This window comes from Glandiceps talaboti, chromosome 13 (genome assembly GCF_964340395.1).
Source record: "Glandiceps talaboti chromosome 13, keGlaTala1.1, whole genome shotgun sequence".
Classification (NCBI taxonomy): domain Eukaryota; kingdom Metazoa; phylum Hemichordata; class Enteropneusta; family Spengelidae; genus Glandiceps; species Glandiceps talaboti.
In genome coordinates this window covers 24,006,970-24,582,668 of record NC_135561.1, presented here as the reverse complement: position 1 = coordinate 24,582,668, position 575,699 = coordinate 24,006,970, and the positions used below count along the sequence as shown (strand labels likewise).

The window sequence follows — 575,699 nt, the reverse complement described above, 5'->3', positions numbered from 1 at the left end:
TTTTGTTTGTGAATTTTCCATGTCCAAAGCCATAACTCAGACTCCATTTTCATCGTGATATGATCCCCCATACCCAACCAATCCTTTATTGTTGGAGGCATATTCCATGTCCAACAAGCACACACAACATATCTAAGTCTGTTTGTTTTAGGTTCACAAATGTTGTTGCGTGATCAGAGTAGTGATAATTCCTTAAAATCCAATTATAGCGGGGACTATGTCATTCTCAATGACTTGTGTTGAGTTATGTCATGTATGCTGACTAGTGGGCATTCCATTCCATTTTATCGTTTCATTTTTTAGCACAACTAGTGTGATTTGGTGTTTTATGTTGAATTAGGACAATTTAGTATATGTATAACAATCATTGAAAAAACACTTGCTAATCTGTTGTGTATGTTTTGAAATTTGATATACAGGATTTAAATTTCCGTTGGACAGCTTTGGAACAAGTGGCTGATGAATGTAGTACCAGTCTTGGCAGTGCTCATGATGTACACAGGTTCTTTAGGTGAGAAATAACTAGATCATGTGTGTGTGTTTGAGTGGAGGGGGAAGGGGGGGCTACGGATGCATTCATTGGAGGATGATAATAATTGGTAATGACTCCTATTGCATATTTGGTATGACAGAAAATTCTGCAGCTTTGTAGATGGAAAGATCAGGGAATATTATATATGAAAGTAATTAGTTTTTTTCTGTTACATTTTATCTACTATTATGAAATTGGTCATGTAGTTTTTTTACTATGTGTCTAGGTATAATTTGGGAAAATATTGCAGTAAAGCAGGTAAGAATAGAAAGTGTCCTCAACTCCATTTCTTCATAGTGTACACAGGAACACAGTTATAGCTCTGTTATTCATGCCCACTACTCAACTTTAACTGAATAGTGTTCTTTTTTGGCTATTTCAGAGATGCTGATGAAACGAAAGATTTGATTAGTGAGAAAAACAATGCTCTGAATACAGACAACTATGGACATGACGTACACAACTATGGACATGACGTACATAGTGTTCAGGCCTTTCAGTGTAAACATCAAGTCTTGGAATGTGATATTTCTGCCCTTGGTGACAATGTACATCAACTAGATGACAGAGGTGGATGTCTTATTCAAACCCATCGAGAGTCAGATGGCGCTTTCTCTAATGTTCAGAGAAGTGTAAGTTTATCTATGTAACATTCTGAAATACTTCATCACTTTACTGTTTTTGTAGCATAGTATTATATTACAGAGAGATGCTCATTAGACAAAAGTTTATGATCTGTAGTAATTTTAAAAATTTCATATCATATTCATAGAATATTCACATAAGTCAAAATGATACAATTTTGAATGATCATGACTTTGCACCATATAGTAAATATGCATTGATTTTAGACATTGTCTCATACTGTTCCATGCTTATAAGGCAAATATTTCAAAAAACTAGATGACATGTTAAGTTAAAAGTAGACAATATTATCTATTATGCCATATGCTGTTGTTCAGCTTAGTGCTTCACAAAATTATCATGGAGTTCCACTTCCACCTGTGACGCTGGAAACTTCCGTGAGCAATTTGGAACCTAGTTTTAGATTTGGGTTGATTTCTTTCAGCTCAGTGTTTACCATGCTGATCTATGTGGTTTTTGGTCTTCCTTTTGGTTTGGTCTTTTACATGGCATATAAGAGCTTCTACGAGGGCTAGCCTGGCTGGTCATTTCTCAGGTAGTCTCATGAGATGGCTGAGCCATCTTAATCTTCTTGTTTTTATTTTGTTACTTCAGTCTTTCTCTCTTGTTCTTTTATAGAGTCTTTTATTTGACACAGTGTGGGGCCATTTTATCTTCAACATATTCCTCAGTATATTTCTTTGGAACACATCTATCTCCATCTCTTTCTTCTTTGTCAGAGTGCAGAGCTCACTGTTATACATGAATACGCTGGTCACATAGGCATTGAATAGTCTAGTCCTAGTTAGCACAACTGAACTGAGGTTCAGTAGTGCTCTAGGGATCGCCCGGTTAGTCCTAGTTAGCACAACTGAACTGAGGTTCAGTAGTGCTCTAGGGATCGCCCGGTGTCTGTCTGTCTGTCTGTCTGTCTGTCTGTCTGTCTGTGTGTGTGTGTGTGTGTGTGTGTGTGTGTGTGTGTGTGTGTGTGTGTGTGTGTGTGTGTGTAAACGACTTAAAGTCAAAAACTGCTGAACCGATTGCCATGATATTTGGTGGGTCCATTACCTTGGGTGTCTAGTTGGGAAATTGTTCAAATCAAAATGATCGCATCATAGGTGTGTGATTTGGGTCAAAAAAGGTGATTTTTGGTCAAAAAACTTAAACTCAGAAACTACTGGGCAGATTGGTGCGAAATTTGGTGGAAACATTCTTAAGGAGGTGTAAAGTAAGATTTGTTCATGACATGATGATTCCATCAGTGATATGCACATTAGGGCTAAAAATGTGTCTTTTTGGTTAAAAATCTATAATTCCAAAACTACTGAGCAGATTGGGCTGAAATTTAATGGGAATGCATCTAGGGATGTATGGATGAAGATATATTAAGCATACAATGATTTCAATGAGTGATATGCAAATTAGGTGTAAGAATGTTCATTTTTGGTCAAAAACCTATATCTCATAAAGTACTTGGTCAATGAGTCTGAAACTTGGCAAGATGTTTCTGAAACTTTTATTCTGCAGATTTTCTTCAAAACATTTTGACAAAATAGGCCCTAGCGATCATGACCACGCCCTTTAGCAACAACCAAATGGCAGTATATTTTGGTCAAATAACAACATCATCTGGTAGGCAAGTGAGTAAATATTCAAAAAATGTATGCAAATATCCTGGCAACCATGACCACGCCAATAGCAACAGCCAAACGGTGGTGTATTTCACAAGATAACAGGGTTTAATAGACAATTGAATAAACATTCAAAAAATGTATGTAAATTTGTCTAGCAACAAGACCACGCCCATAGCAACAGCCAAATAATCACGTATATTGCAAAGATAAAAACAGGAATAGAAAGACAAATGAATAAACATTCCAAAATGTATGCAAATACCCTAGTAACCATGTAAGTAACCTAGCCCATACAGGGCTCGAAATTAACTTTTTTAGTTGGTAGTCACTTTGACTACCACTTTTTAAAACTAGTAGTCAACAGGGAAGATTTGGTAGTCATTCTTTTTTTCAGCATTTAATAATTTATGCATAAACAAAACATTAAGTAATAAACGTTCTGAGAACACCTGAGTTTTTTTCATGAAATTAGTGACATTCATATTATGCAAACATTTGACCTGTCCTAAAATAATACATGTAATATATCATACTACAGTAGTATCATAGTAAGTAAATATCATATAAATGATTATTGTGTGTACCAAGCTGTTATTTTGCAATGTCCACTTGGAAACCTCAAACTGACAGTGACACAAATTTTGGCATAACACATACATAATAAATATACACATATTTTACATTCATTCAGTCACACACATATGTATACATGTACAAACATCCCCCCACCCCCACCCCCCCACCCCTCCCACACACACACACACACACACCAAACAGTTACTGGCCTCAAACATATATACAGGACGTGACTGAGAGATTGACAGAAATAAACTTCAAAACACTAACTAAATCGCTAGTCACACAGCAAAATTACATACTTTCCATGTTGTAGTTTATTTCACTGAATCAGTAACTGTGTGAGGTGTAGAGTTACATGTAATGATTAGTGGCTCATTCCATTTCGGGTGTGTGGGTTGCTTGTCAAACTTATATAATGCTCTCAAATCTGAGCATTTATGCTATTTATTATTATTTACTTTGTAAAAGATAAAACGTCATACGATAAAAAATACACACGGTCACCATCCATTTCAGTTTCCCTTACATTAAAAAATAATATGCTATGACCCAACCCTAGAGAGAAATGGTATGTGCCAAGGCACGTCCCTCAAATCTTATCTGTTACTATCTATAAACACAGGAAGTCATTCTGATTGCGTCTAGGATTTGTCTCCTCCGCTAAGGGCTTCGATAAACGACGTAAATTTTCATCCTTCCACTAAAGTGAGGTATCCTAGTATTGAATGACTAGTTGTAAAATACTATTACATTCGCGATTAGTGGTGGGAGAATGATTTTATTCTGTATATTTTCCTAAGTTTTGTATCATTTTGATCGCAACTGTGTGACATGGAAAAGACAATTACAATGAAACAGTCATGAAATCAATAGAGTGTTGCGTTTGAGTAGACATTATGGCGTTTGTAACATCACAAATAAGCTACATGTATTTTGTTTATTTTACCAAGCCACTGTTATTGACTACAAAGTAAGCAATATCAAACATGCCAGCCGCATCTAATCACACGTAGCTTTAGAGTCCAGCGCTCACGCTACATTGCCAACTTGTCAGCAGGCCTTCCATGCATACGGTGGGTTGGCGTCCCTAGGATTTTCGTGGTAGTCAAGGATGACTACCAGTTTTCGAACTTGGTAGTCATTTTGGAAAAACTGGTAGTCAATTGACGCGAGACTACCGCTAATTTTGAGCCCTGCCATAGCAACAGCCAAACGGTGGTGTATTTCACAAAGATAACAGCGGGGTTTAATAGACAATTGAATAAACATTCAAAAAATGTAAGTAAATTTGCTTAGCAACAAGACCACGCCCATAGCAACAGCCAAATGATCACATATTGCAAAGACAATATCAGGAATTCATACACAAGGGAACAAAAACATACACAAATGTATGCAAATATATCTTACAACATGACCACGCCCATAGCAATTGCCAAATGATAGCATTTATTGTAAAGATAGCAACATGGTTGGATAGGCAACTGGATAGTAATTCAGCAAATGAACACCTATTTTTAGCATGGACTAGCATATGGATTAATATTTTTAAAAACTGTGCAGTTGTGCTACAACGTCATTGGTGGTATTTTTTTTAGTCCCCGCGGACGAAGTCCGGAACGGGGACTTATGGATTGGGTTCCGTCTGTCCGTCCGTGCGTCCGTCCGTCCGTCCGTCCGTCCGTCCGCAGCTGTTTCTTGGAGATGCCTGGACCGATTTTTTTCAAACTTGGTACAGGGGCAACATACTATGGCATACATATGCACGTCAATTTGTTTTATGATACGATCCAATATGGCCGCCTAGCAACCATTTTGTTTGCGAATTTTCCCTGTCTAGAGCCATAACTCAGACATGCTTTAACAGATCTCATTCAAAGTTGGTATTAGGACAGTGTTCTATGACATACATGTGCATATTCATTGTTGTCATGATACGATCCAATATGGCCGCCTAGCAGCCATTTTGTTTGTGAATTTTCATGTCCAAAGCCATAACTCAGACATGCTTGAACAGATCTCATTCAAAGTTGGTATTAGGACATTGTTCTATGACATACATGTGCATATCCATTTTCATTGTGATACGATCCAATATGGCTGCCTGGTAGCCATTTTGTTTGTGAATTTTCATGTCCAAAGCCATAACTCAGACATGCTTGAACAGATCTCATTCAAAGTTGGTATTAGGACAGTGTTCTATGACATACATGTGTATATCCATTTTCGTCGTGATACGATCCAATATGGCTGCCTGCCAGCCATTTTGTTTGTGAATTTTCCATGTCCAAAGCCATAACTCAGACATGCTTAAACAGATCTCATTCAAAGTTGGTATTAGGACAGTGTTCTATGACATACATGTGTATATCCATTTTCATTGTGATACGATCCAATATGGCTGCCTAGCAGCCATTTTGTTTGCGAATTTTCATGTCCAAAGCCACAACTCAGACATGCTTGAACAGATCTCATTTAAAGTTGGTATTAGGACAGTGTTCTATGACATACATGTGCATATCCATTTTCGTCGTGATACGATCCAATATGGCTGCCTGGCAGCCATTTTGTTTGTGAATTTTCCATGTCCAAAGCCATAACTCAGACTCCATTTTCATCGTGATATGATCCCCCATACCCAACCAATCCTTTATTGTTGGAGGCATATTCCATGTCCAACAAGCACACACAACATATCTAAGTCTGTTTGTTTTAGGTTCACAAATGTTGTTGCGTGATCAGAGTAGTGATAATTCCTTAAAACCCAATTATAGCGGGGACTATGTCATTCTCAATGACTTGTTAAACTGTACTTGTTTACTGGTCTCAGTCTTTTCATATGTAAGAAAAGTTGCCTTTGCCAGTTGTTTCCGATGTTTTATGTCTTCTTCAGAGTTCATAAGGGAACCTAAATATCTACATCTCTTCCATTCTTCTGGTCCTGCTCTTTTGATCGTGTATTCTTCTGTTTTAATCTCTTCATTTACTCCAAGCTTTCTTTGTTTTAATTTCTTTGGTGCTTCTTGTCTAATTAAGGCTGATATTTCACATCTGGATATTGTTGGTCTATGGTAATTTCGTTGTGTGAATGATCTTGTAATGTCGGTGTTTTGCTTGTATAAGTGGGTTTTATCGTCTGCAAGTGCCTTTGCCAGGTATAGTGTAAAGAGTACCGGCTCAGACAGTCTCCTTGAGGAGCTCCTACATTCGTGATAAATGTTTCTGTAGTACTCTGCATCAAACTTGTAGTTGTACATCCTTCAACAGTATTGATACCATAAGGAGCTCGTCTTCATCGAGAATGTTTTTTAGATCTTGAAAGCACCCTCTGTCCACGGTGTCAAAGACAAGTCACATTAAAACTACATGACTGTATAAACAATATACGTAAAAACTGTACAAGTTACCTGTCTATAAGGTGTTAATACTGTAAGATATTTAAGTTAAAATGCCCTAACTTGGACATGTAATGCCATCTAGAAGTTTGAAATGTTGGGGGAAATAGTTTGTCTCAAGTATGTACAAATACCTATCAGTATGTAAAGTCTGATGACCTTATATATGTATTGATAAATATACATGAAATTCTGTGATTACATAATTTTAGGCAAATTCTGCCATCAGCTGTGTTTACAATTGTTCTGTGATTGAAGCATCTGACTGGACTGGAATAATATGAGAAGAGAACTTTGAATCAAATCTAAATTTCACAATTTAAATTGTTTATTTAGCAATCATGTAAGAATAAATTATACCATGCAAGAACCAAACTGAACCAAAAATATGGAATATATACTCTGGTCATTCTATGTCAAGACAACAAGTGTCTGTGTCATGGTTCTGTTGTGTTCAAAATTGCCCTTACTTTCCCCAATCTTACTGGCAATAGTACATTACCAACACTTTTCTTCATTCAGCTGTAAACTATTCGTGGCCTCTAAGGGTTGTCACTCCTCAAGTGACTCATCATGACAAGGGCCCCTTAGGTTACTCATATTTTCCTTGGCTGAACGAAGAAAAATATTTGGGAATTATATCTAAGTTTACAAAAAAGAGACTGGTGTTTCTGTCAGCAAGAAACCCATAATAAGATATTTTATATGTTTATGTTGATAGGACCAGTGGAACGTTGAAGTGAATGATGATCAAGGTTTTGTACCAGCAACTGAGAAGATAGATTCAGTGCAGTCCTCATCCCAGGGTAACTTGGCTGATGAAGTCAATAGTATTGCCAACAGACAGAGACAGAGACAGAGACAGATCGAAGATCAGTAAGTTACTATAATTATCACCATGGGTTTCTTACAGAGAAGTTGCACAATGTTGATGGAAGAAAGTCATGAAATTTACATTTTAGATGCAGCATTTTAGCAAAGGTTTTTGAACCTTTGTAACATTGACTATAGTTTGATAGGGAACCCTGGTAAAACAGCTATGGAATTCTGGGACATTTGACCTACTTCCCAGCTTGACAATGATGTATAGAATGTTGCAGGCAAACCTAAGTAAGTTTACTGACCTCAAAAAAGATTTTTTGACAAGTTTGTGATGAATATCCATTCGACACACCTGTAACGTTATCAAATTGGCTGAAGTAAAGTGCTAAAATGTGTTAAATTTCTGTTTAGATACACACATTTGCTGGAGATAGCCAATAAAAGAAAACGTTGTCTGGAAGATTCATGGACTCAACACATGCTGAGACGTGAAGCTGGTGATCTCTTGGCAGCCAACAAGACCAGACTGACAGAAATTAATGAAATGACTACCGCCATACAAGTTGAAAGAAGTCAAGAAGTACAGAGTGTGGCTGCTCATATCCAGGTTAGGATGTGTTCTATGCTATGATTAATTGAGTTCAGCGTGCGAAATTAATGCCGGTCCTTCGGCCCGAGACCAACAGATTTCCGTTCGGACCGACAGTTTTTCAGAATTACAACAACTTATCGGTCCTTATGTCCGACTGAAATTTGGAGTAAATAATAACTTTTATTCAAAGATATATCCAATTTCACCTACATGAATCTGATCTTGTGTTACCTATTTTACTCTCGACATCATCTCGTTCAAGTCAAGCGACACAGAGCTAGCTCGCTACGTGTTGTTGTCAATGTTGATGTCTACATATGACGTAGCATACAGCATTTACTTTATGAAATTATGTTAGCAAACACATGATTGACCGAATTTCTCCAATTATTTGTGTCTTGACTAATCAGAACGTCTTAGACATTCAGACCCATTTTATGCATTCAGCGCATGCGTCTTTTCCCACCATGATAGAGTAATTGTTGTAAAGTTTACTGTTCTAAGTGTATGAAACTTTTAACGTGTTTGAGACAGTTCCACCTTGTATTTATAAAGTATATTGTGGCGATATTTAGAAGGCAGCAATGAGCTTCCGAAGAAGAAGACGAATTTAAACAGACACTGTTTTTTAAAGGCTGGTATTAAAGCCGGTAAATGTTAGCGGGTTTCCCGATCAATTTACCGGAGTTCCCCATGTGTGTGGCCATGATCAAAACAAACTGACGGAAAACATATAAATTACTCTTAAAATGGCGTTTTAACTAATAAAGAAGGCAGGTACACTTCGTAAAATATCTTCAGTACGATAGGGTTTTTTTTGTAAAACAGTAAAAAAAAATGCGTAGTCTGATTGCTTTCAATTTGATTCATATGATAATGTATGTCCCTGTCATGTTGTAGTCGACATAAACTAGCTTAGAAATGTTGCATTTTTGTTGCCATTGTTTTATCTGGAAAATTACTGCATCATGCCAAACACGGGTACATATAGTGGATGACACATTATAGTACAGTTACCATATCACGCTCCCACGTCAAAAAAACTTGCATTGTAAGACATGTTTAGCCATAGTTCTCTTCATCATGGTCAGATGTCATGAATTTTGTCATTGTCATTTTTTGATAGCCCCAGAAAGTCAAAGGATCGTTCTATGGTATACTTTGTGTGTCTACAGTTCACGCTTGGTGCTGCCATATGTTTGTTTTGATCTTGCATACTATGTATATAATTGCTACCATACTCCGGTCATCATATCGGCAACATAACATAACCATGCATTGCAATATTGTAAGAGTAGGTCTGTTAGCATGATTATCATAACATTGTAACATGTACCAAGGCATCACTGCACTGTACCTCTAGAAATTGTTACACAATTTGAAAGTTTGACGTACGGTACGGACCACTGATGACATATACATAGTGCAGTTGAATTTCTGGGTTGTAGAAGTATGACATTTATATTGTCGATAATTGAAATTTGTTTTAAATGTTTTAAAAGAATAACTACATTTTAATGTTTGTTAGTACAGTAATATTCCTAAATCATTGAGTTGAATTGAGAAATCGGGACTTGCAGCAACACGGAGCACCATATATAAACATTTGCGATGCAAGTGATGAACGTATTCAGTTATTCAGAGCCCATAATTTTGTATCTAAAATGATGTTTTTCTTTGGAAAAAATCTGCTTTAAGTGGCTTTTAAATATATTGAGATGAAACCATATAATAATGGGAGACATACTTTATTTTTTGTTTGTTTTACCGGATATGTCTGAATTTGATTGATGAATCCTGTGACTCAAATATTACATGATCAATGCTACACTGTACAAAAAGTGAGATTTAACAGGGTGGGTAAACCATGTGGTAAACATGGTTAAAGTACCATCTTTGTCCATCTTTGTCCTCGTGTGACCATGTTCACACATCCTGTTTACCAACACCTTTGACTAGGGGGGTACAGCAGACTCAGTACCACTTTTGATACTAAATTTTACCCCGGAGTCAAATGTGTATGAAGATAATAATTTCACCACATACGTAGCCAGTGAAATATCTTCACACATCACAATATGTTACCTTTATACTTTCCATGGGTAAAGAAGGGGATATATGCTCTTTTAGATTGGGGCTATATAGAACTGTGTTTATCCACATTTAGAGAGGGGTCCAAACTTGGACACACATTGGCATTATAGATCTGTGTATCCTCCATGGGGTAAAGTAGGGAGTATGTGGTCATATAGACTGGGGGTGTATAGAACCATGTTTATCTACATTTAGAAAGAGGTTCAAACTTGGACACACATTAGCATTATATCTTCATATCCTCCATAGGGTAAAGTAGGGAGTATGTGGTCATTTATGATTTAGACTAGGGTGTATAGAATGCGAAAACAGCTGTTTATATACCATTCTACCTGTTGCTTATTGGGTAATACTAAGATAAACAGCCACATTCGTTCAATATATTAATATTATGATTGTTGGAGGTGCCAAAACGGATAACCGAACTGGAAAAACTAGTACTTAAAGGTTACAGACTTAATTTGAAGTAACAATTTTCAATCTTATGATAGTATATCAGAAGTTTATAGGACTAACGTTCTTCATATTATCGTGAACGAGGCTGCTTACATAACCATTGACTAAATTAGCTTAATCCAGATGTTGTGCATTCGCTCAGTCGTTACCAATGCTAATGACCTCGAACTTATGAAATCGGCTTTAGTTACCCGACCCCACCTAGATTTTCATGCCGACCCTTACCTTTTTTTACGTATTTGAGGCAAATAATAACGAAGTCGCGAAAATCGTGAAGTCTCGCAAGAAATAGTGGGTGCGGAAACTGACACCAACTTAAAAAGACAATATAAAACTATTCTCCCAATCTGTAATGGCTGTATATCTGATAGGAAGAAATAAACAATACAGAAACCATTTGGAAAACAGTGGAAAACCTGAAATAGACACTCACACATGAAAAAAATACAAGACAATAAAATAAAAAATCTACCTACCCAACTATTTTAACATTGAATGTAATCGGAACCACACAATTTTTTTTTATTTCTCCTTACATGTATTTCCATTCAGAATTTTTTTGTAATTTTCATTATGAACTCTGAAATGAAGTCAAAATGCATGTACATTTGTCCTCATGTGGCCTTGAAGTTTTCTCACCGATTCTTAGAAAGTTGTTGTCATAACTTATAATATTGTGAACCTTGTATCCAACCAAATTATTTTCATACTTTGCCTTATTATTTCACCCTTGGAGTTGCTATGATGAATATGCTGTTTTTTAGAGTTTAACTAATGTATTTTTAGTTGCGGTTATTTTCTGTTAAAAGTATGTTTGAGGGTTCAGTACGATTGAGTGAATGATTGTGTAGTCAGGCCTGACGCTGAGTAATTGTGATGTTATGATCAGGAAATATTCATTTATTGGCAATTCATCACACAACATTAAAGTTATACTATGTTAGATGTCTCTAAATTCTTTAAACGTCATTTATTTCTTTTCATATTTGTGTGCATTAATTCACAGTATTTCAATCATTCAGTTCCATTTGTCTCATTTCACATTTTCACATTAGAAGTACATGTGTTCTTTTCATCTTCCAATTCTGAATCATCTATTTGCAATTGTTCATTCCATGTGTGCTTTCATGTGTATGCTGAACTTCAGGTCAAATATATTTGTTCAATTTCGTTGGTCTTGTTTTTTACTGCTAATGGTTGAGGTGTTACTATTTACTTCCTAAGTTTTATTTCTTATCTTCAACCCCTCTAAATGAATAAGGTTACATTCGTTTGGTAGTTCATTTGAAGTGATTTCTTATCTCATCAAACACGTTGCATCGCTAAAGGACCCACTTGGATATTTATCACCTCTGCACTTCAAAGCGAAAATGCTAATGCTGTGGTCTATTCATAAGGTAATTAAAAGTTCAATGTACAGTTGAAGGTGACAAGTTCATCGCTAAAAGTTTCTGAACGATAAGATGTGGCTGTATAGTGTTAAAAGCACTTGAAAAGTCAAAGGACATTAATCTGATTGAACTTCCAGATTTTTCTAAATGAGAATATACATTATTTAAAACATGTAACATCACATCCTTCTATACCCCTGTTCTTACGATAGGCAAACTGTAATGGGTCAATAAAATCAGAGACTATAACTATTAACTTATTTGTAAAACTACTCGTTCACAGACTTGCATAACGGCAGACGTCAACGCAACTGGTCTAAGATCGTTCATTGATGATATCACAGCTTTCTTTGGGACAGGAACAATATGAGAAGTTTTCCATGACATCGGAGCTAAGTCATGTTGAAAGCACAAATTGAATATGACAGACAGAATACGAGCAAGTTGATCAGCCCACGAATTCAGAACACGGGGAGTAAAATTATCAGGCCCCGACACTTTGTTTAGGAGCACACTGGAGCACCCGAAGCACCTCTTCCTTGTCGGTCGAGAGACGTTCGCCATCAGTGATATTTGAGGATGCCGCTCTCAGTTCATTCCTGATTGCTATGCTCGAAAGAGAAAACATAGCATTCAAACCTGTTATAGAATGCATTTAGTTCGTTTGCACGAGTTGTTGAATTGTCTCCTGTAGCATTGGTGTTTTGCTACCATCAGAGTAACCACTCATAAGTATATAGTACGTATACATTCCATCTACAGCTGAATGAAACTACTACTTAGGGGTAGAACAGAAGTCTCTCTGTACAGCTCAGAGTAAAAATGGAGGTGTACAGTCGATTTCAGTGTGCAGGAAAACTGATGTAATAAAACATGGCAAAAGTTACACTTGATCAATATATTGCTCAAAGCAATGTAGTTGGAAAGATTGTGATGAATTGGTTGATGTAATGTTGGTAGGGATAAGCTTATTGGGACCTACATTGTACAATGAGTGAACATGATAGTCAAGATTTTGATGGTGATAAAATAGTATCACAGTATTGACTCATAGGACTAAAATAATAAGACAGACATTAAGAGAAATATATAGACAAACAAATTAATATTTTCAATGTTTAAAGTTTGTGGCTAATGACTTTTCCATTTGGCTGATTTGAAAATGAACAATGTTAATCTAATGGCTATGACGGGTTTTTTTTTTTAACAAACAGCTGCAGTGTTGACTGTCTTTAAAATGTGTTGTGACATATTGTGAGAGACCTTGTTAATTACTTTTCATCCGTGTCAGAGAATTAGATGTCATTCAATAAAATAAATATTGATGGTCAACACCCCTGGAAAATGACCCAAATCAATACAAGTACACTGGAAACTGATGGAAAACCCAGGGAAAACCCTGGAATTTTTTTTTTACTCCAAGTGTTTGAATCCTGCTTTCCTTACCTTCAGGGTTATTATATTATCAAAATCAAGCCAATTTCTGTCTATCACAGACACATTGTAGAATTGAAATAACGCCAATTTCTTTTAAAACATGTTTACAAGTAATATTGAAAAAAAAGAACTATAGGCAAGCATCATTTTGGTCACAATAAGTCTGAAACTTATGTCGACAAACAAGTGTATGTGTTTCAGTAGTAAGGCATCATTTTACATCGGCTAGCACACATTTAGGCAAAATGATGGAAATAGAAAAAACACACAAGATTGTCACAAATGGAGGCTAGACCTTCAGAGTGTTTTGTTTGTTTATAACTTTAAAATCAGGGGTTGTCGGTTGCGCTGAGTGGTGAAACCACTTTCCTCCTACCACTGTGGTTGGGGTTCAAACCATTCGTTGTTTAGTTTGACTCTACTGAACAATGCAGGTTTCCCCGTGTACTCCGGTTCCCCTTGCATTATCAAACACTGAATCCATGAGGGATGACCCTCACTGGATTTCTTGGCAGATAAATGTTTACTTAGAGAACTATCCAGTATAATTATTTTTGTTATTATTTTTATTATGTACTTGAAATACATTCTCAGATATGTAAAAAGAAGTGCAATATGTCACATCTTGATAGGACAAACAATTTATTATACCAGAAGTGAAATTGAAAATTCTCTTGTCCATTGACAAGTGACCTTTGAAAAAAAAATTGAAGCCTGCAGGTGCAAAGCATAGTCCCAGGTGAACATTTTTGTTGCCCAACTTCAGTTTGAGCACTGTGTTGACATAAGAGATTATATAGTATTTAAAGCCTTATCACTTTGCTTAAAGGATACTATCTATAGTATTGTAATCAAGTACTCCGTTCACACTAGGACCTATCCTCCGGAGAATCAGTGACTTAAATTAACTCCGGAGGTAATTTGCGTGTGTGAATGGTCGACTCCGGAGAATCTGTGGATTATTTTACTGCGGAGGTTTTGGTTGATTCAGCTCCGGAGATCCTCCGGAGGAAAGGATTAGCTTGTACTCAGTTGTAGGTGTGAACGCTTTACGCCGGTGTAAGCGCCCTCAATCGGTGTATTGCAGTCATCGCACTAATTTCCCCGGTCAGCAAATTACCATGTTGCCAGCTAATTAGTGCGCAATATTGAGAGTTCGATCGACAATTACCGAGCCACATGTTCATACATGTATTGTAAACTGATGTCGCCGCGTACTTAGGCCTTTCTTGTTTATTAGGATAGTGGTGTGTAGCACCATGGGTGAAGTCATAAAACTTTGTCCGGAAGAAACCATTTCATGTACTGGTTATAAGTTGGCATAAACACGTTTGTATTTATATACTCATCTTTACTATCACACTTTGGTAAGCTTGCTAATCTTTATTCAGAACCACCAATGTATTAAAAAAAACATTGAAGTCGGCAACGAATCATAAATATTGTTATTATTATTGATATACCACACCACATCATCCCTTCAATGAATCATCCTCCCATGTAACATTTATGTGGTTCACTCAAACTATGTCTTATACTAACTGCAATAACTGTAGCGTGTACTGTGATTTTGGGGTTCTTTCCTCTGTTTTTGTACCTTTTTCCGTTCCGATGTTTGACTGGAAGCAATCGCTACAATTTCTCCAACGGTAACGCAAATGGCCGAGGTCACAATGAAAACGCCGTTTCAAAATGTTGCTACTTTTAGGTTTTCCTGTCGAATTGCAGAGCCAAACTTACGCGAAATATTATTAGGAGAACAAGACTCGTTAATTTGCTATTCAACCACCACATATTGCCCAAAATTTAACACGTGTGAGATACGTTTTCGTTACGATCTGAAAAGATACCTTATGTTTAGCACACGATGTCTTCGCCACCGTATTTACGGAAACTGCTATCAAAGAAGTTGTTGCCGAGATAGCACAGTAATTTGCGTAAATATTCTCTTCAGATTTTGTGGATTTCCTTTGTATTAACTCCCGATTATAAGTTTTAACGGTACATTTTGGCCGACATATGAGCATCACAGCCACATAAGTTCAAACGCTGTGAGCATTGGAGGTACATGTATCTGTGAATATATGGTTTGTGTAAAAGTTGCTATTGATGTCTACGTTTTAGGTACTTGTCCTCGGGTTTTAATTTTACGATATTTCCATCTTGAAGTTTTTTTACTGAGACTGAATGTGAATGTACTCGGAAAAGTAATGGGGTGACTGGGGGAACCCGTCCCGTTTTACATGTGCAAGTCAGATGGTGTCACGTAATTAATCTGCAAATAAATGCAGCTAGTTCTCAACATCACGTAATTACGTACAATTAGTGTTCGGTAGGATTTTTTTTTCGTTTGGTTTACTGAAATATTTCATAGCAGACGACTGATGTGCGATGTGAAATTGATAACATATATTGGGTCATTTCACCACTGAGTGCCGTAAGTGTTTGGAAGTTGACTATTGCGTGAATCATTTTTGACTTTTTTACCAGTGAATGTCTACGCCACACTTATTCCTCTGAAGATTGTTCAGTTCAAATAAATTAAAGTAAAGACGATACGAGATTTGATAAATACTGATATTGTTACATGTACAGTACTACAGACATGCACACAGTGCACAGATCACATACGGAAGTGCAAATTTGCCGCCATAACAACGAAAGGCCTTGCGTGGAAAGTATTTCGGAAGGCAGAATTTGCCTGCGGTCTCGTTGCGATATTATTTTTTTCATTAGCGGGTTGTTCACCATTTCCATCACTCCTACCTGGCTTACTAGCCGGAGAAAAGAAATTAGTTATTTGCCGTTTACTCATACTGAAACCGGCGGTGGTTCTCCGCCGTGTAGGCTATTTGCTGTACCATGGAAGTAGAACCATGGCTGTACTATGTCGACAAACTACCATTATTTGAGAAGAGACGTTTAATGTCAGGGGCAAACGGGAGTAGAGAAAAACCATACAACATGTCCCTCGCTAATAGTAATACACCCATGGTCCACAACAGCGAAAGAGGTAACAACTGGTGTGACTGAATTCAGAATTTGTACGAATAGAAAACACATGAATTCACGTTGGTCGACATGTCAACGTCGAGCGTGTTGCGTGGCTTGTCGAAATAAAAGTTAAACTGGGCATCACGACGCGACGACGAGTGAAATTGTTAACATGCATGAGATCTGAGAAGACATCTTCGCTTATTTCTCGAACGCATGAACGTACACAGCAATAAACAACACAAGGCAGTCTCTACAACTCATGTTGTTTACAATGATCGCACTATGCACTTATCGTTGAACTTATCGTTTACGCCGGCGGATAATGGTGTCACATTGTGTGTGTGAACACATACAGCTGATCCCCTCTGTTTACTAATCGTTCTCACCTATTTACGCCGGAGAAAAAAACCCACGAAAAAAGCAATATGAACATGCCTAAGATTTGGACTGAGTTGTTAAATGGTGCTAATGCCAAGCAAAGTGATATTATCCTTAGGTAGGTGGATGGGAGTCACGCATGTATTGCTAATATTCATAGATATCTCCCTCCAGGTGTACACTTTTCACCACTCTCATGACTCCTTTCCTTTACTTCTTAGCCAAGGGAAAAGACAACATAACATAGCCGACTACCCAGTTTGTAAGGGCCACTCAGTATACATCTCGAGTACCAATATCTAATGTCACAATGTCTCACATTGATACTTTACCAACCAAATTTGATAATTGCATTACAATCTACTCTCCCTAGCTCCCATGTCTTTCAATGCAAAATACACTTTACCATCAATACCTCAAAACTATAACTCAGGAATATTGTCATAGCCGACACTTTTCCCGGATTTTGCATGTGCAAAAACGGCAACAATCTCTTGATGAGTAAAAATTTGCATTCATTGATACATGGCTCTCATATATCGGGAGTTCATATATTCTTTTAATGCACTTTTAGCACAACTGAACTGCATGATTATCTTTTCTTGAGTGCTTGGAAATATCCTGTGTCAACACACAATTTTGCCAGTATAAAGACTGCTACTTCCACTAATTCCTTTTGGCTCAGGTGTGTTACTTGTTGTCTGTGCTAAAGGGCCTCCATGCCTTTCATCTATTTATACATGGCACTCCTATGGACCTTTCATAATTTGTTATACAGTACTTATGATGTGATGTACAAAGGCAGATAATTTCCACCCGAATGGTACTGTGTATTGCTCACATACCAAATCCCAGCACATTTGAAACCCAAAAGCTTTCTGTCGTGTGATATTTTAACATGGTCATACCAACTTTTGTCATCACATTTGAAGTGAAAAATCTCCTTGTTCTAGATATCTTGTAACTTCCACCCATTGATCTAATTTGAAGTTCTCCTATTTTATCCAGAGACTCAGGTATCTCATATCAATGCACATACATGGTTTAAAGGCATAACTAATAGTGGTGGTGGGTCCTTTCCAACTTTCCCTCACACTGATAGTGCTCCAGACTTTAATCTATCTGATATAGTTGTAGAAATAATCTGGCCAAAGTCTTTACATCCAGGACTGTTTTGAAGTACTATAAGTGATGGGTATGAATGATTATAAGACTTGCTCTTAAAATTTCCCTTACAAGGAGTCACATAGTGAGATACCTTTATTCCCTCTGATAGCCAGTCTATGATTTGTTTTTTACAACTATTGTCAACTTGTCCCATGTATGTACGTGATTATGTATTTTAACGGCTATTAAATCATTTTGGTTTCTTAATGTCATGTACCAGGGAGATATGTTGATTTTTTTCCCTAGGCTACTGCTTCAACATCCGAGACAGTTGTAGACCCATGCCTGGGTGCACCCTCAACAGACACCCAAGAGAAGGTTTCACATTACTGCACATTTATAGTCCATTTCCCACATTGGAATATCGAACTGAAAGAAAATTTTAACACCCCTTTTAATTACATGTAGAAGGCACCCCAGACAGGATCCTACAAAAGGCAGGCTGATATAAGGCAATGCCTTTTGGTGATCACACCCCTGTCTCAGAGTACTAATATCTTAACTTACAAGCTCACACTCAAATAGAGAACACATGAATGAAATTTATTCAAGGTTTAATTTTAATGACTCCATCTCACAGGGAATTTTTTCTTCACAATATCTGGCGAAGTTCCTAACAATGCCACAAACATAACATTTCAAATATCTGGGTTTTACATCCACGTCTTCTCTGTAGATTTTGGCCGGACAATATGGAGTATGATTAGTATAATGGGTAGGCCACTTCCCATGTTGAAGGAACTTAGACACTTTTGATGCAATTTCTTCCTCTTCTTTATTTCCCAACAACAGAACGATAACTTGGTGCCCTGCTTCTTGCCCAAAATCATTTGTCTCAAATATGGCCAGCACTGCTCTGAACCTTTTTCAATTTTGGGTGCAAAATTTTTGTAGCCCGATCCACGAGTACTCTTAATCCATTCAGTATTTGTGTGGCCTTGTGTTCCATGTTGGTGTTTGTGCTAGCTCCATCACCTTTTGTAGAGCATTGTCCACAGATGTAGCGTTTGCCGTCTTTTTCTAATTCCTCTAATTTCTTTTGTAGTCCGTCCAACTGCAGCTGCACCTGCAACATATAAAGTACACTCTTAGTACATATTCTACAGTGATTTTAGGCACTTTAACGTCTACTCCGTTTTACTCTGAGACTCTTAAATTTATAATTACATACGTGCAAATACACATTATATATATTTTTTTCTTCTAGCCCCCCCCCCCCTCCCCCATTCAAAATCAATTGGACATCCACATCAGTGTTCTCTATATGAATACTACTACGCAGTAGTCAGTGTACCACCTGTTACTTTATTATTACCACCAGACAGAGACCATGTAGTACACATGATGTTTATACTTCAGATCACCTCCCTGTACCCAAAGAGCTGTTCAGGAGTACTTAATATGCAGTGATGTGAGTTGATGTTAGCGAGCAACAGTCTGGGCCAACTTATTTTGGCAATTATACACAGATTTCATAAATGTAACAAATTTAAATACATCATCAAACAGCTTTGGCCTTTCATACTTTCAAAACATATGGATAAAAAATCATTGAACAATCTTATTTTGAACATGAGAAATTGCATGGAAGTATACATCTACTGCATGCATGTAAAGTAGAGTGAGTCAATCCATACTAGAAGTGTGGTACTCAGACTAACACTGTAGTTTGGAGTTGTGATTGTGAAGTTAGTTTGTAGCCAAATTACATTATTCTGTCAAAAACACGGACTAATGTGTACCCCATGCTGAAATATTTCCGTCATGCATCAACTATAAATTTTGTCATTTTCAAATTTGCGTTAAGATCAACCGATTGTCAACATTGGTTATTAGTATATTGTGTAGAAGACTATGACACACACCCAACAAATAAGTAATTGTTTAGCATAACTAAACTTCTTATGTTAAGTAATGCTATAGACATGGCAAAGTGTGTGTGTGTGTGTGTGTGTGTGTGTGTGTGTGTGTGTGTGTAAACAACTTAAAGTCAAACACCACTGATCCAATTACCATGATATTTGATGGATATATTACGTTGGGTGTCTAGTTGGAAAATTTTTGAAATAAATATGATCTTACCATCGATTAGTGATTTAATGGGTCAAAAAGGTGATTTTTGGTCAGAAAATATAGACTCAAAAAGTACTGTGCAGGTTGGGTTGAAATTTGATTGGAACATTCTCGCTGGTGTTCAGATTACAAATTTTTCATTACATGATAATATTACCAGTGGCTGTGATATGCAAATTAGGTACAGAAAATGTGTACTTTTGGTCAAAAACCTTTAATTCCAAAAGGACTAAACAGACTTAACAGACAAGTGTATAAACATTCCAAAAATGTAAAAAATGTAAAAACTACAGTTGTGCTACAACACATTGGCACTATTTTAGATATGCAAAATTAGGGTTAAAATAGAATTTTTTTAACATGGTGACTGTAATATAAATGTACAATATTTTATCAACTTTCTGTGTGAAATGTGTTCTATAGTGTGATACCACTAACTATTTTATTACACTGCTAAAATGAAACTGCACAGTGGAAGAGCTGAACAGCAGAACCACTTTTACACAGTCATGAAAAAAAAAAAAAAAGTGGTTCTATTCAGGCCGTTAGGTCACTTGTTCAAAGGCCTCATAGTTTACCAAGTTTCTGATGCTATGAGATGAATCAGTCAACTCATTCCTACTGTGATACTATTTCATGAAAATGTGGTCAAAGTTTGTAACTTGTAAGGTCAGTGACAGCTTTTGATAATACCTTAGATTAAACTTTCTTCACCTGGAATACTTTGTACTTATACTATTAAATTGTATTATTATATTAATATTATTATTATTTTTGTTATTATTCAAATTATTATTTGTTATTTTTTGTTGTAAATAAAGTTATTGTTATTAACTGAACATCTCAGGTTCAATAATGTGTCTGTGTGTGTGTATGTGTGTGTCTGTCTGTGTGTGTGTGTCTGTGTCTGTGTGTGTATCAGCAAACATCATCTTGTGGTGAAAAGGCTGTGCTAAATGTATAACTTTGGGTGACAAAAATAGTAGGGTGCCAAAAAAACGTGTCACCTGACACAAAATCAACATGTACAATAACAGAAATACCATGCCCATACAAAATAATTAATGAAGGCAGTGTGTATATAAATGAATGAAAAATTGAATTTGATCCGACGATGAAACGCAACACTTAGATTCACGTCTTGGGTTCAAATCCCATTGGGAACAGGTATCATAGAGGGTATACTCTTTACATAAAATTGGTATCACAACAATTTGGGTTTCAATGTTTGTGAGGGGGCCTCCCTGTAACGTTACTCATGAAGTTACACCCCACGGGGGAATGTTTTACCTACGTTTCTCTACACTTGTTCTAAAAAGGGTTTTTCGTGAATATACCCAGGAGGATGGGGGAGGCTGGCAAGGCAGACAGTGGATTATTTTGAATTCAAGTAAACAATGGATAATCGTACATAGTTCCTGTCTCCTCAAAATAAATTTCATTCCATGACTTCTGACTTCAAGTTGATGGTGTGTGTAATGTGTCCAATCATATAGGCAATAAATGACAAAAACATTCAGAAAGCTAACAAGCAATCTGCAGTCGATATGAAATTCTATATTTATTTTCAATAGTGCACTTCCTTTAAGGTAATGACATTTCTCACCAACAGCTAGTCGTCAGGCCACCAAAGAGTCCACTCCCATCACTATCACCATTAGTCTCGCTGCCAGACTCGTGACTATCGTCCCTAATCTGTTTATGTATACCGTGCGGCGCAGCGGCGAGAGAGAAGAAAGGGACTGGTCCCTCTCTTCTCGCGGCTGCGCCGCTCGGTATACATAAACAGATTAGGGACGATAGTCACGAGTCTGGCAGCGAGACTATATCACCATCTACCTATCATAAACTTATAAACTGCACTAGCTGCAATGGCATGGGACATTCTTTTCATCAAATGACCAAAGATAAATATATTATAAATTCACTAATAAATTTATCAATTACAAACTGGCTGAAATCATGATTGTCGTCGAGGCACTAATTCTTGGGTGCAGACCCAACAATCATTTTGATTTGATCGTATATAATGTATATAACTACAAAAAGACGTTTACCCACAGGTGATGCAATAGGGTTAACGTTGAACATTATTGCATAACTTACAAGTAAGATATTGAACCCAACAAAACATTTTCAGCTCGTGCAGCTTGCACAAGTAATAATTGGGAACGTGCATAAACGATATAATTCACTATAGACAGTTAACAGTTCATTCTAGATGCATGACCACAGGGAGCCCAGGAATCATGTTACAAACAAACAAACAAACACACACACACAAACAAACAAACAAACACAAACAAACAAATAAATAAATAAACAAATAAAGACATAAATAAATAAACAGCAATCAAACAAACAAGTATACATGGGTAAATGAAATGTCATTTGATATTCATGGTTAACTATTCATTAACATGTATATATGTATATACTTGCCTGTATACCATTGAAATAATATAATCTATGTCTCTATATCTACTCATCCATACAAGTGTGTTTGTATGGATGAGTAGATATAGAAACATAGAGTATATTATTCCAATGGTATACAGACAAGTATATACATATATACCATCGTCATACATCACCGCCCTCTACGGCGAGTTATGTTAATGGATAGTTATCAATGAATATAAAATGACATTTTACCCATGTATATTTGTTTGTATGTTTGTTTGTTTGTTTGTATGTTTGTTTGTTTATTTGTTTGTTTGTGTAATGTTTGTTTGTTTGTATGTATGTTTGTTTGTTTGTATGTATGTATGTATGTATGTATGTATGTATGTATGCATGTATGTATGTTTGTGTGTCCGTTCGTTTGTTCGTTTGTTTGTTTGTTTGTTTGCTTACTTGTAACATGGTTCCTGGGCTTCCTGTGCCATGACTATAAAGATACGGATGTATTTTGTATTCCTAACAAGCCATTCTAGTCTTGCACTTATCACTTGTTGACTTTGAATTAAGGCATAAATATAACACGCTATACTTGATTCGTCTCCGATTCGTCGCTTATTGGGTCACTCCCTGAATCATTCGTTACTTGCAAATGGTTACGGCAAGAGCGCTGATAACGACGGATCATTAAATCTACACTCTGGTCTACACGTGTATATCTGAATTTAAGGCACCTCAAAAATATTTGCTTACTAATTGATGTGTATTAATCTGTATTAAAGGAACGGCCTCCAAGAATCGTGTATGAACATTATCTATCAAATTTATCAAATATGTTCAAATCAAAACTTAATATTTTTAATCGAAAATTTGTTTAGCCTATGATATCATACTTGGAATGTAAGTCTCCAGTAATATACCCATAGAGAGGGGACGTGTAAGAAGGTAACAGGGGAGGGGGGGGGGGGGGGGGGGTAAAAACGAGGGAGACGAAGACAGAAGAACTCATACCAATATTACATATCTCAACATCAAGATGTCACACCATTTGCAAAATATACAGTTTTTTCAAACTGAACTGACTATGAAGATGAAATCATGCCCTTGGTTTTTGATTGGGTGTAACATTGCTCACTCTGAACATTCTTCTCACAAAGAAAGCCTGACAAAACGAAGCAGCTACAATAACGATACACTGGGTTATAGACCACCTTTGTACATAGAGATTGTTTGATTGACTGAGGTACCAGTCACGTATAGCATTTCGTCGACCGAATGCCTGTCCTTGTAACACTTCATCTAGGTTTTCTGAAATGACGTCCAGTCGATCATACATACCATCCTGCAGAAAATAAAAATAAAATGTTAACTGTTTAAACTTGATATGATATGATATGATTTTATTTGGGTAAAAATTTATACAAGTACATATTAAAATACAAGGATAAAAAATCACCGAGGATAACACATAAAAGTATTTTTAAAAACACTTATTTCCAATGTGGTCCTCATAGAGGTATTCAAAACGCCATGGCAACAGTGTTACAACAACAACAAACAAACAAACAAACAAACAAACAAACAAAATATAAAAAAATTTAAATGAAATACAGATGACAGAGCACAAAAAAATTATAAAATACACAGACTACACCCTCAATTTAAAAAGGAAGGACTAAAAAGTTACAAAATACTATGTTCTTTAACCTCTAATTTGTTCCATAAAAAAGATTTGACATGGTTTTTAAAACTATGTTTTGTATGAGATTGTTTCACTGAGAGTGGGAGACTATTCCAAAGACCAATGCCTGTGTAAGCGAATGAACTCTTACCCATACCACTGACTCTTGGAACTACACATGACAGTTCACTCGCTCTTGTTCTATAACTGTGCCGATTACGGACCATTTCTATATTGCAATTTAAGTACTCAGGAGCACAACGATTTATGATGTTGAACATATGATTGAGTTTTAATTGCTCAACCCTCAATTCTCCAGGAAACATACCTACAAGTTTAAATTGATTATATCCAATGTGTGTTCTAGGAGCAGCACTAAGTATGTATCTTATGATGTTATTTTGCAGAACTTGTAGTCTACCCTTCAACTTCTTTGTGAGACCACTGTACCACGATGAACAGGCATAGTCGAAATGACACTGAATCAAAGCCGAGACAAGTAATTTCTTTGTTTTCAGATTAAAAGATCGAGTATTACGGTATAAAAATTTAAGTTTGTTTGTGCATTTTGATAGCACGCTAGAAGCTATAATCTCACCAGATAAAGACTGATCCAATGAAACCCCCAAGTATGACACACTCGCCTTAGATTCAATCTCATTCCCGTTACAACGCACATTTACTTTATTTGTTGTATGCAAACGTTTCTTGGAGGCAAATAAAATAGACTCAGTTTTACCCAGATGTAAAGATAGCTTATTGTCTGTTAACCATTCACTAACGGATGTCAACTCCATACTCAGGGTCTCCTCTATCTCTGATATATCCTTCCCTGATACCAACAATGCTGAGTCGTCAGCATACAGCATAAGTTTGCACTTAACTGCAGCCTTCATATCATTCACATATATCAGAAACAGAAGAGGCCCGAGAATGGAGCCTTGGGGGACCCCACATGCAATTTCTTTAGATCCAGAACGAACACCATGGACATCAACGACTTGTGACCTACCAGTTAGATACGATTTGAACCACTTTACCGATAATTCATTAATCCCTAAATATTTAAGTTTAGTTAATAGTATATCATGATGTACCGTATCGAAAGCCTTTTGGAGATCTAACATAACCATACCGGTGAGGTTCCCTTTATCATTTTCTTGTTTGATATAGTCTGACAGGTGAATTAGACATGTATCGGTAGAATAAGAGGGCCTAAAACCAGACTGGAATTCATACAGTAAACTATTTTGGACAAGATAATCATTAATTTGATTGTACACCACTCTTTCAAACACCTTTGAAACAATACTCAATACAGACACATTATAGGGGTCCTGGTTGTGATCTATTCATTGTAGGGGTCCTGGTTGTGATCTATTCATTATAGGGGTCCTGGTTGTGATCTATTCATTATAGGGGTCTGGTTGTGATCTATTCATTATAGGGGTCCTGGTTGTGATCTATTCATTGTAGGGGTCCTGGTTGTGATCTATTCATTGTAGGGGTCCTGGTTGTGATCTATTCATTATAGGGGTCCTGGTTGTGATCTATTCATTTTAGGGGTCCTGGTTGTGATCTATTCATTATAGGGGTCCTGGTTGTGATCTATTCATTTTAGGGGTCCTGGTTGTGATCTATTCATTATAGGGGTCCTGGTTGTGATCTATTCATTGTAGGGGTCCTGGTTGTGATCTATTCATTATAGGGGTCCTGGTTGTGATCTATTCATTGTAGGGGTCCTGGTTGTGATCTATTCATTATAGGGGTCTTGGTTGTGATCTATTCATTATAGGGGTCCTGGTTGGGATCTATTCATTATAGGGGTCCTGGTTGTGATCTATTCATTATAGGGGTCCTGGTTGTGATCTATTCATTATAGGGGTCCTGGTTGTGATCTATTCATTGTAGGGGTCCTGGTTGTGATCTATTCATTGTAGGGGTCCTGGTTGTGATCTATTCATTATAGGGGTCCTGGTTGTAGTTTATTAGTTTTAGGGGTCCTGGTTGTGATCTATTCATTGTAGGGGTCCTGGTTGTGATCTATTCATTATAGGGGTCCTGGTTGTGATCTATTCATTGTAGGGGTCCTGGTTGTGATCTATTCATTTTAGGGGTCCTGGTTTTAGTTTATTAGTTTTAGGGGTCCTGGTTGTGATCTATTCATTGTAGGGGTCCTGGTTGTGATCTATTCATTGTAGGGGTCCTGGTTGTGATCTATTCATTATAGGGGTCCTGGTTGTGATCTATTCATTATGGGGGTCCTGGTTGTGATCTATTCATTATAGGGGTCCTGGTTGTGATCTATTCATTATAGGGGTCTGGTTGTGATCTATTCATTATAGGGGTCCTGGTTGTGATCTATTCATTGTAGGGGTCCTGGTTGTGATCTATTCATTATAAGAGCCCTGGTTGTGATCTATTCATTGTAGGGGTCCTGGTTGTGATCTATTCATTATTGGGGTCCTGGTTTTGATCTATTCATTTTAGGGGTCCTGGTTGTGATCTATTCATTGTAGGGGTCCTGGTTGTGATCTAGTCTTTATAGGGGTCCTGGTTGTGATCTATTCATTATAGGGGTCCTGGTTGTAGTTTATTAGTTTTAGGGGTCCTGGTTGTGATCTATTCATTGTAGGGGTCCTGGTTGTGATCTATTCATTATAGGGGTCCTGGTTGTGATCTATTCATTGTAGGGGTCCTGGTTTTAGTTTATTAGTTTTAGGGGTCCTGGTTGTGATCTATTCATTGTAGGGGTCCTGGTTGTGATCTATTCATTGTAGGGGTCCTGGTTGTGATCTATTCATTATAGGGGTCCTGGTTGTGATCTATTCATTATGGGGGTCCTGGTTGTGATCTATTCATTATAGGGGTCCTGGTTGTGATCTATTCATTATAGGGGTCCTGGTTGTGATCTATTCATTATAGGGGTCCTGGTTGTGATCTATTCATTGTAGGGGTCCTGGTTGTGATCTATTCATTATAAGAGTCCTGGTTGTGATCTATTCATTGTAGGGGTCCTGGTTGTGATCTATTCATTATTGGGGTCCTGGTTTTGATCTATTCATTTTAGGGGTCCTGGTTGTGATCTATTCATTATAGGGGTCCTGGTTGTGATCTATTCATTATTGGGGTCCTGGTTTTGATCTATTCATTTTAGGGGTCCTGGTTGTGATCTATTCATTATAGGGGTCCTGGTTGTGATCTATTCATTATTGGGGTCCTGGTTTTGATCTATTCATTTTAGGGGTCCTGGTTGTGATCTATTCATTATAGGGGTCCTGGTTGTGATCTATTCATTGTTGGGGTCCTGGTTGTGATCTATTCATTATAGGGGTCCTGGTTGTAGTTTATTAGTTTTAGGGGTCCTGGTTGTGATCTATTCATTATAGGGGTCCTGGTTGTGATCTATTCATTATAGGGGTCCTGGTTGTGATCTACTCATTATAGGGGTCCTGGTTGTAGTTCATTAGTTTTAGGGGTCCTGGTTGTGATCTATTCATTATAGGGGTCCTGGTTGTGATCTATTCATTATAGGGGTCCTGGTTGGGATCTATTCATTATAGGGGTCCTGGTTGTGATCTATTCATTATAGGGGTCCTGGTTGTGATCTATTCATTATAGGGGTCCTGGTTGTGATCTATTCATTGTAGGGGTCCTGGTTGTGATCTAGTCTTTATAGGGGTCCTGGTTGTGATCTATTCATTATAGGGGTCCTGGTTGTAGTTTATTAGTTTTAGGGATCCTGGTTGTGATATATTCATTATAGGGGTCCTGGTTGTGATCTATTCATTATAGGGGTCCTGGTTGTAGTTTATTAGTTTTCGGGGTCCTGGTTGTGATCTATTCATTGTAGGGGTCCTGGTTGTGATCTATTCATTATACGGGTCCTGGTTGTGATCTATTCATTTTAGGGGTCCTGGTTGTGATATATTCATTATGGGGTCCTGGTTGTGATATATTCATTATAGGGGTCCTGGTTGTGATCTATTCATTATAGGGGTCCTGGTTGTAGTTTATTAGTTTCAAGGATCCTGGTTGTGATCTATTCATTGTAGGGGTCCTGGTTGTGATCTATTCATTGTAGGGGTCCTGGTTGTGATCTATTCATTATGGGGTCCTGGTTGTGATCTATTCATTATAGGGGTCCTGGTTGTGATCTATTCATTGTAGGGGTCCTGGTTGTGATCTATTCATTATAGGGGTCTGGTTGTGATCTATTCATTATAGGGGTCCTGGTTGTGATCTATTCATTATAGGGGTCCTGGTTGTGATCTATTCATTATAGGGGTCCTGGTTGTGATCTATTCATTGTAGGGGTCCTGGTTGTGATCTATTCATTATGGGGGTCCTGGTTGTGATCTATTCATTTTAGGGGTCCTGGTTGTGATCTTTTCATTATAGGGGTCCTGGTTGTGATCTATTCATTGTAGGGGTCCTGGTTGTGATCTATTCATTATAGGGGTCTGGTTGTGATCTATTCATTGTAGGGGTCCTGGTTGTGATCTATTCATTGTAGGGGTCCTGGTTGTGATCTATTCAATATAGGGGTCCTGGTTGGGATCTATTCATTATAGGGGTCCTGGTCGTTATCTATTCATTATAGGGGTCCTGGTTGTGATCTATTCATTACAGGGGTCCTGGTTGTGATCTATTCATTATAGGGGTCCTGGTTGTGATCTATTCATTATAGGGGTCTGGTTGTGATCTATTCATTATAGGGGTCCTGGTTGTGATCTATTCATTATAGGGGTCCTGGTTGTGATCTATTCATTATAGGGGTCCTGGTTGTAGTTTATTAGTTTTAGGGGTCCATGTATTGGTCATCCTGACTATTGGCTTGGATATAATAGGGAACTTGCAATCTAGACTGAGCATGCTCAGATGCAAAGAACTATGGGATTATCTGTGGTTATTGTAATACCTAATCTGGAGCTACTGATAAAATTATTCTCCCACAATGGTCAGGGTAACTATGTATTGATTATTTGTGGTTGCAAACAATGTATCAACATTGTTTACAATACTAATTGATTTGTATTTATGATCACATTTCCCATAATGCAACATTCAACATGGTGGGTTTACAAGTTCCCTATTACTAACAGCTGTATTGCAACAGTTTTCTCTTTGTCTCATTTTGCATGTCTTCATACACCTCTTGTTTGGGTCAATGGCCCGCTGAGTGGTTTAAACCACTTGTGTCTTACCAGTACTATATGGATTTGAGCCTTCAAGGTCATGGTTTGATTAATTTTACCATCTGCTGTACACAAAGAGAGTGTAATTCAGTTTGACTCTATTAAACAACACAGTCAGGCTTTAAATTCCCAGAGTACACTGGTTTCCATCACAGTTCAGCCCTCACTCGATATCTTTGGATAATCTAGAACTGTTGAGTATCAATAAAGATTATAATTAAGTATTTATTATACCATAGACAGTGGAGGGGAGAAGGACAGGAAAGCCGGTATTTTCCTTTCAAGCAGGGTTGTCTGGAATATATTATCACCTTCTTAATCCGATCATCGGGAACAAGATTAACTCAACGATCCTCGACTGACGGTTTAGCATAATCTCACGCTTCCTCGCGTTAACAGTAACGATACTATGTAAATGAGCCTCAATTCTCGCAGTTTGAGTGATGTTATTTCGCGAGAATCGTCATTGCGTCATTTCATCATGGCTGACAGTAACGCGTACGACGAGTTTGCCGACGTCAATTTTTCTGATTTATCAGAATTTGAAGACAGTTGTGACGAAAATGATGACGACGAATATGTTAAGAACGAGGAGGACACAGAGAATGATGTCAAACAAACCAGGGGGCCAAAGCGTCGCAACCTTCGTTATCTCGATCGCTATATTATCGTGGTTGAAATGGAAGGAGGAAATCAGTTTCGATGCGATGTATGTGACAAATCATATAAAAACAAGCAGGCCTGTAAAAGTCATCTTATGAAGGCTCATGATATATTAGGTAAGTGAATTTTCTTACTAAGGTGGCTATAAGAGTGATAGAGTATAAAGACGTCGTAGATGTTTCAGACTGTACCAGAAATTGACATTGACTGTATTGTGGAAATGCCCGACTCGAGATCATTTTGAATTATTGGCGATCTGTTGATATCTTTACTGACGGTTAAATTTTGGTACGTCCACAATAGACGTTTTTTTCACTCATATAACTGAAATATTGTTGACAGGCAAAGTTAATAATGAAGTAGAGAAAGTAAGAGTACGTATATAACTAATTGAAAGGGATGTTACCATCACACACGTTTCCATGATTTGATAGATTTCGGCATAAGATGTGTCAGCTGCTAGCTGGTAATTATTGAATTGAAATGTGAAGTGAAATCCACATACGTCAGTAGTATTATAAAGTGATAAAACTTGAATGTACTATCTCTTCCAGATTACCCACCCAGCAGTGATAACCACAATGAAGAATCAAAGAAGAAGAAAAAAGGGAGAATAAACAAGGTTACAGGTATAGAAAATTCACTTTTTAATTCAATAATTGTAAAACACATACTACATGTATACTATCATTCAATGAGCGGACTAAAGTAAAATCTGAGAATGTATAGCATTTTTTGTATCTCAGTGGAATGACATGAATAAAGTCTAGAATGGCAACCTCTTCATATACTAATAGAGTGAACATTATATATTGTGATGTATCAGAGATAGGAAATATTTACAAGTGTAAGAAATGTTGATTTAAATCACAGATCAGGGTCCTGTTAAATTTCCATCTGAAAACCCTTGTAGAGAACACTACAGTTTGATCTCTGAAAATGTTGTGTACACCATTAAAATATCCATTTGAGCTCTTAGTCTGTTGTAAAGAACAGTTAATGACACATTCACGTACTAATGATTCCCTTTGAAGATATATAGACAAATTATTACTCACTACCCATGTAACATAGTTTGTGCCATACTACAAAGTCAGCCCTTGATTTTGCGTACTTTTTCTTTTAAACATAACTTAGACAGTGTTCTACAATTTTACATGGTTATCACTATCTTAATGTTTTGTATTTAAGTATTTGTACTAGGTATTGACATCTTGCACATTTGTTATTTCTTATTACAGGGCCAAACTTACCTAACCAAACACAAGCTGTAAGTGTGTCTGTAAGCATATTTCTTGATGCACTCCAGTACGTATTGTCAAATGATATTTTCAAAAGCAAGTTACTTTTGGGTGTGACAGAAGTTTTGAAGACTGCCAAGAAACTTACAGAGGTACTACAAGAAAGCCCACAATCACTCGATCAAGAAGTTACACGTGTTATTGATGTATTGTGGCCAGCAGTAGTGGGAGGCGACAAACAACGTCTCAATTCATCTCGAAGAGAGGAAATGTTTCGTGTATTCCACAGTGTTCTTCAAGGTTCAGAATTAAGGTGTTCTATGAACTCTTTATGTGCAAAGGCTGGGTTAAGTGTTTCTGTCCCAGTATTAATGACATTAACAAGGTACATTTTCCAAGCCCTAGTTTCATGGAGAGAAAAAGTAGAGTCATCAGAGTTTCATTTTAAAGTTGACATGGATACAGTTGAAGAAAACATACTACGATATGCTTGTGGCTACATACCTATGGCGCTTATTAAACAACTTGAACAACGTGGCCCCAAATTTAGAAATGTTGTAGAATGTCTTAGGAACATGCAAACTACTAACCAGGAAGCATCTTCATTTCTTTGTTATACAACACATTGGGTACTGTGTGAGAACAGGGGTGGTCTGTACCAAGTAAATGATACATTATACTTATTTTTCCGTAGAATTGAATACTTTGTAAGAAAGCTTGCTGGCAATTTTATTCAGCTTTCAGGTCAGGACAGTAATATTCACAAACTAGTTACTGATAGTGTAATGTCAGATAATGCAAGTTTGCAGCATTGGTCAGAATTGTCTAAGGGTTTGTCAGAAGACTCTGCACTTCAGCTTATGTTCATGTGTATAAAATTATGGGTTAACATAAGAGGGCATTCAACAGCTCGTAAATTACTCCAAGAACACAAGGTCAAGGAATTGAAAAAGCAGCATTCTAAAGCACTAAGAAAAGAGTTGAAACAATTACATGACAAGTGAACCATGTATTTTAAGTCATGTCAATACATTGACCTGAATGTGGTAACCCTTCAACTTTTCAAGTCTGCCACTACTACTTTATACAAACAACTGAATATTTACTTAATTTTATTTTTAAGATACCCTGTAAACATGATAAAAAAGGGTTTTACTGTTCAGGATGTGAGTACCACTTGGCATTACAAATACAAACATGCATTTTTAAAAATTAACTGTTGTGTGCTTGTTAACACCGTGTACATGTACATTGTAATCATGACTGTGATACTTGGTACTTACAGATATGAGAGAGTGTTATTTCTGTCAATCATTGTACAATTTACAAGTTTTTCATTTTATGTACCAACAAATTAATAACCTTAAATAAATTATAAGGAGCTACACATACATTTAGTTAGAGTCTTTCATATATTTGTGATGTTGATGAGATTTTATTAATTATTTAGCCATGTTAGAACATAGACAATGAAGGGACCCCCCACTATTGTCTATGGCTAGTATTTCCCTTTCCTACATTGAGTATGGTCTGCGTCGATGAGGTAATGGTCTGTGGTCAAGTTCAAAAGCCGCATCAGTCATGACATTCCCACTCTTTATCTTCAACATGTTTGATGATTTAAGTCTCAAAGCATTTGCATTCTGACTGAACTGCTGGACTGAAGGGGCTTCATTACCACCTTTCATCTGCCTTTGGTTTCCAAAATAGGATTCCAGTGGATCCTGGTTAAATTTCTCAGTTAAAACCATCTGTACACCTGGCTGTGATAGTAGGTAGCGCGTCAGTTCTACTGCCGATTTCACTGCATCAAGAAAAAATAGATTCACTTAGTTAAAACTACTGACTGACCAAAGGTTTTGTTTTACCTACTAGTACTAGGAATAAGTCACTTTTGAAACTTAAAGTGGCCATATGCATTAGATTTGGGTATTTATTTTGGATTTTTAATTTTATAAAAAGGTTATAGTATGTTTTCCTATTTGAAAAAACAATGTGAAATAACATATACCAAGACCTTGTTTGTTTCTCAATTTAAAACAACAACATGCAAAGTTTGTTATTGTACGTACAATAACAAACATTTTACACATATTTTAGTGTTTTGCAATTCATTGAGTTACAAACAAGGACTTTGTATATATTGTTTCACATTGTTTTTTCAAGTAGAAAAACATTACTTTTTCATAAATTAAAATCCAAAATAAATACCCAGTTCTCATCTACATGGCCACTTTAAGTTGACAATGCAGAAAGGAATACACATGTAAAATACCAATTAGCAAAAGTGTTGTGACCTGAACACATACATAAATATATATATACATACTAGTAGCACAACATCAGTGCAGTGTGTTTTGCTTTCACTATAAATCACACATGAATAAATAAAGAAAAAAACTTTCTCGGCTAATCAAACTGACACATCTTTGGCTGGTGACATCTAGCCAATTGTCATTACAAAAAAAGTTGAATAATTTCATACCTGACATGCGGAGTCCTTCTAGCGTTTCTCTGCTGAGCTTCATTTTGTTCCTCTCTTTAGGAGATAACTCATGTCTGGCATCAACAACCTCATCCCAATCGCTGAGGTACTTCAAAAAGTCATTCTCTAGCCACTGAAATGGAAGGTCATAGTTTGTATATATGCCAGTAATCATTTTGCGCAGAGTTTAGCATGTTCAGTAGTTCACTACAAACACTACAAATTAACGAAGGAAAGGATAATGGTGACTGTTGTTAGTTTAGATTAACTTCTCCCAAGATTTAAACATCTGGCTTTGTCATAGCACACAAGAACTGCAAGTTGTTTAACCACTACAGATTATTCTTGGAAACCATCAAGAGTATTCAAAATACTTTTCCATAATCTTTAGTAATTTATAAGTGTAATTGTGAAATTTTTGCACTATAATGTTTTTACACTACATATTGAACTCATGGTAAATACAGCGAGACCACTGACCTTTAACCTTGCATCATCAGGTGATCTATATGGTAACAAATCTGGTTTCCTCTTCAGTTTGCCCTCCTTCACACTCCGCACATTTAAGCAATCAAAGAATTTATCAAAATGGCAAATGAACTGTATGGTAGCCCTGTTCCCATTTCCATAAAATGTCTCAATTGCATTGGCTACTGTGGAGCTGAGAACCTGTTGTAGGAATGAAATGAATTCTTTTTAACATTTATCTTTGTACATGTTTTCATGGACAGTGTCGAAAGCAATTACATGCCTCAAGATATTTCTGGGTGCTTTGTAAATAGATTAATGTTATGAATAACACTTAATTTTGCCATTCGAGAATTGTATCATGCTTGATCAGCAAAGATATACCCTATATTTCCATTCTTACCTGAACTGCATACTTGACTTTCATTCTGGAAAATGATGTTAGGTATATGTGTTCATACTTTAGCTTGTAGCACAAGAAAAGACCACCTCGCTCAAGATCTGCCCTGTATATGCCTTCAAGAGTTTTCCAACTGATGTTGTCACCATTCTAAAAACAAATTTAAAACAATTTATGTCAGTTTGCTAACATCATAGCTTTTCAGAATCGTATCTGTATCTGATGCAAACTAGTTTGCATGGTCAATTCAATGGCCACTTCATGTATACGCATGTACACACATTTGCAATGATTAAAAAAAATCTATAAAAAATTACATATCTGTTGCTTTCAAACTATTTATTACTTTGTCAGGTACGATAAATTTGGTTGATCATGCTATCTATTGAGGAAAATAATAGTAGCAGACGAGTTACCAGTATTTTCCATCAGCAGTGAAAACACTTTAAATTGACTTACCCAAAGAATTCTCTTTTTACTGTGAGAACCAGAGTTAGACCAACAGTTCCTGGTAGTTTTCATTAGATGGGGAACATCAGAGAAAAAGTAAATATATCTCTCATCCATTGCGTATGGGTTATTGGTACGATAGACCACCTCCCTGGAATTTCTATCAGCACTGTGCAGCCTGCAGAATCTTCGATTTGCTGATGCTCCATCTGCAGTTGAGGCCATTACTTTGAATCCAATTAATTCTAAGTAGGCGATGGCCTCCCAAACAAGTATCCAAAGAAAGTCTGATGTAATGGTCTTTGTCGGGAAATGGGCTATTGGATATTGCAAATTAATGGTAATGCCACGGACCATAAATGCCAGAATATAATTGGCAATGTCTGGTGTTTTGGAACTGTTTCCATCCAAATGCCCTTCGTAATCTGCCAGAACATTGCAAAAATTACCCATGTTGATGAAGCCAACAAGCGTGCCACTGCTCTTCTCGTACACCAGATCAGATTTAATTCGCAACTCATCATGTAGCAGCACTACATACTTCTGGTAGTCTTCTAATTGAAGAAAGTTACACTCCCTGTACAGTTGCTCTAATATGTCACATGTAAAGCCTGTTGATGGTTTAGTCCATTGTGTATAGTCTCTTAAAGTTCTTTCATTTGGAAGTTCAATAACCCCACTGTCTTTCAGTGCCCTGTAAGCAGCACCAGACCGTAAACGTAAGTTTAGGCACCATTTAATAAACATTGGATGCCACCTACAGGCCCGCTTATCCTGACATTGTATGGCCTTTAACTGCTGTTCCCAAAACAGTCTTTCAAAAGAACCCTCCCTGTGTTCTCTTTCAATAACTTCTGTGTACTGCTGTACCACTTGCTCTAAACCATCTGAGAGGCCACTATCAAGTGGAACACCTTCTTCTCTGATATTCATGTTTAGTTTATTGCGCAGCCTTGCCTCCCTTGACTCTATTCTTCTCTTTGCCTTAATAATATTCAATGTCCTTAAATGAAGTTCACTTTCATTCAACCTTGATAGTGGTACAGTACTGCTTGCATCAGTCCTGGAAAAGGGTTTGTCTTCTTCATTTGACCGTCTTTTCTCCTTTGATAAAATCGCGAATAATTTGTTGCGGAAATTGTAACAAGCACTACACCTTTTCTTCCCCTGTGGAAGAAGTGCCTGGCAGTCGACTGAAAATAGTGAGTACTTGTGCTTCACACCATGCCTGTCTATGACATTCCTTCTTTGTCTCTGACCTACTGTCACTGCAGATTTACCAGTGCCTACACCAATGAAAACACCATTTCTACAGCTGGCAATTTCTTCAAATTTGTCATCTGGGTTGCCAATGCATAAACTGCTTTGGTGCACTTTATCTAAAAGGGACAGGAGAGTTGATGCTGATGTGATCATTCTAGGAAACTCATCTAGGACTGGTTGACTTGATACGTCACACTGGTGAACCTTTACATTCCATGTCCCATCTCTAGCTAACAAAACTGATTTCAGTATCTCAGGGTCTTCACTACCCTCCGCCATTATATAAAGAAAATGCAACATGTCTTCACTGAACTGCTTCACCCATCCCTTCGGTAAACAATGTGAATGAACTCTGGTCTGGATAATATCAAAGTTGTTTGAGCATGATGTATGTTTGTGTGTACATGTAACTGGATGACCTTGACTGAAGCAGTGAGGAACTTCATTACAGACTTTAACAACTGACTGGTTGTATATAGCAGGAGTGAGGGGATACTGTAGAGTTGATTGTGGCACTGGATAAGAGTAGACTGTGCTATTTGGCAGGTGACTGACTGACGGCAGTTGTATTTCATTCAAAAGACCAATACTTGGCTGTTGTGATTGCCTGTGTGTCTGTTGCAAGTTTGGCAGGTTGTCGTATACATCTGGCTGTTGTGTGCTGTTTGGAATGTTGTCACATACCAATAGACTTGAATGTTCTTCATGTTCTGTTTGGTCTTTGTTTGTTTGCACTTCCTTCTTTTCTGCAGCCTTTGTTTGTCTTTTTCTCTTATAATTTTTCCTGTGTTGGGACACACCCCATTTGTAAGGCATGATGTCTGATGTGAGTAAAAAAAAATCACAAATGAAAAAAGCAATTGTTAGCATTGTGGAATACCATAGAATATCTGAAGTACATGTTATCCATATCAACAAAAATTAATATAGAAAATTAATAGCTCAATTAGTTTTAATGTAGAAAATGTCATGGAGAACATATGGAGACTTCCAGGGATGTGAACCAAAACAAAATAACATCTTCATGGTGTTGTAGAATATTATGCCTCTTCAGTTTTACTTTTGACTTTTTATTAATTATCAATAAAAATACTGATACTATTCATAGTAAATGTGACAGTATGAACCCAAGTTATGAACAGAACCTTGAGAAAGAAAATTATGTTGATATATTACTATTAGTACTGATAATTTTGACCGGACTAGTAATATCACTCAATTTGCACACCAACCAAAACAACACAAATTGTTATCTGGAGGCAATGATACTATTATTGTATTATTGATACTCAAGGACATGAATTATTATTATTATTATTATTATTATTATATTATTATTATTATTATTATTATTATTATTATTACTGTTGTTGTTGTTGTTGTTGTTTGACGCCATTGCATGACGGGGTGATTACAAATGCTACATGCACACCTTAGAGTTGTGGTATCGATGGTTATGATTATACCATTATGATTATACTCGTAATATATTTTGCAATTTTTTAACGCTGATACATGGCCGGCTATACTCAACTACGTGAACGCATACAGCTGTTTTGCTTCCCGGAAGTGATAGACAAAGCTACGTACGGAGACTCCGGAAACCGACATCTCCTCAGTTGTCGAGCGACAATATTAACCGTACACTCTCAGAAAGGGGGTACGAGAAGGAATATGAGAGAAACCATATGTCATCAGCCATAAAAAGGGCCCCGGGTACCCTAAACCTTGGATTTTTGTAGCTTTTATTACACGACGCCATGACAAGTTCATTGAGTACTGTTTACGTGGTGACATGATAAACCTCAATCGGAACGACATGGTCCATGTTTTTTCGAAGGATATTTAACGACAAAATTGTAAAAGGGGGACAAAATTAGACTAATTTAGCAAATCGGTACGTCAGTTACGAGCTGTACAGGGACAATCGTGGCATTCGAATGTCGAGTAATTGTATGACATGATACCCCTTGTCCACAGAAAATGTCAAAGTACACGTTTTGCCTCTGGCAGAAAGACTTCGTGCATGTCTTTACACACACAAAAAAACCGACGGAGAAATTTTAGTTCAAAAACTTTACAAACTAATACAAAGACAACAACGGTAAAGTTTTAGCAGTAAACAACATATGAACATGAGAACATAAGTCATAACCTGTGGTCGGGCATTTTTTGATTTATTTTTATACGACGTCAGTATACACTCGACAACGGCAAATTGCACGGTGCACTTGTTTAGTAACACAAGAACGACTTCATGCATGTGGTTTCCATAAAAACATGACCAGAAAATAGTAATACGGGGACAAAATCCATAACTTGAAGTGACACATTGATACAATTTACAGACAACAATTAGACATCGAAGCATTTCATTGTCTTGACTGAAAGTGTACGTATAGAAAATTAACTGAGAATGGCAAAAGAAACTTACCGTTAGAACCTAATGACAGAAGAGACAAACTCCAAATTCGGACGAAATATCTTCGAAAAGATTGAGAAAACACGATTTCTTTTGCACCTCGAACCACACGTTGTGAGTTATCGCGTCAGGCTGGTTGTGCTGGTAGCGTCAGATGACGTCATTTCCCGTATTTACACACGCGCGAGATTAGGCAGCGCCAACTGTTATATTCCAGACAAGCTCGCAAAGATAAACAAAGATTACTCTTTGAAGTTTTGCCGGCTTTCCTGTCCTTCTCCCCTCCACTGTCTATGATTATACCATGCGCAAGCCAAGTTTAACAAAGAATATAGAATATATCCACCCAGACTGGTCATTCTATGTCACAACAATGTACATCTATGTCACGACAACTTGTGTCTACATCACTGGTTCTCCTTTGTTCAAAATATGAGTCAAAACATTCAAAATTGTCATTACTTTCCCTGATTTTTCTTTGATATTACTGGTACTGGTATAATTATGTTATTCTCCAATATTTTTCTTCAGAAAATACTTGTCTAATGGCTTGTAGTGACAAAGGCCCCTACGTCACCCGTGTTTTCCTTGGCTGAACAAAGTAAAATTGGGGGAATTACATCTTATTACTTACCAATATTTCAATTATTTGTAGGTTTTTTTGGATTTATGTTTCTAAGTTTGCTGCTTATACCATTCTACTATATCAATGCTGGTGATCTAAGACTGGACAGCCCAGGTCATCGACTTGAAGACGCCATAGATGCATTTTACCAGATGGCAAACAACCACCTGTTGATTCTAGCATTTCTTGGTAACATGGTCAGCATCGCTTTCTTCAACTTTGCCGGTATCAGCGTTACAAAGGAAATCAGTGCTACAACACGTATGGTTCTAGATAGTGTCCGTACAGTTGTTATCTGGGGAATCAGTTGTTTACTACGGTGGGAGAATTTCCTTGCTCTGGAAGTACTCGGCTTCGTACTATTGATTTGTGGCCAATGTATATATAATGACATCATATTTACACCATTTCTGAGAAAGAGAGGTGTATGTTTGCAATGTCTGCAAACAGGAGAAGGAGATGAGAGTGAACATGACCCATTAATAAATTGGATAAAAGAGAATAGTTTGCCCCACAGTAAAGATGCAATCAATGCGTGATTCTAGAATCAATTAACTGATTCAATTTCAATATGTTTACTCAGGACACTATATTGGATTTTGATTTATATACTTTGTATTAAGTGGCTATATGGATGAAGATTTGGCATTTATTTTTGATTTTTAGTTTATAAAACAATTTTATCATGGCTTCCTACTTGAAAAATCAATGTCAAATAACAGTGACCAAATCTGTGTTTGTAATGTCATACATTGCAAAAAGCTATTCAAAAAGTGTATAAAATGTTATTGTACATATAATAACGGACATTTTACACATTTATTAATCTTTTGCAATTTATTTAGTTACAAACAAGGACTTGCTATATGTTGTTTCACATTTATTTTCAAGTACAAAGCCATATGATAAAATTGTTTATAAATGAAAAAATCCAAAATAAATAGCCAGTCCTCATCCATATGGCCACTTTATAATTAATTTACTCAGGAAATTGTTTTATATCGGATTTCCATTACATAACATTTACAGTTTATATTAAAACTGTTCTAGCTCTAACTGGAATGTGATATTTTAAATGGATTTTATTAAATGTAATCGATTTACCTGTCATACATGAACTGTATAGAATCACCTATAGGTAGACAATTATGTGTAGCTAGGCATATTTGCATATCTTGCGAGATCTGGAATGAGACGTAAAATCCTTTATTCAAAAATAGATTTATGGATCTGCACCCTAAAATCAGTGTTCTAATGTACATTATTACATATTTTCAGTGTACAACTTATGAACACTACCAACCACTAAGTAATGTGTACAATGTATTTTAACAAGTTTTAGTGAATATATCGTTGGTTGTCGAATCATTCCTAAGTGTGTGGTCATAATGTTACATCTAAACCATACTTGTAACAGGGGATAAAGATAGTCTGGATGTCAACATGGTATCTTAAAAGAGATTTTAAGATTTGATGAACCGAATTAGCAATAAGGGATAAGATAACTGTTTATATAGCTCTCATTGCCATTTACTAGTTGTTTATTATTTCCTTCCTCCCATACTTGTGTTGTTGTTGTTGTTGTTGTTGTTGTTGTTGTTAAGGAATTGACAATCTGCAATCTGTACTTTGCGTTAACAAAGTACTCAGCCGTGTTTGATTCTAAAAGCTGCAGGGCTTAATTTTTATATGATTTAAAATTTCTATTTTTAAAAGTTGTATTTTTTTCTTGATTTTAACTTAGTCCTAAAAATATTAGTGTGGTTCCAATTACACTAAATTTTAGAATAGGTGGGGAAGGTAGATTTTTTTTTTCATATGTGAGTGTCTAGTTCAGGTAGTTATGTTTTCCATTGTTTTCTATATGGTCTCTGTGTTATTGGTTTCTTCCCATCAGATGTACAGCCATTACAGATTGGAAGAACAGTTTTATTATATTGTCTTTTTAAGATGATGTCAGTTTCCGCATCCATTAAATATTTCTGACGAGACTTAACAATTGTCACGATTTTATTATTTTTTTCTCAAATATGTAAAAAAAAGTTTAGGGTCAGTAATGAAAAACTAGGTGGGGTCAAGTAACTGGAACCAAATATTCTTTATGCCTTAGAATGGGTTGAAGTTTTTTTTAATACAGTTAAGCAGCAAACTTTGAAGCTTTTTGCACTGTCTTAAGTTGTTGGCATAGAATCTTTGCATATACATTCCTAATTTGACTGTTGGCATCACAACAACAAATTTACATAATCATTTAAATACGTGATATACCCTCATAATTTTTAATTAGCAATTGTTGGGGGTTTTTTTTATAAATAATTTATATTTATTTGGAAACTTGTTTGAATCCATATTCTTTGTCAAATTAAGTTATTTTTAATATTACTATGTTACATAGCTGATGTAAATTCTTACAGTTATACTGTATTAAAAGTATCACCAGAATCCTGTATGTCTAAGTGCCCTATATATGTTTACAATGTATTACCAGAATCCTGTATGTCTAAGTGTCCTATATATGTTTACAATGTATTACCAGAATCCTGTATGTCTAAGTGTCCTATATATGTTTACAATGTATTACCAGAATCCTGTATGTCTAACTGCCCTATATATGTTTACAATGTATTACCAGAATCCTGTATGTCTAACTGCCCTATATATGTTTACAATGTATCACCAGAATCCTGTATGTCTAAGTGCCCTATATATGTTTACAATGTATCACCAGAATCCTATATGTCTAAGTGTCCTATATATGTTTACAGTGTATTACCAGAATCCTGTATGTCTAAGTGCCCTATATATGTTTACAATGTATTACCAGAATCCTGTATGTCTAACTGCCCTATATATGTTTACAATGTATCACCAGAATCCTGTATGTCTAAGTGTCCTATATATGTTTACAATGTATTACCAGAATCCTGTATGTCTAAGTGCCCTATATATGTTTACAATGTATCACCAGAATCCTGTATGTCTAAGTGTCCTATATATGTTTACAATGTATTACCAGAATCCTGTATGTCTAAGTGTCCTATATATGTTTACAATGTATCACCAGAATCCTGTATGTCTATGTGTCCTATATATGTTTACAATGAATTACCAGAATCCTGTATGTCTAAGTGCCCTATATATGTTTACAATGTATTACCAGAATCCTGTATGTCTAACTGTCCTATATATGTTTACAATGTATTACCAGAATCCTGTATGTCTAAGTGCCCTATATATGTTTACAATGTATTACCAGAATCCTGTATGTCTAACTGTCCTATATATGTTTACAATGTATCACCAGAATCCTGTATGTCTAAGTGCCCTATATATGTTTACAATGTATTACCAGAATCCTGTATGTTTAAGTGTCCTATATATGTTTACAATGTATTACCAGAATCCTGTATGTCTAAGTGCCCTATATATGTTTACAATGTATTACCAGAATCCTGTATGTTTAAGTGTCCTATATATGTTTACAATGTATTACCAGAATCCTGTATGTCTAAGTGCCCTATATATGTTTACAATGTATTACCAGAATCCTGTATGTCTAACTGTCCTATATATGTTTACAATGTATTACCAGAATCCTGTATGTCTAAGTGCCCTATATATGTTTACAATGTATTACCAGAATCCTGTATGTCTAACTGTCCTGTATATGTTTACAATGTATTACCAGAATCCTGTATGTCTAAGTGCCCTATATATGTTTACAATGTATCACCAGAATCCTGTATGTCTAAGTGTCCTATATATGTTTACAATGTATTACCAGAATCCTGTATGTCTAACTGTCCTATATATGTTTACAATGTATTACCAGAATCCTGTATGTCTAACTGTCCTGTATATGTTTACAATGTATTACCAGAATCCTGTATGTCTAAGTGCCCTATATATGTTTACAATGTATCACCAGAATCCTGTATGTCTAACTGTCCTATATATGTTTACAATGTATCACCAGAATCCTGTATGTCTAACTGTCCTATATATGTTTACAATGTATCACCAGAATCCTGTATGTCTAACTGTCCTATATATGTTTACAATGTATTACCAGAATCCTGTATGTCTAAGTGTCCTATATATGTTTACAATGTATTACCAGAATCCTGTATGTCTAAGTGCCCTATATATGTTTACAATGTATTACCAGAATCCTGTATGTCTAACTGTCCTATATATGTTTACAATGTATTACCAGAATCCTGTATGTCTAACTGTCCTATATATGTTTACAATGTATTACCAGAATCCTGTATGTTTAACTGCCCTATATATGTTTACAATGTATTGCCAGAATCCTATATGTCTAAGTGTCCTATATATGTTTACAATGTATTACCAGAATCCTGTATGTCTAAGTGTCCTATATATGTTTACAATGTATTACCAGAATCCTGTATGTCTAACTGTCCTATATATGTTTACAATGTATCACCAGAATCCTGTATGTCTAAGTGCCCTATATATGTTTACTTCTACTTCTACTTCTACTTCTATACTGTGTAAACATCCTAAAAAGGATTATCATCACACAGGCGTAACGCTGGCGGCGTCCTTTAGATCTCACCCGTGTTCAGGTGAGCACGATCTATGAGATCGGTGATATCAATGCTGGAGAGGGCAGATTTGAAACTGTCTATTGTCTTTGCTTGTTGAATGGATAATGGTAAGAGATTCCATTCTGGAATTGTCCGAGGAATAAGTGAATATTTGTAACAGTTTTTCTTAGCGATGATCGATATGAAAGAAGAACCAGGTACACTTCCCCTAGTAGAACGTGATGATGATTCTGGTAGTTTATCATCTTGAAAAGCAACTAGATTTTTTGTAGCTTTGTATAGGAAAGTTAGTCTGCTAACTGCTCTGCGATTTTCAAGGCATTGCCATTGGAGCTTCCGTAGCATATCGGATACACTGGCCTCCCTCTTGTAGTTTCCGGTGACAAATCGAGCTGCTTTGCGTTGAATTTTTTCAACAGCATTTTTGCCAACTTTGGTGTAAGGGTCCCATATACTTGCACAATACTCCAAACGCGGTCGTACAAGGGACATATATGCAGTTTGTTTGGTACTGGGAGGACAGTCATGTAGATGTCTCTGTAGTAGTCCTAGGATCCTTGATGCTTTAGATGTGATATTTGATATGTGGTGCTTCCATTCCAGGTCATGTGACAGTTCAATGCCCAAGTAGGAGTGCTGCTTTACAATTCTGAGAATATTGTCTCCCATTTTATAATTATGTTGCAATGTATTACCAGAATCCTGTATGTCTAAGTGTCCTATATATGTTTACAATGTATCACCAGAATCCTGTATGTCTATGTGTCCTATATATGTTTACAATGTATTACCAGAATCCTGTATGTCTATGTGTCCTATATATGTTTACAATGTATTACCAGAATCCTGTATGTCTAAGTGTCCTATATATGTTTACAATGTATCACCAGAATCCTGTATGTCTATGTGTCCTATATATGTTTACAATGTATCACCAGAATCCTGTATGTCTAAGTGTCCTATATATGTTTACAATGTATTACCAGAATCCTGTATGTCTAACTGTCCTATATATGTTTACAATGTATCACCAGAATCCTGTATGTCTAACTGCCCTATATATGTTTACAATGTATTACCAGAATCCTGTATGTCTAACTGTCCTATATATGTTTACAATGTATCACCAGAATCCTGTATGTCTAACTGTCCTATATATGTTTACAATGTATCACCAGAATCCTGTATGTCTAAGTGCCCTATATATGTTTATAATGTATCACCTGAATCCTGTATGTTTAAGTGCGCTATATATGTTTACAATGTATCACCAGAATCCTGTATGTCTAAGTGTCCTATATATGTTTACAATGTATAACCAGAATCCTGTATGTCTAACATTTCCTTCTGCTAGCTTCTTAGCCAGGACGTGGCATAACGTCAGCAAACCAGTTACTATGATACCGTATTTCTACACGATCGAACAAAGTCGTCGGTAGCAATAACCTTTGTCTGTTTAATAATGTAACTCGCTGAGAGAGAGAGAGAGAGAGAGAGAGAGAGAGAGAGAGAGAGAGAGAGAGAGAGAGAGAGAGAGAGAGAGAGAGCAGACAGACAGACAGAGACAGAGACAGACAGACAGACAGACAGAGGGAGAGAGACAGAGACAATGACACACACAAACACGTTCTCATGCCAATATACATGTATGCTTCAGAACTACTTGCGGCGAAGGAAAATGTTTAATTTCGCTTCTCGATGTAAGAAGTGTAATTCTTATAATTGTTCTTTGACAATCGCTTTAAAAAAATACATATGAAAAATTCAGACCAGAGATCACTTTAGTCATGTATTTTCGTAATGAGGTGTTCGCAATGCCGTTGAAAATTCTTATATTTACTTTCAACTAAGAATGACGAGTGTGTAAATCTTTAGTCTACTTCTCTTTGTCATCAATAACTCAATAAATGGTATTACTAATTACCCGTATGATCAAACGAATGCATATTACAAACAACGCACCTCAAGTTTGGAGAATAACATGAGTAAATTCAGTCTTGAAATAGATATAGATTTGGATATCTTATTTGACAAGAAAAGACTTTCTATCTTACCTTGAGTACGTGTCGTCAATATGGACAAAGAAGCTCGTCTGGAGAAAATCATTTTCAAGGTAATAAAAGTGGATATATACGACATGTAAGTTTGCTATCACTGCAAAAACAGTCAGAGACTTACACAGTTCTATTTACATTGACAACTTTCGTTGTGCATAGTAACTATGTTCGACTTCTGAAAGTGAGTTGCTATTCGAACACATCGCGTTCTCCGCAGCACGGGCCTTGTCTCTCCAGAGGCTGGGTCCAGAGGCGCGGCTCCGTGATTGCTATGTCCACCAGGGCGACAGTAGGGAGCCCTCAACGACATTCTAAGGAGAGGAAAACACGGGCTGACTCTTCCAGCACCAGATTTACAAACTTCACCCGCACGACGATTACGATTTAATAGAACGGCCACTGTTGTCAGTGATTAATTGAAAACTCTAGAAGTTCTTCTCATTATCAACATAACAAGTATGTTTACATTGTCAATCGAAATCCAGTTGATTGTTTTAGTTACAAAGACAAATGAATGAAATGTAGATCTGTGTGTCATGAGATGGCCTTTGTATCACAGGTGGCAGTTGACAGTCAAAAGATGGCACATACGTAATTACATTGTAAACCACTGGAATAAAAACAAGAATGTAAAGTAAAAACAAATTTGGGCGCCCTTCATACCATGGCTATGCATATATGTATCCATATACTTGGATATCTATATTCCGTATATATGTGTTCATATACATAACAGTATATAGTATACCCACACACTGTGTAAGTATAATTGTTCACACTTATCGGTATCCCATATAGTATATATATGCCCACATACTATATGTGTATTCATAAATATGATACAAGCTAAATACAACTTTGTTGTTGAACCAATGTATTATGTTAAGCTTTTGTTCCAAACACAAACGTGAAATTCGTGACTTGAAATTTTCGACTGAGGTAGAGATGGAGTGCGATACAAACTTCCAGTCACATATGACATTTAAGCTCACGTACGCGTGTCCGTAAGGTCACTAGTTTTGAATAATTGCTGACAAATACTTCTGAACCCTGATTAAACCAAGTACAACATTTGAAACAATACCCATCGGACTAAAGTAATTGATGAGGTTGTTTTCATGAAGACTGTTATCTCTCTTATCTCAGATCTCTTTCTCTGTACGAGTTCATTTTTGGATTTTGTAGCTGTTGTTGAGTGCCGTCAAGTATTTAATTTCTTTTCTCATGATCTTCGAGTTTCTCTTCTACTCTGTCTTGTTTGTCATAAACCCCCCTCTGTTTCTGTTCAAGTTCTGTCTTCCATTTGTTCAATTCTTCAATTTTTTCACGATTCCCTGTTGAAATGATAAAAAGAAATTAATCATACATAAATTTATGGGTTGTCTTTTGATCAGCGATACGTTACTCTATGTATAGACATAGTACAAACAACGCTCCACAACTTTGGAGAATAAAATCAGCGAAAGTATTGAAAATATATACCTTTGGATATCTTATTTGACAAGAAAAGAATTTCTATCTTACCTTGAGTACATGTTGTTAACATTGACAAAGAAGCTTGTCTTGAGAAAATAATTTTCAAGGTAATATAAGTGGATATATACGACACATAAGTTTGCTATCACTGCTAAAACAGCCAACATTTCCCACGTTCTATAAACACTGACATCCTTCGATTCGTTGCTCTCGAACTTCGTGTTTTTGTCTGCCAGAATTGTGAGGAGGGACATAGCTTTGTCCGTCTAGGGACAAGACTCTCCTTCTAGGGATTTCTACGTCAAATTGCGAATTCATTGCTTTCCGTGAATTATCAAGTTCAACTATTTGCTTAGTTATCGTTAACAAATATTTGTGAATTGTGTGGGTATTTTTGTCTGAAGCTATCGGGTTTATTCTGTCTACGTGAACTTTCTTTTCTCTATTCCAGTGTACGGTAACTCCACGGCAGTTTTATTATAGCTATGTTATATTCTATCTAAACTTGCCAGTAACATTTATTGTTGTTGAGAAAAAGTCGTCCCATTTTATATCCAGTCGATTTAAATCGCCTGTTCATATTTTGTATTTGATAAAATGAGACGTAATTTCATTTAAGAATAACGTACTGTATTCATGTAAATTATTTGAAATTGATCCGGTGGTGTTTTTTGAAAGTCAATTCATGTTTGCTTTTTGTATTGAAATGTTTTGTATCAACTGTTTATTTATGTTGACGAGTGAGATTACACTCTCATATTCAGAGTAGGCTATTGTAATTTATTATAACATTTGTTTTAACCGCAATTAGTGCCCATGGTGTCGGTGACCTGCCCCGTCTCCTAAGTCTGTGTAGCTTACACAGATATATACTAATGTGTGTACAGTACACATATGATATGCGGTAGCATTCATTTTCGCTGCCGCTCGGTGGCGATGTGATAACAATTGCTGGCGGTTCAAATAGATGCGCAACTTTGGTGATTTTCAATCTTAGATCGCTCAATGAAAAACAAATACTAGACATTTGAACATAACTCAAAGAAAACCAGACTATACTAAAGAGTGACTTGATAAACGTGAATTATCAATCAAAGCGTTAAATTGTGCACTCAGTCGCGTAATAAATAGCGACATTATTATTATATTGTAACGTATAACTCTTTTAAACGGTCGTTATCTGCGTTTTTAGATCTTTCCTCAGTATATTACAATGTAAACGGTACTTACAGTATTATATATACCACCAAGGAAACTTAACCATCTCTTGGTATTCATAACGCAAGCCCAATATTTGATGCATAAACAATTAGATGACATCTTATCAATTTAGCATTACCTATAATAGAATGTTGAAGAAATCCCCTGTATAAATTATCTTAAATTATGTAGAACGCCCTCAAATGTGTGCACTGAAACTAACATAATATACAATAGTTTATTGTATATTTTGTAAATCATTCTGGGATTAAAAGAAAACATAGAATATAGACTATAACTGATTTTAAACGGAAGGAAAATAATGCAATTGCTGAAATACAATTAAAAATGTTTTCTTGTATCCCGGATTGTAAAAACTGCGACGTTGACATAGAGATATGGAAAATCGCAGTTACGTTTATGTCTGAACTATTTATTGACTACATTTTCACATTACATTCTGGGATTATTACTTGCGTCAGCTTTTTTGTAAAAAAATAAATAAGCTTACTAAATTATATTGATGACGTGTTGAGGAGTCAATGGATATGGGATGGAAACTTATATATAAGCTAGACGACAACAAATAAGTCTGAAGCCGCGTTCAGTAATCAATAATGTAAAAAACTGTCACCATAAAATGACAGTAAATCTGACTGACAGCGTATAAATTCTCAAAAAAATCCCTTTTAATACAGGTCAACAGAGATACCGGAAATTTCAGAGTATCAGTCCAACTATAATATTGAGCGGGTCCCAGGTGGTATATTCAGAGATACCGGTTCAATGCTGCAGGTACCGGTGAAATCGTACTGATCATATTTACATTTGTTGGGCTATGACATGTTATACTTAAGGAATGTAATTCAAACGGGGGAAACACATCCTGACTTCTGCGTTCTGAGCACTTTCGCAAACGTATATTGCCCAATTTCCGTATTTGCATTTCGAGACAAACAATTTATTAGTGTAGTGTGAACCCCCGTGTATGTTATGCAAGGGTGTTTTTGAAATGCTTGTAAATTCACAGAAAAGAAAACAATTTGTACTGTGCACTTTGATTGGCTGTTTCTCATTACAACAGGTGCAATACCTCGCGTCACTATGAGTGGATATCATAGACAATGGTTTCCCGCCAAAATGTCAATTCAAAGCTGGTGGTTCGGGGATGCCTTTATTGTGATTGGTTCTCATTGACAATTGGAATTTAACACCTGGAGTTGTGTATATATATATATATAGAGTTATACCGTTGTGAAAGCCGTCTTTGACCGCAGCTCCCGCTACAAAAAGATGGACGCCTGATGCCTTTGCCTACTGACACTGTATTACTTAGTTCTGTGCTACATACGTGACCTGGTGAGAGAAAGAAGAACGGATGGAAGATTTTCTTGGAGTATGCTTGGTTTGGTCGAAGAGGTTTGTTGCAGTTTGAGAAGTTTGGTTGGAAGAAAGCTAGAAGAGAAGATGGTTATGTATTTCTGGGTGTATTTGCTGTCTGTACTACATGTCGTTGTCTGTCGCTGTATACGTCAACTCTACGACTGGAAGATGAATATAAGGACTGCCATGGATGACTTGAGAAGATGGACTTGGAGAATGCCTGAAGTGATGTCTACCTGTTGTTATGTTGGGATAAGTGATCTGTTATTTTTGTCTTTTGCATGTGGGGACTTTATAAACGTTTGGTTAGGAGAACAATGGAAGACAGTTTGGCCAGTTCCATTGTTAATAAGTCGACAAAAATATAGCATTGGGTGGGCAGATGAAAAATTAGGATTAAAATGTTTTGCAATTGAGGGGAGGGGGTTTCTTTTAGAAAAGTATCATGTTATCAAAATCAAAACACAAATTCCTGAAGAAAATACAAACAAAAACAAACAAACAAAATCATACAAAATACCCGCTCAAAATAAAACTATTAAAAAAAACAAAATACACACACAAAAAAAACATACAAAAAAAAGTATTTTTTTACCATGGGAGTAGTTTTCATTTCATGTAATACTTTTTTATGAAATATAGGATTAGTTATTTTTATCATGGGAGTAGTTTTTATTCCATGGGAAGATTTTAAAAAAAAAAAAATTTTTATTTTTATTTTTTTTAAATTTTCAAATTTTTTAGAAAATAATTTTAGATTTGTTTTACCATAGTAGTTTTTTTTATCATGAGAGTTTTACCATAGGAGTAGTTTTTTTTTTTATCATGGGAGTAGTATTTTTTTTAACCATGGGAGTAGTTATTATTTCATGTAATATTTTTTTCAAATATAGGACTAGTTATTTTATCATCATTTATCAGTAGTTTTTTATTCCATGGGAAGATGTTTTTTTTTTTTTTTTTTCATTGGAATAATTATTTTTACAATGGGACCTTAAATACAATTGGTGTAAACCAAAATGCTCCTGTAGGTTGCAATTGGTTTTGCTAAATCAAAACTGAATTTAGCAAATTATTACAAATTATCGAAACTAAAATTTATGCACATCACTAAAACAAGTATTCCTATCAGAAAAGTTTGATTCAATATTTATCAATTGCAATTTTGAACATAAATATTATGGTTATGTTTCTATGTCAAGCAGAGATTACAATGTTTAGAAAAGGGAATAGAATTTGTCCAGCAAAAGCATTTTTAGTCCCCCAAAGTGTGTGACTATTACAATGGGCTTCCATCTGTCCATAATATGTCATTTTTCAGACTTGTAATATCTGATTTCTTTCAAAACTGGCACAAAGGTGACATGTCATATGGAAAATATGCATGTCATTCTTTTTTTTGACATATGCAAATGTGACCAAATGGCGGCCATATAAAAATCTATATTTACTGCACAATTAATTTAAAAAACTAGGTTTCTTTTGAAACCCTACCTTGAGCAATTACAAATATTACCATTCATGAATAAATAGCTGGGGCAACTCCCATGAACCATATGGGGAGGGTCTGCTGGAAAGTCTGTATGTCATAATGTATGACATAGGGTATATACTTTTCTGGGCCAGATGATTTTGGAATACCCTACCCGTCTAGACTGGTTGATTTTATTTTAATTGTAGCTGAAAATGATTATATAATTTTTAAAATAATTCTTACAATTGCTAAAAGTAAGATTTCATTTCTCAAAAAAATAATTCTTTTGATCAGTTTTTAGGTATTACATCATATGAATTACTGCCTGCATGTATTATAGACCTGTATAGTATGTTTTTTGTGTGATACAGTTGGTATAAGGAAGGGTCATACCCTTTTTAGGGTGTGTATTATGACAAGAGTTTGGGTTTTGGGGGTTTCAACATAGCCTCCCTATGTCATTTCACAAAGAGTTGCCCACCTCATCCTGGGATACATGGTCATGTGAACAACATTAATGAAAGTGGTTTATTTTGCCAATACTAGTTCAAAGAAGCACACTTAACATAAATTTTCTTTGCCGGCCCTGCTATTAAATTCTATCTTAATAATAATAACAATAATAATAATAATAATAATAATAATAATAATAATAATAATAATAATAATAATAATAATAATAATAACAATAATAATAATAATAAATACATATAATAAATAATCACTAATAAGTAATAAGTACTAATATATAAATACCAATATATAATAAATAGGCACATAATTAGGCACCAATGACTATTAATTTCTAATTCTTCTTTCATAATTAATTGCACTTGAATTTGAAATAGTATTGGCATTATGGATTACTCTCATTATACATGTTCATATGACATCATTAAATGAAGTTATTTAGAAAATAAATTAAAAATCAAGAGGACAACTCTGTGTGAAGTGATACTAGGGGGCTTTGCTGGGATCACCAAGCCCTTACTGTTGTCAAACTACATACCCAAAAATGGAGACACTTTCTAATACCAACTTTATTGCACAAAATAAATACTGTACAGATCTATGATAGATACAGTCAGTTTGTATGATGAAATAGCTAAACACTGACCAAATTAATTGTCTTCTTGAAAATGAAATCTCACTTTTAAGAATTGTAACAACTTTTTGAAAATTAAAGAATTATTCTAAGCTGCAATTGAAGCAAAATCTATCGGTCCAGTTGAGCAAGGTTTTCCAAAGTTTTCCAGCCCACAAAAGTATACACTTTTCTAGCAGACCTTCCCCATGTGGTCACCTATGGGAGTTGCACACCCCCACCTGCTCTGCAATAAATAATTTTAGATTCTCTGAAATAGGCCAAAAATACACATGATAACACATACAAATTCTACCCACTTTGTACAACTTTAATCAAAGCTATGTCATAGTTTGATAGTGTAAAAATGCTTTCGCTTGACTTATTCTTGATCGATTTTTCAGGGAGAAACAGTAAGACAATAAGAAATCAATTAATTATACAGTTTATGCAAATTTACACATGCAGTTCTTTCTTTAGAGCGGTTTCCCAGACCTGTGCAAGTGTACCATAGTCAAGATTTCCTTTCTTCCTTTCACCCGTTTCATAAAAAAATATTGTCTCCAAATTAGAAACTTGAAAATTTGATGTCAGCCATATGGGAGCACTTTGGTAAATGTAATTTATATTGAATGTATTTCTTCATTATTTATCAATAAAACATAACATTAACAAAACTGTATTAATAAAATTTGCATGCAAGTTTATTTTCAGGAAGCCAGGCTCGGCAAAGATGGACAAATGATAAGATAAGAAGACCCAAGACTGATTGATGTATTTGATTACTACGATACTGAGGTGTATTTTACAGTTATGTTATCTTTTGAAGTGTAATTTATATATCAAATTGTATTTTCAAGTTATTTTATTAGTAGAACTGGAGGTTGGAGAAGTTTAGAAGAACAGAAAAAGTTTCAGACATCAGCACCAAGTAAGTTTAGGAGTTGTTTTAGTATGTATGCCTGCATGAATGATTGCTCTTTTAACTCACCCCCATCCCCACCCCACCCCTTCCAACATACATACATTGAAAACACTACTTTCTGCATCTCCGGCACCAATCATCATATTCGCGTCATCATCTACCTCGCATCTCGGTCCGTTGTCGTCGCTGCGCGTGATTACACATTACATATTGACATATACATACAGCACCCCAGTGATTTTCTGTTATCCCATTTCAGTATGTCTGGTTTGTTACTGTGGGTCTCTATGGTTGATTAGTTTGTCGGTTTGTTGGCAATGGTTGGTTGGTTGGTTGGCAATGGTTTGTTGATTGTCGGTTGGCAATGGTTTGTTGGTTGGTTGGTTGGCAATGGTTTGTTGGTTAGTCCTTCTGTTGGTTATATTTTTCATTTGTTGTTCATGGTCTTTCTCTCATAACAAACACACATACACCTCACACACTTCCGCAGTTTTGCCGCCGTCTCAATTTCCACCATGTTTTCGCCTTTATTCGCTCCGCGTACACATTCAAAAGTTACATTACACCAATACAATCAAGTCCCCATCCCTTTTAACTTTCTGTATGTTTGGTTTAGAGTTATAATGGCACATTCCATTATAACTCTATTCATAATTTGCAGTCAAGCATTATGTGTATGTGTGTTACCCCTTCCCATGAAAATAAAGAAAAACATTGAATCAGGTATCCGCTTGTATGGTGAGTCAAATTGGCGACAATGAGTTGCGTTGGCTGCAATGATACCCCTAGCATTGACTAGATAATATGGATTTTAGAGTAATCAATTTTGAATGCTGCCCAAATTCCACTGAGCTCATAGAGCTATCAATCAATCAATCAATCAATCAGTCAATCAATTTTGATTGCATAGCAACATGCCATAGTAAGCATGGTAAAGCATACCAAAATAACATACAGAAATAAAGTGAATTCGATACTATTTACATCAACAAGAAATTTTCCAATTTTTCATCAGAAGTCAAAATGTGCTAAAATTAAATCAAAATTTATGTAATAAAATTAAATTAAAAATCAAGCTCTTCAAATCCAGGGGACCATATTGCCAGAAATACCATACGAGTATGGCTACATTCACAGTTTAAATAATTGTTGGCATAATGACCAAGAGAAAGTACTATCGTATCTGGCTGTGTATTTCAAGGCTATATCTATTACATTGTATGTCTGCAGAATATCAAATATACATCACCTACACCTAACAGCTATGAATGGTAAGTGTTATCTATAAATTCTTCACTAACTTTTTGTTGTTCATCTACAATTGATTTGTAATGTCAATAATGCAGATGAAAAATGATGTAGCCTCAAATATTCATCTGAAAGTTATTGATACAGTGACAAATTTTCATAAGTCTTCATCAAAGACAGTCGCCAGTATTTCAACTTACTAGTTAATGCTGAATTTTTTTATGACAAATATGATCAAAATTTTGTCATCATTGGCAAGGTCACCAAAAAAAAGCAATGTCAAGGTCATTTATAAATAACACTGGTTAAGTAACTTAATTTAGATTTCTATGTATTAAACTACTAGTACAGTCTGAGTTAGTGTACAAAATGTCAAATTTGACAATAAATATGGCCGCCATTCAACCATTATTGCCAATGTCAAAGTAGCCTGCATATATGGATTACTGTTTCTGACATTTGTGGCAGGCTTGGTTGAAATTGGTCTATCATCTCTGCTGTGCACTATGCACTATAATTTTTGGCTCTTTGACCTTGAAGACAGAGGTCGAGGTCAAAGGTCATGGTCTCAGAAAGGGGCATTGCATTATTGATAATATGGATATGGAAAATGTAACACTCAAATTGGGTCACTATCAAACTTTAATAGTTTAAATAGCAGGCAAAATGTGAAGTTTTACAACACTTTAATTTATGCTATTTGACCTTGAGGATGCATTATAAAGCTTGCCATTGACTGAGAGGGGAAGGGACTGAGCTCCCATAGAATTGTATGTGCCATCCAAATGGGTCACTTTTTCATGAAAAAAATTCCTAAACATGGGTCAACTTTGTCTTTTTGTGTTCCCTAAGGCGTAAAAAAAATGTGTGGTTGCGATTACATTCAATTTTAAAATAGGTGAGGTAGGTAGAGTGTCTTGTTCAGGTTTTCCATTGTTTTCCAAATGGTCTCTGTGTTGTTTATTTCTTCCCATCAGATGTACAGCCATCACTGATTGAAAGAATAGTTTCACATTGTCTTTTTAAGTTGATATCAGTTTCGGCACCCTCTATTTCTTGCGAGACTTCACGATTTTTGTGATTTCTTGAATACTTAAAAAAGTTAAGGGTTGGTGTGAAAAACTAGGTGGGGTCAGTAACCGGAACCTTTTTTTAATTTGGCCTATAAATCACCACATAGGAAACATCCCATGGCATTGCTTTGGACAAATCTTCACATCAACATAATAAAGGTAAATAATCGGAAGATTTCCCCAAGATGGGTCTGTTTGTGACTGGAACCCCTAACAATTGATCAAGTAGATTGGTAGATGTTTTCAACTTGGGCTGCACACCTTTGTATGAAATACAGGTGAGTATACAATGATGGAGGGATGCATGCATGCACACACAAACAGACACATGGACATGTGCAATTTTAATATTTTTAAATCGAATCTTAAAACATACCTTTTTACTGTATGATTGCTTTATTCACTTTCTCTGATGTATTGTGTTTTAATAGTATCTTAGTGCTGTAAGGCGCTTTGAGATGTTTTTACATGGAAAGCATTTTTTTAAAGAAATAAATATTATTATTATTATTTGACCAAATACAGTAAAATACCCATTGTCTTGAAGATGTCAACAAAGTTGGTCCCAACAAAATAATGATTGTACTTAAAATATGGCTCTATGGCTATTGACTAGCCCCTGGTAATAGCACTACTACAAGAAATGTGGAAATTGAATACTAGCACTCGGTAATAGCACTACTACAAGAAATGTGGGAATTTAATACTCGCACCCAGCAATTGCACTATTGCAACATTGTTGGAAAAAAGTTTTGCCCTTATAGCCAGATCTACCGTATAGATGCCATGTGATGGAGTCGGTATTATCTCCTTTTCACTACTTGGTTGACTATCTTTAAACTATAAAACAATAATAAATATGATGTGTACACCTCATAACCAAATGTCCTGTTTGCAAATGTACTGCCCCATTATAATGGGCAAGAAAGGGCAAGTTACTACTAATGGAAATAAAGGCATTTTATATATAAACACTGTAATCTCAAGTCACTTCATGATTTTACATCACTTATGTTATGCACAGTTGCCTAGAAATACATATTTGAAACTTTCTCCTTATTCACTGTTCACGTTAGCTCCTTGTGATGGGCAAGCATTGCCTCATGGGAGTCCTACTCAATAGCAATTAATAGATGAAAATAATGAAACTGACTCTATGTCTCTATAACATTTTGTAGGTACATGTGCAGTTGGGGTAATTTTTGGTGCATGCTCATGTAGGGAGGTGTCCAGAGCACTCTATAATACTATGCGACTACTATACAAGTAATTGAATTGCAGAATCCAAACTTGGTGTTCAGTCATACCTGCATGTATATACATGAAGTGCAGCTAAAAATAAGATGGATTTACCAGCATATTACACATATAATTGTTCCATGAATATGATTTAATAAAAGGGTGATCACAGATATAATTCAAACATATTCTATACAATTTCAAATAATCAAAATGCTATTTAAATGATTTGTTAATTTAAACTAAAATTTACAAATTTAAAACTTGCACAAATGTCATTCTTGGTTTATGTTTTTCTTCAAGATTAGATAAATATCTTGTATCAATTCCTGTAAATGACAAAGTTGATTCAAGTTTGTGTATTGCAGATAACAAGATGTAAATATTTTAAATGGGAAAATTAGATATTTATTTCCCACATATTTCTTCTTTCAGCCAAGGAAAACATGAGTGACCTATGGGGCCTTGTCAAGAGTCTGAAGATGACCAGTGACAAAACTCTTGGTTCATGAGTATTTTCCTTTTGATTGAAGTAAAATATGGAAGAATAACATATTTATACCTTCTCCAGCATAATTTATGTAAAATTGGCATAATCAATGAAGATTTGAAATTGGCAGTGGGGGGTGGGTGGGTGGGGGGGGGGGATATGCTGTTTTGAAAATTGTGGAGGGGGGGGGGGGTCATTCTGCTTTAGATTGTGATGGAAGAAAAGAAATCCTTTCTTCAATGGCATATAGCCTTGTCTGAAATGTGGTACATGGCAATATTTGTTCTTGTCCCTGTTTCTTACATGAATTCTTTAATATTACTTATTAGTTCAAGCATAACGATACATATTCATATACATGTACCGGTATTACCTACCACACTAGTTACAGAACATGTCATGTAAATGCTTGGCTGTTTCACAATCAATGCTTCACTTAAATTGCAGTTTTGGGCGAAGGTGAACTTGAAGGTTTCGTAATGGTAATTCTCATAGATAGTTTATAAATGAAGTTAATCTAAATTGTTCTACTCGTCATGTTATTGACACTACAAATCACCACATCTCATCAGATTCCAGTTTCTATTATACACTAGGTATGACCACCTAAAGTTCTCTAACATACTGGTGACTTTACTATACATGCATGCAATATTAATGCCCCTATTCTAATGTTACGTGTCCATTTTATGTGATATGGGAAACTCATTTAAAACGTACATTTATGTTAGCTTTTTGAAGCTTGGAAATATTACCTCAAAGGTTATGAATAACCTAAACATTACCTTAGTATCTCAAGCAAAAAACTGCAGATCTGCCAGGGGAAAAACCCCAAGGACTCCCTCACCCCCAGAGGTCACTCATGCATTCAACCAACAATCAGATGCACCAACAATCTTTTTACTGTCATAATGGTATTAAACTTTTCTTAAATGTTTTCACCCTATTCTAATTTGAGATGATATTATCTTTTCAAGATGTGAAATGTTTGCCAAGATAGTCTAAAATTGCCTTAAACTCCAACTCTCCCCTACGAATGATACTACCATTAAATGTGCTGACTTTTACTACATGTATATAATGATACCATTTAACTTTTTAAGAACATATTTCAACCCTATGTAAGTTATAAAGAAAGGGTCTGAAAAGCTTAATATTGGCTATAAGAGTAAAAATCCTCCAGGGCTTCTCGAGGGAGACCTCCTCAGACCCCCCCCCCCCCCCCCACACACACGTAAGATGGACATATTCCAGTCTCAAGCTCTTGCCCTCTTACTGTCAAGATGCTATCAAAATATATTTCAAAAATATTTCAACCCTATGAAGTTGTTTTTTTACATGTTGGTGTTGCCTTGTAAGGCTTGGAAATTATTGTCTGAAAGGGTCTGAATAGTCTCAAAATTGACTTTTCAGAGTAAAAAAACCTCCAGGGCTTCTAGGGGGAGACCTCCTAGGACCCCCTCCCCCACATGAGGTGTACACATCCCTGTCTCAAGATCTTCCCCCTACATCTTACTGTCAAGATCCTATCAAACTATATTTCAAAAATATTTCAACCTTATGTAGTTGCTTAAATTTTTACATGTTGGTGCTGTCTTGTAAAGCTTGGAAATTATTTTCTGAAAATACACCAAATCACACACCTGTGATGCGATCATTTAGATTTGAACAATTTCCCAACTAGACACCCAAGGTAATGGCCCCACCAAATATCATGGCAATCGGTTCAGCAGTTTTTGACTTTAAGTTGTTTACACACATACACACACACACACACACACACACACAGACAGACAGACAGACAGACAGACAGACAGACAGACACCGGGCGATGCCTATAGCACTACTGAACCTCAGTTCAGTTGTGCTAAAAACCTCTCTGTGTTACTATATAAAATAGCCACAAATGGTAGCTTTAATCTCACAGACACATATTAAAATGTTTCTGTATCCATTTATATGGACCTATTGTCACAATGATCCATTTCAACTTTGGGTTTTACTCAGATGATGTCTTCAAATATCATGGACCTGGGTCTCTTACGTAGTCAATCGTGCATTTCAGTTGACTGAACGGAATGTTCAACTGTCTCCTGGTTTCCTGGAGAGAGGCGAGAATAAAACATAGATATGGGTTACCATAATCATAAAGAGGTTATATTTTTGAAGAATTTTATCCATTGCTGCCTGCGGTATTGTCGTTTGGAGTTTATAGCTACATTTCGCATTGGAAATTGAAGAATATGTATCCACGGATTGCAGTCCCCGAGTCTCGCCCTGAAGAAACAGTCTGGCATCTTTGAAAAGTGTTACGTCAGGCCAGCCATCTGTCACTTTCAAAAGATCTTTGAACACTAATACAATGTGTTCGGGCAGTCGTCACGGAGTGCTCATGTCCGCGTAGTATTTCGTAATTTGTTGTGTTCCTTGTCTACAGTCTAAATATTACAATTCTTTGTCTTGAATATATTTTCCCTACCTTTAAATTGTCTTCTAGTATAGAGCGTATATTGATACATCTGTAGTACTAGTAGCAGGATTTGTATAATTTAGGAATTCACCATATTAGTACGTCTCCCAGTGTAGGGCACAGGTTTATGGGTATTCAACATACATTGAACAGCGCCCGCATCGTTGATAAAGATTATGTAAAATCTTCGCTTCTAGCTTGCTTGTTTAATAAAAAAAGTGAGATTTAGCCTTTAAAAAATACAAATGGAACAGAAGTTAGATTTATTATTAAGATATTTTGGATTTTCGTTGACTTTCATTTAAATCTCTATCACTAAAATTTCAAGCCACTCCTCCATGCCAAGCCGTACAGGCTAAGAATAGTATTCTTTTCCTTCACTAATTTTGTGTGGGTGTAGTATTTTATGAAATCGAATTAGGGGAGGGTTAAATGTTGCTATGACCAATCTTCTATTATCTATTCATTGCATTTCTTTTATGATTTTTTGGCATCCCACCACTGCCACCACTGCAATTGTTAGTTGTGATGTGATGTGAGGAGAGGGTTGGACCTTTAACTATTTATTTGTAGTATTTCGAAGGAATACACATTTTCTATTTCATGTTAACATTATTTTATTCAGATAAGTTTTCCTTTTTGTTGAAATTTTTGGTGATTTACAAGCTTTTCTTCCAATTTTTCAACGAAAGTAAATGTTTCAAGAAATGTAAATTGTCGAAAATAAACTCTACTTGCTCACATGCACTTTTGACTGTTTGACTCTGATTGTCATATGCAACAGTTTTACAAGACAGTATTATCATTGTACTACAAACAACGAATCAACTCTCTTATCTGGTGGGGTCCCAGTTAATGTATATTCAGATATATGAACGACCATACTATAGTTACTGGCTACATTTCACACTCAGGGCCGTAGCCTGACCAAATTGCCAAGGGGGGCAGAACTTTGTCTTGGTGCAATTTTGCATTTAAAATTTAGAAAAGGGCTAATTTACATAAATGTACATGCAATTTACATAATATATATTTTAGCATACGCAATTACATATCATATTTAAGGTCAGAAAAAATACAAAAATGCTGGTCAACGCGTAACTTAACCCATCACATTGGGTAATTAGGTCGATTTCATTTTTTCACAATGCTTGACAAGGATAAAACAAACCATATAATGATAGCAAAATATTTCAGGTCGAGTTTAGATAGTCATCTTGATACTATCTCATGCAATTTGTCTGCATAGCTACAGTTAGGAAATGTACACAATTTACGGTTAAACAAATGGTGTAGTTCCTCTCATCCTCTCTTCTCAAAAAATGTTAAGCCCCGCCAATTGAAACTCAAGCATTATTTTAGCCACCCCTTCTGTCACCTACACTACAGTGGAGATATAAAATCATATATGGTACAATGTTGCATTGGAAGGAGACAACTCCAAAGGTGAAAAAAATTGAAAATAAGACAGTGTAGGAGGCCATTTAGAAGCATAAAATATCAAACCATAGACATAATAAAATACCAGAATTGAAACAATTATGTTATGCATTACATATTATTTGGAAGTGTATTTTGTTGTGGCAAAGCTGAAAGATATTATGCGGATGTGCACATGGTAAATGATTTCTCCTGAAGTTTAATTTGGTTCCAAAAAATCCTGAATAAAGAGCAAAACATTTCAAGACTTTCAGACTTGTGATGGCCCAATGGTCGCAAACTTTTGTTCAATTCTTTTTAGTGCACATTGGATATTGAATCTCAATTCATGCTTGTATGCAACATCAGAGCCAAGTAAACCACTGATATAAGATATTATATTATTTGGAATAGACTCAAGTGTATATTGTTACGTGTACTATTCAGAAAATATAAAGAAATATCCTTAATTTTGAAAAAAACAAGTCATTGAGAATGACATAGTCCCCGCTATGATTGGGTTTTAAGGAACTGGAAGTTTATGTTGTCATTTTCTTGATCTACTCTGATCACGCAACAACACATGTGAACCTAAATCAAACAGACTTAGATATGTTGTGTCTGCTCGTTGGACATCGAACATGCCTACTTTTCAAGATGACATGATGGAATAAACCATTCAACAATAAAGGATGGGTCGGGTATGGGGGGGGGGGAGGGACTGTTCAAGCGTGTCTGAGTTATGGCTTTGGACATGGAAAATTTGCAAATAAAATGGCTGCCAGGCAGCCATATTGGATCGTATCACAACGAAAATGGATATGCACATGTATGTCATAGAACACTGTCCTAATACCAACTTTGAATGAGATCTGTTCAAGCATGTCTGAGTTATGGCTTTGGACATGGACAATTTTGCATCTTTTTCTTAGTTATAGCAACAAAAATTATTGAATCATATGATAAGCCGTACAGGCCAAAAGTATTACTCTTGTTTCTTTCTGTATTTCTTTTGTATTTTTAGATGTTAGACTATTTTCAGTCAAGATGCTATTGAAGTCCTTTGTCAATATATTTACCCTGTGTAGTTGATAATTTAGTATAATGCTAAATGTATCTTATTATAAAGTATTTAGCCAAGCAGTCCACTCTGAGTCATGATCAAATACCTGTCATGCAAATATGATACATGGGAGTGGGTCACTATGCAAATATGTAATAGGGGTGGTGGGGTGGTCACTATTTTTTTTAGAATTAAGTGATGGGGGTTCAACCTGCTTTTGGTTTTACAGATGGGATGGGGGTGGGGGGTCAGTGACTTTTCATCGGCCCGATGGAAAAATCCACATATGTACCTCAGAAATAAGTCAAAACTTATGTTACTTGTTCAAGAAAACTCTCCTTTTTCTTTTAGAACCACTCTGATGATCATTACACAACACATTGACATATTCATTCTTGGTTTGAATAATTAACAAAATTGGGGGCTCATTGTGCAATTTTTTTAGGTCAAAATTATATTAAAAATAACCCCACTTTCGAAATCAAATGTGCTCCTGTAAATGTGTTCAATCCATGGAAAATAGAAGACTTGTTGACTTCCATGAAAACAAATATTTCTATTATTTCAAAGGGACAAGGGACTCATAGAGGGCGCTGTTTAGATCCAGTGCTAGGCAACATTTTGTTCAACCACATATATCATATGGATATTGAATAATATATATCAGAATTTAACCCTTTCACCACCGACTCCTGCTATTGTGGGAATGCGCAAGTGCTAAACTAGTCTTCCCAATAAATTTAGCCTCCTTATATGGATTAAAATAACATTTCTATTTTATATAGACAAGCATTTAAAGTGGCCATATCGATGAGGATTGACTGTCTTCAAGATTAAAAGTGAAAAATTAAATCTACATGTACATTTTTTCAAGCAACACTTCTTTATTTTGAGCATTTCTACCACTGTCAATGCAAATTGAAAAAACACTTCTGATATGTATAAATTGATATCAAAACATTGCTGAATATTCTCTTTCAGAGGAAACATAAGGGAGATCCTATTTTTTTTAATGTTTCTCATTACTTTTTCATGGTGAATATGGGTTGGTCAGTCAGCTGATTTCAGAAAAAAAGAGAGTAAAAAATAAACAAGCGACCTATCGGTCAGAATAGCTCCGCTGTTTTTTTTTAAATTTAATTTTTTATTTTGGTGACATGTAGAAGTGGTTCAGGTCTTCAGCTCTTCGAGTCACTATGCAGTTTTGTTTTAGCGATGCAATAAAGTGGTTAGTGGTTTCATATGATGTCTCACTATAAAACACATTTTACACAGAAGTTGGTAATGTATTGTACTTTTATACCATAGTCACCATTTTATAACAAAAATCTACTGTTATGAAAAATTGCACAAAATCTCAGAAAAAAATGACTGGGAAATGCACACAAGAAAAAGAAAAAAAGAGGATTTTGAGGTTGGCTATAAGTAATTCCAGTGTCTTACAGCTGTAACCCTGGAAAATTTTAATGATGAATGAAATAAACTAGGGATCTAAAATAATTTTGAGGCAATTTTAATTTCAATTTTCTAACAAATTTACAAAGTCAACAACATTCAACTTGTTCTAGTTGTGGTAGATATATATAGGGAAGAAATGTATTAATCGCCATCTTAGTTTCCGTACGGCGACAATCTCAAGTACCCGGAAGAGAGTCATTCTCAGCCATACGTTACAGTGGTAACACTCGTTCATGTTCGGTTACCTTTCACAAAGAAAACACAACGAAATGGTTGAAATGATCTTTTTTTAATTTCTTTTCATCACAACAACAAAATCTGCGTGATCAAAAGTGTTGTAAACTAAACCAGAAAGAATTATCGGACTGGCTAAACTTCCCGATGAACTGGAAGGTCCTACTACTTCCAAGCATGGAAACTTCCATGTTCCAAGTAAGCCTCGATAGTACTATAGTACGTGAGAAAATCGTCTCAAACTAGCGATACAACTTTCAAAATATAACTTGACATGTCTTCATTTGTTAGAGTTATACAATTCAAGACGGGTTTTCACTCGAAAACAACAATTCTGTGAATAATGACACTCTGAACGCAGCGATTTCTCGGACGATGTTACCACTGTAACGTATGGCTGACAACGACTTGCTTCCGGGTTAGTCCCTCGTGCATACGGGTGGATTGTGTACATCGTCTGATATTTTAATTCACAGTGTTTTTTGTGACCGGCGCCTGTCAGCAGACTCTGCCATTTTTTTCATCATTCCATTGTATTTAAACCTTGTACTTGACATTTCGCAATATTTATAATTCTCAACAAAATACCTCAACATGCCTCACTTCGCTCGTACTCAAAGCAGCCCCGCACGTAGTCCTGCTTGCATACGGAGGAATTCGGGACTCGATTCTGACAATTGTCCCTCCCCCTCCGGTGTTTAGAGTCAAGTCAGTAATACCATGGATGTATTAGTGTATCACTAATACATCCATGGTAATACAGACTCGTGCACCCGAGGACTACCCGGGTACCCCGCGCGGTATGATCACTGACACTGATGACATGATGAGAGAGAACCTTTTCGGATTTACATGTAAAACGGGGAAAGATACGCAAAACATAATGCAAAGTCTGAAGCCAAATTAAAGTTGTAATTATTTTAATTATTTTTACTTGCCAAATATTTGCATTTTGGAAAGGCATGTGAACTGTCGGCCATATTTAAACTTCAACCGCATGCCTGGCATGCCCTTCCTTACGCAAGTTGTCTGAATTCTGGTTCACTGTCATTCCAAATTGCACGACAATATAGAATTAACCACAAGTTACATGTTATCTGAAAACATCACACTTTTATAGTGGGTCTGAAGTGTGATTTTAGTGAGTACTAAGAACGTCCTGTGTTGATACTCAAGATACTTGCTGTGGAAAATCGCTCGGTCGAATGAGGTCACCTTCAGCTTCTGGTCGAATCGGGATAGAGTATGTAAATGAGGATGTTGCGGATTGGCTGATAATGTAGAAGGGTGCAGAATTGGATTTGAAGTTTACAACCCTGTTTCGAACAAACGCTTGTCATTTGGGCGCCCAATGCGTAGAATTATGACTATAGCACATATTACATTGCTTGTTTTGACGTCAATAGTGTCTTTTGAAAAGTGGCAGTTTACTTAAAGTCTCGTCGACTGATTTCCAATATGGCGTCGGTCATTATGCTCATTAACATATTCATTTTTTTTTTCAAATTACAAAAAAAAAATCATAAAAAATAAAAATGAGGATGTGCTGACTTGAAATTAACAAATCTGAGTAAGCTACCCCCTGCGCATCAACACGCCAGATATCAAAGCAATCTAATAAGAGGTTTTCAAGGAGTTGATGAAAATGACATTTTATGAAAAAAAATCATAAAAAATTGAAAATGGCACAGATCAACTTGGCATGAACAAATCTGAATAGCCTCCCCCCAGGGAACATGCACACCAAATATCGAAGAATTCCGACTGTCACTTATGGAGTAGATAGTAAAAATATAAAAGTTTGACGGACACCTATGATTCACTCTACTCTCTATACCTCAATACCCACCTATACCTAAAGCTACGCTTTCAGCTTTCGCTGACAGCGGAGCTAAAAATAATTTTCTTGTTTCTCTGCCTCTCCTTTTCCTCCTTTCTATCTTCTTTTTTTAGTAAACCCTTCCCCAGCTTCTCTGCACACAACTGACATGTTTTCAGCCCTCCCCTAATTCAATAACTTCTGTCATGAAAGAAATGCTCTGTTCATTGAACAAGTGTCATTGTCAACACCATGACTGTAGATGATGCCGACAGTCCAGACATATTCTTTTTCTCAACAGAGAGCACCCTTTCGCAAAAAATATTTTTGTTCATTTTGATGTCAGAGCTGAAAATTTTGGTTGGTCAGGTTATGAGAAACAGAAAAAAAATAGGGACACTCTTAGCTAAAACCTGAAATTTGCTCTGAAAATACTCAAAAAAGGTATGAGATGCCTGAAGAATTTCACCAAACATTTTTGAATATCTATCAAATGGGTAATATTTTCATAATGTAAGAAAATATATTAAACTGAATAAAAATCAGTCAAATTGCATTGCACCTTGCATTATATATATATATATATATATATATATATATATATATATATATATATATATATATATATATATATATATATATATATATATATATATATATATATATATATATATATATATATATATATATATGCACACGCAGTACATAAACTTGAGTTGAATCTATGACATGATCGTGATGGACAAGTGATGTAACATACGATTATGTAGGTCTTTGAGTAGTAAGGTCCAGTTTGACACAACACTGACACTTGTGTGCCAAAATATTCATCCAAAGTTGCATTCATGGAACCGTTAGTTGTGTTACATGTATGATTGAACACAATGCCGCTTTATATAGTTGAGGATGAGTAGCCTTCCATTTTTAAGGGAATATTGATAAATTATCCATGATTTCACAGTTGTGTACGTTGTGTCACCATCAAGGTTGTGACCTTTTATTTGCATTCTTTTAGTACGCACACTGTGCAGATGCCCACATATACACCTTGTGAATGGGATACAATGTTACACAGACTGTGTAACAATATCATCATGCCTGGAACGACCTATATCACGTGCTCTCCACATGTATGCCATACATTTCATAATTTCAGGTACGTTTTTGCATTCGGATTAATATATTATTACATGTTATCAGCTATTCATGAAAGTACAATTTGTAATAAATGAAACAATATTCTTTCCAACGTTTTACAGTAGCAGAAGTTATGACAGGTCAAGTCAACTTTATGACATGCCAGCACAATGACATCGCATTTTCGATTGCGATCAAATCAAATCAAAACCATTCGATTTTAGAAGAGATTCAAATGACTTAAAATCTCAAAATTGTATCGCAAGTAATGCAAAGATAAATCAAGATATTGTAGGAGTGCGAATTTGACATTTACTTCCGAATACTGTGTCAGATTTCCCATAAAAAAACAATGGCCGTGTTCTTTTATGACAACTGAACTTTGCTCACGTTCAACTTTTTCAAATGTACACCATTCGGTCTAAAAATTCATAAATAGAGACCCAAAGGGATTTTGTAAAAATCTCTTGGTTTTAGATTTGTCATTTTTTTTCTTTTCTGGAAAATGATGTGCTATCGCTGACTATTAAGAAAACCATTGTAATTTGTAAAGGGCCACATTTTACCATGTACACCTACTTAAACATTCTCACAGAAAAATACAGATACAGAAAACAACAACAAACAAGTATTTATTCATTTGTGCAATAAGGGACTGCCATTGCATAAGTTTATTTCTTGCTGTGGTGCCAATACCTGGCTGGAATGAGTACATAAAATACCACCTTACTTGGGGGAATAATTACATTGCATCCCTTCAAAAAGGAAGGAAATTCTCCTATTACACTACAATTAAGTTCCTAGCTACTGAAACTAACTACCAAAAATGTCTTCTTAAAAAAATAATAATACAACAAGCGACCTATCGGTCAGAATAGCTCCGCTTTTTTTTTTTTAAATTTAATTTGTTATTTTGGTAACATGTAGAAGTGGTTTAATTGTTCAGCTCTTCACTATGCAGTTTTGTTTTAGCGATGTAATAAAGTGGTTAGTGGTTTCATATGATGTCTCACTATAAAACACATTTTACACAGAAAGTTGGTAATATATTGTACTTTTATGCCATAATAACCAATTTATAACAAAAATCTACTGTTATGAAAAATTGCACAAAATCTCAGAAAAAAAAAATGACTGGGAAATGCACACAAGAAAAAGAAAAAAAGAGGATTTTGAGGTTGGCTATAAATAATTCCAGTGTCTTACAGCTTTAACCCTGGAAAATTTTAATGATGAATGAAATAAACTAGGGATCTAAAATAATTTTGAGGCAATTCGAATTTCAATTTTCTAACAAATTTACCAAGTCAACAACATTCAACTTGTACTACTTGTAGTAGATATAACATCGTCTGATATTTTAATTTACGGAGTTTCTTGTGACCGGCACCTGTCAGCATACTCAGCCAATTTTTTTTCATCATTCCATTGTATTTAAACCTTGTACTTGACATTTCGCAATATTTATACTTCTCAACAAAATACCTCAACATGCCTCACCTCGCTCGTACTCAAAGCAGTCCCTCTATGATCACTGACTAGTCGTGCTTGCATACGGAGTAATCCGGGACTCGATTATGACAATTGTCCCTACTATTTGTTTAGAGTCAAGTCAGTAATATAGACTCGTGCACTGCCTGTCGTATGTAAGCAGGGCTAACCACTGACATGACCAGAGAGAACCTTTTCGGATTTACATGTAAAACGGGGAAAAACATAATGCAAAGTCTGAAGCCAAATTAAAGTTGTAATTATTTTAATTATTTTTACTTGCCAAATATTTGCATTTCGGAAATGGTAAGACACGTTCATGTCGTTTAACTTTACATGTAAACTGTCGGCCAATATACAAAGTTTGGTCGATTCACAGTCGGCAGTGAGACTGCTCTTGCATAACTTCAACCGCATGCCTAGGCATGCCTTCCTTACGCGAGTTGTCTTCATTCTGGTTCACTGTCACTCCAAATTGCACGACAATATAGAATTAATCACAAGTTATATGTTATCTGAAAACATCAAACTTTTATAGTGGGTCTGAAGTGTGATTTTAGTGAGTACCAAGAATGTCCCGTGTTGCTACTTGCTGTGGAAAATCGCATGGTCAAACGAGGTCAGCTTCAGCTTCTGGTCAAATCAGTCGTTTTCTACCGAACATTCTTGAACAGAGCATTACACAACGATCCTACTAAATTTACGTGCCATAGTTACTTAAAACACATAAAAATCCACTTTTTTTGTGAAATTTGTAAAACTTTGCGGTCCGTATTAAGGAAATTATGAGCGAAAAACCGGGTCGAAGTTTCAGGGCCTCAAATATGCGTCCTGAATTCACCAGAAAATCGGTATTCCTAAATGTAATTCCAAAATTTGTTTTGCTGGTACGAAAGAAGAGATGTCAGTTGAGGTTTAGGTGTTTACAGTATCTAAAATGGTGGACTCTAGTGAAAGTTACGGCGAGTTGAAAATACCCAAAAATAAGGCCTGTGAGCAGCCATTCAAAGTGTAATGGTCGCAAACTGAAGGATAGATGTATGCAAATGAGGATGTTGCGGACTGGCTGATTATGTAGATGGGGTGCAGAATTTGGATTTGAAGTTTACAACCCTGTTTTGAACAAACGCTTGTCATTTGGGTGCACAACATTTGTGAACCTAAAACAAACAGACTTAGATATGTTGTGTGTGCTTGTTGGACATGGAATATGCCTCCAGCAATAAAGGATTGGTTGGGTATGGGGGATCATATCACGATGAAAATGGAGTCTGAGTTATGGCTTTGGACATGGAAAATTCACAAACAAAATGGCTGCCAGGCAGCCATATTGGATCGTATCACGACGAAAATGGATATGCACATGTATGTCATAGAACACTGTCCTAATACCAACTTTAAATGAGATCTGTTCAAGCATGTCATGGCTTTGGACATGAAAATTCACAAACAAAATGGCTGCCAGGCAGCCATATTGGATCGTATCACGACGAAAATGGATATGCACATGTATGTCATAGAACACTGTCCTAATACCAACTTTGAATGAGATCTGTTTAAGCATGTCTGAGTTATGGCTTTGGACATGGAAAATTCACAAACAAAATGGCTGCCAGGCAGCCATATTGGATCATATCACGACGAAAATGGATATGCACATGTATGTCATAGAACACTGTCCTAATACCAACTTTGAATGAGATCTGTTGAAGCATGTCTGAGTTATGGCTTTGGACATGAAAATTCGCAAACAAAATGGCTGCCAGGCAGCCATATTGGATCGTATCACAATGAAAATGGATATGCACATGCATGTCATAGAACACTGTCCTAATACCAACTTTGAATGAGATCTGTTCAAGCATGTACGAGTTATGGCTTTAGACAGGGAAAATTCGCAAACAAAATGGTTGCTAGGCGGCCATATTGGATCGTATCATAAAACAAATTGAGGTGCATATGTATGCCATAGCATGTTGCCCCTGTACCAAGTTTGAAAAAAATCGGTCCAGGCATCTCCAAGAAACGGCTGCGGACGGACGGACGGACGCATGGACAGACGGAACCCAATCCATAAGTCCCCGTTCCGGACTTCGTCCGTGGGGACTAAAAATCATAAAAAAAATTGAAAATGGCACAGATCAACTTGGCATGAACAAATCTGAATAGCCTCCCCCCAGGGAACATGCACACCAAATATCGAAGTATTCTGGCTGTTAATTTCGGAGAAGATGATGACAATATAAAAAGTTGACGGACACCTATGATTAACATATGCTCTATACCTCTATACCCACCTATACCTAAAGCTACGCTTTCAGCTTTCGCTGACAACGGAGCTAAAAAGCAGGAGAGGGTTGGAGGGGTAAAAAGAAAGTGCTTACTATTGTACAAAACAGAGAGAAAGCTAGTTCTGCATGCCAGGGAGTAAGGCAACTGCTGTGCTGTTCCCTGGCCAAGTTCTAAGAGCAGACCAGAGCAGGCCATATAAAGGCACAAGTGTTAGACCAATATTAACAGAGATAAACTAGCTTAGTCGCCTTGTCTTTCCCACACTCACCAACCAGACAAGTAGTACAACAAAAACATGATAAAGGATTAACACCTGATTCCTATAAAATAGTAAACTAAACAGTGCAAGGTGTCAATAAATATGCTTGTTACTACAGGTGTGCCTTGCAAGGTGGTCTGTTTAAAACACTATTATCTTAATAGTTCTCTTAAACATTCTCACAGAAAAATACAGATACAGAAAACAACAACAAACAAGTGTTTATTCATTTGTGCAATAAGGGACTGCCATTGCATAAGTTTATTTCTTGCTGTGGTGCCAATACCTGGCTGGAATGAGTACATAAAGTACCCCAAACAACCCAAACGTAGGACGGTAGATTAGTAGGATGGTAGGTGTTGTGAAAATTTCTTCAAATGGGTAAATTTGCTATCTACTGAGAAACTGTTCAAATAAGATAAGTAGGCCATGCTCTTCCAGTCACCCATGATGCGAACTACTTCCCCTGGGATTCCACTATTAAGAGCCCAATTATGGCATCCCCACGGCGGAAACTGTGGCCAGAGTACTGTGATTGGGGGAAACCCATAGAGTTAAATAATGAATGAAGCTTAGTTTTGAACTGAGACAGGGTAAGAGGGGGGTAGAAAGGAGGAGTGGGATGACAAAAAGCGAGATCTTGAGGAGCTGCTTGAGAGGTTGACAAAAAGGTCATGATGACAGCTGTACAGACAGAGCGGGTGAGGAGAAAGGCGAGGGAGGGGGACATACAGAATACGTTGTTGAAATTGAATTGTCTTAGACCACTTGATTCGGAGCACCAAGCCTTTGGGGTGGAGCAGGAAATCATTGCGGGACAAATGTTTGTTGGGTTGGAAACTGCATGTACTAGATGGGAGTAAAATTGAAATGGGGAACATGCCAAAAAAAAGGCACAAAGACAAACTGCCCAAACTAATTGATCTGCTGGTACTGAATTAAGAAGGCAACGAAGCTTAAGTAAAATGTCTGGGGTAATCGGAAGTTTGCATTTGGGTGCATCGCCAAGGGTAGGACGGGCCCCTTTTAAGATTGAACTAACAACCCAATTGTCTGAAAACGGTTTGGAATAACCAGACTCTAAATGAATAAGCCTTATAATATTCAGATATTGCCGGATAGATATGAAACAGAGTTCTGAGACAAAAAAGCTATGTAGCAGCAAATGACCTGGTTGCTAACTGGGACAGGTGTGTATCCTATGGAGGTACAAAACTGTAAATAAGAATTCCAGACTGATAAGAACGTTTTGTGGATGCAGCTAAAACTGCAGCTTGAAATTGGGCCACACATTGATCTAGACAAGCCTCTCGAGCTGCCACTTTAGGATCTGTGGATATTAAGTTTGGAGACAGCCATCAGAGACATGGCCAAGGATATCAAGAGAGAAGTCCCAACCATAGGCATTTCTCATGTACTGGATATAAAGATGTTCCAACTGTAGAAATTTGTTGGGTTCGTTCAAACGAGAGATTGCATTAGGGATATGGTTATCAACACCTGGAATATGGATGGCCTTGAACTTGAAATTGAACTGATTTGACAACCAAAATAAGTCCCTCAGGGCCTGCATGACTAAAGAATTCCGACAGGTGCCTTTGTTTAATATTGCCATAGCTGTAGTACTATCAGTGTATACTAGAACAAGTTTGTTAGACCAACAAGGAGCCCAATGCCTTGCTGCAACAAGGAATGACAAGACTTCTTTATAAATTAATATGCAAGTTTGCTGTAGCTGGCCAATCGACTTGCCAGTTAAGGTATTGCCAGTCACCCAGGTAGAACATGCACCCCTGCCCCTGTATTGGAAGCATCCATTCCCATAGCTGTTTCAAGGATAGGGCTAAACCAAAATGATCGGCCATTGAAATGGGATAGGAAATGAATCCACCAGTGCAGTGTATGTCTTTAGCAAATTCACTGGAGAGCCTACACTTATGATCACTGCTTTTTAGCTTGCTAATCGCATCAAGGATCCTTTGAAGGAAAGTTCTACCCCCATGGACCACCTGCGCTGCCAAATTAAGCTTGCCTGCTAATTGTTGCAATTGACGTTTAGTCGCTCTCTTTTTGCATAAAAAGAGCTGCAGAAGTTGCAAAAATTCCTGTTCTCATAAATACAGACCTCTAACTTCGTTATTCCGTAAGTAAACAAGTCATTGAGAATGACATAGTCCCCACTATGATTGGGTTTTAAGGAATTATCACTACTCTGATTACGCAACAACACTTGTGAACCTAAATCAAACAGACTTAGATATGTTGTGTCTGCTTGTTGGACATGGAACATGCCTACAACAATAAAGGATGGGTCGGGTATGGGGGATCGTATCACGAAGAAAATGGATATGCACATGTATGTCATAGAACACTGTCCTAATACCAACTTTGAATGAGATCTGTTCAAGCATGTCTGAGTTATGGCTTTGGACATAGAAAAATCGCAAACAAAATGGCTGCCAGGCGGCCATATTGGATCGTATCACAACAACAATGAATATGCACATGTATGTCATAAAACACTGTCCTAATACCAACTTTGAAGGAGATCTGTTCAAGCATGTCTGAGTTATGGCTTTGGACATGGACAATTCACAAACAAATTGGCTGCCAGACAGCCATATTGGATCGTATCACGATAAAAATGGATATGCACATGTATGTCATAGAACACTGTCCTAATGGTAACAGGCTTTGTTTTTTGGACAAGCATGCTTTCTTAGGTTAATGTATGTAAGAGTGTATGATACTGCTTAATTACTGAATATCGTTCATTATTCAAAATACTCATTACAGGAAAAAGTTGTAGCAACAAACTTCATAGGACAGGTGCGTATTATTATGGTTGATGTACAAATCATATTATATGAAATTTGAAGCTTGCATTTTTAAGATACAACCTAGTTACCTAAAATCATTAATTATGCAAATTTTTCATTAAAACTAAGCTATATAAAAGATTTTATAGGACATATCCGCTTTGTTATGGTTAACGTATGTACTAAATTGTATTGAAATTGAAGTATGCAGTCTTAAGATATAGCCTAATTACCGAAAATCATTAATTATGCAAATTATTCATTAACACTGTAAGGTACATCAACTAACTTTATAGGACATACACAATTTGTTATGGTTAATGTATGTACTGAATTGTATTGAAATTGAAGTATGCAGTCGTAAGATATAGCCTAATTACCAAGAATCATTAATTATGCAAATTATTCATTAACACTGAAAGGTACACCAACAAGCTTTACAGGACATATGTGATTGTTATGGTTAACGTGTGTACTGAATTACATTGGAATTGAAGTATGTATTCTTAAGATATAGCCTAATTACCGAAAATCATTAATTATGCAAATTATTCATTAACACTGTACAGTGCATTAACAAACTTGATAGGACATATGTTTTTTCTTATGGTTAACGTATGTACTAAATTATGTTGAATTTGAAGTATGTATTCTTAAGATATAGCTCAATTACCAAAAATAATTAATTATGCATATTATTCATTAACGCTGTAAGATACATCAACGAATTTTATAGGACAAATGTATGTTGTTATGTTTAACGAATATACTAAATTATATTGAAATTGAAGTATGCAGTCTTAAGGTATTGTGTAATTAGTTGATTTCATTAATATGCAAATTTCTCTAATTAAACATTAACAGATCTGGCTCAAAACCTAATCAGGTCTAGCTATTACCCTAAAGATAATATATCCCAAATTTCATTAGAATTGAGCCAGCCAATTTTTAGAAAATGATGACACAGACAGACAGACAGACAGACAGACAGACAGACACACATTCCCCTTTTAATATCTCCCGTACCCTTACGGGAGGTAAAAATGGGTGCTAGTCGGCCATATTGGATCGTATCATGAAACAAATTGACGTGCATATGTATGCCATAGTATGTTGACCCTGTACCATGTTTGAAAAAAATCGGTCCAGGCATCTCCAAGAAATGGCTGCGGACGGACGGACGGACGGACAGGCGGAACCCAATCCATAAGTCCCCGTCCTGGACTTCGTCCGGCGGGGACTAATAACGAATTTGAATCTTTAGTATGCCTTTCCATACCTTTAGAAAGGAAATATCAATATTTGGGAGTACAAAAAATCTGTATGAGTATGTAATAAAATAAGTAGTTGAATTGCTCACTGGATCAACACACACACATGGTGTCATTTCCTTCAAGTCCAATGTCTGCCTCAAGATCAAATACAAGTGAGATACAAAGACTGTTTAGGCCTGACTGGGTGACTCCTATTAATAAGGCTTCACTATGTGTCATTAATTATAAAAATTATCATTAATTATGCAAGCCACACCCACCAAAAAGTAATCAGCTCTAAGTTACAGCCCGACAATGCCACATTATAAATTGCAAAACATTTGCTTCAGTCCTTTTTGAGGTATCAGTGGAACAAATTTCTGCACAGACACACACACAGACAGACATCGCCAAGACATTACCTCTCATACAGGAGCTAATAAAAATAATACTTTTTAGTCTGACTTATATATGCAAATTGATTCCAATTTTCAAGAGGGCCTGTAAGGCTAAAATCAATTAGTAGGCTAAAATCTAGGCTAAAATCAATTTAGACTGCTCCAAGTTACAAACAGATCTAAACAGGATAGCATCTTGCAATACTTGGAAGTTGGACTTAAATCTTGAGAAATGTGACTTCTTATACCAATAAGGAGCCAATTACTTTTAATTATTGTATTTCTGATTTTAACCTTACTCGTGTAAAGAATGTTAAAGATTTAGGAATTATTTTAACCTCTAACTTTTGTTTTTATGATCATATCTCTGTTATTGTAAATAAAGCTTCTAGAATGTTAGGTTTTGTCCAACGCGACACACACACTTTTTCTCAGTTACGTACTTTATTAACTTTATATTTTACCCTGATTTGTAGTTAAGTTGCCTCGAATATGCTTCTGTTGCTTGGAATGTCTGGCACAAAACACACATAAATTTATTAGAGGGTGTTCAACATAAATTTATTAAATTTCTTAGTTTTAAAACTCATACACCATACAATTACAGCCAGTATGATACTTTGTCGGTGTTTTCAAATTATCAACTTTGATTCAACGTCGAAGCTACCTTGATGTGTTGTTAAAATAAATGTGTAAACAGTTTTTATGATGTCCCTGTTATATCATCTAAGTTATCTTTAAATGTGCCAAGAAAAATTTTGCGCTCCTGTCCCACATTTACAGCCCCTTGGTGTAGAATAAATGGAATAAATGTTTTTAAATTTTCTCCACTTAACAGATGTATGAATACTTTCAATGAAATAGTTTGATCTTTTCCTGGTATTGAAGTTTTTAGTAATATTAATGTTTATTAGGTTGGCATTCGACATGCAATTGTTAACTAATTTAATCAATTAATCAACTAATCAACTCTGTTCTTTCCTGTATATATCTTTTTCTGTTATTATCTGTCTTATTGTGTTTGTAGTTTTCCTGCTGTATTGTGTAGATTATTTATATCCTGAATTTTAGGAGCCTGTAAATGGGATTTATTTCCCGTAGGATAACACTAATAAATGAAAAAAAAAAAGGTACTAAGGGATAATTTGGCTCCTTTATGTAAATTATTTTCCTGACTTAAAGGTGTTTTCAATGGTAATAATGGCCATTGTCAATTTCATTATTGATATACAAACATATAATATATGCAACTTTTCTAAAAAAGCTTCAAAGATAAAACCAATAAATATATCTTAAGCATGATTCATGCCAAAATTAGTGTCTTTCAGTGAGTAATTTTGCTGAAACATATGTTATTTTCATGGTTGACAGAGACATTCTTGAATTTTAATGATTTATGCAAATGTATGCAAATATTCAAGCAGGCTCCTCAGCTAAAATCAATAGGTAAGTCCTCACGAACACTTTTGCCGAATTTGGCATTTAACAATAAAATTACTATTAAAGCCACCTGACTATGTAAATATTGCTGATGGGATCATCATGTAGTGAAATCACCTTCATCTACACATCCCCAGATGCATCCCCATTCCCCATATAGTGAATTCACCTTCATCTACACATCCCCAGATGCATCCCCATTCCCTATATAGTGAATTCACCTTCATCTACACATCCCTAGATGCATCACCATTCCCCATATAGTGAATTCACCTTCATCTACACATCCCTAGATGCATCACCATTCCCCATATAGTGAATTCACCTTCATCTACACATCCCTAGATGCATCCCCATTCCCCATATAGTGAATTCACCTTCATCTACACATCCCCAGATGCGTCCCCATTCCCCATATAGTGAATTCACCTTCATCTACACATCCCCAGATGCATCCCCATTCCCTATATAGTGAATTCACCTTCATCTACACATCCCTAGATGCATCCCCATTCCCCATATAGTGAATTCACCTTCATCTACACATCCCTAGATGCATCCCCATTCCCCATATAGTGAATTCACCTTCATCTACACATCCCTAGATGCATCCCCATTCCCCATATAGTGAATTCACCTTCATCTACACATCCCTAGATGCATCCCCATTCCCCATATAGTGAATTCACCTTCATCTACACATCCCTAGATGCATCCCCATTCCCCATATAGTGAATTCACCTTCATCTACACATCCCTAGATGCATCCCCATTCCCCATGTTGTGAATTCACCTTCATCTACACATCCCTAGATGCATCCCCATTCCCCATATAGTGAATTCACCTTCATCTACACATCCCTAGATGCATCCCCATTTCCCATATAGTGAATTCACCTTCATCTACACATCCCTAGATGCATCCCCATTCCCCATATAGTGAATTCACCTTCATCTACACATCCCTAGATGCATCCCCATTCCCCATATACATGTAGTGAATTCACCTTCATCTACACATACCTAGATGCATCCCCATTCCCCATATAGTGAATTCACCTTCATCTACACATCCCTAGATGCATCCCCATTCCCCATATAGTGAATTCACCTTCATCTACACATCCCTAGATGCATCCCCATTCCCCATATAGTTAATTCACCTTCATCTACACATCCCTAGATGCATCCCCATTCCCCATATAGTGAATTCACCTTCATCTACACATCCCTAGATGCATCCCCATTCCCCATATAGTGAATTCACCTTCATCTACACATCCCCACATGCATCCCCATTCCCCATGTTGTGAATTCACCTTCATCTACACATCCCTAGATGCATCCCCATTCCCCATGTAGTGAATTCACCTTCATCTACACATCCCTAGATGCATCCCCATTCCCCATGTTGTGAATTCACCTTCATCTACACATCCCTAGATGCATCCCCATTCCCCATATAGTGAATTCACCTTCATCTACACATCCCTAGATGCATCCCCATTCCCCATATAGTGAATTCACCTTCATCTACACATCCCTAGATGCATCCCCATTCCCCATATAGTGAATTCACCTTCATCTACACATCCCTAGATGCATCCCCATTCCCCATATAGTGAATTCACCTTCATCTACACATCCCCAGATGCATCCCCATTCCCCATATAGTGAATTCACCTTCATCTACACATCCCCAGATGCATCCCCATTCCCTATATAGTGAATTCACCTTCATCTACACATCCCTAGATGCATCCCCATTCCCCATATAGTGAATTCACCTTCATCTACACATCCCTAGATGCATCCCCATTCCCCATATAGTGAATTCACCTTCATCTACACATCCCTAGATGCATCCCCATTCCCCATATAGTGAATTCACCTTCATCTACACATCCCTAGATGCATCCCCATTCCCCATATAGTGAATTCACCTTCATCTACACATCCCTAGATGCATCCCCATTTCCCATATAGTGAATTCACCTTCATCTACACATCCCTAGATGCATCCCCATTCCCCATATAGTGAATTCACCTTCATCTACACATCCCTAGATGCATCCCCATTCCCCATATACATGTAGTGAATTCACCTTCATCTACACATACCTAGATGCATCCCCATTCCCCATATAGTGAATTCACCTTCATCTACACATCCCTAGATGCATCCCCATTCCCCATATAGTGAATTCACCTTCATCTACACATCCCTAGATGCATCCCCATTCCCCATATAGTTAATTCACCTTCATCTACACATCCCTAGATGCATCCCCATTCCCCATGTTGTGAATTCACCTTCATCTACACATCCCTAGATGCATCACCATTCCCCATATAGTGAATTCACCTTCATCTACACATCCCTAGATGCATCCCCATTCCCCATATAGTGAATTCACCTTCATCTACACATCCCTAGATGCATCCCCATTCCCCATATAGTGAATTCACCTTCATCTACACATCCCTAGATGCATCCCCATTCCCCATATAGTGAATTCACCTTCATCTACACATCCCCACATGCATCCCCATTCCCCATGTTGTGAATTCACCTTCATCTACACATCCCTAGATGCATCCCCATTCCCCATGTAGTGAATTCACCTTCATCTACACATCCCTAGATGCATCCCCATTCCCCATGTTGTGAATTCACCTTCATCTACACATCCCTAGATGCATCCCCATTCCCCATATAGTGAATTCACCTTCATCTACACATCCCTAGATGCATCCCCATTCCCCATATAGTGAATTCACCTTCATCTACACATCCCTAGATGCATCCCCATTCCCCATATAGTGAATTCACCTTCATCTACACATCCCTAGATGCATCCCCATTCCCCATATAGTGAATTCACCTTCATCTACACATCCCTAGATGCATCCCCATTCCCCATATAGTGAATTCACCTTCATCTACACATCCCTAGATGCATCCCCATTCCCCATATAGTGAATTCACCTTCATCTACACATCCCTAGATGCATCCCCATTCCCCTTATAGTGAATTCACCTTCATCTACACATCCCTAGATGCATCCCCATTCCCTATATAGTGAATTCACCTTCATCTATTGCTAAACCTATTTACATACATTTTTTTGAATGTTTGTTCTCTTATCTATGAATCCCTAATATTACCTCTGCAATATACATGATCATATGGCTGTCGCTATGGGCATAGTTATGTTGCTAGATATATTTGCATACATTTTTTGAATGTTTGTTCACTTTTTTATGATACTTTGCAATATATACTTGATCAAATGGCTGTTACTATGGGCGTGGTCTTGTTGCTAGGTATATTTGCATACATTTTTCAGTTTGTTCATTTATCTATTAATCCCTGTTATCTTTGCGATATATGTGATCATTTGGCTGTTGCTATGGGCGTGGTCTTGTTGCTAGGTACATTTGCATACATTTTTTGAATGTTTATTCATTTGTCTATTAATCTCTTGTTATCTTTGCAATATACATGATCATTTGGCTGTTGCTATGGGCGTGGTCTTGTTGCTAGGCACATTTGCATATATTTTTTGGATGTTTATTCATTTGTCTATTAATCCCTGTTATCTGCAATATATGTGATCATTTAGCTGTTGCTATGGGCGTGGTCTTGTTGCTAGGCATACTTCGATACACTTTTGAATGTTGATTCACTTGTCTACGAATCCCTGTTGTTATCTAAGTGAAATACACCATCTGACTGTTGCTATGGGCGTGGTCATGGTTGCTAGGGATATTTGCATATGTTTTTGGAATTTAGTCACTTGCTTATCATATGTTATCAAAATATACTGCCATTTGGTTGTTGCTAAGGAGGTGGTCATGGTTGCTAGGGCCAATTGTGTCAAAATGTTTTGACGAAAATCTGCAGAATAACACTTCTGGAAACATCTTACCAAGTTTCAGTCTTATTGACCAAGTACTTTTTGAGACCAAAGTTTTTTACCAAAATTCACATTTTTACACCTAATTTGCATATCACTGATGAGCTCATTATATGCTTAATATTTCATCATCTATAAACCTCCAGATGCATCCCCATTAAATTTCAGTCCAATCTACTCTCTAGTTTTGGTGATTTAGGTCAAAAAATGTTTTCATCAAAAGTCTTTAATTCTCACTGGTGGCAAGATCATTTTGATTTGAACAATTTCCCAACTAGACACCCTGGGTAATACACTCACCAAATATAGCAATTGGTCCAGTGGTTTTTGACTTTAAGTTGTTTACACAAACACACACAGACAGACATGTCATGCCTATAGCACTACTGAACCTTATCAGTTCAGTTGTGCTAAAAATCACACACTTGTGGGAAGATCGTTTTGATTTCAACAATTTTCAAACTAGAAACCAAATGTAACACACCCACCAAATATTATTGCAATTAGTCCAGAACGGCTGGCTCAATTATAATGCAATTTGCTACACATCTTCCATATGCTAATGGCACGAACTGATTAGATTTTGGTGAACATCCAATGAACATTAATTAGTTATTTGCATAATTAATGGTTTTGAGAAATTAGGCTATATCTTTGGAATGTATCCTTCAAAGTCAATATAATTTGGTTCATATGTTAACCATAACAAGGCACATATGTCCTATACAGTTTGTTGATTTAGCTTAAAGCTTTTATGAAAATTTGAATAATTAATGATTATCGGTATAGGTAATTAGGCTATATCTTAAAAATAGTGCCAATGGCGATGTAGCACAACTGTACTGTACAGTTTTAAAATGTAATATATGGTGAGCCATTCTAGGTATAGGTGGTCATTTGCATATTTACATACATTTTTTGAATGACTATTAACTTGTCTATTAATTCCTGTTGTTATCTTTGCGAAATACACCACCTTTGGCTGTTGCTATGGGCAGTCTTGTTGCTAGGCACATTTACATACACTTTTTGCATGATTATTCAATTGTCTATCAATTCCTGTTATCATTGCAAAATATGCAATTATTTGGCTGTTGCTATGGAGGTCTTGTTGCTAGGCAAATTTACATACATTTTTTGAATTTATTCAATTGTCTATTAATCCCAGTGGTTATTCTTTGTGAAATACATCACCGTTTGGCTGTTGCTATGGCTTGATCATGGTTGTTAAGGATATTTGCATACATTTTTTAAATGTTTACTCATTTGCCTACCAGATGATGTTATTTGACCAAAATGTACTCCCATCTGGCTGTTGCTAAGGGTGTGGACATGGTTAATAGGACCAATTGGGTCAGAACGTGTTGAACAAAATCTGCAGAATAACATATCTAGAATCATCAGACCATGTTGCAGTCTCACTGACCAAGAACCTTTTGAGATAAACATTTTTGACCAAAATTCACATTTTTACACCTAATTTGCATATTCCTCACATCATCATATGCTTAAAATGTCTTTAGTTATACACCCCCAGAGGCATCCTCATTAAATTTCAGCCCAATCTGCTGAATAGTTTTGACATTAAAGATTTTTTAACAAAAAGACACACCTTTAGCCCTAATTTGCATATTACTGATGGGATCATGTCATGAACAACCTTACTTTACACCCCCTTAAGAATAATCCCACCAAATTTTGCACCAATCTGACAAGTAGTTTTTGAGTTTAAGTTTTTTGACCAAAAAATAAAATTATTTGACCCAAATCACACATCTGTGATGCGATCATTTTCATTTGAATAATTTCCCAACTAGACCCCACAAGTAATGTCCCCACCAAATACCAAGGGAATTGGGTTGGCAATTTTTGAGTTTCAATCGTCCACACACACACACACACACACACACACACACACACACACACAGAGAGAGAGAGAGAGAGAGAGAGAGAGAGACATACAGATGGACAGACACAGCTCGATGCCTACAGCACTACTGAACCTACCATTGTAGTTCACTTGTGCTAAAAATGCATACTTCAATTTCAATATAATTTAGTACATGCGTTAACCATAACTAAGCATATATGTCCTATAAAGTTTGTTGATTACAATTTAATGAATAATTTGCATAATTAATGGCCTTTGGTAATTCAGCTTTATCTTAAGAATGCAAGCTTCAAATTTCATAGAATTTATTACATATACTAACCAATGCCTACAAGTTTGTTGACATAGCCTTTACTTTTGATGAGTAATTTGAATAATTAATGATCTTCAGTAATTAAGGTATATCTTTGGAATGCATGTTTCAAATTCCACATAATTTGGCACATATGATAAAGTGCACATCCTTTAAAGCCTGTTGATATAATTTTTAATTTTACGACTAATTTGCATAATTAATGATTTTTGGTAACTAGGCTATTTCTTAAGAATGCAAACTTTAAATTTCAGATAATTTTGTATGTTTTGATGGTTGATGGTAATGAAGTGCATGTGTCATTTAAAGCTTGATGTAACTTATAATCTATATGGTTAATTTGCATAATCAATGTTTTTTTTAATAACTAGGCAATATGATAACTATGCAAGCTTCAAATTTCATATAGTTTCATATAATTAGTTTTCTAATTAAGTGGTACATCATGTATAATAGCTATAGTTCAGAATTTTGTATTCCAACAATGTGTAGGCCCAAAAATCTATGGTTTTGCCTTACATGCATTCAGTTTAAATCTGGTTGACTTTAAGTTGTTTACACACACACATCCACAAAGACAGACAGGCACATTTCCATGCCTACAGCACTCCTGAACCTGAGAAGTTTAGTTGTGATAAAAATGAATTCGTAGTTGCAGGTGACATTTAAGTATGTTATTTGCCAAATACTGTTTCACATCTTGCTACTCATTTTTCCAGTAAAATGGTTAGCCTCTGGCTTGCTGTTATTAATGGAAAGTGACCTCTTGCAGGAAGATATGGAATGGCAATTGGCAAATAACATATACATAGCTCAGAAGTTTATGTGTAGGAACAAAAATCTATGGTTGTGCCCTTAGTGCAGGCATTCACTTTACATCGTTTCACTGATAATGACAAACTAGAATTGCAAACACCTATCTTGGAAAGTATTAAACTTTTCCTTTGTATTTATGATATTTATTGAAGTCAGCATAGAAATCTTTGAAGACTTCTTTGAATCCCAGAGGTAGTGTTGTATGTAGGCAGGCTATAGCATTGTTATCACACAGGTCAAGTACACTGTAAATTCCACGGTTTAAACACCTCTGTTAAAGAAAAAAACATTGAAATATTACATTTCATCAGACATAAAACAAAGGCAATGGTCTACTCATACACACTTTCTGACACAATACAATTGATTCCATAGGAGGTTCCTTCCCTATACAATTGATTCCAAAGGAGGTTCCTTCCCTATACAATAAAATTGATTCCAAAGGAGGTTCCTTCCCTATACAATAAAATTGATTCCATAGAAGATTCCTTCCCTATACAATTGATACCATAGGAGGTTCTTTCCCTATACAATTGATTACATAGGAGGTTCCTTCCCTATACAATTGATACCATAGGAGGTTCCTTCCCTATACAATTGATACCATAGGAGGTTCTTTCCCTATACAATTGATTACATAAGAGGTTCCTTCCCTATACAATTGATTCCATAGACGGTTCCTTCCCTATACAATAAAATTGATTCCATAGAAGATTCCTTCCCTATACAATTGATTCCATAGACGGTTCCTTCCCTATACAATTGATTCAATAGGAGGTTCCTTCCTATACAATAAAATTGATTCCATAGAAGATTCCTTCCCTATACAATTGATTCCATAGGAGGTTCCTTCCCTATACAATTGATTCAATAGGAGGTTCCTTCCCTATACAACTGATTCCATAGGAGGTTCCATCCCTATACAATTGATTCAATAGGTTCCTTCCCTATACAATTGATTCCATAGACGGTTCCTTCCCTATACAATTGATTCAATAGGAGGTTCCTTCCCTATACAACTGATTCAATAGGAGGTTCCTTCCCTATACAATTGATTCCATAGACGGTTCCTTCCCTATACAATTGATTCAATAGGAGGTTCCTTCCCTATACAATTGATTCAATAGGAGGTTCCTTCCCTATACAATACAATTGATACCATAGGAGGTTCCTTCCCTATACAATTGATTCAATAGGAGGTTCCTTCCCTATACAATTGATTACATAGGAGGTTCCTTCCCTATACAATTGATTCCATAGGAGGTTCCTTCCCTATACAATACAATTGATACCATAGGAGGTTCCTTCCCTATACAATTGATTCAATAGGAGGTTCCTTCCCTATACAATACAATTGATTCCATAGGAGGTTCCTTCCCTATACAATACAATTGATACCATAGGAGGTTCCTTCCCTATACAATTGATTCAATAGGAGGTTCCTTCCCTATACAATACAATTGATTCCATAGGAGGTTCCTTCACTATACAATACAATTGATTCCATAGGAGGTTCCTTCCCTATACAACTGATTCCATAAGAGGTTCCTTCCCTATACAATTGATTCCATAGACGGTTCCTTCCTATACAATACAATTGATACCATAGGAGGTTCTTTCCCTATACAACTGATTCCATAGGAGGTTCCTTCCCTATACAATACAACTGATTCCATAAGAGGTTCCCCTTCACTATACAATTGATACCATAGGAGGTTCCTTCACTATACAATTGATACCATAGGAGGTTCCTTCCCTATACAATTGATTCCATAGGAGGTTCCTTCACTATACAATTGATACCATAGGAGGTTCCTTCACTATACAATTGATACCATAGGAGGTTCCTTCACTATACAATTGATACCATAGGAGGTTCCTTCCCTATACAATTGATTCCATAGGAGGTTCCTTCCCTATACAATTGATTCCATAGGAGGTTCCTTCCCTATACAATTGATTCCATAGACGGTTCCTTCCTATACAATACAATTGATACCATAGGAGGTTCCTTCACTATACAATTGATACCATAGGAGGTTCCTTCCCTATACAATTGATTCCATAGGAGGTTCCTTCCCTATACAATTGATTCCATAGGAGGTTCCTTCCCTATACAATTGATTCCAAAGACGTTTCCTTCCTATACAATACAATTGATACCATAGGAGGTTCCTTCACTATACAATTGATACCATAGGAGGTTCCTTCCCTATACAATTGATTACATAGGAGGTTCCTTCCCTATACAATTGATTCCATAGGAGGTTCCTTCCCTATACAATTGATTATATAGGAGGTTCCTTCCCTATACAATTGATTCCATAAGAGGTTCCTTCCCTATACAATACAATTGATTCCAAAGGAGGTTTCTTCCCTATACAATTGATTACATAGGAGGTTCCTTCCCTATACAATAAAATTGATTCCATAGAAGATTCCTTCCCTATACAATTGATTATATAGGAGGTTCCTTCCCTATACAATAAAATTGATTCCATAGGAGGTTCCTTCCCTATACAATTGATTACATAGGAGGTTCCTTCCCTATACAATACAATTGATTCCATAGAAGATTCCTTCCCTATACAATTGATTCCATAGACGGTTCCTTCCCTATACAATTGATTCAATAGGAGGTTCCTTCATATACAATAAAATTGATTCCATAGGAGGTTCCTTCCCTATACAATTGATTACATAGGAGGTTCCTTCCCTATACAATAAAATTGATTCCATAGAAGATTCCTTCCCTATACAATTGATTCCATAGACGGTTCCTTCCCTATACAATTGATTCAATAGGAGGTTCCTTCCTATACAATACAATTGATTTCATAGGAGGTTCCTTCCCTATACAATTGATACCATAGGAGGTTCCTTCCCTATACAATTGATTCCATAGGAGGTTCCTTCCCTATACAATTGATACCATAGGAGGTTCCTTCCTATACAATACAATTGATTCCATAAGAGGTTCCTTCCCTATACAATTGATTACATAGGAGGTTCCTTCCCTATACAACTGATTCCATAAGAGGTTCCTTACCTATACAATACTAGTGATTCCGTAGGAGGTTTCTTCCCTATACACATATCTTTATTGTAGAATGTCGTGTTATGTCGTGTAAAGGAGTACATGACACTTATCTTTATTGTACGATGTCATGTCACTTTCTGTAAACAATGAGGTACTTTGCCTTAGTAGATGAAATACTTACCTTTATTGTACAATGTCGTGTCACTTTCTGTAAACAATGAGGTACTTTGCCTTGGTAGATGAGATGCTTACCTTTATTGTACGATGTCGTGTCACTTTCTGTAAACAATGAGGTACTTTGCCTTGGTAGATGAAACACTTACCTTTATTGTACGATGTCGTGTCACTTTCTGTAACAATGAGGTACTTTGCCTTGGTAGATGAGATGCTTACCTTTATTGTACGATGTCGTGTCACTTTCTGTAAACAATGAGGTACTTTGCCTTGGTAGATGAAATACTTACCTTTATTGTAGGATGTAGTGAAACTTTCTGTAAATGACAGATATAATCAGCAACAATGTATGGTGACACTTTACACACTTCTGGTTTGTATGTTGCCATGGTAGTTAAAAGCCTATTGAAAGATAACATGAATACCATGAATTGTCATATAAACATAATATATTGAATAACATGTATTGCCATAGAAACATAGTATATTGAATACCATGAATTGTCATATAAACATAATAGATTGAATAACATGTATTGCCATAGAAACATAGTATATTGGATACCATGAATTGTCATATAAACATAATATATTGAATAACATGTATTGCCATAGAAACATAGTATATTGAATACCATGAATTGTCATATCAACATAATATATTGAATAACATGTATTGCCATAGAAACATAGTATATTATCTATAAATGTCATACCTATGGATATAAATATATATCCAGAAAATTGATGAAACAAAAAATAGAACGATGGCTTTGTAGAATAACTGTTAAGTTTTTGATCAATTTAAAGAAGCCTTCAGTGAAAAGACATAGACCTCAACCTGTGTGTTTAATGCCAAAGTTATTGTGTAAATTTGAAATGTGAACAATATAGATGACCACTTATCAAGTAAATTCAAGGACATTTGTCAATCGAGAGATTTAGTACAACACGTATCTATTCCGACACACGAGTTCAGCAAATGGTGTCTATAGATTCAAAACTTCATAATTTATTGACCACTTTGCTATTTGACCTTGAATATGGAGGTCTTTGGGATATAGTAATTTAAATGGATCTTTGTGTATTTAACGTCTCGAGTTAACAGAGAAAGAAACATTTCAGTCATTTCACCTTGATAATGTCAAGATTAAAGATCATGGTCTATAAGAAAGCTCACTGTTGATAATGTAAGGGTAGACATTTGAATAGACTAAATGTAAGGGTAGACATTTGAATAGACTAAAAATGTGTCATTTTGTTTAATTACTGCCCAATACCTTTGGCGAGAATGTCTGGCACCTCTGCAAAGTAATGGTGTGTGCAGTATCTCACCACGCATGCTTAGTCACTTAGTTTGCACTGTCCAACTGAAGTTTACACGTCGCAGTAGTTGGCAAATAGTTTGAGCCAAATTTCTGAATTTAGTGTTCAGTTGGGACAGGTTTCCTTTGTTTATTTTGCAAATCGTTCACAACAGCCCTGACTTCAGGCAGCCTCAGCCACTTTTTTTTGCAGTGGCATGGAGCAGCAGTCAGACGTTCAGGATTCAGAAGTAACCAATGTGGACGATCTAGGTCAAGATATGACTGAACAATTACAACCAAAGACTTTCACTGAATTAGGCACAAAGCCAAAGTTAACGCGGCCTAAGAAAACAACCCAGGTTAAAAGACAAGGGACCAAAGACAGCAAAGTTCAGGAGCAGATCGACGAATTATCAGGTCAAGTGCAAGTATTAAACAGTCAGTTATCCGATTTCATGGACATTTCCCGCCAGAACAGTGATGTCACTGTGAAGCCAGGGCTTCAGTAACATGACTAAACACCAGCTGACCAGCTACGGAGTCGCACCATGGCCGACTTGAGAAGTACCGCCAAGCTCCAAAGGTCAGTCTATCATCTGTTGGACACAGAGACGTCATTGACCAGTTCCAGTACAGATCATACTTCAGGAGACTCTGATGGTTCAACCACTGACTCACAGTTTAATTCTTCAATCAGGGTAACTACCCGAAAAAAGTCCACACGTCAAGGAACAATATTAGACAGTTTTGAAGTACCCAAAGGTAAGAAAATCAAGAGTGGAGTCAACCGCAAAACATGAGTTTACAAGAGACCCGAATCCGTACAAATGTGAACCTCTTAAGTACGAACAATTGACATTACCTCAGTTGGTTGCCGGCGAACTCGAGATTATTTCAAGCATGTTATTAACCAATAAGTCCGCCATGCATAGACTGCATCATTTGCAAGACATTGTTAATGATGTCCAATTGTACCCTTGGGATAGAATGAGGAAATATCATGCTACAATTCTCGAGTACATGGAGCAGGGCATCATTAAGTGGGGTGATAGCTTCGAGCAGTTGCATGCTAAATTTGTTAGAAACCCTCCAGCAATGGTCAGCAAGACCACTACTCGTTCTAGGTGTTGTGCACCTTTTCAGAGTGGCAGATGTGGTCAGACAAGTGATCACACTGTTAATGGCAAATTAGAAAAACATGTCTGTTCAGCATGTCTTCTTTACAGGCAATAGGAAAAACCTCACCCATCTACCGAGTGTCCTTTCAAGGACAAGGTAACAAGAGACCAAAAGAAAGAATATTTTGAGGTTGTCAGTACCACCAGTACTCCCACCTTCAGTCATGTTGCTTGTGGTTCACCTGATTTGCAGCTTTCAAAGAGTGAAACTAATATTTGCAGTTCTGTTCATTTTTGTTCTGAGTCATATAACCTTTTTACCAACTGTCTTACATTTCATAATTTCAGAAATTCTCTTTTTAACTTTTTCTACCCCGCAATGGATTTTAGCTGTCCTTCCCCCATCTTGAAACATCCAACTGTGCCAATTTGGATTGCCCCTCCCGCTTATAACTGGCCCCCTTCCCCTGTCTTACACCAGCAGTGGCTGGTCGATACTCACACTTCAGTCTTTAATTCTGGTAAACCTAATTTTTCAGGTTTGCGTATCCCAGTCCCAACATCCCTCAACTTACGAGCTTGGAATGCTCATTTACAGTGGTATCCTGACACTTTCATTTTACAGGGTTTAGAGTTCGGCTGGCCAGTTAACTACACAAGTGTTTCATTTCCCATTTCCTCAGCACGTAATCACATTTCATCACTCAGGTTTGCTCTTCAGGTGGACAAATTTATCGTCAGGGAAGTGCAGTTGGGGGCCACAGCAGGGCCTTTTGTTGGCAACCCTCTTTCTCTCCCCTTAGCCATCTCCCCCTTATCCTCAGTACCAAAGAAGGATTCTTCCGATCGTTGTATTATTATGGATCTTAGCTTTCCTTCATTCACGTCCGTCAATGCAGGCATTCCCCCAGACTCTTATCTGGGCGTACCTTTTCAACTAACCTACCCCAACATTGACTCTTTGGTTAGCATTATTACGGCCCTCGGCTCTGGTTGTCATCTTTTCAAACTTGACTTGAGAAGAGCTTACAAGCAGCTCCCAGTAGACCCACATGACTACCATTTGTTGGGTTTCTCATGGCATAGCTATGTTTTTGTTGACACTCATCTCCCTTTTGGGCTTAGGTCAGCAGCTCTGGCCTGTCAGCGGACTACTAATGCTATTTCTTATATGTTTAATCAATCAGGTTTCAGTGTTGTCAATTTTTTGGACGATTTTTGCACGCTGAAATTCAGTCCCGCTCCCTTTTGGTTTTTAACACTTTGCGTTCTCTTCTTTTAGAATTGTGTTTAGAAGAAGCAGCAAGCAAAGCCATTGGGCCGACTACTCATCTGACTTTCATTGGAATATTTGTTGATACCATTTCCATGACATTACAGGTTACTGAGGATCATTTACAAGAAGTGTTGACAGTGTTGTATACTTGGCTTCACAAGAAGAAAGCTACTAAACGTGAACTTCAGGTCCTCATTGGGAAATTATCATTAGTCGTGAGTTGTGACCGCCCAGGACGCCTTTTCATTAGTCGTTTATTAGAATTACTTTGTTCAGTACATTCCTGCAATCACCACATTTTCTTAAATTCTGAGTTTCGCAAAGACGTTTTGTGGTGGTTGAATTTTTTGCACCATTATAACGGTATTTCCTTCATTCCAGATAAAGTATGGTCTAACCCTGATCACGTTTTCTCCACACACTCATGTCCATCTGGTTGCGGAGGTCTGACCGAATCACAGTTTTTTCATTGCACTTTCCAGTTTATTGTTCGCCAATCTTTATCCATTCACTGCTTGCTATTGTGGTGGCTGTTCGTTTGTGGGGTCATTCATGGGTTAAGAAACGTATTGTATTGTATTGTGACAATATGGATAGTGTCCAGGTTCTAAATTTAGGTAGGAGTAGGGATTCTTTCATGTTAGCCGCGGTGGTTGTGGTTTCATGCAGCTATTCACGGTTTTGAGCTGAGGGCACTGCACCGGCCCGGTTGTGAGAATCCTTTAGCCGCTTGTCTTTCTCGATGGCACCTTAATACCAGCCATCAAACATGTTTTTTTTTTTAACTTACTCGTGATTCTCAGTTGTAGGAAGTTTTGATTGCAGAGAGCCACTTTCATTTCAGCTGTCCCTTTTGATGTTCTTTTAACAGGTATTGCTGATGAACTCGGTTACCTTAGGAATGAGTTGCAAGCAACCCGTTTTGCAGCATTTGTCCAGGAACTCGCCGTAATTTAGTCACCCAGTTTCGTGCTTACCTGTTTTTCTGTGTTTACTTTGATTTTCCACCACTTCTAGTAACAGGAGAAATTTTATCGCTGTTTGCTCAGTTTCTAGCTCGGTCCTTTCGGAGTTCAGCGTCTATCGTCAATTACATATCCAGTGTTAAAACTCTTCACATACTTACCGGTACCTCAGTCTCTTCCTTTTCCGATCTGGAAGTGAAGCTCACCATCACCGGTTTGAAAAAATCATCAGTGCACTCACCTATTCAGAAGTTACCGTTTTGTATCACTATACTAGCAGACTTGCAACACTCATTAACTTCAGTGATCCTTTTCATCTTGTAGTCCGGTGGGCTATCAATCTCGCATTCTTCTCCTTCCTGCGTAAGTCAAACCTTGTTACCCCTTCCTGTGGTTCCTTTGATCCAGCTAGGCATTTACGGCGTTGTGATAACGTCATTCAGGATGAATTTTTGTTGGTGGCTGCTCACTGGTCTAAGACACTTCAGTGCCATGAAAGAGTGTTTCTCATTTCAATTTCTGCTATACCGGGTTCCTCAATCTGCCCAGTAGCAGCATTTAAGCGAATGTATTCTCGCATTCCAGCTCTTGGTAGATCCCCAGTCTTTGTGTACCCTTCAAAAGGCAAAGTTGTACCTCTAACTCAGTCTGTGTTGTCCTCTGCTTTCGGGAAGCTCATTTCCACATCCTGTAAAAATCCCAACCTCTACTCTTTGCATAGCCTGCGTAGAGGTGCTGCTTCCCTCGCTTATGCGGCTGGGGTATCCACTGAGTTTATCAAAATGCACGGGGACTGGCGCTCTGATGCGCTTATACCAACTATGTCAAAGCTCGCTTAGCCGTTACTCGGTGTATGGCTCAGTTTGCCTCGTTCATTGTTTCATGCTTCCTTTACAGGTAGTCTAACCTTGTACACATTTGCTGGGACTTGCTTGTCAACTCGGTTTAGTTTGACATTTTTTTGCCTACATGTAATTTACTTCTCAAGGATACACAAGTACCTTGTTATTGCCAGATGGCAATATTTTGCATGAACATTTTTTTGGGTCAGGACATTTTGCTCATTTTTGAGCTTCAGTCAAATTTCTATTTGCTGCTAGCCTGGACTATAATAGTGTGCTTACTTTTTCGTAAGTTTGGGTGAGCTAGTTGCTCGAGTTCACTTTTACAGTTTTGTATGTTTGAGCTTTTACAGCCATTTTGTTTTGTCTCATTTCCAATTTTCTACAGGCATGCTGTTATTATCAGTTCTTGTATGTTTTTTTTCCCTTTCACTTTTATTTTGTTTTTGGTTCCCTTAATATCTTTATTTTTTTATATTACTTTTATCTTTATTTTATTATCACAATTTTTATCTTAAACCATTTCCGTGCCTAATTCTTTTTTTGTTTCTTTTTAAATTTTTGTTCCATTTTACGTCTCTGACGGCCTCTGAATTCTTTTCTCCTGTTTGGTGGAGTACAATAAAGTACTTCCGGTATTTTGCCGCCAGAGTTGTGTTGTGTGAGCTTTGTGTGTGAGTGAGGGAATAATTGACTAAGAATGTGTCATTTTGTTTAATTACTGCCCAATACCTTTGGCGAGTATGTCTGGGACCCATGCAAAGTTTACACGTCGCAGTAGTTGGCAAATAGTTTGAGCCAAATTTTTTAATTTAGTGTTCAGTTGGGACAGGTTTCCTTTGTTTCCCACCCACCCTCTCCTTCATTTATTTGATATATTTATTTGTATTTTTTTTCACTCATTTACTTATTTAGTTATTTATTTCTCTATGTTATCTATTAATTGTTTGATACTCCAGTCGCAGTATTTTTACTTACTTTGTGTATTTTCACTTAGTTCAGTTTCCTTTATTATTTTTTAGCTTTTTGCCTGTTTTGTAGTTGAGTTTCCAGCTGTTTACGATCAGTTATGTAATTTTTTCAGACCTCTTTTCAGGTCTTTTTTCAACTTGTTAGCACTTGTCAGGTTACTTTCATAGTAGCCTCTAGCAGTGTCACAGTATTTTGTCACCGTTTGGTGGAGTACAATAAAGTACTTCCAGTATTTTGCCGCCAGAGTTGTGTTGTGTGAGCTTTGTGTGTGAGTGAGCGAGTAATTGTGTCTATATGTATCAAACTTTTGGAGATAATGAGCAAAATGCGCTTTTCTATCACAAATATGGCCTTGATTTTGTTATACAGGTCAAGGTCATGAATTGCAATGGCTTGCATATGTGTCAAGTCATGGTTAACATATTATCACCTGAACTGTTTTATTCAAAATGTTATGAAAGTATCAAAAATAGTGCCAATGGTGGTGTAGCACAACTGTAATTTTTAAAAATGTTTGCCCACATTCTGATCCATGAAAGGTATAGGTGTTCATTTGCTAAATGATTATCCAGTTGCCTATCCAACCCTGTTGTTAGCTTTGCAATATACAAGTTCATTTGGCTGTTGCTATGGGTGTGGTCATATTTGCATACATAGTTGTTCTTTCACTTGTCTATGAATCCCTGATGTTACCTTTGTAATATACATGACCAATTAGCTGTTGCTATGGGCGTTGTGTTGTTGCTAGGTATATTTGCATACACTTTTTGAATGTTTGTTTGCTTGTCTAAGAATCCCTGGTGTTATCTTATGGTGAAATACACCACAGTTTGGCTGTTGCTATGGGTATGGTCATGGTTGCTAGGGATATTTGCATACATTTGTGAATATTTACTCACTTGCCTACCCGATGATGTTCTTATTGAACCAAAATATACTGCCATTTGGTTGTTGCCAAGGGTGTGGTCATGGTTACTTAGGCCAATTGTGTCAAAAATCTTTTTAAGAGAAAATCTGTAGAATAACACTTCCAGAGTCATCTTCACATTTTTAACACCTAATTTGCATATAACTGATGAGATCATTATATGCTTAATATTTCTTCTATATACCCCCAAGATGCACCCCCATTAAATTTCAGCCCAATCTGCTCAGTATTTTTGGAATTAAAGATTTTTTACCAAAAAGACACAATTTTAGTCCTAATTTGCATATCACTTATAGGCCGGGATCATCATGTTGCGAACAATTCTTAATTTAAACACCCTTATGAGTGTTTCCCTCCAAATGTCAGACTAATCTGCAAAGTAGTTTTGGATTTAAAGTTTCTTGACCAAAAATGACATTTTTTTTACCAAATCACACACCGGTGGTAAGATCATTTTGATTTGAACAATTACCCAACTAGACACCCAAGGTAATACACCCACCAAATATCATGGCAATCGGTCCACCGGTTTTTGACTTTAAGTTGTTTACACACACACACACACACACACACAGACAGACAGACAGTCAGACAAACAGACACTTTGCTTATAGCACTAGTAAATCTTATAATAATAAATAATGTTGGTTCTTATATAGTGCTTTCCCACCCAGTCTGGGTGCTCAAAGCACTTTATAATTATTACCCCTGGCTCACATCTATAGCGGCACAACAGCTCTTTATACTTCCTGGGGAGCATACGATCAGCTGTGCTAAAAATGACTGTCATTGCTGAGGTCACAACAAATTGATGTGGATTATTCTCACACAGTATGCTACCTTTTTGTCAGGTTTGCTTGAAATCAGTTGGTACATACCAGAGATATGAACATGGACACACACATGGACAGGCAGACAAATGGAACCCAATGTATAAGCTTCCAACAGGCAATTTGTAGAAATCAGACAAAGTGATCTGAGAATAATCACTGGCTGACAACATTTGTTCATTATTGACATGTCATTTGTTGCTATAGTATTGACTTCTGACACTCTCAGTGAGGTAAAAAGATGGGTCAGAAGTCAAGACTATAGCAAGTTATGCACTTATTTCTAGTAAACAATACATTCATAATAGTTTACCTCTCTGCATTTCGAGCACAATTTTCTTGTTTCTTCATGTTAACACTGTTGTTTCTGTTGGTGTTTGTATCTTTTTGGTCATTGTCTCTCACAATAGACTGTATGAGATGTGAGTGGATGTAAAGAAAATGATTTATATTGTAATAAAACTACAATTAAACTTTGATATCCTGCAACTCATGTCAATTTTCCTATGTGACCAATCTCCTCCAAAATCATAGTTGTTCAAATTTATCCAAATGTTACAATGTGAGAGCTTGTTCCTGGACTCTTTTGAAATACTACATAAATTGAGGATTATCATTTACCTTGTTTTGAAAGAAGTTGATAATCTTTTACTTTCCCAAACAGTTAACACAGTATTAGGCAGACATATTGGATACTGACTACCTACAATGTATTCCTTTTAGTTGTAGAGCGGCCAAGTTTGAATTTCGTACGCACCAACACTCAGAAATAATATGCCATTGCATATTAATGATTGTATAATCATTTCATCAACAGCTCTTCATCTATACCCCAAGAAACATCATCACCTAATTTCAGAAAATTAGCCAGGTAGTAATTTTGAATATTTTAACTTTTTGACAAGAAATCACACTCTTAGACTTTATGTGTATATGAATTAAAAATCAGGTCATGTTGTCTTCAATAATTCTTCATCTGGACACATCTACAAATATTTCCATCAATTTTCAGAAGAAGCTGCCCAGTACTTTTGAGAATTAAAATTTTTGATGAAATAATACTTTTCAAAAGTCTTCAGTGTTATAGTGCTACATATCATCAGTATCGGTTTGAAATTAGACACCCTTCCTCACTAAAATAGACCAAAAAATAATACATAAAATATAATAAGTACATAACAATTAAAATTATTACACACACACACATTTCACCATAGACCCTACACGAAAGGGGCGTGTCTCTGTCGGAATTCATCAAAGGGAATGTTACTTCCGCCCATAAGCTGATAAACAAGTGACCTATTGTCTTGCTGTACAGTTAGTATCACATGGCCATTTTAAAAGTATGTTTAATCTCTTGTATTTCGCTCACATTTTTGTCATAGTACAAGTGAAATTTCACTCAGAGAAGACTTTACGAAATATTGTCATCAAGGAACAAGCGTTTTCCTACGTGTTATAGCATAAATACATTCAGTGTGTTGTCAGCTCTTGATGCTTGTTAAGTTGTTTGTACTGCAATGGTTTTTCAGTCTGTGGTTGAAGTTAAAGACCCGATTATGATGTCAATCTGCTCAAAAATCCCTGAAAATTGCATGTATACCATTCTTTGTACATGTGACAGGAAATAAGTGCTACAGGTTTTAGTTTTGGGTTAAACTGCTCGTTTAACGGACAGAAAAAAAACTTCATAATGCACTGTGCTCATTTCCAACATGGTCGGTCACCTTATTTAATATGTTTTGCTGATGGTGTTGATAATGCACATGTACTAGTTTGTGGTTATAATGTCTGATAATAATTGTGTGCAATGTTGACAGAATGCCGATGTCTTCTATGATTTGTGTTTGAGCATTCCATAATGAAGTATATTCTGTAAATATAGTGTTTTCATGGAATGTTTCAGAGACTTGTCATGGATGTATGTTTATATTGTTTATATATATATAGTTAGTTTTGGTAGACTTGTCATGGATGTATGTTTATATATATATATATATATATATATATATATATATATATATATATATATATATATATATATATATATATATATATATATTGGCATATTGGCTGTGACTTCTGGTGATTTAACAAGTTACAGTAAGTGGTTAACTAGAAGTAACAATATATTAGGAAACAAACAACAATATCACTTCATAGTTCCAGGCCAAGTCTCTTTTATGTAGACATCATTTATAAAGAAACCATCCCTTTTCCTCGTTCAACATTACATCAGTTTGAAGTCATTTTTGGCTATTTCAGACACTTCCAAATTGGTAACATTGAAATAATCTGGGAAAGTATTACTTCAGATTGAAAATATTCTATGGGCACCCACACTGGGAAAGCAACCCAAACAGCAACCAACTGGACATTTTCCTCTTTTTGAAGAGTGGCGGGTATAGGGTAGAAACAGTCAATGCTGCCACAATCACAAGTTACACAAAAACAAGTCATTGAGAATGACATAGTCCCTGCTCTGATTGGGTTTTAAGGAACTGGCAGTTTATGTTGTCATTTTCTTGATATCACTACTCTGATCACACAACAACACTTGTGAACCTAAATCAAACAGACTTAGATATGTTGTGTCTGCTCGTTGGACATGGAACATGCCTACTCATGTTGTGTCTCCTTGTTGGACGTGGGACATGCCTACTCTTCAAGACATGATGGAATAAACCATTCAACAATAAAGGATGGGTCGGGTAAAGGGGGGGGGGACCTGTTCAAGCATGTCTGAGTTATGGCTTTGGACATGGAAAATTCACAAACAAAATGGCTGCTAGGCGGCCATATTGGATCGTATCACGACAACAATGAATATGCATAATGTATGTCATAGAACACTGTCCTAAAACCAACTTTGAATGAGATATGTTCAAGCATGTCTGAGTTATGGCTTTGGACAGGAAAAATTCGCAAACAAATGGCTGCTAGGCGGCCATATTGGATCATATCATGAAACAAATTGACGTGTATATGTATGCCATTGTATGTTGCCCCTGTACCAAGTTTGAAAAAATCGGTCCAGGCATCTCCAAGAAATGGCTCTGGACAGATGGACGGATGGACGCACGGACAGACGGAACCCAATACATAAGTCCCTGTCCTGGACTTTGTCCGGCGGGGACTAATAAACAAAGTTTATTATGTATGGTAGCTGCAACCCACATACAACATCTATCATTACAAGAAATGAAAAAGATATATCATCATACTTCTTTTAAATGGTTTTATTTGCTAAAAATGTTAATGCAGTCAATTATTCATTTATCCCTCAAAATATGTACACATTGACTCAATATTATCAAAAGTGGCAGTGAAAACTATGGTGTTGCAAACGTCCTCATTCACATTTTAGCTGATATTAAATTAGTCACTGCAACATTAGCACTACCAGCAGCTTCTTTACTTTCATTCTCTCCAGGATCTGGTAAAGGGAAAATATAAATTAACAAAACTGATTAATGTTGATCAATCTTTCATTCACTAACCATAATACTACACAATACACATTAAAGCCTTGATATTGGATTTTATGCCCAAGATGCAAGGGTATGATCAGTACGACACGTAGATTTTACATTTAATGTTAAAAATAGCATCGGATTACTATATTTGAACGCATAGTTGTGTGGTCAACTCATTTGCATAATATACAGAACAAGTCATTGAGAATGACATAGACCCCGCTATAATTGGGTTTTAAGGAATTATCACTACTCTGATCACGCAACAACATTTGTGAACCTAAAACAAACAGACTTAGATATGTTGTGTGTGCTTTAGGGTTAGGGTTAGGGCTAGGGTTAGGGTTAATAAAGGATTAGTTGGGTATGGGGGATCATATCACGATGAAAATGGAGTCTGAGTTATGGCTTTGGACATGGAAAATTCACAAACAAAATGGCTGCCAGGCAGCCATATTGGATCGTATCATGACGAAAATGGATATGCACATGTATGTCATAGAACGCTGTCCTAATACCAACTTTGAATGAGATCTGTTTAAACATGTCTGAGTTATGGCTTTGGACATGGAAAATTCACAAACAAAATGGTTGCCAGGCAGCCATATTGGATCGTATCATGACAACAATGAATATGCACATGTATGTCATAAAACACTGTCCTAATACCAACTTTGAATGAGATTTGTTAAAGCATGTCTGAGTTATGGCTTTAGACAGGGAAAATTCGCAAAGAAAATGGTTGCTAGGCGGTCATATTGGACCGTATCATAAAACAAATTGACGTGCATATGTATGCCATAGCATGTTGCCCCTGTACCAAGTTTGAAAAAAATCGGTCCAGGCATCTCCAAGAAACGGCTGCGGACGGACGGACGGACGGACGGACGCACAGAACCCAATCCATAAGTCCCCGTTCCAGACTTCGTCCGCGGGGACTAACAAAGTCGCATGTCGATCATTTTGGTCACCATCATCGTGTTCGGGATAACTTCAGAATGTTGGATTCTCATATTACACATGTTACATGAACAAAATAGCACTGCTGCCATCAAAATAGATTGTGTGATATTGTATGTCAAGTTATGTGCTAACCATGGGATCTGTTATTTTGAAAAGCTTGCCATTCTTCTGTGCTGCTAACAGCATGAACTGTTGCAAAGTGCGACGACCCCAGTGACAGTGACATTACAAAGTTTATATGACCTAACATTGTTGCAAAGTAGTATTCCGACACCATTTTAGTAGTGTGAGTGTGTTTTATGGCAGAATTTCCATTTATAAATGTGTATTCCTCACAAATAAATGTTGATATTGATGCACAGTAATGTTCGTTTTGTTTCTGCATGTCTAAATAGTTCCAGGTTGATTTCAGTCAATATGCGAAATGAGTTCTGGGTCGATTTCGGTCAGTACCATAATATACAGACTGCTGCGTCATCATAACTTTCTCCACTGAAAACAATGCATAACGGGGTGGTCCAATATATGTGACATATAATAATGTTAAGTACTGCCCTATCACTGCATGATCTACTCAATGACAAAGACAAGGTATCGTAGATGACATAGTCCCAGCTGTTTGGATTGTAACACTTCCTGTCTGTGATAGGTGCAATCATAAATTGACATGCATATGTACCTAATAGTATACTGCCCTTATACCAAGATTGACTGAAATTGATCTGCTCAGACATGTCTGCCAAATAGCTCCAGACATGAAAAAATACCGCCAATGGCGTTGTAGCACAACTGTACTGTAGTTTTTAAAAATGTTTATCCATATGCTAGTCCATGCTAACAATAGGTGTTCATTTGCTGAATGACTATCCAGTTGCCTATCCAACCATGTTGATATCTTTATGATATATGCTATCATTTGGCTGTTGCTATGGGCGTAGTCATGTTGTTAGATATATTTGCATACATTTTTGTGTGTTTTTGTTCACTTGTGTATGAATTCCTGATATTATCTTTGCAATATACGTGATCATTTGACTGTTGCTATGGGCGTGGTCTTGTTGCTAGGCATATGTACATACATTTTTTGAATGTTTATTCAATTGTCTATTAATCCCTGTTGTTATCTTCGCAATATATGTGATCATTTGGCTGTTGCTATGGGCGTGGTCTTGTTGCTAGGTACATTTGCATACATTTTTTGAATGTTTATTCATTTGTCTTTCTATTCCTGTTATCTTTGCAATATACGTGATTATTTGGTTGTTGCTAGGCAAATTTACATACATTTTTTGAATGTTAATTCAATTGTCTATTAAACCCTGTTGTTATCTTAGTGAAATACACCACCATTTGGCTGTTGCTATGAGCGTGGTCATGGTTGCTGGGGTATTTGCATACATTTTTTGAATGTTTACTCACTTGCCTACCAGATGATGTTGTTGTTTAACCAATCTACACCTTTCGTAAAGTGTAGGGTGAAAACCTGTTGTTGTGTTTTTTAACCCAGTTTGTGTCCATTTTTCTGTAATTGTTCTTAAATTCCTTGCCGTCTTACATTTTTTGTTATTCTGAGCAGCAGCGAACCAGTTTGCTTGGCCAATAAGATCTCTTTGTCATTTATTCTTGAAGTGGCTATTGTTCACAATTGCACATATACCAAAAAAAAATAAAAAAAAATAAAAAAAAAGTGTACTGCCATTTGGTTGTTGCTAAGGGCATGGTCATGGTTGCTAGGGCCAATTTTTGTCAAAATGTTTTGAAGAAAATCTTTAGAGTAACACTTTCAGAAACATCTCACCAAGTTTCAGACTCATTGACCAGGTACTTTTTGAGATAAAAATTTTTGACCAAAAAAGAACATTCTTACACCTAATTTGCATATCATTCATGGAATCATTGTATGCTTAATATTTCTTCATCCATACATCCCTAGATGCATTCCCATTAAATTTCAGCCCAATCTGCTCAGTAGTTTTGGAATTATAGATTTTTAACCAAAAAGACACATTTTTAGCCCTAATTTGCATATTACTGATGGAATCATCATGTCATGAACAAATCTTACTTTTCACCCCCTTAAGAATGTTCCCACCAAATTTCGCACCAATCTACACAGTAGTTTCTGAGTTTAAGTTTTTTGACCAAAAATCACATTTTTTGACCCAAATCCCATACCTGTGATGTGATAATTTTGATTTGAACAATTTCCCAACTAGACACCTAAGGTAATGGACCCACCAAATATCATGGCAATCGGTTCATCAGTTTTTGACTTTAAGTTGTTTACACACATCCACACACACACACACACACACACACACACACACACACACACACACACAGACAGACAGACAGACAGACAGACAGATGCCGGGCGATCCCTATAGTACTACTGAACCTCAGTTCAGTTGTGCTAAAAATGAATTGAACTTGACTCGGTCAAAATAAACACTTATTTTGGAGACATGAGATTTAAGACATTGTATATGGAATACCTACTTACCAACTGTTCTACGGGCTTTTAAAAGGTGTTCGATGCAAGTCTGTTAATACATTGGAAACTCTTGTCACATTTCAATCTATCATCAACACTGACAGTGCACTATAATTTTTCAAAAATACAGCAAATTTTGATGTTTAGATGTCTTGGATACATGCTCTATGGTCTTGCTGTTCCATATTTCGTCCTCTTCGCTTGATTCGTATTCATCATCTGATCTTCGCTTGATTCGTTCTCATCATCCGATATTCATACTTGTGAAACTCACAAGGTCAATCACTAAATTGGTAAAAACATCAGTAAATTCGACTGGCACATCTGCCATTTTTGTTTTGAGTGCAAGCTTGTAGTCAGTTGCACATAAGATGTCAGTTCATTTACATTTTTATTTACATAATTGCATCACACATATTGCGTGACTCAGTGAGATTTTAATCATTGCCAGAGAGTCTATCGGGTTTGATAATCCAATTTCTGGCAAGGTGTTAAAGGGATTATTACTGACTTTGTTTGAAAGAAATGCTGGCAGACAGTGTCCCTTTCCTGTAGGGTCTAAGATTTTACCTTGACACTGTGTACAGTGAAAGATGAACTTTGACCTGGGAGTGACAATAGACTTTGACAGAGTGATTACATAACATACTTGAGAAGTTATTCTAAAAGGAAATTGATCAGATGAAATATCACTCATTGCAAAAATTTTCATCTACACACCCTACCAATTATCAAGACAATTAGTCTGGTGTTTTTTTTACTTTAAATGATTCACATTCTCCGATACCCTCACCCACACACACATGCACATTTCACCACACATATCACACTCCTGAGACTCAGTTCAGTTGTGCTAAAATGTTACAGCCCCAATATGGACACTTTTGCCTCATGTCAGGCAAATCTCACGTGGAAACACCATTATTGTGGCAGCAACATATATTGTTACAGTAGCTTTTTTCCCATCTATGCTATGAACTTATCTACAACAGGTAATGGTATTTTGTGTATCACAAACTGCCAAACAATGATAAATTCAAAGGATATGTGAGAGACACATATAGTAGCTTGGTAATGCAGTGAGTACTATCTTGGAGTAGTGTAGGAACATAGAATTGATTAGATGATACACAGCACTGTAGACATCATAGAACTCATCTATTGCTATGTCATCTAGTTGTACAGACATACATCCATGTAGAGTAAATAACACCATCTTTGGCTCCAGTAATTTCTGTAATAGAGTAAATAACAACATCTTTGGGTCCAATACTTTCTGAAACAACTTTTTGTAGACCCCCTCAAATACTTTACTTCTGTGATTAATGGATGAAATGGATTTTTTTGGTAGATTTTAAGGGTAAAGTTCGGGGTAAAATATAAAGATATGAACAGAAAAGTCCTATCTGATAATGTACCACTGTCATTTTTTTGTTCTTGAACTACAGTACAAATGGTAGATTTTCACAACAAATAGTTAAATGGCAGATAAATCCAGATTTTTAGGTTGGACTTACATTTGTTGTCTGGACATACAAAGTCAGAATCTGCTGAGTGACACCTTAACTTGTCAAACCTTGAGCATTTTGAGTTTGTTTTTGTAACATATGTAGAAGTGGTTCTACCCCTTCGAAAAAGCAACCTTGGTCTACCTTGGTCTACCATGGTATTTGATGGTATTTGATGGTTGACCATGAACTACCACGGTCTGCCATGGTATCAGACCATGGTCAGGGTTTATAGACCATGGTCAACCATGGTCAACCCATGGTCAACCATGGTCTAAAATGTATAACCAGGGTCAAGGCAGCCATATCGGATTGTATCACAAAGAAAATGGATATGCACATGTATGTCATAGAACACTGTCCAAATACCAACTTTGAATGAGATCTATTCAAGCATTTGGCTTTGGACATGGAAAATTTGCAAATAAAATGGCTGCCAGGCATCCATATTGGATCGTATCACTACAACAATGACTGTGCACATGTATGTCATAGAACAATGTCCTAATACCAACTTTGAATGAGATCTGTTCAAGCATGTCTGAGTTATGGCTTTGGACATGGAAAATTTGCAAACAAAATGGCTGCCTGGCAGCCATCTTGGATCGTATCACGATGAAAATGGATATGCACATGTATGTCATATAACACTGTCCTAATACCAACTTTGAATAAGATCTGTTCAAGCATTTGGCTTTGGACAGGGAAAATTTGCAAACAAAATGACTGATAGGCAGCCATATTGGATCATATTATGAAACAAATTGACGTGCATATGTATGCCATTGTATGTTGCCCCTGTACCAAGTTTGAAAAAAATTGGTCTAGGCATCTCCAAGAAACGGCTCCGGACGGCCGGACGGCCGGACCGAACCCAATCCATAAGTCCCCGTCCCAGACTTTGTCTGGCGGGGACTAACAAAATACAACAACAACTACGGTGCTGAAATTAGTTCATTTATGCCAAGGTTTCCAACTAGTGGGGACAAAGGCCTCTTGGTTGCAAAAAGTGGGGCCATTTGACAAAAAGTGGGGTCAATTATTTATTGTCTATGAAATCATATATATTACCTCAGACCACTATAGAGATACTATTGTCTGAGGATATTCCATTACATATAGACTATTCCTTAAGTACATTAAAAAATTCCATTCATAATAACAGTTCCCAGTAAGCTATTTTTTTGAAAATTGTGTACTACACATTACACCTTAGAAAAAGAAGGCAATTAAGATTATGTAATTTTAAGTAATTTCTACAGAGTATATTATATATTGTTTAGAAAGATTGGACAGCCAGGTAGTCACAATCTTTAATCTGAATATCAATGAATAGCATTGCTCAAATTTGTGATTCCTTTTTTCACACAAGGACAAAGAACAACTTCACCAGATTTAAACTGAATGCCTCCCGCAAGGGAATCACTAATTATGCAAATTAAACTTAAAAAACTATGGTAACAGGCTTTTTTTGGACAAGCGTGCTTTCTTAGGGTTAATGTATGTGCCAAATTATACGGAATTTGAAGAGTGCATGATACTGCTTAATTACTGAGTATCGTTCATTACCTAAAATCATTAATTATGCAAATTTTTCATTAAAACTGTAAGCTATATCAACAAATTTTATAGGACATATCCGCTCTGTTACGGTTAATGCATTCCTGCCAAAATTAGTGTCAAAATCCCATTACAGTGTGTCTTTTCCAAATTTACATGCACTCTACATGTAAATACGTTATAAATGTAAATACATGTATATGAACACATCAAGTGTCATTCTCCCGCACACTGTATACAAGTACATAGTTTGCACTTCCAAAAAGAAAACATTTATATGCAACAATACTCTATACAGCAGTTTAATTTCTCCTTTCTAGGCTTTCTATTTTCTATGGTAATCACTCTCTAAAAATATGTGCTCCAAGAACGAACTCGGGATGAATCTATGTGCGGTTCTCAGAGTCGGACCATACAGAGTACATAAAACTACACTATGATACAATACAGCAATCCACAAACTATCAGTACCATGACATGAAGTATGAACAACAGCGTGAACTTTCAATTTGACAGAGACACTAAAAGTTTGATACAAATTTTGTGTCGCTGAGGAGAACTTTTAATTCAGTATACACTAAGATAATCGTTTATTATGTGGTAGACACTTGAGTGGTGTTTGTGCATGTATATATCAAACTTTTGGAGATACAAGACAAATTATGTATTTCTGGGAGAAATATGGCCACCATTTTGTCATAACGTCAAAGGTGATCCATGTCTGTCCATCCATCCATCCATTAATTAATGGATCATTCCTATAGATTGATGTAGAATTACCAAGGAAAATGTCTTCTATATATACCAACACTACCGTGATAACAATTATATGTTTAACTGCATTACCAAAGAATTATGTAAACCTTCTACCATGGAGACAGCCATACTGTACCCACAATGAAATAGACATTGCTACTTTGAAGGCTGACAGGGTGCAACAACTTACCTTCACTGTCAGTAAATCTAACAGCTGCAGTAAGGACACTGGATCTTCACCTTTGACCTCTGATAATCGAGTTACCATGGTTATAGTCAACTGGAGGAAAATAGGAAAATACATGATTGATATGAAAACAAGATTAATGCTGCGCAGCTCAAGAACACACAGGAGTTATATGCATATTATGTACCAAACTGCGTTAATTGGCAATATGTAAACAATACAATGTGTCTGTGAGAGGCAGGAATTGTCTTGATTTTGATAATTGCCCCTGAAGGTCAAGGTCAAAGTCTCCAAAGATAGCTTGCATCTGATAATAGCACAACTGAACTGATATTGTTCAGTAGTGAGATAGGCATGGCAAGTGTCTGTCTGTCTGTCTGTCTGTCTGTGTGTGTGTGTGTGGGTGTGCGTGTATGTGTGTGAACAACGTAAAGTCAAAAACCACTCAGTCTGATATTTTATGGGTATATTACCTTGGGTGTCAAGTTGGGAAATTGTTCAAATCAAAATGATCTTACCACCGATGTGTGATTTGGGTCTAAAACTGCTCAGCCGATTGGTCTGAAATTTGGATGGAACGTTCTTCAGGGTGTTTATATTAAGAATTGGTAATGACATCAAATATCAAATTTTGACCATCAAATTAAGGCTAAAAATATGTCTTTTAGGTCAATAATCTATAATTCCAAAATTATTGAGATTAAGTTGAAATATGATAGGAACGTTCTTAGTGGAGTTTATCAAAATCATTAAAAAAGGCCCACAAGTTGGTAGTATATGAGTCTGAATCAGGACACCAAGGTGGCGCTTTTTGCTGACATGCTGTACCCACAAAGGCAAATGTGCAGTCAGGACTTTGAACTTATGGAATCGATGTGAGAGGCAGTTGTCTGACAAATTCTAGGACATAACCGTTCCTTACTATGGACAAATGCCACTTTTCTTGTGAAATTGTGTCCAAAGCATTTGCAAAGTGGTTTGCCCCCCACCGGTATTTCCAGTCTTGGAATGGGGAGTTCCTGTGCTGTGTTGCCGTGTGGAGAGTCAGGAGTGCTGTTGTGAATCAGAGCCCGGTCTCTTTGAGGAATTCTTGCTAAAGAAGGGCTTTTCAGGGCCAGCTTTGCCTCTATCTGTTGACTACGCAGCATACCACATGAACGTCCTCTGTCCAAGACTGTCCAAGTTTACTCCTGTTGTTTTGGAAACTTCTGTTTGCAGGCATCGTATTACTACTTGTATGGCTAGCCTCCTGTGAGGAAGTGGAAAATGAGGAGCCTCTTGCTTCCTTCAGTTCCTGTATTACAGAGTTAGACTCTCATTTCAGGAAGGTATCGCTCTCCATCAAAATCAGTGCTGAAGATTCAGAGATGTGGTAGAGACCCTTTATTGCAATGCCCAATAGTCTGAGACTTTAGGTATCTCCGGGGATTCTTTCTGGAGTTTGGATGTTGCTACAGCTAGAAACCAATATATGACAGAACAGTCATGCACAGATACTTTCTGCATGCATTTCCCCTAACTGCTTTAACTGAGCACTGGGGATAGACACAGAGTTGAAAGTTCTGGCTTTGGCGTCCACAGCCTCAGCATCAGTGTCTAAGCTGGGGTAGCCAATCCACTCGTGGAAGCACTGGGGGCAGCGAGCATGTAATTGATTGATCGATAGATTGAATAATCAATTTTTGTGGTGCAATATAACTTATTTTGTGTGTGATATTGATCAATTCACTCACTGAGTTTTAAAACTATGTTTTTCTTTCCCTGGTTACTTTGCTCTCAGTTATATGAGGCTGTATGTAATTCTCCATTTTACAATGCAAACCGGAAATTCAAATTTAGCGCCCTCTGGGAAACATTTCTCCACCTGGGGGAATGGCATATCAGGCATGGCAAATTCTGCCATGCTTAATGCAGTGTGTCACTTACAAGTTGACATTGTTCCTGGAGCTAAGCTCATGTACAATGACCCCCTCCGGAGCTACTGTAGTCGAACTAAAGCGTTGGTTGTCTTGTAGAAGAGGTGCAACCGTTTCTGGTTTCGGTCGTAACTAATGTTGTTCCTAGCAGTACCTTGCATTTCCCGTAACAAACCATGGCCATTAATTAGAAGGCCCTTGGTATAAAGTGTATACAAACATAGTTTTTTCATGTGTATTTTTAGGTTTTTTTCCAGTTGTAAAAATTTTTGTTATCGAAGCCGTGGTCAGATTGATAATCAATGTCAGCCGAATCAGCTGTGTTCACTTGTGCGTTCACCTTAGATACATTGTTTTGTCGGATAACTATCCCTCTTGAAAACTGTGTATTCGCTTTATTTCAAGTTCCATCCACACAGTGACACGGAGTGGTTTCGTCTTCTTTCAGTGTTTACAAAAATGTACTGAAGCCCCCCCCCCCCCCTCCCATATGAAGCCCTACCCATGTACCCTACCATGGTGTATTGAGTATCGTCTCTGACTGTTTGGGTAAAAAAATCTGAACATGATGAAGAGAACTATGGCTAAACATGTCTTACGTATAAAGTGTGATTTTATGTGGGAGCATGCTGTGTTGACTGTGCTGTCCTGTGTCATCCACTATAAACCTACGTCTGGCATGATGCAGTAATTTTTCAGATAAAACAATGGCAACAAAAATTGCAACATTTCTAAGTTTATAGGTTGATTACGACATGACAGGACGTACATTATCAGATGCATCAAATTGAAATCAATCAGACTACGCATTTTTTTTACTGTTTTTACAACAACAAAAAACCTATCGTACTGAAGATATTTTACAAAGCGTACCTGCCTTCTTTATTAGTTAAAACTCCATTTTCAGAGTAGTTTTATATGTTTTCCGTCATTTTTGCTTTGATCATGGCCACACACATGATGGGGAACTCCAGTAAATTGATCGAGAAACCCGCTAACATTACCGGCTTTAATACCAGCCTTTAAAAAAACACAGTGTCTGTTTTGTCATGTCCTTCGGAAGCTCATTGCCGCCTTCTAAATATCGCCACATACTTATAAATACAACGTGGATAAATACAACGTGGAACTGTCTCAAATACGTTAAAAGTTTCATACACTTCGAACAGTAAAGTTTACAACAGTGATTATTATATGGCGTAAAAAGACGCATGCGCTGAATGCGTAAAATGAGTCTGAATGTCTAAGACGTTCTGATTTGTCAAGACACAAATAATTAGAGAAATTCAACCAGTCATGTATTTGCTAACATAATTTCATAAAGTAAATGCGGTATGCTATGTCATATGTAGACATGATATCAACATTGAGTCGCTTGACTTGAACGAGATGTCGAGAGTAAAATAGATAACACAAGATCAGATTCATGTTGGTGAAATTGGATATATCTTTGAATAAATGTTATTATTTACTCCAAAATCGAATTGGTCATAAGGACTGATAAGATGTTGTAAACTGTCGGTCCGAACAGAAATCTGTTGGTCTTGGACCGAAGGACCGGCGTTAATTTCGCACGCTGCTAGGCGCTGTGGTTACGGGTGATCCTAGATTTGGCGTAAATGTCTCTGGTGTAATTACTGTCCTGATCTTTGGTGGCTTTCTCGGCTTAGGTTGCCTTGACCACGGAAACAAAGTCGGGATGTTAGACCATGGATGTATTAGGATACATCCATGGTTAAATTAGACCACGGATGTAATACATCCATGACTAGTGGTAGTAGCTGTCTTCTTGCCTTCGGCAAAATGAACACTGCATATTCGTGTGTTTTTCGATTCCAACTTCGCGTTGTCGTTTCTCATTAGCTGGAAATAACGCTTCTTCAATGTTTTCTCCTTGGGTATGTGGTAAAAGTGCACATTTTTGGTGTTTTTGGAACTATTATAGCAGCGTGGAACACAGCAGTGCTTCATAGCTGTACATAAGTGTAACATGTGTAAAGACGCTATACTCTCAGGGACGCACAGACGGAAGAACAGCGCCCATCCCGGTTGAAAATATAAAGGAGAATTCTCTCTTTTCTTTATTGACTGACTAAAGACACCCTCCCTGTCTTGTCCATTCTTAAGTCTGCTCCTCTATCTAAATTAAAACACCCCTAATCTTATAATTGGCGAGAGATAAGTTACCGCGAAAATTTGCTTTGTGTCTAATCTTCTGGGAGATTATCACACTGGACAAACATTTGATCATGCATAAACTAGTAAGGAAGAGAAAAGGGATGTAACTCCGATGCACTGTGGCTTGAGGATCACCGTAAGTCGGCCAAACACTTTCATGTAGGCACTCATAATCAGGAAATAAATAAGCTGCCGCAGGTCCTCTGTCAGGTGGGACAGCATCCTAAACATGGATTCAACAGAAGCACGAGATGCTAGGGGCCGGCCGTGTCATACATTATAAAACTGACACACAGCCAACATAAAAAATATTTCATGGGGGTGGGGGGTGGAGTTCGTTTTGGGTCCATATCACGATAAGGATTATGAAATACCAGATGCACTGCTGTTTTTCTCAAGTTGTCTTGAAGCCATGACAGTCAGAAATCATGCCAACTTATATACATGGGGAGAGATGCAATATGTTGTCCTAAAATAACCATAATGTCCAGGGACAATAAAGACACATATTCCAACAAATGAATGACTTAAAAAAACATTTGAAGTTACATAAACACGGTTTTATCATTCATCAACACCTAAACAGGAGTTTCTAATCTTTTTTGCCATTTGACAGAGTCATCACAACTTTATGTCGCCAATGAGATCTGCATGACAGTATTGCAAGTTTAACCCGCACTGATTAGCTACCAAAACAACAAAATTTGTTGAGCGCATCTTGTATTGGCAACAAATGAAAATTTACTAGCTAGTAGTATAAGCAGACATGGATGTACCATACCACTTTTGGTGAGAGGGGTGAAAATGATTCATCAATGTTTACATCATATTCAATGAATTTTACACACATATCGAGTCGAGTTACAATTTGTGTTAGGCTGTGCATACAGCAGCAAAGAAATTAGAATGTTTTCAATGTATCATGTTGAATTCTTCAGGCAAGTTTCTGAAGTTTCATCTTGTGACTATATTTGATTCCAAGGAGTACAGTTTCAAGTGATATCAATCATCTTGCCAGAAACAGTGACTGCAACAGAGATGTTCGTTCTTATGTTCACAATTTCATTTCTGCGCAAGAATGCATTTGTAACTGGTGTAGTGCCATGTCAACTGTATTTTATCAAAATATGGCATTAATCGTAGTAATGCAACATTTGGCGTTGACGAAGCAGCCATACAGTCTTTCGACGATAATTTTGCCAATTTACCAAGACAAAACATTAGAGTCCGTTGTATACAAGACACTGCCGTTTTCATAAATTTGCGTCACTGTACATGTGATGACCCATTTCTTCTGGATATATTCAAGTCAGTTGAAATTATGGAATGTAGAAGTAGTGAAATTTCTAAACGAAACACACATGAAGTGGATGAAATACACTTCCCAGTGCCAACAGTAGCAATATAAAAAAATGTAATATATTTTATAATTTATATATTTATAAATTTGTGGTACTTGACGAACCTACACATCAACCTATTTCTTGTGACATCGATTATTAATCCTGAAAACATTACTTCAATACTAAATTACTTGTACCTGTAATTTCTATAACATCCGACATAGTTTTGGAGATCACCTGATATCAAATTTTAGACATCATCGTGTACACAAAATAAACAAAACTGTGCTACACTATGTACGGCATAACATGTGACTTTTTGTTAACGAACAGACATTTAGCAAATCATGGTGACCTCAAGCTATTTCAAGTTGACTATGTAGAACCACAGACAAGGAAGAAATTTGTCTGTGGTGGAGAGTACGTCCTCAAAATCCACCAACGCACAGGCATGATTAAGCTAAATCACATTGGGATATAACGTGAAATGTATACCAATGAAAGTCTGGAAACTAGTGATACAATACACATTCAAGGTGTTAACTTTCAAGTCTCATTCAAAGCAGCTGCTTGGTTTATTACAGCATTGTAATTTATTTATTTCAGCATTCACCAGTTGATCAATTGATTGATGTTGATTAAATCCTTCTATTAACGTGAAAATCAAAAGTTTTATCGTCTAGAAATATTATTCAGCAATAGATACATGTATAGTAGTAATTCAAAACAGATCTGTACATTTTGCACATGCTGAAACATGTGAAAGCCGCTGTCAACTTGTTCATCACCATCACGGTGCAGTGCATGTTTAGGCACTTGTTTCCCAATATATATATCAGAATACAATAAAATATCGATAATAATGGCGTGTTTAAACAATTGTATATGAAAGGGGTAAAATAACACATGTTTCTGTGATCATGCAAGTCACCATGGACTTCAGTGCGCGATCACAGAAGTGCGTATTATTTTACCGCTTTTCGTATACAATTGGCTAACACGGTGAGTGTTAGTGGGTAAGTGGCTAAACATGCCAATATTATCGATATTTTATTGTATTCTGATAGAAACATGTTCTGATACATATCTCAGGAAACAAGTGCCTATGATGTTAACCTACGCCATCAATGTGTATAAATTACAGAAACATGCGAATCAAAACTACAGAAACAACATGAAGGCTATAAAAGCATGAGTACTGGTAAATCTAAAGTGTCTCGTTTAAAGTATGTTTTCCAGAGATAGCAACTTGTTTCACAATTTGAATTGCAAGTTTAGCTTGTGTTTTCAATGGTGGGGTGGGGACGGGATGGACCTGTTCAAGCATGTCTGAGATATGGCTTTGGACATGAAAACTGCGCCAACAAAATGGCTGCCAGGCAGCCATAATGGATTGTATCACGACGAAAATGGATTATGCACATGTATGTCACTTTGAATGAGATCTGTTCAAGCATGTCTGAGTTATGGCTTTGGACATGGAAAAGTTGCAAACAAAATGGCTGCCAGGCAGCCATATTGGATCATATCACGATGAAAATGGATATGCACATGTATGTCACAGAACACTGTCCTAATGCCAACTGTGAATGAGATCTGTTCAAGCATGTCTGAGTTATGGCTTTGGACATGGAAAAGTTGCAAACAAAATGGTGCTAGGCGGCCATATTGGATCGTATCACGACAACAATGAATATGCACATGTATGTCATAGAACAATGTCCTAACACCAACTTTGAATGAGATCTGTTCAAGCATTTCTGCGTTATGGCTTTGGTCATGGAAAATTCACAAACATTGGATCGTATCATGATGAAAATGGATATGCACATGTATATCATAGAACACTGTGCTAATACCAACTTTGCATGAGATCTGTTCAAGCACGTCTGAGTTATGGCTTTGGACATGGAAAATTTGCAAACAAAATGGCTGCCAGGCAGCCATATTGGATTGTATCACGACAACAATGGATATGGACAACAACTATAGTCCTGAAATTAGTTCATTTTCGTGTTCAGAGGTACTTTGATCGGTTTCACACTCAAAATCAGAGGATTCACTATCAAAATCAAAGCTAGAACTTAGCGACAGGTCACCGTTAACTCTGACTGATGCTGCATGCCTGATGGCGTTGAATATGTTGAAAGACTAACAAAATCGACCTTTGACATTTCGACGGAAATATGATGAGATAAGAATATTTTATAACAAGGTCACTAATTGGACGTTTTTAATATGATAATATATCATTACGCAAAATGAGCGAATCAGAATATTCCTTACAAAAAATGGCATCTACAATGTAGCGAAATGATTTCTATTCTCTAATTTGACGAAATCGAAGCCCGCCATTTTCATACGACAGTAAATTGGCTACCAGTACATGAAGGTAGTGTGAACTCTCGCAATAATCAGTCAAAATCTACAAAACCTTTACAATGGTGAAGCCTTGGCTAACAGCTGTTCCACAAGTTACTGATCGTTGACAACATGGTTATGATACAATGAACCTCTTCAGTACTGTGATCGCTCACACAGGCATGGGCACTTGTACTAAGTTAGGAGAAAGGGTAGGATAGCTGAAAGTAGCGATAGTTTTTGAAGTCTACAAATGAGATAGGCTAGTAGTAATAGTATACTGTATAGTATAGTATAGTACGGTACCTGAAATGGCTTTATCATTTGTTGTGTATTTTGTGGTCGATTTGCATCTTGAAAATCATTGTCAATTTTCAATCATAATTTCATCAAGTAAAATTTGATGCAAGTGAATGAAAATCTCCTCTTGATTTTTTTTTTTTACAATCAGTGATCATTGTGTTTTTTTGTTGTGCAACAGCCCATCACTCGACTCGAAATTTAGCGACGGGAAATATCATATACCTCTCTGGAATCAAGAATATCTTATGACAGCCAATGCATCGTTTATGATCGGAATTAAGTTCTAAGGAAGATGTTATTTCAATGAAAATGGCGCAAATCCTAAGTATTCTGCCAAAGTTTTGACGGGCAGCCATTTCCATTTCACAATTAGTTAGAATTGTCAACATATTCACATTCAGATTCATAACCCATTATGGTGCTAGGATGACTATTGTATCACATACACACAGGAGTCATTTTGAATAGGAATGTGAATATGTTGATAACTTCAAGTGATATTACAAGAATAATGGCTAAAAAAAATTATGTGGTTGCGATTACGCTCAATTTTAGAACAGGTGGGGTAGGTAGATTTGTTATTTTATTTCATTATATCTTTTTTTCATGAGAGTGTCTAGTTCTGGTCTGTTATTTCTTTTATTTTTTATTTTTTTTATTTAAATTTTTGTGCTGGGAATTCCTCCCAGCGATTTTCTGTTATGCAGACAAATACACACAAACAAACACACATGCTACAGAGATCCATTCGGGTTTGGGACTACGTGACAGGGCTATGTAGCACGCTCTATATCACGTTGCTGTGGAACTGTCAAGGCTTTCCCAGTCAGTCCACAGGCTATCCCAGAGTCACCCAGGCCCGGCAAACATAGCACCTGTGGGGCTCCACGTGAGTAATCGTCCCCGACTTTTTGAGTCAATACTTCAGGAGTCCCCCCAAATTCGCACTCGTCTTGTGAGTGAGACACGGCTGAGTGATACAGCCTACTCATCGAGTCTGTAGAACACTCACCCTGGGTTTGGGTCGGTCACAGAAAAATCCCCTGTTTCCTGTGGGATTCGAACCTGTGACCTCCCAACTGCTAATCCTGTGCGCCAACCACTACGCTACAGGGAGCCGGTTTTATTATTTCTTTGTTCCTAATCCTATCAGATGTACAGCCATCAGATTGGAAGAACAGTTTTTATGTTGATGTCATTGTCAGTTTCCGCATCCACTATTTCTCGTGAGACTTCACAATTTTTGCGATTTTACTATTCTTTTTTAATTTTTTTTGAATATGTAAAAAGAAAATACCGCCAATGGCGTTGTAGCACAACTGTACAGTTTTTAAAAATGTTTATCCATATGGTAGTCCATGCTAACAATAAGTGTTCATTTGGTGAATGACTATCCAGTTGCCTATCCAACCATGTTGCTATCTTTACGATGCTATCATTTGGCTGTTGCTATGGGCGTAGTCATGTTGTTAGATATATTTGCATACATTTTTGTATGTTTTTGTTCACTTCCTGATATTATCTTTGCAATATACGTGATCATTTGGCTGTTGCTATGGGTGTGGTCTTGTTGCTAGGCATATTTACATACATGTTTTGAATGTTTATTCAATTGTCTATTAATCCCCGTTATCTTTGCAATACATGGGATCATTTGGCTGTTGCTATGAGCGTTGTCTTGTTGCTAGGCACATTTGCATACATTTTTTGAATGTTTATTCATTTGTCTTCCTATTCCTGTTGTTATCTTTGCAATCTACGTGATTATTTGGCTGTTGCTATGGGCGTGGTCTTGTTGCTAGGCAAATTTACATACATTTTTAGAATGTATATTCAATTATCTATTAATCCCTGTTATCTTTGTGAAATACACGACCGTTTGGCTGTTGCTATGGGCGTGGTCATGGTTGCTAGGGTATTTGCATACCAGATGATGTTGTTATTTGACCAAAATATACTGCCATTTGGTTGTTGCTAAGGGCGTGGTCATGGTCGCTAGGGCCAATTTTGTCAAAATGTTTTGAAGAAAATCTGCAGAATAACTTTCAGAAACATCTCAACAAATTTCATACTCGGTGACAAGTTCTTTTTGAGATATAAGTTTTTGACCAAAAATGAACATTTTTACACCTAATTTGCATATCACTCATGGAATCTTTGTATGCTTAATATTTCTTCGTCCATACATCCCTAGATGCATTACCATTAAATTTCAGCCCAATCTGCTCAGTAGTTTTGGAATTATAAATTTTTAACCAAAAAGACACATTTTTAGCCCTAATTTGCATATCACTGATGGAATCATCATGTCATGAACAAATCTTACTTTACACCCCCTTAAGAATGTTCCCATCAAATTTTGCACCAAGCTGCCCTGTATTTTCTGAGTTTAAGTTTTTTGACCCAAAATCACATTTTTTTACCCAAATCATACAGCTGTGATGCGATCATTTTGATTTCCCAACTAGACACCCACGGTAATGGACCCCACCAAATATCATGGCAATCGGTTCAGTGGTTTTTGACTTTAAGTTGTTTACACACAAACAGACAGACAGACAGACAGACAGACAGACAGACAGACAGACAGACACTGGGCGATCCCTATAGCACTACTAAACCTCAGTTCAGTTGTGCTAAAAATATATATTGTTTTGGCAGTGAAATCTAGGTGGGGTCGGGTAACCAGAACCAAACAATTATTTATTTTAGGCCTGATCATAGCAGTTTGACTATAGCTGTTGTATTCAGCAGAATATGAACAGTTGTGATTATTTATTGTGTAAATTGGGCATATATAATTACAGATGGAATTAGGCAATGTCTGGTTTTCAGGGTCTAAGCAAGGGCATGAGGCAACAATTCTGGTGTCTATCGCAACAATTGAATAACATGAATAAAGACAATATCAAAAAGTTCCGTCAAGTTTATAATTACTTCATTATGTTGAATCAATAATTAATATCTAATTAAAATACACAGAAAAATACATACAGTAACTTGAAACGCGCTGAAATATAAATAGAATACGGCGGACTGGGACGTAACATGCGTAATGCATGTCTAGTCTAACGTGTGTGGAGTGTACCGATTGTGTAGCGCCCCCAACGGTCATATAAATTATCTGTCTTGTCGCGAGCTCGCGATCGCGAGCTCGATTGATTCGAATCTTTGCAACCGTCCATAAAAGAACTGGATGTTGAAAATTCCATATGCACGAGCTCGACATTTGCTCAATTTGCTCAATTTGCTCAATTGCTAAAAAAGGAAGGGTAGGACACTCCGGGGTTCTTTTTCGTCGTAAGATTGAAACCACATCGCCCTCGTTCACGGACGCTTTCTGTTTCGGGCAAACTTACGCGTTTTTGTGTACTCAGTCAAATGATGTTGTTACGTTTTCTCTTTCATTCAAAGGTATATTTTGAAGAGACACAGATATGACGAGTAATGTTTAATGATTATTTTTACGTAATTTTATAAATATAATATAGACCGGAATCGACTGTGTGTTCGAGCCTACCGTAACTCTACGGCATCAAATATTGATTAAACCAAGATATTATCAATTGTGTTTTTGTTTATATCCCTCGCAAAAGACGCACCGTTTCGGAGCTTCAGTTCATATAATATGCTGTTTCGGCAATCTGTTTTACTGTCCCGCAAACGCCACAATGTACTGAAACATGCGAAATATATACCTCACCACAAGAGGGCAGCAGGTGGTATCGAGCTTCGAGCGAAAATTCATGGGTCACATGTTCGAATTGAAGCGTCCTGATTGGTTTATTCGATGTCGTGTCCTACCCCTCTGTATTACAAGTTTAAGCAAGGAATGCATATGCTCGAGCTCGAGCACGGCAAGCAGCACGTCACGCATCGAAGCGTCAGCTGTCGCGAGCGAACTAAGCGTCGATTTTGCATGCACCATGATCATGTTCCATTAAATCATTACAGACAAAATATATCCATATAGTTTCTTTTCCTTTATTCTTTTTTGGAGTCTTCCATATTTATATAAACTTTTTCTGCGATTGTTAAAAATGTTTCGTTTTTTAAAAGACCGGAAAGTGTACAAATACATACCCAAAATAACAAATATGTGTAGACGTGTATAATGAGTTTATTAAAATAAACTACAAATAAAGAAGTAAGTATGTAAATGTGACTCATAGCTAACTTGGGCCTTTATTATCTGGATATCATTATCATTTTTGGGTTTCACCAGAATTGTTGCCTCATGCCCCTGGTCTAAGGTGAGACTTGACATGAAAGCGAAGCTACTAATTTCAGAGAGTTTAACTTTAGATGGTCCTAGATCCTAGTTCATGACAGAATTGTAGCATGGTGGTTTTGTTTTGTTTTGCTTTGTTTTGCAAACCCCAAGAGAAGAAAATTTTTAAGACACAAAATAGAATGAATAACAAGCGACCTATCGGTCAGAATAGTTCCGCTGTTTTTTTTTAAATTTAATCTTTTATTTTGGTGACATGTAGAAGTGGTTCAGTTCTTCAGCTCTTCACTATGCAGTTTTGTTTTAGTGATGTAATACTAATAAAGTGGTTACTGGTTTCATATGATGTCTCACTATAAAACACATTTTACACAGAAGTTGGTAATGTATTGTACTTTTATACCATAGTCACCATTTTATAACAAAAATCTACTGTTATGAAAAATTGCACAAAATATCAGAAAAAATACCGCCAATGGCGTTGTAGCACAACTGTACAGTTTTAAATGTTTATCCATATGCTAGTCCATGCTAACAATAGGTGTTCATTTGCTGAATAACTATCCAGTTGCCTATCCAACCATGTTGCTATCTTTATGATAAATGCTATCATTTGGCTGTTGCTATGGGCGTGGTCATGTTGTTAGATATATTTGCATACATTTATGTATGTTTTTGTTCACTTGTGTATGAATTCCTGATATTGTCTTTGCAATACACGTGATCATTTGGCTGTTGCTATGGGCATGGTCTTGTTGCTAGGCAAATTTAAATACATTTTTTGAATGTTTATTCAATTGTCTTAAACCCCATTGTTATCTTTGTGAAATACACCACCGTTTGGCTGTTGCCATGGGCGTGGTCATGGTTACTAGGGTATTTGTATACATTTTTTGAATTTTTATTCATTTGTCTTTCTATTCCTGTTGTTATCTTTGCAAAATACGTGATTATTTGGCTGTTGCTATGGGTGTGGTCTTGTTGCTATGCAAATTTACATACATTTTTTGAATGTTTATTCAATTGTCTATTAAACCCTGTTGTTATCTTTGTGAAATACACCACTGTTTGGCTGTTGCTATGGGCGTGGTCATGGTTGCTAGGGTATTTGCACACATTTTTTGAATGTTTACTCACTTGCCTACCAGATGATGTTGTTATTTGACCAAAATATACTGCCATTTGGTTGTTGCTAAAGGGCGTGGTCATGGTCGCTAGGGCCAATTTGGTCAAAATATTTTGAAGAAAATCTGCAGAATAACAGTTTCAGAAACATCTCGCCAAGTTTCAGGCTCATTGACCAAGTACTTTTTGAGATATAAGTTTTTGACCAAAAATGAACATTCTTACACCTAATTTGCATATCACTCATGGAATCATTGTATGCTTAATATATCTTCGTCCCTACATCCCTAGATGCATCCCCATCAAATTTCAGCCCAATCTGCTCAGTAGTTTTGGAATTATAGATTTTTAACCAAAAAGACACATTTTTAGCCCTAATTTGCATATCACTGATGGAATCATCATGTCATGAACAAATCTTACTTTACACCCCCTAAAGAATCTTCCCACCAAATTTTGCACCAAGCTGCCCAGTAGTTTCTGAGTTTAAGTTTTTTGACCAAAAATCACATTTTTTTACCCAAATCACACACCTGTGATGCGATCATTTTGATTTGAATAATTTCCCGACTCGACACCCAAGGTAATGGACCCACCAAATATCATGGCAATCGGTTCAGCAGTTTTTGACTTTAAGTTGTTTACACACACACACACACACACACACACACACACACACACACACACACACACACACACACACACAGACAGACAGACGCCAGGCGATCCAATGATCACCCTCGTGCTGCAATCATTTTCATTTCAAACTTAGTAAAATTTCCACCAAGAAAGAAAGGGCATATTTACCAGTCTTATTTACATAACCTATTGTAATAACTGGATTTAGAATGTGCATATGAACTTTGCCCAGTGATTATATAACGTTACCTAACACATCCCCTCATGGTGTTCACTGAGAACAAAGAAGATTTTGAAGGAAAATCACATTTTTTGACCCAAATCCCACATCGCTGATGCAATCACTTTCATTTGAACAATTTCCCAACTAGACACCAAAAGTAATATGACCACCAAATATCAAAGAAATCGGTCCAGCAGTTTTTGACTTTAAGTTGTTTACACACATTCACACACACAGACAGACAGACACTTTGCCATGCCTATAGCACTACTGAACATTCAGTTCAGTGGTGCTAATAAAAAATGACTGGGAAATGCACACAAGAAAAAGAAACAAGTCATTGAGAATGACATAGTCCCCGCTATAATTGGGTTTTAAGGAAATATCACTACTCTGATCACGCAACAACATTTGTGAACCTAAGTCAAACAGACTTTGATATGTTGTTTCTGCTTGTTGGACATGGAATATGCCTCCAACAATAAAGGATTGGTTGGGTATGGGGGATCATATCACGATGAAAATGGAGTCTGAGTTATGGCTTTGGACATGGAAAATTCACAAACAAAATGGCTGCCAGGCAGCCATATTGGATCGTATCACGACGAAAATGGATATGCACATGTATGTCATAGAACACTGTCCTAATACCAACTTTAAATGAGATCTGTTCAAGCATATCTGAGTTATGGCTTTGGACATGAAAATTCGCAAACAAAATGGCTGCCAGGCAGCCATATTGGATCGTATCACAACGAAAATGGATATGCACATGTATGTCATAGAACACTGTCCTAATACCAACTTTGAATGAGAACTGTTCAAGCATGTCTGAGTTATGGCTTTGGACATGAAAATTCACAAACAAAATGGCTACCAGGCAGCCATATTGGATCGTATCACAATGAAAATGGATATGCACATGTATGTTATAGAACACTGTCCTAATACCAACTTTGAATGAGATCTGTTCAAGCATGTCTGAGTTATGGCTTTGGACATGAAAATTCACAAACAAAATGGCTGCTAGGCGGCCATATTGGATCGTATCATGACAACAATGAATATGCACATGCATGTCACAGAACACTGTCCTAATACCAACTTTGAATGAGATCTGTTAAAGCATGTCTGAGTTATGGCTCTAGACAGGGAAAATTCGCAAACAAAATGGTTGCTAGGCGGCCATATTGGATCGTATCATAAAACAAATTGACGTGCATATGTATGCCATAGTATGTTGCCCCTGTACCAAGTTTGAAAAAAATCGGTTCAGGCATCTCCAAGAAACAGCTGCGGACGGACGGACAGACGGACGGACAGACGGAACCCAATCCATAAGTCCCCGTTCCGGACTTCGTCCGCGGGGACTAAAAAAGAGGATTTTGAGGTTGGCTATAAATAATTCCAGTGTCTTACAGCTGTAACCCTGGAAAATTGTAATGATGAATGAAATAAACTAGGGATCTAAAATAATTTTGAGGCAATTTGAATTTCAATTTTCTAACAAATTTACAAAGTCAACAACATTCAACAAGTTGTGGTAGATATATGTAGGGAAGAAATGTATTAATCGCCATCTTAGTTTCCACACGGCGACAATCTCAAGTACCCGAAAGAGAGTCATTCTCAGCCATATGTTACAGTGGTAACACTCGTTCATGTTCGATTACCTTTCACAAAGAAAACACAACAAAATGGTTGAAGTGATCTTTTTTTTATTTCTTTTCATCACAACAACAAAATGTGCGTGATCAAAAGTGTTGTAAACTAAACCAGAAAGAATTATCGGACTGGCTAAACTTCCCGACTTCCTAGTCCAAGTAAGCCTCGATAGTACTATAGTACGTGAGAAAATCGTCTCAAACTAGCGATACAACTTTCAAAATATAACTTGACGTGTCTTCATTTGTTAGAGTTATACAATTCAAGACGGGTTTTCACTCGAAAACAACAATTCTGTGAATAATGACACTCTGAACGCAGCGATTTCTCGGACGATGTTACCACTGTAACGTATGGCTGACAACGACTTGCTTCCGGTTAGTCCCTCGTGCATATGGGTGGATTGTCGCCATACGGAAACTAAGAAAGATGGCGATTAATACATACATCGTCTGATATTTTAATTTACAGTGTTTCTTGTGACCTGCGCCTGTCAGCAGACTCTGCCATTTTTTCATCATTCCATTGTATTTAAACTTTGTACTTGACATTTTGCAATATTTATAATTCTCAACAAAATACCTCAACATGCCTCACTTCGCTCGTACTCAAAGCAGCCCCGCGCTGTATGATCACTGATGTCATGACATGATGAGAGAGAACCTTTTCGGATTTACATGTAAAACGGGGAAAGATACGCAAAACATAATGCAAAGTCTGAAGCCAAATTAAAGTTGTAATTATTTTAATTATTATTACTTGCCAAATATTTGCATTTTGGAAATGGCAAGACACGTTCATGTCGTTTAACTTTACATGTGAACTGTTGGCCATAACTTCAACCGCATGCCTAGGCATGCCTTCCTTACGCAAGTTGTCTTAATTCTGGTTCACTGTCATTCCAAATTGCATGACAATATAGAATTAATCACAAGTTACATGTTATCTGAAAAGATCACACTTTTATAGTGGGTCTGAAGTGTGATTTTAGTGAGTACCAAAAACGTCCTGTGTTGTTACTTGCTGTGGAAAATCGCTCGGTCAAATGAGGTCACCTTCAGCTTCTGGTCGAATCAGGATAGAGTATGCAAATGAGGATGTTGCAGACTGGCTGATTATGTAGAAGGGGTGCAGAATTGGATTCGAACAAACGCTTGTCATTTGGGCACCCAATGCGTAGAATTATGACTATAGCACATATTACATTGCTTGTTTGACGTCAATAGTGTCTTTTGAAAAGTGGCAGTTTACTTAAAGTCTCGTCGACTGATTTCCAATATGGCGTCGGTCATAATGCTCATTAACATATTCATTTTTTTTTCAAATTACAAAAAAAAAAATAGCGCAAATATTGCGTTGCCGCACAACTTCATGTTCAGGGCAATGATAGATATATATTTTTTGAAGATTTAAAGTTGTAACCAAAACAAAATTTTCATACCTAATTTCCATCATCATAATCCAGCCATCCTATGTTGGAAGTGTACAAGACAAGTATAGCAACATCCTAATCAAACTTTAAAGGGATGTGTCTACAAGGTTTTGTACTTCTTTATTTTTTAAAATCAATTTGGAACCAAGTCATACCAATGTAACATGTTTAACTTTCTTGGTTGTCTTATTGTAATATTTTAAACACAAGCTACATTCAGTTTATATGGGTAGGTGATGAAACAGCTGTCTTACAACATATTACATAATCAAGTCATAAACCAAACTGGCCATGCTACAGGCTTTACCACCAGAGGAAATAGTAAAGTAAACATTATAGTTAATTAACAATGTACTGTTCTCACTGTGTCAGCTATTAATGAGGACAAATCTACACATTCTCAACAAAGTTAAGCTCAATCTACTGGGTAATTTCAGAGTTGAAGATTTTTGAGGAAAAGCAATGATATAGAATAACACTTCTAGAAACATCTCACCAAGTTTCAAACTCATTCACTTAGTACTTTTTGAGATATAAGTTTTTGACCAAAAATGAACATTTTTACACCTAATTTGCATATCACTCATGGAATCATGGTATGCTTAATATTTCTTTGTCCATACATCCCTAGATACATTCCCATTAAATTACAGCCCAATCTGCTCAGTAGTTTTGGAATTATAGATTTTTAACCAAAAAGACACATTTTTAGCCCTAATTTGCATATCACTGATGGAATCATCCCGTCATGGACAAATCTTACTTTACATCCCCTTAAGAATGTTCCCACCAAATTTCGCACCAATCTGCCCAGTAGTTTCTGAGTTTAAGTTTTTTGACCAAAAATCACATTTTTTGACCCAAATCACACACCTGTGATGCGATCATTTTGATTTGAATAATTTCCCGACTAGACACCCAAGGTAATGGACCCACCAAATATCGTGGCAATCGGTTCAGCGGTTTTTGACTTTAAGTTGTTTACACACATACACACACACACACACACAGACAGAGAGACAGACAGACAGACGCCGGGCGATCCCTATAGTACTACTGAACCTCAGTTCAGTGAAAGTGAAAATGAAGATGTGCTGAATTGAAATTAACAAATCTGAGTAAGCTACCCCTTGCACATCAACACGCCAGATATCAAAGCAATCTGACAAGAGGTTTTCAAGGAGTTGATGAAAATGACATTTTATGAAAAAAAATCATAAAAAATTGAAAATGGCACAGATCAACTTGGCATGAACAAATCTGAATAGCCTCCCCCCAGGGAACATACACACCAAATATCGAAGAATTCTGACTGTCACTTTCAGAGCAGATGATGAAAATATAAAAGTTTGACGGACACCTATGATTCACTCTACTCTCTATACTCTATACAACCTATACCTAAAGCTACGCTTTCAGCTTTCGCTGACAGCGGAGCTCAAAAAGATGAAAAACATTGACGGCTACAATTATTACTGCTAAATAAAAAGCCATTTTGTGACAGTGTACCAATTCTGTATGTGAAGCATAGAAATTGAAGTATGAAATTTGGGATTATTACCATAGTTGGAAGTATGAGTGACAATGTATCCCATTTTGTAAAAAAAATTTAAGCAACGAAATTTCCATTGGAGGTAATAAAAAAACCTACAAATGCCAAATTTGTCCCTTTTACATCATACACATTTCAAAGAAAGCGAGAAATGTAATTTACATCCTAAACAGGCATACAAATGTACTGGCAATCTTCAAATGATTTACTTATCTTGTATGTTCATGTACAACTGTTCATATTGCTATGAATACAAATATATATGCACACACTGGTGATATTTTTTTTAATTCTCATTGCATAATGCTCTATTTTGAGGATTTTCATTCTGTAGGCAATGAGGACAGCCAATAAGATTCTGATAGAAAATTTACTAGATTCTTATTAGATTCTCACTAGATTCTTACTAGAGTCCCTGTTTTCTCGCTTAAAGGCCCAGTTACACGATGCAACTCATGAAGCAATTCGTCGCATGCGACGAGGCTTGCAACTGCGACAGAGCGCGTACACGATGCAACTAGTTGCATGGTGAGTCGCAAGAGCTAAACTGTTGCACATGCGTAGATATATAAAAGTTACAGGTCATCGAGGTCAAGTCTTCTAGAGGCAGGAATTTGGCAAAAATGCTATGAAATTGTTAATATTTACGAATAAAATGACTGAAAACTTGTTGAGGTATTGATAGTAAAACTCTATTCAATTCGAAGTTCGTTTAGGGCGAAGTTGATCTTTCCGATGTCGCTACTTGCATTCAAGTTGGAAATAAAATGATATTCAGTGGAGATCAAGCATTCATAGACATTGTATACTATTTATAAGTGGTAATCGTGGTGATAAATCAAAATTATATAAAAAATACTTGCTGAAATAGAATATTTATACTAAAAACATGGCAGCCATAACATTGAACGTCACTTGACACGTAGGTATATGTCAAAGGTTATTACTTGTGACGCGACGAAGTGGTTACACGGTGCAACTCATGAAGCAACTCGAGAAGCAACTTGCGACGTGTCGCAAGGAAACCGACATGAGTTGCATCGTGTAACCGGGCCTTAATATGCATACATATATCAAATAGATAATTCACTAGATTCTTACTAGAGTGTTTTCTCGATAATTTGCATACAAATATCCAATAGAACATTCAATAGATTCTTACTAGATTCTCATTGTTTTTTTGCTAATTTGCATACAAATATCTGATGATTATTATGAGATTCTTACTAGATTTTTGTAAGGGGAGAATCACATACAGCCTCAGACCTATAGTGGTCTGAGATTGATCAATCAATCAAGTACATGCTCGTTGCCCCCTGTGGTGGAAGGGGAAATCATCATCACTAGTAGGGGAAGTTGAACGCATAGTGCCCGCTACACTGGAGGTATCTAGCTCATTTTCCCCAAAGGAGGCGTCACTGGGAGCCTTCACTGATATTTCATCCATGTCTCTCCTGGCCTGATGCCTAGATCAGACTGGGGACACCTCCTGTCGATTGGATACATGCTTGGGTGACCCACTGTTACATATTGTTCAGAAAAATGTGAGCTTGAACAGTTACTCTCACCTGACTCGGAGGGTGAAATAGACCTTGCACGTGAATGAAAAATCCACCCTCTAGGCGTTGGAGATCCTCGGTTCGAGGGAGACTGGTCTCTTGACCACTGCATTTTGAAATGACAGTGAGAATGAGAGGGAGAATTCCTAGGAGGGGCATGAAATCATGTTCTGTCCTCCTAGCAGTAGGCCTTGAACTTTCAGCAGGCCAGGAGTACTGCCAATATAGTCCTGGCCAGCCAACCTGAGGATTAAAAACATGCCATGGTGCCTCAGAGGACAAACCAAAGTCACCAGAAAATTGCTGTGATCAGGAAAAACTATCTATCTAAGTATATAATACCAGCTAATCTCCTTTCGGATATCACAGCTGGAGACCACCAGTAGGCATTCAAATGAACTGGGATTCTGAACTTCAGCTCTGTTCTGAAGGGGGATAACCCCTCGCACTCCTATACAAAATGGAATCGTCCTGTCCATGCTGTACTCTCTGCCCAGCAGTCAGCGTTGATCTAGAACTAACATCAATGGCTTCGGTAATTTGAGGACTGCCTCTCGGATTGACTCTCAAAACATTATCCAGATTGGTGTGTAATCCAGTCTGCATACCTTCAAGATTATCAGTCCAACTCACGGCCAAACTGGTGAGTGAATAAGTGTATGGTACTTAGGTATTAGGTACACCAGGCCCGGTTATGTCAGACCGGGAGTTCTCTCAACCGAATGTATGAGTAGGACCATGGTTTGACTTTGAAATAATAGTAGGTTTTAATATGAGGATTCAAATCACAGGACTGTGATGACTAGTCAACTACACTCAACCGGTCCTCGGGGAGAAATGATTGCTACTCGAGGAACGTTAATGGGTGATAGTACTTGCAGGCGTCAACATTTCCCATTCAAGCTTCAAGTCGTAACAAATGGGAGCTTAGTACTTGCCATGTATATGAATAAAAGTATGACAATATTATTTTATTTATGACTAAATCCTCAACTATATAAAGCGGCACTGTGTTCAATCATAACGCAACTAACGGTTTCCTTGAACGCAACTTTGGATGGATATTTTGGTACACGACTGTCAATGTTGTGTCAAACCGGACCTTATTACTCAAAGACCTACGTAATCGAATGTTACATCGCTTATCCATCACGATCATGTCATATATTCAACTGAAGTTTATGTACCACGTGTGCATATATATATGTATATATGATTTACACTGCCAAGAAAGGAAAGTTGAACTTTGTTCATAGCAAACGGTATGTAGAGCTGATGACTTCGTTAACGTACATGGTTGTAAATGTCAGCGCAACTGAAAAGGACAAGGATATGTCAAGATGGGGTTCGTTTGTACTAGTCCTGCTTACATGACGGTGCACGAGTCTATATTACTGACTGAGGTAGGAGGGACAAATGTCAGAATCGAGTCCCAGATTACTCCGCATGCAGGCAGGACTACGTTTGTACTAGGTGTATGTCAGATGTATTTCTTTACTAAAACATGGCATTTGTAATGTAAGCATATTTTATGTTTCCATGGAAGCCACTCTCCAATTTTAGATAATTTGTCTTACAATGGAACACTGGTCTAAGACGCCATGTGGATCGTTTGATGTTCGTTCAAACCTTACCATCTTGCTGTGTTGAACTCAGGAGTCGGTCGGAAATAAAAACAGGTTTTTTTCTGATGTCGGAGCTGCAAATTAGGGTTGCTGCATCTCTTTGATTTGTTTCTTTTGAGAAAAATACGGCAGTCTGGTTTTCAATGGCCATGTCGGTATCGAACGAACGCTAGGCCCCCCTTTGATCTAGACGTATCATGTGTCGTCACAGTACAATATACTAAGATTAATACTCACAGTGTTACAGTGAAGTGGCTAGCTAACCTCACAAATAGCAAAGTCATCGGAAATGTGGTCGGATGTACTATCTCTGTTGATAACTATGTACTCACTTTTTTTTGATTATTTCATTTTCTATTGATTGGGTTCATTACCATCCACACAGCAGCAGTTTTGTCATCTTTCAAAAAACTACCCGTGCTTACACAGTGTGTCATGGTGCCATATATATCGTCTACGACTATTTTTGTCTCGTAAAATAAAATAATAATATCGACATTCCTGTCTCCTAAAATAAAATAAAATTTGAACATGATGAAGAGAACTATGGCTAGGCATGTCTTACAGTGCAAATTTTTGCTTTATTTATTTATTTATTTAGTTTGTTTTGATTTTTGACGTGGGAGCGTGGCATATGCACTGCACTGTTCTTTGTCCATATGAATGTGTGTTCGCCGAGATGTATGTAATTTTCCAGGTAGACGCAACAATGGCAAGACAAACAATCCGGACTATGCATGCATTACAAAATATTTGCAATGCCCATTTCTGTTTTTAAGTTAACTTCATGTAAATTTTACCAACTTGTAAATTACTGATTATTCCTAGTCGTTCGGCAAAGTCATGTAAACAATAAAGTAGTGACCTGGTCACTGCCTATCTTGTTTGTGTATATTGTGTATGGCACACGTGTACCGTTGCATACACACATAAATGCAGTGCACATGACATGCGTGGTTCGCGTGATAACTATAGCTACATTGTAATACATTTTAGTGACATCAGTCGACTTGCACGCGCAAAATATAACAGTCGCCATCTTTATAACCTTGCACTTGTCAGCAAGCTTCACGACTGAGAAATTCTGGATAATAATATTGATATTCCTGTAACAATCGATGTAGTGATACTATGATCGATCCCAACTATATTGTGTCCTTATCGTTTGAATTTGGCATGTGTCACTGGGACCCGGAAATATGCACATGCACATCATGATGTTGTCAGTTGAGTTGGAGAATTTAAAAGCAGACGATATTTTGTTGGATAAAATCCAAGTACAAACAATAATATACAGTTGGAGTCAACGATCATGGATAAAATCCAAGTACAAACAATAATATACAGTTGGAGTCAACGATCATGTCAACTTGTACTCAAATGTGTGTGTACACTTACTTTGAAGATTTTGTGATAAAAGACTGAACCAAGCTGCGTAAATGGAATTGTCAAGGACTCCGACTGCTGGTATATTTTAGGTATTTACAATTTATTCTGGTGATTTTAGAGTTTTAGAATTGCATAGGTTTGATACAGATAATTTCAATACTCATGAAACCTTGTTACAACATATATCACAACCCATACATTCCAACAGCAATGATGTTTTGTCCTAAATTTGAAATTTTTAAAGTGTTCTATGTCTAATTTTTCAAAAAATCACATAATATGGTTATTTTGGTTACCATGGCAACTGATGTTCATTAAATGACCACTTTTTTTTTGAATTCAGCATGACAAACTACCCTTAGTAGTGGGGTCAATGTGCAAATAAAAAGATATTTATCAGATTTATAATGTTATTTGTGAGATGTATGTGTATGTAATGAAAACATAATTTTCATGTCTACCTTATGTTTCCATGGAAACAGCCATCCAATTTTATACAATTTATGTTACACCAGGTAGCACTAACTCATACATGTCTAATACAAGGACATTTTTTCACTGTATTATCTTTTTTTTCAATGTTTTATGTCAATTTTTGGAAAAACGATTAACATATTATGGTGATTTTGGTTACCATGGCAACAGATGTTCATAAAATGACCCCCTTTTTTGAACTGAGCATACAAAACTACCGCAGGTAGGATGGTTAATATTCGAATAAACCTGATTATTATAAAAATTATGATTTCTATGTACTATTATTATTATTATTATTATTACAAGTGAAGGGGTTTAAATAGTATATAATAATAAAGCATTGTGTGAGAGACAATTTAGAGGAATGGTGCCTTTTGGTCCTATTGTCAATAAAATGTATCCGTTTACGCATATATTTGCTATGCCGGCTCATATTTGCTATGCTGATTGACGTTTAAGGGTGCCCTTTCACAACTTTATCTGTACATACTTCTGCATTCAATTTGTGAGGGTCTAAAATATAATAAAATTAATTTCAAAATTACATGTTAGGAAAATGAAAAAGTTAAGGGGTGTAATATTATATCATAATGAAAATGTCTGGGAGGACTTTAGTTGAATATCACTGAAGTTGAAGTTTACTACTCAATTAATTTTACGACATTTCTCATTCAAGCTCAAGTTATAACAGCAGTTTGGAGTTTGGTTACTCCTCTGTATATGAATATAAATATAAGTATTATTAAATTATTACTAATTATGCACACTCCACACTTTAATAACTGAACTTTTAATAATTCAAATCTAATGTATGTCATAATACTGTGCAGTGTGCCCTGTCGACAAAAGTCTAAATATTTGTATATCCTATTAGCAGTTCTGTGCAATGACAAAACATAGATCAGTGTGAAATATCCTCAGGAATCAATAGAGTTTGTTCGAACCTAAATTATTTATTTCTATATGCCAGTGTAACTGACTGTGACTTCACATGTTTCGGACTAGTTTGACTTTTACCAATATTTCTCCCGGGGGGGGGGGGGGGGGGGGGGAACCAGTGGCCATCTCTGATAGGGGTGTGTCGTCATAGGCCCAATTTTAGACCCATTTGACCAAAAATCAATATCCCATTTTAGACCATTCATTTACAGGGTTTTTTAAGCATAAAGTTTAGACAAAATACATTTTCCTTAGGGGCAACATCTTTGGCAACTAATGGCAATTACGATTTGGCGAAGGATAAAAGGGCCACATGTTAAACCAAACAAAATCAAATATAATGCAAAGTGGACCCGTTTTAGACTCTTGAGTTCGAAAAAACCCTGACCCCTGGCTAGAAAATGAACCCAGAAGGGCGACACATAAATGTATACTCAAATAAGGGACTAGCCCCCCCACCCCCCATATTTGTCTGAACAGCTCGCATCACGACCGAGCAAGGTTAATAGGCCAAATACATTGTTCTGTAGTGTAATGATTTATAAAGTTGCCGATGACATTCCCTGAAAACAATATTTGCAATGGGCCTTACAATATTTGTAATATTATTCTGAAATCACTGCTGTTTTCAAATCATCGTAGACTTTCACAACATACTGTAACAAATATCCCTCGCCGGCCGTTCAGCAAATTCATGTAACATAATGTAATACAGTGTACAGTCCAAAGTAATTATATTACTCCATGAAGTGTTTAGTAGTAGTATTTCTACTATGCAGCAGTACATTGACAGGTACAAATATTTTGATTATACAGTGTTGCAAAGTTTACTGAAAAGATTATCGATTTTTTCCGCCCCCCTGCAGGCGCTCTGAGCTGTGCGAGTGTTATAAAATTTGAGCCAGGTTTTTGAACTATTGCTGTGCTTAGGGACCGGACAGAATTTATGGCTGGGGGGGGGGGGGGCCTGGGGAGAAATTATCTCTGACTTGGTTTTTTTCCTGGCCCCCCTCATCCACAGTGACCAAAATATCACAGCCCCCCCCCCCTTTCAAAAGTATAAAAATTTCATCCACCCCCCCCCAAAAAAAAAGAAGAAAAAAAGTGCACAATATCCTGCCCCCTTCAATAACTAAAAAGAGTACAAATTTTTTTGTTACTGTAGCACAACTGTAATATTTCTTTTGGTACTACTATTATGTTACTATTTCAGCCCAAACAACTTAGTAGTTGTAGAGGAAATTTTTTAGAAAACAAAACAAAATAAAACATTTTGACCATACATGTAATCATACACATGTGGTATAATCTTGTTTATTTCCCAACTAGACACCATAAGTAGTCATCACTGAATACCAAGGCATTTGATGTGGTGGTTTTAACTGTCATTCACTGATACATACACAGAAACACAGACACAGAGTAAACACACATTCACATGCGTGATTTGCGAAAAACTGTAGTGGGGACATTTGTGGGGAGTATCTAAGGACATCACATCACCTACATAGTGTATTCAAATATCTATTTATACTCATAACACAATAACTATCTAATGTCAGACATTTGTGATGTCATGAAGTGCTAGCAAACGAAGGATTTTATGCACACTGAGGTCTGACAAATATAGCTTTCACTTTCCTACACCAAATGCATTACCAATACACATGTAAATGTAAGACATTTGTGACTTCATGAAAGTGTAAAGAAATTCAGAATGTTGTGGAATACTTAGATGTAATCAATATGCTTTCAGTTCCAAAACCATACATATTTAAACCTATAGTGTCAGGCATTTGTGACTTTATGATGGGGACAGCAAATTCAGAATTGTATTCAATACACTGTACAGTGATCAGATGAGTATTACTCACAGTTTTCTAAACTTTTAATCACATAAATTACAGGTCCTATGCTAGTATATTACCATATATATATACATATATATATATATATATATATATATATATATATATATATATATATATATATATATATATATATATATATATATATATATATATATATATATATATATATATACACACATATGTATCCTTGATGGTAATTACACACTGAACCTGTTTCCACAGTGCTAAAATGTATGTATGTATGTATGTATGTATGTATGTATGTATGTATACATATGTGTGTGTGTGTGAACAACTTGGAGTATATAAGAGTAATTCAGGGTGTATCAAATTAATCTTGAGTAGTGTTTTTATGCTTCACTAAATAGGTACATACAAACGTACACACTTCCATTTTAATACATAAATGAAAGTGTAGACATTCAATATTAAAGGCGATATCAAGTGCTATCTCATGCAATACTAAATTTTCTAACATATTAATTTTTTTCAATGACAAAATATTTCGCGGCCCCCCCCTTTCAAACCATGAGAATTTTCATGGCCCCCCCCCCCCTTCAAGCCTCCCATTTTTTTCATGGCCCCCCCCCCCCCCCCCCCCAATTTCTCCCCAGGCCCCATGCAACTCATGCAACTCATGCAAACGTTGTTGATCATGCTTGAGATGTCACACTGACCTCGTTTCCTTCGACGTCTGTATGAAAATAGGTCAAGGGTTAAATTCACCTAGAACACTTTCGCTCGTGATAACATTGCTAGTCTTGTTTTGCCGCGTAATCGTCAAATATTTTCTAGATATCTTATTTTACACTTTGGGCTTTTTAGTTTTGTCTGATAACCAGCCACCTTGAAAACTATGTACTCACTTTATTTGATTTTCTCTTGATTGGGTTCATTACCATCCACAGAGTGACACAAAGTATTTTCGTTGTCTTTCAAAAAACTACCCGTCCCGTGCGTGTACTGAAGACTCACTGTACATGTGGTATGGTGTATTGTCTACGACTATTTTTGTCTTGTAAAATAAAATTTGAACATGCTGAAGAGAACTATGGCTAGGCATGTCTTATTTTTGTTTGTTTTATTTATTTTTTTGTTTTGACGTATAGACTGTACTGTGTTGTGTCCATATATGTTATATGAACCTGTGTTTGCCATGATGCAGTTATTTTCCAGGTAGACACAACAATGGCAACACTGAATTGCAACATCAGTACAGCGTTGTGTCTTTTTATGTTGATTTCGACAATGATACATGTTATGTATCAAAATAAAAGCAATCAACTCTCGGTAGTCTGCTTGACAATCAGACAATCGGACTACGCATTATTGTTCTAAAAATAATATTATCATGAAGCTGACTTGCCTTCTTTATATCAGTTCAAACACAATTTTCGATTTCACTTTGATCATGAGCCACAAGCGGGGAACTCCTAAATTGGTCAGGGAACCAGTTACATTTACTGCTGGCCTTCAAAACGTTCGTTGCATCGGTAAAGTTTATTATTGTGATGACCAGTGGCAAGTATAGTGTGTATATTTTTTAGAGTGTTGTGTTTCTTGGTTCATTGTGCATGATTGAAATAGAAACAGGTGAAATGCACATAAAATCGTAATTGCTAATTCGTGTTGGGGTAGGAAGCATGGTAAAGGCACGGTACTAACCAGTCTAACGCAACGTACTCCTACTAAGGCACATGTTGAAGTCTGTATTACATGTAAACAGATGCGTAGTTCTCCACTTGTCATATACTATACTATACTATACTATACTATACTATACTATACTTGCTATGCTGTAATGTACGATGAAGCAAACTGAATCTTTACAGCAACAATGACGATGTTACAAAGAGATACAGAACAACAGGTTTTAGGTCAAATACATGTATCGGCCATGGATAGACATGTATGTTATGCAATTCCCTAGAAAGTATATGTAAATAACCGTCCCCCACGTCATCTCAGTTTCACGTTTGCTCACGATATAGACATAGTTAAAGTTCAGTGGATTAAGTGTACTTTATTAGGCAACCGTTTATCAAAGGTAACCAGTACTTATTATTCATAGAAATACTCCTCAAATTGATGTCATAAAAATCTCACACCTGTCACCAGCACAATGCGCTGGTAACATGCGTCGATCAGCAGACACTCCGAAAAAACACTGAATAACATTCGCCTATGAAATGTCGGAAAAAAATATTTGCAATGCCCCTTGCTATTTTAAGTGATCCGTGATTTTAGCAACTTTAATGTTAATTAATGATGATTATTCCTCATCGTCGGCAAAGTCATGTAAACAATACATTTGTAAGCTGGTGAGTTTGTTTCTATCGTTGTCTATCTCACTTGTAACATTGTATGTGATGTGTGTACCGCGGTACCGCATACACACATGCGACAATGTAACGCACATAGCTACATTGTATTCAATTCTAGTGACGTCATTCGCCTTGCGCGCACACAGTAGTAACAGTCGCCATTTCTCACACTCGACACTTCGCAATCCTTATGATTGAGAATTTCTGGATAATTTATAAATATTCCTGTAACAATGAATGCTACCGCGATGCCACTTGTCCCCAATGACATGAATGATATCAGTGTCTGTTATCGTCTGAATTTGGGACCCAGAAATATGTACATACGCATGTACGCACATCGAGCTGTCACTACAGTGTCAGCTGGAGAGCAGCAGACAATCTTCGAAACTGTTGGATTTTGAATTTCTATCCATAAACAAGCGACCTATCGATCAGAATAGCTCCGCTGGTTTTTTTTGTTTATTTTTTTTATTTTGGTGACATGTAGAAGTGGTTCAGTTCTTCACTATGCAGTTTTGTTTTAGCGATGTAATAAAGTGGTTAGTGGTTTCATATGATGTCTCACTATAAAACACATTTTACACAGAAGTTGGTAATGTATTGTACTTTTATACCATAGTCACCATTTTATAACAAAAATCTACTGTTATGAAAAATTGCACAAAATCTCTGAAAAAAAATGACTGGGAAATGCACACAAGAAAAAGAAAAAAAAGAGAGGATTTTGAGGTTGGCTATAAATAATTCCAGTGTCTTACAGCTTTAAAATGTTAATGATGAATGAAATAAACTAGGGATCTAAAATAATTTTGAGGCAATTTGAATTTGAATTTTCTAACAAATTTACCAAGTCAAGACCATTCAACTTGTACTAGTTGAAGTAGATATATATAGGGAAGAAATGTATCAATCGCCATCGTAGTTTCTGTACGGCGACAATCCCAAATACCCGGAATAGAGTCATTCTCAGCCATACGTTACAGTGGTAACACTCGTTCATGTTCGATTACCTTTCATAAAGAAAACACAACGAAATGGTTGAAGTGATCTTTTTTTTAAATTTCTTTTCATCACAAAAACAAAATCTGCGTGATCAAAAGTGTTGTAAACTAAACCAGAAAGAATTATCGGACTGGCTAAACTTCCCGCTGAACTGGAGTAAGGTCCAAGCCTCGATAGTACGTGAGGAAATCGTCTCAAACTAGCGATACAACTTTCAAAATACAACTTGACATGTCTTCATTTGTTAGAGTTATACAATTCAAGACGGGTTTTCACTTGCAAAAAAAACAATTCTGTGAATAATGACACTCTGAACGCAGCGATTTCTCGGACGATGTTACCACTGTAACGTATGGCTGGCAACGACTTGCTTCCGGGTTAGTCCCTCGTGCATCCGGGTACTTGGGACCGGGATTGTCGCCGTACGGAAACTCACTTGTCATGCATTACCACATCGGTAATTTTGACGCTGTAATTTTGCCACCAATATTGATCGTACATAAACAGAACTCCATAAATGAACCACAAAGTACTTTCCCTTTCAAAATGTGATAATTTTAGAAAGAGTATTATCGTTTTTATTGACGACTGACTCTGTCAAAAATCATCCCATACACTTCAGTTCAGGCATGCACGACTTCTCACTTGATCGTGCGGTGCGTTTACTGGAATGAACCATTCTGTCGGAGGGGTGGAGAATTGGATTTGAAGTTTACAACCCTGTTTCGAACAAATATTTGTCATTTGGGCGCACAATGCGTAGAATTAAGACTACAGCACATATTACATTGCTTGTTTGACGTCAATAGTGTCTTTTGAAAAGTTGCAGTTTACCTAAAGTCTCGCGGACTGATTTCCAATATGGCGTCGGTCATAATGCTAATTAACATATTCATTTTTTTTTTAAATTACAAAAAAAAATCATAAAAAATAGAAAAGAAGACGTGCTGACTTGAAATTAACAAATCTAAGTAAGCTACCCTCTGTGCATCAACACACCAGATATCAAAGCAATCTGATAAAAGGTTTTCAAGGAGATGATGAAAATGTCATTTTCGAAAAAAAAATCATAAAAAATTGAAAATGGCACAGATCAACTTGGCATGAACAAATCTGAATAGCCTTCCCCCAGGGAACATGCACACCAAATATCGAAGTATTCTGGCTGTTACTTTCAGGAGATGATGAAAATGTAAAAGTTTGACGGACACCTATGATTCACTCTATTCTAAACCTCCTTATACCCCCTATACCAAAAGCTACGCTTTCAGCTTTCGCTGACAGCAGAGCTAACAAACGATATACAGTATCGAGTCGCGTATGCCAACTTGTACTCAAATGTATGTGTACACATTTGGAGATTTTGTGATGAAAGACTGAACCAAGTTGTGTAGATCGAATTCTCAAGGACTGCTGGTATTTTAGGTATTTACAATTTATTCTGGTGATTTTAGAGTTTTAGAATTGCATAGGTTTGATACAGATAATTTCAAAACTCATGAAACCTTGTTACAACAGATATCACCAACCCATACATTCCAACAGCAATGTTTTTTCCTAAATTTGAAATGTTTAAAGCGTTTTATGTCTAATTTTTCAAAAATTCACATAATATGGTTATATTGGTTACCATGGCAACCGATGTTTATTAAATGACTACTTTTTTTGAACTCAGCATGACAAACTACCCTTGGTTATAGGGTCAATGTGCAAATGAAAAGATATTTATCAGATTTATAATGTTATTTGTGAGATGTATGTGTATGTAATGAAAACATAATTTTCACGTCTACCTTATGTTTCCATGGAAACAGCTATCCAATTTCATATAGTTTATGTTACACCAGGTAACATTAACTCATACATGTCTAATACAAGTCATTGAGAATGACATAGTCCCCGCTATGATTGGGTTTTAAGGAATTATCACTACTCTGATCACGCAACAACACTTGTGAACCTAAATCAAACAGACTTAGATATGTTGTGTCTGCTTGTTAGTCCCCGCGCACGAAGTCCGGAACGGGGACTTATGGATTGGGTCCGTCCGTCCATCCATGCGTCCGTCCGCAGCTGTTTCTTGGAGATGCCAGGACCGATTTTTTTTCAAACTTGGTACAGGGGCAACATACTATGGCATACATATGCACGTCAATTTGTTTTATGATATGATCCAATATGGCCGCCTAGCAACCATTTTGTTTGCGAATTTTCCCTGTCTAGAGCCATAACTCAGACATGCTTTAACAGATCTCATTCAAAGTTGGTATTAGGACAGTGTTCTATGACATACATGTGCATATTCATTGTTGTCATGATACAATCCAATATGGCCGCCTAGCAACCATTTTGTTTGTGAATTTTCATGTCCAAAGCCATAACTCAGACATGCTTGAACAGATCTCATTCAAAGTTGGTATTAGGACAGTGTTCTATGACATACATGTGCATATCCATTTTCATTGTGATACGATCTAATATGGCTGCCTGGTAGCCATTTTGTTTGTGAATTTTCATGTCCAAAGCCATAACTCAGACATGCTTGAACAGATCTCATTCAAAGTTGGTATTAGGACAGTGTTCTATGACATACATGTGTATATCCATTTTCGTCGTGATACGATCCAATATGGCTGCCTGGTAGCCATTTTGATTGTGAATTTTCCATGTCCAAAGCCATAACTCAGATATGCTTAAACAGATCTCATTCAAAGTTGGTATGTGATATGCAAGAAGTGGCCTGATATTGATAATTACCACTGAATGTCAAGGTCAAAGGTCTCAAAAGATTGCTTGCATCTAATAATGTGGGGAAGACATGTGAATGGAGTTGCTATTACAATTTTTGTAGTAGAATATTGCTTTTGGATTACAAATATGGCTGCCATCGGTCAAATTTGCATATGGGCCGTCGCAGGCAGAAAGGGCCCTTATGTCGATTTTTGCTACATTTTAAGTTAAAAGTTAGACGCGTTCGAACATTGTATCACTTTTCGTTACCTGTGAGTTTGAAAGTGTGAAGGACCTTGAGGACTCTAGGCTTGATGTTTGATCGTTTTGGGTTAATATTTCTTTCTTTTCGAAAAAATGTTGCTCTTTTACGATGAAAATGAATAAAAATAATTAAATTGATAACGGTTTTAGCATTTCTACGATTTTCTCCTACTCCAAACGAAGTTCCATGCTGCACATTCCCGCCAGATCTCACACGTGACAACTAACTTCCGAAATCAACTCAATATTTCAAAGCGTAAACAAACCTCTTCACAGCTCATATTATAACCTACTACAATGTCCTTAGAAATCCCAATTGATCGTGAAATAGACCTGGAACTACGCACGTTACTTGAAAATCTTCAGGATGACATCGCCGAACCCTTTAGCCCACCGCAATCGACATCCAATTCGCAGATTTCCCAAGATGAAAATACCACTACTAGTACTACTATTATTGTCCAACGCGATTCAGCCGAAGCAGAGGGTAATTCCGAAGACGAAGACCACCAACTCGACCCAGAAGAAATAGCGAGATTATTTTCAATATCAGACGACTTATCAGCAGACGAAGGGCCCCGGGGTGATTTAGCCAAGAGTGCAGTAGAGTTAGCGATGAAAGACGGATGTGGATGTAAGAATGAGTGTTTTCCCAGTTTGAGTGCCGACCGAGTATGGGAGTACCGTTTAAACGTAGCAGAGTTTCCAAGGGACCAGTTAGACGTACTTATATTATCAAAGTTAGAACAGAGTGAAGTCTTAGGAGATACTATTCGTGGAGGCAAGAGGGAGCGACAGTACTTCAACTACACCTTAGCTGGACAATCTGTCTGTGAAAAAGCGTGGCGTTACATCCATAGTATAGGTGAGTATTTTTGTGTTTTCGTACTTTTATTAATTGTTGATTTTCCCTATGTCGACATGTCGTCGTTGCTTTTAAAATTCACTAATTGCAGTTTTAAATGAAAGTCTGAAAGCCTTGTGGAGGGTATATGGCCTGACGTAGTAATAATAGATGTTCGTACTTAAACATCGATGTCAAATAAGCCCGACGCATAGAAGAGGGGAAAATGACGATGCTGGAGTCGATGTTTTTTGTGTCAGTTGTAATGAACGCCCGGTCGGCGAGGTGACCTCGACTTTATTTTGGCGGTACTGGTATTAAACTGGGATCATGGCGGTACTTTCATGCTGGATGTTGAAAACTGAACGGTTTATGGATAGGGGAGGGAAAATCACTATTGACGGCAGAAATGGGATGGTTACGTTTTTCAGAGATCTGTTCTTGGTAATCGAATGTAATCGACGAGTACAAAGTATGCCATAGGTCAAATTGTGTAACTAATACTACTACAGCGTCAACACCTGAAACAATTTTTATCTACAGTCTGCTTACTGGAAGTTTGATTTGATTGTGTTGAAACAATATGATGTAACGTTATACTGTGCCATTATTGTATTGGTTTTTCATTACAAATCGAATTTAAACAATTGTATAATTACTTATGTAGTTTGAGTCATTCACCTAATCCTATCACTTGTATACAATTGCCATGATTTTGTCGATTTTGTCAAAATTGTTTTTTGTTAAGGTCATTACAACAAGTCTTTGATATTCATTAAACCTCTGCATTAAACTTACTATTAATAATAGTAATAAGTAAGTATCAGTATTTTAAGATATATTGTGACATTAGTTACTCTTTTCTTCATTGCTATTAGGAGAAAAAAGATTTAAGAATATAAAGAGTCATTACAAGATGTATGGTGTTGTCCCAAGAAATCATGGTCTGAAAGGCAAGAGACCAGCTGAGCTATTGCTGAGTTTTTCTATATATAACACTTGTTGCTAGGTAAAGCCATCCCATTTCTAATATTAAAGTATACTTTATAAGTTTTGTCATGGTGTAAAAATAACCATCTCCCCAGGTTGTTTTGATGTGTCATTTTGTTTTACACGTTGAGAGTGAAATTTCTGTAAACCTGAAATTGTATTTTATAACATGACATACCGTATGTGTAAAGGTCAATCTGATACAATCATTTGGCTATATATATATATATAATAACTAATGTATAACCATAGGGGTGCATAAAATTTTTTAGATTGTTGTTTTCCTCACAGGCTAAATATAACAATGTTTTGACTTTTCCCATACCTTTATGGAAAGAACACAAGGGGGTGTGTGCAAGCTGTTATTTGAAACATACAGTATTTAGTTTCAACATATTGGTTTGGTAAAGTTGTAGGTAAAATCTAAGTATCGAAACAATATATTTGAAAGCATTAACTAAAGGTGACCATGTACTATGTGCACCGTACCATTGGTGACTGTGTCATTGTTTTTTTTATCCTATTCTTTAATTCTGACTCTGAAATACTAATATATTATATTTATTCTTCTGAGTATTCCAGGTAATACAAGATGTAGTTCAGTTTTTAATCCGATATGGCGAAGAAAATGGTTTACCAATGCCGGCAGCACCACGTGGAAGGGATGGGAGGGCCCCTGTATACTTACCTTCAAGCGAGTCTAAGATGGATGTGTACAACAAGTATGTTGAAGCGTGTAGAGACTGTGAACCTATTAGAGAATGTGTTGGTGAGACTTTATTCAGGAACATTTGGCAATCATGTGTCCCCCATATACAGAAGATGGAACCATGTACTGATGTATGCGCGAAGTGTGAACAATATAGAAATAGTATTAGGTTTGCTGTTACTGAAGATGATAAATTAGGAGCAAGTTTAGCATTTTCTGAGCATATTTTGAAGGCCCAGAAAGAGAGAGAATTTTGAATGTTTGTATAAAAAAATGCACAAGATGAGTTAAGTGATAGAGAGGTTTTATCACCTGTAAGTCCATGTTCACAAGATTTATTTTCTGTCCACTACACTTTTGATTTTGCACAGAGTTTTATGTTACCTCATCAGTCTAGACAAGTCAGTCAGCTTTATTTTTTGAATCCACTACGTGTTAATTGTTTTGGAATATGTAATGATGGTTTGAAATCACAGATGAATTATTTATTTGATGAGTCCCAAACAATAGGAATAGATAATGGAAAATATCATGGAGCCAATAATGTAGTAAGTATGTTAGATGACTATTTTGATCACCATGGTTTAGGAGAAAGGGTTTGTCACTGTCATGCTGATAACTGTGGGGGTCAGAATAAGAATAAAACTGTTGTTCATTATTTCTGTTATCTCCACTAGTATAGGTTTGATGAAATTAATTACCATTTTCTAGAGCCAGGCCATACTAAGTGTATATGTGATGCATGTTTTGGAAAGATACGCCAACTTTATCGTAGAAGTGATGTAGATACAGTCAGTCAGTTGAGTAATGTAGTCAGTAAAAGTGCTAAGATTAATAGTGTTAAGTGTTATATGTGTCAGGGCACAGTACCAACTTTTCAGTGGTATGAGTAGGCAGGTCAGGCACTTTTTTCAATGCACATATTGCTCATTAAATCTGCCAAACTTAGATAGATCTCGGTGAAAGAAAGAAAATGATACTTGAATGACTAAAATCGAACAAGAACTGTTGAAGATACAGATTTTTAAAGTATTAAATTTTCCGATTTTTTTCTGCCACCATTTTGAAAATTTGAAAATTTGAGTTTCCCTCATTTTTAAACCATAGTTTCAACAAGAAAATGACATCTTAAGAGCATTTAATTTGTTTTACATCCAGAAAAAGTATTTGTAAACTTAGGTAAAGTGGCATTATTGCAAGTTTATATCATATATGTGAATAAACGTACACTGAAATCACAACTTTGTCTAAAAACCAGTTGCGGCAGAAAACTGTTTTCCTGAAAAAAACTACTTTGTCTAAAAACCAGTTGCGGCAGAAAACTGTTTTCCTGAAAAAAACTAAGTCCCCCTAATTACGTATGCATATTTCTTGTAGAGCTCTTTCTATTCATGCTATCAACATGAAATTTGGAATTTGTATGTTTCAATGGGTGCTGAATCCAATGTCACCATTCAAAAAAATTGTAATAGGGCTACAAACATGAGATTCCACAAATATGCACATGAGGTGGCCAAATTATGCAAATGTACACGTAAAATATGAAAGAGAATAAAATAAACTGTATTTATTATAATTAGTCAAGTTATCTTTGAATTTTAAATTGTCCCTGCACCAAAAAAAAAAACATTTTTGATTTTTCCAAAATTGCATATTTCTGATATGATCCTGTTACAAAAGACAAACTAGACAGTGATGTCTTCACCATGACAACCACTAATGAACGTTTCAGTTCAGGTTTTCTCTGAAAAAAAGCAAGAGGAAATACTGTGTAAGTGTGGCATCTTTGGACCTGGTAATGTAGTATAGAACTATCATCCAGTCATAAACACTTGTTTGAAGTAACTTTGAATCAACATTAAAATGCACAATCATTCTCTACAGCATGTAAAAATTTGAACCAATACTTTAAAAACAATTATAAATTGACAATAATTACAAGAAAATGAAAAAAAAATGAAGTCTGCATACGGATTTGTAAACTCTCCACAACATTACAACAGTGATATATGCTAGTGCACTGTTCTAATTTCAACTTACTGTAGTCTGTATACGTGTGACAAGTATCCAGGCCTAACCTCACACAAGTAGAGAAAATTATCAAATATCAAAAAAAAAAAAAATTATTTTGTACTTACAAACATTACACAGCACTTCTTCCTGATCATTTTATTATGAAAAAAAGTCAATATTGATCACTTTAACCAACTTTCAGGCCACTTAGAACTAGTGGTATGTGACGGTCACTGCGACCTGGTACATGAACAATGGCGTCCTATTCACACTCAAACTTTACTCGCGTGTCGTTCCGAACTGATGGTTCACTAGTAAAACTAAAATCATTAGTGCAGAGGACTCGCTCATTAAAAATCACTAAAAATACATGATTTGATAGAAAAAACACCAAATTTTAACATGAAAGTATCGTTTACCTGAAATTCCTCGGGCTTCTGGTAGCAAATTGACTGCGAACTTGAACTTTGATTTCAAACGGCAATGAACGGCGGGGAATCACCAGAACGAGACTGTGACACATCGCACAATGTCATGACCTTTCAAATAAGGGGTCATGTGTGTAGGTCAGGTGACACAGTCCCCTGCACTTCGAAAATGAAGTGAGGAAGTGAAAACGGCCGATTTTTACCGCCGTGCGCAGTTGAATAAATGCCGTTTTTAAGGTATTTTTTTTGGATTGCTTCCAAAATTTACTAAAAATTATTTTAACAGAAATATTGACCTTTTAAATGTGAACAAAAAGATGTTTTATTCATAAAAATCAGACTTTTCAAAACAGAGATATTGTCTTGTCAATGTCAGGGTTTATGCTGTGAACACACAGTGGCAGAAAATTTTTCAGTGCGTCTGACCTGCCTAGTATGAGTGGGATAGGTTTCTAAATAGCTATATGACACCACTGAAGGGGATTAGACAGTACCATCACTTCAGGTTTACAAAGGAAGATCCTGGTTATGTGTATGTCAGGAAGACAGTGACAGACAGTGAGGAGAGGATCTGTCTTGTCAGGAGAGGTATTACATGGCCACCATCTCCAGATTGTAAACCTGAAGTGATGGCAGCAGGTGGGTTGAGTCTAGCTAGACTGAGAGAGTTGCTAAAGCAAATAGTTCCATATGTAAGAGAGCCATACAGACAAGTATTCTGCCCCGAGGAGTAAAATGTTATAATCAACAAGTCATTGAGAATGACATTATCCCCGCTATAATTGGGTTTTAAGGAATTATCACTACTCTGATCACGCAACAACATTTGTGAACCTAAAACAAACAGACTTAGATATGTTGTGTGTGCTTGTTGGACATGGAATATGCCTCCAACAATAAAGGATTGGTTGGGTATGGGGGATCATATCACGATGAAAATGGAGTCTGAGTTATGGCTTTGGACATGGAAAATTCACAAACAAAATGGCTGCCAGGCAGCCATATTGGATCGTATCACGACAAAAATGGATATGCACATGTATGTCATAGAACACTGTCCTAATACCAACTTTGAATGAGATCTGTTCAAGCATGTCTGAGTTATGGCTTTTTACATGAAAATTCACAAACACAATGGCTGCAAGTGGCCATATTGGATCGTAACATGACAACAATGAATATGCACATGTATGTCATAGAACACTGTCCTAATACCAACTTTGAATGAGATCTGTTAAAGCATGTCTGAGTTATGGCTTTAGACAGGGAAAATTCGCAAACAAAATGGTTGCTAGGCGGCCATATTGGATCGTATCATAAAACAAATTGACGTGCATATGTATGCCATAGTATGTTGCCCCTGTACCAAGTTTGAAAAAAATCGGTCCAGGCATCTCCAAGAAACAGCTGCGGACGGACGGACGGACGGACGGACGCACACACGGACGGACGGACGGACAGACGGAACCCAAATCATAAGTCCCTGTTCCGGACTTTGTCCGCGGGGACTAAAAAGAGTGTCAAAAAGGAAGTATAACTTGAGTACCATATGATTTATCAGTGCAGTATTGGAAGCAAGGGACAAGAAAATATTGTCAGTATGTCTTTCTTACATTACAATTTGCATAAGGTATGTTCTCAACGTGTCACTTTTCATTTAAAAAAAAATAGTTTCAATCCAAAGATCACATTTGATATAATTTGTAGACAGATGGTCCAATGCAAGACATATTCACACATATTGTGATATCAGGTCATCATAGTATAAGGTACATGTGGTTATCCTGTTCGGAAATGAAGTATACTCTGTATTACAATCATAGCATTTATAAACATTCAATATATATTGTCACTTTCAATCCATATAGCCATTTAGTTCATTGATAATTGAAAAGTGAGGAACAATATCAGTAGGATATCTAATGTTCATGTTCAATATTTATACGACAGGGTTACTTTTATTGTCATCATCACTTAACCTTTCCCCCTCCACCTATTCTCATATGTTGACTGCAATACACAAATATATTGCCATAAGATAAATTTCACATTTCAATTGTAGATTTATTTTGTTTGAGACAGTTCATGAAATTTAAGATTCCTTGTACATATGAATTTTTTTAAAACTTATGATACAATGTATATGTACACATGAAAGTAATGTTTAGAATGTATGAATAAGGTTTCCTTTACATGTTTGAACTTGGGTGCGATGTATATGGTTGCCATGGCAACAATTTAATTGCCATGGCAACATATAGGAGTGTTGTGATTTAATATATTTTTTCAAGTGTATACATTTTGCAGTTTTCTTTAGTAATTATTCAATAAACTAATTGTTTGGTATTCGTATGTGTGCTAGTGAATCTTTCCCCCCATAAAATAATGGAATGATCCAAAACCAAAAACAATAATTATCAGCCCACATACTTCTCATTGTAAATAAAACAATCCATAAGAATGAATCCAACTTGTAGCATTATAACCAGTTGACACTCCTATACATTCACTATACAGTGTGCTTACACAAGGCAATATCAAAAGCTTTTGTCAAAATACAAAGGTCAGAGGTCACATCTTTGGATGGGCCAAAATGGTAGTTTTAGGCCGTTTTCAGCAGAATCCTTTCAAACACTGAAATTTAGCCATATAAACTATCTAAAAATGCAAAAAAGTCAAAATCGGAAATTTTCGACATAAGGGCCCTTTCTGCCTGCGACGGCCCATATATCAAAAACAAAGTGACATACATGTGTCCCATTAGATATGTCACCTTTGTGCCAGCTTTGAAAGTAAATTTTCGATATTGCCTGTCTGACATATGACATGTTACAATGGACGGACGGATGGACGGACGGACGGAGGGATGGATGGCAGGCGCATGTGCAGAGGGATGAAGTCCATTATAAAAATACAAAAAATACCGCCAATGGCATTGTAGCACAAATTAACAGTTTTTAAAAATTGTTATCCATATGCTAGTCCATGCTAACAATAGGTGTTCATTTGTTGAATGACTATCCAGTTGCCTATCCAACCATGTTGCTATCTTTACGATATAAGCTATCATTTAGCTGTTGCTATGGGCATGGTCATATTCCTCGATATTTTTGCATACAGTTTTTAATGTTTTTGTTCACTTGTCTATGAATTATTGATATTATCTTTGCAATATATGTGATCATTTGGCTGTTGCTATGGGCGTGGTCTTGTTGCTAGGCACATCCGCATACATTTTTTGAATATTTATTTATTTGTCTTTCAGTTCCTGTTATCTTCATAATATATGTGATCATTTGGCAGTTGCTCTGGGTGTGGTCTTGTTGCTAGGCAAATTTCCACACATTTTTTGAATATTTATTCAATTTTCTATTGATCCCTGTTGTTCTCTGTGAAATACACGACGGTTTGGATGTTGCCATTGGTTGTTGGTTGTTGCTAAGGGCGTGGTTGCTCGGGCCAATTTTGTCAAAATGTTTCAAGGAAAATCTGCATAATAATACTTTAAGAAACATCTCAACAAGTTCCAGTCTTATTGACCAAGTGTTTTTGACCAAAAATGAACATTTTGACACCTAATTTGCATATCACTAATGACATCATTGTATCCTTAATATTTCTTCATCTATACATCCCTAGATGCATTACCATTAAATTTCAGCCCAATCTGCTCAGTAGTTTTAGAATGATTGATTTTTGACCAAAAAGACACATTTTTAGCCCTAATTTGCATATCACTGATGGGACCATCATGTCATGAACAATTCTTACTAAAAACACCCTGAAGGATGTTTCACCCAAATTTCAGTCCAATCTGCCCTGTAGTTTTTAAGTTTAAGCTTTTCACATTTTTCACATCACTAATCACATTTTTTGACCCAAATCACACACCGGTGATAAGATCACCCAAGGTAATGCATCCACACAATATCATGGCAATTGGTCCAGCAAACACAAACACACACACACACACACACACACACACACACACACACACACACACACACACACACACACACACACACACACACACACACACACACACACACACACACCAGGCGATCCCTATAGCACTATTGAACCTCAGTTCAGTTGTGCTAAAAAGCAAGAAATCATAGAAGACAGTGATGATGAATAACTTACAGTTGGAACAATCTCTTTAGGGATGTCTAGTTGCTGCTCTTTGGTTGCTAGCTTGTCTAATATGATCTTCCATACTGCTAGTGTTGACTTGGTTTGTGTTACATCTCCACTTCTTTCCTATCAATATACAATATAAAGGGTTGATATACAGTACACTTTATACATGTTGACTGAAAGCAAGGGCAACATCATAAGTCTGTTTCCTCAAAGGGCTGTGGGTTACCCCAACACTGCCTAAGACAAAGAGCATTGAGGGAAACAGTATATGTTGGAGCATGAGACACACAGGCCTGAGGAAAACTGATGTACAATGTATAATGTTGCATGAGTACAACCAGACAACATGATTGTGTTTTGTGTCACACCACATTATTTCCTGTATGTGCCTGTCCTAAAACTTCATTCATTCAAAATACAATAGGGTGGCAAAACAACTGTAAAAATACCACCAATGGCATTGTAGCACAACTGTACAATTTTTTTGTATGTTTTTGTTCACTTGTGTATGAATTCCTGATATTATCTTTGCAATATATGTGATCATTATGCTGTTGCTATGGGCATGGTATTGTTGCTAGGCACATTTACACACATTTGTTGAATGTTTATTCAATTGTCTTAATTCCTGTTATCTTTGCAATATATGTGATCATTTGGCTGTTGCTATGGGCATGGTCTTGTTGCTAGGCATATTTGCATACATTTTTTGAATGTTTATTCATTTGTCTTTCTATTCCTGTTAACTTTGCAATATACATAATTATTTGGCTGTTGCTATGGGCGTGCTAGGCAAATTTACATACATTTTTTGAATGTTTATTCAATTGTCTATTAATCCCTGTTGTTACCTTTATGAAATATACAACCATTTGGCTGTTGCTAGGGGTGTGGTCATGGTTGCTAGGGTATTTGCATCCATTTTTTGAAATTAGGGATTAGAGTAAAGGCAAGAAAACGAAGGGATAGACCATTCGCCCCATCTGTAACTTTTGGCAATGCCAGGTCGCTTGTCAATAAAATGGACGAACTAAGTGCTAACTGTAAATACCTCTATGAATATCGCGAGGCATGCATACTGGGTATTACAGAAAGCTGGCTTGAAAGTTCAATATCGAACAGTGCTATGGATGTCACTGGTTTTCATCTGGTGAGGGGTGACAGAACAGTTCAATCAGGAAAAAGCAAAGGAGGTGGAGTCGCCCTATATGTTAATGAACGTTGGTGTAATAATATATGTGTAAAGAACAGTGTGTGTACACCAGATATTGAAATACTTTCAGTGTCAGTAAGACCATTCTATCTACCAAGAGAATTTACTAATATTTTTATAACTGTACTGTACATTCCACCGGATGCCAAAAAGGACGCTGTTATGAAAATATTGCAGGACGTCGTTACCACCAACTCAAATAACAAACCCGATATGTTACATCTTATTTTTGGCGATGCTAATCACTGTGTAAATGATTTAAAACAGCTGCTCCGTGGTTTTGAGCAATGTGTCACATGTAATACCAGAAAAGATTCACTTTTAGACACATTCTTTTGCAATGTAAAGAAAGCCTACAAATGTAAACAACTACCTCCACTGAAAACCAGCGATCACAATATGATTCATATGACACCACAGTATAAACCGAAAGTGAAACAGTTCAAACCAACAACAATTACAAAAGTGGTAATGGATAAAGAAAGTATGGATAAAATGAACACATGCTTTAATCTAACAGACTGGAATTTATTCATACAGGATGCCGATGGCGATGTGAGTGTATTGACGGATGTAGTTACTTCATACATAACGTTTTGTAGTAATTTACATTTTCAAACTAAACAGGTGAAAGTGTATGCCAATAACAAGCCATGGGTTACGTCTGATGTAAGACAGGCTATTATAGATAAACATAAGTCATATGGTAAAGATAATTATCACGAGAAACAAACCCTGTTGAATGATATAATCTGGAAAGCAAAATGTGATTACAAAAATTAAGTTGAGAGCCTATTTACGACTACCGGTAATAATTCTAAAGATGCATGGAGAGGCCTAAAAGTTCTCACTGGTATGAATATACAAGTCATTGATCAAGTACCTATTCAGCCCTGTTGTTAACTTTGCAATAAACAAGTCATTGATCAAGTACCCATCCAGCGCTGTTGTTATCTTTGCAATATACAAGTCATTGATCAAGTACCCATCCAGCCCTGTTGTTATCTTTGCAATATACAAGTCATTGATCAAGTACCTATCCAGCCCTGTTGTTAACTTTGCAATATACAAGTCATTGATCAAGTACCTATCCAGCCCTGTTGTTAACTTTGCAATATACAAGTCATTGATCAAGTACCTATCCAGCCCTGTTGTTATCTTTGCAATATACAAGTCATTGATCAAGTACCCATCCAGCCCTGTTGTTATCTTTGCAATATACAAGTCATTGATCAAGTACCTATCCAGCCCTGTTGTTAACTTTGCAATATACAAGTCATTGATCAAGTACCTATCCAGCCCTGTTGTTATCTTTGCAATATACAAGTCATTGATCAAAGTACCCATCCAGTCCTGTTGTTAACTTTGCAATATACAAGTCATTGATCAAGTACCCATCCAGTCCTGTTGTTATCTTTGCAATATACAAGTCATTGATCAAGTACCCATCCAGCCCTGTTGTTATCTTTGCAATATACAAGTCATTGATCAAGTACCTATCCAGCCCTGTTGTTAACTTTGCAATATACAAGTCATTGATCAAGTACCCATCCAGCCCTGTTGTTATCTTTGCAATATACAAGTCATTGATCAAGTACCCATCCAGCCCTGTTGTTATCTTTGCAATATACAAGTCATTGATCAAGTACCCATCCAGCCCTGTTGTTATCTTTGCAATATACAAGTCATTGATCAAGTACCCATCCAGCCCTGTTGTTATCTTTGCAATATACAAGTCATTGATCAAGTACCCAATTCCTTTACAGAATAACAACTCCTAACCCTGACAATTCCTTTACAGAGTAACAACTCCTAACCCTGACAATTCCTTTACAGATTATCAACTAGTAACCCTGACAATTCCTTCAGAGTAACAACTCCTAACCCTGACAAATGTTTTAAAGAATAACAACTCCTAACCTTGACAATTCCTTCATAGAACAAGTCATTGAGAATGACATAGTCCCGGCTATGATTGGGTTTTAAGGAACTGGCAGTTTATGTTGTCATTTTCAAACCTGGTTAAAGTTGTTTGGCCTCATATGGTTGTTTTTAGGGTGAGGGTTGGTATGGAATGTGGCATGTTTCATAGTCATAGTGCGGATGTCATGGAATAAACCATTCAACAATAAAGGATGGGTCAGTGGTGGGGGGGGGGGAACCTATTCAAGCATGTCTGAGTTATGGTGTTGGACATGAAAACTGCACCAACAAAATGGCTGCTAGGTGGCCATATTGCATCATATCATGAAACAAATTGACGTGCATATGTATGCTATAGTATGTTGCTCCTGTACCAAGTTTGAAAAAAAATCCAGGCATCTCCAAGAAACAGCTCTGGACAGACGGACGGACGGACGGACAGACGGAACCCAATCCATACGTCCCTGTCTCGGACTTCATCCGACAGGGACTAATAACAACTCCTAACCCTGACAATTCCTTCAGAGTAACAACTCCTAACCTAGTCTATCTGCTAGACCTCGGATGTTCTTCCGATACAATACCACACACGACCGAACACCGCTATCAAGGATGGAACATCCAAGGTCTAGCAAATATCATCTCTGCAGTTCTGGATATAAATAACTGTCAATCAGAGAACCGCATTAGCGACAAGCACAAACAGAGGACAATGGCTAATTTTTCATGCATATTCATCTTATGGAGGGACTTGTAAAAATAACCACAATGCGTTAACTGAAATGTGTGAATGACAACGTCTACACACTCATCAAACTCACAATTACCAAAACCGATGAGACATAGTAATGACATAAGTGTGTTTGTCAACACCTACATGCAGAGATTGAATATATTAAAGTATATATATGCATACATGGCCCAACCCACAGCTTAACGTAATTGCAATGGAATGTCCGGTCTGAAAATGGCATTTCAATTGCTAGACTGTTTGCTGATAGTATCGAAAGAAAACCTGAACATCTAGCAGCAAGACTACTCCTAACCCTGACAATTCCTTTACAGAATAACAACTCCTAACCCTGACAATTCCTTTACAGAACAAGTCATTGAGAATGACATAGTCCCCGCTATGATTGGGTTTTCAGGAATTATCACTACTCTGACCACGCAACAACACTTGTGAACCTAAATCAAACAGACTTAGATATGTTGTGTCTGCTTGTTGGACATGGAACATGCCTACAACAATAAAGGATGGGTATTGGGGATCGTATCACAACGAAAATAGATATGCCCATGTTTGTCATAGAACACTGTCCTAATACCAACTTTAAATGAGATCTGTTCAAGCATGTCTGAGTTATGGCTTTGGACATAGAAAAATCGCAAACAAAATGGCTGCCAGGCAGCCATATTGGATTGTATCACGATGAAAATGGATATGCACATGTATGTCATAGAACACTGTCTTAATACCAACTTTGAATGAGATCTGTTCAAGCATGTCTGAGTTATGGCTTTGGACATGGAAAATTCACAAACAAAATGGCTGCCACCCGGCCATATTGAATCGTATCACAACAACAATGAATTTGCACATGTATGCATGTCATAGAACACTATCCTAATACCAACTTTGAATGAGATCTGTTCAAGCATGTCTGAGTTATGGCTTTGGACATGGAAAATTCACAAACAAAATGGCTGCTAGGCGGCCATATTGGATTGTATCATGACAATGAATATGCACATGTATGTCATAGAACACTATCCTAATACCAACTTTGAATGAGATCTGTTCAACCAAGTCCAAGTTATGGCTTTGGACATGGACAATTCACAAACAAAATGGCTGCCAGGCAGCCATATTGGATCGTATCAAGATGAAAATGGATATGCACATGTATGTCATAGAACACTGTCCTAATACCAACTTTGAATGAGATCTGTTCGAACATGTCTGAGTTATGGCTTTGGACATGGAAAATTCACAAACAAAATGGCTGCCAGGCGGCCATATTGGATTGTATCATGACAATGAATATGCACATGTATGTCATAGAACACTATCCTAATACCAACTTTGAATGAGATCTGTTCAACCAAGTCCAAGTTATGGCTTTGGACATTGACAATTTACAAACAAAATGGCTGCCAGGCAGCCATATTGGATCGTATCAAGATGAAAATGGATATGCACATGTATGTCATAGAACACTGTCCTAATACCAACTTTGAATGAGATCTGTTCGAACATGTCTGAGTTATGGCTTTGGACATGGAAAATTCACAAACAAAATGGCTGCCAGGCGGCCATATTGGATCGTATCACAACAACAATGAATATGAACATGTATGTCATAGAAAACTATCCTAATACCAACTTTGAATGAGATCTGTTCAAGCATGTCTGAGTTATGGCTTTAGACAGGGAAAATTTGCAAACAAAATGGCTGCTAGGCGGCCATATTGGATCGTATCATGAAACAAATTGACTTGCATATGTATGCCATTGTATGTTGCCCCTGTACCAAGTTTGAAAAAAATCTGTCCAGGCATCTCCAAGAAATGGCTGCGGACGGACGGACGAACGGACGGACGGTGGTACGCACGGACAGACGGAACCCAATCCATAAGTCCCCGTCCGGGACTTCGTCCGGCGGGGACTAATAACAACTCCTAACCCTGACAAATCCTTCAGAGTAACAACTCCTAACCTTGACAATTCCTTTACAGATTACCAACTAGTAACCTTGACAATTCCTTCAGAGTAACAACTCCTAACCCTGACAATTCCTTTACAGAGTAACAACTCCTAACCCTGACAATTCCTTTACAGATTATCAACTAGTAACCCTGACAATTCCTTCAGAGTAACAACTCCTAACCCTGACAATTCCTTTACAGAGTAACAACTCCTAACCCTGACAATTCCTTTACAGATTATCAACTAGTAACCCTGACAATTCGTTCAGAGTAACAACTCCTAACCCTGACAATTCCTTTACAGAATAACAACTCCTAACCCTGACAATTCCTTTACAGATTAACAACTCCTAACCCTGACAATTCCTTTACAGAGTAACAACTCCTAACCCTGACAATTCCTTCAGAGTAACAACTCCTAACCCTGACAATTCCTTCAGAGTAACAACTCCTAACCCTGACAATTCCTTCAGAGTAACAACTCCTAATCCTGACAATTCCTTTACAGAGTAACAACTCCTAACCCTGACAATTCCTTTACAGATTATCAACTAGTAACCCTGACAATTCCTTTACAGATTATCAACTAGTAACCCTGACAATTCCTTCAGAGTAACAACTCCTAATCCTGACAATTCCTTTACAGAATAACAACTCCTAACCCTGACAATTCCTTTATAGAGTAACAACTCCTAACCCTGACAATTCCTTTACAGATTATCAACTAGTAACCCTGACAATTCCTTCAGAGTAACAACTCCTAACCCTGACAATTCCTTTACAGAGTAACAACTCCTAACCTTGACAATTCCTTTATAGAGTAACAACTCCTAACCCTGACAATTCCTTTACAGATTATAAACTAGTAACCCTGACAATTCCTTCAGAGTAACAACTCCTAACCCTGACAATTCCTTTACAGAGTAACAACTCCTAATCCTGACAATTCCTTCAGAATAACAACTCCTAACCCTGACAATTCCTTTACAGATTATCAACTAGTAACCCTGACAATTCCTTTACAGAGTAACAACTCCTAACCCTGACAATTCCTTCAGAGTAACAACTCCTAACCCTGACAATTCCTTTACAGAGTAACAACTCCTAACCCTGACAATTCCTTTACAGAATAACAACTCCTAACCCTGACAATTTCTTTATAGATTATCAACTAGTAACCCTGACAATTCTTTCAGAGTAACAACTCCTAACCCTGACAATTCCTTCAGAGTAACAACTCCTAACCCTGACAATTCCTTCAGAGTAACAACTCCTAACCCTGACAATTTCTTTAGAGTAACAACTCCTAACCCTGACAATTCCTTTACAGAGTAACAACTCCTAACCCTGACAATTCCTTTACAGAGTAGCAACTCCTAACCCTGACAATTCCTTTACAGAGTAACAACTCCTAACCCTGACAATTCCTTTACAGAGTAACAACTCCTAACCCTGACAATTCCTTTACAGAGTAACAACTCCTAACCCTGACAATTCCTTCAGAGTAACAACTCCTAACCCTGACAATTCCTTTACAGAATAACAACTCCTAACCCTGACAATTCCTTTACAGATTATCAACTAGTAACCCTGACAATTCCTTTACAGATTATCAACTAGTAACCCTGACAATTCCTTTACAGATTATCAACTAGTAACCCTGACAATTCCTTCAGAGTAACAACTCCTAACCCTGACAATTCCTTTACAGAATAACAACTCCTAACCCTGACAATTCCTTTACAGATTATCAACTAGTAACCCTGACAATTCCTTCAGAGTAACAACTCCTAACCCTGACAATTCCTTTACAGAATAACAACTCCTAACCCTGACAATTCCTTTACAGATTATCAACTAGTAACCCTGACAATTCCTTCAGAGTAACTCCTAACCCTGACAATTCCTTCAGAGTAACAACTCCTAACCCTGACAATTCCTTCAGAGTAACAACTCCTAACCCTGACAATTCCTTTACAGAGTAACAACTCCTAACCCTGACAATTCCTTTACAGATTATCAACTCCTAACCCTGACAATTCCTTTACAGAGTAACAACTCCTAACCCTGACAATTCCTTCAGAGTAACAACTCCTAACCCTGACAATTCCTTCAGAGTAACAACTCCTAACCCTGACAATTCCTTCAGAGTAACAACTCCTAACCTTGACAATTCCTTTACAGAATAACAACTCCTAACCCTGACAATTCCTTTACAGAGTAACAACTCCTAACCCTGACAATTCCTTTACAGAGTAACAACTCCTAACCCTGACAATTCCTTTACAGATTATCAACTAGTAACCCTGACAATTCCTTTACAGAATAACAACTCCTAACCCTGACAATTCCTTTACAGATTATCAACTAGTAACCCTGACAATTCCTTCAGAGTAACAACTCCTAACCCTGACAATTCCTTTACAGAATAACAACTCCTAACCCTGACAATTCCTTTACAGAGTAACAACTCCTAACCCTGACAATTCCTTTACAGATTATCAACTAGTAACCCTGACAATTCCTTCAGAGTAACAACTCCTAACCCTGACAATTCCTTCAGAGTAACAACTCCTAACCCTGACAATTCCTTTACAGATTATCAACTAGTAACCCTGACAATTCCTTTACAGAGTAACAACTCCTAACCCTGACAATTCCTTCAGAGTAACAACTCCTAACCCTGACAATTCCTTCAGAGTAACAACTCCTAACCCTGACAATTCCTTTACAGAGTAACAACTCCTAACCCTGACAATTCCTTTACAGAGTAACAACTCCTAACCCTGACAATTCCTTTACAGAGTAACAACTCCTAACCCTGACAATTCCTTCAGAGTAACAACTCCTAACCCTGACAATTCCTTCAGAGTAACAACTCCTAACCCTGACAATTCCTTTACAGAATAACAACTCCTAACCCTGACAATTCCTTCAGAGTAACAACTCCTAACCCTGACAATTCCTTTACAGAATAACAACTCCTAACCCTGACAATTCCTTCAGAGTAACAACTCCTAACCCTGACAATTCCTTTACAGAGTAACAACTCCTAACCCTGACAATTCCTTCAGAGTAACAACTCCTAACCCTGACAATTCCTTTACAGAGTAACAACTCCTAACCCTGACAATTCCTTCAGAGTAACAACTCCTAACCCTGACAATTCCTTTACAGAGTAACAACTCCTAACCCTGACAATTCCTTTACAGAGTAACAACTCCTAACCCTGACAATTCCTTCAGAGTAACAACTCCTAACCCTGCAATTCCTTTACAGAGTAACAACTCCTAACCCTGACAATTCCTTTACAGAGTAAGAACTCCTAACCCTGACAATTCCTTCAGAGTAACAACTCCTAACCCTGACAATTCCTTCAGAGTAACAACTCCTAACCCTGACAATTCCTTTACAGAATAACAACTCCTAACCCTGACAATTCCTTCAGAGTAACAACTCCTAACCCTGACAATTCCTTTACAGAATAACAACTCCTAACCCTGACAATTCCTTCAGAGTAACAACTCCTAACCCTGACAATTCCTTTACAGAGTAACAACTCCTAACCCTGACAATTCCTTCAGAGTAACAACTCCTAACCCTGACAATTCCTTCAGAGTAACAACTCCTAACCCTGACAATTCCTTTACAGAGTAACAACTCCTAACCCTGACAATTCCTTCAGAGTAACAACTCCTAACCCTGACAATTCCTTTACAGAGTAACAACTCCTAACCCTGACAATTCCTTTACAGAGTAACAACTCCTAACCCTGACAATTCCTTCAGAGTAACAACTCCTAACCCTGACAATTCCTTTACAGAGTAACAACTCCTAACCCTGACAATTCCTTTACAGAGTAACAACTCCTAACCCTGACAATTCCTTCAGAGTAACAACTCCTAACCCTGACAATTCCTTCAGAGTAACAACTCCTAACCCTGACAATTCCTTTACAGACTATCAACTAGTAACCCTGACCATTCCTTTACAGAGTAACAACTCCTAAGGCTGTTTTCACAAAAACTTGTGGGGGGGGGGGTCATTTTAGGGGGGGGGGGACTTGAAAATATATGGATAGTGTGTGGGGGGTACCTGAACAAATGTTTTGGGTTATAGGGGGGGGGGGGTACCTGAAAATAAATTGACATCATGACTTTTCAAACATGGGAAAATAAGCTTTTAAAATGTTGGTCTTCCTTTGTCAACAAAAACAAAAACAACAAGAACAAGCCATTGAGAATGACATAGTCCCCGCTATGATTGGGTTTTAAGGAATTAGCACTACTCTGATCACGCAACAGCACTTGTGAACCTAAATCAAACAGACTTAGATATGTTGTGTCTGCTTGTCGGACATGGAACATGGCTACAACAATAAAGGATTGGTCGGGTATGGGGGATCATATCAATATGAAAATGGATATGCAAATGTATGTCATAGAACACTGTCCTAATACCAACTCTGAATGAGATCTGTTCAAGCATGTCTGAGTTATGGCTTTGGACATGGAAAATTCACAAACAAAATGGCTGCCAGGCAGCCATATTGGATCGTATCATGACGAAAATGGATATGCACATGTATGTCATAGAACACTGTCCTAATACCAACTTCGAATGAGATCTGTTCAAGCATTTTTCAGTTATGGCTTTAGACATTGAAAAATTGCAAACAAAGTGGCTGCCAGGCAGCCATATTGGATCGTATCACAACAACAATCAATATGCACATGTATGTCATAGAACACTGTCCTAATACCAACTTTGAATGAGATCTGTTCAAGCATGTCTGAGTTATGGCTTTGGACATGAAAAATTTGCAAACAAAATGGCTGCCAGGCAGCCATATTGGATCGTATCATAATGAAAATGGATATGCACATGTATGTCATAGAACACTGTCCTAATACCAACTTTGAATGAGATCTGTTCAAGCATGTCTAAGTTATGGCTTTGGACATGAAAATTCACAAACAAAATGGCTGCCAGGCGGCCATATTGGATCGTATCATGACAACAATGAAATGCACATATATGCCATAGAACACTGTCCTAATGCCAACTTTGAATGAGATCTGTTTGAGCATGTCTGAGTTATGGCTTTAGACAGGGAAAATTCGCAAACAAAATGGCTGCTAGGCGGCCATATTGGATCGTATCATAAAACAAATTGACGTGCATATGTATGCCATAGCATGTTGCCCCTGTACCAAGTTTGAAAACAATCGGTACAGGCATCTCCAAGAAATGGCTGCGGACGGACGCACGGACAGACAGACGGAACCCAATCCATAAATCTCCGTTCCGGACTTCGTCCGCGGGGACTAACAACAACAACAACAACAACAGCTACAAACAACAGTTGGTCACAAGTTAGTAAAATGAAAAACAAAAAGTCACATTGTAATTTTATTTTAATAAACTGTTAATGTAATGATAAATTGAAATGGGCGAATTGAGTGGTACAGATTGTTTTTTGTCTGAAAAATGTACACTACTATGTACTGAAATTTGGTTGATTTAATGTGTGAAAATACTTTTATGCTGTACTGAAAATATTCTTTGTGACATGACTGTGTTTTGGTTTGTGGTTATCACAATGATATGTAACTTTTTCATATTAATTCTTACTAGTATTAAATGACAGACAAATATGACAGACAACATTTTACATTTGCAGCTCTTGGAAGTTAAAAAAAACAAGCGACCTATCGGTCAGAATAGCTCCGCTTTTTTTTTTTTAATTTAATTTTTAATTTTTGGTGACATGTAGAAGTGGTTCAGTTCTTCAGCTCTTTACTATGCAGTTTTGTTTTAGCGATGCAATAAAGTGGTTAGTGGTTTCATATGATGTCTCACTATAAAACACATTTTACACAGAAGTTGGTAATGTATTGTACTTTTATACCATAGTCACCATTTTATAACAAAAATCTACTCTTATGAAAAATTGCACAAAATCTCAGAAAAAAAATGACTGGGAAATGCACACAAGAAAAAGAAAAAAAAAGAGGATTTTGAGGTTGGCTATAAATAATTCCAGTGTCTTACAGCTTTAACCCTGGAAAATTTTAATGATGAATGAAATAAACTAGGGATCTAAAATAATTTTGAGGCAATTTGAATTTGAATTTTCTAACAAATTTACCAAGTCAACAACATTCAACTTGTACTAGTTGTAGTAGATATATATATAGGGAAGAAATGTATTAATCGCCATCTTAGTTTCCGTACGGCGACAATCCCCAAGTACCCGAAAGAGAGTCATTCTCAGCCAACAGGGTTCAACACTGGAGTGAAAAAGTCACTATCCCACAGGACTAGTAAAATTGATAACGTAGTAGTCCTGCAAAAAATTTGGTGGTCCTATCTTTAAGTGCTTTCGCTTGTTCACTTAGGCTCTTCATCTCTCTTAGTTTTTGCTCTACTTTTAATTCACTTTTCCAAACCCCATATTTATTTCAAACCGTGTGTTGTAATTGAACTGTCTATTTCTTTGTAGTTGTTTGTGCATCATCAACTCCTTACTGTAATTTTATTCTCTTTTTTATGTTTTGGAGCTTCTTCTCTTTTTTTGTTGCTTTCTGTGAGTAGTTTGTCTTAATTGGGGGGGGGGGGGAGAGTAATAAGATGTTATGTGGTCTTATTTCTAGCTTAAATACTACATAACATTTCTGGTACACATTGATCTAACTATTGCATTTTTAAAAGACAAAAAATTACCTTCCCATGGAGCAAGTCTTTATAGTGTTGTCCTTAGTGCATATTAGAATGTATTTACAACATAAAAATAAATAAATTTGAAGGTTACCAGCAGTTACAGCAAAATATTGTTACTAATTACATGTACAAGTCACTTCGTCTATTTTCGTGTCTATGTACTTCCGGGTTGACATAAACGTTAAACGTGATACAGTCGGCCCTATAATTACTAAGAAATGACAAAACAGTTCGCAAAATAAAGTTCAGGATTTTAATTTTTCAAACTGAATATCAATATCCACTACACATTCAATAACTGGTTTCGCGTATTTAGAAATGTGCCCCAAAACATGAACACGGAACACGGAACACGGAATCGTGTCAGTGTTACTAACTAAGAAGTTAGCAGTGTCATTGTAGGCTGTAAGTTGTACCGGTAAAAAAAACGATCATCACATCATGTAGGAAGTACAAAAACATAGAACACGTTGTTTTCTTGCTGAATAAACTAACTGAAATAACAACACGGTCAAATTGCGTCTTCGATTTTGACAGCCACCATTGTTATGATTGAGCTTCACTTAGTTCCGTTGAACGTGGCTGGCCGGGCGAACGCTGACATCCAATTTGTACAGTGTTTTTACAAAGGGAGCTTGTCAATAACCTACCGAATAATTAACTCAGAAACGTAGTTTAAATACTAACTGATCTAAAAATTACTGTTCAGAAAGACTACGCATCCGTACATAAATACGAATTCATGCGACAAAGATTTCAACTTTACTATTTACTTGTTACATACAGTGTAGAGGCCAGCCTTACCCTTATTATACACATATCATCGTACAACTAATTTTATTGGCTATAATATTAGCTACATTTGAAAGGTCTCACTTGATTGGCTCATCCTTCGCTATTCCCGTTTTCAAGAGACACCCCGCCAGAATAAAGTGCCACGTAGTACAGCAATGGCGCGAGATCGCCTGTTGGGCGACTTTCCCACCGGGTGTGCTTTTCGAAAACTACACAACACATGCTTTTCTGACACGGAATCATAGAAAATCTATCCCGTTTCCAAACTAATCGTAATTTTATCGCGAATAGACAACCGGAGTTGGTCAAAATAGGAAATTAAAAATCAAATGAATTTTATTATGACCGTGAATTCATCATATAGCCGGTGGTTTGAATTCTGAGCTCCCTAATATACCTATCGAAAAGTCACTATCCCGTCGGACTACCTGCAATGGGCATTTTAGTAACCTTTAGGCTTTACTGGTCCTTACAGAAAGTTACTAGACTCGCAGACCACCGTGTATGTCGAACCCTTGCCATACGTTACAGCATAGACCCTCCTGGTTTACAGTGGTAACACTCGTTCATGTTCGATTACCTTTCATAAAGAAAACACAACGAAATGGTTGAAGTGATCTTTTTTTTAATTTCTTTTCATCACAACAACAAAATCTGCGCGATCAAAAGTGTTGTACACTAAACCAGAAAGAATTATCGGGCTGGCTAAACTTCCCGATGAACTGGAGTAAGGTCCAAGTCCAAGTAAGCCCCGATAGTACGTGAGAAAATCATCTCAAACTAGCGATACAACTTTCAAAATATAACTTGACATGTTAGAGTTATACAATTCAAGACGGGTTTTCACTCGAAAACAACAATTCTGTGAATAATGACACTGAACGCAGCGATTTCTCGGACGATGTTACCACTGCACTGTAACGTATGGCTGACAACGACTTGCTTCTGGGTTAGTCCTTCGTGCATCCGGGTACTTGGGATTGTCGTGCATTACCACATCGGCAATTTTGACGCTGTAATTTTGCCACCAATATTGATCGTACAAAAACAAAACTCCAGAAATGAACCACAAAGTACTTTCCCTTTCAAAATGTGGTAATTTTAGAAAGAGTATTATCGATTTTATTGACGACTGACTCTGTCAAAAATCGTTCGATACACTTCAGTTCAGGCATGGACGACTTCTCACAATGATAATAAGGTGCATATACTGGAATGAACCATTCTGTAGAAGGGGTGGAGAATTGGATTTGAAGTTTACAACCCTTTTTCGAACAAATATTTGTCATTTGGGCGCACAATGCGTAGAATTATGACTATAGCACATATTACATTGCTTGTTTGACGTCAATAGTGTCTTTTGAAAAGTTGCACTTTACCTAAAGTCTCGCGGACTGATTTCCAATATGGCGTCGGTCATAATGCTCATTAACATATTCATTTTTTTTTTCAAATTTCAAAAAAAAAATCATAAAAAATAGAAGAGAAGACGTGCTGACTTGAAATTAACAAATCTAAGTAAGCTACCCCCTGTGCATCAACACACCAGATATCAAAGCAATCTGACTTAAAGTTTATGAGGAGTTGATGAAAATGTCATTTTTGGAAAAAAAATCATAAAAAATTGAAAATGGCACAGATCAACTTGGCATGAGCAAATCTGAATAGCCTCCCCCCAGGGAACATGCACACCAAATATCGAAGAATTCCGACTATCACTTTCGGAGTAGATAGTGAAAATATAAAAGTTTGACGGACACCTATGATTCACTCTACTCTCTATACCTCAATACCCACCTATACCTAAAGCTACGCTTTCACAGCTTTCGCTGACAGCGGAGCTAAAAATTGAAAATGGCACAGATCAACTTGGCATGAACAAATCTGAATAGCCTCCCCCAAGGGAACATGCACACCAAATATCGAAGAATTCTGACTGTCACTTTCGGAGAAGATGATGAAAATATAAAAATTTGACGGACACCAATGATTCACCTATACTCTATACCTTAATACAACCTAATACCTAAAGCTACGCTTTCAGCTTTCGCTGACAGCGGAGCTAAAAAGAGTTGGAAAAGGTTCATCTCAGCCTGTCATCAAAATGTAAAAGATGCACCTGCACTAAAACATACTTGACAAGTATCAAAAACTTCTGTGCAAGGTATTTTTTTCATCCTATAGATATGACTATAATTTTCAACATAAACTTTTAATAACACATTCTAAATATATTGGCAACGTCTGGTACATGTGAAACAGAAGACAACATCTCACAAGCTAACAGAGAAAAAGTAAAATAAGTTTTTTGCACATACTTTTCAACTTTGCATGAATATACTATTACTTGTAAATATAAAGATAAATAAATAAACTTTGACACTATATGGATGTATTCTCAACACCATTAACAAGAAATGATGGTAGTGAAAGACCACCAGATGACTTCCAACCCCGTGCACAACTAAAACACCTGTATGGTAAAGGGTTAGTGTCAAGTAAAAATGTTGCGAAACTTGACGAATTGAGTAAGAAACTGTGTGTCAAGAAAGAGATATTAAAGGGAGCAATCCTTCATTCAGAACAACAGAGAACACTTGCCTCTATGAGGGAAAGAAAAAGAATGAAAGAAAGGGAGCAACGTGCTGAAAACAAGCGACCTATCGGTCAGAATAGCGCCGCTGTTTTTTATTTTTATTTTATTTTTTATTTTGGTGACATGTAGAAGTGGTTCAGTTCTTCAGCTCTTCACTATGCAGTTTTGTTTTAGCAATGCAATAAAGTGGTTAGTGGTTTCATATGATGTCTCACTATAAACACATTTTACACAGAAGTTGGTAATGTATTGTACTTTTATACCATAGTCACCATTTTATAACAAAAATCTACTGTTATGAAAAATTGCACAAAATCTCTGAAAACAAGTCATTGAGAATGACATAGTCCCCGCTATAATTGGGTTTTAAGGAATTATCACTACTGTGATCACGCAACAACATTTGTGAACCTAAAACAAACAGACTTAGATATGTTGTGTGTGCTTGTTGGACATGGAATATGCCTCCAACAATAAAGGATTGGTTGGGTATGGGGGATCATATCACGATGAAAATGGAGTCTGAGTTATGGCTTTGGACATGGAAAATTCACAAACAAAAGGGCTGCCAGGCAGCCATATTGGATCGTATCACGACGAAAATGGATATGCACATGTATGTCATAGAACGCTGTCCTAATACCAACTTTGAATGAGATCTGTTCAAGCATGTCTTAGTAATGGCTTTGGACATGGAAAATTCACAAACAAAATGGCTGCCAGGCAGCCATATTGGATCGTATCACGACGAAAATGGATATGCACATGTATGTCATAGAACGCTGTCCTAATACCAACTTTGAATGAGATCTGTTCAAGCATGTCTTAGTAATGGCTTTGGACATGGAAAATTCACAAACAAAATGGCTGCCAGGCAGCCATATTGGATCGTATCACGACGAAAATGGATATGCACATGTATGTCATAGAACACTGTCCTAATACCAACTTCGAATGAGATCTGTTCAAGCATGTCTGAGTTATGGCTTTGGACATGGAAAATTCACAAACAAAATGGCTGCCAGGCAGCCATATTGGATCGTATCACGACGAAAATGGATATGCACATGTATGTCATAGAACACTGTCCAAATACCAACTTTGAATGAGATCTGTTCAAGCATGTCTGAGTTATGGCTTTGGACATGAAAATTTGCAAACAAAATGGCTACCAGGCAGCCATATTGGATCGTATCACAATGAAAATGGATATGTACATGTATGTCATAGAACACTGTCCTAATACCAACTTTGAATGAGATCTGTTCAAGCATGTCTGAGTTATGGCTTTGGACATGAAAATTCACAAACAAAATGGTTGTTAGGCGGCCATATTGGATCGTATCATGACAACAATGAATATGCACATGTATGTCATAGAACACTATCCTAATACCAACTTTGAATGAGATCTGTTAAAGCATGTCTGAGTTATGGCTTTAGACAGGGAAAATTCGCAAACAAAATGGTTGCTAGGTGGCCATATTGGATCGTATCATAAAACAAATTGACGTGCATATGTATGCTATAGCATGTTGCCCCTGTACTAAGTTTGAAAAAAATCGGTCCAGGCATCTCCAAGAAACGGCTGCAGACGGACGGACGGACGGACAGACGGAAACCCAATCCATAAGTCCCCGTTCCGGACTTCGTCCGCGGGGACTAAAAATGACTGGGAAATGCACACAAGAAAAAGAAAAAAAAAGAGGATTTTGAGGTTGGCTATAAATAATTCCAGTGTCTTACGGCTTTAACCCTGGAAAATTTTAATGATGAATGAAATAAACTAGGGATCTAAAACAATTTTGAGGCAATTTGAATTTGAATTTTCTAACAAATTTACCAAGTCAACAACATTCAACTTGTACTAGTTGTAGTAGATATATATAGGGAAGAAATGTATTAATCGCCATCTTAGTTTCCGTACGGTGTGACAATCCCAAGTACCCGAAAGAGAGTCATTCTCAGCCAATTCAGGGTTCGACACTAGAGTAAAAAAGTCACTATCCCACAGGACTAGGAAAATTGATAACGTAGTAGTCCTGCAAAAATGTGGTGGTCCTATCTTTAAGTGCTTTCGCTTGTTCACTTAGGCTCTTCATCTCTCTTAGTTTTTGCTCTACTTCTAATTCACTTTTCCAAACCCCATATTTATTTCAAACCCTGTGTTGTAATTGAACTGTCTATTTCTTTGTAGTTGTTTGTGCATCAACTCCTTACTGTAATTTTATTCTCTTGTTTATGTTTTGGAGCTTCTTCTCTTTTTTTGTTGCTTTTTGTGAGTAGTTTGTCTTAATTGGGGGGGGGGGGAATAATAAGATATTATGTGGTCTTATTTCTAGCTTAAGGATGAGATGCAGGTTCGTTGGTGAATTTTGGCCTTTTTTTTTTTTTTGCTCATTATGAAGCTTCATGGTATGTGCCATCATTTGGTTAAAAGATTTTTTGAAAATCGTTCATTTTTTCCATTAATAAATTTGAAATGAAAAAACTCTAACGCTATATGTGTTTTATATGGTTTCATTCCTGAATGTTTATGTACAAAGATTTGCATACATAAAGAAGATTGACAGAAACGTTGATTACAGAAGAGTGTCTTTTCATATGCAAATGAGCCATAGCTAGTAGGCCTCTGTGCAATGACTGATGTGACATTATCTCTTAGCTGTGTTGTTGTACAAAACCAATCAAACTCGGTAAATTTGGTTATAACCAATAAAAAGTAAAAAAAATACCTCCTTTGAACCTGGACTTATGCACGTTGATTTTGACCAGTGCATCGGCTAAAAACGTTACAGTGAAGCGGCCTACACTGCACTACAGCCGCACAGTCGCTTGTAAACTGTTACTCCTTTCCTAAATGGTACTTACAAGTTACATACAACACTTAGGGGGAGGGGGGGGGGGGTATGACATTGCTACCGATTTCATAAGAATATCGCCAATCCCTATAATAACGTCATTGTTCTGTATTAGGACCGTTATAGACAAGAATAAAACCATTTAGGAAAGGAATAACAGTTTACAAGCGACTGTGACTACACTAGTCTACAGCCTTCAAGTGTACGCGACGCGACGGCGATGTATTAGATGACGGTTTTCAAGTACCATGCATGTAAAAAAAAACATACAAATCTCGAATATCTAACAGTATTGCAGGCTAATTGTTTTAGCCGATCGAAAAAATTGATGTTTACAAAAATAAAACGATTTAATCAACACGTTGGCGCATCGAAAATGAACCACGCTATCTTCGAGACTTGAGAGTTCACGTCAGATGCGTGACATTGCATCGGCGATTTCCGGGTATTACATTTCTGTTTCTGTAAGATTCACAGAACGTGGCCGTAGACTAGCTTTGAACTTTCGCGTTGGTGGATTTTGACAACGTCCTCTTCACATACTATATTATATTATTAGGGTTAAGGTCCTATAAATTGAGTGTGGCAACCACACTCTAACGATCGGCTTATCACGGCTCGATCCTTCGTGAACTTTCGAGACACGTCGACACCGAGTCACATGTACTGTAGTAGTATACGTGCGTTGCGTTGTTTATTTGCGTCTACGATGACGCTGTCTGAACGTAAACAGCAAAGAATTTGGCACCGAGCGATCCTCAAGGCTATTAAAGTTATAAAATGGAGATTTTGAAGGTACAAGTAGTTTAAATAAATGAGGTAATGTCTACTACGACTCCGAGTATCATAAAACGTCACTCGCAGTGGAAGAAAAACTGTTGACGTGAGTTCAAGTACCATTATTTATACCGTAGTTTTGTAACACTCCTTACATTCCCGATGTCGTACGGTGTCGTGGTGTGGAAATTTGATTTCAGGGAAAGGATTAACTTTTTTTATTGTGTGTCTTCAACGAAACACCAACAACGTAGCAATGCCTAATACATGAGCAGGAATATGGAACGTAGCCCATATTCGAATCAAAACACGAACACCAACTGCGTAGAGCAAGAGCTTCGAATCCAAACCAGAAAGTATACTATGTAATGTCGAGAACGGCACGCGTACCGTATTAAAAGATTAAACCAAAGTCTCCACCCGTAGATGAATAATAGATGACTTGACACCTTTATCGCGGGAAACAAACACGTTTCTATCTGTAGCATTTCATGACCCTCCTAAAATATCCGATTTTCTTCATGTCTGTAGCAAAGCAACGTACACAACCAAATGGCAAGGATTGAGTAACATATTTGCAAGTCACAGAAAACAGCTGTTGCAATGTCTGTCGAATTTGAAAGCTTTTGTCGGGCGGAAGGAGTCCAATTGTGTTAATTAGCATTTTTCTAGGTTCTTTATTTTGTATACTGTGTGAAGTTCAAAGCTATTTAACTTTGCGTCAGAACGTCCCAGCTGCGTCAAATTTGGAGACAATACTCGGAGACAGTGTGTCGAAAAAACGTTCCTCCGGATTGTTTAGTTTTTGAGGGAATCAAGAGATATTGCGTTGAGAAGTGTGAAAAGCGGTAATTTATGCAAAAAACACAAAAATACAACTTTGGATGATTATAACAAGACAATGAGAGACAAAATAAAAAATCCGGAGGAACGTTTTTTTGTTTATGTACATAGCTTTCATTTGAAGTCGAAAAGAGGACTATATTCAACTGTTTGTAAAAGTTAAATAGCTTTAAGTGAAAATCGTCAAAAAACACAGTTTTTGGGTACAGATCAATAATATGGTTAAAAATGTAAAAAATCACCACAGAAACCACAACTTCATACAAAGACTCGACATAATTAATGAAAAAAATGGTATATTTATCTTGTCTTTACTGTGAAATGTGATGGAGGAAAAATGAGCTAACGAACCTGCATCTCAACCTTAAATACTACATAACATTTCTGGTACACATTGATCTAACTATTGCATTTTTAAAAGACAAAAAATTACCTTACATAGAGCAAGTCTTTATAGTGTTGTCCTTAGTGCATATTAGAATGTATTTACAACATAAAAATAAATAGATTTGAAGGTTATCAGCAGTTACTGCAAAATTTTGTTACTAATTACATGTACAAGTCACTTCGTCTATTCTCGTGTCTATGTACTTCCGGGTTGACATAAACGTTAAACGTGATACAGTCGGCCCTATAATTACTAAGAAATGACAAAACCGTTCGCAAAATAAAGTTCAGGATTTTAATTTTTCAAACTGAATATCAATATCCACTACACATTCAATAACTGGTTTCGTGTATTTAGAAATGTGCCCCAAAACATGAACACGGAACACGGAATCGTGTCAGTGTTACTAGCCAAGATAGCAGTTTCATTGTAGGCTGTAAGTTGTACCGGTAAAAAAGACGATCATCACATCATGTTGGAAGTACAAAAACATAGAACACATTGTTTTCTTGCTGAATAAACTCACTGAAATAACAATACGGTCAAATTGCGTCTTCGATTTTGACAGCCACCATTATGATTGAGCTTCACTTAGTTCCGCTGAACGTGGCCGAGCCCGGGCGAACGCTACGCTGACATCCAATTTGTACAGCGTTTTTACAAAGGGAGCTCGTCAATAACCTACCGAATAATTAACTCAGAAACGTAGTTTAAATACTAACTGATCTAAAAATTACTGTTTAGAAAGACTACGCATCCGTACATAAATACGAAATCGTGCGACAAAGATTTCTTGTTACAGTGTAGAGGCCAGCCTTACCCTTATTATACACATATCATCGTACAACTAATTTTATTGGCTATAATATTAGCTACATTTGAAAGGTCTCACTTGATTGGCTCACCCTTCGCTATTCCCATTTTCAAGAGACACCCCGCCAGAATAAAGTGCCACGTAGTACAGCAATGGCGCGAGATCGCCTGTTGGGCGACTTTCCCACCGGGTGTGCTTTTCAAAAACTACACAACACAAGATAAGCTTTTATGACACGGAATCATAGAAAATCTACCCCGTTTCCAAACTAATCGTAATTTTATCGCGAATAGACAACCGGAGTTGGTCAAAATAGCAAATTAAAAATCAAATGAATTTTACTATGACCGTGAATTCACATAACCGGTGGTTTGAATTCTGAGCTCCCTAATATACCTATCGAAAAGACACTATCCCGTCGGACTACCTGCAATGGGCATTTTTAGTAACCTCTCACTTGATCGTGAGGTGCATATACTGGAATGAACCATTCGGTAGGAGGGGTAGAGAATTTGGATTGAAGTTTACAACCCTTTTTCGAACAAATATTTGTCATTTGGGTGCACAATGCGTAGAATTAAGACTATAGCATATATTACATTGCTTGTTTGACGTCAATAGTGTCTTTTGAAAAGTTGCACTTTACCTAAAGTCTCGCGGACTGATTTCCAATATGGCGTCGGTCATAATGCTCATTAACATATTCATTTTTTTTTCAAATTACCCAAAAAAAATCATAAAAAATATAAGAGAAGACGTGCTGACTTGAAATTAACAAATCTGAGTAAGCTACCCTCTGTGTATCAACACACCAGATATCAAAGCAATCTGACTTGAAGTTTATGAGGAGTTGATAAAAATGTCATTTTTGGAAAAAAAATCATAAAAAATTGAAAATGGCACAGATCAACTTGGCCTGAACAAATCTGAATAGCCTCCCCCCAGGGAACATGCACACCAAATATCGAAGTATTCTGGCTGTTACTTTCAGAGAGGACAGTGAAAATATAAAAGTTTGACGGACACCTATGATTCACCTATACACTCTATACTCTATACAACCTATACCTAAAGCTACGCTTTCAGCTTTCGCTGACAGCGGAGCTAAAAATTTGATGAATATGACAGGGATGCGCTTGTCAGAAACGGTGACATTTCCAAATTGAAAGTGAAAGAACTTGATAAGTACCTTTCCAACTCTGAAATTCCAGCTGTGGAAGGAATGCACAAAATAGACAAAGTTGAGGTTGTAAAATGCCATTATTATCAATCTAAAGAAAGTGGGAGTGATTTGTCATCTGATGACAGTGACAGTGAGAATGATGATACAGCTAGTTCCAACTCTGATGAAGTTAAAGGAGAAATTGGGCCTGATGATAATGATGACAATGCCATGTTTATATACACAAGATCTGGAAGGAGAGCTACCACTTGGAAATCAAAAATTTAAATAAACACATTCTGAGACTTTGCTTAAAATCCTGCATTCACCTTTGTAATCTAACGTCAAAACCAGTCCAATAATCAGGTTCTTACAAGGTAAATGTATTACCAGGTTCATTAAGATATACAATTACTATGATAATAAGGCCATCTTAATTATCATTACCACTAATATATATCACTTGATTCCTATTCTGTTAGATGAAATGTGGCTGGCATTTTTGAGTCATACATTTATTTTCTTTTGACATTATATTGAACTAATTTACATCAAACAAGAATGGGATACATGGCAATGCATTTTATTAAGAGTTTTTTCGGTGTTATTTAGACCAATTTGATTTCTTTTAGCACACATTTAGGAAACTGAACTGGAACAATACAGTATAAAACTCTCTTTAGATAACATGTGCATTGCAATATTTGCAAATACAACTAAAATGACATTCAACTGTAACACTACTAGTATAATGTACTAATACAATATTGAACAGAAAACAAAGACTCAGTTGGTCTGCTGATCATTTTACAAGAGTTATTCAAAGTGTAATTCATTTACAAGTATATGTTGTTTTTTGGAAAGGCAATGCACTGGTTAACATAACATTTTGTTTTAACTGGTGCATGTTTGTGTATACATATACACACAATATACAAATTGATTATATATATAATGGACAAAGTTGGTATTAAGTGTATTATGTACAGTTTTGTACTTGGTATGGAATGTTAACCCACAGGAATTCCAAATTTTTTTTATTCGGGTGGGGGGGGGGGGGTACTTGAAATATTTGGGGCTTTTCGCAGGGGGGTTACTTGAAAAATTTTGGAATATGGCAGGGGGGTACTTGAAAAAGAATTAGGGTTTTACAAAAAATTCGAATACAGAATAGCAATTCCTAACCCTGACAATTCCTTTACAGAGTAACAACTCCTAACCCTGACAATTCCTTCATACAATACATTACATTATTATGCATGAAAGTACCGAGTCTACTCTGATCGCTACATGATTGCAGTATTAAACATAGGAAAATATATTTTGAATACCACTCACCAGATGCAATAAACTTTCTTGCACAATTTGTCTCAACTGTACAATGGAAGCAGTCTCCAGCAGAATTCTCAGCAAACTGTCTAAAAGATGCTGAACATCATCATCCTGTACACATTGTAACATCAAAGTTTGTGTAATGCCCCATACATCCATCAGAAACTCTTCTCCTAAATGGTCTTTTAGTAGAGTCTTTGCTTGGCAGATTAACGTCAGATACTCAATATTTAAACTTAAGATTGGTTTGGTAATGTTATTGTTCATCTTTAGTGAGAGTATTGTCTTGTTCACAATGGATTTATGAATATTCCAGTTGTCTTCAGTTGAAGTATCCCCATTCTCCCCAAGCCTTACTTGCAATATCACAATGGCAACTTTTGTTATATTTGATGTCTCCTCCAGTAAGTGTTGGTTAGTTATGATCGCAAGCAGTCTTTCCAATCCCTCTGTCAGGTGTCTTTGATGTATCTTGAGTAGTGGGTTCACCCTGTCTTTCATAGTGTATGAAATCTGAGATATTTCTTTCAAAACAGCACTGCAAATTTGGATAATTGGTGATAGCGATTGTAACTGGTCTACATTTGCTTGTTTTTTGACATCTTTGGTGGACTGCTTGAGCAACAACTTTAGCTGTGTCAAAACAAGAGAATATGGTATGAAGATCTGTACATGACAGCTACAGACATAAATGAGGATGTGTAACCTCAGGACCAATTTGTTTGCAAATCAAATACCTGCAATCATCCAAAACTTTGCAATGTAAAGACAGATTTCCCAGCTTCTTATCTTACTCATTCACATTCTGACTTTTTAACAAATATGGCTGTCACTTGGTCTTGAATGTAAAGGTCATCAAATAAAGTGATGTCCATAAATGGACTATAGAATCAGTCATTGAACATTAGAGTTAATTGGATATTTACGTGGATAATATTATGCTTTCAGAAGTGCTGGAACAAATGTAAGTTTTACAATAAATGTACCTGCAAGTCAACAATTCTTGCAAAATCGTGATTCAATGTGATATGTATATGCATGTCAGGTTTGGTTGAGATTGATTCCAGCATGCCAGGTGCCCATATACACTTTCAATACATTGTGCTATTAGACCTTGAACATATAGGCTAAGGTTTAAGGTCAAAATCTCACACAGAAGCTCTTTATGAATAACATGTATACTGCTTTATAATATCATAACTAGGCAAAGCCCATAAGCTCGCGCAGGGTAGATTCATTTATGACCGGCTGCCTGGGCCAGGGTTCATACACTTGATTTGGGTCTTTTTATTGAATGACATCTAATTCTCTGACATGGACGAGAGGTAAAGAAAGTCAACACTCTATGCAGTTGTTGGTTTCAAAAACCATCATAGCCATTAGATTAATATTGTTCATTTTCAATCAGCCAACATATCATGCAACCTCCTTTAGTCTTTGGACAAATGTTTTGTTGACATGTTGCCGAACATTGCGATTTCTCAATTCAACTCGATGATTTAGAAATGTTACTGTACCAACAAACATAGGAAAGTAGTTATTCTTTTTAGAAGATGTAACAAGCGACCTATCGGTCAGAATAGCTCCGATGTTGTTTTTAATTTTATTTTTTATTTTGGTAACATGTAGAAGTTGTTCAGTTCTTCAGCTCTTCACTATGCAGTTTTGTTTTAGCGATGTAATAAAGTGGTTAGTGGTTTCATATGATGTCTCACTATAAAACACATTTTACACAGAAAGTTGTTAATGTATTGTACTGGTACTTTTATACCATAGTCACCATTTTATAAAACAAGCGACCTATCGGTCAGAATAGCTCCACTGTTTTTTTATTTTTTTTTTATTTTGGTGACATGTAGAAGTGGTTCAGTTCTTCACTATGCAGTTTTGTTTTAGCGATGTAATAAAGTGGTTACTGGTTTCATATGATGTCTCACTATAAAACACATTTTACACAGAAGTTGGTAATATATTGTACTTTTATACCATAGTCACCATTTTATAACAAAAATCTACTGTTATGAAAAATTGCACAAAATCTCTGAAAAAAAATGACTGGGAAATGCACACAAGAAAAAGAAAAAAAAGAGGATTTTGAGGTTGGCTATAAATAATTCCAGTGTCTTACAGCTTTAACCCTGGAAAATGTTAATGATGAATGAAATAAACTAGGGATCTAAAATAATTTTAAGGCAATTCAAATTTCAATTTTCTAACAAATTTACCAAGTCAACAACATTCAACTTGTACTAGTTGTAGTAGACATAACATCGTTTGATATTTTAATTTACGGAGTTTCTTCTGACCGGCGCCTGTCAGCAGACTTGGCCAATTTTTTTTCATCATTCCATTGTATTTAAACCTTGTACTTGACATTTCGCAATATTAATAATTCTCAACAAAATACCTTAACATGCCTCACCTCGCTCGTACTCAAAGCAGTCCCTCTATGATCACTGACGAGTCGTGCTTGCATACGGAGTAATCCGGGACTCGATTCTGACAATTGTCCCTACTATTTGTTTAGAGTCAAGTCAGCAATATAGACTCGTGCACCGCCTGTCGTATGTAAGCAGGGCTAACCACTGGCATGACCAGAGAGAACCTTTTCGGATTTACATGTAAAACAGGGAAAGACACGAAAAACATAATGTAAAGTCTGAAGCCAAATTAAAGTTGTAATTATTTTAATTATTTTTACCTGCCAAATATTTTCATTTTGGAAATGGCAAGACACATTCATGTCGTTTAACTTCACATGTAAACTGTCGGCCAATAAACAAAGTTTGGTCGATTCACAGTCGGCAGTGAGACTGCTCTTGCATAACTTCAACCGCATGCCTAGGCATGCCCCTTCCTTACGCGAGTTGTCTTCATTCTGGTTCACTTTCACTCCAAATTGCACGACAATAATATAGAATTAATCACAAGTTACATGTTATCTGAAAACATCAAACTTTTATAGTGGGTCTGAAGTGTGATTTTAGTGAGTACCAAGAACTCTCGCGTTGTTGCTGTGGAAAATCGCCCGGTCAAACGAGGATTTGATATTTACAACAATTTGGATTTGAAGTTTACAACCCTGTTTCGAACAAACACTTGTCATTTGGGCACACAATGCGTAGAATTATGACTATAGCACATATTACATTGCTTGTTTGACGTCAATAGTGTCTTTTGAAAAGTGGCAGTTTGCTTAAAGTCTCATGGTCTGATTTCCAATATGGCGTCGGTCATAATGCTCATTAACATATTCATTTTTTTTTCAAATTACAAAAAAAAAATTATAAACCAGATTTAAACTGAATGCCTCCCGTAAGGGAATCACTAATTATGCAAATAACTCATTAAGCTAAAAAACTATGGCAACAGGCTTTCTTTTTTCGACAAGCGTGCTTTCTTAGGTTAATGTATGTAAGAGTGTACGATACTGCTTAATGCAGTCTTAAGATATAGCCTAATTACCGAAAATCATTAATTATGCAAATTATTCATTAACACTGTAAGGTACATCAACTAACTTTATAGGACATACACAATTTGTTAGGTTAATGTATGTACTGAATTGTATTGAAATTGAAACATGCAGTCGTAAGATATAGCCTAATTACCAAGAATCATTAATTACGCAAATTATTCATTAACACTGAAAGGTACACCAACAAACTTTACAGGACATATGCGATTGTTATGGTTAACGTGTGTACTGAATTATATTGGAATTGAAGTATGTATTCTTAAAGATATAGCCTAATTACCGAAAATCATTAATTATGCAAATTATTCATTAACACTGTATGGTGCATCAACAAACTTGATAGGACATATGTGTTTTCTTATGGTTAACATATGTACTAAATTATGTTGAATTTGAAGTATTATGAGATATAGCCTAATTACCAAAAATAATTAATTATGCAAATTATTCATTAACACTGTACGGTGCATCAACAAACTTGATAGGATACATGTGTTTTCTTATGGTTAATGTATGTACTAAATTATGTTGAATTTGTAGTATGTATTCTTAAGATATAGCCTAATTACCAAAAATAATTAATTATGCAAATTATTCATTAACGCTGAAAGATACATCAACAAATTTTATAGGACAAATGTATGTTGTTATGTTTAACGAATGTACTAAATTATATTGAAATTGAAGTATGCAGTCTTAAGATATTGCATAATTAGTTGATTTCATTAATATGCAAATTTCTCTAATTAAACATTAACAGATCTGGCTCAAAACCTAATCAGGTCTAGCTATTACCCTAAAGATTATATATCCCAAATTTCATTAGAATTTAGTCAGCCGATTTTTAGAAAATGATGACAGACAGACAGACAGACAGACAGACAGACAAACATTCCCCTTTTAATACCTCCCTTTTAATACCTCCTTTACGGGAGGTAAAAATAGAAGAGAAGACGTGCTGACTTAAAATTAACAAATCTAAGTAAGCTACCCTCTGTGCATCAACACACCAGATATCAAAGCAATCTGACTTGAAGTATATGAGGAGTTGATGAAAATGTCATTTTTGGAAAAAAAATCATAAAAAATTGAAAATGGCACAGATCAACTTGGCATGAACAAATCTGAAAAACCTCCCCCCAGGGAACATGCACACCAAATACCAAAGTATTCTGGCTGTTACTTTCGAAGAAGATGATGAAAATATAAAAAATTGATGGACACCTATGATTCACCTATACTCTATACTCACCTATACCTAAAGCTATGCTTTCAGCTTTCGCTGACAGCGGAGCTAAAAAATCTACTGTTATGAAAAATTACACAAAATCTCAGAAAAATAATGACTGGGAAATGCACACAAGAAAAAGAAACAAGCGACCTATCGGTCAGAATAGCTCCGCTGTTTTTTTTTTAATTTAATTTTTTATTTTGGTGACATGTAGAAGTGGTTCAGTTCTTCAGCTCTTCACTATGCAGTTTTGTTTTAGCGATGCAATAAAGTGGTTTGTGGTTTCATATGATGTCTCACTATAAAACACATTTTACACAGAAGTTGGTAATGTATTGTACTTTTATACCATAGTTACCATTTTATAACAAAAATCTACTCTTATGAAAAATTGCACAAAATCTCAGAAAAAAAATGACTGGGAAATGCACACAAGAAAAAGAAAAAAAAAAGAGGATTTTGAGGTTGGCTATAAATAATTCCAGTATCTTACAGCTTCAACCCTGGAAAATTTTAATGATGAATGAAATAAACTAGGGATCTAAAATAATTTTGAGGCAATTCGAATTTCAATTTTCTAACAAATTTACCAAGTCAACAACATTCAACTTGTACTAGTTGTAGTAGACATAACATCGTCTGATATTTTAATTTACGGAGTTTCTTCTAGCCGGCACCTGTCAGCAGACTTGGCCAATTTTTTTTCATCATTCCATTGTATTTATACCTTGTACTTGACATTTCACAATATTTATAATTCTCAACAAAATACCTCAACATGCCTCACCTCGCCCGTACTCAAAGCAGTCCCGGTATGATCACTGACGAGTCGTGCTTGCATACGGAGTAATCCGGGACTTGATTCTGACAATTGTCCCTACTATTTGTTTAGAATCAAGTCAGCAATATAGACTTGTGCACTGTCTGTCGTATGTAAGCAGGCCTAACCACTGGCATGACCAGAGAGAACCTTTTCAGATTTACATGTAAAACGGGGAAAAATACGAAAAACATAATGCAAAGTCTGAAGCCAAATTAAAGTTGTAATTATTGTAATTGTTTTTACCTGCCAAATATTTGCATTTTGGAAATGGCAAGACACGTTCATGTCGTTTAACTTTACATGTAAACTGTCGGCCAATAAACAAAGTTTGGTCGATTCACAGTCGGCAGTGAGACCGCTCTTGCATAACTTCAACCGCATGCCAAGGCATGCCTTCCTTACGCGAGTTGTCTTCATTCTGGTTCACTGTCACTCCAAATTGCACGACAACATAGAATTAATCACAAGTTACATGTTATCTGAAAACATCAAACTTTTATAGTGGGTCTGAAGTGTGATTTTAGTGAGTACCAAGAACTCCTGTGATGTTGCTGTGGAAAATCACCCGGACATCAAACGAGGTCATCTTCAGCTTCCGGGTCAAATCAGTCATTTTCTACTGAAAATTCTTGAACGGTCGGGACTGTTACACAGCGATCCTACAAAATTTACTTGCCATGGTTATTTAACCCTTTCACCACCAATGGCCTCATGGGATTGTGTGTTGTCCACCAGCCCCCTCACTAACATAATGTGAGCGTGAGTGTGGTGTAATCAAACTGATATAAAAATACTTGGAGTTGCTTATTTTTTAAAAATAAGGTATCATTTGAATGGAAAATAAATTTTCTACATCATAGTACCAAATACATACATTCAAATATCACACACATAACCGAAATATGGATTAATGTAATAAAATATTAATAAAACAAACATAGGTTGTTTATTTATTGACATATCACAAATAAACAAAATATTTATATTACAAACAAAATTCAAAATACCAACATTTATGTTCCTACAAAACTTCTGTATACTGGTTAAATGGTCAAAATCGGCGAAAATTTGTCAGAAAATGTTATTTTTAGTCGTAATAAATTTGAACGAAAATAATTAACGGCTCACTAATCCGATTACAACGCAATAGTCGGCCCCGCACCGGCAATCAAAGGGACAAAAATATCTGAAGTCGTCGCCCCAATACCTTCTGAAAAATCAGTTTGTGTAATTATATATCATTATTTGACAGAACAACAACAAATTATCACCAAATTTATCCTCAAAATCAGTAAAAAATGCTCCCAAATTGGTAGTTTACAAGTCCGAATCGGGACGCCAACGTGACGCTTTTCGCCGACATGCTTACCCACGAAAGCAAATATGCAGTCGGGACTTTGAAGTTACGTTGCGATAATCTGATCCTTCCATATACTGTATTGAGTTCACGCAGCCATCTCCTTGTACAAAACATCGTATTCATAGTAAAAATTGAGTGGAAATTTCTACGAACAGCACATTTATTTACATTGCAAACGATGTTAGGGGAGACAGATTTTGCTTTGGCGATGTTGAAATTTGAATTTTACATTGAAAAACTCGCGTAAAAAATCCGATCGGAAAATCGCCCATATCACGAGTAAGTTTCCCTCCACTGACCTCTACACACTGAGCTAATACAAATACAAGTCATTATTGAGCCGTAACAAAAAGAAATAAAACCAAAATAATCCACAATATAGCCCAAAATTACCCCCAGAACGTTAGCATGGGCGTCGGCACGGTCACAAGATTGCGTAAATTTGAACGACATTCAAAAATTCAACCGTAAACTGGCGTCGGCAGCTCACACGGCCTTAGCGGGAATTTGATGCTTACATACAAGTACAATGTGTTCCCATAGCTAAATACTTGTATTCAACGATGTATTTCAAGTCAAATTCTGTCGAAATATCCAAAGATAGTGACATAATTTATATCGTAGGCCATGTTATGAGAGCCGTTAATTACTTCCGCCATGTTGAAATTCGATTTCGTGAGCGAAAAACGCACAAAAAATTACGATCGCTCGTCATTTGGATCGTACTCCAGATACCGTTCACTGTCATGCTTTCAAAATGGCTGTGTAGATAAACAAGGCTAATACGCATGTGTGGAACTAGTTATGGCAGCAATTTTTGCAGCAATAGCTGCCGTTAAACGGCATAACGGCGAGGTAGGTGAATGACCTTTGGCGTTCCCGCAATAGCGGGAATTGGTGGGCGCCCTAGAGCGTTCCCGCAATAGCGGGAATTGGTGGTGAAAGGGTTAAAACACATAAAAATCCACATTTTTGTGAAATTTGTAAACTTTCCAGTCCGTATTGAGGAAACTATGAGCATGGAGGGTTATACTTCGATGCTGTGAGCGAAACACTGGGTCGAAATTTCAGGGCCTCAAGTATGCGTCCCGAATTCGTCGGAAAATCGGTATTCCTAAATGTAATGCTAAAATTTATTTTGCTGGCACGAAACAAGAGATATCAGTTGAGGTTTAGGCATTTTCAGTATCTAAAATTTGGAACGCTAGTGAAAGTTACGGCGAGTTGAAAATACCGAAAAATAAGGCCCGTGAGCAGCCATTCAAAGTGTCGCTATCTGGAGCATATGAGGATAGATTGTATGCAAATGTGGTTTGTTGCAGACTGGCTGATTATGTAGTAGGGGTGCAAAATTTGGATTTTAAGTTTACAACCCTGTTTCGAACAAACACTTGTCATTTGGGCACACAATGCGTAGAATTATGACTATAGCACATATTACATTGCTTGTTTCACGTCAATAGTGTCTTTTGAAAAGTGGCAGTTTATTTAAAAATCTCATGAACTGATTTCCAATATGGCGTCGGCCATAATGCTCATTAACATATTCATTTTTTCTTTAAATTAAAATAATAAAATCACAAAAAATAGAAAAGAAGTTGTGCTGACTTGAAATTAACAAATCTGAGTAAGCTACCCCCTGCGCATCAACACACCAGATATCAAAGCAATCTGACAAGAAGTATTTGAGGAGATGATGAAAATATCATTTTTTGAAGAAAAAAAATCATAAAAAATTGAAAATGGCACAGATCAACTTGGCATGAACAAATCTGAATAGCCTCCCCCCAGGGAACATGCACACCAAATATTGAAGAATTCTGACAGTCACTTTCGGAGAAGATGATGAAAATATAAAAAGTTGACGGACACCTATGATTCACTCTACTCTATACCTCTTATACCCACCTATACCTAAAGCTGCATTTTCAGCTTTCGCTGACAGCGGAGCTAAAAACGGCAGCTCATTTAACTTGTCCCGGGCAATCGCACAATTGATAAGTTCGAGCCCTGATTCTTATGATATATCCTAATTACCAAAGATCATTAATTATGCAAATTAGTTATTAACACTGTAGGGTACATCACCAAACTTTATAGGGCATATAAACTTTGTTATGTTTAATGTATGAAGTAAATTATATTGAAATTGAAGTATGCAGTCTTAAGCCTAATTACCGAAAATAATTAATTATGCAAATTATTCACTAAATCTTTACGCGAAACCAACAACTTTTATAAGAGATATGCACTCTGTTACGTTTAATGTATGTACTAAATTGTATTGAAATTGAAGCATGCCATCTTTAAGATATAGCCTAATTACAACAATCATTAATTATGCAAATTATTCATTAACACTTTAAGGTACAGCAACAAGCTTTACAGGACATATGCGATAGTTATTGTTAACGTGTGTACTGAATTATATTGAAATTGAAGTAGGTATTCTTAAGATATGGCCTAATTACCAAAAATCATTAATTATGCAAATTATTCATTAACACTGTAAGGTACATCAACAAGCTTTCTTGGACATATGCGTTTTCATATGGTTAACATATGTACTGTTTGTGGAGCCATGATGGGTGAATGGTTAGCGTGACCGGCTTGGAATCTACAGGTTGCAGGGGGGCTAAAAAGTCCACTCATAGTGTTCAGCTAGTCAAAGATTCATTCAAGTTGTGTTTGTACTGAATTACAACTGATCATTAAATCTGCACTAACTCATTGTATACTGTGTCATGTAAATGATATTTGACTGGCTCAAAATATTTGTTTAGAAAAAGTATTCACCAACCTTTGACATGAAATCGTCCAATGGAATAGTCCAATTCTGTACTCTGTATGCTAATTGCAACAGCTGGGTGATCACGTGACTACATGCTGACATATAATTGGTCAGCACTTCATCCACTTCCTCACTTTGACTATTAACCTATATGTATGAAACATACAAAATTATTTACTTCCATGAATTCAGTTACAAAATCAACTCTTTTATTTCATATTCTTTAAATTGTCTTGCACACAACCCGCAGTGGAGGGTCAATAGTTTGCAATACAGTATAATTGCTGTAGTAATTTATAAGATACCTTTTCAAGGCCCGCGTTTCACTCATCACATTTGTAAATTCTCTACACAATAAACATTCGTTAGTGTGGTTAACAGCAATTTTAGTAGATTGTCCCCATTTTTGTATCACACTAACAGCTTCACAAACAAGTCATTGAGAATGACATACTCCCTGCTATGATTGGGTTTTAAGGAATTATCACTACTCTGATCACGCAACAACACTTGTGAACCTAAATCAAACAGACTTAGATATGTTGTGTCTGCTTGTTGGACATGGAACATGCCTACAATAATAAAGGATTGGTCGGGTATGGGGGATCATATCACGATGAAAATGGATATGCACATGTATGTCATAGAACACTGTCCTAATACCAACTTTGAATGTGATCTGTTCAAGCATGTCTGAGTTATGGCTTTGGACATGGAAAAATTGCAAACAAAATGGCTGCCAGGCGGCCATATTGGATCGTATTACAACAACAATGAATATGCACATGTATGTCATAGAACACTGTCCTAATACCAACTTTGAATGAGATCTGTTCAAGCATGTCTGAGTTATGGCTTTGGACATAGAAAAATCGCAAATAAAATGGCTGCCAGGCAGCCATATTGGATTGTATCACAACAACAATGAATACGCACATGTATGTCATAGAACACTGTCCTAATACCAACTCTGAATGAGATCTGTTCAAGCATGTCTGAGTTATGGCTTTGGACATGGAAAATTCGCAAACAAAATGGCTGCTAGGCGGCCATATTGGATCGTATCATGAAACAAATTGATGTGCATATGTATGCCATTGTATGTTGCCCCTGTACCAAGTTTGAAAAAAATCGGTCCAGGCATCTCCAAGAAACGGCTGCGGACGGACGGACACACGGATGCACGGACAGACGGAACCCAATCCATAAGTCCCCGTCCCGGACTTCGTCCGGCGGGGACTAAAAAGAGCCCCAATGGCATTACAATTCTCGCAAACTAGAGGTAACACATTTTCGTATTTAAACAATGTAATGCAAATTTAAACTGGTAAATACATGACTTTAATTTTACGTACATGTGTACATCTTTGGTACAAGTCTGATATGCACAGGTACTGTATTTAATTCAATCGTGACAAGCAGTCATCTGAGATGACTCAATCCCCGCAATGGATGTTTACAGAGCATTGCCACCAGTCATGGTAGTGTACTAGATTGTATGAAAATATAGCGCCAATGATGTTGTAGCACAACTGTAATTTATTTGCATACATTTCTTGAATGTTTATTTATTTGTCTATTAATTTCTGTTGTTAGCTTTGCAATGTAAGTGATCATTTGGCTATTGCTAAGGTGTGGTCTTGTTGCTAGGCACATTTACATACATTTTTGGAATGTTTATTCAATTGTCTATTAATCACTGTTATCTTTGTGATATGCCTGATCATTTGACTGTTGCTACAGTTTTGCAGCCAGGGGTGGTTTATGGGTCAGTTGACACATTTTTTTGGGACCTGACCTACAATTTTGGAAGTGATGGGTCATAGATTACCCACACTAAAATTGTACGCAAATATGTTATAGTAACATGACCACGTCTATAGCAACAGGCAAATGATCGCATATATTGCATAGGTACCAATAGGGTTGGATAGGCAACTGCATAATCATTCCTCATGGATCAGCATGTGGGTAAATATTTTAAAAAACTGTACAGTTGTGCTACAATGCCACTGTCGCTTTTTTCAAAATAGTGTCCCAAAAAATATTAAGATGACCCAGAAAAATGAAGGTCTCTGGACACTATGTCCCACTCTTTCAAAGGGCTGGCTGCAAAACTGTTGCGCTATGGGTGTGGTTTTGTTGCTAGGTACATTTGCATACATTTTTTGAATGTTTGTTCACTTGTCTAAAAATCCCTGTTGAAATTCACCACTGTTTGGCTGTTACTATTGGCGTGGTCATGGTTGCTAAGGATATTTGCATATTACATTTTTTGCCTACCAGATGATGCTCTTATAAAATATAAAATATACTGCCATTTGGCACATGAACTTTATGGAAAGTTTTGCCAAAATGTGATATTTATGAAAATGTTTCCAAGAAATTTCAAAAATGTGGCAAAATTTGTAACTCCATCATCTTGACAACCCTTCATAATAACAAGAAACTGTCTTTTTCTATATATACCAATAGCCTTGGAAATAGGAATGGTATTTGAACAATGTAGGTGGGTACTACATATGTTTCTACATAATTGTATACACTCAACAAATGAAGTTGGTCAAGGTCGAATGATGTGTACCCTGTTCAGTCAAAATCATAAATTTGTGAACATGACATTCACAATACCCAGAATTTCCAAGAAAAGCACAAAGGTATTAGTGAATTACATATTTGGAAAACTTAGAATGTGTACTTTATGACAATGTTTCCTAGAATTTTCGAAAGAATGTTGTAAAGCTTTTAACTCCATTTTCTTGCCAACCCTTTCAAAACAATGTTGCCCTTGCTATATATCTAAATATCTTTGGAATTAGGCAAGGTATTAGCCCGAGGTAATTGGGTCCATGTTTTCTAAATATTCCTAAACATTTAGCACATGATCAAGGTCAAATGATGCAGACTGTTTAATATCACAATCTTACTATTATGATACTTGAATTCCATTGAAATCACAAACATTTTGGTAGTCAGTGTTTAATCTAGGATTTGTAAAATGGGGGCCATTAGGGTCCCCTGCTTATCAAAAAGGGGGTCATGAAAAAACAAGCGACCTATCGGTCAGAATAGCTCTGCTGTTTTTTTATTTTTTATTTGTTGTTAGTTTTATTACAAATGTCAGCAATTTTATTACAAATGTCGTTAGTTTATTACAAATGTAGGCAATTGTATTACAAATGTCGTTAGTTTATTACAAATGTAGGCAATTGTATTACAAATGTTGTTAGTTTATTACAAATGTCATTAGTTTATTACAAATGTAGGCAATTGTATTACAAATGTCGTTAGTTTATTACAAATGTCGTTAGTTTATTACAAATGTCATTAGTTTATTACAAGTGTAGGCAATTTCATTACAAATGTCGGCAATTTTATTACAAATGTCATTAGTTTATTACAAATGTCAGCAATTGTATTACAAATGTCGTTAGTTTATTACAAATGTCGTTAGTTTATTACAAATGTAGGCAATTTCATTACAAATGTAGGCAATTTCATTACAAATGTAGGCAATTTCATTACAAATGTCAGCAATTGTATTACAAATGTCATTAGTTTATTACAAATGTCATTAGTTTATTACAAATGTCAGCAATTGTATTACAAATGTCATTGGTTTATTACAAATGTCATTGGTTTATTACAAATGTCGTTAGTTTATTACAAATGTCGTTAGTTTATTACAAATGTCGTTAGTTTATTACAAATGTTGGCAATTTCATTACAAATGTCATTGGTTTATTACAAATGTTAGTTTATTACAAATGTTGGCAATTTCATTACAAATGTCATTGGTTTATTACAAATGTCATTAGTTTATTACAAATGTCAGCAATTGTATTACAAATGTCATTAGTTTATTACAAATGTTGTTAGTTTATTACAAATGTCGGCAATTTTATTACAAATGTTAGTTTATTACAAATGTTAGTTTATTACAAATGTCGTTAGTTTATTACATATTTCAGCAATTTTATTACAAATGTCGTTAGTTTATTACAAATGTTGGCAATTTCATTACAAATGTCGTTAGTTTATTACAAATTTCAGCAATTTTATTACAAATGTTGGCAATTGTACATTTGTATGACAAATGTCATTAGTTTGTCATTAGTTTATTACAAATGTCGGCAATTTTATTACGAATGTCATTAATTTATTACAAATGTTGTTAGTTTATTACAAATGTCGGCAATTTTATTACAAATGTTAGTTTATTACAAATGTCGTTAGTTTATTACAAATGTTGGCAATTTCATTACAAATGTCGTTAGTTTATTACATATTTCAGCAATTTTATTACAAATGTCGTTAGTTTATTACAAATGTTGGCAATTTCATTACAAATGTTAGTTTACTACAAATGTTGGCAATTTTATTACAAATGTTAGTTTATTACAAATGTCGTTAGTTTATTACAAATGTTGGCAATTTTATTACAAATGTCGTTAGTTTATTACAAATGTTGGCAATTTCATTACAAATGTTAGTTTACTACAAATGTTGGCAATTTTATTACAAATGTTAGTTTATTACAAATGTCGTTAGTTTATTACAAATGTTGGCAATTTTATTACAAATGTCGTTAGTTTATTACAAATGTTGGCAATTTCATTACAAATGTTAGTTTACTACAAATGTTGGCAATTTTATTACAAATGTTAGTTTATTACAAATGTCGTTAGTTTATTACAAATGTTGGCAATTTCATTACAAATGTCGTTAGTTTCAACAACTTTATTACAAGTGTACTCGTAATTGGTACAAGTATCTGTAAATATAAATATACAAACAGTTTTGTAATGTTACAACATATAGTGGCATGACATTTGGCTGTGCTATTATAAACCATTCCAGAAGTTCCATGAATATTAATGAGCAATTTATGTAATTAATGGTTATCGGTAATTAGGCTATATCTCAAGAATGCACTCTTCAAATTCAATATAATTGTACACATACAATTGCAATACACCAAAGTGCATCTGTCCTGAAATTATTGCTGTAGCTTTTAGTTTTAATAAGTTATTGACATATTTTCTGTAATTAGATATGTAGGCCACAAAATAGAAAAGCATTGTTTCTGGTCACGATATGTTGTTGTCTAAAGTGGTGGATGACGCTATTTTTAAAAAAAATTTTTGTAAAATTATTTATGATCAGTTCTGCAGTTGTCTTTACTGAAGTAGTAATTAATATAGGAGAGTTATTTTTGTGTTTTCCCTTGGTTCTACTGACTACATTGGCTGGATAAACACAAAGAAAACCAAGTTGAAGTGGGGGTATTTACGTGATGCTCACTGACCAGAAACAATTCCTTCTTTTTTCTTGACCTTTAAATTTCCTTCTATGGCGAGACCTATGTTACAATGTTCTATGAAAGCTTCACATTACATGTTTTGGTTGGCCGTAAGATTGCATCTGCAGGCAATCATGCTAGAGAATTCGCCAACATAAGTTCCTACAATCTCTTCACTATTTAAACATTAAAAATCTTGCTTTTACTTCATACGATACTCTCGCGTATTTCTGTTTACTGAAAGCATGCATGAGAAGATCGTCAGTCAAACCAGTTCAGCTTCAACTTCCGGGTGAAATCACCAGCTTTCTACCGAAAATTCTTGTTGGAGATTTGCCAAGATAAATACATACGATCTCTTCTTCGATCAAAATTGAAAATCTTCTATCTCTTTTTAAATATAAAAAGATAATGAGGGCGAGTTTGCTGCGCAACATGTGCATTTATTTGTATTATCAGAACAGAGCTGGCGTCATCACTACCTTGTGATGTTGTCAGAAAGTTTAAAATCCACAGGCATGACATTGTTCTCTTTGTTGAAATTACTCCATTTACCTACTTGTACAAAATGTAGTTACTACTTTGGGACATGCACTTGACTGAATCTCATCAAGCAATGATTCTTTGTAGCCTACGTCTATTCACAAATAGTATGCAATGAACCGATCATTCGAAAGCCTATACTACTCTCATTCTACTGAAAATTGCCAATGTTGAATTTCTCACATTTGCTGAGAAGTCTCAATTTTGAGGATAGCAAGGTTTTGTGATTTCATTTACACTGGCATTTGCAACAAGTCAATTGATCAATTAATGTTGATTAAATCCTTTTATAAATCTCAAAATGCCAACTTTTATCATCTAAAACAACCATTTCTTGATTTCCGCTGTTTTTCTCAAAAGATGAATGTATAGTTTTAACATACCCAGCATGCACCTCGCTTTTGAAATCTACCTGCACTGGGCAAAATTAATGTCCATAGTAGCATGGTGTACTTCGGCATTATGAGTCCTGGCCACCCACCACCATTGAAACACAATTGTTAGTCATTTAATCATTTATCAAATTGTTTGCATCTTTTGGTTTGTTAAATTTAGAAAAGTAATGCAAGATCTGACAAATGAGAATATTAATGATCACTATGAATATAAGTATAAGGTAACAAGATGAAAGAATGAAATATATAGATACTTACACGCTGCCATATTGAGAGTACTGACTGAGCTAGAGATGCCAGTAAAGTTCCACTTTGAAGGAAATCTAAAATTACACTTCTATGAACACCATGCAGGAAACGACAAAATATTTCATAACATTTGGTTGCCAAGGGTACTGACAACAAGGTGTTATGGGATGCGGATCCTTGCAGCACATGCTGAACTAACAGCATTCCAATCATACACCGTGTCTGGTTGCTAAGGACAAGATGTTCAAGTGGTAACTCCGATAACATCTGTGAAAAGATGTTATGAATGTTATATTTTAACTTCAATAACATATCACACACACACAAACTGACAATTAGATGTAATTTACTAACTGGATGATTCAGTAATATTTTTTCTCGTTTTGCCAAGTGGAAATTAGAGTAACATAAGGGACCTACCTTGTCAAGACATAACCAATGTCAAAAGTATTTTTAGGCTGACTGACTAACAAGCGACCTATTGGTCAGAAAAGTGGTTCTGCTGTTCAGCTCTTTCACTATGCAGTTTTGTTTTAGCAAAGTAATAAAGTGGTTAGTGGTTTCATATGATGACTCACACACACACTATATAGTATATAACACATTTCAAACAGAAAGTTGGTAAAATATTGAACTTTTATATTGTAGTCACCATTTTACAAAAAATTCTATTTTACCCCTAATTTGCATATTAAATAACCCAATCACTTTTGTCTTGAACAAACCTATCTCTACTCATCCCTAAACACCCACAAAACAGATTTCACTTCAATTGGCCCAGTAGTTTTGGAGATTTTCTAAGCATTTTTTACCAAAATTTCTAATTTGCATAATAATGACCCAACCAATTTGTCTTGAACAAACTTATATCTTCTCATCCAATGACACATACACATCACATTTCAGGTCAATTGACTATGCAGTTTTAGAGGAGAAGATGGAAGTATAAACATTTAAGGATGGACGCCAGGTGCAAACGGAGAATCAGCCTAACAGTACCCATAAGCTCTGCTCAGCTGCAGCTGTTGCTGACAAAGAAACTAACAACTATTGAAGAATTGGAAATTAAACATCAAAAAGACAAAAGAGATGATTGTTGACTTCATAAAGAATTGGGTTGCAGGATCATATCCCTTTACAATTCGTGCTAAGGATATTAAAATAGTTCACAGATTTAAATTTCTTTAAAGGCATACTCCCATGTAAAATTGTTATGATATGAAGTGGGAAAACAATGTGTATCATGTTGCAAAGAAAGCACAACAATGCATTTATTTCAGAACACTGATGTAGTAAACTCCTAGAGTTAGTTGTGCAGTTCTGATCTGAGCCAGGGGTAATAATTGTAAAGTGCTTTGAGCACGACATGGGAAAGCGCTATATAAAAACCAAACATTATCATTATTATTATTATTAGAACATCTTTGATGTAGTACACTCTTAGAGTTAGAACACTGCTGATGTAGTACACTCTTAGAGTTAGAACACTGCTGATGTAGTACACTCTTAGAGTTAGAACACTGCTGATGTAGTACACTCTTAGAGTTAGAACACCTCTAGTGTAGTACACTCCTAGAGTTAGAACACTGCTGATGTAGTACACTCTTAGAGTTAGAACACCTATGATGTAGTACACTCCTAGAGTTAGAACACCTCTGATGTAGTACACTCCTAGACTTAGAACACTGCTGGTGTAGTACACTCTTAGATGTAGAACACCTATGATGTAGTACACTCGATCCTAGAGGTAGAACACCTATGATGTAGTACACTCCTAGACTTAGAACACTGCTGGTGTAGTACACTCTTAGAGTTAGAACACCTATGATGTAGTACACTCCTAGAGTTAGAACACCTCTGATGTAGTACACTCCTAGACTTAAAACACTGCTGGTGTAGTACACTCTTAGAGTTAGAACACCTATGATGTAGTACACTCCTAGAGGTTGAACACCTCTGATGTAGTACACTCTTAGATTTAGAACACTGCTGGTGTAGTACACTCTTAGAGTTAGAACACCTATGACGTAGTACACTCCTAGAATTAGAACACCTACGATGTAGTACACTCCTAGAGTTAGAACACCTCTGATGTAGTACACTCCTAGACTTAGAAAACTGCTGGTGTAGTACACTCTTAGATGTAGAACACCTATGATGTAGTACACTCGATCCTAGAGGTAGAACACCTATGATGTAGTACACTCCTAGAGTTAGAACACCTATGATGTAGTACACTCCAAGACTTAGAACACTGCTGGTGTAGTACACTCTTAGAGTTAGAACACCTATGATGTAGTACACTCCTAGAGTTAGAACACCTCTGATGTAGTACACTCCTAGACTTAGAACACTGCTGATGTAGTACACTCTTAGCGTTAGAACACTGCTGGTGTAGTACACTCCTAGAGTTAGAACACCTATGATGTAGTACACTCTTAGAGTTAGAACACTGCCGATGTAGTACACTCCTAGACTTAGAACACCTATGATGTAGTACACTCCTAGACTTAGAACACCTATGATGTAGTACACTCCTAGAGTTAGAACGCCTCTGATGTAGTACACTCCTAGACTTAGAACACTGCTGGTGTAGTACACTCTTAGAGTTAGAACACCTATGATGTAGTACACCCCTAGAGTTAGAACACCTCTGGTGTAGTACACTCCTAGACTTAGAACACTGCTGGTGTAGTACACTCCTAGAGTTAGAACACCTATGATGTAGTACACTCCTAGAGTTAGAACACCTCTGGTGTAGTACACTCCTAGAGTTAGAACACTGCCGATGTAGTACACTCTTAGAGTTAGAACACTGCTGATGTAGTACACTCCTAGAGTTAGAACACTGCTGATGTAGTACACTCCTAGAGTTAGAACACTGCTGATGTAGTACACTCCTAGAGTTAGAACACTGCTGATGTACTACACTCTTAGAGTTAAAACAGCTCTGATGTAGTACACTCCTAGAGTTAGAACACCTATGATGTAGTACACTCCTAGAGTTAGAACACTGCTGATGTAGTACACTCTTAGAGTTATAACACCTATGATGTAGTACACTCCTAGAGTTAGAACACCTCTGGTGTAGTACACTCCTAGACTTAGAACACTGCTGGTGTAGTACACTCCTAGATGTAGAACACCTATGATGTAGTACACTCGATCCTAGAGTTAGAACACCTATGATGTAGTACACTCCTAGAGTTAGAACAGCTCTGATGTAGTACACTCCTAGAGTTAGAACACTGCTGATGTAGTACACTCTTAGAGTTAGAACACCTATGGTGTAGTACACTCCTAGAGGTTGAACACCTATGGTGTAGTACACTCCTAGAGTTAGAATACCTCTGATGTAGTACACTCCTAGAGTTAGAACACTGCTGGTGTAGTACACTCCTAGAGTTAAAACACCTATGGTGTAGTACACTCCTAGAGTTAGAACACTGCTGATGTAGTACACTCCAAGAGTTAAAACACCTATGGTGTAGTACACTCCTAGAGTTAGAACACCTATGATGTAGTACACTCTTAGAGTTAGAACACCTCTGATGTAGTACACTCTTAGAGTTAGAACACTGCTGGTGTAGTACACTCTTAGCGTTAGAACACTGCTGATGTAGTACACTCCTAGAGTTAGAACACTGCTGATGTAGTACACTCTTAGAGTTAGAACACCTCTGATGTAGTACACTCTTAGAGTTAGAACACCTCTGATGTAGTACACTCGTAGAGTTAGAACACCTATGATGTAGTACACTCCAAGACTTAGAACACTGCTGATGTAGTACACTCCTAGAGTTAGAACACTGCTGATGTAGTACACTCCTAGAGTTAAAACACCTATGGTGTAGTACACTCCTAGAGTTAGAACACTGCTGATGTAGTACACTCCTAGAGTTAGAACACCTATGATATAGTACACTCCAAGAGTTAGAACACCTATGATGTAGTACACTCCTAGAGTTAGAACACCTCTGATGTAGTACACTCCTAGACTTAGAACACTGCTGATGTAGTACACTCCTAGAGTTAGAACACTGCTGATGTAGTACACTCTTAGAGTTAGAACACTGCTGATGTAGTACACTCTTAGAGTTAGAACACCTATGATGTAGTACACTCCAAGACTTAGAACACTGCTGATGTAGTACACTCTTAGAGTTAGAACACTGCTGATGTAGTACACTCTTAGAGTTAGAACACCTCTGATGTAGTACACTCTTAGAGTTAGAACACCTCTGATGTAGTACACTCCTAGAGTTAGAACACCTATGATGTAGTACACTCCTAGAGTTAGAACACCTCTGATGTAGTACACTCCTAGACTTAGAACACTGCTGGTGTAGTACACTCTTAGAGTTAGAACACCTATGATGTAGTACACCCCTAGAGTTAGAACACCTCTGGTGTAGTACACTCCTAGACTTAGAACACTGCTGGTGTAGTACAATCTTAGAGTTAGAACACCTATGATGTAGTACACTCCTAGAGTTAGAACACCTCTGGTGTAGTACACTCCTAGAGTTAGAACACTGCTAATGTAGTACACTCTTAGAGTTAAAACAGCTCTGATGTAGTACACTCCTAGAGTTAGAACACCTATGATGTAGTACACCATGTAACAAAGAATTCAAAATCGGAACAGTTGCGGGGCAAAGTGCTAGATCTAGCACTTCGTCACTTTTTGACAAAGTGCTAGATCTAGCACTTTAGCGAAAACTGACGAAGTGCTAGATCTAGCACTTTGTCAAAAAGTGGCAAAGTGCTAGATCTAGCACTTCAACAAAGAGTGGCAAAGTGTGGCAGAGTGCTAGGTCGGTAAATATGTCATGTTATACCGGTAATGGACATGTTATTACTCTCAGAGTAAAATGTTACTTCCCGTGTTTAACGACCTTAGAGTTTGATTTTCCGTATGTTTTGCCAATGCACAAACAAGTTTCTACTTCGTAATTTTTAGTACCATTCAGTTTTCTATTTTTTCGATGTTCTATGCGGCGAAAACTACAGCACGTGGTCGTTTCCCTTCCACGTTTCGTACTCCGGGCCTTACAACGGCTTGACACCACTACCAACCGTCCGCAGACCGCCATTTTTACAGCTGTCGCGTCAAATAACGCACTCCCATATACAGTCGAAACTACGAACATTTTGTTCGGCGTGCGTCACAGACTTCAACTACAACACGTGGTCGTTTCGGTACCACGTTTTGTACTCCGTACTTGACAACGGCTTGACACCACTACCAACAACCGTAGACCTCCATTTTGACAGCTGTTCATGTCAAATAACGCACTCCCATATACAGTCGAAACTTAGAAGATTTCAGGAAGTACGGTAACATTTAGTTCGGCGTGCGTCACAGACTTCATACTGCAGATAATGGCAATGACATATGTAACATTGCATGACAAAGAAATAATATAAAGGAAAACTGAATTTCTTGGTGTGTGTGTGTGTGTGTGTGTGGGGGGTTAGTGTGTGTCTAGATGCGAGAGCGAAGATGTTTCCTGATCGTTGAACACGAAAATAAAGTCAGGGTGTACAAGTTTAGATCATGTTCACTATATAATTTCTATTGAATAGATTCACTTTTTTCAGTAAATAATAATTATCGTTAATAGATGACAAAAAATAGTGCTATCGAAAACATAAGTGTGAAAACATATTCGTGTGTACAATTTTAATTTCAGCCCTTTATTGCTGTTAATATTTTGATAGAAATCTATAAATAACCCGTTACTACTGTTTTGTAAATTCCATATACTTGGTACTGCCAACTTCTTGACTGAAAAAAACGACAATAAATAATCCATGCCTTCGCCAGATCTCAAGTAAACCATCACGACATTACTGTTTACTGAATTTTTTTGCATTCCTAGACAATCACCAACTTCAATATCGTCCCTTATGTAATTCCTGTTCGCTCAGAAATTATATCCAATGTGGGAAATAATAATAATAGCCATCGGTTATAGTTTGGTTCGGTCCAGAGGAAGTGACTTCATAATGCTCCAATTAGCGTAGTGTGACGCCGAGGGCCGGTTGTGGAGCAGTAATAAACGTCACTTCGTGAACTGGATTGCATATATCATTAACAAAAGTAAGAAATACAGATGACGGCCGTTCGAGAAATAGCGATAGGAAATGGTTTATAAGAGAAAGCTTGTGGGAGCTCATAGGTAGGGTTGTGATAAGTGGGAACGTTAACGACTATAGTATGTCTTAAAAGCACATCGCAAGTTAACATGGAATGCATCCCGAAAATAAAGTGCATATTGTCAAACTTATCTTTTTAGAATCCAGCATGGCTGCCAAATCCTGTATTAACCATATAGGATCCGGGGAAAGAAAGGGGTGTCGCAGGGGTGTCGGTTTGTTTAAAAACAAACACAATGACCCCCATATTGATTTTGTCGATTCAGAGAGATCAACAAAATAAAACTATCCGTTCAAACAGTTTGGAGAAATTTTAAAGATTTTTATAGAATAAATGTGTCCCCAGAGGGGCTCTACCTCGTGTATAATCACCAGAGATATGACATGATTTTGCACAATATTCTTGTTCTACTACTTCATAGATTGGAATGAAAATAAGCACACAGTTGATTATACTGAAAGATGGATACTGGATAAAGATTTCAGTGATTTTCAAATTTATTTCAAGACGATATGATTGTCTAAAATAGACATGGTACAAGAAATACTGAGTGGCTAGTCCTGGTTTACAGAGTAGATTGCAGATTCTGAAGTACAGTCCCGCCCACAGGCACTAGTTTTCCCGAGATATGTATCAGAATGTTTCTATCAGAATACAATACAATGTCGATAATATCGATGATATTGACGTGTTTTAGCCAATTGTATATGAAAGGGGTAAAATAATATCACTTGTTTCTGTGATCGCGCAAGTCAACCCACCGTGACAAGGCATGTTTGTAACAGAACACACAACCCCCGCGACACAACCGTACGGCAACGTGAACTTTCAACTGGCCGTTTTACTCGGCAAATATTTACAAACTTCAGCTAAATCGTATCGTTGTTACAATCGACCAAAGATAAGTTTTGGAGTCGATCATGCGCCACACGACCACGTACACGGACTACTGACATGACGCATGTATGTGGACGTTTATCGTTGCGAACGACCACGTTATATCAAGCCATTGGAGGCGCTTCGTTGTTTACAGTCCCGCACTTCGTTGTTTTCTGGCGAAGTGCTAGATCTCGCACTTCGGCGAAAAATGACGAAGTGCTAGATCTAGCACTTTGTCAAAAAGTGGCGAAGTGCTAGATCTAGCACTTTGCCCCGCAACTGCTCAATTTTGGACCATTTAGCTACCTCAGTACACTCCTAGAGTTAGAACACTGCTGATGTAGTACACTCCTTGAGTTATAACACCTATGATGTAGTACACTCCTAGAGTTAGAACACCTCTGGTGTAGTAAACTCCTAGACTTAGAACACTGCTGGTGTAGTACACTCCTAGATGTAGAACACCTATGATGTAGTACACTCGATCCTAGAGTTAGAACACTACTGATGTAGAACACTCCTAGAGTTAGAACAGCTTTGATGTAGTACACTCTTAGAGTTAGAACACCTCTGATGTAGTACACTCTTAGAGTTAGAACACTGCTGGTGTAGTACACTCTTAGCGTTAGAACACTGCTGATGTAGTACACTCCTAGAGTTAGAACACAGCTGATGTAGTACACTCCTAGAGTTAGAACAGCTTTGATGTAGTACACTCTTAGAGTTAGAACACCTATGATGTAGTACACTCTTAGAGTTAGAACACCTCTGATGTAGTACACTCTTAGAGTTAGAACACCTCTGATGTAGTACACTCGTAGAGTTAGAACACCTATGATGTAGTACACTCCAAGACTTAGAACACTGCTGATGTAGTACACTCCTAGAGTTAGAACACTGCTGATGTAGTACACTCCTAGAGTTAAAACACCTATGGTGTAGTACACTCCTAGAGTTAGAACACTGCTGATGTAGTACACTCCTAGAGTTAGAACACCTATGATATAGTACACTCCTAGAGTTAGAACACCTATGATGTAGTACACTCCTAGAGTTAGAACACCTCTGATGTAGTACACTCCTAGACTTAGAACACTGCTGATGTAGTACACTCCTAGAGTTAGAACACTGCTGATGTAGTACACTCTTAGAGTTAGAACACTGCTGATGTAGTACACTCTTAGAGTTAGAACACCTATGATGTAGTACACTCCAAGACTTAGAACACTGCTGATGTAGTACACTCCTAGAGTTAGAACACTGCTGATGTAGTACACTCTTAGAGTTAGAACACCTCTGATGTAGTACACTCTTAGAGTTAGAACACTGCTGATGTAGTACACTCCTAGAGTTAGAACACCTATGATGTAGTACACTCCAAGACTTAGAACACCTCTGATGTAGTACACTCCTAGACTTAGAACACTGCTAGTGTAGTACACTCTTAGAGTTAGAACACCTATGATATAGTACACCCCTAGAGTTAGAACACCTCTGGTGTAGTACACTCCTAGACTTAGAACACTGCTGGTGTAGTACAATCTTAGAGTTAGAACACCTATGATGTAGTACACTCCTAGAGTTAGAACACCTCTGGTGTAGTACACTCCTAGAGTTAGAACACTGCTAATGTAGTACACTCTTAGAGTTAAAACAGCTCTGATGTAGTACACTCCTAGAGTTAGAACACCTATGATGTAGTACACCATGTAACAAAGAATTCAAAATCGGAACAGTTGCGGGGCAAAGTGCTAGATCTAGCACTTCGTCACTTTTTGACAAAGTGCTAGATCTAGCACTTTAGCGAAAACTGACGAAGTGCTAGATCTAGCACTTTGTCAAAAAGTGGCAAAGTGCTAGATCTAGCACTTCAACAAAGAGTGGCAAAGTGTGGCAGAGTGCTAGGTCATCGGTAAATATGTCATGTTATACCGGTAATGGACATGTTATTACTCTCAGAGTAAAATGTTACTTCCCGTGTTTAACGACCTTAGAGTTTGATTTTCCGTATGTTTTGCCAATGCACAAACAAGTTTCTACTTCGTAATTTTTAGTACCATTCAGTTTTCTATTTTTTCGATGTTCTATGCGGCGAAAACTACAGCACGTGGTCGTTTCCCTTCCACGTTTCGTACTCCGGGCCTTACAACGGCTTGACACCACTACCAACCGTCCGCAGACCGCCATTTTTACAGCTGTCGCGTCAAATAACGCACTCCCATATACAGTCGAAACTACGAACATTTTGTTCGGCGTGCATCACAGACTTCAACTACAACACGTGGTCGTTTCGGTACCACGTTTTGTACTCCGTACTTGACAACGGCTTGACACCACTACCAACAACCGTAGACCTCCATTTTGACAGCTGTTCATGTCAAATAACGCACTCCCATATACAGTCGAAACTTAGAAGATTTCAGGAAGTACGGTAACATTTAGTTCGGCGTGCGTCACAGACTTCATACTGCAGATAATGGCAATGACATATGTAACATTGCATGACAAAGAAATAATATAAAGGAAAACTGAATTTCTTGGTGTGTGTGTGTGTGTGTGTGTGGGGGGTTAGTGTGTGTCTAGATGCGAGAGCGAAGATGTTTCCTGATCGTTGAACACGAAAATAAAGTCAGGGTGTACAAGTTTAGATCATGTTCACTATATAATTTCTATTGAATAGATTCACTTTTTTCAGTAAATAATAATTATCGTTAATAGATGACAAAAAATAGTGCTATCGAAAACATAAGTGTGAAAACATATTCGTGTGTACAATTTTAATTTCAGCCCTTTATTGCTGTTAATATTTTGATAGAAATCTATAAATAACCCGTTACTACTGTTTTGTAAATTCCATATACTTGGTACTGCCAACTTCTTGACTGAAAAAAACGACAATAAATAATCCATGCCTTCGCCAGATCTCAAGTAAACCATCACGACATTACTGTTTACTGAATTTTTTTGCATTCCTAGACAATCACCAACTTCAATATCGTCCCTTATGTAATTCCTGTTCGCTCAGAAATTATATCCAATGTGGGAAATAATAATAATAGCCATCGGTTATAGTTTGGTTCGGTCCAGAGGAAGTGACTTCATAATGCTCCAATTAGCGTAGTGTGACGCCGAGGGCCGGTTGTGGAGCAGTAATAAACGTCACTTCGTGAACTGGATTGCATATATCATTAACAAAAGTAAGAAATACAGATGACGACCGTTCGAGAAATAGCGATAGGAAATGGTTTATAAGAGAAAGCTTGTGGGAGCTCATAGGTAGGGTTGTGATAAGTGGGAACGTTAACGACTATAGTATGTCTTAAAAGCACATCGCAAGTTAACATGGAATGCATCCCGAAAATAAAGTGCATATTGTCAAACTTATCTTTTTAGAATCCAGCATGGCTGCCAAATCCTGTATTAACCATATAGGATCCGGGGAAAGAAAGGGGTGTCGCAGGGGTGTCGGTTTGTTTAAAAACAAACACAATGACCCCCATATTGATTTTGTCGATTCAGAGAGATCAACAAAATAAAACTATCCGTTCAAACAGTTTGGAGAAATTTTAAAAATTTTTATAGAATAAATGTGTCCCCAGAGGGGCTCTACCTCGTGTATAATCACCAGAGATATGACATGATTTTGCACAATATTCTTGTTCTACTACTTCATAGATTGGAATGAAAATAAGCACACAGTTGATTATACTGAAAGATGGATACTGGATAAAGATTTCAGTGATTTTCAAATTTATTTCAAGACGATATGATTGTCTAAAATAGACATGGTACAAGAAATACTGAGTGGCTAGTCCTGGTTTACAGAGTAGATTGCAGATTCTGAAGTACAGTCCCGCCCACAGGCACTAGTTTTCCCGAGATATGTATCAGAATGTTTCTATCAGAATACAATACAATGTCGATAATATCGATGATATTGACGTGTTTTAGCCAATTGTATATGAAAGGGGTAAAATAATAACACTTGTTTCTGTGATCGCGCAAGTCAACCCACCGTGACAAGGCATGTTTGTAACAGAACACACAACCCCCGCGACACAACCGTACGGCAACGTGAACTTTCAACCGGCCGTTTTACTCGGCAAATATTTACAAACTTCAGCTAAATCGTATCGTTGTTACAATCGACCAAAGATAAGTTTTGGAGTCGATCATGCGCCACACGACCACGTACACGGACTACTGACATGATGCATGTATGTGGACGTTTATCGTTGCGAACGACCACGTTATATCAAGCCGTTGGAGGCGCTTCGTTGTTTACAGTCCCGCACTTCGTTGTTTTCTGGCGAAGTGCTAGATCTCGCACTTCGGCGAAAAATGACGAAGTGCTAGATCTAGCACTTTGTCAAAAAGTGGCGAAGTGCTAGATCTAGCACTTTGCCCCGCAACTGCTCAATTTTGGACCATTTAGCTACCTCAGTACACTCCTAGAGTTAGAACACTGCTGATGTAGTACACTCCTTGAGTTATAACACCTATGATGTAGTACACTCCTAGAGTTAGAACACTGCTGATGTAGTACACTCCTAGAGTTAGAACACTGCTGGTGTAGTACACTCCTAGATTTATAACAGCTATGATGTAGTACACTCCTAGAGTTAGAACACCTCTGGTGTAGTAAACTCCTAGACTTAGAACACTGCTGGTGTAGTACACTCCTAGTTGTAGAACACCTATGATGTAGTACACTCGATCCTAGAGTTAGAACACTACTGATGTAGAACACTCCTAGAGTTAGAACAGCTTTGATGTAGTACACTCTTAGAGTTAGAACACCTCTGATGTAGTACACTCTTAGAGTTAGAACACTGCTGGTGTAGTACACTCTTAGCGTTAGAACACTGCTGATGTAGTACACTCTTAGAGTTAGAACACCTCTGATGTAGTACACTCGTAGAGTTAGAACACTGCTGATGTAGTACACTCTTAGAGTTAGAACACCTATGATGTAGTACACTCCTAGAGTTAGAACACCTCTGATGTAGTACACTCCTAGAGTTAGAACACTGCTGGTGTAGTACACTCCTAGAGTTAGAACACCTATGATGTAGTACACTCCAAGACTTAGAACACTGCTGGTGTAGTACACTCCTAGAGTTAGAACACTGCTGATGTAGTACACTCTTAGAGTTAGAACACTGCTGATGTGGTACACTCTTAGAGTTAGAACACCTCTGAAATAGTACACTCCTAGAGTTAGAACACTGCTGATGTAGTACACTCCTAGAGTTAGAACACCTCTGATGTAGTACACTCCTAGAGTTAGAACACCTCTGATGTAGTACACTCTTAGAGTTAGAACACTGCTGGTGTAGTACACTCCTAGAGTTAGAACACCTCTGATGTAGTACACTCCTAGAGTTAGAACACCTATGGTGTAGTACACTCCTAGAGTTAGAACACTGCTGATGTAGTACACTCCTAGAGTTAGAACACCTCTGAAATAGTACACTCCTAGAGTTAGAACACCTCTGATGTAGTACACTCCTAGAGTTAGAACACCTCTGAAATAGTACACTCCTAGAGTTAGAACACCTCTGATGTAGTACACTCCTAGAGTTAGAACACCTCTGGTGTAGTACACTCCTAGAGTTAGAACACTGCTGATGTAGTACACTCTTAGAGTTAGAACACCTCTGATGTAGTACACTCTTAGAGTTAGAACACTGCTGATGTAGTACACTCCTAGAGTTAGAACACCTATGATGTAGTACACTCCTAGAGTTAGAACACTGCTGATGTAGTACACTCTTAGAGTTAGAACACCTCTGATGTAGTACACTCTTAGAGTTAGAACACTGCTGATGTAGTACACTCCTAGAGTTAGAACACCTATGATGTAGTACACTCCTAGAGATGGAACACCTCTGATGTATTACACTCTTAGAGTTAGAACACCTCTGATGTGGTACACTCTTAGAGTTAGAACACCTCTGAAATAGTACACTCCTAGAGTTAGAACACTGCTGATGTAGTACACTCTTAGAGTTAGAACACCTCTGATGTAGTACACTCTTAGAGTTAGAACACTGCTGATGTAGTACACTCCTAGAGTTAGAACACTGCTGATGTAGTACACTCCTAGAGTTATAGAACACCTCTGATGTAGTACACTCCTAGAGTTAGAACACTGCTGATGTAATACACTCCTAGAGTTAGAACACCTATGATGTAGTACACTCTTAGAGTTAGAACACTGCTGATGTAGTACACTCCTAGAGTTAGAACACCTCTGATGTAGTACACTCATAGAGTAAGAACACTGCTGATGTAGTACACTCCTAGAGTTAGAACACCTCTGATGTAGTACACTCCTAGAGTTAGAACACCTCTGATGTAGTACACTCCTAGAGTTAGAACACCTCTGATGTAGTACACTCCTAGAGTTAGAACACTACTGATGTAGTACACTCTTAGAGTTAGAACACTGCTGATGTAGTACACTCTTAGAGTTAGAACACCTCTGATGTAGTACACTCCTAGAGTTAGAACACTGCTGGTGTAGTACACTCTTAGAGTTAGAACACTGCTGGTGTAGTACACTCCTAGAGTTAGAACACTGCTGATGTAGTACACTCCTAGAGTTAGAACACCTCTGATGTAGTACACTCCTAGAGTTAGAACACCTCTGATGTAGTACACTCCTAGAGTTAGAACACCTCTGATGTAGTACACTCCTAGAGTTAGAAGACTGCTGGTGTAGTACACTCCTAGAGTTAGAACACTGCTGATGTAGTACACTCTTAGAGTTAGAACACTGCTGATGTGGTACACTCTTAGAGTTAGAACACTGCTGGTGTAGTACACTCCTAGAGTTAGAACACTGCTGATGTAGTACACTCCTAGAGTTAGAACACCTCTGATGTAGTACACTCCTAGAGTTAGAACACCTCTGATGTAGTACACTCCTAGAGTTAGAACACCTCTGATGTAGTACACTCCTAGAGTTAGAACACCTCTGATGTAGTACACTCCTAGAGTTAGAACACTGCTGGTGTAGTACACTCCTAGAGTTAGAACACTGCTGATGTAGTACACTCCTAGAGTTAGAACACCTAAGATGTAATACACTCTTAGATTTAAAACACCTCTGGTGTAGTACACTCTTAGAGTTAGAACACCTCTGATGTAGTACACTCCTAGAGTTAGAACACCTCTGATGTAGTACACTCCTAGACTTAGAACACTGCTGATGTAATACACTCTTAGATTTAGAACACCTCTGGTGTAGTACACTCCAAGACTTAGAACACCTCTGGTGTAGTACACTCTTAGAGTTAGAACACCTCTGATGTAGTACACTCTTAGATTTAGAACACCTCTGGTGTAGTACACTCTTAGAGTTAGAACACCTCTGATGTAGTACACTCTTAGAGTTAGAACACCTATGATGTAGTACACTCCTAGAGTTAGAACACCTATGATGTAATACACTCTTAGATTTAGAACACCTCTGGTGTGGTACACTCTTAGAGTTAGAACACCTCTGATGTAATACACTCTTAGATTTAGAACACCTCTGATGTAGTACACTCCTAGAGTTAGAACACCTATGATGTAGTACACTCCTAGAGTTAGAACACTGCTGATGTAATACACTCTTAGATTTAGAACACCTCTGGTGTAGTACACTCTTAGAGTTAGAACACCTCTGATGTAGTACACTCTTAGATTTAGAACACCTCTGGTGTAGTACACTCTTAGAGTTAGAACACCTCTGATGTAATACACTCTTAGATTTAGAACACCTCTGGTGTAGTACACTCTTAGAGTTAGAACACTGCTGATGTAATACACTCTTAGAGTTAGAACACCTCTGATGTAGTACACTCTTAGAGTTAGAACACCTCTGATGTAGTACACTCTTAGATTTAGAACACCTCTGGTGTAGTACACTCTTAGAGTTAGAACACCTCTGATGTAGTACACTCCTAGAGTTAGAACACCTCTGATGTAGTACACTCCTAGACTTAGAACACCTCTGATGTAGTACACTCCTAGAGTTAGAACACCTATGATGTAGTACACTCTTAGAGTTAGAACACCTCTGATGTAGTACACTCTTAGATTTAGAACACCTCTGGTGTAGTACACTCTTAGAGTTAGAACACCTATGATGTAGTACACTCCTAGAGTTAGAACACCTCTGATGTAGTACACTCCTAGAGTTAGAACACCTATGATGTAGTACACTCCTAGAGTTAGAACACCTCTGATGTAGTACACTCTTAGAGTTAGAACACTGCTGATATAGTACACTCCTAGAGTTAGAACACCTATGATGTAATACACTCTTAGATTTAGAACACCTCTGGTGTAGTACACTCTTAGAGTTAGAACACCTCTGATGTAATACACTCCTAGAGTTAGAACACCTATGATGTAGTACACTCCTACAGTTAGAACACTGCTGATGTAGTACACTCCTAGATGTAGAACACCTCTGATGTAGTACACTCCTAGAGTTAGAACACCTATGATGTAGTACACTCCTAGAGTTAGAACACCTCTGATGTAGTACACTCCTAGAGTTAGAACACTGCTGATGTAGTACACTCCTAGATGTAGAACACCTCTGATGTAGTACACTCCTAGATGTAGAACACCTCTGATGTAGTACACTCCTAGAGTTAGAACACCTATGATGTAGTACACTCCTAGAGTTAGAACACCTCTGATGTAGTACACTCCTAGAGTTAGAACACCTCTGATGTAGTACACTCCTAGAGTTAGAACACCTCTGATGTAGTACACTCTTAGATGTAGAACACCTCTGATGTAGTACCCTCTTAGAGTTAGAACACCTATGATGTAGTACACTCCTAGAGTTAGAACACTGCTGATGTAGTACACTCCTAAAGTTAGAACACTGCTGATGTAGTACACTCCTAGAGTTAGAACACTGCTGATGTAGTACACTCTTAGAGTTAGAACACCTATGGTGTAGTACACTCCTAGAGTTAGAACACCTCTGATGTAGTACACTCTTAGAAGTAGAACACGTCTGGTGTAGTACACTCTTAGAGTTAGAACACTGCTGGTGTAGTACACTCTTAGAGTTAGAACACCTCTGGTGTAGTACACTCTTAGAGTTAGAGCACCTATGATGTAGTACACCCCTAGACTTAGAACACCTATGATGTAGTACACCCCTAGAGTTAGAACACTGCTGATGTGGTACACTCTTAGAGTTAGAACACCTATGATGTAGTACACCCCTAGAGTTAGAACACTGCTGATGTAGTACACTCTTAGAGTTAGAACACTGCTGATGTAGTACACTCTTAGAGTTAGAACACTGCTGATGTAGTACACTCTTAGAGTTAGAGCACCTATGATGTAGTACACTTCTAGACTTAGAACACTGTTGATGTAGTACACTCTTAGAGTTATAGAACACTTCTGATGTAATACAGCCCTGATGATGTCAACAAGGAGTTGGTGAGAATCTGGAAGTATGACTCAGTGAGTCGCAATAATTTACCTTTTATATAAATTATGTTTTGTATGTCAGTGACATCACACTTACTTGTAAAACTGCATTGAGTTTCTTGATGCATACTTCGGTCAATTCAATCTCTTCATTATTTCCATATTTCAGTAAATAATTCATCTTTGAAGCAATGCCTTGAAGTTGCAGCCAACTTTCATTCAAGTCTAATGTTATTGTCTTTTCAACATAATTCTCTTCGATGTCATCTTTGTTGTGCATGGCTAATCTGTAATAAAGTCAATACCAGATGTAAACCAAATGCCTCTGTAGGGGTAAAGCCTTTAGGTTTTTTGTTCTAACACACATTAATTATTGGAATGCAAAATTCTGAGCTATAACTACTGATTTGATGGGTATAGCTGTAGTACTCATTATTATCATATACTTATAATCATGTCCCCATGTATTGCTATGGAGAAATGGCGCCAGGCAGTAATTTTCAACACCACGGACTGGTGCACTTTGCCCAAAATAAGGTGACTTGTGGGAATTTTGGACTACTTTCTTTCCTGTTGCTATGCTAGTTGCTAAGCCTGTTGCAAAACTTGCTGGCATCCTGTACGCTATGTGTATGCTATGATTGTGGTTGTTGACAATTTTTAACAGTGGTTCCAGGAAATTCCTCCTAAAATCTTAAACAATATTCTATTTGGTGACTGCGGTGAAATTATATCAAATATTGGTAAGGAACCTTTGGATTTGATCAACGATGTACAAAATAGCGAAGCCTTCGATAGATGGTTCGTTCCATGTGATAATGAACAGTTGTAAGCTAACTGTATCAAATGCCTAGTACAAGAGGAAGTGTACCTTTGTGATTAGAATTGGACAGCTGTAAGCTAACTTTATCAAATGCCTAGTACAAGAGGAAGTGTACCTTTGTGATTAGAATTGGGCAGCTGTAAGCTAACTGTATCAAACACCTAGAACAAGAGGAAGTGTACCTTTGTGATTAGAATTGGACAGCTGTAAGCTAACTTTATCAAATGCCTAGAACAAGAGGAAGTGTACCTTTGTGATTAGAATTGGACAGCTGTAAGCTAACTGTATCAAATGCCTAGAACAGGAGGAAGTGTACCTTTGTGATTAGAATTGGACAGCTGTAAGCTAATTTTATCAAATGCCTAGAACAAGTGGAAGTGTACCTTTGTGATTAGAATTGGACAGCTGTAAGCTAACTTTATCAAATGCCTAGAACAAGTGGAAGTGTACCTTTGTGATTAGAATTGGACAGCTGTAAGCTAATTTTATCAAATGCCTAGAACAAGTGGAAGTGTACCTTTGTGATTAGAATTGGACAGCTGTAAGCTAACTTTATCAAATGCCTAGAACAAGAGGAAGTGTACCTTTGTGATTAGAATTGGACAGCTGTAAGCTAACTGTATCAAATGCCTAGAACAGGAGGAAGTGTACCTTTGTGATTAGAATTGGACAGCTGTAAGCTAACTTTATCAAACACCTAGAACAGGAGGAAGTGTACCTTTGTGATTAGAATTGGACAGCTGTAAGCTAACTTTATGAAATGCCTAGAACAAGTGGAAGTGTACCTTTGTGATTAGAATTGGACAGCTGTAAGCTAATTTTATCAAATGCCTAGAACAAGAGGAAGTGTACCTTTGTGATTAGAATTGGACAGCTGTAAGCTAACTGTATCAAACACCTAGAATAGGAGGAAGTGTACCTTTGTGATTAGAATTGGACAGCTGTAAGCTAACTTTATCAAATGCCTAGAACAAGTGGAAGTGTACCTTTGTGATTAGAATTGGACAGCTGTAAGCTAATTTTATCAAATGCCTAGAACAAGAGGAAGTGTACCTTTGTGATTAGAATTGGACAGCTGTAAGCTAACTTTATCAAATGCCTAGAACAAGTGGAAGTGTACCTTTGTGATTAGAATTGGACAGCTGTAAGCTAACTGTATCAAATGCCTAGAACAAGAGGAAGTGTACCTTTGTGATTAGAATTGGGCAGCTGTAAGCTAACTTTATCAAATGCCTAGAACAAGAGGAAGTGTACCTTTGTGATTAGAATTGGACAGCTGTAAGCTAACTGTATCAAACACCTAGTACAAGAGGAAGTGTACCTTTGTGATTAGAATTGGACAGCTGTAAGCTAACTTTATCAAATGCCTAGAACAAGAGGAAGTGTACCTTTGTGATTAGAATTGGACAGCTGTAAGCTAACTTTATCAAATGCCTAGAACAAGAGGAAGTGTACCTTTGTGATTAGAATTGGACAGCTGTAAGCTAACTGTATCAAACACCTAGAACAAGTGGAAGTGTACCTTTGTGATTAGAATTGGACAGCTGTAAGCTAACTTTATCAAATGCCTAGAACAAGAGGAAGTGTACCTTTGTGATTAGAATTGGACAGCTGTAAGCTAACTTTATCAAATGCCTAGAACAAGAGGAAGTGTACCTTTGTGATTAGAATTGGACAGCTGTAAGCTAACTGTATCAAACACCTAGAACAAGTGGAAGTGTACCTTTGTGATTAGAATTGGACAGCTGTAAGCTAACTTTATCAAATGCCTAGAACAGGAGGAAGTGTACCTTTGTGATTATAATTGGACAGCTGTAAGCTAATTTTATCAAATGCCTAGAACAAGTGGAAGTGTACCTTTGTGATTAGAATTGTACAGCTGTAAGCTAACTTTATCAAATGCCTAGAACAAGTGGAAGTGTACCTTTGTGATTAGAATTGGACAGCTGTAAGCTAATTTTATCAAATGCCTAGAACAAGTGGAAGTGTACCTTTGTGATTAGAATTGGACAGCTGTAAGCTAACTTTATCAAATGCCTAGAACAAGAGGAAGTGTACCTTTGTGATTAGAATTGGACAGCTGTAAGCTAACTGTATCAAATGCCTAGAACAGGAGGAAGTGTACCTTTGTGATTAGAATTGGACAGCTGTAAGCTAACTTTATCAAACACCTAGAACAGGAGGAAGTGTACCTTTGTGATTAGAATTGGACAGCTGTAAGCTAACTTTATCAAATGCCTAGAACAAGTGGAAGTGTACCTTTGTGATTAGAATTGGACAGCTGTAAGCTAATTTTATCAAATGCCTAGAACAAGAGGAAGTGTACCTTTGTGATTAGAATTGGACAGCTGTAAGCTAACTGTATCAAACACCTAGAATAGGAGGAAGTGTACCTTTGTGATTAGAATTGGACAGCTGTAAGCTAACTTTATCAAATGCCTAGAACAAGTGGAAGTGTACCTTTGTGATTAGAATTGGACAGCTGTAAGCTAACTTTATCAAATGCCTAGAACAAGAGGAAGTGTACCTTTGTGATTAGAATTGGACAGCTGTAAGCTAACTGTATCAAACACCTAGAACAAGTGGAAGTGTACCTTTGTGATTAGAATTGGACAGCTGTAAGCTAACTTTATCAAATGCCTAGAACAAGAGGAAGTGTACCTTTGTGATTATAATTGGACAGCTGTAAGCTAACTTTATCAAATGCCTAGTACAAGAGGAAGTGTACCTTTGTGATTAGAATTGGACAGCTGTAAGCTAACTTTATCAAATGCCTAGAACAAGAGGAAGTGTACCTTTGTGATTAGAATTGGACAGTTGTAAGCTAACTTTATCAAATGCCTAGTACAAGAGGAAGTGTACCTTTGTGATTAGAATTGGACAGCTGTAAGCTAACTTTATCAAATGCCTAGAACAAGAGGAAGTGTACCTTTGTGATTAGAATTGGACAGCTGTAAGCTAACTTTATCAAATGCCTAGAACAAGAGGAAGTGTACCTTTGTGATTAGAATTGGATAGCTGTAAGCTAACTTTATCAAATGCCTAGAACAAGAGGAAGTGTACCTTTGTGATTAGAATTGGACAGCTGTAAGCTAACTTTATCAAATGCCTAGTACAAGAGGAAGTGTACCTTTGTGATTAGAATTGGACAGCTGTAAGCTAACTTTATCAACTGCCTAGAACAAGTGGAAGTGTACCTTTGTGATTAGAATTGGACAGCTGTAAGCTAACTTTATCAAATGCCTAGAACAAGTGAAAGTGTACCTTTGTGATTAGAATTGGACAGCTGTAAGCTAACTTTATCAAATGCCTAGAACAAGAGGAAGTGTACCTTTGTGATTAGAATTGGACAGTTGTAAGCTAACTTTATCAAATGCCTAGAACAAGAGGAAGTGTACCTTTGTGATTAGAATTGGACAGCTGTAAGCTAACTTTATCAAATGCCTAGAACAAGTGGAAGTGTACCTTTGTGATTAGAATTGGACAGCTGTAAGCTAACTGCATCAAACACCTAGAACAAGAGGAAGTGTACCTTTGTGATTAGAATTGGACAGCTGTAAGCTAACTTTATCAAATGCCTAGAACAAGTGGAAGTGTACCTTTGTGATTAGAATTCGACAGCTGTAAGCTAACTTTATCAAATGCCTAGAACAAGTGGAAGTGTACCTTTGTGATTAGAATTGGACAGCTGTAAGCTAACTGCATCAAACACCTAGAACAAGTGGAAGTGTACCTTTGTGATTATAATTGGACAGCTGTAAGCTAACTGTATCAAACACCTAGAACAAGAGGAAGTGTACCTTTGTGATTAGAATTGGACAGCTGTAAGCTAACTTTATCAAATGCATAGAACAAGTGGAAGTGTACCTTTGTGATTAGAATTGGACAGCTGTAAGCTAACTGCATCAAACACCTAGAACAAGAGGAAGTGTACCTTTGTGATTAGAATTGGACAGCTGTAAGCTAACTGCATCAAACACCTAGAACAAGTGGAAGTGTACCTTTGTGATTAGAATTGGACAGCTGTAAGCTAACTGCATCAAACACCTAGAACAAGAGGAAGTGTACCTTTGTGATTAGAATTGGACAGCTGTAAGCAAACTTTATCAAACACCTAGAACAAGAGGAAGTGTACCTTTGTGATTAGAATTGGACAGCTGTAAGCAAACTTTATCAAACACCTAGAACAAGAGGAAGTGTACCTTTGTGATTAGAATTGGACAGCCGTAAGCTAAATTTATCAAATGCCTAGAACAAGTGGAAGTGTACCTTTGTGATTAGAATTGGACAGCTGTAAGCTAACTTTATCAAACACCTAGAACAAGTGGAAGTGTACCTTTGTGATTAGAATTGGACAGCTGTAAGCTAACTGCCTCAAACACCTAGAACAAGAGGAAGTGTACCTTTGTGATTAGAATTGGACAGCTGTAAGCTAACTGTATCAAACGCCTAGAACAAGAGGAAGTGTACCTTTGTGATTAGAATTCGACAGCTGTAAGCTAACTTTATCAAATGCCTAGAACAAGTGGAAGTGTACCTTTGTGATTAGAATTGGACAGCTGTAAGCTAACTGTATCAAACACCTAGAACAAGAGGAAGTGTACCTTTGTGATTAGAATTGGACAGTTGTAAGCTAACTTTATCAAATGCCTAGAACAAGTGGAAGTGTACCTTTGTGATTAGAATTGGACAGTTGTAAGCTAACTTTATCAAATGCCTAGAACAAGTGGAAGTGTACCTTTGTGATTAGAATTGGACAGCTGTAAGCTAACTTTATCAAATGCCTAGAACAAGAGGAAGTGTACCTTTGTGATTAGAATTGGACAGCTGTAAGCTAACTTTATCAAATGCCTAGAACAAGTGGAAGTGTACCTTTGTGATTAGAATTGGACAGCTGTAAGCTAACTGTATCAAACACCTAGAACAAGAGGAAGTGTACCTTTGTGACTAGAATTGGACAGTTGTAAGCTAACTTTATCAAATGCCTAGAACAAGAGGAAGTGTACCTTTGTGATTAAGAATTGGACAGTTGTAAGCTAACTTTATCAAATGCCTAGAACAAGAGGAAGTGTACCTTTGTGATTAAGAATTGGACAGCTGTAAGCTAACTTTATCAAATGCCTAGAACAAGAGGAAGTGTACCTTTGTGATTAGAATTGGACAGCTGTAAGCTAATTTTATCATACACCTAGAACAAGTGGAAGTGTACCTTTGTGATTAGAATTGGACAGCTGTAAGCTAATTTTATCATACACCTAGAACAAGTGGAAGTGTACCTTTGTGATTAGAATTGGACAGCTGTAAGCTAATTTTATCATACACCTAGAACAAGTGGAAGTGTACCTTTGTGATTAGAATTGGACAGCTGTAAGCTAATTTTATCATACACCTAGAACAAGTGGAAGTGTACCTTTGTGATTAGAATTGGACAGCTGTAAGCTAATTTTATCATACACCTAGAACAAGTGGAAGTGTACCTTTGTGATTAGAATTGGACAGCTGTAAGCTAACTGTATCAAACCACCTAGAACAAGTGGAAGTGTACCTTTGTGATTAGAATTGGACAGCTGTAAGCTAACTTTATCAAATGCCTAGAACAAGAGGAAGTGTACCTTTGTGATTAGAATTGGACAGCTGTAAGCTAATTTTATCATACACCTAGAACAAGTGGAAGTGTACCTTTGTGATTAGAATTGGACAGCTGTAAGCTAACTTTATCAAATGTCTAGAACAAGTGGAAGTGTACCTTTGTGATTAGAATTGGACAGCTGTAAGCTAACTTTATCAAATGCCTAGAACAAGTGGAAGTGTACCTTTGTGATTAGAATTGGACAGCTGTAAGCTAACTGTATCAAACACCTAGAACAAGAGGAAGTGTACCTTTGTGATTATAATTGGACAGCTGTAAGCTAATTTTATCATACACCTAGAACAAGTGGAAGTGTACCTTTGTGATTAGAATTGGACAGCTGTAAGCTAACTGTATCAAACACCTAGAACAAGAGGAAGTGTACCTTTGTGATTATAATTGGACAGTTGTAAGCTAACTTTATCAAATGCCTAGAACAAGAGGAAGTGTACCTTTGTGATTAGAATTGGACAGCTGTAAGCTAACTGTATCAAACACCTAGAACAAGTGGAAGTGTACCTTTGTGATTAGAATTGGACAGCTGTAAGCTAACTTTATCAAATGCCTAGAACAAGTGGAAGTGTACCTTTGTGATTAGAATTGGACAGTTGTAAGCTAACTTTATCAAATGCCTAGAACAAGTGGAAGTGTACCTTTGTGATTAGAATTGGACAGCTGTAAGCTAACTTTATCAAATGCCTAGTACAAGAGGAAGTGTACCTTTGTGATTATAATTGGACAGTTGTAAGCTAACTTTATCAAATGCCTAGAACAAGTGGAAGTGTACCTTTGTGATTAGAATTGGACAGCTGTAAGCTAACTTTATCAAATGCCTAGAACAAGTGGAAGTGTACCTTTGTGATTATAATTGGACAGTTGTAAGCTAACTTTATCAAATGCCTAGAACAAGTGGAAGTGTACCTTTGTGATTAGAATTGGACAGCTGTAAGCTAATTTTATCAAATGCCTAGAACAAGAGGAAGTGTACCTTTGTGATTAGAATTGGACAGTTGTAAGCTAACTTTATCAAATGCCTAGAACAAGAGGAAGTGTACCTTTGTGATTATAATTGGACAGTTGTAAGCTAACTTTATCAAATGCCTAGAACAAGAGGAAGTGTACCTTTGTGATTATAATTGGACAGCTGTAAGCTAACTTTATCAAATGCCTAGAACAAGTGGAAGTGTACCTTTGTGATTAGAATTGGACAGCTGTAAGCTAACTTTATCAAATGCCTAGAACAAGAGGAAGTGTACCTTTGTGATTAGAATTGGACAGTTGTAAGCTAACTTTATCAAATGCCTAGAACAAGTGGAAGTGTACCTTTGTGATTAGAATTGGACAGCTGTAAGCTAACTTTATCAAATGCCTAGAACAAGAGGAAGTGTACCTTTGTGATTAGAATTGGACAGTTGTAAGCTAACTTTATCAAATGCCTAGAACAAGTGGAAGACTTCCTACCTTTGTTATTAGAATTGGACAATACTAAGTGACTGAAGTAAGTATAGTGTTTCCAATTTGTTATTTTTGATGATTTTAGTGTTACAAAGACCTGTTTCACACCCACATTTTTGTTGAGGTTTGATCATAAGGATTCATGCATGCCGTTCATCATGGCAGGTGCTTAACAAATGTATGCAATGTTTTTTTCCAAAATATATGTTGCATAGTCAAACTATTATAAATTTTACTAAGTGCCAAACCTTGTTAACAGTAATTTTGTATTGCATGTTTTCCGGGTTTTGTGCATTTGTGTGTTTCGTGCGACTTGAATAATGCGAGTGTGTATGTATGTGCAAGGAGTATACCAAAATCAATCAACCAGGCTATATATGTATATGTGATGAGGCCATAGCATATGTCAAGATTTACAACAAATTTATTTTCAGTATAAAGTCACTAAAATGTCCAAATTATTGATTGTAAAAATATTTTAGCACTTCAAGAGGTACATGATAAAACCTTTACGGCTCAGATACAGGTTTTGCTGACCTCAGTTGTACAGCTTACAGGCCTTCCTAAAGTTGGGCCCTTCCGCTGCACCTCAGTCTGCAAAACCCTGATCCTGGAGTGGATTAACATGAAAACATTTCATAATCTTACAGTATTAGACAGAAAGAAAACAACCATTACAATATTGTAAGGTCCACTCTATTGACTGTATTTCAATTTCATTTTTCAAGAGCCCAATGACTCAGCCAAACAGCCAAGCCCATTGGCTCAGCCAAACGGCCAAGCCCATTGGCTCAGCCAAACAGCCAAGCCCAATGACTCAGCCAAACAGCCAAGCCCATTGGCTTAGCCAAACGGCCAAGCCCATTGGCTCAGCCAAACAGCCAAGCCCATTGGCTTAGCCAAACGGCCAAGCCCATTGGCTCAGCCAAATGGCCTAGCCCACGGCCCAGATTCAAGGGATCACTCTTAAGGCTTAGCTTGGTAGATATACATTTCACTTCAGATAGCATTACTAAGAGTTTCAACTTGTTCTAGACATAAAAATTATATAATTATATGTATTTTTTAAGATTGCATTGCCCTTTTCATTGTATAATTCTCCATTCACATGCTTTTTGTTTTATTATCACATAAATATGTGCAAATCTTCACCTGTGTGACGTCAAGCAGGGCAGATCAGAAACCCATATCACCCCTGTTGTACCAAACTTTTTTCTCTCAACTATTTGAATTATCCTGTCAATGCTACGCTATGATCAAGTTATCGTAATAATTACGTACTTTCAAACCGTAATGTACACATTACTTTTACATACATCCTTTGGTGGCACGAGTCTCATACATAGAGGTACTTTTATTTTCATTTAATAAATTTTATTATATCTAAAATCATGTAGATTATTGATGACAATTTGTGTGTACCACTATACTATAGCAGCTGGTAAGTTTACTTCCAATTTTCCGTTGAGCTCAGAACTCTGAACTTACACATCCCGAGTGAATATAATTAAAATGATGGAACAAAAGTCGCATTTAGGCAAAGTTTACATAATTTCTGTTTTTAAAACTAAATTTGATATTACATGTATATCGCAAGGTTATAACCGATAACTTTGGTTGAGAAACCATAGCACACTGTGTGTACATAAGCTTGACCTCACAACAGGTTATGCGATGACGAAATTTTCATAGTATTCGGACGCCATGTTTTGATACGTGATGAACATGTACAAGGAAATGAATCAGATACAGTATTCATAAAATTTGATTCAGAATTGTTGAAAAAATATGTGGAAAAACTTAATCATATGATAAATATATAATCTCACGAAATCAATGTTAGTTTTATGTCATACTGCTCATCGTATGATTCCACGGACTACAAATTTGTATTAGTCTGTGGAATAATACTCAGAACAGTATGACGTAAAACTAACTTTGATTTCATGGGATTACATATAAATATAGCATGACATTACTTTGTATGCTAAATATGGCATGACATTACTTTGTATGCTAAATATAGCATGACATTACTTTGTATGCTAAATATGGCATGACATTACTTTGTATGCTAAATATGGCATGACATTACTTTGTATGCTAAATGGAACAGATATAATATAAAGGTTCCTATGCCAACAAAATACAACCAAAGCTATTGTTTCTGTCACAGCTATCTTACCTGGGTCTGGTATTTGCTTGCTGTAACCATGGTATCTCCTTGGCAACCAACTGAGATAAAAGTCGGCTCATGTCTGAATGAGTGGATACCCTACAATTGATTAGGAAATGTTCACGAGTATTGCAGATAACTAGACATGCTAGAAGATTTATTTCTATTTGTTTTTCAGCTTCACAAATGGCATCAAAAAACAAGCAATCATTGAAAATACAGCTTCTCCCCACCAATACTTTATTTCTGTGCAATGAAAGGATGAAATGGATGAATTTGGATCCAGAAGGGAAAAATTCCAAGTCAAATGTAATGATACTAACAGACCATATTTGATAATACTGGGACAATACATGAATTACATGTAGAAGTTTCATTCTGTATCACCTTTGCACAAAATTGATAAAAATACCGCCAATGGTGCTGTAGCACAACTGTACAGTTTTTACAAGTCATTGAGAATGACATACTCCCTGCTATGATTGGGTTTTAAGGAATTATCACTACTCTGATCACGCAACAACACTTGTGAACCTAAATCAAACAGATTTAGATATGTTGTGTCTGCTTGTTGGACATGGAACATGCCTACAACAATAAAGGATGGGTCGGGTATGGGGGATTGTATCACGACGAAAATGGATATGCACATGTATGTCATAGAACACTGTGCTAATACCAACTTTGAATGAGATCTGTTCAAGCATGTCTGAGTATGGCTTTGGACATGGAATATTCGCAAACAAAATAGCTGCCAGGCAGCCATATTGGATCGTATCACAACAACAATGAATATGCACATGTATGTCATAGCACACTGTCCTAATACCAACTTTGAATGAGATCTGTTCAAGCATGTCTGAGTTATGGCTTTGGACATGGAAAATTCGCAAACAAAATGGCTGCCAGGCAGCCATATTGGATCGTATAACGATGAAAATGGATATGCACATGTATGTCATAGAACACTGTCCTAATACCAACTTTGAATGAGATCTGTTCAAGCATGTCTGAGTTATGGCTTTGGACATGGAAAATTCACAAACAAAATGGCTGCTAAGCGGCCATATTGGATCGTATCACGATGAAAATGGATATGCACATGTATGTCATAGAACACTGTCCTAATACCAACTTTGAATGAGATCTGTTTAAGCATGTCTGAGTTATGGCTTTAGACAGGGAAAATTTGCAAACAAAATGGCTGCTTGGCGGCCATATTGGATCATATCATGAAACAAATTGACGTGCATATGTATGCCATTGTATGTTGCCCCTGTACCAAGTTTGAAAAAAATCGGTCCAGGCATCTCCAAGAAACGGCTGCGGACGGACGGACGGACGGACGGACACACGGACGCACGGACAGACGGAACTCAATCCATAAGTCCCCGTCCCGGACTTCGTCCGGTGGGGACTAAAAAATGTTTATCAGTATGCTAATCCATGCTAACAATAGGTGTTCATTTGCTGAATGACTATCCAGTTGCCTATCCAACCATATTGCTATCTTTGCGATGTATGCGGTCATTTGGATGTTGCAATTGGCATGGTCAAGTTGTTAGATATATTTGCATACATTTTTGAATGTTTTTGTTCACTTGTATATGAATTCCTGATATTATCTTTGCAATATACGTGATCGTTTGGCTGTTGCTATGGGCGTGGTCTTGTTGCTAGGCACATTTGCATACATTTTTTGAATGTTTATTCAATTGTCTATTAATCCCTGGTGTTATCTTTGTGAAATACATGACCGTTTGGCTGTTGCCATGGGCGTGGTTGCTAGGGATATTTGCATACATTTTTTGAATGTTTACTCACTTGCCTACCAGATGATCTTGTTATTTGACCAAAATAAACTGCCATTTGGTTGTTGCTAAGGGCATGGTCATGGTTGCTAAGGCCAATTGTGTCAAAATGTTTTGAAGAAAATTTGCAGAATAACACTTCTAGAAACATCTCACTAAGTTTCAGTCTCATTGACAAAGTACTTTGTGAGATATAAGTTTTTGACCAAACATGAACATTTTACACCTAATTTGCATATTACTGGTGAGATCATTATATGCTTAATATTTCTTCATCTATACTCCAATAGATGCATCACTGTTAAATTTCAGCCCAATCTGCTGAATAGTTTTGGAATTATAGGTTTTTGACCAACAAAAAAAAGACACATTTTTAGCCCTAATTAGCTTATTAGTAAGGGAATCATCATGTCATGAACAAATCTTAATTTACTCACTTTTAAAAATGTTCCCACCAAATTTCAGACTGATCTGCCGACTAGTTTTTGAGTTTAAGTTTTTTATTTTAACAAAAATCACATTTTTTGACCCAAAGCACACATCAGTGGTAAGATCATTTTGATTTGTACAATTTCCCAACCAGACACCCAAGGTAATAGACCCACCAAATATCATGGCAATCGGTCCAGCGGTTTTTGACTTTAAGTTGTTTACACACACACACACACACACACACACACACACACACACACACACACACATACGACAGACATCGCACCATGCCTATAGCACTACTGAACCTATCAGTTCAGTTGTGCTAAAAACCAGAGACTCACAAAATGTCTTAACTCTTGTACAACTTTATGCTGATAATAAAATATCATTTTCATCGAAATTCAGCAAGTTACTTGTATGATCATGAACCTTAGCTTTTGAGTGGTATACAGTACTATCTTACATGCAATGACTCACAGTTGCAGCGTGCTTCCATATGCTCGGAGCAAATTGAATCAATTAGCGTACCTCTTATGGGACAAAAATATTGCAGCTGCATACTGTGATATGCCTTATTGAAGTTTTCTGTCGGTGTTCTAATAAATACTAGTATATTTTATTTGAGATGAAATGTGTTTACTAGCTGCTAAAAAGGCGACATAAGTGAGTGGGCTAAAATATGCCATCACGATGGTATTGCAGTGCTCTTGTGGGCAAATGACAAAAATCAGATAAACAAAAGTTATTGACTGTGAAACATCCCGAAATTACAACTACTTCTGTATATCGAGTCTAACCATTTTCATTTATTTTGCCATTTCAAAAATATGGGGGACATATATGGAAACTTCAAATTAATAAATTTCTGTAATACCCACAAACACAAACACAGACGATAGTCAAGTAGTATGGGTAAGATCGGTAAAGGTTGGTTAAGACATCTAGATTGCAGTTTTTTGTTTACTGATGTCTATTACAACTATCAGCAATGCATTATTTTCACAAGGTTTTTGAGTTTTAGTCACCTATAGACTATACTCGTCATTGCCGGAATGCTAAGTCATTCTCTTTATGACGTCAAAAATGGAAATACCAGAAAGCTCTCGAAGTAAATCAGACAGGAACTGTTTGAAAATTGTCATTTTCAGGTATTTGCAGACACTTTTTAAAAGTTTTAAAGCCAGAAAAAAATGCACTGCTGATAGTTGTCAGCTAGCAAAATTTTAATAGTAAATGTGAGTATTTTTAATCACCTTTAAGTTGTTTACACACAGCCCAACACTTTGCCATGCCTATAGCACTAGTGAACCTTATCAGTTCAGTTGTGCTAAAAACAAATTGACATGCATATGTCCCACATACATGTATGTCACTTTTGTGTCAGGTTTGAAAGAAATTATGCATGTCGAGAAATTGCAGATGTATTGCAGACGGATGGACGGATGGAGCAAAATGTAAAGGCGTCCCTTTCAGGAGGCTAATAAGGCTACAATTCAAATGGAAATTTTTTTTCACTCAAAGTGGGAGTGGAATCGACGTGTTTCTAAAATGAATTCAAAATGATAGTTGCAAAATTTGTACAATCAAATGTTATCAGCAGGACAATTACAATGTATTTTGAATACCAACCTGTTCAGGATGTCTACAACATTGTGGAAGATACCTGTTACCACAGCAACCTGCATATACACAGATTCTTGGAACGTCTCACTTTTGAGAAAAGTTCTGGAAATTCTGTAGAGCAAAATATGAAGAAAACAAATCATTATGTCTCTAATACATATGTTGATGTACAAAACATTATGTCTAATACATATGTTGATGTACAAATCATTATGTCTAATACATATGTTGATGTACAAATCATTATGTCTAATACATATGTTGATGTACAAAACATTATGTCTCTAATACATATGTTGATGTACAAATCATTATGTCTAATACATATGTTGATGTACAAATCATTATGTCTAATACATATGTTGATGTACAAATCATTATGTCTAATACATATGTTGATGTACAAATCATTATGTCTCTAATACATATGTTGATGTACAAAACATTATGTCTCTAATACATATGTTGATGTACAAAACATTATGTCTCTAATACATATGTTGATGTACAAATCATTATGTCTAATACATATGTTGATGTACAAATCATGAGTCCATTCATTTAACAGTGATTATACCAATATCACTATATAACTGTAATACTGACCAATCATATGTCTAATCTTGGATCTATAATTGAGAAGGATAGTAAACAGCCCATTCATCTATTGTTTGGTATGTAACCTGCTACTAACAGGGAAAGTAAACAAATGAATTGGATGAATATCACTTGGCTCAGCATGTCGGAACAACAAAGAGTTGTATTACACACTAATGGTTTGATAAGAACAGTTTCATGGCCTCTTTATGTGTACATGAAATTTGTTTGTGAGAGTGAACTAATATGTATTAAAAGTGGCCATAAAACTGTTCTTATTGAATGATGGAATGTAATACATTGTGTGACAAGTCTCTATACTTCTAACATGCTGTGACAAGTGTTATTCATCCAATTCAGTTGCTTACATTTCCTCATTCCCTGTTTGAAACAGGTTGCATTTGTCCACAGTCTGATGTCGGCAGTTGTACTATTTATCTTTCCTGACTTTTCGATAAAGGGATTAAGAGTGTAAATTTATTCTTGAAGACTTCGGGTGACACTTTAGCATTAGCACTGGCAGTGGTATATCAGTTTTACAAATTGTTGTTGACTAATTTTTTTGGTACAGGTACATTTGAAATGTAATGGTAACATTTCCTGTGGCAACACTTAATTCAACTGTCACAACCCAACGTTGACTCAACTTTTGTTCGGTGTAAAAAAAATAAACAAGCCTTTATAGAAGACATAGTCTCAAACTGGTGTATCGTATAGAAAAGTTAATGTGCAAATTTGAATAGTGTCTCTAGATACAAACTTTGCAATTTATTCAGTGCACCTCGAATATGGAGATCAAAGGTCTTTTGCATTAGCTTAATATATGTATAGACCTTGAAGAAAACAATGGTTAAAAAGAATGCACATACTTGATAATATGGGTGTAGGCACTTGAATGGAGTAGCTATGTATTACACCTCCAATGTAATGATGCAAAAATATGGCCGCCATTTGGCCATATTTGATTCAGTCGTAAAACAAAGGAACTGCATATGTCTAACAGAGCATGTTACCTTTGTGCCTTGTTTATTTGAAATCAGTTGGTGCATGTCAGAGATATGAGGGTGAACGCAGTCACACATACATGGACACATGCATGCATGGAACCCAACGTAATTAATAGCCAACAAGATTTAAACTAAATACCTTTTGTAAAGGAAAGCAAACTTTTAGATATTTGTTGTTCCTCCAGGCCTTGTCAAAAACAAGTCATTGAGAATGACATAGTCCCCGCTATGATTGGGTTTTAAGGAATTATCACTACTCTGATCATGCAACAACACTTGTGAACCTAAATCAAACAGACTTAGATATGTTGTGTCTGCTTGTTGGACATGGAACATGCCTACAACAATAAAGGATGGGTCGGGTATGGGGGATCGTATCACGACGAAAATGAATATGCACATGTATGTCATAGAACACTGTCCTAATACCAACTTTGAATGAGATCTGTTCAAGCATGTCTGAGTTATGGCCTTGGACATGGAAAATTCGCAAACAAAATGGCTGCCAGGCAGCCATATTGGATCGTATCACGATGAAAATGGATATGCACATGTATGTCGTAGAACACTGTCCTAATACCAACTTTGAATGAGATCTGTTCAAGCATGGACACGGACGCACGGACAGACGGAACCCAATCCATAAGTCCCCGTCCCGGACTTCGTCTGGCAGGGACTAACAAATGGTCTAGCCAGTCTTATATATCAGTTTGGAAACACTGTACAACAAATGGTCTAGCCAACCTTATATATCAGTTTGGAAACACTGTACAACAAATGGTCTAGCCTGTCTTATATATCAGTTTGGAAACACTGTACAACAAATGGTCTGGCCTGTCTTATATATCAGTTTGGAAACACTGTACAACAAATGGTCTAGCCTGTCTTATATATCAGTTTGGAAACACTGTACAATTAACAAATGGTCTAGCCAGTCTTATATATCAGTTTGGAAACACTGTACAACAAATGGTATAGCCAATCTTATATATCAGTTTGGAAACACTGTACAACAAATGGTCTGGCCTGTCTTATATATCAGTTTGGAAACACTGTACAACAAATAGTCAAGCCAGTCTTATATATCAGTTTGGAAACACTGTACAACAAATGGTCTAGCCTGTCTTATATATCAGTTTGGAAACACTGTACAACAAATGGTCTGGCCTGTCTTATATATCAGTTTGGAAACACTGTACAACAAATGGTCTGGCCAGTCTTGTATATCAGTTTGGAAACACTGTACAACAAATGGTCTAGCCAATCTTATATATCAGTTTGGAAACACTGTACAACAAATGTTCTAGCCAATCTTATATATCAGTTTGGAAACACTGTACAACAAATGGTCTAGCCAATCTTATATATCAGTTTGGAAACACTGTACAACAAATGTTCTAGCCAGTCTTATATATCAGTTTGGAAACACTGTACAACAAATGGTCTAGCCAGTCTTATATATCAGTTTGGAAACACTGTACAACAAATGGTCTAGCCAATCTTATATATCAGTTTGGAAACACTGTACAACAAATGGTCTAGCCTGTCTTATATATCAGTTTGGAAACACTGTACAACAAATGGTCTGGCCTGTCTTATATATCAGTTTGGAAACACTGTACAACAAATGGTCTAGCCTGTCTTATATTAGGCAGGTCAGACGCACTGATAAATTTTCTGCCACTGTGTGTTCACAGCATAAACCCTGACATTGACAAGACAACATCTCTGCTTTGAAAAGTCGGATTTTTATGAATAAAACATCTTTTTGTTCACATTTAAAAGGTCAATATTTCTGTTAAAATAATTTTTAGTAAATTTTGGAAGCAATCCGAAAAAACAAGCGACCTATCGGTCAGAATAGCTCCGCTGTTGTTTTTAATTTAATTTTTTATTTTGGTAACATGTAGAAGTGGTTCAGTTCTTCAGCTCTTCACTATGCAGTTTTGTTTTAGCGATGTAATAAAGTTGTTAGTGGTTTCATATGATGTCTCACTATAAAACACATTTTACACACAAAGTTGGTAATGTATTGTACTTTTATACCATAGTCACCATTTTATTAAAAAAATCTACTGTTATGAAAAATTACACAAAATCTCAGAAAAATAATGACTGGGAAATGCACACATGAAAAAGAAAAAAAAGGATTTTGAGGTTGGCTATAAATAATTCCAGTGTCTTACAGCTTTAACCCTGGAAAATTTTAATGATGAATGAAATAAACTAGGGATCTAAAATAATTTTGAGGCAATTCGAATTTCAATTTTCTAACAAATTTACCAAGTCAACAACATTCAACTTGTACTAGTTGTAGTAGACATAACATCGTCTGATATTTTTATTTACGTTTCTTGTGACCGGCGCCTTTCAGCAGACTCGGCCAATTTTTTTTTCATCATTCCATTGTATTTAAACAAGTTATACTTGATATTTCGCAATATTTATAATTCTCAACCAATTACCTCAATATGCCTCACCTCGCTCGTACTCAAAGCAGTCCCGGTATGATCACTGACGAGTCGTGCTTGCATACAGAGTAATCGGGACTCGATTCTGACAATTGTCCCTACTATTTGTTTAGAGTCAAGTCAGCAACATAGACTTGTGCACCGCCTGTCGTATGTAAGCAGGGCTAACCACTGGCATGACCAGAGAGAACCTTTTCAGATTTACATGTAAAACGGTGAAAGATACGAAAAACATAATGCAAAGTCTGAAGCCAAATTACAGTTGTAATTATTTTAATTATTTTTACCTGCCAAATATTTGCATTTTGGAAATGGCAAGACACGTTCATGTCATTTAACTTTACATGTAAACTGTCGGCCAATAAACAAAGTTTGGTCGAGATTCACAGTCGGCAGTGAGACTGCTCTTGCATAACTTCAACCGCATGCCAAGGCATGCCTTCCTTACGCGAGTTGTCTTCATTCTGGTTCACTGTCACTCCAAATTGCACGACAATATAGAATTAATCACAAGATACAGTTTATCTGAAAACATCAAACTTTTATAGTGGGTCTGAAGTGTGATTTTAGTGAGTACCAAGAACTTGTTTTTGCTGTGGAAAATCGCCCGGACGTCAAACGAGGTCATCTTCAGCTTCCGGGTCAAATCAGTCATTTTCTACCTAAAATTCGAACGGTCGGGACCGTTACACAAGGATCCTACTAAATTTACTTGCCATGCTTATTAAAAACACATAAAAATCCACCTTTTTGTGAAATTTGTAAACTTTCCGGCCCGCGATTGAGGAAACTGAGCATGGAGGGTTATACTTCCATGCTATGAGCGAAAAACTGGGTCGGAAAATCGGTATTCCTAAATGTAATGCCAAAATTTGTTTTGCTGGCACGAAAGAAGAGATATCAGTTGAGGTTTAAGCGTTTTCAGTATCTAAAATGGGGAACTCTAGTGAAAGTTACGGCGAGTTGAAAATACCGAAAAATAAGGCCCGTGAGCAGCCATTCAAACTGTCGCTATCTGGAGCATATAAATTATTATGAGGATAGATTGTATGCAAATGTGGTTTGTTGCGGACTGGCTGAATACCCGGAATACCCGGAAATATCATGACATTCTGGAGTCATTTTCTATGTGTCAATTGGTAACTTGTGCTACACATCGTGCTGGTCATACTACATGTATTGACCATATTATTACTCGTGCTGATGACAGTACCGTCGCTGATGTTCGAGTCAAACCAATCTATGCGATTTCCGACCATTTCCCGGTTCTATTCTCCATAAACAATTTCTCTTACGTCAGAAATACTCGAAAATCCATAAAATCAAGAAACATGTCGGACTGACGTCGTGCGCCTTGTTGAGGAGGCAAAAAAGAGTCATTACGCCGGACTTGTTGACGATTGCGCGGGCAACCAAAAACAGTTATTTCAGGTTGTAAAGGGATTACTTGGTCATACTAACACTTCTGCTGTTCTACCAAAACATGAGGATTCTTCGGAATTAGCAAATCGTTTTGCTCAATTCTTTTTAAATCGCGTCAAGTCTCTAACCTTGAACCTGGGCACTGTACCTGGAAATTCTAATCACCACTATTCACAACCTGTTGCTGAATTGAAACCCGATTGTCGCCTAGATGCTTTTAAACCTACTACTGATGATGAAATTGACACGGTCATTCGTTTATCGCCTTCATCTACTTGCTGCCTTGACCTGATTCCAACCAAGATCTTCAAACACCCTGACATTATACAAGTATTGTTACCGCACATTACCGAAATCTTCAATAATTCTCTACGGTATGGTGTAGTACCCACTCATTTTAAGGAAGCCGTCGTTAAACCTCTCATTAAAAAGCCATCTCTTGATCAAGAAGTTCTTAAAAATTACCGCCCTGTATCTAACTTGCCGTTTTTGTCGAAGACTTTAGAACGTATTGTTGCCAGCAGGCTGACTTCCCACATTGTTAACCATTCACTGGACGAGCCATTGCAATCTGCGTACAAACCAGGACATAGTACAGAGACTGCTCTCCTTAAAGTAACAAATGACATCTTGCTCTCTCTTGATGAGAAAAGGGACGTCTTTTTGGTATTGCTTGATCTTTCCGCAGCATTTGACACTGTGAACCATTCTATTTTACTGAATCGCTTAAGAGACCGTTTTGGTCATTCAGATAGTGTCCTCATGTGGTTTCAGTCCTACCTCTCCAATCGCAAACAGTGTGTACTTGTGAATTCCACCCAGTCACAATTCTATCCGCTTGACACTGGGGTACCACAGGGATCGGTTCTAGGACCTATACTTTTTAATATGTACACTTCTCCATTAGGTGAATTGGTTTCAAGTCATGGATGTCTCTATAGTTTTTATGCAGATGACTCTTCACTTTATATGTCTTTTACTAAAGATAATGCAGCTAGAATGGTTTCAAATCTTGAACTTTGTATTTCTGATGTCAGGTCTTGGATGTCTGAAAATTTCTTGTGTTTGAATGATGATAAGACTGAATTTGTTATTTTTTCTGCTACTTCGGGTGATCTGTCCACTAGAGCGTTTACAGAAATTCGTGTTGGCGATGCTCTGATTCCCGTCCATTGTCAGGCCAAGAGCCTTGGAGTGATCCTTGACTCTTGTCTGACAATGAAGCCGCATATTGGACAGATCTGCCGTTCTGCCACTTTTCAGTTGCGTCGTATTGCGCTTATCCGCAAATATTTATCTCAACCTGCTACTGAGCAATTAGTTCATGCATTCATTACATCTCGAATAGATTCGTGTAATTCACTTTTATTTGGGCTTCCGAAGTACCTAATCAACCGTATTCAACGTATTCAAAATATTGCTGCTAGAATTGTAACTCGTTCCAAAATCACCTTTCACATCACTCCAATTTTATATCAGTTGCATTGGTTACCTGTTTCTGAACGTATTGTTTTTAAGATTTTAGTTCTTATTTTTAAATCCATTCATAGGCTTGGACCAATTTATCTTTCTGGCATGATAGAACTATATGTTCCACGTCGTAATTTAAGGTCAGCTGATCAGTTCAAACTCTGCCCCATTCGATCACGTACTAAGACATATGGTGATCGTGCTTTTAGTGTTGCTGCTCCCACTCTCTGGAATAATCTCCCACTCAACATCCGTCAGTCACCTACCTTATCTGCTTTTAAATCAAATATTAAAACTTTACTTTTTAAAACTGCTTTTTAACTGATATTTGTATTGTATGATTTGCTTACAGCGTCTTTGATCACATTTTTTGTGGATACTGACGCTTTATAAATAAATTATTATTATTATTATTATTATGTAGAAGGGGTGCAAAATTTGGATTTGAAGTTTACAACCCTGTTTCGAACAAACACTTGTCATTTGGGCGCACAATGCGTAGAATTATGACTATAGCACATATTACATTGCTTGTTTGACGTCAATAGTGTCTTTTGAAAAGTGGTAGTTTACTTAAAGTCTCGTGGACTGATTTCCAATATGGCGGCGGCCATAATGCTCATTAACATATTCATTTTTTCTTTAAATTACAAAAAAAAAATCATAAAAAATAGAAAAAAAGATGTGCTGGCTTGAAATTAACAAATCTGAGTAAGCTACCCCCTGCGCATCAACACACCAGATATCAAAGCAATCTGACATGAAGTACGTGAGGAGATGATGAAAATGTCATTTTATGAAAAAAAATCATAAAAAATTGAAAATGGCACAGATCAACTTGGCATGAACAAATCTGAATAGCCTCCCCCCAGGGAACATGCACACCAAATATCGAAGAATTCTGACTGTCACTTTCGGAGAAGATGATGAAAATATAAAAGTTTGACGGACACCTATGATTCTACTCTCTATACTCTATACAACCTATACCTAAAGCTACGCTTTCAGCTTTCGCTGACAGCGGAGCTAAAAATACCTTAAAAATGACATTTATTCAACTGCGCACGGCGGTAAAAATTCGGCCGTTTTCACTTCCACACTTCATTTTCAAAGTGCAAGGGACTGTGTCACCTGACCTACACACATGACCCCTTATTTGAAAGGTCATGACATTGTGCGATGTGTCACAGCCTCGTTCTGGTGATTCTCCACTGTTCATTGCCGTTTGAAATCAAAGTTCAAGTTTGCAGTCAATTTGCTACCAGAAGCTCGAGGAATTTCAGGTAAACGATACTTTCATGTTAAAATTTGGTGTTTTTTCTATCAAATCATGTATTTTTAGTGATTTTTAATGAGCGAGTCCTCTGCACTAACGTTTTTAGTTTTACTAGTGAACCATCAGTTCGGAACGACACGCGAGTGGAGTTTGAGTGTGAATAGGACGCCATTGTTCATGTACCAGGTCGCAGTGACCGTCACATACCACTAATTCTAAGTGGCCTGAAAGTTGGTTAAAGTGATCAATATTGACTTTTTTCACAATAAAGGAAGAAGTGTCGTGTTATGTTTAAGTACAAAATAAAAAAAAAATATTTTGATATATAATGATTTTCGCTACTTGTGTGAGGTTAGGCCTGGATACTTGTCACACGTATACAGACTACAGTAAGTTGAAATTAGAACACTACACTAGCATATATCACTGTTGTAATGTTGTGGAGAGTTTACAAATCCGTATGCAGACTTCATTTTTTTTCATTTTCTTGTAATTATTGTCAACTTATAATTGTTTTTAAAGTATTGGTTCAAATTTTTACATGCTGCACAGAATGATTGTGCATTTTAATGTTGATTCAAAGTTTAATACTGAACAAGTGTTTATGACTGGATGATAGTATTATACTACAGTACCAGGTCCAAAGATGCCACACTTACACAGTATTTCCTCTTGCTTTTTTTCAGAGAAAAACTGAACTGAAACGTTCATTAGTGGTTGTCATGGTGAAGACATCACTGTCTAGTTTGTCTTTTGTAACAGGATTATATCAGATATATGCATTTTTGGAAAAATCAAAAATGTTTTTTTTTTGGTGCAGGGACAATTTAAAATTCAAAGATAGCTTGACTAATTATAATAAATACAGTTTATTTTATTCTCTTTCATATTTTACGTGTACATTTGCATAATTTGGCCCTCCCATTTGCATATTTGTGTATTCTCATATTTGTAGCCCTATTACAATTTTTTTGAATGGTGACATTGGATTCAGCACCCATTGAAACATACAAATCCCAAATTTCATGTTGATAGCATGAATAGAATGAGCTCTACAAGAAATATGCATACGTAATTAGGGGGACTTAGTTTTTTTCAGGAAAAGTTTTCTGCCGCAACTGATTTTTAGACAAAGTTGTGATTTCAGTGTAAGTTTATTCACATATATGATATATACTTGCAATAATACCACTTTGCCTAAGTTTACAAATACTTTTTCTGTATGTAAAACAAATTAAATGCTCTTAAGATGTCATTTTCTTGTTGAAATTATGGTTTAAAAATGAAGGAAACTCAAATTTTCAAAATTTCAAAATGGTGGCAGAAAAAAATCGGAAAATTTAATACTTTAACAAGCGACCTATCGGTCAGAATAGCTCCGCTGTTTTTTTTTTAATTTTATTTTTAATTTTGGTGACATGTAGAAGTGGTTCAGTTCTTCAGCTCTTTACTATGCAGTTTTGTTTTAGCGATACAATAAAGTGGTTAGTGGTTTCATATGATGTCTCACTATAAAACACATTTTACACAGAAGTTGGTAATGTATTGTACTTTTATACCATAGTCACCATATTATAACAAAAATTTATTGTTATGAAAAATTGCACAAAATCTCAGAAAAAAAATGACTGGGAAATGCACACAACAAAAAAAAAAATTTTCTAACAAATTTACCAAGTCAACAACATTCAACTTGTACTAGTTGTAGTAGATATATATATAGGGAAGAAATGTATTAATCGCCATCTTAGTTTCCGTATGGCGACAATCCCCAAGTACCCGAAAGAGAGTCATTCTCAGCCAACAGGGTTTGACACTGGAGTAAAAAAGTCACTATCCCACAGGACTAGTAAAATTGATAACATAGTAGTCCTGCAAAAAAATTGGTGGTCCTATCTTTAAGTGCTTTCGCTTGTTCACTTAGGCTCTTCATCTCTCTTAGTTTTTGCTCTACTTCTAATTCACTTTTCCAAACCCCATCATATTTATTTCAAACCGTGTGTTGTAATTGAACTGTCTATTTCTTTGTAGTTGTTTGTGCATCATCAACTCCTTACTGTAATTTTATTCTCTTTTTTATGTTTTGGAACTTCTTCTCTTTTTTTGTTGCTTTCTGTGAGTAGTTTGTCTTAATTGGAGGGGGGGGGGGAGTAATAAGATGTTATGTGGTCTTATTTCTAGCTTAAATACTACATAACATTTCTGGTACACATTGATCTAACTATTGCATTTTTAAAAGACAAAAAATTACCTTCCCATGGAGCAAGTCTTTATAGTGTTCTCCTTAGTGCATATTAGAATGTATTTACAACATAAAAATAAATAAATTTGAAGGTTACCAGCAGTTACAGCAAAATTTTGTTACTAATTACATGTACAAGTCACCTCGTCTATTTTCGTGTCTATGTACTTCCCGGTTGACATAAACGTTAAACGTGATACAGTCGGCCCTATAATTACTAAGAAATGACAAAACCGTTCGTAAAATAAAGTTCAGGATTTTAATTTTTCAAACTGAATATCAATATCCACTACACATTCAATAACTGGTTTCGCGTATTTAGAAATGTGCCGCAAAACATGAACACGGAACACGGAACACGGAATCGTGTCAGTAGCCCCGTCTACACGGCACTAAAAATCCTACCTGAGTATGGGGCTAGTGTTACTAAGTTAGCAGTTTCATTGTAGGCTGTAAGTTGTACCGGTAAAAAAAACAATCATCACATCATGTAGGAAGTACAAAAACATAGAACACGTTGTTTTCTTGATGAATAAACTCACTGAAATAACAACACGGTCAAATTGCGTCTTCGATTTTGACAGCCACCATTGTTATGATTGAGCTTCACTTAGTTCCGTTGAACGTGGCCGGGCGAATGCTGACATCCAATTTGTACAGCGTTTTTACAAAGGGAGCTCGTCAATTACCTACCGAATAATTAACTCAGAAACGTAGTTTAAATACTAACTGATCTAAAAATTACTGTTCAGAAAGACTACGCATCCGTACATAAATACGAATTCATGCGACAAAGATTTCAACTTTACTACTTGTTACAGTGTAGAGGCCAGCCTTACCCTTATTATACACATATCATCGTACAACTAATTTTATTGGCTATAATATTAGCTACATTTGAAAGGTCTCACTTGATTGGCTCATCCTTCGCTATTCCCGTTTTCAAGAGACACCCCGCCAGAATGAAGTGCCACGTAGTACAGCAATGGCGCGAGATCGCCTGTTGGGCGACTTTCCCACCGGGTGTGCTTTTCGAAAACTACACAACACATGCTTTTATGACACGGAATCATAGAAAATCTACCCCGTTTCCAAACTAATCGTAATTTTATCGCGAATAGACAACCAGAGTTGGTCAAAATAGCAAATTAAAAATCAAATGAATATTACTATGACCGTGAATTCATCATATAGCCGGTGGTTTGAATTCTGAGCTCCCTAATATACCTATCGAAAAGTCACTATCCCGTCGGACATTTTACTAACCTTTACTGGTCCTTACAGAAAGTTACTTGACTCGCGGGATAGCGGACCAGCGTGTACGTGTATGTCGAACCCTTGCCATACGTTACAGCATAGACCCTCCTGGTTACAGTGGTAACACTCGTTCATGTTCGATTAAGTGATGAAGTGATCTTTTTTTAAATTTCTTTTCATCACAACAACAAAATCTGCGCGATCAAAAGTGTTGTAAACTAAACCAGAAAGAATTATCGGGCTGGCTAAACTTCCAGATGAACTGGAGTAAGGTCCAAGTCCAAGTAAGCCCCGATAGTACGTGAGAAAATCGTCTCAAACTAGCGATACAACTTTCAAAATATAACTTGACATGTTAGAGTTATACAATTCAAGACGGGTTTTCACTCGAAAACAACAATTCTGTGAATAATGACACTGAACGCAGCGATTTCTCGGACGATGTTACCACTGCACTGTAACGTATGGCTGACAACGACTTGCTTCTGGGTTAGTCCCTCGTGCATCGGGGTACTTGGGATTGTCGCCGTACGGAACTACCACATCGGTAATTTTGACGCTGTAATTTTGCCACCAATATTGATCGTACAAAAACAAAACTCCATAAATGAACCACAAAGTACTTTCCCTTTCAAAATGTGGTAATTTTGGAAAGAGTATTATCGTTTTTATTGACGACTGACTCTGTCAAAAATCGTTTGATACACTTCAGTTCAGGCATGGAAGACTTCTCACAATGATAATGAGTGCATGTACTGGAATGAACCATTCTGTAGGAGGGGTGGAGAATTGGATTTGTAGTTTACAAACAAACCTTTTTCGAACAAATATTTGTCATTTGGGCGCACAATGCGTAGAATTAAGACTATAGCACATATTACATTGCTTGTTTGACGTCAATAGTGTCTTTTGAAAAGTTGCACTTTACCTAAAGTCTCGCGGACTGATTTCCAATATGGCGTCGGTCATTATGCTCATTAACATATTCATTTTTTTTCAAATTTCAAAAAAAAAATCATAAAAAATAGAAGAGAAGACGTGCTGACTTGAAATTAACAAATCTAAGTAAGCTACCCCCTGTGCATCAACACACCAGATATCAAAGCAATCTGACTTAAAGTTTATGAGGAGTTGATGAAAAAGTCATTTTTGGAAAAAAAAATCATAAAAAATTGAAAATGGCACAGATCAACTTGGCATGAACAAATCTGAATAGCCTCCCCCCAGGGCACATGCACAACAAATATCGAAGAATTCCGACTGTCACTTTCGGAATAGAAAGTGAAAATATAAAAGTTTGACGGACACCTATGATTCACTCTACTCTCTATACCTCAATACCCACCTATACCTAAAGCTACGCTTTCAGCTTTCGCTGACAGCGGAGCTAAAAATCTGTATCTTCAACAGTTCTTGTCCAATTTTAGTCATTCAAGTATCATTTTCCTTCTTTCACCGAGTTCTATCGAGGTATGGCAGATTTAATGAGCAATATGTGCATTGAAAAAAGTGCCTGACCTGCCTACTTATATATCAGTTTGGAAACACTTTACAACAAATGGTCTAGCCTGTCTTACATGTATCAACGTATTGCAACAGATTAGTCTAGCCTGGCTTATTTTTCTTTGATATTCTAATTGTGTTAGGCGGAGATGGGATGCAGGTATCTCGCCTTTGAACTGTGCTTCTTACAACAGCAACTTTATAAGCACTCTTAAATAATTGTAGATCCTTATTTAATTACTCAAAATTTTTCTTCTGAAAATTAGCACAACTGATGAAATATGTCCCTTCAGAATAATTTTAAATTCAATCTTACCTGTGTTGATGTGTATCTGGATGTTGCAATAAAGTGTGGATTGTATGTCTCGCTAACTTGCCTAACTGTTCATGTGTACAGTTAGGCAACACTAAAGGCATATAATCAGTCAGGACCTGCCAATGACTTGCCCATGATGGCCACAGCTGAAATAGAAGAAACATCACTAATTCATACACCAACGTATGGCTTCACAAGTACTACGGTATGTAACTGTCTTGATAGTCATGTCAATTTCACAAAACTTTGTGCAAAATATTGAATATTTATACTCTAAATTAAAATTATAATGGGTTGAAAACTGGGTTACTTGACATATTTCCATGGTAACAATGTAGTCATGCAAAACTTAAAATTGTGCTTACCCAACTAAATAACGATGAAAATAATGTCAGTGGTATTGCAGCACAACTTTACAGTTCATGTTATTTTTTTTTCAAATGTCTATCCACATACCAATCCATCCCTGTTGTTACCTTTGCTACCATCATTTAATTGTTACTATAGGCATGGTCTTGTAGCTAAGCATATATGTTCATGTTTAGAATGTTATCCACTTGTCTGTCCATCTCTGTTGTTTTGTTATCTTTTGTCATCATTTCATTGCCATGCTCTTGTTGCGATGCACACATACAGCTGTATGTTCATTTTTAGATTGTTTATCCACTTGTCTATCCATCCCTGTTGTTATCTTTGCATAAACACAATTATTCAGCTGTTGCTATGGGTGTGGTCTTGTTGCTAGACATATTTGCATACATGCTTTGAATGTTTAGTCACTTCCTTTCCCCAAAACAATATTTTTTCAAGAATATACTGACATTGGGCTGTTGCTATATCAACAGTCATTATTGATAGTGCAGCCATGAAATCATAACTTTCTGACCAAAATTAATGTTGTCAACCAAATCTACATATTATCATTAATGTGAACACAATGAGGATTTCTCATCTACATATCCTCAGAAACATTCCCACCAAATTCTAGCCAAATCTGGCTGGTAGTTTTGGAATTAGAGATTTTACAATGTCCCATTATTATACCTAGTAGTAATTTGCATATCACTGATGAGTTCACCATGCTATGATCAATTCTATATTACCTACACATCATACGAATCTCCCAACCAAATTTCAGATCAATCAACTTTGCAGTTTTACTAAAAGTAGGGGTATTGGTGTAGCAAAAGTGTATTTGGCTGTTGCTATGGGCATGGTCTTGTTGTCAGGCACATTTGCTAACATTTTAAAAATCTTTATTAACTTGCCTACCCATCCCAGGTTCTCTCTTTTCAATTTACATAATTCGGCTGTTGCTATGGGTGTTGTCTTTTCCTAGGAATATTTGCATACATTTTTTGAATGTTTGTTCACTGCCTATTAATTGTGGTTTAATATTATCTTTACTTTTCTTCAATCTTTATTTAACTTGCCTACCTATCTCTGTGGATATCTTTGTAATATGCATCATCATTTCACTGTTCCTAAGGGCATGGTCATGGTTGGTAGGGTCAATTGTGTTACAACAGTAACTGCAGAATAACACCTCCAGAAACACTCCCACTAAGTTTCAACCCCATTCACCATGCAGTTTCAAAATGTACATGTAAGTTTTTTACCATAACTGACATTTAGACCTAACTGTCATGTCATGAATACAACTTCATCTACACATGCACAGATGCATCGGTTCCCCATTAAATTATAGCCCAATTTGCTCAGTAGTTTTGGACTTATGGATTTTTGACCAAACAGTTTTAGCCCTAATTTGCATACTACAGATGGGATCATCATGTCATGAACAATTCTTAATCTATACACAATGAAGAATGTTTCAACCAAATGTAGGCGCAATCTGCTCAGTAGTTTTGGAATTAAAGATTTTTAACCAAAAAGACACATTTTTATACCTAATTTGCAAATCATCGAAGTGATCATCATATCATAAACATTTCTTAATCTAAACACCCCGAAGAACATTCCCACCACATTTCAGACTGATCTGTAAAGTAGTTTTTGAGGTTAAGTTTTTTGACAAAATATCACATTTTTTGAACCAAATCACACAGCAGTGGTAAGATCATTTTGATTTGAATAATTTCCCAAATAGACACCCAAGGTAATATACACACTAAATATCATAGCAATCAGTCCAGAGGTTAAGTTGTTTACACACACATACTTCCACACTTCTACACATACATACAGACAGACATACATACACTTCGTCATGCCTATAGCATGAAACACAGACAAATAAAAAGACAGATTGGTAATGGCTATTGTTCGAGGTGTTAATCTGGGGATTAACAGCTCGATCCTTGCCTCGGGTACGCTACAAGGGTCTCCAGCACTTTCAACGTTACACCGAAAGCTATTGAAGTCTCTCTTCGGGTACTATCAGTGTTTTGTTGTTTAAACAGCACCGTGTCATCGGTAAGGGTCAAAGGTCCGATAGAGTTATTTCCAACCGGAAGTCGACAATTTCTGCAGAAACAGCTTGAAAATCGAGTGATATTTAGCCGAGTTATTGCCTTGTAAAACTTGCTTGTTTGGGACGGTCAAAATTATGAATATATAATGAACATATTTGATTTAAAAATGCAGAAATATGGAATTTGTTACACACTGTATGACAAATTCTGACGATAGGGCAAATTGTGTTCTATGGCTCTATAGTAAGTTACACTCTGGGATTTTCGTCCTACCCACTGGGATTTTTGTCAGAAAAGTACATACTTTATTCAATAGTCGTAACACTTCCGACGTTTACATGAGGGTCTATGCATTCATCACCCATGTCTGAACACACAAGCTGTTAACGGGTTCCCAATCAATTTAACGGAGTGGAGTTCCCACTGACCCCACAGCAGTACAAGTGTGGCCATGATCAAAGTGAAACTGTACAACGGAAAACGTACAAAATGCTTTGAAAATGATGTTTTAACTAATAAAGAAGGCAAGCTAGCTTAACATCATAAAATATCTTCAGTATGATTGTAATTTTTCTTGGAAAACAATGCGTTGTCTGATTGTATGGTTTGCTTTCCAGCATTGTACTGAGAGTCGACTGTTTTTATTTTGATTCATAACATGCATGTATCCCTGTCGCAATCAACATAAAAAAGACGCAACACTAACTTTTGTTGCAATAGTGTTGTGTCTACTGTGACCTGGAAAATTACCTGCATCGTGTCAAACACATGTTTTTGTATATAGTGTCGGTTGACAACATGAGACAGTATGTGTTTACATGTCAACAATATTTGATGTGAGTCGGCTTCAAGTCCGCATGAGAGTTCAAGTGCCAATATTGTAAGTCATCTATTACATTTGATGATTCTGTCAGTAGGATAGCAAACTTTCCCATCGAAATATCGCGTAGTATTGTGTGGGTTGTTGATTTATGCGAGACTATATTGAATTTGGGCAGATTCACACGTTGGAAAGTTATTTCCATGACAATAGAGTAATGTTTACTCAAGGCTATGATTGAACAAGTCATTGAAAATAACATAATCCCCGCTATGATTGGGTTTTAAGGAACTGGCAGTTTATGTTGTCATTTTCAAACCTGGTTAATGTTGTTTGGCCTCATATGGTTGTTTTTGATATCACTACTCTGTTCAAGCAGGTCTGAGTTATGGCTTTGGACATGGAAAATTCGCAAACAAAATGGTTGCCAGGCAGCCATATTGGATCATATCACAACAACAATGAATATGCACATGTATGTCATAGAACACTGTCCTAATACCAACTTTGAATGAGATCTGTTCCAGCATGTCTGAGTTATGGCTTTGGACGGGGAAAATTCGCAAACAAAATGGCTGCCAGGCAGCCATATTGGATTGTATCACAACGAAAATCAATATGCACATGTATGTCATAGAACACTGTGCTAATACCAACTTTGAATGAGATCTGTTCAAGCATGTCTGAGTTATGGCTTTGGACATGGAAAATTCGCAAACAAAATGGCTGCCAGGCAGCCATATTGGATTGTATCACGACAACAATGTACATGCACATATATGTCATAGAACAATGTGCTAATACCAACTTTGAATGAGATCTGTTCAAGCATGTCTGAGTTATGGCTTTGGACAGGGAAAATTCGCAAACAAAATGGCTGCTAGGCGGCCATATTGGATCGTATCATAAAACAAATTGACGTGCATATGTATGCCATAGCATGTTGCCCCTGTACCAAGTTTGAAAAAAATTGGTCCAGGCATCTCCAAGAAACAGCTGCGGGCGGACGGACGGACGGACGGACGGACAGACGGAACCCAATCCATAAGTCAATGGGAGAAGGCTTGTTACCAATCTGTCTTCTCACTTGTCTGCGCATCAACCTAAGAAGATTAGTTGTGCCTCAGACCACTATAGAGAACAGACTAGAATCGCCAATTGTGTATTAGGTGTGAATGAGGCTCTAATCCCTCTTCCTACTGTCACTATCTACCTTCAAGCGTGCCTTTTGTTTTAAACTCTCTCCGAAGATTGCCGAACCTTGTGCAAAATGACCGCCCACCGTGTATTCTATGACCGAAAACGAAGATCGTCACACTGTCAGAATCAAAATCACTGCAGTTTCGGATGAGTTATGCTATGTTGAAGTTGCTTGTTCCTAGCAACCTTTATTTATGAATATATAATAAGTGATTTTTACAAGGATTTTGACACAGATATTCAAATATTGTGAGATTATTGGGGGGTTTTCTTGGCTAAGTCAGAATGTGAATTATCGAATCATCTATTTCTGCACTGTTGAACATATGCTACTTTTTGCTGTAAGTTCTTTTGAAAAAACGGATACTACTGTAGGTCAGGGATAAGAATAAACTACACTTCACACTCTATTACCCTTGCTTGTAGCCTGTTAGTTTTTTTCTTTCTTCAACTGGATTTATTTTATCTGCTAGTCGTTTCTGGGGATAATCTGTAAATTGATCGGCAGTGTACAGTAATGAATAAACAACCTGTGTGACTCAAGGTATAAACTTGTAGTGGATTATTCAACGCAGCATGCTTTGTGCCTGGCTAGCCAGCTTTGCTACTCGGTGAAGTGAGAAGATAGACATGGCGGCAGGTTGATATTTACAATGTTTTTATATTACTGGAAGTTATGTCAGTTGATTTTAAGGTTTGAGGATTTCCCTTTCTGATTGGTGACTGATACTCTCGGACAGGATCCAGGCAAATTTCTATTTAGATTAATGGTAAGTCAGCCAGTGTAAGCTCTTACACTTGCTTCATTTTTATGACACATTCACTTGTTTCCACTCCAGATAAGGCTAGAAGAACATGCAGAACTGATTGTGTGCATGGCTTGACCTTAGTGGGCGATGATTTGTACAAATATGTGATAACTTGGCTACTTTCAAAATTTCATAAAAACTTCATAATTTCCCATAAACTATTGTCTCATTGAGAAAATCCTCCTGTGAAAATTGGCAGAGTTCACTATCACTGCAGACTACAGTAGAAGAACAGTGAACATCAAAATTTGGCCGCGTGCCAACTGTTCATTATTGCTCATTTTAGACATCCTAGTTTGATGTCTAGACCAATGATATAATATACTATAGTACATAAGGAACACATTTTGAGATGTCTGACAGACTGTCAATATCCGGTGGGGGGATCTCTGGCCCTAGCTGCAATAATTGTAGCATTTGCTGTGTTTTCGAGGGCTTTTGCTTCTGTTTTTGTGTTTTTTGTTCCGATGTTTAACAGGAAGCAAATGCTTTAATTCCTGTAACGTTAATGCAAATAGATGAGATCATGCTGAAAATTTGAGAGAGATGTCAGCGTACTGCCAGTTTCAAAATGCTACATATGCCTATTTTGATGGAATTGGGATACCTCTGAACACTTCTTGGGTCTTGAAGGCTATGCAATTAATGTTGGAGTTAGGAAATGTCCGATGTTTTGGCAGAAAAATCTACCCAACTTAGCAATTCAAATCCTACTAGTTTCTGTCTATTTGTGTTTACATTACAGAAATTGTAGTGTTTGCTTCCAGTTAAACGTCAGAAAGAAAAAACTGCACAAAAACAGAAGACAAAGCCCTCAAAATCACATTAAACGCTACAATTATTGCAGCTACTACGTGATCAAACATAACATCTTGACTTTGTTGATAAATGGCCCCTAATTAGGATTAGATTATCGCTAAAGCAAATAAGTGACATCTTCACACCAAAAGCAACATTTCTAGTCTCTTCTCTATAATAATTTGAGGTTGTCCTAAAAATTGTAATTCTGAGTTCATTTCCATTAAAAATAGCATATATTGGGTGGTGGTGGTGGTGGTGGTGGTGGTGGCGGCGGTGGGGGATTTTGCTTTATTTTAGTCTTCATGATTGAATTACTCATATTTATTATTTATCTTTGGGCTTAAATTCTGTTATGTAATGTGCTCATGTCATGTTGTACAGATTATACTGTGATGCAACACTACAAAGTATTGTTGTACAGATTATACTGTGATGCAACACTACAAAGTATTGTTATACAGATTATACTGTGATGCAACACTATCAAGTATTGTTATACAGATTATACTGTGATGCAACACTACAAAGTATTGTTATACAGATTATACTGTGATGCAACACTACAAAGTATTGTTATACAGATTATACTGTGATGCAACACTACAAAGTATTGTTATACAGATTATACAGTGATGGCAATGGGAAAATTTATGGAAATTTGTACTATGAGATTTTTTAAAATGTGTTTCAACTCTTACCTCAGTAGTCAGACTGTCTGTGTTACTGTCCTCACCAGGTAAGTTACATAAATGAAGTAGTATATGACTGATATTCTGTTGTGCTGTACTACATGATGGTGAAGCATACTGTACTAATATCTGTTGTTTTTGTAAAGCTAACAATCCCTGAAATAAAATAAATAACATGGTAGTTATTGCCAACATCAGATGTCTTTTAAAAAAAAACTTTGTATGATAAAAAATAGCACCAATGACACCGTAACACAACTGTACAGTTTTTAAAAATGTTATCCACATGCTGATTCAAGTGAGGTGTAGGTGTTTTGCTTTGGTTACCATGATTACCCTGGAGACTTTTGGGGTCCCCTGCAGGACTGAGTTGTAATTTCTGACTTCCTATGTGGAGTGTACCTTCAAACAAATCTAAGTTAGCCCTATTAGAATTAAGAAAATCCAATCCCAATAACATGTCATCTGAAATTGGGGCAACATAGACTCCTTCCCCATCTAATGCAAATCTGATCCACTAAGAAACCTTTCATTTGCATTTCACGTCCCACTGTTTGCATAGGCTTAATAGAGGGGGTTTTAGATCAAACTGGTCATAGAATTTGTCTGTAATTATAGTCACCTCTGAGGCGGTATCAATCACTGCCTGAGATGCATGCCCTTCACTGGGTTCACTTTGCCATTGTCGCAAACCAAGGCCTGTTTTACGACAACGTTCTTAACGAGCCTCCCACATTATTTCAAAGTGTAGCGGAAAAAATAACAGCTCTGGTTTGCGAGAATGCCCACTGGGAATGGAACCAGATTGTAATTGACAAATTACTACTTCCTCATCATCGTTTATATGGCTGGGGGGTTACATGGGGGATTGACTGAAGATTCAGTCAAAGCCATTTTCAACAATAACCTTGTTTTCTATCTGCCTAGTTTTCTAAACTTTTATCAATATCAATCTGTTGTCTTGTTTGCCAGAATTTTTTTTTGTATTTAACAAATTTTTATTTTATTGTTTGCCAGAAGTTCCTTTGTGCTGATTCTGGGAGTTCTTGATGGTCGTATCTTTTTGCCAATTTGGCTATTAGGTCAAAATAGTTCCTTTCTATTAAGGCAGCATAGTAGGTACTTGCCCGTCCTGTCAAACACCAACAAAGTTGGTCTCTCCTTTCTCGCTTGTTCCAACCTTGCTAGTCGGTATACCTTATAAACTTGATGTAAAACACTCTCCACTGTTCTTCACCATCACATATACAGGTTTTGGGTATGTGGTGAGATAGCAAGTACCTAATATATCTATCCCTACCCTAATTATATGGTGGGGATCAAAATAATGCGTCTTACGCATGACCCTGTTCATACCTGGATGGCAGGTGGATTGTGTAAAGGAGCGTTCAGGACCCAGACTTCTATAGTTCACATAGTTTTCCGGATCACTATAAGCATATCTCTGGTCATCCTGTCTATCCCTATAGGTATGTATAACATCCCATGTATCCATGTATCCCTACCCCTGGTATCTTCAGTTTCCCTACAGTACATATATCCCATGTATCCCTACCCCTGGTATCTTCAGTTTCCCTACAGGTACATATATCCCATGTATCCCTACACCTGGTATCTACAGTTTCCCTACAGGTACATATATCCTGTGTATCCCTACCCCTGATATCTACAGTTTCCCTACAGGTACATATATCCCATGTATCCCTACCCCTGGTATCTACAGTTTCCCTACAGGTACATATATCCTGTGTATCCCTACCCCTGGTATCTACAGTTTCCCTACAGGTACATATATCCCATGTATCCCTACCCCTGGTATCTACAGTTTCCCTACAGGTACATATATCCTGTATACCCCTACCCCTGATATCTACAGTTTCCCTACAGGTACATATATCCCATGTATCCCTACCCCTAGTATCTACAGTTTCCCTACAGGTACATATATCCTGTGTATCCCTACCCCTGGTATCTACAGTTTCCCTACAGGTACATATATCCTGTGTATCCCTACCCCTAGTATCTACAGTTTCCCTACAGGTACATATATCCTGTGTATCCCTACCCCTGGTATCTTCAGTTTCCCTACAGGTACATATATCCTGTGTATCCCTACCCCTGGTATCTTCAGTTTCCCTACAGGTACATATATCCCATGTATCCCTACCCCTGGTATCTACAGTTTCCCTACAGGTACATATATCCCATGTATCCCTACCCCTGGTATCTACAGTTTCCCTACAGGTACATATATCCTGTGTATCCCTACCCCTGGTATCTACAGTTTCCCTACAGGTACATATATCCCATGTATCCCTACCCCTGGTATCTTCAGTTTCCCTACAGGTACATATATCCTGTGTATCCCTACCCCTGGTATCTACAGTTTCCCTACAGGTACATATATCCCATGTATCCCTACCCCTGGTATCTTCAGTTTCCCTACAGGTACATATATCCCATGTATCCCTACCCCTGGTATCTACAGTTTCCCTACAGGTACATATATCCCATGTATCCCTACCCCTGGTATCTTCAGTTTCCCTACAGTACATATATCCTGTGTATCCCTACCCCTGGTATCTACAGTTTCCCTACAGGTACATATATCCCATGTATCCCTACCCCTGGTATCTTCAGTTTCCCTACAGGTACATATATCCCATGTATCCCTACCCCTGGTATCTACAGTTTCCCTACAGGTACATATATCCCATGTATCCCTACCCCTGGTATCTACAGTTTCCCTACAGGTACATATATCCTGTGTATCCCTACCCCTGGTATCTACAGTTTCCCTACAGGTACATATATCCTGTGTATCCCTACCCCTGGTATCTACAGTTTCCCTACAGGTACATATATCCTGTGTATCCCTACCCCTGGTATCTACAGTTTCCCTACAGGTACATATATCCTGTGTATCCCTACCCTGATATCTACAGTTTCCCTACAGGTACATATATCCCATGTATCCCTACCCCTGGTATCTACAGTTTCCCTACAGGTACATATATCCTGTGTATCCCTACCCCTGGTATCTACAGTTTCCCTACAGGTACATATATCCCGTGTATCCCTACGCCTGGTATCTACAGTTTCCCTACAGGTACATATATCCTGTGTATCCCTACCCCTGGTATCTACAGTTTCCCTACAGGTACATATATCCCGTGTATCCCTACGCCTGGTATCTACAGTTTCCCTACAGGTACATATATCCTGTGTATCCCTACCCCTGGTATCTTCAGTTTCCCTACAGGTACATATATCCTGTGTATCCCTACCTCTGGTATCTACAGTTTCCCTACAGGTACATATATCCTGTGTATCCCTACCCCTGGTATCTACAGTTTCCCTACAGGTACATATATCCCATGTATCTGTTTTGTTTTTACACCATCTAAGAAATAATAACCCTTCTAATTACCTCATCTCCACTTTGTTGGGGTGAAGGTTTTTTTTGGAACTGCACCCCTTGGGTTTATTTGGGGTTGTGTTTTCTCTGTGTGCTAAGGTTTCCATGGGGGTTTGGGTTGCTAAGATAACTGAAGTCTTTGAATTTGCATACTTTTCTGACTCCCCTTCCTCACAGCTAAGGAGCGATAACAAGGTCACTTTCGTCTTCACCTGAGAAAGGTGTCAAGTCTATTCTGTGTACAAATTCAGGGGAGGACTTCAGAAATTGTATTTCTACCAAGTGTTCTACACTTATATTTCCATATTTTTTGTCTAAGTCTAAATATGGCTTTTGTAGACTTGGGGCCAATAGCAGGAAGGTCTTGTAACTCTTTCGCAGTGCAATCATTGATGTATATCTTAGCCATATTTCATCTTAGTACCAAAAAACTTGCCTTGATAGTGCTTGCTATGGCAAGTTAACTGTTAACACAGACTTGTACAGTAAACTATCTCCTAAAGTTGATATGAGTACTCAACAGTAAACAAATAGAACTTGGAAATACACAGGTATATTCTATAGGTGTGTACAAATATTCAACATATGGACAATAAATATACAGTACTTACTATCTCCTACCGTAGTATACAAGTCATTGAGAATGACATAGTTCCCGCTATGATTGGGTTTTAAGGAACTGGCAGTTCATGTTGTCATTTTCTTCATATCACTAATCTGATCATGCAACAACACTTTTGAACCTAAATCTGGGGGGGGGGGGGGGGACGACCTGTTCAAGCATGTCTGAGTTATGGCTTTGGACATGGAAAATTCGCAAACAAAATGGCTGCCAGACAGCCATATTGGATCGTATCACGACAACCATGAATATGCACATGTATGTCATAGAACACTGTGCTAATGCTAACTTTGAATGAGATCTGTTCAAGCATGTCTGAGTTATGGCTTTGGACATGGAAAATTCGCAAACAAAATGGCTGCCAGGCAGCCATATTGGATCGTATCATGATGAAAATGAATATGCACATGTATGTTATAGAACACTGTCCTAATACCATAGAACACTGAAAAATAACAAACAAAATGGCTGCCAGGCAGCCATATTGGATCGTATCAAGATGAAAATGGATATGCACATGTATGTCATAGAACACTGTCCTAATACCAACTTTGAATGAGATCTGTTCAAGCATGTCTGAGTTGACATGGTAAATTTGCAAACAAAATGGCTGCTAGGTGGCCATATTGGATCGTATCATGAAACAAATTGACGTGCATATGTATGCCATTGTATGTTGCTCCTGTACAGGATTAGCAGTTGGGAGGTCACAGGTTAGAATCCCACTGGAAACAGGGGATTTTTCTGTGACCGACCCAAACCCAGGGTGAGTGTTCTACAGACTCAATGGGTAGGTTGTATCACTCAGCCGTGTCTCACTCACAAGACGAGTGCGAATTTGGGGGGACTCCTGGAGTAATGACTCGAAAAGTGAGGGACGATTACTCACACGGAGCCCGCAGGTGCTATGTTTGCCGGGCCTGGGTGACTCTGGGATAGCCTGTGGACTGACTGGGAAAGCCTTGACAGTTCCACAGCAACGTGATATAGAGCGTGCAACATAGCCCGTCACATAGTCCCAAACCTGAATGGATCTCTGTAGAATTTGTGTTTGTTTGTGTGTATTTGTCTGCATAACAGAAAATCGCTGGGAGGAATTCCCAGCACAAAATTTTTATAAAAAACCCCAAAAAACAAAAACAAATCATGCCTCTGTACCAAGTTTGAAAAAAATTGGTCCACGCATCTCCAAGAAACGGCTCTGGACGGACGGACTGAACCCAATCTATAAGTCGAAGTCCGGGACGGGGACTAAAAATAGATGATGTTTTCAAGTGTCTTGTAGATTTATTCTTTGTACTACTAATATTCAACAGTGACCACAATAATTTATGTGAACACTGTCTCCTACCGAAGTTACAAAAATAATTCAGAAGTTCTGATAGAATTTGAAGTTGCTAATGTTCAACAGTGAGTACACAAAGTATATTCACTATCTCCTACAGCGGTTACAAATATTCACAGACACTCGTTTTTTTTTTCAAACAAAGGTAAGTTTGTAACACTTTGCAGACTATCAGTCTAATTTTCTAGTCTTTTTAATGATTTTTCGAAATTTATTATTTTTCTTTTTTGTTCCAACAGCTGGTATGCACACACTTAAAGTGGCGATATGGATGAGAATTTGGTATTTATTTTGGATTTTTATTTGATAAAACAGCTTCACTATGTTTTTCTACTTGAAAATATAATGTGAAATAACATTTACCAAGTCCATGTTCGCAAATCAATAAAACTGCAAAAAAGATGCAAAAAGTGTAAAAAGTTTGTTATTGTATTAAAGTACAATAACAAACATTTTACACTTTTTGCATCTTTTTGCAATGTAAAAATCCGAAATAAATACCAAATTCTCATCCATATGGCCATTTTAATGGCCTAAACACAAATTATTATCTAACCTAGCTATTCCTATACACACATATTTTTACTTGAAGGTGTGGTGCGCCCTCGTATAGGGCATGCTTCTTTATAAAGCTGACCCAAGACTTAGTGCGTGGTGTACTCTCGCATAGGGACGGGCCTATCTTTTAAGCTCTACCCAATGACTTAGTATCACCACAAAATAAATTGCTAGAACCCTATGCTAACTAAATTGTACCATGGTGCAACTTTTTTGTCGGGCCTACCTCTCTCTGGTAAGCTCTACCCCACAACTCAATTAAAACCACACAAACCTTCTTCTAAAGTTTAATTTATAAAACGGTTTCAACAAACACAAAATTAAGTGACGTGCATATGCCTCACAGTCAAACTCAAATCAAGATTAAAATATCATCACTTGAAATGTTTGATTTAAACCTCTATGAAGATAACACAAATTTGGCTATTTGACCTTGAAGAAGACTTTCAAGGTTAAAGTTCAAGGTCTAAAACAAAAGCTAATATTTGATAATATGGGTGTAGGCACTTGAATGTCACTATCTATTATACCTCCAAGGTTGTGATGCATATTGTGAAATTTAGCAACAAATATGGCTACCATTCGGTCAAATTTGAATATGTTGTACAACGTTGTGACATAGCCTAGGCTATATTACCTTTGTCCCTTGTCTGAATGATATTGGATGTTGCATGTCAGAACAAGTCTTCAAGACACAGAACCCCCCCCCCCCCCCCCCCCAGAAAGACTTCACTTCTATGTGACTGAATGGAGACATGATTTAAAAGATATTGGTGGCAATTGGTGAAAATTACATGAGCACCAAAAATATTGTATACATAGTTCTTTTCTTCACTATTACTTGTAAACATGATTTAAAAGAAATTTGCAATGTGTAAATACTACAATGTGTCTGTTATGGGCAGGAATTCGCTTGATTTTGATAATTGACTCTGAAGGTCAAGGTCAAAAGTCAAGGTGTCCCAAAGATAGCTTGCATCTGATAGTATCGGGTTAGGCACTTCAATGTGAAACGGTATTACAGTTTTTGAGTTATACAGTAAATATTGATTTCCAACAACAAATGTGGTCACCATGCGGTCAAATTTGCATATATCAAAAAACAAAATGATGTGCACATGTCCCACAAGATATGTCACCTTTACGTCAGGTTTGAAAGAAATTGGATATGGCATGTCTGAGAAATGACGTATTACATATGTACAGATGGATGGATGGACAGAGCCCACTGAAGTAGCCTCCCCTTTGAGGGGCTAAAACGATGCATTATGGATGGATGGATGGATGGACAGAGCCCATCATAATAGCCAATCCTTCAAAAGCCAAAAAAATATTGCTGCAACATGTTGATATAAGCTATTGATGGACTTGTTGTAATTACATGAACAGTCAGGTGACTTTTCTTTTCTTACGTTTTTATCATCCTCATGCAATGTTTACTCTATCTTGATTACAGGGTGATTATATTAACATAACCAATGTACCACTATCACCCACTTGTATAATATAGATATTATGTACCACTATCACCCACTTGTATAATATAGATACTATGTACCACTATCACCCACTTGTATAATATAGATACTATGTACCACTATCACCCACTTGTATAATATAGATACTATGTACCACTATCACACACTTGTATAATATAGATATTATGTACCACTATCACCCACTTGTATAATATAGATACTATGTACCACTATCACCCACTTGTATAATATAGATACTATGTACCACTATCACCCACTTGTATAATATAGATACTATGTACCACTATCACCCACTTGTATAATATAGATACTATGTACCACTATCACCCACTTGTATAATATAGATACTATGTACCACTATCACCCACTTGTATAATATAGATACTATGCACCACTATCACCCACTTGTATAATATAGATACTATGTACCACTATCACCCACTTGTATAATATAGATACTATGTACCACTATCACCCACTTGTATAATATAGATACTATGTACCACTATCACCCACTTGTATAATATAGATACTATGTACCACTATCACCCACTTGTATAATATAGATACTATGTACCACTATCACCCACATGTATAATATAGGTACTATGTGTACCACTATCACCCACTTGTATAATATAGATACTATGTACCACTATCACCCACTTGTATAATATAGATACTATGTACCACTATCACCCACTTGTATAATAGAGATACTATGTACCACTATCACCCACTTGTATAATATAGATACTATGTACCACTATCACCCACATGTATAATATAGATACTATGTACCACTATCACCCACTTGTATAATATAGATACTATGTACCACATGCAACAACAAATACATTTAGTTTGTGTCTATCTGGTTTGTTTGCATAAAGCTTTATACTTAAGTATAGTAAATACATACCACCATATATTCCAGTTTGTCATCATCTTTACACTTTGCTGTAAGATTTCTCCATTGGTCTGAATTCACAAAGTGAAAGATATGACTGTCTTCTACATGTGTATCTAAATTGATATCACGGTCCTCTCTGTATTTGGTGTGATGTTTTAGGAGTAGGTAGATCTGACCCCAGCAGTGGTACAGCACAAGACAACAGCACAGCAAACTAGAGGGAACCTGTTGGATATCAACAAGTGACCTATTGGTCAGAATAGCTCCTCCATTATTTTTTAAACATTTGTTCAGCTGTTCAGATCTTCCACTATGTAGTTATGTTTTAGCAAAGTAATAAAGTGGTTAGTGGTTTCATATGATGACTCACACACACTATAGAACACATTTTACAGAAAGTTGGTAAAATGTTGTACTTTTATATTATAGTCATCATTTCACAAAAATACTGCCAATGGCGCTGTAGCACAACTGTACAGTTTTTAAAAATGTTTATCCATATGCTAGTCCATGCTAACAAATAGGTGTTTATTTGTTGAATGACTTTCCAGTTGCCTAGCCAACCATGTTGCTATCTTTGCGATATACGCGATCATTTGGCTGTTGCTATGGGTGGCCATGTTACTAGATATATTTGCATACAGTTTTTACTGTTAATTCAATTGTCTAGTAATCCTCTTATCTTCGCAATATATGTGATCATTTGACTGTTGCTATGGACGTGGTCTTGTTGAAAGGCACATTTACATACATTTTTGGAATATTTATTCATTTGTCTTCCAATTCCCGTTATCTTTGCAATATATGTGATTATTTGCCTCTTGCTATGTGCGTGGTCTTATTGCTAGGCAATTTACATACATTTTTTGAATGTTTGTTCAATTGTCTAATAATCCCCACTGTTATCTTTGCAATATATGTGATCATTTGACTGTTGCTATGGGCGTGGTCTTGTTGCTAGGCACATTTGCATACATTTTTTCAATGTTCATTCATTTTTTCAATGTTTATTCATTTGTCTTGGAATTCCTGTTATCTTTGCAATATACGTGATTATTTGGCTGCTGCTATGGGCGTGGTCTTGTTGCTAGGCAAATTTACATACATTTTTAGAATGTTTATTCAATTTTCTATTAATCCCAGTTGTTACCTTCACAATATATGTGATCATTTGGCTGTTGCTATGGGCGTGGTTTTGTTGCTATGCAAATTTACATATATTTTTTGAATGTTTATTCAATTGATTATTAATCCATTGTTCTCTGTGAAATACACAACGGTTTGACTGTTGCCATGGGCATGGCCATGGTTGCTAGGGATATTTGCATACATTTTTTGAATGTTTACTCACTTGCCTCCCAGATGATGTTGTTATTTAACCAAAATATACTGCCATTCGGTTGTTGCAAAGGGCGTGGTCATGGTTGCTGGTGTCAAAATGTTTTGAAGAAAATCTGCATAATAACACTTCTAGAAACATCTCACCAAGTTTCAGTCTCATTACAGTGCTTTGAATCGAAGAATGAACGCTGAACTACTTCAATATATTGATACATCACCAAAATAGGTCTGTGTCTTTGTACAAAATAGGGTAGGGTCAGATCAAAGAAGTGTCGCAATAGTGTGTGTCATTACTGATAATGTTGCTGTTGTTAGACACCACTTTGTACGTCTAGCTGTGACGATGTCATTGAATAAACGGGGGTTTCCAACCCAATTTAGCATACAAAGGAGAATTGCTGAATTATTTATAAATGGGAACTCATTTGGCAATAGCCCAGCAGACTGGTGTGTCGAAAGGCACAGCTTACAACATATGTAAGAAACAAGTCATTGAGAATGACATAGTCCCCGCTATGATTGGGTTTTAAGGAACTGGCAGTTTATGTTGTCATTTTCTTGATATCACTACTCTGATCATGCAACAACACTTGTGAACCTAAATCAAACAGACTTAGATATGTTGTGTCTGCTCGTTGGACATGGAAAATGCCTACTCATGTTGTGTCTCCTCATTGGACTCCATGAGACATGCCTACTCCTCAAGATGACGTGATGGAATAAACCATTCAACAATAAAGAATGGGTCGGGTATGGGGGGGGGGGGGGGGGGGGGGACGGGACCTGTTCAAGCATGTCTGAGTTATGGTTTTGGACATGAAAACTGCGCCAACAAAATGGCTGCCAGGTAGCCATATCGGATTGTATCACGACGAAAATGGATATGCACATGTATGTCATAGAACACTTTCCTAACACCAACTTTGAATGAGATCTGTTCAAGCATGTCTGAGTTATGGCTTTGGACATGGAAAATTCGCAAACAAAACGGCTGCTAGGCTGCCATATAGGATTGTATCTTGACAACAATGAATGTGCACATGTATGTCATAGAACACTGTGCTATTACTAACTTTGAATGAGATCTGTTCAAGCATGTCTGAGTTATGGCTTTGGACATGGAAAATTCGCAAACAAAATGGCTGCCAGGCAGCCATATTGGATCGTATCACGATGAAAATGGATATGCACATGTATGTCATAGAACACTGTCCTAATACCAACTTTGAATGAGATCTGTTCAAACATGTCTGAGTTATGGCTTTGGACATGGAAAATTCGCAAACAAAATGGCTGCCAGGCAGCCATATTGGATTGTATCACGATGAAAATGGATATGCACATGTATGTCATAGAACACTGTCCTAATACCAACTTTGAATGAGATCTGTTCAAACACGTCTGAGTTATGGCTTTGGACATGGAAAATTCGCAAACAAAATGGCTGCTAGGCGGCCATATAGGATCGTATCTTGACAACAATGAATATGCACATGTATGTCATAGAACACTGTGCTAATGCTAACTTTGAATGAGATCTGTTCAAGCATGTCTGAGTTATGGCTTTGGACATGGAAAATTCGCAAACAAAATGGCTGCCAGGCAGCCATATTGGATCGTATCACGATGAAAATGGATATGCACATGTATGTCATAGAACACTGTCCTAATACCAACTTTGAATGAGATCTGTTCAAACATGTCTGAGTTATGGCTTTGGACATGGAAAATTCGCAAACAAAATGGCTGCCAGGCAGCCATATTGGATCGTATCATGATGAAAATGAATATGCACATGTATGTTATAGAACACTGTCCTAATACCAACTTTGAATGAGATCTGTTCAAACACGTCTGAGTTATGGCTTTGGACATGGAAAATTCGCAAACAAAATGGCTGCTAGGCGGCCATATAGGATCGTATCTTGACAACAATGAATATGCACATGTATGTCATAGAACACTGTGCTAATGCTAACTTTGAATGAGATCTGTTCAAGCATGTCTGAGTTATGGCTTTGGACATGGAAAATTCGCAAACAAAATGGCTGCCAGGCAGCCATATTGGATCGTATCATGATGAAAATGAATATGCACATGTATGTTATAGAACACTGTCCTAATACCAACTTTGAATGAGATCTGTTCAATCATGTCTGAGTTATGGCTTTAGACAGGGAAAATTTGCAAACAAAATGGCTGCTAGGCGACCATATTGGATCGTATCATGAAACAAATTGATGTGCATATGTATGCCATTGTATGTTCCCACTGTACCAAGTTTGAAAGAAATCGGTCCAGGCATCTCCAAGAAACGGCTGCGGATGGACGGACGGACGGACAGACGGACGGACGGACGGACACACGGACAGATGGAACCCAATCCATAAGTCCCTGTCCCGGACTTCGTCTGGCGGGGACTAATTAGTGTCAACTGGCGAAATTGTGGTGGGAAAATGCATCAACACATATAGACGACAGTTGAATGATGACATCTTGTCACCAACTATCTAAACATATCGCACAAGAAACTAAGTAGTGTACCAGCCGAATCTACAACACCACAGAACGAAGAACGAAGAATGGATTTCATTGAAATTCTCTCGGATTATCGTGCTGACCAACTACATTGGTTTGATGAATCTGCTGTTATTCGTACTACAGGTAATCGAATTTATGGACGTGCAGTCGGCCAACAGGCAGTCAAAATTCAGAGACAATCATCAAATGCAACATTCACAATAAATTTACTTATTGGTACGTCAGGCGTCGACCATTCTGATATCATTTTAATCCAATGGACTAGAGATGATCAATTTTTTCCTTGAAGCAATGGGTTTTGAGGATGACTTTGGAAATCCGTGTCTGGCACCTGGAGATTGCGTCATTATGGACAACTGTGGTTTCCACTATGCAAGATTTGTCAAACCATTCTTCATCACATGCTAGGGCAGCGAGGTGTTCATCTGCTTTTCCAACCACCATATAATCCCGAATATAATGTCTGTGAACTCTGTTTTCGACTACTTAAATGTGTATTACGAGAAAACCAAGAGTATTCATACCGTTTCACAGAGCTTGCTGTCGCTGAAGCCATTCAAAGGATTACACCTGGTGCCTGTCGTGCTTTTGCAGAAGACTATGGATATGTTTAAACTATGACTGTATAACTTGAACTCACTGTCAACAAACACTGTAAATTATTTATTAGACATAGTGCAACGCATGAGATAATTATGCCTTTCCAAATGTGGTTTCAACATACATGTAAACTATTCAGGTTTTGAAAATCGATGGACACAATTACAAAAATACTATTTGGTAAGATTCTATACTGTATACAGAATTCTGCAGATTTCTTCTACAGTTTATCAGGACTATATTCTGCAAGGGGCCCATGCAAAATTATTTTACTTTATTTTGCTGACAAAAAAGTAGGTCAAACATGTATATAAAATACAAACAATACCACATACACACATACATACATACACACATATACATACATACATACATACATACATACACACATACATACATACATACATACATACATACATACATACATACATACATACAAGTCTTAGAGTAATTTTTTTACACAAAACATTTCCAATGGCCATTGATAAGCAACTATTATTGACTACTGTATACTGTTACACACTGATCATTGTAGTACATACTATATAGTCACCTGCTTTTTCAATAAATCATTTATTGTAAATCAGAACTGTCACAAAAACCAAGTCAGTTTGAACTCCATACAGTCATGTCCCTTTGGAAACAAACATGAACTGAAAAATATCAACTAGTATAACAAGTTTAACTTTTTAGTCTTTTCCAGTTATTTTTTTTACAAAACAACTATGTAGATCAGTGAGAAAAAATCTATACTGATACTATCCAACTTTACGTTTTAACAACAACATGTAGTACTACTCTACTTTCACTTTCTTTACAAAGCATGTAGAATATACTGTTTCTGGACATTATACTGAACTGTGCACATGAACTTCATTTATGACCAGCGTGAAATAGCATGAAAGTGTTCTTGACAATCATCCATAGGTCTAACTTCAGATGAGTACTGGTTGTCCAAGTAAAAACAGATTACTCTATAATAACCATGGAAATACAATGTAAACCATTCTGTTCAATCAATGTGAATTTAAAATAAACAAATAAATGATTGTAGATAATTTGTGATAAATGATTGTAGATAATTTGTGATAAATGATTGAAGATAATTTAAACCTGGTTTTAGTGACTGACTTTGTCCTTAGCTGTTGTGAACATTTACTGCTGTGTTGGTAGTCACTACAAATGTACATTGACAGTACTACTTAGTTCATTGTCATCATGTATTGGAGCGTTGGTACCGTTATTGTTAATCACAATGCTAGCAGTAGTAACAACAACTGGTGTCGATACCGGTGTGGTGTATACCTGAGATGGGCTGGTTATTGTGGAGGTAACTTGTCGTTCATTTCTAGCCACTATTGTGCTGAGCGGCTGTCTCACTGCATGCTGAAATGGCCATGGACTCATAAATGGGTAAGTACTCCCAAACCATGGGTCTAGGGGATAAACGGTGACATGGGTAGTGGTGGAGGAGCTAAGGGAGAACGTGGGGCTCCCGAGCCAAAATTCGATAAGTTATTTGTAGTAAAATCTTTCCTGCTAAGATTTGAAGAGACGACAGACTGTATTGGCAAGGTTTCTCTCACTTTGTTTACAACACTAGGTGAAATCTCTTCATATTCTTCAGGCGATAATTTAGTAGAATACTCTGAAGTTTTCTCCTTTCCCTTTGCTAGCAACCTCAGAAATTCAACGGCATCGTTGAGATCAGGTGACGGTAACTTCCCATCCAGTGCAACTTTCAATAAACACACGTCTTTCATCAGTTTAGAGCGCCCTTGTAATCCAGCGTACTTCTCCGGGTAGAATTTATGCAAGTGAGGCTTCACCACTCTGGTAAACTGTGTTTGATTTTTAGTAATAAACAGCTTTACGTTCTGTATTTCTGCTTCGGTCTCCCTAACCTTGTCTTTTACCAGTTTGATTTCTTTTTCTTTCTGAGGGAAAAAATACAATCGACAGAAACATTACAATATGTATGTATTGTTGATGGAGTCCTTTTTTATTTTCAAATGTAAATCTGGTAGTTCTAATTAGCGGATCATCATCCAAAAACTTTTGATCTCTGTCGATCTCAGAGCTACTAGAAGATTCCACTCACAACAGGATTTTTAAAAATAGTGACAAGAACCATAATTATTACAACTGAATGTGATATACTATAAACATGTACAGAACTACACTAGAATTCAACCGGTAGACTAGCATAAACAGTTCATGATAAATAAATGTCAAATTTCAATGTACATTGTATGTTTTTATCGTACGGTAAATCATGGATGCATTAGTGAATTCAACCCACATCGATCATGGCTAACATGTGTCTTCTTCTAATCATATATATGTGATGGGGAGGGGGAGGGGTGCATTTTTACAATGTACCGGTAACACCAGTTCATGTAAGGGAACTCACCTGCCATTCAGACTCCATATGATTTTTATGTTTATCTTTGATACCACAGTACATAAAACCAGGACAAGGCTCATAACAACACTCTTGTCGGTTCCTATTACCACTTTCTTTATGTCCACAGTGATGACAGGTCCTACATGTAGCTTCTATGGGTTTCAAACCAGGTAGCGGTAAAACAGCTAAAGGTGGTGGTGGCGTCTTCATGTCACTCAACTCGCGTTCGAGGAATATTTTTTTCTGCGTCATCATGGCTAGTTTTTCTTCCATCTCGACTTTTCGATCTTCCATCGTTGGTGCCTGTGATGGTTTTAGACGCTGTGATCCAGGTCCACAACTTGGGATTGATTTTCCGGTGTGGTCAGAGCTAGCCGACGGGCTATAGTCTAGACGGCGTTTCCTATTTGTCGACGTTGCACCACCATCAGCCATATTACATGTGACATCAACACGCGATGTACCAAGCTTACATGATGGCCGCTTCGCAGATGTAGATGGTGAAGTACCGTCGACAATGTATAGTTTAGCACGTGGAATGCCACTCTTAGATTGTAGTGTATCTCCTACAAACTGTTTGAATCGATCATTGCATGGTAAATCAACACGCTGTTTTTCCTCATCTTCTATTTGTATTCGTACTACCTTCATTCTCTTCAAATACTCCACTTGATCAGTTATAAAGTTGACAAAGGTTCGGTAGGACGTAGCGAGGCAGTCCTCCTCACGAACGTAAACAGATACGATTCATTCATCATAATATGAGAAATGGATTTTAAACAAGTATTCAGCCATGACGTACGTTGCACAGAACTGTGCTGAAATGAATGCATTCTGGCATTCTCCACGTGAAAGTTACTAAAGCCTGCCTTTTTTCTAGTATATGTTTTAGTTTTAGTTGCAACAATGAGTAATTGCACGCCGGTTCAGTGGCATTATCAAAGTAAACTGTTATTCAACTTTTACGCTGTGTAGGCAATGTTGTGACTACTATTGCTAAATTGATGTCAATACATCAGGACAAGTTGAATAATGTATCAATATGTTGCAGTAGTTCAGCTTTCATTCTTCGATTCAAAGCACTGTAACAAAGAACTTTGTGAGATACAAGTTTTTGACCAACAATGAACATTTGTACACCTAATTTGCATATCACTCATGGCATCATTGTATCCTTAACATTTCTTCATCTATACATCCCTAGATGCATTCCCATTAAATTTCAGCACAATCTGCTCAGTAGTTTTGGAATTATTGATTTTTGACCAGAAAGACACATTTTTAGCCCTTATTTGCATATCACTGATTGGACCATCATATCATCAACTATTCTTAGTGTAAACACCCTGAAGAATGTTTCACTCAATTTTAGCCAACCCAGGAGTTTTTAATTTTAAGCTTTTTCACCAAAAAATAACATTTTTTGACCCAAATCACACATCGGTGATAAGATCATTTTGATTTGAACACTTTCCCAACTGGACACCCAAGGTAATGCACCCACACAATATCATGGCAATTGGTTCAGCAGTTTTTGACTTTAAGTCGTTTACACACACACACACACACACACACACACACACACACACACACACACACACACACACACACACACATCCACACACACAGACAGACAGACAGACAGACAGACGACAGGGCGATGCCTATTTTCCCCCTATTTTGAACAATATTTCCAACAGACACTTGTCATTGAGGGCACACGATGTGTAGACTTCTATAGCATATTACACTGCTTGTTGTCTGCCCATAATGGTGTCTTTTGAAAAGTGGCTGCTTACTTCAGCTTAGTGTGCTGAAATACAATATGGGGTCGGTCACAACACATATGCCTCATTGAATTCACCTTTTCCAAAAATACAAAGAAAATCGCTAACCAGATTTAAACTAAATGCCTTCCGAAAGCACAAAGTCTTTAGACCTACACACAATAATTGTTGGGATGCAACAGAACATTTGCGATTAGTCATGTTTGAAGTATGTACCAAATTATATTGATTTGAAGTATGCATTTTCAACATATATACTGAATCAAATATGGCTGAGTGGCAGCCATACAGTATTATTTTGTTTTATGACTGAATCAAATATGGCTGAGTGGCAGCCATACAGTATTATTTTGTATTATGACTGAATCAAATACGACTGAGTGGCAGCCATACAGTATTATTTTGTTTTCTGGGGAGAAACCCTATTTCCTCACCTCTTCTGTTGTACAGCACACACGTAACAATGGCTTTAACAAATCTTCTTGCATACTAGTCATGACACTCTCAATTCGGTGTAATATCACTGCAGTACGATCTTCTACTAACTTACAGTGCCACAGGAAAGTACGCAAAATGTAGACAATAAACTCAAACTTTTGCATCATGGGAAATTCCAAAGTTGTCCTGGGAGATGATTGTTTCTTTGTTTTCTGTTTTTTCTTCGGCACTGTTACAACATCACAGCATTGAATTGTGGGTAAGTAATGACTTGATAACTCATCAATGAACTGTTTCCAGATATCCAATGTAAGTTTTGGAGACAATACCTGTACACACTCAGACAACCTATTAGAAATGAAATAATACAATCAGATATTCAAAGTTTTAAAGCCACACTCCCTGAGACATAACATAGGGTCAGTATTTTAGATTCAGGGTTCGTACACTTGAAGCAAAACAAAATTCCAGGACTTTCCAGGGGTTTTTCGTCAGTTTTCCAGGGGTATTCATATTGATTTTGGCCATTTCCCAGGGATGTTGACCACTAAAGTATATTTTTTGAATGACAACTAATTGTCTCATGTGGACGAGAAGAAATTAACAAGGGTTCCCATAATATGTCACGAAACATTTAAAAGACAATTGACACTAAGCAAGACGTTGGTTTCAAAACCACGCTAAGATTAAACGCTAAGATTAAACAGAGAAACCTTTGTCCTATCCCCTAAGTAGTCGTTTCATCAAGCTGGTGCATTGATCGTGTAAGATACGAGTCGCAGCATTCGTCAATCTAATTCAGACATATCCAGAGAAATTTTGTGTTATGAATAACTGAATACGTTCAGCCCTTGCGTCTTGATGTTTATGTACGGACGCCACGTGTTGCGGAACATCACGATTTCTCAAGTCAACTTGACCATTTAAGAATGTTACTAGTGTACTGTACAGACAAACATAAAAACAAAGTAGTTTATTCTTTTAGAACATGTAAAACAAATACCCATTTATCAATGACATACATGTAAAAGTCAAAACCGTACTTCCACAACCCGGAAATTCAACTGCACTTCCCAAAGCCCTAGCATTGCCATGCATGAGCTTGTAGTATGTCGACTTGTGCACCAAACTTGTGTAACAATTTCTAATCGTGGTTGGTGATCGGGCTGGTGATGCTTTGATACTCGCTACAATGTTACGATAATCTTGCTAACAGACCTACTGTTACCCCCAGGACTGTTACAATATTAAGTCTCTGAAATGACGACTGGACTCAGAGTACATGTAGCAATAGGCAAGATCAAAACAATGCGGAGCCCATTCAACTATGCATAGGCACGGTCTGTGGGCAAAGTGTCCCGTGGAACGATCAGTTGACTGTCTGGGTTTAATCAGCGTGATTCACCATGGTGGCGAAAGACTTTGAAAATATTTTCGCCATTTCACATTTATGAGACTCAATCATATGAATCGGTGGCTCAAGCACAGACATGTCGATCGTCAATATTAATCGATCACGATCATTTTCCGGGGTTTTCCAGGGGTAGGGAGCATTTTTCCAGGGTTTTCCAGGGAGGGTTTGAAATTCCAGGGTTTTCCAGGACCGTGCGAACCCTGTAGATTATACAAATATCTGACACAGCAGGCAATATATCTATAACTATATACTCAAATAATACATGAATGGCAGCCAATAAACTATAAATTTACATAATACGAATGGCAGGCAATAAACTATATTTAGTATATACTCAAAAAATACATGAATGGCAGGCAATAAATTATACACTCAAATAATACATGAATGGCAGCTAATAAACTATAAACTTACATATGAATGGCAGGTAATAAACTATATACCCACCTACTACGAATGGCTGGCAATAAACTATGTACTCACCTAATACGAATGGCAGGCAAAAAACTACATACCCACCTAATATGAATGGCAGGCAATAAACTATATACTCACCTAATATGAATGGCAGGCAATAAACTATATACCCACCTAATACAAATGGCAGGCAATAAACTATGTACTCACCTAATACATATGGCAGGCAATAAACTATTTACTGACCTAATATGAATGGCAGGCAATAAACTATATACCCACCTAATACGAATGGCAGGCAATAAACTATGTACCCACCTAATACGAATGGCAGGCAATAAACTATATACCCACCTAATATGAATGGCAGGCAATAAATTATATACCCACCTAATATGAATGGCAGGCAATAAACTATATACTCACCTAATATGAATGGCAGGCAATAAACTATATACCCACCTAATATGAATGGCAGGCAATAAATTATATACCCACCTAATATGAATGGCATGCAATAAACTATATACTCACCTAATATGAATGGCAGGCAATAAATCATATACCCACCTAACATGAATGGCAGGCAATAAACTATATACTCACCTAATATGAATGGCAGGCAATAAACTATATACCCACCTAATATGAATGGCAGGCAATAAATGATATACTCACCTAATTTATATGGCAGGCAATAAATGATATACTCACCTAATTTGAATGGCAGGCAATAAAATATATACCCATCTAATACGAATGGCAGGCAATAAACTATATACCCACCTAATATGAATGGCAGGCAATAAATTATATACCCACCTAATATGAATGGCAGGCAATAAACTATATACTCACCTAATATGAATGGCAGGCAATAAATTATATACCCACCTAATATGAATGGCAGGCAATAAATTATATACCCACCTAATATGAATGGCAGGCAATAAATTATATCCTCGCCTAATATGAATGACAGGCAATAAATTATATACCCACCTAATATGAATGGCAGGCAATAAACTATATACTCACCTAATATGAATGGCAGGCAATAAATTATATACCCACCTAATATGAATGGCAGGCAATAAACTATATACTCACCTAATATGAATGGCAGGCAATAAACTATGTACTCACCTAATACAAATGGCAGGCAATAAATTATATACCCACCTAATATGAATGGCAGGCAATAAACTATATACTCACCTAATATGAATGGCAGGCAATAAACTATATACCCACCTAATATGAATGGCAGGGAATAAACTATATAATCACCTAATATGAATGGCATGCAATAAACTATATACTCACCTAATTTGAATGGCAGGCAATAAATGATATACTCACCTAATTTGAATGGCAGGCAATAAATGATATACTCACCTAATTTGAATGGCAGGCAATAAATGATATATTCACCTAATTTGAATGGAAGGCAATAAATGATATACTCACCTAATTTGAATGCCACTCAATAAATTGGCTGGTGCATCAACAATTGCAGCAGAATTGATAGATTTCAGTAACGAACTTATAACTTTATTGAACTGAAATCAAGCAAAGATATAAATTTAGGTGTTTGACACTTCCAACAATTATTATCCAAAAACATTATATATTAATGGTTTTTACACAAATCAGACCTCAAAATTAATTTGCAGGTATTGGGCAGGTAAGTTGGAAATTTATCTGCCCATCAAATATTTTACCTGCCCATATTTTCCTGACAACTTCTAGTCACTAGTCCTCAAAGTCTAGTCTCCTTGTGCATGTGCCACTACTTAGCCACCTGTCTAATATTTTCTGTTGCGTGTTGGACCGAATAATGCCAACGTCTTGTTGACTAGCCCCGGGTAGGCCCTACAATACTCACACCATCATAGTTTTCTTCTCTCCTTAGCCACTTAAACTCCTTCTCCCACTCCTCACGAAATTCTCGTTTTCTCTTCCTTTCATACATTTTCCAATAACTCTCAGATTTACTATTACTACGTCATCTTTTTCGCTTTCCTGTGATGTATTTGGTACAGCCACTATTAGAATCTTCACTCATACTCTCACACAATCGTACAACAACATTCTCACCACCATCACCATTTTTTTCTCTTTGCCTTTTCTCGCCTGCCGTCTTTTTTACTCTCAAGGTCTTCCTTAGGAAGTCCTTCTTTCGAACTTTTGGTGAATCCAAACTTCAACAAACTCATGATTTTTCAACAGTGTGGGATCAACTCAGGTAACGGCAAGATGTCGTTTACGTGAATATTAAAGAACTTGTTGAATCACGTGAAAGTGTATATTGATATGCAAATTTGTCCATGCGTTCTATCGATGTATACTTCCTTCCATATATAGAAAGTTGCACTGAGATCAAGGGGTCATCACATAACTACCGGTAGCTACTCAATATGGAAGTACAGACATCAGTGTGTTAACATCTTTGATTGTGGTTACATTTGAGTTAAAGGGAAATAGGGAGTGTAGATTTTTTATTTTATCAAAAGATAATGATAATTGAATATTTTAAGCTAAGTTTTCAAAATGTTTCAAAAAAAAGTAGCTGCCCAACTGTGCTGATTGTGACAACTTTCATCTGCCCAACAGCAACTTTAACCGGCCCTGGGCAGCTGGGCTGATTGTGACAACTTTCATCTGCCCAACAGCAACTTTAACCGGCCCTGGGCAGCTGGGCTGATCGTGACAACTTTCATCTGCCCAACAGCAACTTTAACCGGCCCTGGGCAGCTGGGCTGATTGTGACAACTTTCATCTGCCCAACAGCAACTTTAACCGGCTGTGGGCAGCTGGGCTGATTGTGACAACTTTCATCTGCCCAACAGCAACTTTAACCGGCCCTGGGCAGCTGGGCTGATTGTGACAACTTTCATCTGCCCAACAGCAACTTTAACCGGCCCTGGGCAGCTGGGCTGATTGTGACAACTTTCATCTGCCCAGTTCTATCTGACAAATGTAAATCCATTAATAATAACTAACCTGGTGGAGCTTTGCATATGTTTGTAACAATTCACCAAGCAATGCATGCTGGGAAGTCTGTACATCTTTGTCTGGTTTCTCAATTTCAATCCATACACATTTCCATATGTTAATTAGATTTACATCCAGGATGAGATGGTTCATTCCAAGGAGAATCCGTATGCAGTTAAACCAGGATACAAGATGGCTGACAAGTGAGATGATCATAGATAGTTGATAATTAAAAGTCATATAAAAAAATATAATATTGTGTTCAACAAAACATCAAATATTAGCATTCAACTCTCAGTAACCCCAGCTGATAGAAAAGTAACACCTGGTTATAGATCAGTAACCCCAGGTGATCGATCAATAGCCCCAGGTGATCACACAGCTATTGATCTGAACTTGGACCACTCAACATCTAAAACATCCAATTATGAATCAGAAATCTTGAGTGATGACAATAATATACATGTACAGTCCTAGTCTTTTGATCTCACTTGCATACAGTCAGTGTTTTAATTACATGAAATAGTACTATCTGTGAGATAAAACACAACAATTGCGGCAGCATTATTATTACTCATATTAGAATGCAAGATGAAAAATATTCCAAACTGTACAATCACCAAGTGACCCACTTGCATATTTTTTAGCTTAAAATATAATATTATAATATGTGGCACACCACACCTTCAAGTAACAATATGTGTGTGTAGGAATAGGTTAGAGGATTATTGTTACACGCCGGATAAAAGCACCAAATTTGGCATGAATGTTCCTTAGGACCTACTGATTGATTTTAGAAGTGTCTTGTAGATTTCAGTTTCAGGCATGAATGTTCCTTAGGACCTACTGATTGATTTTAGAAGGGAAGCCCTCTTGAATATTTACATAAATTGGTAAAATTATAAATGGCCACCAACACCCTTGAGAAATCCCATGTTTCTCACAAATAAGGCACCAAAAATGAGCAAATGTGACATTCTCGTTCTTTGGAACGTACTTTTGATTTTTGGTTTAATATTTGCATACATTTGCATAAATCACTGATTTTCAAAATGACCAGAATCAACCTGGAACAATTCTATGTTACAGAGAAACGTCTTACTTTAAAGAAACCAAGGACCTAATCACAGAAAACACACATAAATTTGCATAAATGAGAAAAAATAAGATGGTTACTATCAAACACATATGTCAGTGAAATAGCTTAATTTGCAAACATTCATGCTGAATTAAGGGCACAAAATGTTTCTTTTGATTTAATTCTTGATAATGACCAAGAAAAGAACCCTAAATATTTACGTAAATGTGCAAAAATCACAAAATTCAAAACGTCTTGGTCTTGTTGCTAGGCACATTTGCATACATTTTTTGAATGTTTATTCATTTGTCTTTCTATTCCTGTTATCTTTGCAATATACGTGATCATTTGGCTGTTATTATGGGCGTGGTCTTGTTAGGCAAATTTGCATACATTTTTTGATGTTTATTCAATTGTCTATTAATCCCTCTTGTTATCTTTGTGAAATACACGACTGTTTGGCTGTTGCTATGGGCGTGGTCATGGTTGCCAGGGTATTTGCATATATTTTTTGAATGTTTAGTCATTTGCCTACCAGATGATGTTGTTATTTGACCAAAATATACTGCCATTTGGTTGTTGCTAAGGGCGTGGTCATGGTCACTAGGGCCAATTTTGTCAAAATGTTTTGAAGAAAATCTGCAGAATAACACTTTCAGAAACATCTCACCAAGTTTCAGACTCGGTGACCAAGTACTTTTTGAGATATAAGTTTTTGACCAAAAATTAACATTTTTACACCTAATTTGCATATCACTCATGGAATCATTGTATGCTTAATATTTCTTCGTCCATACATCCCTAGATACATTCCCATTAAATTTCAGCCCCATCTGCTCAGTACTTTTGGAATAATAGATTTTTAACCAAAAAGACACATTTTTAGCCCTAATTTGCATATCACTGATGGAATCATCATGTCATGAACAAATCTTACTTTACACCCCCTTAAGAATGTTCCCACCAAATGTCGGCCCAATCTGCCCAGTAGTTTCTGAGTTTTTTGACCAAAAATCACATTTTTTGACCCAAATCACACACCTGTGATGCGATCATTTTGATTTGAACAATTTCCCAACTAGACACCCACGGTAATGGACCCACCAAATATCATGGCAATCGGTACAGCGGTTTTTGACTTTAAGTTGTTTATACACACACACACACACACAGACAGACAGACAGACAGACAGACGCCGGGCGATCCCTATAGCACTACTGAACCTCAGTTCAGTTGTGCTAAAAAAAGCCCTAGTTCTGGTAAATAACATGCTTTTAGCAGCTCAATCATGAAACATACGGCTCTTGTCATAATATAACTAGAATGCCCATTACTGAAAATGGTATTTTCTCCCTAATATTACAAGAATGATGTGATGGAAGAAGAATTAAGAATTCAGAGCTCTTTTGATAAGCGCTTGAAGAATGTCACTGTCACTGTATAACTTCACAATTTTATGGTAAATTCTCAAAAGAATGTATAGAAAAGTTCAGTGTTGATGTCAAGATGCCCTCTGACTTCACTAATTTAAGCATGTGCTCTTTCAGAAACTAATTATGACGGCAATCTCTACTGTAGTGAATGTGTTAAATATGGAGAACTTCCAAAATTACTTTTCTTTTGCCATTCTAGCAATATAAGCTCTGGCAACAATTTTCAACATAGGAATCACACTTATGTTATTAAAACTTCTCTTTACTTCACTAATGAGGAACAAAATTTGCCAAAGTACCTTATTTACTAGGAATATGAGATTTTTCCAATGTGATAGCATATAGTTGAGTTTTACTGATTTATGCATATTTACACAAATATTTAGAGACTATGCTATGCTGTTATCATTAAATAGATCTTAATGAACACTCATGCAAGATTGCTTTTTTTGTTCCAATTTTAAATTTTGCAGAAATATATTTTTAAAGTGATGGCAGCCATTTTTAATTTGACTGATATATGCAAATTTATTCAATTTTTCAGGAGGGCTTCTAGGCTAAAATCAATCAGTAGGTGCTGAGGAACAATCATTCATGCCAAATTTGGCGCCTTTATGTAAATTATTTTCATGGTGTTTTCAATAATTGCCATTGTGAATTTTATTGATATACATAAATATATGCAAATATTCTAAAAATAGCGCAAATATTGCGTTGCCGCACAACTTCATGTTCAGGGCAATGATAGATAGATATATAATTTTTTGAAGATTTAAAGTTGTAACCAAAACAAAATTTTCATACCTAATTTCCATCATCATAATCCAGCCATCCTATGTTGGAAGTGTACAAGACAAGTATAGCAACATCCTAATCAAACTTTAAAGGGATGTGTCTACAAGGTTTTGTACTTCTTTATTTTTTTGAATCAATTTGGAACCAAGTCATACCAATGTAACAGGTTTATCTTTCTTGGTTGTCTTATTGTAATATTGTAAAAGCCAGCTACATTCAGTTTATATGGGTAGGTGATGAAACAGCTGTCTTACAATATATTACATAATCCAGTCATAAACCAAACTGGCCATGCTACAGGCTTTACCACCAGAGGAAATAGTAAAGTAAACATTATAGTTAATTAACAATGTACTGTTCTCACTGTGTCAGCTATTAATGAGGACAAATCTACACATTCTCAACAAAGTTAAGCTCAATCTACTGGGTAATTTCAGAGTTGAAGATTTTTGAGGAAAAGCAATGACAAAGAATAACACTTCTAGAAACATCTCACCAAGTTTCAAACTCATTCACTTAGTATTTTTTTGAGATATAAGTTTTGACCAAAATTCACATTTTTACACCTTAATTCCATATCACTCATGGAATCATGGTATGCTTAACATATCTTCGTCCATACATCCCTAAATGCATTTCCATTAAATTTCAGCCTAATCTGCTCAGTGGTTTTGAAATTATAGATTTTTAACCAAAAAGACACATTTTCAGCCCTAATTTGCATATCACTGATGGAATCATCCCGTCATGTACAAATCTTACTTTACACCCCCTTAAGAATGTTCCCACCAAATTTCGCACCAATCTGCCCAGTAGTTTCTGAGTTTAAGTTTTTTGACCAAAAATCACATTTTTTGACCCAAAACCCACATCCCTGATGCAATCACTTTCATTTGAACAATTTCCCAACTAGACACCAGAAGTAACATGACCACCAAATATCAAAGCAATCGGTCCAGCGGTTTTTGACTTTAAGTTGTTTACACACATACACACACACACACACACACACACAGATAGACAGACAGACAGACAGACAGACACTTTGCCATGCCTGTACAAGTTACAAAGTACATGACCCACAGCGAAGGATGAACTATAACATGAGTGTGTGTGTGTGTGTGTGTGTGTGTGTGTGTGTGTGTGTGTGTGTGTGTGTGTGTATGTGTGTGTATGTGTGTGTGTGCATGCGTGCGTGTAGACACAAATGGGGGCAAGTTTTTTAAGTAGAATAGCCGGGTATTTCACAGCTCTGTAAAATCGCTAGTGCCGTATCTTGATACACATGGAGTGTATTTCGTATGTATGGATACATTTGTACGTAATCCACACTGATATCTGGGTGATGATTTGTGATGTTAGTTATAGTCTCATAATCACACTCTTGCCTTTGAGGGCGCTACATGTATACAGCAGTTTCAGTGGCGCCATCGAGATCTCAAGGAATGCTGGTCTATGGCAGCTCTGGGCCATTGCGGACCAGAACTGCCACTAATTTTTTAATTTTTCTATTTTTTAATTTTTTTTTTAATTCTAATTTTGATTTTATTTTACTTTTGTTTTCATTTTACTTTTATGTTCATTTTATTTTTATTTTACTTTTGTTTTCATTTCACTTTTATTTTACTTTTACTTTTATTTCTATTTTACTTTTGGTTTCACTTTACTTTTACTTTCCTTTTAATTTTGATTTTGTTTTCATTCTACTTTTATTTTAATTCTATCTATATTTTTTTTAATATTTTAATATTTTTTCTTAATTTTCTTAATTTTTTTATCAAAACAATTCGCATATAATGTATGGCAGCCCTGGGCCATCATAGATTTGTCATTTTAAGGTTGCTGTGAGGGTTAGGACGTCAGGCAAATTTATGTGAATTCACTCATATATATTTATTTGGATACACTGGAGTTGGAACTACCAAAGACCATACGGTACACACAGGGAAACACATTCACAATAACTCACTGGAAGTTCGATGCCAAGGTCATGTGTCGACGTTTTGGATATTTTCTACTTGCTTTCGTTATCGTCGAGTTGGGTGCAGAATTGTGTCTTTTATAGAAGGTCAAATATAAACTCCACATATTTCTCATGGGAGCTAAACTAGCTAAATACGATAAACACAGCTGAATAATAGTAAATTACCACGTTCTCAAATAAAACTTTTGGGGGCACTATGAAAATCAAATACAATAGACAAGTAATATTATGGTATCTAATACTGATAATTCTCTTACCTTTGTGGATGTTTTAGAAGCAGTTTTAACAACTGTCGATACCAGTGAAACTGAACACAACCGCTGTTTGTGTCTTCGCCAATGTTATACAATTCAAACTTGCCTCGGAGTTCTAGAAGTTTATGTGTAGTGTTTAACACATGATCCCATCTCACATTGCAATCTGATAGGTCAACTGATAAACCTATCACTTCACAGAATTTCTGAAACATTGTGAACTCTTTGATACCTGGAAATGATCTGTGAATAAAATCAGGAGAAAATCTCAAAAAATATCACATGATGGGTGATTTATCACAGGGCTCGAACTTAACGATTGTCCACTTGCCCGAGACAAGCTAAATGTACTGCTTGCCAAGTGGATTTATCATTCTCACTTGCACGTTCATGCAAGTAAAATATTTGTGTCAATACATAATCATTTGTTACAATATGAACAAAATATTCCAATGTTCCTCAGTTTAATCGATGCGTGTTATGGATCGCTATATTCCTTAGCAAAATCATGATTTTCCTTCCATATCTTGCTACAAATAAACATGTTTTCTATCAAAAATAGCGCCAATGGCCTTGTAGCAAAACTGTACTGTGTTTAAAAATATTTACCCAAATGCTGATCCATGCTAGATATCTGCTGAATGACTATGCAGTTGCCTATCCACCCCAGTTGTTATCTTTGCAATATACGTGATCACTTGTTTATGAATCCTTGATGTTATCTTTGCAATATACTTGATCATATGGCTGTTGCTATGGGCATGGTCTTGTTGCTAGGCACATTTACATATTTTTAAAAATGTTTATTCATTTGGCTATTAATCCCTGTTATCTTTGCAATATACATGATCATTTTGCTGTTGCTATGGGCATGGTCTTGTTGCTAGCAGTGATAGGGAAGTCAACGTGCCCCACACCATAGTCGCATTCAACTTAAAAATGGCCCATTGAAATTTGCTTTCTTGGCGCCTTAGAGCACATTGTCGCTGGTTGAAGAGTTTTTATATATATTTGTGTCGTTATGCCAATACGAAAACAAATTTTGAGGTCTGGTTTTCGAGTTTGAGATACATATGAAGCGAACATCGAGTAAGCCCAACTCATGTCAGCTGTTTCTGAGCATGTCACTTCATGCACTTTGTCTAATTTGAATACTTATATCCCGTTTTAAGTCTCCCTATGATATTACAATACACTGTTTATACATAACCTTTTAATACTTATATCCTGTTTTAAGTCTCCCTATGATATTACAATACACTGTTTATACATAACTTTTTAATACTTATATCCCGTTTTAAGTCTCCCTATGATATTACAATACTCTGTTTATACATAACCTTTTAATACTTATATCCTGTTTTAAGTCTCCTTATGATATTACAATACACTGTTTATACATAACCTTTTAATACTTATATCCTGTTTTAAGTCTCCCTATGATATTACAATACACTGTTTATACATAACCTTTTAATACTTATATCCTGTTTTAAGTCTCCCTATGATATTACAATACACTGTTTATACATAACCTTTTAATACTTATATCCTGTTTTAAGTCTCCCTATGATATTACAATACACTGTTTATACATAACCTTTTAATACTTATATCCCGTTTTAAGTCTCCCTATGATATTACAATACACTGTTTATACATAACCTTTTAATACTTATATCCTGTTTTAAGTCTCCCTATGATATTACAATACACTGTTTATACATAACCTTTTAATACTTATATCCTATTTTAAGTCTCCCTATGATATTACAATACACTGTTTATACATAACCTTTTAATACTTATATCCTATTTTAAGTCTCCCTATGATATTACAATACACTGTTTATACATAACCTTTTAATACTTATATCCTGTTTTAAGTCTCCTTATGATATTACAATACACTGTTTATACATAACCTTTTAATACTTATATCCTATTTTAAGTCTCCTTATGATATTACAATACACTGTTTATACATAACCTTTTAATACTTATATCCTGTTTTAAGTCTCCTTATGATATTACAATACACTGTTTATACGTAACCTTTTAATACTTATATCCTGTTTTAAGTCTCCTTATGATATTACAATACACTGTTTATACATAACCTTTTAATACTTATATCCTATTTTAAGTCTCCCTATGATATTACAATACACTGTTTATACATAACCTTTTAATACTTATATCCTGTTTTAAGTCTCCTTATGATATTACAATACACTGTTTATACATAACCTTTTAATACTTATATCCTGTTTTAAGTCTCCCTATGATATTACAATACACTGTTTATACATAACCTTTTAATACTTATATCCTGTTTTAAGTCTCCTTATGATATTACAATACACTGTTTATACATAACCTTTTAATACTTATATCCTATTTTAAGTCTCCCTATGATATTACAATACACTGTTTATACGTAACCTTTTAATACTTATATCCTGTTTTAAGTCTCCCTATGATATTACAATTAAGCAATAAACCACACCCTGGGGATGGTATACCAAGAGGTTTTGACCAGTGAACGAAATATATGCACGAGCGATAGCGAGTGCATATATTGAGTTCACTGGTCAAAACCGAGTGGTATACCTTCCCCAGGGGTGGTTTATCGCTATTATATTATACCACTATATTGAAAATATCGGAAACAAGATAAGAAATAACGTTTTCTCGTTTCATATGCGCCTCTGTGTCTAATTTGCATAACAATAACGCGGCTTTTTTTCAAGCCAGCTGATCTTGGCCTCAATGTGAACGTCGTGCAGCGACTGGATTTATTTTATCTGCTCGTCGTTTGTAGGGATAATCTGTACATTGATCGGCTCATTAAAAGTGCACAGTGATGAATAAACAACCTGTTTGACTCAAGGTATAAACTTGAAGTGGTTTATTGAATACAGCGTGCTTCGATCGTTCCCGGCTGAATTCGCGACTCGGTGAAATGATGATAGACAGGTTGATATTTACAATGTATTTATATTACTGGAAGTTACGTCAGTAGATTTTCAGGTTTGAGGATTTCCCTCTCGGATTGATGACTGATACTCTAGGACAGGATCCCAGACAAATTTCTATTTAGATTAATGGTAAGTCGGCCAGTGTAACCTCTCACTTGCTTCATTTTTATGACAGGACAGGACAGCTCACCAATATTTCCACTCCAGCCGCGCCGCGCCGAGGCTGGGATCGGGACCGATCTCGTGCATGCCTAGCGCTATAGCGCCTTGACCTTAGTACATGTAGTAGGCGATGGTTTGAACAAATACGCGATGACTGGGTTGCTCTCGAAATTTCCTTCATAATTTCTCATAAAATATTGTCTCATTGAGAGAAAATCCTCCTCTGACAATTCGAAGAGTTCACTATCAATCAGTATTACGGCGGACTACAACTCAACGCTCGTAGACGAACAAAATTTGGACGCGTGCCAGCAGTGCATTATCGTACCAGCAGTGCATTATCACTCGTTTTAGACGCGCTAGTTCGATGTCTAGACCAATCAGATCCCTCGATTTCCACCATCAATATACTGGTATAATATAATACACTGTTTATACGTAACCTTTTAATACTTATATCCTATTTTAAGTCTCCCTATGATATTACAATACACTGTTTATACATAACCTTTTAATACTTATATCCTGTTTTAAGTCTCCCTATGATATTACAATACACTGTTTATACATAACCTTTTAATACTTATATCCTGTTTTAAGTCTCCTTATGATATTACAATACACTGTTTATACATAACCTTTTAATACTTATATCCTGTTTTAAGTCTCCTTATGATATTACAATACACTGTTTATACATAACCTTTTAATACTTATATCCTATTTTAAGTCTCCCTATGATATTACAATACACTGTTTATACGTAACCTTTTACCGGGTGTAGCAAAACCGTTCTAGCCAATAAGAAAATGTCATATGTCATCGAGGTAATAATAATGTACTCTGATTCGTGTATCGCTACAACTTCTGATCGCCTCACACTGACCGGAACAGCGAGGCTTTGGTGCATGAATATAACGTAATAGTGAGGCATTATTATCAGTGATGTAGATACTGAAAATTACGGAGGCTTAATGAGGACACAGGAGTAGTTTTTTTACCATCTGAGTAGTTTTTTTACAATGACAGTAAATTTTTTACAATAGCAGTAGTTTTTTTTAAAGTGGCAGTACTTTTTTTAGTGGCAGTAGTTTTTCTACCATGGCAGTAGTTTTTTTTTTTTACAATGGCAGTCAGGCAATGTCAGGTATAGTCGATTTTCTGGTTCAAAGATGCATTGTGCGAGAGGACGTCGCTTGCGTTGTTAGATTTAGTCTTGCTTTGTCTTCATTACGTTTGAAATAACATTTTCATCAGGAAATGATGGTAAGACATGTTTATCTCTTTAATTCTGGGTGATTTTATAGAGCAAAGACTGAATGCCAATGACAGAGTGGGATTTTACGGGTAAACCCAGGGTACCGTCACGTGACAACCATCCCCCTGAGTAGTGTGCAAACCCCTCCGCTTGTACAGAATACATGGCATTGTATGGAGAGACGCGCAATACATCTTGGAACCAGCAACAGTCTATAGACTGAATCTATGTTTCAAAACATTGTGCATAAACTAAAAGAAATAAAAATACTGCCATGGAAAAAAATAGTGCAAATATTGCGTTGTCGCACAACTTCATGTTCAGGTCAATGATAGATATATAATTTTTTAAAGAGTTAAAGTTGCAACCAAAACAAAATTTTCATACCTAATGTCCATCATAATAATCCAGCCATCCTATGTTGGAAGTGTACAAGACAAGACAAGTATAGCAACATCCTAATCAAACTTTAAAGTGATGTGTCTACAAGGTTTTGTACTTCTTTATTTTTTAAATCAATTTGGAACTAAGTCATGCCAATGTAACAAGTTTAACTTTCTTGGTTGTCTTATTGTAATATTAAACACAAGCTACATTCAGTTTATATGGGTAGGTGATGAAACAGCTGTCTTACAACACATTACATAATCAAGTCATAAACCAAACTGGCCATGCTACACTCTTTACCACCAGAGGAAATAGTAAAGTAAACATTATGGCTAATTAACAATGTACTGTTCTCACTGTGTCAGCTATTAATGAGCACAAATCTACACATTCTCAACAAAGTTAAGCTCACTCTACTGGGTAATTTCAGAGTTGAAGATTTTTGAGCAAAAGTAATGATATAGAATAACACTTCTAGAAACATCTCACCAAGTTTCAGACTCATTCACTTAGTACTTTGTGAGATATAAGTTTTGACCAAAATTCACATTTTTACACCTAAATTCCATATCACTGATGAGATCATTATGTGCTTAATATTTCTTCATCCATACATCCTTAGATGCATCCCCATCAAATTTCAATTCAATCTGCTCAGTAGTTTTGGAACTGAAGACTTTTGACCAAAAGACACATTTTTAGCCCTAATTTGCATATCACTGATGGGCTCATCTTGTTGTGAACAATATTTAGTATAAACGCCCTGAAGATTGTTTCATCCAAATTTCAGTCCAATCTGCCCAGTAGTTTTTGAGTTTTTTTACCAAAAATCACATTTTTTTTACCCAAATTACAAACCGGTGGTAAGATCGTTTTGATTTGAACAATTTCCCAACTAGACACCCAAGGTAATGGACTTATCAAATATCACCGCAATCGGTTCAGTGGTTTTTGTTCACACACACACACACACACAGACAGAAGTCAGGCGATCCCTATAGCACTACTGAACCTCAGTTAAGTCATGCTAAAAAAACTACTCACATGGTAAAAAAAACTCCTGCCAAGGAAAAAAAATTACTGCCACTGTAAAAAAACTACTGCCACTGAAAAAAAAATTCCTGCCACTATAAAAAAACTACTGCCACTGTAAAAAAACTACTGTCACAGTAAAAAAAACTATTGCCACTGTAAAAAAAACTATGGATTGTATGCTCCCCGGGGAGTTGAGGAAGACTAAAAGGGCCGTTGTGCCGTTCTGATCCGAGCCAGGGGTAATAATTGTAAAGCGCTTTGAGCACGGTGTGGGAAAGCGCTATATAAAAACCGAACATTATTATTATTATTATTGCCACTGTAAAAAATAATTACTGCCACTGCAAAAAAACTACTGTCACAGTAAAAAAAACTATTGCCACTGTAAAAAAATAATTACTGCCACTGTAAAAAAAAATTCCTGCCACTGTAAAAAAAACTATTGCCACTGTAAAAAATAATTACTGCCACTGCAAAAAAACTAGTCACAGTAAAAAAAACTATTGCCACTGTAAAAAAATAATTACTGCCACTGTAAAAAAAAATTCCATCCACTGTAAAAAAAACTACTGCCACTGTAAAAAAAACTATTGCCACTGTAAAAAAAACTATTGCCACTGTAAAAAATAATTACTGCCACTGCAAAAAAACTACTGCCACTGTATACAAAATTCCTGCCACTGTAAAAAAAACTACTGCCACTGTAAAAAAAGTTACTGCCACTGTAAAAAAAATTACTGCCACTGTAAAAAAAATTACTGCCACTGTAAAAAAACTACTGTCACAGTAAAAAAACTACTGCCACTGTAAAAAAACTACTTGCGTGATTATGAATAACATTCATAGTCTGAGTTAATGAGCACTGAGGCATGGACCATCTACTTCCTGCATAATGCTACCTTGCCTTTTGTCTCACCCTGCCCCTTATCTTTCCACCACTTCCCGTGTATTTGCCAAGCTTCCCTGACCTCTGACTTTTGCATATCACCTTAATCCCTACTTTGTCCATGCTGTCCTTTCATTGGTCAAGCCACCTTGACCTCTGGCTTTCGCTTGTACCTTATCTCCCCTTTGTCCCTCACTTCACTGTTTGCTACAGCACAGTATACATCGTTTTCCGCTTTCTTTCCAATTGCGTATTCAGTTCGTATCGAGAGCTCTCTTCACAACCACATTGTTACCAGCTAGGTAAAAAATGCCAGGCCGTGGTAGGAGTCAAAGGGGTCGTCCATGCAAATCGACGAGGAACCCTAGAAAGCCAGCCCGCTACCTCGACGATGACGACGACATTAACAACCAACAGGCAGTATCGAATTCGAACACCAGAGAGAATGCTGTGACATCAGAAGTCATCGCAATGAGTAGACAAGATCTCACCAACCTCATTCGTAGTATCCAAAGTTCATCGGACAGCAACAATACCACGTCAACAAACGCCGCAAGTTCATCAGCCGCTCACAGTGTCAACAGTCAACCGGCAACTCATGGTAACAGCTTCGATGAAGATCCGGTCATACTATCAGCATCGGGTCCCGTACAAACTCTTGCACCTACTGCTCACAACAGGCAACAACCGGAGGTATCATTTATGACACACAACGTAGCATCGAACAATGTTCACCAAGGTCAGACATGCTGTGTAAACAATGTCAACAACGCCATCGTTCACGCAACGCACCCCGTCCATTTCGTATCACCAAACCATGAGGGCGCCACGACTTCCGCTTCCGGCGTAAACAACATGGCGACGCCCATGGCATTTCAAACCACCATACCAACCGGAGGAAAACAAAACAACATGCTTGTGCCACCAGCCGACAAACAACTGCCTTTCGTCGATTAGAAGCTGCTGAACTCTCTGGCAAACACTGGTAAGTTTGTTGAACTATCTGACTTGCATCCCGATGCATTAAAACCGAATGCCACGCGTTCGGCTAACACACATGTCTCCTTCGACCTGGAAAACCCGTCAGTAGCAGTTTTCTCTACACACGTAAAACGCAACGAAATAACAGACTTTGAAACTTGGCTCGACTGCTGGTCCACGTTTGCAGCATACAGGACTTACTACCATCCACACGAGGCAGTGCACTTATTTAACTATCAACGCTTCATAGCTCGCAAAGCCAAGTTGTTCCAACCTGAAGCATGGTTGGCCTATGATAGAGAATTCCGCTTGGACTATGCATGCTACCCCGGGCTTCGGAGCTGGAGTATCCCCAATCCTCAGTTAGATTTTAACCACTTCCAACAGAACATACATTTATTAAAGCCTGTGTGTCCAATATGTCACAAAAAAGGGCACACCCGCCAAGAATGCAGCCAACAAATCAATCCCTACAAGTGGGTAAACAACAACACACTTAATTCGAATGTTTGCAGGGACTTCAACCGTGGCCGTTGCGAAACACCATGCCGTTTCAACCGTATCCATAAATGTGCCACCTGCAATTCTCCCAACCACAGTGCCATTTCTCACAGACCACAAGAGGATGGAAAGCAGCTTTTTCGTGGCTCAACCAACTCCAACTACCCACCACAACCATTTCACAAGCAAAATTCTTCAACCCGAAGCAGTACAAACACTATTCCCAAGAACACCACTCAAGCTTGAGGCCCTTGCACAGGCACTCCATCATCACCCGGACAAACAGTTTGTTGCTGACATTCTACACAACATTTCCTATGGTGCCAACCTCGGTTTTAATGGTGAGCATAGACCTCGTTTCACTGCCAATGCAAAATCAGCACGGATACACCCTGCAGCCATCTCAGAATCCATTAACAAGGAAATCAACCTAGGACACACCATTGGTCCCTTCTCACAACCCCCACTTCAGAACTTTGTAGTCAATGCACTTGGTCTGCGCCCAAAAAAGAATGGCGGATTTCGAATCATCATGGACTTATCTCAACCAATCTCAGACAGTGTTAATAGCAATATTCCCAAGGATCAATACTCATTGTCATACAGTCGTGTTGATGATGCAATAGCCTTGATAAATAGATATGGTCCAGGTACACTCCTTGCAAAGATGGATGTCAAGCACGCTTTCCGCTTGTGTCCCGTGCGGAAACAAGATTGGAATTTGCTAGGCTTCTTCTGGGAAGGATACTATTTCTTTGACCGCGTACTGCCATTTGGGCTTCGATCAGCTCCATTTATTTTCAACCAACTAGCAGAAGCAATCAACTGGATCGTATCCCATCGTATTAGATCTCAGGACATTCTTCACTATCTGGACGATTATCTCACGGTTGGACCCCCTCACTCGGGACAATGTCAACAAACCATGGAAATCATGCTATCAACATGCATTGAACTGGGCGTACCCATAGCAACAGACAAAACCGAGGGACCAACAGCCATCCTCACCGTATAGAACTAGACACCATAGAAATGGTCATCCGCCTCCCTAAGGACAAATATGAATCCTTGAGGGACAGCCTACCTGCCTGGTCTACACGCGAGTCCTGCACAAAGCGTGAACTACTTTCATTGATTGGCACCTTGAACTTTGCATGTAAGTGTGTCCCGGCTGGGCGCATATTTCTGCGAAGGATGATTGACCTGAGCACTACAGCTTCAAAGATCCAAGAACGCATACATCTAACCAGTGAATTCCGTTGTGACATACAATGGTGGAATGATTTCCTCCCAACATGGAATGGGTCAGCATCAATGCTTGAATCAACATGGACAGTAGCAGCCGATATGGAGCTTTTCACCGATGCGTCAGCTACACTGGGCTATGGAATCTTCTTTAAAGGCAGATGGATTTCTTCACAGTGGCCCCACCCCATCGCCACCAACAACAAACTATCGATTGCATGGAAAGAACTCCTACCTATTCTCCTAGCCTGTCTAATTTGGGGACATCAGTGGCATGGAAAACGCATCCAATTCCACTGTGACAATTTATCCATAGTCAACATTTGGAAAAAGGGGTCAAGTCGATGCCCTCTTATCATGCGTCTGGTCCGCCGTCTCTTTTTCACCGCAGCAATGAACAATTTTCATGTCATGATAGTCCATGTGAAAGGTACGAATAATGATATTGCTGATTCTCTTTCTCGTCAACAGCTCCATCGATTCCGACTACTAGCACCCCATGCGGACCAAGAACCTACAGCCACTCCAGACCTGAATCGACTGGACATACTACCATAGACAGTTTACAACATCTGACTGTTCAGGTGCGGCGTTACATCGACCTCAGCGTAGCACCTAATACCCGTCGCACCTACAACGCAGGTCAGTCACAATACGTCAATTTCTGCGGTCAACATGGACTCACTCCGCTACCCCTAAGTCAGAGGTCCACTGTACTGTTCGTAAACATTTGTGAGACATTTTGTTTTCCGTCCTTTTCACGCCTTACGAACATTTGCAGGCGTCCTCAGTTTATTCACGTTTTGTGTACAATTCAGTTCCACTTACCACACAGACTCCTTAATCATTTGTGAGAAATTTTATTTCCGTCCTTTTCGCGCCTTACCGTTACGAACATTTGTAGGCGTCCTCAGTTTATTCTCGTTTTATATACAGTTTATTACCACTTACCACACGGACTTACAAATCATTTGTGGGACATTTCACTTTGGACTTTTTCACTCTTTGCGAACATTTACAGAAGACCTCAGTTTCTAGGGATTCACTATGTTTTCAGTGCTAATTGGCTTCGCTTTGGTCAGTTTAAGACATTTGCATTCTTTTATCTCGCTAGTCTTTTGTAGTCACGGTAGAATTTTTTGTAGGGCATTTGCCTTAGTACATGCATTTGCCATTTACCTAAGTTGTTTTGAATAGTTTCCCTGTTTTGCAAAGTTGGTTAGTTTGTACTGCCTTTCTTGCATGCCATCCACCTCATCTGCTTGCTGCCCGCTCAGCTTGCCCCACTCACTTCACGCCTCTCAATTAGGGGGTAGCCACGGCATGCAGACCGCTCGGGGTGCCACGTTGGCTCCGCTGATGGCCTGAGTCAAATCTGAGGCTCAGACCGTGAGCGGGACATACATTGCTTATCACCCTGAAATGCCGGCTGGTGACACCCCTTACTTTTTCCGCATCCTCTGTGTCTGTGTCGATTGTTGCGCATTAATTGCGTGATTATGAATAACATTCATAGTCTGAGTTAATGAGCACTGAGGCATGGACCATCTACTTCCTGCATAATGCTACCTTGCCTTTTGTCTCACCCTGCCCCTTATCTTTCCACCACTTCCCGTGTATTTGCCAAGCTTCCCTGACCTCTGACTTTTGCATATCACCTTAATCCCTACTTTGTCCATGCTGTCCTTTCATTGGTCAAGCCACCTTGACCTCTGGCTTTCGCTTGTACCTTATCTCCCCTTTGTCCCTCACTTCACTGTTTGCTACAGCACAGTATACATCGTTTTCCGCTTTCTTCCACCCACCCACCCATCTCACCTCAACACTATCATGTTACTTGGTTTAACGCCAGCACTGTTAAGTGCTCACCATATTGTTTTGTTTTTCCAGCACTCACAAGTGCTCAGCATTTCGTTCCAGCACTCACAAGTGCTCGGTTTCTTCACTCCAGCGCTATTAAGTGCTCGGCATGTTTACTCCAGCACTCATACGTGCTCGGTTTTTCTCTCCAGTGCTATTAAGTGCTCGGCTATTTCTCTCCAGCACCTTAAGTGCTCGGCTCTTTTACCCTCTACAGCGCTATTAAGTGTTCGACTACTTCTCTCCAGCACTATTAAGTGCTCGGCTAATTCTCTCCAGCACTATCAAGTGCTCGGCTCTTCTACTCCAGCACTGTCAAGTGTTCGGCTTTTATTCATGGACAGCTTCTTTTTACGCTTTTTCAATTTTTGGCATTTTCAATAAACACAGTAAGGGGGTAGCCACGGCATGCAGACCGCTCGGGGTGCCACGTTGGCTCCGCTGATGGCCTGAGTCAAATCTGAGGCTCAGACCGTGAGCGGGACGGGACATACATTGCTTATCACCCTGAAATGCCGGCTGGTGACACCCCTTACTTTTTCCGCATCCTCTGTGTCTGTGTCGATTGTTGCGCATTAATGTCATAGTAAAAAATAATTACTGCCACTGTAAAAATTTTTACTGCCACTGTAAAAAAACTAGTCACAGTAAAAAAATTACTGCCACTGTAAAAAAACTACTGTCACAGTAAAAAAACTACTGCCACTGTAAAAAATAATTACTGCCACTGTAAAAAATAATTTCTGCCACTGTAAAAAAACTGTCACAGTAAAAAAATTACTGCCACTGTAAAAAAACTACTGTCACAGTAAAAGAATTACTGCCACTGTAAAAAAACTACTGTCACAGTAAAAAAACTACTGCCACTGTAAAAAAAACTACTGCCACTGTAAAAAATAATTACTGTCACAGTAAAAAATAATTCCTGCCACTGTAAAAAAACTACTGTCACAGTAAAAAAACTACTGCCACTGTAAAAAAACTACTGCCACTGTAAAAAATAATTACTGCCACTGTATAAAAACTACTGTCACAGTAAAAAAAACTATTGCCACTGTAAAAATAATTACTGCCACTGTAAAAAAAATTACTGCCACTGTAAAAAAACTACTGCCACTGTAAAAAAAAAAACTAGTCACAGTAAAAAAAACTATTGCCACTGTAAAAAAAAATTACTGTTACTGTAAGAAAAACTACTGCTACTGTAAAAAAATTACTGTCATTGTAAAAAAACTATTCAGATGGTAAAAAAACGACTCCTGTGTCCTCATTAAGCCTCTGCAAGAAATAGCCAGTTACCAGTCACAATGCCCTGCTATAACAGCTGTGTGACTGGCTATAAATTTAGAAAAATACTCAAACCTGACAATCATTGAAAACAATCTAAGGTCGGAAAATGAAATATGACTTGTACAGAAGTTCTAATAGCTACCAAATAGAACCAATCATTTTCTGAATACAGTACGATCAAGAATTTCCATACTTTCAATTTCATTTTCTGATGGGAAGCAACACACTTGAAAACATTTAGTGCCACATTTGATACTGATATACGGCATTGCAGATGCCTGGGTACAGTGATGTAATTCGTAAACAAATGTAACCTTGGCAACTATTAAGTACAATTTCTATAATGATCCTCAAATCTCAAGGACAGCTGTCTGTGTTGTAAACATCTATATCTGAGGCCAAGCTTCCCCATGAATTGAATGGCTACATGTACATCATTTGACAAAATACATGATTATGGTGGTTTGTGGAAATATACATTTTTACAAAATAGGGTAAAAGATATAACAAATCTTATTAATAAAATAATTAAAAAACATGAAATGTGACACTATATGTCTATCCCATTCAGAAATCTAAGAATTTGGAAACAGGACAACATAAATCAGCTATTAATAAAGAAATGCTGCAAAAGAATATCTTTCTTCCAGAAAGAAAGAAATCAATCAGATGGTGAGGGACACAAACAAATCCAACCTTGTGATTATATACTTTGTACTTCATGTGTTGGAGTAAAAACTGACCGGACCGTAACTTCAGCAAGAATTTGAAGAAGTGTATCAGAGGACATGCACTTCCATACTTTTGTATAAGAAATAATGAATATTGTAAATGTTTACTCCAAATGTAATATGTAATATGATTCAAATATGTACGCCTAAACATAGCAAACTTTAAATGTACATGTACTCGAATAAGTAAAAATACCGCCAATAGTGTTGTAGCACAACTGTACAGTTTCTGAAAATGTTTATCCATATGGTAGTCCATGCTAACAAGAAGTGTTCATTTGTTGAATGACTATCCAGTTGCCTATCCAACCATGTTGCTATCTTTACGATATATGCTATCATTTGGCGTGGTCATATTTGCATACATTTTTGTATATTTTTGTTCACTTGTGTATGAATTCCTGATATTATCTTCGCAATATACGTGATCATTTGGCTGTTGCTATGGGAATGGTCTTATTGCTAGGCATATTTACATACATTTTTGAATGTTTATTCAATAGTCTAATAATCCCCATTGTTATCTTTGCAATATATGTGATAATTTGGCTGTTGCTATGGCGTGGTCTTGTTGCTAGGCACATTTGCATACATTTTTTGAATGTTTATTCATTTGTCTTTCTATTCCTGTTGTTATCTTTGCAATATACATGATTATTTGGCTGTTGCTATGGGCATGATCTTGTTGCTAGGCAAATTTACATACATTTTTAGAATGTTTATTCAATTGTCTATTAATACCTGTTGTTCTCTTTGAGAAATACACGACCGTTTGGATGTTGCTATAGGTGTGGTCATGGTTGCTAGGGTATTTGCATACATTTTTTAAATGTTTACTCATTTGCCTACCAGATGATGTTGTTATTTGACCAAAATATACTGCCATTTGGTTGTTGCTAAGGGCATGGTCATGGTCACTAGGGCCAATTTTGTCAAAATGTTTTGAAGAAAATCTGCAGAATAACACTTTCAGAAACATCTCACCAAGTTTCAGACTCGGTGACCAAGTACTTTTTGAGATATAAGTTTTTGACCAAAAATTAACATTTTTACACCTAATTTGCATATCACTCATGGAATCATTGTATGCTTAATATTTCTTCGTCCATACATCCCTAGATACATTCCCATTAAATTTCAGCCCCATCTGCTCAGTACTTTTGGAATTATAGATTTTTAACCAAAAAGACACATTTTTAGCCCTAATTTGCATATCACTGATGGAATCATCATGTCATGAACAAATCTTACTTTACACCCCCTTAAGAATGTTCCCACCAAATGTCGGCCCAATCTGCCCAGTAGTTTCTGAGTTTAAGTTTTTTGACCAAAAATCACATTTTTTGACCCAAATCACACACCTGTGATGCGATCATTTTGATTTGAACAATTTCCCAACTAGACACCAAAGGTAATGGACGCACCAAATATCATGGCAATCGGTTCAGCGGTTTTTGACTTTAAGTTGTTTACACACACACACACACACACACACACACACAGACAGACAGACAGACAAGACAGACAGATGCCGGGCGATCCCTATAGCACTACTGAACCTCAGTTCAGTTGTGCTAAAAACTGTCCATTTGTTTGGAAATTTAAAGCAAAATACTTGTAGCGAACTTCAAACGTACTCTACTCAAATTGGAAAATGATTAAAATTAAATGGCCCATTGAAATTCCAAACGACCCATTTACCTTTGCTGGAATGGGGTCATTTTCATATTGGTATGCTTTGACTACCCAATCACTGTGCTAGGCACATTTACATCTTTTTCAACGTTTATTCATTTGTCTATAGATCCCTGTAGTTATTGTTGCAATTTAAGTGATCATCTGGCTGTTGCTATGGGCGTGGTCATGTTGCTAGGCACATTGACATCTTTTTCAATGTTTATTCATTTGTCTATTGATCCGTCGTTATTGTTGCAATTTAAGTGATCATTTGGCTGTTGCTATGGGTGTGGTCTTATTGCTAGGCACAGTTACATATATTTTGTGAATGTTTATTCATTTGTCTACTAATCCATGTATCTTGTGTGAAGTCAACAACACTGCCCCTTAATGAGTTAGTTAGTTTATCTTTCACATTAAGTTACAGATGATCAAAAGTTGATTTTGGCAGGGGGATTAAACCTGCCAAAGAGATTTTGGGATTTTTTTCACGGGATTGACGCTTGGGCGTGGCCTCAGCAGAACACTGCATCACATAACATCTCAATGACATCACATAACATGTCAATCAATGGCATAACACATTTGAAAGCCATTACATAACAAGTCAATGACATCACATAACATGACAATGACATCACATAACATGTCAATCACATTACATAACATGTCAATGACATCACATAACATGACAATGACATCACATAACATGTCAATGACATCACATAACATGTCAATGACCACATAACATGACAATGACATCACATAACATGTCAATCACATAACATGTCAATCACATAACATGACAATGACATCACATAACATGTCAATGAAATTACATAACATGACAATGACATCACATAACATGTCAATGACATCACAACATGTCAATCACATAACATGTCAATGACATCACATAACATGTCATAGCATCACATAACATGACAATGACATCACATAACATGTCATAGCATCACATAACATGACAATGACATCACATAACATAACATGTCATAGCATCACATAACATGACAATGACATCACATAACATGTCAATGACATCACATAACATGTCAATCACATAATATGACAATGACATCACATAACATAACATGTCATAGCATCACATAACATGACAATGACATCACATAACATGTCAATGACATCACATAACATGTCAATCACATAATATGACAATGACATCACATAACATAACATGTCATAGCATCACATAACATGACAATGACATCACATAACATGTCAATGACATCACATAACATGTCATAGCATCACATAACATGTCAATGACATCACATAACATGACAATGACATCACATAACATGTCAATCACATAAGTAGAAGACATTTAATACATATTTTTGCAGTGTTTATCATCTCTTGCAGCAGCTGTTGGGGGTTTGATGTTTGAGTCCTGTCAGGGTTTGATTAATTTTGCTACATTGAGAGTAAGAAAAGTGTCATTCAGTTTTACTCTATAAAACAATGCAGGTTTTATCTGATGTAGCTCTGACTAGATGTCATCAGTGAAAAGGATTATCCAGTCCAAATAATAAACAAACCTTCAATCAAAGACATAGTCCTCAACATGTGTGTTTTATGGCAAACTTACGGTGCCAATCTCAACGATGTCTTGAGATACAAAACGTCTTAATTCATTGACCAATTTGCTATTTGACCTTGAATATGGAGTTCAAAGGCAAAAGTCAAGATATAAAAAGAAAGCTGACCCTTGGGTTTGGACATTTAAATGGAATCTTTGTTTATTCAACTTCTTGAGTTAACACAGAAAGAACATTTTTCGTCATTTCACCTTGAAAATGTTTGTCAAAGTCAAAGATTAATGTCTCCTGAGAAGCTCATCATTGATTACATGAAGGTATAGACACTTAAATGGTGTCCATATAGGTATCAAACTTTTGGAGATAACAGACAAAATGTGCTTGTTTATCCTAAACATGGCCACCATTTTGCTATTCAGGTCAAGGTTGTGAAATTAAGTGACATACATATACTTGACTTAGTAAAAACCAAGACATGATTAAAATGTCATCATCACTTCAAATGTTTGATTCAAAAAGCTATGAGGATAACTCAAATTTGGCTATTTGACCTTGACAAAGACTTTCAAGGTCAAAGGTCAACACTGTTCATCGAAACTCAGAGTTCAAGAAACCTCGTGATGTTACTGTGTACTGACGACTCACTGAACTTTATGCAATAATTAGTGAAGCCACACCTTGCTGTTTCCGTACATAAATGTTCCCATTATATGTCCAAAGAAACTTGTCGTGAATTTAATATACATTTATTGATTCTTATTTTGTGTTATACGTTTTCAGTTACAAGTTGGAATGCGTGTGATGTAAGTTTCCGTTACAAGTTGGAACACGCATTCATATAAAGTACAGAGTTCACAGAGTTCCCAGTGTATCCTACTACTTGCTTGTATCGTCATTTCTATTACTGCTGTTTTCGAACCCCTTTTCTATTGTGAGTCATCCACAAAACTTGTAACCGTGCTCTTTACGTCGTTTATTTACTTTCCTCTGTAGGTTTCGTTTGAATGCTGTAAGGTTTTCATTGATGTAGATCTTGTTCTTGGTAGAGAAGCCAATCTTGTCTGTTGTAACATCTTTAATCTTTCTTCTATCTTGGTATACTGTGTCTCACTTTCTCCTGCTGGCAAACATGACAATTATAGGTCGAGGTGTTGGTCGGGTGTTTGATTTTTGTGCATCGTGGTGTCCGATCCTATGGGTCACTTCAATGTGTGAAATATTGATATCTTTGTCGACTTTCTGGAGCACCGCTAATGTTATGTCATCAGTCTTGTCGGTCGGTGTTTCTGGGATGCCGTGGATTTCTAAGTTTTCTCGCTGACTGTATTGGTTCTGCTCTTCCTGTTCTCTTTCCAGATTCTTCATTCTTACTGTGAGGTCTTCATTTACTTCTTGTAGTCGTTTATTTTCTCTCTGAAGTGTAACTATTGTACCTTGCATTTCTTTCACGGTGGCATTGAAGAACTCAAGGGACGTCGACATTTCAATTTGCATTTCCTTGATTTGTTGAATGGCAGACAGGACAGGACAATTCAACAGCCTGAGGTGGTGTTGAAGTCATTTTCAGTCGACATTCCCCACTTGGCTCATCTCCCATTGTCTCCTCCTCTAAGGGCTTCGATAAATGATGGAAATTCTCATCCTTCCACTAAATTAAGTTAGCATATATAGTATTGAATGACTAGTTGTAAAATACTATTACATTCGCGATTAGTGGTGGGAGAATGATTTTATTCAGTATATTTTCCTCAGTTTTGTATCATTTTGATCGCAACTGTGTGACATGGAAAAGACAATGAAACAGTCATGAAATCAAAAGAGTGTAGTGTTTGAGTAGAGTTATGGCGTTTGTAACATCACACATAAGCTAAATGTATTTTGTTTATTTTACCAAACCACTGATATTCACTATAAAGTAAGCAATATCATGCCGTATCTAAACACATGTAGCTTTAGAGTCTAGTGCTCACGCTACATCGCCAACTTGTCAGCAGGCCTTCCATACATATGGTGGGTTGGCATCCCTATTTTCGTGGTAGTCAAGGGTGACTACCAGTTTTCAAACTTGGTAGTCATTTTGGAAAAACTGGTAGTCAATTGACGCGAGACTACAGCTAATTTCGAGCCCTGAAATGGTATGCATCACAAATTTCATCAGCCTTGGATCGCAATGAAGACATCAGTTGTATCAAAGTCAACCTGACCCTGTCACACATGAAACCTCTACATGCAAATTGGTTTTTGACAGCGTATGACAAACTCTGTAATGATCATGCCACCAGGAGTGCTCACATACGCTTCCAAATTGTTACAGACTGTAAATAGAGAGGACTTGCAGATGGATGGTGTTGAATGTATATGGATTCAACTAGACATCCACAGGTCAAAATCCTGTTTAATTGGAAACTTTTATCGCCCTCCTTCAGCAGGCATTGACTACCTTGAATGTGTGGAAAAATGTATTTCGACAGCTTGGGATGAAGACAAGATTCTCTATATTCTTGGTGACATCAATATTGACTTAAAACCAAACAAAACGAAAGGTTTAGCAAGACGTCTAACTAATTTCTGTAAGGTTTTTCAATTAAGAAATCTAGTGAAAGGCATCACCCGTGTAACCGATCGCTCAGAAACTCTTACTGATTTAATTCTGTGTAACGACCAAGCTCATACATCTAAAGCCGTAGTTCTTTCCACCGGTCTAAGCGATCATCGTCTGGTGTACGCCGTTCGTAGAATACAGAAAGTAAAGTCTGCACCAAAACAGGTGAAAACTAGATCTTTCAAGAATTTCGATGCAGAGAAGTTCTGTGATGAAATTCGCAATATCCCCAGGCAGAAAATTGAAATTCACGACACCCAGATGACACTTGGGGCATGTGGGAGGAGCTTTTCATAACAGTTTGTGATTCTAATGCTCCATTTCGGACTATCACTCGTAGGGGAGAACATACCCCATGGATAACAGGTGAATTCATTGCATTAACATATGAACGTGATAGACTCAAACATTGTGCAGAGAAACATAAGGATGCCAGCGTTTGGGCAAAATTCAAGAAAGTTAGAAATTATGTTAACAACATGAGGGTGCAATTGAAAAAAGAATATTTTACATCGCAATTAGATCAAAATAGCAGTGACTCAAAAAATCTTTGGCACACTTTGAAAAAATTGTTACCAAGCCAGACTAATGAGTGTCATGAGTTTGAAAGTGGATGGTCATATCACCACCCATACAAAAACTATAGCAAATACATTTAATAACTATTTTACGTAACTACAATTGGATCCAAGCTGGCAACGAAGTTGAAAAATTGAAATACTACACTTTTAACCCAATGTGACAGTAACTTCTACTTTAAGCCCATAACCACTGAGTATGTTTGTAGACAATTGTCAAAACTCTGTATTGCTGAAGCCACTGGTATTGACAATGTCAGTGCACGGTTACTTAAATATGCGGCTCCGTATATATCATCTTCATTGTTAAGTTTTTAATCTGTCTCTACAGACAGGACAGGTTCCTGCAGAATGGAAACGAGCTAGGGTTGTGCCATTATTTAAAGAAGGGGATAGAACTGACGTTGGTAATTACTGACCAATATCTATCCTCCTTGTAGTATCTAAGATATTGGAAAGAGCTGTCCATGATCAGCTGTACAGCTATCTAGATGAGAATGACATTGTGAATAGATGTCAGTCAGGATTTAGGCCAGGTTACTCTATGGCAACGGCCCTTACTCATGTTACAGATATTCTATTTAATAATATCGATCGTAAACATCTCACTGGTGCAATATTTCTAGATCTGAAGAAAGCATTCGATACAGTTAATCATGGACTGCTCCTTCAGAAACTACATCAATTTGGTATACAAGGCAATGCATTGACATGGTTCCGTGCCTATCTAACAGTCCGTACACAAGTTGTAGAGTTAAATTCCACATTATCAGAAAGCATGGGCATTTCTTGTGGGGTACCCCAAGGTTCAATCCTGGGACCTTTATTTTTCACCCTTTACATCAATGACTTGCCGGAAACAGTTATAAAGGCTCAAGTAATTATGTATGCAGATGACACGGCTATTTTCTATTCAAGCAATTCAGTTGCTGATATTGAAGTGACACTCACAGAGGAAATAATGCATGTCAAGGCCTGGCTTGACTTAAACAAGTTAACACTGAATACAATTAAAACCAAGACCATGCTTTTCGGTTCATCACAAAGACTAAAATTAAATTCAGTTTTGCAAATTCGAATACAGGGAGACCTAGTAGAGCAAGTATTTGATTTCAAATACTTAGGGGTTTGGCTGGATTCAAAATTGAAATTTTCATCACATATTTCCAAAATTTCTGCTAAAATTTCTCTAAAAATTGGTCTACTGTCGAGAATCAAACACTTTTTGCCGATGGGACTTAGGAAGATGATGTTCAATACCTTAGTCCTTCCCCATTTCGATTATGCTGCGAATGTATGGTGTAATACGAATCAAAAGTATTTGAAGACACTAGAGCTCCTCCATAAACGAGCTGGTCGACTGCTCCTTGAAGTTCCCTGTGATACTAGTATGGGTTGGGTATATGAAAACTTGGGTTGGGTCAGCCCTCAAATTCGATGGAAGCGCCAACTGGCAACACTCGTCTATAAATCTGTAATGGGCAATGCACCTAGTTACCTCACTGAAATGTTCAATCTTTCCAACCAAATTCATCTCCATAACACAAGACAGGCCAGTAAAGGTAACATATACATCCCTACAGTTAAAACGGAATATGGGAAACGGGCATTTCACTATAGTGGTGCTGTTCTATGGAACAATCTACCCCTATCCATAAGATCAGCTCCGAACTCATCGATATTTAAGAATGTAGTCTGGTAATAATGTGGGTGGATATCTTTTAAAGTGCACTCTGCGTCTGTAACTTTTTGTCCTGGTTTGTCCCCTTTGTTTGTTTGTTTGTTTAGTTTATTTTCTGTGTACGTAATCTTGCAACAGGTTCCATTGGGAGAACAGTGCTAATGCACTGAAATGGTGTCTGTATATGAAAGATTAATAAATAAATAAATAAATTATGGAAGGTTTTGAGAAATCATCCATCAAAGGCGCAATCTCCAATATTCAAATATAGAGAACATTCAGAACTGATCCAGAAACATTTTGCTGAGAAGTAAATACTGTATGTGAATCTTTACTATCTTTACTATAGGAACTCGCTATCTTTCATTAGTGATCTTATGAACTGCCATTTTGAGTTGTTGCTTACAGTATTGCTAGATGCTATCAGTATCACATTACATTTACAGGCTGCCACATTTACAGCATTTCTCTGTAATTTTTCATAATTTTAATGTATATGAGTGCCATTATTTTTCTTTACAAGCAGTGGACAATTCATGTAGTAATTTATCAAACTGTTGATTGTGAAATGTATCTCTATTTTCCGTGTGACAGTATGCAGGGGTGAACAAATCCACTGGTCCGAGGTCCGGGACCAGTGATTTTTTTGGGCGGACCACACAAATTTGACCATGTCTGGTCCGTCGGACCAGTACCTTAAACTGCAAATAATCATGTTAAAAAGTAGGAACAGCAACAACTGAATGTGAACAAACAAGAAATACGATCACGATGGAGCTAAAACTACAAGCCTTGCATGACCTTTCGATGGGTCATGAAGTATAATCAGGTGACTTCCGACTTCAAACCAGCAATATGCTTCAGAGAGGGGGCGTGAACTTTGACAGTTGAATGACTGGTGGTGCGTCAATACGTCATAGTAGTGGCCTTACATCGTAGTTTATTTCACTGAATCAACAACAATGTGAAATGATAGACAGGAGTACACTCAACGCACATGTGGCTCATATCATTACTAGTAGGGACATACTGGTTTAGGGACACAAGAATTAGGAAGACAAGAATAATAATTTCATTGTATAATAATTAAAATGTGTCAAATGAAACATTTTATTTGCTATCATTCTGTCAGCATTGATTGTATTATTGTTTTTATTCATAAAGGAGCTTCAAATGATTTATAGTAGAACCCCTTTCATGAAATGAAGTCATCCAAATGATGCACAAACTTCATGTTATCCCTCAAAAGTCCGGGACAAAAGTTACCAAGTTTGTCCACTGGGCAAGTGAATAACAAAGGTTTCGTTATTTTTGCCAACCTCAGTTACGTCCATGATCGCAATCACTGACTGTCATCTTGGTTTTTCCAATGACCTACAAGGGTTGACGATACCATACCAGTCCTCCTGCATTGCTTTCTGCAATATGCTGGTCTCGGCATGTAAAGTTGACTTCGAACCTCAGATGTGTGTACACGTGTTGCTCATTCCATTTCGGGTGTGTGGGTTGCTTGTTAGACACATAACACAAATGCATTCCAAATCTGAGCATTTATGCTGCTTATTATCATTTACTTTGTAATAGATAAAACATTACACGATCAAAAATATACACCACCTGTTTCATTTTCTCCTTGCATGTAATTTAGGTGTAACTAAAAATAATGTGCTAAGACCAACCCTAGACAGAAATGGTATGCGCCAAGGCATTTCCCACGATATCTTATCTGTTACTATCTGTAAACATAGGACGTAAGTGTCCACACTACGGTACCTCTCAAATAAACGGCCATTTCCCAAGTACATTTGCTGTGTAATGTGTGGCTATCCATCTCGTAAATAATTTAGACCCATCTGAAACGCGAATGGCTGTAAAGTTTTAAATGGACAACATGGACAATGGTCAATCTTTTGAGCTATGGATTTATACTAGGAAAACATCTGACCAGCATGACACAAAATGAACATTCTGATTCTAGGGTTACACTTACAGATAGTCAACGAAGTATCAATTTTAGCACTGTGATATGATATTTGCCAAAGCCTCAATAACTGGCGAATTTGATTTTATCTCCGCACCGTCACACGGACTCCCTCTAGTCAGGCAATGTATGTGTTCCTAGGTCTTTTTCCAAAGTCTCGACAACTGGTGAATTTGATTTTATCTCGACACAGTCACACCATGGACACAATGACTCCTAGTTCGTAGTTTTTTTCGTGAGATTTTATAGGCTCAACTTTGAAGGGGTCAGTTTCTTTGTACAATTGTGATGATTTGCTTGCAATGTCTGGGTTTTCCAGACAAGTTTGACAAAATTAAACGTAGTACAACTTTTGTCGTCATACTGCAATCATGACTAAGTAAAACTGTTTTTCAATGTTCTTGTCACATATTTCTGTCAAATTTCTAATCCTTCGTGAAATCCAAGTGAAGTCGCCGTTCAATGTTTTTCGTTTCGTCGATGCGTCAAAAATAACTGTTACAAATATAATAGAATTGTCAATTGACTGAAACCAAGCATGTCAACTTTATATTTATCATTATAAATTGGGTATTGTTCAACTAAAAGTGGTGTACGTCTAAATATCTAGATTCATAGGCAAGATTTAATGTTTCACGTTAGCGGGACCAAGGACCACTAATTCTTTCAGCAGGACCACTGGATTTTTTAAGGCACTGGTCCGGGGACCACCAGTTCACAAAATGATTTGTTCACCCCTGGTATGTTTCGACCGTGATTTAGTCGTATTTCAGTATTTTGTGTCCCTGTAAATTCATAACTTTCTGGGAATTAGTATGAGAACGCATTTCATCTGCTTTTGAACTTGAGAGAATAAAGCAAAGATAAACATGACAATATAATTATTTCATTATTACATTATTTCATTCTTATTTGTTTATTCCATAAAAGAAGTGTATGTGTGTGTACTGTTTGCAATGTCTTCATATGCATCCCTTACGGAGTGTTGTACGTCCTGTTAGTGTGCGATGTTCACAACAATATTTTTGCGAATTCTGGTGCCTTTCGAAAGTCTTGAAATTTTATTTTACGCGAAAATATAGCGGTTTACAGTATGTCACTGTAGTGCACAGTTTAATGAAATTGGGTTGTAATGTATTTCAGAGAAATTACATAGTAGGGATACACAGCCAGACAAATGGATGGACGGTTGGACGGTTGGACCGACAGAGCCAACTAGTACACAGCCAGACAAATGGATGGACGGATGGACGGTTGGACCGCGAGAGCCAACTAGTACACAACCAGACAAATGGATGGACGGTTGGACCGAGAGAGCCAACTAGTACACAGCCAGACAAATGGATGGACGGATGGATGGTTGGACCGACAGAGCCAACTAGTACACAGTCAGACAAATGGATGGACGGATGGACGGTTGGACCGACAGAGCCAACTAGTACACAGCCAGACAAATGGATGGACGAATGGGCGGTTGGACCGACAGAGCCAACTAGTACACAGCCAGACAAATGGATGGACGGATGGACGGTTGGACTGACAGAGCCAACTAGTACACAGTCAGACAAATGGATGGACGGATGGACGGTTGGACCGACAGAGCCAACTAGTACACAGCCAGACAAATGGATGGACGGATGGACGGTTGGACCGACAGAGCCAACTAGTACACAGCTAGACAAATGGATGGACGGTTGGACCGACAGAGCCAACTAGTACACAGCCAGACAAATGGATGGATGGATGGACGGTTGGACCGAGAGAGCCAACTAGTACACATAACAGCCTGCTGTTCAGGGCCTAAAATCATGTGTGCATATGTAAGATAATTAAGAATGCTAAATGAATGAGAAAACCAGCTATACTTGTAATCTATAACACAAAACACAGAAATAGCAAACAACCAAGATTACCTTTCAGTGGAGAGAAATGCTTTGTAGAGTATAGGTATACCATTGTAAATAAATATATCACCATTACAAAGTGCATTCTGTACAAATTTCATACAATTGTCAATTACTTCAATTCCAGTCTTGACGGTTTTAGGTGTGGTCTTGTCAATCATTCCATCTAGATACTTTGACAGGGCTTCGTGATGATCCCTGAAAAAGAGAAAACAACAGTTACTACATGACTGTATATATAGACATGTGACCTAGGTTCTTGGAACCTTTTGTTAGTGTTGGTAATTTGTATTCATTGTGCAAGCTTACCCTTGTGCATATGGTAAAGACAAAGGTATTTCACTTCATGTGAGAGGGCAATGTTCACGATGACCTCTTGACTATTGCCTTAAATATCCATCATGTTGTGAGTAAGTGATTTCATGTCTTAAGAAAAACTTTTAATTTTAGTCTGATTTAATTTGTGAAGTAATCCATATCGTCCAGATTTTTTATGTATGCCAAATGAAAGATTACATGTTTACAGATATCTTTGTGAAGTTTGGAAAGCTTTCATACACATTTTACTACCTTTTATAGACATGTGATTTGATTGAACTGTCATAGTTGCATGTATTTATCATTGCATCACTGACGTAGTTAGCATTGCATCACTGATGTAGTTAGCATTGAGTCACTGATGTAGTTAGCATTGAGTCACTGATGTAGTTAGCATTGAGTCACTGATGTAGTTAGCATTGAGTCACTGATGTATTTATCATTGCATCACTGATGTAGTTAGCATTGCATCATTGATGTATTTATCATTGCATCACTGATGTAGTTAGCACTGAGTCACTGATGTATTTATCATTGCATCACTGATGTAGTTAGCATTGAGTCACTGATGTATTTATCATTGCATCACTGATGTAGTTAGCATTGAGTCACTGATGTATTTATCATTGCATCACTGATGTAGTTAGCATTGAGTCACTGATGTATTTATCATTGCATCACTGATGTAGTTAGCATTGAGTCACTGATGTATTTATCATTGCATCACTGACGTAGTTAGCATTGCATCACTGATGTAGTTAGCATTGAGTCACTGATGTAGTTAGCATTGAGTCACTGATGTATTTATCATTGCATCACTGATGTAGTTAGCATTGAGTCACTGATGTATTTATCATTGCATCACTGATGTAGTTAGCACTGCATCACTGGGTAACAGGACAACTGCCCCCCGGACAATTGCCCCCGGACAATTGCCCCCGAAGGACAACTGCTCCCCGGACAACTGCCCCCTGGACAACTGCCCCCGAACGAAAAAAAGCTAGTATTACAGATGAACAGGTTTGTCATTCATTAAAAAGTCACCGTTCAGTTAAAGCATCATGCCGACTTTTATAATTGTCGTAACAATGATCACAGATAACAATAGAGTAAAACATTCAAATGTGAGTATAAATAAATTGATTGATTGATTGATTGATTTTTATGACCTGTACAAGAAATAATTTCAGATCACTTGAAAAAGATATATATATATATATATACTATAATGCAGATACTATATTCCATTCTACCCCTGATGAGTGAGGAATACGCACCTCACGAAACAGTTCTGTAGGGTCTATAGCATATAATTTGGTTCAAATTTTCAAAACCTGTATATATATATATATATATATATATATATATATATATATATATATATATATATATATATATATATATATATATATATATATATATATATATATATATATATAACTCGGTGAGTATCAATCTGCTAAGACAGTGCTCTATACCGCAGTGGCAGAGCGTAATAGTATATATATATATATATATAGTTTTGGTAGTACTGGAACTCTTTCTTGGTTGTAACTCGGAGTTTCACGCATAGTGCGATCATCAGACAACTCTGAGGCTTACTCTCTGGGTGTGCTGCTGTATATATAGAGTGTAGACAATAGAAATACCATCACTATTGTCTGTGTCGGTGGGTAGGTGTTGTATGTGTGGAGGTGTTGGTTGTTATTGTGTGAGTTATTGGGTGCGGACAATAAGTGTTGGCGGGTTGTTACATGTTGGGCTTTGATGTTCCGTTAGTTAACGGGTTTAGTTTAGGTGATAGATGCTCTATTGAAGTTGGACAAATAAAACTTATTCTCGTGTCGGCATTTGGATATCAACTCAGTTCTTTTGTTTAGTGTGGAGCTTTTGTCTGCTTTAATAATAGTTAGTTTTTCGGTTAAACACAGGTTGCATCGTTTTGTTTTATTGGTGTATGCTTGGGCTGTCTTGCTGATGGACAAGGATACGGAAAAAGGCTCATTGTTTCTTTTCAGTTTCCAAATGTGTTTTGATAGTTCTGTGCTGTTTTTGTGTTTTTCATGTTTGAATGACTGTTTGTGGTTGGCGTATCTCTGTTTGAAGTTGTTCTCTGTTAAACCGATATATACTTTTGTTTGTTTTCCGTGGACATTGGCTTGGTATACGATGTTTTCCGTTTGGCATTCGCCGTTCAGAGGGCAGGTGTCTTTCTGTCTGCAATTACAAGGTTTTTGAGTGGGTTTAGTTTCGCTGTTGGAGATGGTGGCGTTATGCGCTTTGATTATGGTAGCCATGTTTGGCATGCAGCTATAACTGACTTTGACATTGTTTTTGTTGAATATTTTGTGTAACTTAGAGTCTGCTGGGAAATGTTTTGTGATTAGGTTGAGGAATCGTTTGCCTACATTGGTGGCTACGTTTTTGCTGTATGGTGGTTAAACCAGATGGTGTTTCTATTTCTGTATTTCTTGTTTTTATGTGTCGGGGTGCTGGTGTACATCACGTGATGTTCTCTTTGTGGCCACTGGTTTTTAGTGCATTTTGGTACAGTGGGGCTGCCTGGTTGAAGATGTGTTCGTCGGATGATATGTCGGAAATTCTACGGCCGATGGCTGACGATATGTTCTTGATGATGCTGGGTGGGTGGTTAGACTGCGTGTGTATGTACATGGGGTTGTCATTGGGTTTTCTGTAAGGGTAATAATTACCGTTGTTGAGGTTGAGCGTTATGTCTAGACAATAGTGATGGTATTTCTATTGTCTACACTCTATATATACAGCACACCCAGAGAGTAAGCCTCAGAGTTGTCTGATGATCGCACTATGCGTGAAACTCCGAGTTACAACCAAGAAAGAGTTCCAGTACTACCAAAACTATTACGCTCTGCCACTGCGGTATAGAGCACTGTCTTAGCAGATTGATACTCACCGAGTTATATATATATATATATATATATATATATATATATATATATATATATATATATATATACAAAATTTATACAGGTAATGGTAGTCAGAAAATAGCTTTGCTAATCAAGTCTGACCCCTCACATTAATGGTTAATAGTTAATCATTCAAGGGTGTTACTAAACGCACCCCCAACCCCCATCCCAATCCCAGTCATTTTATAAGTAATGAGAAGAAAGTTCGGTAAAGAATGCCAACTATGCTATATATTCTTTTAGTAAATCCACTTTAAGTGACCGCTTGAAACTATGTCGTGTTGGTTCTTTCCTGATATTGTATTTGATATCGTTCCATGTTGATTGTTGTTCAACTGATGTCTTCACTGGAGGAATACATAAATTGCCCTGAACCTTCTGTCGTGTATTGTATTCATAATTCAACAGCGTGCAATAATCTGTTATAGAGTGTGGTAAATTATTGTGTATTAAGTCGTAATCAAAAATACCTACTAAATACTTGTGTAACTTAAACACGTCAAGAATTGTTAACTGGATGAAAAGAGGAGAGGTATGTTCCAGAAAATTATGTGAATTACGGTGGTAAGTTAAATCATCAATGCCTATCCAGTAGCCTATCCAACCATGTTGCTATCTTTACGATATATCATATGCTATCATTTGGCTGTTGCTATGGGCGTGGTCAAGTTGTTTGATATATTTGCATACATTTTTGTATGTTTTTATTCAATTGTCTATTAATCCCCTTTGTTATCTTCGCAATATATGTGATCATTTGGTTGTTACTATGGGCGTGGTCATGTTGCTAGGCATATTTGTTGAATGTATATTCATTTGTCTTTCTATTACTGTTGTTATCTTTGCAATATATGTGATTATTTGGCTGTTGCTATGGGCATGGTCTTGGTGCTAGGCAAATTTACATACATTTTTTGAATGTTTATTCAATTGTCTATTAATCCCTGTTGTTATCTTTGTGAAATACACGACCGTTTGGCTGTTGCTATGGGCGTGGTCATGGTTGCTAGGGTATTTGCATACATTCTGTGAATGTTTTCTCACTTGCCTACCAGATGATGTTGTTATTTGACCAAAATATACTGCCATTCGTTTGTTGCTAAGGGCATGGTCACGGTTGTTAGGGCCAACTTTGTCAATATGAAAATCTGCAGAATAACACTTTCAGAAACATCTTACCAAGTTTCAGACTCATTGACCAAGTACTTTTTGAGATATAAGTTTTTGACCAAAAATGAACATTTTTACACCTAATTTGCATATCACTCATGGAATCATTGTATGCATATTTCTTCATCCATACATCCCTACATGCATTCCCCATTAAATTTCAGCCCAATCTGCTCAGTAGTTTTGGAATTATAGATTTTTGACCAAAAAGACACACTGTTAGTCCTAATTTGCATATTACTGATCGGATCATGTCATGAACAAATCTTACTTCACACCTTAAGAATGTTCCCACCAAATTTTGCACAAATCTGCCCAATAGTTTCCGAGTTTAAGTTTTTTGACCAAAAATCACATTTTTTTACCCAAATCACACATCTGTGATGCTATCATTTTGATTTGAACAATTTCCCAACTAGACACCAAAGGTAATGGACGCACCAAATATCATGGCAATCGGTTCAGCGGTTTTTGACTTTAAGTTGTTTACACACACACACACACACACACACACACACACACACACACACACACACAGACAGACAGACAGACAAGACAGACAGATGCCGGGCGATCCCTATAGCACTACTGAACCTCAGTTCAGTTGTGCTAAAAATGCAGTGGTAATTCTTTTTCTAAATCGGATATAAACTCTACCGAAAAGAGAATTTTACAATCATCTACCCGGGATATTCTCCAACTCATTTTCGTGTAGTTTAAAGGTACGACTGCCTGGGCCTGGGACCCTATTTTGCATATGACTGACTGTATGTTTAGGGGTGGAGAACTTGTGATGACTCACTGGCAAGTAATCACCAAAAATGTAAACATTCCCTATCTGGGTTGTTCACATGCAAATACCGCATATTTGAATAATCCTGAGTAACACACAATCTAAACAGCTGTTTGCAGGGGACTTTGTTTTGAAAGTTTTTTTCATTCTATGAAACAAACAGATTGCTTTTCAACTAATTTGTGTATCAGGTTACCATCCTACTACATTCACAAACAATTTGTACATGATACCTGTGTGTTTCTCGGAGCACAGAAAAAATGCTGAACACAAGAGCCAGAAGCTAGTGCTCTGTATAGCAGTTTGAATTTCCCGCATTTGCATAGATTAGCCATAATCCTGTTTATATAGGGCAGTTCTGTGTTTAAGTTTATTTACATTACAAACGAGTATAAGTCACCCTTAGCCTTGTATTCAGACTCGGACTGTACTGTAGCAGTGTTGGGTACGGGTACGTGTATACGGTACTTGCGCATTCAAAGTGATAATGCAACATTGTAACGGTCATCGTGTAGCTTGCTTGTATCGACACAACATGTCTCTTATGTTGTGTGTGTACTTCCTGCTTCAAATTTTGGCATAGATGTTCTCCCTTGCATGATCAATAAACATATAAATGAATATGTAACTAAAGGAGGTCACATACTTTCTGATATCAGGTGAATAGTAGGGTAACTGAAAATATTAATATTTCACGAACTCCCTGGTGAAATTTTTCTTACTCAGATATGTGTAGGGCTGAAAAGTACATTTTATGACTGTAGTTACGGGACATCCCCCAAATGTTGTTTTCAATTCGTAATTGACATCAATTTAAAAAAATACCGCCAATGACATTGTAGCACAACTGCACAGTTAAAAAATGTTTATCCATATGATAGTCCATGCTAACTATAGGTGTTCATTTGCTGAATGACTATCCAGTTGCCTATCCAAAAATGTTGCTATCTTTGTGATATAAGCAGTCATTTGGCTGTTGCTATGGGTGTGGTCATGTTGTTAGATATACTGTATTTGCATACAATTTTGAATGTTTTTGTTCACTTGTGTATGAGTTCCTGATATTATCTTTGCAATATACATGATCATTTGGCTGTTGCTATGGGCATGGACTTGTTGCTAGGCACATTTGCATACATTTATTGAATGTTTATTCATTTGTCTTTCAATTCCTGATATCTTTGCAATATACGTGATTATTGGCTGTTGCTATGGGTGTGGTCTTGTTGCTAGGCAAATTTACATACATTTTTTGAATGTTTATTCAATTGTCTATTAATCCGTTATCTTCCCAATATATGTGATCATTTGGCTGTTGCTATGGGCATGGTCTTGTTGCTAGGGATATTTGCATACATTTTTTGAATGTTTACTCACTTGCCTACAAGATGATGTTGTTATTTGACCAAAATATACTGTCATTTGGTTGTTGCTAAGGGCGTTAACATGGCTGCTAGGGCCAATTGTGTCAAAATATTTTAAAGAAAATCTGCAGAATAACACTTCTAGAAACATCTCACCAAGTTTCAGTCTCATTGACCAAGTACTTTTTGAGATATAAATTTTTAACCAAAATTCACATCTGTACACCTAATTTGCATATTACTGATGAGATCATTATATGCTTAATAGTTCTTCATCTATACAACCACAGATGCATCCCTCTTAAATTTAAGCCCAATCTGCTGAGTAGTTTTGGAATTATAGGTTAAGACACGTTTTAGCCCCAATTTGCATATTACTAAGGGAATCATCATGTCATGAACAAATCTTAATTTACTCACATTTAAGAATGTCCCCATCAAATTTCATGTTAATCTGCCCAGTACTTTTGGAGTTAAAATTTTTTGACCAAAAATCACATTTTTTGACCCAAAACCCATATCTCTGATGCAATCATTTTCATTTGAACAATTTCCCAACTGGACACCAGAAGTAACATGACCACTAAATATCAAAGTAATCAGTCCAGCAGTTTTTGACTTTAAGTTGTTTACACACACACACACACACACACACACACACACACAGACAGACAGACAGACATAGACATACATACAGACAGACAGACAGACACTTTGCCATGCCTATAGCACTATTGAACCTTCTGTTCAGTTGTGCTAAAAATGAGTATTTTGTTGTCAAATGGTGCGAACGCTACGTTCGGAAATAATATAGTGCCCTGTCATTGGTTGAAACGTGGTCCAACGTAAAAAAAAAGTTTGTAAATACTTAAAATAGAATGCAAATGAGCACTTCCAAATATGGTTTAACGACTAGACTGTTACTGTGACAATTTCCATATCAGAGATAAAACCTATACCACATGTAGTAACTATTACTGCAATATAAGTCACTTACTGATGAAATAATGCACTTCTTAAGATATTTTCTAGGCTTAACTTCATCCTTTGGTGACTATCAACATTTACTGTGTTCAGTAGAAAATGTAATTTGAAGATTGGGATCATCAACTGTTCACACACTATGGTCAATACCTACAAACAAATAATAAAACACAGACCATGATTAATACCAACGAACATATCTACCTTATGATATGTTACCTACATGTATCTACCTTAGGATATGTCACCTACATGTATCTACCTTAGGATATGTCACCTACATGTATGTACCTTAGGATATGTCACCTATGTATCTACCTTAGGATATGTCACCTACATGTATCTACCTTAGGATATGTCACCTACATGTATCTACCTTAGGATATGTCACCTACATGTATGTACCTTAGGATATGTCACCTACATGTATCTACCTTAGGATATGTCACCTACATGTATGTACCTTATGATATGTCACCTACATGTATGTACCTTAGGATATGTCACCTACATGTATGTACCTTATGATATGTCACCTACATCTATCTACCTTAGGATATGTCACCTAGATGTATGTACCTTAGGATATGTCACCTACATGTATGTACCTTAGGATATGTCACCTACATGTATGCACCTTAGGATATGTCACCTACATGTATGTACCTTAGGATATGTCACCTACATGTATGTACCTTATGATATGTCACCTATATGTATCTACCTTAGGATATGTCACCTACATGTATGTACCTTATGATATGTCACCTATATGTATGTACCTTAGGATATGTCACCTATATGTATGTACCTTATGATATGTCACCTATATGTATGTACCTTAGGATATGTCACCTACATGTATGTACCTTAGGATATGTCACCTATATGTATGTACCTTAGGATATGTCACCTACATGTATGTACCTTAGGATATGTCACCTATATGTATGTACCTTAGGATATGTCACCTATATGTATGTACCTTATGATATGTCACCTATATGTATGTACCTTATGATATGTCACCTACATGTATGTACCTTAGGATATGTCACCTATATGTATGTACCTTAGGATATGTCACCTACATGTATGTACCTTAGGATATGTCACCTACATGTATCTACCTTAGGATATGTCACCTACATGTATCTACCTTAGGATATGTCACCTATATGTATGTACCTTAGGATATGTCACCTACATGTATGTACCTTAGGATATGTCACCTACATGTATGTACCTTAGGATATGTCACCTACATGTATGTACCTTATGATATGTCACCTACATGTATCTACCTTAGGATATGTCACCTACATGTATGTACCTTAGGATATGTCACCTATATGTATCTACCTTAGGATATGTCACCTACATCTATCTACCTTAGGATATGTCACCTACATGTATGTACCTTAGGATATGTCACCTATATGTATCTACCTTATGATATGTCACCTGCATGTATTTATCTACCTTAGGATATGTCACCTACATGTATCTACCTTAGGATATGTCACCTACATGTATGTACCTTATGATATGTCACCTACACGTATCTACCTTAGGATATGTCACCTACATGTATCTACCTTAGGATATGTCACCTACATGTATCTATCTACCTTAGGATATGTCACCTACATGTATCTACCTTAGGATATGTCACCTACATGTATGTACCTTATGATATGTCACCTACACGTATCTACCTTAGGATATGTCACCTACATGTATCTACCTTATGATATGTCACCTACATGTATGTACCTTAGGATATGTCACCTACATGTATCTACCTTAGGATATGTCACCTACATGTATCTACCTTAGGATATGTCACCTATGTATCTACCTTAGGATATGTCACCTACATGTATGTACCTTACGATATGTCACCTACATGTATCTACCTTATGATATGTCACCTACATGTATGTACCTTAGGATATGTCACCTACATCTATCTACCTTAGGATATGTCACCTACATGTATCTACCTTAGGATATGTCACCTACATGTATGTACCTTAGGATATGTCACCTACATGTATCTACCTTAGGATATGTCACCTACATGTATGTACCTTACGATATGTCACCTACATGTATCTACCTTATGATATGTCACCTACATGTATGTACCTTAGGATATGTCACCTACATCTATCTACCTTAGGATATGTCACCTACATGTATCTACCTTAGGATATGTCACCTACATGTATCTACCTTAGGATATGTCACCTACATGTATGTACCTTAGGATATGTCACCTACATGTATCTACCTTAGGATATGTCACCTACATGTATCTACCTTAGGATATGTCACCTATATGTCCGTACCTTAGGATATGTCACCTATATGTCCATACCTTAGGATGTCACCTACATGTACGTATGTGCACAGTGTAAATGAAATTTCATGTTTCATGTCTGAGAAATGACGTATTGCAGATGGAGGGAGCCCAATGAACTACTAACTCAACCAGTCATGCAGAAGATAAGTAGTGATTTGAATCTTCAATTCCAGGACATGTCAAGTAATTCTATTTGCTATTTTCCTTTGTCACTCTCCTGGTCATGTCTTGCACAACACCAGATCTTTATATCACATCCCCATAACAAGCAACCCTTTACCTATCTATCCTTCACATGTCATTCTTGTAGCCCCTTGAAATATCTGTGACTGGTGGTTGGAAGATTTTAACGCACTTCAGATTGGATGGGAGATACAAACTTATTTGAGGGTCCTGATTTGCTTAAAACCCCCATCAGGTCCTGTGTTTTGATTGGCTAATTAACATTAAAATACTTGTGACTGGCTATCAAATACTCACTTGTCTCTGATTGGTTTGCTGCTTCTGAAGTGATGTATATTTCTCCAAAGTTGTTTCAAGCAAAATGTTGATATCTTTTGGCATCTCACCATTTTTGGTCAACAAACTGACAGATAATGTTACCATGGCAGCAGTGAATTGAATCTACAGATTATACAGAACCAAACAACATGCATGTACATCATGGCAACTAGACAACATACATGCATGTACATCATGGTAACCAGACAACATACATATCCGTCATGGCAACCAGAAAACATAGATGTACATCATGGCAACCAGACAACATATACATACATGTACGTCATGGCACCTTTAACTTAAAGCTACATGTAGGGCCTGGCTGCCATGTTATTTGGCAAAAGTTGCATGACATGCGATTTCATAGAATCTCTGAACAGTGTAAGCAGAAGACAAAGTACCTTCAAAGTAAATAGTGAGTGGAAGGAGGTCTTTCGTATTTGTACATTCCATCTAGTTCAAACACCTTTGATATACAGTTATAATGCACTGGTCATAAGCTGGAGAGGTGTAAAGTTTTCATTTTTAACACAAATCATTTCAGACATGATTGTGGTCATACTGGTAGGTGCTGATAATTATTATAGTTATTTCAATAATGGCTAATTTTACTCTAGTTTGGCTCCAAACACCAATGTTGTTAGTTAATTATGCAGTAGCTGGCAGCATAGTCAGCATCACTATCAATCTGATTATGCAGTAGCTGGCAGCATAGTCAGCATCACTATCAATCTGATTATGCAGTAGCTGGCAGCATAGTCAGCATCACTATCAATCTGATTATGCAGTAGCTGGCAGCATAGTCAGCATCACTATCGATCTGATTATGCAGTAGCTGGCAGCATAGTCAGCATCACTATCAATCTGATTATGCAGTAGCTGGCAGCATAGTCAGCATCACTATCAATCTGATTATGCAGTAGCTGGCAGCATAGTCAGCATCACTATCAATCTGATTATGCAGTAGCTGGCAGCATAGTCAGCATCACTATCGATCTGATTATGCAGTAGCTGGCAGCATAGTCAGCATCACTATCAATCTGATTATGCAGCAGCTGGCAGCATAGTCAGCATCACTATCAATCTGATTATGCAGTAGCTGGCAGCATAGTCAGCATCACTATCAATCTGATTATGCAGTAGCTGGCAGCATAGTCAGCATCACTATCAATCTGATTATGCAGTAGCTGGCAGCATAGTCAGCATCACTATCAATCTGATTATGCAGTAGCTGGCAGCATAGTCAGCATCACTATCAATCTGATTAAAATCCAATGTATTGTACACTTCCTGATTTCTTATTGGCTGTTGTGTTTGCTGTTGTTTGTTCTTTTTGGCTGTTACATTTGCTGTTGTTTGTTCTTTTTGGCTGTTACGTTTACTGTTGCTTGTTCTTTTGTGAGCATTCGTTACATACATATGACACAACACCATAGGTGTTCCCGCACCAATTATTGTACTTACGAGTAGCCAATCAGAATCCACTTCACAATACATGCATACACTCAGCATTAGAAATTGAAAACAAGCGACCTATCAGTCACAATAGCTCTGCTGTTTTTTTATATTTCTTATTTTGGTAACATGTAGAAGTGGTTCAGTTGTTCAGCTCTTCACTATATGCAGTTTTGTTTTAGCGATCTCAGAAAAATAATGACTGAGAAATGCACAAAACATGGATTTTTGAGGTTGGCTATAAATAATTTCAGTGTCTTACAGCTTTAACCCTGGAAAATTTTAATGATAAATGAAATAAACTAGGGATCTAAAATAATTTTGAGGCAATTCGAATTTCAATTTTCTAACAAATTTACCAAAAACACTGTCCATACATGTAATTGTCAACAACATTCAACTTGTAGTAGACATAACATCATCTGATTTAATAGTCTATGGACCTCCTTGCAGGTTGTGCACATATTTTGTTAGTCCTGCTTGCATACGGAACGAGTCGCCCCTTCAGTGTTCAGGGTCATGTTACTAATATAGACCTGTGCCTGTCTGCAAGCAGTACTAGCATTTTGTATGCAAGCTAGACTAAATTTAGTCAAGTGTTCAAAGCTCCATGTGACATGGCAAGATACATCGTGTAAATCAGAATTGTAGACCTACTAATCTCGGCAAAAATAAATATTTCGCTAATCATCACTGAAAAGGTCTTGTCTGAAAATTTTTCAATATCAATGACAGATATACAGAGCGCTAGCATCTTCCAACGGTACGTCATATGTGTCAAGCGAAAGGTACTAGGTCATCTACCGTCTCCTTTATAGCTGTCCCTTGCTTTTGAGCTGCTAGATTCATCGACTAAAATTAACCATTATTATTTTTGTGAAATTTGTAAAACTTTCCGGTCCGTATTAAGTAAACTACTAGGGTAGTAGTATGGGCGAAAAACCGGGTCGAGGTTTCAGGGCCTAGGGCCTCAAGTATGTGTCCCGAATTCGTCGGACTAAATGTAATTCCAAAATTTATGTTGCTGGTACGAAAGAAGAGATGTCAGTTGAGGTTTAGGCATTTACAGTATCTAAAATGGTGGACTCTAGTGAAAGTTATGGCGAGTTGAAAATACCCAAAAAAAAGGCCCGTGAGCAGCCATTCAAACTTGAAAACAACTTGAAAATTAACTTAATGAAAAGAGTTTTAAAAAATTAAAGTACCTTAAAAGGAACTTAAGAAAAAATTAAAGTACCTTAAAAGGACTTAATAAAGTTGAAAAGAGATTATATAATACATATCATGATATATAACTGAAAAAAATGAGTGATACAGAACGGAGTCAAACAGATGGTTCAAATAAGGTATTAATATTATGGCTCAAGATAAAATCAAAGTGGTGGTTGTTTTTGGTAGAAATAAAAATAATTATGAAAATTATACGAGATATATATATTTATAAAAATTTGATGTTCAATGTTTTCACAAAGATATCAATATGTGTGTAAGACTGTAAGACGAATTTAAGTCAGCGAAACTTTGGTGGTGGTTTAATATTACGGTTCAACATGATAACTGCTTTAGGTTGAATTAGTGCTTACGTGGGTTTTATAAAAAAAATATTCGAGATTCTGAAATTGAAATTTCATAATTTTCTTAACTTACAAGTTTTCTTTCTTGTCACTGCCAACTGACCTTGTAACAGTTGTAAACAGTTGTAACATCTGTCACTGCCAACTGACCTTGGTAACCTTGGTAACCTGAGTGACCTTGTAACCTAGACATTCCTGTGGTTGCCTGAGGGTAGTCATGCGTCATTGAGTCATTGAGTCATTGACAATGTTCAATTAGACAGATACAATAACTACTATATGGGTCATGGCAGCATGTCGGTTCGTTGAATAAAATTATATACATATATACTGAGATATGATCGATTACTAAGACTTAATTTACCTATTTTATAACTATAACAAGTTTAAAACAGACAAGACAAATCAGACAAATATGATTGATTACTAATGCTACTAAGGTTTATTTTGCCTTATAACAAGTGAAAAATGGGGTATGTCGTTTTAACTAGTTTAAACTGGTTCTAAAATTGATTTTAGTACAGTTTTAAGACTTATTTTACTTTAAAACTGATAAAAATGGGACATGTCGTTTTAACTGGGCCAGAACTCTCATTTTCTATACTACTTCTTTTGAAAAGTGTCAGTTTACTTAAAGTCTCGTCGACTGATTTCCAATATGGCGGCGGTCATAATGCTCATTAACATATTCATTTTATTTCAAATTACAAAAAAAAAATCATAAAAAATAAAAATGAAGACATGCTGACTTGAAATTAACAAGTCTAAGTAAGCTACCCTCTGTGCATCAACACACCAGATATCAAAGCAATCTGATAAGTAGTAATCGAGGAGATGATGAAAATGTCATTTTTTGAAAAAAAATCATAAAAAATTGAAAATGGCACAGATCAACTTGGCATGAACAAATCTGAATAGCCTCCCCCAAGGGAACATGCACACCAAATATCGAAGAATTCTGACTGTCACTTTCGGAGAAGATGATGAAAATATAAAAGTTTGACGGACACCAATGATTCCACCTATACATATACCTTAATGCAACCTATACCTTAAGCTACGCTTTCAGCTTTCGCTGACAGCGGAGCTAAAAATCTGAACACAGAGAACAAGATAAAAGCTTAGTACACACACACACAAAAACAAACAAACAAACAAACAAACAAACAACAAAACGTGTACATTTGTACAATGAAAATCTACAAGCGAGACAGTTTATTTAGCCAACCTAACACTATAGACAACAGGACTGTTTTCTTTTCGTTTGGTCCTACATTTGAAAGTGACATTTCCATTATTACGTGTATGAATGAAACTTGTGTTGAACTGGGGGCAGCACCAGGTGGTGGAGTCTGTGATCATCCTTAAGTATAGACGATGCAAACGCTTTACAAATATGCTTACGTCTATTCTCAAGGGTTTTGATATTAAGTAACTGTAGAGCCTGACTGTAGGATTGAAATGGGTATATTATAATGTATGCATACGCGAGGAAATTCAAACTGCTGTAAGGAGCATTGACTTTGCCCTCATATCTTCATCCCATTTTGCACTGAACAAGTCATTGAGAATGACATAGTCCCGGCTATGATTGGGTTTAAAGGAACTGGCAGTTTATGTTGTCAGTTAAGGAATTATCACTACTCTGATCACACAACAACACTTGTGAACCTAAATCAAACAGACTTAGATATGTTGTGTCTGCTCGTTGGACATGGAACATGCCTACTCATGTTGTGTCTCCTCGTTGGACATGGGACATGCCTACTCTTCAAGATGACATGATGGAATAAACCATTCGACAATAAAGGATGGGTTGGGTATTGGAGGGGGACCTGTTCAAGCATGTCTGAGTTATGGCTTTGGACATGGAAAATTCGCAAACAAAATGGCTGCCAGGCAGCCATATTGGATCGTATCATGATGAAAATGGATATGTACATATATGTCATAGAACACTGTCCTAATACCAACTTTGAATGAGATCTGTTCAAGCATGTGGAACAATATTGATGACAAAGAGAACTATGGTGGAACAATATTGATGACAGAGAGAATTGTGGTGGAACAATATTGATGACAAAGAGAACTATGGTGAAACAATATTGATGACAGAGAGAATTGTGGTGAAACAATATTGATGACAAAGAGAACTATGGTGGAACAATATTGATGACATGGTGGAACAATATTGATGACAGAGAGAATTGTGGTGGAACAATATTGATGACAGAGAGAATTGTGGTGGAACAATATTGATGACAGAGAACTATGGTGGAACAATATTGATGACAAAGAGAATTGTGGTGGAACAATATTGATGACAGAGAACTGTGGTGAAACATTATTGATGACAGAGAGAATTGTGGTGGAACAATATTGATGACAGAGAGAATTGTGGTGGAACAATATTGATGACAAAGAGAACTATGGTGGAACAATATTGATGACAGAGAACTATGGTGGAACAATATTGATGACAGACATCTCAAAATTATGGTTTCCGTTCATTTTCAACTATGGTTCCAATGTTGTGGAATCAGTTTCCTGTGATTTTCATGCAATAAAAATAATATTTGTGAAAGTGGAAGTGATTGTGTCTCTTTAGACCCTTTAGAATGAATGACCTAGTTACTTGGTTTAAGGGAGTTGCACAGGCTAGGACGTCAGTTAAAATTCTCAACAAATGTAAATTCAATTCAATATGTATTTATAAACATTTGAATAAGAATTAGCAAGGGGCAAACAGGAAATGTACAGGTAAATGGAGGGTGAGTAAATAAATATAACGTTTAACCTTTGATTTAGATGTGTTTCTAACTTTCCTATGCTATCCATGCGTACATGTGTATCACCGTCATTGACGTCACGTATTGTCGCCAAGTACTAGTACTAGTACCTACGTAGATAGTCGGTGCATTTTTTCACGATAGTGCACTTCACCTATACTGAGTAACTTATTGATTTCATGCATGGACGAGAAAGTGGCTTAAACATTATTATTTTCATTTTTTAACCTCAAGGCCTCGCTCTAACCTAGTCGCCATAACTCTGTCTTGCGACTCCATGTACTCTTCCCTGGCCTTTATACCAGCGTCTAACTAGGCCTTGTAACGAAGCTTGGCCTTTCTTTTTCCTATTTTTGGTTTCGGCATCTTCAAATTAGCCGTATTTCAGGCGATATGTGGCGATGGCTGATCAGCTGAGCAACCGAGGCCCCACACAGAGCATAGCTATGGTTTGTTGTTGTCTCCCTAGCTTTGTAATAATAAGTAAGCTTTACGGTACGACCCGTATTACTTGTATAGAGCGTCTCTACAGTAGTCTAAAGGTGGATATGAACCATATGACGATTACCATACATACTAGAGGGTCCAAAGAAAGTAATTCACAGCTATGCAATCAACTAGCGCTCCTACATACGGCGCGGAGGGTTTGTGAAATGCTGAAAAAACAGCATTTCTTCTGTTTTTCACTGTTTTGAGCTCATTTTCTTAATCATTGTATTTGCTTATTATACAAGCTAGGGAATCCGGGTTTCCATTATCGGATAAATTAGGTCAAGTACAAGAAACGTATGGTAGGAATTTTCCCAACAGTTGAACGGCCAGGGAACACTGCTTCATTGTAAATGGGATACATGTTTACAACAAGCCATTGAGAATGACATAGTCCCCGCTATGATTGGGTTTTAAGGAATTAGCACTACTCTGATCACGCAACAACACTTGTGAACCTAAATCAAACAGACTTAGATATGTTGTGTCTGCTTGTCGGACATGGAACATGCCTACAACAATAAAGGATTGGTCGGGTATGGGGGATCATATCAATATGAAAATGGATATGCACATGTATGTCATAGAACACTGTCCTAATACCAACTTCGAATGAGATCTGTTCAAGCATGTCTGAGTTATGGCTTTGGACATGGAAAATTTGCAAACAAAATGGCTGCCAGGCAGCCATATTGGATCGTATCACAATGAAAATGGATATGCACATGTATGTCATAGAACACTGTCCTAATGCCAACTTTGAATGAGATCTGTTCAAGCATGTCTAAGTTATGGCTTTGGACATGAAAATTCACAAACAAAATGGCTGCCAGGCGGCCATATTGGATCGTATCATGACAACAATGAATATGCACATATATGCCATAGAACACTGTCCTAATACCAACTCTGAATGAGATCTGTGTGAGCATGTCTGAGTTATGGCTTTAGACAGGGAAAATTCGCAAACAAAATGGCTGCTAGGCGGCCATATTGGATCGTATCATAAAACAAATTGACGTGCATATGTATGCCATAGCATGTTGCCCCTGTACCAAGTTTGAAAAAAATCGGTACAGGCATCTCCAAGAAACGGCTGCGGACGCACGGACGGACGGACGCACGGACACACGGACGCACGGACAGACGGAACCCAATCCATAAGTCCATAAGTCCCCGTTCCGGACTTCGTCCGCGGGGACTAACAAGCGACCTATCGGTCAGAATAGCTCCGCTGTTTTTTTTTTAATTTTATTTTTTATTTTGGTGACATGTAGAAGTGGTTCAGTTCTTCAGCTCTTTACTATGCAGTTTTGTTTTAGCGATGCAATAAAGTGGTTAGTGGTTTCATATGATGTCTCACTATAAAACACATTTTACACAGAAGTTGGTAATGTATTGTACTTTTATACCATAGTCACCATATTATAACAAAAATTTACTGTTATGAAAAATTGCACAAAATCTCAGAAAAAAAATGACTGGGAAATGCACACACACAAAAAAAAAAAAATTTCTAACAAATTTACCAAGTCAACAACATTCAACTTGCACTAGTTGTAGTAGATATATATATAGGGAAGAAATGTATTAATCGCCATCTTAGTTTCCGTATGGCGACAATCCCCAAGTACCCGAAAGAGAGTCATTCTCAGCCAACAGGGTTTGACACTGGAGTAAAAAAGTCACTATCCCACAGGACTAGTAAAATTGATAACGTAGTAGTCCTGCAAAAAAATTGGTGGTCCTATCTTTAAGTGCTTTCGCTTGTTCACTTAGGCTCTTCATCTCTCTTAGTTTTTGCTCTACTTCTAATTCACTTTTCCAAACCCCATCATATTTATTTCAAACCGTGTGTTGTAATTGAACTGTCTATTTCTTTGTAGTTGTTTGTGCATCATCAACTCCTTACTGTAATTTTATTCTCTTTTTTATGTTTTGGAACTTCTTCTCTTTTTTTGTTGCTTTCTGTGAGTAGTTTGTCTTAATTGGAGGGGGGGGGGAGTAATAAGATGTTATGTGGTCTTATTTCTAGCTTAAATACTACATAACATTTCTGGTACACATTGATCTAACTATTGCATTTTTAAAAGACAAAAAATTACCTTCCCATGGAGCAAGTCTTTATAGTGTTCTCCTTAGTGCATATTAGAATGTATTTACAACATAAAAATAAATAAATTTGAAGGTTACCAGCAGTTACAGCAAAATTTTGTTACTAATTACATGTACAAGTCACCTCGTCTATTTTCGTGTCTATGTACTTCCGGGTTGACATAAACGTTAAACGTGATACAGTCGGCCCTATAATTACTAAGAAATGACAAAACCGTTCGCAAAATAAAGTTCAGGATTTTAATTTTTCAAACTGAATATCAATATCCACTACACATTCAATAACTGGTTTCGCGTATTTAGAAATGTGCCCCAAAACATGAACACGGAACACGGAATCGTGTCAGTAGCCCCGTCTACACGGCACTAAAAATCCTACCTGAGTATGGGGCTAGTGTTACTAAGTTAGCAGTTTCATTGTAGGCTGTAAGTTGTACCGGTAAAAAAAACAATCATCACATCATGTAGGAAGTACAAAAACATAGAACACGTTGTTTTCTTGCTGAATAAACTCACTGAAATAACAAAACGGTCAAATTGCGTCTTCGATTTTGACAGCCACCATTGTTATGATTGAGCTTCACTTAGTTCCGTTGAACGTGGCCGGGCGAATGCTGACATCCAATTTGTACAGCGTTTTTACAAAGGGAGCTCGTCAATTACCTACCGAATAATTAACTCAGAAACGTAGTTTAAATACTAACTGATCTAAAAATTACTGTTCAGAAAGACTAAAAGTGCCACGTAGTACAGCAATGGCGCGAGATCGCCTGTTGGGCGACTTTCCCACCGGGTGTGCTTTTCGAAAACTACACAACACATGCTTTTATGACATGGAATCATAGAAAATCTACCCCGTTTCCAAACTAATCGTAATTTTATCGTGAATAGACAACCAGAGTTGGTCAAAATAGCAAATTAAAAATCAAATGAATTTTACTATGACCGTGAATTCATCATATAGCCGGTGGTTTGAATTCTGAGCTCCCCAATATACCTATCGAAAAGTCACTATCCCGTCGGACATTTTAGTAACCTTTACTGGTCCTTACAGAAAGTTACTCGACTCGCGGGATAGCGGACCAGCGTGTACGTGTATGTCGAACCCTTGCCATACGTTACAGCATAGACCCTCCTGGTTACAGTGGTAACACTCGTTCATGTTCGATTAAGTGATGAAGTGATCTTTTTTTAAATTTCTTTTCATCACAACAACAAAATCTGCGCGATCAAAAGTGTTGTAAACTAAACCAGAAAGAATTATCGGGCTGGCTAAACTTCCCGATGAACTGGAGTAAGGTCCAAGTTCAAGTAAGCCCCGATAGTACGTGAGAAAATCGTCTCAAACTAGCGATACAACTTTCAAAATATAACTTGACATGTTAGAGTTATACAATTCAAGACGGGTTTTCACTCGAAAACACAATTCTGTGAATAATGACACTGAACGCAGCGATTTCTCGGACGATGTTACCACTGCACTGTAACGTATGGCTGACAACGACTTGCTTCTGGGTTAGTCACTCCTGCATCCGGGTACTTGGGATTGTCGCCGTACGGAACTACCACATCGGTAATTTTGACGCTGTAATTTTGCCACCAATATTGATCGTACAAAAACAAAACTCCATAAATGAACCACAAAGTACCTTTCAAAATGTGGTAATTTTAGAAAGAGTATTATCGTTTTTATTGACGACTGACTCTGTCAAAAATCGTCCCATACACTTCAGTTCAGGCATGGAAGACTTCTCACAATGATAATGAGTGCATATACTGGAATGAACCATTCTGTAGGAGGGGTGGAGAATTGGATTTGAAGTTTACAAACAAACCTTTTTCGAACAAATATTTGTCATTTGGGCGCACAATGCGTAGAATTAAGACTATAGCACATATTACATTGCTTGTTTGACGTCAATAGTGTCTTTTGAAAAGTTGCACTTTACCTAAAGTCTCGCGGACTGATTTCCAATATGGCGTCGGTCATTATGCTCATTAACATATTCATTTTTTTTTTCAAATTTCAAAAAAAAAATCATAAAAAATAGAAGAGAAGACGTGCTGACTTGAAATTAACAAATCTAAGTAAGCTACCCCCTGTGCATCAACACACCAGATATCAAAGCAATCTGACTTTAAGTTTATGAGGAGTTGATGAAAAAGTCATTTTTGGAAAAAAAAATCATAAAAAATTGAAAATGGCACAGATCAACTTGGCATGAATAAATCTGAATAGCCTCCCCCAGGGAACATGCACACCAAATATCGAAGAATTCCGACTGTCACTTTCGGAATAGAAAGTGAAAATATCAAAGTTTGACGGACACCTATGATTCACTCTACTCTCTATACCTCAATACCCACCTATACCTAAAGCTACGCTTTCAGCTTTCCCTGACAGCGGAGCTAAAAATTGCAATTTTGACAGATAATAGCAACCAAATGGAATTAAATTTCAGCAAAGTTGTACCATACGAATTTGACATTTGTATTTATGATGACAGCAATGAAAAAAAACAAAAAAACAACAACAATTGCCTTGTAAAAATTGAAAAATATGAAAAATGTGACATTAATATACACACGTATCAAATTTCATCATAACATAAACAAACAATATTTTAATGTTTTTGCTGATATGTAGAATATATAAAGAACAAATATAAAGAAGAAAATGTTTTAACAAAGTTATGACATTTTTACTAAGTAAAGAATGGGGATGAAAATAGCCTGTGCAACAACCTTAAGGACATGTTTACACTAAGGTATGGGATGCTTAGAAGTCTAATGTGTAATGCTATCATGGTAATGTGATCAATTGTGTCAAGGCTAGAGGACATCAACAAACTCATACTTATTGTACATGCGTAGCTTAAAATTTACCACGGTCGCTCAGTTATTTCTACAGTGTTTAGGCAAGCAGGACTATGACAAATCTTGTGTATTTTATGCATTTTCAAATAAATTTATGTTGAAAAATTAGTGTCTGCGTACAGCCATACACAGTCCATTAGCCCACGAAGACATATCCATTTTGCCAACTGTCTAAGCTCACACATGTGGTACTTTGATAATGATAATGATTGTTACTGAAATTGACTGTTAGTCTGATTGTCCATGACGACTCAAATGCACAATGTGAGCAAAATGTTTCAATATATTCCTCAGTTTAATCCATGTGTGTTACAGATCACTACATTCTCGAGGAAAATCATGATTTCCTTCCACAGTTTGCTATAAATAAACATAATAAACTGAAAATGGCTGTTTTATTCATTTTGGAAAACAACTCTTGAAATCTATCAAAGCCTTTCATAAAATGTTTCAATATATGTTGGCACTATCAGACAATAATCATGACATCATCTAACATCAACATGGTAGACAGACATACTAGGACTATATTTACCCATGTACCACTATAGAGACCAAACTTGGCTCGATCAGTATTCTGTATCAATTCTGTAATCCACGATGAAAAAAGTTCGTCATCCATCAAACAATTTTTTTTCTTCAAATTTGTAATGATTGACAAAGTGTATTCATAACGTTTAGTCAGGCATCTAAAATACTCACTGATCTTTACAGCAGACTCTAATGCCACCATTGCTGTATGTGTGTTATGGAGGAAGTCATCATAGACAGCGCATCAGACTCCCAAACAAAATGTCAATTACCAAGGTTGGTACACTTAAAGCAAAACAAAATTCCAGGACTTCCCAGGGGTTTTAATGTCAGTTCTCCAGGGTGTTGACCACCAAAGTATATTTTTTGAATGACATCTAATTGTCTGATTTGGACAAGAAAAAATTAACAAGGGTTCCCATGCATAACATGTCACAAAACATTTTAAAGAAAATCAACACTATGCAAGACGTTGGTTTCAAAACAACGTTGGCACGCTAAGATTATTGGAGAAACCTCTGTCCTACCCCCTAAGTAGTCATTTCGTCAAGCTGGTGCATTGATCATGTAAGATTTACTTAGAGCCCCAACGGTGTAAGTTACTTTCTATTTATCATATAATCCTCATTACTGATGAATGTGACATTGTACAAGATGAAGATTTATCCAGTATTTATCACCTTTTATGAGATTTTAGTCAAGTTTCTTACACGAAGTCCACCTTCAAGATATTGTATTGACTTTGTGTTTCCTATGTATTTCTTATACAGTTTCACCGCTTTTTAAATTAAACCAGTCCAATCTAACGCACTCAGGGTTGGTTATTTCTTGGAGTGGTTGACACTTAGCGGGTACATACATGTAAAGAAAATTGGACCCCACAACAAACAGGGTTACAATGAACACTTACAAATGTTTGGTACTTAGCTGTTAGAATGAGAGCCGAGTCTTGAGAGGAAACAATTGCAGTACAACAGCTGATGACAGTTTGTAGATGAGACTGATCACAGGATGGCAGTTTTGATGAACAAGTTCCCAGCTCTTCAAGAAGTACCTAAAATAAAAAAAATTATGTACCAGATGTAAAGAGAATTACACTTCATAAGAACAGCTGTTCCTATATCCTTTGATATCATTAACACTTTGTTATGGCCAATGAATATACCAAATTATATGAAATTTAAAGCTTACAACCTTACAAAATTGTCTAGAAAATCAACAATCTCCAATGTTTCAACTTAGTAATTCATATTCTGAATTCTTCATGACAAATATGGCAACCAATTGATCATTATCGCAAAGGATATGGAACAAAGACTACTACTGTATCTGACAATTGTTCCGGGTTTGGTTGAAATCAACCAATGTACATTGTATATTAGTGTTGTGAATGTGCACTATGATTATTTTTGGTTATTGAATATATAGAGGCCAGAGTCAAAGGTCAATGTCTCATTAGAAAGCTCATTAGGAAACCAGATTTACACTGAATGGGAATCACTAATTATGCAAATTACTCATTAAAGGTAAAAGTTGTATCAATAAAGTTCATAGGACAGGTGTGTACTATTATGATTGTAATATGTACCATATTATAATATTATAATTATGAAATTTGTAGCTTGAATTTTAAGAAACAGCATGTCATAGACCACTGTCCTAATACCAACTTTGAATGAGATCTGATCAAGAATGTCTGAGTTATGGCTTTGGACATGGAAAATTCGCAAACAAAATGCCTGCCAGGCAGCCATATTGGATCGTATCATGATGAAAATTGATAAGCACATGTATGTCATAGAACACTGTATTAATACCAACTTTGAATGAGATCTGTTCAAGCATGTCTGAGTTATGGCTTTGGACATAGAAAAATCGCAAACAAAATGGCAGCCTGGCAGCCATATTGGATCGTATCACAACAACAATGAATATGCACATGTATGTCATAGAACACTGTCCTAATACCAACTTTGAATGAGATCTGTTCAAGCGTGGCTGAGTTATGGCTTTGGACATGGAAAATTCACAAACAAAATGGCTGCCTGGCACCATATTGGATCGTATCACAACAACAATGAATATGCACATGTATGTCATAGAACACTTTCCTAATACAGTCGACCGCCGTTTATCCGAAATTCGGTTTATCCGAACAAGAGTTCTTGGTCCCATGAATTAGTAATGAAATTTCAACAATGGAAGTTTTGACCGACACGGACACTTGACAATAACTTGCACTTACGTATTATGTCTTTACAATCGACGTCAAGTGTTTTAAACACCGACAATAACATGAATAAATATTGTTTCAATGTCGACAAATACTTAGTGTGAACGACATACTTTATGAATGACAATGCTCAGTGTACCCCACGCTGTCAATGTCAATGTCGCCTTGGTCGGCAAAAAGTATGTGTGAATGACAGTTTTGTTTTAAACTTCGTCAATTGTCAAAACCGTTAAGAGGCGGTATCAGAACTCGAAGTGTGAAACACACCTTATGAAATAAATTTCTCTTGTCGTTAAGGAAGACTGACGAACCGACCATTTATACTTGCAAATTTTTTCTATGGAGAAAACTAAATAAATTCACGAAGATCAACGACAATGTCATTCCATATCAAAATTTTGAGTAGATAACATCGAAAGAACTAGTAGATAAACAACGAAAATGCCTCCGATGAAGTGAAACGTAATGTCCTTACTATCAAGCAGAAGCAAGATATAATTCGACGTCTAGACAACAGTAAGAAAGCGGCGAAGTTAGCGGTAATTTTCAATGTTGGCAGATCCACTATCACTGATATTAAGAGCAGTCGTGCGTCCATCGAGAACTTTGTGGACCGTTCGGACTCAATAAAAGCCATGCAGCATCGAAAAACTATGAGAACAGCTAAAGATGAGAGACTCGATGAAGCCGTGAATCTATGGTTCATACAACAACGTGGGAAAGGTGCCCCTATTGTTGAATGGAAGACTACACTAGGGTCAAGGGTCATCGACAGACGAGTGGAGGCCATCAATGGGTTGGCTGAAAAGATTCAAGGAACGGCATGGAATACGTCAACTAGCAATCCAGGGGGAGCAGCTGTCCGTCGATGATTCATCAGTGTCGGAATTCGTAACGAAACTTCATCAGATCATCGAAGAAAAACAACTGACTCCTGAGCAAATCTACAATGCTGACGAGACTGGTTTATTTTGGCGATCTTTACCCGATAAAACTTAAGCAAATGACAGTGAGCTAGCTGCGTCTGATTACAAGAAAAAAAAAGACAGCGTCACACTGTTTCCATGTGTCAATGCAACTGGAGAGCATAAGCTGAAATTAGTCGTCATCGGACATTATGCCAGGATATCCAGGATATCCAGGATATCATCAAAGGCCTGAACCTGAAGGACACCATATTTATGGTGACTGATGCGTGGGACAGTATTTCGTCTGAAACAGTGAAGAAGTGTTGGAGAAGATCTCTGAAAATATGCGAAGAACCAAGTGACATTGAAACTCCAGAACAAGATCACATTGACACTAATGGCCAAGAACTTGTACAACAAATAAACGGCGAAGTGACTGATAATGAAGTTGATGCGTGGATAGAGAGCGACAGATATGCAGCCGAGGTAGACTACAATGATGACGAAATTGTCGAGATGGTCATGAACACTGAAGCAGAGAAAACCCCACTCGAAAACAAGGCAGAAGAAGAAACTGAAGATGATCATGTTGAGGTTCCAACAGCATGTGAAGCTATGTCAGCCCTGAACACTTTCATGTTATGGTACGAAAATAGAACGTCCGTCCAGTTACGGCAGTTTATGGCAACAGTGAAACAAGAAAGCATAGCAAGATCGAAGCAAATGAAACTGGACTCTTTTTTTCATTAAAAAGTGTTTTATTTTTGTAACTGTACATGTAGCATTTTATTTCATTTCAGTGTGTAAATAAAACTTCAATTTGTTGTATAATCAATACTGTGTGTTCTTTACAATGCTGTATGTGCGTACGTGTACATTGTAAAGTGTAGTGCGCGTGTGTATGTTTATGTGTGTTGAATATCCATTGTTGAGTTGTGACAATTTCAAGGCCCAATCGTTTATCCGAACAAATTTACGACGGACATATTGGATCGTATCATGAAACAATTTGACATGCATATGTATGCCATTGTATGTTGCCCCTGTACCAAGTTTGAAAAAAAATCAGTCCAGGCATCTCCAAGAAACAGCTGCGGATGGACGGACGGACGGATGGACAGACAGAACCCAATCCATAAGTCCCCGTCCCGGACTTCGTCTGGCGGGGACTAATTAGTCATTAACACTGTAAGGTACAACAACAACTTTATAGGGAGTATGGACTTTGTAATGTTTATTGCAGTCATCGCACTAATTTCCCGGACAGCAACTGAACGATATTGCCAGCTAATAAGTGAGAAATATTGAGAGTTAAATTGACAATTAATTACTGAGACACGTGTATTTTGTAACTGATGTGGCCGCATGCCGACTCAGCAGAAACTCATTTCCATATTTATGTTAGAATGTTTACACAAATTGCGTGACAAATTCAAGTACATATACTTTCTGAAGGAGGTGACTGCTTGCTGTGTCATGGGTACAAGAACAATATAGTGTTTGAGATGTATAGAAATATCCTAGGTGTATCACCATATAAAAATAGATGTATGCATGCGTTTTCTTGAAACACTATTCATAAAGTAACCAGCATAAGAAGTTGTCGGTAATTTTTTACCAACTCATCGGTCACACTTGCAAGTAATTTATATATCGCATTGTAGACTAAATATCCTGATTGGCGTAGTCTGGACTAATGTACTCTGGCTCTGAATGTATCAAAGCATACAGAGAGACAACGTTGTTCACATTAATTTTGATTGACACTTCGATTAGATAGCAATGGACGACCGTTCACATGAGCAGTGTACACAAATTTGATAGGATCATTCTTCTTGTACATGACAGTCGACAAGCCTTTGATTTCAACATAATTTTGCCATTTTATGGTTTTTAAATTTTATTCGCTACTCCCGCGTTTGCCCCCGACATTCAACGTCTCTTCTGAAATCATGATAGTTTGACATGTCGACATAGTACAGCAGATAGCCTACACAGCGGAGAACCACCGCCGGTTTTAGTATGAGTAAACGGCAAATAACTCATTTCTTTCCTCTGGCTAGTAAGCCAGGTACAAGTGATGGAAATAATGAACAACCCGCTAATATTGCAACGAGACAGCAGGCAAATTGTGCCTTCCAAAATACCTCCCGTGCTAGGCCTTTCGTTGTTATTGCGGCAAATTTACACTTCCGTATGTGATCTGTGCACTGTGTGTATGTCTGTTACTGTACATGTAACAATATTAGTATGTGGAAATAACAGCGTTGCGGTTGCTTGCATGAAGTGAGCTTCAAGCAGAGACAATTTAGGTAAAGACAACAAGATAAGTGATACACAACAACAGCCGGTGCCTCTGATGTCGGTTGACGGAACGCTTTATGACTGTGTTTATATCTGGCATGTTCTAAAATAAACTCCCACAGTGTTCTAGGACTGTTCATGCCGACTCATTTACTTGCGTAATGTATAATGACACTACCGTTGTCCTGACCTATAGTGGTCTGACTCATGACGTTGTACAGTCTAGTTCCTTATGACTGTGTTCTGATTACATATCTTCATACTAGAGTATTTTTAGGAGAGAATTTTCCCGAAGCAAAGAAGTTCACTTTCTTCTACAACATACTGAATTTAGTGGCAGGGTAGACTTTCAACGTTTTCAAATTGACTTTCACATAATATAACAATTTACTATGTAAACAACAGGCCATGTTAACTAACGAAAATAGAACATTGTTTCCTTGAATGAAGTAAGCTTCAAGCAGAGACAGTTTGGGTAATGCAAAAGATAAATGATACGAAAGAACAGCAGATGCCACACATGTAGGTTGATGCGACGTTCCAATAACTTTGTTTATATAAGTGTAAGTCTTGTCATACTTTCAGAGTGTGGACTATTCCAATATTATGGAGGACAATGTTGACCCATGTACTTGTATATAACGTATTATGATACTCCCATTGCCCTCGCGTTATATTTTATCTGTAACTGTACATTGCATGCTATATATATTATATATATATATATATATCAAGTGGATATAAAAATGAAAGTAATAATCGTTTAGCGTAATTTTTTTAATTGTTCAAAACCAACGCTGCGTGCATGTTATTCCCCACCCTACAATAGTATTACCTACATTTTGCGGGAAATTTAGATCCAAGAAGCATGGCGTATCAAGTACAAGTGTCCTATCGAGGAAGAAAACGTCAATTCTATCTCTCACAACAAGTTGGTTATGATGAATTTCGTGAACAAATCAAGACGAACATACAGTCACTGCATCATTGTGACTTTCAGATTGCTTACGAGAATGACGAGGGGTCTAGCATTACTCTATCCGATAACCAGTATGACGTGTGTGACTTGTACCGATGTGCCAGTGTTGTACACAATGCTGATTATAAACGTATAAAGATTATGATTCTCGAAGAATGCTCCCCAGCTGCTCCCGCCAAAAGTTTGCGTCGAAATATGAGTGATTTGCGAGATGATTTGTTACCTACACCAAAACGCCTCCAGTACACCACACAACCCATTGAACATGAATCAGACTGTAACATTGACCAAACTAGAACCGACATTTGTGAGTATTCATCACCACAAGATCTCGACCTAAAGCAAGTCCGCCAAGAAATCCAAGACCTTGACATTGAACTGAAAAGTGTTGAACGTGAACTCTCATCGATTCGTGACAATTACAGTGCTGTTCCCCGTGATCCTACGAAGAAGCGGTGTGGATTATGTCACATCCAATGTACTCACAAGCGAAATAACTGTCCCAACAGCCGCTGTGTTTCCGCCAAAGTCTGTGGTGACATTAATCACACCGATCACTCTGATGAGAAAGCCGAACTCAACAAAATCGGTAAACAGCGAGATGACCTACAAAAATAGCTCTTGAAAAAAGAAGCTGAACTACAGTCCAAAGAGAAGTTGTACGAGACGGTCAACTCTACATTTGAACGGAAAATGGAGACTGCACTTATAAACTCTGACAAAGAGCGATATTTAGTTTTGACGTCTGCTGGTTATCAACCTAAACGCTATAATTAGGTTTTAAGGAATTATGACTACTCTGATCATGCAACAACATTTGTGAACCTAAAACAAACAGACTTAGATATGTTGTGTCTGCTTGTTGGACATGGAATATGCCTCCAACAATAAAGGATTGGTTGGGTATGGGGGATCATATCACGATGAAAATGGAGTCTGAGTTTTGGCTTTGGACATGGAAAATTCACAAACAAAATGGCTGCCAGGCAGCCATATTGGATCGTATCACGACGAAAATGGATATGCACATGTATGTCATAGAACACTGTCCTAATACCAACTTTGAATGAGATCTGTTCAAGCATGTCTGAGTTATGGCTTTGGACATGAAAATTCGCAAACAAAATGGCTACCAGGCAGCCATATTGGATCGTATCACAATGAAAATGGATATGCACATGTGTGTTATAGAACACTGTCCTAATACCAACTTTGAATGAGATCTGTTCAAGCATGTCTGAGTTATGGCTTTGGACATGAAAATTCGCAAACAAAATGGCTACCAGGCAGCCATATTGGATCGTATCACAATGAAAATGGATATGCACATGTGTGTTATAGAACACTGTCCTAATACCAACTTTGAATGAGATCTGTTCAAGCATGTCTGAGTTATGGCTTTGGACATGAAAATTCACAAACAAAATGGCTGCTTGGCGGCCATATTGGATCGTATCATGACAACAATGAATATGCACATGTATGTCATAGAACACTGTCCTAATACCAACTTTGAATGAGATCTGTTAAAGCATGTCTGAGTTATGGCTTTAGACAGGGAAAATTCGCAAACAAAATGGTTGCTAGGCGGCCATATTGGATCGTATCATAAAACAAATTGATGTGCATATGTATGCCATAGCATGTTGCCCCTGTACCAAGTTTGAAAAAAATCGGTCCAGGCATCTCCAAGAAATGGCTGCGGACGCACGCACGGACGGACGAACGGACGCACGGACACACGGACAGACGGAACCCAATCCTTAAGTCCCCGTTCCGTACTTCGTCCGCGGGGACTAATAAACCAAGATATGTCGGTATTGAAGGCTCACTACAATGGCAAAGCGCCTACAAATCTAAAGGCAGCACAGTCTAGTTTTCCTAGTATCATCACACGTAGTCGTCAAGGATTTCCGAAATCCAAACCCAAAGATAGCGTTAGAGATTTACTTGAAACAAATCCTAAATATCAAGTACGTAACGCCAACTGCACCGCCAAGTTTGCCACCAACACCTTACTACCCTACAGACATTTCCAACGTTGCTTCGCCCATGGCTTCGCCATACTTCTCACCATATTACACAACTCCTCCACCACATGCCAGTTTCTATTATCCATCCACCTATGGATATTTTCCCGTCCCGTTCAACTACACTTCAGATAATAATAGCGGACTCCAAAACAATAATAATCCAGTCACAACACCATTATCATCTGAATTACCAGTACCGTCAGTGCAAATGGCAGGGACCACACCTTTAGAACCAGTATTACAGCAGAATAAACCTTCAGATGATTGATAACGTCTTCGACAAAAATGACAGAACAATGAGATTATACTTTGATTTTATAATCGTGTTTAGTTTCGTTTATTGTTCGTTTTTACTCGTAGTTTTAGAAACAAGTTTACCCCAACTGCTATCGTACAGGCTGTGTTTACAGTCAGAACATGCCATTGAATATAACAAAACGCTAAAAGTGTGCATTTTCAGAGACATTTTTTCTATCGCGTTATTGGTTTAGTTTGCTTGCATGGTATAAATTAAGTAGTACAACCAGTGTCTTGCCGCCATAAAGTTGTTTCTATGTTGATATCATTGTGCCCACGGTAAAGACAGGTAACTAAAGTGCCTAGTTACCTTAAATGTTTTATATATTTCTTTTTTGTATTGTTACTAAAGAGAGAAGTTCATGCTCAGAGTTTTAATGTTGTGTTTATTTTGACAAATAAAACTTATTTTGATCTCAATGTAATGGCTGAAATGTGTATTTGATTACAAGGATTTAGATTTGGTTCCTGCTTACTTGGACTGCATGTCAATGATCACTGTTGAACATGTGTGAAATATTACAAACATGGATTAAGAAATTTAACAAAACCACTGCGACTGTGTACACTACATAATTCTATCATGAAATTACTACCACTTTTCAATGCAAAATTTTACTAATATCTCTTACATTCTAATATATATGTGTGTGTGCATCTAAATATAATATTTCAAAATTGGTACAAGATTTACTTAATGAATGATATCTATAAAATAATTTTCAACTTTCTCCAGACCTGTTAAGAATTGGTTGTTATTTATAATTCGAGTTAAAGAAAAGCCCAACTAGTTGACTATAGTGATACTGGTACATAACGTGGTCAATGCTACAGCTTACTGCAAAAATAATCTTGGTTCAGAGACCACTAAAAGATCAGTGTCATGTTGACGATGATTGCAAAATGATGATAACATGCATACCAGTAAAATAACTAATTTGTACTACTCATAAATACAATGTTTGTATGTGTACGACATCCCTTTGGAAATTGTGTTCACTAATCAGACAAATAGATATCCCGTTGCATTGTAAAATCCAATGGTATCAGCAGCTGTTATTCCATCCACGGCAGAGTAAATTGCGAGGTCAAAATTTCGGTAAATCAGTGTTGAAAGTGGTGGGCGCTCCAGTCGTCTTTTGAGGGCATTAAAACAGAACTCTGCCGGATTAAATTCGGGCGAGTATTTCGGTGTAAATATTACTTCTATTCCCTGCATATTTAACCAAGTGTTGAGGAGCTGTGCAGCTTCACTGTGATGAATCGGGGCATTATCAATCACGAGATAGTCACCAGGTTGTAGTGCTGATTCTCCAAAGTCATTGACAGTATCTACGCATTCACGGATGAACTCGGTGAATGTGACTGAATTAGAAGCTCCATTGATGACTTGTGCATGGCCGACACCGGTGGGTCCAACAAGTAGATTTAACGTCTTGTTGGGACTTGGGCAATAGCGAACGACCTCGATACAATGGCTACCTATTACAGAATGTCCATAATTAGGGTTTGCACACTCATGGATTATGTATTTAAGTTAATGTAAACTGTGTGGATATGTAGTTTCTCTATTTTCTGTCAATGCAACGAAAATTTCAGTTATAAAAATATTAGTAAATTCTCTTGGTAGATAGAATGGTCTTACTGACACTGAAAGTATTTCAATATCTGCTGTACACTCACTGTTCTTTACACATATATTATTACACCAACGTTCATTAACATATAGGGCGACTCCACCTCCTTTGCTTTTTCCTGATTGAACTGTTCTGTCACCCCTTACCAGATGAAAACCAGTGACATCCATAGCACTGTTCGATATTGAACTTTCAAGCCAGCTTTCTGTAATACCCAGTATGCATGCCTCGCGATATTCATAGAGGTATTTACAGTTAGCACTTAGTTCGTCCATTTTATTGACAAGCGACCTTTCTCATAAATTTAAATGGAAGATCTACAGGGCTCGAAATTAACGGTAGCCCCGTGTCATTTGGCTACCAAATGTTGACACGGGGCTACTACTTTTCGTATTTGGTAGCCCACTTGGGCTACCAACGTAAACAGTAAGCTGACATGTCAGGCCTTCGTCGTGTCGCTAATATAACCAACACAATACGTTCCCGCTGAACATCGAACGTCAACGCGTCTTACCAATGTGTACGTACGTGGTCTTAAAAATTATATGAAATGTAACAAAATTGTCAACAATACAACCATGGCAACACAGTCCATGACCTACCACACGCATGCACGGCCGCGTGTGTGTTGTACGGACGAACATACCAGCTGATTATTAGCACGCGTTCACTGTGACAACGTAACTTGCATGAAATGTAACAATACATTTTTAATAAAAGTTGCTACATTCAGTGTTCATGTTTGATAAAATTGCGCCTATTTATCACAGCCGTACAGGCCCGCCGCTAATATCAAAACTGACGTTTCGTCTGGCACAATGAGTCTCTTAAATTACTTTCGAAAAAAATCAACAACAACCTCATCACCGGATGAGCAGTCGAGTCACCCGAAAAGACTGCTGATGGGCTACCAAACGAAAGTCCACAGTTGAAGTTTTAGTGAGAATGAAATGGTGACGTGATGGTTTGAATTTATCTGAGTGAAGTTTTCAGCATGGACCGTCTGCCGATGTGGTCTTAGACTCTGTTTGATTATCTCTTCGCCCGTGAATGGAAGCTGGGCCTTTGCCGTAATGGCCGTCATGTATTGATACAAAACCTGTCTAACCCGTCTGTTGATAAGTAACCAATCACGTGGATAGATAATGATAACAGCACATAGTTTCTAAACTACCCAAGACGTAGTCTCCACATCAGGAAATGGCCATGGGGCTTATGAAACTGTTTATACGTTTTCCATACGTTGAATCATATTCAAATTTTACAGGTCTCACTGCACCAAGAGATTTAGCTAATAGTTACTAGTAAGAACTGGGACTAGATGTCTTATTCTTCATTGCAATAATAACCGTACGTTGTTTGCTAACAGTAAGCCTCACATGTCCCCTCTTTATGACACGTCCCCAGACACATACATGCAAAAAAATTGCTTATGGCACACATGACGCGTTAACGTGACTCAATCAATCATCGAATTCAATACATAGTTATACAAACACCGTTAATTTAGGAATGCATGCATATGGGCTACCAGTCACTGCTCTCGGGCTACCAAATTTAAATGATGGTAGCCCACCTGGGCTACCAAGAAAAAAAACGAATTTCGAGCCCTGATCTAGTACAGGTGGTTCCTGCAGGGACATAGATGTCCCAATATTGATCAGCTCGTCACGTCCATACCTGTAGTGGTGGGGGCCACCATCTTGGTTCTGCGTGTTATGCTGCCAATCCACAGCACCAATCCTCCGAACTGTCGATGTTAGACACAAACACAACACAAATAGCCATAACCAGGAGTTTCCACACATGTTTATATACACAGTGTATCAGAAATTAACCGAACACGACTACATGTATACTTAGATACAGACAAATACGGGAGACACACTTGCAGTCAATGCAGGCAGCTACGGTGCAGCACCAGTATCGCTACGGTGCAGCGCCACTTGTACTAGTTGTAGTAGACATAACATCGTCTGATATTTTAATTTATGGAGTTTCTTGTGACCGGCGCCTGTCATTAGAATCGGCCAATTTTTTTTCATCATTCCATTGTATTTAAACCTTGTACTTGACATTTTGCAATATTTATAATTCTCAACAAATTACCTCAACATGCCTCACCTCGCTCGTACTCAAAGCAGTTCCGGTATGATCACTGACTAGTCGTGCTTGCATACGGAGTAATCTGGGACTCGATTCTGACAATTGTCCCTACTATTTGTTTAGAGTCAAGTCACCGCCTGTCGTATGTAAGCAGGACTAACCACTGGCATGACCAGAGAGAACCTTTTCGGATTTACATGTAAAATGGGGAAAGATACGAAAAAAATAATGCAAAGTCTGAAGCCAAATTAAAGTTGTAATTATTTTAATTGTTTTTACCTGCCAAATATTTGCATTTTGGAAATGGCAAGACACGTTCATGTCGTTTAACTTTACATGTAAACTGTCGGCCAATAAACAAAGTTTGGTCGATTCACAGTCGGCAGTGAGACTGCTCTTGCATAACTTCAACCGCATGCCAAGGCATGCCTTCCTTACGGGAGTTGTCTTCATTCTGGTTCACTGTCACTCCAAATTGCACGACAATATAGAATCAATCACAAGATACAGTTTATCTGAAAACATCAAACTTTTATAGTGGGTCTGAAGTGTGTGGAAAATCGCCCGGACGTCAAACGAGGTCACCTCCAGCTTCTGGGTCTAATCAGTCATTTTCTACCGAAAATTCTTGAACGGTCCGGACTGTTACACAACGATCCTACTAAATTTACTTGCCATGGTTATTTAAAACACATAAAAATCCACCTATTTGTGAAATTTGTAAACTTTCCGGTCCATATTGAGGAAACTATGAGCATGGAGGATGACGCGAAAAACTGGGTTGAAATTTCAGGGCCTCAAGTATGCGTCCCGAATTCGTCGGAAAATCGGTATTCCTAAATGTAATGCCAAAATTTATTTTGCTGGCACTAAAGAAGAGATATCAGTTGAGGTTTAGGCGTTTTCAGTATCTAAAATGGAGAACTCTAGTGAAAGTTACGGCGAGTTGAAAATACCGAAAAAATAAGGCCTGTGAGCAGCCATTCAAAGTGTCGCTATTTATTTAATATTTATTTATTCAGGTAAACCAACGGGCATAAAGCCCATTTACAGGCACCTTTAGAAACAAATAAGGAAAACCAAGCACTAAAAAGATAAAACAAGGGGTAGCAATAACAGAAAGAAGTGACATGACATAAAAGGCAAACACAGAAATAAAAACAACAAAACAGGAAAAATTATTAAAAACACGCAGCCTGAAGCACACGCCGAAAGGCGGAAACAGGACTAAAAAATCTATGTTTGGATTTGCTTTAAAAACGTCATTACAAGTGGTTAAACATCTTAAGATTGGGGAATATTTTCTCAGATTTACTCTGGAGGCACTGATGCATTAAAACAAACCTTGTACAAAATGGATGGACAATTATACCATGAATTGACCAGTTTGTAAACAAAAATAGCATCTAAAAACTTTTGCCTCCTCACCAGTCGGGGAAGCTTAAACCTAGCACATAGTGAATCGTAATCTGTTGAAGTATATTGCACATTTGATTTAAAACATAAAAATTTAATACATTTCTGCTGTACACGTTTGATTTTATCAATTTGAGTTATTTGCCATGGTGACCAAATTACACTGCAGTACTCAAGATGGCTTCTAACATGGGTCACATATAAAGATCTTAATGTAGAAATGTAGGAAAAATTGGCACATGTACATTTGATAAAACCCATCATTCTAAAAGCTTTCCTGACAATACTATCAATATGGGTGCTAAAAGACATCTGTGTAGAAAGTAGAATACCAAGATCTTTGATACTATGAACATGAAAAAGGGGACCATCAGCAATACTGTAATTGTATGCAATCAGTTTCTTTTTGTTACTAAATGTAATTACATTACACTTCCCCACATTGAGCTTCAATTTCCATGTATTACACCATTTGTAGACATTATTGTCTGTTTGAAGAGAAATACAATCATCTTGTGTTCTAACTATGCGATATATTTTGGCATCGTCAGCATACATTGAGCACAATGATGACCCATGACTGTTGACAATGCCTGGCATGAGGATAGATTATATGCTATCTGGCGCATTTGGATTTGAATTTTACAACCCTGTTTCGAACAAACACTTGTCATTGTCATTTGGGCGCACAATGCGTAGAATTATGACTATAGCACATATTACATTGTTTGTTTGACGTCAATAGTGTCTTTTGAAATGTGGCAGTTTACTTAAAGTCTCGTCGACTGATTTCCAATATGGCGTCGGTCACAATGCTCATTAACACATTCATTTTTTCTTTAAATTACAAGAAAAAAATCATAAAAAATAAAAATGAAGATGTGCTGACTTGAAATCAACAAATCTGAGTAAGCTACCCCCTGCGCATCAACACATCAGATATCAAAGCAATCTGACAAGTAGTATTTGAGGAGATGATGAAAATGTCATTTTTTTGAAAAAAATCATAAAAAATTGAAAATGGCACAGATCAACTTGACAAATAGTATTTGAGGAGATGATGAAAATGTCATTTTTTGAAAAAAAATCATAAAAAATTGAAAATGGCACAGATCAACTTGGCATGAACAAATCTGAATAGCCTCCACCCCCCACCCCCCCACCCCCCCCCCCCCCCCCCCCCCCAGGGAACATGCACACCAAATATCGAAGAATTCTGACTGTCACTTTCGGAGAAGATGATGAAAATATAAAAATTTGACGGACACCAATGATTCACTATACTCTATACCTCTTATAAGCTGATAAGCCCGGACCGATGACGTCATTACAGTTTTCTGGGAATTATGAACATCTAACAATTTGAAGATTCTTCATTATGAGATGGTATGACTTAGAAATGACAGGTATTGCTACCGTACCATTGACTATGATAGAAATGACAGGTATTGCTACCTTACCGTTGACTATGATAGAAATGACAGGTATTGCTACCTTACCATTGACTATGATAGAAATGACAGGTATTGCAACCTTACCGTTGACTATGATAGAAATGACAGGTATTGCTACCTTACCGTTGACTATGATAGAAATGACAGGTATTGCTACCTTACCGTTGACTATGATAGAAATGACAGGTATTGCTACCTTACCATTGACTATGATAGAAATGACAGGTATTGCTACCTTACCGTTGACTATGATAGAAATGACAGGTATTGCTACCTTACCACTGACTATGATAGAAATGACAGGTATTGCTACCTTACCATTGACTATGATAGAAATGACAGGTATTGCTACCTTACCATTGACTATGATAGAAATAACAGGTATTGCTACCTTACCGTTGACTATGATAGAAATGACAGGTATTGCTACCTTACCGTTGACTATGATAGAAATGACAGGTATTGCTACCTTACCATTGACTATGATAGAAATGACAGGTATTGCTACCTTACCGTTGACTATGATAGAAATGACAGGTATTGCTACCTTACCATTCACTATGATAGAAATGACAGGTATTGCTACCGTACCATTGACTATGATAGAAATGACAGGTATTGCTACCGTACCATTGACTATGATAGAAATGACAGGTATTGCTACCTTACCGTTGACTATGATAGAAATGACAGGTATTGCTACCTTACCATTCACTATGATAGAAATGACAGGTATTGCTACCTTACCATTGACTATGATAGAAATGACAGGTATTGCTACCTTACCATTGACTATGATAGAAATGACAGGTATTGCTACCTTACCGTTGACTATGATAGAAATGACAGGTATTGCTACCTTACCATTGACTATGATAGAAATGACAGGTATTGCTACCTTACCGTTGACTATGATAGAAATGACAGGTATTGCTACCTTAACATTGACTATGATAGAAATGACAGGTATTGCTACCTTACCGTTGACTATGATAGAAATGACAGGTATTGCTACCTTACCGTTGACTATGATAGAAATGACAGGAATTGCTACCGTACCATTGACTATTATAGAAATGACAGGTATTGCTACCTTACCATTGACTATGATAGAAATGACAGGTATTGCTACCTTACCGTTGACTATGATAGAAATGACAGGTATTGCTACCTTACCGTTGACTATGATAGAAATGACAGGTATTGCTACCTTACCATTGACTATGATAGAAATGACAGGTATTGCTACCTTACCGTTGACTATGATAGAAATGACAGGTATTGCTACCTTACCACTGACTATGATAGAAATGACAGGTATTGCTACCTTACCATTGACTATGATAGAAATGACAGGTATTGCTACCTTACCATTGACTATGATAGAAATGACAGGTATTGCTACCTTACCATTGACTATGATAGAAATGACAGGTATTGCTACCTTACCACTGACTATGATAGAAATGACAGGTATTGCTACCTTACCATTGACTATGATAGAAATGACAGGTATTGCTACCTTACCATTGACTATGATAGAAATGACAGGTATTGCTACCTTACCGTTGACTATGATAGAAATGACAGGTATTGCTACCTTACCATTGACTATGATAGAAATGACAGGTATTGCTACCTTACCGTTGACTATGATAGAAATGACAGGTATTGCTACCTTACCATTGACTATGATAGAAATGACAGGTATTGCTACCTTACCATTGACTATGATAGAAATGACAGGTATTGCTACCTTACCATTGACTATGATAGAAATGACAGGTATTGCTACCTTACCGTTGACTATGATAGAAATGACAGGTATTGCTACCTTACCATTGACTATGATAGAAATGACAGGTATTGCTACCTTACCGTTGACTATGATAGAAATGACAGGTATTGCTACCTTACCCTTGACTATGATAGAAATGACAGGTATTGCTACCTTACCATTGACTATGATAGAAATGACAGGTATTGCTACCTTACCGTTGACTATGATAGAAATGACAGGTATTGCTACCTTACCATTGACTATGATAGAAATGACAGGTATTGCTACCTTACCGTTCACTATGATAGAAATGACAGGTATTGCTACCGTACCGTTGACTATGATAGAAATGACAGGTATTGCTACCTTACCGTTGACTATGATAGAAATGACAGGTATTGCTACCTTACCGTTGACTATGATAGAAATGACAGGTATTGCTACCTTACCGTTGACTATGATAGAAATGACAGGTATTGCTACCTTACCATTGACTATGATAGAAATGACAGGTATTGCTACCTTACCATTGACTATGATAGAAATGACAGGTATTGCTACCGTACCATTGACTATGATAGAAATGACAGGTATTGCTACCGTACCATTGACTATGATAGAAATGACAGGTATTGCTACCTTACCGTTGACTATGATAGAAATGACAGGTATTGCTACCTTACCATTCACTATGATAGAAATGACAGGTATTGCTACCTTACCATTCACTATGATAGAAATGACAGGTATTGCTACCTTACCATTGACTATGATAGAAATTACAGGTATTGCTACCTTACCATTGACTATGATAGAAATGACAGGTATTGCTACCTTACCATTGACTATGATAGAAATGACAGGTATTGCTACCTTACCGTTGACTATGATAGAAATGACAGGTATTGCTACCTTACCATTGACTATGATAGAAATGACAGGTATTGCTACCTTACCACTGACTATGATAGAAATGACAGGTATTGCTACCTTACCATTGACTATGATAGAAATGACAGGTATTGCTACCTTACCATTGACTATGATAGAAATGACAGGTATTGCTACCTTACCACTGACTATGATAGAAATGACAGGTATTGCTACCTTACCATTGACTATGATAGAAATGACAGGTATTGCTACCTTACCGTTGACTATGATAGAAATGACAGGTATTGCTACCTTACCATTGACTATGATAGAAATGACAGGTATTGCTACCTTACCATTGACTATGATAGAAATGACAGGTATTGCTACCTTACCATTGACTATGATAGAAATGACAGGTATTGCTACCTTACCGTTGACTATGATAGAAATGACAGGTATTGCTACCTTACCATTGACTATGATAGAAATGACAGGTATTGCTACCTTACCGTTGACTATGATAGAAATGACAGGTATTGCTACCTTACCGTTGACTATGATAGAAATGACAGGTATTGCTACCTTACCATTGACTATGATAGAAATGACAGGTATTGCTACCTTACCGTTGACTATGATAGAAATGACAGGTATTGCTACCTTACCATTCACTATGATAGAAATGACAGGTATTGCTACCTTACCATTGACTATGATAGAAATGACAGGTATTGCTACCTTACCGTTCACTATGATAGAAATGACAGGTATTGCTACCGTACCGTTGACTATGATAGAAATGACAGGTATTGCTACCTTACCGTTGACTATGATAGAAATGACAGGTATTGCTACCTTACCGTTGACTATGATAGAAATGACAGGTATTGCTACCTTACCGTTGACTATGATAGAAATGACAGGTATTGCTACCTTACCATTGACTATGATAGAAATGACAGGTATTGCTACCTTACCATTGACTATGATAGAAATGACAGGTATTGCTACCGTACCATTGACTATGATAGAAATGACAGGTATTGCTACCGTACCATTGACTATGATAGAAATGACAGGTATTGCTACCTTACCGTTGACTATGATAGAAATGACAGGTATTGCTACCTTACCATTCACTATGATAGAAATGACAGGTATTGCTACCTTACCATTCACTATGATAGAAATGACAGGTATTGCTACCTTACCATTGACTATGATAGAAATGACAGGTATTGCTACCTTACCATTGACTATGATAGAAATGACAGGTATTGCTACCTTACCGTTGACTATGATAGAAATGACAGGTATTGCTACCGTACCGTTGACTATGATAGAAATGACAGGTATTGCTACCTTACCGTTGACTATGATAGAAATGACAGGTATAGCTACCTTACCATTGACTATGATAGAAATGACAGGTATTGCTACCTTAACATTGACTATGATAGAAATGACAGGTATTGCTACCTTACCGTTGACTATGATAGAAATGACAGGTATTGCTACCTTAACATTGACTATGATAGAAATGACAGGTATTGCTACCTTACCGTTGACTATGATAGAAATGACAGGTATTGCTACCTTACCGTTGACTATGATAGAAATGACAGGTATTGCTACCTTACCATTGACTATGATAGAAATGACAGGTATTGCTACCTTACTGTTGACTATGATAGAAATGACAGGTATTGCTACCTTACCATTGACTATGATAGAAATGACAGGTATTGCTACCTTACCGTTGACTATGATAGAAATGACAGGTATTGCTACCTTACCATTGACTATGATAGAAATGACAGGTATTGCTACCTTACCGTTGACTATGATAGAAATGACAGGTATTGCTACCTTACCGTTGACTATGATAGAAATGACAGGTATTGCTACCTTACCGTTGACTATGATAGAAATGACAGGTATTGCTACCTTACCGTTGACTATGATAGAAATGACAGGTATTGCTACCTTACCGTTGACTATGATAGAAATGACAGGTATTGCTACCTTACCGTTGACTATGATAGAAATGACAGGTATTGCTACCTTACCATTGACTATGATAGAAATGACAGGTATTGCTACCTTACCCTTGACTATGATAGAAATGACAGGTATTGCTACCTTACCATTGACTATGATAGAAATGACAGGTATTGCTACCGTATCATTGACTATGATAGAAATGACAGGTATTGCTACCGTACCATTGACTATGATAGAAATGACAGGTATTGCTACCTTACCGTTGACTATGATAGAAATGACAGGTATTGCTACCTTACCACTGACTATGATAGAAATGACAGGTATTGCTACCTTACCATTGACTATGATAGAAATGACAGGTATTGCTACCTTACCATTGACTATGATAGAAATGACAGGTATTGCTACCTTACCGTTGACTATGATAGAAATGACAGGTATTGCTACCTTACCGTTGACTATGATAGAAATGACAGGTATTGCTACCTTACCGTTGACTATGATAGAAATGACAGGTATTGCTACCTTACCGTTGACTATGATAGAAATGACAGGTATTGCTACCTTACCGTTGACTATGATAGAAATGACAGGTATTGCTACCTTACCACTGACTATGATAGAAATGACAGGTATTGCTACCTTACCATTCACTATGATAGAAATGACAGGTATTGCTACCTTACCATTGACTATGATAGAAATGACAGGTATTGCTACCTTACCGTTGACTATGATAGAAATGACAGGTATTGCTACCGTACCATTGACTATGATAGAAATGACAGGTATTGCTACCTTACCGTTGACTATGATAGAAATGACAGGTATTGCTACCGTACCATTGACTATGATAGAAATGACAGGTATTGCTACCTTACCGTTGACTATGATAGAAATGACAGGTATTGCTACCTTACCGTTGACTATGATAGAAATGACAGGTATTGCTACCTTACCGTTGACTATGATAGAAATGACAGGTATTGCTACCTTACCCTTGACTATGATAGAAATGACAGGTATTGCTACCTTACCATTGACTATGATAGAAATGACAGGTATTGCTACCGTACCATTGACTATGATAGAAATGACAGGTATTGCTACCGTACCATTGACTATGATAGAAATGACAGGTATTGCTACCTTACCGTTGACTATGATAGAAATGACAGGTATTGCTACCTTACCATTGACTATGATAGAAATGACAGGTATTGCTACCTTACCATTGACTATGATAGAAATGACAGGTATTGCTACCTTACCATTGACTATGATAGAAATGACAGGTATTGCTACCTTACCATTGACTATGATAGAAATGACAGGTATTGCTACCTTACCGTTGACTATGATAGAAATGACAGGTATTGCTACCTTACCATTGACTATGATAGAAATGACAGGTATTGCTACCTTACCATTGACTATGATAGAAATGACAGGTATTGCTACCTTACCGTTGACTATGATAGAAATGACAGGTATTGCTACCTTACCACTGACTATGATAGAAATGACAGGTATTGCTACCTTACCATTGACTATGATAGAAATGACAGGTATTGCTACCTTACCATTGACTATGATAGAAATGACAGGTATAGCTACCTTACCGTTGACTATGATAGAAATGACAGGTATTGCTACCGTACCATTGACTATGATAGAAATGACAGGTATTGCTACCTTACCGTTGACTATGATAGAAATGACAGGTATTGCTACCTTACCACTGACTATGATAGAAATGACAGGTATTGCTACCTTACCATTGACTATGATAGAAATGACAGGTATTGCTACCTTACCATTGACTATGATAGAAATGACAGGTATTGCTACCTTACCATTGACTATGATAGAAATGACAGGTATTGCTACCTTACCGTTGACTATGATAGAAATGACAGGTATTGCTACCTTACCATTGACTATGATAGAAATGACAGGTATTGCTACCTTACCGTTGACTATGATAGAAATGACAGGTATTGCTACCTTACCATTGACTATGATAGAAATAACAGGTATTGCTACCTTACCATTGACTATGATAGAAATGACAGGTATTGCTACCTTACCATTGACTATGATAGAAATGACAGGTATTGCTACCGTACCGTTGACTATGATAGAAATGACAGGTATTGCTACCTTACCATTGACTATGATAGAAATGACAGGTATTGCTACCTTACCGTTGACTATGATAGAAATGACAGGTATTGCTACCTTACCGTTGACTATGATAGAAATGACAGGTATTGCTACCTTACCGTTGACTATGATAGAAATGACAGGTATTGCTACCTTACCATTGACTATGATAGAAATGACAGGTATTGCTACCTTACCGTTGACTATGATAGAAATGACAGGTATTGCTACCTTACCATTGACTATGATAGAAATGACAGGTATTGCTACCTTACCGTTGACTATGATAGAAATGACAGGTATTGCTACCTTACCATTGACTATGATAGAAATGACAGGTATTGCTACCGTACCATTGACTATTATAGAAATGACAGGTATTGCTACCTTACCATTGACTATGATAGAAATGACAGGTATTGCTACCTTACCGTTGACTATGATAGAAATGACAGGTATTGCTACCTTACCATTGACTATGATAGAAATGACAGGTATTGCTACCTTACCGTTGACTATGATAGAAATGACAGGTATTGCTACCTTACCACTGACTATGATAGAAATGACAGGTATTGCTACCTTACCATTGACTATGATAGAAATGACAGGTATTGCTACCTTACCATTGACTATGATAGAAATGACAGGTATTGCTACCTTACCGTTGACTATGATAGAAATGACAGGTATTGCTACCTTACCGTTGACTATGATAGAAATGACAGGTATTGCTACCTTACCATTGACTATGATAGAAATGACAGGTATTGCTACCTTACCGTTGACTATGATAGAAATGACAGGTATTGCTACCTTACCATTGACTATGATAGAAATGACAGGTATTGCTACCTTACCATTGACTATGATAGAAATGACAGGTATTGCTACCTTACCGTTGACTATGATAGAAATGACAGGTATTGCTACCGTACCGTTGACTATGATAGAAATGACAGGTATTGCTACCTTACCGTTGACTATGATAGAAATGACAGGTATTGCTACCTTACCGTTGACTATGATAGAAATGACAGGTATTGCTACCTTACCGTTGACTATGATAGAAATGACAGGTATTGCTACCTTACCCTTGACTATGATAGAAATGACAGGTATTGCTACCTTACCATTGACTATGATAGAAATGACAGGTATTGCTACCGTACCATTGACTATGATAGAAATGACAGGTATTGCTACCGTACCATTGACTATGATAGAAATGACAGGTATTGCTACCTTACCGTTGACTATGATAGAAATGACAGGTATTGCTACCTTACCATTGACTATGATAGAAATGACAGGTATTGCTACCTTACCATTGACTATGATAGAAATGACAGGTATTGCTACCTTACCATTGACTATGATAGAAATGACAGGTATTGCTACCTTACCATTGACTATGATAGAAATGACAGGTATTGCTACCTTACCATTGACTATGATAGAAATGACAGGTATTGCTACCTTACCGTTGACTATGATAGAAATGACAGGTATTGCTACCTTACCGTTGACTATGATAGAAATGACAGGTATTGCTACCTTACCGTTGACTATGATAGAAATGACAGGTATTGCTACCTTACCATTGACTATGATAGAAATGACAGGTATTGCTACCTTACCGTTGACTATGATAGAAATGACAGGTATTGCTACCTTACCATTGACTATGATAGAAATGACAGGTATTGCTACCTTACCATTGACTATGATAGAAATGACAGGTATTGCTACCTTACCGTTGACTATGATAGAAATGACAGGTATTGCTACCGTACCGTTGACTATGATAGAAATGACAGGTATTGCTACCTTACCGTTGACTATGATAGAAATGACAGGTATTGCTACCTTACCGTTGACTATGATAGAAATGACAGGTATTGCTACCTTACCGTTGACTATGATAGAAATGACAGGTATTGCTACCTTACCCTTGACTATGATAGAAATGACAGGTATTGCTACCTTACCATTGACTATGATAGAAATGACAGGTATTGCTACCGTACCATTGACTATGATAGAAATGACAGGTATTGCTACCGTACCATTGACTATGATAGAAATGACAGGTATTGCTACCTTACCGTTGACTATGATAGAAATGACAGGTATTGCTACCTTACCATTGACTATGATAGAAATGACAGGTATTGCTACCTTACCATTGACTATGATAGAAATGACAGGTATTGCTACCTTACCATTGACTATGATAGAAATGACAGGTATTGCTACCTTACCATTGACTATGATAGAAATGACAGGTATTGCTACCTTACCAATGACTATGATAGAAATGACAGGTATTGCTACCTTACCGTTGACTATGATAGAAATGACAGGTATTGCTACCTTACCATTGACTATGATAGAAATGACAGGTATTGCTACCTTACCATTGACTATGATAGACAGTGTTCTCCCCAGGATTTTTTCACAAGAGGGGGGAATTGTTGCTGAGCGGAGCGAAGCACTGCGTGCGCTTTGCGCACGCTGGGGGGTGGTCAGGAGGGGTGTGTCCCCCTCCTGCCTAGGAACTTTTGCAATTTGCATCTTGAAATGGTGGCTTTTGGTGGCACTTTATTTAGCCATTTTAACCCACTTTAATCATGTGAATTTCAACACAACTGAAGTGTCAAAGTGAGTTTTGATATCTTAATGTTTAAATAGTGACAGAATTTAGCCAAATTTACCTGTGTCAAAAAAATAGTTTTTTAATAGTTTGTCCTAAATAGTTACTCAAATAGCTCATTTTAACACAAATGCTGAAAGAGTGTAACAAAACAAAATCTTCAACTTTCTGTAAAAAATTGCAGCAAATTTCAAGATGTTTCAGGAGGGTTGTAGTGTTGACTACAAAATGAAATCCATTTTCAAGAGCTTCATTGCATCATCACCATACCACTACCAAAACAAACAAAAGTCAAACACATAAGGGTGAAGATAACTTTGCCTTTATGCATAACAGCTGAGTAACTTGTCTCACTTCTGTGAGAATTCTCCTGTCTTTGTAATTTCCCCATTGGTGACTGCTTGTTCAAAGTAAACAGTGTCAGATTTGGTCCATCTATTGATATTCCCATAGTGATTCAATTCGTCTAAATGTACTCTTTTCTAGTTGACTTCTCATTAAATTTATCATTTAATTCCCGGACTTGAGAACTGCTCAGAATGACGGACCAGTATTTGCGGTGACGCAAAACCATGCGTATTATACCGTACGCAATGGAAATTAATTTTTTATGCATATTGATCGAACGATCCGTATCCTATACGCAACGAATTTTGTTACATTTGCCATACCCCTCGACTGACGATCGTACTATACTGAGTGAGAGTCGATTGTTTTTATTTTGATACATAATACTATTATAGACCACTAACGAACTTGTACCCTGGCCCTGTTACAGTCAATGTAAAGAAGACGCAACACTAATGTTGCAATTTTTGTTGCCATTGTTGTGTCTAACTGGAAAATTAATAGTACATGCCAAACACAGCTGCACATGTTCAAATGGACACTCAATACGTCACGCTCCCACGTCAAAAAAAAACTCACACTGTAAGACATGCCTAGCCATGATATAGTTCTCTTCAGCATGTTCAGTTTTTTTTACGAAAACAAAAATAGTCGGTGACAATACGGCATGGCAGTTTCAGTTAGCACAGGTCTTTTTTGAAAGAAGGCGAAACCGCTTCGTGTCACTATGGGTGGTAATGAAGTCAATCAAAAGAAAATGAAATAAAACGAATCGGAATACATAGTTTTCAAGTGGGACAGGTATCCGACAAAACTTTCTGCTACGACGACTCACTAAGATTTTGAAAGGTCAAAGATTGTACTATGACGACACATGCAACGTCCGAACTATTAAACTAAAGGGAAGGGACAGAGGGGAACTTAGCGTTCAACTTCAATACTGACGTAGCCATGGAAAATCTTACTTGCGTGTTTTTATATTAAGAGAAGCAATTCATAGACACTGCGACTCTGAAAACCATAGATTTTGTAGTACATTTAGTGTACACGTAAACACAGACCGTTCCGAGACTTTTGTCACGGCCCACCTATCCATGAACAATGGAATCGCCCACATTGACACCACATGTTTATCTGTGTTGAGGCCATCGCATCTCACCCGATATCTCCGTAAGTTCGATCGTGGTTCGATGGGTACGAAAATATTAGCCCATTTTCGTTTCGATTACAATTCAATAAATAGTTAAGGAACTAGAATGTACCATTTTGTTCATTTTAGTGACATATTATTTAGTATCATCTAAGTAGTGTCGGTGAACAACACAAGCCTTTCAAAGTTTCGCATTTCATTTTGTTTTTGTACCGTAAACTCGAGAAAGTGTGTGTTTACATGCAAACAATCCCGCGATCTGAGTTCAAGTTCGCCCTGAAAAGGGCCGACGTGTAAAATATTCCGTGTACCTCCTGATCTTCATTGAGCTAAATGACGGAGGAAAGACATGTTGACTGTTTGAAAGCTATAGAATGAATGACACGTTTGATGAAAGTATGCGTGAATGTGATTCGCACGAAGTTTGACATCAGTGACAGTAGCCTCTTTACCGAGATATTTGACTTTCCAAAATGGCGACCATGAGATCGTAGCGAAACCGCGAGAGAAGTAAATCGTTTTGCCCCGTTTGTTGAAAAAATATTCAATTCATTTTTTTTCGTCAAAACTTACAAGGGGGCGCCAAGAATTTACAAGAGGGCGCGGCGCCCCTGTTACCTTGTTCAGGGAGAACACTGATAGAAATGACAGGTATTGCTACCGTACCATTGACTATGATAGAAATGACAGGTATTGCTACCGTACCATTGACTATGATAGAAATGACAGGTATTGCTACCTTACCGTTGACTATGATAGAAATGACAGGTATTGCTACCTTACCATTGACTATGATAGAAATGACAGGTATTGCTACCTTACCATTGACTATGATAGAAATGACAGGTATTGCTACCTTACCATTGACTATGATAGAAATGACAGGTATTGCTACCGTACCATTGACTATGATAGAAATGACAGGTATTGCTACCTTACCATTGACTATGATAGAAATGACAGGTATTGCTACCTTACCGTTGACTATGATAGAAATGACAGGTATTGCTACCGTACCGTTGACTATGATAGAAATGACAGGTATTGCTACCTTACCGTTGACTATGATAGAAATGACAGGTATTGCTACCTTAACATTGACTATGATAGAAATGACAGGTATTGCTACCTTACCGTTGACTATGATAGAAATGACAGGTATTGCTACCTTACCGTTGACTATGATAGAAATGACAGGTATTGCTACCTTACCGTTGACTATGATAGAAATGACAGGTATTGCTACCTTACCGTTGACTATGATAGAAATGACAGGTATTGCTACCTTACCATTGACTATGATAGAAATGACAGGTATTGCTACCTTACCATTGACTATGATAGAAATGACAGGTATTGCTACCTTACCGTTGACTATGATAGAAATGACAGGTATTGCTACCTTACCATTGACTATGATAGAAATGACAGGTATTGCTACCTTACCATTGACTATGATAGAAATGACAGGTATTGCTACCGTACCGTTGACTATGATAGAAATGACAGGTATTGCTACCTTACCATTGACTATGATAGAAATGACAGGTATTGCTACCTTACCATTGACTATGATAGAAATGACAGGTATTGCTACCTTACCGTTGACTATGATAGAAATGACAGGTATTGCTACCTTACCGTTGACTATGATAGAAATGACAGGTATTGCTACCTTACCATTGACTATGATAGAAATGACAGGTATTGCTACCTTACCATTGACTATGATAGAAATGACAGGTATTGCTACCTTACCATTGACTATGATAGAAATGACAGGTATTGCTACCGTACCATTGACTATGATAGAAATGACAGGTATTGCTACCGTACCATTGACTATGATAGAAATGACAGGTATTGCTACCTTACCGTTGACTATGATAGAAATGACAGGTATTGCTACCTTACCGTTGACTATGATAGAAATGACAGGTATTGCTACCTTACCGTTGACTATGATAGAAATGACAGGTATTGCTACCTTACCATTGACTATGATAGAAATGACAGGTATTGCTACCTTACCATTGACTATGATAGAAATGACAGGTATTACTACCTTACCGTTGACTATGATAGAAATGACAGGTATTGCTACCTTACCATTGACTATGATAGAAATGACAGGTATTGCTACCTTACCATTGACTATGATAGAAATGACAGGTATTGCTACCTTACCATTGACTATGATAGAAATGACAGGTATTGCTACCTTACCATTGACTATGATAGAAATGACAGGTATTGCTACCGTACCATTGACTATGATAGAAATGACAGGTATTGCTACCTTACCATTGACTATGATAGAAATGACAGGTATTGCTACCTTACCATTGACTATGATAGAAATGACAGGTATTGCTACCTTACCATTGACTATGATAGAAATGACAGGTATTGCTACCTTACCATTGACTATGATAGAAATGACAGGTATTGCTACCTTACCATTGACTATGATAGAAATGACAGGTATTGCTACCGTACCGTTGACTATGATAGAAATGACAGGTATTGCTACCTTACCGTTCACTATGATGTCAATTTTGTCTGGTAAATATTTGAGTTCTAATCAAGTTTGTTCTGAGAAAGATTTTTCTCATCAGAAGTCAAGTTGGCAATAATTTCACAACTAAATATACTAGACATAATTGGTAGGGATCAGTCACAAACCTTGTGGGGTATGTACAATTGGTAGGGATCAGTCACAAACCTTGTGGGGTATGTACAATTGGTAGGGATCAGTCACATCCCTTGTGGGGTATGTACAATTGGTAGGGATCAGTCACAACCCTTGTGGGGTATGTACAATTGGTAGGGATCAGTCACAAACCTTGTGGGGTATGTACAATTAGTAGGGATCAGTCACAAACCTTGTGGGGTATGTACAATTGGTAGGGATCAGTCACAAACCTTGTGGGGTTTGTACAATTGGTAGGGATAAGTCACAACCCTTGTGGGGTATGTACAATTGGTAGGGATCAGGCACAAACCTTGTGGGGTATGTACAATTGGTAGGGATCAGTCACAACCCTTGTGGGGGTATGTACAATTGGTAGGGATCAGTCACATCCCTTGTGGGGTATGTACAATTGGTAGGGATCAGTCACAAACCTTGTGGGGTATGTACAATTGGTAGGGATCAGTCACAAACCTTGTGGGGTATGTACAATTGGTAGGGATCAGTCACAACCCTTGTGGGGTATGTACAATTGGTAGGGATCAGTCACAAACCTTGTGGGGTATGTACAATTGGTAGGGATCAGTCACAAACCTTGTGGGGTATGTACAATTGGTAGGGATCAGTCACAAACCTTGTGGGGTTTGTACAAATGGTAGGGATCAGTCACAACCCTTGTGGGGTATGTACAATTGGTAGGGATCAGTCACAAACCTTGTGGGGTATGTACAATTAGTAGGGATCAGTCACATCCCTTGTGGGGTATGTACAATTGGTAGGGATCAGTCACAACCCTTGTGGGGTATGTACAATTGGTAGGGATCAGTCACAACCCTTGTGGGGTATGTACAATTGGTAGGGATCAGTCACAAACCTTGTGGGGTATGTACAATTGGTAGGGATCAGTCACAACCCTTGTGGGGTATGTACAATTGGTAGGAATCAGTCACAAACCTTGTGGGGTATGTACAATTGGTAGGGATCAGTCACAACCCTTGTGGGGTATGTACAATTGGTAGGGATAAGTCACAACCCTTGTGGGGTATGTACAATTGGTAGGGATAAGTCACAACCCTTGTGGGGATATGATATAGGAAAACATATGGTAATTCTTGTTGACGATACTGATTTGTAATTACTCTGTTGTTGAGCTTTGTCAGTATTTTTTTTATTTATTTGTTTTTGTAAACATAACCAAATAAGCCTGAGCACCCTGTGGTCTACCAATAAAGGCTGTATGATAACACATGACTCACCTGTGCCACGTCTGCCTTCAAACTCACCGGTTTACCAATACTGACATCACTGGATCTTTGGCTTTGAAGTACATGGTTAAAGTACTGCCATAATTCAATCTTGATTTCATCTTGTATTTCCAACCTAGTGAAAACAAACCTTTAATCAAAGACGTACATGTATATATATATATATATATATATATATATAGTGAACACATATTGCCTGGCCATGAGGGCTATAGCACTCGTTTATTACACCCGAGGGACTGTGAGTTACCAGAATCACATGCTATTTCCCGAGGCCAAAGGTGATTCTGGTAACTCACAGTCACGAGGGGGTAATGAACGGGTGCTATAGCCCGAATATAGGCCAGGCAATATGTGTTTTATAATATACCTCATGCTGTGAACTCGCGGTGGCAGACGACATCGTCAGAAGCTGCCATTTTGACCTGCTGTGAACGCGCGGTGGTCACGTGACCATATAAAAGTTGATGGAACTATTTCCCTAGGGAAATAGTCATTTCTATTTTCCTATCACGTGACTGATTCTAGCGAATCATGGCACAGTATTATCACTAGGTATATTATAATTATATATATATATATATATATATATATATATATATATATATATATATATATATATATATATATATATATATATATATATATATATATATATATATATATATATATATATAACTTAAAATTACATAATCTTAATTGCCTTCTTTTTCTAAGGTGTAATGTGTAGTACACAATTTTCAAAAAATAGCTTACTGGGAACTGTTATTATGAATGGAATTTTTTTATGTAGTTAGGTAATGGTCTATACGTAATGGAATATCTCAGACCACAGTATCTCTATAGAGGTCTGAGATAATTTATATGAATATTTCATAGACAATAATAATTGACCCCACTCCCTGTCAAATGACACCACATTTTGGAACCAAGGGGCCCATTACAATTCTGCCGATGCTAAAAGTAACACCTTTTAGCACCTTCTTACACCTGTACCCATATGGTGAATAACGCCACCAGCCTATGCTTTGGGGCTATGTGTAAATAAAACTTGTTTGTCTAAACTAAGCATCTTGCTGGAACTCGTTGACACCTCTCAATCCGATAATGGTCAGTAGTTGTACCTCACATCACAGACAAGAAACTGTGTTCCTTGTCTGTGCTCAGATGTTGTACCATGGCTCACAGTCCTGCTTGCAGACGGTGCACGCGTTTCGCTCAACACCGTCCTACGAAAAGTAACCGTCCTATAGCGAGTGCGAAAACAAAATACTTTCGCACCAATAACAAAATAATTACATATAATTTTTTTTATAAAGCTATCAAATATTAGCAATCGGTCGAATATGTACTCATTTTACATCTTTTTGACGATAGTAGTCGCTGGTACGATCACAAAAGGTGTCGAAAATCGGAACTTTTCCAGTTCCGACTGATTTCAAAGTCCCGCCTTACAAACTCCGCCACATTTGATCGGGCGTCCGCTTGGGCATAAATTTTACGATTGAACTTGTGATTTCGGGATTTCTGGTCCTCCGGACTGGGACTAGTACTTTTGTAGCCAAGGCGAGGTAAAATTACTAAATAGTCGATTTATTGCTGATATTTGAACACAGATGCGTTAAATCTTTAGTTACTACTATACTAGCATTTCAGGTAAGCCCAGGTTTCACAACTGTCTCTTTGTAGGCGACTTACTCCGTATGCAAGCAGGGCGACATGGACCCTCAGACCACTAGTGGTCAACCGGTCTGAGATGGATCATAGACCCTACGAAATGGATGTAGCCTAGTAGAAATGTCTGTATTTGTGAACAGTAAGGAATGTCTCTCAGATAGACTGTGTCCATGACTGTACAATGTTGTGTCAATCAAGGCCTCTTCGCAGGTTTGTGAAAATGATGCTGGGGACTAATCTCCATTTCAAAAAGGGAAGTTTTTCTAACTGAAAAAGGTGTTTGTCCTGAATGTTCGATATCTTGCATTTCCGTCATTTTCTCGTCTCTGTTAATTTTAGCGACGAAGGGATATGATATTCCATAGAACGCCTTTTGTTTTATCAATTACAAACAATAGCATGTGAAGGGCGATATAATGTTGCCTTGTCCGAGAAACGGGAAGTACACTAGCTGTTTTCACTTCACTGCTCACACTTACATTGAAGAGCTATGTAGTCAGTAATCTTGGTTAGTCTATTCTATTGTCAAACAGAATTTTCCCTCAAATTCAACATCACTGTCAGAATATATTCGAGAAAGGTTTACAACGTTTAAACTTTATTCATCCTGGATCCAATAGCAAGTGTACATTCTTTGATCACGGATTTGCGAGTGCAAAACATTATAAAACTTAAAAGCACGGGACTGCAATTTTGTGTTCCTTGTCTGTGTAACCTCAGATCACTGAAAATATTCATTAGTGGTCTGAGTCTGAGTTGGAACACATCTCCGTTTATAGTGCTAGTTGTGTGTATTCACTAAGCCGTTTCAATATAATAATCATATGGATGTTTTATTTTCAACATCACGCAAACCATTGGCCTCTTTTCATGGTAGCGATTAGTCTATCTGCCAGACCTCGGATGTTCTTCCGATACAATACGACACACGACCGAACATCGCTATCGAGGATGGAACATCCAAGGCAAGCCCTCACTGCGAACTTCGTTCGCTTATAGTAATTAGTATCGAAAGAAAGCACGAACATCTAGCAGCAAGATTAGGTAGCGATTTGACAGACGCCAACAAAATCGAATTTTAGACTCTAATATTACTCTTCGCACGTACAGAGTACTTTTTATAGGATAATATCATAAAAAGTGAATCAGAGCAAGCATCTAACCTAGAGTCTAAAATCAGATTTTATCCGATAATGGATATTTGTGTAATGTCGCGTCTTCATGGGGTCAGGTGTAAAAAAGACGGGTCAAAGTTTGGAAATGTGCACTCAGAGAACTGCGACACAACTGCTGACAGAGAGTTCTCAAATCGTATTTCAGAGCTAAGGTGGCTATTGTCCTGCGTGTTCATTATAAAGCGGCCAAGTTCGCGTCACAATTTGTAAAATAACGCTACGACATTATACTAAACAATAAAGAATAAATAAGCCTTTGAAGTTTCTGTGCTCCTACTATAAATACTTCCTATGAATCTGGCCACAGCTACTCATGTCCTAGTCTAGCTGCTAGACCTCAGGTGTTATTCTGAATTTACAATACGACAAGGATGGGCGTTCGCCGTCACAGCGAACTTCGTCGGGAGAAGCCCGAACGTCTAGCAGCAAGACAACCTCTTTCTATAGTGGTCTGAGCGCACCATGCATACAATGAAAAGATGGAAAAGAAGATTATGCAAATACCCGACACTTCTTTATTTCTGTTGATATAGATGATGAGGCCAATTAACACATTTCTAACAGCTTAGCATATTAACTAACCTCGGATTTTCGAGGTTGGGAAGTTCTCAATTGGTCATACTTTAGCATCGGAGAGAATTATAATGCTGTGTCCCCACTTGTTGGAAACCTTGGCAGAACACCGCCGACTAACCCCCCCCCCCCTCTCACCCACCCACCCACCCAACCCCTTTGTTATGTCAGAGCAGCATGTGTCTTTCATCATGGTAGAAGCCGTTGAGGTTTGATGAGGGACAGGGCTCAAAATTAATACTGTCGCGCAGTACATTTAGCTGCAATGTAATAATAGCTAAGAATATTTCCATCATTTTCAAAATTATGCTTAAAATTGGTAAAAGTCATACTGCATTCCTAATTTCTTGACCAGTTTTTAGCTTTAAATCAGTTGTATTATCAGGGAAATGACCGACTCCATAGCGTTTCATGACCCATGACATGCATGACCTTTGAAGACATTCCGATGTTTACATTATTACTTTTAATTACTTTTAAACAGTAAATCCCAAAGGGGTTCTGAGTTCTAGAAATGTTTACATGTTATCAGGTGGATTATTTTGACAAGTTCACACTGAAGAAAAATGTTTCATAGAAGTAATGGTTTATATAAATGAAAATTCATCTAGCACACTGATGACAATCACGTAAGTGTTTCAAAAAGTTACATACTAAAGTTCAAATTGGATAACTTGAAAACATTGTTAGCGATGGCAATGCCACTTTGATTAATAGGACGAATGTATTAGTACTCCTGATAAAATCACACAATAGTTCATGGCTACAGATATACACCCATCAGGATGATAAGTATTTATCATCTTCTTACAAAGTTGTTCTACAGACTTGTCAACCTTGCTAAAATGAAGGAAAGAGACTTGTAACAAGGAATTCAATAAAGAGAAGAGAAATGATGTTGTATAGAGACTAACAGGACAGAAAGGACAGAGAATAGAACTGAAGAAATACATTTTTTTTTCTTGCCCCCCCCCCCCCCCCCTTTTTTTTATTTCGCCCGCCCGACCCGCCTGACTATTCCATTGGAGATGAGAAACAAAAAAAACAAAACCTCACCCTAACATAGAAAGAAAATATTGGTCATTTCAGCTTGAAATGTTTGTCAAGGTCAAAAGTCAATGTCTCATAAGAAAGCTCATCATTGATAATATGAGAGTAGACTCTTGAATGAGGCCATATGTATCAAACTGTTGGAGGTAACAGATAAAATGTGCTTGTTTATCACAACATGGGTACCATTTTGCTATTCACATCAAGGTCGATAAATTAAGTGACTTGCATATGCTTCACATAATAATCATCTTAATGTTTTATTCAAAAAGCTTTGAAGAAACCCAAATTTAGCTATTTGACCTTGGAGAAGACTTTAAAGGTCGTGCCACATGATCTAAGTGTACACACAAAGGAGGCTCACAGCATTATGAGCTATTGCACACAGTTGTTTTTACCCATCATGCTCTGCACCCCCTTCCAGCCTCCTCTGACATTTGGTTATATTGGATGGAATATACTGGTAATACTGTTTTGGTAAATAATTTTGGTGTCTAAATAAAAAATGGCCACTTTTTTGCTTCTGTACTGAAGCATGTTCAGCACGGCCAACACGGGCACCATCTTTGTGTACAACTTTCGAAGTGCAAACGTCCATACTTGTTTACCATCGATCTAAAAACAGCAAAGACATAATTTTTCCACCAAAATAATTTCATATATAGTTAGATTAAACGGAATTCGTCATGATTACAGTAAAAAATAGTGGCAGTTCAAACGTAATGCCATCATATTTCAACATGCTATTGACAGTTGTTTAAATTATGCAAATGAGTGAGCTTGTCGAAGCCACGCCATGTCATGGTGATCCAGAAGGGACTGCCATCGTACACAACGACGTGGTGTCGCAAGGGTTAAACAGGTTACATTGCTTACTTGTTTAAATTGATTAGCACATTGGATATCCATTCTGTCAAGACTTGGTGTTTGTTTGGGATGTAACACTCTGTTGATGTCCATGCAAACTTTGCCAGTTGAACCTTGTCTTTCCAACCAGTGTCTTTGTCCTTCAATCTCTTATGAACTCCTGTCAATAGTAATAAAAGTATCAGTTATGGCTGTTTTATGATTGATTAAACTTGAATTTCCAAATCCAACGTCTCATCTCGGAAAGCAGTCAATAAAATCACACAAAACCAAACTTAAACTGTAAGGCGATCGATTAATTACTCAAATTGGTCATTAATATTCATCGGATTATTACCAAAACCTAATCAGTTCTGGCCATTACCCTATGGGACATGTTTATGAAATTTCGTTTGAATTGATGCAGCCGTTTTTTCGGAAATGGTGATACACACACACACACACACAGACTTCATCGCTATATTAAGACCTTCCTTATGGAAGGTAAAAAATGACAGCCGCACAGAGAGGTGGAAGCAGGTATGTTTCACGCTCTTATTACTAGGTGTAATGTTCATTTTTGAACTTTACGATATAGAAAAATATGTATTGGAATGGAAATTGTTGTAAGTATGAGAGAAATTATTGTTAGCTTCAGTGGTCACATGGTTTGTTTGTGTTTTGTGCTTATTTTGTATTTTAATTCTAAAATTGCATAGGTTTTTTTAGCGTTTCAACACATTTGTTAAATTCCTGCCAGCTGCCTGAGGCAAACTTTCGACTGCCCAGAGTTGAATTCTGAGTACGGATACACGTACAACAAGATGATGTCTTATACTCCCAACAATTACCAGTTTATACGTCTACGCTGATTTTATTTTTAGTCTCTAACCTTTGCCAAAAGCCTGACAAGATACATAGTTATTCATGTGTCGAACCATAAGGTGCATGCAATACAATGCAAGATTTCGCTCGAATTCATCAATCACTGATCGTGTAGAACTGTATTTGTACATCTTAAAATATTTATCTTTTATTTTGTTGAAAGCCGAGGCCTGTGTATTATATCAGTTCGTGTTTATGATAGTTATAATGAAACTTGTATCGTGTCAGACTGAAAAAAATGGCGCCAAACCATATGATGGAAGTGTGTTACATTGACGAATTGTGTCAAGAAGAAAAACAACAACAACGGAGGCCTCAAATTACACTTTTCATGTTCTGAGTTCATTTGAAATTCATGATTGTAGGTGTCACTACAACTAGGTAGTTTGACAAATGTTTTAATATTACCATATTTTTCATCCATGAGTACCTCTCAGCATACAAGTCAGGTAACTACCTGCAGAGTCAGCGTATTTTACAGTGATCAGCTGTATCTGCATATGTACAGTTACATGTATATAATTTGATTGTCAATTGACACATCATAGTGTCATGTCTTACAATTTTTTAACTTTTTGTTTTAGTTTTGGTGTCCATGTTTCGGTAATGTTATTATTTCCTGCCTTAGAAAAATTAGGATGTCAATAGCTCTGGATGTACATGTATATGCTGTGAGGTTCAACACATCTTCCTTATCCGCTATGGTTCTTCCTTATTATAAATTGTGAGATTTCAATATCACGGATTTCCATAATAAAAACCACCCATACCCAGGGATCACTCTGGGCCGCGATCACGCGCTATTTGCGCTGTAAAAACAAAAATATCGCGTCCAGAAAACTCAATTGGGACACAAAATCGCACCGTCGATACTAATAGCGCGTCACTGTGATAGATACGCGACATCATATCTAAGCTTTTGTTTACTACTAACGTACAAGGCGCATACTACGCATGTCTGTTGCTGCCCTCAGGCGGCAAGGTTTATCTGCATCATGCCCCTTTCAAACAGTGTCTATGATTGGTTGCCGACATGAAGGCAGGCGCTCATCGACAAATCAACGGAGTTGATACAGTAAATGTTCATTACTGATTAGTCACACGTACATGTGTACGTAATGGAGCTTTCAAAGACGTCGGGTGCCAGTACGAGTGCAATCTGATTAAAATCTGATATTAGATAGGCTGGTTTTCCTGTATTTACCTTTATTCCATCGTTATTGCGTCTTTTTCGTGAGTTTTTTTCCCCGGGGGAAAAAAAACTGGCATTCGCCCGGCGGAAAAAAACTCACGAAAAAGACGCAATAACGATGGAATAAAGGTAAATACAGGAAAACCAGCCTATCAAATATCAGATTGGTACGAGTGGGACCAAGAAACGCAAATGCTCTATCTTGGACTATTGTACAAAAGTTACTCCTTCGCTGGGAACTAATCTGGATTCGACTACATTCGCTAGTGAGGACGAAGAATGGGTATGTCCTGGTGTAGGTCGCAAGACAAACCGGAAATTTCAAAATAATTGGCTGGCTATGTATGGGTCGTTTTTGCGTCACGATAAGGACAAGGGAGAAATGATCTGCTACCTTCGCAGAAATCTACAGTTAAGGACAATGATGTACAATGCAAGACAAGTATAGGAGTTATAGACCGTTGACGTGGTATTTTCCTATGAAATAAATGTTTCATGAAGTTAATATGTTGATGTGTATGTACTGTGTTTATTTGTACAGTAGCAAATTCTAGTATGAAAGTTGATATGAAATCCATAGGCTTATGATCACAATTATATATATATATGTGTGTGTGTGTGTGTGTGTGTGTGTGTGTGTGTGTGTGTGTGTTACAGTGTATACCAGTATAATATACACATGACGCACATACAGTTGCCATATTTTTACTTCCGTCCCACACAGTTTTCAAATTGTCTCACTCATTTTCTCCAAATGGGACATTGGCTCATGCAGCTCTGGAGCCAGGGTGATCCCTGCATACCCATGCTAATAAGTATATAAAATACAGAAATTAACTTTAAATCATTAAATTCAACCTACGTCTTGTGTATTCTGTCAATTCTTCTGTTCACTAGAGCCACGAAATGGAAAATGGTAAGACAAGCAAACAGATGAGCTCAATATTGCACACATGCATAAACTTTTTACACATTTAAGCAGCTTTCATGTTGCACATTTTACGGCTCGAGTGAATGTTAAGACAAGAAACGACAGAATAGACAAGACATATGTTGCATTTAATGATATACAATGTAAACTTATTCTTAGTATTTTGTATTGTCATTAGCAAGGGTTTGTGTTGGTTTTATTCCCAAACCATGTGAAAGAAATCTGTTCGAAGTCTCGCTATTTACAATAGGGAAAAGTCATAGCGGATAGGGAAGTTGTGTCGAACCTCATACCATATACATCCAGAGCTAGGATGTCAACTAATTAAAGTACTTTTCAGTATAAGAGCCTTCTGTAAGGTAACATTGTTTTCTTTTCTTTTATTACATACATGTACATATTTTAGCACAACTTAACTTATGAAGTGTAGAAGTGAGCTATATATGTGGTGTGGTGTTTGTCTGCCTGTCTGTCTTTGTCATTTGCACTATTTTTACCTCCCGTAAGGGTACGGGAGGTATTAAAAGGGGAAGGTGTGTCTGTGTGTCTGTCTGTCTGTCTGTCTGTCTGTCTGTGTGTCTGTGTCATCATTTTCTAAAAATCGGCTGGCTCAAATGTAATGAAATTTGGGATATATAATCTTTAAGGTAATAGCTAGACCTGATTAGGTTTTGAGCCAGATCTGTTAATGTTTAATTAGAGAAATTTGCATATTAATGAAATCAACTAATTACGCAATATCTTAAGACTGCATACTTCAATTTCAATATAATTTAGTATATTCGTTTAACATAACAACATACATTTGTCCTATAAAATTCGTTGATGTATCTTACGGCATTAATGAATGATTTGCATAATTAATTATTTTTGGTAATTAGGCTATATCTTAAGAATACATATTTCAAATTCAACATAATTTAGTACACACGTTAACCATAAGAAACACATATGTCCTATCAAGTTTGTTGATGCACCATACAGTGTTAACGAATAATTTGCATAATTAATGATTTTCGGTAATTAGGCTTTATCTTAAAGGCCCGTATTTCAATCCCGGGTCACCGCATTAGGGACTACTCCACCCAGTACACAGCGTCTTATCTGAGCGGATTAACACTCACGTCACCGCGTCCACATATCAATGACAACGATCAAACATTTACTAATCCTGTTATGACAGACACTGTTTCTGCCTGAACCAAAATCATTTATAGTAACAACGGACATCGGAATCATTTCACTGCGTTGCTAGTCGTTGTGATACTCGAACTGTATTATGTACAGGCTCGCAACGAAACGGCCATATACACATTGAGCTTGAAAGTTCGGCCGACACAGTATACAGCGACTGTGCAGTGTGTGTATTATACCATAGACAATGGATGGCAGTTGTCTACTGCATATAACACTTTTGACTCGACAGAGGTGGCAATTTTGTTTCATTGTAATGTGTCATAATTATGTAACACATATAGTTTTATAAATAAAAGAATGAATTTCACGAAAAAGAACCTTTTGTATGTTTGTTCAAAGATCGGAATACAAATGTACCGGGGAGACAGCTGTGTTGACGTATCACACAACAATGCACTAGCGATGGCAAAGGAACTGTCTGAAGTAAATCGCTGTTTTGTTTATCGTTCATTGCAATGTCCCGAAAGGGTTGAACGGGCCAATTTTATAACTTTACCACTGTACAGTGAATCAAAATATGGAGCTTGGACGACAGCGTATGAATATAACGGGGTGTGCTGTACGCCGGGGATGTACGTACGTGGCAGGGTTGAGCAGAAGACAATTGCACTTACAGCTACACGACTTTTGCAATTGAAACTCATGATCCAAAAAATCTGTTTCGGCACCATTTTGAATAGTATTCTGCCTTCTTTCCTTGTATATTTTTGTCCAGACGTGTTACATTATTTTCTGTTGATGCAGCATGTACTATGTGTATCATAACACGGAAAGTCGGGTTGACGTCATGCTCAGTTTAGATTGAGATAATCGACATACTGCCACTTCCAACGACATGGTGAAAAAGAATGCTTTGTTACATGTAATCAATTCAAAATAATACGCAGATAATGGGCGGAAAAAACCCCAAAATTTACTTCTTTAAAAAAAAAAGATTTACAGGTTCGTTATTATTTCGGGGGAGTTTGAATTTCTTGTGTGATTTGGCACGCTCGGTATGTGTAACAGGGTGTACCGATTTTCAGCCTTCAATGCAAATGCCAAAACCATGTAAAATAGGATGTCATTATTTCCGGGTTTACACATGAGGTAAAAGAAGGGTTTCGATTCCACCAAAAAGTATTACAAGAGAAATCGGCTAAAATATGGGCAATAATGTCATATGTGTTTATAAAAATGATCGCTTGCTAAGAAAACACTTGAGCTATAGATCAACCCGGTACCCGACTACGTGAAGGTCATCGACCCCGGGAAGACAAAGAGAAGATGTCTGTAATTTAATTTTTTTATTTTGGTAACATGTAGAAGTGGTTCAGTTCTTCCGCTCTTAACTATGCAGTTTTGTTTTAGCGATGTAATAAAGTGGTTAGTTACAAAAATCTACTGTTATGAAAAATTGCACAAAATCTCAGAAAAAAAAATGACTGGGAAATGCACACAAGAAAAAGAAAAAAAGAGGATTTTGAGGTTGGCTATAAATAATTCCAGTGTTTTACACCTTTAACCCTGGAAAATTTTAATGATGAATGAAATAAACTAGGGATCTAAAATAATTTTGAGGCAATTCGAATTTCAATTTTCCAGATGACAAATGCCTCCTGATGTTGAGCTTTGACGTTGATGTTAAATTGCTTGCTAATTTGACTAATTTGTAACCATTCACTCGATCCGAGACAATAACACATGTAACCCTACACAGACGACCGGTGTCGCCGACTAAAGTAGCAAGATCCATTCATGTCTGAGCGGCAGATTTATTTTGTTTTAGAAATCATGACAAGGCGGAAATTCGAGCAAATATTTTATATGTTACAGCAGTCGATAAAGTCATGGAGGTAAAACAGACGTGGTCGGCAGATGAATAGCTCATCGGATAAAAACAATGAAACTGCGTGTTGGAGATTATGAAATAAAAACCTGGGAATTTCTCTGAAAACTGCACGAGAATAATAAGATAAGATGGGAAAAATATCGACAGATTATTCTTATTTTTATTTTGTAAAATAATCGATCTTATAATATTTTATTGTCATTCTTTCAATGCCCTCCAAAACATCGCCAAGCTATTGTCGGAACTCTGGGCATTTGTGTAGCGACTATAAATCACAGTTGTTGTTCATGTTCCGGAGGAGACATTCACGTAGGATGGTCTCCAAAACCCTGTTCTAACAAAACTAGGCCGATCAGAATTTAAAACTAAACTCATCGATGGATTGTTGAAAACGAGAACTCCAAACAGTCATCGTATCAATTGTAATTGTACAATTTGCAATGATGCGAAAGTTGAAATCTCCCTGCACACTGAGCTGATCAATATTCATGATATGCCATGACATCATGCATGTCCCGCTTCGAATACGTCACTATTTTTCCCATATAAGGGTAGTACAATGCAAATTTCAGATACATATACAGTGTTCTGCCGAGGCCGCGGCCTTGCGACATTGGCCCCCTAAAATTACAAATGGCGCAATAATTTTCCCACCTTGCGTCAATTTGGCGCATTCATTTTACGGCAGACACCTAAGTCCAGGGCAAACCCCTGCCCTGGCCGGCGTCAATCCCACAAAAAGTATACTGACTCTGTAAGCGACAGTTTTGTTGACATCATATAAGATACAGTGACAACGCGCTGTTCTATTCTTAACATGCAAACAAATGGATTAATATGCAACAAAAAAATTCAACTTTGATAAAACTTAATCTTCAATTGAAACATTAGAACATAATCTTCAATTGAAACATTAGAGGGAAGAGATGAGACGCCGAAATGGACGTCTCTCTTCACGTTTTGTCTACCGACGCATCACTGTCTCGACCTCTGACCTACTCACTGATGTGTGTGAAACACTGAACTTGCTACGGGAAATCGGAACATCTCTCTGCCACATAAGCCTTAGGAAACCAAATTTTATGGGACAGGTTGTGATTGCCATTTGTTGATGGGTTAAATTAATAGAAACAAAATGAGTACATGTGTATTTTGATTCCGACAAAGCTGTGTTAGGGGATCGTGTTGCATGATGTTGACAGTGACACGTGAATGTTGGGCACTGAATCAATGAGTGATCACTGGCATAACCACTCGAGACGGCCGATACATGTGCATCCGGTCAGACATGAAGAATGAACTCAGAGATGAAATCAGAAAATAATTACAGTTGTATTTAAAAATAAATTATTTGAAAGTTTGATTGACTGTATTATTTGTAAGTTTTTCGTTCACATTTAGTACTTTTTAAAGTCAGGGAGTTTATTTTCTTCAAAATGTGGTTTTTTTTTAAACTCTTGTCATGAATTTGAAGAGGGAATGATGAACACAGCAGTGTAACAGTTGTAAAAATACCGCCAATGGCATTGTAGCACAACTGTACAGTTTTTAAAAATGCTAACATGCTAACAATAAGTGTTCATTTGGTGAATGACTATCCAGTTGCCTATCCAACCATGTTGCTATCTTTACGATATATGCTATCATTTGGCTGTTGCTATGGACATGGTCTTGTTGCTAGGCATATTTACATACATATTTTGAATATTTATTCAATTGTCTATTAATCCCCATTGTTATCTTCGCAATATATGTGATCATTTGTCTGTTGCTATGGGCGTGGTCTTGTTGCTAGGCACACTTGCATACATTTTTTGAATGTTTATTCATTTGTCTTCTATTCCTGTTATCTTTGCAATATATGTGATTATTTGGCTGTTGCTATGGGCGTGGTCTTGTTGCTAGGCATATTTACATACATTTTTTGAATGTTTATTTAATTGTCTATTAATCCCCTTTGTTATCTTTGCAATATATGTGATCATTTGGCTGTTGCAATGGGCGTGGTATTGTTGCTAGGCACATTTGCATACATTTTTTGAATGTTTATTCATTTGTCTTTCTATCCCTGTTGTTATATTTGTGAAATACACGACCGTTTGGCTGTTGCTATGGGCGTGGTCATGGTTGCTACGGTATTTGCATACATTTTTTGAATGTTTACTCATTTGCCTACCATATGATGTTATTTGACCAAAATATACTGCCATTTGGTTGTTGCTAAGGGCCAATTTTGTCAAAATGTTTTGAAGAATAACACTCAGAAACATCTCACCAAGTTTCAGACTCGGTGACCAAGTACTTTTTGAGATATAAGTTTTTGACCAAAAATGAACATTTTTACACCTAATTTGCATATCACTCATGGAATCATGGTATGCTTAATATTTCTTTGTCCATACATCCTTAGATACATTCCCATTAAATTTCAGCCCAATCTGCTCAGTATACATTTTTAACCAAAAAGACACATTTTTAGCCCTAATTTGCATATCACTGATGGAATCATCCCGTCATGAACAAATCTTACTTTACACCCCCTTAAGAATGTTCCCACCAAATTTCACACCAATCTGCCCAGTAGTTTCTGAGTTTAAGTTTTTTTGACCAAAAAACACATTTTTTGACCCAAATCACACACCTGTGATGTGATCATTTTGATTTGAACAATTTCCCAACTAACCCAAGGTAATGGACCCACCAAATATCGTGGCAATCGGTTCAGCGGTTTTTGACTTTAAGTTGTTTACACACACACACACACACACACACACACATCCACACACACAGAGACAGACAGACAGATGCCGGGCGATCCCTATAGCACTACTGAACCTCAGTTCAGTTGTGCTAAAAATGAAACAAGTGGTTGCAAGATTAGGATTTCTCAAATTTTTTATTCAATCATATGTTCACTAATTTTGAAGTTGTTCTTTGTCCTTGTCTGAGAAAAGGAATCATAAATTTGAGCATTGCTATTCATTGATAGTCAGATTAAAAATTGTGACTAGCTGGCGGTCCAATCTTTCTAAACAATATATAATATACATGTACGCAGTAGAAATGACTTAAAATAACATAATTGTAATTGCCTTCTTTTTCTAAGGTGTAATGTGTAGTGCACAGTTTTCAAAAAATAGCTTACTGGAAACTGTTATTATGAATGGAATTTGTTTATGTAGTTAGGTAATAGTCTATGTGTAATAGAATATCTCAGACCACGGTATCTCTATAGTGGTCTGAGGTAATATATATAATTTCATAGACAATAAATAATTGACCCCACTCCCTGTCAAATGACCCCACTTTTTGCAACCAGGGGGCCTTTGTCCCCACTAGTTGGAAACCTTGGCAGAACACTGCATATATAGGTCATGAATGACAGCGCTGACTTCAGCTTGAGATCAACGATTATGAACACGAAAGTGTGCCACGCTCCCACCACGTAATTTTACCGACCAAACGTTGATTTGATGGGTAGTGTGCCTAGCTGGTAGCCTCCACACCGTGCTCTTCAGTTATCCTAAATTTCACAATTGGAGTAATTAGTTGAACAGTGAATTTGCTATATATCCTTTATGAACAGTTCACCTCTCTTACTTTGTACGCGGCTCACCAAAATCCGGTCCATATCGACAAGTTTTCTCCTTCATTCGTTTTGGAAAGTTGAAGACTTCACTTGGAAACTATTACACGTAGTACCGGCAAACTATTGTTCTCTGCATTGCTTTCATATGCTTATATTACCATGCAGTATACTAGGCATCTGCTACACCTGTTTAACAGAGTTCCAGCCAATCAAAGGCTTCCAGTTACAGTATGGAATGTCATCAAGTCCTGTCACCTGCAGACTCGACAACCAACCCACAGAGGTAAGCGGGCAGGAATAAATAAACACAAAGTCATAACAAAGCCACAATCAGGTATTCTACCTGATGTCGATCTGAACCCTAACCCCAGTGCACCTGTAGATGACCAATGCAAACCCATAACCAGGAAATGTAAATTACTACTCACTACCTGGAATGTTAGATCCATTTGCAACAAAGCAAGTCTGGTTGGTGATTACATCACAGAAAAGAATATTGACTTGCTTGCAGTGACTGAAACCTGGCTGAAAGAAGATGCAGATCAGCATGTCATCAATGAATGTGTTCCAAATGGTTATTCATTCCAGCAAAGTCCACGACTCAATGCTACAGGTGGTGGCTTAGCTCTTGTGTACAAGTCATCAATAAAGCTTTCTTCACTCCGCAAATTTAAATCCTTCGAGTCAACTGAAGCTACCTTGACCTACCACAATAATACTATTAAATTGATCATTCTCTATCGCCCACCACCCAATTCTAAGAACAAGTTAACCGTGTCAACATTCTTCACAGAGTTTGGATCCATGCTTGAGCAAGTAAATTCATACGATGGAAATTTGTTCATAGTTGGTGACTTTAATTTCCACATTGATAACCATGAAAATTCTAACACCAGAAAGCTGAATGACATCATAGACTCTTGCGGACTTAAACAGTGGGTAAAGAATCCAACTCGCATCCAAGGTCACATACTTGACCTCATCATAACAAAGCCTGATCATGTCATTGATTCCATCTGTGTGAATTACCACCCTCTCTCCGATCATCACCCAATACACGCCACATTAACACTCAGTAAACCAGCACTGCAAAGGTGTCAAGTGGTTTACCGTAAGTTTTCGTCCATTTCTGCGCACGAAATTGCGCATTTCATCGATCAGCGACTTTCATCAGACATCATCAGATGTAAAATCGGCAATTTTGAAATATAATACCAATCTCTCCCTCGTTCTGTACAAGCATGCACCTGAAAAGAAGTTGATCAAAACCATTCGTCCCAACACGGAATGGTATACAAGTGAAATTCATCAGGCTAAAAAGCTGAGAAGATCAAGTGAGCGTAAATGGCGCACCACCAAATTAAAAATTCATCACCAAATTTACAAGCATCACTGTCAACTTGTCAACAGACTGATTTTCCAAGCCAACAAGAAATACTACACTGATCTTATACAGAAAAACGCAGATAATCAGAAGTCTCTTTTTAAAGCAGTATCATCACTGTTTTACAACAAAGCCTCCCTTCCAGCGCATACATCTGTTAATGAACTCGCTGAACGTTTCTCACAGTACTTCGCCAAGAAGATCAAAGACATACGGGCCACTCTAGACACTACAACACTCGTTGAAGAGTTTGATTCTAGTGAAGTATTCAGCTCATCTACTCTGTCAACATTTAAACCAGTCAATATTGATGCCGTCAGGAAATTTATCATGCAATCACCCATCAAGTCATGCTCCCTTGATCCGATTCCTACATCACTGCTGAAACAATGTCTTGATCCACTTCTCCCATTCATTGCAAATGTTATAAACCTATCTCTCTACAAACTAGTGAGGTTCCATCCATGTTCAAGTCAGCCATTGTCACACCTCTGCTGAAAAAACCATCCCTAGATCAAAACATTTTAAAGAACTATCGACCCGTTTCTAACCTACCATTTCTGTCCAAAGTTCTTGAGAAAATAGTTGCCTCACAGATTAACAGCTATCTCAACGAGAATTCACTTCTAGAGCCACTTCAGTCAGCGTACCGCAAGTATCACAGCACCGAAACAGCCCTTCTGAAAGTTCACAGTGACATTTGTACATCACTGGACTCTCGAAAATACGTCATACTGATCTTACTTGACCTCTCGGCGGCATTTGATACAATCGACCACAGTTTACTCCTAAATAGGCTATCAAATCTCGGCATCACGGGTACACCATTGAAATGGTTTGAATCATACCTCAAAAACAGATACCAGGCAGTAAAAATCGAAAACGTCACAAGTGAACCTTAAGCCTCAAGGGTCCGTCCTCGGTCCCCTTTTATTCACAATTTATACAGCACCACTCGGTAATCTGATTCGTCGCCATAACTTAAAGTTTCATCAGTATGCTGATGATAATGAGCTATACCTTGCGTTCTCCCATCAAGATTCACCAACTGCTATTCACAGTATGGAGTCCTGCATCCATGATATCAAGGCATGGATGACACTTAATAAATTACAGCTCAACGACAGCAAAACTGAAGTTCTTGTTATTCGCTCAAAATTCAATCAGCTCCCAGATCCTGTTCATTCCGTCAATATTGGTTCTGCGTCTATCACACCAGTTACAACAGCACGAAATTTGGGTGTACTCTCAGTGTTTTATTTAAGGGCGGTAAGTAGGTAAAATCTACCGGGGTTCCCACATCATTTTACCGGGGTTCCCCACCTAAACTATGATACATTGCATGGGAAGCACTACCAGTTTTACCTCTTTCCCCCTTTCTGTTACCGGGGTTCCCAAACCTTAGCAAAAACACTGACTCTTTGACAATATCCACATGTATAACCAGCACATCAAGAATACCTGTAAATCAATGCACTGTCATCTCCGCCGCATTGGATCTATACGTCAATATGTCTCAAGTGCGGATTGCTGTACTTTAATTCATGCTGTTGTATCCACTAAACTTGATTACTGTAATTCTTTACTGTATGGTCTCCCTGAATCAGTCACAAACCAACTTCAGCGCGCACAAAACACAGCTGCAAGAATCATCACCCGGTCAAAGAAATATGAACACATAACTCCTACTCTCATCAAACTTCATTGGTTACCAGTTCGTTCTAGAATCGACTACAAGATCTTACTCCTGACTTACAAGGCAATTCATGGTCTTACACCGGAGTACATTTCCGACCTTATACAAGTATACATACCAGCTCGCACCAAAGGACAAAAACCTTCTTACGACAACAAGTTACAAGCAAATCAACTACGGTGAACGTTCTTTCGCTTATGCTGCTCCAAAGCTGTGGAATTCACTGCCAACTGACATTAAACTTGCACCAACTATTGATTGTTTCAAAAGAAAACTGAAGACACATTTGTTTTGTAAAGCCTATGGATTAACCATCCAGCGCCCCTGAACAGAACTTTGCCTGGATTTTGGCGCTCTACGAATTATTTTGATTGAATGATTGATTGATTGATTTTTATGGTAACCACATAACTGAAAAATGATATAAAATAACATCAGGCTGTTGTACAGGTTGGTTTGGGCCCAAGCGAGTGGAAAATCGCTCTCATGGATTTTAATTTGCGCGAGTGGTAGGCGAACTGTTACTTATAAATATATTTTTGCATACATTTTATAAATGTTTTTTTTTTTTTTTTTTATTTATTTATTCGGAGCCAACTGGCCATTTGAAAATACAAATAGAAATGAAAATGAATTTTTTTTCTTCACTCGCCTGACTATTTTCAGGAGAGCTATTAAATCACTCGCCTACCACTCGCCTGGATGGTTTCAGGAGAGTGATTTTTAGCTCTCCTGCCATTTTCAAAAGACATGCCCTGGTCGAAGTTTCAGGGCCTCTAATATGCATCCCGAATTCGTCGGAAAATTGATATTCCTAAATGTAATTCCAAAATTTGTTTTGCTGGTACGAAAAAAGAAATGTCAGTTGAGGTTTAGGCGTTTACAGTATCTAAAATGGTGGACGGCGGGTTGAAAATACCCAAAAATAAGGCCCGTGAGCAGCCATTCAAAGTGTAATATCTTTTCTTTTTTTTTAAATCATAAAAAATTGAAAATGGCACAGATCAACTTGGCATGAACAAATCTAAATAGCCTCCCCCAGGGAACATGCACACCAAATATCGAAGTATTCTGGCTGTCACTTTCGGAGAAGATGAAAATAAAAGAAGTTGACGGACACCTATGATTCACTCTACTCTATACCTCTTATACCCACCTATACCTAAAGCTACGCTTTCAGCTTTCGCAGACAGCGGAGCTAAAAATTATTTTGGTAAATATCTAGCTATCAGTTCTTTATAAACTGGACATGTCAAACAAAAATCAATTCATCATCAATGCAGCAAGTATCACTAAAACAAACTCTTTCTAATATAAACATTGTATAAAATGTAATTATGAGTAAACAGTTTGTAATACTATCTAGCTTGAACTTCAAGTTGAATACCGTAGTTCAAACTGTCGAGATATGGCTTGATAACATCAAAAACACTAATCCAAGCTCCCACTTGAGTCCATCACAACGAAATCACGTTTTTCTTGGATATGTACCGACTCGCTGTTGCTACTATTTGATTCAGCCAAGTTTTCGATCACTGAATCCCAGACACGTTTCTCGAAGTGCGTCGCCACTTCATGGACTTCCGTTCTACTCGTGACGTAATGTGACGTCACAACATGGCGCTGTCTGTTTTTTGGAAATCGTACGACAACTTCCGGAGGTCAGCAAGATATTCCCAATTTTTAAAAATAATGATTAGATATTTATATATGCGAAGTTTTATTCAAAATCATTTTTGTTATCTTATTTGCAATTGTAATAAACAGCTTTTCGTAGGCTCTTTAATGAAAAAGTATCTTCTAAAGTATGAAACTTACGCTGTCATTTGCTTTATAATAATAATAATAATAATAATATGATTTATTTCCCAATATTTAAACATACAATATACAAGGAAATAATACAATTACATGATAACGGGAAAGAGGAGATTGGAAGTAGTTATTAAGTAACTAATCAAGTCCATCCCCTTAAATACATACAGTGTACTTAATCAAACAAAATACAATATTTTGGGCTTATGTTCAAAAAACATACGGCTACAACATACAATATATACATGGAAGAAGAATAACTAACTATTAACTAATTATTGTTTACAAAAAAGACTAGACACATGCAAATATTTTTTGTAATCTCGTTTGAATTTGGACCTGTACTGAATATTTCTTATATCAAGTGGTATACTATTCCACAGTTTTGAGCCTGCATACTTCACAGTGAATTGTCCTGTCCTATGTTTAGCTCTTGGGATACACAAGTCATTCCTAATACTTTGTCGAGTTGTGTATGCGTGGTTAACCGGAATAAAAAAGTCTTCGAAAACTTGGGGTGTATTCCTATGAAGTACGTCATATACAAATATTGCTAACTGTAATTTTTGTTGCTGGTAAATGTTTAAGATACCAAGTTTCTCGAATAATAGTTCTGTTGGTGCAGTCCAGTCACTATATGTGATAATACGCATGATACGTTTTTGAATTAGAAAAAGATCATTTAAATATGTGGGGTATGTACTACCCCACACTTCAAGCCCATAGATAATGTGTGGGTGAACAAGAGTATTATAAAGCATGACTAAGATTTGCTGTGGTAAGACAGCTCGAAGTCTGAGAAATACACCAGTTAATTTGCTGATCTTTGTTTTAACATATACTATGTGCTGTTTCCAGGAAAGAAATTTATCAATAATGACTCCAACAAAAGATGTACTATTAACTTCTTGTAAAACCACTGTTTGAGAGTTAACATTCCAGTAGCAACCATTTCTTTTCTAGTATTTTTCATAATGAGATAATTGGTTTTGCCAGAATTGATTGTGAGCTTATTTGCATCACACCACTTGAGGACGTTTTGCAGTTGATTACTTATAGAAGTTAGATTGATTATATTGCTTTTATTTTTAATTGTGTGAAACAAATTAGAATCGTCCGCATACAACCTGAATTCAAAAAAATTTGAAGACAGTGTGATGTCATTGATGTAGATAAGAAAAAGCGTTGGTCCCAAAATGGAGCCCTGGGGGACACCACGTGATTATTCTCTTAGGTGAATTAACTCCATTAATAGTAACAAACTGATACCTAGAGGTAAGATAATTTCTTAACCAATTCAGTGGCAAACCCCTTATCCCATAATATTCGAGTTTTGACATAAGTATACTGTGGTTGATTGTATCGAATGCTTTCGAAAAATCTACAAATAAGCCAACAGTTGTGTTACCCTTGTCAAGTTCGTCCATTAGATATTGGGCAAGGCTGATTAATGACATTTTTGTACTGTGTTGTTTTCGGAAGCCGTACTGGTGTTGATAGAATAGATTGTTGTTTTCAATAAAGCTTAAAATTTGCTTATTAACAATTTTCTCAAATATTTTGCTGAGTAGGGGCAGTATAGAAATGGGTCTATAATTACCCGTTTGTTCTAAGTTTCCTTTTTTATAGATGGGCACAACACGAGCTGTTTTTAGGCCATCTGGAAATTCTCCTTTCATAAAAGACAAATTTACAATATGACATAATGGTTTGGATATTTCCTTTGCAGAATCTTTTACCAGTTTCACATTTATATTGTCATAGCCAGTGGCCTTGTTGCTATCTAGTGACGATAACATGAGTTTGACTTCTTCGTCGGTAACAGGATGAAGAAAGAAAGAATTTTGCATAGGTTTATTCAGATACGACATGTGGTTAGTTAGTAGTGGAGTTGATTCTATTTTTTTCGTAAGATCTTCCCCAATGCTAACAAAATAATTATTGAATTCTTCCACAATATCTGGTAAACGAGTACAAGTAGCAACACCATTCTCAGATGTAATATCCAGTTGCCGAGGAACTTTTATCTGATTATGTTTTCCTTTCCCAATTAATTCATGGATGACTCCCCACGTATGCTTCATATCATTCTGATGTGTCCTGAGAATATTTGAGTAATACATTTTTTTTGCTCTGCGGAGAACACTTGTGAGAGTATTTCTATACTTCTTGTAGTACCTAAGTGCGGGTTCCTTAAAGTTATTTCTGATAAGCTTGCCAAACATCACATGTTTCTTGCGTATGCTTTTCCTGATTGCCTTAGTCATCCAGGGTTTATCATTTTTTCTTTTTTTCCCTTTCTTTTTTGAGTTTAAAGGAGCATGTTTAGCTGTGATTTCAAGAAACTTTGAACTGAAATTACCGTATGCCTGATTTACATCTTGACAATTATAGATGTCTTCCCAAGTTTCTGCACCCAGATCCTGTAAAAAATCCTCTTTGTTTTACTTGGAATAGTCCCTAGATTGGCCACAGTATGTTACTTCTGAGAACAAGGTGTTAAAATTATTCATGAATGCAAAGATAGGCAGGTGGTCAGAAATATCTGCATAAATAGTACCAGAATCAATGGATTTACGGCTTAGATTCTTGAAGAGGTGGTCAATTGTTGTCTTGGAGTGTTGTGTTATTCGTGTGGGAGTTTTAATAACTTGTTGATAGTGCAAACACGAAAGCGTGTTGAGCAGTTTTTCTGAGGTAGTTGAGGGTTGATTCACATCAATATTTAAGTCAACTGTTATAATACATCCATTATATTTGCGTTCAAAATCAATTAGTATCTTCTCAAGGTTTTCAATGAAAATGTCTCCATTTGACTTTGGTGGCCTGTAAATGATGCCTAAAATATAGGATTTACCTTTGTCCACGAATTCAAGCCACAGTGACTCAGCATTTGAAATTGATAAGTTGTAGATTACTTTATATTGCATAGAAAAATGCACAAACACTCCAACACCTCCACCCCTGGCATAATCTCTACAGTTTGTTTCTAAAGAATACTCTGGTAAATTATACAAATCTTTGTTATCTAGCTGCCAGACTTCAGTTACAGCAATGAATTTGAATTTAGTGTCGATACAGTTTTCATACACATGCTTAAACTCAGGAAAATTTTTCCTAAGGGATCTGATGTTAATGTGAGATACAGAGAGTACGTTTTTACATTTTGTGAAGTTCATATTAAACTCTGGAATTGAATAACCAATACTGTTTAGAGTAAAAACATCTTGATCGGGTACGTTAATCATATAGCTGGTTTAAAGAAAGTTCATGAAGTGCAAAATTCAGTGAGATTTAATTTAGTTTGATATCTTGAGCAGGTCATCTTCATTTCTTATAAAAACTGATGCAGTACCTTGTTCTTTCTTCACGTAAATGTTGCCATTGTGTGTCCATAAGAACTTGTATCCGGATTTCTTTCGTTTATCGTTGACTTCTTTTAGCAGATTTCGTTTCAGAGGTGTAAGGTTCTCATTTATGTATATGTTGTTCTTTGATCTGTAGCCAATCATGTCTGTCGTGGTGTTTCGTATGTTCTTTCGCTGTTTGTATACTTTATCACGTTTTCTTCTACTGGAAAACTTGACAATAATCGGTCTCGGTCTAGGATTCCTTTCGCGGTTGTCTTTCCTCCCTATTCTGTGGGTAACTTCTATGTCTTCAGGTGTGATGTCATCAGCGACTCTTTGCAAAACAGCGACAATGATGTCATCTGTATTCTCCTCTGTAGTTTCTGGGATTCCTTGTATTTCCAGGTTCTCTCGTCTGCTATATTGGTTTTGTTCTTCTAAACCTCTTTCGACTTCAGCAATGCTGTGTAGTAGACTTTCATTGCTGTGTCTTAGCTGTTTGTTCTCCTCTTGCAGTGTAGTTATTGACCTGTGCATTTCTTCCACGAGTGTGTTAAAGAAATCCAGCGACGTTGACATCGTAGTCTGCGTAGCTTTGATTTCCTCAATTGACGATATGACTGACGGTAAACATGCCAGCTTCGCCTTGATTTCAGCTAACTGATCGACAATCATTACCATCAAGATTGCGGGGTCTTCACTGGTAGTTTGTTCAGAATCTGTCGGAAATCTTTTTACTTTGCATTTCTTGCACAAAAACAAGTCACCTTGTGTGAAGTTAACACCTTTGTGAGTCGGACAGTCGTTGCATTTCGGCATTCTTGCTATTTAAATGCAAATTACTCTATTTACACAATACAGTTCTTTCTGATGTCGATGTATTTTCTTGTCATTGGCCGTTTTTGTTGTTGTTTTTTTTCCTACTTCGTAGTACAACAAACAAACGCAGAAAGTTCAGAGTTGTTACCTGGGATGTTTACGGAGGCAATGCTAGGACATCTCCCAATATATCATATGTTGTAGTGTCGTAAAATGAGTCATTTGTAGAGCCCATCTTACTTGGCCACTGCCACGTCGAACAGCGCCCTCTATAGCACCCTCTTATATTAATTATCTACGTGTTCAATTAAAATATTGTTTATAAATTCAGCTTTCCTTTAATTTTCAGACTTTGTCTAGCATCCTTTGAAAGCATGTTTGTCAACTCTGTAGTTGCAGAATTAGTATTGATAGCATTTATATCATAATTCAAAAACTTACTGAAGTTGCTTATGTAATCTACTGTACATTATTCATAAAGTTAACAGCACTGTCATTTTCCCAGACATATTTTGGCAATGGCTTATTTGGTGGAAAATCATAAGTTACTCTATAATTACAACACAATGAAGTATTAATTGCACAGTGGTCAGACATAGCAGTAACAGTCTGGATGCCAACTGTGGTAAACCAGTGAGTGGACGTTAAAATGTAATTGATACGAGAAGTTAGAACTACAAATGTAGACTATGGTAGTGATATCATATGTGCAAGTTTTTACAGTTACTCGTAGTCGTGATACAATAATCAACAACAGTTAGACCCCATTGGATGATGATAAGTACAATCTCCAACAGTTCAACATACGTAGTTATCAACATACGCTCAGGACAACACTACACGTACACGTGTTACTACTGCTACATTTGGAGCTCGAATAGCGCTAGCTGTAATAATTGTAGCGTTTTGTTGCGGTTTTGAGGGTTTTTTCGTCTGTTTTGGTGACTTTTTAAGTTTTAGTGTTTAACACGGGTTAAAACAGACGAAAAACCCCTCATAACCGCAACAAAACGATACAATTATTGCAGCTAGAATAGCGCGTTCCTTCAAGTTCAAATGCCAGGACATGCAGTCTCCGCGGCTCCGGCAAGCACAACAGCAACACACACACACCATGCACACTTGTCACATATTTGTATCGTGAACCGTAATGGGGAGCATGGATTCGTTGGTAATTTTGCACGGGTCTTGTAGAGAGGACACAGAATTTCCTCTCGATCGGCGACAATAATATGATCACATAGATTACAAATTTACACAAGATAAAAACCATGTGTTACGCTTACCAGTGTAGTAGGCCGCCATCTTTACAAAGAATGACGGGAAAACTACTTAGAAACCGTTACAACCCATAACACTAAAGCAAGGAACTATAACACACAGGAAGAACAACTGGGGAGGGATCAAACACCATGTGTTGAATGCCACTGTTTGTACTGCAATCAGTAACCGCTTGAATGACATAGTTGGGGTGTTGTGGCTACTCGCCACACATACGTCTGAGGTAGAAAGTATGGGAAATGAAGAGTCGCATTGTGGTCAACAAGTTTAGCAACCACCACAGCAGTCAAATAATAAATAGTCTTACTGACACCATAACCACCCAAAAAAGTAAGGAAAATGCTTCCCTGTGCAACACACACGGCGCATTTGTATATAAGCAAATGACAAAACAGGGACACCAGCGTACGTGGTGACGTCAAGAAATCAAAATTTTCAACTCGCGTCTGCACACTCTGAACAGCAACATGTAAACAAAAATACCGTTGGAAAGCACATTGTAATCTGTGGCTCATTTTCTTCAAAGACAGTTTTTGTTCTGATTTGTTGAACATATTGAAATCGAGAGTTGAAAAATATTCACAAAAATGAGTGTCTTCCTGTGGGTTATACTTCCATGACTAAAGTAAGGCATTTTTTGTATTAGTATTACCACAACCGTTTATAGCATCCATATCAAGTGTAAAAGTATACAACTTCATTTGCTAATTGACAACAGTATAAAGGCCACATGCCAGGCTTGTAAATAAACCAATAATAAAACAATATACGTTTACATTTAATATGCTATAAACGAGTGTAGTACATAGAGGAAGTGCTTTACTTCAGTGTTACCCGTTGTATCATCGTCAGAAGTTATCTCGAGAGTATCGATTTCGTCATCATAAAAAATATGAACACAGCAGGTGCAAAACGGCACTCCCAGGAATGGGGTTACTTACTCCTGATCAAAAGGGAACAGTGGTAATATAAAGATTATTTTTGCAAGTTGATATACTATCGGTGCATTTGTTATAAAGATTAACAAGGAAACGATTTCTAAATCCTGATACAAAATAAAAATATATGTATCAGTGTATGTGTATATTAAATGCGTTTGTATACGTTTGTATATTTATTACATGGTAAGGACACATTTTATCCAGCTGATACATGCATAATAATATGACTACACTCCAATGTTGGCTTTTCTATTTATAATTAATTTATACAGGATATGATTGTGAGTAAAAACATTTGACGCAAACATTTCAGCCGTGTCATGAATTAAATTTGCATATGTAAACATTAATTAACGATTTACCTGGACATAACTCGGTCATCGTGATATGTTGACATCTGCACGAAAAATAGTGCTTTTGTCTTGCTCGTGAAAGAGACTACATCTACAGAGGCATTGCCTTATAAAATCTGAATGTAAACAGTTAAAATATAGTGCTGTTCAGGTGAGTGGTGACCTTTAAATGTTTATTTTCACATGTAAAGTACGATTTTCTTATGCGGAAGGATATGTTGCGGCGAAGAAACTCGGAGGCTGGAGGGAAATTCATCATTTACTAGGCACACTCACAAATATCCGTACAGGAATTAATAATTTTGGAGCAAATCTGTAGTGACCATATCTCGTGTATTTCTGAGGGAATGTGGTGAAGTACGTTCCTTGTTCAATCTTAACAGCTGAGCAAGATGGATACATCTTCAAAAACATATATTTTGCTGGTTTTACAAGCCGTCACATTAGGTAGGTGATCATATTTTTCTTGAGTTGTCCTTGTTGTGTATATTAATGTACGTACGGTGCTATTCTAAATTGGGTTATCTGATTTTCAAGAGCCTTTACATGTAGTGATGGTCGTTTCGTGTACGTCCATGTTGTAAGTAGAATATAACGCATTGGAAATTGTAGGGTTACCCAGTACTATTTTCATTGACGGGTTTTTACAAAAATCACCTTTTCGTTCAACTTCATGTTAATTTTATGCGGGTTCACTTAGACATTTGTCGTACACCGCGATTCAGCGGTCCGTGACGATTAGCGCGAAAAATTGTCGATGAAATGTGTGCAATATGAGTAAGTTCAATATTTAGGAAGTATTTAAAATACAGTGTCAATTGTACCTCGTAAGAGCAGTGAACATTTCCGCCGTGACACTGCGTGCAATGACAACGGAGATTACAATTTTCGGCGATACAGTCATACGTACGAGTGCACGAGGTTTGACGTGTGAATTATTATGTGCAATCCACGTCCGATAACAATATAGTGAGTGAATGCATGATAATTTCACTGGGCGATGTGTCCTCATTACTGAATATAACGCCGCCGTAATGTTTTTTTCTCTTTTGTTTTTGAGGAATCTATGCATTTTTACGCAGTGTAGGTATTTGTTGATGTGAATTCCCTCAAGGAACCTCGCTTTATGGCATGTACGTGTTGTCAGTGTTAGTATGCATACACACGATTGTTGCAAATCGTCTGATGTCCCCGCCTACCTATATGTAAATTGTAATGCGACAAATGAGTGGAGACTGTCTGCCACCTGACATTCTGTTTGTTACTATGTTAGGGCATAGACCCTACACCAACGTTGGTGTTGGGTCTATGGTTAGGGTTATCCTAACGGTGCCCTGTAAGGACATCACTTACAATACCACTTGCAAGCACAGCTGTCATTCACAGACAAAAGACAGAAATGACGACTTGGTGTGTTATGTTAGCTCTGTGTCCAATGTTTACAGCCAGTCCGTAACACCCTCATTTGCGTACAATATATCCTTCAGATTGCAACCATTACATGGCTGCTCACGGGCCTTATTTTCAACTCGCCGTAACTTTCCCTAGAGTCCACCATTTTAGATACTGTAAACGCCTAAACCTCAACTGACATCTCTTCTTTCGTGCCAGCAAAATTTTGGAATTACATATGATTTAGGAATACCGATTTCCGACGAATTGGGGAGGCATACTTGAGCCTTGAGGCCCTGAAATTTCGACCCGGTTTGTCGCTCATAGTTTCCTTAATACGGACCGGAAAGTTTACAAATTTCACTAAAAGGTGCGGGTTAAACACAAAAACTTAAAAAGTCACCAAAACAGACGAAAAAACACACAAAACCGCAACAAGACGCTACAATTATTGCAGCTACGGGAGTTCTTGGTACTCACTAGAATCACACTTCAGACCCACTATAAAAGTTTGATGTTTTCAGATAACATGTAACTTGTGATTAATTTGATACTGTCGTGCAATTTGGAATGACAGTGAACCAGTACGACGCTCTGCCTTAGTATTATTCTTGAACTAAAGGGATTTCTAAATCCATCTTGGGTACCTTATCCCTGAACAGAACAGAACTGAACTGAACAGAATGAAGACAACTCGCGTAAGCAAGGCATGCCTAGGCCGCGGGGCCTAAGCATGCGGTTGAACTTTAAGGGGTCGACCATTTGATATCCTGGGGAGGGCTTGGAAGATTTCGGGGGGGGGGGGAGATGCCAAATGGAGTTGCTTGAACAAAAAATCCGGATATGAGTGGGTGATGGAAAAAAAAAGATGGACCACTGCTGGAAAAAAAATGTCTTGGCAGGGAAACGATGTACAAGTTTGAGTGAACTGTTCAACCCGCTTGTACCTTTCCTACCAGGACACTTGTCAGATTATGACACTAAGATTCACCAAAAACTTAAAAAGCATCTAGGGGGACACCCCCCTCGGACCCCCATAAGTGGTAGACATGTCCCAGTCCCAAATCAAAGTTCTTCTCTTACTGTCAAGATGCTATGAAACTTTATTTAAAAAATGTTTCAACCTTATGTAGTTGCGTTTTACATGTTAGGGCTGTTTTGTAAAGCTTGCAAATCATTGTCTGTGAATAGCCTAAAAATTTAAAAATCGCCTTTAGGCTTTAGGAGTAAAAATCCTCCAGGGCCCCTAGAAGCCCCCCCCCCCCCCATACACACACACACATACACACACACAAGGTGGACATATCCCAGTGTCAAAGCTCTTCCCTCTACAGCTTACTGTCAGATGCTATGAAACTTTATTCATGGGGTAAGTGACGTTTTGTCATCCCAATGGAAAAAAACACTGACCACCCCCTATCTGGAGAAACTGACTGATCTGTCTGAATGTTTGAGCTCACCAATCAAGTTTCCGATTTGCATTTTCAGTATGTCATGGCATAAAAACTGTCAATGATGTTTATTTAATTGAAAATCAAACATGTATGAAATATGTAGTTTTCTAAATATGTGTGTGATGTAGAACAGCATCTTTTTACTCTCTGTATTACCCTGTGCAAAAACCAAACAGAAAATTGTGGCAACAAATGTAGGTGTTCAACATTGACGTAAAAAAAATCAGGATATCTCAAAGAAGCAAAGAAAAAAAAAGTTGCCAGCATAGGCGAAGGAGAAAAAAAATAATTCATAGGCAAGCAGGTGGGAAAAAATGACTCTCCACCAATCTTACAAGCCCCCTACCCCCAGGATATCGAATGGTCTACCCCTTATGCATGACCAGTCTCTGAGACTCTGTACACTGCACGTACTGTCAATCTACCAAACATTGTTTATTGGCCGACAGTTTACATGTAAATGACATGAACATGTCTTGCCTTTCCAAAATGCAAATATTTGGTAAGTAAAAATAATTACAACTTTGATTTGGCTTCTGACTTTGCATTATGTTTTGCATATCTTTCCCCGTTTTACATGTAAATCTGAAAAGGTTCTCTCTCGCCATGTCAGTGATCATACTGGGACTGCTTTGATTACGAGCGAGGTGAGGCGCATGTTGAGGTATTTCGTTGAGAATTATAAATATTGTGAAATGTCAAGTACAAGGTTTAAATACAATGGAATGGTGAAAAAAAAGTACAAGTAGGGCCAATGTCATCTGCCAGTAAACTATAGCTAGTTGGAGATACATTCAAGCTGGAATGGTTAGAATTGTATACCTTGTAAGTTTTTACCATAATATAAGAATATAATTGTCAATTTCTGGCTACTGAAAGTGAGAAGGATAAACACATGAAGACGGGGAAATGTAGCTAAATCGACACCCACATCACTGTCATAACATGAAAAGACAAATAAACGTAAAAGTCCACAAAGGACAGTCTTTATTCAACTTTAAGAAATTCCTGACTTCCAGTTGGAAAAGATAATGTAATAATGAAGCTGCTAAAATCGCAGTTGAGTATAGTGCGTTGTAGTCTTGTGTTGAATCTGAAAATAAAGAGAAAAAACATGTTTTCACCGTTGAAAAAGACAAATTTTAAGTGTACTAAACGGAAATGTCACTGTCGATGATCACCGCTCAACAACATGAGTGTGAGTATCTATACACGAGTGGATTGCATAGCTGCAAGCACAGTGACATGACACGATGCGATTGGGTCAAATTTTTAAACACAACTAAAATTTCATGAATTATGCATATACTGTGGCCCTACATTTGTGATTTTTTGAAGTACTTAGGCAAAGGTTAGTTGACGAAAAGGGTTGTTCAGAGTCATTTTTCTAATCTCAGTACGGGAAAGCTTGTTCGCCGATCGCCTCACTCAGGCATTACATCGCCTCATAGTACACGCTGTTTGCTCCCGCCATATTTTCTACTGAAAATGGCATCTCCAATGCAAAAAATAAACAAATTGCAAGCCTTCGTAACATGGCTAATACGCACTGGAAAGTTTACACACTTCATGGTTAGCATGATGCAGGTCTATATTTTGATTCTATACAGCTCGTTTACAGTGATATCCTTGTGTAATACATGTATGTAGTACACCATGCACGAGGACAGAACATATTGTAATTCATGATCGTTTTTCGTGAGTTTGAGAGCTGTGCAGTACTAAGACATCATTGAAAACGTTTGGAAACTTATCCACTGTATGTTGAAGAGAAGCAGGCTGATTAGAACTTCCAAATCTTTTGTGAGAAAATCAGTGGAGACTCAATCGTTGACGTCACCCTCTACCACGCAACGTTCAGGCATGGTTAAAAAAACATGGACACCGCGATCGTGTTCCGGCTGTGATGCAATTTTCCGAAGACTCTCGAAGCAAAATGCTCATCGCAGATTTCCAAAAAAATCAATTTTTCATTATTAATATCGTGGTTTTGTCAAAAATGTAACACAGATCTTTAATCACCTATGAAAACTTCATCATTTGCAGGCAAAAAGTCGGAAAAATTGGAAACCTATTTACATACACTTTAAACAAAACACCAAATACCTTATAAGTTAGTCAATTGAACCGGTTGGTACAAAACACAGTACAGGCCAGGTACAAGCCAAGCCAGGCCAGGTATCAACTGAAATTTTTTTTGCATTCACAATTCTATAAATAATCCGAATCGCCCAAACGATATCAGTGTGGACTGCTTGACTGTCTTGCATCTACTTTATAAGATCCCGGGTTAGCACTATCATATTTATTAGCTCCACTGTCAGCGAAAGCCACAGAGTATGCATACACGAAAACCACAGAGTATGCATACATGGAGTATGTGCATTTAGATGTGTCATAGAGTGTATTGTAGGCAAGCAGAAATCAAAACCTATTTGTTAGTCGACTCATGGATTGGGTTTCGTCCGTCCGTCCGCAGCCGCTTCTTGGAGATGCCTGGACCGATTTTTTTCAAACTTGGTACAGGGTTAACATACTATGGCATACATATGCACGTAAATTTGTCGCATGATGCGATCCAATATGTCCGCCTAGCTAGTTCCACACATGTGTATTAGCCTTGTTTATCTATACTGCCATTTTGAATGCGTGCGAGCGATCGTAATTTTTATGTGCGTTTTTCGCCAACAAAATCGAACATGACGGAGGTAATTAACGGCTCCCATAGCATGGTCTACGATAGAAATTATGGCACTGTCCATGGTTGGATATTTCGACTGAATTTGACTCGAAATACATTGTTGAATACAAGTATTTAGCTGTGGGAACACATTGTACTCATGTGTGAGCATCAAATTCCTGCTTCAGTCTATTTGAGCTACCGGCAGCAATTTACGATTGAATTTTTGAATGTCGGCAAATTTATGCAATCTTGTGACAGGTACTGACGCCCATACTAACGTCTCGGTTGTAATTTTTGGCTATAAAATGGATTATTTTGGTTTTATTTCTTTTTGTTACGGCTCAATAATGACTTGTATTAATACAAACTCATCGTGTACAGGTCAGTGGAGGGAAACTTGTGCACGATTTGGGCAATTTTCCAATCGTTTTTTTACATGCGATTTTCAGCGTAAAATTCAAAATTTCAACATGGCCAAAGCAAAACTGTCTCCCCTAACATTGTTTACAACGTAAATAAAGGTGCTGTTTATAGAAATTTTCACTAAATTTTGACTGTCGATACATTGTTTTATACAAGGACATGGCTGCGTGAACTCAAAACAGTTTATGTAATTGGATCAGATTGCCGCAACCTTAGTTCAAAGTTCCAACTGTACATATTTGCTCTTGAGGATAAGTGTGTCGGCAAAAAGCACCACTTTGACATCCCGATTCTGACTCGCATACTTCCAACTTGTGGGCATTTTTCATTGATTTTGGGCATAAAATTAGTGGTAAATTTTTTGTTGTTCTGTCAAATAATTATATTTACTCAAACTAACTTTTCAAATGGTATTGAGGCGACGACTTCAGATATTTTAGTACAATTGCCGGTGTGGCACAGACTATTGCGTCATAATCAGATTAGTGAGCCGTTAATTAATTCCGTTCAAGTTATTATGACTGAAAATAACATTTTTATCAAATTTTCGCAGATTTTGACCATATAACCACTATATAGTAGTTTTGTAGGAACATGAATGTTGGTATTTTGTATTTTATTTGTGATACAAATGTATTGTTTATTTGTGATATGACAATAAATAACCAACAAACAGGTTTTTTTAAACAAAAGTTTATCATTTTAACCTAAATTCTAGCTGTATATCATGTGATGTTTGGATGTGTGTAATTGGAAGTGTAATGTAGAAAATTAATTTGGCTTTAAAATGATACCAAATTTTCAAAGATTAGACAATTCTTTAGGTATCTTTATATCAATTTGATAACATAACACTCACTCATACTTTTATTATGTGTATGCTAATGAGGGGCCTAGTGGATAGCATACAGTCCCATGGGGAGAATAGTGGTGAAAGAGTTAACTCTTTCACCACCATTGGCCTCATGGGATTGTTTGTTCTCCACCAGCTCCCTCACTAACATAGGGCGAAAGTGAGTGTGGTGTAATCAAATTGATATAAAAATACTTAGTTTTGAAAAACAAGGTATCATTTCAATGGAAAATAAATTGTCTACATCATACTTGCAAATACATAAAGTCAAATGCCACACACACAACCGAAATATGGATTAAAGTAATAAAATATTAATAAAACAAACATGAGTTGTTTATTCATTGACATATCACAAATAAACACAATATTTATGTTACAAACAAAATTCAAAATACTAACATTTATGTTCCTACAAACATTTATGTTCCTACTGGTTAAATGTTCAAAATTGGGGAAAATTTGGCAGAAAATGTAATTTTCAGTCGTATTAAATTTGAATGAAAATAATTAACGGCTCACTATTCCGTTTATGATGCTACAGTCAGTCCCCACCAGCAGTGAAAATGTACTAAAATATCTGAATTTGTCGCCTCAAGACCTTCTGAAAAGTGAGCTTCTGTAAATATACTTCAATATTTGACAAGAAGCCAAAAAATTATCTCAAAATTTATTCTCTAAATCAGTAAAAAATGACCATAAATCGATATCAGCACCAAAATCAAATTGGCAAAGTGGCACTATATGCCGTCATGCATACCGATCAATGGAAATATGCAGCTAGCCATTTGAACGTACGCCACGGTAATATGATCTTTTCGCAGACTATGTACCGAGTTTCCACAGCCACCTACTAGTAGTCAATAATGCCATCCAAGTCAAAATTGAATACAAATTTTCACAAACAGAGATTTTATTAGCACAACTGAACTTGTTCAGTAGTGCTATAGGGATCGCCCGGCGTCTGTCTGTCTGTCTGTGTGTGTGGATGTGTGTGTGTGTGTGTGTGTGTAAACAACTTAAAGTCAAAAACCGCTGAACCGATTGCCACGATATTTGGTGGGTCCATTACTTTGGGTGTCTAGTTGGGAAATTGTTCAAATCAAAATGATCGCATCACAGGTGTGTGATTTGGGTCAAAAAATGTGATTTTTGGTCAAAAAACTTAAACTCAGAAACTACTGGGCAGATTGGTGCGAAATTTGGTGGGAACATTCTTAAGGGGGTGTAAAGTAAGATTTGTTCATGACGGGATGATTCCATCAGTGATATGCAAATTAGGGCTAAAAATGTGTCTTTTTGGTTAAAAATCTTTAATTCTAAAACTACTGAGCAGATTGGGCTGAAATTTAATGGGAATGTATCTAGGGATGTATGGACGAAGAAACATTAAGCATACCATGATTCCATGAGTGATATGCAAATTAGGTGTAAAAATGTTCATTTTTGGTCAAAAACTTATATCTCAAAAAGTACTTGGTCAATTAGTCTGAAACTTGGCAAGATGTTTCTGAAACTGTTATTCTGCAGATTTTCTTCAAAATATTTTGACAAAATCGGCCCTAGCAACCATGACCACACCCTTTAGCAACAACCAAATGGCAGTATATTTTGGTCAAATAACAACATCATCTGGTAAGCAAGTGAGTAAACATTCAAAAAATGTATGCAAATACCCTAGCAACCATGACCACGCCCATAGCAACAGCCAAACGGTGGTGTATTTCACAAAGATAACAATAGGGTTTAATAGATAATTGAATAAACATCCAAAAAATGTATGTAAATTTGCATAGCAACAAGACCACGCCCATAACAACAGCCAAATAATCACGTATATTGCAAAGATAACAACAGGAATAGAAAGACAGATGAATAAACATTCAAAAAATGTATGCAAATACCCTAGTAACCATGACCACGCCCATAGCAACAGCCAAACGGTGGTGTATTTCACAAAGATAACAACAGGGTTTAATAGACAATTGAATAAACATTCAAAAAATGTATGTAAATTTTCCTAGCAACAAGACCACGCCCATAGCAACATAGACTAGCATATGGATAAACATTTTTAAAAACTACAGTTGTGCTACAACGCCATTGGCGGTATTTTTTACATCGTAAACAATGTTTACTAGGGGAGACAATTTTGACTGTGGCCATTTTGAAATTTGAATTTTACCCCAAAAAAACCCACGCTGAAAATCCGATCGGAAAATCGTGAGATCGTGCATAATCTACCCTCCACTGACCAGTATGAATTGAACTTGTATGAGTATTATTCATTATTGAACGTCGCCACAAGGAAGTATGACCAAAATCATTTTTTATATCGATAAAAATTGGCCCATAGCCATAGTATGGATGTAGGTTACGAGTCAACAAGTCACACATTTTGCCGACTTTCACTACGACACCTGTAAATTCCCCCGTTGAGAGATCACTTGACTTGAACTTAGGGACCAGTCAGTTTCTCCAGCCTTGGGGGAGGGGGAGGGGGGGGATTCTTAAATCGGGCCAACAAAAAGTCACTGACCCCCCCCCCCCCCATCTGTAAAACCAAAAACAGGCTGACCCCCCCCCCTATCACTTAATTCTAAAACATGATGACCCCCCCCCCCCCCCCCCCCCATATATAATATTAGCATGACAGGTATTTTTTATCGTGACTCAGTGTGGACTGCTTGACTGTCTTGCATCTACTGTATAAGATCCCGGGTTAGCACTATCATATTTATTAGCTCCGCTGTCAGCAAAAGCTGAAAGCATAGCTTTAGGTATAGGTTGTATAGAGTGTATAGGTGAATCATAGGTGTCCGTCAAACTTTTATATTTTCACTATCTTCTCTGAAAGTAACAGCCAGAATACTTCGATATTTGGTGTGCATGTTCCCTGGGGGGAGGCTATTCAGATTTTTTCATGCCAAGTTGATCTGTGCCATTTTCAGTTTTTTATGATTTTTTTTCCAAAAATGACATTTTTATCAACTCCTCATAAACTTTAAGTCAGATTGCTTTGATATCTGGTGTGTTGATGCACAGAGGGTAGCTTACTTAGATTTGTTAATTTCAAGTCAGCACGTCTTCTCTTCTATTTTTTATGATTTTTTTTTTGTAATTTGAAAAAAAAATGAATATGTTAATGAGTATTATGACCGACACCATATTGGAAATCAGTCCGCGAGACTTTAGGTAAAGTGCAACTTTTCAAAAGACACTATTGACGTCAAACAAGCAATGTAATATATGCTATAGTCTTAATTCTACGCATTGTGCGCCCAAATGACAAATATTTGTTCGAAAAAGGGTTGTAAACTTCAATCCAAATTCTCTACCCCTCCTACAGAATGGTTCATTCCAGTATATGCACCTCATGATCAAGTGAGAGGTTACTAAAATGCCCATTGCAGGTAGTCCGACGGGATAGTGTCTTTTCGATAGGTATATTAGGGAGCTCAGAATTCAAACCACCGGTTATGTGAATTCACGGTCATAGTAAAATTCATTTGATTTTTAATTTGCTATTTTGACCAACTCCGGTTGTCTATTCGCGATAAAATTACGATTAGTTTGGAAACGGGTAGATTTTCTATGATTCCGTGTCATAAAAGCTTATCATGTGTTGTGTAGTTTTCGAAAAGCACACCCGGTGGGAAAGTCGCCCAACAGGCGATCTCGCGCCATTGCTGTACTACGTGGCACTTTATTCTGGCGGGGTGTCTCTTGAAAACGGGAATAGCGAAGGGTGAGCCAATCAAGTGAGACCTTTCAAATGTAGCTAATATTATAGCCAATAAAATTAGTTATACGATGATATGTGTATAATAAGGGTAAGGCTGGCCTCTACACTGTAAATTAGTAAAGTTGAAATCTTTGTCGCACGATTTCATATTTATGTACGGATGCGTAGTCTTTCTAAACAGTAATTTTTAGATCAGTTAGTATTTAAACTACGTTTCTGAGTTAATTATTCGGTAGGTTATTGATGAGCTCCCTTTGTAAAAACGCTGTACAAATTGGATGTCAGCGCAGCGTTCGCCCGGGCTCGGCCACGTTCAGCGGAACTAAGTGAAGCTCAATCATAATGGTGGCTGTGAAAATCGAAGACGCAATTTGACCGTATTGTTATTTCAGTGAGTTTATTCAGCAAGAAAACAACGTGTTCTATGTTTTTGTACTTCCTACATGATGTGATGATCGTCTTTTTTACCGGTACAACTTACAGCCTACAATGAAACTGCTAACTTGGCTAGTAACACTGACACGATTCCGTGTTCTGTGTTCATGTTTTGGGGCACATTTCTAAATACACGAAACCAGTTATTGAATGTGTAGTGGATATTGATATTCAGTTTGAAAAATTAAAATCCTGAACTTTATTTTGCGAACGGTTTTGTCATTTCTTAGTAATTATAGGGCCGACTGTATCACGTTTAACCTTTATGTCAACCCGGAAGTACATAGACACGAAAATAGACAAAGTGACTTGTACATGTAATTAGTAACAAAATTTTGCTGCAACTGCTGATAACCTTCAAATTTATTTATTTTTATGTTGTAAATACATTCTAATATGCACTAAGGACAACACTATAAAGACAATTGCTCTATGGGAAGGTAATTTTTTGTCTTTTAAAAATGCAATATTTAGATCAATGTGTACCAGAAATGTTATGTAGTATTTAAGCTAGAAATAAGACCACATAATATCTTATTACTCCCCCCCCCCCCCCAATTAAGACAAACTACTCACAGAAAGCAACAAAAAAAGAGAAGAAGCTCCAAAACATAAACAAGAGAATAAAATTACAGTAATGAGTTGATGATGCACAAACAACTACAAAGAAATAGACAGTTCAATTACAACACAGGGTTTGAAATAAATATGGGGTTTGGAAAAGTGAATTAGAAGTAGATTGCTACATCTAACTACAACTAGTTGAATGTTGTTGACTTGGTAAATTTGTTAGAAAATTGAAATTCAAATTGCCTCAAAATTGTTTTAGATCCCTAGTTTATTTCATTCATCATTAAAATTTTCCAGGGTTAAAGCTGTAAGACACTTGAATTATTTATAGCCAACCTCAAAATCCTCTTTTTTTTTCTTTTTCTTGTGTGCATTTCCCAGTCATTTTTTTTAGGGATTTTGTGCAATTTTTCATAACAGTAGATTTTTGTTATAAAATGGTGACTATGGTATAAAAGTACAATACATTACCAACTTCTGTGTAAAATGTGTTTATATGAGACATCATATGAAACCACTAATCACTTTATTGCATCGCTAAAACAAAACTGCATAGTGAAGAGCTGAAGAACTGAACCACTTCTACATGTCACCAAAATAAAAAATTAAATAAAAAAAAAAGCAGCGGAGCTATTCTGACCGATAGGTCGCTTGTAATTATTGACTACACGGTAAATATATTCGAAAAGGAGTTTAATAGCATCTTGGCAGTGAAAGGTAGGAAAGCTTGAGAAGGGAATATGTACATCTCTTATGGGGGTCCTAGGGGGTCTCCCCCTAGAAGCCCAGGAGGTTTTAACTCTGAATAGTCAATTTTGAGACTATTCAGACATTTTCAGAAAATAATTTCCAAGCTTTACAAGACAGCACCAACATGTAAAATGCAACTACATAAGGTTGAAATATTTTTGAAATATAGTTTGATATGATCTTGACAGTAAGAGGTAGGGGGAAGATCTTGAGACTCGGATGTGTACACCTCATGTGGGGGGGGGGGGGGGGTCCTAGGGGGTCTCCCCCTAGAAGCCCTGGAGGTTTTTAACTCTGGAAAGTCAATTTTGAGACTATTCAGACCCTTTCAGACAATAATTTCCAAGCCTTACAAGACAACACCAACATGTTAAAAGCAACTACATAGGGTCGAAATACTTTTGAAATATACTTTAATAGCATCTTGACAGTAAGAGGGGAAGAGCTTGAGACTGGGATATGTCCACCTCATGTGGGGGGGGGGGGGTCTCCCTCTAGAAACCCTGGAGGATTTTTACTCTTAATGCCAATATTTAGGCTATTCAGACCCTTTCAAGCAATAAATTAATCCATGCTTTACAAGACAGCAAGTATCAGAAACTATATTCTTTATAACTTACACTAAGGGTTGAAATATGTTCTTAAAAAGTTTAAATGGGATCATTATATACATGTAGTAAAGGTCAGCACATCTATAATGGTAGTATCATTGGTAGGAGAGATTTGGAGTTTAAGGCAATTTTAGACTATCTTGGCAAACATTTCAGATCTTGAAAAGACAATATCATATCAAATTAGAATAGGGTGAAAATATTTAAGAAAAGTTTAATACCATTATGACAGTAAAAAGGTTGTTGGTGCATCTGATTGTTGGTTGAATGTATAAGTGACCTCTGGAGGTGAGGGAGTCCTTGGGGTTTTCCCCCTGGCAGATCTGGAGTTTTTTGCTTGAGATACTAAGGCAATGTTTTGATTGTGAAACAACCAAGCATTTACATGACATGGTCTGTAACTAGTGTGGTAGGTAGGTAATACCGGTACATGTATATGAATATGTATAGTTAGGTTTGAACTAATAAGTAATGTTAAAGAATTCATGTAAGAAACAGGGTCAAGAACAAATATTGACATGTACCACATTTCAGACAAGGCTATATGCCATTGTAGAAAGGATTTTTTTCTTCCATCACAATCTAAAACACAATGACCCCCCCCCCATCCACAATTTTCAAAACAGCATGACCCCCCCCCCCCTACTGCCAATTTCAAAAACAGGGTGACCCCCCCTACCAATCCACCCCCCCCCCCCCCTCCAGGCCGAAGAAACTGACCGATCCCTTAGTGGTACTAATTCTTGTACCGTACCCATGACCAACTACATGTACATGTATTCAACGATGTATTTCTGGTGAAATTCTGTGGCAATTTCTTTGGACAGTTGACAAATTTACATCATAGGAGATGTTACTTGTTAGGAGAGCCGTTATTACTTCTGCCATGTTGAAATTCGATATTGCTAGCGAAAAACGCACACAAAAATTATGATCGCTCGTTATTTGGATCATTCTTGAAAACCGTTCACTTCCATGTGTTCAAAATGGCAGGCTAGATAAACAAGGCTAATACACATGTGTGGAACTAGTTATGGCAGCATGTTTTGCAGCAATAGCTGCCGTTGAATGGTATTATGGCAGAGTAGGTGAATGAACTTTGGTGTTCCCGCTGTAGCGGCAATCGGTAGGCGCCCTAGAGCGTTCCCGCTGTAGCGGGAATTGGTGGTGAAAGGGTTAAAACCAGTCATAGTGGGGAATATGTCATTCTCAATGACTTGTTATCTGTTACATTGCATACAAAAGAAGTGAGTATCAATGGTAGATGTGTGCCCAGTGATGGAAATCCACAGTTACAAAGCAATAGGATGTACCCATCACCTGACCTGATTTTTCGTGCCAACTTTCAAGGACCTCTAAACTGCAAAAGTAATTTATTTGAAAACATAACTCCTAGAGGAATTACTAAAGGTTATAAAGCACAGACGAAATAAGTAAAATAAAAGAAATTTAAAGTATACATTATAAATTTGATAATATATATAAATTTTAAAAAAAAATAAAAAAAAATAAATACATGTACCCATAGTCTTGGCTCTGGGTAACCCTACTACCCTACTATGTATATGTACCAATACTCATAAAACAGACTGAATATAAGGCTAGCTTTGAAATATTCATATTATTACACAAAATGTTTTAACTATTTTGAATTCTAAAGACTATTATTATACATGTTATATCACCCACTGAATAACCTTTGAGTCAAAGGTGTTCGCTCTGATATTTTTTTAATTGCGTATGTTGTACGCAAAGGCCATTAAAATTTGCATATCGACCTAATTTTGATGCTCATCGATGGATTGCTGAAAACGAGAACTCCAAACAGTCATCGTATCAATCGTAATTGCGCAATTTGCAATGATGCGAAAGTTGAAATCTCCCTGCATACTGAGCTGATCAATATTCATGATATGCCATGACATCGTTCATGTCCTGTTTCGAATACATCAATATTTTTCCCATATAAGGGTAGCACAATGCAAATTTCAGTCTGTGTGTATATGGGTCATGAATGACAGCACTGACTTCAGTTGGAGATCAACGATTATGAACACGGAAGTGTGCCACGTTCCCACCACGTAATTTTACCGAACAAACGTTCATTTTTATGGTAACCACATACTGAAAAATGATATAAAATAACATCAGGCTGTTGTACAGTTGGTTGGGGCCCACTCGAGTGGAAAATTGCTCTTGTGGATTTTAATTTGTGTGAGCGGTAGGCGAGTGGAGCGATCGCTCACCTAAAAAGGCATGCCCTGGATTTGGTACATACATTTGCAATACCTAAGCACATGTGTCCTGAAAATATTATTGATGTAGCTGTCAGTTTTAATAAGTTATTGCCATATTTCGATAATTAGACGCGGTGGCCACAAAAAAGAAAAGCATTGTTTCTGGTCAGGAAATGTTGTCTAAATTCAATGCAAATTTAAGGTGTTTTTTTTTTTAATTGTTCATGATTAGTTCTGCAGTTGTCTTTACTGAAGTAGCAATTAATGTAGCTAGAGTTATTTTGTGTTTTCCTGTGGATCTGCAGACTGCATTGGCTGGAAAAACACAGGGTAAAAAATTGAAGTGGGGGCATTTCAGTGATGCGCACAGAGGTCGTGTTAACGTGTTTATTTTTTGCGTATTTGACGCACTATTTGACACTTGGGACGCATTTTTTTTTTATGTATGCGTCACTGGGGACACGTCATAAACAGGGGACAAATGGGGCTTACTGTTGGCAAACATACGGTTATCATCTTTGCTTCGAAGTTGTGGAACCAGACATCGTGGAATTAGTCAGTTCTGATTGTAACTACCGTCTAAATTTACATGTGCAGTGTGACCTGTGAAATTTGAATATGACCCATCATATACAAAATGTCCCAATAGTTTCATGTGCCCCATGACCATATTCTGCCGTGCTGAGCACGTCTTGGGTAGTTTAGAAACTACGTGATATTATAAATACTTAACCATGTGATTGGTTACTTATTAACAGACATGGTTTGGCAGAGTTTCCATCGATAGCACGGCCTTACGCTACGGTGAAGCATCTTCCTTCATGGGCAAAGCGATGATTAAATAGACCACATCAGTGGACAGTAGTCTATGCTGAAAACCTCATACTGCCATGTCACCATTTCATTCTCACTAAAACTGAAACTTATTTTGAGCTTCGTTACAGGATCGAACACATTACGTGAATTTACAGTGAACATGGCACATGTAAGGCGTCGTTCAAGAATAAACGATTACAACGTAGCGACACAAAATTTATATCAAACTTTTACAGGTCCGACTCCAAGAACCATCCTAACATTAGCTCTGGATTTATACACTACAGGGTTTCGAAACGTCTTCTCCCTTATTCATCCGGAGTTCGTTCTCGGAGCACATATTTTTAGAGAGTGACTACCATAGAAAATGTAAAGTCTAGAAAGATGAAGTTAAACCACTGTATAGCGTATTCTTCCATATAAATGTTTTCTTTTTGGAAGTGCAAACTATGTACTTGTAGACGGTGTGCGGGAGAATGACACTGATGTGTTCATGTACATTTGCAACGTATTTAGTGTACATCTGAAAGACATGTAGTAACTGTGTGCATGCAAATTTGGAAAAGATGCACCATGATAGAATTTTGACGCTAATTTTGGCAGGAACGCGTCCCAGGGACGCATTAGAAAAAAAGCTACCGCGACCTCTGGTGCAGTGACCAGTAACAATTCCTCTTTTGTTTGCCTTTATTAAAACTCCTACTATGGTTAGAGCTATGCTTACAACGTTCTATAAAAGCTTCGCATTACATGTTGTAGTTGGCCATAAGATAGCATCTGCAGGCAATCATACAATCCCTTCACTACATGTGTATTTCAAAATTTAATCTCTTGTTTTTACTTCATTCGATATTCGCCAAGTTTCTGTTTCTGAAAGCATGCATGGGAGATCGTTGGTCAAAACAGGTCAGCTTCAACTTCTGGGTGAAATCACCAGCTTTCTACCAAAAATTCTTGCTGGAGAATTCACCAAGATAAATCCATACGATCTTTTCTTCGATCAAAATTGAAAATCTTGTCTCTTTGTTTTGATATAAATCTTTCGATACTAAGGGCGAGTTTGCTGCCAGAAGGCATACATTTATTCGTAAAAAATAACATAAATTATCACAACAATGCAAATGAGATAAGTAAATTGTAAGTAAGCTATTGTGTTGCAATGTTTGGCAGTGTACTAAGTGGTTTGATTGGGTCAATTTTCCCCAATTTTCCGACATTGATTGGCTTTGTTCTAGACCATTCAAAGTATTCATGTTGCTTGTATTGAAATATACATGTATTGTACATGGAAATATATATCGATAAGTTTCTGTACAGATCTGAATTTTATATTTTGAGAAACCAAATGAACTTGAGAGCCATGGAAATTCACGTCATTGTGGCGTGCATCACAAAATTCTTGAACTGAGGGTTACATAAAGGAGTGTAACTATTGTGCGGGTTGCGGGCTGCTGCGGGTCACTTTGTTCAGGTTGCGGGCTGCTGCGGGTCACTTTGTTCAGGTTGCGGGCTGCTGCGGGTCACTTTGTTCAGGTTGCGGGCTGCTGCGGGTCACTTTGTTCAGGTTGCGGGCTGCTGTGGGTCACTTTGTTCAGGTTGCGGGCTGCTGCGGGTCGCTGCGGGCCTGGGAAATTCAATGTAACTGTTGTTTGCGGGCCGCTGCAGGTTACTGTGGGGAAGTGAGTTTAACTATTGTGCAGGCTGTGGGTTGCTATTTTTATTCACTTTTCAAAATCAAAGAAACTTGTTGGCTGGCCACCGGAGGTAACTTATTGTGCAGGTCACATGCGACATGCACTGTATTATTCGATAGAACCTATGTGCTGGGCTAATTGCACACATAATTTTGTGTATTATACCCCTACCCCTAAACGTGATGGTTATTTTAAAACAATGATTATAGTTAGCACAGCATTGACCTCGGAAAATATCCCAATTCCACTATTACAATGTACATGTTTAAATGATTATATAACATTAACTATTTACTGTAACAGAGATGACAGTGGACCAATTTATCTCTGAAACAACTCTTACTGATAACGGGAAGTGGTCCTGTTGTTTTAATAAACATCAAGTCAAGTTTTATGGCTGAAATCTATCTTATACAATATTAGTCTGACTAGTCACACAATGGCTCCCACACACTACCCTGACCACAGTTAGATGACAACCAGTAGTTAGGCCATAGTTACATCACTGAGGAACAGAAAGGAGTAGTGGAACAGCACAGTCGCTTGTAAACTGTTATTCCTTTTCTAAATGGTTTTATTCTTGTCTATGACGGTCCTAATACAGAACAATGACGTTATTATAGGGATTGGCAATATTCTTATAAAATCGGTAGCATGCCATACCGTCCTACGTACATACTACACATACGTAGGACCAGTCAGATAGTTAGCCTGCAGTCAGCACAGTAGGGAGTCATACAAAGCAAACAAACTCACTTAGTCAGTGTTGTGCATGTTTTTCTTCAATCCTTTACACAGTAATATATCATGGGACAAATGTTTGCACATGCTTCCACTTCACAGAGTATAGCTGTATTTTGTACTGTTTGACATAATATTTAACTTAAAAGGGGACTACTAAAGTGACCATAATAGGTGAGAATGGGGTTTGTAACAAGGATTTTGAAAGTATCAAAAAGTGTGTAATGGTACAATGATTAATAGTTGTTTCTCCATCTTTTAATTTCATGTCATTTATTGAGTTACAATCTTGAACTTGGTATGTTTTTACACGTTATTTTGACTTTTTCCAAACATTTCATTCCAAGCTGAGCTAAAGTAAAAAGACATGCAACTCCAAAGCAGAATGCATACACAAGTATATCACATAAGGAAATACACATGTTTTACTTATAAACACTTTTTTATTTTTTAAATATATATTTTTAAAATCAATATTTACATATTATATAATCTCTAACTGCTCTTCATCACTATCTATGTTCATTTCTTCCAACACATTCTCTGGCCAATCCAATGAGAATGGGGTTTGTAACAAGGATTTTGAAAGTATCAAAATCTGAGAATATGTCTGACTGAGTATATATTTCCTTGTGGCCAATCTTGAAAACTTTAATACACATGTAATCTTACGATTTGCTTTACCCATCTTCGTGATTGGTACAATAGTACCGTTGAAATAGAAAAACTTGCCATGTTTCACTATAAAAAAACATAAACATATTACAAGTTACACACAAGGTTGAAATACTAGTAATCACAATTAAATAATAATATATAATAATGATGATGATGATAATAGACCTCAGCATTTCAGTCATTAATACACAATACAATAGCTCCCTTATTCTAATATACACAAGTACATTTAAACCCACTTTCACTTGATTTTTTCACTTACACTTTCGTATAACCGCAACCTATAAAGTATTAGTTAGGTTTACATGTACAGCCTGAGTACTTGGAATGTCAAAGTTACACGACATGAACAGCAACTGTTGGATATCCAATGTACATGCTTCTCTTTTTCTAAAACAAAACTACAATAGTTACAAATGTCCTAATACGAACAGCAAGAAAGAAATGTTTGAACATTGACCACTGCATTGAGTTTTCAAATAATTATGTACATTGGAGCTAATACATCCATGGTACAACGTAACACTGGATTTTACCGTGTGCTTTCGAGTCATGCCAGGCTTTGAAAACCAGAACATCATTCGTTTCGTACTGATACAAAAATTCCACACCGATCACAGTTATTGTTACTCCACTTATAAATGCAATCTCACTTTTACCCGTCACTTACCAGTTTCACGGGAAGAGCTGTGTAATTTTCGGTTGACCCGTCCGTCTGCCTTTCAAGATCGCTCGGACTGACTGGTTCCCGCAATAATAACGCATGGCCATGACAACCTCGTTCATGTAGTATTTTAAATAAAGCTTATAATTACAACCGTAACGCATTTGATTACACAAATATATATTAAGTAGACTATTTTTGTAAAAGTGTTCATCAAAGAGTATTTCTTTCGTACGATTTCTTTCACTAACCCTTTAACCTCGACAACAGATATAAACTTGTAATTTCCACAGTTGGAACGAGTCAGCGTATGACGTCATAAAATAACAAGGTTGACCTAGTTAACGCGTCCGCTTCTTGTGCTAGGCTTGTGACGGAGGGTCGATTTCGCCGTCGATTTTCTCCGTTGTTTCGAGCCCCCACTACAGGAGACTTTACAGTTCTGTTTTTGAAGACATGTAAAAATGGAATTTGAACTTTTTTATCGTATTTTTTGTGCGTGAAACATAGGTACTTCATCCGAACTCGTGATAGCAGAATAACATTTTCTAAAGACTGTTACGGTAAAACTTCGTAAAAAATTCGACACATGAAGACGGTACTATTGTAAATATATTGTGAAAGTTTCGAGCTGGTATCTCTCTTAGAAATATCGAAAATGCTCTTTTGAAATCTTTGAGTTTAGCGTGAGTGAGCGTTCACTGTGGCGGTTAATTTCAAATTAATTCGTTTGATCTTGCCGGCCATTTCCGCAGGCTAGCGATCCGACTGGGACGGTATGGCATCGCTACCGATTTTATAAGAATATCGCCAATCCCTATAATAACGTCATTGTTCTGTATTAGGACCGTCATAGACAAGAATAAAACCATTTAGGAAAGGAATAACAGTTTACAAGCGACTGTGTTTGGAACAGCCACAACCTTGAAAGTGAATAATGAATAATTGAATAATCAGTACATGTACATCCAGTAATTTTGTCTCTATTATTGTCAGAACAGAGCTCCCTGTACTGTATTCTATCCATGTCATTACTATAATACTAAAAAATTAACCATCATCAAAGTGAGGTTGACTACCATTGACTGAATACTTATGTGCTCATACAGATTATTTACGTGTATATGTATTCATTTGTCATTATTTTTTGTAAACTTATATATGTTTTGGATGATTTTATACAAATAATTGTCGTTTTAACAACCCGCAAATCGACCAGCAGATCGACCCACAGTTAGGCCTGTTGACCCGCAAAATAACGATACTGTACATAAAGGGTATATTGCCGTAAACGAGAATCAAAGTATAGAGCGGTATCATGCTTACCATAAAGTATGTAAACTTTCTTATGGGTACTAGCGATGTTTGAAATTTGTTTATTATTTGCCTTGGAAACGAGAGTATATATCCCGGGTATGTAGGGGATCGCGAAAGTTGGAGTGTTCAAAGTTGAGTCAAGCTTTCCTGTATTGAGAATAGGTAGCAGATATTTGAATAACTTTTTCGACAACTAACTTTCACTGGGACATCAAAAATCACAGATATAGAGCTAAAATTCATTATGTTCAAATGATACCAATAAGCAATCCATTCATTTGTTCTGTATGCATGGGTAAGTGTACGTATGACTGTATGCATGTCGGATGTATGTGTACCCCTGTAAATTTGAATAATTTGATTTCAAAAGCCATTACATTTGTTCCACTACAGCATACATAGATTGATATCACAAAGTACTTTCGGATTTCTATAGTTTGGCAAACCTTTTTGCCAATTCAGGGGTATATCATGTACTAATAGCCTACTATAACAAAGATTGTTAGTGATTCCCTTACAGGAGGCATTCAATTTAAATCTGGTAATACCCTTACGGGAGGTAAAAACACCACTAAAATGAACAAAATGTGGTGTCAATGTGAGCAAGTCCACTGTTCATGGATAGATGGGCCATGACAAAGTCTCGGAATGGTCTGTTTTTGCATGTACACTAAACATACTCCAAAATCTATGGTTTTCACAGTTGGTGTGTCTATGATTTACTTCTTTTAATAAAAACATGGTTAGGTTTATATTTCAGACGTTGCATGTGTCGTCATAGTACCATCTTTGACCTTTCAAAATCTTAGCAAGGCATCATAGCAGAAGTTTTGTTGGATAACTGTCCCTCATGAAAACTGTGTATTCTGATTTCTTTTATTTCATTTTTGCCTGCCGTAAGGGAACAGGAGGTATTAAAAGGGGGATGTCTGTGTGTCTCTGTCTGTGTGTCCGTCTGTGTGTGTCTGTCTGTCTGTGTCATCAATTTCTTAAAAACGGCTGGCTCAATTACAATGACATTTGCTACACATCTTCCATATGCTAATATGACCGAACCCCATGGCCTCGCAATGGACGGTAGGGCATACAGAAGTTAATTTTCATGAGTGATTCGGTTTATTCTGCTACGTATTTTCACGAGCAATAGCGAGTGAAAATACAGTTTGGAGTAAAACGAATCACAAGTGAAAATTACTTCTGTATGCCCTACCGTCCATTGCGAGGCCATGGCGTTCTGTTATTATTACATATGTACACCAAAAACACAATGAAATGCAGGTGGGGAAAGGCGAACAACATATTTGCATGAATATGTATCAGGTCACCAGCTCATGTCATTCAGGTCAGGCAGAGGTCAGACACATGAATTATGAGCGATGATTGGTTGTCAAGAACAATAAGTATTGATATGCAAATTACATGTTGACCTGCTTTCGTCAGCTAGCTCTGCTGTGATTTATTCACAAAACCGATCAAAAGAAATGCGTATACGATTAATTTAGTAGTAGAAACAGATACAATTCAACAGCGTGGTATCCATAGTGTCCTATATAATAGTAATTCAGCAAAATCTTTCAAAATGTACAATATCATAAAAGTTAGTCTTCATCAGAATTGGAAAAGATTACGGATTGTCTGCAGTGTTTTATAATGTAAACACACTGACTAGAACGTTGACAGAGCTGTTTCTGGCAACATGAAATGTGAAATTGAAAGATCCATCGCTAATCTGTGTGTTTTCAACATTCCGCATAACTGTGGGAATTAATTGACTGCGTTCTGGCTGGTTGATGGTCCTGAGTGTGTGTAGCACGATCTCCCATCGGCTGCATTTATTAGGCGTTGTTGATGTATACGATGACATAGGTGGCGTGCCTCGGGTCAGATTTATTTTGTTGTTGATCTTAAAATTCACTCTCAGAAAGTTCAAAATAATTCAAATTAAACAAATCGTTTTTATGTTCAGAATCAACCGAAGTATCTTCCATATAACAATATATGATACGATCCAATATGGCTGCCTGGCAGCCATTTTGTTTGCGAATTCTCATGTCCAAAGCCATAACTCAGACATGCTTGAACAGATCTCATTTAAAGTTGGTATTAGGACAGTGTTCTATAACGTACATGTGCATATCCATTTTCGTCGTGATGCAAGCATAGTTCAAAATAATATTCTACTATGCGCGATCTTAACTGTACTGTGTACATGTGGCAAATGACTGCATGTAAATATTTTTGCTTTTGCATTTGCGAGTGTAGCAAATGTATAGGGTACAGCACCTGATGATATGGTTATGTTATACATTTCAGTGTGTCAAAGTCAAGACTTGGCCATCACACCACCTGATGACAAATATTTAGAAGAAGGTGGCTCATTTTCCTACACATGTGCTACCTCTGGAATAAACCAAGCTGTGGATCCAAAATGGTATGACCCAAACAATAACCAGATTTATGAACTTGGACAAGGTATGCAATGATCTCAATGAGTTAATTGTTTTGTCTGAAAAGGGGTGCTATTTACAATGTGTTTCATCCATCTGTGTGTGTCTATAATACATAATATTTCTCTCCTTCATGTGAAGAAATCTGACAGGAATTCAAGTCTATAGCGTGATAGGTTTCAATATGATTACTTTACAAAATTATCAGCTTATATTTAAGCAAAAAAAAAAACCATCCCTGAGTATGATATATCCTGAGAATATGACCAGTTGGTGACATATGCAATACACATAGCGAAAATGTCATCAAAACCAAGGGATATACCATCCCCCAATGGGGTGGTTTATTGATATTATATTATACCAGTATATTGAAATTGACTACAAAACCTAAAATGAAGTGCCAATAACGTTGTAGCACAACTTTATCAACTCAGAGGGATTCCGAAAGATATATATCATTTGGCTGTTGCTATGGGAGTGTCTTTTTGCTAGGCATATTTGCACACATTTCTACCTTCCATATATATATTATTAGGGATGAAAAATCTGTGTATGTCTGTGTAATCGTTTTCTCAAAAATGGCTGGATTAATTCAAACCAAATAATAATAATAATAATGTTGGTTTCTTATATAGCGCTTTCCCACTCCGTGCTCAAAGTGCTTTACAATTATTACCCCTGGCTCGGATCAGAACAGCACAACGGCCCTTTAGTCTTCCTCAACTCCCCGGGGAGCATACAATCCATTGCAGCCATTTAAGCGCATAGGATTAAAGCCTTCACATTGCAACCTACATCCTACCAGGTCCCCAGTTATACAGCTGGGTTGACTGAGGCACAGTCGTGGTTCAAATCTTGCCCAAGGACTTTAGCCACTCAGAAACAAACAGCAGGCAGCGACGGGGCTCGAACCTGCAACCTGTAGATTCCAAGCCGGTCACGCTAACCATTCACCCATCATGACTCCAAATTTGGTGCACATATTTGTTAGGGCGATGGCTAGAACTGATTAGGTTTTGCTAAACATACCATGAATATTAATAAACTATTTACATATTAATGGTTTTCAGTAATTATGTTACATGTATATCTAAAGAAGTTAAATTCAATATAATTTGGTTATACATTGATGTTAAGAAAGTTCATGTACCATGCATATAAAGCATGATAATATGGCGTGTAGTTTTAATGATTCATTTTTTAGCACAGCTGAACTAGGTTCAGTAGTGCTGTAGGCATCGAGAAATGTCTGTGTGTATGTGTGCTAGTGTGTGTGTGTGTGTAAAGGACTTAACCCTTTCACCACTGATTCCCACTAGTGCAGGAATGCTCTAGGGCGCCCACCGATTCCCACTATTGCGGGAATGCCAAAGTTCATTCACCTACCTTGCTGTTATGCCATTTAACGGCAGCTATTGCTGCAAAAATGTCTGCCATAACTAGTTCCACACATGCGTATTAGCCTTGTTTATCTACACTGCCACTTTGAAAGCATGACAATGAACGATATCTGGAGTACGATTGAAATGATGAGCGATCGTAATTTTATGTGCATTTTTCACTCACAAAATCGAATTTCAACATGGCGGAAGTAATTATTAGCTCTCATAACATCACTCTGGATGAAGCTACCTTCATTTGTGTATATTAATGAGAATTTCTTTCAAATAAATGTTATGAGGGCACTAGATGATTGACCGATACAGTCAAATTTTCACTGACTTTTTACAGTTCATTTTGCCCATCTTGAGGAATACTACTACTTGTAACGTCATTGATATTCGTGTCGTACAGGTAAGTTTATGTATATGATAACAGGGTTGGATAGGCAACTGGATAATCATTCAGAAAATGAACACCTATACCAAGCATGGACTGGCATGTGGGTAAACATTAAAAAAATGTACAGTTGTGCTACAGCACCATTGGCGCTATTTTTTTATATTTTGTATCAGGTGGAAGTCAGAGTCGATATGTAGAGAGTAATGCATATGAGGCTGTATTATACTTTGAGGGGATGATAGAAACATATTCTGGAACATATACATGCAAAGCTGTTAACCAAGCTGCTACAGTTAAGGTCTTTTACTATCGTAAGTGTTCTACTTTTATCTTATTATTAAAGTCTGATCAGGTTGGAGTTCAATTTGGTCTCTTTACTTTTATTTTTCCTTGAGTCACCATCCTTAGTATTACATGTTTACATTGTCACTCTCGAATTTACATCAGCTACACTTGACCATTCACATCTTGTTATCTTCATTATCATTCTGTACATCGGATACACCATATCAATCTATGTCAACCCATGTCACAAATTTATGTAAATCCGCAGTCTTCTGCTTTATGGAGAATTGGTAAAATTCGCAAACCTTGTTGATCAGAGTTCTACGGAAAAATTAGTTCATGCTTTCATCACATCTAGACTTGACCATAACAGTTTACTCTTCCACCTTCCGAACGATCAAGTCAGGAATTACAACTCATTCAAAATTCTGCAGCACGTCAAGTGTTTCAAAAACTAAGAAGTCAGACCATATCCAACCAGTATTGTGTAGTTTGCATTGGCTTCCTGTTCATATAAGCGAACAGAGTTCAAAATTTCGTGCTTAACACTACTCATCTTTTTAGTCCCCGCCGGACGAAGTCCGGGACGGGGACTTATGGATTGGGTTCCGTCTGTCCGTCCGTCCGTCCGTCCGTCCGCAGCCGTTTCTTGGAGATGCCAGGACTGATTTTTTTCAAACTCGGTACAGGGGCAACATACTGTATATGCACGTCAATTAGTTTCATGATACGATCCAATATGGCCGCCTAGCAGCCATTTTGTTTGCAAATTTTCCCTGTCTAAAGCCATAACTCAGACATGCTTGAACAGATCTCATTCAAAGTTGGTAATAGGACAGTGTTCTATGACATACATGTGCATATCCATTTTCATCGTGATATGATCCAATATGGCTGCCTGGCAGCCATTTTTCCATGTCCAAAGCCATAACTCAGACATGCTTGAACAGATCTCATTCAAAGTTGGAATTAGGACAGTGTTCTATAACATACATGTGCATATTCATTGTTGTTGTGATACAATCCAATATGGCTGCCTGGCAGCCATTTTGTTTGTGATTTTTCCATGTCCAAAGCCATAGCTCAGACATGCTTGAACAGATCTTATTCAAAGTTGGTATTAGGACAGTGTTCTATGACATACATGTGCATATCCATTTGTTGTCATGATACGATCCAATATGGCCACCTAGCAGCCATTTTGTTTCTGAATTTTCCATGTCCAAAGCCATAACTCAGACATGCTTAAACAGATCTCATTCAAAGTTGGTATTAGGACAGTGTTCTATAACATACATGTGCATATCCATTTTCGTTGTGACACGATCCCCCATACCCGACCCATCCTTTATTGTTGTAGGCATGTTCCATGTCCAACAAGCAGACACAACATATCTAAGTCTGTTTGATTTAGGTTCACAAGTGTTGTTGCGTGATCAGAGTAGTGATAATTCCTTAAAACCCAATCATAGCGGGGACTATGTCATTCTCAATGACTTGTTCTGTCCATCAAATACATTTGACCATTCACATCTTGTTATCTTCAGTCATTCTGTCCATCAAATACATTTGACCATTCACATCTTGTTATCTTCAGTCATTCTGTCCATCAAATACATTTGACCATTCACATCTTGTTATCTTCTAGTCTTTCTGTCCATGAAATACATTTGACCATTCACATCTTGTTATCTCCTAGTCATTCTGTCCATCAAATACACTTGACCATTCACATCTTGTTATCTTCAGTCATTCTGTACATCAAATACACTTGACCATTCACATCTTGTTATCTTCAGTTCAGTCATTCTGTCCATCAAATACATTTGACCATTCACATCTTGTTATCTTCAGTCATTCTGTCCATCAAATACATTTGACCATTCACATCTTGTTATCTCCTAGTCATTTTGTCCATCAAATACACTTGACCATTCACATCTTGTTATCTTCAGTTCAGTCATTCTGTCCATCAAATACACTTGACCATTCACATCTTGTTATCTTCAGTTCAGTCATTCTGTCCATCAAATACATTTGACCATTCACATCTTGTTATCTCCTAGTCATTTTGTCCGTCAAATACACTTGACCATTCATATCTTGTTATCCTCAGTTCAGTCATTCTGTCCATCAAATACACTTGACCATTCACATCTTGTTATATTCAGTCATTCTGTCCATCAAATACACTTGACCATTCACAGCATGTTATCTTCAGTCATTCTGTACATCAAATACACTTGACCATTCACATCATGTTATCTTCAGTCATTCTGTACATCAAATACACTGACCATTCACATCTTGTTATCTTCAGTCATTCTGTACATCAAATACACTTGACCATTCACATCATATTACTATCGATTGCGTTGACCCGTCCCGTTTGAGGGTACTAGATACATCGTGATAACTGTGGTCTTCACAACATTATTTTGCGTAAAATTTCACCAGTGGGATCTCTAAGTGGGGTTTCAAAGATATCGGCACTGCAGGAAATCAAAACACTTCTCTGTACCATAACAAAGCGCAATTGATACTGTTTTCAACTTCAATGTTTTGACTGTCGCACTACGACAGTGATGGACACATTAGCAGCTTTCATAGTCTATAAAGTGAAACGAATACAATGAGATCTCACGTATGACGTGACCTCTAAACTTCGACTAAATTGTCGTAGATAGCATGGTATTGTGAACGTTTTTTTAGCACTAACAACAAGTTGATCGTTCGACTGATGTTGATTCAATCCTTCTATTAACGTGAAAACCAAAAAGTTAGATCACCTCAATAATGTGAAATAATTATTCAGCAGTAGTTTAGTAATTCCAAACAGATTTGTAGATGTTTTCAAGTGATAGTTGAAACATGCATGACTGTGAAAGCCGCTCACTTGTTCATCACAGTCGTGGTGCGACAGTCAAAATCAACTGTGTATAAATTATGGAAACGTGCGAATAAAATGAAAACGAAGAAATTACATTTCTTGTGCGTCAGTTTTAAAATGACACGGCCCCTAAGTTTGATGTTGCGGCATACTGTCAAGCATAAAGCAACACGTTAATCGTAACAGATACTCACTACATTCAGGACACACTTCAAGTTCAGTTACAGTCACTAATACCAAGCTAATAGGTAATACATAGGCTGAAACCATCGATAGTTCGGCAAGAATTATGATACACTCTCGACAGTTTAAACTAAGACCTAAACCAGAACTTCAAAATCAACATGTACAATGTACAAATCCGGAACAGTTTTTTGTAACACAGACTCTTCATCTGTCAAAGTTGGCGGAGGAAATACATGGAAGTTGAAACAGTATCAATGACGCTTTGTTATGGTACAGAGAAGTGTTTTGATTTCCCGCAGTGCCGATATCTTTGAAACCCTACTTACAGATCCCACTGGTGAAATTTACGCAAAATAATGTTGTGAAGACCACAGTTATCACAATGTATCTAGTTCCCTCAAACGAGACGGGTCAATGCAATCGATAGTATCTTGTCATTCTGTACATCGGATTTACTTTTCCATTCACATCTTTTTGTCTTGTCAGTCTGTACATCGGATAAAATTGACCATTCACATCTTGTTATCTTCATTGTCATTCTGTACATCAAATATACTTGTACATTCACATCTTGTCATGCTGTACATCGGATACACTTTACCATTCAAATACTGCCATTCTCTACATGTTAGCCATTCAGTTCCTGTTTGGTAGAGAAATTGTTAGCCATTCAGTTCCTGTTTGGTAGAAAAATTGTTAGCCATTCAGTTCCTGTTTGGTAGAGAAATTGTTAGCCTTTCAGTTCCTGTTAGCTATTCAGTTCCTGTTTGGTAGAGGAATTGTTAGCCATTCAGTTCCTGTTTGGTAGAGGAATTGTTAGCCATTCAAATCCTGTTTGGTAGAGGAATTGTTCGTCATTCATATACCGTAATAGTTAGTCCCCGCGGACGAAGTCCGGAACGGGGACTTATGGATTGGGTTCCGTCTGTCCGTCCGTCCGTGCGTCGTCCGTCCGTCCGTCCGTCCGTCCGCAGCCGTTTCTTGGAGATGCCTGTACCGATTTTTTTCAAACTTGATACAGGGGCAACATGCTATGGCATACATATGCACGTCAATTTGTTTTATGATACGATCCAATATGGCCGCCTAGCAGCCATTTTGTTTGCGAATTTTCCCCGTCTAAAGCCATAACTCAGACATGCTCACACAGATCTCATTCAGAATTGGTATTAGGACAGTGTTCTATGGCATATATGTGCATATTCATTGTTGTCATGATACGATCCAATATGGCCACCTGGCAGCCATTTTGTTTGTGAATTTTCATGTCCAAAGCCATAACTTAGACATGCTTGAACAGATCTCATTCAAAGTTAGTATTAGGACAGTGTTCTATGACATACATGTGCATATCCATTTTCATTGTGATACGATCCAATATGGCTGCCTGGCAGCCATTTTGTTTGCAAATTTCCCATGTCCAAAGCCATAACTCAGACATGCTTAAACAGATCTCATTCAAAGTTGGTATTAGGACGGTGTTCTATGACATACATGTGCATATCCATTTTCATTGTGATACGATCCAATATGGCTGCCTGGCAGCCATTTTGTTTGCAAATTTTCCATGTCCAAAGCCATAACTCAGACATGCTTGAACAGATCTCATTCGAAGTTGGTATTAGGACAGTGTTCTATGACATACATGTGCATATCCATTTTCGTCATGATACGATCCAATATGGCTGCCTGGCAGCCATTTTGTTTGTGAATTTTCCATGTCCAAAGCCAACTCAGACATGCTTGAACAGATCTCATTCAGAGTTGGTATTAGGACAGTGTTCTATGACCAGGGATCACTCTGGGCCGCGATCACGCGCTATTTGCGCTGTAAAAACAAAAATATCGCGTCCAGAAAACTCAATTGGGACACAAAATCGCACCGTCGATACTAATAGCGCGTCACTGTGATAGATACGCGACATCAAATCTAAGCTTTTGTTTACAACTAACGTACAAGGCGCATACTACGCATGTCTTTTGCTGCCCTCAGGCGGCAAGGTTTATCTGCATCATGCCCCTTTCAAACAGTGTCTATGATTGGTTGCCGACATGAAGGCAGGCGCTCATCGACAAATCAACGGAGTTGATACAGTAAATGTTCATTACTGATTAGTCACACGTACATGTGTACGTAATGGAGCTTTCAAAGACGTCGGGTGCCAGTACGAGTGCAATCTGATTAAAATCTGATATTAGATAGGCTGGTTTTCCTGTATTTACCTTTATTCCATCGTTATTGCGTCTTTTTCGTGAGTTTTTTTCCCCGGGGGAAAAAAACTGGCATTCGCCCGGGGGAAAAAAACTCACGAAAAAGACGCAATAACGATGGAATAAAGGTAAATACAGGAAAACCAGCCTATCAAATATCAGATTGGTACGAGTGGGACCAAGAAACGCAAATGCTCTATCTTGGACTATTGTACAAAAGTTACTCCTTCGCTGGGAACTAATCTGGATTCGACTACATTCGCTAGTGAGGACGAAGAATGGTTATGTCCTGGTGTAGGTCGCAAGACAAACCGGAAATTTCAAAATAATTGGCTGGCTATGTATGGGTCGTTTTTGCGTCACGATAAGGACAAGGGAGAAATGATCTGCTACCTTCGCAGAAATCTACAGTTAAGGACAATGATGTACAATGCAAGACAAGTATAGGAGTTATAGACCGTTGACATGGTATTTTCCTATGAAATAAATGTTTCATGAAGTTAATATGTTGATGTGTATGTACTGTGTTTATTTGTACAGTAGCAAATTCTAGTATGAAAGTTGATATGAAATCCATAGGCTTATGATCACAATTATATATATATATGTGTGTGTGTGTGTGTTACAGTGTATACCAGTATAATATACACATGACGCACATACAGTTGCCATATTTTTACTTCCGTCCCACACAGTTTTCAAATTGTCTCACTCATTTTCTCCAAATGGGACATTGGCTCATGCAGCTCTGGAGCCAGGGTGATCCCTGTATGACATACATTTGTATATCCATTTTCATATTGATATGATCCCCCATACCCGACCAATCCTTTATTGTTGTAGGCATGTTCCATGTCCGACAGGCAGACACAACATATCTAAGTCTGTTTGATTTAGGTTCACAAGTGTTGTTGCGTGATCAGAGTAGTGCTAATTCCTTAAAACCCAATCATAGCGGGGACTATGTCATTCTCAATGGCTTGTTGTATTCTAGGCCAGTGTACACCATTGTTCAGTCTATATTGGAATGTCACTACTTAGTGTTTACACCAAGTTTGTTAGTCCCCGCGGACGAAGTCCGGAACGGGGACTTATGGATTGGGTTCCGTCTGTCCGTCCGTCCGTCCGTCCGTCCACAGCTGTTTCTTGGAGATGCCTGGACCGATTTTTTTCAAACTTGGTACAGGGGCAACATACTATGGCATACATATGCACGTCAATTTGTTTTATGATACGATCCAATATGGCCGCCTAGCAACCATTTTGTTTGCGAATTTTCCCTGTCTAGAGCCATATCTCAGACATGCTTTAACAGATCTCATTCAAAGTTGGTATTAGGACAGTGTTCTATGACATACATGTGCATATTCATTGTTGTCATGATACGATCCAATATGGCTGCCTGCCAGCCATTTTGTTTGTGAATTTTCCATGTCCAAAGCCATAACTCAGACATGCTTGAACAGATCTCATTCAAAGTTGGTATTAGGACAGTGTTCTATGACATACATGTGCATATCCATTTTCGTTGTGATACGATCCAATATGGCTGCCTGGCAGCCATTTTGTTTGCGATTTTTTCATGTCCAAAGCCATAATTCAGACATGCTTGAACAGATCTCATTTAAAGTTGGTATTAGGACAGTGTTCTATGACATACATGTGCATATCCATTTTCGTCGTGATATGATCCAATATGGCTGCCTGGCAGCCATTTTGTTTGTGAATTTTCCATGTCCAAAGCCATAACTCAGACTCCATTTTCATCGTGATATGATCCCCCATACCCAACCAATCCTTTATTGTTGGAGGCATATTCCATGTCCAACAAGCACACACAACATATCTAAGTCTGTTTGTTTTAGGTTCACAAATGTTGTTGCGTGATCAGAGTAGTGATAATTCCTTAAAGTGGCCATATGGATGAGAATTTGGTATTTATTTTGGATTTTTATTTCATAAAACAGCTTCACTATGTTTTTCTACTTGAAAAAATAATGCGAAATAACATATACCAAGTCCATGTTCACATCTCAATAAATGGCAAAACATTAAACAATGTGTAAAATGTTTGTTATTGTACGTACAATAACAAACTTTTTACACTTTGTGCATCTTTTTGCAATGTTTTGAGTTATGAACATGGACTTAGTATATGTTCTTTCGCATTATTTTTTCATGTAGAAAAACATAGTGAAGCTGTTTTATCAAATAAAAATCCAAAATAAATACCAAATTCTCATCCATATGGCCACTTTAAAACCCAATTATAGCGGGGACTATGTCATTCTCAATGACTTGTTTACAAATCACTTGCTACAGTTACATGGGTTAGTGTTTACCAAGTTTGTTTACAAATCACTTACTGTAGTTACATGGGCAATTTTATGAAAAGCAAACTGTACACTTTTTTTAGTCTTTTGTTATTGATTGATGTAGAAAAATGGACCATGTGTATGTTTCTTTTATTTCAAGTAGAAAAACATAGCAAAGTTTTTGTTAAACAAAAATCCAAAATAGAAACCCATTTCTCAATGGTCAGTCTGAGTCATAACTTTTCTTCACTCTGTTACAGAAAGGATAACTTTTGTAAATGCACCAGAAAAGCAATATGTTGTTGTTGGCAAAGATGGATTCATTGATTGTGCTGTTACGGGTAGTCCAACACCTACAGTGACATGGAAGTTTAACAACAATGATCTTCCTAATAACGGTAAGTTTGTGTTTTGAAAATTATTACTCAGTAGACAAATCATATCTGATTCACATCGCAATCACAAACAAAGCAACATTACTTAGTTTTATAAAGATTATTAGATGTCTGAATGATTACATGTCTCAACATACATATGCTATATGTATTATGCTGGTTATTTTTTTGGTTGCAGTTGACATCAGAACTGCCGACCCTCCTGCAGCACAATTTGGGTTGGCGGGTTAAAGTAGTTGGTTTGTCGGATCCACACCATTTGGGTTGGTGAGTTAAAGGTTGATTTGTCAGACCCACACCATTTGGGTTGGCAGGTTAAAAATTGGTTTGTCAGATCCACACCATTTGGGTTGGCGAGTTAAAGGTTGGTTTGTCCGACCCACACCATTTGGGTTGGCAGGTTAAAGGTTGGTTTGTCAGATCCACACCATTTGGGTTGGCGGGTTAAAGGTTGGCCGGTTAAAGGTTGGTTTGTCAGATCCACACCATTTGGGTTGGCGAGTTAAAGGTTGATTTATCAGATCCACACCATTTGGGTTGGCGAGTTAAAGGTTGGTTTGTCAGATCCACACCATTTGAATTAGCAGGTTAAAGGTTGGTTTGTCAGATCCACACCATTTGGGTTGCTGCGTTAAAAGTTGGTTTGTCAGATCCACACCATTTGGGTTGGCAGGTTAAAGGTTGATTTGTCAGATCTACACAATTGGGTTGGCAAGATAAATATAGAATGATTCGTCAGATCCACACCATTGGGTTGGCTTGTTAAAGGTTGGTTTGTCGGATCCACACCATTGGGTTGGCAGGTTAAAGGTTGGTTTGTCAGCTCCACACCATTGGGTTGGCAGGTTAAAGGGTGGTTTGTCAGATCCACACCATTGGGTTGGCAGGTTAAAGGTTGGTTTGTCAGATCCACACTATTGGGTTGGCAGGTTAAAGGTTGGTTTGTCAGATCCACACCATTTGGGTTGGCTGGTTAAAGGTTGGTTTGTCGGATCCACACCATTGGGTTGGCAGGTTAAAGGTTGGTTTGTCAGATCCACACCATTTGGGTTGCTCGGTTAAAAGTTGGTTTGTCAGATCCACACCATTTGGGTTGGCGAGTTAAAGGTTGGTTTGTCAGATCCACACCATTTGGGTTGGCAGGTTAAAGGTTGATTTGTCAGATCCACACCATTTGAATTAGAGGTTAAAGGTTGGTTTGTCAGATCCACACCATTTGGGTTGGCAGGTTGAAGGTTGATTTGTCAGATCCACACCATTTGGGTTGGCGGGTTAAAGGTTGGTTTGTCAGATCCACACCATTTGAGTTGGCTGGTTAAAGGTTGATTTATCAGATCCACACTATTGGGTTGGCAGGTTAAAGGTTGGTTTGTCAGATCCACACCATTTGGGTTGGCAGGTTAAAGGTTGATTTGTCAGATCCACACCATTTGAGTTGGCTGGTTAAAGGTTGATTTGTCAGATCCACACCATTGGGTTGGCAGGTTAAAGGTTGGTTTGTCAGATCCACACCATTGGGTTGGCAGGTTAAAGGTTGGTTTGTCAGATCCACACTATTGGGTTGGCAGGTTAAAGGTTGGTTTGTCAGATCCACACCATTTGGGTTGGCTGGTTAAAGGTTGGTTTGTCGGATCCACACCATTGGGTTGGCAGGTTAAAGGTTGGTTTGTCAGATCCACACCATTTGGGTTGCTCGGTTAAAAGTTGGTTTGTCAGATCCACACCATTTGGGTTGGCGAGTTAAAGGTTGGTTTGTCAGATCCACACCATTTGGGTTGGCAGGTTAAAGGTTGATTTGTCAGATCCACACCATTTGAATTAGAGGTTAAAGGTTGGTTTGTCAGATCCACACCATTTGGGTTGGCAGGTTGAAGGTTGGTTTGTCAGATCCACACCATTTGGGTTGGCGGGTTAAAGGTTGGTTTGTCAGATCCACACCATTTGAGTTGGCTGGTTAAAGGTTGATTTATCAGATCCACACTATTGGGTTGGCAGGTTAAAGGTTGGTTTGTCAGATCCACACCATTTGGGTTGGCAGGTTAAAGGTTGATTTGTCAGATCCACACCATTTGAGTTGGCTGGTTAAAGGTTGATTTGTCAGATCCACACCATTGGGTTGGCAGGTTAAAGGTTGGTTTGTCAGATCCACACTATTGGGTTGGCAGGTTAAAGGTTGGTTTGTCAGATCCACACCATTTGGGTTGGCTGGTTAAAGGTTGGTTTGTCGGATCCACACCATTGGGTTGGCAGGTTAAAGGTTGGTTTGTCAGATCCACACCATTTGGGTTGCTCAGTTAAAAGTTGGTTTGTCAGATCCACACCATTTGGGTTGGCGAGTTAAAGGTTGGTTTGTCAGATCCACACCATTTGGGTTGGCAGGTTAAAGGTTGGTTTGTCAGATCCACACCATTTGAGTTGGCTGGTTAAAGGTTGATTTATCAGATCCACACTATTGGGTTGGCAGGTTAAAGGTTGGTTTGTCAGATCCACACCATTTGGGTTGGCAGGTTAAAGGTTGATTTGTCAGATCCACACCATTTGAGTTGGCTGGTTAAAGGTTGATTTGTCAGATCCACACCATTGGGTTGGCAGGTTAAAGGTTGGTTTGTCAGATCCACACTATTGGGTTGGCAGGTTAAAGGTTGGTTTGTCAGATCCACACCATTTGGGTTGGCTGGTTAAAGGTTGGTTTGTCGGATCCACACCATTGGGTTGGCAGGTTAAAGGTTGGTTTGTCAGATCCACACCATTTGGGTTGCTTAGTTAAAAGTTGGTTTGTCAGATCCACACCATTTGGGTTGGCGAGTTAAAGGTTGGTTTGTCAGATCCACACCATTTGAGTTGGCAGGTTAAAGGTTGATTTGTCAGATCCACACCATTTGAATTAGAGGTTAAAGGTTGGTTTGTCAGATCCACACCATTTGAGTTGGCTGGTTAAAAGTTGATTTATCAGATCCACACTATTGGGTTGGCAGGTTAAAGGTTGGTTTGTCAGATCCACACCATTTGGGTTGGCAGGTTAAAGGTTGATTTGTCAGATCCACACCATTTGAGTTGGCTGGTTAAAGGTTGATTTGTCAGATCCACACCAATTGGGTTGGAGAGTTAAAGGAGCTGGTTTGTCAAATCCACACCATTTTAGTTGGTGGGTTGAAGGTTGATTTGTCAGATCCACACCATTTGGGGTGGCAGGTTAAATGTTTGGTTTGTCAGATCCACACCATTTGGGGTGGCAGGTTAAATGTTTGGTTTGTCAGATCCACACCATTTGGGTTGGTGGGTTGAAGGTTGATTTGTCAGATCCACACCATTTGGGTTGGCAGGTTAAATGTTTGGTTTGTCAGATCCACACCATTTGGGTTGGCAGGTTAAATGTTTGGTTTGTCAGATCCACACCATTTGGGGTGGCAGGTTAAATGTTTGGTTTGTCAGATCCACACCATTTGGGGTGGCAGGTTAAATGTTTGGTTTGTCAGATCTACACCATTTGGGGTGGCAGGTTAAATGTTTGGTTTGTCAGATCCACACCATTTGGGTTGGCAGGTTGAAGGTTGGTTTGTCAGATCCACACCATTTGGGGTGGCAGGTTAAATGTTGGTTTGTCAGATCCACACCATTTGGGTTGGAGAGTTAAAGGTTGATATCCAGTGGTTAAAGTCTTTAATGACACAGACAATGTACTAAAAAACAAAGCACATCTTGTGATATTGTATTACAGCAGTGAGAAGCAGTTCATTAATTTGGTGTTAAACATTATCTGCAGTAATAGTTTCAATGACATCATACAGTTAAACTATAGTTACAACTGACTAAATTATAGGAAAGAATGTACACAAAGCAGAAGCAATGAATTGGATCATGTTCATACTTACTATCATTTCATTCCATTACTCCATCCATCCAAGGTCGGTTTGACAGTAACTCTAGTAAAGATGGAATATTACCAGGTACAGTATAAATACAAACTGTCAATCAATATAGATATTAAAGTTTAAAGTTTATTTATTTTATTTTGTATATTGTATATAGCATGTATGAAAGCATGGTTTATGTGGTTTAATTTCAAACTATAACTCTTAACACAGTGATAGCCCTGCGTCAGCCTCATGTTAACACAGTGATAGCCCAGTGTCAGCCTCATGTTAACACAGTGATACCCCTGTGTCAGCCTCATTAGTCCCCGTGGACGAAGTCCGGAACGGGGACTTATGGACTGGGTTCCGTCTGTCCGTCCGTCCGTGCGTCGGTCTGTCCGTCCGTCCATCCGTCCGTCCGTCCGTCCGCAGCTGTTTCTTGGAGATGCCTGGACCGATTTTTTTCAAACTTGGTACAGGGGCAACATACTATGGCATACATATGCACGTCAATTTGTTTTATGATACGATCCAATATGGCCGCCTAGCAATCATTTTGTTTGCGAATTTTCCCTGTCTAAAGCCATAACTCAGACATGCTTTAACAGATCTCATTCAAAGTTGGTATTAGGACAGTGTTCTATGACATACATGTGCATATTCATTGTTGTCATGATACGATCCAATATGGCCGCCTAGCAGCCATTTTGTTTGTGAATTTTCATGTCCAAAGCCATAACTCAGACGTGTTTGAACAGATCTCATTCAAAGTTGGTATTAGGACAGTGTTCTATGACATGCACGTGCATATCCATTTTCATTGTGATACGATCCAATATGGCTGCCTGGTAGCCATTTTGTTTGTGAATTTTCATGTCCAAAGCCGTAACTCAGACATGCTTGAACAGATCTCAATCAAAGTTGGTATTCGGACAGTGTTCTATGACATACATGTGCATATCCATTTTCGTCGTGATACAATCCAATATGGCTGCCTGGCAGCCATTTTGTTTGTGAATTTTCCATGTCCAAAGCCATAACTCAGACATGCTTAAACAGATCTCATGCAAAGTTGGTATTGGGACAGTGTTCTATGACATACATGTGCATATCCATTTTCGTCGTGATACGATCCAATATGGCTGCCTGGCAGCCATTTTGTTTGTGAATTTTCCATGTCCAAAGCCATAACTCAGACTCCATTTTCATAGTGATATGATCCCCCATACCCAACCAATCCTTTATTGTTGGAGGCATATTCCATGTCCAACAAGCACACACAACATATCTAAATCTGTTTGTTTTAGGTTCACAAATGTTGTTGCGTGATCAGAGTAGTGATAATTCCTTAAAACCCAATTATAGTGGGGACTATGTCATTCTCAATGACTTGTTGTCGTAGGCATGTTCCATGTCCAACAAGCAGACACAACATATCTAAGTCTGTTTGATTTAGGTTCACAAGTGTTGTTGCGTGATCAGAGTAGTGATAATTCCTTAAAACCCAATCATAGCTGGACTATGTCATTCTCAATGACTTGTTGGGTGTTAGTGTCAGTCTGCAGTGGTGTTAGCACTGAGCTAGCCAGATTTTAACATTGGACTGGTGCAGGCATTAACTTTTCCAGTTGCCAACATATTGGTGAGGTGTTACTGCCAGCTTGGTGTTAGCACTGAGCTAGGCTGGTGTTAACGTAGGACTGGTGCAGGCATTAACCCTTCCAGTTGCTAACATATACTGGTGAGGTGTTAGTGTCAGCCTAGAGTTAGCACTGTGTTCCTTTTTTGGATTGTTACCATTGTACAACAGGCGTAGAATACTGAATTTAATGTTTTTGTATAAATGATTTAGTAGTATATATTATCGTTCTTACATCTTATCAAGGCTTGATTTCAATGCGCTAACTACAATTTTATGGAATCAGACTGTTTTTAGAGAGAGGCGAAGTCACATAAATATTAGTAAATACTCGCCTTTAATTAGGAGCATGAGATGTTTTAATAGAACTGTACAGAGTAATTCTTTGATTGATATTTTTTGCACTACGCCATGTTGTAAGACTTTACTGCATCAGATTATTTTAGATTAATGTGTTTTGACTTTTCAGTTGATGTGTTTAAGTGTTAATATTGTAATGTGATATGCGTTGTTTTTATTTTAGGTGTTTATTTTCTGTCCGTCTTCTGTTTCGAGTACACGTTTAGTTTGTGCATGTTGTGGTGTTTGTCTTGTACAATTTTAACCTGTAAATGGAGCCTGTAAATGGGAATCGTTCCGTAGGTCATCCATGGAAATAAATAAATATTTAAATAAATAAAAGCACTGAGTTAGCTTGGTGTTAAGATAGGGCTGATGTTGTATTAACCCTTCCAGTTACTAACACCATGGATACATCCATGCTAACACCATCTGTGGTGAGGTGTTAGTACAGTGCCAGTCTTATGTTAGTACTGAGCGAGCTTGGTGTTAACATAGGGCTGATGATGTAATCAAGTTGCTACCGCATGTTTGTGAGGTGTTAGTGCCAGTTTTGTGTTAATACTGAGCTAGCCCAATAACCAGCCTGATGCTAGCACTGAATTTTACCAGAAATACATGGTTGAATACATGTAGTTGGTCATTGGAACAATTAAAGCATCAGAAGTACTGCAATGTTTGTTTGATCTCCCAATGGGAAATTTACATCACCATCTTTTTTAGCTCCGCTGTCAGCGAAAGCTGAAAGCGTAGCTTTAGGTATAGGTGGGTATTGAGGTATAGAGAGTAGAGTGAATCATAGGTGTCCGTCAAACTTTTATATTTTTACTATCTACTCCGGAAGTGACAGTCGGAATTCTTCGATATTTGGTGTGCATGTTCCCTGGGGGGAGGCTATTCAGATTTGTTCATGCCAAGTTGATCTGTGCCATTTTCAATTTTTTATGATTTTTTGTCATAAAATGTCATTTTCATCAACTCCTTGAAAACCTCTTATTAGATTGCTTTGACATCTGGCGTGTTGATGCGCAGGGGGTAGCTTACTCAGATTTGTTAATTTCAAGTCAGCACATCCTCATTTTTATTTTTTATGATTTTTTTTTTGTAATTTGAAAAAAAAATGAATATGTTAATGAGCATAATGACCGACACCATATTGGAAATCAGTCGACGAGACTTTAAGTAAACTGCCACTTTTCAAAAGACACTATTTACGTCAAACAAGCAATGTAATATGTGCTATAGTCATAATTCTACGCATTGGGCGCCCCAATGACAAGCGTTTGTTCGAAACAGGGTTGTAAACTTCAAATCAGTCCGCAACATCCTCATTTGCATACTCTATCCTGATTCGACCAGAAGCTGAAGGTGACCTCATTTGACCGAGCGATTTTCCACAGCAAGTATCTTGAGTATCAACACAGGACGTTCTTGGTACTCACTAAAATCACACTTCAGACCCACTATAAAAGTGTGATGTTTTCAGATAACATGTAACTTGTGGTTAATTCTATATTGTCGTGCAATTTGGAATGACAGTGAACCAGAATTCAGACAACTTGCGTAAGGAAGGGCATGCCAGACATGCGGTTGAAGTTATGGCCGACAGTTCACATGTAAAGTTAAACGACATGAACGTGTCTTGCCTTTCCAAAATGCAAATATTTGGCAAGTAAAAATAGTTAAAATAATTACAACTTTAATTTGGCCTCAGACTTTGCATTATGTTTTGCGTATCTTTACCCGTTTTACATGTAAATCCGAAAAGGTTCTCTCTCATCATGTCATCAGTGTCAGTGATCATACCGCACCCGCGCGGGGCTGCTTTGAGTACGAGCGAAGTGAGGCATGTTGAGGTATTTTGTTGAGAATTATAAATATTGCGAAATGTCAAGTACAAGGTTTAAATACAATGGAATGATGAAAAAAATGGCAGAGTCTGCTGACAGGCGCCGGTCACAAGAAACACTGTGAATTAAAATATCAGACGATGTATGTATTAATCGCCGACAATCCACCCGTATGCACGAGGGACTAACCCGGAAGCAAGTCGTTGTCAGCCATACGTTACAGTGGTAACATCGTCCGAGAAATCGCTGCGTTCAGAGTGTCATTATTCACAGAATTGTTGTTTTCGAGTGAAAACCCGTCTTGAATTGTATAACTCTAACAAATGAAGACATGTCAAGTTATATTTTGAAAGTTGTATCGCTAGTTTGAGACGATTTTCTCACGTACTATAGTACTATCGAGGCTTACTTGGAAGTAGTAGGACCTTACTCCAGTTCATCGGGAAGTTTAGCCAGTCCGATAATTCTTTCTGGTTTAGTTTACAACACTTTTGATCAATCACGCAGATTTTGTTGTTGTGATGAAAAGAAATTTAAAAAAAGATCATTTCAACCATTTCGTTGTGTTTTCTTTGTGAAAGGTAACCGAACATGAACGAGTGTTACCACTGTAACGTATGGCTGAGAATGACTCTCTTCCGGGTACTTGAGATTGTCGCCGTACGGAAACTAAGATGGCGATTAATACATTTCTTCCCTATATATATCTACCACAACTAGTACAAGTTGAATGTTGTTGACTTTGTAAATTTGTTAGAAAATTGAAATTCAAATTGCCTCAAAATTATTTTAGATCCCTAGTTTATTTCATTCATCATTAAAATTTTCCAGGGTTACAGCTGTAAGACACTGGAATTATTTATAGCCAACCTCAAAATCCTCTTTTTTTCTTTTTCTTGTGTGCATTTCCCAGTCATTTTTTTCTGAGATTTTGTGCAATTTTTCATAACAGTAGATTTTTGTTATAAAATGGTGACTATGGTATAAAAGTACAATACATTACCAACTTCTGTGTAAAATGTGTTTTATAGTGAGACATCATATGAAACCACTAACCACTTTATTGCATCGCTAAAACAAAACTGCATAGTGAAGACCTGAACCACTTCTACATGTCACCAAAATAAAAAATTAAATAAAAAAAACAAACAGCGGAGCTATTCTGACCGATAGGTCGCTTGTTATAAATCATGTCTTCATTAAGTCACATATAAGCAAATTATTTGGGGTTTTTTGGTGGGTGGGGGGGGTGTCTTCTATGAAGTCTTGTTTTGTATACATTATGTAAAGGATATTTACTGACAAGAAAAAAAAAAGTTGTTGTTAATTAATATTTATTGAATGCTGGACTGAATACACCATGACATGACATGACATTCCTGGGTGGACTGAATGCACCATGACATGACATCCCTGGGTGGACTGAATGCACCATGACATGACATCCCTGGGTGGACTAAATGCACCATGACATGACATCCCTGGGTGGACTGAATGCACCATGACATGACATTCCTGGGTGGACTGAATGCACCATGACATGACATTCCTGGATGGACTGAATGCACCATGACATGACATTCCTGACTGGACTGAATACACCATGACATGACATCCCTGGGTGGACTGAATGCACCATGACATGACATGATATGCCTGGGTGGACTGAATGCACCATGACATGACATGCCTGGCTGGACTCAATGCACCATGACATGACATTCCTGGCTGGACTGAATGCATCATGACATGACATCCCTGGGTGGACTGAATGCATCATGACATGACATTCCTGGGTGGACTGAATGCATCATGACATGACATCCCTGGGTGGACTGAATGCATCATGACATGACATTCCTGGGTGGACTGAATGCATCATGACATGACATGACATCCCTGGGTGGACTGAATACACCATGACATGACATCCCTGGGTCTACTGAATGCATCATGACATGACATTCCTGGGTGGACTGAATACACCATGACATGACATTCCTGGGTGGACTGAATGCACCATGACATGACATGACATTCCTGGGTGGACTGAATGCACCATGACATGACATGACATCCCTGGCTGGACTCAATGCACCATGACATGACATTCCTGGGTGGACTGAATGCACCATGACATGACATCCCTGGGTGGACTGAATGCATCATGACATGACATTCCTGGGTGGACTCAATGCACCATGACATGACATCCCTGGGTGGACTGAATACACCATGACATGACATGCCTGGCTGGACTCAATGCACCATGACATGACTTGCCTGGGTGGACTGAATGCACCATGACATGACATTCCTGGGTGGACTGAATGCATCATGACATGACATTCCTGACTGGACTGAATGCATCATGACATGACATGCCTGGCTGGACTGAATGCATCATGACATGACATTCCTGGGTGGACTGAATACACCATGACATGACATGCCTGGCTGGACTGAATGCATCATGACATGACATTCCTGACTGGACTGAATGCATCATGACATGACATGCCTGGCTGGACTGAATGCATCATGACATGACATTCCTGGGTGGACTGAATACACCATGACATGACATTCCTGGGTGGACTGAATGCACCATGACATGACGTGGCATGCCTGACTGGACTGAATGCATAATGACATGACATGCCTGGCTGGACTGAATGCATCATGACATGACATCCCTGGGTGGACTGAATGCATCATGACATGACATTCCTGGGTGGACTGAATGCATCATGACATGACATCCCTGGGTGGACTGAATACACCATGACATGACATCCCTGGGTGGACTGAATGCATCATGACATGACATTCCTGGGTGGACTGAATGCACCATGACATGACATGCCTGGCTGGACTCAATGCACCATGACATGACTTGCCTGGGTGGACTGAATGCACCATGACATGACATTCTTGGGTGGACTGAATGCATCATGACATGGCATTCCTGACTGGACTGAATGCATCATGACATGACATGCCTGGCTGGACTGAATGCATCATGACATGACATTCCTGGGTGGACTGAATACACCATGACATGACATGCCTGGCTGGACTGAATGCATCATGACATGACATTCCTGACTGGACTGAATGCATCATGACATGACATGCCTGGCTGGACTGAATGCATCATGACATGACATTCCTGAGTGGACTGAATACACCATGACATGACATTCCTGGGTGGACTGAATGCACCATGACATGACGTGGCATGCCTGACTGGACTGAATGCATCATGACATGACATGCCTGGCTGGACTGAATGCACCATGATATTCCTGGGTGGACTGAATACACCATGACATGATATACCTGGATGGACTGAATGCACCATGACATGGCATTCCTGGGTGGACTGAATGCACCATGACATGACATGACATGCCTGGGTGGACTGAATGCACCATGACATGACATGATATGCCTGGGTGGACTGAATGCACCATGACATGACATGACATGCCTGGCTGGACTGAATGCACCATGACATGATATTCCTGGGTGGACTGAATACACCTTGACATGATATGCCTGGATGGATTGAATGCACCATGACATGACATGCCTGGCTGGACTGAATGCACCATGACATGACATTCCTGGGTGGCCTGAATGCATCATGACATGACATGACATGACATGACATGCCTGGGTGGACTGAATGCACCATGACATGGGTGGACTGAATGCACCATGACATGGGTGGACTGAATGCACCATGACATGACATGCCTGGGTGGACTGAATGCACCATGACATGATATTCCTGGGTGGACTGAATACACCATGACATGGCATGCCTGGGTGGACTGAATCCATCATGACATGATATACCTGGGTGGACTGAATGCATCATGACATGACATGCCTGGGTGGACTGAATGCACTATGACATGACATGCCTGGCTGGACTGAATGTACCATGACATGACATTCCTGGGTGGACTGAATGCATCATGACATGACATGACATGACATGACATGCCTGGGTGGACTGAATGCACCATGACATGGGTGGACTGAATGCACTATGACATGACATGCCTGGCTGGACTGAATGTACCATGACATGACATTCCTGGGTGGACTGAATGCATCATGACATGACATGACATGACATGACATGACATGACATGCCTGGGTGGACTGAATGCACTATGACATGACATGCCTGGCTGGACTGAATGCACCATGACATGACATGCCTGGGTGCCTTCAGTCCAGCCTCATTGGTGTGTATTAACTTTAACTTACAAAAAAAAAGAATTGTTTCTGGTCAGAACAGCTTGTCTAAAATGGTGCAACGACACAATTTTTTTAAAAAAATTATTGTCAACGAACATGTCACTCAGTCTACTATTTATGACAGTTACTGTCCTTTTTACCTCCCGTAAGAGTACAGGAGGTAATGAAAGGGGGATGTCTGTCTGTGTGTCTGTCATGCGTCCGTGTGTGTGTGTGTGTGTGTGTGTGTGTGTGTGTGTGTGTGTGTGTGCGCGCGCGCGCGCGCGCGCGTGTGTCTCTGTCTGTCTGTGTCACCATTTGCTTAAAAATGGGTGGTTCAATTATAATGAAATTTAGTACCTATAATGTTTGGGGTTATGGCTAGACCTGATTAGCCTTTGAGCGAGATCTGTTCATGTTAATTAGGGAAATTTGCATATCAATGAAATCACCTAATTAAGCAATATCTTCAGACTGCATACTTCAATTTCAATATCATTTAGTATATTCGTTAAACATAAGAACATACATTTGTCCTATAAAATTTCTTGATGTACCTTAAAGTGTTAATGAATGATTTGCATAATTAATAATTTTTGGTAATGAGGCTATATCTTAAGAATACATACTTCAATTTCAATATAATTCAGTACACACATTAACAATAACTATCGCATATGTCCTGTAAAGCTTGTTGATGTACCTTTTAGTGTTAATGAATAATTTGCATAATTAATGATTCTTGGTAATTGGGCTATATCTTATGACTTACGACAATACAATTCAGTACATACATTAACCATAACAGAGTGTGTATGTCCTATAAAAGTTGTTGATTTCGCTTAAAGATTTAGTGAATTATTTGCATAATTAATTATTTTCGGTAATTAGGCTATATCTTAAGACTGCATACTTCAATTTCAATATAATTTACTTCATACATTAAACATAACAATATTTATATGCCCTATAAAGTTGTTGATGTATCTTACAGTGTTAATAAATAATTTGCATGATTAATGATTTTCGGTAATTAAGATATATCATAAGAATGCATACTTGAATTTCAATATCATTTAGTACATACGTTAACCATAACAAAGCGGATATGTCCTATAAAATTTGTTGATATAGCTTACAGTTTTCATGAAATATTTTCATGATTAATGATTTTAGGTAACTAGGCTGTATCTTAAAAATACAAGCTTCAAATTTTGTATAAAATGGTACATATATCAACCATAATAATATTGACTGGTTTCAGCACCTGTCCTGTGAAGTTTGTTGCTACAACATTTACCTTTAATGTGTATTTTGAATAATGACCGATATTCGGTAATTAAGCAGTATCATGCACTCTTCAAATTCTGTATAATTTGGTGCATACATTAACCTAAGAAAGCACACTTGTCCAAAAACAGCCTGTTCCCATAGTTTTTTTAGTTTAATGAGTTATTTGCATAATTAGTGATTCCCCAAAGTTACGGGAGGTATTCAGTTTAAATCTGGTTATTTAGTACTTCATGGAGCCAGTGTTTATGTGGAGCAGATGCTATTTGCTTGTTCATAATTGGCCATGCAGTTGGCCTTACTGAAGTAGGGAGGGTTATTTTTGCGGTTTCCCATGGATCTGCAGACTGCATTGGCTGGACAACCACAAAAAAACAAGAGAAACACAAGGGTATTTATGGAAGTGATGCGCGCACTGACGAGAAACAATTCTTCTTCTTTTTTTGGCCTTATGTGGCAGTGCACAGATTCTATAGTTGTACATGTTATATAACATATTGCAATATTTAATGGTAAATGTAATTTTCCAGAAATTTACACTTTTTATCAAGGAAACAGTTTGATGTATATACAAATGAAATGAAAATTTATAATGAATTTCCAGGGTTTATAAATTTTTCTTTTCTCCAGTGTATATTTTGCTCGGAATGTTTTGAGGGCAGCAGTATTCAACAAACTATTTGCTTTGGTCAATTCTAATAACATTCAGTTATATCCCTATCTATATATTACGAAGAACAGTTTATCCTTATAGTTGACTTAATTTTTTAATATAATGCATAGCTTATATTTGCTACCTTTGTCTTTAGAATTGCCAGCTAACAGTTAGTTCCTTGTTTGATGGAAAGATTTGCGTTATACACTTTCAGAACGGTATGTACCAACTCAACAGTATGGTCTAGGTATTCAGGATGTAACATTGGCTGATGAAGGAACTTACACATGTCGTGCTAGACAGCCAACTCTGGGAAACACCAAGAAAGTGGATATTACATTGGATGTGCAAGGTATATGGCAACTATATTTATGTAATACTAAAGTAATTTCACCGTGGTAGATTGCTCAAGTGGGTGATAGTGGTGCTTCTGTCTTGTGGATATATAATCATCCTGCAATGATGATAGTGCAAATACGTATAGTGTAAATACTTGAAATACGTCAAAATAAAAACTAGAAGATCATAGAGAATGATAAAAATAAACACTTGAGAAAAAGTCTGCTATCAGAACACTACCGTACTATATGAATGTATAATAACATCAATGTCCTGTAAATATTTATAGCTGACATGTTGCAACTTTAGGAACTGGTCAGTTTCTGTGGCCGGGGGGTCACCAGTTTTTGAAATTGGGGGGGGGGGGGGGGGGGGGGGGGGGGGGTTGGTCATGCTGTTTTGAAAATTGTGGGGGGGGGGGGGTCATTGTGTTTTGGATTGTGATGGAAGAAGAAAATCCTTTTCTACAATGGCATATAGCCTTGTCTGAACTGACAGGTACATGTATCATTTATTATTGTCCCTGTTTCTTAACACCAATTCTTTAATATTACTTCATGTAAGAGTTCTAACATCCCTGTACATATACATGAATTATCTAGCTACCACACTAGTTACAGAACAAGTCATGTAAATGCTTGGCTGTTTCACAATTAATGCTTCACTTATTGCTCTTTGGGGCAAAAAATGAACTTGAAGGTTTCCTAATGGTAATCTTCAGAGATAGTTTATAAAAGAAGTTAATCTAAATTGTTCTGCTCTTCAGTATGAAGAATAGATGCACTTTCTATTTTGGACACTACATCTTATTGACACTACAAATCACCACATCTCATCAGATTCCAGTTTCTATTATACACTAGGTATGGCCACCTAAAGTTCTCTAACATACCAGTGACTTTACTAAAATACATGCAATATTAATGCCACTGTACTATTTATTAGAATACACATAACAAAACCGTGGGAAGTTGTTAATAGTACAAAACATAAAAGGAAACAAAACTAATAAACTATCCAAAAGAAGCATTACATAACATGATAAGACTAATGAACTACAAAAGCTATTCAGTGAAAAGAAAGAGAAAAATAATGTCTAGTAATTAGACAGATTTACGGAGATGTATATTTGATTATGTATTACAATTATTTTGTTAGATGGTCTCTTTGTATATTGCTTAATTTGATATATTTGCCAAGTGTAATAATTAGATTTGTGTTGTTCATTGTTTCTTTAAATTTTTGTTCTTCTGGTAAGTTTTTAAAATTTTCAATATATATATCAACTTCATTAAATACAGGTCGGTCTTGCCTATGTAAATCATAAATGGGACATTGTACAACAAAGTGTTTTTCGTCTTCTATTCTATTTTACATAATCTACTTTTTGCTGGTATAAATTTGTTGTAACGGCTTTTTTCAATTTGAAGCTTGTGGTCGCTTAGTCTAAATTTACTGATTATTAGTCCCACCGGACGAAGTCTGGGACGGGGACTTATGGATTGAGTTCCGTCTGTCCGTCCGTCCGTCCGCAGCCGTTTCTTGGAGATGCCTGGACCGATTTTTTTCAAACTTGGTACAGGGGCACCATACAATGGCATACATATGCACTTCAATTTGTTTCATGATACAATCCAATATGGCCGCCTAGCAGCCATTTTGTTTGCAAATTTTCCCTGTCTAAAGCCATAACTCAGACATGCTTGAACAGATCTCATTCAAAGTTGGTATTAGGACAGTGTTCTATGACATACATGTGCATATTCATTGTTGTCATGATACGATCCAATATGGCTGCCTAGCAGCCATTTTGTTTGTGAATTTTCCATGTCCAAAGCCATAACTCAGACATGCTTGAACAGATCTCATTCAAAGTTGGTATTGGGACAGTGTTCTATGACATACATGTGCATATTCATTGTTGTTGTGATACGATCCAATATGGCCGCCTGGCAGCCATTTTGTTTGCGATTTTTCTATGTCCAAAGCCATAGCTCAGACATGCTTGAACAGATCTCATTCAAAGTTGGTATTGGGACAGTGTTCTATAACATACATGTGCATATCCATTTTCGTCGTGATACGATCCCCCATACCCAACCCATCCTTTATTGTTGTAGGCATGTTCCATGTCCAACAAGCAGACACAACATATCTAAGTCTGTTTGATTTAGGTTCACAGGTGTTTTTGCGTGATCAGAGTAGTGATAATTCCTTAAAAAAACAATCATAGCGGGGACTATGTCATTCTCAATGACTTGTTTCCATTGTTTTGTCTACCTGAACAATTACTGTGTCATGCCAGTCACATGTCCAAAGTGGATGGACACAACAAAGTACAGTCAGCACTTCACGCTCCCAGGTCAAATAACTTCCACAACGTAAGACATGTCTATCCATCAAAACCTCAAACAAAAATGGCTGGAGACAGTACGCAATACACCACAGTACGGCCGGCTTCAGTGAACACGGGCCGTGCTTTGAAAGAAGATGAAACCACTTCATGTCACTGTGTGGATGATAACGAACGCAGTAAAAAATGAAATAAGTGCATGTACACATAGCTTTCAAGAGGGATGGTTATCCAACAAAACGTTCTGCTCTAACGAATTTCTGGGTCTACTTTCGCAAAGATTTTGAATGGTCATAGATCGAATGTACTGTTACAATATATACTACATCTGAACAACTTGAGAGAATATTGTGAGGAACTCTTGAAGCCATTCTCATCCGATTCGGAAATAGTAGATAATTTTCGTTTCGATTAGATTGTCTGCGGGAGCTGTTTTCCACCCATTGAATAGTTATGTCAACAAAGGACACTGATAACAGCCTTCAAGACAGCAAGGCATTTGAAAACCATTCTATCATGTAACAACTTGGACTATCTTGTTTCCACATATGACACTGTACTATGTGAACTTCTCGATAAACACGCAACCATGAAAACAAAATGGATCAGTTAGGATGGATTAATGATGAAATCAAACTAACTAGAGGGCTACGAAGACAAGCAGAGAGGAAGTGGAGAAAAAACCAAACTGCCACAAGCAGACTTATTTTCAAACAGTTAAGAAACAGAATGACAAATAAACTAGACAAAGCATGTGTTGAATATTATTCAACTAAAATATCTGAATGTCATGGCGACCAGAGAAAGCTCTACATTATAGTGAATTCCTTAATCAAGCCGGAAAACGAAACTCCACTTCCTGATCATTCCATGAAGACTGAGCTCACAAACAGATTCAATCAGTATTTTATCGACGAAGTGTCAAAAATCAGGGATGAATTGGACACGAAGGCAGGAAAGTCGTCTTCAGCATTACATGTAATGGACTCTCATCCAACAAGGAGTGTAAACAACAAGTTAGAAGGATTTACACCTGTGACATGTGACGAAGTATGAAGATACATTCTGAAATCTCCTTCAAAGCCGTGTGTTAGTTTTCCAATTTCTACTTGGTTACTAAAAGAATGTCTGAATGCCCTGATTCCAATTATCCCTTCCATGATCAACAGTTCACTACGTAATGGAGTATTCTCAGACACATGGAAAGATGCAATTGTCTCTCCACTCATGAAAAAGTGAGATGCCAGAACTAATGTATCCAATTATAGAGTTTCGTTTCAAAATTAGTTGAACCGTATAGTAGTTGCTCAATTATCAAATCATATGCAAACCAATGCTCCTTTACCTATCGATCAATCTGCATACAGACAATTTCACAGTACTGAAACTGTTCTTTGTAAAGTTACATCTGACAGTATATGGACCGTCAACACGTGGCATTGTTGGTGTTACTTGACCTCAGTGCAGCCTTCGACACAATTGATCACAGTATGTTGCTACGGACAATGGAGAATGACTTTGGATTGAATGGTACATCTCTAAGTTGGCTTACTTCATATCTAGCCAATAGATCTCAACGAGTTTCAGTTTCTGGAAGTTCATCTGATAGTGCTGGTCTCAAGTTTGGTGTTCCACAGGGATCCTGCCTTGGACCAGTGCTTTTTACAGCTTACGCTAGTTCTTTATTTAATGCAATTAATAATCATATATGATCACTTCCTATGGGTACAATGATGATACGCAGCTACTAAAAGTGTTCACACCTCGGACAGATAGTCAAACTAATATTGTAAATTCTTTAGAGAAATGTATTACTGATATTCAAACTTGGATGTTGAAGTATAGATTGAAACTAAATGAAAGTAAAACAGAGGTAATATACTCTTTGGAACCAGGCAACAACTTGCCAAGATCAGTTTTGACCATGTCACAGTTGGAAATACTAGGATCAAAATAATGACCAAGTCCGCAATCTGGGAGGCTGGTTAGATTCAAATCTTTCTATGGTTTTTCATGTTAACCAAGTCTGTAAGAAAGTGAATCATAACTTATACCATCTCCGTCGTATTCGTAAATATTTGAATCAGAAAGCTTGTGAAGTATTGGTCCATTCTCTAGTCAGTTCTCATCTTGATTATGCAAACTGCATATTGTATGGAATGCCACAATATTTGTTTGACAGGTTGGAGCGAGTACAAAATAATGCTGCACGTGTTGTAAAAGGTTTGAGAAAGTATGATAGAATAACACAATCTCTTATTGAGCTTCACTGGTTGCCTGTCAAGGCAAGAGTTGATTAGTAATTTTACTAGTTTTTAAGGCTTTGAATGGTAAATCACCTTTGTATATCCAAGATTTGTTTACACGTACCAACAATTCTATCCAAGGACCACTCTATTGTATCACTCTATCCCAGGACCACTCTATTGTATCACTCTATCCTAGGACTACTCTATTGTATCACTCTATCTAAGGACCACTCTATTGTATCACTCTATCCCAGGACCACTCTATTGTATCACTCTATCCCAAGACCACTCTATTGTATCACTCTATCCCAGGACCACTCTATTGTGTCACTCTATCCCAGGACCACTTTATCATATCACTCTATCTAAGGATCACTCTATTGTATTACTTTATCCCAAGACCACTATATTGTATCACTCTATCCCAGGACCACTCTATTGTATCACTCTATCCAAGGACCACTCTATTGTATCACTCTATCTAAGGACCACTCTATTGTATCACTCTATCCCAGGACTACTCTATTGTATCACTCTATCTAAGGACCACTCTATTGTATCACTCTATCCCAGGACCACTCTATTGTATCACTCTATCCAAGGACCACTCTATTGTATCACTCTATCCCAGGACCACTCTATTGTATCACTCTATCCCAAGACGACTCTATTGTATCACTCTATCTAAGGACCACTCTATTGTATCACTCTATCCAAGGACCACTCTATCATATCACTCTATCTAAGGACCACGCTATTGTATCACTCTATCCCAGGACCACTCTATTGTATCACTCTATCCCAGGACCACTCTATTGTATCACTCTATCTAAGGACCACTCTATTGTATCACTCTATCCCAGGACCACTCTATTGTATCACTCTATCCCAGGACCACTCTATCATATCACTCTATCTAAGGACCACTCTATTGTATCACTCTATCCAAAGACCACTCTATTGTTTCACTCTATCCCAGGACCACTCTATTGTATCACTCTATCTAAGGACCACTCTATCATATCACTCTATCCAAAGACCACTCTATTGTATCACTCTATCCAAGGACCACTCTATCATATCACTCTATCCAAGGACCACTCTTTTGTAGCACTCTATCCCAGGACCACTCTATTGTGTCACTCTATCCCAGGACCACTCTATCATATCACTCTATCTAAGGATCACTCTATTGTATTACTCTATCCCAAGACCACTATATTGTATCACTCTATCCCAGGACCACTCTATTGTATCACTCTATCTAAGGACCACTCTATTGTATCACTCTATCCCAAGACCACTATATTGTATCACTCTATCTAAGGACCACTCTATTGTATCACTCTATCCCAGGACCACTCTATTGTATCACTCTATCCAAAGACCACTCTATTGTATCACTCTATCCCAGGACCACTCTATTGTATCACTCTATCCAAGGACCACTCTATCATATCACTCTATCTAAGGACCACGCTATTGTATCACTCTATCTAAGGACCACTACATTGTACCACTCTATCCCAAGACTACTCTATTGTATCACTCTATCCTAGGACTACTCTATTGTATCACTCTATCCCATTACCACACTATTGTATCACTCTATCCCAGGACCACTCTATTGTATCACTCTATCCAAGGACCACTCTATTGTATCACTCTATCCAAGGACTACTCTATTGTATCACTCTATCCCAGGACCACTCTATTGTATCACTCTATCCCAGGACCACTCTATTGTATCACTCTATCCCAGGACCACTCTATTGTATCACTCTATCCCAGGACCACTCTATTGTATCACTCTATCCCAGGACCACTCTATTGTATCACTCTATCCCAGGACCACTCTATTGTATCACTCTATCCCAAGACCACTATATTGTATCACTCTATCCCAAGACCACTATATTGTATCACTCTATCCCAGGACCACTCTATTGTATCACTCTATATAAGGACCACTCTATTGTATCACTCTATCCCAGGATCACTCTATCATATCACTCTATCCCAGGACCACTCTATTGTATCACTCTATCTAAGGACCACTCTATTGTATCACTCTATCTAAGGACTACTCTATCGTGTCACTCTATCCCAGGACCACTCTTTTGTATCACTCTATCCCAGGACCACTCTATTGTATCACTCTATCCCAGGACCACTCTATTGTGTCACTCTATCTAAGGACCACTCTATTGTATCACTCTATCCAAGGACCACTCTATTGTATCACTCTATCTAAGGACCACTCTATTGTATCACTCTATCTAAGGACCACTCTATCATATCACTCTATTCTATCACTCTATCCCAGGACCACTCAATCATATCACTATCTAAGGACAACTCTATTGTATCACTCTATCTAAGGACCACTCTATTGTATCACTCTATCCCAGGACCACTCTTTTGTAGCACTCTATCCCAGGACCACTCTATTGTATCACTCTATCTAAGGACCACTCTATTGTGTCACTCTATCTAAGGACCACTCTATTGCATCACTCTATCCAAGGACCACTCTATTGTATCACTCTATCTAATGACCACTCTATTGTATCACTCTATCTAAGGACCACTCTATCATATCACTCTATTCTATCACTCTATCCCAGGACCACTCAATCATATCACTATCTAAGGACAACTCTATTGTATCACTCTATCTAAGGACCACTCTATTGTATCACTCTATCCCAGGACCACTCTTTTGTAGCACTCTATCCCAGGACCACTCTATTGTATCACTCTATCCCAAGACCACTCTATTGTATCACTCTATCCCAAGACCACTATATTGTATCACTCTATCTAAGGACCACTCTATTGTATCACTCTATCCCAGGACCACTCTATTGTATCACTCTATCCCAGGACCACTCTATTGTATCACTCTATCCCAAGACCACTCTATTGTATCACTCTATCCCAAGACCACTATATTGTATCACTCTATCTAAGGACCACTCTATTGTATCACTCTATCCAAGGACCACTCTATTGTATCACTCTATCTAAGGACCACTATATTGTATCACTCTATCCCAGGACCACTGTATTGTTTCACTCTATCTAAGGACCACTCTATTGTATCACTCTATCTAAGGACCACGCTATTGTATCACTCTATCTAAGGACCACTACATTGTACCACTCTATCCCAAGACTACTGTATTGTATCACTCTATCCTAGGACTACTCTATTGTATCACTCTATCCCAGGACCACACTATTGTATCACTCTATCCCAGGACCACTCTATTGTATCACTCTATCCAAGGACCACTCTATTGTATCACTCTATCCAAGGACTACTCTATTGTATCACTCTATCCCAGGACCACTCTATTGTATCACTCTATCCCAGGACCACTCTATTGTATCACTCTATCCCAGGACCACTCTATTGTATCACTCTATCCCAAGACCACTCTATTGTATCACTCTATCCCAGGACCACTCTATTGTATCACTCTATCCCAGGACCACTCTATTGTATCACTCTATCCCAAGACCACTATATTGTATCACTCTATCCGAGGACCACTCTATTGTATCACTCTATCCCAAGACCACTATATTGTATCACTCTATCCCAGGACCACTCTATTGTATCACTCTATATAAGGACCACTCTATTGTATCACTCTATCCCAGGACCACTCTATCATATCACTCTATCTAAGGACCACTCTATTGTATCACTCTATCTAAGGACTACTCTATCGTGTCACTCTATCCCAGGACCACTCTTTTGTATCACTCTATCCCAAGACCATTCTATTGTATCACTCTATCCCAGGACCACTCTATTGTATCACTCTATCTAAGGACCACTCTATTGTATCACTCTATCCAAGGACCACTCTATTGTATCACTCTATCCCAGGACCACTCTATTGTATCACTCTATCCCAAGACCACTCTATTGTATCACTCTATCTAAGGACCACTCTATTGTATCACTCTATCCAAGGACCACTCTATCATATCACTCTATCTAAGGACCACGCTATTGTATCACTCTATCCCAGGACCACTCTATTGTATCACTCTATCCCAGGACCACTCTATTGTATCACTCTATCTAAGGACCACTCTATTGTATCACTCTATCCCAGGACCACTCTATTGTATCACTCTATCCCAGGACCACTCTATCATATCACTCTATCTAAGGACCACTCTATTGTATCACTCTATCCAAGGACCACTCTATTGTTTCACTCTATCCCAGGACCACTCTATTGTATCACTCTATCCCAGCACCATTCTATTGTATCACTCTATCCAAGGACCACTCTATTGTATCACTCTATCCCAGGACCACTCTTTTGTAGCACTCTATCCCAGGACCACTCTATTGTGTCACTCTATCCCAGGACCACTCTATCATATCACTCTATCTAAGAATCACTCTATTGTATTACTCTATCCCAAGACCACTATATTGTATCACTCTATCCCAGGACCACTCTATTGTATCACTCTATCTAAGGACCACTCTATTGTGTCACTCTATCCCAGGACCACTCTATCATATCACTCTATCTAAGGATCACTCTATTGTATTACTCTATCCCAAGACCACTATATTGTATCACTCTATCCCAGGACCACTCTATTGTATCACTCTATCTAAGGACCATTCTATTGTATCACTCTATCCCAAGACCACTATATTGTATCACTCTATCTAAGGACCACTCTATTGTATCACTCTATCCCAGGACCACTCTATTGTATCACTCTATATAAGGACCACTCTATTGTATCACTCTATCCCAGGACCACTCTATCATATCACTCTATCCCAGGACCACTCTATTGTATCACTCTATCTAAGGACCACTCTATTGTATCACTCTATCTAAGGACTACTCTATCGTGTCACTCTATCCCAGGACCACTCTTTTGTATCACTCTATCCCAAGACCACTCTATTGTATCACTCTATCCAAGGACCACTCTATTGTATCACTCTATCTAATGACCACTCTATTGTGTCACTCTATCTAAGGACCACTCTATTGTATCACTCTATCCAAGGACCACTCTATAGTATCACTCTATCTAAGGACCACTCTATTGTATCACTCTATCTAAGGACCACTCTATCATATCACTCTATTCTATCACTCTATCCCAGGACCACTCAATCATATCACTATCTAAGGACAACTCTATTGTATCACTCTATCTAAGGACCACTCTATTGTATCACTCTATCCCAGGACCGCTCTTTTGTAGCACTCTATCCCAGGACCACTCTATTGTATCACTCTATCTAAGGACCACTCTATTGTATCACTCTATCCAAGGACCACTCTATTGTATCACTCTATCTAAGGCCCACTCTATTGTATCACTCTATCTAAGGACCACTCTATCATATCACTCTATTCTATCACTCTATCCCAGGACCACTCAATCATATCACTATCTAAGGACAACTCTATTGTATCACTCTATCTAAGGACCACTCTATTGTATCACTCTATCCCAGGACCACTCTTTTGTAGCACTCTATCCCAGGACCACTCTATTGTATCACTCTATCCCAAGACCACTCTATTGTATCACTCTATCCCAAGACCACTATATTGTATCACTCTATCTAAGGACCACTCTATTGTATCACTCTATCCCAGGACCACTCTATTGTATCACTCTATCCCAGGACCACTCTATTGTATCACTCTATCCCAAGACCACTCTATTGTATCACTCTATCTAAGGACCACTCTATTGTATCACTCTATCTAAGGACCACTCTATCATATCACTCTATTCTATCAGTCTATCCCAGGACCACTCAATCATATCACTATCTAAGGACAACTCTATTGTATCACTCTATCTAAGGACCACTCTATTGTATCACTCTATCCCAGGACCACTCTTTTGAAGCACTCTATCCCAGGACCACTCTATTGTATCACTCTATCCCAAGACCACTCTATTGTATCACTCTATCCCAAGACCACTATATTATATCACTCTATCCAAGGACCACTCTATTGTGTCACTCTATCCAAGGACTACTCTATTGTATCACTCTATCCCAGGACCACTCTATTGTATCACTCTATCCCAGGACCACTCTATTGTATCACTCTATCCCAGGACCACTCTATTGTATCACTCTATCCCAGGACCACTCTATTGTATCACTCTATCCCAGGACCACTCTATTGTATCACTCTATCCCAGGACCACTCTATTGTATCACTCTATCCCAGGACCACTATATTGTATCACTCTATCCGAGGACCACTCTATTGTATCACTCTATCCCAAGACCACTATATTGTATCACTCTATCCCAGGACCACTCTATTGTATCACTCTATATAAGGACCACTCTATTGTATCACTCTATCCCAGGACCACTCTATCATATCACTCTATCTAAGGACCACTCTATTGTATCACTCTATCTAAGGACTAATCTTGTCACCAAAAACTCAACAATACACCAATACAATACTCGGACCAAATACCACATTCCAAAGGCACACTGTCGTTCTTTCAAATACCGCTCATGTATTTCCGCAAATACGACTACTTAGTAAACACTTAGTTTTTAATGTCTTAAACCGTTTTTAACTTCAGAATTCTAGCATCTCTCGTGTTTTACTTTTTATAACTTTTATTTTATCTTTGTACTCTGCCCTGTAAATTTTGTTACTCTCCCATATTTTTAAATTATGTATCTTTGTATTTTAACGTATGTTTTGTATTTTTATATTCAATGCATGAAAATCCATTTATGGATGCATTGACCTAGAGTAATAAATCAATCAATCAATCAATACTCTATCTTGTCACTCTATCCCAGGACCACTCTTTTGTATCACTCTATCCCAAGACCATTCTATTGTATCACTCTATCCCAGGACCCCTCTATTGTATCACTCTATCTAAGGACCACTCTATTGTGTCACTCTATCTAAGGACCACTCTATTGTATCACTCTATCCAAGGACCACTCTATTGTATCACTCTATCTAAGGACCACTCTATTGTATCACTCTATCCCAGGACCACTCTATTGTATCACTCTATCTAAGGACCACTCTATTGTATCACTCTATCATATCACTCTATTCTATCACTCTATCCCAGGACCACTCTATCATATCACTCTATTCTATCACTCTATCCCTGGACCACTCTATCATATCACTCTATTCTATCACTCTATCCCAGGACCACTCAATCATATCACTATCTAAGGACAACTCTATTGTATCACTCTATCTAAGGACCACTCTATTGTATCACTCTATCCCAGGACCACTCTTTTGTAGCACTCTATCCCAGGACCACTCTATTGTGTCACTCTATCCCAGGACCGCTCTATCATATCACTCTATCTAAGGATCACTCTATTGTATTACTCTATCCCAAGACCACTATATTGTATCACTCTATCCCAGGACCACTCTATTGTATCACTCTATCCCAAGACCACTATATTGTATCACTCTATCTAAGGACCACTCTATTGTATCACTCTATCCCAGGACCACTATATTGTATCACTCTATCTAAGGACCACTATATTGTATCACTCTATCCCAGGACCACTCTATTGTATCACTCTATCCCAAGACCACTATATTGTATCACTCTATATAAGGACTACTCTATCGTGTCACTCTATCCCAGGACCACTCTATTGTATCACTCTATCTAAGGACCACTCTATTGTATCACTCTATCCAAGGACCACTCTATTGTGTCACTCTATCTAAGGACCACTCTATTGTATCACTCTATCCAAGGACCACTCTATTGTATCACACTATCTAAGGACCACTCTATTGTATCACTCTATCTAAGGACCACTCTATTGTATCACTCTATCCAAGGACCACTCTATTGTGTCACTCTATCTAAGGACCACTCTATTGTATCACTCTATCTAAGGACCACTCTATTGTATCACTCTATCCAAGGACCACTCTATTGTGTCACTCTATCTAAGGACCACTCTATTGTATCACTCTATCCCAGGACCACTCTATTGTATCACTCTATCTAAGGACCACTCTATTGTATCACTCTATCCAAGGACCACTCTATTGTGTCACTCTATCTAAGGACCACTCTATTGTATCACTCTATCTAAGGACCACTCTATTGTGTCACTCTATCTAAGGACCACTTTATTGTTTCACTCTATCTAAGGACCACTCTATTGTATCACTCTATCCCAGGACCACTCTATTGTATCACTCTATCTAAGGACCACTCTATTGTATCACTCTATCCAAGGACCACTCTATTGTGTCACTCTATCTAAGGACCACTCTATTGTATCACTCTATCTAAGGACCACTCTATTGTGTCACTCTATCTAAGGACCACTTTATTGTTTCACTCTATCTAAGGACCACTATATTGTACCATTCTATCCCAAGACCACTTTATTGTTTCACTCTATCTAAGGACCACTCTATTGTATCACTCTATCCAAGGACCACTCTATTGTATCACTCTATCCAAGGACCACTCTATCATATCACTCTATCTAAGGACCACTCTATTGTATCACTCTATCTAAGGACCACTATATTGTACCATTCTATCCCAAGACCACTTTATTGTTTCACTCTATCTAAGGACCACTCTATTGTATCACTCTATCCAAGGACCACTCTATTGTATCACTCTATCCAAGGACCACTCTATCATATCACTCTATCTAAGGACCACGCTATTGTATCACTCTATCTAAGGACCACTACATTGTACCACTCTATCCCAAGACTACTCTATTGTATCACTATCCTAGGACCACTCTATTGTATCACTCTATCCCAGGACCACACTATTGTATCACTCTATCCCAGGACCACTCTATTGTATCACTCTATCCAAGGACCACTCTATTGTATCACTCTATCCCAGGGCCACTCTATTGTATCACTCTATCCCAAGACCACTATATTGTATCACTCTATCCGAGGACCACTCTATTGTATCACTCTATCCCAAGACCACTATATTGTATCACTCTATCCCAGGACCACTATATTGTATCACTCTATCCCAGGACCACTCTATTGTATCACTCTATATAAGGACCACTCTATTGTATCACTCTATCCCAGGACCACTCTATCATATCACTCTGTCCCAGGACCACTCTATTGTATCACTCTATCTAAGGACCACTCTATTGTATCACACTGTCCTAGGACCACTATATTGTATCACTATCCCAGGACCACTCTATTGTATCACTCTATCCCAGGACCACTCTATTGTATCACTCTATCCCAGGACCACTCTATTGTATCACTCTATATAAGGACCACTCTATTGTATCACTCTATCTAAGGACCACGCTATTGTATCACTCTATCCCAAGACCACTCTATTGTATCACTCTATCCCAGGACCACTCTATTGTATCACTCTATCCCAAGACCACTATATTGTATCACTCTATCTAAGGACCACTATATTGTATCACTCTATCTAAGGACCACTATATTGTATCACTCTATATAAGGACCACTCTATTGTATCACTCTATCCAAGGACCACTCTATTGTAGCACTCTATCCAAGGACCACTCAATCATATCACTATCTAAGGACCACTCTATTGTATCACTCTATCCCAAGACCACTCTATTGTATCACTCTATCCCAGGACCACTCTATTGTATCACTCTATCCCAGGACTACTCTATCGTATCACTCTATCCCAGGACCACTCTATTGTATCACTCTATCCCAGGACCACTCTATTGTATCACTCTATCCAAGGACTACTCTATTGTATCACTCTATCCAAGGACCACTCTATTGTATCACTCTATCCCATGACCACTCTATTGTATCACTATCCCAAGACCGCTCTATTGTATCACTCTATCCCAGGACCACTTTATTGTATCACTCTATCTAAGGACCACTCTATTGTATCACTCTATCCCAGGACCACTCTATTGTATCACTCTATATAAGGACCACTCTATTGTACCATTCTATCCCAAGACCACTATATTGTATCACTCTATCCCAGGACCACTCTATCATATCACTCTATTCTATCACTCTATCCCAGGACCACTCAATCATATCACTATCTAAGGACAACTCTATTGTATCACTCTATCTAAGGACCACTCTATTGTATCACTATCTAAGGACCACTCTATTGTATCACTATCTAAGGACCACTCTATTGTATCACTCTATCCCAGGACCACTCTATTGTAGCACTCTATCCAAGGACCACTCTATCATATCATTCTATCTAAGGACCACTCTATTGTATCACTCTATCCCAGGACTACTCTATTGTATCACTCTATCCTAGGACTACTCTATTGTATCACTCTATCCCAGGACTACTCTATTGTATCACTCTATCCTAGGACTACTCTATCGTGTCACTCTATCCCAGGACCACTCTTTTGTATCACTCTATCCCAAGACCACTCTATTGTATCACTCTATCCCAGGACCACTCTATTGTATCACTCTATCCAAGGACCACTCTATTGTATCACTCTATCTAAGGACCACTCTATTTTATCACTCTATCCCAGGACCACTCTATTGTATCACTCTATCCCAGGACCAATCTATTGTATCACTCTATCCAAAGACCACTCTATTGTATCACTCTATCCAAGGACCACTCTATTGTATCACTCTATCCCAGGACCACTCTATTGTATCACTCTATCCCAGGACCACTCTATTGTATCACTCTATCCAAGGACTACTCTATTGTATCACTCTATCCAAGGACCACTCTATTGTATCACTCTATCCCAGGACCACTCTATTGTATCACTCTATCCCAGGACCACTCTATTGTATCACTCTATCCAAGGACCACTCTATCATATCATTCTATCTAAGGACCACTCTATTGTATCACTCTATCCCAGGACTACTCTATTGTATCACTCTATCCCAGGACTACTCTATTGTATCACTCTATCCCAGGACTACTCTATTGTATCACTCTATCCTAGGACTACTCTATCGTGTCACTCTATCCCAGGACCACTCTTTTGTATCACTCTATCCCAAGACCACTCTATTGTATCACTCTATCTAAGGACCACTCTATTGTATCACTCTATCTAAGGACCACTCTATTGTATCACTCTATCCAAGGACCACTCTATTGTATCACTCTATCTAAGGACCACTCTATTGTATCACTCTATCTAAGGACCACTCTATTGTATCACTCTATCTAAGGACCACTCTATTTTATCACTCTATCCCAGGACCACTCTATTGTATCACTCTATCCCAGGACCAATCTATTGTATCACTCTATCCAAAGACCACTCTATTGTATCACTCTATCCAAGGACCACTCTATTGTATCACTCTATCCCAGGACCACTCTATTGTATCACTCTATCCCAGGACCACTCTATTGTATCACTCTATCCAAGGACTACTCTATTGTATCACTCTATCCAAGGACCACTCTATTGTATCACTCTATCCCAGGACCACTCTATTGTATCACTCTATCCCAGGACCACTCTATTGTATCACTCTATCCAAGGACCACTCTATCATATCATTCTATCTAAGGACCACTCTATTGTATCACTCTATCCCAGGACTACTCTATTGTATCACTCTATCCTAGGACTACTCTATTGTATCACTCTATCCCAGGACTACTCTATTGTATCACTCTATCCTAGGACTACTCTATCGTGTCACTCTATCCCAGGACCACTCTTTTGTATCACTCTATCCCAAGACCACTCTATTGTATCACTCTATCTAAGGACCACTCTATTGTATCACTCTATCTAAGGACCACTCTATTGTATCACTCTATCCAAGGACCACTCTATTGTATCACTCTATCTAAGGACCACTCTATTGTATCACTCTATCTAAGGACCACTCTATTGTATCACTCTATCTAAGGACCACTCTATTTTATCACTCTATCCCAAGACCACTCTATTGTATCACTCTATCCAAGGACCACTCTATTGTATCACTCTATCCAAGGACCACTCTATTGTATCACTCTATCCAAGGACCACTCTTTTGTGTCACTCTATCCCAGGACCACTCTATTGTATCACTCTATCCCAGGACCACTCTATTGTATCACTCTATCCAAGGACCACTCTATTGTATCACTCTATCCAAGGACCACTCTTTTGTGTCACTCTATCCCAGGACCACTCTATTGTATCACTCTATCCCAGGACCACTCTATTGTATCACTTTATCCAAGGACCACTCTATTGTATCACTCTATCCAAGGACCACTCTATTGTATCACTCTATCCCAGAACCACTCTATTGCATCACTCTATCCTAGGACCACTCTATTGTATCACTCTATCCAAGGACCACTCTATTGTATCACGCTACCCAAGGACCACTCTATTGTATCACTCTATCCCAGGACCACTCTATTGTATCACTCTACCCAAGGACCACTCTATTGTATCACTCTATCCAAGTACCACTCTATTGTATCACTCTATCCCAGGACCACTCTATTGTATCACTCTATCTAAGGACCACTCTATTGTATCACTCTATCCAAGGACCACTCTATTGTATCACTCTATCTAAGGACCACTCTATTGTATCACTCTATCTAAGGACCACTCTATTGTATCACTCTATCCAAGGACCACTCTATTGTATCACTATCCCAAGACCACTCTATTGTATCACTCTATCCCAGGACTACTCTATTGTATCACTCTATCCATGGACCACTCTATTGTATCACTCTATCCGAGGACCACACTATTGTATCACTCTATCGCCTGGCAGCAATTTTGTTGGTGAATTTTCCATGTCCAAAGCCATAACAGATATGCTTGAACAGATCTCATTCAAAGTTGGTATTAGCACAGTGTTCTGTGACATACATGTGCATATGCATTTTCGTCATGATACGATCCAATATGGCTGTCTGGCAGCCGTTTTGTTTGTGAATTTTCCATGTCCAAAGCCATAACTCAGACATGCTTGAACAGATCTAAGTCAAAGTAGGTATTAGAACAGTGTACTGTAATGTACATGTGCATATCCATTTTCGTCGTGATACAATCCGATATGGCTGCCCAACAGCCATTTTGTTGGCACAGTTTTCATGTCCAAAGCCATAACTAAGACATACTTGAATTGCCCCCCAGACAACTGCCCCCGAAGGACAACTGCCCCCCAAAGTGGTTGTGTAAATTCCATTGTATTGGAAGTATTCTTAAAGTGAGAATTAAACATCCAGAAGCACACGAGCCCTCGGGTAGGTGATTCTGGCAAGCCGAAATCTCTTTTCAGTCGTGACTAATTCCTGACTTGGACCTGAACGATCCCGTACGAGAGTAGAGTGTGAGTGCTAGAGTGCAACGTTAGAACTATCCATACTTATACCGTTCAACTCTACAACTCACAATACCTGTATATGATATTGATTGTTGTCCAGTTGTCCAGGGGGCAGTTGTTCTTCGGGGCAATTGTCCGGGGGCAGTTGTCCTTCGGGGGCAATTGTCTGGGGGGCAGTTGTCCGGGGGGCAGTTGTTCTAGAATCCGGATTTTGTAGCCATTTAATCCAAGCATGTAATTCAGAGGAGACTTCTGATCAGATTTCCAACAATGAACTATGTCCCAGAACATGATTGTCAGATAGTGTGACTGCTATGACAAAGAAATTTGGAACATCCCATTTATGATTTAGATGATGCCCACTTTGCTCATTCAGATAAGAGAGGGACTCAATGGTCCAAATTAAGATTTCAGATTTGCATGATTGTCTATAACAAGTAAATGTAATACTCTGGTTCATGAAAGAGCTCGGGTGGTTCCTTTTTGGATAGTCGGATCAAAATTGTAATCCAAATACATGAGGTATTTGCCAAAGTTAAAGCCTATTGTTATTGTTGCTATTAATAGTATTATGCCAAAGTTCATTCCTACTTAACTCTCATAAGTCGTAGAGTGTTTACCTTTTCCAATTTTATGATCATACGTACTGGATTTCATAATTTTGCACATGAAAGTTGACCATAGATACTGCTGAGAGTATTCTCATGTTTGTCCCATTCAACTTATGATTGTCATAGACTAATCATAAGTAAAAAAGTTCAATATATGGGGGGAGGGGGGGGGGGGGCTCTGAACATGGACAAAGTTCATCCAGGTTATATGGTAGTTGGGTTACAGATAACCAGTCGTGTGGTTGTTACCTACAGGTTGGAACCCTTAAAATTTTGCGTTGGTTTGTGTAGGGAAAGTATTGGTGATACATTCCGTGATCGGTAATAGTTGATCCTTCTAGCTGAACATTTCGAAACCAACTATAGGGACTCTTCAGTCACAGTTTCATTTTATTATATCATGTTCGTTGGTATTTTCATGGCTGTGTTTTGTGAGTCCCAATGTTATGTAATTATTTCTTGTATTTGAGACATTTTAATTATAGGACTGAATGTTATGTTACCAAACATTGGATATAATCTGACTGGTGTCTCATATACTTACTAAGTTATAGAGTTAACTTCAGCTGGTCACGAAAGCTTTCATGTTGACCTTCATCTTTAAGGTCAAACAGTAAATTGTACAATACTTTAGAATATGTATACCAAGACACATCATTTAAGTACGTACACCCACACTGTTAGAGGTACACTTACTATTCAGACATTGACTTTTGACCTTGACCTTCATCTTCAAGGTCAGATTAAAATTTGCACAATGACTTTGCCTTACAACACACCAGTTGGGGAGGGGGTCTATGTCTTCTATGAAGGCATACCCCACTATATTGGACTCAACTAAATTCAGAGTCTTTTCTAGGAAGAACTTTTATATCTGTTATTGGATATATTTCTTTACTAGTTCCACCTACCATAACCCAACCACCAAGGAATACAACTGGTGATGAAGGCAAATCTGGCAGACTTACTTGTAGAGCTGACGGTGATCCAAATCCTAACATCAGATGGCTCTTCAAAAATGTTGATCTCCACAATCCTATTAAATATCAATTTTGTAAGTATACAGTATACCACATATTCTATACAGTATTCCACATATTCATTAGGGGAATAGATATAATAGACTGAGAAAGCAGATATAATAGACTGAGAGGGGAATAGATATACTAGAGTCAGGGGATTAGACATAATAGACTGAGAGAGTAGATATAATAGACTGAGAGGGGAATAAACATAATAGACTGAGAGGGAAATAGATATAATAGACTGAGAGGAATAGATATTATAGACAGAGAGAATAGATATAATAGACTGAGAGGGGAATAGATATACTAGACTCAGGGGAATATATATACTAGACTGAGAGGAATAGATATAATAGACTGAGAGGGGAATAAATATAATAGACAGAGAGGAATAGATATACTAAACTTAGAGGGGAATAGATATACTAGACTGAGAGGAATAGATATAATAGACTGAGAGGGGAATAGATATAATAGGCTGAGAGGGGAATAGATATAATAGACTGAGAGGGGAATAGATATAATAAACTGAGAAGGGAATAGATATAATAGACTGAGAGGGGAATAGATATAATAGACTGAGAAGGGAATAGATATAATAGACTGAGAGGGGAATAAATTTACTAGACTGAGAGGGGAATAGATATAATAGACTGAGAAAGCAATAGATATAATAGACTGAGAGAGTAGATATACTAGATGCAGAGAGGAATAGATATACTAGACTGAGAGGGGAATAGATATAATAGACTGAGAGGAATAGATATAACTGAGAGAATAAATATAATAGACTGAGAGGAATAGATGTACTAGACTGAGAGGGGAATAGATATAATAGACTGAGAGAGGAATAGATGTAAAAGACCGAGAGAGGAATAGATATACTAGACTCAGAGAGGAATAGATATAATAGACCTCGAGGAATAGATATGATACACTAAGAGGGGAATAGATATACTAGACTGTTAGGGGAATAGATATAATAGACTGAGAGGAATAGATATAATAGACAGAGAGAATAGATATAATAGACTAAGAGGGGAATAGATATACTAGACTCACGGGAATAGATATAATAGACTGTGAGAAATAGATATAATAGACTGAGAGAGTAGATATAATAGACTTAGAGAGAGTAGATATACTAGACTCAGAGAGGAATAGATATAATAGATTGAGAGGGGAATAGATATACTAGACTCAGAGAGAGTAGATAGATATACTAGACTCAGAGAGGAATAGATATAATAGACTGAGAGGGGAATAGATATACTAGACTCAGAGAGAGTAGATATACTAGACTCAGAGAGGAATAGATATAATAGATTGAGAGGGGAATAGATATACTAGACTCAGAGAGAGTAGATATACTAGACTCAGAGAGGAATAGATATAATAGATTGAGAGGGAATAAATATAATAGACTAAGAGGGGAATAGATATAATAGACTTAGAGGAATAGATTTAATACACTGAGAGGGGAATAGATATAATAGACTGAGAGGGGAATAGATGTAATAAACTGAGAGGAATAGATATAATAGACTGAGAGGGGAATAGATATAATAAACAGAGGAATACATATAATAGACTGAGAGGGGAATAGATATAATAGACTCAGAGAGGAATAGATATAATAGACTGAGGGGAATAGATATAATAGACTGAGAGGAATAGATATACTAGACTCAGAGAGGAATAAATATAATAGACTGAGAGGAATAGATATAATAGACTGAGATGAATAGATAACTAGACTGAGAGGGGAATAGATATAATAGACTGAGAGAGGAATAGATATAATAGACTGAGAGAATAAATATAATACACTGAGAGGAATATATATAATAGACTGAGAGGAATAGATATAATAGACTGAGAGGAATAGATATAATAGACTGAGAGAGGAATAGATATAATAGACTCAGAGAGGAATAGATATAATAGACTGAAAGGAATAGATATAATAGACAGAGAGGAATAGATATAATAGACTGAAAGGAATAGATATAATAGACTGAGTGGAATAGATATAATAGACTGAGGGGGAATAGATATAATAGACTGAGAGAATAGATAAACTAGACTGAGAGAATAAATATAATAGGCTGAGGAATAGATATAATAGACTGAGAGGAATAGATATACTAGACTGAGAGGAATAGATATAATAGACTGAGAGGGGAATAGATATAATAGACTGAGAGGGGAATAGGTATAATAGACTGAGAGGAATAGATATAATAGACTGAGAGGGGAATAGATATAATAGACTGAGAGGGGAATAGATATAATAGACTTAGAGGAATAGATTTAATACACTGAGAGGGGAATAGATATAATAGACTGAGAGGGGAATAGATGTAATAAACTGAGAGGAATAGATATAATAGACTGAGAGGGGAATAGATATAATAAACAGAGGAATACATATAATAGACTGAGAGGGGAATAGATATACTAGACTCAGAGAGGAATAGATATAATAGACTGAGAGGGGAATAGATATAATAGATTGAGAGGAATATATATAATAGACTGAGAGGGGAATAGATATAATAGATTGAGAGGAATAGATATAAAAGACTCAGAGAGGAATAGATATAATAGACTGAGAGGAATAGATATAATAGACTGAGAGGGGAATAGATATAATAGATTGAGAGGAATAGATATAAAAGACTCAGAGAGGAATAGATATAATAGACTGAGAGGAATAGATATACTAGACTGAGAGGGGAATAGATATAATAGACTGAGAGAGGAATAGATATAATAGACTGAGGGGAATAGATATAATAGACTGAGAGGAATAGATATACTAGACTCAGAGAGGAATAAATATAATAGACTGAGAGGAATAGATATAATAGACTGAGATGAATAGATAACTAGACTGAGAGGGGAATAGATATAATAGACTGAGAGAGGAATAGATATAATAGACTGAGAGAATAAATATAATACACTGAGAGGAATATATATAATAGACTGAGAGGAATAGATATAATAGACTGAGAGGAATAGATATAATAGACTGAGAGAGGAATAGATATAATAGACTCAGAGAGGAATAGATATAATAGACTGAAAGGAATAGATATAATAGACAGAGAGGAATAGATATAATAGACTGAAAGGAATAGATATAATAGACTGAGTGGAATAGATATAATAGACTGAGGGGGAATAGATATAATAGACTGAGAGAATAGATAAACTAGACTGAGAGAATAAATATAATAGACTGAGGAATAGATATAATAGACTGAGAGGAATAGATATACTAGACTGAGAGGAATAGATATACTAGACTGAGAGGAATAGATATAATAGACTGAGAGGGGAATAGATATAATAGACTGAGAGGGGAATAGGTATAATAGACTGAGAGGAATAGATATAATAGACTGAGAGGGGAATAGATATAATAGACTGAGAGGGGAATAGATATAATAGACTGAGTAGAATAGATATAATAGACTGAGGGGGAATAGGTATAATAGACTGAGAGGAATAGATATAATAGACTGAGTGAATAGATATAATAGACTGAGAGAATAGATATAATATACTGAGAGGGGAATAGATATACTAGACTGAGAGGGGAATAGATATAATAAACTGAGAGGGGAATAGATATAATAGACTGAGAGAATAAATATAATAGACTGAGAGGAATAGATGTACTAGACTGAGAGGGGAATAGATATACTAGACTCAGGGGAATAGATATATTAGACTGAGAGGGGATAAATATACTAGACTCAGAGGGGAATAGATATAATAGACTGAGAGGAATAGATATAATAGACTGAGAGGAATAGATATAATAGACTGAGAAGGGAATAGATATATTAGACTCAGATGGGATAAATATACTAGGGTTGTCGGTGGCCAAGTGGTTAAACCATTAGATTCACAGGGAATAAATCATATAATAGACTCAGAGGGTATTATTTAATATACTCTATAATATACACAGATGAAATATATATAATATACTCTATAAGAGACTCAGAGGGTATTATATAATATACTCTATAATATACTCAGATGGAATATATATAATATACTCTATAATAGACTCAGAGGGTATTATATAATATACTCTATAATATACACAGATGAAATATATATAATGTACTCTATAATATACTCAGAGGGTATTATTTAATATACTCTATAATATACACAGATGAAATATATATAATGTACTCTATAATATACTCAGAGGGTATTATTTAATATACTCTATAATATACACAGATGAAATATATATAATATACTCTATAAGAGACTCAGGGGGTATTATTTAATATACTCTATAATATACTCAGATGGAATATATATAATATACTCTATAATAGACTCAGAGGGTATTATTTAATATACTCTATAATATACACAGATGAAATATATATAATATACTCTATAAGAGACTCAGGGGGTATTATATAATATACTCTATAATATACTCAGATGGAATATATATAATATACTCTATAATATACTCAGATGGAATATAAATAATATACTCTATAATAGACTCAGAGGGTATTATATAATATACTCTATAATATACTCAGATGGAATATATATAATGTACTCTATAATAGACTCAGAGGGTATTATATAATATACTCTATAATATACTTAGATGGAATATATATAATATACTCTATAATAGACTCAGATGGAATATAAATAATATACTCTATAATATACTCAGATGGAATATATATAATATACTCTATAAGAGACTCAGGGGGTATTATATAATATACTCTATAATATACACAGATGGAATATATATAATATACTCTATAATAGACTCAGAGGGTATTATATAATATACTCTATAATATACTTAGATGGAATATATATAATATACTCTATAATAGACTCAGAGGGTATTATATAATATACTCTATAATATACTTAGATGGAATATATATAATATACTCTATAATAGACTCAGATGGAATATAAATAATATACTCTATAATAGACTCAGATGGAATATATATAATATACTCTATAATATACTAAAAGGGAATATATATAATATACTCTATAATATACTAAAAGGGAATATATATAATATACTCTATAATATACTCAGATGGAATATAAATAATATACTCTATAAGAGACTCAGAGGGTATTATATAATATACTCTATAATAGACTCAGGGGGTATTATATAATATACTCTATAATATACTCAGATGGAATATATATAATATACTCTATAATATACTCAGATGGAATATAAATAATATACTCTATAATAGACTCAGAGGGTATTATATAATATACTCTATAATATACTCAGATGGAATATATATAATGTACTCTATAATAGACTCAGAGGGTATTATATAATATACTCTATAATATACTCAGATGGAATATATATAATATACTCTATAATATACTCAGATGGAATATATATAATATACTCTATAATATACTCAGATGGAATATATATAATGTACTCTATAATAGACTCAGAGGGTATTATATAATATACTCTATAATATACTTAGATGGAATATATATAATATACTCTATAATAGACTCAGAGGGTATTATATAATATACTCTATAATATACTCAGATGGAATATATATAATGTACTCTATAAGAGACTCAGGGGGTATTATATAATATACTCTATAATATACACAGATGGAATATATATAATATACTCTATAATAGACTCAGAGGGTATTATATAATATACTCTATAATATACTTAGATGGAATATATATAATATACTCTATAATAGACTCAGAGGGTATTATATAATATACTCTATAATATACTTAGATGGAATATATATAATATACTCTATAATAGACTCAGATGGAATATAAATAATATACTCTATAATAGACTCAGATGGAATATATATAATATACTCTATAATATACTAAAAGGGAATATATATAATATACTCTATAATATACTAAAAGGGAATATATATAATATACTCTATAATATACTCAGATGGAATATAAATAATATACTCTATAATAGACTCAGAGGGTATTATATAATATACTCTATAATAGACTCAGATGGAATATATATAATATACTCTATAAGAGACTCAGAGGGTATTATATAATATACTCTATAATAGACTCAGATGGAATATATATAATATACTCTATAATAGACTCAGAGGGTACTCTATAATATTCTCTATAATATACTAAAAGGGAATATATATAATATACTCTATAATAGACTCAGATGTAATATATAATATACTCTATAATAGACTCAGATGGAATATATATAATATACTCTATAAGAGACTCAGAGGGTATTATATAATATACTCTATAATAGACTCAGATGGAATATATATAATATACTCTATAATAGACTCAGAGGGTATTATATAATATACTCTATAATAGACTCAGATGGAATATATATAATATACTCTATAAGAGACTCAGAGGGTATTATATAATATACTCTATAATAGACTCAGATGGAATATATATAATATACTTTATAATAGACTCAGAGGGTATTATATAATATACTCTATAATAGACTCAGATGGAATATATATAATATACTCTATAATAGACTCAGAGGGTATTATATAATATACTCTATAATAGACTCAGATGGAATATATATAATATACTCTATAAGAGACTCAGAGGGTATTATATAATATACTCTATAATAGACTCAGATGGAATATATATAATATACTTTATAATAGACTCAGAGGGTATTATATAATATACTCTATAATAGACTCAGATGGAATATATATAATATACTCTATAATAGACTCAGAGGGTATTATATAATATACTCTATAATAGACTCAGATGGAATATATATAATATACTCTATAAGAGACTCAGAGGGTATTATATAATATACTCTATAATAGACTCAGATGGAATATATATAATATACTTTATAATAGACTCAGAGGGTACTCTATAATATTCTCTATAATATACTAAAAGGGAATATATATAATATACTCTATAATAGACTCAGATGTAATATATAATATACTCTATAATATACTAAAAGGGAATATATATAATATACTCTATAATATACTCAGATGGAATATAAATAATATACTCTATAATAGACTCAGAGGGTATTATATAATATACTCTATAATAGACTCAGATGTAATATATAATATACTCTATAATAGACTCAGATGTAATATATAATATACTCTATAATATACACAGATGGAATATATATAATATACTCTATAATAGACTCAGAGGGTATTATATAATATACTCTATAATATACTTAGATGGAATATATATAATATACTCTATAATAGACTCAGATGGAATATAAATAATATACTCTATAATAGACTCAGATGGAATATATATAATATACTCTATAATATACTAAAAGGGAATATATATAATATACTCTATAATATACTAAAAGGGAATATATATAATATACTCTATAATATACTCAGATGGAATATAAATAATATACTCTATAATAGACTCAGAGGGTATTATATAATATACTCTATAATAGACTCAGATGGAATATATATAATATACTTTATAATAGACTCAGAGGGTACTCTATAATATTCTCTATAATATACTAAAAGGGAATATATATAATATACTCTATAATAGACTCAGATGTAATATATAATATACTCTATAATATACTAAAAGGGAATATATATAATATACTCTATAATATACTCAGATGGAATATATATAATATACTCTATAAGAGACTCAGAGGGTATTATATAATATACTCTATAATAGACTCAGATGGAATATATATAATATACTTTATAATAGACTCAGAGGGTACTCTATAATATTCTCTATAATATACTAAAAGGGAATATATATAATATACTCTATAATAGACTCAGATGTAATATATAATATACTCTATAATAGACTCAGATGGAATATATATAATATACTCTATAAGAGACTCAGAGGGTATTATATAATATACTCTATAATAGACTCAGATGGAATATATATAATATACTCTATAATAGACTCAGATGGAATATAAATAATATACTCTATAATAGACTCAGAGGGTATTATATAATATACTCTATAATAGACTCAGATGGAATATATATAATATACTCTATAAGAGACTCAGAGGGTATTATATAATATACTCTATAATAGACTCAGATGGAATATATATAATATACTTTATAATAGACTCAGAGGGTACTCTATAATATTCTCTATAATATACTAAAAGGGAATATATATAATATACTCTATAATAGACTCAGATGTAATATATAATATACTCTATAATATACTAAAAGGGAATATATATAATATACTCTATAATATACTCAGATGGAATATAAATAATATACTCTATAATAGACTCAGAGGGTATTATATAATATACTCTATAATAGACTCAGATGTAATATATAATATACTCTATAATAGACTCAGATGTAATATATAATATACTCTATAATATACACAGATGGAATATATATAATATACTCTATAATAGACTCAGAGGGTATTATATAATATACTCTATAATAGACTCAGAGGGAATATGTATAATATACTCTATAATAGACTCAGATGTAATATATAATATACTCTATAATATACACAGATGGAATATATATAATATACTCTATAATAGACTCAGATGTAATATATAATATACTCTATAATAGACTCAGAGGGAATATGTATAATATACTCTATAATAGACTCAGATGGAATATATACAATATACTCTATAATCTACTCAGAGGGAATATGTATAATATACTCTATAATAGACTCAGGTGGAATATATATAATATACTCTATGATATACTCAGAGGGAATATATATACTGCAGTTAGAGGAAATATATCTTAATAATGAGCCACATAACCACATGGATTTAAATGAAACTTTTCTATTGTAAGTGTCTATACAGTCACATCGATTTAAGTCACATGCCACCAATCATGTACAGAATATTAAGAAATAACATTATAATAATAAAAATTTGATATTTTGATACTTTTTCGTAGCTGATAATAACCGGACTATGGTAGTGCAGAACCTAAAAGAAGAAGATTCCGGTGCATACACATGTCGTGCTGAAAACCCTGTAGGCTGGGATGAAGGCATTGGGCATCTTACTGTCAATGTCATTCCAGTCATAGGACCCACACAAAATTTTACCAAGATAGAACAAAGTTTTGTAGCGTTCAAATGTACTGTTATACGTGGTACACCATACCCTACAATGAGGTGGAGAAAAGGACCTAAGGTGTATACACAGGGCAGACAGGTAATGTACAATACACTATGCAGACAGGTAATGTACAGTACACTAGGCAGACAGGTAATGTACAATACACTAGGTAGACAGGTAATGTACAATACACTAGGTAGACAGGTAGTGTACAATACACTAGGCAGACAGGTAATATACAGTACACTAGGCAGACAGGTAATGTACAGTACATTAGGCAGACAGGTAATGTACAATACACTAGGTAGACAGGTAATGTACAGTACACTAGGTAGACAGGTAATGTACAGTACACTAGGTAGACAGGTAATGTACAGTACACTATGCAGACAGGTAATGTACAATACACTAGGCAGACAGGTAATGTACAATACACTATGCAGACAGGTAATGTACAATACACTAGGCAGACAGGTAATATACAATACACTAGGTAGACAGGTAATGTACAGTACACTAGGTAGACAGGTAATGTACAGTACACTAGGCAGACAGGTAATGTACAGTACACTAGGCAGACAGGTAATGTACAGTACACTATGCAGACAGGTAATGTACAATACACTAGGCAGACAGGTAATGTACAATACACTATGCAGACAGGTAATGTACAATACACTAGGCAGACAGGTAATATACAATACACTAGGTAGACAGGTAATGTACAGTACACTAGGTAGACAGGTAATGTACAGTACACTAGGCAGACAGGTAATGTACAATACACTAGGCAGACAGGTAATGTACAGTACACTAGGCAGACAGGTAATGTACAGTACACTATGCAGACAGGTAATGTACAATACACTAGGCAGACAGGTAATGTACAATACACTAGGCAGACAGGTAATGTACAATACACTATGCAGACAGGTAATGTACAATACACTAGGCAGACAGGTAATATACAATACACTAGGTAGACAGGTAATGTACAGTACACTAGGCAGACAGGTAATGTACAGTACACTAGGCAGACAGGTAATGTACAATACACTAGGCAGACAGGTAATGTACAGTACACTATGCAGACAGGTAATGTACAGTACACTATGCAGACAGGTAATGTACAGTACACTATGCAGACAGGTAATGTACAGTACACTCGGCAGACAGGTAATGTACAATACACTATGCAGACAGGTAATGTACAGTACACTATGCAGACAGGTAATGTACAGTACACTAGGCAGACAGGTAATGTACAGTACACTAGGCAGACAGGTAATGTACAATACACTAGGCAGACAGGTAATGTACAGTACACTAGGCAGACAGGTAATGTACAATACACTAGGCAGACAGGTAATGTACAATACACTAGGCAGACAGGTAATGTACAATACACTATGCAGACATGTAATATACAGTACACTATGCAGACAGGTAATGTACAGTACACTAGGCAGACAGGTAATGTACAGTACACTAGGTAGACAGGTAATGTACAATACACTAGGCAGACAGGTAATGTACAATACACTAGGTAGACAGGTAATGTACAATACACTAGGCAGACAGGTAATGTACAATACACTATGCAGACAGGTAATGTACAGTACACTATGCAGACAGGTAATGTACAATACACTAGGTAGACAGGTAATGTACAATACACTAGGTAGACAGGTAATGTACAATACACTATGCAGACAGGTAATGTACAGTACACTATGCAGACAGGTAATGTACAGTACACTAGGCAGACAGGTAATGTACAATACACTATGCAGACAGGTAATATACAATACACTATGCAGACAGGTAATGTACAGTACACTAGGCAGACAGGTAATGTACAGTACACTATGCAGACAGGTAATGTACAATACACTAGGCAGACAGGTAATGTACAGTACACTATGCAGACAGGTAATGTACCAGTGTTCTCCCCAGGATTTGTTGATAGGATATCGGCTCATTAGCATAAATTAGCATCAATTTACATATAATTATATTCCCGAAAAATCAAAGTACATCATAATAAAATTAATATCAAACAAGTAGTACATGTACATGTGACCAAAGGAAAGTTGAAGGCCAATTTATTAATTCAAAATATTAGCACCAAAAAGAAACTCATAAAGTAGTGTTATTGATTATTATTGTTAGGAAAGCTGAAATTATTTAAATCTTAATGTCCACAGATAAATTAGACTTTCGAAACACGCAAAGTTTGTGTACAGCAACCGGCAGACATCGTGTTAGTCCGAAATATCGTGATACACGAGACTTACTATACTTCCCTATGGAGGACTTCCAAAACTCGCGATAGTTTGTGACGTCATGGCCGCCATATTGGAAAATCCATGCGTAGTCGTACGATGTATCAGTCTACAAATTACAATGTCAAACTACAAACTAAACGTGTTTTCAGGGTAAAATTGAACATGAAGCTGATAATCGGAGATAACATTGCCACTTTATCGAAAGGTACATTAGTCTGTTCAACTCTTTTCACGACATTGAAGAATGCTCATGCTCTTGGGTTGAGACATACGGTGTTATCACTGTTACTCTGTCACTCATAGAAAATTAACTAGACACTGAATGTCAACTTCATGCGTTTGTCGAACTTTTATACTTTATAGCAAAATGGCACGGCATCGTTTGATTTTATAGTTGTCAAAATCTGGCAGTTCCGACATGCTTCTACGGTCGAACCGACGTTACGGATGGGCCGGTTTTGCCTTTGATTTACCGAAAGCTGTTGTACCGAGTGTGAATCACACTACCATTAGCGGTTTACGCATTTTATTCCTATCGAAAACAATACTGACGGCAAACTTCAATGAAATCTGTCTGGTAATCATTAGCATATCATAAACAAGGATGTCGGGCAAGATCTAAAGCGTCACGGCACATTGTCAAGCGTCACGGCCTGCCGTCCAAGCGTCACGGTGCCGTGCCGCTTCAAGGGCCTGGGGAGAACACTGATGTACAGTACACTAGACAGACAGGTAATGTACAGTACACTAGGTAGACAGGTAATGTACAGTACACTAGGCAGACAGGTAATGTACAGTACACTAGGCAGACAGGTAATGTACAATACACTAGGCAGACAGGTAATATACATTACACTATGCAGACAGGTAATATACAATACACTATGCAGACAGGTAATGTACAATACACTAGGTAGACAGGTAATGTACAATACACTATGCAGACAGGTAATATACAGTACACTATGCAGACAGGTAATATACAATACACTATGCAGACAGGTAATGTACAATACACTAGGTAGACAGGTAATGTACAATACACTAGGTAGACAGGTAATGTACAGTACACTAGGCAGACAGGTAATGTACAGTACACTAGGCAGACAGGTAATATACAATACACTATGCAGACAGGTAATGTGCAGTACACTAGGCAGACAGGTAATGTACAATACACTATGCAGACAGGTAATGTACAGTACACTAGGCAGACAGGTAATGTACAGTACACTAGGCAGACAGGTAATGTACAATACACTAGGCAGACAGGTAATGTACAGTAGACTAGGCAGACAGGTAATGTACAATACACTAGGTAGACAGGTAATGTACAATACACTAGGCAGACAGGTAATGTACAGTACACTAGGTAGACAGGTAATGTACAATACACTAGGTAGACGGGTAATGTACAGTACACTAGGCAGACAGGTAATGTACAATACACTATGCAGACAGGTAATGTACAGTACACTAGGCAGACAGGTAATGTACAATACACTATGCAGACAGGTAATGTACAATACACTATGCAGACAGGTAATGTACAGTACACTATGCAGACAGGTAATGTACAGTACACTATGCAGACAGGTTATGTACAATACACTATGCAGACAGGTAATGTACAGTACACTATGCAGACAGGTAATGTACAGTACACTATGCAGGCAGGTAATATACAATACACTATGCAGACAGGTAATGTACAGTACACTAGGCAGACAGGTAATGTACAGTACACTATGCAGACAGGTAATGTACAATACACTAGGCAGACAGGTAATATACAATACACTATGCAGACAGGTAATGTGCAGTACACTAGGCAGACAGGTAATGTACAATACACTATGCAGACAGGTAATGTACAGTACACTAGGCAGACAGGTAATGTACAGTACACTAGGCAGACAGGTAATGTACAATACACTAGGCAGACAGGTAATGTACAGTAGACTAGGCAGACAGGTAATGTACAATACACTAGGTAGACAGGTAATGTACAGTACACTATGCAGACAGGTAATGTACAGTACACTAGGCAGACAGGTAATATACAATACACTGCAGACAGGTAATGTGCAGTACACTAGGCAGACAGGTAATGTACAGTACACTAGGCAGACAGGTAATGTACAATACACTATGCAGACAGGTAATGTACAGTACATTAGGTAGACAGGTAATATACAATACACTAGGCAGACAGGTAATGTACAGTACACTAGGCAGACAGGTAATGTACAGTACACTAGGTAGACAGGTAATGTACAATACACTAGGCAGACAGGTAATATACAATACACTAGGCATACAGGTAATGTACAGTACACTAGGCAGACAGGTAATATACAATACACTAGGCAGACAGGTAATGTACAGTACACTAGGCAGACAGGTAATATACAATACACTAGGCAGACAGGTAATATACAATACAATAGGCATACAGGTAATGTACAGTACACTAGGCAGACAGGTAATGTACAGTACACTAGGCAGACAGGTAATGTACAGTACACTAGGCAGACAGGTAATGTACAGTACATTAGGTAGACAGGTAATATACAATACACTAGGCAGACAGGTAATGTGCAGTACATTAGGTAGACAGGTAATATACAATACACTAGGCAGACAGGTAATGTGCAGTACACTAGGCAGACAGGTAATGTACAGTACACTAGGCAGACAGGTAATGTACAGTACACTAGGCAGACAGGTAATGTACAATACACTATGCAGACAGGTAATGTACAGTACACTATGCAGACAGGTAATGTACAATACACTATGCAGACAGGTAATGTACAATACACTAGGCAGACAGGTAATGTACAATACACTATGCAGACAGGTAATGTACAATACACTAGGCAGACAGGTAATGTACAATACACTATGCAGACAGGTAATGTACAATACACTAGGCAGACAGGTAATGTACAATACACTAGGCAGACAGGTAATGTACAGTACACTAGGCAGACAGGTAATGTACAATACACTATGCAGACAGGTAATGTACAGTACACTAGGCAGACAGGTAATGTACAATACACTATGCAGACAGGTAATGTATAGTACACTATGCAGACAGGTAATGTACAATACACTAGGCAGACAGGTAATGTACAGTACAGTATGCAGACAGGTAATGTACAGTACACTATGCAGACAGGTAATGTACAATACACTAGGCAGACAGGTAATGTACAGTACACTATGCAGACAGGTAATGTACAGTACACTAGGCAGACAGGTAATGTACAGTACACTAGGTAGACAGGTAATGTACAATACACTATGCAGACAGGTAATGTACAGTACACTAGGTAGACAGGTAATGTACAATACACTATGCAGACAGGTAATGTACAGTACACTAGGTAGACAGGTAATGTACAGTACACTAGGCAGACAGGTAATGTACAGTACACTATGCAGACAGGTAATGTACAGTACACTAGGCAGACAGGTAATATACAGTACACTAGGCAGACAGGTAATGTACAGTACACTAGGCAGACAGGTAATGTACAGTACACTAGGTAGACAGGCAATGTACAATACACTATGCAGACAGGTAATGTACAGTACACTAGGTAGACAGGTAATGTACAATACACTATGCAGACAGGTAATGTACAATACACTAGGTAGACAGGTAATGTACAATACACTAGGCAGACAGGTAATGTACAATACACTAGGCAGACAGGTAATGTGCAGTACACTAGGCAGACAGGTAATGTACAATACACTAGGTAGACAGGTAATGTATAGTACACTAGGCAGACAGGTAATGTACAGTACACTAGGCAGACAGGTAATGTACAGTACACTAGGCAGACAGGTAATATACAGTACACTAGGCAGACAGGTAATGTACAATACACTAGGTAGACAGGTAATGTACAGTACACTAGGCAGACAGGTAATGTACAGTACACTAGGCAGACAGGTAATGTACAGTACACTAGGCAGACAGGTAATGTACAGTACACTAGGCAGACAGGTAATGTACAGTACACTAGGCAGACAGGTAATGTACAGTACACTAGGTAGACAGGTAATGTACAGTACACTAGGCAGACAGGTAATGTACAGTACACTAGGCAGACAGGTAATATACAGTACACTAGGCAGACAGGTAATGTACAATACACTAGGTAGACAGGTAATGTACAGTACACTAGGTAGACAGGTAATGTACAATACACTAGGTAGACAGGTAATGTACAGTACACTAGGTAGACAGGTAATGTACAGTACACTAGACAGACAGGTAATATACAGTACACTAGGTAGACAGGTAATGTACAATACACTAGGCAGACAGGTAATATACAGTACACTAGGCAGACAGGTAATGTACAATACACTAGGTAGACAGGTAATGTACAGTACACTATGCAGACAGGTAATGTACAGTACACTAGGTAGACAGGTAATGTACAATACACTAGGTAGACAGGTAATGTACAGTACACTATGCAGACAGATAATGTACAGTACACTAGGCAGACAGGTAATATACAATACACTGCAGACAGGTAATGTGCAGTACACTAGGCAGACAGGTAATGTACAGTACACTAGGCAGACAGGTAATGTACAATACACTATGCAGACAGGTAATGTACAGTACATTAGGTAGACAGGTAATATACAATACACTAGGCAGACAGGTAATGTACAGTACACTAGGCAGACAGGTAATGTACAGTACACTAGGTAGACAGGTAATGTACAATACACTAGGCAGACAGGTAATATACAATACACTAGGCATACAGGTAATGTACAGTACACTAGGCAGACAGGTAATATACAATACACTAGGCAGACAGGTAATGTACAGTACACTAGGTAGACAGGTAATGTACAATACACTAGGCAGACAGGTAATGTACAGTACACTAGGCAGACAGGTAATGTACAGTACATTAGGTAGACAGGTAATATACAATACACTAGGCAGACAGGTAATGTGCAGTACACTATGCAGACAGGTAATGTACAGTACACTAGGTAGACAGGTAATGTACAGTACACTAGGCAGACAGGTAATGTACAATACACTAGGCAGACAGGTAATGTACAGTACACTATGCAGACAGGTAATGTACAATACACTATGCAGACAGGTAATGTACAGTACACTAGGCAGACAGGTAATGTACAATACACTAGGCAGACAGGTAATGTACAATACACTAGGCAGACAGGTAATGTACAATACACTAGGCAGACAGGTAATGTACAATACACTAGGCAGACAGGTAATGTACAGTACACTATGCAGACAGGTAATGTACAATACACTATGCAGACAGGTAATGTACAATACACTATGCAGACAGGTAATGTACAATACACTATGCAGACAGGTAATGTACAATACACTAGGCAGACAGGTAATGTACAATACACTAGGCAGACAGGTAATGTACAGTACACTAGGCAGACAGGTAATGTACAATACACTATGCAGACAGGTAATGTACAATACACTATGCAGACAGGTAATGTACAATACACTATGCAGACAGGTAATGTACAATACACTAGGCAGACAGGTAATGTACAATACACTAGGCAGACAGGTAATGTACAGTACACTATGCAGACAGGTAATGTACAGTACACTAGGTAGACAGGTAATGTACAATACACTATGCAGACAGGTAATGTACAATACACTAGGTAGACAGGTAATGTACAATACACTATGCAGACAGGTAATGTACAATACACTAGGCAGACAGGTAATGTACAGTACATTAGGTAGACAGGTAATGTACAACACACTATGCAGACAGGTAATGTACAACACACTATGCAGACAGGTAATGTACAATACACTAGGCAGACAGGTAATGTACAATACACTAGGTAGACAGGTAATGTACAATACACTAGGTAGACAGGTAATGTACAATACACTAGGTAGACAGGTAATGTACAGTACAGTAGGTAGACAGGTAATGTACAATACACTAGGCAGACAGGTAATGTACAACACACTATGCAGACAGGTAATATACAATACACTAGGCAGACAGGTAATGTACAATACACTAGGTAGACAGGTAATGTACAATACACTAGGCAGACAGGTAATGTACAGTACACTATGCAGACAGGTAATGTACAGTACATTAGGCAGACAGGTAATATACAATACACTATGCAGACAGGTACGTAGTGTAATGAGTGCTTTACAAAACAGTCGGCAGACATGTAATGTAATTATTCCAAAACCACAGCCTAAGCATGATATTTATTGCAAAGAGAACAACAGGGATGGACAACTACGTGGATGAATGTTTAAATAATGTATGCAAATATGCCTAGCGAGAAGTCCATTCCTATAGCAATAGCCTAGCAAGAAGTCCATTCCCATAGCAATAGCCTAGCAAGAAGTCCATGCCCATAGCAATAGCCTAGCAAGAAGTCCATTCCCATAGCAATAGCCTAGCAAGAAGTCCATGCCCATAGCAATAGCCTAGCAAGAAGTCCATGCCCATAGCAATAGCCTAGCAAGAAGTCCATGCCCATAGCAATAGCCTAGCAACAAGTCCATGCCCATAGCAATAGTCTAGCAAGAAGTCCATGCCCATAGCAATAGCCTAGCAACAAGTCCATGCCCATAGCAATAGCCTAGCAACATGTCCATGCCCATAGCAATAGTCTAATGATGGTGTATATTGGAAAGATAAGCCAGGATAGCCGGGCAAGTTTTCAAAACATACAAAAATGTGTTACTATGTTATGTATGCAAATATATAAAGTATTTAGACAGACTGATAACCATAACCTTCAAGGTTGTTAAATTCCGCTATTATATTTACATGATAAGTTTGCCATACAAAAATCAGTTGGGGAATATTCATTATCAGTTTGTTTATTCGTCTTTAGGCCACAGGTCAAAATGACAATTACATAACTTAATGAAAAACAGAATACATTATAACAGGTTGTAAAATGTTGTAAACTTATCAAGTATTAACTATCAATTGTCCATATAAAATTCTTGTCTTAAATCCATAGCTTTATAAACAAATTTACCAAGATTCCTCAACACAGTTGTGGAATTAGACCTCAGCAAATTATAGAATGTAACATGGGTTGGAAACGTCTATAGTAATTTGGTAGGAGATATCTTAAATTTTGATATAATGGACATACAAGTATTTACTGGCCACCCGTACTCCAGGAAGTCAGCAACCAGGTGGTCCGCATAGTCACTTAGACCACTGCGTCAAGCACCAATATTCATAGTATTAGGAACCGGAATACGTGATCCCAAAAAATTAGGCTTCCTGGACTAAAAAAAAACAAGAGGATGAGTAGCCACGAGCCAGTCAACGGAACACTTATTGACAGGTGGCCAGTTTACGCCTGGGGATGAACACATAAAGGAACCTCAGCTAAATATAACGAAGTTTGATAGGAATCACAATCTGGAAGAATCTGTGGATAACAACAATTAATCAAATTGAGAGAGATGTCATCAGCACTAATATTACTAACAATAGTACTAGTGTTAAGTGATACACCCGACCCATAACAGTAACTGTAATCCTAAGTAAATTCAACACTGTCAACACTGCGAACATGTTGAAAATTGGTACTGCTGTCATGATCGGTGCTATGCAAGTACCTAAGCATGAGGCACTGGCTTAATTATCTATATTGCCCTTCTTAAATACAGTAGTGACAGAATCACAATCAAGTTGTAAAATGGAACTAACAACACTAGTGGAATAACAGAATGAACTTACATTGAAATCATCCTGCACACAATAGTCATTAAATACAGTATCAAAAGTGTCCTCAGTTGCTACAACAAATTGACAATCATGAGCATAAATGGTTCTACTGTTGTGGGTTACATTATGTAAATCAAACGAACAGTTTACATTGACAGTATCCTGTAAAAAAAAACTCCCACTTATTGCATTGCCCAAATTATCATTAGCAAATACAACTTTGTCACAGGTACAATGTGTAAAATTGTTACTATTTACAAGTTCAACGCCATGCTAATCCTGTGAAGTACACCTGGTGCTGCCATCCTGAAAGCAAGGTTCACTGGTTGCACCTTCAATATTGTCTTTAGAAAATACATCATTGTCACCATCGCTACAGTGTGTATACGAAAAACTCCTATTTCTTACAAATGTATGCATATTACAATGTGAACTCGGGTTGTTCTCACTACATAAGGAAGACTCGCCAAATACACTGTCCAAATTGTCCTTAACTAATACAACATTATCACAAATACCATCAACTGAAAAATTGTTTGTACAATTATGTTCAACACTAGGGAAATTACAAGTGTTACTTGAAGCAAAAATAAAATAATTAGCATTGAGAGTGTCCGTATTCCCTTGAAGTAGATTAACTAGTGATTGGAGACAATCATGATTAGTAACTGAAACGAACTTGGGTAATGTTGAAGTCACCGTTGAGGGCAGTCAATCTTTGTGTACCCTCTGGTCTCTGTAGCTCTTTGTCATTAAATGGACAATCAGTCATAGCGTGTGTCTTTTCTTGTTTCCTGAATCTGATACATGTGGAACATATATGCTTTTCCAGCCGACCATCTACTACGTGGTCATCTGTAGACGGGCATCTGTTTGACTGGAATTGTGCACAGAATCTCGGTCTACGATCTCTACTTGATATATGTGCGGTACCACTTGTCTTGCTGTTATCGGAGGGGGGATTATGAACAAAGGCAGTGTGGAAGCGTTCAAAACTGTCACCCCAACGCAGTAATTTTTGTTCCATGTCAAGCAAAACTGCATTATAATAATTACGTACCCTTTCCCATGGATATAACATCGTGTCCAACATAAGGTCCTGTAAGTGTTCTAGCCTACTCATTGTGTCCTTACTGGAAACAAGTGTTCCCTTAATAATTTCAAGCTCGCCAGCTACAAATTGAGGTAACGATAAGTAAGTTGAACCAGCTGAGGACTCATCAGAAGAACCAGTAGTGCTAGAAGTGTGCCCGACTCCTGTCATTAGTTTGGCGAGGGAATCTTGTAACTGCCTGTCACTTCTGAGTTCATTAATAGTTCTGTATGATTTTGTAGCTTGTGGTCGTGAATGGTCTCCGCCAGTCCGCTTTTCTTGGGTAGTTGTCTGCGAATTTTCGATTACTAAGTTAGTTAACCGCTGCAATTGTTAAGTTAATGTGTCCATTTGTTTTTGCATGTCAGTTCCTGTCACGGAACCTGTATCCATCCCAGATTTTACCCCGCTTTCCGACTCTGATTTCATACAAATTGTAGCGTCTGGTTTACCTTGACCGGGGCCCGCCACTTGCTCCCGAACTTGACGTACTAAATCATCTCCCACAGTGTCTGCCATCGCTGAACAGAATCTGCCACTCAGCCTGCCGTGACCTTTCAAATGTTTTTTGCACGTTGAACAGACATTAGCTGATCCCGGAATTAGCAGTAAAAATTACCACTACCAAAAAATGCACGACATTACCCAGCGGAGGAAAGTACAGAATGGCGGGATGATTAATGCATGCGGTGGCCCCATGACAATGTTTTGCTACAACACAGGGAAAGGTCAAAGGCCAGTCATAGATGGTAATTAAAATAAATGAAACATTTACAACCAATGATATTCATCTTCGATTCCTTCTAAACATATTTCACAAATCCTAACCTCAATGTCAATGCCAGTATAGCACCCCACCTGAATTCTAAGACTATAAGACATGAATATCTCATTCTTGCCAAGACATGCCTGTATGTCAACTCTGTAATTTCATTCAGATATTTTTCTTGTTCTAACATGCTTTTGAAATTACAGTACTAGTATAGTCTTAACTTATCCCTGGAACATACTTCACTAAACCTTTCTTGTTTGTAAACATCAGATATGCGTTGTTGGAATTCTATTATAAACATGTTATTATCCCCCACCTTGTGCTAACCAGTCTATGCCATACAAAACCACATGTACACAAAATATGCTTAATTTCTGTAGTCCAAGATGTGTAGCCATTTGATCCATTTTATACATCAATTTGTATGCATGTCTGACTATTCTGTCGTCTGTCTGTTAGGCATAACCAATATTTGATGGTTCTGGTGCCTGTCAGTGTCAGTTCAGTTAGGCGTAACCAATATTTGATGGTTCTAGTGACTGTCAGTTCAGTTTAGGTGTAACCAATATTTAATGGTTCTAGTGACCATCAGTTCAGTTAGGCGTAACCAATATTTGATGGTTCTAGTGACTGTCAGTTCAGTTAGACGTAACCAATATTTGATGGTTCTAGTGACTGTCACTTCAGTTAGGTGTAACCAATATTTGATGGTTCTAGTGACTGTCAGTTCAGTTAGACGTAACCAATATTTGATGGTTCTAGTGACTGTCAGTTCAGTTAGGCGTAACCAATATTTGATGGTTCTAGTGACTGTCAGTTCAGTTAGGCGCAACCAATATTTGATGGTTCTAGTGACTGTCAGTTCAGTTAGGCGCAACCAATATTTGATGGTTCTAGTGACTGTCAGTTCAGTTAGGTGTAACCAATATTTGATGGTTCTAGTGACTGTCAGTTCAGTTAGACGTAACCAATATTTGATGGTTCTAGTGACTGTCAGTTCAGTTAGGCGTAACCAATATTTGATGGTTCTAGTGACTGTCAGTTCAGTTAGGCGCAACCAATATTTGATGGTTCTAGTGACTGTCAGTTCAGTTAGGCGCAACCAATATTTGATGGTTCTAGTGACTGTCAGTTCAGTTAGGTGTAACCAATATTTGATGGTTCTAGTGACTGTCAGTTCAGTTAGGCGCAACCAATATTTGATGGTTCTAGTGACTGTCAGTTCAGTTAGGCGTAACCAATATTTGATGGTTCTAGTGACTGTCAATATTTGATGGTTCTAGTGACTGTCAATATTTGATGGTTCTAGTGACCATCAGTTCAGTTAGGCGTAACCAATATTTAATGGTTCTAGTGACTGTCAGTTCAGTTAGGCGTAACCAATATTTGATGGTTCTAGTGACTGTCAGTTCAGTTAGGCGCAACCAATATTTGATGGTTCTAGTGACTGTCAGTTCAGTTAGGCGCAACCAATATTTGATGGTTCTAGTGACTGTCAGTTCAGTTAGACGTAACCAATATTTGATGGTTCTAGTGACTGTCAGTTCAGTTAGGCGTAACCAATATTTGATGGTTCTAGTGACCATCAGTTCAGTTAGGCGCAACCAATATTTGATGGTTCTAGTGACTGTCAGTTCAGTTAGGCGTAACCAATATTTGATGGTTGTAGTGACTGTCAGTTCAGTTAGGCGTAACCAATATTTGATGGTTCTAGTGACTGTCAGTTCAGTTAGGCGCAACCAATATTTGATGGTTCTAGTGACTGTCAGTTCAGTTAGGCGCAACCAATATTTGATGGTTCTAGTGACTGTCAGTTCAGTTAGACGTAACCAATATTTGATGGTTCTAGTGACTGTCAGTTCAGTTAGGCGTAACCAATATTTGATGGTTCTAGTGACCATCAGTTCAGTTAGGCGCAACCAATATTTGATGGTTCTAGTGACTGTCAGTTCAGTTAGGCGTAACCAATATTTGATGGTTGTAGTGACTGTCAGTTCAGTTAGGCGTAACCAATATTTGATGGTTCTAGTGACCATCAGTTCAGTTAGGCGTAACCAATATTTGATGGTTCTAGTGACCATCAGTTCAGTTAGGCGTAACCAATATTTGATGGTTCTAGTGACTGTCAGTTCAGTTAGGTGTAACCAATATTTGATGGTTCTAGTGACTGTCAATTCAGTTAGGCGTAACCAATATTTGATGGTTCTAGTGACTGTCAGTTCAGTTAGACGTAACCAATATTTGATGGTTCTAGTGACTGTCACTTCAGTTAGGTGTAACCAATATTTGATGGTTCTAGTGACTGTCACTTCAGTTAGGTGTAACCAATATTTGATGGTTCTAGTGACTGTCAGTTCAGTTAGACGTAACCAATATTTGATGGTTCTAGTGACTGTCACTTCAGTTAGGTGTAACCAATATTTGATGGTTCTAGTGACTGTCAGTTCAGTTAGGCGTAACCAATATTTGATGGTTCTAGTGACTGTCAATTCAGTTAAGCGTAACCAATATTTGATGGTTCTAGTGACTGTTAATTCAGTTAGGCGTAACCAATATTTGATGGTTCTAGTGACTGTCAATTCAGTTAGGCGTAACCAATATTTGATGGTTCTAGTGACTGTCAGTTCAGTTAGGCGTAACCAATATTTGATGGTTCTAGTGACTGTCACTTCAGTTAGGTGTAACCAATATTTGATGGTTCTAGTGACTGTCAGTTCAGTTAGGCGTAACCAATATTTGATGGTTCTAGTGACTGTCAATTCAGTTAAGCGTAACCAATATTTGATGGTTCTAGTGACTGTTAATTCAGTTAGGCGTAACCAATATTTGATGGTTCTAGTGACTGTCAGTTCAGTTAGGTGTAACCAATATTTGATGGTTCTAGTGACTGTCAGTTCAGTTAGGCGTAACCAATATTTGATGGTTCTAGTGACTGTCAGTTCAGTTAGGTGTAACCAATATTTGATTGTTCTAGTGATTGTCAGTTCAGTTAGACGTAACCAATATTTGATGGTTCTAGTGACTGTCAGTTCAGTTAGGTGTAACCAATATTTGATGGTTCTAGTGACTGTCAGTTCAGTTAGGCGTAACCAATATTTGATGGTTCTAGTGACCATCAGTTCAGTTAGACGTAACCAATATTTGATGGTTCTAGTGACTGTCAGTTCAGTTAGGCGTAACCAATATTTGATGGTTCTAGTGACCATCAGTTCAGTTAGACGTAACCAATATTTGATGGTTCTAGTGACTGTCAGTTCAGTTAGACGTAACCAATATTTGATGGTTCTAGTGATTGTCAGTTCAGTTAGGCGTAACCAATATTTAATGGTTCTAGTGACCATCAGTTCAGTTAGGCGTAACCAATATTTGATGGTTCTAGTGACTGACTTCAGGAATAGCAAGCCAAGTACAGCTTCGTTGAATGTGCTTTGGCCCACCCCCAAGAAATGTTTACAAAACTTTAAATGAACCCTTTCAGCTTCCATGAATCGTTTAAATCCCTGTATCTCCGCCCCATACAATAATATAGGTAAAATTAAAGTATCAAAAAGTTTAAAGTAAACATTGAAACTGATAATGCCAACTTTTCGTTCAAATTTGAAAATTGGAAACATTACCTTACGTGCCTAAGCAGCTAAGTTACATACAGCTTTACTCCATGTATTTCTGCAAGATAATAAAAGACCAAGATATTTGTAGGAGGTAACAACCTCAATATTATTTCCGTTCATTTTCCAAACTTCCGACCTGGAATTATGTCCCCCTTTTCGGAATACTGCAACTTTGGTTTTCTGCATATTTACCCGAAGCTAAACAAAATTGATGTAACACATTGATTAATGGTTGTAATCCTACTACAGTATCTGCAAATATTCCAATGTTATCTGTATAAAGTAAAAACAAATAAATCCTACATTTCTTGTGTTAGTTGTATTCATCTAACTTCTGTATTTACAATCATTTGATACAACTCATCAATAAAGAGAGAAAACAATACAGGGCTCAAAACACTGCCTTGTCTTATACTCCTATTTTACATTCAAAATACCCCTAAACAATCTGTCCTGTACATCGATTTCACAGTGTTCAACATTTTACCAGATATACCAGTTAACTGAAGTTTGACAAAAAGACATTTATAATCAACAGAGTCAAACGCTTTGGCAAAATCAACAAACATACAATAGAATTTTCCCCTTCTCCTTTGCAGTTGGGGAATATGTCTCCTATGGAAGCTTGTCTTAGAGTAAATGTATTCTTTAATATAGAGTTCAGTTAGATTGCGGTGCTGGAACTGACTGCTGGAATACAAAATCCACAATGTATTAGTGGGGGGAATATGAGTTGCATAATCAAGTTTTCTTGGTTGTTTAATTTTTACTCAAAATAATTAATGTGTTGTGTTTGTTTTCAGTCTGATAATGAAAGGATTAATGTGCAATATGATGAGAGACAAGATTTGGTTTTAACAATTAATGAGTTGAACAGATTTGATATTGGTACATATACATGTGTTGCTGAAAACACAGCTGGATATGATCAGGAAGACTTCCATCTAGATGTTGAATGTAAGTATAAAAATTCATCAAGGTATTTTGTGTATCAAATCAATTACATCATAATTTATGTTATTATAACTCACAAGTCGTTCTTCATGATAGTAAAAAACATACAACTTTTGATCTGTCCTAGTCAACCATCTTTTGATCTGTCCTAGCTGGTCAACCATCTTTTGATCTGTCCTAGCTGGTCAACCATCTTTTGATCTGTCCTGGTCAACCATCTTTTGATCTGTCCTAGCTGGTCAACCATCTTTTGATCTGTCCTGGTCAACCATCTTTTGATCTGTCCTGGTCAACCATCTTTTGATCTGTCCTAGCTGGTCAACCATCTTTTGGTCTGTCCTGGTCAACCATCTTTCGATCTGTCCTGGTCAACCATCTTTTGATCTGTCCTAGCTGGTCAACCATCTTTTGATCTGTCCTAGCTGGTCAACCATCTTTTGATCTGTCCTAGCTGGTCAATCATCTTTTGATCTGTCCTGGTCAACCATCGTTTGATCTGTCCTGTCAAGTATCGTTTGGTCTGTCCTGTCAACCATCTTTTGATCTGTCCTGGTCAACCATCTTTTGATCTGTCCTGTCAACCATCTTTTGATCTGTCCTGTCAAATATCGTTTGATCTGTCCTGGTCAACCATCTTTTGATCTGTCCTGTCAACCATCTTTTGATCTGTCCTGTCAAATATCGTTTGATCTGTCCTGGTCAACCATCTTTTGATCTGTCCTGTCAAGTATCGTTTGATCTGTCCTGGTCAACCATCTTTTGATCTGTCCTGTCAACCATCTTTTGATCTGTCCTGGTCAACCATCTTTTGATCTGTCCTGGTCAACCATCTTTTGATCTGTCCTGTCAAGTATCGTTTGGTCTGTCCTGGTCAACCATCTTTTGATCTGTCCTGGTCAACCATCTTTTGATCTGTCCTGGTCAACCATCTTTTGATCTGTCCTGGTCAACCATCTTTTGATCTGTCCTGTCAAGTATCGTTTGGTCTGTCCTGGTCAACCATCTTTTGATCTGTCCTGGTCAACCATCTTTTGATCTGTCCTGGTCAACCATCTTTTGATCTGTCCTGTCAAGTATCGTTTGATCTGTCCTGGTCAACCATCTTTTGATCTGTCCTGTCAAATATCGTTTGGTCTGTCCTGGTCAACCATCTTTTGATCTGTCCTAGCTGGTCAACCATCTTTTGATCTGTCCTGTCAAGTATCATTTGATCTGTCCTGTCAACCATCTTTTGGTCTGTCCTGTCAACCATCTTTTGATCTGTCCTGTCAACCATCTTTTGATCTGTCCTGTCAAGTATCGTTTGGTCTGTCCTGTCAACCATCTTTTGGTCTGTCCTGTCAACCATCTTTTGATCTGTCCTAGCTGGTCAACCATCTTTTGGTCTGTCCTGTCAACCATCTTTTGATCTGTCCTGTCAACCATCTTTTGATCTGTCCTGTCAACCATCTTTTGGTCTGTCCTGTCAACCATCTTTTGATCTGTCCTGTCAACCATCTTTTGGTCTGTCATGTCAAATATCGTTTGGTCTGTCCTGTCAACCATCTTTTGATCTGTCCTGTCAAGTATCGTTTGGTCTGTCCTGTCAACCATCTTTTGGTCTGTCCTGGTCAACCATCTTTTGGTCTGTCCTAGCTGGTCAATCATCTTTTGATCTGTCCTGTCAAGTATCATTTGATCTGTCCTGTCAACCATCTTTTGGTCTGTCCTGTCAAATATCGTTTGATCTGTCCTGGTCAACCATCTTTTGGTCTGTCCTAGCTGGTCAACTATCTTTTGATCTGTCCTGTCAAGTATCGTTTGATCTGTCCTGTCAACCATCTTTTGATCTGTCCTGGTCAACCATCTTTTGATCTGTCCTGTCAACCATCTTTTGATCTGTCCTGGTCAACCATCTTTCGATCTGTCCTGGTCAACCATCTTTTGATCTGTCCTGGTCAACCATCTTTTGATCTGTCCTGGTCAACCATCTTTTGGTCTGTCCTGTCAAATATCGTTTGATCTGTCCTGGTCAACCATCTTTTGAGCTGTCCTAGCTGGTCAATCATCTTTTGATCTGTCCTGGTCAACCATCTTTTGGTCTGTCCTGTCAAATATCGTTTGATCTGTCCTGGTCAACCATCTTTTGATCTGTCCTGTCAAATATCGTTTCCTGTCAAGTATCGTTTGATCTGTCCTGGTCAACCATCTTTTGAGCTGTCCTAGCTGGTCAATCATCTTTTGATCTGTCCTATCAACCATCTTTTGATCTGTCCTGGTCAAGTATCGTTTAGTCTGTCCTGGTCAATCATCTTCTCAGAATGAAAATTACATAGTTACAGCTGACTACTATGCCACAATCCCAAGATCAAAAGAGAGGGGGGAGGGGGCTAGCTCCTACACAGCACTACCGTAAAAAACAGTAGACCTTCACAACTTCTAGTCCAATGATCCAAAGTAGCGCTGCATTCAGTGGGGTTCATATTGGATTTTGTCATAAAACTATAGTGTTCAAATATAAACAGTAAAAATTGTCTTAATCCAGAATGTTCACGAATTTTAAGAACTATTCCTCTTTGGCGAAATTTCTAGGTCAATGGAACAGATTTTTGATAGAAGTATGACAGGAATATATTATATATATATATATATATATATATATATATATATATATATATATATATATATATATATATATATATATATATATATATATATATATATATATATATATATATATATATATATATATATATAGAACAATTTAATTTCTAGCACAACTGAACTGATAATGTTCAGTAGTGCTATAGGCATGGCAATGTGTCTGTGTGTGTGTGTGTGTGTGTGTGTGTGGAAACAACTTAAAGTCAAAACTGCTGGACTAGACTGATTGCCAGGATATTTGGTGGGTGTGTAATTACCTTTGGTGTCTAGTTGGGAAATTGTTCAAATCAAAATGATCTTACCACTGGTGTCTGATTTGGGTAAGAAAAATGTTATTTTTGGTCAAAAAACTTAAAACTCAAAAACTACTTGGCAGATCGGACTGAAATTTGGTGGGAACATTCTTAGGGGTGTTGACAACACGATCATTCCATCAGTGATATGCAAATTAGGGCTAGAAATGTGTCTTTTTGGTCAAAAATCTTTAATTCCAAAAGTACTGAGCAGGTTGGGCTGAAATTTAATGGGGATGCATCGGGTGTATAGATGAAGATATATTGTATAATGATCTTGTATGATATGCAAATTAGGTGTACAAATGTGAATTTTGGTCAAAAACTTATATCTCAAAATGTTCTTGGTCAGTGAGACTGAAACTTGGTCTGATGTTTCCAGATATGTTATTCTGCAGATTTTGTTCAAAGCATTTTGACCAAATTGGCCCTAGTAACCATGACCATGCCCTTAGCAACATCCAGATGGGGAGTACAGTTTGGTCAAATAACATCATCTGGTAGGCAAGTGATTAAACATTCAAAAAATGTATGCAAATATCCCTAGCAACCATGACCACACCCATAGCAACAGCCAAACGGCAGTGTATTTCACAAAGATAACAGGGATTAATAGACAAGTGAATAAACATTCATAAAATTTTTGTAAATTTGCCTAGCAACAAGACCACGCCAATAGCAACAGCCAAATGATCACATATATTGCAAAGATAACAACAGGAATTAATAAACGTATAAATATTCTTAAAATGTATATAAATGTGCCTAGCAAGAAGACTATGCACATAGCAACAGCCAAATGATCACATATATTGCAAAGATAACTACAGGGATTAATAGACAAATGAATGAACATTAGAAATGTATGCAAATATGTCAGCAACATGACCACGCCCATAACAACAGCCAAATGTTCACATATATTGCAAAGATAACAACAGGGTTGGATAGGCAACTGGACAGTCATTCAGCAAATGAACACCTATACCTAGCATGGATCAACATGTGGATAAACATTTTTAGTCCCCGCCGGACGAAGTCCGGGACGGGGACTTATGGATTGGGTTCCGTCTGTCCGTCCGTCCGTCCGTCTGCAGCCGTTTCTTGGAGATGCCTGGACCAATTTTTTTCAAACTTGGTACAGGGGCAACATACAATGGCATACATATGCACGTCAATTTGTTTCATGATACAATCCAATATGGCCGCCTAGCAGCCATTTTGTTTGTGAATTTTCCATGTCCAAAGCCATAACTCAGACATGCTTGAACAGATCTCATTCAAAGTTGGTATTAGGACAGTGTTCTATGACATACATGTGCATATACCATTGTTGTTGTGATACTATCCAATATGGCCGACTGGCAGCCATTTTGTTTGCGATTTTCTATGTCCAAAGCCATAACTCAGACATGCTTGAACAGGTCTCATTCAAAGTTGGTATTAGGACAGTGTTCTATGACATACATGTGCATATACATTGTTGTTGTGATACGATCCAATATGGCCGACTGGCAGCCATTTTGTTTGCGATTTTTCTATGTCCAAAGCCATAACTCAGACATGCTTGAACAGATTTCATTCAAAGTTGGTATTAGGACAGTGTTCTATGACATACATGTGCATATCCATTTGTTGTCATGATACGATCCAATATGGCCGCCTAGCAGCCATTTTGTTTGTGAAATTTCCATGTCAAAAGCCATAACTCAAACATGCTTGAACAGATCTCATTCAAAGTTGGTATTAGGACAGTGTTCTATGACATACATGTGCATATTCATTTTCGCCTTGATACGATCCAATATGGCTGCCAGCTGGCAGCCATTTTGTTTGTGAATTTTCCATGTCCAAAGCCATTACCAAGATATGCTTGAACAGATCTCATTCAAAGTTGGTATTAGGACAGCGTTCTATGACACACATGTGCATATCCATTTTCGTCGTGATACGATCCAATATGGCTGCCTGGCAGCCATTTTGTTTGTGAATTTTCCATGTCCAAAGCCATAACTCAGACATGCTTGAACAGATCTCATTCAAAGTTGGTATTACGACAGTGTTCTATGACATACATGTGCATATCCATTTTCGTCGTGATACGATCCCCCAATTGACCCATCCTTTATTGTTGTAGGCATGTTCCATGTCCAACAAGCAGACACAACATATCTAAGTCTGTTTGATTTAGGTTCCCAAGTGTTGTTGCGTGATCAGAGTAGTGATAATTCCTTAAAACCCAATCATAGCGGGGACTATGTCATTCTCAATGACTTGTTAAAAACTGTACAGTTGTGCTACAGTGTCATTGGCACTAATTTCAAAATAGTCATCACTTCTTCTCTGGGGGGGGGGGGGGTATAAATACACAAAATTGTGTGTGCAATTAGCCCAGCACATAAGTTACCCCAGGGGCCAGCCAACAAGTTTCTTTGGTTTTAAAGTGGATACATTAAAGTTTAATGGAAAAAATAATAGCGACCCGTAACCCGCACAAAAGTTACACTCACTTCCCCATAGTGACCTGCATCAGCCCACAACCCACACAATAGTTACACTCATTTCTCCATAGTGACCCACAGCAGCCCACAACCCACATAGTAGTTACACTCACTTCCCCATAGTGATCCACAGTGGCCCGCAACCCACACAATATAGTTACACTTACTTCCCAATAAGGCCCGGAACCCACACAATGGTTAAACTCCCAGGCCTGCAGCAGCTCACAACCCACACAATAACTACACTCTGATATTAGTCTAGTCTTGCTACTAGACGTTTGGGGTTTCTTCCGATGTGATAAGCGAACGAAGTTCACAGTGAGGGCTTGCTCGAACGCCAAGCTAATGTTATTTTCAGACTTGACATTCCATTGAGATGACGTATGGCCATGGGTTGGACCATGTATGCATATAGATATGTTAATATATTCAATAACATCTATAATAAATACTACTAACTACTAATGTCTTAATCAGTTTATGGTAATTGTGAGTTTGATGAGTGCCACTGTGTAGACATTGTCATTCATACATTTCGATTAAGGGATTGGTGGTTATTTGTACAAGCTCCTCCTTCAGCTGAATATGCATTAAAAAATTAGCTATTGTTCTCAGTTTGTGTTTGTCGTTAATGCAGTTCTCTGGCAGTTATTTATATCCCTGAACTGCAAAGGTGACTTCTGCTAAACCTCGGATGTTCCATCCTCGATAGCGGTGTTCAGTGGTGTGTTGTATTGTATCGGAAGAACATCTGAGCACTAGCAGCTAGACTAATCTTAGTCATACTGACTACATTCCTGATTGTAATCTGATTCTTTCCTACATTGTGTTTATTGTTACTAGATGCACCAGTGGTTGATATTGGTAAAACTAAAAAGACCCAGAAGTCATGGGTTGGCAACCCTACCAATATTACATGTACTATTATGGCTAATCCACCAGCTCAGTTCACATGGAGTCGTATTGGAAGACCTTTGAACACAACAAACTATAAAACATTCAATACAGAAAATAAAACATCACTTTTTGTAAGTTTTCAGCAGTTGCTGCCAAATTATTTTGGGAAGTACATTTTTGTAGTTGCTTGTTTGTATGTTTGTCTTTTTTGTTTGTTGTTTGTTTGTTTGTATATTTGTTTGTTTTTTAATTTTGTTCTTGTAAGCTGACAACAATCTGTTCAGATCAAGTCATCCAAGGTTTGAACCACACAGCAGACTGAGTTTTATGCTGACAATTGAATTTGTAAAAGAAAAAAAAAATAGATCAATTATAGACAACTCTGTCAAGGTGGATAATATCTTGTAAAAGAACCTCAGTTCTTTAAAGTGTACATGCAAAGGTACATACTTTTTTTCGTAATTATGTTTGTTTTGCCATAAAAATAAAGGAAATCGGGTTTGTAATAGTACAATATAATTCTAACACAAGAAATTGCGCGAAAAATGAGGCACTCTTGGCTCAGCCACAGAGCACCTTCAGGTAAGTACCTCTCATTTGCATATGGATAGGACAGGAAGGTGTGGTCCGAACCACAGAGACTGAATGACACTGCTTTTTAAGTTTTTTTCTGATGTAAATTTCACAAACAAATGTCCTCATCGCTAGTACACATTATATGTAATAGTATACCTGTGTTTAAATATCCACCATGCAAGTTTAGTGCTTGTTTTCTGACTATGCCTTGCTGTCTTATAAGTTATACCACGTATGTCCTAGTGAAGCCGTGTTGTTTACATAAAGTGAATGCTGTTATCAGTGTCCTTTGTTGACATAACTATTCAATGGGTGGAAAACAGCTCCTGCAGACAATGTAATTGAAACGAAAATTATGTAATATTTCCATACCCATCAAACATACAGAGATCGAATGAGAATGGCTTCAAGAGTTCCCCATAATATTCTCTCAAGTTGTTCAAATGTAGCATGTGTCGTAACAGTACATTCAATCTATGACCATTCAAAATCTTCGCGAAAGTAGACCCACAAATTCGTTTTGTTGGATAACCGTCCCTCTTGAAAGCTATGTGTACACGTACTTTATTTCATTTTTTACTGCGTTCATTACCATCCACACAGTGACATGAAGTGGTTTCATCTTCTTTCAAAGCACGGCCCATGTTCACTGAAGCCGGCCGTACTGTGGTGTATTGTGTATTGTCTCCGACCATTTTTGTTTGAGTTTTTGATGGATAGACATGTCTTACGTTGTGGAAGTTATTTGACCTGGGAGCGTGAAGCTTAGTGCTGACTGTACTTTGCTGTGTCCATCCACTTTTGACATGTGATTGGCATGACACAGTAATTGTTCATGTAGACAAAACAATGGAAACAAAAATAGCAACATTATAATGAGCATTGCGTCTTTTTACTTTGATATGATTCCGATGATGTATGTGATGTATCACAATGAAAACGATCGACTCCCAACATGGAAATCAAAACATACAATCGGACTACGCATTGTTTAAAAACAAATGCTATCGTAATAAAATATTTTATGAAGCTAACTTGCTTTCTTGAAAACATCATTTCAAATTATTTTATTTGTCTTCCTTTTTTCGCTTTGATCATGGCTACACCGGTGGCGTGGAGAACCCCGGCCCCGGTAACATTTACCAACTTTCACTGTATGGCGTCAATGTCCAGTTTTTACGTGATTTCAACTGCCTTCACCCATTATTACCTACTCAGTTATATCACTCGGAAATGTGTGTAGGGTGATGTTTCACTGCGGGTGCTGCCGACAAAACACCAAGGAACCATTGTTGTCGGAAGACAATATTTACAGATAATACTATATGGCAAGCGTAATTAGTAATTCATAAGTAAACATTACACAAAGGCTTAGAGGGCTTTTGTAACACGTGGGACCTCGACACCTTTCGTGAGCTGGTTGAGGTGCCGAAGTTAGTCGAAGCACAGGGGATTAAGAGGGCAAGTATTTTTGCGACTTTCTTGCCAATGCGCGCAATATTTAGAGGTATGAATGCAATTTCATTTATTTTTATGGCAAAATAAACATAATTACGAAAAAAAGTATGTACCTTTGCATGTACACTTTAAAAGAAAAGAAACCAAACTACAGAGACTTAAGACATGGTAAATATTACTCCTAAATTCCTGTACTTTGACAGATTATACCAGAACCAAATGATTTTGCTGATTATCGTTGCAGAGGAGTCAATAATCATGGAAATGACTTCTACACGGTAACTTTGGAAAGGACATGTAAGTAAATGTAAAGACTCTATATTGTTTAAACAGACTGGTTTATAACAAGTCATTTAATATTTAATACAAGTCAGTTTCCAACTCTTTTCGCATTCAGATAACACTGTACTTTTCCTATATCACTGTTTAATATGCTTTGTTTCCAAGGAAACAACACTCAATGACATTTGACAATTGGACTGCAAACAAATTGTGGTATGAGTCTAGGTAGGACCCCTAACCTATAAATAAATTATCTGTCATGTGACTCTAGCACCTGTCTCCTAAATGATATTTTTCAATTGTTTAGTTATAAGTGAATGTCAGTATAAGCAGTTGTGCGACAACACCATTGACACTATTTCTTTAGCCCCTCTAGGTGGGGGCTATTGCAATGGGATTGGGCTCCCTCCGTCTGATTCGATCCAATATAGCCACCGGGCTGCCATTTTTAAAATGATTTTTTCATGTCCAAAACCATTACTGGGACATGACTGGACTGATTTATATCAAACTTGGTACAAGGACAACACACTATGACATATATATGCATGTGAATTTATGTCATGACACGATCCAATATGGCCACCAGGCAATAATTATAATTATGATAGTGCTATAAACCCAGGATCTTATAAAGTAGATGCAAGACAGTCAAGCAGTCAAAAAATACCTGTCATGTGAATATTATATATGGGATGTTTTAGAATTAAGTGATAGAGGGGTCAGCCTGTTTTAGAATTAAGTGATGGGGGTGGGGGGGGGGGGGGGGTCAGCCTGTTTTTGGTTTTACAGATAGAGGGGGTCAATGACTTTTTGTCGGCCTGATTTAAGAATCCACCGCCCCCACCCCCGGCTGGAGAAACTGACCAGTCCCTTACATAAATTTGAAAACACCACAATCATTAGACAGCTAGATAACAAAACATTTTATGTGAGTTACAGACTTAAGTCGTATTTTTCACAAAAGAATCAGGAAAACCTCAAAATTAATTTCACACATTGCATAGTGACCGTGATTAACGAGGTATAGCACAAACCACTTCTGGATTATGTATTCAATGTAGCCTACTTACAACATGTGATCTCAAATTGGGTAGAAATGTCATTGATGTTCCCATTATTTGCCTTCTGTGTTCTTTGAAAGTATCAGTTATGGCTGTTTCATGCTTGATTAAACTCATTTCCAATCCAATGTCTCATCTCAGAAAACAGTCAATAAAATCACATACATACATGTGCTCCTGAGAGCTATCTTGAATGGGTACGAGAATCTCCCAAGTTATTTCAAAACAAACACAATGTATGTGTCATAGGGAGTACTAACTCTAGTTTGGTCTCTGTGCTCTGCGTCTCGGGTACTGTACAGAGTATTGATACTAGTACGGGTGATGATTGCAGTCCTTCCGGAGTTCTTAACTCGTGCACCCGAAGACACTGTGCTAAAAGGTTGTACTTAATTAGTGTTCAGTCCAGGTCCAGTTCCTTGTAAAACCAAGAGTATACGCATGGTAAACAACACTTCAATAATACAGGTTGTGAATGGAATTAAGTTTATCTCGAGTGAACTCGCTTGAATCAGCCAATCTTGGCTTGTTGTAACCATAGCCCTATTGAGATAATCCATGTTGTAACCTACTTTGGTACTTGCTACAAACTCATGATTGTATCGGATGTCCAGTCTGACAGTACAACAAATCCATGCTCTCACAAACCTTGCTTGACACTTTGAGGCAAGATTTATAGATCATTATTTTATGTTCATACATTTTTCAATCCAGTCTTGTTTGTAGGATGGCAAAAATAAAATTTCAGCACATGACAGTCACAAACCATTAGCGGTCCAAGTGCAACAAACCCGCGGGCTTGCCTGGCGAAAACGGGTGTCATAAAAGTTGTTTGCATCTCTAAAGCTGTTTGTAGCATTACTTATAATAGCCTAATAAATTGATAACAACTGATATAAGACGGAGATAAGGTTTGCCTCAATTGACTCACTCCTTAGAAATGATCTTACGCTGTGAACTACACTTTTGAATTATACTGATTTTTGTTATTAGAGAAAAGGTTACACGATGAAATTAAGTCACACATTCTTCGCTTACATTAAAGAATTGTTAATTTCCCCTTTACGTGTATCAGTATGGCCACTTTCACATTTGATCGGGGAGAAATTGTAGAAGCCGTTGACGATGATGGTCGCTGGACACTGGCGAGAGTACTTGCCGAATAGAGGTTTTACAGCTGTTTACTTGTGTTATGTAAGAGCCCATCATCACATGTGTAAATATTGGTACTCTTTGATAACAAGTCCACTTGCTTGGCTAATGGCTTGTCCCAGTAATGAACAAGAACCCAAGTTGGCCAAGTCAGTTTTCAGTGTACATACTAGTCTCTTGCCAAGACATTGTATATCATGTGGTATGCAAGAGGCAATCTGATTGGTTGTAGTGTTTACGTACAAAATGAATAAATTAGCTATGCCACAAGTACTGAAATTGTATATGAATGCATCCACGGCCAGTAGGGACCGGCTTGTTAAGAAGGGTACTGTAAAGCGGTCGTGGTTTGTACACTGTACAGACCCTTTTGTCTGTGGCCGCCTAGCACTATGGCCGCCTAGCACTAGCACTAAGTACTAAGTGAATGAGTCTGAAACTTGGTGAGATGTTGTTTAATATTGTATAATATTTGGCATTTCATATGTTTATTTGCATCGTTTACGTCTTATCAAATGTCCATGTTTTGTGTATGCCAGATTGACAACTGGGCCAGCAGTTTTTACCACAACTGAACTAATAAGGTTCAGTAGTGTTATAGGCATGGCAAAATGTCTGTCTGTCTCTCTGCCTGTGTGTAAACGACTTAAAGTCACAAACCACTGGACTGATTAAGATGATATTTGATGTGTATATTACCTTGGGTGTCTAGGAAATTGTTTAAATCAAAAGTTTTAATTATCTTGTCACTGATGCGTGAAAATGTGATTTCTGTTTCCGGAATGATACTCGCCTAAATATTCTTACAATAGGATTTGCTTGTAATTCCCGATGCTTTTCCAATAAAACTTTATTAACGCACCTCCTCCTAATATTACTGCCCTCAGCGTTGGAAGACCAGTTGCTGTTTTGGAACACAGTATGAAACACGTAGTGTTATCTAGTGTACCAGAAACCCGGTGTTTTTCCCCTCTCCCCTCCGCCTAGCACTAAGTACTAAGTGAATGAGTCTGAAACTTGGTGAGATGTTTCTAGAAGTGTTTATTCTATCATTGCTTTCCTCAAAAATCTTCAACTTTGAAATTACCCAGTAGGTTGAGCTTAACTTTGTTGAGAATGTGTAGATTTGTCCTCATTAATAGCTGACACAGTGAGAACAGTACATTGTTAATTAGCTATAATGTTTACTTTACTATTTCCTCTGGTGGTAAAGCCTGTAGCATGGCCAGTTTGGTTTATGACTTGATTATGTAATATGTTGTAAGACAGCTGTTTCATCACCTACCCATATAAACTGAATGTAGCTGGTGTTTAAAATATTACAATAAGACAACCAAGAAAGATAAACCTGTTACATTGGTATGACTTAGTTCCAAATTGATTAAAAAAAATAAAGAAGTACAAAACCTTGTAGACACATCCCTTTAAAGTTTGATTAGGATGTTGCTATACTTGTCTTGTACAATTCCACCATGGGATGGCTGGATTATTATGATGGAAATTAGGTATGAAAATTTAGTTTTGGTTACAACTTTAAATCTTCCAAAAATTATATATCTAATCCATTGCCCTGGACATGAAGTTGTGCGACAACGCAATATTTGCACTATTTTGTTCATATTACTTTTACTGAATGGCAGCCATATTTGTAGTAAAAAAATCATTATTTCTGCATTTAAACTCAAAAACTGTTAAGTATCTATCCCCATATTATCAGATGCTATTTTTTGAGACTTTGACCTTCACCTTGAAGCCAATTCCTGCCTATCACAGACACATTATGGTGTTACTCATTGCCAATTTCTTTTATCATGTTTACAAGCATTATTTTTGGTGCTCATTTAATCAGAACGACAACCATATTTATAGTAAAAATCACTATATTGCTGCATATCTCAAAAACTTAAATACATAGTCTCAATTCAAGTGTCTATATACTCCATATACTCACATGCAAGCTTTCTTGTATGAATGACCTTTGACCTGTAGCTCGACCTACAGAGTAGACAATCAAAATTAAGCTATTACTTACATATTACAGACACTTTTATGTGTGGACAATGTCTTTTAGATCATGTCTATAGATAATGCAGAACCAGATAAACATACACTTGCATTATTTTTGGTGCTCATAATCACTTTTTACTCAATGTCAGCCATTTTTGTAGTGAGTAATCATGATTTACCACATAACTCAAAAACAATTGTTTTTCATACATGGAGATAACATTCAAATGTCTACCCCTGTATTGCAAGGTTTAAACTCTGATCTTAAGTTTCAATCATCGAAATTCAGCAATGTGCTTCATTATCAATCACTTTGTAGTATTTATTTGTTGCCACCAATTTCTTTTAAATCATGTCTCCAATCAGTCACATATAAGTAAAGTATTTGAGGGGAGTGTGTCTTGTATTTGAGGGGGAGTGTGTCTTGTATTTGAGGGGGAGTGTGTCTTGTATTTGAGGGGAGTGTGTCTTGTATTTGAGGGGGAGTGTGTCTTGTATTTGAGGGGAGTGTGTCTTGTATTTGAGGGGGAGTGCGTCTTGTATTTGAGGGGGAGTGTGTCTTGTATTTGAGGGGAGTGTGTCTTGTATTTGAGGGGAGTGTGTCTTGTATTTGAGGGGAGTGTGTCTTGTATTTGAGGGGGAGTGCGTCTTGTATTTGAGGGGAGTGCGTCTTGTATTTGAGGGGGAGTGTGTCTTGTATTTGAGGGGGAGTGTGTCTTGTATTTGAGGGGAGTGTGTCTTGTATTTGAGGGGGAGTGTGTCTTGTATTTGAGGGGAGTGTGTCTTGTATTTGAGGGGGAGTGTGTCTTGTATTTGAGGGGGAGTGTGTCTTGTATTTGAGGGGGAATGCGTCTTGTATTTGAGGGGGAGTGTGTCTTGTATTTGAGGGGAGTGTGTCTTGTATTTGAGGGGAGTGTGTCTTGTATAAATACTTGTTTTCAAGAAGACAACATTACATTAAAGCAAGACTGGGTAAATACTTGGATGAGATTTTACTGCCAACAATGATGATTAAATCTTAGTGGTAGTAGCTGACCATACATTTGTTATTGCAGCTACACCACAGTCACCAGAAATGATAGTTGAATCGATATATCCAGATAGTGTTGTTCTGAGTTATGTTGACCCTGCTGACACTGGTGGATGGCCAATTGATGGATACAAAGTGGTCATCAAACAAGGACCAACAGGCACAGAAACAGAATATACATATGTTAAAGGTAAATATCACATGTTTTTAAAAGTTATTCCTGATGGTTACCAAGGTAACCAAACGGAGTCAGATTAGATAAACCAGATGTGTCCAAATTACATACTTTGTTATGAGCAAGAGATCTAAAGAGTACTGCAGCATTTTGAGTTTGCAATGGTAACTGAAATGTTCTTTGATGAAAACATACAAAACTATATTGTTGTCTATTATGCTTGTTAATGTTATGTTTGTGTGTTTACAAACAACACTCGTCCAACATTGTTCAATGCACTTTATCAGATCCAACAACTCTCTATACTCGGGCATGCAGATCCAACAACCCTCTACACTTGGACATGTAGAGATCCAACAACCCTCTATACTTGGACATGTAGAGATGCAACAACCCTCTATACTTGGATATGTAGAGATCCAACAACCCTCTATACTTGGACATGTAGAGATGCAACAACCCTCTATACTTGGATATGTAGAGATCCAACAACCCTCTATACTTGGACATGTAGAGATCCAACAACCCTCTATACTTGGACATGTAGAGATCCAACAACCCTCTATACTTGGACATGTAGAGATCCAACAACCCTCTACACTTGGACATGTAGAGATCCAACAACCCTCTACACTTGGACATGTAGAGATCCAACAACCCTCTATACTTGGATATGTAGAGATCCAACAACCCTCTACACTTGGACGTGTAGAGATCCAACAACCCTCTATACTTGGGTATGTAGAGATCCAACAACCCTCTATACTTGGACGTGTAGAGATCCAACAACCCTCTACACTTGGACGTGTAGAGATCCAACAACCCTCTATACTTGGATATGTAGAGATTCAACAACCCTCTACACTTGGACGTGTAGAGATCCAACAACCCTCTATACTTGGAAGTGTAGAGATCCAACAACCCTCTACACTTGGACATGTAGAGATCCAACAACCCTCTATACTTGGATATGTAGAGATTCAACAACCCTCTACACTTGGACATGTAGAGATCTAACAACCCTCTATACTTGGCCATGTAGAGATCCAACAATCCTCTATACTTGGATATGTAGAGATCCAACAACCCTCTACACTTGGACATGTAGAGATCCAACAACCCTCTATACTTGGCCATGTAGAGATCCAACAATCCTCTATACTTGGATATGTAGAGATCCAACAACCCTCTATACTTGGATATGTAGAGATCCAACAACCCTCTATACTTGGACGTGTAGAGATCCAACAACCCTCTATACTTGGGTATGTAGAGATCCAACAACCCTCTATACTTGGCCATGTAGAGATCCAACAACCCTCTATACTTGGCCATGTAGAGATCCAACAACCCTCTATACTTGGAAGTGTAGAGATCCAACAACCCTCTACACTTGGACATGTAGAGATCCAACAACCCTCTATTCTTGGATATGTAGAGATCCAACAACCCTCTATACTTGGCCATGTAGAGATCCAACATAGAACTATACACAGGCATTCTTTTTGGTGCTCATGTAATTTTTCGAGAGTGGCATCAGTCATATTTCTAGTATAAGGTCTTTACATTACTGCATATCTCAAAAACTTCAATACAGACGCTATTCAAGTGTCTAACCCCATATAATCACATGCAAGTTTTCTTGTATGAGTGACTGTTGACCTTGACCTACAGGGTAGATCATCGAAATTAAGCTGTTACTTACATATTCCAGACACTTTGTAGTAATTATGTGTGGACAATGTCTTTTAGATCATGTCTATAGATAATATAGCACCAGATAAACATACACTTGCATTATTTTTGGTGCTCATAAAACTTTTTACTAAATGGCAACCATATTTGTAGTGAACAATCATGATTTACCACATAACTAAAAAACGTGAATACATTATGCATTCATTCTATACAGACAAACACCCACCTTTTAGCTTACATTTGGATGTCCCTCTGCTTCCCCTTGTATTTGCCAGGTAAATTAGTTTACGTCTCCCTGTGCCCCTTGAGCATCCCTGTAGTGTGGTCACATGACTGTTACTGTCCAATTCCAGTACACCTTGACAAACAAACAATTTTTTTGTGCATAGCTTTGGACTCTGCTTTGATTTATCCTCTTGTGCCAAGTTTACATGAGTTTGGTGGTGGACACTTCGCAGAATATCCCAGGATCCCAGCTAAGTTGTTGCTTTTCTTCTCGTGTTCTGTGTCATGCCTGTTGGCGTTCTCCACGCCACAATTCATTTCAGTCATTATGAGCGATGACATGACCTTTGTTCGGACTGCAGATCTTGCCAACCCAACCATATGTGTGAGCACTGCAGTCATTGGACCGAGCGTCAGTGGAATTTGTTTTCTGTGCATAGTGAGACTAACAACATCACATGGCAACACAGAGAATGAACTGCTTCGACATTGGTAAGTATATCAGCAAAGGTAGGTCCGCTTCCATTGTTCAAGAAAACTGTCTTTTTCAAGGCAATAGTAATATCTCTCGGGATCCTGGAGTGCTTGTGGTTGTCGCTGCACCGCCCCGGTCGAACCCACAGGGAGATTTAAGGACCATGGAGTCCGATCTATCAGCCAATAGATATGACTCCACCCTCCCTCAACGTTTTCAGTCCAATGACAGGCAAGTTCATCTGATTGGTATGATTACACAGGGAGGAATGGGACTTATCCCTTGTACAGAGGTCAGGAACTTCCCTTTTGATGATGGTCATGCCACTACAGTGGTACACAATACATTTCCGCTGCCGTCAAACATGACCGGTCAGTCTATGTAACAAAATATGGCCAATAGTATGACCAACCAGTTGGGAGCACAACCCGGAGTGTTTTTCTCACCTTGGAGACACTCCTTTGTAATTTTGTTCCTTTTAGCGAGCTTCCTGTGACAACCGGCCCTCTCAATATTACAATGGGCTCAGGCACAGATGACAGTGAATACTGCCTTTGTACCATAGGGAGCAGCACCCTCTACGGTACACAGTGCTCCCACTGCCTGGCAGCAAACCATTCAACATGCTGTGTTTCCACTGGCACTTGTAAATTTCATAAATTACTATTTTTTGAGACGTTTACGATTTTTTTCAGGGAGTGAGTCTTAAAATTTATGATAGAATTACACGTATACTAGGCAGTCATATAGCGCCTGGGAACCTAAACATGCCTACCTAACTGCAAAGCGTTTTTAGCTCACGTTTAAGCTTTAAAATTGTATCATGTTTCATGATTAATCAGTAATAAACAAGTTATCGGTTTTCGTCCAATAGTAGCATTCGAGACAAAATGACGCTGTACAATAAAATCATGAGGTCTTAGCCTGCCTTCAATCCATGATGGCGGCTACACTATCAGGTGATGAGCTCAGCCTCTTGCATTGTCGATTTTCAAAGCAAAAGAAGTGAGTTGAGTCAGCTACGGCAAGATATAAAAATGTTACACAAGAAACTGTCAAAGAAGAAAGAATAATGGACTTGAAGAATGTAAAAAGTTGGAAGGGGACTCGGAACATTGTCAACATTATACCAAGTGTATGTATTTCATTTACTACTCCCACTTGCAGACGACAGCTAGTGCACGCGTATCCCTCAACACCGAGAGAAGGAAGGGACGACTTACTCCGTATGCAAGTCTGACTATTCGTTTCACAGAAAAAACAACTAACGGTTGTTAGATCAAGTTTTTAGTTGTGGATGTATCTCCACTATTTTGTGTGATGTTAAAGCAAGTTAGTTAGCCACTTGTGAGGCATTTCGATACTGACATTTTGGGTTTCTTCATCAGTCACAGTTTATGTTATTAAAGCATTGTTCCCATGTTCACTGGTAGATTCATTTGTTTTCCCTGGTCATGTTTTGTAAGTCCCAATGTTATGTACTTGTCTCTCGTAATCGAGACATTTTAATTATAGGCTGATGTTACATTACCAACCATTAGATGTAGTTTGATTTTTGAGAATATTTCTCTGTTTAATATTGGACTCCAGTATCGGAACAATCTGTTTGTTCATGCCCCTTGTTTTGGAAGATACATTCGCAACTAAAAACATTATCTAACAACCCCCATAGTTGGTTATCCAGTAAACAAAATACCATACACTTGATATACCATACACAGACACTTGATATAATGTTGACAATGTTCAGAGTTCCCTTCCCTTTTATCAAATAAAGTATGAATACTATCTGTTGATAAACAGACCAAATGAATGTATGACACATTTCAAGAATCCCAGCTATAATTTTATGAGGTGTTAGATGTGGTTAAACTTTACTAGCAATTTTTGAAATTTAGTACAAATTTTTGAACCCAATTAGTAAATTTACTACCAGCTTTCAAAACACAGAGGAAACCCAGACATGGTTTCCAGGGGTGAACTCCACCTATTATCAACCCTGAACAGGGTCCGGTGACAATGAGTCCCCACTCCCTAGGGAGAGAGGATGCCGTCGCAGGGGATCAAACAACACCCTCTCGGCCATCCCATTCCCGTGTCTGCCACTCAGGGTAGAGCGCCCTCTCCTGATCCATCCATCTCAGAGTCAAGACACAGTGATCTGTCTCGCACCCCTCAGGATGACCATTCCAATCGTTTTGATCACCTAGCCCAGGAAGGAGGCATGTCTCCACATCCATTGAGGGATGCATTGGTGATTCATACCGCTGACGGTGATTTCAGCGGCAACAAGTTCAGTTCTGGAATTTCAAACGGATCGTCCAGTTGCTGCCCATCGATGACAACTATACCTCCTTCAAATCCTATGTGGTTTCTCACTCCTTCGTATGGTCCTTGGGTGAATCGTTGTCAAACAACATATGCATTCTATCCCATCTGGACTGGTTTATTGGCACTGCGATCGAATTAACCAAGAGTAGCCCTGTTACGGACACTCAAAGTAAACTCCTTCCCCTTTTTCATCCAGTAGCGACGAGCGTGACTGACCTCACTGACTCGTCACTACGTCATTTTGACGGAATGTGACGCCTTCCTTGATAGACTGGCACCGAAGTATACCCCCAAACTCAAAGTAGAAGCTTTACACTTCCACCCTCCTCCTCATAGCCTCCAGTCTTTTAGCATGTTGTTTTCGTATATAGCACAGTATACTGAGATTGGATAGTAGCAGTCATGTGACCACACTAAGGGGATGCTCAAGGTGCACAGGGAGACATAAACCAATTTACTTGACAAATACAAGGGAAAGCAGAGGGACACCCAAATGTAAGCTAAAAGATGGGTATTAGTTTTTATAGAATTTCATTTCAGTACAAATTACAATTCAAGTGTCTAACCCCATATTGCCATGTTTAAATGTTCTTTAGCACCATTGACCTTTGGCGTTGACTCTGATCTTCAGGTTCAATTATCGAAATTCAGCAATTTGCTTCATTATCAGACACTTTGTAATAATTGTTTTGGTAACACCAATTTTTTTTAAATCATGACTCCATTCAATCACATAGAAGTATAAATGTATGTCAAGGGTGTGTGTGTGGGGGGGGGGGCTATGTATTGTTAATACAGGTGAACAGATAGATGTAACAGATTTGATTTGTTGTATTATTGTCACTGCAGGTGAACAGATAGATGTAACAGGTTTGATGTCAGTCACCACTTATATGGTTAAACTGGCCTGTCATAATCCAGTCGGTTACAGTGCGTACTCTGATTATGAAACATTTACTACATTAGAATTACGTAAGTATCAGTTTCTTGGATTATCAACCATTTATTACATTTAGAATTACTTTTTCTTGGATTATAGGGTTTTACATGTCGCAATATATTGTGTCTTTTACGCATAATTATGGACTTGGGACCCCGATAAAAATTACCACTGCGTCCTCTGGGACACAGGAATTTCATCATAGTTAATATCCCCCTCCGTTTTAACATGCTCGCATCTGATTACTAACTACATCAGAAGCCCCTGATTTGAAATGGAACACTCTGGAATCTCATTATTTATACAAGAATGTCACCGTTTACACCAATAAGAAGATGTATGCTGCGTAGCCGCTTTGTTTGCATACTTTTGCAAACTGTTAACTTGTTTCTAATTGGGTTAAATTTTTACCATTATTCTCAACTTTGAATATGGCCACTGCTCCAAGATGAAAGACCGATCTCCCCGTTCCTGTGGTGGCAGACTGTCTGACACAGATTTTACTTTAGCAGCATCACCAGCCGCTACTAGTGAGAAGTCACTGGATCTACCGAAAAACAATTGATCGTCCAACAATGGGTGGCTCAATCATTTTTACCTCCCGTAAGGGTACGGGAGGTATTAAAAGGGGGATGTCTGTCTATGTGTCTGTCTGGTTCAATTATAATGAAATTTGGTACATTCAGTATATTCGTTAAACATAACAACATACATTTGTCCTATAAAATTTGTTGATGTACCTTACAGCATTAATGAATAATTTGCATAATTAATTATTTTTGGTAATTAGGCTATATCTTAAGAATGCATACTTCAATTTCAATATAATTTAGTACATACATTAACCTTAAGAAAATGTATATGTCCTATAAAGTTTGTTGATGTACCTTACAGTGTTAATGAATAATTTGCATAATTAATTATTTTCAGTAATTAGGCCATATCTTAAGAATACATACTTCAATTTCAGTATAATTCAGTACGTATCAGAGGCCATATTTGACACTGGGGACGCATCATAAAGAGGGGACAAATGGGGCTTACTATTGGCAAAAGTACAGTTGTCATCTTTGCATCAAAGTTGTAGAACAAGGTATTGTGGATTTAGTCAGATCTGATTGTAACTACCTTCAAGTTCTACATCTCTGTGTAGTGTGACCTGTGAAATTTGAATATGACCCATCGTATGCAAAACATTTCAACAGTTTCATGTGCCCCATGACCGTTTGCTGACGTGAAGAGCCTTGTCTTGGGTAGTTTAGAAACGACGTGATATTATCATTACTTATCCACTTGATTGGTTACTTATTAACAGATGTGGTTAGAAAGGGTTTCAATCAATAGCACAGCCATTACGGCGAAGCATCTTCCCTCATGGGCGAAGCAATGATTAAATAGACCACATCGTTGGACAGTAGTCTATACTGAAAACTTATAAATTTATACTGACACATCATTCTCACTAAAACAAACTTTTTTTTAGCTTTGTTACGGGATCAAACACATTATGTGAATTTACAGTTCACTACATGCTTTTCATTGTTCAAGAATAAATGATTATCTTGGTGAACACCGAATTAATAGTTCTCCTCAGCGACACAAAATTTATATCAAACTTTTAGTGTCTCTGTCAAATTGAAAGTTCACGCTGTTGTTCATACTTCATGTCATGAAACTAATAGTTTGTGGATTGCGGTGTTGTATCATAGTGTAGTTTTATGTACTCTCTACGGTCCGACTCCAAGAACCGCACATACATTCATCCCGAGTTCGTTCTTGGAGCACATATTTTTAGAGAGTGATTACCATAGAAAATTCAAAAGTTTAGAAAGATGAAATTAAACCACTGTATAGAGTATTGTTGCATATAAATGTTTTCTTTTTAGAAGTACAAACTATGTACTTGTATACAGTGTGCGGGAGAATGACACAATTGTTCATGTACATGTATTTACATTTATAACGTATTTACATGTAGAGTGCATGCAAATTTGGAAAAGACACATCGTAATGGGATTTTGAAGCTAATTTTGGCAGGAATGCATTAACCATAACAAAGCGGATATGTCCTTACAGTTTTAATGAAAAATTTGCATAGTTAATGATTTTAGGTAATGAATGATACTCAGTAATTAAGCAGTATCATGCACTCTTCATATACCGTATAATTTGGCACATACATTAACCTAAGAAAGCACGCTTGTCCAAAAACAAAGCCTGTTACCATAGTTTTTTAGCACAACTGAACTGGGGTTCAGTAGTGCTATAGGGGATCACCTGGCGTCTGTCTGTCTGTCTCTCTCTCTCTCTCTCTCTCTCTGTCTCTGTCTCTCTCTCTCTCTCTCTCTCTCTCTCTCTCTCTCTCTCTCTCTCTCTCTCTCTCTCTCTCTCTCTCTCTCTCTGTCTGCGTGCGCGCTCGTGTGTGTGTGTGTGTGTGTGTGTGTAAACAACTTAAAGTCAAAAACCGCTGAACCGATTGCCATGATATTTGGTGGGTCCATTACCTTGGGTGTCTAGTTGGGAAATGTTCAAATCAAAATGATCTTACCACCGGTTTCTGATTTTGGTAAAAAAAATGTGATTTTTGGTCAAAAAACTTAAACTCAAAAACTGTTGGGCAGATTGGCCTGAAATTTAAAAGAAACTTTCTTCAGGGTGTTTCTTACTAAGAATTGTTCATGACATGATGGTCCCATCAGTGATATGCAAATTAGGGCTAAAAATGTGTCTTTTTGGTCAAATATCTATAATTCCAAAACCACTGAGCAGATTGGGCTGAAAATTTAATGGGAATGCATGTAGGGATATATGGACGAAGAAATATTATGCATACAATGATTCCATGAGTGATATGCAAATTAGGTGTAAAAATGTTCATTTTTTATTAAAAACTTATATCTCAAAAAGTACTTGGTCAATGAGTCTGAAACTTGGGTGAGATGTTTCCGAAAGTATTATTCTGCAGATTTTCGTCAAAACATTTTGACAAAATTGGCCCTAGCAATCATGACCATGCCCTTAGCAACAACCAAGTGCCAGTATAGTTTGCTTAAATGTCATTATCTGGTAGGCAAGTGAGTAAACATTTGAAAAATGTTTGCAAATATCCCTAACAACCATGCCAAATGGTCATGTATTTCACAAAGATAACAAAAAGACAAATGAATAAACATTCAAAAAAATGTATGTAAATTTGCCTAGCAACAAGACCACGCCCATAGCAACAGCCAAGTAATCAAGTATATTGCAAAGATAACAGGAATTGAAAGACAAATGAATAAACATTCAAAAAATGTGTGCAAATGTGCCTAGCAACAAGACCACGCCCATAGCAACAGCCAAATGATAACGTTTATTGCAAAGATAATATCAGGAATTCATACACAAGTGAACAAAAACATACAAAAATGTATGCAAATATATCTAACAACATGACCACACCCATAGCAACAGCCAAATGATCGCGTACATCGCAAAGATAGCAACATGGTTGGATAGGCAACTGGATAGTCATTCAGCAAATGAACACCTATTGTTAGCATGGACTAGCATATGGATAAACATTTTTAAAAACTGTACAGTTGTGCTATAACGCCATTGGCAGTATTTTTTAGTTTAATTTGCAAATTAGTGATTCCTTACAAGACACATTCAGTTAAATCTGGTTAAAAACTGTACAGTCATGCTACAACGCCATTTTCATATTACATTGCTACAGTTTTCATCATGGTATACATCATATATAAACATTTGATGTTGCACTTGTGAATGTTAATTTAGGGGGAGCTGGAGGGGGGGGGTTAGACCTTTAAACGAACGATGTTCTTTTGTTGAGCTTATGCGACATTGTGTGGTCATCCCCAAGTTCAAATGTTTGATGTAGACTTGTTTCTTTTAAATCACATTGCCATTAAAGTCACATAGATGATGTTGAGGGGGAGGCTATGTCTTCCATGAAGACTTACAAGTATTATCCTCAAGGCACATTCTAAACTACCTGGAGTGTGGAGTTGCGAGCTGACATCATTTTATCGGGGCAACATGTAATGGTATTAGTATGAATTTCTCTGGTATACAATGTAGTCTGATTTAATCTCTTTACTGTTGTAATAGACTTTAAAAAAATGGTTGTAAATTTTGATTTTGATTTCTGGTTGAGGGAGCACAGTGTTGCTAATATTTAGTGTGTTTTTTGTGTTTCAGGAGGGCCATATGAACCAGAAATCACAACAGCACCATCAACTCAAATGCCGAGATCCTACAACCTTGAATGGAAAAAACCCAGATCTGGTGGTTCTGATATCCAGTATTATCAAATGCGCTACAGAGAGGTATCAAAATCTATGCATTAAACACCAATAGCTGTAACTGTTTATACTTACCATAAGGGTGTCATATGTAATACTTATCTCTGTATGTATGTATGTGTGTAGACTTATTCACACTTTTGTCACTTCACGTCTGGATTATTGCAATAGTTTACTGTTTGGCCTCCCAGCATATGAGATTCGAAAACTTCAAATGATTCAGAATTCTGCACCTCGTTTAGTTATTAGAGAGAAGTGTAATCACATTACCCCTTTTCTCAAAGTGTTACACTGCATATAAATAATATCATGAACCATACAGTTCTAACCCAAATATTTCGAAGAGACTGAGCTCCTCTTCATCGGTGGGTCTCCAGTTCTGTCAAACAAGTCAAGTTCTGTTGCACTTTAAATACTGAAGACAGTGGTTATTGTCATGCAAAATAGTGTTCTTGTCTTGGAATGGTATGAAGTCCGGAACGGGGACTTATGGATTGGGTTCCGTCCGTCCGTCCGTCCGTCCGTCCGTCCGCAGCCGTTTCTTGGAGATGCCTGGACCGATTTTTTTCAAACTTGGTACAGGGGCAACATGCTATGACATACATATGCACGTCAATTTGTTTTATGATACGATCCAATATGGTCGCCTAGCAACCATTTTGTTTGCGAATTTTCCCTGTCTAAAGCCATAACTCAGACATGCTTTAACAGATCTCATTCAAAGTTGGTATTAGGACAGTGTTCTATGACATACATGTGCATATTCATTGTTGTCATGATATGATCCAATATGGCCGCCTAGCAGCCATTTTGTTTGTGAATTTTCATGTCCAAAGCCATAACTCCGACATGCTTGAACAGATCTCATTCAAAGTTGGTATTAGGACAGTGTTCTATGACATACATGTGCATATCCATTTTCATTGTGATACGATCCAATATGGCTGCCTGGTAGCCATTTTGTTTGCGAATTTTCATGTCCAAAGCCATAACTCAGACATGCTTGAACAGATCTCATTCAAAGTTGGTATTAGGACAGTGTTCTATGACATACATGTGCATATCCATTTTCGTCGTGATACAATCCAATATGGCTGTCTGGCAGCCATTTTGTTTGTGAATTTTCCATGTCCAAAGCCATAACTCAGACATGCTTAAACAGATCTCATTCAAAATTGGTATTAGGACAGTGTTCTATGACATACATGTGCATATCCATTTTCGTCGTGATACGATCCAATATGGCTGCCTGGCAGCCATTTTGTTTGTGAATTTTCCATGTCCAAAGCCATAACTCAGACTCCATTTTCATCGTGATATGATCCCCCATACCCAACCAATCCTTTATTGTTGGAGGCATATTCCATGTCCGACAAGCACACACAACATATCTAAGTCTGTTTGTTTTATGTTCACAAATGTTGTTGCGTGATCACAGTAGTGATAATTCCTTAAAACCCAATTATAGCGGGGACTATTTCATTCTCAATGACTTGTTAATCTGAAGAATGCAAGCTTCAAATTTCATATAATTTGGTCAACCCTAATAATACGCACTTGTCCTCTGATCCAACGTTTACTCTTAATGAGTGAATACATCACACTACCATGACTGGTGGTAATTCTCTGTAAACATCCATTGCAGGGGGACTGAGTCATCTCAGCTCTGATGACTGCTTGTTAGTGGAGATGTCTGAACCGATTTTTTTCAAACTTGGTAAAGAGGGAACATACTATGGCATACATATGCACATCAATTTGTTTCATGATACGATCCAATATGGCCGCCTAGCAGCCATTTTGTTTGCGAAATTTTCCCTGTTCAAAGTCATAACTCAGACATGCTTGAACAGATCTCATTCAAAGTTAGTATTAGGATAGTGTTCTATGACATACACGTGCATATTCATTGTTGTCATGATACGATCCAATATGGCCACCTAGCAGCCATTTTGTTTGAGAATTTTCCATGTCCAAAGCCATAACTCCGACATGCTTGAACAGATCTCATTCAAAGTTGGTATTAGGACAGTGTTCTATGACATTCATGTGCATATCCATTTTCATCATGATACGATCGAATATGGCTGCCTGGCAGTCATTTTGTTTGCGAATTTTCCATGTCCAAAGCCATAACTCAGACATGCTTGAACAGATCTCATTCAAAGTTGGTATTAGGACAGTGTTCTATGACATACATGTGCATATTCATTGTTGTTGTGATATGATCCAATATGGCTGCCTGGCAGCGATTTTGTTTGCGATTTTTCCATGTCCAAAGCCATAACTCAGACATGCTTGAACAGATCTCATTCAAAGTTGGTATTAGCACAGTGTTCTATGTGCATATTCATTTTCGTCGTTATACAATCCGATATGGCTGCCTGGCAGCGATTTTGTTTGTGCAGTTTTCATGTCCAAAGCCATAACTCAGGCATGCTTGAACAGGTCGCCCCCCCCCCCCCCCCCACCCGACCCATCCTATTATTGTTGAATGGTTTATTCCATCACGTCATCTTGAAGAGTAGGCACGTCCCATGTCCAACAAGGAGACACAACATGAGTAGGCATGTTCCATGTCCAATGAGCAGACACAACATATCTAAGTCTGTTTGATTTAGGTAACAAGTGTTGTGGCGTGATCATAGTAGTGATATCAAGAAAATTACAACATAAACTGCCAGTTCCTTAAAACCCAATAATAGCGGGGAGTATGTCATTCTGAAAGACTTGTTAAGTTGTATCTTTGGAATACACGCTTCAAATTCCCTATAATTTGGCACATACATCAACCATGCAGCACACATATTCTCTAAATCCTGTTGATATGGTTTTTAGCACAACTGAACTGAGTTTCAGTAGTGCTATAGGGATCGCCCGGCGTCTGTCTGTCTGTCTGTCTGTCTGTCTGTCTGTGTGTGTGTGTGTGTGTGTGTGGATGGATGTGTGTGTGTGTGTGTAAACAACTTAAAGTCAAAAACCGCTGAACCGATTGCCATGATATTTGGTGGGTCCATTACCTTGGGTGTCTAGTTGGGAAATTGTTCAAATTAAAATGATCGCATCACAGGTGTGTGATTTGGGTAAAAAAAATGTGGTTTTTGGTCAAAAAACTTAAACTCAGAAACTACGGGGCAGATTGGTACGAAATTTGGTGGGTTCATGACATGATGATCCATCAGTGATATGCAAATTAGGGCTAAAAATGTGTCTTTTTGGTTAAAAATCTATAATTCCAAAACTAGTGAGCGGATTGGGCTGAAATTTAATGGGAATGCATCTAGGGATGTATGGACGAAGAAATATTAAGCATACAATGATTCCATGAGTGATATGCAAATTAGGTATAAAAATGTTCATTTTGGTCAAAAACTTATATCTCAAAAAGTAGTTGGTCACCGAGTCTGAAACTTGGTGAGATGTTTCTGAAAGTGTTATTCTGCAGATTTTCTTCTAAACATTTTGACAAAATTGGCCCTAGCGACCATGACCATGCCCTTAGCAACAACCAAATGGCCGTATATTTTGGACAAATAACATCATCTGGTAGGCTAATGAGTAAACATTCAAAAAATGTATGCAAATACCCTAGCAACCATGACCACGCCCATAGCAACAGCCAAACAGTCGTGTATTTCACAAAGATAACGGATTAATAGACAATTGAATAAACATCCAAAAAATGTATGTAAATTTGCCTAGCAACAAGACCACGCCCATAGCAACAGCCAAATGATCACGTATATTGCAAAGATAATATCAGGAATTCATACACAAGTGAACAAAAACATACAAAAATGTATACAAATATATCTAACAACATGACCACGCCCATAGCAACACCCAAATGATAGCGTATATCGCAAAGATAGCAACATGGTTGGATAGGCAACTGGATAGTCATTCAGCAAATGAACCCCTATTGTTAGCATGCACTGGGATATGGATAAACATTTTTAAAAACTGTACAGTTGTGCTACAACACCATTGGCGGTATTTTTTAATTATTTGGGCAGTATCGTTTTAAATGCAAGCTTCAAAATCAAATTTCAAATAGTCTAGAATTTTGCATTTCATCTATGGATGAAACTGTGGCTGTAGGGCTAAAAATCGTCCTTCCGGGAGGCATTCAGTTTAAATCTCGTTGATTTATTCATTACTTTTCACCCACCATTTAGAAAATACACGAAAATGCTCATTGACAACCACAGTTACACTGTCATGTAACCATTGACAACCATAGTTACACTGTCCTGTAACCATTGACAACCACACAGTTACACTGTCCTGTAACCACTGACAACCAGTTACACTGTCCTGTAACCATTGACAACCACACAGTTACACTGTCCTGTAACCACTGACAACCATAGTTACACTGTCCTGTAACCATTGACAACCACACAGTTCACTTTCCTGTAACCATTGACAACCATAAAGTTACACACTGTCCTGTATCCATTGACAACCATACAGTTACAGACTGTCCTGTAACCATTGACAACCATAAAGTTACAGACTGTCCTGTAACCATTGACAACCATACAGTTATAGACTGTCCTGTAACCATTGACAACCATACAGTTACAGACTGTCCTATAACCATTGACAACCATACAGTTACAGACTGTTCTATAACATATGTGTATGTGATGTATGATGTTTTGTACTTATAGTTGTATTTCACTGAGGATGGAAAACCAGCAGGTAGCAGTCGTTGGTCAAATGAGAAGAACAAACTATCCAGTGATTTGGTTGCTTTTATGATTGTCAATCTTAAACCAGAAACACACTATGAACTGGATTTATGGGCTGTTAACAACATTGCACCTGGAGATGTAAATAATTGGTTCTTCACAACTGGTAGAGCTGTTCCTACAGCAGGTCCTACTAAACATAGACCAGGTTTGTGTTCAGTATCTTGTGACAGCATCGTGTAATCACTACTAGTATGGTTTATTACTGTAAACCAATAGGTATCCAATTAAATCATATCAAGGAAGATGAAGACAAATGCTGAAAACATTTTTCCTACCAACTCTTACAACTAAAAATAGTAACTCAATATACGTTGTCTAACATTACAAAGCTATGCATGCTTCTTGTAATTTTCTCACAGGCTATTTCATTGGTGTCTGTCTGTCCATCCATGCACACTCTCATTTCTCTCATATGCATCAGCCAATTTCAACCAAACTTTACATAAAGGTAGCATACTATGTTGGACATATGCTCATCACTTAATTTCATGACATTTACTTTATAATGGCAAATTGGTGGCCATATTTGATATTTGTTCATTTGTCTAATATATTAAAAGTTTGAAACATGCAGATACCATTCAAGTGTTTGCCCCTGTATCATCAATGGTGAGCTTTCTAATGAGGCATTAACCACTGTTTTCAAGGTCACATTGCCGAAAATTGCCTTCCTACCAGAACTCAAGAAGTTGAATACACAATCTCAATACAAGTTTCTAAACCAATATTGGCAAAGTTTTAATCCCCAACAGGCACCGGCCGGAGGGGAGTTGCATTGAGTTTGTTAACTCTATTAACCCTGGCACAAAGGTAACATACTATGAAACACTTTAAATTTAGTTTATGACCAAGGTGCCTGAATGGAAGTCTTCAAGGTCGAATAGACAAATTTTGGTTATCTTCATAGCTTTTTAGCACAACTGAACTTCTTAAGTACAGTAGTAATAGGCGTGTGTGTGTGTGTGTGTGTGTGTGTGTGTGTGTGTACAACTTAAAGTAAAAAATAGCGCCAATGGCATTGTAGCACAACTGTACAGTTTTTAACAATGTTTATGCACATGCTGATCCATGCTAGGTATAGGTGTTCATTTGTTGAATGACTATCCAGTTGCCTATCCAACCATGTTGTTATCTTTGCATTATACGTGATCATTTGGCCGTTGCTATTGGTGTGATCATGTTGCTAGATATATTTACACACATTTTTTGAATGTTTATTTATTCATTTGTCTATTAATCCCTGTTATCTTTGCAATATACATGATCATTTGGATGTTGCTATGGGCATGGTCTTGTTGCTAGGCAAATTACATACTTTTTAAAATGTTTATTCATTTATTTATTAATCCCTGTTATCTTTGTGAAATACACCACCGTTTGGCTGTTGCTGTGGGCATAGCCATGGTTGCTAGGGATATTTGCATAGATGTTTTGAATCTATTTGCCTACCAGAGGTTGTTATTTGACCAAAATGTACTCCCATCTGGCTGTTGCTAAGGATGTGGTCATGGTTGCTGGGGCCAATTGGGTCAAAATGTTTTGAACAAAATCTGCAGAATAACATATCTAGAAACATCAGACCAAGTTTCAGTCTCGCTGACCTTTTGAGATATACATTTTTAATCAAAATTCACATTTTCACACCTAATTTGCGTATCATGGATGAGATCATTATATGCTTAATATTCTTCATCTATACACCCCCAGCTGCAACCCCATTACATTTCATCCCAATCTGCTGAGTTGTTCTGGAATTAAACATTTTTGACCAAAAAGACGCATTTTTAGACCGAATTTGCATATTACTGATGGAATCATCATATCATGAACAAATCTTAATTTACACCCCCTTAAGAATGTTCCCACCAAATTTTGCACCAATCTGCCCAGTAGTTTCTGAGTTTAAGTTTTTTTTTATTCCAAAAATCACATTTTTTGACCCAAATCACACACAGGTGGTAAGATCATTTTCATTTGAACAATTTCCCAACTAGACCACAAGACAATTGGGTTGGCAGTTTTTGAGTTTAAGTTGTCCACACACACAGATGGACAGACAGACACAGACGGACAGACACCGCTCAATGCCTATAGCACTACTGAACCTACAGTGTAGTTCAGTTGGTTTAATGGTCACAAAACTTAAAGTCAAAAACTACTGGGCAGATCGGTGTGAAATTAAGTGGGATTTAGATTAAAAATTGTTCACGGCACAATACTAAGCATATAATGATTTCATCAGTGATATGTAAATTAGGTGTAAAAATCTGAATTTTGGTTAAAAATTTATATCTCAAAAAGCACTTGGTCAATGAGACTTTAAACTTGGTGAGATGTTTCTAGAATTGTTATTCTGCAGATGTTCTTCAAAATATTTTGACACAATTGGCCCTAGCAACCATGACTATGCCCTTAGCAACAACTAAATGGCAGTATATTTTGGTCAAATAGCAAAATGCTTTGACTCAGTGTAGAAATGAAAGGTTTTATTGATGCCATAAAATCATTAAATCTTTTATGGGCTACTTCACATGTCAGTGTCAATGGCATGAAGATTACCCTCTGTTTGATTTTGCTTTTAGCACAGCTGAATTAAATCATAGACACTCTATGATTTACACAGGTTCATTCATGCTACAGACATGATAAAGAGTCTTGTTTGGGTCAAAAAGTGTGATTTTTGGTAAAAAAAACTTAGACTCTAAAACTACTGGGCAGATCGGACTAAATGTTGGTGGGAACATTCTTAGAGGTATTTAGATTAAAAATTGTGCAGGATATGGTAATTCCATCAATGATATACAAATTAGGGCTAAAAATGTGTCTTTTTGGTCAAAAATCTATAATGCCAAATTCACTGAGCAGATTGGGCTGAAATTTAATCGGGATGGATCTATGGTTGTATACCTGAAGAGATATTAAGCATATAATGATCTCATCAGTGATATGCAAATTAGGTGTAAATATGTGAATTTTGGTCAAAAACTTATATGGTGAGATGCAGGGTGAGATGTTTCTAGAAGTGTTATCCTGGAGATTTTCTTCAAAACATTTTGATACAATTGGCCCTAGCAACCATGACCACACCCATAGCAACAACCAAATGGCAGTATATTTAGGTCAAATAACAACACCATCTGTGAGGCAAGTGAGTAAACATTCAAAAAGTGTATGCAAATTTACGTAGCAACCATGATCAAGGCCATAGCAACAGCCAAACAGTGGTGTAACAGCATATTCTTTGACAATTGAACAGACATTCAAAAAGTGTATGCAAATATGCCCAGAAACAAGACCATGCCCATAGCAATAGCCAAACAGTGGTGTATATCGAAAGTACAGTTGTGCTACAATGCCATTGGTGCTATTAGTTATATTATTATATAATATTAAGCCCCTTCACTTGTCATAATGGTAACTAAAAAATATTATATAGTAATAATAATATATGTATTGCCATAGTACTCATTATTTTAAAAATATATTTAGGAAAATGTTGTGATGTTGCTTAGAACAAATAATCTACAATCAACAGAATTAAAACTGGACATAAGACGAGTGAAACTGTTAAAACTATACATAGTTAATTAAAAGATTATCATGACAGTGACTGAACTGCACATGGGAAGAAACTGTTGCTAAAACATACAGACTTGACTTCTAAAGATAGATAGCGGTGGCAGAAGGTAGCAACTGAAAAAGGTCATTTGCAGGATGTGTACTGTCATTAGCAATAAGAGAGGTACTACAGACAATTCGTTCGTTGGTGGTAGAAATTTTCAAGAGAGGGCAAATCTGTGCCAATTATTTTCAATGCAGTGGCCACGATCTTGTTAAGCTTTAATTAGTCCCCATCGGACGAAGTCCGAGACAGGGACTTATGGATTGGATTCCGTCCATCCGTCCGGAGCTGTTTCTTGGAGATGCCTGGACCGATTTTTTTCAAACTTAGTACAGGGGCAACATACTATGGCATACATATGCACATCAATTTGTTTTATGATACGATCCAATATGGCCGCCTAGCAGCCATTTTGTTTGCAAATTTCCCTGTCCAAAGCGATAACTCAGACATGCTTGAACAGATCTCATTCAAAGTTGGTATTAGGACAGTGTTCTATGACATACATGTGCACATTCATTGTTGTCGTGATACGATCCAATATGGCAGCCTGGCAGCCATTTTGTTTGCGAATTTTCCATGTCCAAAGCCATAACTCAGACATGCTTGAACAAATCTCATTCAAAGTTGGTATTAGCACATGTGCATATCCATTTTCGTCGTGATACAATCCGATATGGCTGCCTGGCAGCCATTTTGTCGGTGCAGTTTTCATGTCCAAAGCCATAACTCAGACATGCTTGAACAGACTAGTGATATCAAAAACAACCATATGAGGCCAAACAACCAAATTAACCAGGTTTAAAAATGACAACATAAACTGCCAGTTCCTTAAAACCCAATCATGGCGGGGAGTATGTCATTCTCAATGACTTGTTCTTATCTTGTTTCCGATATTTTCAATATACTGGCAATATAACAGTGATAAACTGGGAATGGTATACCACTTGATTTTCACCAGTGAACGAAATATATGCATGAGCGATAGAGAGTGCATATATTTCGTTTACTGGTCAAAACTGAGTTGTATACCATCCTGAGGGGGTGGTTTATTGCTTAAACATTTAATGATCTCATCAGTGATATGCAAGTTATGTGTAAAAATGTGAATTTTGGTCAAAAAAATATGTACTTCAAAAAAAGTACTTGGTCAATGAGATGTTTTTAGGAGTGTTCAAAACATTTTGACACAATTGGCCCTAGCAATCATGACCATGCCCTTAGCAACAACCAAGTGCCAGTATAGTTTGCTTAAATGTCATTATCTGGTAGGCAAGTGAGTAAACATTTGAAAAATGTTTGCAAATATCCCTAACAACCATGACCACGTCCATATCAACAGCCAAACAATAGGGTTATTTACCTGTCACTACATGTCAATCATTGATGGTTATTTGCCTGTTTCTACATGTCAATCATTGATGGTTTACCTGTCATTACATGTCAATCATTAATGGTTATTTACCTGTCACTACATGTCAATCATTAATGGTTATTTACCTGTCATTACATGTCAATCATTGATGGTTATTTACCTGTCACTACATGTCAATCATTAATGGTTATTTACCTGTCACTACATGTCAATCATTGATGGTTATTTACCTGTCACCACATGTCAATCATTGATGGTTATTTACCTGTCATTACATGTCAATCATTGATGGTTTACCTGTCATTACATGTCAATCATTAATGGTTATTTACCTGTCACTACATGTCAATCATTAATGGTTATTTACCTGTCACTACATGTCAATCATTGATCGTCATTTACCTGTCATTACATGTCAATCATTGATGGTTTACCTGTCATTACATATCAATCATTAATGGTTATTTACCTGTCGTTACATGTCAATCATTGATGGTTTACCTGTTTCTACATGTCAATCATTGATGGTTTACTTGCATGCCAATGTCTAAGCATAATATATTTTCATTATGTGCAATTTGGATCGATACCTAATTCAATGTCTCTTGATCCTTCCCCATTACCTACATTGTAGGTTGAATAAATGTGTTGAGATTAAACTATTAAATGTATGTTATATAGAACTTACTTCCTCTATATGTCTGTATATTAAGTTGTATTCACTCTTTACCATGTCATTAATCATTTAGCTAAACCTTGCATTACCAATTATGACTACATCCCCACATGTGGAATATATCTTTCAACTTTCCAATTCCCCTACCTCTCGCCCTACTTGGCAGTAGTATACTAGGGTAGTGTCATAATGTGAATTTCTAACTTTACTGAATGAGTTCTATCTTCTAATACATGGTTTCTAGCAATGATGTGTTCAATTTGATACAAATCAATTATTAGTATCCTTCAATACATTCATAAGGTCAGTAACACATTGTGATAAATTAATTATTCTTCTTACACAACCAAGGATGTCATGTTCCTATCTTGGAGTTATCCATCGTATCAACCAATGTTGACAGCGAAGTCATAGGTTGCTATCATGGACAACACCGAGGTAGGAATGCAATTATTATATCTAACATGCACATCAAGTGAGGAAAACATGCTTCAAAGAGGAAGACACCCCTAAAGCATGAGACAACCCACAAATCTTTTGAAATCAGTCACTGTTTGGTTGAATGGTTTGGCCCTATTATTGTATTTTATTAAATATATTTGGCTTTTCAAACCTATTACATAGTTTAGTAAGAATTACCAATCAGAGCAAGGAATTGTGACTGAGGATAGATCCAAATAATTAGTCCCCGCGGACGAAGTCTGGAACAGGGACTTATGGATTGGGTTCCGTCTGTCCGTGCGTCCGTGCGTCCGTCCGTCTGTCCGTCCGTCCGCAGCCGTTTCTTGGAGATGCCTGGACCGATTTTTTTCAAACTTAGTACAGGGGCAACATACTATGGCATACATATGCACATCAATTTGTTTTATGATACGATCCAATATGGCCGCCTAGCAACCATTTTGTTTGCGAATTTTCCCTGTCTAAAGCCATAACTCAGATATGCTTTAACAGATCTCATTCAAAGTTGGTATTAGGACAGTGTTCTATGACATACATGTGCATATTCATTGTTGTCATGATATGATCCAATATGGCCGCCTAGCAGCCATTTTGTTTGTGAATTTTCATGTCCAAAGCCATAATTCAGACATGCTTGAAGAGATCTCATTCAAAGTTGGCATTAGGACAGTGTTCTATGACATACATGTGCATATCCATTTTCATTGTGATACGATCCAATATGGCTGCCTGGTAGCCATTTTGTTTGCGAATTTTCATGTCCAAAGCCATAACTCAGACATGCTTGAACAGATCTCATTCAAAGTTGGTATTAGGACAGTGTTCTATGACATACATGTGCATATCCATTTTCGCCTTGATACGATCCAATATGGCTGCCAGCTGGCAGCCATTTTGTTTGTGAATTTTCCATGTCCAAAGCCATTACCAAGATATGCTTGAACAGATCTCATTCAAAGTTGGTATTAGGACAGCGTTCTATGACACACATGTGCATATCCATTTTCGTCGTGATACGATCCAATATGGCTGCCTGGCAGCCATTTTGTTTGTGAATTTTCCATGTCCAAAGCCATAACTCAGACTCCATTTTCATCGTGATATGATCCCCCATACTCAACCAATCCTTTATTGTTGGAGGCATATTCCATGTCCAACAAGCACACACAACATATCTAAGTCTGTTTGTTTTAGGTTCACAAATGTTGTTGCGTGATCAGAGTAGTGATAATTCCTTAAAACCCAATTATAGCGGAGACTATGTCATTCTCAATGGCTTGTTTCATTGATTGAATATATAAAGACACACATGCTTACACTGACCCATCTACAATTTCAACAGTGCATACCCACGTTAGACTACAGTATTTTCTGTGGTCAGACATTTTACAGTACAGTTTTTGCTGTGGTCAGGCATTTTACAGTACAGTGTTTGTGGTGGTCTGACATTTTACAATACAGTATTTGTGGTGGTCAGACATTTTACAGTACCGTATTTGCTGTGGTCAGACATTTTACAGTACCGTATTTGCTGTGGTCAGGCATTTTACAGTACAGTATTTGCTGTGGTCAGACATTTTACAGTACAGTATTTGTGGTGGTCAGACATTTTACAGTACAGTATTTGTGGTGGTCTGACATTTTACAGTACAGTATTTGCTGTGGTCAGACATTTTACAGTACAGTATTTGTGGTGGTCTGACATTTTACAGTACAGTATTTGTGGTGGTCAGACATTTTACAGTACAGTATTTGTGGTGGTCAGACATTTTACAGTACAGTATCTGTGGTGGTCTGACATTTTACAGTACAGTATTTGTGGTGGTCTGACATTTTACAGTACAGTGTTTGTGGTGGTCTGACATTTTACAGTACAGTATTTGTGGTGGTCTGACATTTTACAGTACAGTATTTGTGGTGGTCTGACATTTTACAGTACAGTGTTTGTGGTGGTCTGACATTTTACAGTACAGTATTTGCTGTGGTCAGACATTTTACAGTACAGTATTTGTGGTGGTCAGACATTTTACACTACTATTTTCTGTGGTCAGACATTTTTCAGTACACTAACTGCTGTGGTCAGACATTTTACAGTACACTAATTGCTGTGGTCAGACATTTTACAGTACCGTATTTGCTGTGGTCAGACATTTTACAGTACAGTATTTGCTGTGATCAGACATTTTACAGTACAGTTTTTCGCTGTGGTCAGGCATTTTACAGTACAGTATTTTCTGTGGTCAGACATTTTACAGTACAGTTTTTGCTGTGGTCAGGCATTTTACAGTACAGTATTTGTGGTGGTCTGACATTTTACACTACTATTTTCTGTGGTCAGACATTTTACAGTACACTAACTGCTGTGGTTAGACATTTTACAGTACACTAATTGCTGTGGTCAGACATTTTACAGTACCGTATTTGCTGTGGTCAGACATTTTACAGTACAGTGTGGTGGTCAGACATTTTACAGTACAGTGTTTGTGGTGGTCTGATATTGTACACTACTATTTTCTGTGGTCAGACATTTTACAGTACAGTGTGGTGGTCAGACATTTTACAGTACACTAATTGCTGTGGTCAGACATTTTACAGTACCGTATTTGCTGTGGTCAGACATTTTACAGTACAGTATTTGCTGTGGTCAGGCATTTTACAGTACAGTATTTGTGGTGGTCTGACATTTTACACTACTATTTTCTGTGGTCAGACATTTTACAGTACACTAACTGCTGTGGTCAGACATTTTACAGTACCATATTTGCTGTGGTCAGACATTTTACAGTACAGTATTTGTGGTGGTCACATTTTACAGTACAGTATTTGTGGTGGTCACACATTTTACAGTACAGTATTTGTGGTGGTCAGGCATTTTACACTACTATTTTCTGTGGTCAGACATTTTACAGTACAGTATTTGTCGTGGTCAGGCATTTTACAGTACACTAATTGCTGTGGTCAGGCATTTTACAGTACCATATTTGTGGTGGCCAGACATTTTACAGTACAGTATTTGCTGTGGTCAGACATTTTACAGTATAGTATTTGCTGTGGTCTGACATTTTACAGTACTGTATTTGTGGTGGTCTGACATTTTACACTACTATTTTCTGTGGTCAGACATTTTACAGTACAGTATTTGTGGTGGTCAGACATTTTACAGTACAGTATTTGTGGTGGTCAGACATTTTACAGTACAGTATTTGTGGTGGTCTGACATTTTACAGTACAGTATTTGTGGTGGTCAGACATTTTACAGTACAGTATTTGTGGTGGTTAGACATTTTACAGTACAGTATTTGTGGTGGTCTGACATTTTACAGTACAGTATTTGTGGTGGTCAGACATTTTACAGTACAGTATTTGTGGTGGTCTGACATTTTACACTACTATTTTCTGTGGTCAGACATTTTACAGTACAGTATTTTCTGTGGTCAGACATTTTACAGTACAGTATTTGCTGTGGTCAGACATTTTACAGTACAGTGTTTGTGGTGGTCTGACATTTTACAGTACAGTATTTGTGGTGGTCAGACATTTTACAGTACAGTATTTGTGGTGGTCTGACATTTTACAGCACAGTATTTGTGGTGGTCTGACATTTTACAGTACAGTATTTGTGGTGGTCTGACATTTTACAGTACAGTATTTGTGGTGGTCTGACATTTTACACTACTATTTTTTGTGGTCAGACATTTTACAGTACAGTATTTTCTGTGGTCAGACATTTTACAGTACAGTATTTGCTGTGGTCAGACATTTTACAGTACAGTGTTTGTGGTGGTCTGACATTTTACAGTACAGTGTTTGTGGTGGTCTGACATTTTACAGTACAGTATTTGTGGTGGTCTGACATTTTACAGTACAGTATTTGTGGTGGTCTGACATTTTACAGTACAGTATTTGTGGTGGTCTGACATTTTACAGTACAGTGTTTGTGGTGGTCTGACATTTTACAGTACAGTATTTGTGGTGGTCTGACATTTTACAGTACAGTATTTGTGGTGGTCTGACATTTTACAGTACAGTATTTGTGGTGGTCTGACATTTTACAGTACAGTATTTGTGGTGGTCTGACATTTTACAGTACAGTATTTGTGGTGGTCAGACATTTTTAGCACAACTGAACTGATAAGGTTCAGTAGTGCTATAGGCATGGCAAAGTGTCTGTCTGTCTGTGCGTGTGTGTGTATGTGTGTAAACAACTTAAAGTCAAAAACTGCTGGACCGATTGCTTTGATATTTGGTGGTCATGTTACTTCTGGTGTCTAGTTGGGAAATTGTTCAAATGAAAGTGATTGCATCAGGGATGTCGGTTTTGGGTCAAAAAATGTGATTTTTGGTCAAAAAACTTAAACTCAGAAACTACTGGGCAGATTGGTGCGAAATTTGGTGGGAACATTCTTAAGGGGGTGTAAAGTAAGATTTGTTCATGACGGGATGATTCCATCAGTGATATGCAAATTAGGGCTGAAAATGTGTCTTTTTGGTTAAAAATCTATAATTCCAAAACCACTGAGCAGAATGGGCTGAAATTTAATGGAAATGCATTTAGGGATGTATGGACGAAGATATGTTAAGCATACCATGATTCCATGAGTGATATGGAATTAAGGTGTAAAAATGTGAATTTTGGTCAAAAACTTATATCTCAAAAAATACTAAGTGAATGAGTTTGAAACTTGGTGAGATGTTTCTAGAAGTGTTATTCTTTGTCATTGCTTTTCCTCAAAAATCTTCAACTCTGAAATTACCCAGTAGATTGAGCTTAACTTTGTTGAGAATGTGTAGATTTGTCCTCATTAATAGCTGACACAGTGAGAACAGTACATTGTTAATTAACTATAATGTTTACTTTACTATTTCCTCTGGTGGTAAAGCCTGTAGCATGGCCAGTTTGGTTTATGACTGGATTATGTAATATATTGTAAGACAGCTGTTTCATCACCTACCCATATAAACTGAATGTAGCTGGCTTTTACAATATTACAATAAGACAACCAAGAAAGATAAACCTGTTACATTGGTATGACTTGGTTCCAAATTGATTTTAAAAAAATAAAGAAGTACAAAACCTTGTAGACACATCCCTTTAAAGTTTGATTAGGATGTTGCTATACTTGTCTTGTACACTTGCAACATAGGATGGCTGGATTATGATGATGGAAATTAGGTATGAAAATTTTGTTTTGGTTACAACTTTAAATCTTCAAAAAATTATATATCTATCATTGCCCTGAACATGAAGTTGTGTGGCAATGCAATATTTGCGCTATTTTTACAGTACAGTATTTGTGGTGGTCTGACATTTTACAGTACAGTATTTGTGGTGGTCTGACATTTGACAGTACAGTGTTTGTGGTGGTCTGACATTTTACAGTACAGTATTTGTGGTGGTCTGACATTTGACAGTACAGTGTTTGTGGTGGTCTGACATTTTACAGTACAGTATTTGTGGTGGTCTGACATTTTACAGTACAGTATTTGCTGTGGTCAGACATTTTACAGTACAGTATTTGCTGTGGTCAGACATTTTACAGTACAGTATTTGTGGTGGTCAGACATTTTACAGTACAGTATTTGCGGTGGTCTGACATTTTACAGTACAGTATTTGTGGTGGTCTGACATTTTACAGTACAGTATTTGCGGTGGTCAGACATTTTACAGTACAGTATTTGTGGTGGTCTGACATTTTACAGTACAGTATTTGCTGTGGTCAGACATTTTACAGTACAGTATTTGTGGTGGTCTGACATTTTACAGTACAGTATTTGTGGTGGTCTGACATTTTACAGTACAGTATTTTCTGTGGTCAGACATTTTACAGTACAGTATTTGCTGTGGTCAGACATTTTACAGTACAGTGTTTGTGGTGGTCTGACATTTTACAGTACAGTGTTTGTGGTGGTCTGACATTTTACAGTACAGTGTTTGTGGTGGTCTGACATTTTACAGTACAGTATTTGTGGTGGTCTGACATTTTACAGTACAGTATTTGTGGTGGTCTGACATTTTACAGTACAGTATTTGTGGTGGTCTGACATTTTACAGTACAGTATTTGTGGTGGTCTGACATTTTACAGTACAGTATTTGTGGTGGTCTGACATTTTACAGTACAGTATTTGTGGTGGTCTGACATTTTACAGTACAGTATTTGTGGTGGTCTGACATTTTACAGTACAGTATTTGTGGTGGTCTGACATTTTACAGTACAGTATTTGTGGTGGTCTGACATTTTACAGTACAGTATTTGTGGTGGTCTGACATTTTACAGTACAGTATTTGTGGTGGTCTGACATTTTACAGTACAGTTTTTGCTGTGGTCAGGCATTTTACAGTACAGTGTGGTGGTCAGACATTTTACAGTACAGTATTTGTGGTGGTCTGACATTTTACAGTACACTAGTTGCTGCTGTGGTCAGACATTTTTAGTCCCCGCCAGATGAAGTCCGGGATGGGGACTTATGGATTGTCTTCCATCCGTCCGTCCGTCCGTCCTTCCATGCGTCCGTCCGTCCAGAGCCGTTTCTTGGAGATGCCTGGACCAATTTTTTTCAAATAATTTTTTTCAAAGCCATAACTCAGACATGCTTGAACAGATCTCATTCAAAGTTGGTATTAGCACAGTGTTCTATGACATACATGTGCATATCCATTTTCGGCGTGATACAATCCGATATGGCTGCCTGGCAGCCATTTTGTTGGCACAGTTTTCATGCCCAAAGCCATAACTCAGACATGCTTGAAGTTGAACAGGTCCCCCCCCCCTCCATACCCGACCCATCCTTTATTGTTGAATAGCTTATTCCATCATGTCATCTTGAAGAGTAGGCATGTCCCATGTCCAATGAGGAGACACAACATGAGTAGGCATGTTCCATGTCCAACGTGCAGACACAACATATCTAAGTCTGTTTGATTTAGGTTCACAAGTGTTGTTGTGTGATCAGAGTAGTGATATCAAAAACAACCATATGAGGCCAAACAACGTTAACCGGGTTTGAAAATGACAACATAAACTGCCAGTTCCTTAAAACCCAATCATAGCGGGGATTATGTCATTTTCAATGACTTGTTAGTGGTGGGTCGAAGTACATTTCTCTATAGATTTAGTGGATTATTAGTCCCTGCCGGACGAAGTCCGGGACGGGGACTTATGGATTGGGTTCCGTCCGTCCGTCCGTCCGTCCGTCCGTCCGCAGCCATTTCTTGGAGATGCCTGGACCGATTTTTTACAAACTTGGTACAGGGACAACATACAATGGCATACATATGCACGTCAATTTGTTTCATGATACGATCCAATATGGCCGCCTAGCAGCCATTTTGTTTGTGAATTTTCCATGTCCAAAGCCATAACTCGGACATGCTTGAACAGATCTCATTCAAAGTTGGTATTAGGACAGTGTTCTATGACATACATGTGCATATCCATTTTCATCGTGATACGATCCAATATGGCCGCCTGGCAGCCATTTTGTTTGCGATTTTTCTATGTCCAAAGCCATAACTCAGACATGCTTGAACAGATCTCACTCAAAGTTGGTATTAGGATAGTGTTTTATGACATACATGTGCATATTCATTGTTGTTGTGATACGATCCAATATGGCCGCCTGGCAGCCATTTTGTTTGCGATTTTTCTATGTCCAAAGCCATAACTCAGACATGCTTGAACAGATCTCATTCAAAGTTGGTATTAGGACAGTGTTCTATAACATACATGTGCATATCCATTTTCGCCATGATACGATCCCCCATACCCGGCCCATCCTTTATTGTTGTAGGCATGTTCCATGTCCAACAAGCAGACACAACATATCTAAGTTTGTTTGATTTAGGTTCACAAGTGTTGTTGCGTGATCAGAGTAGTGATAATTCCTTAAAACCCAATCATAGAGTGGACTATGTCATTCTCAGTGACTTGTTAGTGGTGGGTTGAGGTACATTTCTCTATAGATTTAGTGGATTATTAGTGGTGTGTTGAGGTACATTTCTCTATAGATTTAGTGGATTATTAGTGGTGTGTTGAGGTACATTTCTCTATAGATTTAGTGGATTATCAGTGGTGGGTTGAGGTACATTTCTCTATAGATTTAGTGGATTATTAGTGGTGTGTTGAGGTACATTTGTCTATAGATTTAGTTGATTATTAGTGGTGGGTTGAGGTACATTTCTCTGTAGATTTAGTGGATTATTAGTGGTGGGTTGAGGTACATTTCTCTATAGATTTAGTGGATTATTAATGATGGGTTGAGGTACATTTCTCTATAGATTTAGTGGATTATTAGTGGTGGGTTGAGGTACATTTCTCTATAGATTTAGTGGATTATCAGTGGTGGGTTGAGGTACATTTCTCTATAGATTTAGTGGATTATTAGTGGTGTGTTGAGGTACATTTGTCTATAGATTTAGTTGATTATTAGTGGTGGGTTGAGGTACATTTCTCTGTAGATTTAGTGGATTATTAATGATGGGTTGAGGTACATTTCTCTGTAGATTTAGTGGATTATTTGCTTATTCAGGTGGAAGTGTTTGTTTGCTGGCTTTACCACACCAGTACTTGTAAGTAAGCAGAAACTTTGGTTGTGTATGAAGAACTATTGATTAGAATCACAACAAAGTTTAAATGTGAGTAATATATATGATACTGTGATTAATGTTTACTTACAGGTGACTATACTATAACTCCAGCTAAGCGAATAGGAGCCAAGGGTCTGTCAACAGGTGCCATCATTGGTATCGTCATTGCTATTTTCTTTGTACTTCTTATTCTGGTTGACGTGACTTGTTACTTTATGAATGACTGTGGTATTTTGATGTGTCTTTGTGTCAACTTGTGCGGTAAACATCCACCAGATGATAGGGATGCAGCAGAGCTGGAGGAGGGACGCAAATACCCGTAAGTATTAATTGTCAGTCAGTTTCTCAGACTTGGTTTATATGCAAGTAGAATGATAAGGGGAAATAAAACAATGGTATGGTTAGACTGAACATAATTCAAATGACAGATTTACTAGTTAGTTTCTGCCGGACGTAGTCCAGGACTGGGACTTATGGATTCAATGGGTTCCGTCTGTCCAGAACCATTTCTTGGAGATGCCTGGACCGATTTTTGTCAAACTTGGTACATAATTTAAATGACAGATTTACTAGTTAACTCTATTGTGACACTACATAATTTAAATGACAGATTTACTAGTTAACTCTATTGTGACACTGCATAATTTAAATGACAGATATACTAGTTAACTCTATTGTGATACTGCATAATTTAAATGACAGATTTACTAGTTAACTCTATTGTGATACTACATAATTTAAATGACAGATTTACTAGTTAACTCTATTGTGACACTACATAATTTAAATGACAGATTTACTAGTTAACTCTATTGTGACACTACATAATTTAAATGACAGATTTACTAGTTAACTCTATTGTGACACTACATAATTAGTCCCCGCGGACGAAGTCCGGAACGGGGACTTATGGATTGGGTTCCGTCTGTCCGTCCGTCCGTCCGTGTGTCCGTGCGTCTGCAGCCGTTTCTTGGAGATGCCTGGACCGATTTTTTTCAAACTTGGTACAGGGGCAACATGCTATGGCATACATATGCACGTCAATTTGTTTTATGATACGATCCAATATGGCTGCCTAGCAACCATTTTGTTTGCGAATTTTCCCTGTCTTAAGCCATAACTCAGACGTGCTTTAACAGATCTCATTCAAAGTTGGTATTAGGACAGTGTTCTAAAACATACATGTGCATATCCATTTTCGTCGTGATACGATCCAATATGGCTGCCTGGCAGCCATTTTGTTTTGTGAATTTTCCATGTCCAAAGCCATAACTCAGACATGCTTGAACAGATCTCATTCAAAGTTGGTATTAGGACAGTGTTCTATGACATACATGTGCATATCCATTTTTGTTATGATACGATCCAATATGGCTGCCTGGCAGCCATTTTGTTTTGTGAATTTTCCATGTCCAAAGCCATAACTCAGACATGCTTAAACAGATCTCATTCAAAGTTGGTATTAGGACAATGTTCTGTGACATACATGTGCATATCCATTTTCGTCGTGATACGATCCAATATGGCTGCCTGGCAGCCATTTTGTTTGTGAATTTTCCATGTCCAAAGCCATAACTCAGACATGCTTAAACAGATCTCATTCAAAGTTGGTATTAGGACAATGTTCTGTGACATACATGTGCATATCCATTTTCGTCGTGATACGATCCAATATGGCTGCCTGGCAGCCATTTTGTTTTGTGAATTTTCCATGTCCAAAGCCATAACTCAGACTCCATTTTCATCGTGATATGATCCCCCATACCCAACCAATCCTTTATTGTTGGAGGCATATTCCATGTCCAGCAAGCACACACAACATATCTAAGTCTGTTTGTTTTAGGTTCACAAATGTTGTTGCGTGATCAGAGTAGTGATAATTCCTTAAAACCCAATTATAGCGGGGAATATGTCATTCTCAATGACTTGTTTAAATGACAGATTTACTAGTTAACTCTATTGTGATACTGCATAATTTAAATGACAGATTTACTAGTTAACTCTATTGTGATACTACATAATTTACATGACAGATTTACTAGTTAACTCTTGTGATACTGCATAATTTAAATGACAGATTTACTAGTTAACTCTATTGTGACACTACATAATTTAAATGACAGATTTACTAGTTAACTCTATTGTGATACTACATAATTTACATGACAGATTTACTAGTTAACTCTATTGTGATACTGCATAATTTAAATGACAGATTTACTAGTTAACTCTATTATAATTGTGACACTACATAATTTAAATGACAGATTTACTAGTTAACTCTATTGTGACACTACATAATTTAAATGACAGATTTACTAGTTAACTCTATTGTGATACTGCATAATTTAAATGACAGATTTACTAGTTAACTCTATTGTGACACTACATAATTTAAATGACAGATTTACTAGTTAACTCTATTGTGACACTGCATAATTTAAATGACAGATTTACTAGTTAACTCTATTGTGACACTGCATGTAACTGTCCATTGCTTGTCTTGTTATTTCAGGTACACTATTAATATGCATGTTTTTGTTTGAATTTAGTTATTCTGCACAACCAGCTGTTAATAACAACAAATATCTCGCACTGTTCTCACTACTCAAAACAGAACCTTTCCACCTACAACTTGGTCAACTGATGTAAGACATACCTAGGTAGTTACAACTAATAGAAGTTTGATTTTATGACATACCTAGGGAGTTATAACTAGTAGAAGTTTGACATACCTAGGGATTACAAATAACTACAAATTTGATTTTATTACATACCTAGGTAGTTACAACTAATAGAAGTTTGACATACTTAGGGAGTTACAAATAACTACAAATTTGATTTTATGACATACCTAGGGAGTTACAAATAGCTACAAATTTGATTTTATTACATACCTAGGGAGTTATAACTAGTAGAAGTATGACATACCTAGGGAGTTACAAATAACTACAAATTTGATTTTATTACATACCTAGGTAGTTACAACTAGTAGAAGTTTGACATACTTAGGGAGTTAAAAATAACTACAAATTTGATTTTATGACATACCTAGGGAGTTACAAATAACTACAAATTTGATTTTATTACATACCTAGGGAGTTATAACTAGTAGAAGTATGACATACCTAGGGAGTTACAAATAACTACAAATTTGATTTTATTACATACCTAGGTAGTTACAACTAGTAGAAGTTTGACATACTTAGGGAGTTACAAATAACTACAAATTTGATTTTATTACATACCTAGGTAGTTACAACTAGTAGAAGTTTGACATACTTAGGGAGTTACAAATAACTACAAATTTGATTTTATGACATACCTAGGGAGTTACAAATAACTACAAATTTGATTTTATGACATACCTAGGACTTTTCAAAGTTATGATGTACATAAGTGGTTGTCAAAATTCATTGTAATTATGACTCACTGTAGATGGAATAATTCTGTCTGGGTAGTGAGAATTTCTTTCCTAGCATGGTTGCTGTTATGTCTAACACTTTTCTGATTCTTATTTTACAGTGCTTTGCTTTCCAATATCATAATGATCTCTCACTTTATTATTTCAAGTTCACAGATGTTTTGTCATTTTGTGTGTCAAAAATAAGTTGTTATATGCATGTATATTTTGGTATTAACTTTTTCTATTGTTAGATGGATAAGTTGAGTTGTACATGTGATAAGTTGTAATGCATTTGAGAAATGTTGAAGTGTGTACTAGTATATTAGATATACTGAAATGTGTATACAATATTATTGAAAATTTTAATGTATATGTGATGTCAAAATATACATGTGACATATTCACATGTATATGTGATAAGTTGTAATGTTTTATGTTGAAATTTACTCCAGATAAGTTGTAATGTTTTATGTTGAAATTTACTCCACATATGTTGAAATGTGTATGTGATATATTAAAATGTACACAGATAAGTTGAAATGTGTATGTGATATATTAAAATGTACACAGATATGTTGAAATGTGTATGTGATATATTAAAATGTACACAGATATGTTGAAATGTGTATGTGATATATTAAAATGTACACAGATAAGTTGAAATGTGTATGTGATATATTAAAATGTACACAGATATGTTGAAATGTGTATGTGATAAGTGGAAATGTACATGACTGTGATATCTGGCACAGTTTTGCAACTAACAAGTGCATACCTAGCAAATTTAGTCGAACTAACTCTCTTTTTTGTTGTATCGATTATATTTTAAATGTGTCCAAGTAGTAGATATTATAATAAATGTCCGTGTTTCCGCTGTCACTTGTTTTTCTGTAAATTTACAAAGATTTGGGGAAATTTATAAATTTTTTCCATGTGTAGTTTGTAAAATTTATGATAGACTTCCATTTAGGAATTCCATGCATGGCCACCATTTCATGAAAAATGACTAACTACTAAACTAGTGTTCTGCTGTGGCTGTGCCCTTGCATCAAGCCAAAAAAATTCATATGAAGCATCAAAATATGTGAGGTGGAGCTCTTTGGCAAGTAATTGTCTGCTTTTACCTGTCATCAAAATACTGATCCTGCATCAATCCTGCATTAATTCCTCCAATCCAAGTCATTTTTGGCTCTGCCCCCTCCACCACACCCAGAGAGCCATTCTGTTTGTCTTTCAAGTCGGACATGTGCACCACCCAAGCCATGTTATGTTTGTACTAAATGGTCGGAGAAAAAGTGGTGGAAATTTGGAAAACAAAGACAAACAGCTTTCATCTAAGCTTAGTGCCACTTCAAAGGTTTCTGACACTGCCCCTATGAAGTCAAACATGCATGCCTCGGCTGTAACAGTAAGTTACTCCTTTATATCAGAACTGAAGTTAGGTAAGCAAGCTTCTAGTTCTGTTGTTTTTAAACTATCCTTTTCAGGAGGAATATTTGGTAACAGTGCGATTTACAGTCCTCTCCCTGAGACAACTGACTTCCACAAGTACTGTACAGCTGTCATGTTTTACCGTTCTTCATATAGCTATCACTTTTCCCTTACCCACATACCTTCCACTAGGCTAGGCAGGCTTGGCTACTACTGTACTAGTCAGACTGTTAATGGTGAAGGTACACAGACTGGTTTACATACCAATCAGGGTAATTTTTCAAGGGTCAGTCAGAATGGTTATCGTTGAATTACCAATGCTATTTTAGTCTTCATCCATGCTGACTTCCTGCATGGTCAGGACTAATTCCCACTTTGTATAGGGGTGAAACTATAGCAGGAATCCCTGGAAGTGTCAAAAGTTCTCAGACTATTACACATTGCAATGAGCGAACTATCGTGTTTCTGATTCAGTAAGAGGACGTGCAGCACTCATTTTGAAGAAGGTGGATGCCTTACTGAAACGAGAGCCTAACTCTTTAACACAGGAACTGAAACAGGAGGCAATTAGAGGCTCCTCATTTTCCACTTCCTTGTTATTCACTTTTGAGTTCATTAGCCCACCGGACAAAGGGAATGGTTAATGTGGGAGTCCCACACCCTACCGCTCCAGCAAAACCGGTCGAAGGCTAACCACACAAGTGATATAGTATGGTGCCTAGCAGGAGTAAACCAGGACAGCCGTAGAGGTCATCCATATGATAAGCTGAGTAAACAACGGGGTAGAGGCTAGGCCAGCCCCGATTAGCCCTTACTTTCTTTGGCAAAAGTAACTCAAAGAAACTGGGCGTAGCCTCACTTTGCAAATGCTTGAGATGCAATTTTGCAAATCAAGTGCAGTTGTCCCACTGTTATGTCCATGGTTAGGGACGGGTATGTGCTGGAATTTGCCAGATGACCATTCTCACCACAACTCTGTTCATAGCCCATATAACAAGAGCTATGGACAGACAAAGAACACACAAGAAAAAAAAGGGCCATCTAAGTATTATCCAAGTGTAGTCAAGAGGGATTAACAGCCATCTCTTCCAAAGTTCAAGAAGTTAGGTAGATGGCACCCAATTCTCAATCTAATGGCAAACAATTAATTAGTTATTTGCATAATTGATCGTTTTATAGCACAAATGAATCCAGTCTGAGATTCAGAAGTGCTATAGGCATGGTGAAATGTCTGTCTGTGTGTATGTATGTGTGTATGTGTGTGTCTGTCAAAAACCACCAGACCGATTGCCTCAATTGGTATTTGATGGGGACATTACTTAGGGTGTGTGGATGGGAAATTGTTCAAATGAAAATGATCGCATCATTAGCTATAGTTGATACATTAGCTATAGTTGAGATAGATACATTAGCTATAGGTGAGTTAGGCACATTAGCCATAGTTGAGATAGATACATTAGCCATAGTTGAAATAGATACATTAGCTATAGGTGAGTGAGGCACATTAGCCATAGTTGAGATAGATACATTAGCTATAGTTGAGATAGATACATTAGCCATAGGTGAGTTAGGCACATTAGCCATAGTTGAGATAGATACATTGATTGTAGGGTGAGTTACAGCTTTTTTCCTTAGACCGAGCCAGTTGTACTGAATAAACTACCAAGATCAATGACCCGATCACAAGGTTTCATGTTGAGATAGACACCATAAAGATAACACACAAACATCACTTACACTGTGTGGGCTCTTTATTTAGTGCATGATATAAACAGTAACAGCATGCGCACTACTACACAAGGTATAATCAGTTGAAGTTCAAACAAAATCTGTCGTCACCACCTAGTGAAAGTTGGTAGAATCTGTTAAAGTTTAGACACAAAATATACTGAAGCAGTTGTCCTGTTTGTATTTTTGTCAATTTATATGGCTTTCCATAGGGACTCTGTATGGGATGATGTCGACATTTATGCTGACCGTTTCCCTTCAATTTCCAGTTCAATCGGACTTTTATACACATACTACTGGGTGGGTTTTAATTTTTTTGTGGGTCGTCATCTTTGACTTCATAATCCAGAGCTCGTTTAGATGTTGGCGTTGCTCCGTGACATATGCTTGTTGACGTTCTTGGCTTGGTAATCTAATCACGGCGGGAGAAGTCCCCTCTTCAACTTTCACGTTAACGGTTGGTACATTGCATGAATAAGAACAGTGCCGTAGGAATCGCGAATAGCTACGATGGTTAAGGTCAACGTAAGTGCCCTCGACGTCCTTGTATGAAACTCTCATGACAGCAAGTCGGCTGAGAAATGGAATTTCACTCTGAATCATTTTGCAAAATGAACCAAAATCCATCAAGCACATGTCACTGTATTGCATATCAATCACAGAACAACGCTCTTTGTTGTGATAGTCGAAGTGAACTTTCAGATCGACCAGTTCGGATGGAGACATTCCGTGGATCCTTCGAAAATGCCATTGTAGGTTTACAACTCTAACACATTCAATGTTCTAACTTCGTCGTTGAACTTGGTAGTTTTCCATAAGAGTTTATAAGAATGCTGTCCTACTCGAGAGTGAATTATCAAGGAATTGCGTGATTTCCGGGTTATTCCATGAAAAGTTTGGAGGGGTGATGTCAGAGTTCATGTACAATGACAGTATTATTTTGCAACGCGTGGTCCCTAGCAATAATTTTAAAGCTAATGTGAGACAATAAAATGTAGATGGTTTATTTATCATTTCATTACCACTATGATGACGTACTAGTATTAGTAAATGAAGTGATACAATTAGGATTACAATTGCTTTCTAATATTTATTGCTATTTCTGATTATTGCCGGTGAACACCCCTACCATGGCTAAACAATTCAAAGTCTGTCACTGTTCGTAAGCTTATTAAATACAACCATGTATATCATGAGATCAACACTTCGATTACGTCGCAGACAATCGTCACAGTACTAACACGTTGACGATACAGCATACATTTGATCAATTCCTGTAATTCGTAGTACGCATGTAATAGGAATCAATCATGGAAAACGGTTTCATAAAACAGAACGTACATGGAAGGGAATATGAAACTGGAAAACCGATGACAAGTGATCTGAGAAGGCTATTGATTCACGAGCTGAGAGACAGAGGGGCTGATGTAGAAACCCGATTCATCCCTCACGGTGAAACAACCAAAGTGGCGGGGAAGTTTAAAGTGTCGCGCAGCGCAGTCAGAAATGTGTGGATACGCTACTGTGAGAGTGGAACAACACAACCACGAAGATGTACTGGTGTCCGAATTAATCGAAGGAAACTGAATGATCAAGAAGAGCGGTATATACAGTTTTTGAAGACGGAAACGCCATCTATATCCTATGTCGAAATACAACAGAAACTTCTCGAATTTTCCAATGTTGATGTCGCCATTTCTACAATATGTTAAACTTTGAAATATAGGTTGAGTGGTCCATGGACATGGAAAAAGATGATAACTCCACCTGCAGAACGATTTACCGATGCAAACTTAGTATACACGCAGAGATATATCGATGCCTTACACAACGTAAACCCATACAAAATTAAATTTATGGATGAGAGTGGTTTTAGTTTCCCCAGCGTAACAAACAGGAAATATGGACATGCACCGATTGGTCTTCCCGCCATTGAAATCCAACATTACGCGAAACAACCAAACTTAACCCTGAATCTATTGATTAGTGCTCATGGTGTCTGTCATGCAAACGTCATCCATGGAGCGTCAGATACTGATGACTATTTGAATTTTTTCAATGAAGCGGCAAACAGTGTAATGGATGACGATTTACCTGCCCTTGAAGTAGGCGATATCGTTGTAGTTGACAATTGTGCAACACATCATAATAGAGGGGGTCGTATTCTATCTGAATTTTTAGATAATATGGGAATAGAGTATGTATTTACTCCAACTCACTCCCCAGATTTCAATGCAGCGGAGTACGCGTTTGAAAATTTGAAAACAATTTTCAAGCAACCATTCTATCGACAGTTGAGTGGAGCGAATAAAGAATATGCTATATTGACGGCAGTTTCTGACATTTCACCAGCTGCTTGCCATGGATTTTTTTGTAAAGTTGGATATTTAAATGTTTGAATATATTTTATATCTGACAAACTGGAAAGTTCCCTAATAATTATGTATGCATGATAACTGTTTCAGTATAAAGACTGCATTTTAAGGTACACACCAACTTTCACTGGCTGGTGACCATGGATTATGTTTGAACTTCAACTGATTATACATTTTGTAGTAGTGTGGATGTTGTTACTGTTTATATCATTAATTAAATACAGAGCCCACACAGTGTAAGTAATGTTTGTGTGTTATTATTTTGGTGTCTATCTCAACATGAAACCTTGTTATCAGGTTCATTGATCTTGATAGTTTATTCAATACAACTGGCTTGGTCTATGGAAAAAAGCTGTAAGGCACATAAGCTGTAGTTAGTCCCCGCCAGACGAAGTCCGGGACAGGGACTTATGGATTGGGTTCCGTCTGTCCGTGCGTCCGTCCATCCGCAGCCGTTTCTTGGAGATGCCTGGACCAATTTTTTTTCAAACTTGGTACAGGGGCAACATACAATGGCATACATATGCACGTCAATTTGTTTCATGATACGATCCAATATGGCTGCCTAGCAGCCATTTTGTTTGCTATAGTTGGTATTAGGACAGTGTTCTATGACATACATGTGCATATCCATTTTCGTCGTGATACGATCCCCCATACCCGACCCATCCTTTATTGTTGTAGGCATGTTCAATGTCCAACAAGCAGACACAACATATCTAAGTCTGTTTGATTTAGGTTCACAAGTGTTGTTGCGTGATCAGAGTAGTGATAATTCCTTAAAACCCAATCGTAGCGGGGACTATGTCATTCTCAATGCCTTTTAGGATAGATACATTGATTGTAGGTGAGTTCAGCATATTAGGTATACTTGAGATAAAGGATAATGATTTGAGGTGAGTAAGGCACATTAGCTATACTTGAGATAGATACTTTAGCTTTAGTTTAGTTATGTATATTAGCTATAGTTGAGTTAGGCATATTAATTATGGCTGAGTTATACATAGTAGCTATAGTTGAGTTAGGCATATTAATTATGGCTGAGTTATACATAGTAGCTATAGTTGAGTTAGGCATATTAATTATGGCTGAGTTATACATAGTAGCTATAGTTGAGTTAGTTACATAAGTTATAGTTGAGTTAGGCACATCAGATGTAGTTGACTTGGGTACACTAGCCATAGCTGAGTTAGGTACATCCCCTATAGTTGAGTTAGGTACATTTGCTAAAGTTCAGTTAGGTATATTAGTTATAGTTGAGTTAGGTATATCAGCTATAGTTTAGTTAGGTATATCAGCTATAGTTGAGTTAGGTACATTTGCTATAGTTGAGTTAGGTATATCAGCTATAGTTGAGTTAGGTATATCAGCTATAGTTGAGTTAGGTACATCCCCTATAGTTGAGTTAGGTACATTTGCTAAAGTTCAGTTAGGTATATTAGCTACAGTTGAGTTAGGTATATCAGCTATAGTTAGTCCCTGCGGACGTAGTCCGGAACGGGGACTTATGGATTGGGTTCTGTCCGTCCGTCCGTCCGTCCGTCCGTCGGCAGCCATTTCTTGGAGATGCCTGGACCGATTTTTTTCAAACTTGGTACAAGGGCAACATGCTATGGCATACATATGCACGTCAATTTGTTTTATGATACGATCCAATATGGCCGCCTAGCAACCATTTTGTTTGCGAATTTTCCCTGTCTAAAGCCATAACTCAGACATGCTTTAACAGATCTCATTCAAAGTTGGTATTAGGACAGTGTTCTATGACATACATGTGCATATTCATTGTTGTCATGATACGATCCAATATGGCCGCCTAGCAGCCATTTTGTTTGTGAATTTTCTATGTCCAAAGCCATAACTCAGACATGCTTGAAGAGATCTCATTCAAAGTTGGTATTAGGACAGTGTTCTATGACATACATGTGCATATCCATTTTCATTGTGATACGATCCAATATGGCTGCCTGGTAGCCATTTTGTTTGCGAATTTTCATGTCCAAAGCCATAACTCAGACATGCTTTAACAGATCTCATTCAAAGTTGGTATTGGGACAGTGTTCTATGACATACATGTGCATATCCATTTTCGTCGTGATACGATCCAATATGGCTGCCTGGCAGCCATTTTGTTTGTGAATTTTCCATGTCCAAAGCCATAACTCAGACATGCTTAAACAGATCTCATTCAAAGTTGGTATTAGGACAGTGTTCTATGACATACATGTGCATATCCATTTTCGTCGTGATACGATCCAATATGGCTGCCTGGCAGCCATTTTGTTTTGTGAATTTTCCATGTCCAAAGCCATAACTCAGACTCCATTTTCATCGTGATATGATCCCCCATACCCAACCAATCCTTTATTGTTGGAGGCATATTCCATGTCCAACAAGCACACACAACATATCTAAGTCTGTTTGTTTTAGGTTCACAAATGTTGTTGCGTGATCAGAGTAGTGATAATTCCTTAAAACCCAATTATAGCGGGGACTATGTCATTCTCAATTACTTGTTTAGTTAGGTATATCAGCTATAGTTGAGTTAGGTACATCCCCTATAGTTGAGTTAGGTACATTTGCTATAGTTGAGTTAGGTATATCAGCTATAGTTGAGTTAGGTATATCAGCTATAGTTGAGTTAGGTATATCAGCTATAGTTGAGTTAGGTATATCAGCTATAGTTGAGTTAGGTATATCAGCTATAGTTGAGTTAGGTATATCAGCTATAGCTGAGTTTAACAGATTAACAGTAGTTGCATTGTGCACATTAATTATGGCTGGGGCACATAGCAAGAGTTGAGTTTAATAGACACATTAGGTATACTTGAGTTAGGCATGTATATTGCTTAGTGGTACCATTCTGTTCCCCAGTCTGGAGGATGGAAAGCAAGCAGATGGTCTTATTCCAGTGAAAGGAGAAGACGTTGCCATGGATTCAATTGATGCTGACAAAGATTCAACTGAGAAACCTCCTCCAGAGGAAAGTGAGGAGTCTGAGGGGTGTGTTTAATTTTTCTTTTATTCCACATGTTTCCTTCTTTATTCTGTATATAGAAAATATGAGTGATGTGAATTAAGTACATCCTGAATGAACTACTAGGTCAGAGGAGGCATAGGCCAGACAGGGTACAGAGCATGATTGAAAATACCTCATTACTCTATGAACCTCCATTGAGTTAACTTCTGTCCATACAGTGACATTGTGTCCGTTACAACGGTGGCTGCTCACCAGTCGTATTTAGTGTGTTTTCATCTCGCCGTACCTTTCATCATTTTAGATACTATAAAAGCGACAATCTCAGCTGGTGTTTCTTCTTTTGTGCCATTAATCAATTTGGAATTATCACTAGGAATACAGATGTTTTGGCAATTTCATGAAGCATACTTGTCTTGATCCTTAGAAATTATCCTCAGTACTGTACTAAACGTTAAAGTTAGAATTTCAATTTCTGTTACTATGCCAACCTATATGCAAACTGCAGTAAGGAGGATGTGGCCGAGGTAGCCTATCAAATGATGACGGAAGAACCAGATGAGCCAGAACCCTTGCCTGAACCTGAACAAGAGCAGGAGCAGGAACCAGAACCAGAAGAGAGTGACAGATTACTAGAGTACGGTTCTCAATTCATCTCGAGCCTTGAGGTTCATGTTTAATTGTTTTCATGACATATAAAGAGCTAAGGACATGAATCTTTTGAAAAAGATATAAGGCTAAGCATGCAATGTCTATACTTGTAGAATTATTAGCCCCCCCCCCCCCCACACACACACACACACACACACACAGAGGCACAGCCTGGAGAGGGCTATAGGAATGACCATGGGCAGCTATAGCTCAGACACCCATAATGCAATTCCAACCAAACCTGGTGCAAATGTTAAACGCTATAGCATGCATGCAGGCCACTTAATTTTGTGACTTTGACCTTTATGACAAAATATTATCCTTAAAATACATATGTTGTCTCTTACCTCCAAAATATTCAATAGTAAACATCTAATGAGACTTTGACCTCAACCAATATATATTCAAGGTCAAATAGGAGAACTTTGTCTTTCTGTCATAACTCACAGTTTACATTTTCCTTGTATACTTTCACCCTAACCACCGTCATCAAGGTCAAAGAGTAAATGGCATAACTTATGAATTTTTGTATCTAGAGACACTATTCACTTGTCTGCACATATATTTATCAAGATAGCCTTCAAGCTTGGTACTAATCGTTGACCTTGACCTTCATCTTCAAGGTTAAATAGCAAATTTTTCAATAATGTCCAAGTTTTATACCTAGAGACGTCATTCAAGTATGTACCCTCACATTGTTATATGTGAGCTTACTATTTTTAAAAACTGCTGACCTTGACCTTCATCTTCAAAATCAAATTTAGATTTGCTCAATAACTTTGAAACTTTTGTTAATATGTTATCTATACTAATAATATCAGGGGTAACCTTGCAAGAAAATTTAGGACCATATTTCAGAAATCAATTAACAACACAGTATGTGTTGTGTTGGGGCCTATGTTTTCAAAAGCAGAAGACTTGTTAAGGTTTGAACTTGAAGTAAGGTAGAGCATCGAAATGTCTCACTGTAGAAGTATTTATTGTTTTATGTGTTTAGTACATGTATACCCAGGTGGGGTTATTAAAGGTACAATGTAATATCAACTGAATTCATCTGTATCACATAGTTATGACTTAGTTTGGTTACTTACACTGTATCACATAGTTATAACTTAGTTGAATTACTTACACTATCACATAGTTATAACTTAGTTGGGTTAATTACACTGTCACATATTTATGACTTAGTTGGGTTACTTACACTGTATCACATAGTTATGACTTAGTTGGGTTACTTACACTGTATCACATATTTATGACTTAGTTGGGTTACTTACACTGTATCACATAGTTATAACTTAGTTGGGTTACTTACACTGTATCACATAGTTATAACTTAGTTGAGTTACTTACACAGTATCACATAGTTATAACTTAGTTGGGTTACTTACACTGTATCACATAGTTATGACTTAATTGGGTTAATTACACTATCACATATTTATGACTTAGTTGGGTTACTTACACTGTATCACATAGTTATAACTTGGGTTAATTACACTATCACATATTTATGACTTAGTTGGGTTACTTACACTCTATCACATAGTTATAACTTAGTTTGGTTACTTACACAGTATCACATAGTTATAACTTAGTTGGGTTACTTACACTGTATCACATAGTTATGACTTAATTGGGTTAATTACACTATCACATATTTATGACTTAGTTGGGTTACTTACACAGTATCACATATTTATAACTTAGTTGGGTTACTTACGCTGTATCACATAGTTATAACTTAGTTGGGTTAATTACGCTATCACATATTTATGACTTAGTTGGGTTACTTACACAGTATCACATAGTTATAACTTAGTTGGGTTACTTACACAGTATCACATAGTTATAACTTAGTTGGGTTACTTACACTGTATCACATAGTTATAACTTAGTTGGGTTACTTACACTGTATCACATAGTTATAACTTAGTTGGGTTACTTACACTGTATCACATAGTTATAACTTAGTTGGGTTACTTACACTGTATCACACAGTTATGACTTAGTTGGGTTACTTACACTGTATCACACAGTTATGACTTAGTTGGGTTACTTACACTGTATCACATAGTTATAACTTAGTTGGGTTACTTACACTGTATCACATATTTATGACTTAGTTGGGTTACTTACACTGTATCACATAGTTATGACTTAGTTGGGTTACTTACACTGTATCACATATTTATAACTTAGTTGGGTTACTTACACTGTATCACATAGTTATAACTTAGTTGGGTTACTTACACTGTATCACATATAACTTAGTTGGGTTACTTACACTATCACATATTTATGACTTAGTTGGGTTACTTACACTATCACATAGTTATAACTTAGTTGGGTTACTTACACTATCACATAGTTATGACTTAGTTGGGTTACTTACACTGTATCACATAGTTATAACTTAGTTGGGTTACTTACACACTATCACATAGTTATAACTTAGTTGGGTTAATTACACTATCACATATTTATGACTTAGTTGGGTTACTTACACTGTATCACATAGTTATGACTTAGTTGGGTTACTTACACTGTATCACATAGTTATGACTTAGTTAGGTTACTTACACTGTATCACATAGTTATGACTTAATTGGGTTAATTACACTATCACATAGTTATGACTTAATTGGGTTACTTACACTATCACATTGTTATAACTTAGTTAGGTTACTTACACTGTATCACATAGTTATAACTTAGTTGGGTTACTTACACTATCACATATTTATGACTTAATTGGGTTAATTACACTGTATCACATAGTTATGACTTAGTTAGGTTAATTACACTATCACATATTTATGACTTAGTTGGGTAACTTACACTGTATCACATAGTTATAACTTAGTTGAATTACTTACACTGTATCACATAGTTATAACTTAGTTGGGTTACTTACACTATCACATAGTTATAACTTAGTTAGGTTAATTACACTATCACATATTTATGACTTAGTTGGGTTACTTACACACTATCACATAGTTATAACTTAGTTGGGTTACTTACACTATCACATAGTTATAACTTAGTTGGGTTACTTACACTGTATCACATAGTTATAACTTAGTTGGGTTTCCATCTGCATAGACATGTTACTTACACTATCATTTTTCATTTGTGTACTATCTTAAATTCTATTTTACAACCATCAATCCATCCATCCATCCATCCACCAATCAAACAACAGTGAACATACTGAGGAGAAGGAGAGTAATGAACTTGGTGAAGATGAAAAGGAGAGTTTGTTAAAAGGGTTTGTGAATGTTCCTTTCCACACATTAAATAAATCTAGTTTAAATATATGTGAAAAAGTAGCCTAGAAATACTAAATATATTAGATATGGTCCAGTTTCACTGTCACTATAGACTGCATGTGTAACACTTCAGTCCCTCACTTTGTCTGTCACTATCTCTGACTGCATTATGTAACTTTTACTCCTAACTATGCCCATGTGTCATTTATATAAATAATTTAATGTAACAATTCCTCAATCACCATATCTCTGACCATACATGTGTATGCTACACATCACTTGACCATCGTATGTATCACTGTTTCTGACTGCATTTTACCAGTCACCATGTCTATCACTGTCTCTGACTACGTGTTACACCATATCTATCACGGTCTCTGACTACATGTGTTCCACCATGTCTATCACTGTCTCTGACTACATGTGTTCCACCATGTCTATCACGGTCTCTGACTACATGTGTTACACCATATCTATCACTGTCTCTGACTACATGTGTTACACCATATCTATCACGGTCTCTGACTACATGTGTTAAATTACACCATATCTATCACGGTCTCTGACTACATGTGTTCCACCATGTCTATCACTGTCTCTGACTACATGTGTTAAATTACACCATATCTATCACGGTCTCTGACTACATGTGTTCCACCATGTCTATCACTGTCTCTGACTACATGTGTTAAATTACACCATGTCTATCACGGTCTCTGACTACATGTGTTCCACCATATCTATCACTGTCTCTGACTACATGTGTTCCACCATGTCTATCACTGTCTCTGACTACATGTGTTCCACCATGTCTATCACTGTCTCTGACTACATGTGTTACACCATGTCTATCACTGTCTCTGACTACATGTGTTCCACCATGTCTATCACTGTCTCTGACTACATGTGTTACACCATGTCTATCACTCTCTCTGACTACATGTGTTCTACCAGTCACCACATCTATCACTCTCTCTGACTGTGTGTTCTACCATCAGTCACCATATCTATCTCTCTCTCTGACTATGTGTGTTCTACCAGTCACCATATATCTCTCTCTCTGACTATGTGTGTTCTACCAGTCACCATATATCTCTCTCTCTGACTGTGTGTTCTACCAGTCGCCATCTCTCTCTCTCTCTCTCTCTCTCTCTCTCTCTCTCTCTCTCTCTCTCTCTCTCTCTCTCTCTCTCTCTCTCTCTCTCTCTCTCTCTCTCTCTCTCTCTCTCTCTCTCTCTCTCTCTCTCTCTCTCTCTCTCTCTCTCTCTCTCCCTCTCTCTCCCTCTCTCTCTCTCTCTCTGTGACTAAGTGTGTTCTACCATCAGTCGCCATATCTATCACTCTCTCTCACTACATGTGTTCTACCAGTCACCATATCTATCAGTCGATCTCTCTCTCTCTCTCTGACTATGTGTGTTCTACCAGTCACCACATCTATCACTCTCTCTGACTGTGTGTTCTACCAGTCACCATACATATCTATCACTCTCTCTGACTATGTGTGTTCTACCATTCACCATATCTATCATTGGTATTTGACTGCATGTGTCTTCTACTAGTCTGTCATTAGCTGATAATCATATGTGTATTCTCATACTTCATGACTGTTTCTGTGTGTCTGTAGCAAGGACAGTCAGACAGTAGAAGCAGACAGTCAGGATAATAATGATGGTGACCAGCTGATTGAACCAGATAAAGGGTGTGTTTTCTTACATTTTCAGTTTAACAATTTTGACATTATGTAAAGTTTCTCTACTTGAGAACATTACATAAACCTAAGTGTCTAGTTACTATGTGTAACTCAGTATTAGAGCCTCTTAATAATGTGAATACTGCAGTCTCTCTGTGTATGTGTGAGTGAGTATTATGTTGAGCAATGTGATAAATTGTGACTACTCTACTCACCAAAGGTCACACTTTAACTGATGAATAGTTTTAAGAAACCATGCATGAAATGCAGTTATTGAAAACATAATCCAAAACTGATTTCATGACATGAAACACAGTCTTGTAATAGTCATGGAAAACATAAAATTCACAACTAATATGATGACATGAAACATACTCATTGAAAACATAGTTCACAACTGTTATGACATGAAACATACTCATTGAAAACATAGTTCACAACTGTTATGACATGAAAGATACTCGTTGAAAACATTGTTCACAACTAATGTTATGACATGAAACATACTTGTTGAAAACATAGTTCACATTTAATGTTATGACATGAAATATACTCATTGAAAACATAGTTCACAACTAATGTTATGACATGAAATATACTCATTGAAAATATAGTTCACAACTAATGTTATGACATGAAATATACTCATTGAAAACATAGTTCACATTTAATGTTATGAAATGAAACATACTCATTGAAAACATAGTTCACATTTAATGTTATGACATGAAATATACTCGATGAAAACATAGTTCACAACTAATGTTATGACATGAAACATACTCGTTGAAAACATAGTTCACATTTAATGTTATGAAATGAAACATACTCATTGAAAACATAGTTCACAACTAATATTATGACATGAAATATACTCGTTGAAAACAGTTCACATTTAATGTTATGACATGAAACATACTCGTGAAAACATAGTTCACATTTAATGTTATGACATGAAACATACTTGTTGAAAACATAGTTCACATTTAATGTTATGAAATGAAAGATACTCGTTGAAAACATAGTTCACAACTAATGTTATGACATGAAACATACTCGTTGAAAACATAGTTCACATTTAATGTTATAACATGAAACATACTCATTGAAAACATAGTTCACAACTAATGTTATGACATCAAACAGTCATGGAAAAGATGCTATTCACAACTATTTGATGGCAAATTAATACAATATACATGTTTTGTCTTCAATCACATTATTCACAATTATGTCTAAAAGGACCATTGTGATGTATAGATATCCTGGTGTGTAATCAAATATACAGACGTTTAATAATATAATTGCCATGTGCTTGTATTGTTTTAGTTGATGCATTCTCATGTTCTCACATTAATGATAAACAAGGTTCAGTTGAGAGACACATTAGCTCATCTGTTGAGTCATGATGTTTAGAATCATTATTTTGTTCAAGATCAGCTCCAAGAGATTATAAGCTGTTCTTTCTCACTCAAATTTTAATCCAAAGTCAAACCTTTGCCCTTAAATACAGTTCTAATTAGTGCCCGCCGGACGAAGTCCGGGACGGGGACTTATGGATTGGGTTCCATCTGTCCATGCGTCCATCTGTCCATCCGTCCGTCCGTCGGCAGCCGTTTCTTGGAGATGCCTGGACCGATTTTTTTCAAACTTGGTACAGGGGCAATATACAATGGCATACATATGCACGTCAATTTGTTTCATGATACGATCCAATATGGCCGCCTAGCAGCCATTTTGTTTGCAAATTTGATTGTATCACGACGAAAATAGATATGCACATGTATGTCATAGAACACTGTCCTAATATCAACTTTGAATGAGATCTGTTCAAACTTGTCTGAGTTATGGCTTTAGACAGGGAAAATTTGCAAACAAAATGGCTGCTAGGCGGCCATATTGGATCGTATCTTGACAACAATGAATATGCACATGTATGTCATAGAACACTGTCCTAATACCAACTTTGAATGAGATCTGTTCAAACATGTCTGAGTTAAGGCTTTGGACATGGAAAATTTGCAAACAAAATGGCTGCCAGGCAGCCATATTGGATCGTATCACGATGAAAATGGATATGCACATGTATGTCATAGAACACTGTCCTAATACCAACTTTGAATGAGAACTGTTCAAACATGTCTGAGTTATGGCTTTAGACAGGGAAAATTTGCAAACAAAATGGCTGCTAGGCGGCCATATTGGATCATATCATGAAATAAATTGACGTGCATATGTATGCCATTGTATGTTGCCCCTGTACCAAGTTTGAAAGAAATCGGTCCAGGCATCTCCAAGAAACGGCTGCGGACGGACAGAACCCAATCCATAAGTCCCCGTCCCGGACTTCGTCCGGCGGGGACTAACAAGCAGACACAACATATCTAAGTCTGTTTGATTTAGGTTCACAGGTGTTGTTGCGTGATCAAAGTAGTGATAATTCCTTAAAAAACAATCATGTCATTCTCAATGACTTGTACTATTGCCTGTTTTGATATTTGTATAATATATATATATATATATATATAGGTTTGCAGAGAAGATATAATGTGTCACTTTATCTACAGCAGCTACAGTGTTTGTCTCTGCATGCAGTTATTTCTGAATGTACTGGATGTCAGTATGTCTTCATCTTTGTATTAGATTTACTGTTGTCTGTTAGCAGTTAACAGATACTGCCTTATTTCTGACTCTCTTAACAAAGAATTTATTCCAGCAGCTGATTTAGTACACACATAGATAACAATGATGTAAACAGACAATATTAGTTGAATGTTAATGGTGAAGACACAATTACTTTGAATTCATAAGGGATGTCATTCTTTCTTGCAGTGAAAGTACATCTATGGCAGAGTATGACACACAATATACCACACCTGCATACACGTATAAATACCCACAATATCCCACACCTGCATACACATATAAATACCCACAATATACCACACCTGCATACACGTATAAATACACACAATATCCCACACCTGCATACACGTATAAATACCCACAATATCCCACACCTGCATACACGTATAAATACACACAATATCCCTAACCTGCATACATGTATAAATACCCACAATATCCCACACCTGCATGCACGTATAAATACCAACAATATACCACACCTGCATACACACATTCTAAAATTGATTCATACGTTATTTTGTTGTTGTTGTTGTTGTTGTTGTTGTTGTTGTTGTTGTTGTTGTTGTTGTTAATACTGACACCATATTTGACATTCTCTAGCCATGTTGTAGCCTGGAAAAGTTTCTATATGTCCCCTACTCTGCTAGCCTAGAGACTTGTCTTGGAGTTACTATCTCAAGAAGCTCTGGCACGGTACACTAAGGATTTTAGCACAACTGATGTAGACATGGCAGTAGTGCTGTAGACATGGCAAAGTGTCGATCTGTCTGTCTATCTGTCTGTGTGGATGTGTGTAAGCAACTTAAGGTCAAAAACCGCTCGACTGATTGCCCTGATATTTGATAGGTGTATTACCGTGGGTGTCTAGTTGAAAAATTGTTCAAATCAAAATGATCTTACTACTGGTGTGTGAATTGGGTCAAAAAATGTTATTTTTGGTCAAAAAAATTAAACTCACAAACTACCAGGCAGATTGGTTTGAAATTTCGGGGGAACATTTTTAGGGAAAATTGTTCACAACATGATGATCCCATCAGTGATATGCAAATTAGGGCTAAAAATGTGTCTTTTTGGTCAAAAAGCTTTAATTCCAAAACTACTGAGAAGATTGGGCTGAAATTTAATGGGGATGCACCTGGTGGTATATAGATCAGAAAATATTAGCATATAATGATTTCATCAGTGATATGCAAATTAGGTGTAAATATGTGAGTTTTGGTCAAAACTCATCTCAAAAAGTAATTGGTGAATGAGACAGAAACTTGGTGAGATGTTTCTAGAAGTGTTATTCTGCAGATTTTCTTCAAAACGTTTTGACACAATTGGCCCTAGCAACCACGACCATGCCCTTAGCAACAACCAAATGGCAGTATATTTTAGTTAAATAACAACATCTGGTAGGCAAGTGAGTAAACATTCAAAAAATATATACAAATATCCCTAGCAACCCTGACCATGCGCATAGCAACAGCCAAACGGTCATGTATTTCACAAAGATAACAGGGATTCTTAGACAAGTGAAAAAAAAAATATTCAAGTGTATGGAAATATGCCTAGCAACAAGACCACACCTCATATATTGCAACAATAACAACAGGGATTAATAGACAAGTGAATAAACATTCAAAAAATGTATGCAGATATGTCTAGCAATATGACTACACCCATAGTAACAGCCAAAAGATCGTGTATATTGGAAAGATAACAACAGGGCTAGGGTTGGATAGGCAACTATACCTAGCATGGATCAGCATGTGGTTAAACATTTTTAAAAACTGTACAGTTGTGCTACAATGCCATTGGCACTATTTTTGAGATAGCAATGCCAAGACAGGTCTGTGGACTACTAATCTCCCTAAACCCCCTTTCATTACACTAACCAATAAGCAGGGCTTTCACTACACTAACCAATAAACAGGGGGCTTTCACTGCACTAACCAATGAACAGGGGCTTTCACTGCACTAACCAATGAACAGGGGGCTTTCACTGCACTAACTAGTTAGCAGAGGGCTTTCACTACACTAACCAATAAACAGGGGGCTTTCACTGCACGAACCAATAAGGAGGGGGCTTTCACTGCACTAACTAGTGAGCAGAGGGCTTTCATTACACGAACCAATTTGCAGTGGGCTTTCACTGTGCTAACCAATAAGCAGGGAGCTTTCACTACACGAACCAATTTGCAGTGGGCTTTCACTGTGCGAACCAATAAGCAGGGAGCTTTCACTACACTAACCAATTTGCAGTGGGCTTTCACTGTGCGAACCAATAAGCAGGGAGCTTTCACTACACTAACCAATTTGCAGTGGGCTTTCACTGTGCGAACCAATAAGCAGGGAGCTTTCACTACACTAACCAATAAGCAGGGAGCTTTCACTACAATAAGCAGGGAGCTTTCACTACACTAACCAATAAGCAGGGGGCTGTTACACTTCCTATACTGGAGCCTAGTTCCCACAGGTATTCCTAATAAAATAAGATAATAAAATATTTTTTTCTTGATTTGACCCTTGTATGTTAGATTATTGTTTAGTTTCAAAAGTAAAACTAATCATTTTGTACTGATCCTTGCAGGCCAAAACAAGAGTATGCAGCTGTACCCGACAGAGCAACTGAACTAGATGATATTGATACAAAGGTACCATTAGATTAGCTGATGTTAACATTGGTGAATTGTGTGTAACTGTCTGAAAGGACTGTCAAGTGGTATGGCAACAAGCTGATACGATGGAAATAATACTAGTTTTAAAAAAAATTAAATTTCTCCAAATTCATTGTGATACAAAGTAATATTTGATATACCAATGAAATGTTATGATGTTGTGTAACTTTACTACATTGTATCAAATAGTTTAACTATTATCCAATCAGATTTATTGAACAATTAGATAGATGAATTGCTTCTTGTGTTTACTGGTAGGCCATATCTGGCTTGTGCTTCATGTTGTATATAAATATATTATATTTAGTGACTCCAATCTTAGTACAGGTATTAGTTACTCTATGTTATTGCATAAACTTCTTTTCAACAGTACCTTTCATTGTTGCCATGGTTTTATGGTCACATTTCTTAGATGGTAGTGTTATTTTCTGATGTCTGTTCTGTATTACAAATTACAGTTGTTTTAAATCAGTTTTTGTCAAGTAACTTTTTTGTATTTTATTTATCTTCAAGTGATGTAATCTAGACTAAACCTTTTGTAATGATGACTACCTTATTCACAGACTGGCCACTGATGGCCCACAATGCACTATTCCTTGGTTGTAACAGTCGTGCTACCATGTTCTTGTACTGACCATAGCTAACCAACAGCACAATACTAGTATGCTGTGTGCTAGCATGTCAAACTGGGTATGCTAGTGACATTGCATGGACTTTCTATTCCAATCTAAAATACTTTTTGTCATGCCATTCATTGTCAGCATAGTTAATAAGGGAATGGCAATTCTTTTCTAGCCACTAACATGATGTGGTGATAATTTTTTATCTCTCAAAGGGGGAGCTTAAGAGATACCGACTGTCTGTCTGTCTGTCTGTCTGTCTGTCTGTCTGTCTCATCATCTCATCATCAATATCTAAAAAACCCTGGCTAGCTTGAAATGAAATTTGTTATAGAGATTCTGTGAGTTAATGCAGAGAATTGATTAGGTTTTGGTAAACATCCTATGAATATTAATGTTTTCTGGTAATTACGCAATATCTTCAGAATGCATGTTTAGAACTTCTTATAAGTTAGTACACGTGTTGATGATAACAATTAGTCACATATAACCTACAAAACTTGTTGATGTACAATAGCTTGTAAGTTTAATGAATCATTTGCATAATTAATGATTTTGGGACCTACTTTACTGATTTGTTTGGCTACTTATATCTACTTCCACACCAAAGTCCAATTATTGCACTCTTATCAAGTGCAAGATTGAACATTACTTGGAATAATTGATAACAAAACCATACACTGCCATTGTTTACATAGGAACTTATGATATTGAGATACAGAGAGCACACAAGATGGTAATCATTCTGTCATGAAGTCTCTCTCTCTCTCTCTCTCTCTCTCTCTCTCTCTCTCTCTCTCTCTCTCTCTCTCTCTCTCTCTCTCTCTCTCTCTCTCTCTCTCTCTCTCTCTCTCTCTCTCTCTCTCTCTCTCTCTCTCTCTCTCTCTCTCTCTCTCTCTCTCTCTCTCTCTCTCTCTCTCTCTCTCTCCAACCTCCCCCCCATGGTAAAAACATTTTGAAGATGTTTACTTTTGATTTACAAACAAAAATTGCTACTTATTTATGACCTAAGAATGTTTCTTAAAGCTTGCTAGCCTTAGAAATCTACACTTTCTTTTTTATTGGTATGATTCCAATAGTCGTAAGAGAGAAACTAACCCAAGGGAGCAGTTTCAGTTTACACCTGGTCTAAGATTCAGTGCTCATTGCTGTCTACTAAAAGTTGATGTTGTGTTTAATCTTGGTGCTAAAAATTGAATGTAATTTTATTAATTTGTGTCACTTGCAATTTTTATATTTGTTACCAGATTATATATCCATGAATTGATTTAAGAATTCTAATAATGATATATCACAGATTGTAACTTTATAGTATTGTTTTCATTTTTACTGTGTACAGATATTTTTAGTTTAAAAGATATACTTATATATATATATAAGTTTTTGTTTGCTGCCCAGTCTAGTCTAAGCTAATAATACTCCTGCAGGATAGAGGAGATGGTTTGGACAATGTTACAAATTAGATTGAATATAAAAACCACAACCCAACATATTCAACAATTGTCTCAGATTGAATTGTTCAGAGATATTTTTCAAAATTGATGGGTGAGTGCCATACCTATTCTATACAATCTGAGTAATTTTGACTGCTGTGTGTACTAGTACTTAGTGTACAATACACCAAAACCAAGGTCAAATTCAACTTAAACTAAGGTCATGGTTAAATTGACAATGCTAATAATGATTAACATTAACCATAGACACAGCTCCACAGTCAAATATAGTATGTTGAAACCCTAAGTCAAAGGTCAAGTTGACTACTTTGTCAAACATCTAGCAAATATAAAGTGAGATCAAATTATATATTTGGGCAGTCCTCAAAATGTAGTCTTTACAAGTAACATCAAACAAGTAAGTGTGCAGGTCAGTAGCCATGGAAACCACTCTGCAATGCATATGATTGTATTAACCAGGAAATAGTTATGTTAATATGTTACAACTATAAATGTACCACAATACATGTACTGTTGCAATGCAATATTAAATTTGATAGTTTTACTAGTAATACTGTTGTTATGGTTACAATTTAGTTTTTCACTTCAATGCTTTACAAGCCTTGTTCCTATTTTAAAAACAACTGTAAATATAACAAGTAGGTATAAAAAGATAACCTTTGTTAACCAGTTCTAAATCTAAAGATAACCATTTTTAACCAGTTCTAAATCTAAAGATAACCAGTTAACCAGTTCTAAATCTAAAGATAATCTTTGTTAACCAGTTCTAAATCTAAAGGTAACCTTTGTTAACCAGTTCTAAATCTAAAGATAACCTTGGTTAACCAGTTCTAAATCTAAAGATAACCTTTGTTGACCAGTTCTAAATCTAAAGATAATCTTTGTTAACCAGTTCTAAATCTAAAGATAATCTTTGTTGACCAGTTCTAAATCTAAAGATAATCTTTGTTAACCAGTTCTAAATCTAAAGATAACCATTGTTAACCAGTTCTAAATCTAAAGATAACCATTGTTAACCAGTTCTAAATCTAAAGATAATCTTTGTTAACCAGTTCTATATCTAAAGGTAACCTTTGTTAACCAGTTCTAAATCTAAAGATAACCTTGGTTAACCAGTTCTAAATCTAAAGATAATCTTTGTTAACCAGTTCTAAATCTAAAGATAACCTTTGTTAACCAGTTCTAAATCTAAAGATAACCTTTGTTAACCAGTTCTAAATCTAAAGATAACCATTGTTAACCAGTTCTAAATCTAAAGATAATCTTTGTTAACCAGTTCTATATCTAAAGGTAACCTTTGTTAACCAGTTCTAAATCTAAAGATAACCTTGGTTAACCAGTTCTAAATCTAAAGATAATCTTTGTTAACCAGTTCTAAATCTAAAGATAATCTTTGTTAACCAGTTCTAAATCTAAAGATAACCTTTGTTAACCAGTTCTAAATCTAAAGATAACCATTGTTAACCAGTTCTAAATCTAAAGATAACCTTTGTTAACCAGTTCTAAATCTAAAGATAATCTTTGTTAACCAGTTCTAAATCTAAAGATAACCTTTGTTGACCAGTTCTAAATCTAAATCTAATCTTTGTTAACCAGTTCTAAATCTAAAGATAACCTTTGTTAACCAGTTCTAAATCTAAAGATAATCTTTGTTAACCAGTTCTAAATCTAAATATAACCTTTGTTAACCAGTTCTAAATCTAAAGATAACCTTTGTTAACCAGTTCTAAATCTAAAGATAACCTTTGTTGACCAGTTCTAAATCTAAAGATAATCTTTGTTAACCAGTTCTATATCTAAAGGTAACCTTTGTTAACCAGTTCTAAATCTAAAGATAACCTTTGTTAACCAGTTCTAAATCTAAAGATAATCTTGGTTAACCAGTTCTAAATCTAAAGATAATTTTTGTTAACCAGTTCTGAATCTAAAGATAACCTTTGTTAACCAGTTCTAAATCTAAAGATAATCTTGGTTAACCAGTTCTGAATCTAAAGATAATTTTTGTTAACCAGTTCTGAATCTAAAGATAACCTTTGTTAACCAGTTCTAAATCTAAAGATAACCAAATCTAAAGATAATCTTTGTTAACCAGTTCTAAATCTAAAGATAATCTTTGTTAACCAGTTCTAAATCTAAAGATAACCTTTGTTAACCAGTTCTAAATCTAAAGATAACCTTTGTTAACCAGTTCTAAATCTAAAGATAACCAAATCTAAAGATAATCTTGTTAACCAGTTCTAAATCTAAAGATAATCTTGGTTAACCAGTACTGAATCTAAAGATAATTTTTGTTAACCAGTTCTGAATCTAAAGATAACCTTTGTTAACCAGTTCTAAATCTAAAGATAACCAAATCTAAAGATAATCTTTGTTAACCAGTTCTAAATCTAAAGATAATCTTTGTTAACCAGTTCTAAATCTAAAGATAACCTTTGTTAACCAGTTCTAAATCTAAAGATAACCTTTGTTAACCAGTTCTAAATCTAAAGATAACCTTTGTTAACCAGTTCTAAATCTAAAGATAACCTTTGTTAACCAGTTCTAAATCTAAAGATAACCTTTGTTAACCAGTTCTAAATCTAAAGATAACCTTTGTTAACCAGTTCTAAATCTCAATCTTGAAAGGGAAGCGAGTCTAGATGTATGCCACCAGAATGACAAACAATTTAAGGTATAAAACAACCTATAACTTCATGTCTATACTCAGTGCTAGCTGTTCATCCTTCCCAAATCATTGAAATTACCCCCTACCACACCTGGTCATATGCACACCCCCCCCCCCCCCTCCATTCAAACCAGAGGTAGTTGCTGGAATATATAATCACCTAGTACAATGTGTATAGTTGTTTTGATCCATACACTATGACGATGTAATCATTAGATATCATTGGCTACAACCAAAACATTTTGTAAAACACAGATAAGAGGAGAAACATCTCAATGGTCTGTCTTCCTTTGCAAACTTTCACCTATATTACATTCATCATATCTTTATGTGGATCTTAACATCGTCTGTTTGATTTATAATTGTATCAGTAGCCAATATTCACCCCTGTATTACACATTGGCTACTTTGGTAAAGCTGCCACCACTGACCAATCACCAACCCTCTTGAATTACCAGGTGTAATCATCTCAAATTCATTGACCAATCAGCTACCTATTTTGAATCACCAGATGTAATCAGGTCAAATTCATGAGTGAATTAAACTTGCCACTTTGTTAAACTGTCATAAATGTAAGATGAATCACAGAAGTCCACTTTAAAAAATCAACCAGGTGAATACTGCTATTACTTCATTCTTTTGACTAACCAGCAACCTTGTTAAAAGTGGTAAAAATAAAACCCCACTGATCAACCATCTACCTTGTAAACATTGCACCAGGTGTAATATAAAGTAGTACAATTTAATTCCTCTGATCAACCATCTACCTTGTAAACATTGCACCAGGTGTAATATAAAGTAGTACAATTTAATTCCACTGACCAATCAGCTACCTTGTAAACATTGCACCAGGTGTGATATAAAGTAGTACAATTTAATTCCACTGACCAATCAGCTACCTTGTAAACATTGCACCAGGTGTAATATAAAGTAGTACAATTTAATTCCACTGACCAATCAGCTACCTTGTAAACATTGCACCAGGTGTAATATAAAGTAGTACAATTTAATTCCACTGACCAATCAGCTACCTTGTAAACATTGCACCAGGTGTAATATAAAGTAGTACAATTTAATTCCTCTGACCAACCGTCTACCTTGTAAACATTGCACCAGGTGTAATATAAAGTAGTACAATTTAATTCCTCTGACCAATCAGCTACCTTGTAAACATTGCACCAGGTGTAATATAAAGTAGTACAATTTAATTCCTCTGACCAATCAGCTACATTGTAAGCATTGCACCAGGTGTAATATAAAGTAGTACAATTTAATTCCTCTGACCAATCAGCTACCTTGTAAACATTACACCAGGTGTAATATAAAGTAGTACAATTTAATTCCTCTGATCAACCATCTACCGTGTAAAGATTACAACAGGTGTAATATAAAGTAGTACAATTTAATTCCACTGACCAATCAGCTACCTTGTAAACATTGCACCAAGTGTAATATAAAGTAGTACAATTTAATTCCTCTGATCAACCATCTACCATGTAAACATTACAACAGGTGTAATATAAAGTAGTACAATTTAATTCCACTGACCAATCAGCTACCTTGTAAACATTACACCAGGTGTAATATAAAGTAGTACAATTTAATTCCACTGATCAACCATCTATCTTGTAAACATTGCACCAAGTGTAATATAAAGTAGTACAATTTAATTCCTCTGATCAACCATCTACCTTGTAAACATTACAACAGGTGTAATATAAAGTAGTACAATTGAACTCCACTGACCAATCAGCTACCTTGTAAACATTACACCAGGTCTGCAAAACCCACATCCAGGCCATATAAGATTTATTATACGTTGTACTACCGAGGTCTGCAAAACCCACATATCCAGGCCATATAAGGTTTATTATACGTTGTACTACCGAGGTCTGCAAAACCCACATCCAGGCCATATAAGGTTTATTATACGTTGTACTACCGAGGTCTGCAAAACCCACATCCAGGCCATATAAGGTTTATTATACGTTGTACTACCAAGGTCTGCAAAACCCACATCCGGGCCATATAAGGTTTATTATACGTTGTACTATCGAGGTCTGCAAAACCCACATCCGGGCCATATAAGATTTATTATACGTTGTACTACCGAGGTCTGCAAAACCCACATCCGGGCCATATAAGGTTTATTATACGTTGTACTACCGAGGTCTGCAAAACCCACATCCAGGCCATATAAGGTTTATTGTATGTTAAAAAATTAAAGATGATGAGAGAAAAATCAAAGCCAGATAACTGAGTGAACGTATATCAACAAGTTTGTAACTTGTCTTATTTGGGCAAAGTGTGCCTGAGCTACACTATGGAAAATTATTGAATTTTATTGGAAGCAATACTGGATAAATGATAATAATCAAACACCTATTGAATTTCACTTACAGAAGGCTGGTTTCTCTTATCATTCACAGACATGTCAACTATCTAATAGGTTTACCAGTCATGAAAAATGATTGACTATATAAAGAGAACCATGTACTATGTGTACACTTCTAATGTTCATGCCATCTCAATATGCCATATTATGGTTGCCAAAGTTCCAATCATTTTGCCTGTAATGATCAAAAGAAGGCTTTCAAGGGCTTGAAAGTAGTCATATGACAGTGCTTCAAGCCATGAACAAAATGCACTTAAGTACTCTGTGTGTTGTTAGTCCCCGCGGACGAAGTCCGGAACGGGGACTTATGGATTGGGTTCCGTCTGTCCGTGCGTCCGTCCGTCCGTGCGTCCATCCGCAGTCGTTTCTTGGAGATGCCTGTACCGATTTTTTTCAAACTTGGTACAGGGGCAACATGCTATGGTATACATATGCACGTCAATTTGTTTTATGATACGATCCAATATGGCCGCCTAGCAGCCATTTAGTTTGCGAATTTTCCCTGTCTAAAGCCATAACTCAGACATGCTCACACAGATCTCATTCAGAGTTGGTATTAGGACAGTGTTCTATGGCATATATGTGCATATTCATTGTTGTCATGATACGACCAATATGGCCGCCTGGCAGCCATTTTGTTTGTGAATTTTCATGTCCAAAGCCATAACTCAGACATGCTTGAACAGATCTCATTCAAAGTTGGTATTAGGACAGTGTTCTATGACATACATGTGCATATCCATTTTCATTGTGATACGATCCAATATGGCTGCCTGGCAGCCATTTTGTTTGCAAATTTTCCATGTCCAAAGCCATAACTCAGACATGCTTGAACAGATCTCATTCAAAGTTGATATTAGGACAGTGTTCTATGACATACATGTGCATATCCATTTTCATTGAGATACGATCCAATATGGCTGCCTGGCAGCCATTTTTTTTGCAAATTTTCCATGTCCAAAGCCATAACTCAGACATGCTTGAACAGATCTCATTCGAAGTTGGTATTAGGACAGTGTTCTATGACACTGTTCATATCCATTTTCGTCATGATACGATCCAATATGGCTGCCTGGCAGCCATTTTGTTTGTGAATTTTCCATGTCCAAAGCCATAACTCAGACATGCTTGAACAGATCTCATTCAGAGTTGGTATTAGGACAGTGTTCTATGACATACATTTGCATATCCATTTTCATATTGATATGATCCCCCATACCCGACCAATCCTTTATTGTTGTAGGCATGTTCCATGTCCGACAAGCAGACACAACATATCTAAGTCTGTTTGATTTAGGTTCACAAGTGTTGTTGCGTGATCAGAGTAGTGCTAATTCCTTAAAACCCAATCATAGCGGGGACTATGTCATTCTCAATGGCTTGTTAGTAATGGTTTGGCAAGTGTTGATTATTGATAAAAATACAGGGAGAACAACATGGAAAATGAGTTGTATCTTCATGTCTGCTGTCTTCACAACTACAATACTATTCTGGCCACTTCCAGCCTCAATACAGCTTGCAAACAGCACTCCCAGTGGCCAAACCATCAAATCGTTCATCTTGCTGGTAACAGGAATTTGGCATATAAAAGGGTGATTAATCTTCATCACCCACTTAACCTAATACATGTTACAAATACAGACTTAGTTTGTGTATAACAACTGTTTTAGTTGCATGTCTGTCGCAGCTTGAGATGTTTGTAATGTCACTGTCCTAAATCGCAGCTTTTCGATCACATAGAGGGACTATGTACATCATATTTCTATATCACATAGAGGGACTGTGTACATCATATTTCTATATCACATAGAGGGACTGTGTACATCATATTTCTATATCACATAGAGGGACTGTGTACATCATATTTCTATATCACATAGAGGGACTGTGTATATCATATTTCTATATCACATAGAGGGACTGTGTACATCATATTTCTATATCACATAGAGGGACTGTGTACATCATATTTCTATATCACATAGAGGGACTGTGTACATCATATTTCTATATCACATAGAGGGACTTTGTACATCATATTTCTATATCACATAGAGGGACTGTGTACATCATATTTCTATATCACATAATTGAGGGATTGTGTAAATCAACAAAATTGAAACTATTGCAGTGATTTTAGTCTTGTTCCTGACGACCGTATTCTGATTTTACTCAACATTATCTTCCTACATTATGTCTAGTCAGTCTCATTACTCAAGGCATTAAATGTGGTTCAACCCCATGGTGGGCAGTGTGCAAACGGCGCATGTCAGTATTATTCCATCACAAATACGGCGTATTCCGGTTATTGAATGTCCGGTCATTTAGCAGGTAAGCGCCGTGAGAGGGCGCCCCATATTTGACAAAGTGAGGGCCATAATTTTCGCCATGACTGCTAATAGTATGGCAGTGCACAAAACTGTCAACACAATGTGTGAAAAAATCAACTCCGTGTGTTCTTAAGGGAGAGGAAAATTACATCATCGAAAATGAGAAAGCCAATCTACTTGAACTCGCAAAAAAAATGCCATCAATCTTGGCTTGGAAACATTGGAAAATTTTGTATTTAACTGTGTGCATGGTATGAATACATCGATATTAAACAGAAAGTATGATTTACATGGTCTTTATTTTCACAACGTAATTTATAAAGTAATGTTCTCATACAACATAATTACTTTTAAATTAACATACTAACTGGTATTAATAAAATATGCAACAACTTTAGTCATATCACAATCAAATGATGCATCAACACATACCGTAACTTCAGTCATAGCACAATCAAATGATACATCAACACATACCGTAACTTCAGTCATAGCACAATCAAATGATACATCAACACATACCGTAACTTCAGTCATATCACAATCAAATGATACATCAACACATACCGTAACTTCAGTCATATCACAATCAAATGATACATCAACACATACCGTAACTTCAGTTATAGCACAATCAAATGATACATCAACACATACCGTAACTTCAGTCATAGCACAATCAAATGATACATCAACACATACCGTAACTTCAGTCATAGCACAATCAAATGATACATCAACACATACCGTAACTTCAGTCATATCACAATCAAATGATACATCAACACATACTATAACTTCTGTCAATCAAATGATACATCAACACATACCATAACTTCTGTCAATCAACATTTCAAACTATCGGATAACTTGTGTTTTGCCGATTTGCCCATAAAAGTTACAAATTCCTGCAGTGACAGTAACACACTGGTTAGCGACAGGTTTCAGATGGCATTATTGTTAGTTGATAATAAAATATTACAGTCGGGACAGCACGGAAACTGAGAGAAAGCTCTGTGTCAGTCATTTCGATGGGACAATGCTCAACTATTCTGGCCCACACTAACGGTTCTAAAAAACAGCGCCAACATACACCGTATTGACAGGCTATCTTCTCTCATTAATATTCATTGATACAGTTGTTTTGACTATCACAGGAATTTAGCACGTAATAAGTTGTCTTTCATGTTTTCATTGGAATAACGCTCTCATGTCATAGAATATTTGTTTTGTTAGTCCCCGCCGGACGAAGTCCGGGATGGGGACTTATGGATTGGGTTCCGTCCGTCCGTCCGTCCGTCCGCAGCCGTTTCTTGGAGATGCCAGGACCGATTTATTTCAAACTTGGTACAGGGGCAACATATAATGGCATACATATGCACATCAATTTGTTTCATGATACGATCCAACATGGTCGCCTGGCAGCCATTTTGTTTGCAAATTTTCCCTGTCTAAAGCCATAACTCATACATGCTTGAACAGATCTCATTCAAAGTTGGTATTAGGACAGTGCTCTATGACATATGTGTGCATATTCATTGTTGTCATGATACGATCCAATATGGCCGCCTGGCAGCCATTTTGTTTGTGAATTTACCATGTCCAAAGCCATTACTCGGACATGCTTGAACAGATCTCATTCAAAGTTAATATTAGGACAGTGTTTTATGACATACATGTGCATATCCATTTTCATCGTGATACGATCCAATATGGCCGCCTGGCAGCCATTTTTTTGTGATTTTTCTATGTCCAAAGCCATAACTCAGACATGCTTGAACAGATCTCATTCAAAGTTGGCATTAAGACAGTGTTCTATGACATACATGTGCATATCCATTTTTTGTCATGATACAAGCCAATATGGCCGCCTAGCAGCCAATTTTTTTGTGAATTTTCCATGTCCAAAGCCATAACTCGGACATGCTTGAACAGATCTCATTCAAAGTTGGTATTTGGACAGTGTTCTATGACATACATGTGCATATATCCAGGACCTACACCGTAACTATACAGATACAGATATTCATTGTTGTTGTGATACGATCCAATATGGCCGCCTGGCAGCCATTTTGTTTGTGATTTTTCTATGTCCAAAGCCACAACTCAGACATGCTTGAACAGATCTCATTCAAAGTTGGTATTAGGACTGTGTTCTATGACATACATGTGCATATCCATTTTCGTCGTGATACGATCCCCCATACCCGACCCATCCTTTATTGTTGTAGGCATGTACATTCCTTGTCCAACAAGCAGACACAACATATCTAAGTCTGTTTGATTTAGGTTCACAAGTGTTGTTGCGTGATCAGAGTAGTGATAATTCCTTAAAACCCAATCATAGCGGGGACTATGTCATTCTCAATGACTTGTTGATCTTGGAGGGGAAAACAACTTTTACCAAAACATCCCATAATATTAATGTTGTGTCCCCCACGTGATTTTAGTTTAAACAGACTGAAGATGAAGTTCGGTTGGACAATTGCATATATCAATCCTAGAAACATGAGAAGATCAATCATTGACCTTTGACAACAACAACCAGCAACCCATACCCATCACATTTTAGTGATCTACAGTTGACAATTTTCTGTCTACCTCAGTACGGCTATTATCATGTTTATATGAACACTGTAGGGGGAGCACAAAATTCTGTGCAAGTGTCTCAAGATTGACAACATAGTATATGAAGATAAAGAATATGGTCGTCAGGAACTAAAGTACAGTGATTTAGATGTTTACAAGATGTATATTTACAGAGATATAGTGTAGGAGTTATGAATTCTTCTAAATTGTGTGTGTGTTGATTTTATTGAGTTATATATCTGATTGGCTCTATTTCCATGACTCAAGTATTACCTGATGGTAGTCTATGTACAAAAACTATGAAAGTGTTAGGTGTCAACTATGGTATATTCTCACAGAATGGGGTAGAAGTCAATTCTTATATAGAAGTCACAATATAACTCTTATTGATATTCATGTAATGGGAAGTTAATAACAGTTCAACAAAAAGAAAGCAAGGCTACATGTTATGGACACTTTAATATTTGTCATAGAACAACACTGATCAAATGTTAAGCCTTTCAGATTATTACCAACACTCGTAATGTAGCATTTATTAAAGTTGTGCTGTTATCAAGATTAAGTGTAGATGAACAAATTAAAGCCAGACAAGATTGAGATGAGTGTAATCATGGTGTAACAGTAGTAGTTATTTACACATGTAGTCCAGGCAGCCATCAGAGATGGGTGAAAATAAAGTTCATGCAGTACATGCAATGATGGATAAATGATCGACAAACCCATCTAAAACCATAGACCTTACAGGAATCACAGTCTCTCCATGAAAACATACAAACACAATTGCCCAATATTCAAACAAAGCATCCTATATTTTTTACACTTCACAAACACCAAATAGTCACACATACACACACACATAAAGTCACACATACACACACCCATATAGCCACACATGCAGTCACACATACACACACATAGTCACACATACACACACATATAGTCACACACCCATATAGCCACACACACACACCCATATATATATATATATATATATATATATATATATATATATATATATATATATATATATATATATATATATATATATATATATATATATATATATATATATATATATATATATATATACAGACTTGCACGAGGAGACACAACATGAGTAGGCATGTTCCATGTCCAACGAGCAGACACAGTCTTGATATTTAAGTTCACAAGTGTTGTTGCCTGATCAGAGTAGTGATATCAAGAAAATGACAACATAAACTGCCCGTTCCTTAAAACCCAATCATAGCGGGGACTGTCATTCAATGACTTGTTTTTACATTGCTATGTATTCTATATCTGTGCATTAATATACACATTTATGTGCAGGCTCTATTTTATGAATCCAGCAAAATCATACAAATACTTGTAGATACACTACAAGTTATATTCCCTATGCAGCAGTTGATTTCAATTTAATTAGCCACCATGGGAACCATTCCAGAGGAGGCTTTTACATTATGTTCCATCTGTCTGTGTGTTCATCATTATGTCTCTGGTAAAGGTAACATACTATGTGACTATAAATCAAATATGGCATATTAAATTTCACAATGTTCATCATGACTTTGGAATACATAGACTCCATTCAAGTGTCTACAACCATAGTATCTAAGAGGAGCATTTGTTGTGTAGCTAGAGAAACCATTTAAATTTGCAAAATAACTGACATACAACACTCCAGTCTTGTCTTTGGGGGAACCTATGTTTTCTATGAAGTTGTGCAAGTAAATGATTACTATTTGCCAAACTTGACATTTATTTAGACTTTTTGCGTACTAGCCTTACAACATCAATCAGTAGTGAAAAACAAGGTAAAAACAAGATTATTTTGTATATAATGATGTCGGGTCTCTCTATGTGTATACATGTGTGTTTTCTGGCTTGCATCAACTGCATGATTTCAATCAAACCTGGCATGAAGTTATAGCATCACTTTGTTTTACGATCGAGTCATTAACGTTCACAATATGCATCATTTAACAACTTTGGAGGTGTAATATGTAGCAACTCCATTCAACTGCCTGCACCCATATTATCAAATATGAGCATTCTGTTAAGACTTCAAGGTCAAATAGCCAATTTGGTTTTATCTTTTTTTCATCAAGACATTTGATGATGATATTGTAATCTTGATAAAGGATTTTACTATGTGGGACACATACACATGCCACAATTTCACGACCTTGACCTGAATAGCAAATTGCAGCCACATTTGTGATTAAAAAGCACCTTTGCCAGTTATTGCCAAAAGTTTGATAAATATGGACACCCTTCAAGCTTTCTATTAAGATTTGACTTTGACAAACATTTTCAAGGTGAAATGACCACTTTCTTTCTACATTGACTCAGCAAGGTCAATACAAAAAGAATCCATTTAAATGTCTATACTAGTATTTAAGCAAAGTAAGCCCTTTCTGTTTATACTTGACTTTTGACCTCCATATTCAGAGTCAGATGGCAAACTCCAATTTCCACAATATTTTGTTCGTACAACACACCAGTTGGGACGTGTCTTCTATGAAGGCTTGTACAAAAAAGAATATTAGTATCAACATCTAATCCACAATTACTATATTCCATTGGAGTGCAAGTGATGACATATGGAGGCCTTGTCAAAGATCAGTGAAAATATGGGGCAGGGGACCTCATTCAGTCAAAATATATTTGACGAGGGGCCTTGCACATAAGACTAACTATATGTATTCTAGCTGAATGATACAATATTACTACACCTTTTGTAAGCTAAATTTATCAGTGATTTCAAATTGTTCTTCCCTGAAATGTACATGACTTCCTAACTGATATAGATATTAAACATTGTCATGATTAAAAAAGATAGTGTACCATTTGTGTATGTGATACAAGTATTGTCATGTGCTGTCAATTCGTTCAAACAACATTGAAATGTCATTAAGCAACCAAAAGCCAAGGTGAAGAGATATTTAAGTGTCTATTATTCTAAGATTAAAAGTTAGACATGAGGGATTGTTACATTGACCAAGATTTAATCTGTGCCATATAAGGAATTACTTTGTACCATTTCACTCGTATCTAGATAGAGTTTATGTTAGTTTCAAAATAAAGTTTGTTCCCATTTTTATTCATTTGCGTCTGGTACTCTTTATTTATTGACCAGTACTTACTAGTCTGTAAGATATGACATGTCATACCACACTTTCAACCAACACTTACTAGTCTATAAGATATGACATGTCATACCACACTATCAACCAACACTTACTAGTCTGTAAGATATGACATGTCATACCACACTATCAACCAGTACTTACTAGTCTGTAAGATATGACATGTCATACCACACTATCAACCAACACTTACTAGTCTATAAGATATGACATGTTATACCACACTATCAACCAGTACTTACTAGTCTGTAAGATAGGACATGTTATACCACACTATCAACCAACACTTACTAGTCTATAAGATATGACATGTTATACCACACTATCAACCAACACTTACTATTCTGTAAGATATGACATGTCATACCACACTATCAACCAGTACTTACTAGTCTGTAAGATATGACATGTTATTCCACACTATCAACCAACACTTACTAGTCTATAAGATATGACATGTTATACCACACTTTCAACCAACACTTACTAGTCTATAAGATATGACATGTCATACCACACTATCAACCAACACTTACTAGTCTGTAAGATATGACATGTCATACCACACTATCAACCAGTACTTACTAGTCTGTAAGATATGACATGTTATACCACACTATCAAGCAACACTTACTAGTCTATAAGATATGACATGTCATACCACACTATCAACCAACACTTACTAGTCTGTAAGATATGACATGTTATACCACACTATCAACCAACACTTAGTAGTCTGTAAGATATGACATCTTATACCACACTATCAACCTACACTTACTAGTCTGTAAGATATGACATGTTATACCACCCTATCAACCAACACTTACTAGTCTATAAGATATGACATGTCATACCACACTATCAACCAATACTTACTGGTCTGTAAGATATGGCATGTCATACCACACTATCAACCAGAACTTACTAGTCTGTAAGATATGACATGTTATACCACACTATCAACCAACACTTACTAGTCTGTAAGATATGACATGTTATACCACACTATCAACCAACACTTACTAGTCTGTAAGATATGACATGTCATACCACACTATCAACCAGTACTTAGGGAGTGTACAGTTTTAACTTCCAGGGGGGGGGGGGGGGGGGGGGGTACGGAGGATTTTCAGGGGGGGGCCACCAATTTTTCTCAAGAAAAATTAGGGGGGGCTAAACAAAAATTTCACTATTTGTTAGGGGGGGCCACAAAAAAAACAACCTAAACCTGAATGTCAGGATGGACAAGTGCCAGATATGCATATAAAATAAAATATAGGCAAAACCCAACACTTGACTGTGCACAATGTCCTACAGGAGTAGCATTTAACATGGATTGATGATAAAACAGTGCACAAACCTATTAAATCACAATATTTGTATTCAGTGAAACAAAAATTGACCGGCGACTCTGCCACTTCTCAAGGTAACTTTCCCATGAAATTGTGTAGGACTTGTTTCATCACAATCACTGTCTGAGATATCAGCCGTGCTTGAAGTTTCAGAGTTATCAGAAAAACAATCATCACTGTCTATAACACCTATTATAGCATTTTCACTTTCAGAGTCACTACTATTTGTATCACTGATGTCTGTAGTTGTAGTTTGAAGTTCATTTGCAGTCACTTTTCTTGACCTAAATTCAGGTGTTCCAAGTATGTGCGTTGATATTATGTCTACTTTTTCTCCTTTTAATTTTCTATATTTTGGCAATTTATGCTTGTCTAGATATTTATCTAGCTCTTTTACGTTCAGTTTTTCTAGAGTTCCACTTATGAATAACTGCAACCAGTCATAGTCATTATAATTCTTGTTTTCTCTTTTCTTCTGTACCTCTAACCGATGTCTGGATCTAATGTTTTTCATCCTTTCCAAATTTCTCAAATGTTCAATGTAGTTTTTAACACTGTTCACACTGACAATATATTTCTCAGCAAAACGAGAAATAGCAGCTTCATCATTTAATTGTTTTGAAACATAGAGCTTTTTTAAGTTAGCACGTGGTTGGTAGTCATCAACAGTTCGATTTGTGTTTGGTGTTTCAAACACATTCATATAATGACCTGGGTTGTGCATATCTGACATAGGATGTGGTATTCTGTTCATAGATGGCGATACCCATTCTGTAGTGGAACAGTAACTACACTTTGAGCCATTTTGTATACACGAATCCCTAATAAATTCCATATAGAGCTCACCAATATTGTAATGGGTTTCAATAAATTTGCTAATTTTCTCCATGTATGAACTGCCAGGAATTTGTTTCTTTTTAACTTCTGATTGCGACGACATTACTTATAATGTAATCAACTAAACATAAACCTTCTGTAACAGTTCCTACTTTTCAAAGTGTGAGGTGATATTTGATATTCACTTGGTAGAATTATTTTAATTCTGAAATTAAAGTTTGAAGAGATGTTTTCATTCTATCTCCATGGTAGTGTTCAAGTATTATATGATAGCTTTTGTGAGTTTGAATTAAACACAAAATTATTCACAGGTGCTGGGTGAGGAATGTATTCATAACAAGCCATGCATTCATAAAAATATTATTCAACCCTTTGAAGTGATACATGTACTGCCCCCCCCCCCCCCCCCCTCAGTGCATCAGTTTACTAAAGTCTCTTGAAATATAGTCCAGAAGTGTTGTATATTTTGCGTAGAGATAATATGAATACTATAATATAGGAAGGGTCTTAATATGTATTTCAATCTTAAATAACATGTTTTCCATTTGCACTGCAATTAAAACTGTTTCTAAAATGTGTAATTTATGAAGTGTTTAAATTAATAATAAATGATTGTGTGACCAAACCACTGCAAATTAATCCCTAAATTTGAATATGTTCACATGGAAAAAAGTTTCCTCATGGTGCAATTTTGCACTATTTTTTCCAAACCTGTGATAAATAAGTAATATATATATATATTTACTTGTTCATTTATTTGCTAATTTATTTATGTCAGTGATGGGCTAAAAATCCAAGAAAAAGTGTAGCCAGACCAGTAGTCTATTCTGTCACCCCTCAGTTGTAAGTAGACATCCTGTCAGCCAATTTAACTTATAATAGTCTTTATTTGTGATTTTATGAGTGTCCATGATTCAACAACTTTGTGCACTGGTTCAATTCTGAAGTAAGTATAAATATGGAATAAGTTAATATACATGTAGCAACTGCTGGCAAATCTATGTGTTGCTGTATCTGTGTTTCATCTGTGCGTATTTTTGTTAGTGGTTTCAGGGGGGGCCATGAAATAAAAACAAGAAGTCTTAGGGGGGGCCAGATAATTTATACCTGGTTTTGTAGGGGGGGCCACCAATAAAAATCCCTTGCTTCATTAGAAATCCTCCGGCCTCCCCCTGGAAATTAAAAATGTACACTCCCTTACTAGTCTGTAAGATATCACATGTCATACCACACTATCAACCAACACTTACTAGTCTATAAGATATGACATGTTATACCACACTATCAACCAACACTTACTAGTCTATAAGATATGACATGTCATACCACACTATCAACCAGTACTTACTAGTCTGTAAGATATGACATGTTATACCACACTATCAACCAACACTTACTAGTCTGTAAGATATGACATGTTATACCACACTATCAACCAGCACTTACTAGTCTGTAAGATATGACATGTCATACCACACTATCAACCAACACTTAGATATGACATGATACTATGAATGCTCTTGTGTTCCATTACGATATTGAAAATAATTATAATTAAGATACCTTTTGGAACAAACATGATACTGTACATGTGAAAGGTGTACCGCAGTTTCGGCCATATCATGATATCTCTTGGCTGTGATTCACCACCAGGGTGCGCCCTCTGTGGTTGAAAATTCATCAATAAGATACATGACTTAGAAGTACCACCGGGCCGTAAGATTTTATCTTTCGACGTCTCAGCCTTATTCACTAATGTACCCACAGACAAAGCCATCACGATCATCAACTCCAAACTGGGGATGGATGAAGATCTTAAGAACAGAACTCCATTATCACAGAAACAAATCATACAACTTCTAGAGTTTTGTCTCAACAACACATATTTCGTCTGTGAAGGGAAGTATTACAGACAGATCCGTGGCGCACCTATGGGGTCTCCCACCTCTCCCATAGTCGCAAATATATTCATGGAGGATTTTGAAACCAAGGCCATGGCATTGCCACATCACCAACCCCTCCTTCGTTTTGGGGACGCTACGTAGACGACACGTGCACTAGCTGTTATGGGAGATTATGACATCTACCCATTCACAGACCACATTAATAGTCTGGACGACAACATCAAGTTCACCAGAGAACTAGACACAGATGGTAAACTGCCGTTTCTTGATGTGCTTATTCAAGTAAAAGATGATGGCTCCATTTCTACATCCATATACCGTAATTTGCTACTAAGATGCCACCTAGAAAGACTATCTGCAAAACAATTACAAGTGCCGCTTAAATGCTTTGCCTTTAATTCAAATTCGTACAAAGCAGCTGTGAACCATAATACTCGTGCTGTCGCAAGACGAAAACAGTCGCGACCCCTGCCAGTATTCAAAACTTGTACCACATCCATATTATCACAATACACCATGATCCTGAGGCCTGTCGAGTCCATGCCCCACAAACGCGCTGGTGTAACAATTGCCAGTGCGTTCAGACAAAGAATAGGCAACCGTTGAGACAGAATAAAGATTGGGAAAGAAGTGTGAAAGTACTGAGAGTTAGTAAGTCCCCCACAGCCAGAACTAGCAAGCGTAAGTTGCCACGATGCCATCTGGTGTTGACCAGTGCTTATCCGGAATAATGGAAATACCATTGTAATCCCTGATGAAAATAGACCACCATAAAATATCCTTACGAAACTGACTATTGAGATAAATATGATGACTGGTTTGGACTGTCTGCCCCACAGAAATCATCCAAGAAGTTAACTGCCTGAAAACCCTGCTGATGAAACATATAGACAAAGCGTTGAGGAGCCAGGGCAGCCGACCCAAGTCCAAATGGCAACCTAGTATCAATGAAAAGAGAGCCACGCCAAGAGTACCCCAACAAATGGAAATCATGTGGATCCACAGGAAGTTTTCCATAAGCTCTTTGCAAATCCATCTTGAATAAGAGACCGCCTGGGCCCAAGGAGCGCACGATGTCTGAAAGAGAGTCAATATTCGGGTAAGAAAGATGAAAAGGGGAACCAAGAAACAAGTCAGTAGGGATATCGTCGTTGATAGACCGACCATGAGGAAAACTCAAGTCAACAACTGTACACTGAGCAAGGGATCCTATCTAGTAACAGGAGACAATGGGGAAAGGCCCTGCTAATGCACCCAAACCAACCTCTGTGCCAAAGAAGTCAACAATAAGAAGCGCAAACTGCAGTGCAGACACATGGTTACGGCTAACAGTCTTGGGAAAATGCGCAGTCGTGTAATTACTCCAGGAAGTCAGTAACCAGGTGGTCCGCATAGTCACTTAGACCACTGCGCCAAGCACCAATATTCATAGTACCAGGAACCAGAATACGTGATCCCAAAAAATTAGGCTTCCTGGACTCAAAAAAAACAAGACGATGAGTAGCCACGAGCCAGTCAACGGAACACTTATTGACAGGTGGCCAGTTTACGCCTGGGAATGAACACATAAAGGAACCTCAGCTAAATATAACGAAGTTTGATAGGAATCACAATCTGGAAGAATCTGTGGATAACAATAATTAATCAAATTGAGAGAGAGAAGTCATCAGCCCTAATATTACTAACAATAGTACTAGTGTTAAGTGATACACCCGACCCATAACAGTAACTGTAATCCGAAGTACATTCAACACTGTCGACACGTGCACTGTTATGGGAGATTATGACATCTACCCATTCACAGACCACATTAATAGTCTGGACGACAACATCAAGTTCACCAGAGAACTAGACACAGATGGTAAACTGCCGTTTCTTGATGTGCTTATTCAAGTAAAAGACTCTAACCACCACATCCCTGACAACAATATCTCAATACTCAGCTCCAACCCAGAGAAATGGAAACATAGAATCCGTGAAGCAATCGACATTGAACAACATAAACCCAGTCTGAGACCCTGGACTTGAACTACCCAAAGTCTACTCCAGCAGCATAGTAAATCGCACCCATTAAGAGGGGGGGGGGGGGGGGTGTTCCCGTTTTCAACCACAGAGGGTGCACCCTGGTGGTGAATCACAGCCATGAGATATGGCCGAAACTGCTGTACACTTTTCACATGTACAGCATCTTGTTTGTTCCAAAAGGTATCTTAATTATAATTATTCTCAAGATATGACATGTTATACCACACTATCAACCAATACTTACTAGTCTGTAAGATATGACATGTTATACCACACTATCAACCAGTACTTACTAGTCTGTCAGATATGACATGTTATACCACACTATCAACCAATACTTACTAGTCTGTAAGATATGACATGTTATACCACACTATCAACCAGTACTTACTAGTCTTTAAGATATGGCATGTTATACCACACTATCAACCAGTACTTACTAGTCTGTCAGATATGACATGTTATACCACACTATCAACCAACACTTACTAGTCTGTAAGATATGACATGTTATACCACACTATCAACCAACACTTACTAGTCTGTAAGATATGACATGTCATACCATACTATCAACCAATACTTACTAGTCTATAAGATATGACATGTCATACCACACTATCAACCAACACTTACTAGTCTGTAAGATATAACATGTCATACCACACTATCAACCAGTACTTACTAGTCTGTAAGATATGACAAGTTATACCACACTATCAACCAACACTTACTACTCTGTAAGATATGACATGTTATACCACACTATCAACCAACACTTACTAGTCTATAAGATATGACATGTCATACCACACTATCAACCAATACTTACTAGTCTATGAGATATGACATGTCATACCACACTATCAACCAACACTTACTAGTCTGTAAGATATGACATGTTATACCACACTATCAACCAACACTTACTAGTCTATAAGATATGACATGTCATACCACACTATCAACCAATACTTACTAGTCTGTAAGATATGACAAGTTATTCCACACTATCAACCAACACTTACTACTCTGTAAGATATGACATGTTATACCACACTATCAACCAACACTTACTAGTCTGTAAGATATGACAAGTTATACCACACTATCAACCAACACTTACTAGTCTGTAAGATATGACATGTCATACCACCCTATCAACCAACACTTACTAGTCTGTAAGATATGACATGTTATACCACACTATCAACCAATACTTACTAGTCTATAAGATATGACATGTTATACCACACTATCAACCAGTACTTACTAGTCTGTAAGATATGACAAGTTATACCACACTATCAACCAACACTTACTAGTCTATAAGATATGACATGTTATACCACACTATCAACCAGTACTTACTAGTCTGTAAGATATGACAAGTTATACCACACTATCAACCAACACTTACTAGTCTGTAAGATACGACATGTTATACCACACTATCAACCAACACTTACTAGTCTGTAAGATATCACATGTTATACCACACTATCAACCAACACTTACTAGTCTGTAAGATATGACATGTTATACCACACTATCAACCAACACTTACTAGTCTATAAGATATGACATGTCATACCACACTATCAACCAGTACTTACTAGTCTGTAAGATATGACAAGTTATTCCACACTATCAACCAACACTTACTACTCTGTAAGATATGACATGTTATACCACACTATCAACCAACACTTACTAGTCTGTAAGATATGACAAGTTATACCACACTATCAACCAACACTTACTAGTCTGTAAGATATGACATGTCATACCACCCTATCAACCAACACTTACTAGTCTGTAAGATATGACATGTTATACCACACTATCAACCAATACTTACTAGTCTATAAGATATGACAAGTTATACCACACTATCAACCAACACTTACTAGTCTGTAAGATACGACATGTTATACCACACTATCAACCAACACTTACTAGTCTGTAAGATATGACATGTTATACCACACTATCAACCAAAACTTACTAGTCTGTAAGATATGACATGTTATACCACACTATCAACCAACACTTACTAGTCTGTAAGATATGACATGTCATACCATACTATCAACCAATACTTACTAGTCTGTAAGATATGACATGTCATACCATACTATCAACCAATACTTACTAGTCTGTAAGATATGACATGTCATACCACACTATCAACCAACACTTACTAGTCTGTAAGATATGACATGTCATACCACACTATCAACCAGTACTTACTAGTCTGTAAGATATGACAAGTTATACCACACTATCAACCAACACTTACTACTCTGTAAGATATGACATGTTATACCACACTATCAACCAACACTTACTAGTCTATAAGATATGACATGTCATACCACACTATCAACCAATAATTACTAGTCTATAAGATATGACATGTCATACCACACTATCAACCAACACTTACTACTCTGTAAGATATGACATGTCATACCACACTATCAACCAATACTTACTAGTCTATAAGATATGACATGTCATACCACACTATCAACCAACACTTACTAGTCTGTAAGATATGACATGTTATACCACACTATCAACCAACACTTACTAGTCTATAAGATATGACATGTCATACCACACTATCAACCAGTACTTACTAGTCTGTAAGATATGACAAGTTATTCCACACTATCAACCAACACTTACTACTCTGTAAGATATGACATGTTATACCACACTATCAACCAACACTTACTAGTCTGTAAGATATGACAAGTTATACCACACTATCAACCAACACTTACTAGTCTGTAAGATATGACATGTCATACCACCCTATCAACCAACACTTACTAGTCTGTAAGATATTACATGTTATACCACACTATCAACCAGTACTTACTAGTCTGTAAGATATGACAAGTTATACCACACTATCAACCAACACTTACTAGTCTGTAAGATACGACATGTTATACCACACTATCAACCAACACTTACTAGTCTGTAAGATATGACATGTTATACCACACTATCAACCAACACTTACTAGTCTATAAGATATGACATGTCATACCACACTATCAACCAGTACTTACTAGTCTGTAAGATATGACAAGTTATTCCACACTATCAACCAACACTTACTACTCTGTAAGATATGACATGTTATACCACACTATCAACCAACACTTACTAGTCTGTAAGATATGACAAGTTATACCACACTATCAACCAACACTTACTAGTCTGTAAGATATGACATGTCATACCACCCTATCAACCAATACTTACTAGTCTATAAGATATGACATGTTATACCACACTATCAACCAGTACTTACTAGTCTGTAAGATATGACAAGTTATACCACACTATCAACCAACACTTACTAGTCTGTAAGATACGACATGTTATACCACACTATCAACCAACACTTACTAGTCTGTAAGATATGACATGTTATACCACACTATCAACCAAAACTTACTAGTCTGTAAGATATGACATGTTATACCACACTATCAACCAACACTTACTAGTCTGTAAGATATGACATGTCATACCACACTATCAACCAGTACTTACTAGTCTGTAAGATATGACATGTCATACCACACTATCAACCAGTACTTACTAGTCTGTAAGATATGACATGTTATACCACACTATCAACCAACACTTACTAGTCTGTAAGATATGACATGTTATACCACACTATCAACCAACACTTACTAGTCTGTAAGATATGACATGTTATACCACACTATCAACCAACACTTACTAGTCTATAAGATATGACATGTTATACCACACTATCAACCAACACTTACTAGTCTATAAGATATGACATGTTATACCACTCTATCAACCAACACTTACTTGTCTATAAGGTATGACATGTTATACCACACTATCAACCAGTACTTACTAGTCTGTAAGATATGACATGTCATACCACACTGTAGGTATCAGTAGTTTGTCTATAGATGTCTACTATAGCTGTTAGTAGTTTGTCTATCCATGTCTACTGTAGGTGTCAGTAGTTTGTCTATCCATGTCTACTGTAGGTGTTAGTAGTTTGTCTATAGATGTCTACTGTAGCTGTTAGTAGTTTGTCTATCCATGTCTACTGTAGGTGTCAGTAGTTTGTCTATAATTGTCTACTGTAGGTGTTAGTAGTTTGTCTATAGATGTCTACTGTAGGTGTCAGTAGTTTGTCTATCCATGTCTACTATAGGTGTCAGTAGTTTGTCTATAATTGTCTACTGTAGGTGTCAGTAGTTTGTCTATCCATGTCTACTGTAGCTGTTAGTAGTTTGTCTATCCATGTCTACTGTAGGTGTCAGTAGTTTGTCTATCCATGTCTACTGTAGGTGTCAGTAGTTTGTCTATAGATGTCTATTGTAGGTGTCAGTAGTTTGTCTATCCATGTCTACTGTAGGTGTCAGTAGTGTGTCTATCCATGTCTACTATAGGTGTCAGTAGTTTGTCTATCCATGTCTATATAGGTGTCAGTAGTTTGTCTATCCATGTATACTGTAGCTGTTAGTAGTTTGTCTATCCATGTCTACTGTAGGTGTCAGTAGTTTGTCTATAGATATCTACTGTAGGTGTCAGTAGTTTGTCTATCCATGTCTACTGTAGGTGTCAGTAGTTTGTCTATAGATGTCTACTGTAGGTGTTAGCAGTTTGTCTATAGATGTCTACTGTAGCCGTTAGTAGTTTGTCTATCCATGTCTACTGTAGGTGTCAGTAGTTTGTCTATAGATGTCTACTGTAGGTGTCAGTAGTTTGTCTATAGATGTCTACTGTAGGTGTTATTAGTTTGTCTATCCATGTCTACTGTAGGTGTCAGTAGTTTGTCTATCCATGTCTACTGTAGGTGTTAGTAGTTTGTCTATAGATGTCTACTGTAGGTGTCAGTAGTTTGTCTATAGATGTCTACTGTAGGTGTCAGTAGTTTGTCTATCTGTGTCTACTGTAGGTGTCAGTAGTTTGTCTATAGATGTCTACTGTACGTGTTAGTAGTTTGTCTATCCATGTGTACTGTAGGTGTCAGTAGTTTGTCTATAGATGTCTACTGTAGGTGTCAGTAGTTTGTCTATAGATGTCTACTGTAGGTGTCAGTAGTTTGTTTGTAGATGTCTACTGTAGGTGTCAGTAGTTTGTCTATAGATGTCTACTGTAGGTGTCAGTAGTTTGTCTATCCATGTCTACTGTAGGTGTCAGTAGTTTGTCTATCCATGTCTACTGTAGGTGTCAGTAGTTTGTCTATCCATGTCTACTGTAGGTGTCAGTAGTTTGTCTATCCATGTCTACTGTAGGTGTCAGTAGTTTGTCTATCCATGTCTGCTGTAGGTGTTAGTAGTTTGTCTATCCATGTCTACTGTAGGTGTCAGTAGTTTGTCTATAGATGTCTACTATAGGTGTTAGTAGTTTGTCTATAGATGTCTACTGTAGGTGTCAGTAGTTTGTCTATCCATGTCTACTGTAGGTGTTAGTAGTTTGTCTATCCATGTCTACTGTAGGTGTTAGTAGTTTGTCTATAGATGTCTACTGTAGGTGTCAGTAGTTTGTCTATAGATGTCTACTGTAGGTGTTAGTAGTTTGTCTATCCATGTCTACTGTAGGTGTCAGTAGTTTGTCTATAGATGTCTACTGTAGGTGTCAGTAGTTTGTCTATCCATGTCTACTGTAGGTGTCAGTAGTTTGTCTATAGATGTCTACTGTAGGTGTCAGTAGTTTGTCTATAGATGTCTATTGTAGGTGTCAGTAGTTTGTCTATCCATGTCTACTGTAGGTGTCAGTAGTTTGTCTATCCATGTCTACTGTAGGTGTCAGTAGTTTGTCTATAGATGTCTACTGTAGGTGTCAGTAGTTTGTCTATCCATGTCTACTGTAGGTGTCAGTAGTTTGTCTATCCATGTCTACTGTAGGTGTCAGTAGTTTGTCTATAGATGTCTACTATAGGTGTTAGTAGTTTGTCTATAGATGTCTACTGTAGGTGTCAGTAGTTTGTCTATCCATGTCTGCTGTAGGTGTTAGTAGTTTGTCTATCCATGTCTACTGTAGGTGTTAGTAGTTTGTCTATAGATGTCTACTATAGGTGTTAGTAGTTTGTCTAGAGATGTCTTCTGTAGGTGACAGTAGTCTGTCTATAGATGTCTACTTTAGCCGTTAGTAGTTTGTCTATCCATGTCTACTATAGGTGTCAGTAGTTTGTCTATAGATGTCTACTATAGGTGTCAGTAGTTTGTCTATCCATGTCTACTGTAGGTGTCAGTAGTTTGTCTATCCATGTCTACTGTAGGTGTCAGTAGTTTGTCTATAGATGTCTACTGTAGTTGTCAGTAGTTTGTCTATCCATGTCTACTGTAGGTGTCAGTAGTTTGTCTATAGATGTCTACTATAGGTGTTAGTAGTTTGTCTATAGATGTCTACTGTAGGTGTTAGTAGTTTGTCTATAGATGTCTACTGTAGGTGTCAGTAGTTTGTCTATAGATGTCTACTGTAGGTGTTAGTAGTTTGTCTATAGATGTCTACTGTAGGTGTCAGTAGTTTGTCTATCCATGTCTACTGTAGGTGTTAGTAGTTTGTCTATCCATGTCTACTGTAGGTGTCAGTAGTTTGTCTATCCATGTCTACTGTAGGTGTTAGTAGTTTGTCTATAGATGTCTACTGTAGGTGTCAGTAGTTTGTCTATCCATGTCTACTGTAGGTGTCAGTAGTTTGTCTATCCATGTCTACTGTAGGTGTCAGTAGTTTATCTATCCATGTATACTGTAGGTGTCAGTAGTTTGTCTATAGATGTTTACTATAGGTGTTAGTAGTTTGTCTATAGATGTCTACTGTAGGTGTTAGTAGTTTGTCTATCCATGTCTACTGTAGGTGTCAGTAGTTTGTCTATAGATGTCTACTGTAGGTGTTAGTAGTTTGTCTATAGATGTCTACCGTAGGTGTCAGTAGTTTGTCTATCCATGTCTACTGTAGGTGTCAGTAGTTTGTCTATAGATGTCTACTGTAGGTGTCAGTAGTTTGTCTATAGATGTCTACTGTAGGTGTCAGTAGTTTGTCTATCCATGTCTACTGTAGGTGTCAGTAGTTTGTCTATAGATGTCTACTGTAGGTGTCAGTAGTTTGTCTATCCATGTCTACTGTAGGTGTCAGTAGTTTGTCTATAGATGTCTACTGTAGGTGTCAGTAGTTTGTCTATCCATGTCTACTGTAGGTGTCAGTAGTTTGTCTATCCATGTCTACTGTAGGTGTCAGTAGTTTGTCTATCCATGTCTACTGTAGGTGTCAGTAGTTTGTCTATAGATGTCTACTGTAGGTGTCAGTAGTTTGTCTATCCATGTCTACTGTAGGTGTCAGTAGTTTGTCTATAGATGTCTACTGTAGGTGTCAGTAGTTTGTCTATCCATGTCTACTGTAGGTGTCAGTAGTTTGCCTATAGATGTCTACTGTAGGTGTCAGTAGTTTTTCTATCCATGTCTACTGTAGGTGTCAGTAGTTTGTCTATCCATGTCTACTGTAGGTGTCAGTAGTTTGTCTATCCATGTCTACTGTAGGTGTCAGTAGTTTGTCTATAGATGTCTACTGTAGGTGTCAGTAGTTTGTCTATAGATGTCTACTGTAGGTGTTAGTAGTTTGTCTATCCATGTCTACTGTAGGTGTTAGTAGTTTGTCTATAGATGTCTACTGTAGGTGTCAGTAGTTTGTCTATAGATGTCTACTGTAGGTGTCAGTAGTTTGTCTATAGATGTCTACTGTAGGTGTTAATAGTTTGTCTATAGATGTCTACTGTAGGTGTCAGTAGTTTGTCTATAGATGTCTACTGTACGTGTTAGTAGTTTGTCTATCCATGTGTACTGTAGGTGTCAGTAGTTTGTCTATAGATGTCTACTGTAGGTGTCAGTAGTTTGTCTATAGATGTCTACTGTAGGTGTCAGTAGTTTGTTTGTAGATGTCTACTGTAGGTGTCAGTAGTTTGTCTATAGATGTCTACTGTAGGTGTCAGTAGTTTGTCTATCCATGTCTACTGTAGGTGTCAGTAGTTTGTCTATCCATGTCTACTGTAGGTGTCAGTAGTTTGTCTATCCATGTCTACTGTAGGTGTCAGTAGTTTGTCTATCCATGTCTACTGTAGGTGTCAGTAGTTTGTCTATCCATGTCTGCTGTAGGTGTTAGTAGTTTGTCTATCCATGTCTACTGTAGGTGTCAGTAGTTTGTCTATAGATGTCTACTATAGGTGTTAGTAGTTTGTCTATAGATGTCTACTGTAGGTGTCAGTAGTTTGTCTATCCATGTCTACTGTAGGTGTTAGTAGTTTGTCTATCCATGTCTACTGTAGGTGTTAGTAGTTTGTCTATAGATGTCTACTGTAGGTGTCAGTAGTTTGCCTATAGATGTCTACTGTAGGTGTTAGTAGTTTGTCTATCCATGTCTACTGTAGGTGTCAGTAGTTTGTCTATAGATGTCTACTGTAGGTGTCAGTAGTTTGTCTATCCATGTCTACTGTAGGTGTCAGTAGTTTGTCTATAGATGTCTACTGTAGGTGTCAGTAGTTTGTCTATAGATGTCTACTGTATGTGTCAGTAGTTTGTCTATAGATGTCTATTGTAGGTGTCAGTAGTTTGTCTATCCATGTCTACTGTAGGTGTCAGTAGTTTGTCTATCCATGTCTACTGTAGGTGTCAGTAGTTTGTCTATAGATGTCTACTGTAGGTGTCAGTAGTTTGTCTATCCATGTCTACTGTAGGTGTCAGTAGTTTGTCTATCCATGTCTACTGTAGGTGTCAGTAGTTTGTCTATAGATGTCTACTATAGGTGTTAGTAGTTTGTCTATAGATGTCTACTGTAGGTGTCAGTAGTTTGTCTATCCATGTCTGCTGTAGGTGTTAGTAGTTTGTCTATCCATGTCTACTGTAGGTGTTAGTAGTTTGTCTATAGATGTCTACTATAGGTGTTAGTAGTTTGTCTAGAGATGTCTTCTGTAGGTGACAGTAGTCTGTCTATAGATGTCTACTTTAGCCGTTAGTAGTTTGTCTATCCATGTCTACTATAGGTGTCAGTAGTTTGTCTATAGATGTCTACTATAGGTGTCAGTAGTTTGTCTATCCATGTCTACTGTAGGTGTCAGTAGTTTGTCTATCCATGTCTACTGTAGGTGTCAGTAGTTTGTCTATAGATGTCTACTGTAGTTGTCAGTAGTTTGTCTATCCATGTCTACTGTAGGTGTCAGTAGTTTGTCTATAGATGTCTACTATAGGTGTTAGTAGTTTGTCTATAGATGTCTACTGTAGGTGTTAGTAGTTTGTCTATAGATGTCTACTGTAGGTGTCAGTAGTTTGTCTATAGATGTCTACTGTAGGTGTTAGTAGTTTGTCTATAGATGTCTACTGTAGGTGTCAGTAGTTTGTCTATCCATGTCTACTGTAGGTGTTAGTAGTTTGTCTATCCATGTCTACTGTAGGTGTCAGTAGTTTGTCTATCCATGTCTACTGTAGGTGTTAGTAGTTTGTCTATAGATGTCTACTGTAGGTGTCAGTAGTTTGTCTATCCATGTCTACTGTAGGTGTCAGTAGTTTGTCTATCCATGTCTACTGTAGGTGTCAGTAGTTTATCTATCCATGTATACTGTAGGTGTCAGTAGTTTGTCTATAGATGTTTACTATAGGTGTTAGTAGTTTGTCTATAGATGTCTACTGTAGGTGTTAGTAGTTTGTCTATAGATGTCTACTGTAGGTGTCAGTAGTTTGTCTATCCATGTCTACTGTAGGTGTCAGTAGTTTGTCTATAGATGTCTACTGTAGGTGTTAGTAGTTTGTCTATAGATGTCTACCGTAGGTGTCAGTAGTTTGTCTATCCATGTCTACTGTAGGTGTCAGTAGTTTGTCTATAGATGTCTACTGTAGGTGTCAGTAGTTTGTCTATAGATGTCTACTGTAGGTGTCAGTAGTTTGTCTATCCATGTCTACTGTAGGTGTCAGTAGTTTGTCTATAGATGTCTACTGTAGGTGTCAGTAGTTTGTCTATCCATGTCTACTGTAGGTGTCAGTAGTTTGTCTATAGATGTCTACTGTAGGTGTCAGTAGTTTGTCTATCCATGTCTACTGTAGGTGTCAGTAGTTTGTCTGTAGATGTCTACTGTAGGTGTCAGTAGTTTGTCTATAGATGTCTACTGTAGGTGTCAGTGGTTTGTCTATCCATGTCTACTGTAGGTGTCAGTAGTTTGTCTATCCATGTCTACTGTAGGTGTCAGTAGTTTGTCTATCCATGTCTACTGTAGGTGTCAGTAGTTTGTCTATCCATGTCTACTGTAGGTGTCAGTAGTTTGTCTATCCATGTCTGCTGTAGGTGTTAATAGTTTGTCTATCCATGTCTACTGTAGGTGTCAGTAGTTTGTCTATAGATGTCTACTATAGGTGTTAGTAGTTTGTCTATAGATGTCTACTGTAGGTGTCAGTAGTTTGTCTATCCATGTCTACTGTAGGTGTTAGTAGTTTGTCTATCCATGTCTACTGTAGGTGTTAGTAGTTTGTCTATAGATGTCTACTGTAGGTGTCAGTAGTTTGTCTATAGATGTCTACTGTAGGTGTTAGTAGTTTGTCTATCCATGTCTACTGTAGGTGTCAGTAGTTTGTCTATAGATGTCTACTGTAGGTGTCAGTAGTTTGTCTATCCATGTCTACTGTAGGTGTCAGTAGTTTGTCTATAGATGTCTACTGTAGGTGTCAGTAGTTTGTCTATAGATGTCTACTGTAGGTGTCAGTAGTTTGTCTATAGATGTCTACTGTAGGTGTCAGTAGTTTGTCTATCCATGTCTACTGTAGGTGTCAGTAGTTTGTCTATCCATGTCTACTGTAGGTGTCAGTAGTTTGTCTATAGATGTCTACTGTAGGTGTTAGTAGTTTGTCTATCCATGTCTACTGTAGGTGTCAGTAGTTTGTCTATAGATGTCTACTGTAGGTGTCAGTAGTTTGTCTATCCATGTCTACTGTAGGTGTCAGTAGTTTGTCTATAGATGTCTACTGTAGGTGTCAGTAGTTTGTCTATAGATGTCTACTGTAGGTGTCAGTAGTTTGTCTATAGATGTCTACTGTAGGTGTCAGTAGTTTGTCTATCCATGTCTACTGTAGGTGTCAGTAGTTTATCTATCCATGTCTACTGTAGGTGTCAGTAGTTTGTCTATCCATGTCTACTGTAGGTGTCAGTAGTTTGTCTATAGATGTCTACGATAGGTGTTAGTAGTTTGTCTATAGATGTCTACTGTAGGTGTCAGTAGTTTGTCTATCCATGTCTGCTGTAGGTGTTAGTAGTTTGTCTATCCATGTCTACTGTAGGTGTTAATAGTTTGTCTATCCATGTCTACTGTAGGTGTCAGTAGTTTGTCTATAGATGTCTACTATAGGTGTTAGTAGTTTGTCTATAGATGTCTACTGTAGGTGTCAGTAGTTTGTCTATCCATGTCTACTGTAGGTGTTAGTAGTCTGTCTATAGATGTCTACTTTAGCCGTTAGTAGTTTGTCTATCCATGTCTACTATAGGTGTCAGTAGTTTGTCTATAGATGTCTACTATAGGTGTCAGTAGTTTGTCTATCCATGTCTACTGTAGGTGTCAGTAGTTTGTCTATCCATGTCTACTGTAGGTGTCAGTAGTTTGTCTATAGATGTCTACTGTAGTTGTCAGTAGTTTGTCTATCCATGTCTACTGTAGGTGTCAGTAGTTTGTCTATAGATGTCTACTATAGGTGTTAGTAGTTTGTCTATAGATGTCTACTGTAGGTGTTAGTAGTTTGTCTATAGATGTCTACTGTAGGTGTCAGTAGTTTGTCTATAGATGTCTACTGTAGGTGTTAGTAGTTTGTCTATAGATGTCTACTGTAGGTGTCAGTAGTTTGTCTATCCATGTCTACTGTAGGTGTTAGTAGTTTGTCTATCCATGTCTACTGTAGGTGTCAGTAGTTTGTCAATCCATGTCTACTGTAGGTGTCAGTAGTTTGTCTATAGATGTCTACTGTAGGTGTCAGTAGTTTGTCTATCCATGTCTACTGTAGGTGTCAGTAGTTTGTCTATCCATGTCTACTGTAGGTGTCAGTAGTTTGTCTATCCATGTCTACTGTAGGTGTCAGTAGTTTGTCTATCCATGTCTACTGTAGGTGTTAGTAGTTTGTCTATCCATTTCTACTGTAGGTGTCAGTAGTTTATCTATCCATGTATACTGTAGGTGTCAGTAGTTTGTCTATAGATGTTTACTATAGGTGTTAGTAGTTTGTCTATAGATGTCTACTGTAGGTGTTAGTAGTTTGTCTATAGATGTCTACTGTAGGTGTCAGTAGTTTGTCTATCCATGTCTACTGTAGGTGTCAGTAGTTTGTCTATAGATGTCTACTGTAGGTGTTAGTAGTTTGTCTATAGATGTCTACTGTAGGTGTCAGTAGTTTGTCTATCCATGTCTACTGTAGGTGTCAGTAGTTTGTCTATAGATGTTTACTGTAGGTGTCAGTAGTTTGTCTATAGATGTCTACTGTAGGTGTCAGTAGTTTGTCTATCCATGTCTACTATAGGTGTCAGTAGTTTGTCTATAGATGTCTACTGTAGGTGTCAGTAGTTTGTCTATCCATGTCTACTGTAGGTGTCAGTAGTTTGTCTATAGATGTCTACTGTAGGTGTTAGTAGTTTGTCTATCCATGTCTACTGTAGGTGTCAGTAGTTTGTCTATAGATGTCTACTGTAGGTGTCAGTAGTTTGTCTATAGATGTCTACTGTAGGTGTCAGTAGTTTGTCTATCCATGTCTACTGTAGGTGTCAGTAGTTTGTCTATAGATGTCTACTGTAGGTGTCAGTAGTTTGTCTATAGATGTCTACTGTAGGTGTCAGTAGTTTGTCTATAGATGTCTACTGTAGCTGTTAGTAGTTGTCTATAGATGTCTACTGTAGCCGTTAGTAGTTTGTCTATCCATGTCTACTGTAGGTGTCAGTAGTTTGTCTATAGATGTCTACTGTAGGTGTCAGTAGTTTGTCTATAGATGTCTACTGTAGGTGTCAGTAGTTTGTCTATAGATGTCTACTGTAGGTGTTAGTAGTTTATCTATCCATGTCTACTGTAGGTGTCAGTAGTTTGTCTATAGATGTCTACTATAGGTGTTAGTAGTTTGTCTATAGATGTCTACTGTAGGTGTTAGTAGTTTGTCTATAGATGTCTATTGTAGGTGTCAGTAGTTTGTCTATCCATGTCTACTGTAGGTGTCAGTAGTTTGTCTATAGATGTCTACTGTAGGTGTCAGTAGTTTGTCTATAGATGTCTACTGTAGGTGTTAGTAGTTTGTCTATAGATGTCTACTGTAGGTGTCAGTAGTTTGTCTATCCATGTCTACTGTAGGTGTCAGTAGTTTGTCTATAGATGTCTACTGTAGGTGTCAGTAGTTTGTCTATAGATGTCTACTGTAGGTGTCAGTACTTTGTCTATCCATGTCTACTATAGGTGTCAGTAGTTTGTCTATAGATGTCTACTGTAGGTGTCAGTAGTTTGTCTATCCATGTCTACTGTAGGTGTCAGTAGTTTGTCTATAGATGTCTACTGTAGGTGTTAGTAGTTTGTCTATCCATGTCTACTGTAGGTGTCAGTAGTTTGTCTATAGATGTCTACTGTAGGTGTCAGTAGTTTGTCTATAGATGTCTACTGTAGGTGTCAGTAGTTTGTCTATCCATGTCTACTGTAGGTGTCAGTAGTTTGTCTATAGATGTCTACTGTAGGTGTCAGTAGTTTGTCTATAGATGTCTACTGTAGGTGTCAGTAGTTTGTCTATAGATGTCTACTGTAGCTGTTAGTAGTTGTCTATAGATGTCTACTGTAGCCGTTAGTAGTTTGTCTATCCATGTCTACTGTAGGTGTCAGTAGTTTGTCTATAGATGTCTACTGTAGGTGTCAGTAGTTTGTCTATAGATGTCTACTGTAGGTGTTAGTAGTTTGTCTATCCATGTCTACTGTAGGTGTCAGTAGTTTGTCTATAGATGTCTACTGTAGGTGTCAGTAGTTTGTCTATAGATGTCTACTGTAGGTGTCAGTAGTTTGTCTATCCATGTCTACTGTAGGTGTCAGTAGTTTGTCTATAGATGTCTACTGTAGGTGTCAGTAGTTTGTCTATAGATGTCTACTGTAGGTGTCAGTAGTTTGTCTATAGATGTCTACTGTAGCTGTTAGTAGTTGTCTATAGATGTCTACTGTAGCCGTTAGTAGTTTGTCTATCAATGTCTACTGTAGGTGTCAGTAGTTTGTCTATAGATGTCTACTGTAGGTGTCAGTAGTTTGTCTATAGATGTCTACTGTAGGTGTCAGTAGTTTGTCTATAGATGTCTACTGTAGGTGTTAGTAGTTTGTCTATCCACGTCTACTGTAGGTGTCAGTAGTTTGTCTATCCATGTCTACTGTAGGTGTCAGTAGTTTGTCTATAGATGTCTACTTACATGATAATAGTTTGTCTATAGCTGTAGGTGATAACAGTTTGTCTATTGATGTAAAGATATCCCATGAAAAGCCACACCCATGGCTGTTCACTAACATAGATTGAGAAATCTAATCAATATTGAATGTTGTATGTGCACACATTGGCAAGCTGGTGTTGCTAGGGAATACAGGAATACTATGCAAATGAGCTAGACAACGGATGGATACCAACAGAGATATTACATGATTTCGTTTGAAAACTGAACTTTAAACCCCTAAAAATTAAAATCAGGTGGCTGATATTGTCCGATCATCACATGATCCTATAGCTAGAGAGACGTCATTGTCTTTTTTCTAAGGGGTCAAAGACATATTTGGTTGACAGTTGTAGAAATTACAGCGAGGATGTATAGTAGACAAATTAGTAAAAATACTTGGTGTTTGTTAGCCCTCGTTATCGGATTGTCGAGATTGTTTGAATCGGGTGCAAGTAATGAACTGTCACAGTGTGTCAATAAACATTTCGTAAGCCAAATTATTCAACATTTCTGTAAATTTATGCATGTCAGGTTATTTTTTCATTGTTTTTCAGAAGTGTGTATCACAATGACAGTCTTGAATGGCTACATTAATACACTGATCAGTGACTATGCAGTTTGTTCACGGCACAGCACTGACAATGGATGCCATGCATGTCGTACATTGTCTCATACAAGAATGACACCATTTCATTATCGGATGTTTTTTGATAATGAAATTATCAAGTTGGTCAAATTTTTCTACACCATAAGTTCGTTTTTTAAATGTTTTCGTGATTTACCATGAAAATTCACCCAATTTTGTTCGCCAAACTAGCAAGTTTTAACTATAAATTTATGTGTACCATGACTGAATGACCCTATAGTTACCTCCACTGAATAATTTGTGAAGCGGCCATATGATGAATGACCCTATAGTTACCTCCACTGAATAATTTGTGAAGTGGCCATATGATGAATGACCCTATAGTTACCTCCACTGAATAATTTGTGAAGCGGCCATAATTTGTGAAGCGGCCATATGATATTCACACATTTAAGTTGTCCTTTTTTCATAATCAGAAAAGGGAAGAGAAAATATTTCATTAGAAATAAATAAATATTTACAACATGTAAAATAGGATCTAAATGTTTCAGTTATAATTTCTTGTATGTGAATTGATGTCTGAAATATGAGGTGAAAATATACATATTAAGCAATAAGCAATGTTTGCATGCAATACACATAATCTGTACACACTCATATTTACAACCCTACATGAATGTAAATACTAGTAGTAGTATAAAGTTCTGTCTTGTCCAAATCATACCAAATTTATTTTTAAAATAACTCTTTGGGAAGTGTGATACCCCAATAGAAAAATACAGGTCTAACAACTACAACATGGTCAATCTGAGTCACGTTTTGGTTCCACGTGAAAATTGTTGTTGTTGTTGTTGTTGTTGTTGTTGTGTGTCAGCATAACTTTTTATATCATTACAAATTAGTCTGTCCATTTTAAAATTCATGCTGATTGCATGTGTATGTGTATTATAACAATTACTAGTATTAAAAGTGTGACACCACTATAACTTTCAGTCCACACCATGCAACAAACAAGTAACTTGCAAACATGATATTTACATTCACAGCTTTTATTTCTTTGGCCAAATTTATAAAAACCACTTTGTTTCTGATAACCCGGCCGACCCTAGTTTAAGCTTCAGACCTTTTTTTCCATGCGTTGAGTAAGACAAAATGGTAAGACTTTACTCATAGTTTGATGTAAACCTTCATGCCTTTCCCTTATCTGTAGTCACTTTTATGAAATCATACATCATATGAGAGAGATACTAGGTCATTTTAGACAACACAGTACAGTCTGCATAACGTGTTAATATACTTAACTTTAATACAAATGTCTTCATTTACTTTTACACCTCACCAAACTCTCACTGATTGCAAAGCATGGTGATCAATAAGTATTTTATCTCTCAGGGTTGCCGTATTCTAAACCACTTACCCTATTTTCTGTAGTCATGGGAATATCGGGAAAAACATTTTTTTTTTATTTTGCCTTAAAAGATTGTTTATTTTTGAGTATTTATACAGTGAAAGTTGCGTTGGGATCGAGCATTATATCGATAATTCCCACCGTTCCAACTGTTCATCGTATATGCTGACTTTCCATGCACAGTGAGTTAGCTAATTGTGTTTGTCTATTCGTAAACCATTTCCATTTCTTTAATTCCAGTATTAAATTAGATTCCCATGAACAACAGCCGTGCATCATGTATAGCGTAGAATGCCTGCCAATATTCGAAAATACAATACTGCAATGACTATATGCAATACTGCAATGACTATATGCAATACTGCAATGACTATATGCGATATGACTACATGAGGTGACTACATGCGATGTGACTACATGAGATGACTACATGCGATATGACTACATGAGGTGACTACATGCGATGTGACTACATGAGATGACTACATGCGATATGACTACATGCGATATGGCTACATGAGGTGACTACATGCGATATGACTACATGCGATGTGACTACATGAGATGACTACATGCGATATGACTACATGAGATGACTACATGCGATATGACTACATGATATGACTACATGCGACATGACTACATGCGACATGACTACATGAGATGACTATATGCAATACTGCGATGCGAGATGATGACATGATATGCGGCGATTTTGTAATGACGTTATGCCATTCGTAGATTATTCAATACGCATAATACGAGTATTAATATGAAACAGGCTAGGGAGTACTCCTCAGCATGTTGCACGTGGTAAGAGGTGGACCATTTGATATCCTGGGGGGGGGGGGGGCTTGGAAGATTTCGGGGGAAAAAGATGCCAAATGGATTTGCTTGAAAAAAAATCCGGATATGAGAGGGTGATGGAAAAAAAGATGGACCACTGCTGCTAGAAAAAAATGTCTTGGCAGGGAAATGATGCACAGGTTCGAGTATACTGTTCAACTTGCTCGTACCTCTCCAACCAGGACACTTATCAAATCATGACAAACAGTTTCAAACACATGTCAGGGACCAGTCAGTTTCGTTAGCATGTGGTACATATATATATTTGTTCTTGTCTCTGTTTCTTTCGTAAATGGTTTAAATATTACTTCATGTAAGGGTTCAAACATAACTATACATACAATTATACATATAATACATGTATTACCTAGCTACAACACTAGTTACAGAACATGCCATGTAAGTGTTTGGGTGTTTCACAATCAGTGCTTCACTTATCTTACACTTTGGGGCAAAAGTGAACTTGAAGGTTTTGTAATGGTAACCTTCACACTATTGGATAGTTTATAAAAGAACTTAATCTAAATTGTTCTAGTCTCTTCAGTATGAATTTGTCAGAAGGGATGATATACTTCCTATTTCAGACACTACATGTATCGACACCACAACTCAAATTCAAGTTTATATTGTACACTAGGTATGACCTCCTAAAGTGCTCTAACACATCAGTAACTTTACTATGCATGCAATATCAATGCCCCTATACCAATGTTACAGGCCCACTTTTATAACATGGAAAACTTATGTAAAACGTTATATTTACTTTAGCTTTTCGATGCTTGGCAATATATATCTCAGAGGCTATGAATAACCTAAAAATTGCCTAAATAGAAACAAGCGACCTATCGGTCAGAATAGCTCCGCTGTTTGTTTTTTTAATTTAATTTTTTATTTTGGTGACATGTAGAAGTGGTTCAGGTCTTCAGCTCTTCACTATGCAGTTTTGTTTTAGCGATGCAATAAAGTGGTTAGTGGTTTCATATGATGTCTCACTATAAAACACATTTTACACAGAAGTTGGTAATGTATTGTACTTTTATACCATAGTCACCATTTTATGACAAAAATCTACTGTTATGAAAAATTGCACAAAATCTCAGAAAAAAATGACTGGGAAATGCACACAAGAAAAAGAAACAAGCGACCTATCGGTCAGAATAGCTCCGCTGGTTTTTTTTTAATTTAATTTTTTATTTTGGTGACACGTAGAAGTGGTTCAGTTCTTCAGCTCTTCACTATGCACTTTTGTTTTAGCGATGCAATAAAGTGGTTAGTGGTTCATATGATGTCTCACTGTAAAACACATTTTACACAGAAGTTGGTAATGTATTGTACTTTTATACCAGTCACCATTTTATAACAAAAATCTACTGTTATGAAAAATTGCACACAATCTCAGAAAAAAAATGACTGGGAAATGCACACAAGAAAAAGAAAAAAAAGAGGATTTTGAGGTTGGCTATAAATAATTCCATTGTCTTACAGCTTTAACCCTGGGAAATTTTAATGATGAATGAAATAAACTAGGGATCTAAAATAATTTTGAGGCAATTTGAATTTCAATTTTCTAACAAATTTACCAAGTCAACAACATTCAACTTGTACAAGTTGTAGTAGATATATATAGGGAAGAAATGTATTAATCGCCATCTTAGTTTCCGGACGGCGACAATCCCCGCCAAGTACCCGAAAGAGAGTCATTCTGGCAGCCATACGTTACAGTGGTAACACTCGTTCATGTTCTATTACCTTTCATAAAGAAAACACAACGAAATGGTTGAAGTGATCTTTTTTTTTAATTTCTTTTCATCACAACAACAAAATCTGCGTGATCAAAAGTGTTGTAAACTAAACCAGAAAGAATTATCGGACTGGCTAAACTTCCCGATGAACTGGAGTAAGGTCCAAGTCCAAGTAAGCCTCGATAGTACGTGAGAAAATCGTCTCAAACTAGCGATACAACTTTCAAAATATAACTTGACATGTCTTTATTTGTTAGATTTATACAATTCAAGACGCGTTTTCACTCGAAAACAACAATTCTGTGAATAATGACACTCTGAACGCAGCGATTTCTCGGACGATGTTACCACTGTAACGTATGGCTGACAACAACTTGCTTCCGGGTTAGTCCCTCGTGCATCCGGGTACCTGGGGTTGTCGCCGTACGGAAACTAAGAAAAATGGAATTTACAGTGTTTCTTGTGACCGGCGCGGCGCCTGTCAGCAGACCGATGAACTGGAGTAAGGTCCTACTACTTCCAAGTAAGCCTCGATAGTACTATAGTACGTGAGAAAATCGTCTCAAACTAGCGATACAACTTTCAAAATATAACTTGACATGTCTTCATTTGTTAGAGTTATACGATATCTACTACAACTTGTACAAGTTGTAGTAGATATATATAGGGAAGAAATGTATTAATCGCCATCTTAGTTTCCGGACGGCGACAATCCCCGCCAAGTACCCGAAAGAGAGTCATTCTGGCAGCCATACGTTACAGTGGTAACACTCGTTCATGTTCTATTACCTTTCATAAAGAAAACACAACGAAATGGTTGAAGTGATCTTTTTTTTTAATTTCTTTTCATCACAACAACAAAATCTGCGTGATCAAAAGTGTTGTAAACTAAACCAGAAAGAATTATCGGACTGGCTAAACTTCCCGATGAACTGGAGTAAGGTCCAAGTCCAAGTAAGCCTCGATAGTACGTGAGAAAATCGTCTCAAACTAGCGATACAACTTTCAAAATATAACTTGACATGTCTTTATTTGTTAGATTTATACAATTCAAGACGCGTTTTCACTCGAAAACAACAATTCTGTGAATAATGACACTCTGAACGCAGCGATTTCTCGGACGATGTTACCACTGTAACGTATGGCTGACAACAACTTGCTTCCGGGTTAGTCCCTCGTGCATCCGGGTACCTGGGGTTGTCGCCGTACGGAAACTAAGAAAAATGGAATTTACAGTGTTTCTTGTGACCGGCGCGGCGCCTGTCAGCAGACCGATGAACTGGAGTAAGGTCCTACTACTTCCAAGTAAGCCTCGATAGTACTATAGTACGTGAGAAAATCGTCTCAAACTAGCGATACAACTTTCAAAATATAACTTGACATGTCTTCATTTGTTAGAGTTATACAATTCAAGAAGGGTTTTCACTCGAAAACAACAATTCTGTGAATAATGACACTCTGAACGCAGCGATTTCTCGGACGATGTTACCACTGTAACGTATGGCTGACAACGACTTGCTTCCGGGTTAGTCCCTCGTGCATACGGGTGGATTGTCGGCGATTAATACATACATCGTCTGATATTTTAATTCACAGTGTTTCTTGTGACCGGCGCCTGTCAGCAGACTCTGCCATTTTTTTCATCATTCCATTGTATTTAAACCTTGTACTTGACATTTCGCAATATTTATAATTCTCAACAAAATACCTCAACATGCCTCACTTCGCTCGTACTCAAAGCAGCCCCGCGCGGTATGATCACTGACACTGATGACATGATGAGAGAGAACCTTTTCGGATTTACATGTAAAACGGGGAAAGATACGCAAAACATAATGCAAAGTCTGAAGCCAAATTAAAGTTGTAATTATTTTAATTATTTTTACTTGCCAAATATTTGCATTTTGGAAAGGCAAGACACGTTCATGTCGTTTAACTTTACATGTGAACTGTGGGCCATAACTTCAACCGCATGTCTGGCATGCCCTTCCTTACGCAAGTTGTCTGAATTCTGGTTCACTGTCATTCCAAATTGCACGACAATATAGAATTAACCACAAGTTACATGTTATCTGAAAACATCACACTTTTATAGTGGGTCTGAAGTGTGATTTTAGTGAGTACCAAGAACGTCCTGTGTTGATACTCAAGATACTTGCTGTGGAAAATCGCTCGGTCAAATGAGGTCACCTACAGCTTCTGGTCGAATCAGGATAGAGTATGCAAATGAGGATGTTGCGGACTGGCTGATTATGTAGAAGGGTGCAGAATTGGATTTGAAGTTTACAACCCTGTTTCGAACAAACGCTTGTCATTTGGGCGCCCAATGCGTAGAATTATGACTATAGCACATATTACATTGCTTGTTTGACGTCAATAGTGTCTTTTGAAAAGTGGCAGTTTACTTAAAGTCTCGTCGACTGATTTCCAATATGGCGTCGGTCATTATGCTCATTAACATATTCATTTTTTTTTCAAATTACAAAAAAAAAATCATAAAAAATAAAAATGAGGATGTGCTGACTTGAAATTAACAAATCTGAGTAAGCTACCCCCTGCGCATCAACACGCCAGATATCAAAGCAATCTAATAAGAGGTTTTCAAGGAGTTGATGAAAATGACATTTTATGAAAAAAAATCATAAAAAATTGAAAATGGCACAGATCAACTTGGCATGAACAAATCTGAATAGCCTCCCCCCAGGGAACATGCACACCAAATATCGAAGAATTCCGACTGTCACTTCCGGAGTAGATAGTAAAAATATAAAAGTTTGACGGACACCTATGATTCACTCTACTCTCTATACCTCAATACCCACCTATACCTAAAGCTACGCTTTCAGCTTTCGCTGACAGCGGAGCTAACAAAAAACTGCAGATCTGGCGGGGGGGGGGGGGGGGGGGGGGGACCCCTTGGACTCCATCACCCCGAAGGCCACTCATTCGTTAAACCAACAATAAGATTCACCAAAATTGGTAAAAAAAAAATTGAAAAGCTTCTAGGGGAGATCCCCTAGGACCCCCCCCCCCCCATAAGATGTAGACATGTCCAAGCCTCAAATCAAAGTTCTTCCCTCCGATCCACCTCTTACTGTCAAGATGCTATGGAACTTTATTTCAAACATGTTTCAACCTTATGTAGTTGCTTTTTACATGTTAGAGCTGTCTTGTAAAGCTTGCAAATTATTGTCTGAAAGTGTCTGCTAATAGCCTAAACATTGCCTTTAGAAGTAAAAAACCTCCAGGGCTTCTAGGGGGACCCCCAAGAACCCCCCCCCCCCCCCCCCCCCCCCGTAAGAGGTAGACATGTTCCAGTCTCAAATCAAAGTTCTTTCCTCCAACTCTTACTGTCAAGATGCTATGAAACTTTATTTCAAAAATGTTTCAACCTCACAGAGTTGCTTTTTACATGTTAGAGCTGTCTTGTAAAATTTGTAAATTATTGTCTGAAAGTGTCTGTGAATAGCCTAAACATTGCCTTTAGAAGTAAAAATCCTCCAGGCCATTT

The 575,699-nt window shown here is 37.3% G+C and overlaps 7 protein-coding genes across 7 annotated transcripts; 3 read left to right on the top strand and 4 right to left on the bottom strand.

Moving 5' to 3' along the window:
- The first annotated feature begins 37,935 nt into the window (after positions 1-37,935).
- LOC144444423 (solute carrier family 35 member F6-like) lies at positions 37,936-40,006 on the top strand. The gene is made up of 2 exons (XM_078133835.1): positions 37,936-38,080; positions 39,498-40,006. Exons 1-2 carry the CDS (start codon positions 37,936-37,938, stop codon positions 40,004-40,006), a joined length of 654 nt encoding a protein of 217 aa, XP_077989961.1.
- Positions 40,007-44,041: 4,035 nt separating this feature from the next.
- On the bottom strand, positions 44,042-44,713 carry LOC144444422 (uncharacterized). The gene has a single exon (XM_078133834.1). The coding sequence runs from the start codon at positions 44,711-44,713 to the stop codon at positions 44,042-44,044; it is 672 nt and encodes a 223-aa protein (XP_077989960.1).
- A 54,194-nt stretch (positions 44,714-98,907) lies between these two features.
- Positions 98,908-356,044, bottom strand: LOC144444421 (unhealthy ribosome biogenesis protein 2 homolog). The gene is made up of 25 exons (XM_078133832.1): positions 356,027-356,044; positions 353,821-353,887; positions 351,033-351,183; positions 345,673-345,796; positions 316,285-316,428; positions 303,521-303,664; positions 300,686-300,822; positions 293,105-293,293; positions 267,779-268,018; positions 262,240-262,426; positions 260,704-260,795; positions 257,396-257,747; positions 248,295-248,510; positions 239,940-240,086; positions 233,177-233,322; positions 219,622-219,726; positions 215,756-215,845; positions 205,761-205,950; positions 189,175-189,432; positions 182,686-182,823; positions 173,000-173,626; positions 148,861-148,977; positions 106,586-106,675; positions 102,581-103,805; positions 98,908-99,074 (listed from the first exon to the last, which is right to left on the bottom strand). Exons 1-24 carry the CDS (start codon positions 356,042-356,044, stop codon positions 103,608-103,610), a joined length of 4,167 nt encoding a protein of 1,388 aa, XP_077989958.1. The 3' UTR covers positions 98,908-99,074; positions 102,581-103,607.
- LOC144444633 (uncharacterized) lies at positions 253,408-255,618 on the bottom strand. The gene is made up of 2 exons (XM_078134128.1): positions 255,181-255,618; positions 253,408-254,704 (listed from the first exon to the last, which is right to left on the bottom strand). Exons 1-2 carry the CDS (start codon positions 255,607-255,609, stop codon positions 254,204-254,206), a joined length of 930 nt encoding a protein of 309 aa, XP_077990254.1. The 5' UTR covers positions 255,610-255,618; the 3' UTR covers positions 253,408-254,203.
- A 4,742-nt stretch (positions 356,045-360,786) lies between the features above and the next one.
- LOC144444420 (uncharacterized) lies at positions 360,787-363,890 on the top strand. Its single transcript, XM_078133831.1, has 4 exons — positions 360,787-361,443; positions 361,868-362,483; positions 363,051-363,280; positions 363,459-363,890. The coding sequence occupies exons 1-4, from the start codon at positions 360,787-360,789 to the stop codon at positions 363,888-363,890; spliced, it is 1,935 nt and encodes a 644-aa protein (XP_077989957.1).
- Positions 363,891-368,821: 4,931 nt separating this feature from the next.
- Positions 368,822-369,691, bottom strand: LOC144444419 (uncharacterized). Its single transcript, XM_078133830.1, has one exon. The coding sequence runs from the start codon at positions 369,689-369,691 to the stop codon at positions 368,822-368,824; it is 870 nt and encodes a 289-aa protein (XP_077989956.1).
- Positions 369,692-395,620: 25,929 nt separating this feature from the next.
- On the top strand, positions 395,621-532,154 carry LOC144444995 (neural cell adhesion molecule 2-like). Its single transcript, XM_078134546.1, has 19 exons — positions 395,621-395,801; positions 397,735-397,876; positions 405,713-405,846; positions 419,939-420,076; positions 439,554-439,706; positions 448,761-449,023; positions 465,279-465,432; positions 471,710-471,894; positions 474,001-474,094; positions 479,358-479,522; positions 485,086-485,208; positions 489,380-489,507; positions 494,160-494,388; positions 509,054-509,282; positions 520,778-520,906; positions 521,389-521,517; positions 524,740-524,805; positions 526,431-526,505; positions 531,721-532,154. The coding sequence occupies exons 1-19, from the start codon at positions 395,621-395,623 to the stop codon at positions 531,797-531,799; spliced, it is 2,796 nt and encodes a 931-aa protein (XP_077990672.1). The 3' UTR covers positions 531,800-532,154.
- The last annotated feature ends 43,545 nt before the right edge of the window (positions 532,155-575,699 follow it).

Coding starts and splice junctions, on each gene's coding strand:
- LOC144444420 (XM_078133831.1), top strand. CDS start 360,787: ATGCAGTATACTAGGCATCTGCTACACCTGTTTAACAGAGTTCCAGCC. Junction 362,484..363,050: donor GAGGTTCCATCCATGTTCAA/GTCAGCCATTGT, acceptor TCTCCCATCAAG/ATTCACCAACTGCTATTCAC. Junction 363,281..363,458: donor CAGTGTTTTATTTAAGGGCG/GTAAGTAGGTAA, acceptor ATGTATAACCAG/CACATCAAGAATACCTGTAA.
- LOC144444421 (XM_078133832.1), bottom strand. Junction 262,427..267,778: donor CTTCTAAAACATCCACAAAG/GTAAGAGAATTA, acceptor CTCACTTGTCAG/CCATCTTGTATCCTGGTTTA. Junction 103,806..106,585: donor TAGATTTACTGACAGTGAAG/GTAAGTTGTTGC, acceptor ACTCTATTACAG/AAATTACTGGAGCCAAAGAT.
- LOC144444995 (XM_078134546.1), top strand. CDS start 395,621: ATGGTTATGTTATACATTTCAGTGTGTCAAAGTCAAGACTTGGCCATC. Junction 474,095..479,357: donor GGTAACTTTGGAAAGGACAT/GTAAGTAAATGT, acceptor TTGTTATTGCAG/CTACACCACAGTCACCAGAA. Junction 494,389..509,053: donor TCCTACTAAACATAGACCAG/GTTTGTGTTCAG, acceptor GTTTACTTACAG/GTGACTATACTATAACTCCA.
- LOC144444422 (XM_078133834.1), bottom strand. CDS start 44,713: ATGGGAGACAATATTCTCAGAATTGTAAAGCAGCACTCCTACTTGGGC.
- LOC144444419 (XM_078133830.1), bottom strand. CDS start 369,691: ATGCCGAAATGCAACGACTGTCCGACTCACAAAGGTGTTAACTTCACA.
- LOC144444633 (XM_078134128.1), bottom strand. CDS start 255,609: ATGGCTGATGGTGGTGCAACGTCGACAAATAGGAAACGCCGTCTAGAC. Junction 254,705..255,180: donor ATATGGAGTCTGAATGGCAG/GTGAGTTCCCTT, acceptor TTTTTCCCTCAG/AAAGAAAAAGAAATCAAACT.
- LOC144444423 (XM_078133835.1), top strand. CDS start 37,936: ATGGCCGGCTATACTCAACTACGTGAACGCATACAGCTGTTTTGCTTC. Junction 38,081..39,497: donor CGTACACTCTCAGAAAGGGG/GTACGAGAAGGA, acceptor AATTATTTGTAG/GTTTTTTTGGATTTATGTTT.